Source organism: Pituophis catenifer, unplaced genomic scaffold (assembly GCF_029215685.1).
Source record: "Pituophis catenifer annectens isolate HBS135680 unplaced genomic scaffold, rPitCat1.0.hap2 SCAF_1, whole genome shotgun sequence".
Taxonomy (NCBI): domain Eukaryota; kingdom Metazoa; phylum Chordata; class Lepidosauria; order Squamata; family Colubridae; genus Pituophis; species Pituophis catenifer.
In genome coordinates this window covers 227455319-228032034 of record NW_027256881.1, presented here as the reverse complement: position 1 = coordinate 228032034, position 576716 = coordinate 227455319, and the positions used below count along the sequence as shown (strand labels likewise).

Genomic DNA, 576716 nt, shown 5'->3' with positions numbered 1-576716 from the left:
TGTTTGGTTTATGTTTTATGGAAAGCCATCTTGCCCTATATAAGGGGAACAACAGATAAAATTAGCAAAGTACTACAAAAACACAACATCAAAACCATATTTTGCACAGATAGAAAGATATCGTCCATTCTGAGAAACCCCAAAGACAAAATAGAATTAGAAGATCAAGGCATATACGAAATCCCGTGTGCTTCCTGCCCATCAACATACATTGGACAGACCAACAGAAGAATGAGTGTGCACATCGAGGAACACAAAATCTCAATACAAAAGCAAGAACACACATCATCATTAGTTCAACATATAAATACAACAGGACACAACATTAATTTTAATAAAACAAAAACAATTGTAAAAATAGAACATCTCAATGGCAGGATAATCAGAGAAGCAATAGAAATGGAAAAAAAAGACCATATTGCATGAATAAACGGAATGACACTTCACGTCTGCCTACTATTTGGAAACCTGCTCTCATAGATAGACGAATCTTAACACCATATATAAAACATTTTCCTTCTTTCAATTTTTTTATTTTTTATTTTTTGTTTACTTTTGTATTTGTTAGGTCAATAAACTTATACTTTTGCAAGTATAATAGAAGAGATACAAAAGTTGCACTGGACAAGTAAACAGTTAATATAGTTTTAAGTAAGAGAGAGAGAGAGAGAGAGAGAGAGAGAGGGGAGAGAGAGGGAGAGAGAGAGAGAGGCAGGCAGGCAGGAGACAGACAGACATCCTTCCTTCTCCTCCTTAGGTCATTTCAAAGCTCTATCCATTTTGCATCATTATCTGATATTCTAAACTCTCCAAAAAATATGAAGTGGGCATCTGGCCACCAAAAAGTTGTCCCTCCATAATATAAGGCAACAATTCCTTCTTGAATTCCCGAGCCTTGCTGGTGCAGTGGACTAAGTGTTGTTAAAGTAGCACTTAGTTGCCAGCTGCCTGCAATTACTGCAAGTTCAACTCTCACGAGGCTCAAGGTTGACTCAGCCTTCCATCCTTTCGAGGTAGGTAAAATGAGGACCCGGATTGTGGAGGCAATAAGCTGACTTTGTATAAAAAAAAAGAACACTGCTGGGACAGGGGGAAGCCCTACTAAGCAGGTATATACAAAAGTATGAAGGCTATTGATTAATGCATTGTAAGCCGTCCTGAGTCTCCGGAGAAGGGCGGCATATAAATCGAACTAATAAATTTTGTTCTCTCTTCACACAAATGATGTAGTTTCTCTACAAGGGAGAACATTTACTGCATAGAGGCAACCCAGCATCTATACAGCAGTCACAGAAATGGACTCCCCATATTATTTTGACAAATAACATTGATTCCTTCAACCTTCACACAGTTAATAGCCAAGGTTTGTTACTCACGCCCAGTGTATGCCTGTCCCTTGGGATTTCACTTCATAAAAGTAATAACACCTGAGTAGGTGGCATACAAATAAATTATTACTTGGAGCTCAACTTCTGAAAATTGAACAATCCATAACATGGCAGCATTCTCTTCTATTCAGCCAATGTTTATTTATTCATATGATGCTGGAAGTCTGTTCTACACTGTTTTTCACTGAAAAGCCTAAGAAAGCTTTCTCTCTTTTGAACTAGAATACATAAATATTGTGATTACCTTAGTTATGGCTTGTTATCTAAAGTTACTATTTTATTCTCTTTTTGCTCCATGAGTTTCTCCAGCAGTTCTTAGCAGAAAGAAAAAGAAAAAGGGAGAGGAGGAGAGACTTGCTCCATTGCACCTTTTCCCTCCATGAATTAATTTTAACTTTGCAGGGCATTAAAAGAACACTATTTAACTTGAACAATCAGCACCTGGGTTTCCTACTTTTTTTTTTTCCTTCTTCCTTCCCTGCACTTTTCCCCCCTGTATGAACTGCTTCGATTTTGAAATCTGCCAGCAGGGAGTGTCTTGTTGAAGAAAATTGTTATGCACTCTGCTAAGCAGGATTTCTCTGTTGAGAATTTGGTTAAAAACACTTTGAATAAATCAGTTTGGAAATGACTCTTGGCATTGCTGGCTGACAATTAAAATTTCAGTATGAGAAACGGTCACGTTGCCGGGAAGCCAGGAGTGTTAAATGAAGATTGGATGTGCTATCCATCAGAGTTTATATGCAACTGGGCACTAAATTAAGGGTTTGTATATACTGTGAAGGTCCCCCATTGCTGGCTGCTCAGTGATAGAAAGAACATCAAAGAAGACCCGTGGCCAAAGTCTTACTGTTCCCATTTCTTATAAAATGTGCCAAAAATAACTAAGATTCGTGAGATTTATTCTCTACTGTAATTTTAAAATAATCCAAAACACCACTTTCAATAACGAAACACTTCTTCTGATGTTATTTTTTTTCCCTTCTTCACCTCTCTACTGCTCATTTTCTTTGGGATTTAGAAATGAACCCCATTACATTCAGTGGGTTTATGCTGCAGGGATTATTTTTATGAAGGATAATATTTATCCTGCACATTACCATAGTTGAATACGTTTTTACATTTTTAAAACATAAAATAAGGATTGTATTCCTCCATTTAAAGTGTAGAGAAAATTAGGGATGTATTGTGGAGGTAGATGGAAAATTGGAATTTCCCATCTAACTTATTATTATTATTATTTTGTCCCCTTTTCTGCTACAATTTTTCAACTGTACCTGTGGTAAAAGCAGAAGGGGTAAGATTGAGCTTAAATGGGTTATTGAATGAGTATTGATTGAATTGAGAAGTGGACGATTGGTACAAAAGAAATATATTGAGGTGGTTTGGTCATACAAAGAAAAAAGAATGAAGATCAATTTGCAAAACAAAAACAGTATGTGGTGGAAGAATGAATAGGAAGAGGAAGGTATCATTCTGTGAATTTTATACTGGAAAAAATAAGGCTGCTTTAAAATATTGCAGACAGATCCGAGGTGGGTTTCTGCAGGTTCTGACCAGTTCTGGAGAACCAGTAGCGGAAATTTTGAGTAGTTTGGAGAACCGGTAGTAAAAATTCTGACTGACCCCGCCCCCATCTATCTTCTGCTTCCCAAATCCCAGCTGATTGGGAGGAAATGGGGATTTTGCAGTAATCTTCCCCTGGAGTGGGGAGGGAATGGAGATTTTACAGTATCCTTCCCCTGCCATGCCCACCAAGCCATGCCCACCAAGCCACACCCACAGAACCGGTAGTAGTGATGCCACCACTGAGACAGATATTTGATTTGTGGTCTTCCACACTCAAGATGAAATAATAAATAGCACAACAGAGAAACCGACACCCCCAGTGTCATAGTTACGGTTATGTATTGAGTATATAGTTGTGTTAAGCCCTGCTAAAGTGAAACTAACCTTTAGATGACCCTAACTGTTAACTCCAACTGTTTTGGAGGGAAACTTAGAACATTCATATTTGGGTGGGCTTTTTCAAGTACTATGATTGGTTAAGGCCCTGTGGGCGTAGAGTATAAATTACAGGCATTTGCCTGCTGTTCCTCAGTTCCAGTTTTGTTGTCGACCAGAAAGGTCGGCGGTTCGAATCCCTAGTATAGGTTTCCTGTGTGAGCAGGGGGTTGGACTAGATGACCTCCAAGGTCCCTTCCAACTCTATTACTGTTACTTCGAGTCAATAAATGTTGGTGTAGCTATGCTGGTCTGCTTCTTGCCTACTGAAGCCCACTACACAATAGTTACCACCTGTGCATTTCTTCTCTTGAATTCGGCCTTCACTAAAACAGTCTGCTATGAAGGTGAATGTAGAGAACTGTGCTAAATGCTTGTGTCTGGATTGACAGAGAGGGCTTTGCCAAGATCCAGAAGTGAAGGTCAAAATACATATCAGTTGTAAAACAAAACCTTGAAGGTTGATTACCAGAATGCAAGATGGCTACTTTAAAAGAAATATTTGATTTATGGGCCTGTGAAGTACTTGAATTTTTAAACTCTTTACTGGAACCAAAACTTACTACTCAAGATGAACAAATCCTCCAGGAGACAACTGAGATGGATTCACTGGATTTACAAATTCAATTGGATGATCATCACAAAACTGAAAAAAGATATTACCCTTTCAAACTGAAATGTAAGAGATTTATTGGTGTTACTTCATGAAAACTACAACCAGACTTGAAATATAAGAATTTCAAGAGAAGAAGAGAAGATACTAGAAGAAAACAGGACTCAGAATTGTATTTGTGAGACTTAAGGATGGTTGGTTGGATGGAAGAAAGAAAAATGCAAAATCGATTTATCAGATTATAGTTATGAGTTCTTTTTTTTTTTTTTTTGTTATGAGTTCTTATTTCTGGTGATGTTTAACTGTTACAGTATATGGATAGGGCAATGTTTCTTTTGGAAATGTCTAATGGGGTAATAGGTTAGATTTTGATATCTAAATAATTATTATATTATTATTTATAGTAATATTTATTACTATAAATTATTAAATTTTTTAGTTTCTTTTTTTTTCAATGTTTAATTGTTAAGAGAGGGATCAGGGGAATGTACACTAAATGGAAAAGGGGCTATATATTTATGTTAGATATTGTTGCTAAATTTTACTGGATCTTTGCTGATTAATAAGGATAGATGAAGACTTAGAGATGAGTTTATAGAAAATAGGATAAGGTATGAAATGAAGAGGTATCTGGTTGTATTTTTAAGTGGTGAATTATTAATGAAGCTACTTTTGGGGTTTTTGCAAAAACCAATTTTGATTTTGGGATTTGTTGACTAGAATTATATGGGATTAAAGAAATAATGTAAACAATTGTTAATGTTTAAGTAAGAGTTGGATGTATTTTTTATATCTACCAAAGAAAGTCAGGAACCAACCCTTTTATTTATTTACCTTTTGTTTTCTCTTCTCCCCCCCCCCACTTTTATCTTGCTTTTTGTCTGTCTGTTTTTTTTTATTTTCTTTTTTCCTTGTTTACTTTTTCATGCTTTTGAAATTTAATAAAATATTTAAAAAGTAAACGGCAACATGATTGTCTCTTTTTCACTCCGTTCAGGAATTGATTCAGAAATCCTTTGATTTGATCTCTGTGGTTAATTCTGTGTTTCACATACATCACAGCAGGATAAATGGGAATTTTTTGCTTTGTTTCCTATCCTTATTCTTCTGTTGATTAGCTACAACATGCTGATTGGCAAAGCAAAGAAATTCTTCCGTCTGCAATGACTCTAAGGACCCATTTATATTGAGATGTTTTAATGTGGAAATACTTTTCAGAATTCCACGTCTTTGACCTTTTTTCCAATGGGTTGGTTTTTGCTTGTGTTGTGGCAGCATGGTGTTAAAAATGTTCTTGTTGAGTGGGTTTGAAAAATTATCATATATTGATGAATTGGGTTTTGCAATTCTATTGCGAATAATTGGAAAAATTTATATTCATGTCATGTGATGCAAATATTTAACATTCATGAATTTCTTGCTCCTTACTGTGAATGGCCCTCCCCCCCCCAATCTATCTATTTCACTTTCCCCAGGCCAATCCAAACATTTGGGTTTACTGTCATAATTCCTAGCCAGGGTAATACTGTTTAGAGATTGTGGGAGTTGAAAACCAGCATAGCAGGACAATATGAAGCTGGAGAGAAATGGAGATATTTTCAGATAGCATTACTTTTATTAGTTCCAAGAAAATCATGGGAACAGATTTCACTCCCACCCTGTCTTCTCAAAGATTCTGAGAAATACAGTGGATTAGTTAAAAGATGCTCCCTTCCCCAAGTTCTGTGGATCATATGCACTTATTCCCAGAGATGGTATTCAGCCGGTTCGGGCAAACTGGTAGTAGTGACCTGTGGTTGTGCCCACCCACCCGCCCCCACCCACCTGCCTGCCCGCCCTGGCACTATGCCACGTTTTCTAAGCCACATGCATGCGTGCAAGCCGTGCACACACTCACATTTTCGGTGCTGGGTGAACCGGTTGTTAAATTATGTGAAGCCCATCTCTGTTTCTTTCCCTAAGGTTTCCAATCATTATGTATTTGGGCTGGGCTCCAGCTTTAATTTGGAAGTGGAGATCAAGGCAGGGGTGAAATCTACTTACCTTCCCAACCGTTTTGGAAGTGCATGCACCGCGTGCGTGCATCACATGCACACTTGGACCCTCTGCGCATGAACAAACCCTTCTGCGCATGCGCAGAGGATAAAAAACAAGTTACTTCCTGGTTAAAACCAGGAAGTAACGACAACTGAGCAGGTGGATGGAGCCTTGCGCTGCTACAGCTACTGATCCAAACCAGGAGCATTTCACCCCTGGATCAAGGGGATAGATTATGACCAACAAAGCCATGTTTAAGAGGGGATCTATGACTTGATTAAAAGAAGGAGATTGGGAACGAATCACAAAATGTTTTGATCTGTAATAGAATTCTTACTGTTGTTATTTATTTCAAAGTTTGTGGACATGTTTTGCTCTAAGTGGGAAAAGCTGGGAAAAAAAAGGTTGGCAGCCCTTATTAAGGAACTACCTTTCTCCTCCCCCTGCCAAAGAGAAGAATTGGATACAATCAGAGTTTTTCACTTTATTCTGACACTGTAACTGCCTATGCACTGTCATCACCCTCCCAAGCTATCAGAAGGGTGATGACAATATCACACATTCTAACATCATTTGTTGGGAAGCCAATTTTATTTGTTTAATAAGAGTCCAGATACTGATATTTTCTATTGCTGGCAGAAAGCGTTAGTAGATGGCAGCTCAAAAGTGAGTAGCTTTTGTTTATAGGTTTTAAGTAGAGCCCATGAATATATCTGTTATGTCCTTTTGGCACTAAGATTGTTACATCATTCCTGGATACAGTATTTTTATGTGCTCGAACAGTACAGACAAAATCTCTCTCTCTTCTCTCTTCATCTTTAACACTAAGAAACAATTTGAAAGTTGCCACTGGCCATATGTATGAAGTAGCTGTAGGTGGATGGAACGGATAAATTGCTACCCTGTTTTCCCCAAAATAAGACATCCCCTGATAATAAGCACAATCGGGTTTTTGAGCGCATGGCAATAAGGCCAAGTGCTTATTTCAGAGTTCAAAAAAATATAAGTCAGGGATTTATTTTCGGGGAAACACGGTAGTACTGAATACTTAAGGAGCAGAGGCAGGAAATATTCAAGTAAGGCTGAGACATTACTTGCAGCATGAATATGGCTGAGGTCATATTAAACTGCACTGAAAACCTGTGGTTCCTTGAGGGCAAGGGAAAGAAAAGATACCAGAGGTGAATGTTTCCATCTGTGTGATGTGCACTGCAGAAATGCATATAAGCATTTGTCCAGGACATTCCCAAATGTGCTAATGCAGGCAAATCAAATCATTTTTCTTGTTTCCAGAATCATTAGTTCTATGTTCCTAATCAAACATCGTGTAAACAACTTTAATAGGTGATGGTATTTATTTTGACTGCTTTGTGATTGCAGGAGGGGTGGGGATTTTATTCTGCGTTTAACCTCCTGGTAAAGACACCTGATTTGAGGGATAAATCAAAAGGGGGAAATGCATGTAAACAGAGTGGATAACGGCGTGAAGGAGGAAGAGGAGGCAGCAGCAGCAGCCGTATAAAACATCAAAACATCGCTTCCATTCTTTCTATACCCAACCTGGCAACAGGCACATTTACTTTTTCAGATTTTTCCTTGCAAGATCAAACAGTAATTCCCTAAGGCCAGAGAGTCAAAAGAGATTCATTCAAACATGAAACAAAAAGCGTTTATTTTATCCCTGTTCCTGTTTTATGAAACAAAGGCAAAGCCCCTTAGTCTTCCCTGTGAGAAGAATATAAAGCTTTGCCTCGCTCGAGGTGTGAATGAGAAACAACAAAGGCAGGGAAGGAGAGGTGGGGAAGACGTCCTTGCTGTGATCACAAACAATCCTACTTCCAAAGTTTTGGGGCAAGATCAAGATGAAAAGGGATTCAAAAGATGGTTGCGACCCTTCTGCTTTTTTCTCCTTTTGACATCACCTCCCATCTCTTCCTCCTAGACACCTTCCCTCTGTTTGTCCTTAACTCAGACAAGTGAGAGATGGGTCTGTTCTTTGTAGGAGACAGCCAAATGAAAGCTATTATCCCACACTGAGCAGAGTATTTCAGCTCTGAAGTGGTGTCACCAAGTGTGCTTAAGGGACCTCACTGAAAGAGGCAGGTAGCACAGGTTTCAAGTCCCTTTCCCCTTTTTTATTCACTCACAGAGAGAGAAAAGCAATTTTACCCAAGCTTTAGTAGAACTCCCAAGCAGTTTAACTTCCCCAGCTTTAAGCCATACTAAAGGTTTTGTCTTTCTTTTCTTTTTTTTTTGCACTGCCCACTCCTGTTGCAGATTAATGCAAAAGTAAAGGGTCCTTGGTGCTGTCTGAGCTTGGCTATTTTCTTGCAGTCGTTTCATTACCCAAACTAGGTAACATCATCAGTACTAGCAGGATAATGATGTTACCTAATTTGGGTAATGAAACATCTGCAAGAAAACAACCAAGCTCAGAGAGCACCAAGGACTCTGAGCTACAAACATTCTCCTTTATTAATGCAAAAATATAACATGAGCATATATAGCTGTTTTCTAACATTAAAACGATAGATAGATAGATGGTGAAATCCATTTTTTTTTACTACTGGTTCTGTGGGCGTGGCTTGGTGGGTGTGGCAGGGGAAGGATACTGCAAAATCCCAATTCCCTCCCCACTCCTGGGGAAATGATATTGCAAAATCTCCATTCCAACCCCAGTCTGGAGGCGGGGCCAGTCATAATTTTTACTACCAGTTCTCCGAACTACTCAAAATTTCTGCTACCGGTTCTCCAGAACTAGTTAGAACTTGCTGAAACCCACCTCTGATTAGGGGTCTAGGGGCTAAAACATAAGAAGAACGGTTGAAGGAATTGGGTCTGGCTAGTCTAGTGAAAAGAAAGATTATAAGTGACATCATAGCAGCATTCAAATGCATTCAAAGTAGAGGGGGGGTCAATCTATTTTCCAAAACACCTGAAAGCAAGACAATGGATGGAAACTAATCAAGGAGAGATCCAACCTAGAACTCAGGTCAGTGAGAACAATCAACCAATGGAACAGCTTACCTTCAGAAGTTGTGGGTGCTTCATCACTGGAGGCTTTTAAGGAGAGACTGGACAACCGCTTGTCAGAAATGGTATAGAGTCTCCTGCTTGAGCAAGGGGTTGGGCTAGAAAACTTACAGGGTCCCTTCTACCTTTGTTATTCTGTTATTACTTCAAGCATTTCAATCACCAACCATCAGCTACGTTTCCAACCTTCTCCCTTCTAAACTTTTCTTTCTCAGAGTCCTGAAATGCCAGCACGACATCTGATGCTGATTCCAGCCAAACTACAGCTCCTCCTTCTCCTAAGAGAACTTTTCTGTTCAAATATACATTAAGCTTTACTGTCAGGTGAAATAAAATTCATTTCATTTTCATTTTATTAAATTTGTATACCGCCTTACTCCCGAAGGACTCAGGGCGGTGAAAATGAAAAAGAACTGTTTTGTTTAGATATCCCAGGAACATATGAGTAGAGGAAAAGCTAGTGAACAATGAAAAATGTTTTAAAGAATTTAAATTTTCATCAAAAAGCATAGCAAGAATTGGATGTAAGAAAATTTAAAATGGATAAAGGAGATAGTAATTTTGAAAGAGGAAATTTTGGTGGAAGTGTTTTTAAAAATATGAGAATTAAAGAGACAAATGGATCTGATCTTTGGTAGAATATTATTTTTTAACATTAAAGAACATAGATACCTGATGGTTTTTACCAAATAAAGATAAAAGTAATATGAGCAGATTATGATGATGATATCACAACTGCTTCACTCCCAGGTGCAATCATTAATCTCATGGATCATTAAGCAGATGGAGTCCCAGGTAAGAAGTGCAAGATGCATCAAGGGATTGAAGGAGGCCGGCACAGGTTGTACACAAGTATCTCTCCACCCAGGGACTAAAAATCCTCCCTAGATTTTCTCAGGGAGGATTTTCAACTCCCGAACAGAGATGTAAAATGGTAAGGCAAAAAGTGTGGGGTGTCTCAGGAGTTTGAGGGAACCATGTACAAGTGTCTGTCCAATCAGGGGCTGAAAATCCTTGTGGATTTTGATAGGTTTTTTCAGCTCCTGAATGGAGAGGCAGTGCAGTAAAGTAAGAAATGGAGGGAGTCTCAGGGGAGATAGGGAGGCCCAGAACAGGCTTGGCACAGGTCCAATGCAGAGCATGAGTGAGTGCCTCTCCACTCACTGAAATCCCCCTTGCTGAAATCCACAAGGAAAGTATTGACTTTTTGGGGAAGCTGGCCAGGAGCATTGCAAATGGCCATCACATGATTGTAGAGAGTTTGGCAAACTGTCATAAGTATGAATGGGTTGCCAAGTGTCTATATCACAATCATATGACCATGGGGGTGGAGTGTGACATTTTGGCTGGAAGTGTTTTACAGGCCATAAAGCATTCTTTCTTATGCCATTAATTTAGACCATCACTAAGCAAATGGTCATAAGGCGAGGACTATTGTATAGGCTCTGAGGGGAGAAATATGGGAATATTTTAAGGCACAAGGATGACTCGGCCTTCCATCCTTCCGAGGTTGGGTAAAATGAGGACCCAGATTGTTGTGGGCAACATGTTGACTCTGTAAACCGCTTAGAGAGGGCTGTAAAGGACTGTGAGGTGGTATATAAGTCCAAGTGCTATTGCTATTTTAACCTGTAATTGAAATATTTATTGTGAAGATTCTAGTGCTCAATGGGCTATATAAAATTATTGCAAGGTGTTTCTAAGGCATTTTCCCCCAACATCAATTCTTTACTTTAGTTTTGTTTAATTGCTTCCTCTGTACTGTTGCACAGCGGGGAAAGCCTATAAATAATTCCCAAATAGGCATTAAAGATCCTAATTACTCTCCAACTATTCTCACTCACAATGGATTTTTATTTACCATGCTTCTTCTTAAATGATTAAAAGTTTATACTTTAACCATTTGCTAAATAGATGGTCAGCAATGATATGAGATCTCTACATAAGAATAAGTTAAGAGTGGAAAAATGGCAGGGTAAAGTATTTGTGATGGAGGGAATAGCCCAGTCCTTTAGTTCCTGAATTGGGGAAAGAAAAAAATTAGTGTCCCACCTGATAGAGGTCTAATATACGATAATTAATCTAGTTATATAAAAAAGGATAAGAACCCCACCCCCCCACCCCCAAGAAAAAACACTAGAGTGAAAGATACACATTAAAGCTTAATGCGTAACATGGAGATGAGCCAATTTCCGAGAAGGCAAAAGTAGTATAAGTGATTGAGTTTTGATTGCACCTTATGATCACTAACCAAATGCAACTCTGTTTTGGAGAGTGCATGTTCTCACCTCGTGTCTAATGGCAACTTTTTAAAGCAGCCACAAGTACTGTTTGCTTAATGACTACTCTTTCAGTGATCGATAGAAATGCCAAAGTCTGTGAGGAAATAGCTTTTTGGAATAAGAGCTTACCCTTCATTTCATTTTTTTGTGTAGTTCATAGGATATCCTTGTAGTCCACTGCTAGAAACCAAATACTATGCCTATTCAGGAGCAGGCAACCCATTGCCTTTTGTATACAGGTAGTCCTCAATTCAAATTGGGGTAGGAACTTTCATTACTAAGTGTTGTGGCTGTTAAGTGAATTGCACCTGATTTTCCAACTTTTTTTGTCAACTGAATCCAGATTCCCCTGTTGTCTTTGCTTATTGGGAGCCCCCAGGGAAGGTCGCAAATGGTGATGATCATGTGACCCCAGGACATTGTAACCATTGTAAATACATATCAGTTGCCATGCACCCAAGTTTTGATCGTGTGATTGTGGACACGCTACAATGTTGTAAGTAACCATTGAATGGTCATTAAATGAGCGGTTGTAAGCAAAGGTTGCTTCCAGAGTTGAACAAGATTCTGCTACTGAAATGTAGCTGCAAGGTACCTGCATGTTAAAAGAAATTCACAACAAAACACTAGCAGTACATATGCGTGAAGGCTTTAATAGGCTTAACTATTCGGTTTTGGTGAAAAGGAACTTAACTCTTTCTTGAGGGCCAAACTAAGCAGCTCAAAAATTCAACTTCTGCTCCTTCTGGTGAGATTCCCTATACTAGTGTGATACTAAGATATACAATTTGTCCTTCATACCTGGACCATTAGTCTCAGTTTTGTGGCAGTCTTATTTCCTGGAGAAAATGCATGAAGGATCCAGACCAGTGATGGGTTCCTCCCGGTTCGACCCGGTTCGGCCCGATTCTCCCGAGCCAGTAGCGGTGACGATATGATGTCACCGAACCAGTTCTGCCCCCCCACATCCCCCGCCCCCGCACCCCGCATTATTCTTACCTTTTATTTGGCCCCACCCCCAATCTATTGCTGCCTCCTGAGTCCCAGCTGATGGCTAGAGGGAAAAAAACTGTTTAAACTCTTGCTGTGGGGCTTCAAAGGGCCGCCCTACAGCTGATCAGTGTTAAAAGAAAACAAATGAGTAGACCAGTGCCTGCAAAAATACATGAATAGATCAGTGCCTGCAAAAATACATGAGTAGATCAGTGCCTGCAAAAATACATGAGTAGATCGGTACAGCTCTGCAAGCAGTTAAAAGCCTGGTAGACCAGTACCTCTGCTAAATCCTAAAGAATTGTCACATGACCATCAAGACACGCCCACAAAATAAGCCACGCCCACAGAACCGGTAGTAAAAAAATTTAGAACCCACCCCTGATCCAGACACTGTTTAAACATGGATGTGTATTGAAATGAAACCACAATGGATATTACTTTGCTGTAGTGTGGGTTCTTGATGTCTTGGGAAATGCTACAGTGGGAGCTAGCCTCAATGCGCAAACGACAAAACTAACAAGCAAAAACGAAACCTGCTGGGATTGCTTCCAATTCTCTTAACGGTAGTGTACATTTATAGAATTCCTCCCAAACTCAAATACTTGTCCCTAATTTGTCTACTGTTGAAATGAAAATGCAGCCTTTGGAGGATGAGTATATTTTTCTGGCCTCTGACAGTGTTTATTATGCAATAACTTCACAACTCCTACATCTAGTTCCTGTTAAGCACTTTCAGCACAACCTGCAATTGCTGATTGTTTAATTAATCCTTAAATGATAATTATTTCCTTGGCAAAATACCAAGCTAGGATCATAGCAACCGAGAGTGTTTCACATTAAACTTCTTTCCTGCAAATGTTCTCCTGTTTTCTTATCTGCAGGTTTTCAAGAAACCTGAAAGCTGCACTTCTGATACAAAATATGCCTTTCTATAAACAGTTTCAGTATGGAGAAGGAGCCGTCAAAAATTTCACAATGTTAAATATATTTTCAAGGAAGCAGAAGAAACATTCTTTAGGAGATTAGGAATTACAGGCATCTCATTACATCAAGTTGTCCAAAACAACTCACACCATACATTTATGAAGGATGAGTTGCCTGGGTCAGACAAGCCAAGATATATAAGTCAAATGATTAATGGAAAAGGAATAAATGCTTATCCTATCTGTCTGTCTCATCAGATGCTGGCAAAAGACAACTTCATGATCTGCTGCTGAACCAATATTTGAGAAAGTTAGAAAAAAAAAGCTGCACAGGTTGGTCCTTTTAAATCATCTTTGTATCCAAGAATACATATTTAATTTCATGAGCTGTGATGAAGGAGTGGTTAAAATACAGTTTTGCAGGCTAATTCTGCTGACTGCCAGGAGTTCAATCCTCAGTGACTCAAGGTTGACTCATCCTTCCATTCTTCTGAGGTCAGCAAAATGAAGACCCAGATTGTTGACTCTGTAAAACCACTTAGAAAGGGCTGTATATAAGTCTAAGTGCTATCACTGTTGTTATTTAATACAAATGAGAGATCCTGGAGGTTAAGCCCTAGTTTAAACATTTAAGACACCTTGGTGAACACTTTGTGTCTATGAGATAGTGAGAAGGTATGTTTGGCTTTTCTTTGTTTAGCATAATTATAGGTTACACTTCATCAAATGAAGCTTTGAGCTGGTAGATGCCATAGTTGTTGGAATTATTTAAAAAAGTGGATATTAATATAAATGTTGCCTTATGTGGAAGGGAGACCATCCCAAATTCTATTCACCTTACAGAAAGCAAATGACTATGATTGAAAAGGAGAAATATGACCTGGAACTTAAGAACAAGGTACAACTGAAGTCTGAATTTTGACTTAAAGAAATTTATTTCTTCAAATTCACAATTCTCTTTTTCATCAAGAAGGCCAGCTGTATTGGAACATCCAGTTATTTGAATACTTTTACTGAAATCCATGTTCCTATGTGTTTGGCTTCATTATATAATCAGAGATGCTAAGTTTTCCCATGCATCAGAATGCCAACCTCAAGTTTAGAGTTTTTTCAATCTAGATCTTCTCTCTGGAATGTCCCCGCTGTACGGAGTGAAGTTCTTCCTGAGATCTGGCACTTCACCCAAGCCTTTGGTGAGGGCAAGTGAGCCTTTGTTTCATCCATCCACTCTGTGACACTTGCCATCTTTTATATTATCATGTGGTTTGGCTTTATTGTAATTTTTTTTTGCTTGATTGTTATCAGTGGCCAAGAGTCATTGAGATTTAGACAGCATAGAAGTTTCAATTATTATCAGAATTTGCTTTGTTTTCAAGCTTGTCCAGAGGAACTATTCCAAATTTTTCTTCACCAATTACACTAGCAAACAGATCTCTCCTCTCCCCTCCCCTCCCCTTCCCCTCCTTTCCCCTTCCCTCCTCTCCTCTCCCCTCCCCTTCCCCTCCTTTCCCCTCCCCTCCTCCTCCTTCCCTTCCCTTCCCCTCCCTGCTCTCTGTTTATTTGGTTTTTGGTTGCTGGTGAAAAAACATTGTATTTGTCTCCGTTAAATTGTTGCTAATATTTTTGCCCATTTTTTTCTAAATTATCAAGATAATTTTGAATATTATTTCTGTTATCTGGCATATTAGCCATCTCACCTTGATTTCCAATGGTAGCTCCGCATGAAGCTTTTGCCTTGCTTTGAAACCAGTTCTAGAATCTGTGCAATTTCACAAAGTGTGCCAATTTTGAGAATCAAGACATTTTTTTTCTCTCTTCCAGGTTTTGCTGTAGTTTTCTTTAAAATGGAAGAAAACTGGTCTTTTTGGAGCGCTGGAGTGTTCCCAGTGGCTTCTGTAGCACAGGGTAGAAAACTTGGGAATATTCAGAGGTAGAAAACATTTCATTATTGCAAGTCATGGGAAAATTTTAAATGTAATCAGAATTGATAGCTAGGCAGATTGGAGACCAAATGGTGTTCTTTGTACCTTTTGATTTTGGTCAACTAGAGGAACTACTGTCACATGATAGTTTTGATTTCACATTCACTGCAAAAATGAAGACAATTTGGATTGGTTTCTTATACATACGTTTTACTTTATTTTCATTGCACCTTGTCCAACGAAATTAAATGCCATCTTCAGTGTACGTTATACATAAGAAAACTATAAAAATAAAACAAAAACACACATTCTTCACATTCTATACAATTGAATTAAAAACCCCTGATATTGCATTAATATTGCACTATACAGTAGAATTCAATACAGTTACTGCTCTGGGATAGAAGCTGTTTTTCTGTCTATTTGTCCTTGTTTTTATTTTATTACCGTCTGCCAGATGGTAATAGTTTAAAAAAAAAAGGTGCCCAGGATGAGATGGATCTTTAAGAATATTTTGAACTTTCTTAAGGTAGCGGGTGCTATAAAGCTCTTCCAAAGAGGAGAGAGGGCAACCAATTATCCTTTGGGCAATGATGTTAACCCTCTGGAGTGCTGCTCTATCTGCCACTGTGCAATTGGCAAACCATACAGAGGTGCAGCAAGTTAAAATGCTCTCTTATGGTGTAGCGGTAGGAAATCATCATCAGTTGAGAAGAACAAAGGTGGTACCGGCTGTGTTATGATCTGATATTTTGATCTTATTGCTCATTGGTTGTTCAAACGATCAATATATTGTTTGAACAACAATATATTGATCATTTGAACAACCAATGAGCAATAAGCAAATAAACACTGGTGATACTGAAGTGTACTTACAGATACTGGTACACATCACCAGTGATATTGGTAATAGTGAAATGTACTTAGCCTAATGTTTGAGTCAAAACTAGATATTTTAGGGGTTTGTATTGTAGGAAGTTAGCACACACCCCTCTCCTAGAAAAATGAAATATTCTAGGAAATATTAAAAAGGTAGAATATTATACCTCCCTGGATGAGAAATGGAAAAACATGGTATTTAGACAGGAAGTAGACTCACTTTTAATATCCCCCACACTCTCAATAGCCCACAGCAGATTTAAGAGATAAAGAGCTAGCTAGTTCTATTCATAAGCAAATGCCCTCACCCAAGATCCAACAAAGATAGGATTAGCCCTCTACCCATCTAGCAACAGAACTCAACACATGACACCTGGGGGGATTGCATCACACAGCAAGGCTCAACCAAGCCTGCAACTCAAAAGACAACCTACAAAGTTACCCCTGCATGGCCTCATGGGAGTCTGATGAATAATCAGAATACAAGCTCAAATTCAAAGCCCAACAGAGGGTATAAATCTCTCTCTCCCTCTCACCCATGTGCTTTTTTTGCCCAGGACCTCAAAACCACACCGTTAAACCATCTTTTCAAGCAGTCTCCATGTTTCCAGTGTCTTTCTCCTCACTTGGAACTGAACCCAGATGGACATTTCTTCCAACAGTATCTTAGCAGAACATTTTCTTCAGGCACCCCCATTTTTATAAAGCTTTTTTCCTTAAAGAAGCTTGCCCGCATGCAACAAATCCTATTATGCCTTATTTACATGCTTTAACAACCCTACCTGTTAAATGTAAATATGAATGTAATGTTACTTGAAATTTGGTCCTGTCAGCTCAGTTCTGTGCAAATTTGCATAGATTTAAATCCAAATTTATTCATTGGCGTTTGCTTCCGAAAACACCAGCTTTGCAATATCTACATGATTATTGTTGTTTTTCCATAAATATCACTGTAGTAAAAGAAATAAAAGGTCAACCATCTTATGCATTGCGGAGAAACGGAAATGCAGCTAATATTGCCTGTATCTTGGAATATTAGGGAGATAAATTTCTTTCAGTATCCTAGAAGAGGATCCCATATACTTTAGTTAAGCTGAATTCTGCGCTGCTGTTTGGGAAGATGGAGTTACATTAAAATGGTGAGTTCAGAAATGGACATATTGCTGGCTGCATCCTCATTTAGAAAATTAATCAAATGAATTCAGCCTCCAATGTAGGTGTATTTCATCAATGCAGCTGAAAAACCCAGGTTTGCCTCTAGAAATGAACAGAACCAGTATGACATAAAACACTGATGATTTGCCATTGTTAGATGAAAAAACATTAGGAAAAAAACATATGCAGAAATGTATGTATTAAGAAAAATGCTATTGTTCAAACAACTTTTATATGCATTTCTTATGAATTTGGGGTTATTTTCATTTAAAATGTGCAAAGCAATGCAGAAATGGAGCTCAGCAAACTTGTACAGAAAATAAAAGACGGAACAAAACCATATATGTGTTTTAGCTGTTCTTTAAAATACCAGGTTGCTTCTGTTCAGATGCCCAGCAAAGAAAAGGCATATCTCAGCATAGTATCCATCACCTGACTCCTTATATGGGGATAGTAAAATAATATGATAGTGAATTATCTCCTTTCATCTATTTATTTTGTTAGTGTCTTCAATGCAGTTTATGACTCCTGAAGACTCCCTGTTCTCTTGGCAAGGTTTTTTGGAAGTGCTTTGCCCTCACCTCCTTCCTAGAGCTGGAAGGCCTAAGGCAGGACTTGAACTCATGGTCTCTCACTTTATAGCCTAGTGCTTTAACCACTAGACCAAACTGGTTATTTTTATTCAATTACCTCCAGGGTAACAACAGTAAAGTAGCTGAGTCCCATTCCCCCAGTTCTAAAGTGCCCTGGAAACCTATCCTTTCCTATAAACAAATATGTAGATTCAAGATTCGCATCTTATTCACACACTGAATCAAAGATTGATTCAAATCTGAATTGCAAATAGCAGCATTCCTCAACATTAGCGATGCTAACTGTGGATACCTCTGCAACTTCTAGAAGGCCATAGCTCAGTAATGCACGAGTGACTCTTATTCAGAATTCACAATCTAGTAAAAATAACCATTAAAATAGGTGGCTCAAATAGGAAAGCCATACTACAAATTTATAGACAATGATAAGTCAATCTCCTGCCTACACTCAGAGGCACAGATGCAGTTTGCTTTCAGATAAGGTAAAACGTTTTAGATGTTATTCCCTATTGCTTTCCTCCCTCTGCAATTTTTCTTGCCCTTAATCACCAATGCAGACTAAGACAAGGCTAAAATAAGAACTACAATTCAAAAATATCATTAAAAGACAATCCAACAATAATAAAACCAGTAAAAATCAAGTAACACAGTAAAATTAGTTGAAAACAAGGATTTGGTGGAAAATAAAGGAGGGGGAGAATGCAGCAAAATCTAACAACATAACAACAGTTTGACTGTACCTGTAATCTGTGCCTGATACATTTAATACTCAATTAAAGAAAGATCAGGTTTGGTGAAATCCCACAAAATAACTTATTTTCTCTTTGCAAACCTATTTGCAGACTCCAGTTACAACATCCAAAAGAAGAAAACAACCTACAAGAAAGAACATTATTTTCTTGAAAGCACAGAGTTTACAAAGGGCAACCAAAGACTAACCAATAAAGAATCAGATTGTTCTGGTTTAGTCTATCCTCAGACCTATGCTTAAACAAATAAATTCTTAAACGTAGAACATAGATGAAAAATGCAAAAGAACACAATGTTATTTTAGATGATCATTGCTATAATGATCATCTAAATTCAATAAATAATAATAATAATCTCTGCATAGGATTCCATGCTCTAGTAACCTGCTTAGACTACTCAAATCAGTGGTGAGTTGCAACCGGTTTGCCCCAGTTCAGGCAAACCAGTAGTAGCAGTGGCGGGAGGCTCTGCCCACCCGCCCAGATATCATCAAATACGCTCTGCGCATACACGAGCAAACCGGTAGCAAAGGTAAGTGAAACCCACCACTGACTCAAATGCATTCAAAATAGAGCTGCCCTTGAAGACTGCATATCACAAATAGATTAAGGTATCAGCATGAGATTACAAAGAAAACAGAGGCACAGTGGCTCAGTGGTTTAATAATGCTGAAGAAGGTCTGTACTCTGCCAGTTGGAGTCCTAGCACTGCATGACAGAGTGAGTTCCTGTCACGTGCCTCAGCTTCTGTCAGCCTAGTAGAACATTTGAAAGCATGTTACATGTAAGTAGATAAATGTAGGAGAGGGTGGGGAATGGTGCTTTGAATAGCAGTATGAATTCAAATAGGTGCAAACTGCCCAAATGTGATGCCCGAATGTGAGGTGACACTAGTGGTGAAAAAAGCCTGAGATGACACTGCAAAACACCATCAAGTTATGAGCATGGAGCTAGTCCACCTCCTGTGGTGCTCTCTGGATAGCACCAGTGGTGGAATTCAGCCAGTTCGCACCTATTTGGGAGAACCAGTTGTTAACTTTCTAAGCAGTTTGGAGAACTGGTTGTTGGAAGAAAACTTATTTTCTTCCTAATCCTGTAAGGAAGGCAGGACGGAAACATTCTGGTGTTGTTTCTAGCCTAATCTTTATTGCCCTGCTTACAGAAACTGCCTCTCTGGTTAACCCTTATTACATTGTACCAGCTAAGGCAAAGCGCCCATTGACATGAGTGATGTTGAGTTGGCCAAGTCCACCCAGTCATATGACCACAGAGCCACACCTACCCAGCTGGTCACTAGGGCAGAGAACTGGTTGTTAAATTATTTGAATCCCACCACTGGATAGCACACAAACGTAAACAGAAACGATTGGCTATTGTCAGCAGCCAAACAACTACTTTGTTGTAGCACTGTAGTCTCCTGGCTAATGTAACATCGCCATAAAATAAAGAAATACTAATGCAGATTAAATCAGTGGTGTGAGATCACATAACACTGGTTATTCAAGAACTGTACCGAGTCTAATTCAAAATATGAGTATAGATGTGTGAAGGCTTAAATAGCTTAGATTTTGTTGAGGATTCTGTATGTCACTGTTTATTACCCTGTTCGTGACTTGAGATTTTCTGCAAAAATACTTTTACTTGTACCACAAACAAGGTCTTGATCTCTAGAGTTTGTGAAAGGGCATTCCTAAGTAGCATCCTGCTGCAGAATGCCCTTCACAAAAAGTTCCACTGTACTAATAATGTCTGGTTTTTGATACCTGGAGAAGCTTTTCTTTTCTTTTCTGCCTAGCCTTATGAACACTATAAGTAATAGTTGAGCCATTAGAGGAAAAAATGGTTAAAATGTGGCTTTATTGTTGTTCCCTATACATTAGATGGAATGTTACCAAACCTTTATTACAGCCATACAGTCAGCAATCATATAAAAGACATTAAAAAGGGGGAGAAAGAAGAAAAAGTAACAATTTTTAAAGATGCAAAGACAGTAAATGGTATATATAAAAAAATGCAGAACTAGCAACTCAGCAAAATTGATCTGAGCACTGATTGGACAAGAGACGGGACAAACATAAACCGTGCTCTCTGCCAGGTAATTTCTTTATTTTGGGTAAATACAAGTCACATGGGATTCTCTGTAAAGACAGCAGAGGAAGAAAATACGGCTCAGTGACGTTACTAAGCACAACCCACAAGGCGGTATATGTTACTACTGGGGAGCCCTTTTATAATGTCACAACAGAAAAACAGAAGTCTGTTCATCCGGCCTGGCCAAATTTCAAAACTCAGATAGGGTAAATAATATCTGTTTGAAAAGATTCTATGTGCAGCTGGATAACCAGATTTATATGGATTTAAAGCATCCCAAATATGTTGCTTAAAAAAATAAAGTCAAAATTTAATGAGCAAAGAATTTCCCACAAAAATCCTAGGGAAGCTTGCCAATAACAATTTCTTCTTCTTCTTCTTCTTCCTCTTCCTCTTCCTCTTCTTCTTCTTCTTCTTCTTCTTCTTCTGCTAATTTGACTTAACCAGTGGGGCCAGACCAAGTGGGGGAAGTTAACTTTAGTCAAAGTTAATGAGAGAGTACCAATTTCTGGCATCAGCAGAGACCAAGTGTATCTTTAAAAACTGTGCAACATTCTTAGTGCATCTTTGAATGACAAGAGTAGCTCTTATAAACATAGGTGGAATGGCTTCAAGGATTTAAGATTTGGACATTGTAGACAAGCTGGGTGATTCTGAAGATTTTGCAAGCTGTGGGAATAGGGTGGGCTCCTTTTGAATAAGAAAAAAAAAATCCCAGGATAGTTGAAGAACTATGCTCAACACTTGCCAGATGTCCCAAAGGTGCTTTTACAAGAGGCAGCTGGACTTTCTAGTTTTTCTTTGAAGATGTTTCACCTCTCATCAACAGTTTCAAAAAGGCTCCACACTCAATTACCACTACTCAGGTGACCCTGAAGACACAGATAAACCTACAAGTGGCCTCAATGACTTGCTAAAAGAATGTAAATGACCAGCTGTCTGCAAGGAATATAAATCTTTCCATTCCCCACCATCCAGTCAGAGCTGAAGAAGCTACCTGGATGAGAATTGAAATGTCTCTTGAAAAAGCACTTTTGGGATAACCATAACCTGGATGACTGAGAATATCCATAGACACTTGCCAGATGTGTGGGGAGAAAAAGGCCCTGAGTTACTGCATTGATGATGTACAAATTAAAAAAAACAGAGATCTTAGAATACTCCCCTGCCTCACCCCTTTCTGAGTAGTAACAATCTTAGATTTGATTCTCAAAGTGGGTGATGGCACAGAGGGATTAAATGAGAAAAGGGAGTCTTTTATACTGATGATCTCTTTGTTTTTCTCACAGCCACTCCCTTGGAATTAAATCAGTCTGATTTAAAAATGAAGTTCTTCAAAAAAGGGAGAATCTGGGATGAGAATCTGGATATTGAAGCCAGATTTTTTTCTTTAATGAAAGAGAGGAAATAATAATGCCAATATTATGTTTGGATCCATGTTGTGTTAAAACTTAACCATTCACATACAAAAAGACAATATGAGCAAGACTGAGGGAACCCTAAACTGGACAAAAGTATTTTAGATATGCAGCATGTGAAATGCTCAGTAAGAGATGAATAAATCTTACCTTCTTTAATCAGCAACCACATCCTTGATAATGAATGCTAAATCATTTCCATAGCCAAAATGTGCTAACAGAAGAAAACCGTGTTTTCAAATTGGAACAGATAAAACAACTTTCAGCTACCTCAACTATGGGATGGAGATGAGACATAGGCAACATCATGAAAGCACAACATAAAAAAAAAATAAACAAGGCATTTTTGTTTTGGAGAATCTGGGCAATGGCTCTTTGGGGGCATCTAAAAGTAGAAATACCCTTCCTCGTTGGAGGAAGCAGAATACTGGAAGGAAACAAGAACCTGCTTCTCTGACTCTCAGTTGCATCTTGCTGTCTCTCAAATTATCTCCTTAATTGGAACAACCTGCCAACTTTTGCCCTTTGTACAGTGCAAGCCTTCAGACATTTTTCTGCTGATGCCTTTTCTACAGTACTAAAAATACCACAAGCTGCCTCATGGTCATTACCCTGAAAAATTTCTTTCTCCCACAACATTATTGTATTAAGGATCATACCAAACAGTATGTGATTCTCAATTGTATTGGCCTTCCTTTAACCATGCCAGTAAAACAAAATCTAATCTGACACAGTAGTTTCACTCAGTAGCAATTCTTTTGAAGAAAAATTGAGCGTGTGCTCACACACGCTAACTAACTCTATCGGATTTGAAATAGGTGGTTTTCCCCACTCCGGATAAAATCCCAGTAACACATTTCACTGTTTAGACCATACACAACGGCAATTTAAATCAACATTCAGAACCATGATGTCCTGAAGAAGGAGGAAAAGAGAAAGAGTTGAGAAACACTGTTTTTTTTTCCCTTTGCTTTTTTGCACTCTGAACTTTTAAGTTAGATTTGAAGTTATATACTCGAGCATTTCTCTACCAAGCATGAGATGTAACATTGTCTGAAAAAGAGAAGTGAAATTTGTGCCTTCGGGTGGTGAGATTTGTTGTTCTGTAAATGAAACATTGGTGTAGCTGAGGGGTGGGGGGAGGCAAAGGTGAATTATTATTTCATAGTCTTTCAGAAGGACAAGAGACTACACTGGCAGCACAACTCCAAAAGACACATTCAAGTATGTGCATGGCCAACATAAACTCTTTGGGGTTTGCTGTTATTCCTGCAGCATCCCGACCTTCCCTGCTCCTCCTAGACAAAGTGTGCATTGGAAATGGAAATCTCTAGAAGCCTGCAAAAACCGTTCAGAGGAAGATTCAAGCCTGCTTCCAAGCACCTTATTCCTCAGACAAGCTTCTTACTTCTCTGCTCCCACCCAGCCAGGTTGAAGGAAAGGAAAGGAAAGGAAAGGAAAGGAAAGGAAAGGAAAGGAAAGGAAAGGAAAGGAAAGGAAAGGAAAGGAAGAGAGAAGAAGAAAGGAAAGGAAAGGAAAGGAAAGGAAAGGAAAGGAAAGGAAAGGAAAGGAAAGGAAAGGAAAGGAAAGGAAAGGAAGAGAGAAGAAGAAAAGAAAGGAAAGGAAAGGAAAGGAAAGGAAAGGAAAGGAAAAGGAAAGGAAAGGAAAGGAAAGGAAGAGAGAAGAAGAAAAGATTTTATGTTAGCCTTACAATAGATAAACAGATGGATTTATGGGAAAGAGAAAGCTCCCCCCCCCATTAAGGCATATGGGTTTCCAGGGATAGATGCTCTTCTTGCTTGCATCACAACCATTTTGAAAGGCCCTTGTTTGTAAACAGCTAGTTGGGCATGTGCACATTCACATCTTGTAGGGAAAAAAAGCAAAAATTCTGTTAATTTGTTATACCCTAAATGGTTAAATCTAATCCTTACTCAATGCAGGGATCCAGATTAAGGCTTTTCTGGAAGATGGCTATCTGATATACGTATAATCGAATTATCTGCTGAATGGTTCACACCAACTTCCTTAAAAAGAGGTTCCAGTTGTCAAATTGCTCTTACTGCATTTAATAAGACCCTTCCTATACCCAGTGGTGGGTTCCTCCCGGTTCGGTCCGGTTCGGCTGAGCCGGTAGCGGTGACGATATGACATCACCGAACTGGTTCTCCCCCCCCCACCCTCCCACCCCCCCACGTTATTCTTACCTTTTATTTGGTCCCACCCCCAATCTATTGCTGCCTCCTGAGTCCCAGCTGATGACTAGAGGGAAAAAAACTGTTTAAACTCTTGCCCCGGGGCTTCAAAGGGCCGTCCTACAGCTGATCAGTGTTAAAAGCAAACAAATGAGTTGGGTCGTAATTGCGAGGACTGGTCGTAAGTGCGAGGACCTTCCAGAAATAACTCTGACCAGCTAGCCATGCCCACCTAGTCATATGACCTCCAAGCCACACCCACAAAATAAGCCACGCCCACAGAACCGGTAGTAAAAAAATTTAGAACCCACCCCTGCCTATACCTTATTTGGAATGTAGTGTTCTGGGAAGATAGACAACAAATCTTATAAATATGTATTTCCCTGACTGGCCCCTTCCTTTTCTTCTGAACTGCCTGACAGTGCATTCACCATTTTTCAGAGGAGATTCAACACCATTAAGGCCCATGTAGTTCTAACATTTCTTTATTGCTATCTTTACTGAGCTGACTACACTGCCTCTTTCCTTTTGCAAATATTTGAAGAATCCCTTTCATATTGTTCACTAAATCCTTCTTCAGCCTCAGCTCATACACAATTGTAGCCTTTGCAATGTACTCTCTTTTATTCTGGGCTTCTTCTGTGTACTATTTCTCGATGACAGGTCTCTGCTTTCTTCATGGATCCTTTTTGTTTTCGGATCTTTATTAAGGTTTTGGGGAAGAAACCCTGGGGTTTTTTAATTACTTTTCTTTCTTTTTTCTCCCTTGATTAGAATTGTCTTCATTCTTTGGAATTACATTTTTAGGAACTCTTTTCTAAGAACTTTTCAAAAATCTGCTTTCTTGAAGTTCCAAATATGCATTTGACTGTACTCAGTTTTAGTTTTCCTCACACTCAATAACTCCAGCATTGCATTGTCTTGTTGCCCCAATAATAATGCTACTTGAATTTCCTCAAATAATGATTTCTTATTGATTATGCCTAGTAATAAAAGCTGTGGTGGCACAATGGTTAGAATTAGGGGTGAAATCCAGCAGGTTCTGACAGGTTCTGGAGAACTGGTAACAAAAATTTTGAGTAGTTCGGAGAACCGGCAAATACTACTTCTGGCTGGCCCCAGAATGGGATGGCAATGGAGATTTTGCAATATCCTTCCCCCAGGAGTGAGAAGGGTATAGGGATTTTGCTGAATCCTTCCCCTGCCATGTCCACCAAGCCATGCCCACCAAGCCACACCACGCCCACCAAGCCATGCCCACAGAACCGGTGGTAAAAAAAAAAATTGGATTTCACCACTGGTTAGAATGCAGTATTACAGGCTGACTCTGCATTCCATGTCAGCAGTTCAATCCTGACCAACTCAAGGTTGATTCAGCCTTCCATGATCAGTAAAATGTGGGTCCTGATTGTTGGGGGCAATATGCTGACTCTGTAAACTGCTTAGAGAAGGCTGTAAAGCACTATGAAGGTGTATATAAGTCACCATATTCTCCTGTGCCTTCTACTACCATCTGAAAGGGTGGGGGAAGCTGCCAATCAAGTTAAAAGAAGAGAAGCACTGATTGTCCCATATTTTTCCCTGCAGCTTCTTTGCCATTTGAGATTATAGATATGAAGTCACTTCCTGGGCAGTTTTAAAGGGTTTTGTAAGGATAAAGGGGATTTAAAAAACAAAACAAAATACTGTTGGTTTGGAAGTATCCTGATTCTGAAAAAGCCTGGAAGTTTTGCTTCCAAAACTCTCATTTATTATATCTTCTTTTCTTCTTGATTCTGCAGGAAAATATCATGCATATATTTGCAAGGTAATTTATTCTGCAAGCTTCATTTATTTACATTCCAACAAATTCTGTCTAATCAGTTTGGTTGTTGCATTAGTTTCCATTCCCTGAAAGAAAACTACATTAACTCATAACAAATGGCATTTGAGCCTCTGACATTCATCACTTCAATTAGGCTTAAGTGGATCTGAGTAAATATGTGATTAAATTAGAGCAAATCCTGGGTAAAAGCTTGTTTTCCGTTCTATATTTTACACTGTAATTAGGTAAGATAGCAAGGCATTCATCATGGTGTCTATGAAAATCATCCCTAAGAGCTGCCAGAAACTGCTACAGGATAAGAACAGGGCTCCAGTTAGAAACTAAACATCTTACAGAAAGAAATGCTACCGCATGTATATGGTTTAAGACAAATGAAATCCATTGAAACTATCTGGATATTTGACATGATGGAAAATGTCCATTCTGTAGATAATTGATGGGATAGAAATGGAAATGGAAAAACTCACTGTGAAGTCTTACATTAGCTTTGCGTGTAAGTATACAATATGTATTTAATATATAGGGAAAGTACTTCCAGTGCAATTTTAGAACATACATAAGGTTTTCAGGAAGACATGCAAAAGAAATCTCTTTTTTAAATTCCTCTCCACCACAGAAACATTTCATTCTATTTCTATGTTTATAGGAACACATAAGGTACCATAACACTTTTTATGGTACCACACCATAACACTATAGTCTATAATCTGCATTCTGTTCCTATTTACCATCACATCTCTAACTGGATCAGTAGAATCTGTCTATTATTCTGTTAAGGGGCAATTAACATAGTCAACTCCCAAGGATTAAATGTAACCAAAACAGGCCAAATCATGCACAAGATTAAATTGACTTCATACAGCATTCCTGTCATGAAAATACCTCGCTTAGCAATGAACTAGGGTGCACAAAATTTCCTCTTCCCAGCTTGGGAAGAACTTGAGTCATCTCATTCTTAACCCAGTATTTTCAAGTCATTACACTACATTGATTCCATGCCATACTAAAAAGGTATACAACTTGACTCCAGAGTCGTATATACCCTTTCTCAAAACCTTTGGAGTGGCTTTTGACCCTCAACTAGAAGCTGTCAAACAAATATAATGGAAGGGGAAAATGATTAAATATACACTAAGTAATGACAATACCTTAATTATTATAATCTACTTTAAATTATTCCCATCATTAATGTAACTGGACCCAATCCATTTTTGTTTTGATCCTGTCCACATTTGAAGAGCAGCCTGTGGCACTCAACTCAAAAGCTACATACAACCTTTGCCTCCTACAAAGGGAAATTATTTAGGGCACAAGAAGTCAAAACAAAGAATAAAATGGGGAAGTTTGCCTTTTCTTTTTTCCTTATTTGAAGTGCTTTTGTTTTTGTTTTATAATATCATAACGGCAACCATCAAAGCTGCAAGAATGGAGAGGAGGAAAGGATCATTAGGGCAACTTGCATAAAAAATGAATTATACCAAAATTGGTTCAAAAATGTTTGAGGAATTAAACAAAATGTTATCTGAATCACTTAATGCCAAATTGATAGTTTCAAAACAGAATGGATAAAAAAAAAACTTGTAAAAGTCTTATGAAATGAAAGAAGTTAAGAAGATAGAAAACTGTAAAACAAATTAATGACAAACTGGAAATTTTGGATAGTAAGACAGTAGCTATAAACAGAGAGCTGGAAAGAGATTTACATAATTTGATGTTAATAGAACTGAGACAGAAGGAACCTTGTTTGAAATTCAGAATGATACCAAAGGATTCAGATGAAAAAGCAATCAAAACTTTATCAAATGTTTGGAATGGGATGGAGATGATATAGAAGCAGAAACTGACAAAGTTTATAAAATAAAAACAAGATGTGTGAAATTAAGAAAAATTCCAAGGGATGTCCTGATGCATTTTGTCTTGAAGAAGACAAGAGATCAAGTTCTGCAGAACCATTATATTATAAATTGAAAATTCATAATACAGATGTAATTGTGCTTAAAGAAAACTGATTAGAATACTGTGTAAGGGAAATAAGTGCCTCTTTCTGACTGATAGACTTAAATTGAAAAAGATTCAATTTCAGTGGGATAAACTGGAAGGAATGATTTTTATTTTTAAACTGTAGTGGTTTTGACTTGCGTTCTGTGCAGAAAGCAGGAGAATTTCTGGAAAATTCAAAGAAAAACAGGAGGCAGCACAATTGGATGTGACAGATAAGACCACATAAAAGCCTCCACAGGTACAAGGGGAAAGTGAAAGGGATGATAGTGACTTATGTGTACAGGTATTGATTTTTCTAAAAGTTTGGCCATATAATGGATTCTAAATGCTTACTGTAGAATATAAATGAAGCAAATGCTCCTCAAATCGTAAAACAAGTTATTGTTTAAAAAAATAGAAAACAATATAATTTGCTTACAAGAAACATATATTAAAGAAAAGGATATAAAATGTTTAATATACACAAATTTGGGTAAAAAAATTATCTCAGCAGGAACAAAAAAGAAAAGAAATGGATTTGTTATGAATGGAGTGATTTCCTCAGAAGTAGACTGAGGAAGTAGAGAAAAGCAATAAAATTCCACCAAACTACCAAAAGTTTTGTTGATTTGGACAATTTAAAACTTGTTGATTCATGGAGACATAAAAATGTCAATTCAAGAGAGTATATTTATTCTTCTGAAAGACATAGATCTTGTTTGAGAATAGACATGGTTTGAAACATGATGAGGTTGGAGTTATTTGGGATTGTTTTCTATATACATATGAAGAGCTCTTCTTTTGAAGCCATTTTAAGATTGAAAAACTGTCCAACCTGAGTTCAGCTGAAGATAAAAGAAATGGCTGGATAGTAGAGGCAGTTAAAGACAGTCTGTCTTGTTTTAAACTCCCTACTATGAGATAGACATTATTTCTTTTAAAATTATATTAATGATTTTCAAACTAGATGGATATACCTAAATTAATACATGCAAAATGTTTTTAAAAGCTTTGTTCCCCCCCTTTTTTTTGATGAACAAGCACACTGATTCAGTATGTTATTACACAGATACTGCTGTGTACCATACTTACCTTGAGATTCTACTCATTTAATTTGTTTTAAATCTGCTTGCAGTGAATCTTGTTCCTACTAATTAAAGGAACATCCTGCATATTATAGCTTCTTTGCTGCTAAAAGGTAATATATAGATTCCTGAAAGTCTTTTGATTACTGAGGAAAAAAATGATTTGGTTTCAGTTGTTTAGTGCATCTCCTCTACTCTGAATCTATAAATTGTATTTCAAAGTTTCAGCTTCTTTTTAAATTACCAGAGGAATTCCTATCCAATTTTATGCATGTTATCATTTCAAACCACAAAGTATTATAAAACTCAGATTCTTGTATGGAAATAGCAAAAGAAAATGGGAAGATATATTTTGTTTTTAAAGCTATTATCCCCAAATTTATTTTTAGAAGCTAATAAACTATTAGAATTTGCCTCTTAATTTGAGCACATCTTTAAAGTACAGGTATTATTTTCAATTACCAGAAATGTGTTCCACTTTACTTCTTGTCTGCCTCTCAGTAAAACTAATGTTGAGATATGTATGAAATATAGGTTTAATGTAACTTTTTTTTACAGCTGTAGTTCTCTGCTCCATTACCTGAGAGAAGTTCTATTGAGCACTATGGAGCTGAATACTTAATAGTCAGTAGTAATAGAGCTGTATTATTAATACTTATATTACTCTGCAGTCCAAATTAGCACATATAAGAAAATTGCAAGTTTGAAAGTACATCACTTCCCCCTCACTTTTGCAGTCCAAGAAATTAGGGACGGCACCTTCTGAGACATTTCCCATGCCCCCCCCATTCTTTCTGTGGGTTCAGATGCCTCTTATGCACTGCCTAGTCTATTGCACCTCTTCTTCCTCTTCCTGTCTCTCAAGGACATTCTCATAGAGCTTTAAAATTTCAGATACAATGAAACTTGTGAACTCTGCTGGTTCACAATAAAGGAAAGACAATCCACACAGATGTCTCTTCAATAGATCACCAGAGGCTGTTACAAGCATTAGATCTGATCACAGAATTTAGAAGATTGCTTAGATCAAAACCAATTCTATGACTTTCTGTGCCCAATTGGAATAAAGGGGTAATTCACTGTACAGCAGGGGTACCCAGCCTCACAGGCTGCGGCCTACTACTGTAACAGGCCTTGGCCCATTCAGAACCAGGCTGCGCATGCAGCAGGCAAGCATGCATCCATGTGCAGCTCCATTTGTGCCTGCCACTCACACAGAACCATCCCCTTGTCATGGTCCTCCCACTGGTCCACCAAGCCAGAAAGTTTTGGGGCCACTGCACCAGTGGTGGGTTGCCCCCAGTTCGGACCGGTTCACAAGAACTGGTAGTAAAACCGGTGGGAGGCTCTGCCCACTGACCCGGACGGCATCATAAGTGATCTGTGCATGCGCAGAAGACTGTGCTGGCACCAGAGGTGGGTTTCAAATTTTTTTACTAACGGTTCTATGGATGTGGCTTGGTGGGTGTGGCATGGCTTGGTGGGCATGGCTTGGTGGGCATGGCAGGGGAAGGATACTGCAAAATGCCCATTTCCTCCTGATCAGCTGGGACTTGGGAGGCAGAGAATAGATGGAGGCGAGGCCAGTCAGAATTTTTACTACTGGTTCTTCGAACTACTCAAAATTTCCACTACCAGTTCGCCAGAACTGGTCAGAACCTGCTGAAACCCACCTCTGGCTGGAGCACGAGCAAAGCGAGCACGCACACGCAGGCACGATGCAAACCAGTAGTAAAGGTAAGTAGAACCCACCCCTGCACTGCACTACAGTATTTGACTAAGCTATGGCACCAAGGCTTATATTAGCAGACCGTACAGAAAAATAAATACACATCTAGATCTCTTTTTATAAGATTATATCATGATCTTCCAGAACAGACTTATTGTGGCATGGATACAAGTTGCAGAAAAGCTTATTAGGATCTTTGCTGGAAAAGATTGATGGGAAGTCTTTATTTGTTGTTTTGTTTGCTGTACAAAGAAGATAACTCTGTGATTTTTGGCACATAAAATCAATCCATATTTGAGAAAATTTCTTGGAAACAGTTATCAAGAAAAGTTGGATTCAAAAGTGTGATTTTTAAGAAAGTAAGGTAAGTTATGTACAAAACTGTGATGATCACAATTGTAACAAAAAAATCATGCTAAGGGATGAGGTCATTAAGCAAGTTATTACATGACATGATTTTACTACCATTTTCTACCACATTCATTAGCTTTGCTTATCAGAAGCAAGCTGCAAAGGTTGGAAATCATGATCGCATGATCATGTTAAGCATCTGAATTGCAATCCTGTGGTTGTGTGGTGTGTGTGTGACAGTCATAATTTTGAAGACAGGATGTAAGTAAATTTTTATGAGGTTGTCATAACTTCAAACCATTCCTTTAACAAATGATCAGCGGTGAAATCTGGCTGGATCTATCCGGCTCGTGCGAACCGGTAGCACTGGTGGCGGGAGGCTCCGCTCACCCACCGGGACATCATTACGTCCTGTTTTTGACCCTCTGCGCATGTGCAGAAGAGGCGTGCTCTCACATTCCCAAACCGGTAGCAAAGGTAAGTGCATTTCACCGTTGCAAATGATCATAAGTCAAGGACCGTTTCTATTATATTTCTACACTGTTATTGACTGTAATTATAGTAATGGGTAAAATGGCCCTATATCTCACCAGGGTTTAATTTCTTTTAATTTTTTTCTAGTCTGGAGTTTACTGATCACAGTCCAACCATTTCAAATTACATAGAAATTTGGCAAGAGTGATTAAAACATGCTTTTGGATAATGTGGGTTTGTTTGGTTGTTGTCCAGTTAATGCCATCTTTTGTTCTTTGTTTTATCATTGTATTATATTATTTGACTATGTGTTTTTATCTAGAAGTTGCAGTGAACCATTGGAAGCGAGTGCTGTAAAACATTATTTAAGAACCTATACATCCATCATTATGACTCTTCTCAAATTATTTCATTTGCTCATCCATCAGTTTGCTTAATAAACAAACAAACAAATGCTCCCGAGAGAACATTCTCCTTTATTTTAGTCCCGGTGAAATATTTGTTACTCTGCTTGGTATCTTCTATACTTTAGATATAGAAGCACAGTGTTGCTACAGTTGACACGTTGTTCATGAATATTCATATTTTTTTCAATCAAATTAAAGTTTATCTCTGTATCTGTGTCATCCCTTGATTGCCTTTTACCTCCCCTCTTCCTCTTTAAAATGTTCTCTTTGCTGGCTTGCTTGGTTTCTACTATTCAGTTTGATTCATGATGAACTCTGAGAAATAATTGGCAGACTCAACTAGTCTAGCAAAAGTTCTCCAGTTCACAACTGTTTTGTCATTCTGGAATAATGAACACCCTTTAGCCCCTGTATTCCCACAGCTTTAGTGTTTTTCTCAGAGCCCCTCAAAGGATAGATAGATAGATAGATAGATAGATAGATAGATAGATAGATGGATGGAGAGATGGAGAGACGGAGATGATAGAGATGATAGATAGAGATAGAGATAGAGATGATAGAGATAGATAGATAGATACAGAAAGACAGACAGACAAACGATAGATAGAATGACAGAGAGGAAACTACTAAATGCATGAAGCATTTTTTTATTCTTTTGAAAACTCAATCTAATTATTTGCATAAAATATATCTTAAAGGTACACAAGATAAATCTCTGATCTAACTTTTAATTATATAGATAGTCTGTTGTCATGTGGAACTTGTATAAAGCTCAGTTGTTACAAGTAGTCATCAACTTACAACCATTTCTTTAGTGACTCTTCAAAGTTGCAACAGCTCTGAAAAAAGTGATTTATGACCGTTTTTCACACTTATGACCATTGCAGAATCCCTATAATCATGTGATCAAAATTTGAGTGCTTGGTAACTGGGATGTATTTATGACAGTTGTAGTATCCCAGGGTCATGAAATCACCATTTGTAACTCTGCCAGCCAACTTCTAACAAGCAAAGTCAATGAGAGAAGCCAGATTTGCTTAACAATCACATGATTAATAACTGCAATGATTTGCTTAACAACCCTGGCAAAAAGTTCATAAAATGAGGCATATCTCACCTAACAGCTGCCTCACCTAGCAATAGAAATTTGGGGTTCAGTTGTGGTTGAAAGTCAAGGATTACCTTTATTACGGAGAAAGGATAAATGGTTGATACTATTAAATATGCGGATTGTCATCATCTTCCCTTTTGGGAAGAATTAAGAAGTAATACCTTTTAAAAGAAAATATTGCTTTGCTTTGCTTTATTATAAAGCTCATTATTTAGATTTTTAAAGAAAGATTAATCATATTTAGAAAAATATGATACAAAGCTATAATTTATATTTAATTGCTTCAGAACAGAACAATGTATTCTTGCCAGAAAACAATTAAACATATCACATTTACGAAACTGTTAATGGCATGTGGGAATTATTTAGGATATTAATATGCATGGCACAAGCTCACAATGTGAAATTGATTAAGTTTGGGATTGGGTATCTCTCTTTTTTATTGCTCTTTGTGTGTGATTTGATGTTGTACAATACCTGTATAAAAAAGAGCGTAATGTATAAACCCCAAATTAAATTTCATTGCATGTTTATCGACTTTCTTTATTCTCCCAACAAGCTGCCATGCCTATATTTAATTTCTATGCAGACTGACCTTATGCATCCTAGTTGATGTGACATTCCTCCATTTTTTTTTCCTATACAGTTAATTGGAACTATTGTTTTTTTTGTCTCAGTATATGTCTGATAGAAAGAAAACTCATAAAACAGTAGTAAAAAAACAAAGAAATTGAAATGGGTTATATAAATAATATTGAATGGTGTAAAAACCTAAAGAAAGGACATCAGTAGCATTATCTTCTGGCTGACTAAAATGTGCCTTTGGGATTCTACTAGCTCTTCTAATGAAGAACAGTTGCATAAACTGGGCATGGCTAGTCTAGTGAAGAGAAGGACCAGGGGAGACATGATAGCAGTCTTCCAATATCTGAGGGGCTGCCACAGAGAGGAAGGGATCAAGCTATTTTCTAAAGCACTTGTAGGCCAGACAAGGAATAATGGATGGAAACTGAACAAGGAGAGATTTAACCTGGAAATAAGAAATTTTCTGACAGTGAGAACAATCAAACAATGGAACAGCTTGCCTTCAGAAATTGTGGGAGCTTCATCACTTAAGACTTTCAAGAAGAGATTGGACTGCCATTTGTCAGAAATGGTGTAGGGTCTCCTGCTTGGGCTGGGGGTTGGACTAGATGACCTACAAGGTCCCTTCCAACTCTGTTAATCTGTAATCTAGCTGGTGGAAAGAATCTTGCACTAAGAGCAACCTTGAATTTTCATTAAGAAAACATAGGATAAAAAGCAGAAGAGCTTGAATGATATGTGAATATGTTCATATACTATTCAGTGTTGCCTGTCTCTAGCAGTAACATCAGAGTAAAAGGATATCAACATTTTCTCTCTTTCATTCTCAGTATTTTTAGACTTCAAGAAAACATCATCCTTGAATTGCTGTAAAACTCATTCAGTTCTGCTGCTAAATAAACAAAAAACAAAACAAAACAAGGCTTTAGTCACAACTAATGTTTCCAATAAAACCCCACATTGGCTACAAGGCATATTTGATTCCAAATATCCTCTTTCCCATTTTGAATATCAGGCGGTTAGTAACCTGTAGTTTGCCTCCAAAAAATCTTTAACAAGATCAGGAATAACACTCAATTGTGATTCCATCAAAGTTCCAGGTTGGCTTTTATAATATGCAATGAATTATTCCGCCTGTTAAGTATTATGTTATCTGAAATAAAAGTATTGTCCAAATACCTTTGCTTGACCTACTGGGCCTATTATTGTGTTCTTATTATCATCCATTGGGGAACATTTGGAATTCTAGGCAAGCTTTACTTTTATTATCCTTGTTTAAATTGTTGAGCTTAAATAATAATAATAGGCATGTATTGTGCACTTAAATACTTGTCACATGTACCTAATTATGTTCTTTGGAAATGATAACATAATAATAAATAATCAAAACTTTCCATCTGCAAGAGGAAATATTCAAATATTCACTGACTGAACTGTCTTTATTGTATTTTTTATTTACTGAGGGCATCATCTATTAAATACGGTATTATAAATGACAATAACTATTAATGAATTGAGTAATAATAAAGATCTGAAAGCCAGTTTGGTGTAGTGCTTACAGCAGTAAGGTAGTATAGCAATAGCAATAGCACTTAGACTTATATACCGCTTCATAGTGCTTTTACAGCCCTTTTGAAGGGGTTTACAGAGTCAGCATATTATCCCCAACAATCTGGGTCCTCATTTTACTGACCTCAGAAGGATGGAAGATTGAGTCAACCTTGAGTCAGTCAGGATCAAAGAAATCAAATTGTGGCAATGTGAGCAGAGTTATCCTGTGTGGGAAACCCCTCTAGAGAATGAAATATTTGGGGGAATATTAAAAGAAGCAGAATATTGTATTTTCCCAAAGGAGAAATGGAGAAAAAAATTAACAAAGGCAGAAAGCAGCTCCAGTCTTCCTGCCATAGCCTCAAGCAGAAGCCTCAAGCCTTTAGAGATGGATATTTTCTCCCTATCAAGAAAGACTGGGCCAATCTATTCATAAACAAAATGCCTTCAGCCACAGCTCCCACAAAAGGCTGGAGCTGATTGGGATTAAGAATTTACATTCCCCTGCCAAAATTCTAAGGACAGGACATGACTTTTAGGGCATAAAAGGATTTACCCACCACCATTAGAATAGCAAAAGACACAAGGCTCACTACATTGCACAACCCCCTGGAGCATCTCAATCACCAAACTGCAGAACCCTATAAAAATCCATCCACTCACTCAGCTATTTTGTCAGCCACCCCAGAAGCATTCTGCTGTCACTGAAGTTTCTGGAAACCAAATAAACAGAGACCTTCTTTCCTTGTAGCCAGCCTCCATTTCTTTTTCAGCATTTTTCTCCTGGCTTGAAACCAGACTGGATTTTCCTTCCAAAACCTGCAATACTGCATTCTAAACACTGCATCACCACTCCCAGAAACTGGGAAACTGAATTCTAGTCCCACCATAAGCACAAAGCCAGCTGGGTACATTGGGCTAGTCACTTTCTCTAAGCCCTAGGAAAGAGACAGTGACAAACCACTTCTGAAAAAAAAAAAATGCCAAGAAAACTGAAGGGAGTTGTCCAGGACTTTTTCAAGAATCAGATACAGTTGAATGGAAGGAAAATTTGTTGGCAATAAATGATTATATGCGTGGAGTTCTTTGATATATGATGTGAAGACCACATAAAGTAGTCCCAAGGGTTATCCTTCCTTGAATGCCTTCATTAACAATTGGACTTGGGAGAATAACATGATGACTCTGAAATGAGAGTTTCAGCTCAGTCTGTACACTGGTTGTGAATGTAAGTTAATTGTAAGACAATCAGATTTCATCATAAAGAGTTTACAGACATACAAAATCCAGGGGCTATCAAAGTGATAAATGGATTTTCTTGTTATCTTTCCATCTGTACTGTTGTCTACTCAGATTCCTATTACATTCTTAAGACTTTCTGCCAAACACCAAGAGTCACATAGTGAAAACTAGAGTTACAATTGCCATCCTAATGCTTCTATTGTAAGGGAGGAAAAAGAAGTGGTAGGGAATGGGTAGTAAGATTTGTCTCTCTGTGTACACACAACTAATGAACTTGTCCACCCTATGGAAAATAATTCCCTCAACACTGTCAAACTAGTCTACATTTCTATTAATCTTCTCATCGTTCCTATCACACATTTCCTTCCACTTATGACTGTATGACTGTAACCTTGTTGCTGGTATCCTGAAGATTTATACTGACTGTTTCCTAATATGATTTAATTGCTTATTTGTTCCCTGTGACAATCATTAAGTGTTGTACCTTATGATTCTTGATGAATGTATCTTTTCTTTTATGTACACTGAGAGCATATGCACCAAGACAAATTCCTTGTGTGTCCAATTATACTTGGTCAATAAAGAATTCTATAATAATAAAAGAAATTTCATCTGGCCTCATTAACAATTATATTTTGAAAGGTTAGAGGTGTTGATATGGAAGCTGTGATCAGAAATCTTTCTGATTTCCAGTTCCAGCCGAGAGGTTGTGTAGTTTATGGCAACAAGAATACTTCATACAGGCTTAGAGATACTCTCCTCAATGTTTATAACCTCTGACATTTTCTTAATCTATAGGCTGACATTCACTTATCATGTTTGAGATCATGTATTATGACACTTCATTCATCTCTGAGTTCTTCCAATTTTGACAGTCCAGTGCAAGCATACACTAAAAATAATACGATGGTTTGGCAATAAAAGCTGAATAAAATTTATAATCTCTTCCAGAGAGATGTAAAAGGGTATTTCCCCCCCTTAATTTAAGTACAATCCACTTTCAAAGTCAATACAGGTAGTCCTCGACTTACGACAGTTCACTTAGTGACCGTTCAAAGTTATAATGGCACTGAAAAAAAGCGAATTATGACTGTTTTCCACTTAAGATCATTGCAGCATCCCCACAGTCATGTGATCAAAATTCAAACCCTTGGCAACTGACTCATACAATATTTATGACAATTGCAGTGCCTGAGGTCATGTGATCTCCTTTTGTGATCTTCTGACAAGCAAAGTCAATGGGTAAGCCAGATTCACTTAGCGACTGTGTGACTAACTGAACAATTGCAGTGATTCACTTAACAACTGTGGCAAGAAAGGTCATAAAATGGAACAAAACTCACTTGCCAAACGTCTCACTTAACAACAGAAATTTTGGCCTCAGTTATGGCCGTAAATTGAGGACTACCTATATTTCTTTGTGCAACTTCTCCAACACCATACCTCTTTTGATGCTATTTTGTTCAGTTTTCGGAAAGTAAGCCTGCTAAAATAGACAGACAGCAAGAGAGACTCCTGAGCCCCTTTACATTTTTTTTTTTTTCAAAGTTCCTTCGGGATAAAAGAAAGTAGGAAAATAAGATCGAGTTATAGAGTTAATGTAGACAAATGTTAACCTTAGAATATTTATTTATTTATTTATTTATTTATTTATTTATTTATTTATTTATTTATTTATTTATTTATTTATTTATATATTGGTTCGATTTATATGCCGCCCTTCTCCAGAGACTCAGGGCGGCTTACAATGCGTTAAGCAATAGCCTTCATACTTTTGTATATACCTGCTTAGTAGGGCTTTTGGCCTCCCCTAAGTGGTGTTCTTTTTTATACAAAGTCAGCTTATTGCCCCCACAATCCGGGTCCTCATTTTACCTACCTCGGAAGGATGGAAGGCTGAGTCAACCTTGAGCCTGGTGAGATTTGAACTCGCAGTAATTGCAGGCAGCTGGCAGCTAAGTGCTACTTAACAGCACTTTATTTATTTATTTATTTTTTAAATACTTTATTGAGTTTTCCAAAACAAAAAAGAAAATGTACAATCTATCTCTCCTTTCGGAGGTGCAGTGTTTATACAATATAATGAAACAAAAGTTAAAAAAAGCTTCATCCTTAACTATACATTATTTTATACAATATAACTATAATTCATGTGCCAGGTCAAAATTCTAGAGTCATGTTTTCATCTTATTGTTCAACCAGTGATACCAAATACCCCATACGTCATAATATTTTGAATTGTCCTCATTTTTTAACTCACTTGTCAGTTTTGCCATTTCTGCGCACTCTAGGATCTTATTTATTAGAGTTTCTTCTGAGGGCATAAATTTGTTTTTCCAGCATTTTGCGAAGGCTAATCTAGCCACAGTTATAATCTGGATTATCAGTTGGGTTTTATTGTTGTTAAAGCCTTCTTCGGTTATGCCTAGGAGAAAAAGCTCTGGGGCTAGGACTACCTCTTGCCCCGTTATTTCACAGAGCCAATGTCTGATTTTGGACCAGTACTTTTTAGTCTCAGGGCAAGTCCACCATAGGTGATAAAAAGTGCCGACCGATTTTCCACATTTCCAACATGTGGGAGAGAGATTTGGAAACATCTTGGCTAGCCTCGCTGGGGCTAGATGCCACCTGTGTAACAATTTGTAATGGTTTTCCCTAAACGTTGTCGATTTGGTTATTTTGTAATTTCTGTTCCAAGCTATCTCCCAATCGTTAAAATTTAGTCTATGTCCTAGATTTTTTTCCCAGATGTTCAATTGATTTTTTGCTATGGACTCTGCCTTATCTTCATCTAATAAAAAGTTATAGATTTTTGTTAACATTTTCTTATCTGTTCCCCAAATAATTTTGTCAAAGTATCCGTATTTTGCTGCTATACCAAATTTGTCTCTATCTTTTTGGAATCTTGAGTTAATCTGAAAATAGTTCCACCAATCCAAGTTTAGGCCCTGGTCCCTCAATAGGTCCAGCGATTTAAGTTTCCCTTCTTCATCGAGGATGTCCTTGTATGTACTCCATTTATACTCATCTCTCCTGTTTGGTGCCGCCAACGCTTCCATAATGGAAAGCCAGTTGGGTACCTTAGTATAAATCCTCTGCCTAATTTCGACCCACGTGTGAATAAGAGTCTCCCTAATTTTGTGTTTGTGGAAATAGGATTTTTTCTTGATTTTTATATCCCAAAGGTAGGAGTGCCATCCTTCTAGGAGGTCATGTCCTTCCAAAATCAGGGTTCTTCTATCTTGTAACTTGATCCACTCCTTGATCCAGATCATTTTTGCCGCCTTTTGATATAATTCCCAGTCAGGGAGCCCAAAACCTCCCAAATTTCTTTTCCCTTGGAGTATCTTGAAAGAAATCCTCGATTTCTTGCCCTCCCACAGAAAGTTTCTTATGTACTTGTTCAAATCGAAAAAAAAATTTTTGTCTAATGAAAACGGAATATTTTGGAATAAGAACAAAATTTTAGGTAAAATATTCATTTTGATCGCTGCAATTTTACCAATCAGAGACAATTTGAGCTTTTTCCATCTTTCAAGGTCTTGGTGTGTTTTCTGCAGAAGGGGGATATAATTATCATCTTTTAATGAGGAGAATCTCGCAGTGATCCATATTCCCAAGTATTTTATTTTCCTAACTGTCTGGAGGCCTAATAAATCTTCCAATTTTCCCTTTTGTAGATCTGTCATGTTTTTCACTATTATTTTAGTTTTATCCTTATTGAGTTTAAGGCCCGCCACCTCTCCATAGTCCTGAATTTCCTGCATTAATTTTAGACCGGATTCTAATGGGTCTTCCATTATGAGGGCTACATCGTCAGCAAAAGCTTGGGTTTTGAATATTTCGTTCCTAATCTTTAATCCTTTGATATCTTTGTTGGCTCTTATTGCGTTAAGCAATAGCCTTCATACTTTTGTATATACCTGCTTAGTAGGGCTTTTGGCCTCCCCTAAGCGGTGTTCTTTTTTATACAAAGTCAGCTTATTGCCCCCACAATCCGGGTCCTCATTTTACCTACCTCGGAAGGATGGAAGGCTGAGTCAACCTTGAGCCTGGTGAGATTTGAACTCGCAGTAATTACAGGCAGCTGGCAGCTAAGTGCTACTTAACAGCACTTTAGTCCACTGCACCACCAAGGCAGCGGAATAAGAGTTTGATATCTGTTTTTTATTTTTATCCATGACAAACAAAATCAAAATTCATTCTTTTCCTATTTTCCTTTGTTCTTCTTTTTTACACTTTCATTCTCTTCTTTCCTGAGCTTTTTCTTTTTTCCCCAAATATTTCTTTTATTTATTGTTTATCTTTTAACTTTGTAATTCTTTTGAAATTTCTTTGAAAAGTTACATATATTTTTTTAAAATAGAAAAAGATGCCTAGAAGGCTAACTCCCATCCTACCAAGTGCAATAATAATTGAACCTGTTCAGTAGCTAGAGATGACTGAATAATAATAGAAAATAGTAACAGTAACAGAGTTGGAAGGGACCTTGGAGGTCATCTAGTCCAGTGTTTCCCAAACTTGGCTATTTTAAGATGCATGGACTTCAACTCCCAGAATTCCCCAGCCAGTATGCCTGGTTGAGGAATTCTGGGAGTTGAAGTCCATACATCTTCAAAGGGTCAAGTTTGGGAAACACTGATCTAGTCCAACCCCCTGCTCATGCAGGAGACCTATACTAGGGATTTGAAATGCCGAGCTGCTGACCTTTCTGATCGACAAGCTTAGTGTCATAGCCACTGAGCCACCTAGTCAGGCAATAAATGGTAGCGATATAATTTTAGCTGTTGGGTTATGAGTTTGAATCTTTGACAGCAATCATATTATGTCACAAGAGTAAAATATTTACTATTGATTGAATTATGATCCATTATTAATTTTGATATTATTTGACTTCGATGTAAGGTGCTAAGGTGCTTTAGTAATAGATCAGGGGTGTCAAATTCACATCATCACAGCAGCATCATCATTTTTTCCCCTTTGTTCAACAGGGCATGGGCGTGGCCAGTGCGTGATGCATCCGGCACGTGGGCCACGAGTTTCACAGCCCTGTAATAGAGGATCATATCTTGGTTGACTAAACTGAACCATCTGCTTTAAATGTCAGCAGCCTAGTAAAATCAGATCACCACATTCTTCAGAACTCTGTCTCTTTAAATCCAATTACATTTACCTAGAGGGAAACAAAACAGGGAAAAAAATAAGGAGGAACTTCAGCTATGTATTCTAGTCATATTCAAGTTAGCAAAGCATAAAAATATGTGTGTGAGACTAATAATAATAATTCTGCCCTTCTCAAAGTGGCAAGGATTCATGTTAATTTACCATTATACACTTCCCAGCAACATAATGAACCTCTTGCGTATTTCAGCAAAGGCAGCTGAATTGAATGAGAAATAAAGGGGAGATGGGAGGAAGGACAAAACCCCTCTGCTTTGAAGACATTGGTATTCCCTGGTAGGACAAAGAACAGTTTATGGTGGCTAAGATTCTAATGCATGAACTGAAAATTGAATTTAAGAAAATATCTTCTATAGCCGTGATGGTGAACCTATGGCACGCGTGCCACAGGTGGCATGCAGAGCCATATCAGTGGACATGTGAGCATTGCCCTAGCTTAGCTCCAGCGTGCATGTGTGCACTGGCCAGCTGATTTTTGGGCCTTCCAGACCCACCGGAAGTCAGAAAACAGGCTGTTTTCAGCCTCCCGAGGGCCTTTCCCACCCCTCCTGGAGGCCCTCTGGAGCCCTCTGGAGGCCAGAAACAGCCTGTTTCCCAACGGGGCCTCTGGGGGGTAGGGAAAGCATTTTCACCTTCCTCAGGCTCCTAGAAAGCCTCTGGAGCCTGGGGTGAGTGAAAATTGGGCCTTCCAGTCCCACCAGAAGTTGGCAAATGGATAGTTTCTGGCCTCCGGAAGGCCTCCGGGGAGGTGGGGAAGGCTGTTTTCACCTTCCCCAGGCTCCAAGAAAGCCTCTGGAGCCCAGGGAGGGTGAAAAACAGGCCTACCGGGCCCACCGGGCCCTCGTGTGCCAAAAAGGGGGGAGTTGTGTGTGTGGGGGTCACGCACCCATGCGTGGGGGGCGGGGCACATTGAATTTTGGTTGTGGGCATGTGTGCACATGACCCCCTGCTCTCCCCTGGCTTTTGGCACGCGACAGCAAAAAGGTTAGTCATCACTGTTCTATACAATCCAACAAATCATCTTCTCCATTGAGACATTATATTAAAACAGCCAACCTTACACATAAATAGTGACTTCACTAACACACCCTTAAATTGGAATAAGTGTTTCAATTCCTCTAAGCCATAAGAGCATTCATTGGATTTACTGGACAAAGTGTAAGGCACAGCTTGCCACTGAAATGTAATTTATTCCAGGATTAAGAAGAGCTACACTGGACAGCAAGAAACGTATGACAATATTAAAATGTCCCCAATGCTATGTTAAAATGTTATATGGGAGCTACTGGATAATTACTGCATATATTCCCTCTGTACATGTTTCTTCCTTTATCTTCCTTTAGCACTAAGGAAGAAAGTAAAATAGTACAAGATAAATGGTTTTATTATATAAAATGAGATTCCCCGAATCCCAATTGTTTCATCTCCATAGTTGAAATAAAACTTGGCAGGAGTAAAATGGGCATTAATTGCATTATTATTAGATGAGGATTGTCTATTGTAACAAATGAAAGAGAAAAGAATGAGGAATAGTAGCTTGAATTGCTTGAGGAATGTCATGGTTTTATTCTCCTTTTAATCTACTGTCCTATCTACACACAAATGCATACATGCACACACATATGCACACACACACACACACACACAATGGACTGGATGGTGACTTGAGCAAACTTTTGGCATAAAGCCTGTCTTCTCTTCCTTTGTAACTGAAGTTGGAGCTTTCTTGACATACTTTTTAAAAAAGCCAATGTGGGTTGGTCACCGGGACCAGAGATTTAGTCTTCTGAACTTTCAGACATGTGCTAGAGCCTTTCCCAGGGAACTTTCCTCTCTTGCAATGTGTGCTTTGGGCTATTTTGTAGCAGGGGTGGGTTCTACTTACCTGTACTACTTGTTTGTAGTGGGGCCGCGCGCAAGCACAGAAGCATTTTGATGACATCGGGGTCAGTGGGCGGAGCCTCCCACCGGTTTTACTACTGGTTCTATAGAACCGGTGTGAACCGGGGGCAACCCACCACTGTTTTGTAGTTGTATTTATGTAATGCCTTCCTATTGGTTGATTGGCATGTTGATGGCTGGCGATTGGCTGTTGTTTCATTGTGCTGCCAAGCCCTAAGTACCTGATAAGGTGGTGGTAAATCAACATTCCTGTTGACTGGCAAGGGACCCATTTCCCATGCTTCAATCTTTTCCCTGGATATCTTTGTACCTACACATACTTTTTTATCCTGTTATTAGCACATCTTGTTCTTCATGTAGACGAAGCCATTTGGCTATTGTAAACCCATCACCCCAACCTATTCCTGCCCACAGAGCTGAACTGTTGGAGGGGGGGGGAGAAAAAAAAAAGAAAAAGATGCAACATAAATGAGAAAAAATTTGAAATGTTTCATCGAGGAATGAAGAGATATAGATATATAAGAAGATATGTAAGAAGAAAGATGATAATGATGGTGATGACAATGATGATGATGATGCCAATGGCTGTGACTAATGAAGATATTATTAAAATATCTTCATTGTGCAAATGGTTCTTCGTGTACTACCAACCCCAGATTGAAGTTCTGCCTCATTATTAACTTTATTGTCCCTTATATTAACTGTGTGGAAAAGTGATAATCAGGATTATAGGTTCTTATAATCTCGATTGTGATGAAGACAAAAAGTGCTTTGTTATCCAATCATGTAGCACAGAACTCTATGTAAGTATGGTTTGTTTTGCCTTGTTATCCTTAAAGTTACAAGACAGCTACCTGAAGGTCATGGCAGAAGACTGTAAAAGGAGCCTTCATTGTGCGTGGTGAATACTCTTAATATTTTAGTGAAAGTAAGGACAGAGAGGCGATGTTGTTTCTTGCTATGCCATTTAATAAACCTGGAAACCTTTTCTCATTCCTTTACAGCTATATGCAGAATTTGATCCTGCAGGAAAAAAATAGCAAAAAAAAAAAAAAAACCCATGCCCTCAAACAAATAAACTTTATTAGCATAATTTATACAAATTTCAGAATTCATTTTTGCTTGACTTATAATTAGGTTCACTTTGTGTTTATTTCTGTTATAAATCATGAACCATTTTGTACACAGAAGCAATTTGCTGTAACTATTAAGGCTTAATTAATCTCTCAAACGGAGAGTATCAGTAAAAACAATTTCAGTGCCCTGAGACTGAGGCTGGAAAGACAAGCATTCAGATCTACCCGGTCTCTAAAAAAAAAAAAAAGTAGAATGAAGATAACTTGTTCAACGCCCCTTCTTTTCACTTTGTCATTTTTTGCATCCTTAAAGCCACTTTGGTTTGTCTTGGTAGTAACATCGAATTGTTTCTAAATAGCCCACCCCAAAACTGTGTATATTTCCTTTTGCATGTAAAATTCATTCTAAAGTAGACATTTCTGCCTATTTGTATTTTGTTTTTCACTCACATTTAAAGTTAATGTACACTATGTTTAGAGGTGGTATTCAGCCGATTTGGATCAGTTTGGCCAAATCGGTAATGAAAATGCAAGTGGGCCCGTCCATCCGCCCACCCGCTCCGGCTCTATGCCATCCTATTTAGGCATGTTTTTGAGATTGGGTGCATGCGTGGAAGACGCGCACAAGAGCAAAACACATGCACGGAAGGCCAGATGAATGTGTGGAAGGTAGACGTGTACACAAATTGGGCATACACGCGCACGAAGTGAGCATGTGCGCACGGGGTGAACCGGTAGTAACATAATGTGAAACTCACCGCTGACTATGTTGTTGGTTTGAACTCCAAACTTGGAGATTTGGTTGCAAGCATTTCATCCCCATTCAAGGAGACATCTTCAGTGCACTTTGGATTGTACTTGTCTGGGGGAGTACTAGCCTTTAAATACCTTTCTGAATCATGGTCTGATTTTGGGATATGTGATTGGCTGGCTGTAGTTGCTGAGTCATAGTCCTTGCTTTTAAGTATCGTTTGTGTGATGTAAATTGGTGCTGGTGTTGTTGTTTGGATGTCTTCTGATGATGCCATGGTCTGGTTTCGGGTTGATTTGATCAGCTGCGTGTGATGTGGTCCGGTTTCTTGTGATCTGTCAAGGTATAACTTTGTCTGCAGCATGGGCTGTTCATTGGTCTTTAAATGCTGCCTTTGGGATCGTGGTTGATGTTGGGTTAATACACACTTTTATAATTGTGGTTTTAGTATGGCAAACTGAGAGATTGGTTAGAACCTCACACTCTGGAGCCCCCTAAAATAGACACTGCACTTATACTAATGAATGAGGTTTAGAAGTTCTCACTATAATATACGCTTGAATTATTCCTTCCAAATATAACCAGTTTTGCATTCATAAAGGAATTCGTTCTTTTCTGAAACAGATAGTAAAATGTCTTAGTGTTGTTCTATGCAAAATGTTGTTTAATGGTTATCCCCTGTCAAGAAAAAATATGTTCCTGTGGCCCCATGTATTAATCATACAGAGAAATTAACTCATTAATTTTGCAGTTGTCACCCTCTAACTTTAAACAGTTGATGTTAAAAAAAATTGATGTCTTTAAAAAAGACATGCTCTCCTAAAAACTGAAATTCAGTGGAGCTAGTCAAATAAATTAGCGAGGACCATCAAAATTAAGAAAAATTGATTTTTGACATTTTAGTTGCTCTCTACTACATTAGTAGTAACAGTTTTAAAGTTTTTTATTGTACAAACAGTGGGGGAGGGGGGGAGAAAGTTTAGGAGGGAGAAAAGGGGGTCTATTCATTTTACCTTTACTCTGCCATGAATTTTACCAGAGGTTTCTTCATTCCCAGCTATTAATTTTACCAGACGTTTCTTCACTCTTATATGAAAGTCTTATTTGAGAGACACAAAGATGGGCATTCTGACATGAGAAAGTCCTGGAGTACCTTAGTTCACTCTGGCCTTTTCTTTGCACTGAAAAAGTTATCTCTTTAAGGTAGATCAGACTAAGAATCCAATGTGAGAAAGATCAGTATTCCTTTTATTGTAAAGCTACATTGCAAATCTGAATGCAGTAACCACCTCCCTCCTTTTGTTTTTTTGTTTTTTTGGAGAACCAGGGAATGACATGTCTAAGATACTTACATTACATTTTTGGGCTGGATTCAGTCCTCTATTATCTAATTGTTATCTTGGTAGCAATTTTCCCTGCTAGGCCATTCCTTATTCCCTCTATACAATTTCAGGGAAGTAATTTCATTGATCAGGATGGCAGGCAGGGCTGTTATGGTTGCTGATGTGCCAGTCCCAGAACCAAGAAGATGGAAAACAAAAATTATAGTGATGGTTTTGGGTGATTCATGTCCAGAACAAAAATGTACAAATTTGGCCTGGAAACAGCAGTCAGACCAGCGGTGGATTGCCCCCAGTTCGCACCGGTTCTATAGAACTGGTAGTAAAACCGGTGGGAGGCTCCACCTGTAATAGAAATGACGGACTAGAGCAAGCTCTTCAGTGCAGGAAAAAGTTTATTTGCGCAAGATTCAAACAGTCCAAAGACAGCGAAGGGTCTGAACAAAGATGGCTGATTTTGACCAGATATTTATACAGTATAAAGGCAAAGTTATTACGAAGAGTGCAATATTTCACACGTAGAAGTTACCCTTTAATCTATCTCTAAGAAAGACATAACAGCCCTGTTCCTACAGGCTCAGGTTTTCAGCTCTGGAGCTCAAGACATAAGAAAAGGAGATAAGGGGCTCAAAGGCGCCTCACAAGCAGTAAAGAGGACAGTAAGGAAAACAGTATTTCCTCTCTAGAATCTACATGACATTTGGGGTGCAATAAACATTAAACAACAGGATGTATCTGTTTAGGGTCAGTTTGCCCTTTTACAATTCTGTACCTACGTCAAATACCGTTTGTCATTTCAGCACCTTGGCACGGAAGAGGCACTTCTGTCTTGACCAAAGATTTGGATTTCTAATAATTGAGTTTTATCCCAATATCGAATCTTAGCCTGGCTCATAACCCCCCTTTGTGACTCATCTGTCATATCCAGACGAGTCACACCTCCAGGTCCTCTTCCTGCTGGAGCCGTTTATAATCCCACATAGCCATCACCTGAGCAGTTGTCTTACGTTCCACCAGCAAGGACAGACTTTTAGAAATAGTTTTAACAAACAAAGGTAAAATACATGGGAGAAAAATACACCCCGCAGCTATTAATCCCACCAGGCCAAAAATGGCCTGTAGGCCAGGTAACTTTGGCCACCATCCTGAAAACATATCCTGTAAATTAAGACCTTTCCAAGTCTGGACTGGCACATGAGCTATTTTAACCATTTTGTCTGTTATTTCCTTAATAACCTTTCCGCTTTCATCAACTTCTATACAGCAGTTAGTCAAATTAAACTTTCCACATACCCCTCCTTCCTTAGCTAACAAATAGTCTAAGGCTAATCTATTCTGCATAATATATGTCCTAGATTTGACACTTTCCCTAGCTAATTTGAGTAAGACCTTTTACAATTTCGTTGGTGATGATTTCAACCACCGCTTGCAGACGAATTAAACGGTTCAGAATATATATAGGGGTCCGATAGCCATACATGCCATCTTCTGCCCATGTAGCTGGTCCATAAACCTCAATAATTCGCTCTGCAGGCCATTCTTCACTTCCCCAACTACGTTGGTTGCCTCCGACCCTAACTTTTCCTATTGCAGATGTATCTACATGTCTTCTTTGTCTTAAGTTTCCCACCTCATCATATACTGGGACACCTAAAACCTGTCGAGTTTTAAGGGGAAGCAAAAAGAATCCAGGCCTAATTAGTCCCAGAACACAGGCTCCGCACCAGGATTTAGGTAGAACCCCATATGCCATCTTACCACATATCCAGTATAGTCCATCAGGAGCCAGCCATTCAAGGGTCTGATTATCTGGATCTTTTAAAAAGGATAACCCGTTTACCTTAAACAGGGCCATTTCATCAGTTCCCTCTGTGGCATTACCTCCTGACCACCATACCTTACTTTCCCATTTTCCTGTACATATGAGGTTTCCTACCTGATAACAGCCTGCCGCAATTTTTCTCTGGAAACAAACATTCCCTACCAAACTAGTAGTCAAGGTCCAGTCTCCATCCTTACCCTTATTATATAACAGATTACCCTTATAATCCATTTCTAAGACTTTGGAATAATTTAATTCCTGGGCTTCCCATGGCCATTTTTCTCCCATGTTAGTTCCTCCACAAACAAAACAATTCGATACATTCAGGGTATGGGCTATGTCTTCTGCCAATTTGACAAAGGTATTTGTTACATGACTAGGAATTTCGGGTACATTCAACTTCTCCATCTCCAAATAATATGACCAGAACAACCCCTTCGTATCCTGCGTCGGTCTGGTAACTTTAGTGACATACCATCGAAGGGTTACAAGAGGATCCTTTCCCTTCGCATAGATTCCTAATCCATAATCCTCCTTCCATAATTTTGTCGGGGTACATGTAATCTTTATAGGATTACATTGGTTCCGTTGACAGTTACTACTAGCTACCCCGTTTTCCAGCTTGCATCTTTGGGAGCCCCCAGGCTGATCTCCTGTCCACATAACTGCACAAACCCAGTATGGACAATAACTATATGTGTCCCGATCACTGCATTCTCCCTGCTTTCGGCACATATACTTTTTGTCCAACATATAACTTCTTTCCCATTCTAATGTCCCACATGTTGACTTCCACACATCACAGTTACGATTAATGGCTAAACAGGCATCAAATGTTATCTCTACTGGATTTCCTAATTTTTGAAACTCCGTCTTATTCAAAAGTTCTTCTCTCCTACATTCTGTTGTATATATTGACATTTCATAAGTAGTAATCTGCTTAGCTTCTGCAGGGTTGTAACATTGTACCTTATCCTTCAACATACACATGTGATATATGGTATTGTTTACCTGACAGGTTTGGGGTATGTACTCCCTACACCCGTCAGGCTTTTGAGTGTGATAAATCAAAGTATTGGAAACCCGTGTTCCCTGCAATGTTGTGCGTATGCATGGGTCACAGTTCCCCTTACTTACTGCTTCTGTCATGGGAATGTCTGGCTCACTTCGTAGTCTCACTACCCATCCGCTCATCCATAATCCCAGTCCAATGATCACCATATTCTGCATCTTCCCGGTCTTTCTTGTTCCGATCCCTCAATGCTCTCTCAATGGTGGGGCTAACCTTAAGTGTATAATAAGATGTCTCTAACCCTATCACATCTTCTATGATCTTTATGTCACACTCAATCAAACACCCTGTACATAAAACACAGTCTATACAATGAGCGCAACAACAGCACTCACATCCACAATTACAGAACCAACACATTGGAAAGAAAAAATCTTAATACATTCAGAAATTGCCTTTTACTTATTACAATCAATATTTCTTTAGTAACTAATACAATTTATACTGTGTGGGTGTTCAGGAGAAGATCCGGGCAGTTAGGAATTGGAGTAGCTGGTGCCGTGATGCTCCTTGGTCGTCCACAAAACCACTGTTTATACCTGTAAAACACAATAATCGACAGAACCAATACCCCCAATCCCCAACACACCCACATCCAACTCTCCTCCCACATGGATCCTTTGTTCTTCAGTCACTTGTCTTTAATCAGCTTCCAAAATAATGCAACAACCCGGATATGTAATCCACTCTTATGATCCGTTGAGGATCCCCACAATCGATCACACCTCCAAGTATCCTATATAAAATAGAAAAAGCTATTTTTGAGCACGCTTAAATGTTAGCTTAGTGGGATTTTGTTTATCCATGATCATTTTCCAGCCAGTTTCTGCTGCCGCCTTGACTCGTGTCCAGTGGATCGATGACTTTGATTCTGCAATCTTAATAGCAAGGGGAGAAGTCATAATAACGGTAAAAGGTCCCTTCCGCCGTCCTTCCAGTGGCACCTTCTTCCAATGTTTGACCCACACTTGATCCCCTGGTTTGAATGGGTGACAATGGGTTATTAACCGGGGGGGGGGCACTTGTTTCATCACATATCGCTGGAGCCTCTCAACTTGCTTGTTAAGTTCTTGTATCATTTCCATATTCCAAACCCCCCCTTTATGCCCCAGATCCGGCCACCCTGCCAAGTTCCTTCTTAACAACCCTGGCGGTCGTCCATACATTAACTCATATGGTGATAACTTGTGTTGGCCCCTTGGTGAACTTCGAATTGCATACAAGGCTAATGGTAGAGCATCTGGCCATTTTAAGTGACTATCTGTACAAATCTTAGTAATCCTTTCCTTTAGAGTCCTGTTCATTCGTTCTACACATCTACCTGCTTCTGGCTGAAATGAACTATAAAACCACCACTTTATTCCTGCCGCCATTGCAACTGCCTGGTTAATATGATGGACAAACTCCGGACCATTATCCGATGAGATATGACTAGGAATTCCAAATCTGGGAATGATCTCTTTCAATAATAGTCTTGCCACTTCCCGTGCCTGTTTGGTCTTTGTTGGAAAAGCCTCAGGCCACCCTGTATACATATCCACCATAACTAACAGAACTCTAAACAATCCACATCTAGGCATATCAGTAAAGTCTATCATAATATAATCCATGGGGATGTATGACCAGGGTATGGCACCAGGGGGCAGTAAGGGCCCTTGCCTTGGGTTAACCTTAGCACATGTAACACACTTTGCAACAGTTCTGGCAGTGACTCCGGCCAGCCCATTGATGTAATAATCTCTTCCTAATGCCAATTCTAAAGCCGTTTTTCCCATGTGTGTTGTTTCATGGGCTAGGCGTGCTAGTGTCCATGCCATTGAGGCTGGTACGAAAATCCTCCTGTCTGGTAATACATACCACCCATCTTCAACCTGAGCTTTCAAGTCTGTCACTGCTTTCACACTTTCCTGTTGCGTATATGTTGGTTTAATTTCAGGGGGGATAACCCCTAAATCCATTGCTACACAAACAGATAAGTCGGGCAAGGGTCCCTCTTGCTTTGCCGCTTCCCTTGCTTCCACATCCGCTGCTCTGTTCCCTATAGCTACCTTATCATCTCCTCTTTGATGTCCTTTACAATGCATCACTGCTACTTTCTTTGGTTTATTTACAGCTTCAATCAGGCGGCTAATAAGATGTCCATGCAAAATACTTTTTCCTGCTGAATCTCTAAACCCTCGTTCCTTATAAACAGCCCCATGTGCGTGTAAAGTAAGGAATGCATATTTACTATCTGTCCACACATTCAATGTTTCTCCCTTGGCCCTTTCTAAGGCACGTATCAATGCCCACAACTCAGCCACCTGTGCACTATGTCCACTTCCTAGAGGTCCGCTTTCCACCACTCCTTCATCATCTACAATGGCATAACCAGACACCCGATACCCATCTACAATGTAACTGGATCCGTCCGTGTACCAATTGAACTGTGCGTTGGGTAACGGGATGTCCGTTAAATCAGGGCAGGTGGAATAAACTTTGTCTAATACTTGCAAGCAATCGTGTTGGGTATCCACTTCCGTTGGCAATAACGTAGCCGGATTCAACCTATTGGACATCACCAACCGCACCTGGGGGTTCTCAATCATGATTGCCTGATATTTTGCCAATCTCTGCCCACTAATCCATAAATGTCCTTTAGCATCCAAAACGGACTGCACCGCATGGGGAGAGTGCACATTAATAGGACAAGAAAAAGTAAGTTTATTACAATCTTGAATTAATTCTGCAATTGCAGCCAACACTTTTAAACAATGCGGCCAGCCTCGTGCTACTCCATCCAATTGTTTTGACAAGTATGCTACCGGTTGTTGCCAACTTCCTAGCGGTTGGGTAAGCACCCCCACTGCAATGTTTCTACTTGTATCTACATATAAATTAAAAGGCTTCTGCAAATTCGGTAGGGCTAACGCCGGCGCCTGGGTTAGCGCAAGTTTTATATCTTTAAAGGCTTTTTTCTGTTCTCCTCCCCATTCAAGGGGTTCCGTATTGGTGCCCCTGGTGGCTACATACAATGGTGCTGCCATCAAAGCAAAGTTAGGGATCCAAAGTGGACAAAAGCCAGCCAACCCTAAAAAGCTTCTCAGTTGTCTCTTTGTTCTAGGTTCGGCCAGCATCAAAACTGCCTGTTTCTGCTCTGGTCCTAAAGCTCTGTGTCCTTTATCAATATCATAACCCAAATACCTCACCCTCTCTTTCACTAGTTGAGCTTTCTTCCTTGATACCCAATACCCACACTTGAGTAACAAGTCTAACAACATTTTAGTATTGTCCCAGCATAAATCCTCTGTCTGTCCTGTCACTAGAACATCATCAACCTATTGTAAAATTGTATCCCCCGGTTGCTGAGGCATGTAATACTGCAGGTCCCTAGCCAGCGCTGTTCCAAACAATGTCGGGGAATTTTTAAACCCCTGTGGCAACCTAGTCCATGTGTATTGCATTTTTGTGCCCGTATGAGGGTTCTCCCACTCAAAGGCAAACAGCGGCTGGCTTGATGGATGAACAGGAATTGTAAAGAAGGCATCCTTCAAATCAACTACAGTAAACCACCCCGCCTGGGGTGGGATTAAATTTAACAAAGTGTATGGATTAGACACGGCTGGGTGTAAGGTAACTGTTAGGCGGTTCACAAACCTTAAATCTTGGGCCGAGCGGTAAGACCCATCTGCCTTTTTAATCGGGATAATTGGGGTATTCCATGGGGATTGAGTAGGCACCAAAACACCCGCTTCCAAATATTTCTGTATACTCTCATAGATAGCATAGATCGCTTCCCATGAAACGGGACGTTGCCTTATTCTGACTGGCATTGCTCCCGGCTTTAGCTCAACCACCACTGGAGGGTGGTGTGCTGCAAAACCTGGTGGATTGTCCTCTGCCCACAAACCTGGCACATCAAACATCCTCCACTTTTCCTTCTTTTCTTTTTCACCGACCTGTCTCCCTATCATCAACCTCCAAATCTCCTCTGGAGAATGCCTTATGGTCATTTTCTGACTACCTTCATCAAAAGAAATTGTTGCCCTCAATTTGCTCAGCAGATCCCTGCCTAGCAATGGAATAGGGCACTCAGGGATGTACAAAAATTCATGCTGGATTTCATCTCCTTTAAAATCACACATCACAGGCTTTAGGACCTGCCGTCCCATAATCTGTCCTGATACCCCCTGAACCTGGATTTTACGTGATCCAGGGGCTGCAATTTGCTTATTTACAACTGATCTACCTGCTCCTGTATCCACTAAAAATGTTGTCTGCTGGCCCCCTATCCTCATTGTAACCAACGGCTCAGGCGGGGGTTCTTCCAAGCCTGGTCCCCGTCAATCTGACCACACCATGTCTGCCAATCCAATACTCTCCGCTTCTCTTGGTCCGGCACCCCCTCTAGCTCCTCTACCAAAGCCTCGTCCCAAGCCTCTTTGTCCAAATCCTCTATTCAAGCCCCCTCTCATTCCTCGTTCTCCCCTTCTCCCTGCAAACTGTCCCCTCATCCCTGCTCCAAACTCAGGTCTTCTCATTATCCCTCTACCTCTCATCATCCGTCTGGGGCATTCTCTTTGCCAATGGCCCTCTCCTTTACAATAGGCGCATTGGTTAGGGCCCAGGGGAGTCCCCGGGTTGGGGTCGAAACTCATTCCTCCCTGTAGTGCTACTGCCAATAATTCAGCCTTCTTTTGCATTCTAGCATCTCTCTCCTTCTTTTCCACCTTATCCCTATTGACATACACCTTCCGTGCCAATTCCAACAATTCCGTCGTGTTCTTCCCGAGGGCTCCTTCTACCCGCTGCAATTTTCGCCGTATATCCTCATAACTTTGAGCTATAAATCTTTCATTCAACATCCGCACATTATCCCCCTGCCTTGGATCCACCTGTGTATATAACTCATACGCTTCAATCAATCTTTGCAGGAAACTCTCCGGGCTTTCATCCACACCCTGCATCACTAAAGATGGCTTGGACATATTTACTGGGGGCTTCCCTGCTCTTCTAAGACTTTGCACCACCAAATTCTGATATTCCCTCAAACGTGTCCGGTCCTGTTCCTCCTTAGGGTCCCAGCCCGGATCTATTTCGGGCGCCCGGACCAACACCTCCGGCTGCACATCCGCATCATTGGCAACATCTCTTTCACACACTGCCTAACTTCCGCTTTCCACTTCTCTCGTTCTTCCGGAGTTAACAGAGTGCGTAACAACTGTTGTACATCCTGCCACGTTGGATTATGTGTTAACATAATAGTTTGAAACAGGTCCGCCATCTCAGTGGGCTTAGTAGTCAGCGGTCCATAATGTTGTTTCCAGTTTAAAAGATCAGTAGTAGTAAACGGCACGTATTGAAAAAGGGGCTGATGTTCCACCTGCCCCTGCTGGTTTACTATTATCTGATCCACCTGGCGCAAAGGCGCTGTAACTTCTTGCTTGCTAGCCTTCAACTTAGCTGTTACCGTGCGAGTTTGCACCCCCACCTGCTCTTCTCCTGTTGCTTCCTTCAACCCCTTATCATCCCGATCTTCTCCTTCACTCCGACTACCTTCTTCCAGCGGGGGACTTTTCCTGATTTTCGGTCTAGCCCCAGGATCGCTCATGTGTCTCTGATTTCCACCTCCCTCTCCTCCTACAGCTCCTTGCAACTGCTGCTGTTGGCCTAGAGGCTGCGCTGGGGGCTGCTGCTGCGCTGGGAGCTGCTGCGCTGGGGGCAGCTGCTGCGCTGGGGGCTGCTGCCACAATGGAGCATACGGTGGGGGTCTAACTAACTCCTCCTCATCTTCTGTCAATACTTTTCTCCTTCCTGAATATTCCTCTCCTCTTTTTGCCTGGGTTTTTTCTTGCTCACTTCTCCACCCTTCTCTCCCCCCTTTAATCTTTCCGCCAGATCTGGATACACATAGCCTGACCATTTCAGCCTGACACTGCAGCAAATCCTCAGCTTTTTCTGTTAGGGCTCTCGCCCATTGATCAATATATTGAAATTGATCAAGATATTTATCCTGATTCACTACAATCACCCCCCACAATTTATCCACCGTTTCTTCCCTTAGTGATCCCTGCGGGGGCCACCCTGTCCCCAATAATGGCCACACATGCTTACATAAAAATTTTAATCGCTCCTTTGATCCTTTCGGATAGGAAGGGTTGCTAAAATACTTGTCAAAACCTTTTAACATGCATGCCAACGGAGTATTTCGCATGCTCTGAGCCCCTCCCATTCTATCACACTGCCGTCGACTCGTAGCCCCGTAAACTCACGGCCACTAGCGAGAAATGCGACGGCTTAACCACCCACACAACCTGACACAGACTTCGTTAGGGTAACTACCCCGAGTCCAAGGGATTGATCAAATCCCTTCTTCTGCCTTCAAAGGAGGCAGGTACAATTCTTTTACAATATACTCACTTAAAAACACTCCCATTCCGTAGATTCCTGGCCAGGAATTTGTTCAGACCACCTTTCCTGCACCGCAGGGTTCTTGGACTCGATCAGAGCACTGTCGGGCCCACAGGGTTATCGCTGCTGTCTCCCGGAGATGTATCTCCGCGGCACCTGGAGAATGTTCAGGAGTGACCTCCCGATGGTCCCGAGGGGTCAAAACGATCCTCAGCGAAATATCGCCTTGCACCGAGTCCTGCCGCGGTTGCCAGCTGTAATAGGAGAAATGACGGACTAGAGCAAGCTCTTCAGTGCAGGAAAAAGTTTATTTGCACAAGGTTCAAACAGTCCAAAGACAGCGAAGGGTCTGAACAAAGATGGCTGATTTTGACCAGATATTTATACAGTATAAAGGCAAAGTTATTACGAAGAGTGCAATATTTCACACGTAGAAGTTACCCTTTAATCTATCTCTAGGAAAGATATAACAGCCCTGTTCCCACAGGCTCAGGTTTTCAGCTCCGGAACTCAAGACATAAGAAAAGGAGATAAGGGGCTCAAAGGCGCCTCACAAGCAGTAAAGAGGACAGTAAGGAAAACAGTATTTCCTCTCTAGAATCTACATGACATTTGGGGTGCAATAAACATTAAACAACAGGATGTATCTGTTTAGGGTCAGTTTGCCCTTTTACAATTCTGTACCTACGTCAAATACCGTTTGTCATTTCAGCACCTTGGCACGGAAGAGGCACTTCTGTCTTGACCAAAGATTTGGATTTCTAATAATTGAGTTTTATCCCAATATCGAATCTTAGCCTGGCTCATACCCATCGATCCCGATGTCATCAAAACGTTTCTGTGCATGTGCAGAAGCTTCTGTGCGAGCGGCCCCGCTGCGAACGGGTAGTAAAGGTAAATAGAACCCACTCCTGAGTCAGACTATTATTGATAACATCTTAAATGGACAGAATTTTAGAAGAAGGAACTAATCATTAGTATATAATTTAAATCTTCCAGCAAAGAAAAATAGTTTACAAATGGCAATGAAGATACAAATTACTTCATATAGGACCAAAAAAGATCAAGGTTATATAATGGAGAGCTGCTTTAAAGATACTACTAAAAATCAACATGGGATTTAGGAACAATCTCTATTGGCTCATAATATTTATTAGTAAATTGGCTATCCCCAGTTTCTCATATGTCTTATAATGGTATCATACAATATTTTATTAATATTTTGTCAGCTTCTATTTAAGAGCATCATATGTAGAGATAAGCAATATGTTTATTTTTGCACATGATTCATATTCAAATATTGGCAATGTACTCTTGATAGAATCTACTTTTTCCACTTTAGTTGGATTGAAAATTTCTACTTCTGTTGAAAATTGTACTATTGTATAGAACTATGCTATGCTATGCTATGCTATGCTATGCTATGCTATGCTATGCTATGCTATGCTATGCTATGCTATGCTATGCTATGCTATGCTATGCTATGCTATGCTATGCTATGCTATGCTAAAGAGGTAAGGTAAACACAGGATGTTATTAGAACATTCTTTCTTTTCTTTTTTCTTTTTTTTAATTTGATTTATATGCCGCCCTTCTCCGGAGACTCAGGGCGGTTTACAGTGCATTAAGCAATAGCCTTCATACTTTTGTATATTTTATACAAAGTCAGCTTATTGCCCCACAAACTGGGTCCTCAATTTACCTACCTTAGAAAGGATGGAAGGCTGAGTCAACCTTGAGCCTGGCAAGATTCGAACTTACTTTAATTGAAGACAGCTGGTGTTAAATTACAGTGCTTTAGTCTGCAGAGCTATCCAGGCTCTCCTTTTCCCTCTCCTTTGCATCATCATGGAGCAGCAAAGGGAGCTAATGATGAAGTGTGCTTCACAACACTGCAATAGCAATAGCAATAGCAGTAGCACTTAGACTTATGTACCACTTCACCGTGCTTTACAGCTCTCACTAAGAAGCTTACAGAGTCAGCATATTGCCCCCAGCAATCTTGGTCCTTATTTTGCCAATCTCAGAAGGATGGAAGACTGAGTTAACTTTGAGCTGGTCAGGATCAAACTGCTTGCAGTTGACAAAGTTAGCCTGCAATGCTGCATTCTAACCACTGCACCACCACGGCTCTTATGCAAGTTCCTTCTCTTTTGTCTGTGAATCATGACATTATGATATAGCTAAAGTGGCGGGAGGAGCGGGGGAAGAGAATATGCATCATGACATTATGCCCCTTGCTTCCCATTCTGACAAAGCCTCCAGAGTTGTCAAACATCTCTGTACATCACAATAATGAAAGCTTAGAGCCTTAGAAAACTATTGATCTCTGGAGCTTTTTTCTTAATGGAACAAAGTGACCTACTGCATCAGAGGCATTTATTTTCTTTTAACTGGAGCAAACTAAGCAACATTTACATCTCCAGAGCAGTACTGTTGAAAATCCTATCCCCACACCGACTATCAAAAACTATTTTTCCATTTCTCTTAAACCCCCCCTTTGTGCAATTTTTAACCATCTGAGCTATTGAAAGTAAAATAAGGCTGAAACTCAGCTACTCTTTCATATTTTCAATCATTCTAATCACTGCAATTCTCACAGAAGCATTGCATGATATATAAACATCTGAAGACAGACAATGCACTAAGATAGTAACCTGCCTTGGGTATTCAGAAACAAAAGAATTTCCAGATGTTTCATGGGCCTGGGAATCCACATAAATCTTTCTTCCAAATACTCGATTCACCTATTCAGATCAACAAATAACAATTTATAATTTACAGGAAATTGTCTTTACGGTAGTCATTTATTATTGAATGAGTAGAGAAAGATCAATCTTATGCTAGTGAAGGAATTCAATGTCTCACTTCATTATAATAACAATTTCCTCATTTTCCTCTGCTCTGAAGAAACTGGAAATCTTACTACAGGTAGTCCTCAATTTACAACAGTTCATTTAGTGATCATTCAAAGTTACAACAGCACTGAAAAAACTTTTTTCACAGTTACGACCTTTGTGGCATCCCCATGTTCATGTGATCAAAATTCAGATGCTTGGCAACTGGTTCACACTTATGACCGTTGATGTGTCCCAAAGTCACGTGATCCCCTTTTTCAAGCTTTTGACAAACAAAGTCAATGGGGAATCCAGATTCACTTAACAACTGGGTTACTAACTTATCAACTGCAGTGATTCACCTAACAACTGTGGCAAGCAAGGTCATAAAATGGGGCAAAATTCACTTAACAAATCTCTCACTTAACAACAGAAATTTTGGTTCAATTGTGGTTGTAAGTTGAAAACTGCCTGTTGTCAGGGTTCCAAGTAACAGCCCCAATGAAAGAAGACTCCGAGGCTCTAAGTTCCTTTAAGTTCCATTTTATTAGAGATATCATATTGGCTCATCTGGGAAAACCCAGATCTGAAAGCTTCCAGGTTTTCCCCACCCATAGAAAAGTCCAAGACCCTGCCCAGCACCCACATGTCCATCACATGGCCCAATCAATGCACCATCCCAACTGGAGATGCCTCCCAATGACGCCACTCCAGGTGCAGGGCAGGATGTCCTTGACTCTCAGAGAAAGGAATGTTATTATGACTATATAGTATACCTCCCCTGCTCTATACAATCCCCTCTCCCATTTTCCCACAGCACTAAATGTGGCAGACCTGAAGATCCAATGCAAAGATGGCTTCCAGGCCTGACACCTGTATTGTAAGGCACTTGTCTACACTGTTGCTTGTTTCCAAGTCCTAGAATCTCTTTAAGCAGAAGTCAATTCATGAACACCGCTGCTTCAAAGGAAATATGGATAGTTCCAACTTTGGGGGCCCTGTTTCATATTATCTTGGAATGTGAAATTTAGGAATTGATTTGCTATGCTTCTCACTTTTCTATAGAAATGAAGCAGCCTTTTGTACAATGAAAATGTTGCCTTTTTCAAAATGAGATGCTACAGCAAACTAATTACATTACAATGAAGTGGAAACACTGCAAAAGAGAAAGGGCTGTACTAATACTGTGAATAGAACATGTTACACTGTGAATAGAACATGTTACTTTTATTAGATCTGGGTGAAGTGGCTTTGGTTCATTTCAAGACGTTATTTCAGGCCAGATCATTATATCATTATCATTATTATAGTTCCTTGACCAGGAAAAATAAGTCCTTTGAAGTTGAAATGTCAAAGTCGGCTAACTTGATTTGCCTGGCTGCTTTGATCTGATAGAAAATGCATATGGTGGGTTTGATTTGGTGTCCAAAGCTAGATGGAATGTCTATGTTAAATTCCTTAAATTCCTTATTCAGTGTCCTAAATTATCAACATAATTTAGTGGGGGGGAAAATAAGGGAATAAGAGGAGGAGGTTTTGGTGGGAAGAGGAAGAGACAGAGGGAGTGCGAGAGGAGGAAGGAGGGGTTATTTTTCTGGGGGAAAAGCCAGAAGGGAAGGATAGGAGGGGATGCCTGGGGAAAAGGAGGCCTGAGAGGATAGGAAAAGAGGCTTAAAGGGGAAATGGAGAAAGAGGCCTGGAGAGAGGGACTGAAGGCAATAGGGAGGATAGGAGAGGCTTCTGTGGGGCAAGCCTGAAGGAGAGAAAGGGATAGGATAGGAGAGGCTTCTGTGGGGCAAGGCTGAGGGAGAGAAGGAAATAGGATAGGAGAGGCTTCTGTGGGGCAAGCAGAGGAATCCACGAAGGAGAGAGGTGATGGAAGGAGAGTCCAGAAGGCAATTTGAGAATGGGGAGAGAGAGGGGGGGGAGACAGAGGGAGAGGGAGGAAGAAGGGCCGACCAGCCACATGAATACCATCTCATCATGTGACCCTCCTGCTGCTGACCATCACCCCACCATGTGACCTGCCTACTAAGAGGAGTCTGACCACCATGACACTCCAGACCCAGGCCAACAGAGGTGCCTGAGTGAGAGGCCAATAGAGGTGCCTGATTGAGGAGCAAATGTGGATCAGTGGCCATACCAAGAGGGCCAGGAGAACCCGGACTCCAGTGGCCCTTTCGGTGGTAGCGCTACATGTCAAACTAGAGATTTCTTTTTTAAGTGATCCAAACTTCCATCTTTCTTTCTATTTGCATTTTAAAGTGAGTGTTTAAAAGTGTTTAAGCCCCCTGCTAATGTCTGAGGATATGATAATAGATGAATAACCAAATACCAAAGAGCCTTGGTAGCACAGTGGACTAATGCACTGTTATTAACATCTGCTGCTTGCAATTACTGCAAGTTCAAATCCCACCAGGCTCAAGATTGACTCAACCTTCCATCCTTTCAAAGGTAGGTAAAATGAGGACCCAGATTGTGGGGGCAATAAGCTGACTTTGTATAAATATACAAAAGTATGTAGGCTATTGCTTAACGCACTGTAAGCTGCCCTGAGTCTCTGGAGAAGGGCAGCATATAAATTAAAAGCAAAAAAAAAAAAAAAATGCAAGTTATCAAAGAGAGTAAGTTTGATTAACTGTCAGGAAACTTGCATACCTTTCAGGAGTTACTGACTGATAGGGTAGGAGCCATATTAATCTCTAGAAGAATGCTATTTTAGGGGGCAAGCTTAATAATAATAATAATAATAATAATAATAATAATAATAATAATAATAATAATAATAGCCGAAACTAACCAACTGATGTATGCAGCAGCTGTCATAACCACCAAAGAACTGGGGTTGAAAATACAAAAGAACCAAAGAGGCACGAAGGGGAAGCCTAAGTGGAAAATTCGATTAGAATTGAAGATCAAAAAAGTACGTGGAGATTTGAGCAACTTGAAGAACCTAAGGCAAGGTCAGCTAAAGAACAAGCAGGTCAAAAACAGCCTGGAAGCAAGATACGATCTAAGGAATAAGGAGATTGCAGTAGTAATTGAAGAGCTGAAGCAGAGGGTTGTTGCCATCGCTGAAAAGATTAAAAGGTATGAAAACCGAGTAACTCAGTTCAAGGAAAACTCACAGTTCAGAGCAAATCAGCACCAGTTTTATAAGAATTTAGAAAATGGAAACGGAGTAACAACAAATGAAAAGCCTGATAAAGAGAAAGCTCTGAAATTCTGGAAGAATTTGTGGGAAAACAACAAGAAGCACAACAGAAATGCAAAATGGATCAAACAGGTTGAAGACCTATTAAAGTGCATAAAATGGAAGATGTGAAAATAACAAAAGCAATGGTGCAAAGACAGTCAAGAAAAGTGAAGAACTGGAGTGCACCTGGACCGGATGAGCTGCATGGCTTCTGGTTAAAGGCACTTACAAGTCTGCACAAAAGATTGGCAACCCAGATGAACCAGATCCTAAAAACACCTGAAAATGATGGATGGATGACAACTGGAAGGACATTTTTGATCCAAAAAGATAAAGAAAAAGGAAAGGACCCTGGAAACTATAGGCCAATCACCTGCTTGCCAACAACATACAAGCTTCTTATTGGTATCATTGCAAACCAAATCTATGGATACCTGGAAAGAAATAACTTGCTTCCTGTAGAACAGAAAAGATGCTGCAAAAACTCAAGAGGAACAAAAGATCAATTGCTGATTGACAAGCTAATCCTAAAGAACTCAAAGAAAAGACGAACCAACCTGTTCATGGCTTGGATAGACTATAAGAAAGCATTTGATTCAGTTCCCCATAGCTGGATCAAGAAATGCCTGGAAATATTAGGCATCAGCAGCAACATACAAAAATTCATGGAATCTTCAATGAACCTCTGGAAAACAAAACTTATAGCTAATGAAGAAGAACTGGGTGAAGTTGAAATTAAACGAGGCATTTTCCAGGGTGATTCCCTTTCACCCCTACTTTTTATACTCTCAATGCTACCACTGACAATCATTTTGAAGAAGATGAACTGTGGATACAAACTTGCAAAGAAAGGACTGAAAATCTCGCACTTGATGTACATGGATGATTTGAAGCTGTTTGGTAAAACAAAAGCTGAACTGAATTTATTAATTGAAAACACAAAAGAATTCAGCCAAGACATTGGTATGCAGTTTGGAATTGACAAATGTGCAACAATAGCAACCAAAGCAGGCAAGATCATAAAAGAGGATGGAATAGAACTAGAAAATGAAGAAATGATAAAGGCAGTAAAATCAGAAGAAGGCTACAAGTACTTGGGGATTTTAGAAGCCTCTGACTTAATGCATAATAAAGTCAAGGAATTAACTTCAGCCAAGTACATTCGACGAATTCGTAAGATATTAATGTCCAAATTGAGTGGAGGAAACATCATAAAAGCCATAAATACCTGGGCTATACCTGTGATTAGATACTCTGCAGGAATAATTGACTGGACCCAGATGGAGTTAGACAATTTGGACAGAAAAACAAGGAAGCTTATGACAATGAATCATGCCTTGCACCCTAAAAGTGATGTTGACCGATTATATTTACCAAGAGCAGAGGGTGGTCGAGGACTCCTACAAATAAAGCAGACTGTGGAAGAAGAAAAATGCAGCTTGAATGATTACATCCAGAAAAGTGAAGAACCAATGATTAAGGAAGTAAATAAAGAAGGCCTTTTAAAGACAACTAAAACAAAAGCAGAATATAAGAAAGAAGTAATTGAGCAGCGAGCTGAAAATTGGAAACACAAAGCTCTGCATGGCCAATACTTGAAAAGTATTGAAGGCAAAGCTGACCAGAAACTAACTTGGAACTGGTTAAGATCAGGAGTACTGAAAAAAGAAACTGAAAGCTTTATTTTGGCAGCTCAAGAACAAGCCCTAGCCACAAACTGTATGAAGGCAAAAATTCAACATGTTACCACCAACAGCAAATGCCGCCTCTGCAATGAGAAAGATGAGACAGTCGACCACCTGATCAGTGGGTGCAGCAAAATTTCACAAACTGACTACCTACAACGCCATGACCGTGTTGCTAAAATCATTCACTGGAAATTGTGCCAGAAGTTTGGATTTGAGTACAGCAAAAACCACTGGGAACATCAGGTTGAGAAAGTTTTAGAGAATGAGAAACTCAAGATCTTGTGGGACTTTAGGATTCAGACTGACAGGCACTTGGTCCACAACACACCTGACATAACAATAGTTGAAAAGAAAAAAGTATGGTTCATTGACATTGCAATACCTGGTGATGCACGAATTGAAGATAAGCAGCAAGAAAAAATCACAAAGTACCGGGACTTACAAATTGAAGTTGAGCGACTGTGGAAAAAGAAATCATGTGTTGTCCCGATTGTAATTGGAGCCCTCGGAGCAATACCCAAAGGGCTACCCGCTATTTAGAAATTCTAAATTTGCCGGACTTGAACATTTTGACTCTACAAAAAACCACCTTACTCGGAACAGCTTACATCCTCCGACGATCCCTTAACAGTTCCTAGGTCCTTGGTTAGGACTCGAGCTGCTGAGCTATTAACCAGCCTCAAAGGCTGTGAATCTCACTAAAGATTAACCAATAAATAATAATAATAATAATAATAATAATAATAATAATAATAATAATAATAATAATAATTGGATACGAACTGTGGATACGAACTTGCAAAGAAAGGACTGAAAATCTCGCACTTGATGTACATGGATGATTTGAAGCTGTTTGGTAAAACAAAAGCTGAACTGAATTTATTAATTGAAAACACAAAAGAATTCAGCCAAGACATTGGTATGCAGTTTGGAATTGACAAATGTGCAACAATAGCAACCAAAGCAGGCAAGATCATAAAAGAGGATGGAATAGAACTAGAGAATGAAGAAATGATAAAGGCAGTAAAATCAGAAGAAGGCTACAAGTACTTGGGGATTTTAGAAGCCTCTGACTTAATGCATAATAAAGTCAAGGAATTAACTTCAGCCAAGTACATTCGGCGAATTCGTAAGATATTAATGTCCAAATTGAGTGGAGGAAACATCATAAAAGCCATAAATACCTGGGCTATACCTGTGATTAGATACTCTGCAGGAATAATTGACTGGACCCAGATGGAGTTAGACAATTTGGACAGAAAAACAAGGAAGCTTATGACAATGAATCATGCCTTGCACCCTAAAAGTGATGTTGACCGATTATATTTACCAAGAGCAGAGGGTGGTCGAGGACTCCTACAAGTAAAGCAGACTGTGGAAGAAGAAAAATGTAGCTTGAATGATTACATCCAGAAAAGTGAAGAACCAATGATTAAGGAAGTAAATAAAGGAGGCCTTTTAAAGACAACTAAAACAAAAGCAGAATATAAGAAAGAAGTAATTGAGCAGCGAGCTGAAAATTGGAAACACAAAGCTCTGCATGGCCAATACTTGAAAAGTATTGAAGGCAAAGCTGACCAGAAACTAACTTGGAACTGGTTAAGATCAGGAGTACTGAAAAAAGAAACTGAAAGCTTTATTTTGGCAGCTCAAGAACAAGCCCTAGCCACAAACTGTATGAAGGCAAAAATTCAACATGTTACCACCAACAGCAAATGCCGCCTCTGCAATGAGAAAGATGAGACAGTCGACCACCTGATCAGTGGGTGCAGCAAAATTTCACCAACTGACTACCTACAATGCCATGACCGTGTTGCTAAAATCATTCACTGGAAATTGTGCCAGAAGTTTGGATTTGAGTACAGCAAAAACCACTGGGAACATCAGGTTGAGAAAGTTTTAGAGAATAAGAAACTCAAGATCTTGTGGGACTTTAGGATTCAGACTGACAGGCACTTGGTCCACAACACACCTGACATAACAATAGTTGAAAAGAAAAAAGTATGGTTCATTGACATTGCAATACCTGGTGATGCACGAATTGAAGATAAGCAGCAAGAAAAAAATCACAAAGTACCGGGACTTACAAATTGAAGTTGAGCGACTGTGGAAAAAGAAATCATGTGTTGTCCCGATTGTAATTGGAGCCCTCGGAGCAATACCCAAAGGGCTACCCTGCTATTTAGAAATTCTAAATTTGCCGGACTTGAACATTTTGACTCTACAAAAAACCACCTTACTCGGAACAGCTTACATCCTCCGACGATACCTGAACAGTTCCTAGGTCCTTGGTTAGGACTTGAGCTGCTGAGCTATTAACCAGCCTCAAAGGCTATGAATCTCACTAAAGATTAACCAATAAATAATAATAATAATAATAATAATAATAATAATAATAATAATAATAATAATAATAATAATAATAATTTTATTTCTATACCGCCCTTCTCCCAAAGGACTCAGGGCGGTGTACAGCCAATTTAAAAACACAAGACACAACAATGATTAAAAATTAAAATAATTAAATAGATTTGGCTGGTTTAAAATCTCAAAAATTTAGAATACCCCAATTTAAAATTATTATGTTGATAGCCCGGCCTGGCGGAACAACAGGGTCCTCAGTGCGCAGCGAAACACCCGGAGGTCGGAGATCTTACGTATTTCCGGGGGCAGTTCATTCCACAGGGCTGGGGCTCCCACAGAGAAGGCCCTCCCCCTGGGTGTCACCAGCCGACATAACTTGGCTGATGGCACCCTGAGGAGACCCTCTCTATGGGAGCGAACTGGTTGGTGGGAGGCTATTGGTGGCAGAAGACGGTCTCGAAGGTACCCTGGTCCTATGCCATGAAGCGCTTTAAAGGTGGTAACCAACACCTTGAATCGCACCCGGAAGACCACTGGGAGCCAGTGCAGCTCGCGCAGGAGGGGTGTCACACGGGCACAACGACTTGCGCCCACAACCACCCGCGCGGCCGCATTCTGGACCAGTTGGAGCCTCCGAGTGCTCTTCAAGGGGAGCCCCATGTAGAGAGCATTACAATAGTTCAGCCGGGAGGTGACAAGGGCATGAGTGACCATGCGCAAGGCGTCCCGGTCCAGAAAGGGGTGCAACTGGCAGATCAGGCGAACCTGATAAAAGGCCCCCCTGGCCACGGCTGTCATGATAAAAAATGACCACTTCTTGGATATGACCACATCCAACAAATTATGAAGCTAATATCAAGATGAACAAAAAGACACAGGGAAAAAGGAGCAATTAACAAATAAACAGAAAAACTCCACCGGCATATTAAATTAAATTCATATTAATTCATATTAATCACCTAAACATATCATATATTAGATGAGAACAAGACTTCCTGAATCATTTTATTGTCCTTTGGTGATTATCCACTGCCTTGCAGTCCAAATGTAAATTCAGTTTGGTTTTCCACCATGGAAAGGATTGACTCTACCTTGATGATGCAATGTAATTTTCCTTGCTAAGGCACCCAGCTCAGTGGGCATCAGGGTTTTCCTTAGCCAGAAATAGCCACTGTGGTTATACGGAGCAAGCCCACAAATCCATTTCTTCCAACAGAATGAAGTAGTAGTGTGGTTATTCCCCTCCACATTGTTTCTCAAAGCTGCTTCAAAGACATTTGGCACAAATCTTGTGAGAGTACAAACAAAAGGCCAGGGGAGAATGGCTGCCCTATTTTGATCCAGGTGCCAAAATGTGCAAAGACATTTACCTCCTAGATCAAAGAGGCTCGTTGATTCATCTTGCTTTATGATTTGCATAGTCCTGCTGTTTTATCCATCTCCATCCTTAATTTTCATCCAGCAGCATATCCCTTGTTATTCGATGTCCAGTCTGCAGTCTTCAACGGTTTCAGATTCAATTTTCATTGTTTTTCATGCATTCTTAAAAAAAAACAAAACCCTTTTATTTTCCTTCTACTACTTGTCTGTTTCTAGGGTCTTCTGCACTTCTGCCTTCTGGGTGAAAGTTATTATTATTATTATTTTGCTGGCATTATGTAATCAGACTTTCAATCTGGTGGCACATGAAGACTTTTATTGCTCAATCTGTCTAATGGTTTCAAAGGATTCTATGCCTTTCCATACCATTTCTTATTATTATTATTTTTTAAAAAAACACAGCTACATATTTTATTTACATGTGCTAAATATTCAATAGCTAATCAAGACTTTTAGGAAGGAAATCTGTTAAACAAACAAGCAAGTAAGAGGAAGTCTTGGTGGAGCAGCAGACTAAAGTGCTGTTAAGTAGCACCAGCTGCCTGCAATTACTGCAAATTCAAATCTCACCAGGCTCAAGGTTGACTCAGCCTTCCATCCTTCCGAGGTAGGTAAAATGAGGACCCAGATTGTGGGGGCAATAAGCTGACTTTGTATAAAAAAGAACACCGCTTAGGGGGTCCGAAAGCCCTACTAAGCAGGTATATACAAAAGTATGAAGGCTATTGCTTAATGCATTGTAAGCCACCCTGAGTCTCCGGAAAAGGGTGGCATATAAATCAAACCAATAAATAAATACATAAATAAATAAGTATGTATATCAGTTTTTCTAGTCTGTTTGTTCTCCATAGCATAGTAATATGCTCCAAGTCGAAACCACTGAAGCTTGTTTCCTGTTTTGCATTCCTTGGCTTCTTATCTTTTATTTTTCTCATTCTCTACTGAGAAAAAGTGAAAAGAGAAAGAGAGATTTTAATGGACATAAAGAGTTCTGTATTCTACTGTATGACTGCTGGAAAGCACCTAACATTACATAGGAGCAATTTCATTTACCCTCTTTGCATCAAAAGACAGGGCAGACCAATGCAGCTTGTCAGATGGAGATATGCAGATAGAATATTATTGCTAAGAAAATGACAGTGTACCCTAGCTTACTAGGATTCATGTCTACCCAGGATTAATAGTGACAAGGGCACAGATTAGGTTAAAAGAAGGCACCCACATGAATAGGTTTCTTTCCAAAAAGAACAAATAGGAGATGAAATCAACCTCCTTTTGATTATGATGAAGGTCAGAATCATTTCCCATTTGTTATTATTAAAGATTCTACTGTGCTTTGATTTTTGTAGCCTGCAAGAGTGGGGAACCAAATGAAGTACATGCAAGAAGACAAGCCTCCAGAGCCAATCAGATCTCTCCTTCATCGTGGTTCCTCTTTGACTTCCAATTTCACTGTAACCAGAATGCAATAGAAGTGGCTCATTAAGATCGTAGGACACAAATGTGTCCTCTTGGCAGGAGGAGGAGGAAGAGGAAACAGGAGGAGGAGGAGAAGGAGAAGGAGGAGGAGGAGGTCTTCTGACATACACCCATAATGCAGCAAATGGCGGTAGTGTCTCTTGTTTATTAGTGCTGCTGTCATCATGACTATACCAGTATCAAAGCCTTTATCACTGATGTGCTTTTAACTGGGAGAATGTTCAGAAACGTTGTTGTAGAAACCCCTTAAATTTTGCTATTGCATGCTCATAATTGATCATAAATATGAATATGAAAAGAATATAATAGAAAATAAGCAGGGTGAGAAAATCAATGAACTCCCACTGAACATTAGTGCAAATATTCCTAGAGAAGAAAGCAGAGGGTAATCACTGATGAAAAAAGATTTCTTTCTCCCTGTATTATTTCTGTTGTTCATCCTCTCTCCCCTCTTTTTTTTTTTTTTTTTTGGCAAAAATCTTGCACACTCTGTTGCTCCTACAGAATCTCATAAGAACCACAAACACTAAATCATCATTTCCCAAGAAGCCACTTTTTAAAAGAGGTCATAAACGAATAAATAAAACCCAGCTGCCTGCTGTGCCTCTCCTGCTGAGAGCCACATGCCTCCAAATCTGAATGGCTGCAGCTTGCCCTATTTCAACAAAAGAAGGACGTGAAGAGCTCAGAGGATTACTCATTGAGATCCACTGAACCCACAGATACATGGTTAAGCCAAAAAAAAAAAAAAAAAAAAAACTTCGCGGAGAATCTCTGACCTGTTGCAGTTATCTGTGATTGTCACTTGAGCTTCTGAGACTTAGCCATGACTAGAGTGACTAGAAAGAAAACATTCGCTCCAGTTAGCAAGGGAAACCTTGCAGGAAAGAATTTGCCCCATCCACCAGCAGCATAGGCTAGAAGGAAGTCTTTCTACATTCAATAGGGAGCACTTTTTGCAGACAGCTTCAGAACTATTTCTACATTAATTTTGGAGAATCGTGCTCTGGAATAGATACAGAGTAGGGTTGCACATATATTTTTTTACTTTTTAGGGTTGCACACATAAGAGGTACGTGGTGACTCAGTGGCTAAGAGGCTGAGCTTGTCAGTCGAAAGGTCGGCAGTTCAGCAGTTTGAATCCCTAGTGCCGCGTAACCGAGTGAGCTCCCGTTACTTGTCCCAGCTTCTGCCAACCTAGCAGTTCGAAAGCACGTAAAAAATGCAAGTAGAAAAATAGGGATCACCTTTGGTGGGAAGGTAACAGCGTTCCATGCGCCTTTGGCATTTAGTCATTCTGGCCACATGACCATGGAGGCATCTTTGGACAGTGCTGGCTCTTTGGCTTTGAAACAGAGATAGAATCACCTCCTAGAGTCGGGAACGACTAGCGAGAGGAACCTTTACCTTTACCTTTAGGGTTGCACATATTTTTTAAAAAAATGATTCAAAATTACTTCAGACCTCAAATAAACATAGCCTTTTTCTGCTATTTATTGGAAGCAATTTGTCTTTTTTCTTTTTCTTTTTCTTTTCTTTTTTTTTTTTTTGCAAATTTGCAAATTGGACATGCTTTAAGTTTTATGAGTCAAGGATACATCTTTTTTTCCTGTTGTTGTTGTTCAGATTCTGGCTACTCTGATGACTAACCGGTACTCGCTTATGGCTTGGGTGAAGCTGCAATGTAACACACAGTGTCATGTCAGCACGAGGATAAGTTAGTGAACTCAACAATAACTGGAGAGATTGTCAGAGAGGCTGGTGGCCTCAAGCAGCAGATGTTAAAGAGAGAGGAGATAAGGGAAAGCGATATAGAAGAAAGTTGCAATCTTTTATGTATGCCCTAGGCTAACCTGCTCTTCTCCAATGAGACAGAATACTATTCAGCTAAGGCTTTGAACTATGATTGATTGAATTGCCTATTTAACTGGTTGCCAGCATGAGACTCCATATGTGACGAGGGGTGTCATATGGTGGAATCATCATAGCCAACAGAAGAAATACCTAGAAGGATAATCAGTATATTGTATATACCAGTGATGGCGATCCTTTTCGGCACACTGGAATGCGTGTGCATGTATGTGCGCTGGAGCGATGGAAACTCAAAGACCAGCTGGCTGGTGCACATGTGCGCACCGGCCGGCTGGTCTTCGGGTATCCGGCATGTGCATGCACGCCGGCCAGCTGGTGCATGCATGCCTGTTTTTTGGCCATTTTTGGCCATTTTTCGGGCCATTTTCAGGCTGGTTTTGGTTTGAAAAACTGCCATTTTCAGGCCTTTTTTCAGGCTGTTTTCAGGCCATTTTATGGTGCCTGCAAAGACCAGTTGGAAACCAGAAGATCAGCTGGCGACAGCGCGTGTGCCCACAGAGACGGCTCTCCGTGCCGCCTCTGGCATGTGTGCCATAGGTTATTATTATTATTATTGTTTAGACTTCTATACCGCTTCATAGTGCTTTACAGCCCTCTCTAAGCGGTTTACAAAGTTAGCATATAGCATATTGCATATTAGCATATTGCATTAGCATTAGCATATTGCCCCCAACAATCTGGGTCCTCATTTTACCCACCTCAGAAGGATGGAAGGCTGAGTCAACCTTGAGCCGGTGAGATTTGATCTGCTGATCTGCTGAACTACCAGTCAGCTGAAGTAGCTGCAGTACTAAGAGCCTTGATAGTACAGTGGTTTAGTGCACCCTGTTATTAACACAGCTGCCTGCAATTTCTGCTGGTTCGAATCTCTCCAAGGCTCAAGGTTGACTCAGCCTTCCATCCTTTCTAAGGTAGGTGAAATGAGGACCCAGTTTGTGGGGGCAATAAGCTGACTTTGTATAAAATATACAAAAGAATGAAGGCTATTGCTTAACGCATTGTAAGCCGCCCTGAGTCTCCGGAGAAGGGCGGCATATAAATCAAATTAAAAAAAAAAAAAGTACTGCACTCTAACCACTGCGCCACTTCGGTTCACCATCATGGATATATACCAATAGCTAGAATCAAGCATTCTACATTTTATAACTTTTTTCCAATATTCTGGAATCAACCATGTTTCATACTTACCCATATACATATTGTAACCTTCAGGAATTTTCAACAGCAAAGAGGCTTAAGTTAGCTGTGCTGCTTGTGCCTTTATCTTCCCTTTGTATGATAATAATCAGACTGAATTTTATTTGAGTCCTATTAGTTAAATGATTTTAAACTTAATATTATTTAGCCCTATTTTCCATATGAAAATGAGTTGTTTATGCCCAAGAAAATGGAAGACTAGAAAAGTGACATGTCCTATCGATGACACTAATTAAATCTGTTAAATGTCTGGATGAGAAAGATGCTTCTGATAATACTGACTAATGTGGCTAAGAAAAGCTTGTTTTCCAGATGAAGGGTAAAACTGCAGTATTTATGCATTTTTTTTGCGTAATAAATATCCCTTATGCAAAGAGTTACAGATGAGGAATTTCTGCTCTGATCAAGTTGAATTCTCTTTGAAGAGATTAAAGTGATCTGATGAAAAAGCAGATAAATTATTAGCAGCTCAATTAGAAAATTAAAATGTAATTTCCAAAATATTAACAAATGAAAGATAGAGATTCATAGATAGTAAATCCATTTAATCTACAGTTCTTTTAACTTTATAAGCATGTATACATCCTTAATGGTGTGGCTGATGAGCAGAAAATCAGTAATTTTTGAATAAGACTGATATTTAAACATTATTGTAGGACTGTGTGGATATCTTGATTTATTTATTTAGTTTATGGCATACAATATCAGGCAAATCTACACATGCTAGACAGCCTAGATTGCTAGTTCATTCCATTCGGTGCTTATGGATATAACCTTGGTGCATAACTTTGCTTTACACCAATTAGCTAGTGGAGCAAACTAGCTTTACACCAATTAGTTAGTGGAATTCAGGTTGCTGGCTCTTCCAAGTCCTCCACCAGTCTCACCAGTGTCACAATGCCTCGCTCCTGGTGAAGTCCAGTGCCAACTTCTGCTCTCCACCCACACGAATGCAGGTAGGTATTCCCCCCCCACTGAAGTGGTACCCATTTATCTACATGCAATATTGCCTGCTTTCAAATTGCTGGATGGGCAGGAGCTAGGGATCGAGCGATGTGAAGTCACTCCATCTCAAGAAGCTGGGCTCGAACTGCTGGAGTGCAGACTGTTTCTGGCCAGCAGTTCCAGCATCGTTAAGCCTCTGTGCCACCGCATCCCTGGATATATTGAGAGCACCTTTGACAGAACAAGAGAGATTTGAGACAATTCAGTTGATCAAAAATGGGAAAGCCCCTGCCTGATGATTTTTTCAGCTAAATGATGTACTCTTCTTATAGATTTATTGGATCTCCAATGTTCTTAGAAATTTATAATGAATCGTTTAAATCTAGTAAATTGCCTTTATCATTTTATGAGACTTATATAAGATTCGTTGTAAAGGTACTTTTAAGTAAAGAGTCTATATTTTGTGCATATTATGGGCCCATTTTATTAGTTAATATGGATATTAAGTTATTAAAAACTTTGATGGCTTGGTAATCATTTATTAATCAGCCATCTCAGTCTGAATAATAGTGGTAAAAAAATTCGGATAATACTTTTAGTTTATAAAATTAATGGAGAAGAATATAATTTATTTCATTTGGGATCTATTATTTTAATAGATGAATGTATGTGTTGGGTTTTGTCATATGCAAAGAATTTATTAAATTTATTATTAGAATTAAATACAGCAAAAATATTTCCAAATTAATATATCCGATATCTTAGGCAATACTTTTATGGATACTAAGAGATGGATTGAAATTCCATAAAACTGTTTGGGTAAAATTAATGTTATTAAAATTACCATTATTCCTTGATTGATATATTTCAAGTTACCCTAATATTAATTCCAAGTAGTATTTATCCAGATTAATAGATGTATAAGGAAATTAATATGACAAGACAGGCCACCAAGGATTTCATTCACTAAATTGAGATTATTTCTGAAGAAGGAGGTTTTAATTTACCAGACTTTCAAAAATATTATCGGGTATTTATTTTATTATCTATATTTATATGAAATGAGAATTTAACTGAATATCAACTTCTCTGGGCTTTATTGAAAAGTCATCATATATCTCTATGAAGAGCCTGGCAGTGACTTGGCCAGAATAAAAAAAGATCTTTCATTTTCTGTTAAAAGCAGCCACATGTATTTGGGACCTATTAGAATATAAATTGAGTTTTGATGCTGAGTTTCATGAACTTATAACTTTGTGAAAAAAACTCTAGGCGGGAAAATGTTCTTTTGAAAAGTATGGTGAGAGCATGGAACTCTTACTTTAAAGTACTTATTTTATAATTATTATTTTAAGGTTTTTCAACAACTACATATAGAATTTTCTTTGCCTAATACACATCAGTGGCACACTATCAACTTAAGATATTTTGAATTTTCGGTATAAACCAGACACCCTAGCTGTCTCAGAAAAGCCCGAGATCCTTTCTGTCTGCTGCTAAAATTAAACTGACTTCAACATTACATCAGAAACGTGAAATATTTTTAAAGTAATAATTGATATTTATGATTTATGGAATAAAGATTTAGAATAGTCAGCAATGGAACATTAATAGCCCAAATCTTAAAAAGTATTGTTTCTTTTGATTTAAAGTTCAAATTAAATCACTGAGTCTCAAAGAATGGATGAGAAAGAATGAGATGTAAGTTTGGTCATGTCTTCTTTTAGGTTTTTTTTTAGAAGAATATTATACACAGAGAGAGAGGAAGGGAGGGAGGAAGGGAGGGAGGGGGAGAGAGAGAGAGAGAGAGAGAGACAGAGAGAGAGACAGAGAGAGAGAGAGACAGAGACAGACAGAGACAGACAGACAGACAGACAGACAGACAGAGAGAGACAGAGAAATACACACATAACTACAGTACATACATACATACATATAAGTAGCCATGTGAAATAACTAAGAAAATTAAGTTAAGAAATTGGAAAAGTACTATTACCATGGATAGCAATGACTATATTCAAGAAATGTGCAATTTACCCATTTTTTAAAAAGCTAGTTTTTTTACCAAGTTGAAAAAAATAACAGTATACATTTCCCTTTGTCATGTGTTTCATTATATTTTATATGAGTACACAATTCTTATGCACCATTCGATGCACTGTTATCACATATGTGTGCTTGCAGTCTATATTCACTAGATGTAGATTTGAGGGAAACTGAGATAACAGCCAAGAAAGAACAAATCAGATCCAAAAAGCAATAGAATAAATCTGAGTTTCCATTCCTCTCCCTCTCCCGGTGCCTCGCCCCTCTCCTCCTTTCCCCCTTTCTCTGAACCCCCCCCCCCAATATTAATTCTAGCAGAAGAATGAGATACAAATACCAAAACAGCATATCTCATTAAAAATGTTTAAGATTCTGCAAAGCCAGAACGTTTTTAGAATTTCCAAATTGTCTTTGAAACTCTCTGGAGCAATTCAGAGGCACTTGATTTGATCTGACACTTCAAACTGATTTGAAGATTTTATTTTGAGGAGTGATTCAAGACAAAGCTCTTTCAAATCCAATCATCCCTTTGAAAAGAAAGGCAGAGATACACACCCATATCCACACACCCACACATACATACATACATACAACCTGTTCAAGGCAAACCTGGTCTGCCTTTAGACATCAACTCATCTGTATCATAACTTTAAATCAAAGCAAGATGAATCAGCCCACCTCTTTGATCTGATGGAAAGTTGTCTCTGCACATTTTAGTACCTGGATCAAAAGAGGCAGCCACTCTGCCATGGCATTTTGAAAAAGAGTATCGCATCAGTGTGGTGCTTTCCATGGAAGGGATCTTTTTCTTCCACAAAACTTTGACCAAAGCATCTTCTTTATTGGTACCATTGTCATGATTATTATTACTCTGTTGTTTTACATGTACACTGAGAGCTTAAGCACTACAAACAATTTCCTTGTGTGTCTAATTGTACTTGGCCAAATAAAGTATATTCTATTCTATTCTATTCTATTCTATTCTATTCTATTCTATTCTATTCTATTCTATTCTATTCTATTCTAAGAACCAGGGAGGGTCAATTCTGAGATGCTCCCTGTTAGGATATGGTGCATGTCTAACAGGTTGTCCAGGCAATATATAAACTAACATGATGAATATGTATTCTATGACTTTAAGAAGTACTGCTGAGTCATTGTAATGCTGAGTCTCTGCTGGTTGTTAACACAACAATATCCTTAACACTCCCCATGTTCCTTTTTTTTCTGTGGGCTGATAAACCTTTTCCATGCGGGTTGCCTAATCTATGCTCCTCTTCCTGACTCCCAATATCTTTCCCACATATAATTATGTGGAGGGTGGGATGTGTGGGGAGGTTCTGTTAAGAGCTTTTTTTCCCCTCAAATCCTCCACCAAAGAGAAGAGTCTTCTGTGAATGACCATCCCTTTTCAAGTTGCCTGAAAAAAATGAAACATATACTGAAGCCACTTTTCTTGAAATGAAGCAGCAAGTCCAGGAAGATTGCCCCCTACTTGGAGGTCTTTAATTGAAACACTGAGGTGGCATTCACTGGGCCTCACTGAACCATGTTGTTCTCCTTTGCTTGCCCCAATATACCCATCAGGGTGTTTGGAATGGCAGGGACTGATTGCTTTGCCTCTCTAGGAAGGCAGTTTCCAGATAAACCCAAGAATGAAAGCATGGAGCTTTTGAAAGGGAGAGCAAGATTGTAATCAGTAGTACACATTCTCCCCATTTTGGAGAGCCAAGTAAGCAAGAAAAGAACAACATAAAGGCAAAGAGGAGGAAACTGAGCTCTGAGCTGGAACGCTCATCTTATCTTGCCGATGCTGTTTGCAGTTATCTCTCCTGACACACCATTTTGCTTACATGCCTTTTCTCACCGTGGCCTTTGCTTTGTGCCTGTCTTCATTACTGTAAGGAAATATCTTTCTTCATTTGTCTTTGGTCTGAGCTGCTGTGGATGAAGATGTTCTAGGACTAAATTAGCCCATTGGTTTGTGTGGTAAACCCAGCCACTCAGTCTAATCAGAGATATTTTTTTGTCAGCTCTTTGCACTTAGAGCAGGTTGGAGAAACATCTATGCACCAGTGATATAGTGGAGTAATAACAAAAATAATTGTGTAACTTTTCTTTGGCTGAGGTTGGTCATGGATGACTACAAATGGCCAATGGAATCTTTATGAGATGGCAAGACAATATAATATTTTCCATTTGCTTGTGTCAGATACTATTGTGTGTGGGGGGGGGGAATCAACAATGGAATCACAGAAAGAAAAAAAAAGAAGGAAACATTCCTAGAAACTCATTAGAGACTAAATGCTAATTTTTATTTATTACTGAGGGAAACAGTATGTCAGAAGCAGGTGGCAAATGTCAAGTGGAGAATGTGCACAATTATTTATGACTACTGAAAATCATATAAATATGACAAGGTGTCTCTTCGGTTGTGTATACTAGGTGAAGTCATGTATAAATGGCTATGCTTGAACCACCTAGAATAGAGTTAATATAAGAGTTAGAAAGATAGCCTTCTCTAGCATGAGGAATGTTACTATTTCCTGTGAGTAATAGTGATACAAGTTTAGATGTGCATGTTATACCTATGGAACACTTTTAGTGTGAAGATTTATTTAGATCTTCCCTAATTTTGGGAGGTTGGAAAGAAGATATACATAATTTCACCCTGCCTGTTTGAATTTTGGATAATATTGGTTTTCCATGAAGGTCCTCTCAACAGGATCAGGATAATCTAAGCCAGATCATAGCTGTTTCAACATTCCTTACTATCAATATGCACCCTGTTTAAATATCTATGATGTGGCTTAGAAGAATCAAATTCAAGCCTTGTCACAGACATAATTAATTCCTTGGCCTGGGCTCAATCATCTCTCTTGGAAATGAGAAGCATAGAGACAAATTATAGTAAGACTGTAGCCAATGAAGTTAATAACTCTTCCATCTTTTCCCAGAAACAATTTCTTTTCTTTGCACCTTCCTTCTTTCCTTCCTTCTTTCCTTCCTTCTTTCCTTCCTTCTTTCCTTCCCTCCCCTTCCCAAGCATACTTCCATTCAATATAACATTCAGTTTATCAAACTACTGCTTCACATATCTGCCAATAATAGGCTAAAAAAAACCTGATATGTATTAAGGCAAAATAAATATAATATCATCGTAGGTCAAAAATTGAAAAAGTTGAAAACAAATAAGAAGCAGAGAGAGTTATATTAACATTCTCCCAAAAAGTAAAAAGAAAACAAATCCTCCCTTAAGCATTCTTTTAAAAAAATATTCTTCAGGTTCATTGTTCCACATGACCTTTTCTCATACTACCAGGAAGAAATGACAAATATATTTCAGGCTGTGATAGATGTAAATTAGCCCTTGCTTTACTTCAGCACCCTTCTCATAAAGTTTCTTTCAGAGTGTTTTAAATTGCCATTCTCTATATTAAATCCCACTTCTCGGTCAAGTGAAATACAACTTTGTCCATTCGTTTTATTGAAGATTTGTTTATTTCTATGAGGAATGGGGGACTATTTTGCCAAGATCATTAATTTTATGATGCCAAAGAAGTGCAACAAGCTACTTAGTCTGTTGTATTAATGCATAGCTATGCCCAAGCTATAAAGCTTTAACTTTAAGTAATATTCTCTTCCAAATATGATTCATGGCTCAGAAGAGATCTTTATGTCTGGGGTACATATATTCTCCTGTGGTTGCATTTCATAGATAATTTCTTTCCACAAGTTCCTTCCTTTCACTATCTGTCACTTCATTTATTATTCTATAAAGTGATACTGAATTAAAACAGTTAGATAGAAGACATTTGGTATAGAATAAAGCAAAGGCAATTGACCATCCCATACACAACATTAGATGATGTGTTTCTGTCTTATCATGAAGTAGAAGAGAAAACTCTGTGGTTTCTTCAGCAAACCATAATTTTAAATTCCTGGCTTAGCATTAAAAATTCAACAGTTTGAGAAGTATCTTGCAAGTACTTGTTAAAAAAAAGAGTTTAGGTAGCACAACATATAGACCACTGCAACAGCATGGTAACTTGGAGCTTGGAACTTAATGTTTATGTGAAAATTAAGGCTCAGCATGATGTAATTGTCAGGCTGATGAAGTTATGGAGACTTAGGTAACTCCCTCTTTCCTTCCAAGACAATGAGATAGGTTTAATTGGACCAATTGTGAGTTTTCACAATCTGGGTTTAGCAAGCTGAAACCCAGATAGATGCCTACAATATCCCCAAAGAAAGATGGAATATAATATAACGTTGAATTACAAATATTCATGAATGCTTATAAAGTTGCATTTGTGCTCATACATGCGACAACTTAAGTTAAAATTGTTAAGTTCTTGTCATATGAGACACATCATACCAGAGTAACAGACCTCATGTTTTTGGAGATTGTATGCATTTCACATTTTTATGTAATTGAAAACATTATATGTGCACTCTTTCCAATATCAATATAGACTGCAGGAAATATAACATTCTAAGTGACAATATTTCTCTATGAAATTAAGATTAAATTCTGGTAAAATGCCCAAGAAAAATCCAAAGAAAGCATAATTGGGCTTGAAATTATAATTTAAGAGGGCAGCACCATTTAGTTCAAGCCATTTCAAGATCTGGAGTTCAGCCTCCAAAATAATTTGTTTATAAGATATAGTGAAAAAAATTAAATACATTTTTTCTTTTTTTAGCAGAATAGAATAAAATTAGCAGGAATGGTGAACCTTTTAGAAGATTTCTTAACCCTTTTGCATTTCATTTGGCTTCTTTTATGCATTTTACTGCAGCATATACCATGTCAAGATGCAAACTTTTAAAAGCACCTGCGTCCTTCCCCACCTCCCCGAATTATATTAAAGAAGATACTGACTTGCCCTAGTGAGGTTGTGGAAATTCACTGCCTCTGATCAATGGACTTTTCTAGGAGATCAGAACAGTTGGCATAACTTGTTTGACAGGATGCTGCAGCCTAGTAAAGATCCTTTCATCAGTGGCAGAACCTGGCTGCAATATGATATTTACTGGCAATACTCTGTTTCCCTTAGCCAGTTAGCTAAGAGACAGGCTAGCACACCAGGATACAGTGATACAGAAATGGTTAAGAGCCAGAAAAAGAAACTGGCACAAAGATAGTTCCACCTCCACCCCCCTTTTTAAATGAGAGGAGAGGAGAGGAGAGGAGAGGAGAGGAGAGGAGAGGAGAGGAGAGGAGAGGAGAGGAGAGGAGAGGAGAGGAGAGGAGAGGAGAGGAGAGGAGAAGGCAAGAGAAGAGAAAGAGAAAGAGAAGATAACTTTTATTGTTATTTTTTTTACCGTGGGCACATTGGCACAAATGAAAAATGAAATTCTGTTGCCTTGCTCTCAAAAGCGTACACATACATAACACACATATAGACATGCTATATTCATACATATGTATATAACTACACCCATGCAAATAAATACATATAAAATGTTAATCATTGTCCATCTTGATTACATAGCGGAAAGAGGAAGCTTGAGAGTTCATATTAAGGTTGATACTATATGGAACAAAACTGTGACTGAATTTTGCCTCCTCCAGAAGGTAACAAGAAAAACAGGTTGTGAAGAGGATGTGTAGCATCCCAGACAATACTGTGGATCCTGCTCAAGCAATGCTTCTATGCTATATCCTTGATAGAAGGGAATGAACTGCCAATAATGTTGTCTGCCATCTTTACCACTCTCTGCACCACTTTCTTGTCTGAAGCAGTAATGCTTCCAAACCAGACTCTCATGCAGTACATGTTGGAAGTACATGGAAGTGTTAAGAGATATAAACCTGTCTTAGTCAGGCAGAATTTACAAGCGAGCTTCAGTATGGAGAAATTTGCTGGACTTCCAATTATCTTGGTTAGGTAAACCCAGAAGTGCAACAATCTATTACTACAAGTGGAACTTAAATGAAAGATCCTGATTAGCCACAACGAAGAAGTTAAGAGCTGAGAAAGTGGATGAGAGCTAAAACAGCATTAGTTTAAAGAAGTTTTTTTAAAAAACCAAAAAACCTCATAGGCAGAGAATTTAATGGAGTGATAAAATTGATTGACTGGTAACTCATGGCATTGTCAGAAGGAGCATCAGACCAGTCAACCCCACTCAGCAATTTGTCATATATGCAACTGAGTTGCAACATTGTATATTGTCTGTCATGATCCTAGAAGCAGCAGAAAATCTGTTGAATGTGCAATGCGCCATGAAAGGCTATAAAGTTCTTCAGCAACACCTTAGATTTACAAATCAGCTCCAGTGGGATGATCTGATCAAAGCTTTGAGGAATTGAAGTACTTCCTCAAAGCTTTTTATGGCACTTTGTACACATACAGCCATATCATACTTGTGCTTTGCATGAAATTTTCAGCAGTTTGAGACATGAAAGGGACATGTTCAAAACCTCTTTCGTATCAATGAATACCTGAAGTCCTTATTATAATTGAATTACAGGAAAATCTGAACAGGAAGATTGACTCTTGTATCGAGCATCTTATAATCTAATTTTGATGATGGATGAAAGAAGGAAGTAAAAGAGAATGATGGCTCATACAGGCAATATTATTTACTTTAAATTTGAATTTTGCTTTATGGGATGAAATGTTTTGGATTCAATCTAACATTTTCTTGTAAAGAGTGGATTTTGAAAACAGGTAATAGTCACATACTCTCAATGTCTTTCATTTGTGCGTAAATGAAAATTTGAGATCACATTGAGGGGCAGGATATTATAATGTAATAGATACTCAAATTCAAGCACTGGACTTTTTTTTTTCTAAGGCTCTTCTGAGATTTCAAACTAATAAAAGAAAAAATAAAGAAATGACAAGATGACAAGTTATATGGGAAGACCCTGACATGAATACGATGTTTCTACTATCCTTACCATCATTAATTTGTGTCTTCATATGTCAGGAAAACTGTGGTCATTACTTTTCTTCTTGGTTCTCCTTCACTAACTGTGCATATTGTATTTTCGGAAATGTTTTTCAAATGAAGTTGAAATACTAATTTTTCCCCCAAAGCATCAAGGAAAACATTGAGGATGGGCTGCAGATGAACCAGAAAGCAAAGGATGAGCTAACTAAGCAGTAAATCCAACCTGGAAACAAGGAAAGAAGCTGGGGCCAGGAAATCCAGGATCCTTGATTAAACCAGGAAATACTAAAGTGTGCTGAAACTGGACATTGGGAGAAATATTAGTTAGGCTTATATTATAAGTCAAACTTACAAAATTGTCACTTTCAGAATATGAATGCACACAAACATCTATACTTTTCCAAATGTTTGCAATGCTGTATATAATTAAAAATGTCCCCCAAAATGGACACACAAGTAAAATGGGAACAGAAAATATCACTTTATTAAGAAAGAAGGGTTTGCAAAAATATGCATATAAGGAAGAAATATTATCAGGAATCTATCATCTATTAGGAATGTTTGGGCCTAATTTTCACATAGCTATTTAAAAAACTTCAGAATGTTATGCTAATTGAACAGAAGGAACTTTGCATTTCACTAGACAAACCATGCCCATTGGGTCATTGTTTGAGAGATATTTCCTTATCTAAAGAGAGAAATAGAATGACCCAATGGTCATTCCAGCTGTATATCTCTACCCCGCGTCAATTCAGTGATGCAGTGGATGTGATGTGCCGGTGCCTGGAGGCTGTGAGGGTCTGGATGGGAGTCAAAAAGCTCAGACTTAACCCAGACAAAACCGAGTGGCTATGGGTATTGGCTCCTAAAGACTATGTTGATTGTCCATCCTTGGTTCTGGGGGGTGGGAGAAATTGTCCCCCTCAGAATGGGCTCGCAATTTGGGTGTCCTCCTAGACTCACAGCTAAGATTAGAGCAACATCTGACAGCTGTGGCTAGGGGGACCTTTGCACAGGTTTGCCTGGTGCACCAATTGCGACCCTACTTGGATCAGGAGACTCTCCTCACAGTCACTCATGCCCTTGTCACCTCATGGTTAGATTATTGCAACATGCTCTACATGGGGCTACCCTTGAAAAGTGTTTGGAGACTACAGTTGGTCCAGAATGCAGCCGCCCGAGCTATCGTGGGTGCATCTAGATACACCCACATTACACACCAATTCTCCGTGAGCTGCACTGGCTCCCTATTGGTCTCCGGGCATAATTCAAGGTGTTGGTTATTACCTTTAAAGCCCTACATGGCTCAGGGCCAGGTTATCTTCGAGACCGCCTTCTACCGCATAGCTCCCAGTGACCAGTAAGATCCCGCAGAGTTGGTCTCCTCTGGGTCCCATTAGCTAAACAATGCTGGCTGGTGGGCCCACGGGGGAGGGCCTTCTCTGTGGCTGCCCCAGCTCTCTGGAACCAGTTACCTCCTGAGGTCTGGACCACCCCCACCCTATTGGCCTTCCGAAAAGCGGTGAAGACCTGGCTTTTCCGGCAGGCCTGGGGCTGTTGATCTCGCTGTTGCGATCTTGTGAGATCCTGCCATGAATGGTGTGAATGGGTTTTAATGTTTTAATTTTTAAATGTTTTTATAATGGTTTTTTAAATGCATTGTAAGCCTCCCTGAGTCTTCGAAGAAAGGCGGCATATAAATTGAACTAATAAATAAAATAAAAAAGGAGTGAGAAGGAGCAACTTCTGACTTCTTGCCAGCTTCCCCATTGAGTTTCTTTGCAGTAATATGACAGAGAGTATCAGAAATCTCCTTTCCCTTCCCTTGTCTCAGCAGGCAGGTAAGTGGCTGCTGCTGGGTGTGAGAGGGAGTGAGGGATTTCAAGAGTGGCTGGGAAACTGTCCTAGAACATTGAAAACAAAGATCATAAAACTGCAATAGGAACCCAGCAGCAGCCAGAAGTACTGAAGCAGCCACAATTTCCCCACATTTCATTCCCCCGGGAATCATGGGTCCTAGATTTTGAGTGCATTCTCATAGCCCATTTGAGGTACCTTGGTTCAACAGTTGTTGCTTTACTTACTGAGTTGGCTTATTTATGCCTAGTCACATCTCAGGATAAAGTTTTGCTGAATGAATATTTAACAATAATAAAAATGATCCTCCACAGTTCTTCCAGACCTGAGAATATAAACTATGTTGACATTCAGGGCAATGGCTGGTTACCTTGGATGAACAGCAAGAAACCTAAAGAATTCCTGATTGATTTATGATAGGAAAAAGGAAAAAAAGGAAAGGAAGAACCGTACATGTCTACTCAGAAATATGCAGAACTAATACAGTAATTTTCCAAAGCAAGAGTCTTGATTACCAAGAAGCAGCACTAAAATAAAGTAATGCATTATATTTCTGAAGACTAATAGACATAGTGATAAAAGTCCAAGTAAAATCATTACATACTTTATGATGCATTTATTTTATTTATTTTCCATGTGCCATTGTTCAAGAAACTCAAAACCATATTTACAGGATTCTACATTCTTTTGCATTATTTTTATATACAGTAGCCAAGTCTATTTCTCACTATGAAAAGAATACTTGAAGTATCAGAAGGCACAAACCCACAGTGAGAGGCATAATTAGATTTAGGAATAAACCTAAAGCCCAATAGTACAATTGGTACTTGCACAGAGATATGTTAGTACCTTGGACAGCTCCTATGCCCGGATGCAATAAATCTTATTAAACTGTCCCTGTTCCACATCTCTAAGAATTGTTCTCACATTGTTCCCGTGAAAAGGTAATTGTCAGATTTCTCCTGGCTCTGCTTAACACTCTTAGAAGCTCCCCAAATCAACTTAACAACTGACACCAATGAGACAGGTGATAAAAGAGGGCTGTTTTTCATTTTCTTTTGAAAGGTCACGTCCATATAATTATTCATAACTAAGTAAATAGTACTTTATTGAACATGACTAGAAGGAGTATAAATAAAAGGCTGCATTAAAGGCCTGGTTCTAAACTCAAAGGCTCAGATTGTCTTGCAGTTAAATGACTTTTGCATGTTAAGATTAAAGTATTTTATTAATTTTATCATGTTCTATGGATTGGAACCCTAAGTTGAAACACATTTTTTAAAAATGCCCTCTTGACACCATGGATCCACCATGGATCCTAACATCATGGATTTCCCCCACCCCCAAAATCTATCTGTTATACCAGTGGTCCCCAACCTTTTTATCGCCGCGGACCAATCAGAGCCTTTGATAATTTTACCGTGGCCCGCTGAGCGCGCGCAGGGGTGGGGGCTTTGGGCCACACGTGCGTACCTGCGTGGGGCTCTCTTCCCTGGAGCCTTTGCGCACGGCCCAGGAGCTTTTGCGCACGGCCCAGGAGCTTTTGCGCACGGCCCAGGAGCCTTTGCGCTGCAGCGTTCATGTCCCCCGGCCGCTGCGCGGCCCGGTGCCAGGTATTCCACGGCCCGGCACCGGTCCGTGGACCGGGGGTTGGGGACCACTGTGTTATACTATAAGAAAATAACTTCTGAGCATTTTTTCTGATTAGGAATTCTATGTTCTCCTCATCTTTCCATGACAGGATTGATATAAAAACTTAAAGAAGAACTATAAATACTTCTCTCCGATATCCTTTGCTGAAGGTGTGAAGAAAAGATGGAGAATAAATTCATGTTACTGAAATCTATACAGTATATAAACATTTTCAGCACACACCTCCTGAACTTAACTATGATCCATAATACATTCTGAATCAATATCAGAAAACATTGTAAGACAAAAAGTGTATATATAAAGAAAAAAATGCCACCAATGGAAAAATAATATACATTATATATATGTGTGTGTGTTTGTAAATTGATTGAAAATGGGGAATATACTAGGATTATGAGGTACAAAAGTGAATGTATTAAGGTTACCTGCCTCCTAATAAACTTGGTGGCAAAATTGGATTTTCTAAAGAGATGATCTGAGTGGATATTACTTTCTGTAAAAGAATGTTGGCTAACTAAGGGTTACTATACAAATGCAGGACTGTTCTCAATGAGCTAGAAAGGCAAAAAGAGATTTATTTTTCATAGTGCCTGGAGGTCATTCTAGAGAGACTTACAGTCTCCATAAAGATGAAGAAGGACAAATTCTGTTACTTTAATACCCCTTTAGGAACGTGTATTTTTTATTTTATTCTCCAGTAAATCCCCTTTCATTAGAAAAAAACCCTATAAGATAAATTTTCTCTCTTTCCCCAAGATAGAGAGGCATATACATAGCTAAATAGATAGGCAAATAGATAAATATATGAGCAACACTCTTCTAGGGACAGATAATGTGGTTCATATTTAAAGTCTGTGTGCCATTTTGCCATATTAGTATTGCTCCAAGGGCTAATTCTCACAAATGTATTGCATTCCTGCTATGTGATTTAAGGAAGGATATACAGTAGTGCTTTTGATAGAGCCAATTCATGGGTTGCATGGAGGCTTACTAATACAGTCAGAAAGATAGACAAAAATAGATATTCTCAAATATGCAATGCTACTCGAGAATCTTATTTGTTTCTTTTATGCATCTCTGTCTATCTTCCTCCCTCCCTCCCTCCCTCTCTCCCTCCCTCCCTCCTCCCTCTCTCTCTCACACACACATTTGTATGCCACCTCCTTCAATAGATACCAGGCAACTATATTCTGACTTCTTAACACTATAAAATGAATTTCTCAACTAGAAAAGATTGGTCTGCAAAATTTATATTTTCCAACCAGAATAGCACTTGATCAAAATAGCAGAGGATAATGGAACTTGTACTGTCACATCTGGAGGACTTCATTTTGGAGAGAAAGGCTGTCATCAACCACGATCCAAGAAAGACCAATATGTTTCTCATTGATTTCAGAAAAACAGAGTTGGAAGGAACCTTAGAGGCCTTACATCTCCAACGTAAATAATTGAATTATGCTGATAAGCATTTCTACACACCAGTGTGATGGCATAACCTCCCTCCTGAGGTCAGGTCAGCACCCATTCTAATGGCCTTCTGGATGTAGTCCCAAAAGTGCTTTTTCAAGAGCCAACTGGAGTTTCTTCGTTTTTCCTTGAAGATATTTCACTTCTCATCCAAGAAGCTTCTTCAGTTCTGAACCTGGATGGCTGAGAATCTCCATAGATTTCTGGATCTAGGTTTAATTGTGTGGTTTTTATTAAAAAAATAGATGTACCTGTCCTACAGACATGAAGGCCACTCTTGTAAATAGTTAATTGTGAAGAATAACCATGCAGAAAGCTTTGTCAATAGTCCCAACAGAGAAAGCTTTGTACTGGTTGCTATGCTGTAATATGTGGATAGAAATGTTTGAAAAGGTGTTGAAATACAGCAGGAAATTCCTCTGTTTCATTAGACACAAATCTTTTATTTATACTGTTCTTACTAACAATGGATACTGATGTTGAGCCCAGCATACCAAATGTAGATTTTTTTTCTACCCCAATTTGCTTAGTTTATTCATCACAATGATGTTGTTCAGAAGGATGCTCGGCCTCAAAAAGAGAAGAGTAGAGCTATGCAGTTCCTTTAGAGAGGTTCTTTGATAGCAATAACCTCAATTCTCAAACTTTTAAGCTGGTTTGCATCCTCCTAAAACTTCACAGAAGTTGCTTTAAGGATTTTTCCAGGACATCTGAACTTGCATAGAGGACTCTTATCTGGATCTGGATATAAAAGCCTTCTGCTGGGATTGCTGGTAAACAATTTTTGAAGAAGAAAAATATGTGTAGAAAAAGTTGTTGAATTTTTTTTTTAAAAAAAGATATAAGAAATGTATGATATTTTTTCAAAGTCTGCATTATAAGAAATAATATTTCCCTACTTCCTCCTTACATTAAAAGTTGTGCATGTTAGTAAAAGTTGCATTCAAAAACTTCCTACAGTTGTGAGAAAAATCTGTTTCTGTTTTCAAAACTCACTTGAATAAAATCCTATTAAACAAAACCAAATCACATCATGTCAATCCACACTTCCTTGAATTATGCCTCTATAGGACAAATGAATAGTTAAACTGGGTTAATGGAGGTAATCAAATCCCTGTCAAAATTTAGTGACCGCAGCAAAGGGTCCCATGTAACACCTCTCCTGTGCGAGCTGCACTGACTCCCGGTGGTCTTCCGTGTGCACTTCAAGGTCTTGGTTACCACCTTTAGAGCGCTCCATGGCTTAGGATTTGGTTACCTACAGGACCGCCTGCTGCCACCAGTAGCCTCCCACCGGCCGGTACACTCTCAAAGAGAGGGGCTCCTCCAGGTGCCGTTGGCCAAACAATGTTGACTGGCGGCCCCCAGGGGAAGAGCCTTCTCTGTGGGGGCACCTTCTATCTGGAATGAGCTCCCCCCGGAGATACAGAGGATCCCGGATCTACGCACCTTCCGTCGCACTCTCAAGACCTTTTTATTCCATCAGGCTGGCCTGGCCTAATTTTTTCCCTTTTTCCCCTTTTTATAACACAAATTTTAATTCGTTCTTAATTTATTGGGATGTTTTAAATCTGTTTTCGGCCAAATTGTTTAATTCGGTTTTATTCAGTTTTAAATTTTGTATTTATGTGTTTTTATCTTGTGGCTGTTCACCGCCCTGAGTCCTTCAGGAGTAGGGCAGTATACAAATCAAATAAACTAAACTATAAACTAAAGGAAATCATGCAGGAAAAATAGCAGTATAGCTTCTATCAAGGTGCTTTCAATTCTGGATAGAAAATGTTGGATTTCAGTCCTTTATTACACATGAAAGACAGAAGCTGTGTGAATAGGAGCCTGACAGAATCAGTATTTCTCTGTTCTGAGAGCTTAAGGGGAGGATGGATTGTACAAACCGTACTAATAGCTTTCGTACTTATAAAAAATCAAAGGGATCTTTTATATCTCTGGAAACAGCAGTCTTTACCTTCATGGCAACTTATCCAGTGCTGTTTAAGGCCATTATGGTGTTTGTTCAAGTTATTAGATAAATAAAATTTCAGAAATTGCACATCACTCTACGGCTTTCAGTGACCAGGCATCGTGAAGAGCATGGGAAAATAGCATTACGTTACTGTAGTCCATTTTGAGAAGCAAGCAGACTATAATTTTCTGATAAATAACTTTCTGTATTTGTGTTCCTTAGGTTGAATTTTACTCTCATTCCAGACAGCACATGGATGGTCTTCAGATGAAAAGTTTTGAAGCGTTTCATAAACTAACCATAGGGAACACGTTGTTCACTATTTTTTTAGGTTCTTCCCCATTGTTCAGTTATATAAGAGCAGAATTGAACAAACTCGCTTTTGTCTTTTCTCATTTGACATTCGGAGACTTTTATTTTTAATTAACAAGAGATAATTAAAAAGATAACATTCTTCAATAGTTGTTAAACTAATAAAGATCTGAGGATAAGGCCAACAGAAAGGTTGGATCGTTAAGATTTAGGTACATTAAAAAGAATGAAAGTTACCCTAGTCACAGTCACCAGAAGCAAATTATTTGTTCCTCAGCACTCAAAATAATAATTTAAAAATTATGAAATACATTTTACTGAATCACAAGAACCTCTTAGATATGCTTTTCAATAACCTTTTCTATATGACTCTTATACTTACATGCTCAGGGCTTTATAGTATCTTTGATCACTTTTATAGCTATGGGTTTGCTCAGTATTTATCTATGGTCTCTGAAGAATTCTTTAATGTCTGAATCTTTAATATGTTAATAAATTATCCCTGGTAATTTTATGTTTAGAAAATAATTCCTCAAAAATCCTGCAAATTCTACTATTATTTCCAATCTCATGCATAATAACAATTTGCCCCCTTTCTCTGTCATGGTTATCATCCTTCTCAGTGGTGAAACCCAATTTTTTTTACTACCGGTTCTGTGGATGTGGCTTGGTGGGCATGGTGTGGCTTGGTCGGTGTGGCTTGGTGGGTGTGGCAGGGGAAGGATACTGCAAAACCTCCATTCCCACCCCACTCCAGGGGAAGGATACTGCAAAATCCCCATTCCCTCCCCACTCCTGGGGGAAGGATATTGCAAAATCCCCATTCCCTCCCCACTCCTGGGGGAAGGATATTAGAAAATCTCCATTCCCACCCCACTCTGGGGCCAGCCAGAGGTAGTATTTGCCTGTTCTCTGAACTATTCAAAATTTCTGCTACCGGTTCTCCAGAACCTGTCGGAACCTGCTGGATTTCATCCCTGATCCTTCTCTCCTTTTCTTTCTTAATTTGCTACTTGGGCTTTTACTATAATTGGCCAGATCTTTTGCACTTTTTCCTGGGAATGCCTCTCAACAAGCAAAAGCATCTCAGTGACAACATGGCAACCAGAGCTATCTCACTCAGCTCATTTAAATCTCAGGGTGCACAGATTAACCACGGCAAAGAGAAAGGAAATTAGCCTGTTTTCATTGCTCTGATGTGCATCTTACTGACCACTGCTGAGAAGGGCAGCAAAATGAGCACACTTACAGCATTAAGGAGTTATTTTTGTGATCCTTAATACATTGGAATAGAGAAAATCCTCCATATTACTGGCTTTAAAAAGCTCTTTGCTAAATTGGATTTGCCTGTGGGTAGTAACAGGAAATGTGCCAGAACCTCCAACTAATGTCTTGCATCAATTTGTTCCTTTTGCTGAGCATTTTCTTAAAATTACTATTATGTTGCTGTACCCGCTAAACTGCTGGCACACTTTTTTGTCCTAGGTCTCTTTCTTTGACACAGATCGATTCTCTTTCTGTGTTATATGTGTGTTCTAATAGATTAGGAAAAGAAAGACAGAAAACAATGGGGATTTGTTTATTCATTATACTTTGAATCTGTCCAGGAATCAGAGTTATCTGTCTGTTGTATCTGCTTATCTGAACAGCAGAATCTTATTAAATTAGATGGGCCTTAATTCACATCCTGGTGTTCAGCCACCCACAAAGTTGTGGGGGACAAGATGCTTCTGCAGAGATGCCACTGAAGACTGTCTGTAGGTTGAATCCCAAATTCTGCAGAGGGTCAGGGTGTTTCGATCAAGTGATTCAGATGCTGCTCTTGGTTAGACACTGTCGTTTCCTCGGTTTTATTAGGAAGTACTTTATCAGGTTCCCCAGAAGAAAGAATATTTGAAAGTAGTTGAACCAGGGGTGAAATCTACTTACCTTCCTTACTGGTTCGGAAGTGCAGACGAAGGTAAAAAATACATTACTTCCTGTTAAAACCAGGAAGTAACAACACCCAAGTGGGTGGGGGAAGCTTTGCTCCGCCATCGCTACCGGATTGCTACCGGATTGCCGAAGGGCTTATGGGTCTCTAAATCATGACTGATTCTGAATAGCATGCAGTTCCTGGACTTTTATTAAAGTTTTAATTTAAAAAAACTTTATGTTTAAGTTAAAAGTAACTTTTATTAAAATGATCAGCAAATGAAACAAAATATAATACAAAATGTGAGAATAGAAGACCCAGGGAACATAGTAATCCACCACCCAAATAAAGCCATTTCTATCAATAGCAGGAGAAATATCTCATCTCATTCCACCTGCCATGACTGATAAATTGCAGGAGATCCATTGTACAGGAGTCTGCAACTCTTGTCTGAAACATAGGACCCAGACATACATTTACTCCAGTAGTAAGCATAGAGATGGGTGGGGTTCCCCCCCCACCTCTATGCTTACCACTGCAGTAAATGTATGTCTGGGTCCTTTATTTGCATGTAGCAAGAAATTGTTGAGGGAAAAACTGAACCCAAAACAATGGGATTTGGTTCAGTTTTTAAACTGAACCAAGGCAAAACCAATACAACGTTTGTAAGTGGGGCAAAAATACAAATATTGCAATTTGCTCTACTTAGTTTAAATCCTGGCAGGAGGGTTGTCCTGTTTGTTGTCTGTCAACCCACAGAGAACAAGTAGAATTAAAGCCTTTGTTGCTTTGGTCTCGGTCGGTTTTCTTGCTGTGTGTAAATCTCCTGACAAAAGTTTCATTCTTAATTCTTATCACCAGTTAATGACATCTGATATACTGATAAGTATATGGAGGTATGAAATTTTAATTTTTGGACTCAATTTACTTTCCCACTCCTTGGCTATGATTTGGGAAGAAATGGCAGTAACGGCCACACCACATTTTCGTTGAAAACAACAAAGATTGTTGGAGATCTAAAGAAATTCAAAACACACATCTATAGGTGAAAGGCTATTTTGGCTATTATCCATCACTGAAGGTCGGCAGCTCCTCCTGCCACAGGTTGTCCAAGACAGTTGTATGGTCCGTATAATTTCTGCAAAGCCGATTCACTTTCCATTCCTTCTGCCTGTTCTTTTCTTAAAACAGGTTGTTGCTCAAATAAATCTGTGATGAACATCTGCCACAATATCAGGCTGAATAAGTGAGCTGCTCAGGGAAAAGTTATTATTTATGTGCATGCACGTACCTGTATGTTTAATGCCCTCCTGGGTGAAATTAGGAATGGGAAAAAGTTTTAAGGAAAGTACTAGAGAGGCAATCAGTTTGCTATCTCTAGAGCCAGATGGAAATAGTAACAACAAGTAATTAAGTCAAAGTAAACAAGTTAATAATATAAATACACAGATAAATGGTAATTTGGTGTTAACTGAGATGTGAAGCAAAACAGTTGATAGGAAACCACTGAATAACATTTTAAAAACAAGTGGAAAAAGGAAAATAAAATAAGAAGTACCAACTTCTGGATCTTCCATTCCATTCTTGGCATTCTTCAAGAAACAATTACATTATCAGTTGATCCAGAGGTCACTCATTTTACACATGCCATTAATCAAGTTTTATATGGAATAAAAAAAATGGATGAAACAAATACAGTGATGGAAACTGCCAACATAGTCTTCCTTCCCATTTGATATCCACTATTGAGCTCCTCTCTGTTTTTCTATAGACACAATTCTGGACATATTAGAATTTTATTCCATGAATGCAGCAAGAAGAATAAATTTTCCATTGCATATGACAGGATCAGGAACCAGCAAAAGGGAATATTAACCATGGAAAGAAATAAGTGTATTATGATTATCCATCAACTCAATATCAATTCAATTAGGACAAAAAGCTGACTAACATCTCCAGTGTTTACTGGAATATATCTATAGACATTTGGAAGATCTCCAGTAGAAGTTCTTGTTGCCCAGGTGTGCAATTAGATATGCAATAATCAGATACGTAAATTTCATAAAACACCACTCATTACTTTTCTACAAATGCTTTGTTTATTAATATAGATTTCACATATCCTTCTCCTTCGCAAATATCCCATTTTTGCCACGAAGTTCTCTTCTAAAATGGTTCTGCTCAACCTCTGAAATGCTCCACTGCAGCTAAATGATAGGGATACTGGAGAGCCTTAAGCCTGAGTTGTAGAAGGAAGGCTTCCACTGCCGTTTTAAGGGTCTCCTTTAATAAATTCTTGGCTTTTCAAATACTTAAAACAATTCAGGATCGCTGCAGATGCAAACCCTACATGAGGGTCCTTTGGGGGGAACAGAGACTTTGTTATTCTAAGATTCCCCGAAAATGAATTGCTTAACAGAAACTAGGTTTAGAACTGGGTCCCTTGAGACAGCAGTTTTAATAGCAAGTGAGACTTCTTCTAGAGTAAACAGCCTCATTGGCATGGTAACCTGCCACACTTTTATTATTTGGTTGAGAAAAATGCAAGCAGCTAATTAACACTTTGGGGATTAGATGATTATGGATGGGAGAAGGGAGTGATTGTCGCTTCCAGTTAGTAGTTTAAAAAAAAAAAAACATAATTTGAGATTTAGGGAAACTTTTAATTTCTTCCAAAATCAGCTTGGTTTTCTTAACATCAATAAAAGTATGGTCTTTCACTCATTCCTGGATGAGTCACATTTCTGACTGTTCATTTATAAAAAAAAACCTAGAGCCACGAATATCAGGATTCAGTGTGATTAAATGTCATTGATGTTCGTTAATGATGATCAAGAAACTGGTATATTACCAGATCAAACATTCCCCAACCTGATGGCTTCTGAATGCCTTTGACACTGATTTCCATTACATCTATCCATCATGCAGGCTGTGGATGATGGAAGTTGATAACACAGGTTGACTTAATATGGAAATTAAATATGAGAGCAGTTTTTCTCTTCTGTTGTTAGTCATCCGCTTTTGCCCAGCCTTCCTGGGTAGCTAGCAATGAGACTTCTGAATCAGGCAGAAATAATAGCTAAAGATCTCATTATTTCAGTATGTTTTTGTGCTGGATGACCTGATGGATGCTGATGGCTCACCTTTTACCCAAAACATGCAGAGGCAGGAGTGGATCAATTGTGTTTGCCTTATTCTGCCTTCTCCAGAATAACATTCATTAAGCCTGAGCAGATGTCTGAGCTTAGACTCTGAGGAAACAAGAGGATATAGCTAGAGCATAGGTCTAAATCTATATGGGATCATAAGATAAATGGGAACATCTGTGAAACTCCACAGTGCTGTCTTCCATCTCAAATTACCTTCCCCACCTCCCTCCCCATCTATCAACATGTTGGGGTGAGGAATCCTCCCCTAAGAAATCAATAGGATCTATTTTTTCCTTTTATTTTAAAAGAACCCTCTCCCTGTACTCTGAAAATGCTCATTTTGGTCAGGAAAGGAAAACAATAAAATTCTTCTCCCTCTATACACCAGGCCAATCCGGAGTCTTTGAATACAAAACCCTGAAACTTCTATATTATGTATAAAACTGTAGTTGAGAAGAGATTCAGGACTCTCTTTGGGGGTGAATTTTTTTTGTTGTTGTTCTTTCTCTTCATTTACTAGGAGGGCTCAAGCTTGTTGATTGGCTCATTGGCATATACAATCTTGAGAACAAGAACAGATATTGGAACAGGTCTAGTTCCTTCACTTGGAAACATCCATCTAATGACCTGCCAAGCTGCAAGGGGAAAAAAAGGAGGAATTGGAAGTGGCCAAGACTAATCTTCTAGAATCAAATCAAGAAGCACAAAGGTGGTGCCAGATGAGGATTGGCATGAAGATCCCGAGTGACTAAGAAAGTGAGGCAGAAGAAAGAATCTGTATATTGACTGTAACTGAAACTGAGTTTCTAGCACTGGCTCACCTGTTTCCTTTCTTCGTTTCCCCCTTACAATGTCAACAAAGGGATAGAGACAACTTGCCTACCAAACAGACTCTTCCACTACCAAATCCTGTAGGCCGCTCCTCTCTTGTGCAGTTTCCACCTTAATTCTAATCTTTTATTTGCAGGACCAAATTCTGAGAGCATCCAGAACTCTGTGCTAAAGTGAGTGGTGAACAAGAAGATCCTCCAAACCGCCTCTCCATTCAACTTTTCTCCTCAGTTTCTAAAAAGTAGTGAGAACTATTAGGGTTATAATTGCGGGATTGGATGTTGTCTAATTTAAATAATACTCCTCAGTGGCTTGTAAATTGGACAGGGAAACTCTGTCTTATAGGAACTCCATCTCAGCCACCACTGAACTGCTTTTGTATAATGTATAATGGCAAACTTTCAAAAATAAAAATTAGATGCATTCTAGCAAAAATGCAATTAGTTTTCTTTTTAAATCAGGTTTGAATAAGGTCTGCATCTTTTCAGTTGTCTGCCTCAAGCCTCCCACTAGAGTTCTGAATGGGAATTTGTTCCAACTGGCATCCAAAGGTACCTGAAATGTAGGCCGTTAATTGGTTTGCTGTTGCAATTTTCGAGAAGCAAAACAAAACATAAAGGTGAGATCTCTGAAAGACCCAGAAGCAAAACTTCTCAGGTTGGCCTCTATTACAGCTCTCCTTTCCCAAAGTTCGGAAAGGTTTCCCACTGATGAGTGTTTATTTAATAAGCTGCAGGCTCTGCATTGCTTGCATGCTGGCTCCTTTCTCTATCCCATTTGCTCTGTTCCAGGTGTCCTACTGTGAAATTAACTGCCCCATGAAAGAAGCCATTGCAGAAAGCTGTACTTTTAGAGCTTGAGAGAGCCATTTCTTTTTTTTTAAAAAAGAAAAAAAGCTCACACAATCAGTTAAGCCACCATGTGGTTGGTGAATTTTTGTCTTAGCACAATTTCGGGACCCAACTATGGTGGTTTGTAAAGTTTTCAGCTTTCTTGGTACATATGAATCCTGTTATTGTATATTAATCAATAAACTGGACCCTGCTTGTGTCAATCTAGAAATCACATAGGATCCCAAGCTGCCTTTCCACTTTTCCTCTGCTAAAATCCTTTACATTTGGACCTCTGAAACCCAGGGGTATTTGCTTCTGAGTAACCATGCTTGGGAGTGCAATCTATGCAGAATTAAGAATGCACTTTCTGCTCCTACTCTGTTCTGATTTCTGCTTAATATCACATTACACTAGAATGTCTCTCTTCATCCAAATGTGAGCTATGTCCCTCAGAGAAAATGCCGAAAATCACTTTCCTAAATCTGTCTTTTGTCCTGGGGGATTCATTTTTAGAATTAGGCAACTAGAAGAGAGCTTGATAGATTATGACATATACATCTTCTTGTTGGCAATGGATTTAAACAGCAGCTGCACAGATTGAGGGCTTTAATACAATGGGCAAAAGAATTAGTAGGAACAGTTGGGTAATGGAGCAGCTTGCCAAAAGGAATTATTGCAACTGTTTCTTAAGGTTGAAATCAAAGCTATTTCATGTATGCACAAGGCCAATTTAATTGTCAAATCGTTTAATGAACAGTCTGATAGTCACAATGTTTTGAGATGTCTTGTCTTGTCCGAAGTAGAATAACAATGGGAACCACTACATAAACTGATAATGAACATCGGTTTCACCACAAAAAATATTAAGTTGAGATAGCATCTGAATGTAGGAAATTCTTTGTAAATTCATGCTCTTCAAATCTGCAAGTCATCCACATTTGTTTCTCAAAGTGATAATCTTCACCTACAATAGATAAAATAGAACTCCCTTTGGTGGCACTGAAATTGTTGTAAGCAAGTTATTTCTGATATGATGAGGAACAAGTGTGCATGAGTGAGATAGATTTTGACAGATGCTTTATATTTACTAAATTAGTGGTTCTTGCAAAGCTGCATACCATACTGTTGGGAGCAGAAGACAAGTAACTTGAAAGCCATCATGAGGTAATGTTTAAGATGGTAGGCTGGAACTCTATAGTCTCAGGTTCAAATATCTGCTTAGCCATAGGGACCAGTGGGTTATTTTGAGCCATGTATTCTTCCTTAGTCCAAAGTTGTTCCTTGTGTGAAACTAAAATGAAGGCAGGGCCCTATGTATTTTCCTGAGTTCTCAGAGGAGAGACAAGATATTAGTAGAATGAATGAAGTGTGTAAGCAAATAAAAGATATGTTGTGAAAAAGTCATAATTAATGAAAGATGGAATAGTTAGTTCAATTGTCAATACAGGTTACCCAAATTTATGTCTGCTCCACAGCATTTTTAGGGTGTCCACACACACTCTAAGATGTTTCATCCTCCACTCTCCCACTTCTTTCATCTCCAGCTATCAGAATTCCCACAAAGCACGAGCAGCCAGGGCCAGGATTGCAAAAAGAAAGTAGAGAATGAAGAAAGATGAAGCACTCTTAATGTTTGTCTGGTGCTTCTCTTCAGGAAATGCATGCCTTGCCCCCCTACTGTACATGTCACCACTTTCTCATATGCAGGGGTGGGCTCCAAAAATTTTATCAAGGGGTTCTCTGCCTGGTTGCTGGGTGAGTGTGGCCATGGTGGGCGTGGCCTAATTGGCCTCCTGCACCATGGCAGGGTGGGGAGTGTTTTTGCCTTCCCTGGACTCCAAAGGCTTTCCTCGAGCCTCTGGGAGTGCAAAAATGGCTTCCCCAGGTTCCAGAGCCCTCTGGAGGCTGGAAATGGGCCCGTTTCTGGCCTTCCCAAACTTCCGGTAGGCCCATTTTTCACTCTTCCTGAGGCTCCGTGCGTGCCCTGCACTTATCTGCATCCAAAATGGGCTGCATCCAAAAGGAGACTCCTGGGAGGGGCAGGTTGGGTAAGCAGGGCCAGCCAGGAGTGGGATTTGAGGGTTCTCTGAACTGTACAGAATCTTAGCTAGAGGTTCTCTCGAACCCCTGTGAACCCCCAGCAGCCCACCCTTGCTCATATGGAAAACCCAATCTCATTCCTCCTGACACTTGCTTCTACTATACAGATCCAATACACCAATGTGGGCTTGACAGGACAATTCTGACCTGTGTTCTGTCACCAGCTTATTAGGCATGACTGTTTGAGAGAAAATAGAGTACTTCTTGGCTTTCAGACAGATTGTGTTGTGGCTCCGTTACCTGAGCCTGTGATAACGACAGGAAAGGACTCCGAGAGTGAAGGAGAGGAGTTGGCAAGGCCTCCCTCTCCAGGACCCTCCTCTCTGGCAATGCCTTCAGTGTCCTCCGAAAGTCAAGAGATAGGCCCGGGGCCAAGCACGTCCACGCAACCACAGGTGGACAGTAATGAGGAAGATGAGTCTTGGCTGGACCCTCAGCAGCATTGCAGAGATAAGCGCGTGCAGCAGAAGAAGAGGTGTGCCAGGGATTAGGCTGAGTCACTGGACCACACCCCACAGGGTATAAAAGAGGGTGTGGTGGCTGGTTCAGCTCTGTGACAAGCAAAAAACGGATATCAGATGACCTTCTTTGTATTAACTGGACTTTGTTGATTATTGTGTATTGGCTTTGTTCCCGGACAAAGGGAGAAACTCCCCCCTCATGAGTAAAGAATACCTGGCAGCCAGCCACTGGGTTGCTGCCAATTTTGATACCGGATAAACTGTTGTTGGCTGAGTACTTTAACTTTTGCCTGTCTGTGGGGGTGCATGTGTGAGATGGGGACAGAACAGATTGCATTCAAAGCATTCAGCATAAAGAGGGCCGTTCTTAGGATTATGCTGACCAAACCATGAAGTTAACTGGCCAGTTGTAAAGGAGGTAGAGAAGACAATTTGCCCCTCCCAAGATAAACATTTTGAAGGCAGCCAGCAGCTGAGACTTAACTCTCAAGCAAGTTTGGAGCTGTGCAAGGAAAAGAATAGGACAGTTGGCCAACTTCACCAGCAGCCTAGACAGAAGAAATGCTGATCTCTGCAATAAACTAAAAACTTCAGAAGCAACCCCAAGAAGTTGCTTGAAATCAGGCATTTGAGTACAAAGAAACAAATCTGGCCTGTTAAGGATTGCAAATGTGTTATGTCAGTGATGAGTTATTTATATGCAGTTTTCCTATCAATATTTTTATTATTATACAGCATGTTATTGTGGAGCCTTGCAGGGGTCTCTGGAGCCTGTTAATAAACTCAATGTGCCGTGGGTTGTTTTAACCATACCCAATTTAGTGGGCTCCAAATACAAAAGACCCAACAACAACACAGGTCCCTAGACAACACGTAGTAGAAACAAGCATTCATAGCAGAGGTGGGTTTCAGCAGGTTCTGACCAGTTCTGGAGAACCGGTAGTGGAAATTTTGAGTAGTTCGGAGAACCGGTAGTAAAAATTCTGACTGGCCCCACCCCCATTTATTCTCTGCCTCCCAAGTCCCGGCTGATTGGGAGGAAATGGGGATTTTGCAGTAACCTTTCCCTGCCACGCCCACCAAGCCATGTCACGCCCACCAAGCCACACCCACAGAATTGATAGTAAAACTATTTGAAACCCACCACTGATTCATAGCTGTTACTCACTATTCACCACTACATCACTGCTACTCCAACTCCCTACTCCTTGGGAGTTCTGCTAGAGAAAGTTGTTTTTTCCTGGCTACTTCAGGCTGCTTTATTTCCACAAACAAGCAAACCTCACTCCCTTTCCCTCTCTCTTTGTCTCCTCCCCCCCCCCCATATTGCTGTGCTGGTTGGGGAGAGGACTCACAGAGGCAGCACACTGGCTATTTTCTAGGCAGCTTGTCCTCACCTTCACTGCTTTTAATTGTCTGTGATGCAAGACAGTGTCAAAGAGACTGAGGGATAATGGCAGGAACCAGTACTGGAACCAGTTAGTCCTGGCACAATTAATCCATGATGCTGTGTGCAAAGTAGAATTCCTCTGTAATTCAAAACTTCCACGCTGCATCATAGATACTGCCGGCAGCTTGTATTGGGGGTGGATGGGTGTTTGCCATTTGTTTTTGTTCTCTGTGCAACATATCTATCTCTTTTGCCATGCTTGTTAAACAGGGCATTGGCAATTCTAGGCACCTCAGCATTGTGTTTGTAATAACTGACACTGGCATGGTTGAGAGTCTGCATTTCTTTGTTCATTTCTCACCCAAGTGAAAGAGACCCTGTAGAGGGGGAAAGAATTTGCGTTGGAAGCAGAAACTCCTTTTTGAGAGAGGAAGTAGAAAAAAAAATCAAATTATGTCACTGAATACAGACATACAGTACAGATAAGAGAGGGTGGGATGCCTGATGGCAGCCTGTTTTCGATTCTCTCTCAAGTAACCTGGTTCCTGCAGAAAAGCCCAGAGCTAACCTTGAAGAAGGAATAAAAGAATGATTAGGCGAACCCCCTCTTAGCCTCGAGAAAGAAGGGGGGGGGTTCAGAAAGAAATTCAAGATAATTTCCATTTTCTTTGGTGCAAGAGGACAAAACTAAGGATAATCTTGATTTTCTTTAGTGCAAATGGTGACTGAGGAAAAGTTGCTCAGGCTTTCAGGCTTTTGTTATTCTATTTAATAACAATAAAGTTCCAGCAATCCTTGTGGTGTCTGTTTCCTGACCTTACCTGCTCTGAAGGATTTTCAATTCCAATCCAACAACAGGTTAGGGAAAGTGAGACAAACAAGATTTTCTGGACCATCACAAAACTTTTCTTGACCTTCCTCCCCCATCCTGTGTGACAGGAGAGCCCCTAAGAAATTGGGGGCATAGACCTAGGAGCAGAGTTTCCTGCGGATTCCGAGTGTCTTGCAAACAGATACCAACTGGATCTCTGTTGAACATTGTTCAGCAGATAATGGTGTCCTTGTGTATTTCAGAGGCAGGTACAACAAACCATGATTAGTTATGGGAGTCTAGGATGCTGTGCAGCAATCAAATGACTCCTGACAGCACTTTTAGCAGTGTTTGAAATCAATAAATCTTGAGTTGTGGGAGCTTCACATTTTATTACTGTTTACAACACTGCTTGGGCAGTAGGAATTAATCACCCACAAGAACAGAATACAATCATTTTTCAGGATTATCATTCTCCCATCACCCCCACAGTCTGTTTCTATATTGGAAAGAATTATAGCACATGGTGCTGGTATTCAACACAAAATCATACAAAAGGCTCTCTTTATTAAATATACATTATTTACAGTTTAGGTCTTTTATACAACAATAACCATAGAAAACAAAAAGAAGAGCTAAGGCTATTTTTGTTCATTTGTTGGTTTTAATCCCCATATAGTGTATTAAGACATGATACATGGTCTACAAAACTGACTTGGAACTGAGTCTACATCCTAGGGGATACTATCTTCGAAAGCAAATTCTAGAGGAAGGATTAGTCGAACCCTGGTTTTTGGTTTTTACTGGAACAAAAAGACCATGGTGCAAATTAAATTGATTTTCAATGTGCTTTTTTAGCATGGATAAGGACATTCAGGGAAACAGAGAAAGCAAGAGAGAGATTTATTGTTTCATGTGTTTTCTGTGCCTCATGTCCAATGTGCCAACTACCTGCTATAATTGGGCAAAATGACAACTTGGGAAACTTTATTTCTTGGCCAACATGGATGACAGAGGAAAATATAAAAAAAGGAGAGATAGTTGAACATTTTCCCCTAACTTCTCAGAATGCCTAACATGAGGGCTACTGACCTAGATTTCACCTGTTGCTTACTGGCAGACATAACATGTTTAGAAACACTTTTTTTTCAAAATTTGAGGCTACATTTGGAATTTGATATCAACTGTAGAATGAAATGGGATGAGAAGCGGTCTAGATGAAGAAGACACTCTTGGGCTGTTCAATACAGCGGAAGCTAGCAATGTATCATAATATGGCAGATTTTCAATGTGTCTTAGGCATGTCAGCAATATATTGGTTTTAGGAACAAGCATAAATTTTGATTTAAATCATGGAACATTTTATCTCTACTAAAGAAAAATTAGGTCTTGTTATATGTAGACAGATCAATGAAAAACAAAAGATAAATAAAACTGAGCCAAACAGTTAAATTTGAATGTCACATTGTTCCATTCCGATAATAGCAATGTCTGCCAGATATATATTCATCCTTCTATTTTTCAGCATAAAATCAATTGGGACTGAAAATATATAACTAAATTAATTAATGGGTGCTTGTTGTCAAGCCACACAACTGGCTTCAGCCCCATTTAACTCAACTACACAAATAACGATATAAGGTTTCATGGTAACAGTCGATGTAAACACTAGAATTGGCATCTAACGATGATCCAAATTTTATCTAATTGTATCATTCGAACTATAAGTAAAGAATAAACACATACTACAAGAAAACAACAACCATCCCATCTATTCTTAGTTTGGTGTTGTAGAGTTCCCTCGGTTATTTCTTATGAAGATATCAAGGCAAGGCAAGCAATTTTCTTGTCAATGGGAGTAAAACATTTATTGATTTATCAATCCCCCCCCAAGACTTCAGGAGGTATGGTTAGTGATTCATGAAGCCATCGGAATGAATGAGATCAAAAATGTCCAGCCCATTTTGGAGAGAGTTGGGATTACAGGGAGATCAAGACACAAAATAGGTGCTTTAAGTCTCTGCAAAACTTAAGACACCATGTTACCCTTTCACTCCCCCTTGTCCTTCTCTCGGGATGCTTTCAGGGCCACAGAAAGAGTATTGGGACCACATGGGACCCATGGCTCACTCCTTTCTTCTAAGGAATTGTTTATGGTCTTATGAAATGGAACAGTTGTTTATCCTCTGTGTCGATTGCATGGTATTCTGGTTTGTCAGTAGTTGGATAATCTGGGTCACCCACTGTAGCTACCCATGTAGCAAAGTAACACACGTTCATGAAGTATACTACCCACAAGTGACAATGTAAATGTTACTGATTGCACGCCACCAAAATCCAATCAGTATTTTGCAACCCTAACAACTTTAAGCTATGTGTATTTTAACTCCTGGAATTTCTTAGCCAGCATGATCTTAAACCTTATTGCATTTCAGCAGGTAACAGCATCCTGCTGCTTTTGTCTGGGCTTAGAAACTAACATGGTTGGGTCTGGTCAACCATGTCTGAATGGGAAACCACCACAGAATATCAATTCTATATGCTAATCAATCCATCAATCAATAGACAAGTAATTGAAAAACTATTCCATTAGCCTAAACATTATAGGGATATCTATACCCTGATCAGGAAACAGGAAGGAGAAAATCTTAACAGGTGGCAATGCTTTAAATGATCTTATTTGGGCTTGACAGTTAACCAGGGTTCAGTCTGATTAGAATTGAGATTACCAAGGAACACCAAGGCTATAAACTTAACTGGGAAGCTATGAATTCCTTAATCAGGGTCTATTTGCTAAGCTCCACTTTATTGAGTTCTTATAACATGCTAAGTCATAACTTCAATTTGCTAACCACAGTGGCCAAAACCAACACAAATTATGATATATAATTATAAATTATGCATAACTTTAGAAGCTGTAATAAACATTCTTTTTAGTAAAGATGGGTGAATTTGGATTTACCCAATCTTTCCATCATGAACACACATTTAGGCTTTTTTTCAAAAATTATGAAGAACCTGCTATATCAAAAGCCAACCATTCTTAGTATTCCCCCCTAAAAAAACATGAGTGAATTCATATGTATCAACAACTTGAATTTTAAGTAGTAAAATGCTAAAGGACAATGAACAAGCCTATTTCCACACTTAATTTTTTTAAACACTGAGCTTTGGTGGCTCAGCAGACTAATTAACATCCACTTACATCTGCTGCCTGCAATTACTGCAAGTTCAAATCTCACCAGGCTCAAGGCTGACTCAGCCTTCCATCCTTTCTAAGGTAGGTAAAATGAGGACCCAGATTATGGGGGCAATAAACTGACTTTGTATAAATATACAAAAGGATGAAGGCTATTGCTTAACGCATTGTAAGCCGCCCCGAGTCTCCGGAGAAGGGCGGCATATAAATCAAATAATAAAAAAAACTGCTTGCTTACTGATTCCCTAAGTATGCTCACCTGTCTAAACTAAAAAGAAAAAAGAAAGAAAAGAAAAAAGAAAAAAAAGCAGAAGAAGGAGGAAAAGGAGAAGGCGGCATTGCAATTTTGAGTCTTATCTAGTAAACTCAACAGAGAAGAATTTTCATGTTGTCTTCCCAGACTGTGATCCAGAAAGATCAGTATTGAAAAAGAAAAAATCACTGTCCCTCTTCCCCCCCAAAAAAGAAAAATTCACAAAAAAATATTCTACTCTCAGTACACATAGTAATAAGAATTACTTCAGAAGGAGAAAGAAACATGTGAAGATTGGCAACACATTTATGGATATTAACTTGTCATTGTAGACCTGGGGTATCTCTCCAGGGGAAGAAAGCATTGCCAAAAGCATTTCAACCAATTCCTTCAATAAAAACAAAGTGATGGCATCTTTTATTTTCTTAAAAAAATAAAGCAGACATCAACTTCTAACTCTTGCCACAACAGTATTATTCCAAATGCATTTTGCGTGCACATGTGTATATGCAAGGAAACATTGGTTCCTGTGTTATGCTTTCTTCTTTGTACAGTTGCATGGTTCCCAACAGTTGCCACAAGATAGCCTTCTATTGTTGTGGTTGGAGTAAGGTAGGTTCTACATTCACTGCATTTTTCATGTCCTAAATTATGAGTTTAAATTAAATAACAACTTACAGTATTTTCCTCCAGAAAGGCACCAGAATAGTACCATAAATACAATTGATTCCACTAGGATTCATTATCATGTAAGAAGTCATAGGATTACATTTTAATCATATTACTTCATGACATAGCCCTTTATCCAACTAGCATGTGGTGAAACAGCAATCCAAAATATATACCCTTGCTTTCTTTTCCTTTTAGAATTAGAACAGTTCAAAAGATCCAGCAGCTAATATACAAATTACAGCAATTCTCCAACTTGTTCTTTTGTTGTTGTTGTTTTCCTCTTTGATTTAATTTTCTGCTTTACTACATTATTTAATAAAAAATACATTTAGCAAGAGTTTGAAATCATCCAGTGTCAACACTTTCTTCACAATGAACAAAAAAGATGGAAGTTATTCAGCCCTTGTGGTCCTGTGCTGGTTTATAATAAATGTTGCCATTTTATTTGGATGATAAGTCACAGAATTGGGGAAAGGAACTAAAAAAGTAATGGAATTTAAACAGGAAGTGACAGTTCATTTTCTCTAAATGGCTAGATGTTGATGAAGCCTGGTGTCTCAAGGGAAACTGGTGACTTCCCATGCGGTACATCCTGCATCTCAGTCTAGAGTCACACGCCAAATAAAACAATTGATTTCTCATGTTTTGTTAATTAACTGATAGTAAAATGTACACCTTCACTGCACTGAACATCTCTTCATTTCACTTCCATTAAATAATATTAACATTCTGCTCAACTTTCTGCATCAATATATATTTATGAAACAATTACTCAATATATAAGGCGTTAGTAGACATTAGTGAAAGCCAATTTTCAGACATGGAAAACATGTTTATTTAATTTTTCTGGCATAAAAGTAGTTGATTGATGACAAAAGGGTGTTTGGATCCACCTCTTAGAGATATGCCCAGATTTAAGGCTAGATAATTTAAATGCGATCTTTAAGAACTGATGGGGGGAGATTTGGGGTAGCTTCATTATTTTGAAATGTCTTCTCTAGACATGTATGTGTACACCCTCTACTGACTATTGTAACTAACTTTCTAGAACATTTCTCTTTCTTTTAGCTTTTTCTCTTTTGGATTTTATCCTTAGTATGTCATTAAGTTTGTTAATAAAAAAAATGGAGCATAGACGTCATTCTCCAGAAATCACAACTCTGCACAACTCTGAGCCCACACAGCATTAGCAGAATCAACAAAACACATATTGTGTTTGATTGCTTCTTGATGGTTCCTGGTGAACTGTCATTTTTGAAGTTAAACTATCAAAGAAGGTGACCAAACAATGTCTTTCTTAGATTTCATATGACTTGTACAATTATGACTTGTACAAGCCTGTAATGAGAGCTCTTTAAAGGATTTAGCAACAATTGTCAAAAAACATCAGCAAAAAGAAAGTACCAAGAAATCATCAAAAACAAAAGAGTAGAGAGAAATAACTTAAATCAGAAACTATTTGAATTAATATCTGGACCACTATTCCATCAATAATCCATCTTGAGTCCATTGACGTCAATAGTCTTCAGTATGACCAACTATTTTGGATCACAGCTCTTGGTTCTGAATAAGCATTGAAGACTACAGTATTGTCCTCTAAATGGGGATATCATTGAAAGAGATTTGGAAATTGCAGGATATCCAAAATTTGCCAGTCTGTTATTGTTGGGAATTTCCTAGTGGTAGCATGTGTCACATGGACCCAGCTCCAGCAAAGCTTCATGGGTCCCTAAAGACTTCCAGATTAATTCAATGGGTTTAAATATAAAAGCCTAAATGTCTAGGATCCTACCTACCTGACATTTCCTGCATGTTGTAAACTGTGTTCTCTTCAAAGGATGGGTATCAATCAGACGCTCTCTTAAATAGTTTAGTCTGTTCCTTCCTTGGTATTCTCAGTATTTTATTTTAGCATATTATTTTTATACTCAAGAATTTCTTCCCAAGTCTGATTTTAAGACTTTTGCCTGGATATTGTATTTTTGGAATTATGAATCATACTGCCTATTTAATTCATTGATATTTAGATTTTTGATGCTATTTTATACAAATATATATTGTTAGGCTAGTTTGACTGGGAGAAAGCAAGATTAAAATACCTAACAATATAAGTAAGCAAGCCTAACTTTAGTATCATTACAATTAACTGTAGTGTAAAGAGAATCTGGTATTTGTAGGATTATTAAACTAGTATTTTTACTAACTATACTCCCTTTTTTGCAACCCCTTAATTCGGGGTAGAGCCAGGGCAACTGGATGGAGATAAATATTTACTGGCTGGATACCCTTCCTGACACCACATGGAGTTCACAGCAGATATTTTTTTCTTTGCATCCTAGGAGAGAAACATCTGCCACTAGGAATAAACTCTCAATCTTCCAAGTGGGTGGTGAGAGTCTTCATCACTAGGCCATCATGACTCTCTTCTACTAACTGTACTGAGAATGGTAAATCAATGGAATTTCTTAGGACAAAGACATAAGCCAGAAGTGGACAATCTTTATTCACATCAATGGTCATGCTGGGAAAGCGAGTGGGGTGATGTGAAGTCAAACAACAAGAACAACAACAACAAATATTAGTCCCAAGTTGAAAAATCATCTTAGAAATAGAATCTGAAGTTGCATTTATTATCGCATTAATAAAATAGTGAAAAGTTATAAAATGATGCCTTCAAGAACTCATCTGGAATGGCAATGGAAACCAAGCCAAATAATAAAATGAGACTTGGATAAATGCTATGACTCAAATAGTGGCATGTTTGCTTCCATGCCTCCCCCTTAGAATAAGGATTCTTATTCCGTATTTTAATGTGTTTGTGTACTGAAATAAATTGTTGGATCCAACAATGTCCTTCTATAGATGGAAAGACTCTTTCGGGGCCTTCAATAGATGGAAGGACTCTTTAGTTCTGTTAACTGAACTAAATTGGATTCAAAAGAGGGAGGACAATGGGAAAAAGCCTTTCTGCATCAGTTTATCAACGTGTTTGTTTTAAATGGAAATTTACTTGAGGATATTTTTCCTTTGGATAAAAAAGAATTAAAGAATAGAAAAACAGAAAAAAATGTGTATATAATTGTAGCTAATATTATAGTCTATATAATTGTAGCTAATAATGGAGTCTTAGTGGACAATCAGCTAAATATGAGCCAGCAGTGTACAGCTGCAGCTAAAAAAAGCCAATGCAATCCTAAATTGCATTAACAGAGGGATACAATCAAGATCAAGTGAGGTACTAATACCACTCTATAAAGTAAGACCACACCTAGAGCACTGCATCCAGTTTTGGTTACCACACTATAAAAAAAGATATTGAGACTCTAGAAAAAGTGCAGAGGAGAACAACCAGGATGATTAGGGGACTGGAGACTAAAATGTATGAAGAACGGTTACATGAACTGGGCATGGCTAGTCCAGGGGAACCATGATAGCTGTTTTCCAATACTTGAGGGGCTGCCACAGAGAGGAGGGGGTTAAGCTCTTTTCCAAAACACCTGAAGGCCAGATAAGGAATAATGGATGGAAACTGACCAATGAGAGATTCAACCTAGAAATGAGGAGGAACTTTCTGACAGTGAGAATAATCAACCAATGGAACAGCTTGCCTTCGGAAGTTCATCACTTGAGACTTTCAAGAAAAGATTGGATTGCCATTTGTCAGAAATAGTGTAGGGTCTTCTGCTTGAGTGGAGTGTTGGATTAGATGACCTATAAGGTCCCTTCCAACTCTGTTAATCTGTTAATATTTCAACTTGATTGGATAGAACAATAAATTATATTAAATAATATTGTTCTCTCTTTTTTTTTTGAGAAATTGCAAATAAACCCATTATGCTTCAAATGAAGTAAATTATTATTAAGAACTGCAAAGGCCTAAGGCAGATTTCAGTCTTTTGGTGACACTAACAATCAAATGCTTCCTGATGGGATATATTTCATATTAACTATCTAAATCCTTTAGATTGCTTGTGTAAGCTTATTAAGTGCCAAGATGATACATAAAAGCCAGAAAGCAAGTAATATAATGCCTTTTAATGAGATGGGAATGAAATGCAAGGTCTTAAGATTTATGCCAATTTCATTCTATTGATTTCAATGGGTCTAATTAAACTTAAAATCCAAGTGCTTCTATTTAATGCACAGTGCATTATGTAGGACACATAGTGTCTTTCCTATGCAAGAAAGTCTCCAATTAACAGCATACAATGCAACATTGTGTAGTTAACAAATTAAGATAAGAAAGTAGGACAGCAAGCCCAATAAGGTTTAATGGAATCTGTAAATTGGTGAATGCAAAGTCTCCCTCTTCCTTAGAAGCTGAAAGGAGGATTGAGTTAGATTTGTGTGTGCAGGAAGGTAAGTCATTTAAGGATTCAAAGTTTGGATTAAAAAAGTATTTGCAAGCTATTTTGGCTCTTGTACATTCTCCTTCAATGGGGCTGTATTACAGGGGCAAACTCTGTCCCCAGTGTTTTAATCATGCATTACAATGCTTGTAGCGCACCCCCAAATGTATAATGAACACTGCAGAGCCTGCTATATGTATTCGCTGCCTTGAGATTTTTATAAAAATAATAAAAGCAGGATATAAACAAACAGCTCCCTAGACTTAAGACAGTAGACCAATTTCTGCCGAAGAGAACTTGCAATACTTCTGAGCTAAAAACTAGAGATTCATTGTCAGAAAAACTCTGTATGACCAATGAAGTAAGATAGAATGTCTGTATATGCATTTAAGTGTGTGAGCTGAGTGTTTGTTCTATATGTATATTCCTATCTACTTGTGTGATCTATATGCATGTGCGTTTCTGCTTGTGTGCATGTACATGGATTCAGAATCCAGCTCTGTTTTATTGTCCTGAACTTTTCTTTTGATCTCATTAGAGATTCAGCTTGGGGCTAAATTTGGTACATTTTCAATGGACTTTTCTATCAAGGGAAGAAAAGAATGTGCAGCAGAGCAAACGGGTGATTTATAACAGCTGTGTTGAATAAGGGGAAAATATGGCACAATAATTTATAGGAGGAAAAGTTATTGGAATAAAAATGTGAATTCCACTTCTTTCTCCTTCCTCTTTTCAGAATGCAATTAAATGAGCCACGAATGAATGGTTCCCAGTTAGTGAAATCATATAAAATAAAATGACCTGATCAAAGAACTGTCAAAATAATGAGGAAAAATGTGGGGTCCTTAAAAAGAAAAAGAACTAATTAATACTTGGAATTCTTTGGGCTTCTCTCTTTTTCTTCTGCCCTTATCTCACTCCACCCCTGCCATTAGCCATAATTCAGAACATAACCTGAAGAAATGCTATTTATTTTGATGTATGGGCAAGAGGAGTTGGAAATATATAAATACATCTTCTAAGTATCACCATAGCCACATATTACATTAGGAAAGCTCCTAGTTATCAAATATCAAGCAAATGGACAAAATCAGGTGCTTGCTGAGGGTTACATGAGATAGTATAATTCAGTGAATTGTATACACAGAAGTAGTTGAAAACAGTTAAGTTTTGGATAGAAAGCATCTTATATACATATCCTCTGGAACACAGGTATCAAACTTGCGGTGTCACATGATGTTTCCTGATGTTTTTCCCTTCGCAGTGGGAAGGGTGGGTGTGGCCTGTTCATGACACATCCAGCCCGTGGGCTGCCATTTTGACACCCCTGCATCTAGAGGAAACAATGATTTGCAAACATACCTTCCCTCTACTGTTTTTCGCCCTCTTTCCAGAAAATTGCCATTAGCTTTATGCAGACCCTGTCAGCGCTTTTTGGAAAGAGGAGAAACAGATGGGAGCATATGAACAAAATTAGCAAACAGGGGAGAAAACAAGCATAAGAGAAGGTTTGTGAAGGAATTCTAGAGGGGAGGATTGCAGGATGAAAAGCACCCTGACTGTCCATTTCTAGAGACTGATGAGCAAAAGGAGTTTAGCTACTGAGTGATGAAGCCAGTGCGTCAAGTTCTATAGAAGTGCAACATAGGAATCAGTCTTCTAGTCCAACAGTTCCTTAAAAAAGAATAGTAAAAAACAGTAAGTTGTACAAAACTAGAAAATTAGAAAGGGAGGGTGTGCTTTCCAGTTTATTGGATCCAGAGTCTAATATCAATCATTTGACTGTTGGACATAAGTTATGAGTTTGTTCTAGGGACAATGAGTTTTTTGGCTTTCAGGAAGCAAGTCCATTTCCCTTGAAACTCAGTGGCTGAACCGGAGCTGTATAAACAAAGGCAGAGAATATATACGATAGATGAGATCTGCCAAGATAGTAATTGTCTTCTGCTAGGGAAAAAGCAGTTTGAATGAGGAAGACATAACTTTAAGGTTAAAGGAGAAGTCATCACAGGGGATCCCAATTGTTGGATGATAGATCTATCTCTTCTCATACCATGGCACTCCTCTGGCTGATGGAGAGTTTTTACTTGAGAGTGATTTAATTGTTAAAATCGCAGGCAAATGGGTTTATGATATCATGTAAATCACCTGGTAATTTGTTTACTTGTAAGTGTAAAGATGGAAGATACCACACATAGCAGATAGGCTGCTTCATAGTGCTGATGGGGAAGGAACAGTTGAGCTCCATGTTGCTTCAATGGCATTGGAATGGGTTGTTGGCTTCTCCTGGAAGAGGAGGCCAATTGCCTTTCTAATCATAGGCAATTAGAAACCAGAGCAAATCCCAGAACTGCTAAGGTTGTCTATTCTGTTCTATCTAGGGCCAGTAGACATCATTCATGGGTTTCACTGCACAGATAACATGGTGGTGTCAGAGAAATAAGTCTATATTTGTTAGGTATACTTTTGGGAATCCAATGGAGTTAATGAAAAGATTTAAAGCAAAAGGAAGTAATTAAGTTGTGGGATTGATTACCACTAGATCTGCTTTCACCACTCACTTAGATGACTTTAAAAGCTCTATATCAGTGGTTCTCAACCTGTGGGTCGCGACCCCTTTGGGGGTCGAATGATCCTTTTACAGGGGTCACCTAAGACCATCGGAAAACACATATTTTCAATGGTTTTAGGAATAATTTTATGGTTGGGGGTCACCACAACATGAGGAACTGTATTAAAGGGTCACGGCATTAGGAAGGTTGAGAACCACTGCTCTATATGGTGTAGCACGAGGATATTTTAGGAACTGCCATGTTCAAAACGTCGCAGTTTTCTCATTAGATCAAAAGAGACCGTGCTCAAGTTGCTGCTCCCATGTGAAATGAGGGAGGGCAAGAAGACAAATCTTTTGGGTGATAGCTTCAACTGTATGGAATACCTTCACTATGGATGCAAGTTTTGATTTTTTTTTTTTAATCCTGGCTTTTGGGAAACTTCTGAAAATTTTCTGTTTAAATGGATATTTGTTACTGTGGAACAACAGAGGGAGAGAAATGTGACCTTAGTCAATGGGGAAAGCTGGAGTCACTTTAACAATGGCATGATTCACGTATCAACTCCAGTGATACACTTAACATCTGTGGCAAAATGGTCGTAAAATTCGGTGTGATTCACCTAACAACTGCCTTGTTAGCAATGGAAATTCTGGTTCCAATTTTGGTTGTAAATCGATCACTTCCTATTGTTGATGATTGGGATTGTTTTTAAAGATTATTTGCTACCCAGAGTCATTTGTTGAACTGGGGTAGGGTGGGGGGCTTATCAGGATAGATCAAGCAGCAATTCTGGAAAATTCCAAGAGACTCTGAAATGGGTTGAAGAGAACTGACCAACCACAAAACCTGATCTTGGATAATATATTATGTAACCTAGCCATCAGACCATCAGGGGCTAGGTAGAGTGAATCCACGAAGGTTTTGAAAAAAAATATTTTAAAAAGTCATGTGATACAATTAAAATTCAAGAGAGGTTAATCACCAAAAACGTGCAGAACCTGGCTTTTACCTTTGTACCACATTATCTACATTTCCAAGTTTCTCATTGGATTGTTTAACAATAGCCTACAACATCTGATTAACAATCATTGTATGAATTATAAGACCAATCTCTGCATTCAGGAAAATAACTATTCTTTTTTTTGCCTAGCTCTTTATAATAAAAACATTAGCAGTTATTTCAGATTTTGGGATTTTACTTTCTATAAAATACCAAAGCTCACAATGAATGTGCTGCTCAAAGAGAAATATCTCAGAATGAAGAAGCCACCCATTAGTGAAGTAACAAGTGTGTTTTTCTACTGATAAGCTTATCACTTAGTTTCATGTTGGTAAGCTTTAGAAGAAAAAATCTCGTTCTGCCTAGATGCACTCAACGAATGTCCTGAAGTCAAAATCCAGGAATTTGTACACCAGGAAAAAGGTATAATTCACTCAGAGCTTTCTCAATGCCTTGAATATTCTGGCCACATAATGTCATTTTTGTTATCTAGATACACGGAGTCAGCTGATGAATGGCCTATCCCAAGGGCTGAGTGTGAAAGTGATACACATTTGCATCTAATCACTGTTTGCTAGACTTTCACTTAGAAAATACATTAAAGAAAGTTAGGATGTATGATGATGCCATAACACAAACTCCACCCCTTATCTGCTTGCATGCAATTTTCTTTGCAAGTGAAAAGAGGGTGAAATTTGTGTTCAGATGTGTTCATAATTCGTTCTGCTTGCCACATTCCCACCACCACCTGCAACAACAACCCCATATAGGTAGTCCTCAATTTACAACAGTTCATTTAGTGCAGGGGTGTCAAACTCGTGGCCCATAGGCTGGATGCATCATGTGCTAGCCATGTCCACTCATTTTAGCAAAGCGGGGGGAAAAGTCACAATAGGTCACGTGACGACAATGTGATACTTCGAGTTTAATACCCCGATTTAGTGAGTGTATGAAATTACAGTGGCACTGAAAAAAAGTGACTTCTGACCATTTTTCAGACGACGATTGCAGCATCCCCTTGGTCACATGATCAAAATTCAGACACTTGGCAATGGTTCATATTTATGACAAGTGGCAGTGTGCTGGATTACTTCTTGTGACCTTCTGACAAGCAAAGTCAATCAAAAAGCCAGATTCACTTAACAACTGTGTTACTAACTGTCAGGGCATTTATTAATCCCATGTTTGGCTCTGGGACTAATCACCCTGTTTAATTAGAGGAGATGAATCGAGGCTTATTCCTTGTTGCAATATTCTGAAAAAGAAACACAAAGAAAAGTTTCTAATAAAACTCATTTATTTGTTATAAAGAAAATAAAACACCTCACTAACTAAGAAAAGTAATTGCTACATTTTTGAAAATAAATCGGGCCAGCTGCCTTTCAGCAACCGGCACCGTGGCAAGAGAACAAAGGAAAAAGTGTGTGAAGCAAGTGAAGGAATGTGGGTGGATACGGAAACACATAGCTTACTGATAAGAAGTTGGCAGGCTACGGAGAGTCTGACAGTCCAGAAATGATGAGTTCAGCTGGTAAATAAAAAACGCAGTGACACTAACTTAACAACTGCAGCGACTCACTTAAAAACTGTGGCAAGAAAGCTTGTAAAATGGGGTAAAACTCACTTAACAAATGCCTCACTTAGCAATGGAAAGTTTGGGCTCATTATGGTCGAGGACTACCTGTACATACAAATGCCCATGGCAAGTAGGAAATACATTTTTAAAAACTTTTGAGATAAAAGGAAATTCTTGCTGTTTACCCCTTAGGTATAATCAGTAGAATGGTTGGGCCAAGATTGGACAAATTTGCTGTTTTGAAAGATAGCTTTAAAAGACAACGTAAGAAGCTTGGCAAAATGAGATAAGATATAAAGTTGAATAACTATTCATAGAATTCTTCATTCTTAGCCAGGGTTAATTATAATATAGCAACACCTGGGAGCCACAGGTTCTGCACAGGTAGCCTAGAGCAGACCTGGGCATGACTGTATTTGGCTCTTTGGCTGTCCCTGTGCAGCCTGTGGTATTGGTAGTGGGGGAGGGATCACGGCAGCAGGGGCCACAGCCTTGATAAGGGTGAGGCCATAGCAGAGGGCAGATCTGTGGTGGCCCAGTCCCAGTTTCTCATGTGGCCCCTTGGGGAAATTAATTGCTCATCCCTGGTCTAGGTTCCTATGAGTGGAATTCAGCAAGAAGCAGAATTAAGTTTTAAAGGCAATTAAAAAAAAAAGGAGGCAGTATTCAGACAGGTTATTCAGGTGAGGCTTGTTTGATTGGGTTATTCAAGCAAGGATGGTAAATTACAGGCTGAAATGCTGCTGACATCACCCAAAATGAAACAACAACCTAGAAAGAGAAAGATTTCTTCATCCTAAAGCATCAAACTGCAGTTGAGAGCTGGATGAGAGATCCTCTTTCTAGGTAGAGGGATTCAGTAATAGCAGTGAGCGATTTCACTAGCAAGACAACAAACTCAAAGATTATATATATATATCTATCTTCAGAGAAGAGATTCTCTATACCTTCCTGGATCACATGTCAAGATAGGATGGGAGATGTTTTAAATTCCAGTTCTATACCAGATCTTCACCCAAGAAAAGCAGGTGATACAGTGCACCAATGCACGACACTATATTAGTCATGAGTTTTCTACGCTTTGACTCACGGAATATAATTGTCTTTTCCTGCCATGAGCTAAGGTTACTTAACACGGGAGGTACAGTAGTGGGTTTCAAATCCCGGCATTACCAGTTCGGTATCGGTAGCATGTGGGCGCTCGCGCTCGCAAAGCGAGTGCGCGCATGGCACTTCTACACATGCGCAGAGCATTTTTGATGACATCTGGGTGGGTGGGCAGAGCCTCCCACTGCCACCACTACCAGTTCACCTGAACTAGGCCGAACCAGGAGTAACCCATCACTGGGGAGATAGCTGAAGACAGTTTTTCCCTTTTGTCTTCCGTTCTATCACATATTTTCCCATTGTATTGCAGCCTCCCTGGCTGCTTTCATTTCTTAAATTTAATGAGCCCAATGGAAGAATCACCTAACGGAACTCAGGGAAGTGTAAATGTTGATGACCATGAATGTTTGAGAATGGCCAAAGAATCATTTATGACATTTTTGCTAATATTATCACTACAGTCCACTAAATTACAGAATTTCTGTACTTTGGGGAAATAATTATTATCAATTATTTTCTGAATTGTGAGATGCCCAGAGTTGTTTGCTGAGATGGGCAGCTATAGAACTCAATCAATCAATCAATCAATCAGACAGACAGACAAACAAACAAACAAACAAACAAACAAACAAACAAACAAACAAACAAATTTCACCTGAAAGCATAATTTCTGCTTCATAATCTGTCTTGGGTGGGGTTGGAAAGCAAACAAAGAGAAAAAAACCAGAACTAAATGAAACAAAATTTGATATTTTTGTACAAAGTCCTGTACTATAATGATGCAGATATTGCACAGATGAGAGGGACGGAGGACTATATGGGATATCAGGAATAAACATGTATTTCTTTGCCAAAATAGACACATCAGCACACAGACACATACAGTGCAGCACACAAAGTCTGATTGCATTCTCATCTTACATTGGAGATGTACAATCTGAAAATCAAGGGTTGATGTGTCTTTCCAGAGCCTCCAAGCGAGATCCCTCAAGTCCTCCAAATTTAGGGTCCAACTGTAATTTCTAATATACCAGCAAAAACCATTAAATATATTGAAAAGAATTGTACTAACAGTCTCACTCAAAACTGTTAGTATAATTAAACTTAAGTTAATATTTGTCCCGGATTAATTCATTCTCAGGCCAAAGATAATTCTTGGCTGAAAAATAATAGCAAATCTCTGGCATCAGGGAGCATAAACCAGCCAGAGACATTTTGTAGAGGAGATGGGAGGCATAAAACTTTAAATAAAGTCAGTCAGTCAGTCAGTCAGTCAGTCAGTCAGTCAGTCAGTTACTCAGTCAGTCCTTGATAGAATATTCAAAATGAAATGGATATAAATATGAACCTAAAATGAATCTAGATACTGATCTAGAATAGTATTTCTCAACCTTAGCAATTTTAAAATGTGTGGATCTCAGCTTGGAAATTAAGTTACATGTTATTCAAAAGAGACAGGATGGTTCTGATAAAAATGTGTTCTTTAGGAAATTCACATTTTTTTTCATAGCGTATTTGCAGGGGGAAGCCTTGGCATTTAAAACATGGGGTTTTTGTTTATATTTACATATCTAGTGCTTGGTGCCACCACCTTCAATCTTTTGCATGCAAATTAAGTTCAAGTGTCATTTCTTAGCAATATCACTAAGCCATTTATTCATGTGAGAGATTACACAATGTCCTAATACCTAAAAAGCTGCTAAAGTGTCTGTGAATTGAAGGAGCTAATGCCTCTGCCTCGGCTATTGCTTCATGATCCAGTAAAAATTATTGATTGCATCTAACTTTATGAGACGGACTTTTGATTGAATAGTCTTTTCCCTATAATGTGTGTGTGTGTGGGGGGGGAGGAGTGGGGGAAGAAGGGATCCTCCTTTCCATAGAACTATGTTTTCTTCCATAAAAGTGGAGAAGGCTGTTGGAAAATTTTAATGGATGTGTCTGTATGTGTGCATGCTTTTTTTTTTCCTTTTTCAAATGGGTGGTTTATAATAGAGACATTATAACAAAGGCTTTAAATTGGGACAGGAAATCCATAGCCTCCACAAGCCAGAATCCCTACCACAATCATTGCTGAAAGTAGTGGCAACATTCATTATAGCAAAATTGCACTGACTTAATCAAAACACTGCTACAACATAATATGGGAATTCTCTCTCTGTGTGTGTGTGTCTGTTTGTGTGTGATCATTCCCATTAATCATTCTGTTGAAATGGAAAAACTGCCAGGTTGGTACTTTTGCAAATGTCACAAAGCTCCCCCACTCCTGATTTTTTGGTTGCTTCTATCATAGGAAGTACCACTTCTGAAAAAAAATGTTGATTTTACTCAGCTATAAACATTATCAGAAATGTGGCGGAACTGTTTCCCTAGACTGAATACCTTATTTAAAAAATTCTCTCCATTCCAGATGCTACATTAAAAATAAAAGGGAGGGAGGGAGGGAGGGAGGGAGGACAATTTTCAAATCAAAAACTTCCAGATCAAAATTAATAGGAAAAGAAAAAAAAAGTGAACATTTACATGTATGTTTTGGGGATGGAGGGGAGAGTGATTTTAGCTACAAATGACAGAGGGGCTAGTTTTCTGTGTCCCTGAAGTCCCTTAGGCCCTATTTAAATGTGGCTTCATGAAGGGCCTGCAGGCAGGTTGCATAACCCCTGACTCACACCTACATTGAAAGTGGTACAGAGGAGCACTACTTAAGCCCCCTTTCTAGGTCCTTTGGAAGATTTTGCCCAAGAGGGAGAGCAGAAAGGCCCAATGAGGAGGAAAGTGCAATTCCTCAAGAAACCAATGGGAAAGGTGATGCTCAGAGGCCAAAGCAGAGGTTAAGCATTCATTGGATACGCTTGAGCCTCTTTGGATTTGCTGAAACCCTGAGTACATGACACGCCTCTTTGGCCCTCCTCACAGGGGTCCTCTGGCCCAACCACAAAGCGTCCCTTCAAAGGACAAGAACCAGGTGGCCCTCAGATGAAGAGCACTTACAAATTATTTTGGAATGCCAGAGGCATTGCTGGTGCTCAAGCCCAGTGGAAATGTTTCTGCTCTTCTCCATCTTTAGGCCAACTCTACTGCAGGCTTGGAAACTCTTCTATCCTGGAGGACATGAGTGATTGAGTGATGCCTCTTACAAAACCAAGCTGTTTCTCATAGTCTCACAAGCCCACCTTGAGTGCCAGGTGATTCTTGAACCAAATTGACTCAGAATCTAAAGGGGGTTATGCAAGGAGGGCAAACACTTGACAGTTTTATCCCAGTGGTCTCAGCTTTCTCCAGCCTGCCCATTCAGAAATATGGTCTTGCAAACTCTGACCTTGTGTTAGACAAATGTTTCAGTTTTGAAGGAAAAGAAGTGATCAAAAACAACATGAATGAAAAAGGCTGTTCCAGATCCTTAGTTTGCAAATTCAGCAGAGCACCACGGACACAAAACAGAATTATGCCAATTTGCAGGACAAAGGATTTGGCTCATCTTAAATACATTTTTTTTAGCGAGATAATTTGATCTTGTTCTTTCACACTACCTTGTTGCAATAGCTGTAATGCTATATAATTAGCTTGCACACTTTACCTCTAGTATATATCACTCAGGTCCAACATGAAATGGTCCAGAAAGCAACATCTCAGAAATCCAGAAACTAAATAGTCAACCATGCATGTAATGACGAACTTAGTTAGAATACACGGTTGCTTGAGCAGTTAGGTGTTATCTATGGTGACCTTGGATGGAGAACAGTGCAGTTCTGCCTATTTCTTCTGTGTCTATTAGTACTTTCCAAAGAGTGGGGAAATTCCAAAGTAACAGATGGATTAAAAACACCATCACCACCATCACTACCATCATCATCATCATCATCATCATCATCATCATCATCATGGAAATGCCAAAGTGTAACAAGGAGTGAGGGAGTCTTTTAGATAAAGTATTCTCGTTTGCACTCGCTCACTGGGTTCTGTAAGTCAACCTCAGTCTTAAAAGAACGGTCAAGGTGTTCTGGATACTCTTTTTCCTTCGTCTGGCTGTTCCGATGAGTCTGTTTGTGCCGATAGAGGACTCTGCTCATAATGGCCACAATGCAAAAGATGATGAAGATCACAACTGCAATAACACCTGAGGTGCAAAAGACAAAATGTAAACATAAGGGGAGGTTCAGAATGAGGTATATGGCCTATTCAGCAGAACAGATTTCGTTCTGTTGTGAAGTTCACTGTTGCTGCTCAAGTGAATTTTGTCTATAATCATACAGGTTTGTTATACTTAACCCCAACTTCTTCCTGATCAAGAGAGAACCAGCCAAACCCGGCTGCACTATATTTCATGTTGAATTACTTCTGCAAATATTGTTTATGCACAGATTATTATTATGCAAGATTTCACTGCTATTTCATCAGTGTCTATTGGTTAGGGAAATGGCAAGCTATTCTGGAGTCCCTCATACTGCTCTTAAATATGCCTTTGAGATGTTGAGGTCTACAGTAGATGGAGACATCTGGAGGTAAGGGTGGTACTCATGCAGGGGGAAGGAAAGGAGATCCATTGTGGAGATCTGCTCATATGATGTTGGGAATAGCCAATCTCCTCCTCCCAAATGAAGCCTAAATGAATATACTTTGTTACCAAGTTTCCATGACATCTAAGCACCAATCTGCCTATAAATAGAAGTTATGCATTGATAAGAACTCTCAATTATCATAATTACTATTGAGGAGATTTAAAACATTCATGGTCTCAAGTCAATCTAGCTGAAACTGGATATTCATTCAATTGGATTGGGATGGTCAATCCTTAATGGATATAGTACTAATTCAATTACTTTCTCTTTGGTACTCTAATTCACGTTACCTAACTGTGAAGTCCAATGGGTCATAAAGTTTGAAAATACTTCACTGAATTGTGCAATGAGACAAAGAGGAGTGACCCCAAATAAACTCAGAAAACTGCTCATCTTTCAAAATGCTTTTTGGAACTATGCTGTAGAACACAAAACTGAACTAAAATATTTTCTAAGTCTCTGGACACAGTAGTGATAGATACCATTACAAGGCAACTACATTAGCTGGCGATTAGTTACAATCAGTTTTCAAATAAATGTTCTTCTTAATGGTTCTGAGTTCCAATCCATCTCAGGAAAAGCAAGCTAAGATAAAAAGGACAGCTCCTGCCAATAGTGTTTTGCTTTTCCGTGCTCATGATTCTGGTGCTGCTAAAGATAAATTGTGGATGGATAAAGAAATCACTGGGACTAGCACATGTAATTGCATATTCCATAGCTTCCAGCAGAATTAAAATAGCAACAAACAAAAGGAAAAAAATCCCTATAAAAACTCACAAATATTATTCTTCCTCTACTCTGCCTACATACAATTTCAAATAAGAAATATTGGACAATTGAGAAAGGTAAGAAAAAGTTCTTTTAGCAGTTATACCCACTAAAAGAAAATGAGTGTTGAAGAATCACTAAGGCATATCACCCAACTCTGCAAGCTGAATTGGAATAGCAATAGCACTTAGACTTATATATTGCTTCATAGTGCTTTACAGCCCTCTCTAAGTGGTTTACAGAGTCAGCAAATTGCCTCCAACAATCTGGGTCCTCATTTTACTGACCCCGGAAGAATGGAAGGCTGAGTCAATCTTGAACCAATCAGGATCGAACTGCTGGCAGACATCAGAATTAGTCTGCAATACTGCATTCTAACCACTGTGCCACCATGGCTCTTGATTGCAAAAACATGATTTGTTCAACTTACCTCCAATGAAGGCTGAATCACTTCTGACAGCATTGCTGAGTGGTTCTTTATCATCAGCCTTCCCAAATGGATCTGTAATTCATAAGAAAAACCAAGGTAATGTTTCAGTGGTGAAATCCAATTTTTTTACTACCGGTTCTGTGGGTGTGGCTTGGTGGGCATGGTGTGGCTTGGTGGGCGTGGTGTGGCTTGTTGGGTGTAGTTTGGTGGGCATGGCAGGGGAAGAATACTGCAAAATCTCATTCCCACCCCACTCCTGGGGGAAGGATATTGAAAAATCTCCATTCCCACCCCAATCTGGGGCCAGCCAGAGGTGGTATTTGCTGGTTCTCCAAACTACTCAAAATTTCTGCTACTGGATCTCCAAACTGCTCAAAATTTCTGCTACCAGTTCTCCAGAACCTTTCAGAACCTGCTGGATTTCACCCCTGTAATGCTTATTACTGGTGCTGATCTTTTTTTCTGAGACTCATACTTGACCTTTGAGAGATATCCCAGAGGCCATCCTCCAGAAACTTGTGGATGCAGCCAAGATAATAAAATAAATATTGTTTCATTTCATTGACTCTGACCTTGACAGAAAATTAATACAATTACTCTTCAGCCACATATGTACTAATTTTACCACATTTCATTGAACATTACAATTTGAGAACAACGTTTGAAAGGGTTTTTTTTTTGAGGGCCACATTAATACATATATAGTGATTTTTAAAATAAATATTTACACTATTTACTATTCCCAAATTGTTGACAGGAAACTCATCTACAATTTGCTCCTTTTTTTTAAGCTCTGGTAACACTTCAAGAGCCAACGCTTAGGTCATTTTATCTCAAAAGAAAGAGGATCCTGAATTTAAGATGCCTTCCATATAAAGAAAAGGTTTTAAAAAATCCCAAATCTGCTTTCACTATTACATTTTTAAAGAATTTTAAGATGTTATCACTTTAAAATTACATAATTTGGTAAAAAAATAGTCTTCCTTTCAGATACATACTGTATGATTTTCCTTCCTTGTTTTATTTTTATATAAATACAGCACTAATGGAGTGTCAGTCTGTCTGTTTATATATGTGTCAGCATTCAAAATTGCCTCCGCTGCTTCCTTCTCCAAAGGATAAAGACAGTTTTAGTTTTGGGGAAGAAATGTTATTAAGCAAGGAAGTTTGATTGGACAAAACAAAGGAGGGGAAAGGACTAGAGTTCTCCCAGTGGAGGCATCAACCATCCATGGATAAATTTTTATTTGTAAAACTTGCAGCAACTCAAAGTGCAGGTTTTATTGCCAACTATCTGCTTACTGTTTCGTAATTCTAAAGAGTCCTGATTTGTAGCAAAGGCCAAGATCTATTCCTGGAGGTAGAAATACTTCTAAGGTTTGATAGACTCAGAATTATTCCAATAGATCAGCATTAGAAGCTCCAAATCCTAGCTTGGCCAGTATAGCACCTGGGAGCACCACTGTTTCTACAAACAATTTGCTTCACACCCATTAGAGCTTCTGCCCCAATTGGCTATAATATTGCTTTTTGTATTTTTGATTTTTTTAAAAGCAAGTAGACATATTACAACACAAACAATCACCTTCTAGCATCTTATTTCCAAACTTCATTCTCTCTATATATACTAACTCACCTTGATGTCAGAGGTGGATTTCAGCAGATTCTGACCAGTTCTGGAGAACCGGTAGTGGAAATTTTGAGTAGTTCGGAGAACCGGTAAATATCACCTCTGACTGGCCCCACCCCCATCTATTCTCTGCCTCCCAAGTCCCACCTGATTGGGAGGAAATGGGGATTTTGCAATAACCTTTCCCTGGAATGGGGAGGGAATAGAGATTTTACAGTACCCTTCCCCTGGAGTGGGGTGGGAATGAAGATTTTACAGTATCCTTCCCCTGCCATGCCCACCAAGCCCCGCCCACCAAGCCATGTCACTCCCACTGAGCCACATCCTCAGAGCTGGTAGTAAAATTTTTTGAAACCCACCACTGCTTGATGTACTTCTGTTGTACTCACCACTCATTTATTTTTATTCAGTCAACTTCCTTCAGCGCCCACGTACCTTTGATCCTATCTCATTAACCACGTGATTCTTGCATACCCCATTCCCACTTCATTTAACTGACTCTTATGCTTCTCCTGACACATCCAACTGTTACTTGTATATAAAAAAATGAGCAGAAGCCCATTCTTATAAGCAGCTGTTTGCACTTCATTCAATAAATTTTTTACAATAGCAACATATTGTCAACATATGTTTTCACTGTCATTTGTACATCTTAAAATATCTCCACCCATTTTGCCACCTTTGCTAAACATCCTTCCAAGAGACACAAATGCATCTACTTGCTCTAGTTCCTCTCTGTTTAGTCGTAACTTGATGCAATTTTTAGATCCATACTCTCATTGCATCACATCAAGATTCAGTACAAATCATTTGGTTTCTTAGCCACAGTTTTGCATCTTAAACCAATACAGTGGCAACAGTTTATTTATCCATTGCATTTATTAACTTATTGATGAAATTTAGGCTTGGCCATCTCAAGCACCTTATTCTAGCCAACAGAATTTGAATTATTTCAATCAAAAGTATAAATAAAATAAATAGCAGTTAGTACCATCAAATAATAGGCTCACCCACAGCATCAGCACCCCAGGCTTGAGGACAGAACCAGTTCTTTGAAGCCTTGTAATATGCTCACAGGGTTAGGTAGAGTCCAATCTCTGGGAGGATGATATTACAGAGGGTGGATTCAATGGCAAAAAAGGCTCTCTTCCTGCGCCCGGCCAAACAATATTTCCTGGATGACAAAACTTGGAGTATACTCTTCCCACTAAACTGGGTGAGATGGGTAGAAACAACTAGGGAGAGACAGTCCTGTAACTAGTCTGACCCTGAAGGGCTTTACAAGTAATTAGAAGCACTTTGAATTGTATCTGGAAGCCTACTGGCAACCAATGCAGCTCACAGAACTGAGGTGTCCCATGTGCTAAACAACAGGCACCCACAACTGCCTGTACTTCTGCATTTTGCACCGGCTGAGGCTTCTGAATACTCTTCGGAGCAGCCCCATATAGAGCGCATTGAACTATTCCAATTGGGATTTTAGGAAGGTATAAATGACTGTGAGTACAGCCTTCAGGTATCTATAAACATATCCATCCATTTATTAAACAATAAAGAAATAATGCAAGCATCTCCCTCTCCCTCTCTCTCTCTTTCTCTCTCTCTCCCTTTCTCCTTCCTTCCTTCCGTCCGTCCGTCCATCTGTCCTTCCTTCCTTTTGTGGCCTTTTATCAATTATCTGTCTTATAGTATATATCAAGATATAATTTTCTATAAGCTGATGATCTCCAGCTGGCCTGATGGATATTGACATTTTCTGCCCATCATGGCTTTGATCAATCAACGTTTTCACATTTTTTTAGTAAGTTATAGAATTTGTGAGGTAGGATACCACCGTTAGTTATACCTATTACCCATTTATTATTCCCTGCTATCAGTAAGTATGGTTTGAACACCTCAACCAGTATGTCACAAGAACAACCAAAGCTCACCTAATAGTATGCAAGTTAGGATCTTTGATCTGAACAAGCCAACATACTGTTGCATCAGGCTTGCATAAAACCTGAAATTTAATTTTATTTAAAACTAAATAAAACAATAGAGTTGATATGTTTATAGTTAAATTTAAATAAAATAAAATTTTAGTTGTTTGTTCTCCCTTTTTTCCCCTTTTCCATCAGATAGGAAACTACAGCTGATGGCAATTCTTATAAAGTTCCTGGGAGCCATCCAAAAGCCCGAGGCTTCTGATTACTGTATATATTCTTAAATTAATAAAACAATATTAGAATTAAGAACTATCACCTTCTGGTTATTTTTAATTATTATTTTTTTTTAATGTAGAGGTGAATTTAAATTTTATATATTGTATTAGAAAATGGTTCTTTTTAAAGTGAGGAAATAACATTAGAAATGGAAGGCAAACTATGTATCTGCAATGAGATGTATGCATGAAGAGACTGAGCATCTTTTTACCCAGAGGCATAAATAGTAAATAGAATTCATTTCAGATTGATAGATGAAAACCCATTGACAGTAAATTCCACTCTGAGTCTCTTCTGCACTCTGCAGAATCAGGAGATGGAGAAATGTTGACCAGTGCATATTTTCCACTGCAGAGATTCCCCATCCCACCCCTCAGAAACAATCACCAAAACCCCCCCACCCTAGTTGTATTTTGCAAAGAAATGAAAACAAACCCTAACTTTTCTATACATGTATCTTTGGTGCTTCACTCTGGAACTTGTCTCATATTAGTCAAGTGATTTGCACAGAAATAATGATGGTAATGCATTTCAAAATATCCCCAAGAGCATCCAAAGGTGGCTTGGGACAGTCAGAAAGTGCAAGTTGAAGCATCCAATTTTAGCTGATTCTCCACAATTTTTGGCATTTTTCCACATGGTGCCTCTATTGATCTGGAAAGCTTCTCAACCATGACTGTAACTTTTTTTGTGGATTAGCATCTGCTTCAGTCTTTTCTAGGGAGAGTCTATCAGTTTCATTGCAACTTGCCCAGAATGAAAACTAAGATTCTGAGCCTCAGAAGAAAATGATGCTTTTCAAATCCAGTGACCATAGACCTTATTTGCCAGACTTTTAATAAAGTTCATTCAGAAGGAAATACCTGGTTAAATACACATTTGGCAACAAATAGCATTTACCCAATTAATACATATTAATGTTAGCTAAGAAGGTTAACTAAGAAATCCACACAAAATATTGAGAATTAATTGCTTTCAAATAGCATATTTGGTATAGTTCTCTCCCTCTCTCTCCCTCCCCTCTCTCTCACACACACATACACACAAAGAAAAAGAGCAGACAGAGACAGAGAAAGGCAGAGATAAAACAAAATAAAGTCAAGATAGTCTATTTTTAGGTTTGTTTGTTTATACAGCTTATATTAAAAATTTCACGGGCCCTCAGTTGATAATACTTGCTCACATCTATTCTAGAGCATTAACAAATAAGAATAGATTTGCACGGAGAAAGAGCACACTCACATCTTTTTACATATCCCTAGAAAAACCACTTAAGATGCTGCCAATCTGCATTAGTAAGAATTGCTTTCACTGTCACTAACAGCTATGACAAGGCAATCTAGTGACTACAGAAGAGAGAGAAAGCACATATAAACTGGAACTCATTCAACACGAAGAGCTTATAATAATTTGTTTCTATTTTTTGTTAACAGATTCTAGTGCTTTCTTCATAATATCTCAGACATAGTGAATGGAATGAAATGGTGATTTGGAAGAAATCCAGACAGTTTTAGAACAAAAGGAACAAGGCAATAATGCTGAATTGTAATTAAGTAGGAAAGAAAAACAAAATCATTTCAGGACATACCCTTCCAGTTTATTGAAAGCAACAAGAGTTCGTTGGGATATATAATATATTCTTCTTTAAACTGAAGTAGGTTTTATAATATTGAATGCATTTTTGGGATGAGACATGAACATATTATTCTTTTATATGAAAATGAATTTTAGTATAATTTATACTAAACTATAAAAGGGATGTGGTGGCTCAGTGGCTAAGATGCTGAGCTTGTCGATCAAAAGGTCGGCAGTTCAGTGGTTCGAATCCCACCGCATAATGGGGTGAGCTCCCATTACTTGTCCCAGCTTCTGCCAACCTAGCAGTTCGAAAGCACGTAAAAAATGCAAGTAGAAAAATAGGGACCATCTTTGGTGGGAAGGTAACAGTGTTCTGTGCACCTTTGGCATTTAGCCATTGCCAGCCACATGACCACGGAGCTATCTTTGGACAGCGCTGGCTCTTCTGGTTTTGAAACGGAGATGAGCACTGCCCCATAGAGTCAGGAATGACTAGCATATATGTAGGAGGGGAACCTTTACCTTTATACTAAACTATATTTCATTTTAATGTATTATGGCCACTCACTTTCACTCCAAAAGACTTAGAACAGCTTAAAATAAAATTATAAGATAAGATAAAAAAGGTAAGATAAGATAAATAAGATAAATAAAATAAAATAAAATAAAATAAAATAAAATAAAATAAAATAAATAAAATAAATAAAATAAAATAAAATAAAATAAAATAAAATAAAATAAAATAAAATAAAATAAAATGTTCAAAACATAAAACAAGGTGAGGCAATGTGGACAAAAACAGTCAAAGACAAAAATATGATAGACTGCCACAGCGACACTACTCCATGCCTGGGAAATCAATATCCTTTGGGGAAAAATGATCTGAAAGCCACATGGGTATGTTTTTGTGTACTATATGTGTATGTATGTGCACTTCCAACTTATGGTAATACTAACCCTAGCTTTACAACGTGCTCTCCTTTCCAACATACAAAACACTTAAGATGCCCAAGGGAGCATTTAATTATCACAAGTGGGAAATGAATTGCTTGGATCATCATCAGGGTATAATGTGTCTCTCCTTAAACCCAGAGAAGATAAGAGACAAACATAAAACAACAGCTTCTGCCAGCCTACGCATTTCCTGATTATCTGAGGTGATAAAGTTCAAGCAACAAATTCATTATACCAAGTGATTATTTAAAAAAATATATTAAAAATCTCTCTTTCTAAATTACTAGTCAGAACCCCTCAGATGATGAGATACAGACCCGAGACAGGTTTGTAGGGATCAGTTTCTTATAGCCCAGGGGCAGGTTCTGACAGGTTCTGGAGAACCGGTAGAGGAAATTTTAAGTAGTTCGGAGAACCAGCAAATACCACCTCTGGCTGGCCCCAGAGTGGGGTGGGAATGGAGTTTTTGCACTATCGATCCCCTGGAGTGGGGAGGGAATGGAGATTTTGCAGTATCCTTCCCCTGCCACTCCCACCAAGTAAAAAAAATTTGGATTTCACCACTGGCCAGGGGTCCCCAATCCCTGGGCCTTGGCTCAGTACCAAACTACGACCCATTCAGAATTGGGCCCTGGAAGCAGCAGGAGAACATGTATATGTAACTCCACTTGCGCAAGCTTGTGCAAATGGAACTGCATATGTGTGTACTTGCCTACTGCTCACGCAGAACCATTCCCTTCCTCCCACTGGTCTACAAAGCTGGAAAGGCTGGGGACCACTGTTGTAGGCAAACGAAACCCTTACTTATTAACTCCCACTTTTCTATACTTCCATGGAACGCCATTCATTCTTAAGCAGATTTTTGAAAAATAAACCTGATTTTAAATAATCTGGGAATTCAATTAAATGTGTTTAATAATTCTTCCACTTGCTCATCAAAAATATCTTTTTTGCTTTCCACAACTAAACCCTGATGAAACTACAATTTACTAAGCAAATATCCTTTGTGCGATGTCAACCTCTGGTGTTTAAACTCTATTCATGTAGCCTTACCAAGTCAAAAGTACAGATTTCATGGCCTGTTTATATTAGCAAAGAGAGAACTATGGTACAAATAAGATTTTAAAAAAACCTCCACAAATAAGATCAAGGCCAATGGTAATATTTTTTTTTAATTTGATTTATATGCTGCCCTTCTCCAGAGACTCAGGGTGGCTTACAATGCGCTAAGCAATAGCCTTCATCCTTTTTGTATATTTATACAAAGTCAGCTTATTGCCCCCACAACTGGGTCCTCAATTTACCTACCTTAGAAAGGATGGAAGGCTGAGTCAACCTTGAGCCTGGCGAAATTCGAACCTGCAGTAATTGCAGGCAGCTGGTTTTAATAACAGGGTGCTTTAGACCACTGTACTACCAAGGCTCTTGTAGGCAAGATGTTGGTATGGCATATTATTAATGTTGTTATTTTGTGTGGTTATTGTATTATATACATTGTAAAAAAAATACTATGAGTAATATCCAGTTTACTTTGCATACAGCACAGTGCCACTCAATCCCTCTATCAAGATCACAGCAATTGTGTCCAGCACTCGGGCCAGCTAGCAAAAATATGGCTTGATATCATTTAGCTAAATATCAATAGAGTTCAAAATTATTAATTGCCAAAAATAGGACAAAAAGAGAGAGAGAGAGAGGGAGAAAGAGAGACAGAGATGAACAATAGACAAGAGCTAAAAGGACTGTTCACTTAGTACCAAGTCTACATTTCCAATATTTATATATCAAGAGGCACAGAACTTTCCAGACACATTGGAAACAATGCTGTGGGTAATCAGCATGGCTAATTGCTTATCCCTTCTTTACTTTTTTTTTTTTTACATCACATCACAAATATAGAAAATAGGATACCAGGTCATCTCTCCTCTATTTATAGAAACAGGGAGGTGAATAGGATGATGACGTCAACATAATTAAGATACCATATTGTACCTTATTTGCATATTGCCTAGAAGCTCTTGAATACAACAACTTATAAATCTATAAAAATAAAAAAACATGTTCCATTTATATATGTACTGTATTTACATCATCTAACTACTTAAGCAACAAATAAGAAACATTACTAAACTAGTTACCTGTAAAATGTGCTGAACATACCTGAGGAAGAGTAAATTGAGGTTGCTGTATTTGCATCTACTTCAACCAATGACCTGCAGTTTGATTCAGACAACGAACCCAGGACTGTCACTGGTGCTAGGTTGGGATGTCTTAAGGCAGCTTTCAATGGAGCAATATGGTTATACTGCACAGATGACATGCATCCAATGAATCCAAAGGAGTTTGCCTTGGAGATTTCCAGATCCAGGTCCTGACTATCTGTAAAACACGAAGCAAATAGGAGCTTCTTCATTTATACTGCAATTCCATATGGGCATTAAAGGACAGCTGACATTAATTCCCACCTATTTAACTACAGTATTCATTTAATTATTTTTGACAAATTCATGTAATGCAATCTTCAATCCATGGTTGGAAACTTGCTATATTATTATTTGCCTATTTGTTCCCACCTACCTGTATGATCCAAGAGTCATTTTAATGAATTCCAACAGAAAGCAAGCTAGATTTAGGTCTACGGTTTAGGGAACATGCTTAGTCCAAGTCTGTGAAATGATTTGCTTAGTAGGTTTGAGGTGCTGCAACCATAACAGAGATAATCTGCATATAATACAAATAATATGTTTTAAAACACTGCTATTGAGACATATGTGATGTAATGTGTTGAGGGGGGAAACACTTAGAAGAGGACCCCCACTAAACACATTATCAAGTATCGTGAATTCTAGATATTGTTTTCCTTGGTGTTTCTTAACTTTGAACTAAAGACATTATGGTTATGATAATTTTGCCCTTGGCAAAATTTATTTATGACTTTAACATCACATGGTGGTGATGTTAAATGCAGTATTTCAGGATAATTCTGCCAACTGCCAGGAGCTCGATTCTGACTCTGCCTTCAAGGTTGACTCAGCCTTCCATCCTTCCGAGGTCAGTAAAGTGAGGACCCAGATTGTTGGAGGCAATAAATGCTGACTCTCTAAAACCACTTAGAGAGGGCTGTAAAGCACCGTGAAGCAATATACAAGTCTAAATGCTATCCATCCAGGCCATTCATAGCTATGCTCCTGGTTCAGCAATCATGCCTGTCTGAGCAGTTTGAGATATAAAGAAAAGGGGAAGGAAACTCACTTTTCTATTAAAATCATTGGAAAATACAATATGGTTTATAAATCATGCAGCAAACACACTCAAAACACACTGCACAATTTTCAAAATAAATCTGTTGTTCCGCAGTTTTATAAACCTTTGGCAAGACAAGACAATTATCACTCTAAAGGTACTGATCATTTATTTCACAATTTTGGTTTTTAACAATAAGTTTCCTGTGGGTCATATCCTGTGGGTTTATATAATTCAAGTTCAGCAGCTCTAGAATCATGGTGCTATAAAATAATACCACTAATGAAGTGGGAAAGGTCTCACCTCCTAGATGTCAAGTGTAGGTATAATAAAACTGGTATTTTTAAAATTATACCTAGTTGTAGGAAATGAGGATCATGATTTAGAGAAGCGTTCAATATTTGTATCCAGTTCTTATTATCCATAGATAAACTTGCTGACTTTGTTGTGCTTTGGAAATCAAGCTATATCGTTGTTGGGGACTGAAATGTTGGAAGCCCACAAAGAATACACTGTCTGGGATACAGACAAATAATATATGGCACTTTCAAGTGCCCAAGTATCGACTTTATGTTGTGCTACTTATTAAGCTAATATGTCGTAATCTGTAATTGTCTCTCCCTTTCTCCCTCTCTCTCTCTCTCTCTCCCACACACATACCTGTATTATAGCGTAGGATTTATTTGAAATGCTGTAAAAACAACCAGGGAGAACTGTCCTATATGCTTCCTTGGCCCAAAGGTCAAAACTACCTCCCACATCAGATGGAGTGTTAAGAACATGGAAAATGACTTCTCCATTTATAACCTATGGAACTCTCTTTCCTTCTTCCTTGCATCATTAGTCAGGCCAGGGTTATGACACTATGCGGAGAATTAATCACATGTTCAGATTGCCAGTGTGCTCAGTGTTTCGAAGTCAACATTATCACAATTGTGAAGTTCACACAAGGACAATTTTATCAGATACCCTTTTATATCTTGCCAGTGACCTGACAAGATCTGTGCAACTTTACCTGAAACAAACATGATATCTACCATAGCCTTTATATTCCTGTCTAGAAATGAACCAAGTAGCTAGCTTGCTTACTTTTCAGGCCGTGTTTGTGTTTTACAGAAAAAGAATTGGGGCCCCCTCTATGAGCAGAGAAGATTTTGCATAATAAAGGCAGCTGGCTAAAATGACTCTTTACAGAAAGAATATTATAAAGGTTATATAAAAGAATTTATGAGGAAAATATTTTTTTCCCTCAACAATCGGATTAACGCGGTTGAAGTTTCTCATATATTTTGATGGAAACTCTTTGTCAGCTCAGCAATATTGGCTTCTATGTATGCTTACAGATGGAACTAAAAGTTTGATTGTATTTGATGTACACACTTTAAAATAAATTTTGATCGTAGTGTCTGCCTTGCCAGCAGAGAAATCTTTTCATTCTTCGACAGCAGATAGGAGAGCTCTCTTCCTATCTCTAGCTATCCAGTTGACTGAGAAGCTAGAAACAAAAGTAACTTTTCTTTGTGCAAATCTTTATTTCTCTGTCGAAAAAAAATTAAGGGGAGGGAATGGTCTAGAAAAATAATTGTCTATCTACCTGCTCAAGTTATGTATCTGTGCCTGTGCACCACTCAGAAAACATAAAAAACATTGGAGTTTAGAAGCTTATAAATTGAAATAAATGAATTAATTAAAAAAGAAACTTTAAATAAATGTATTGATTGCAAGCTGTCATTTTATGTCCATTTATTCCACCACTTGCTGAGGCGTGCAAGGTGAAAGCTTGGAGGCAGAAGTGCAGAACAAAGTGGAGAAGCTGTCTAGGTCTTCGTATGACATAGAGCCAGGTTATTTATGTGTCCACCTTTAGCCCACTGCTTCTGCTTGACATACAAGATTTAGCCTGTTTCCTCTATTAAACAATGTCATCAGACTGGACTCGTGTTTTCTCAATGGCAGCCTTGTGGAACTGTATTCCTTCAGCAATCCTTATTGATCTTTGGACCAGGAGTTTAGGCGTATTCTATTATTGATGTGATTTTTACGATGGTAAGGTGTCATTTATCTAGGGCCCCATTAGTTGCTTTTAATTATTGAGTTTTAATTTTTGTATCCTGCCCAGAGTCACTGCTGTGAGAGGGGAAGCCATATTTATTATTCAAATAAATAGATATTTTTTTTAAAAAAAATCTAAATTCCACCTGCTGCTTGGACTTAATGGTTTGATAGCTCCTGCTCCCACCACGTATCTTTCAAAAAACTGACCTCACCTAACTCTAGCATGTATGCAAGGTAAGATTCTCATACCCAATTTGCCTTTTGCTTAACTAAAAGATAAAAATACAAAAAACAAACAAAACAAAACAAAACAAAACAAAACAAAACAAAACAAAACAAAACAAAACAGTGCTGTCTCTGGGCTCTGTGGTATAGAAGCAAACAGCTTGGAGATGCAGACCTTCTTTTTCCTTTGGGAAAATTAACGGGAAAAAAATCTTTATTAAAGGAATCCCCTCCCCATTTAAATGTTATTGAAATGGTTACATTCAACCTTGAAAAAGATAAATTGGTATCCTGCTTACATGATGTTCAGACAAATACAAATTCAGTCACAAAACAAAACAACATCCTAAAAAACCCGGAGTGCTCTGGAATGACCATAGGACTGCACTCATTTGCTAGAATTTAATTGCTCTTTACAGGAATCTCTGAAAAGATGCTGGAGAAACATCAAAGTGTTAAAGATTAGAAAACATTCTACAATGTGGCCTATAATTCATACTGGATGGTTTTTACATACTGTTCCTTAATTTGTACAGAGAAATAAGAACCTGAGACAATAGGAATCTTAGCATGACACTGATAGGTTTCCATGAATCTGGGGGAAGTCTGAATAAATGAGGCAGGAATAATAGTATAAATTCCTGTTGACATTTTGCCCATTTCTTCAGAAACACTTATTTTTTTTTGAAATAAAAGTTATCCTGCCTCATTTATTCAGACTTCCCTCAGATTCATGGAAACCTATCAGTGACTATGGGGAACAATGATAAGCCTGTGCTTTCCCCAGTCAGTCCATATATTTCAACCATATCCTGCACAACTGAATATCTGTGTGTGACATAGAATATCTCTTCCAGGGTGGACAGGCAGACTATATTTATCACAATCATAGTAACACACACACACACACACACACACACACACACACACACAGAGAGAGAGAGAGAGAGAGAGAGAGAGAGAGAGAGAGAGAGAGAGAGAGAGAGAGAGATTTGTAGCATTTCTCATTTTCCATATTCAAATTAACTCTAAATATATTTAAACTGAAAAGTAGTGTAAATCTGATTTGGTGTTATGCCACAATATTAAAACTTTCAGGAATTCCAATCCTATTTAGGAGTTATATTATTTCGAGCCTTTGCTATGTGAACACAGAAAAGCAGCATCTTCAATGATGTGTGACTCACATAAGATCAATTTTATGGAGACATCTATGCATTAGTATAGATGTCTTTAAGCAGAAAAACCACCGTGTATATAATTGTTAGTTCCTAAATGAGTCATAGTCCTAAAAATGAAATGTCCTGGCTTGTAAGGAAGCCATTGTATGTACAACTATATAAAAGAATCCCTATGGAGATTCTCAGTTATCCAGGACATGGTTGTCCCAAAGGTGCTTTTTCAAGAGGCAACTGGACTTTCTGGTTTTTCTTTGAAGACGTTTGGCTTCTCGTTCTCATTCTTGGATGAGAAGCAAAAACTGGGAAGTCCAGTTGCCTCTTGAAAAAGCACCTTTGGGATATATAAAAGAAGGCTTCCTTTCTGCAGATATACATGCTGAATGCATGGAGGAGTAAGATCAACATCCTAAGTTAGGCTCAGAAGTGAACTGATAACCTGAAGTTCATTCAGAATTGATGGAATATACTCCCACTATGAAGAAGGAAGAAAAAAAAAAAGCCCAACCACAGAGCTAAAGTTTTGAAAGAACTTCTACAAAAGCCAGATGTATAATACAATTTTAAGGCAATCAGGGCATGGATAACCAGGCTTTCCTATCCAGAGCTAATCAAATGAATTGTAATTTATCAATTTTTAAAAAGCCATTCAGGCCACTTTTGGAGTACAGTATGTCGATTCAAAAATGAGATATACACAATTTTCTTGGATGAGAAAAGTGCCTTCATTTTGTTATGATTCAATGTCAGGTTACTGGCACATATTCAACCCATTTTTGACGCAGGAGAAGTTTTAAGACCTCCACTGCTTTACCTGATAAATGAGACATCAATATTAATATTTCACTCCAAAATCTTTGCTTCTAGCAGTTTGATATAGATGTTAAAGAACAGAATAAATAATAGGGAAATTTGTAGGATTCCACAATTAAAATGAAATCTTGTAAAATCCTCTGATGCAACTTTCTGAAACTGAACCTACAGATACAGAGTTGAATATCTGCAATCCATTTTAGTAATTTTACTTCAATGGAAACTCCATGGTCAAGATGAACTCCCTGACAATCATATTATGTTCTTATAAGGCACTTTACTATATTGTGGTAAGACCTGAATACTCTCTGTTTTCAAAGCAACTGTATTACTGCACATATACTATCATTTTGAAAATCAATCTGTGTAGTTATTGGAGGGCATGTCTGGTGGCCCTGACCCAAATTCGTTACGTCTTGGCTGAAGCAAGGGTTAAAGGTCTATTATTGGAAATAGTTCAATAACTAGCTGCAGGAGTTTTATTTTTTTAATGTAAAACCATGGGAATATGTTCTGGATGTACTCATCTCATCAATATATGAGCATGGGTTAACTATGAGGTCTTATGTGTTCATGGTTAGTGATTCTCTGTGAATGCTGCAGGCTCAAAAACAAGCACATAAATGCCAGTTTTCTGGCAATCTTTAAATTACTCAGTAGTAAAATGCTTGCTTGAATATGGAAATGGATCTTCAGACAATTTGTAACTGATGGTGATTGGGTATCTTCCACCTTGTAGGGTTGATTTTTGTTATCAACTATGTGAAAATTTGCAATATCCATTTTCAATGTCCTACAATTAGTTTCCAAACCACTGGTACATAATTCAGAAGGCCACTAGCATCTACAAAAGACAACACGTCTTTTAAAAGTTAACATGTGAAATAGTTTTTGTTTAAAAGGAAATTAGTATGAAAGACATCATATAAACCATTGTTGTTGTTTTTTGTCACATCCCTGTCAATTAGATGAGCCTGTCAATAATATTCTGTCTTCTAATTATTTTTTTTTAATAATTATCTTTCCCATCATTTTGAATCTAACAATGGTCTATAAGAATGTGACACAGAGATACCAAAATTGACATTTTGGTATCTCTGGACATTTCTTTTCTCTTTTTTTTTACATCATGGTTCTTCATGCTCATGAACATCCAATTTGGGGTATTCTAATAAGCATTTAAAAATTTCTATTGAAGTCATTATTTTGCAAAGAGCTTGTCAAATTCTCTAGTATTTTGGGAGGGGGTTCAGAAATGCTTTGGGTTGCCATTGCTTTACCTGCATCAAAGATGTTTCCGCTCTATATTTTTCAGAAAATTGTATTTGATTTTCAATAACAATCACTCCTTTTAATTGGCCTAAGTTCTATATTGCATATTTCCACCCATGTCCTCCAACAAAGAGACTTCCTTACTTGTACCATCCTTACAGATCCAGAAATTGCCAGCCTAGTGAAGTGAACCTTATTTCACTTTAATAGTGAAATCAGAGGAACTAGGCAATGGAAAAACTAGTCATCTGGAATGAATGGCAGTACTCCCCCCAATAGAAATTAATATTATAATAACAAGATTTACTTTCATATTGTTATTTCAATTTGATAACTCCAATTGCTGGCTGGCATGGTCACAAATTAGATAGAATAGAGCAGCACAATAATTAGCAATGAATTTCTGCACTGTAGCACACCAGCCATGCAGAAAATCACTCAACAGTATACTTGTTTCGGAGCATTGCCACTAAATATAAAAATTGTGTCCTTGGGGCACTTTTGAAAATGAGTTCTTCAGTTTGGAGATACTGGCCATATTTTCAGCTTGGTTCTGGGGAAGACAATTTCAGATTACCTGGTCTTGATCCCTTCTTCTTCTACATTGTAGAAGGTATGTCCACAAAGGATTATTGAAGATCTCTGTGTCAGGAAGAAGCACCATCTGCATTATATTTCATGATCAATCAGTTTGAGTTCTAATCCTTTTTTTCACATGAAGATTTAGGCTTCCGCATATACCAATTTTTCTTATTCTGATACTCTTTATCAGAGTCATTATAAAAGTTGTACATTTCTTATGTAAAAAGCACATTTTAATTTTAAAATTATAGGAGAACAAAGAAACATTTGACATATTATCTAATCAAAACTCTTAAAACAGAAATAGAAATGGTTTTTGCTGATATCCTAGCAGGCAGAGAAGAAATGAAAGATAACACAATATGAAGGGTGAGATATATTCACAAAACACATATATTCCTTCAGTACATGGGAGAATGGATAGTGCATTAACTTGTGTGGCTGACAGATCAAGGCCACCTTTGTAGGAATTATTTTATCAAAGTGTAGGTGGTTGAATATTTATAGTGTGATCTTGAAACCTACAAATACAAACACCATTAACCATGACCCCAGACATCTAAAGTTGTGTTTGCATAAATAGATGTTCTAGTTAACACAACCAATCAATGCACAAACACAAAATCTGACATAGATTATAAGAGATACTACACAATGCCACTGTTGGAACACCTGTGTGTTCCAAGTATTACATTACACAAATGTAATACTTGTGTTGTATTGGTATTGTGTTACAACAGTTGCCTTCCTGACCATTAATATTTTTTTCTTGGCCTATCAAACTGCTCTACTTCAGATGATGTAATCGAAGTCATTCTTTATGAATTCATTGTGACTCTGGGAAACTATGCTTCAGGATAATCCAAATAACCCCCACATTATTTTTTAAAATTTTTATCCCACCCTTATTGTTTCATAGAAATAACTCAAGATGGCATGCATATATACATAAAATTCTTTCCTCCTCTATTTTCCTCACAACAACAACCCTTTGGAGTGGATTGGGATGAGAGTGTATGATTGGTACAAGGTCACCCAGCCACCTTTCATGCCTACGGTGGGACTAGAACTCACCATCTCCAGGTTTCTAGACTAGCACCTTAACCATTGCAGTAACAGAGTGGAGCCTATGTATAAACTCAGAAGTAAAATGTACTGAAATAAATGAGGTTTGCAAACAAAAAAGCAGGCATGGGATTGTACTTTTAGGGTATTTTTAAGTCAATATTTTAGCTAGGAAAATATATGTTGGACAGGGGTGGGTTCTAAATTTTTTTATTACCGGTTCTGTAGGTGTGGCTTATTTTGTGGGCATGGCTTGATGGTCATGTGACAATTCTTTAGGATTTAGCAGAGGTACTGGTCTACCAGGCTTTTAATTGCTTGCAGAGCTGTACTGGTTTACCCATTCATTCTTGGAGTGTCCTAGTCTACCCATTTATTTTTGCAGGCACCGGTCTACTCATTTGTTTTTGGAGGCACCGGTCTACCACCACAGTGCCTTTTAACACTAATCAGCTGTAGGGTGGCCCTTTGAAGCCCCGCAATAAAAGTTTCAACAGTTTTTTTCCTTCTAGCCGATCAGCTGGGACTCAGGAGGCAGCAATAGTTTGGGGATGGGGCCAAATAAAAGGTAAGAATAACGCAGGGGGGCGGGGAGGGGAGGGGCAGTGACATCATATTGTCACCGCTACTGGCTCAGCAGAACCGGGCCGAACCGGGAGGAACCCACCACTGATGTTGGAAGAGACTACAATAAGACAGCAAGTAGATTCACAGGGGAAAAAAAAAAACCTGTTGACCTCTATAAGAGAAACAATTTCTTTTGCACCATGCTAAGCAAAATTCTTCTTTTGGGCAAGTTCAATGGCTATTTCCCTTCACTCAGGTATTTATCTTTAAAGCAGGTGGCTGTACACATCACTATTATTTTACAGGAAACTCCTGATATGCTTATTCTGTGTATAAATCAGATATCCCACCACAACTTTTCTTTCATATGGAAGTCTACATCAGATAATGCTGCTAAGATAATTTTTTTATTGTTAATTTATTGTTCTTTTTTTTTTGTTCACTGTCTTAAACCAGCCATTGAAACAATGCAAAATGTCAAACCACAACCACTCCCATTTGTTTCATAATGCCAAGTGAATTATTATTTTTTTTTAAAAAAAAGGCTTTGTGGATGTAACTTCATGGAGATCTGTAAATGCCAAAGAAAAATGCTTTTGAGAGCAGACAGCTGCAGTCAATTGAAAGAGCAACAGTTCATTCTAAAAATAAAGTTTCAAGAGAAAGATCTCACGAGGAAGAGGGTGGAGACTTTGCAACCCTCTATTTTGGCAACTCTTCCCAAAGGGATCCTATAGACTCTCCCTGAAGTATAGCATAAGGCACAGCAATTAAGTAATATTACAAACTCTATTTCTGACAATAATAGCAGTCTCTAGAGGTGGAAGTAGAATGTTTTTCTCTCACTGTGAAATGACTTTCCCTTTCAGTTACTGCGTACAAAGATCCAGGTAGAATTGGAACAATTTGAAAAAAACAAAATAAAACTGTCTAATTGTTCTGAGGATGGACTATTTAATGTCAACAGGCAATTCTTAGGTGGAGGATCTATTAAAGTTTTCCAAGTTTCAGAGAGATCCCTGCTACAGTATACGTAGTCAATTTTGTAATACATTCAGAAAGATACCTTGTGGACCATTTCCATTTCAGAACAAAGCAATGGGGTTGGTAGTAAGAAAGGAGAATAGCAACAGCAATAAGGTTTGTATACTGCTTCACAGTGCTTTATAGTCCTCTCTAAGCGATTTACAGAGTCAGTATATTGCCCCCAACAATCTGGCTCCTCATTTTACAAATCTCAGAAGGATGGAAGGCTGAGTCAACCTTGAGCCTGGTGAGATTCGAACTGCCAAATTGTAGGCAGCAGAAGTAGCCTGGATACTGCATTCTAACCACTGTGCCACCAGGGTTCTCTTGGTCATCCTGATCTTACTCCATTGCTAGTGGTACTATATTTTTTTTTTAAGACATGCAAATGTTTCTATGAATCATAATTCAATCATTCAAAAGCTTCTAATTTCAAAATATGATGTCAGGTTTTCCAATTGTGTATGCATACTTATTGTGTGCATGTATATGTGTGTAAGGATGTATACATGTATGCATGTATATATAATACATACATACCAAGATAAAGAAAAATGGACAGACTCTGGAAGAGTGCCTTATTATAACTCAGTATAGATATGTTTAAAATTGTACTTGCAGTCTATTTATTTGTTCTTCATTGTCTTTCTGTGAAGCTCATATTGTTAGGAAGTGAGAGCCAATGAAGAATAAGTTGAATGAGGAATGGTGAGACCCAGATTAGTTGCTTTTTAAATAACAATAACAATAACAATAACAATAACAATAACAATAACAATAATAATAATAATAATAATAATTTAGATTGGAAGACCACTTGATTCTAGAAAGAAATTAATTCCAATTCATACAAAGAAAACCAATCAAAAAAACAAAAAATTCTGTGTCCAGGAAAGTAAAACAACAAAAATACAATTAAAATCACCACAGTCAACAACAAACTAACAAAGGCTCAGCATCTACCCTAACTTCAGACCCTGGAGCAGAGCAATGTTTTAATGACTTCTGGAACAACTCTAGAATCAGTCTGTACAAATCTTGGGAGATGGGGATTGTTCAACAGAAGGCATCTGCAGCATGCATATTCTGCTTAAACTCCCTGATTGAGTAGATAACCAAGCTCTGTACCATGTGTAGTATTATAGCTGATAACCAGTACTCCTTGAATTGCATCCAGAAAGTAGCTAGTAACCAGTGTATCTCATAAATCAAGAATGACACATGGTTCAACATGACTTTGAAGTCCTCATTCAGTTATGGAAGCTTAAGAGCCATGTAATAGCCCCGGTGGTGCAGTGGTTAAAGTGCAATACTGCAGGCTACTTCTGCTGATCACCGGCTGCCAGCAGTTTGGCAGATCAAATCCCACCAGGCTCAAGGTTGACTCAGCTTTCCATCCTTCTGAGGTGGGTAAAATGAGGACTCAGATTGTTGGGGGCAATATGCTGACTTTGTAAAACGCTTAGAGTGGGCTGTAAATCACTGTGAAGCGGTATATAAGTCTAAGTGGTATTGCTATTGCTATTAAACAGAAACTTTAGATCAATATTGTCTCCAATCTATTTTCCAAACTGAAGCCAAACAATGGTGGTTTGATTGCAAAGATTTAAAGAGAAAAATAAAATCTAATGCTCTCTGTCTCCTGCTCCTCTCCCTAGTCTGAAATTTTATGTAAACAATATACGTTTTCTTCCTTTTGCTATAATTGCTATCACATCGAGCTTCGTACAGCTCTGAAACTGTGAAGAAGCAGGTTGAAGTTTGTGAACTCTGGAATTGGATCAGAGCAGGTTACTGTAGACTGTAGGCTCTACCTCAAGGAAATGGAAATGGTTGATGATATTTACAATTCATTTCATAACATAAGAGCTATGGCCTTCCATATATTGGATTCCAGGTCCAATCAGTCACACCCAGCTTAGTCATTAATGAGAGAGATACCACAGATTTCCTCAATAACGAATCATATTCTATCATCAGCAGATGTCCTGTTTGAAGCCAGTGATCAGGAATTTCAATCCTTAGTCCATTTTTCTTAACAGAAAGAGCACATTTTGAAATGATAATGCTCAAACTCCCGACCAACACAGTTGATCAAATTGCTATCTTGATATAATCCCATCAACATATTTGAAAAGCACCCATTTCAGGAAGGCTGACTTAGAATATTGGCAAGATAAGCACTCAGGTTTGGAAGGATTTAGAATATAAAGTGTCCCATGAAATTAGAAGAACTGCATAATTCCTCCACCAAATAGCTAGATAAAACCCGAAATAATGCAAGAATGCAAACTTTTATCTTCCAATGCAATAAAGAAGGAATAAAAGAAAAAAAAAAGCAATAGGAATGATAAAAAATAAAATTCATATTCATAATAAAAATCTAGAGATCAAAATCAAAGGTGCTCATCAAATAACATTGTTCTCGAGTTGTAATTTTAAAACCTGTTTTTTTAAATCAGAACGTAATTTTGGAGAGCTTGGCTTACGTTTAAAGGGCTATTGGAAAAAATAACTAATTTCATACATTAGCCCTCATTTCTTGTAAAGTTCACTGACATTGCTGACACCGTTTTCATGTTCCATTCCACCTGGCTTCTGAGATTTATATACAGTTAATTTCAGAACCGGCTTGTGTGCAGACTCCTCGATTCATTCAGTTAATCTTCCCCTTGAATATAAGATACGCGCATGCATGACTGACTATGCACATAAAAAGCATCCCCTTTAATTTAATGGAAAACACAGCCATTTAATTTCAGCTCCTTTGCTGTCCTGAAAAATTCCCAGATGAGATATGCACATCGAGGGAAAACAGATTGCCTGGAAGCAAGGTAATTAATTTCAGGAAAAGTCTGGGCCCGTTTCATAGCCTCGCTTTGATAAAGATAAGGAGATTCACATCTGGAACTCAGTATCCATTGGTGTCCTTAAGTTTTGAAGCACTGAACAATGCCCACCTGTTAGCAATCATTAAATGGAGCCTCCAGTTAGACTATCCAGTTTAGTCTTTAACTAAAAGAAATGGCAGTAAATTCTGCACAGAGTTGCTTGATTAAAAAAAGAGAAGGGACAAAGTGTTTGGGTATGTTATCATTTCACACATGCAGGTGCTAGTTTTTTCAAGGGTATGGTAAAAGGTAAAGGTTCCCCTCGCACATATGTGCTAGTCTTTCCCGACTCTAGGGGGGAGTGCTCATCTCCATTTCAAAGCCGAAGTGCCAGAGCTGTCTGAAGATGTCTCCGTGGTCATGTGGCCGGCATGACTAAACACCAAAGGCGCATGGAACACTGTTACCTTCCCACCAAAGATGGTCCCTATTTTTGTACTTGCATTTTTACATGCTTTTGAACTGCTAGGTTGGCAGAAGCAGGGACAAGTAATGGGAGCTCACTCCGTTACGCAGCACTAGGGATTTGAACCACTGAACTGCCAACCTTTTGATCGAAAGCTCAACGTCTTAGCCACCGAGCCACCGCATCTCTATTAGGGTATGGAGAGACGTGTAAATCAAACTCAATGGCTTTGTGTGCTTTACTGGAGCAGAATAGTTACTTCCCTATAACTGTTCTTATCATCTATCTCATTCTCTGTTTCAGAGGCAATTCCAGTCCAGTCTTTTTTTCATGATTTTTACTGCAGGCTAGGTAAATGTATCAATTCTGAACATTCAAGGACACAGAGTGAGAAACCTTTATTCTCAAATGCTGGTCTTTTAAGCTAAAAATAAAGTTTTAATTCCTTGGATGCATGGCATAACTGAAATGGAAAGTACTTCTGTTTATTTAAAACATTTCTATTCCACATTTATCTTAAAGAACCGAAGGCTCCTGACAATAAAAAAAAAAAAATCTTGTCACCTCCCTTTATCGTATGCACTGTAATCATAGACTCATTTTCCTGGAATAGGTGTCAAGGAGAGAGAAAAATTATGAGGATTTTGAGGAAGTGGTAAGAGTTTCAGTTCAGTCACAGGGCATTCAGGGATTGCATTTTCCTCACTTTTCCAAATGGCAAGACTTTTTATACAGTCCTCCCTTCATGATTCTCATCAGCCCAGCCAGCATTCTTCTTTACCTATGCATGCAAAGAAAAATACTAGAATTCACTAGTGTGAATTCTGAGGGATTTCTGAGGGTGAGAAAGATTTGTAGATTATTTCAGTCCAAAGGTTCTTAGTTCTGGTACTCTAGAAGTCAAGCAGGCATAAGTTGGTTATCATCCTAATAGCTCATTGACAATATGCAAGAGAAAGGAGAGATAATAATGTTCTTCATATTCAGCTCACATCTCATCTACTCTAAACAACAAATCAGACATGTGCCCATCTATGTGTATTACAGCCACTATTACCTGTAACATGGTTGTCACGATCTCACAAGTCACTCTGGAATCCACCCCCAGAGTGTGAGAATTCCCAAGATCAAAACCTTTGGGACTCCAATACCAGCCCTGAGATGGCATCCAGGTGCTTATAGGTAGTCCAGACTGTCACTATGGCCCAATTTAACAGACACATATAATAGTCATCTCCAGGCTAGTGTTAGTGATTGCAATGGCCCCGGAACAATTGAAGCAACATCTCCCTTTCACTCTTGGCAATGTGGCTTACCACATGTAACAATGCTATACATCTTAAATTGCAACCATGTGCAAACTTCCCCAGCAGTAAATCCCATTAAACTCAGCTGAGTCCCATTTTAAGTGAACATGCATGGGATTGTACTGTACCAGTTTCAAAGTACTTCATTCTCTTTGCTGTTGTTATATTTCTTCTATTTTGCCACAACACTAAATATGGAATATTAAAAAGAATCCTTAAAGTATTATCTGCTTTACAGCCTGATTCTATTTTAGAAGTCTGTGACAATCGGCTATTGAGCTGTTCAGGAACTCAATGGCCTTCATAACTCAACATTTTTCTTCTGTAGTCTTCTTTCACACACACACACACACACACACATACACACACACACACACACACACACGATCTTATAGTCAGCATCAACATTTATGCCTGCCAAGTAAAAAAGAATGCATCATCTCTTGCAAAGAATTTCATATTAACACTGTCTAGACATAGTAGAGATGTAAGCAACATATTGAAAATAAAAGTGTGCAAACATGTATCAAAACAATGCATTGCACTGTTGATAATTATTTACAAGTCAGAAAGATATCACATATGCCTACCAGTCACTTTCCCTAAGGTCAGTGATTTGATGGGTCTGAATTCAACCTCGGAGGAAAAGTTGTGCTTGACTTTGAGAACCTGGTCAATCTGGAAGGGAAGCAAAAATGCATGGTATTAACAACACTTTCATAAGCAAGTGAATGCTGTGTACTCTTTTGTTGGTATGTAATCCCCCCCCCCATTTATATTTCACTCCAACACGAGGCTCTTGTCAGGGAAATCTTCCCCATGTTTGCACAACACTGAGATTTTGAGAGCAGCTCAATAATTCCCCAAGTTTGTAGCTGTCAATTTTATCATTCCAATATCTGTGCAGGTCAGACAATGTTGGGAAGCTGCCCAATTTGTTTTCCTAGGACTCAATTTAGCCTGGATTCTTAATCAGCTTGATGCTGCTTCTGTTTTTAGTTTCTTATAATTATGCATATTCCTATGCCAACTCATACACAATAGCAGAACAGCATTTGAGAAACGGAGGACTGCAAATCAACAGGTGTTTAGAATTCATTGATCTTTCATTTTTTATGTGTCAAAGCACAGAACTATTAGAATAATTCACAATCAGCCTTCTGACCAAAGATGCCTTATATTGTAATTAGCACAACAGACAGAATGATGTTATTTTGGGAAATTCAGTTTGAAGTCATTAGCACAAACCTACTGAACTGTATTCTCTGGAATGCAGGGTGAGCCAAATACAAAATACGTCTTCATGAATAATTCCCTAAACAAGGCACAAGATCCTTTTGACATTGTAATCCTTACTCAGCCTATAACTTTAGCTTTAACTTAAACATATGATGAAGCTCATTATATATTTCTTTATTGCATTCTAGATCAATAATCAACTGGTGTGATATCAGGAGCGAATTTTTTTCCTTTTTATACTTTTTGATGTTTTTCTATCATTCTTCCTTCAGATTCTTCCCATATCTGTAACCATGGCATGTACCAACATGCTCCTTTTGTTGCTGAGCTTTCACACTCCAAATATAAACAAGAGCAAGTTCTATTCTCTGGCTTTCTTCTACCTTAGTAATGCATCAAAGTATGTGTTTCTAGTCTTCTCTACTCCTTGGTATGAAGAATTTAAAGAACAACTTTACTACAAACTTTACTAGGATCCCATCAGTTTTCATAAGGGAGGGAGATACAAACTTTATTTATTCCATATGTGTTTTCATTCTCCAATATCTGCAGCCTATTATTTTAGGTATGTGGATGATACCGTTCTATTAGCAGAAAGTGACCAAGGCTTACAAGACGCCTAGAGAGCGGTTGGAGGGCCAGTCTCGCTGAATCTGACCGAACACTGGTAAGGTCGCATATTAAGACCTACCTAGTGGCGATAAAGACGGCAAAGTTTAACTACTTTTCCGCCTCTATTGCGTCATCAGGGAATCGTCCGGCCGCCCTGTTCAGGGTAACCCGCTCCCTGCTCCATCCGGGAGCGCGGGAGGATCCCTTGGAAGGCAGGGCGGAGGATTTCAGACAATACCTGTATGACAAAATCGCTCAGATCCGGGGGGATTTGGACTCTGACTGGGTAGATCAGGGCAGGGTGACGAGGAATAGTCTTGAGAATGTTACCTGGGAGGAGTTTGATGCTGTGACTCCGGATGATGTGGACAGGATTTTGGGGAGACTTAGTGCGGCCACATGTTTACTGGACCCGTGTCCCTCCTGGTTGGTACTGGCCTCCCGGGAGGTTACACGAGGCTGGCTCCAGGGTGTTATCAATGCTTCGTTGAGTGAGGGTCACTTCCCCGCCGCCTTGAAAGAAGCGGTGGTGAGGCCTCTCCTCAAGAAGCCGTCCCTGGATCCGGCAATATTGGCCAACTATCGTCCTGTCTCCAACCTTCGCTTCCTGGCGAAGGTTGTTGAGAGTGTGGTCGCGCGACAGTTTCCACAATTCTTGGAGGAAACATCCTATCTAGATCCGTTCCAGTCGGGTTTCAGGCCTGGACACAGCACGGAAATGGCATTGGTCGCGTTGGTTGATGATCTCTGGAGGGCTCGGAACAGGGGTTGTTCCTCTGTTCTGGTCCTGTTAGACCTCTCAGCGGCTTTTGATACCATCGACCATGGTATCATGCTGCACCGGTTGGAAGAGTTGGGGATGGGGGGCACCGTATTACGGTGGTTCTCCTCCTTTCTCTCCGACCGGTCGCAGTTCGTGTTGGCAGGGGGGCAGAGGTCGACCTCAAGGCCTCTTATATGTGGAGTGCCTCAGGGGTCGGTCCTCTCGCCCCTCCTGTTCAACATTTATGTGAAGCCGCTGGGCGAGATCATCCGTGGCTTTGGGGTGAGATACCATCAGTACGCTGATGACACCCAGCTGTACATCTCCACCCCAGGCCACCCCAACGATGCCCTTGAAGTGATGTCCCAGTGCCTGGAGGCTGTGCGGATCTGGATGGGGAGGAACAGGCTCAGACTCAACCCTTCCAAGACTGAGTGGCTGTGGCTCCCGGCATCCCGATATAGTCAGTTGACTCCATCACTGACTATTGGGGGCGAGTCGTTGGCCCCCACAGAGAGGGCTCGCAATCTGGGAGTCCTCCTGGATAGGCAGCTGTCCTTGGAGGAACATCTGACGGCTGTAACCAGGGGGACCTTTTGTCAGGTTCGCCTGATCCGCCAGTTGCGGCCCTTTCTTGATCGGGATTCCCTGTGCACAGTCACTCATACCCTCGTCACCTCTCGCCTTGACTACTGCAACGCTCTCTACATGGGGCTTCCCTTGAGGAGCACCCGGAGGCTCCAACTGGTCCAGAATGCAGCAGCGCGGGTAGTGACGGGAGCAGCCTGGCGCTCCCATGTAACACCGCTCCTGCGCGAGCTGCACTGGCTCCCAGTGGTCTTCCGGGTGCGCTTCAAGGTGTTGGTTATCACCTTTAAAGCGCTCCATGGCATAGGGCCTAGCTATCTTCGAGACCGCCTGCTGCCACCGACGATCTCCCATCGACCTGTGCGCTCCCACAGAGAGGGCCTCCTCGGGGTGCCATCAGCCAAACAGTGCAGGCTGGTGACCCCCAGGGGGAGGGCCTTCTCTGTGGGGGCACCTACCCTCTGGAATCAACTGCCTCCAGAGATAAGGAGAATCCAAGACCTCGGTGCCTTCCGCCGTGCCCTTAAAAACCTTCCTTTTCCAGCAAGCCGGGTTGGCCTAATTTTTTTAAGTGTTTTTAAGTGTTTTGTTTATTGTTTTTAATTAATGGGGCCAAATTTATATATGTATATTTTAACTGTATTTTAATATTTGTACTTGATGTTTTTACTTGGCTGTTCACCGCCCTGAGTCCTCAGGGAGAAGGGCGGTATACAAATTCAAAATAAAATAAAATAAAATAAATAAAATTACTTTAGCAAATATTTCAATTGACTTAATCTTAAAGGCTAATTATAAATTGGAATAAAACAAAATTAACAAACATCAGTAAATATTAAATCCCTAAATTGAGTATTATGCTAACAGAGAAAGAAGTGGAGCTCGTGATTCTCTCTGAGCTTGGTTGTCTGCTTGCATATGTTTCAAATGTCTCAAACAAACAACTGCAGAAAGCACAAAGAACTCCTCCACAGTTCAACCTTGATCTGTATGTTCTCTTCTAGAGAAAAAAGTTCCAGGAGTGATGCATATTGAATGATATGGCATCAAAGCATGGAGATAAGGAACAGAAATGAACAAAGGAGACCAGTTCTTTGAAAAATAAATACATTTAGGATTTCTTAGCTGATTATATGCTGTTATGACTTACTAGTTCTTTTGCATGGAGTAGAAGCATGGGCAATGACCTAGATAATATGGTATGAACAATTAAAACTCTGGATCATCCTTCTTTCTGGTCTTGTTATTTCCAGTCTTAATGTACAGTAGTGGTTAAAATTATGGAAACCTTTAGGGAAAAGTGTATTTTTGAGGTTTGATGGCTAATAACACCACTTTTTTTTTAAGTTTCAAGATAATCATATTCCAACTAAAGAAACCTGTTAGTCAGAAGCGACCCAGCAATAAAACCCAGTTAATAGAAGCAATCATTCAATCTTGGTTTCTCATTATAACAGCTGCAGAATTAATAGACTTGGTTCACTCCATGACATTGTAAGGGCGTAATTCATGCTAAAGGTTACCCAACTAAGTATTAACTGATGTGATAATTGTTGTATATCTCATTTTTTCTACGTGTTTCACTTTTCTTCTTTATACTGTAACTGCTATTCTAATAGCAAATCCTTCATGAAAGTTATTGCATTACATTATTGACTAAATTATCTTTCCATTGATATATAATTTTATGGTACTACTCCAAAAAAAGTGGTGCTAGCTAGTTTTAGAAAATACACTTTTCCCAAAAGGTTTCCATAATTTTGGCCACTACTGTAGTTGCTGCAGCCAGAAGACAAAATCCTCTCTTGGCTTGGCAAGGCACTTATCTGATCATGCCACTGCTGTAGCTACTTACAAGTCCCAACAGCAATTCTTAACAAATAGGGGCATGTGCTTTTCAGGACAAGTATCAAATTTATCTTTTCATTTGATTACTAAGAACAGTAAAAGGGTTCAGGAATGTTTGGGCCACAACAAATGGTATATTAGATACCTGAATAGTCAGCTCTCTTCCATCTCTATTTATCTTCACGCTGTGTAGTTCTCTGTTAGCAAAGTTTCCAGAATCAATTGTGAAAATAAGAGATTTGTCTTTACTCAGTCTGTATCGGACTTGCAAGCTTCCTTAAAAAGAAGAAAGAAAGATTTTTGATAATGCAAAGCATCTATTCCTGTATCACTAAATTGCTGTTGAAGAAGCAGGAAGTAAATCTAAGCAGAAGAAGCTTCAGTGGGACAGGGAAAAAACCCAAAGATTATCAATTTCAATTGTAGAAGTGAAGTACTTTACACATCAGATTCTCTAAATCATAGATCCGTGAGTCTTGAAATCAGCTGGCAAAACTTCTCTGTATTTTGTCCTTAAGAGAAAGAATCATAAAGCATTTATCCTATTTGTGTGAGAGGTAAAAGTGGAGAAGAGATAAGAATTGTTGTATCTCAGCTTCCCCATCTTTTCAATCTTGGACCTTTCCAAGTGTCTGCCTTATGGTACATCATAAATAAAGACATGAGGATACAAGCCAATGAAGCAACAAGAGACTGAACATCAAGGAAAAAGTCATGTTAATAATTCAAGCAAGTTGTACCATAAACTACAGATGTCATCTAAAAACGCCTATAACTTAAGCCACCAAAAGGGAAAAAAAAGTTGTTTTCTGGACAATTAACAATGCTGTGCACTCTCCAATTGGCAAAGCATTTGTGTGACATATTTTTTTCAAATGATCATTTTTAATTTTAAGAAATGAATCATGGCATGTTCTGTCCAAAGGAAGGAAAGCTGATTCTGAATATTATACACTGTAGGTTGCTCTAGCTGTTTACATGCACTAAAGCAATTTGACTCATACACAAACACAGACATCTTGAGGATAAAATAATGATACTGTAGAAGAAATGTAGATGATTTATAACTTCTTTATATATATATATTTCTTTAAGAAAGAGAACATGCAATTTCCTACTTGTAAAACAGTAACGAAACCACTAGCATATGATGATACTATAACAGATCAAGAACAGAAAACCTGCAGCCCACCAAATATAATTGAACTGTAGCTCAAATAGGATGACTGTAATTGGAAGAATCTGGAATCCAATCACATCAAAAAGGCTACAGGTGTCCTATGACCAAAGTGTAAAAAAGTCATAGCTTTATCACAGCTTTGATAAAGTTACGCACTGTAAACAGAGACTATATTGTGCCTCATCTTTAAAGTTGAGTCATCATGTTTGTACTTTAAAAATCACAGAAAGCTCATTCTGACAATTTTAATCCTTATAATTGTATAAATTCAAAAGTAAATGTAGGGAAATAAAAAAAGTGTAATGTTTCAATCATATTTTTTTTTAAAAAATGCCTGTCTTAATTATCTGAATACATTGAAAAATATATTCATACCATTAAAGCGTCAATTCATTTGTTAACCATAAACCATAACAATCAGAATAAAAACAAGACATAAAATTCCATAAAAACTTTGAAATATCATTTATGCGGACCATTTATAAACTCCAGGATTGCGATATAAAATTACAGTTTATTAAAGTATAATTATGCAAACCCTAATTATACAGCTGTTAAACAAAATTGTGCATAACACTGATCAAAACTTCCTTATACCTACAACTAAGAGAGCTACAAATAATATTTGGAGACCAAATATCTTAAAGTAATTTTTTAATAAAGTTAAATAAATGAAAACCACCTTACATTATTAAAGGAATGTTTTGTTTTCTAATATAGTAATGTTTTTAAAACTAAATAGTCTGAAAAAACATGTGCTCTAAAATATCTTTTAATTATACTAACTCTAAACATAAAACAAGTAAGTAAATAAGCAAGCAAGAGGAGGGGGGAATCACCCATTAATTACAGCCTAGCCCTACACCAATTTGCCAATACACAGTTTCCTTACTAAGCGTTTTTTTTTTAAAGTAGTAGGGTTTTCCTTTGAATAAATATGTAAAGGATTGTAATGAAATTGACTCCTGAAACAGCTGACTCCTTTAAAAAAAATGCTGTTTGAAAATCCACTGAAATGTGATTCAGAATTTCTCAAAGGCTTTCCTGTGCTACGAAATAAATTTCTGCTTCTCTGTTTATTCTCAGGGGGCTCAAGATTTTATCCTCTCTGTCTGTTGGTGATATTTTTGTGCTTCCTTTAGAGATGGCAAGAGATGCCATTGCTAGTGTGTTGTTTTCTGTTATACTCTAGACCTTCCCTAGCTGCCTATACAAAACATAACATAACAAAAACAAACAAAAACACACCACCACCCTCCTGGGACAAGCTTCCTTCTTATGATCTCTTTTGGGATTTATGGAACCTTGGATGCTGAACACCATTACTGAGACAATAGTACTGAAATTCAGGGCATTCACATATACCACTTGCCCATCTCACAGTTAAATATATAATGTTGTAAGAAATCCATATTCCATCCTTGGGAATTTCACTGAAGCAATCTTGTTGGAAAGTTATATTGAAAGAAAAACTCAAATTCTGGCATCAAAATGAATTAAAATCTACGTAAAGCACTATTCTAAAATACAATAAGCAAAGTCACCTTGAACAAAATTGACCCCTGGAGGCCCGATGTAATATAAAATTACAATCATAGTTAAGTTATCACAATCAATAATCTTCTTTCATCTTTTCCTATATTATCTATTCTTTCATAATATTCTTTGCAAAGAGTAATGGTTTCATTAACTATTTATTACAGAACAAGTAACAAATACTGCACCAAATGACTTTGTTTTGCGTATTCATGAATTCAGATGTTCTAAATGACTAGAGTTCTATAAGACATTATGCCTCTAATAAGAAAATGCATATAATTTATTTTAATTTTTAGATCATTTATATCACATAATGTAATTAAAGCAATCTTCAAATTATGGCTTTGGGAGTTTTTGTTCCAGTCATCAGTTGGTTTGTCAACCTGCCTTTGGCACCATATCTTTCAGCATATTACAATTCATGAAATATGCATTGCTGCCAAGTTATTAGTCAAATGGTTTCTAAGAATAATTACCAGTTTATTTTGCAGCTTTTTTAATTAAATATGAAATCAATAAGTGTACTTCAAGATTTTCTACCTAGGGTTGGTCAACTTGCAAAGCTGTTTCATCCGGCTGTTGCATATTTAATCAAAGGCAAGGTAAATATTTTGCCCACAGCTTCATGCAAAAGGGGGAAAATGTTTGCAAAGGTGTGAATTTTAAATCTCTATTGTGTAATGTTTCATCTTTGTTTGAGTTTTGTACCAAAGCAAACTAACAGCTGTTCATAGAATAACTGAATATGAATGAGCAAATCTGTTAATTTCTCTTTTACTCAGTTTCTCATCCTTTTACCTCTAAATTTGCTCAATCCTCTTTACAATCAAAGGAGGAGGTCGATCATACAAAAACAAACAAGAACAAAGTCCTAGCACCCACAGCCTTGCCCCCTCAAAAATTCCTACGTATTTGTGCACGTTGTCCTTACGTATGCATAATTGTATATCAGCATGCACATATTTCTAGCCATTATACATTGTTTCCTAGTATTTATGATGAGCCATGGTGGAGCAGTGGTTAGAGTGCAGTAATGTAGGCTACTTCTGCTGATTACCGGCAGCCAGCAGTTTGGCAGATCGAATCTCACCGGCTCAAGGTTGACTCAGCCTTCCATCTTTCCGAGGTGGGTAAAATGAGGGCCCAGGTTGTTGTTGGGGGCAATATGCTGACTCTGTAAACCGCTTAGAGAGGGCTGTAAAGCGGTATATAAGTCTAAGTGCTATTGCTATTGTTATTTATTTCTTCTCCTAAATATTAGATTTATACACACATACACAGTACACACACACACACACACATAGTGTGTGTGTGTGTGTGTGTCTATATGTAGATACAGTATACTTGTGTTTATTGTTGTTTAATGCAAGACTTTTTGTGTATTTGTATCCAGCTGTAAATATTTATTTATTTATTTATTTATTTATTTATTTGATCAAATTTTGAAATTTTTCTTATCTCTAACAGAGGGACTCTGATACTCTAATCCTTATCTTCTGGCTTGCTAACAAAGAGGTGTGGTTGAGATTGGCTACATCTGCTCTTCTTAAACCCTTTCCTAGAAATGTGAATGGGTGCATTTTACATGTTACTATAGTGTTTTTATGGGTGCACCTTGGGTGAAAAGAGGACAATAACTTGTCTTCTCATCCTCTAATAACTGTGTTTTTGCTTTTAGATCAGAGTTGTGCATTTCTCTTTTGTCAAAATAATGAAAGCTATATTACTATAAATTCAACACATTTCTTGCAGACATACATACATACATACATACATACATACTACAAAAGGGTGGAGTTGTGTGGAATTGATGCAGCACTACTTTATTATTATTATTTTTATGCACCTCCCCTTGTCCCAGCTCTCCATGAATGCTGCTGACATACTTGGTAAAATTTAATTTCAATAAAGTGTTTGCATTTTATTTCTCTATACCTATATCAAGATTCTAATGTAAAGGTCATGCAATGTGTACTATATAATCTCCCATCTCTCCTATATTTCTTTTGTTTGCAGAAGTCTTTCTTGCTTTTTGACAACCTTTACCTGGGAACTAAAGATACTATATAAAAAGTGACTATAGTTCCAGGAAAAAAAAAATGAGTGGAGCTGAAATGAACTATGCTTTATTTAATCGAACAGAAACAATGTTACATTAAAATCTAGTTAATGAAATTAACCCCCTTCATTAATTCCCCATTTTGTCATTATTAAAAATCATAATGTGATAACAATAGAGTGCCATACCCCAACATAGATGGTTGCTCTCTAGGTCCAACATGATGCTACCAACATCATACCGGCAGGATAAGCTATTTTATACAAACAGGGAGAAACCCCAAATTCACTAGCACGGATAATATTACCTAGTCTCGTAATGAAATCTCTTCAAGTGAACAACTTAGAGAGCATCAAGGTCTCCATATTTCAACCTTGAGCTACAGATATTCTCTCCTATTGGAAGTAATAGGACAATATAATCTATGTCTAGCTGGTAGTAGGACCTAATAAGTTCAAGGACACTGAATGCTAGATAAATTGCAGCTCAAATCTCTCTTTGGACCATGAAATAAGTGCTGAATTGCTCAATTATTTCAAAGCATACAAAAGAGATGGGTAAGTTTAGATAAGTAGAATGGATCTTTGGCATCCTCTCAATATTTCTGAATGTCACCTCCCAGTGCACAAGCCCACCATGGTGAATGGAAAGCTCATCATCTTTTCTTCAGTGTTGCTCCTTTTCAGATTGATGAAATAATGCAAGCATTTTGAAACCATGTGAATGGTGTACATGATCCTTCTTCTGCCAGCTTCAATCCTCTATCAATGCAGATTCTTTCTTTAAGGTGTCATCTTTTTCCTTACATACTGTGCTTCCCCGAAAATAAAACTCTGTCTTATATTTTTTTGAACCCCGAAATCAGCTCTTGACCTTATTTTCAGGGAGGTCTTATTATTTGGGGGCACGTGGAGCAAGATGGGTCTCCTCTTGCCATCTTACCTGATTTCCAGCTCTGCGTTTAAATATTTTCGGGGAAGGCTTATTTTTTTGGGGGGTGGGGCGTTATTTTAGCGCATGTGCTCAAAAGCCCGATTGGGCTTATTATCAGGGGATGTCTTATTTTCAGGGAAACAGGGTACTTCAATAGTCTTGTAAGAAGACATACTGCTTCGATAACCATGCACACATACATAAATGCAAGCATAGATACATACACTGAATGGGAATAAAACAATCACTACTTGGCAATTTTCCTGAGCAATGAATTAAAGAAAATTCATGTTAGAATACATTATCCCCATACTTGGCAGATTATTCTAGCTTGATCAGCTAATTTTGGCATTTGATATGCCTGACAGCATCCATATGTTGCGTTTGATTGTTCGCCTAATATCAGAATGGTGGAATCAATTACCCTTGGAGTCTGACTTCTTATGAAACTGTCAAATATATTCTCCTAAACATTTCTCAGTTTCAAAACCATGAAATAGGCCTTCTCTTTGTCTAATGCAGAGAGTTTACATATGTAAAATTTTAAAAAAATAACTAGCCAATTCTTTCCTGCAAAAAAATATTTCCATATAACTATTTTTCAGGGTCAACAGAGTTTACTTAGGATGTTCATGTCTTTTCACATCCCATGCTGGAGAAAAGGAAAACCATTTGGTATTCCATCTCAGCCTAACTACACAACAGTCAAGTATTTTAGTAGCTTATTAAAAGGGTGACCACACTTTCTCATTGCATCATAACACATGCATGAGTGATTGCTAAAGAGGAGAAAATAATTAGGGAAAGTGTTGAGTGAAGAAGGAAAGATCACATTAGTGAGGCAATTAGTAACATGGTGTATTCCATATGTGTTATTAACATTTTCATGGAGAGCCTTTTGCAGTGATTTATTGATAATAGGAAAACAGAAAGAAGAACTTTGGATCATTAACATCAATTCATCTCCTTTTGGAAGTGGCCAGTTATTATCAATGCCACTCAGTATAAATTATGTTCCTGGAATACCTCTGAGACCTGCTGTATGGAAGAGCTGGCTGGGAATAGTGTTCTTTAATTAGCAGGCCCTTCTTGGGAATCTCCTGATGAGAGCTTGCTATAGTCACAAGTCTCATTGAAGTAGAAAGAGTATGGAAGGCAAAACTGTGCTAGTTACGTTTTACTATAATATGAATGGGTCACTCTGAAGTCCATGTTTAATTCAAATTGGCTTTGAATTAGTCCAGTTTTGTGCCTGTTTTATTTTCCCGTTTCTGTTTCTCAGTGGCTATAGCAGAATGGAAAGATCAATGTTTAAGTTTCTAATTGATTAAAAATAGTGTTGCAGAGCTAGAAATCCCAAAACTGTAGGATGTGGAAGTTCTGGAAACCTACATTTTCCAAGGCTTTGAGTACCATTCTGAACATGCCACCAGGCTCTGGCATTGGGACACTAGGAAATATGGTTTCTTAGGGCTCCTGAATCAAAATAACTGTAAGCCTGATGCTGCTACTGGGCTTAATGGACAGAGAACTTAAAAAAAAAAATTGCAACTTTGATGCTATATATGCCAACATCAGGAAGAATACTCAATGCACAAAAACAGAAGGATACTTTGATTCCCACAATGGAAAAATGGCTGCAAAAGTTGATGGAGTTAGCAGAGATGGCTAAATTCAGGTGCGCTTCAAGGTGTTGGTTATCACCTTTAAAGCGCTCCATGGCATTGGGCCTAGCTATCTTCGAGACCGCCTGCTGCTACCGACGACCTCCCATCGTCCCGTACGCTCCCACAGAGAGGGCCTCCTCAGGGTGCCATCAGCCAATCAATGTAGGCTGGTGACCCCCAGGGGGAGGGCCTTCTCTGTGGGGGCACCTACCCTCTGGAATCAGTTGCCCCCAGAGATAAGGAGAATCCAAGACCTTAGTGCCTTCCACCGTGCCCTTAAAACTCACTTTTTCCAGCAAGCTGGGCTGGCTTAAGAAGAAATTTTAAATGTTTTAATTGGTTTGTATTTTTAATTTTGGGCCAAATTTATATATATTTTAATTGTTTTTTAATATTTGTATTTCATGTTTTTTAATTCTGGCTGTACACCGCCCGGAGTCCTCAGGGAGAAGGGCGGTATATAAATTTAAAAATAAATAAATAAATAAATAAATTGACTGCTTTGATTAAAGAAAATAATTCAATTAACTTCTGGACTTTGTGCTTGAGAAGGAAAAAAATGAAACTTTGATTTTGGGTTTTGCTGATTAGATAGTCTTGTTGTTACAGGAATGACTAGTATATATTATTATGTAAAAGTAAAAAGTTGAGGTTGTATGTTATTATCTTATTCTAAAAAGAGTAGGAAGTCAACACTTGCCTTTTCCTTTTCCCTTTTATCTTACACATGTCCCTCTTTTCTTTTTCCTTCCCCTTTCCCCCATTATTATTATTTTTCTTTGTATTTCTGTATTTTTATATTTTGATCAACTAATAAAACTTTGTAACTTGAATAACCCTGATGTTGTTGCAGTACTGTCCTTTGGAAATCACAGAGAAAATAGCACCAATTTTAAGAATCTTCAATGCTAGTGTTATCACATTGAGAAAGGAGTAGCAGCCCTGGCAAGATTAAAATCTTAATGGAGGCTGACACTTTTGGTAACTGAAGCTGTTGTTGCACCCAGATGTCATTCTTACTCAACCTAATGCTTGGAGTGAAACTAACTATACTGGAGGGAAGGGTTGTGTTTCATTGCAAATCAAGATAGGCAAACAGAACTCTCCTACCACCAACTGCGGTAAACAACTCCTCTTAATGAAAAGTTAACAACTTCCTAAGCAAACCTAGAAACATAGGAATGGGGAAGAATGAAAATTGTCTCCAACCTACGGAACCTTTGGAAGCTGAATCAACTAATTGTTGGATCAGGAGAAATGCTGCAAGAGAGCTTCTCAGTGCTTTCTCTAGTGGAGGGGGTAATGAAGCCTCATCTGCGTACGTGCAGAATCCAGGCAGTGCATGAAACTACATTGCCTCTGGTTTGTGGAAAAGCTGCCCACCATGGAACTGGTCTCTGGTGTCCGAAAGATTGGGGGTTGCTGACTTAAAGCAAAGTATAAATGCTGATGAGTTTGGAAAGTAAACGTGGACCTGGAAAGGTCTTTGACCAAATCTTCTGTAATGTTCCACTGTTTATCTATGAACCACTCTCCATTTATCTTCCCCCTACCTTTTTTTTTACCCCTTGATCTTTTTTGTACAAGATTATAAAGATTATTATTTTTTTCTTCTGCTCAATTGTGTCCAATTCTTGGAGACTGCCTGGAATAGTCCCTGCAGTTTTCTTGGTAAGGTTTTTCAAAAATGGTTTACCATTGCCTGCTTCCAAGGGCTGAGACAGAAGAACTGGCTCCATTTCACCTTGGTGGATTTCAGAGGTGGGTTGCAGCAGGTTCTGACCAGTTCTGTAGAACCAGTATCAGAAATTTTGAGTAGTTCGGAGAACCGGTAGTAAAAATTCTGACTGGCCCCACCCCCACCTATTCTCTGCCTCCCAAGTCGCAGCTGATCAGGAAGAAATGGGGATTTTGCAGTAACCTTCCCCTGGAGTGGGGTGGGAATGGAGATTTTACAGAATCCTTCCCCTGCCACACCCACAAAGCTGTGTCCACAAAGCCACGCCACACCCACAAAGCCACACCCACAGAATCGGTAGTAAAAAAAATTGAAACCCACCACTGGTGGACTTGTGCCTAAAATAGAACTAGAACTCAGAGTCTTCCAATTTCCAGCCGGATGCCTTAACCACTACACCAAATTGGTTTATGCTGGATTATTCTCCACCCCTTTTGTTCATAATAATCTGTACGATCACAGAATAGCAACCATTATTTAAGGGAAGATTTCATGTAATGATTTAAATCTGGGGAAGAATAATAAATTATTAAATGTATATGCCACCCAAATTATTTTGCCAAACAGGTCTGCCCTGCCAAATGTGACGGGGAGTTCAGAGTTTCAGCTGATGCATAACCAAGATTGCTTGCTTCAATTACTTCTGTTAAGGCTATGATCAGGATGACTAAAACCCTGCATGCTTTCTTTTCCTTTCAGCATTCCTTGAAAGTAATACGTTGTGAGTTTCACAAAGCACAAGACCCTAGAGATGTGTTCTTTATAGGGCTTTCAACAAGGTGCGCAGACAACAGGCCAAAGCAGGCCTCTTGAGAAACGATAGTATCATGAAGACAAATGGCCTGTCATATCCAATATATTGCTTGGGATGCATATATAAAAAGTGGGGAGGGAGGCTTATTCCAATTGCCCTCTGCTGCCTATTGTTAATAAGACGGGAGACATTTTCCAACTGTCCTCTGCTGCCTATAGCTATTAAATGGGTTTTATCCCAAACAGCCTACGTGGACATATGGGCTACCAAAATGCAATGTGCAGATTACTTGCATACTGCTTGAATTGCTTTTTTGCCTCTCTCTTTCTCTAATCCAATTACTGTCTCTTGGCTGCTGAGTTTGAATCTTCTGTACATCTCCTGGCCCTTCACACTAACCTGCAGTGCCATAAGTAGGAAAATAGTCTCTATCAATTCAGCTTTATATTCCATGCCTTCTAAAATGTCTACTACGCAGAGGTTTTTGCTAAGAGGCCACCTCTTGACATTCATCTTGCATACTCAAGGATTCAAAATGCTAAGTATTCAGATTAGAAAAGCTCAAAATGTATGTTGTGCATTTTGGGAGCTCTCGATTTGCCCATTTTTCACAGCTTCACACTTAATCTTTCACCGTTGTCAGCATTAGAAGCACCCCCTAAATATCCTAAGCAACTTGTCCATGCTGTTGATAATAATAAATACAGTTCATCCATAATGATTTTTCAATCCTCAGCACTAAGAGCCAATGCCAGCATGAGACTTAACTCTGCTTAACCACGAGTTTCCTTTCTCATCACTTCCTTTCTACACTAATATACTCCCATTCCAATTTATCCCAAATGTGGCAGGAAGCCTCACTAAGCAGAATGGCCTTTACTATGATTGAGCATAGATTTTCACATGCACATATTCTGCTTACTGAATAACAAACCTGCAAATTAATAAATGTTCCTCTTTAGCCAGATATAAAGCCAGGAGCCAGAGCTGAACTCAAATGGTGATTAAATAGGAAGCTCTCTTTAGCAGCAGTTACCATTAGAGCTGATACAAACCAAAGCCAATTTCAGAAGAATAAAGGAAGATATTGGCCATATTGTGCAAAAGGAAGTGGAATTGAAGCATGTGGAAGAATCATTACCTCATAACTAGATTTTTGCTTATCCCTTCAGCACTCCCGCAGGGCAGGTATGATAAAATCCCAACAGCTGAGTGAACCTATACATGTGGCAATGGGGAAGCTGAAAACATCTCACATATCTTATTGTGCTGCAATTCTATAGAAATATCATATTAATGTACATTTCCCCTCTATTAAGATTTACAGGTATATTGACTGTTTCCCTATGACTATGAGTATGAAGTGTCGTACCTTCTGACTAATGTATCTTTTCTTTTATGTACCTTGAGAGCATATGCACCAAGACAAATTCCTTGTGTGTCCAATCACACTTGGCCAATAAATAATTCTATTCTATTCTATTCTATTCTATTCTATTCTATTCTATTCTATTCTATTCTATTCTATTCTATTCTATTCTATTCTAGATATTTCTAGTGAGATCAGATAACCATCTTCTTCAGGACTTGAATCTAGCCACCACTTGTGCAATAGCAAAAATTTGTGCCTCTGCAATGATAATATGGAAAAACTGGCTAAAGGACTAAAGATCCTTATTATTATCAATATTTTGCTTAGTTATTTTCTAATAATGTTTAGAGGACATATATTTTAACGAGCAGTTTTATTGTATTAGTTTATTATTGTTAGATAAATAAATAGGGTATTATTGTAATAGGGTTATTTAGAGTATGCAATATCTGATTTATTTTACAGTTGTCAGTATATAACTGGACCCTCTTCTCCTTGTTAATTCTGATTGTAATTGTTGTCTTTTATGTATTTTTATTATCTTACGTTGCTGGTCATTGACTGAATAAATAAATTTCAGATTTCTGTTTATAGTTCTAGATGCTAAAGTAACTCATCTGATTCAAATTCTTCAACATGCAGCTATTTAGTATCTCATCTGAGAGCAAAATAAATGGATAACATATATGTACCATATTATTCTTATTCCCTATTACCCTTTCAGTCACTCTATACTGCATAGAGTATACTCTACATCTGCATTATTGGAACAGAAAGCAATATTACTTTCATGTGGAAGGATCTTCAAACAAATGAAAAGTGTTTATTGAGCATGGCCAGAATTTCTTCAGTTTTCATTTTAAATCAAACTTACCCTATTAAAGACTTTCTGAACAATGATGTAGAATGCAGCTTTATGACAAAATCTGCATGGTTCTGAATTTTTGGAACCTACCACGCAATACCCTAGAGTCGGGAACGACTAGCACATATGTGCAAGGAGAACCTTTACCTTTACCTTTATCATGCAGTTGGGTATGGAAAGATTCATTTTAGGGCTAAGTCTCCATAAAAAAATAGATAACACTGCTTTAAAAGATTGCTATATTAAGGAAAGATGCACACTACAGTATGTGCATTTTTGATGGCACTGTGTTTTAGCTTCACATCGACATTTTTTGGAAATACCATGGAAATGTAAGTGATATCTTTTACTATTACTTTTGCTGCAGATTGTGTGTTACATGAACAAATTGACAGCAAATAAGGATAAGTGGCAAATCTTTAAAGGGTGCTTGTTATGATTTTGGGAAAAACAATACATATGATGTCCATTTACCAATTACGTGGAACCATCAGCTCCATAAGTAAACTATGTGATCATAAAGTGAAATATCCCATGACTGAACCTGACTTACAATTTCAGTTTGTTAGTTCTGGTGGTGGGCCTTAAATGAATCATCCAAGGTCATTAGTGCACCATCATATGACCATGACTTTCGACTTCCTGCCAGGTTCCGCACTGACTTTGTTTGTTGAACAAAGTCAACTGTGAAGGTCATAAATGACAATCACGTGACTGCAGGGGATGCTGCAACACTTGGAAATGTGCACCAGCTGCCAAATGCCTGAATTGCATTCACATGACAGAGGGAATTCATTTATTTATTAATGAAAGGTATATAGATATCCAACTCACACATGGGAGACTGAGTGGCTTACAAAATGTAATGGCTACAGTGGCTTCAAATTTGAGGACCTGACACAAGTTTCCACATTCAGCATTGTTATAATTTCAAACCGCTATTGAACAAGCAGTTGGTAAGTGGGACTACCCATATGGTAAGTGGTAAGCAGTTGGTAAGCAGTTGGTAAGTGGGACTACCTATAATAGCTCATAAAACTAGGAAGCAGATTCCTTTTTCTCTTCTTACAGCACAAACTTGCATACAGTCCCCATTCCCAGTTTCTGGACAGGTTGTTACAGAGTTAGGATGTAAAGCTTCAAGAGTTAAAGAGATTAAAGTATTTTTTTAAAAAAAAAATCCACCTCATCGGATGGGAACTCTAGTGGGTCCCTCAGTTGTGATGGGAGATACTCAGATACTATGTTTACCCCAAACATTGTAACTGATATTCACAAAATAAACAACTCTAAAATTATTCTATGTTAAATTCACTACATTAGCAATTTGCTGAGAAGGCTGAGAGAAGATACAGCAAGTTCAAGAAGCAGTTAAAAGACCAAGAAGTTAAATTGGAAACAAATGAGAAATTAATTGCAGCGTTAACTGCTTGAGACATAATAATTAAAGAGCTGGTCTCTAGGCAAGAAGGCTGAGATTGTATCCAAGGCCAAAGGAGCAGGAAAAAAAGTTGTTACTTTCAGTCTTTCCTTTTCAGAATAATAATAAGAATTTAATAGAAGCTATTGGAATATTTCTAGGATTATTTTCCTTCTCTACAATTTCAGAGGAAGTTTATTGAGTGCCACCTAGAAGCAAGTTTTCACAATCTAGGAATCATTTTCTCACTGAAGTTTTTGAAAAGTCTGATCAAGACAAAATTTCAGAAACCACTGGAATCGTAAAAAGCTTGGAACATGAGGGAAAGACGCTTATGTTGCTTATTGATCTACCTTTCTGAGTAATTAATACAGAAGCAAAGAGATTTGTGCAAAACTCTTCTTATAGCCAGAGAAAATGCTGCAAAATTTTCAAAAGGCAACTAGATTCTCTTTGTTTTTCCCTTAAGACATTTCACTTTCAAAAAGAGTGCTAGCTACCAAGTGGCTGCAAGGAATATAAATCCTTCCATTCAGTTCTTCATAACTGAAGAAGCTGCTTGAATGAGAAGCAAAACGTTTTCAAGGAAAAACAAAGTCCAGTTGCCTTTTGAAAAAGCACCTTTGGGACAGGTTAGATCATTGTTGCCAATTGTCTTTAACTGAGTTTTGGATCTATCATTAGATCAGAATTAAGTTTTCAGAAAATGAAAAAGTCCCAAAGTTGCATTGTTCTTTACAGATACATCCAGGAATGTAATTAAATGGACATATGGAGAATGCTTAACTCCAGCAGGTCAAAGTTTGTTTTTTAAATCTCCCCCACCTAGCACAAGCTCAAGACTGCATTATTCTTAATATCACATCTGATGCTTAATTCAGTTGATACGTGCAATACTAATTAAGTTTTAATTCCTGATCATACAACTAGACTAATGCTATTCATCTTGGGTAAGAATATCCCTGTTAGTAGTTTCCTACTATTTCCTTGCTGGTAGATCTGCTAAGTGTGGGACAACAAAACAAAGATTAATAGATCTCAAAGCATGATAAATAGAGAGAATCAACTAATTTGGGAAGTGTTTGGGATACATTTAAAACATTTTATCCAATGTGATATGGCAGAAAATAACCTGAATCACAATGTAGGAAACATGAATTGGAAATTAATTAAGCACTGAATGGGCATATCATAAAATACACTTAGGAAGTATATTGTTCATTGAGATGTATTATATTGAAATTGGACTAATTGTATGCATTATTATTATATTTAAAATTAAATATACAAGGACAGAACACTTTTTAAAAAATCATGTGAAACAAATTTGTTGTGAATAGGCAGAAAAACCAAGGAAATTATTGCATTATTGTTGAAAACATTTGTACAACAGTGGAACATTTGGGGCCAGGGAAACAAATTACCTCACTGGTAATGAAATTCTTTTTTATTATTCAATAATTTACATTCCTCATACGTAGATATAGCTAATAATCAGATAAATGGTTTTTTTCAGCATAATAAATCTCCCAGAAACTTTGGATGTATACCCAGGTATGTTGGGGTGGCACCCAGAATATTACAGGAAATCTATAGTATTGATTTAATAAAATAAAGAAAGCTTCCAAGCAAGATAGAATAGCCATTCGATGGTATAAAGAATTCAAGGAGAAAGTGGCTTCTGGAGTTATTACAGAAATGAAAAGAAAGCCCTTTCAGCTTTTTAATATGTAACTTATTTTAGTGTAATTTTGAAGGCTGGTAAGGATCCTATCCTGTGAACAAATTATTGTCTAATATCTAATACATTTTGAAGTTTAGATTGTAACAGCTACTTTGGCAAGAAGATATTACCTGCAATCATTCATCCTGCACAAATTGGTTTCATAAAGGGCATCAAGATTCTGATAATATAGGACTTTTGATTGATATAATGGTCTTATACACCGATTTAGTAAGAATCTATGTTATTAGCTTTATTGCATACAGAAAAATCTTTTGATATGATTTAAATCAATTTTTGAGTTCAAAGTGTGGCTGAGGGTTAGATGTCCTATATAATCTATAGTGATGATAAAATTAAGCACAGGGCACATAAATAAATGAATCAATTTGAACTTCCAGGAACAATCAGGGAATGTAAGGGAACAAAATAAATTATAATTAGTGATGACACTGTAAATTTCTAGGACCAGACTTATCCAGACACTTAATGCATAATAAATGCAAGGGGGCTTAATTCCACTAGGCAAGCCTTGAATTAAAATGCCAGTGTCCAATTTATATACTATAGTTCCACCATTGAAAAGCATTCTGGACCTATTCAAAAATCTGATTTAAGTTTTGTTAGAGAAAAATATTTGAGTCTTCTGAGAACCTGAAAAATTCCAATAAAGTATTGAAATGGTGCAACTTTCTCTGCAGTGGTGAAATTTGCTAGGAGTTTGAATCTTTTTCTGCACTATATGGGGCTTCTTTTGATTCAGGTTTTACAGAGATGATAGCAGTGATGGGTTGCTCTTGGTTCAGTCCGGTTCTATAGAACCGGTAGTAAAACCGGCGGGAGGCTCCGCCCACCCATGACATCATCATGGGTGATCCGCGCATGCACAGGAGTGCATGCTCCAATTGCAAACCGGTAGTAAAGGTAAGTAGAACTCACCCCTGCATGATAGGCTAGATAAATATACATATTATTTGTGTTTAACACTGCAAATAGCTCCCATGAATCTGCACACCACCATCTCTGAAGGAAGGCAATGCAATGAATGGGATTTGTCCAAATTCACTATAAAGGTTATAAAGAAAGCTTATTAGTTTCCCACTGTTCTTTGCACTGAGATGAAACCGATACTGAAATCTTAAGATTAATAGTTGGGTAACTAGTTATCTTCAAAAATGGGGAATGAAATATTTTCATGTGGGTAAAGATTAGGGTTTTTATATATCTTCATATACAAGAAGTTTTCAAAAATGTGTAGATATATTATGGATATGCCAACCAAATACACATGGGAAGGAATAATAGAAAACTACATTAAAATGTTGGGGATTGCAATAAAAACTGAGTTGCATTGTTTTGTATCTTTACTTATATAAAAGTTTTATATTATTTACATACATACATACCTTGGACTAATAAGAATTTGTCTGATTTTAAATATGAACCTGAGACTGATTACTCCAGGGAAAAGGTTGTTGATCTTGGACCTTGGTTACCCTGTGCCTTGTGCCATGCCCTGAAGTGGCAGAATGAGACTCCCAGGATGTGTTGTGACCTAGGCTCAGTTAGGCGTTACAATACACCATTAATCTTAAACAAACCTATTTTATTATAGCAGCTGGGAATTACTTCATTCCCAGCTTAGTCCAAATTAATTCCAAAATAAGTCCCTCAGAAAAAGTCCTTTGGCTTATCACAAACCTTTATCTTCTTTGGCACCCTGCCAAAGCCCCACGAAGTTCAGAAACAAGAGATGCTGACTGGAAAACGGATTTAGCAATGTTGCTTTCCTCAAAGAGCCCAAGAGCCTTTGCTTCTCTTTTAAGCCTTATGGGAGGGGCCAATCATATCCTGGCTTTACTCCCAAGTCGTCCTTTTTGCTTTAGCTGCTCTTGCCTTCTGGCAGCTCTGTGCATGTGTCACTATGAACAGGCTCCTCCTGTTCCTCTGCCTCTCTGCTGTCCGACTCTGGAGGCTCTGGAGTCCACACATCACTCCCAGATGGCCCTTGCTCCATCTCTGCCTCTGATGCAGAACCTTCGTCTGGGCCTTCTCCAGACTCCAGGATTGGCCCATGGTCCTCCCCAGCCTCCTCACTGTCTGACTCCTCTGCTAGCTCTGCGGGCTGCTGGGGACCACAACAGGATGTGCTGCAGTAGCAATAAAGTCTAGCTCCCTCCCCTTGAGCCGGGGTGAAATGCTCCCGGTTCGGACCGGATCGTCTGATCCAGTAGCGATGGAGGCAGGTGGTTCAGAGAACTGGTAGCAAAAATCCCTGCACCCCCCATGCCCATTTGAGCCACGTGATCATCAGAGGGTTTTTTTTATTTTTAAAAGCATTTTTTCTACAACTTCTTTGGCCGAAAAAATGCTTTTAAAAGTTAAAAAAAAACCCTCTGATGATCGCGCTGCTCAGCTGGGATCGTCATAGGCTTTTAAAAAGAAAAAAGCCTCTGACAATCAGGCAACTCAGCTGGGATTGTCAGAGTCTTTTAAAAGTATTTTTTTTACAACTTCTTCGGCTGAAGAGGTTGTAGAAAAAATGCTTTTAAAAGGCTCTGATGATCCCAGCTGAGTTGCCTGATTGTTCGAGGCTTTTAAAAGGATTTTTTAACAACCTCTTTGGCCAAAAAGGTTGTAGAAAAAATGGTTTTTAAAGTTAAAAAAAAAAAGTTGGCCACACTCACTCAGTCACATTACCCCCCCACCAAGCCACTCCACAGAACCGGTAGTAACAAATTTTACATTTCACCATTGCCTTGAGCCCTACTCTGAACCCTTACACAGCCTTCTCACCCACTAGCATCCACTGGCAGAGCACTTTCTTTCCACTGCCTGGAAGTACAACAGATGCTTCTAAATGACGCCTTTTGGAGTCAGAGAAGTGAACGAAGGAAATTTTATGCCAACATTTAAAGTGCAGGGGCAGGTCTACCACAGGATAGGGAGTATCATGGTGGGGCCTCAGCAGCAGCCTTCATTTCTCCAGATATGTGTCAATTTAGCAAGCCCGATCACATAGTTTCATAGTGAAGTGCAGTTATCCAGCTAGTACCAGATAAATTTGAAAAAGTAGAAATATAGAAATATAATGTGGCAAAGAATCAGTGGGTCAGTGTTTCCATGAACACTCTTGTACACTTAGGTATATTTACCTGGAGATATAATTTCACAGGATGAGCATTTTTTCATTCTCATAAAAATTATGTGAAGCAAATGGATTTCTGCCAAATGCAAATAATATTATGCATTATCAGCAACTGTGAATCACAGTACTATTCACCTTCAGCAATATGGCTCTTTAGGAAAGGACATATTTTTATGGTTCTGGATGGAAGTTCAAGAGTAGAAAATTTGATTAGCCGTGTAATTAAAATTCATAACATGATGGTATTTATGCAACCAGGTTCCAAAGCTTCCCTTCAATTTTGTTTTCTGAGTGGGTCCTGCTGAAGCTATATTGTCATGGAATTGTAAAGCTTTACATTCACACTTACCATTCTTGGACAAAATAACAGCCAGATACTCATGAGAAGAAGCATTGAGGTAAAACAGAAGGCTTGGAGCATTTGCTGTCAGGAAAGTAAAAGCGATGTTTTCCTTGGATATGGATGTACCCGCATAAATGGCCGAAGATGTAGAACTTGCATTTTTAGTTACAGGATAAGGTTCCTGAAATGTGTAGGTAATAGAAGTGTCTGCTTCAAACACTGCAGAGACTTCTAAAAATACAAAGAAATACAAACACAAATCAGATTCAGTGCAGTAGATTGAAAACTATTGGAGCTGTTGAAATTGAATTTTTAGAATCAACAAAGCAGATGCATTTGTGTGTGCTTTGTGTTTTACAGTCTACAGTCAGGAAATATGAATTTCGTATGAACCAAGAACTTCCAAATCTTCCCATAGATGGATGGATCTTTGTTCCTCTTATTTGCAACCTGGATGCAAAATCTGACAATCTAAATATAGGTAGTCCTCGACTTACAACCACAATTGAGCCCAATATTTCTGTTGCTAAGTGAGACATTTGCTAAGTGAGTTTTGCTCCATTTTGCGACCTTTCTTGCCACAGTTGTTAAGTGAATCACTGCCATTGTTAAGTTAATAACACAATTGATAAATGCCTTTGGCTCTCCCATTGACTGTGCTTGTCAGAAGGTCGCAAAGGGGATCACATGAACCCGAGATACTGCAACCGTCCTAAATATGAGTCCGGTTCCTAAGTATCTGAATTTTGATCACATGACCGTGGGGATGCTGCAAAGGTCATGAATGTGAAAAAATGATCAAAAGTCACCATTTTTCAGTGCCATTGTAACTTCAAACGGTCACTAAATTAATTGTTGTAAGTGAAGGACTCCCTGTATATTCTTTCTCAGAGGAAGGATGGTATTAAACCAGATAATCTTTTGCCAGCCTGAAGCATTTTACTGAACATGCAGTGTAATAGCAATATTTCTCTGTTGCTACCTGATTGGCTGTATGGAAAAGCAGGGGGCCAAACGAGGCTGAAACATGTGGAGGAGGATGGATTCTGGAATCACTGGAAGAAGTGAGTCAGTAAAAGTTGAGAGGTGAGTCCATAGATGAGGACAAGCTCCCAGCAGGTTGTGGTTTTCAGTGAAGGCTTATGAATACATTGCCTAGGGCGTTTCATTGTTTGGAATACTGAGAAGTAGCAGCAACATTTTCAAATATTTAAAAGTTGTATAAAATAATAATTGGCAACAGTCAAAGAAATAATAGAATGGACCCAGGCGTGCTGTTTGCTTTTCAGAAGATCCTATCCTATACTTTCTTGGTTTCTCAGTGACAATCACTATGAAAAGTCAAAATATTTGTCAGTGTGACTTATTTTAGGAAAGGGGAAAAAAAAATAAGCCATGTTGGCTAGGAAAAAAAAACCCTACTCTCACTAAAATTGATTTTAGAAAATCAGAAAAATATGCTACTCTTGACCATGTTCCGATCTCTTCACCTGGCAAAATAATCTGTTCTCCCCAAAAGGAAAGTAAATCTGGGGGTTGATTGAGGAAGGGTGATTGAAGTCTGCCTGGTCAGAGAAGGGTCCTTTCAAATCAAACCCCATTTCATGCTGTAATGTTTAGTTTGTTACAAAACATAATGTAATGTTTTAGTTTGGACTAAACTGCCAGTGTAAAGAAGAAAGATCATTCCTTCTTTTTGAAAATATGAAAAAGCTCATTTACTTAAGCTCATTTACTTGAATGGAGGGCACTCTATTATTTACCATGCTCATTTTTCAAACAGGACTTGTGCACTTTATACAATGTTCTTCCAACCATTTTAAGTAGCCAAGGATCACTTGTTGTTAATGGGGCATTGCCAGTTTGCAAGAGGCAGTAACAATTAGAACTGAAATGCTCAAATAGATCTGGGCTATAATCTTTTTTTAAAAAAGATGGTTTAAGGAAGATCATTAGGGTTTTCCACCCCACCTAAAATGCCATCTAAAGCCTACACTATAAGAAATTAATATTTATAAAGTTATGACAAACACACATTGTCTTCATTTTATGAACACCGTGTTTCATTTTTCCTCTCAGATGATCATCTTAGTGCATTAACATATAATTACAAAAGTAAGTACTCCAAAAATAATTAATTCCCAAGCCATGAGAAGTTAGTTCCACAGGACATATAAAAATATAAGCCATCAAGGGATTCTTCCACTATTTTTTTGCTTGTTTGTTATTTGAGTTTTCAAATGAGAATAGTCTTGACAATTAAAGTAGTTTCATATTCTGGAAGGCATGACCTCATTCCAGGTTTCAAATTATTATTATTTTTATATCTAGATTACTAGTCTCCACATGTGCATCTCTGAAATCAGATACATTATTATTATGGGACTTCTGGGTAGAATCTAGTGGATTTTTGAACAAAGCGGTGAGAGAGTGTACCAATGATACATTAGTTAAAGATACCAAATTGAACCTTTGCATCACTAACATTGAAAAAGTTTCCTCTGCATGTGAAAAGCAGTATAAGACCAGTCAGGCACCCAATTGACAGTGGGAAGAAGATTATTGATCTGGTGTTCTTATTGGCATGAGACCCTACAGTTGCTGCAGCTGAAAGGATGGAGGCTGCAACCTCAATATCTACTGGCACAGAGCTACAGTTTTGTATACACCAACAATCCTGCCAGCCAGCCAATCTGCCAGAGGAAAAATAGCAATAGCAATAACACTTAGACTTATATACTGCTTCACAGTGCTTTACAGCTAAGCGGTTTATAGAGTCAGCATATTGGGTCCTCATTTTTCCGACCTCAGAAAGATGGAAGGCTGAGTCAACCTTGAGCAGGTGAGATTCGAACTGCCAAACTTCTGGCAGCTGACAGTCAGCAGAAGTAGCCTGCATTCTAACCACTGTGCTACCACAGCTCTTACAAATAAAATAGAATTCCCAAATTACTAATGAAAGTAGGGAAATAGAGAAAAAAGCTGGCACACCTTCTCACCCAAAAAATATATTAAATTATGCAAGATTTGTTGAGAATCTAGATCAGTGGTTCTCAACCTTTTCTTCACCATGGACCCCCTTTAAATATCTTTTGTGGCCAAGGACCATGGCTACGGACCCCAAAGACCTAATTTAACATTCAAATAATAACATTTATTTAAGACTTTACAGACTCCTACGATAACATCTTGGCCTCCCAGGGTCTGCAGACCACAGATTGAGAACCATTGATCTAGATAATTTAAATTAGAAAGTGACATTTTGTATAATACACCTGTACAATACCTTTGGTCAAGGTGCACTGGATGAGCAAAAATAAATGTGATAATCCATTCAGCCATCCTACCTTCTCTGCAGAATGGTCCTTCATATGGTGAATTGGTGCAATCACATAAGTAGCCATTGGGTTTTTCCACACATTTCCCTCCATTCTGGCAAAGGTTACCATAACTGCTGCAATGACCTGAACAACCTGGTTTGACCCCAGGAGTCACTTTGGCTCGCTCTTCAAGGTCAAGTTTCTGTCCATTTAGATGTAGAGAGCGAATACATCCAATAAAACCTTTCTGTTTGGATGCAGATGATCCTGTTTCAGGTATAAGTAAGGTAAAGTTTATATTTTAACAACTGACCCTTTAACAAATGAAATTCTCATTAAGGTTTTATTGTACAATATTGTAAAAATATACTTCCCACTGATTCCATATTAATGTATGAGGGAGTATTTATTTATTTATTTCTCAAACTTGTGTTCCACCATCTCATCAAAGGCAACTCTAGGTGGCTTACAAACTTTGAATAAAATGCCATATAAAACAATAAAAAAAGACCTTATATTTTAAAAATATCAATTAAAATGAAACTGAGCAGGATAGAGAGGAAAGGAGCAAAGTGCACAAAGGGAGGAGGTGGGTATTCTCTATTCCATCAGCCACCTCTAGCATTGTTTATTGAACATGCAATCTTGACCTCATTATCAAGCAGGATGTCCTTTCTGCAATTTAGTGAGAGTCTAATATGCAATGATAGTATAAGTGAAGGAAACAATTGAAATAAAGTTAGTAACCTAAAATATAATATAGACATGGGCTTTGGAGATTTGTACTTAAACTTACATGTTTGTAAATCATGGGATTACCATCAATTAAGTTTCCCGTTCTATCATTTCTGTTGGCTTCATCTTCATTTGATAATTTTGCAACTAGAAAAATACATACATCTAGAATATTGGGTGTAGAAAATTGAAACCATATGTATGTTGCAATAGTTGCAGTTCAAAACAAAAAAAGTCAGGCATGAGAAATAACTCTGAGAGTGCAGGATTTTTGTTCTTAAACATAAAACAGTGAAAATCACCTCACAAAGACTTGCATTTCAATTTTATCTTAAATATTCTGTAATGGTGAGAAATTTTGAGAATTAACACCTGTTCAATATTCTCAAGAGTATGCAAAAAATGGTGACCAAATGCCCTTTGGGATTCTGCTTCTGGAATAGGTATCAAAAGGAATACATTGTTTATCTTCAAAATTGTAACTTTTGGTATACCATCAATGCATTTTCTATGTTTTATACTATCACTATATATTCTGTCACACAATGAGACAAAATACTATGGTAGCCTAAAAAGCTAGGATTGTGGATTTGCTGATTCCTGTTCTCTACTAATTGGCCAATGAACTATAGTAATTTATATGCATATTTGAGAATGGAATATAATCTGTGTTATTACTTTTTTCTGTGAATTCTTCTGAGCTTTTTTCTGAGCTTAGTCTTTGGTTTTGTTATCCATTGGTGGGACAATTTATATCAGTGTATAAATTCAAGAAAAACAAGTTGCTAAATTCATCTTCAAATAGTGGAAGTATCTAAACTTTCCATAGAAATTTATTGAGGAATCAGTAATATCAAATATCCAATAGTTAAAAGAGTATTCATTTACCCTAAGAGAATTGCATTTGTAAAAAATAAAATAAAAGGGTGTGTGTGTGTATAGTACAAAGATTGTACCTACCTACAAATAATTGACTGTTTAGCTGCAATCGAAAATGTCCTTCAGCAGGTGCTTCTAAAGTCTTCTTTGGAAAGTTGTCTACTTGAAGAGAGGTTTCTCTAAGATTCCTTTCCGCATGAACAGAATGCCACTGGTTGTCATTCAAGGGCACGGGGGATTGGACAGTAACCTCTACAGGGCCATTTCCAACATCAACTGTGAAAGTGATGTCTTTAGGAGCTGGAATGCATAAGGTGAAACTTTGAATGTTATGCTGATAACAACAAGTACATAACTGTGGTAATAATATTTTAAGAGTTTCAAAACAATCAACCTTATGTGATTATTGAATTCACATAGCGAATCATCTACCGGTTTTTTTGGAGTATAAGACACACTTTTTTCCCTCTTAAAAGAGGCTGAAAATTTGGGTGAGTCTTATATTCTGAATGTAACTTTTTCGAAGCTTTTTTTCAACCCTAACGAGGCACTAGCAAGTGAAGCGATCTCTGTGGTTTGCCTGCTTTTCTCATTGCTTCTCTCTCCAAATATCAGTTGTGCTTTAGAAGCTGTTTTTTATCCCCAAGCAGGGGATAAAAACCAGCAACCTAATGTGCTGAAGCTGACCAGACTAAGGATGCTAGCCAGATGAATACCTGGTAGGCAGAATTTTTTCCCCCTATTTTCCTCCCCAAAAGCTAAGTTGCGTCTTATACTCCGAAAAATACGGTATATATTATGGTACATATCTACAGACCGAAACCTTCTTTGTGAAATTAAATTCCTGGTCAGATATTCTCATTTTCTCTATGTTGATGTATTAGGAGGTATGCATTTGCCTTGTGATGGATCAGTGAGATAGAACATTTTCACAAATATTGTGTTATTTATTTAATATCTGCTTTTAAAAAATTCAATGATTATCATCAAAATAGCCTGTAAAGTGTGTAGAAAAATACAGAGAAGAAAATCTAAGACATAAAAATGATTTCAATAAAACAATACTGATGGAAATATCTGGATCGTATTAGGAGAAGGGAGAAAAACTATACCAAAGTGTTTTTCATACAACTATTCTCAGCTCTAATTTTTAGTAATTAAACATTTAATGGATGATTTCCACCTACATTTGCTACCTTCAGATGTACAACTTGATATATTATAGACAATATTAAACATGTTTCAAACACTAGAACTTTTGTTCAAACTGTATTATTTAATTTAATGACACATGCTGTTTAAATTTTTCTCCCTCCCTTAAAATATCACTTTTATTCTGATAAAAGTCAGAGAAACACCTGAGAGCAAGTTTCTATTCTTAATGATTTAAAGAAAAGTGGAGTCAAACTATGAATGTCATAAAAATTATTCTGATAGTTAAATCACTGATATGTTTAGACTTGCATAGTTCAGTCTTTCAAAAACTGGAGGTTATAGACACTGGCCTTTATAACCAAATGAAAAAAACAAAGATGAGATGAGAGAATTAAGTCTTTTTTCTTTTTATATTCTAAGAAAGACGTATATAATTCAAGAACTAATCAGCCCTGTTGTGCCATTTCTCTTACATTTTAGATAGTTTATTAAAAGGAGACTCGTACTGAGTTCTTATCTCATCTCCATCAGTGGTGGGTTGCCCCCAGTTAAGACTGATTCACAAGAACCGGTAGTAAAACCGGCGGGAGGCTCCGCCCATTGACCCGGATGTCATCATAGGTGATCTGAGCGGGCACGATAGTAAAGGTAAGTAGAACCCATCCCTGATCGCCATCCCTTGCAATCAACCTCATCTTTTCTGAGGATTAGTTGGGGCATATAGACCACAGTTGTGGGTTGGAAATCTAAGTAAGAAGGAAGAGTTGGCAGTATGACATTTAGGGCAAAACCAATTCCAAGATTAAGAGAAGTTCATCTCCAAGAGGACAAGAGAAGAAGCTGGCATCTGGTACATTGCCAATGCTAGATCAATAATAACAATGTATATACACTGAAAAATACCTTTGGACAGAAGTTGTAACTCTGATTTATCAACCTTTTCCAGTTTCTTAAAAAGTTTAGGCCATGGAAGCAACATTACTTTCATCAGGGTTTCATTACACTAACAAAATAAGGCTGAAGTATGGCTATACTCATTCATTTGGACCCTAATTTGTATCTCTAGCTATGTAAGGGAGAAGATAGATTTCTGATAAATTTGTACTCCATTGGTATACATACGTACATAACTCACAAAAATCTTTCAATCCATAGGAATGAATTTTCTTAGACATAGGGGGTTGGGAACTCTCTTCTATTCATGGAAGGAAATCAATGACATTGATCTCCTTACAGTTAGACTCTATTCCAGCACCAACATCAACTGATTTGTGGACTGTACTCACAGCCATTTAGCTCCAAGCATAATCTGCCCTATGAGAAAATCATAACACAGTGGAGAAACTGACTAAGTGTTGCACCAGATATTTCTTTCATTTCTACAGTGCACATGCTAACCCATCATCTTGACAGATTATATTATTCTAATGTAATTTCATGTCAATGTTTTGCTTTTATTATATACTTTTTTAAAAAAATAAGAGCCTTGTGAGTGAAATACAACACACTGAAGTATCACTCAAATAGGAGATCGTGTCCAATTAACACTAAACCATACCTCATTACCTAGTAATAATGCGCTTAGGCTTTTACCAAGGTCTGTGGGGGCCTTATTTTATTAAATTTTATGTCAAAGTTATTACAACCATATTAAAAAAATTGAAAGGACATATTGACACGAATCAATCTAACCTTTGCTCTTTGCTTCTGTCAAAGAAGTTGCTTGTACTATTTTGCTACGGTTAGGAATCATTTGTTAGGAATTCATTCTGTAAAAGAATGTATCCTTTTCTATCTGGTTTCTCACTTCTGTAATTTGCTTCAGAGCTAGGCACATCCTTGGAGACAGTTCCCAGGAACATCCTGCTCCATAGATTGGGGGGGGGCTGCCTAGGAGCTAGAACACACTAGGACAAGGGATACTCTGTAAGATAACAAAGCATGGACAGAGCATGGACAAAGAATGCTCCATGGATTAGTTGGGGGGGGAGGCGCATGGGCAAGACATTGCCCACATTAAATAATGAACTTTTGTCTCTGATTGGCTAAACAAGTGTATAAGATCCTAGACAAAGTTTACCTAGGCGTGGCTATTCCTTACATGTATTTTGTCTGTATGTTTTGGATATAGTTTTGTTACCCAGCCTTTTTATTTTGGCCATAAATAAAAAGCTGTTACTTTTTGCAAGCCTCATCTCACTCTCTTTGGCATCTCAGTGGCTCGTGCAAACTTCTGGGACCTTACAAAATGATGGTAGTTCATTCTTGGTTTGTTCAGCCTGATGAATAAACATCTCACAGAAAGGCCTTCTTTCATTCTAAATCCACAGCATAACACCCTCCATTAATAGACTACAACAGCAGATAAAAATATGACTTAAATTGGTTTTTTCCTTTAACACAGTGGTCTCCAACCTTTCTGGCTTTGCGGACAGGAGGTGGTGGAGGGGAGGGGAGGGGATGGTTCTATGCAAACAGCAGGCATACGTTCTTGTGCGTGCAGCATTATTTATGCCCACCATTCACACAAGTGGAGCAGAACTGCACATGCAAGCTGCACATGCCTGTTGCTTGTGCGTCCCAGTTCAAAACAGGCTGCAGCCAGATACTGAGCCAATGCCTGGGTGTTGGGGACCACTGCTTTAATAATAATAATAAACTTTATTGTCATTGTATGTGTATACACAGTATACACATACAACGAAATTTACTTAACACCCAAAGACCAGGTCCCACACACATAATCCCCAAACGCATTCCCACCTACCACAATTCCCCACCCCTAAACCACCCAAACATCCACACAACAGACCAAGTAGTACTGTCCAACAGCTCACTGATGGTGGCCCTTTAGTTCATTGTTGAGTGCAATTATAGCTCTGGGATAAAAATTATTCAGAAAACGTGTGGTCCGAGTTTTAATTGTTCTGTATCTTCTGCCAGAAGGCAACAGTATTAAAAAGTCTTTAATACTTCAGGCAGCAATTGCAATTTAGTTTCAAAGAGAGATAGCTTATTTGACAGACCATTATGACACTCTGAGCATTCTGGAAACTTCCCCTTTCTTTATTGGTATGCCAGCTGCTTTCCAAAAGGATGTTACATAAATAGTACATAAATAGTATTTATCATCACCTAAGAAGAGAAGGAGAGGCAATCTGCTGATAACTCAAATACTCTCTGTGAAAAGTAGCAATTTTGTGTGCTGCTTCAGATAAGAGAGAGATGCCTGGCAGAGTCGATACTGAGGCAAATAATATTATCTTCATTTGAATGAAATTCTTTGAAGAAGAATGTTTTTGTATGTATGCATGTGCGTGTGCACACACACGCACACACACATGTATGGGAACGAGGGAGTTTGGGGTAATGGTTCAAGGCACTGAACACTGATTATATTAAAGGGTCTTAACCTCTCAACTTTTGGCATGTTATCTCCACTTTTAGGATTTAAAACACAGACACAAACTTCACAAATATTAAGCACTAAAGAAGGTACATGACTTAATCCCAAAGGTGCTTTTCCAAAAGGCAACTGGAGGTTTGTTTTTTTTTTCTTCAAAATGTTTCACTTCTTGGATGTGAAGCAAAACATTTTCAAGGAAGAAATTAAGAAAGTCCAGTTGCCTTTTGAAAAAATATCTTTGGGACAACCATGAGCTGGATGAATGAGTTTCTCCATAGACATTGTGTGACTTAATGAGATCTACAGGAAAATAACAATACACTGCAATTTCAGTTAATAAACTTACAGCTTATTTCAACCCTGATGAAATCTTTCATTCCCAAATTTTCCAAAAAGACTCCAGACATTTTGGTTGTTTTGAAGAAGAAAGAAATGTCTGCTGTGAACTCGGCATGGAAAGTGGGGAAGAGAAGGTATGAAGCTTCGGTGCTGAAAGAAACTGCATTCCAGAACTGTCCTGCAAAGAATGACAAACTTCTCTATAGGTAAATGAAGAAGCAAAGAAATACTGTAGTCTTTAGCCAGAGTTCATTAAAAAAGAAAAATGAAACCTAGGTGGAAAAACATGTTAGGGTTTCTGTGTTTCAGGTATGGGCATCATTCATTCATTCATTCATTCATTCATTCATTCATTCATTCATTCATTCTGTTACTTATCATGACAATGCATCCAAAGGAATGAATAAAAGCAAGCAAACAATAAATAGTAAAGAACTAATGAAAATGTAGATTTTTAGATGTATAACATAGAAATCATTTCTATGAAACAGACGAAAAGCTTTAGAGTCATTCTATGCCATGTTCAAAGTTTATTTTATAAATAATTGAAAGAAATGTATCTTGTGCTACTTCAAAAACCTGATGGCATAATGGTCAGCCTTGTTTTACTAGGCTAAAATCTCATATTTAGGATGCCATCACTGGGAGTCACCACATCGTGGACTACACTCACTAGCATGACCACAAACAGCCATTTTTGTGCACTGCTCAGGTGATAATTGGGAAACACTTTTTTGTAAATACAAATGTAACATTTACCCTGTGAAATTCATAACCTTCCCCATACAGTACATACACACAGTTGAAGTAGTAGCACCACAACTCCAATGATAATCTTTCAAGGAATCATGAAGTTAAAAAGACAGTTTGTTAAGCACCCATGGAAGTTTTGCAAAAGACAGATAAGTTAGGACAGCATAACCTTCTCTTACATTTGACACAAAATTCAAATTCTATGTTTAAAAAAACCAATTAAAAACTGTGATGAAAAACCAGTGAAGCTTGTGAAGCTTTCCAGATTCATCTATTGGGCTGATGTACAGTATATAAAAGTACAGTAAATCTGTGCTCCTTGGAAAAAATGTTTGTTGAGTCTAGAGTAGATAAATTAATGACTTTATAGAGTACTAGGTTGCTGACCAAGAGAACTGAGGACTTCAGGGATGTGATAAAGAAAAAAAGAACCAGAGTTCTTCCAACTGAGGGAGGCAAACGGTGAGGTCCTCCATAGACCTTAATAGGGACCAAATTGTTTTTAAAGACCTGAAGTGCTAAAAAAAATATTGAGAAGATTAAGTTTGTTGATAGTTTCATATTATTTTGGGTGATTAAAACAAAAAAGCAAATAAACATTTCACAAAATAAATAGGAATTAATATGGAAAATACATTTAAACCATTTCACAGAGAATAGCTTTACATATATTAATTCTCATATTTATCACAGAAAGGATGCATTGTGTTGGATTAATTGATCAATGGCTAGATTTGCACAAAACATAGTTCTACTGAAGAATAGGGGACGGTAGTTTTTTGTCCAATGTGTTGTAGGTATCTAAGCACTGTCTTTATTGTATGAATCAAAGCATCAGGTTAAGATATAAATGTTTAGGGCAGTTCATGTTGTCTAAACATGGTTATTGCATTTTGCTAAACATAAAATTTTATTTTCTCTGAACCCAGGAAATGTATAACTGCTGTGAAAAAGGCAAATCTCATACTAAGCATAATTCAGAAAGCATTTTTAAAAAGTTGATTGGGTACTTTTTAATTTGACAAAAGCAGAACTAAAAGAAAGCAAATAGAAGGATATAATTACATATATTTACATGGGGAAGGCAAATCCAGAACTTTTTCTCTTCTCATAAACATTTTCATACAATGAACTGAATTGTTGGGAGAAACAAGGAAACAAGGAAATGCAAAAGGAAGTCCTTCACATTGAACAAAATGGGGAATTTTGTACAGGAGAAAATGGTAACCCCCAACTTTAACCACCACAAGCAGCTTTAAAAGAGAATCATAAAAATTTTATAGCCGATAATTATTTCAACTACTAATGGGCAAGATGGTTGGATATTACTTCCAATTAATGAAGAGAACAGGTTCTCAGTATTAATTAGTTGCTGAAGGATATGAATGAAGAACTCCTACTGTATTCATGTCTTGCTTATTCATTTCTCATATGTATCTTTATCCCCCCCCAATGTGGAGACAGAAGTCTGAACAAGCCTTTAATTTGAATCTCTAGCACTCAAAGTCTTAATGCAAATTATTTAGAAAAATATGCTTCTTTAGAAACTGCACAATTCATTTCAGGAAACAATCAGACAATGCAATTATTAGAAGATATCTGTTATCACTAGTACAAACAGAACTCTGACACACATACACACACACACACACACACACACACACACACACACACACACACACACCAGGTTCTTATACAGCTTGTGCATAAGGATGCTGAAAAGAGCTGATACCCACTATCTCCATAGCAACGAAGAGGACCAATTCTCCAGGCAGCTTCAGAATTAGGTCTGTTCGTATCAGTGATGACTATCTGGTTCACAGGTAAATGTTCTTTAAAGGAAAGGAAGCCAGTATCATTGGTCCTACAAATAGATAAATGTATAAAATGTATAGCAGGCTAGAAATCTTAAATAGTTTTGCATGAGAAATTATAAACATACAGATACCTATATATACAGTATATGTAAAGAGGGAGAGGGGGGAGAGATGCACATTTAGAGGGAAAGAGATATATTTGGATCCAAAAATGATGTTTAAAGTCTATTTTGTTAACAGAAATCTTCCTATTGTTATATTGAACACATTTTATACCTGTTTCACTCTGTTTCTCTCCCCGCCCCTGCAAATTGCCATATTGGAGTAAAATACATTCAGTCATAGTCCAAATGCAATAAAATAACATCTAAAACCCTTCAGCCTTATATATATATATATATATATATATATATATATATATATATATATATATATATATATATATATATATATATATATATATATATATATATACACACTAGTTCAAATGCCTAATCAAAATTGTTTTAATATGGTGTCAAATTGCTAGCCTGATGCCTGACAAGTCTCTTTACTGAGTGCATCCCATAATTAGGAATCCTCCATCAAAGTGCTGAAAAGAATTTGTGTGAAAATACTAATAGGCCCTGTGTAAAGGTGTCCCTGAGCAACCTTATAGAAGAATGGGAATCTTGGAGGACAAGGAAGGCCAGGTCACACTTCATAAGCAATGGCTTCCATTCAAAGATAAGCAACACTTGAGTTACCAGTTATAACAACAAGATTGTTGTGCGGCCACAGATAGAAGTGAGTAGTGCTACCCATTTGCCTCCACCTTAGCAGAAGCTGGGTTTGTATAACTTGCTTTATTTGGTTACTAAATAAAATCTTTTTGTGGATTTTCAAAGTTCATTGACACAAATGTTTGTGTATCATATTGAAACAATAAGGGGAAGGGAAGGGAAGGAAAAAGGAGAGAGAGGAGAGGAGAGGAAAGAAGAGGAGAGGAGAGAGGAGAGGAGAGGAGAGGAGAGGAGAGGAGAGGAAAGGAAAGGAAAGGAAAGGAAAGGAAAGGAAAGGAAAGGAAAGGAAAGGAAAGGAAAGGAAAGGAAAGGAAAGGAAAGGAAAGGAAAGGAAAGGAAAGGAAGAAATTGTGTGAATGCTTATGTTGGTTTTTGACTGGCCTATTTAAGAGTATTTCTGAACACAACAATTATATAAATTGTTGCTAAGAATTTCTCAGAACTGAATTGTAAGAAATCTGGGGTCAGACATGTGCACTATATGGTTACAACATCCTGAGGTATGCATTATATCTGGAGGAATAGAAGAGATGCTGAAATTAATGTAAAGTTCACAACCTAGCTTTCAACATGCTGTACCAGCTGAAAGTTTTCAATGGTTTTCAAGGGTAGCCAAAGAGATTAATTCAGTTTTGAAGACTGCTGATATAGGAGATTTCTGTGGAATCCATTAAAGCAATCTTTAAAAAAAAAACCTTTTAGGTTTTGGAAATTGGTTCGAGGGTTTCCCCCCCTTTTTTCCCTTTTTTAATGACAATGCAAATGTCAATGAAACATACAGATAGTATGGCATTATACTGTATGTGCATATAACAAATGGCAAGTAAAAAATAAACACAGGGGACATTCTATGCTCTGGCACTCAATATATTAATATTTCTTTTGACAAGAAAGATATATCTGTTTACTTGGGCATTTTTTTTAAAAAAATCAATAAAACTGCCAAGCATTTCTTGAGATAGTGGCCCACTGCCATTAGAGAGATTTTGTGTTAATTTAAAAAAAGAAAACCTGTGGATGTTATTGTGCTCTTACTGCAAACTGATTTGAGACTTCCGGTGAAAATTGAACAATAAATCTTTTAATTCACAAAAAATATGTTTGCTACTATATTTGAAACATCTATATTAACTATAATTCAAATTCATGGATTGTTTTTTCCAGAGCAAAAATGGGACTGCTCAATTGTTTTATTTAAAAAAAAAACCAGCATAAAATTATGTAACATTGACTATCAAATCTTTCTAAGGCAAGTGGTAATATATTTCCTTTCCAAATCTTATTACATTTTTATATGGTTGGCATTTTGGTGGAGCACTAACTGTCCATCTAATACATTAGTAACTTAAAAATGGTGTCATACACAAAAACTATGCAAATTATAGATTTATGATCTATCTGGATTATTGACCAATGATCATAAAATTTATCATAAAAATATTTTATGATTGATCACAAAATAATAAGGGCCATAACATAGACCAAATAGTCTAAGCAGCCCATTTTTTTTCCAGTCTTAAGTTAAATATGCGAAGAAGACAATATAACAGTAAGGAACAAATAATTATTTAGGAGGAAAGGTACTTTAAAAGACTTTATAGTTCTTAAAGCAAGCAAAAACTCAGCCTATCTATTATATGAAGTTCAGATCTGAATTTGCAAATTTTAAAATTCTGCAAAAAATCCTGAGCTAAAAGCTCAGGAGGACAAGCTCAATTTTTGATTTAATAAAAAAACTACATTTTTTAATGCATCTGTAAATTCAGGGGAAAAATATATTGCACAAGACATTTGCATATGAATTAGAAAGAAGCCAAGATAGAAGAAATAAAGCAAGCACATTTAGAATGCAGATCTTTGAGAAATTGTGTTAAGGTCCATAATCCCTAATGAAGTTTTCAGAATAATTTGATTTAATTTTATTTATTTAATAATATTGATACTTTATATAAGCAATATTTTTCAGGACAGAATTCCAGGTAACTCTCATCTAACAATTAACCAGAACCAAGCAGTCTTGAAATTAGCCAGGTGGCTGATCATGTATTTTCAGATCCTTGTTAATCCATACCCATAAAATATATGTGAACAATACAGAAACAAATTAACTTTCTTACATATTATCTATGTTTCAAATGTGCCCCAATAGTTCAGAACTTCATTAAATCTATGAACCAACATGTAAATTGCAAGTTCATAGCAGTTTTTAATATTTCTTTATAGTAATAGCAATAGCACTTAGATTTATATACTGCTTTACAGTGCTTTACAGCCCTCTCTAAGCGGTTTACAGAGTCAGCATATTGCCCCCAACAATTTGGGTCCTCATTTTACCCACCTCGGAAAGATGGAAGACTGTGTCAACCTTGAACCTGGTGAGATTTGAACTGCCAAATTGCAGGCAGTCAGTAGAAATAGCCTGCAGTACTATACTCTAACCACTTCGGCACTGTGGCTAATGTATCAGCCATATTGAAAAACAAATCCTCATTCTCTTGTATTTCAAGATGCTGCTTTGCAGTACTATAAACTGGAATATTCACAAAGTCCCCCCTCACTTGCATTATAATAGTTGGCAGGACACTAGTGTTATTCAATTTAATTTCCTCTCTTATAATATCCTTTGGGTATATTGCCTAGTTTTAAGTTAATGAAACCTCACTTGAATAGGTAGCCGCAACAGCATTTAATGAAATTTGTGATACAGTATATTATGAGAAATGTACTATCAGCATATGTCTGGTGCTATGCAACTTGGAAACAAGCCAAAGAAAATATCTTCAAAAATTTTGAAAGTTTGCAAGGAGTGGAATGCAGATGATAAACGTTTAAATTTTCCGTGTTGCTATGCAAGTTTTAAAAAGTTAAACCAGCATTACAAGTAAAGTACGGCAGCTAATTATATAATAAAGAGATCCTGGAAGATAATAGCATTAGAATCTGCCTAAATAAATCAACCCAACTCAATAATTATTCTAGCATCTGTTGTTTACGATAGAGAATAAGGTTAGTGTTAACAGAATAACAGAGTTGGAATGGACTTTGAAGGCCTTCTAATCCAACTCCCTGCTCAAGCAGGAAACCCTACAACATTTCAGACAAATAGTTCTCCAATCTCTTCTTAAAAACCTCCAATGTTGGAGCACCCACAATTTCTTGAGGCAAGTCGTTCCGCTGATTAATTGTTCTGTCAGGAAATTTTTCCTTAGTTTTAGATTGGTTCTCTTCTTGATTAGTTTCCATCTATTGCTTCTTGTCCTGTGGTGCCTTGGGAAATAGGTTGACCCTCTCTTCTTTGTGGCAACCCCTTAGATATTAGAGCACTGCTATCATGTCATCCATAGTACTTCTTTTCATTAAACTAGACATATCCAATTCCTGAAATTGTTCTTTATAAGTTTTAGCCTCCAATCCTCTAATCATCTTTGTTGCTTTTCTTTGTGCACTTTGTAGAGTTTCAACATCTTTTTTATATTGTGGCAACCACACTGGATGCAATATTTTAAGTGTGATCTTACCAAGTCATTATAAAATGGAACTAACACTTCACTTGATATTGATTCTATTCCTTTTGCCATTTTTTCCCCACTTTTATGGAAAAGAAATATTTTCCGTCAATTGAAGAGTACGTTTCTCTAGAATTCTCACAACAGCAGTTCAGGGATCTTCTTGACATTATCTAAAGTATGAGATGCCAAGTGTGTTTATATGAGTATCCTGCTTTTCTGTACATTTCTCTCTCTTGTGATCTACCTCTCGTGATCTTGGCCTCCTGTCTTCTGAATAAAAATATCCTCTGGGTCTTTTTTTTTGAAGCATGGAGTTTGCAGTGTGATATGATGGGGAGGACACCATTAATGTATTCTATCATCTTGCAACTATAAAGGAAGGGTAGAACACCCCTACAATATTTCCAAAAGAAGAAGCTTTTAAATGAATAACAGAAGTCATTTGTGAAGAAAACTTTCAGGAGGACGTTTTCTAACATTGTATTAAGCAATAGGAAAAAGCCAAATATTGTACCAAATTATAGGCTGCACTTGCACAATCTGGTAACCTTCAGAAGTATGAGCTACAACTTTAAAATTCAGGACTAGTAATTCTACCACTACACTGAAGGCAACAGGCCAGTTTAAAACTACTGAAGACTATTAAGAAAAGAAAATGTCAAATTGTCTCAGGAGCAACTATAAAATTCTATCACTGTTTGAGGGATCCTTGGTGGTCTCTGAGCTTGGTTATTTTTCTTGAAGACATTTCATTTTCCAGATTAGTAACAAAACAATCAAGCTCAGAGAGCACCAAGGACCAGTCAAGTCAACCAGGAGTTACTAATATTCTCCTTTATTGCTATCATCACTGTATCTCTTTAACAGATAAATTCCCTTTTTTCTCTTTGCTTTCAGAAATGACACAAAACTGCCTGGTTCCAACCTAGTTTTTTTAAAAAAACGTTTTATTATATTTATAAGCACAACACACTCATTAATGTATTAAGTATTATGTCTGTAACTATTGTATTATGTGACTTATGTTTTATTTGTAATTAATTTTAATGAATTGTTAGCTTTTTTGATGGCTATTTCCAAGCGGAAAATCAATTAAAAAGTACTTCTAGCAATGAGACAACCATTTTCTGTTTGCCTTTCATCTGGTTGTGAAAAATGAACATATCAAGGGAGAATTGGCAAATTAATTCAATAGTACAAACACAGCTCAAAATACAGAAATTAAAATACATTCTCTGTGTATTAAATATTCAGAACTCAAACTCTTGTCTGTATATGAATGGAAGGCTGCATTAGTTTTGCTCTCTTTGACATTCTAATATTTTAAACTTTGAAAGTAGAGAGGCATTATAAAAATTTGGATAAATTTTGAAAAATTGCTCCTTAAAAATAAAGATCATCCAGATGTGTGTCAATAATCTGTTATTTGCTATACAATACGTTCTATCTAAAATATTCTCTCTGGATCAAGTTCATCAAATAATCAGTGCTCAATAATTAATTATGATTTTCAAACTTTCTAGGAAGTGAGTCTTCATTGAGGGAATGGAGATAAAAAAATTTCTATATACATTTTTCTAACTGTTTTAAGTTCCTTCCCCTGCCCTAAAATATTGAAAATGCTATATGCTTTTTATTTTATTACAGCAGGGCTGAGCTATTTCCTTTCTAAATTGAAAATGCCAAATTGCTTTAGCCTATGAAAGCCATTCTGTGCTCACACAATTTTAACTACGGTCTTTTGTTCATTTTCCAATTTTACTATAACCATTTTTCTTACTTCACCACTGATTTAAACTGCATTGGTATAATTTTTCTGTAATATAGGTCAGGTGTAGTGCAGAAAGAAAAGATGATTTTTTTTTTCAAAGTGCAAGTTTTTGAGGAAAAAAATTAAAGTTTCTATAATTTATTTTTTCTTCAGCCTCCATTTCACTAATACAAAATTAAAAGTTTTTCATTATCATTTTTTTAAAAAAATGATTTATATGCTGCCCTTCTCTGGAGACTCAGGGCGGCTTAAAATGTACTAAGCAATAGCCTTCATTCTTTTGTATATTTATACAAAGTCAGCTTATTGCCCCCACAACTGGGTCCTCAATTTACCTACCTTAGAAAGGATGGAAGGCTGAGTCAACCTTGAGCCTTGGCGAGATTCGAACCTGCAGTAATTGCAGGCATCTGGTCTTAATAACCAGCTTAATAACAGGGTGCCTTAGACCACTGTACTACTGTACAGTGTACTACACTGTACTACCAAGCATGTATGTATCATTAGTACAGAATTTGTGTAATTGTTTTATTACAAGAATCAGAAACCTATTGCAGTTATGTAAATTAATCATATGATGAACAATAGGATCTTTCTAAATATGAAAATATTCAAAGCAGGAGGCCAAACTAGATTCTACAGTAGACTGAAGAACAGTTTATTTCAACTTCATCATCTTAAATCTGCATAGGTATAAGGAACATCTATATAGTAGAGTGAGGTTGGAAGAGAATTAGTTGATTTTGCAATTCTAATTTATCAGTGACAAAATTAAAAGAGCATGTTAGACAATTTTATAGATTTGAAATTGTTCTTGAGATCAAGCACTTCTCAAGAATATTATCCTTAGTCATAAAGTTAAAGGATGGCTTACTTCTCTAATTTAAGTTCTCCAGGGTTGGAATTCAAATTGGAAACACAATTTGAAGGCCACCATAAAATTTATTTAGACATTAAACTTACTGAATGCCTTAAAGAGGCATTTATATTATATATGTTTTGTGAGGTTTGGAACTCTACATTCCCCATGTCAAACTTATGACTGAAAAGTAAGATACACAAAAAATAAACTTTATTTCCATCTCATGTTAATTCACCTCAACCAATTCAAAGTTAGTTCACCTGTTGCCTTTTATTTGTGATACAATAATTCAGCCCCTCATAAAGGAAGTCCCTGGTCTCCTCTCTTCTACCAGATTATATTATTATCCCTAATGTAGTCAAATTTTGTCTTGATACATGAGAGTGAAGCACCAAATGTTGATCCATAAAATTACTTTTCTTTGATACCGTCAACATTTTATATTTTTTCTCTCCTTTTTTTCTGTTTTTAAGTCTTTTAACTTCCTGTCATTTTTTTAACAATGCATGTAAAAGTTCATGTATATACAATATGTGCATATGTACACACACAGTGGTGAAAGCATGCAATAGTTTACCAACCACCTTTCATTAAATTCATAATATATTTCTATATGAACAATTACATAAATTAGAATGCACAGTTACCATTCTTCTCTGTCTGCATCACAGTTACAAAAGTATCTCAGATCCACACAGCTTTCTTCTAGACCACAAGCACATTGTTGGATTCCTGGAATTGATCCTCCCCAGTAAGGATGTTTTTCGTTGGCACGACCAACCCACCAAACAAATGGAATTCCATCTGGTGGAAAAAAGAGAGAAGATCTGCTATAGGAAATGTGAAATAAGCAGACAATTCAAAGAAATGAAACGGGTAAACCTATTTCTTTTATCCTATATGTCCTATCACTGGTAAAATGATAGGAAAGCAAATGGTGACTTTGGATTTATCCCCAAAATTTTCTGTAATGTAGACATGCTGAGCATATGTAACTTTATTTGGAGGCTATCATTTTTGTAGTAACATATTAAATGTCCCACAATCAGATAGGTAAGATGGAAGCATGATAGTGATAAAATGATATTTGCAGGCATTTCTATTTCTTGCTGGGATCGGTGTCTTTTTTTTCTCTCTTCTCTTGTAGGTGTGTATCTCTCTGATTAACTTATGTGTACTTATGAATAATTAAGAAAGATCCCCAAAGAGACAGGAAAACCAGCTATAAATAAAATACACACATGCAAATTAAGGGCAGGAGGGAAGAGATTATTTCTATAGTTTAATGTTTAATTAGCTTTCCTGTATAGCAGCTTGTTGATATTTCTCTCCATGATGCATCAAAAATGTTTTGGACTTCTTATAAAATTTGTCACAAACAGACTCAAAGGATAGTGGATACATAATGTATACAAATTTCCAAAGGTGAACATGTTCTTGGGGTCTTGGTGGTCTCTGAATTTAGTTTTGAACTCATTTTATTACTGTGCAAGCTAACACCATTAATGTTTTGCTATAAAGTGAAATTCAATGGTTGTTTATATCTAGTTGATTATCCTACCAGCCTTGTGTTGTGAGGTTATTCCTCCTTCTTGATTGATCTGATTTTGCTCCTGGTTCCTGCTTATCTGGCTGATTGGTAATGTGCGTGTGATATGGAAGGATGTGCTCAGGACTGTTTCCTTTGGCCTTTAGCTGTTCCTTTCTGAATGGTTTATAAATTTAATTAATTTCTGTATGTCTGCTGATGGCTAATTTGTCAGGTTGCCAAGCTTCTAGGAATTGTCCTGCCTTCTTAGAACTGATGTAAGCGACGTTTTCCAAGATGTAATTGTGGCTGAGTTTCTTTATATGCTGTGAAGTGAAATAATTCTGAGTGCCAGTTTGATCTTTGTGAATGCATTCCTTGTGGGGCATATCCTGTCTGTGAATTATGTTACATTAAGAGGATAAACACTTTAAAAAAAATTGTGTTGGGAAATACTATACTGATATTCTGCTTCTGTTTAAAAGCACAGTGCAGTAAACTCAGAACACCAGAAAGCAGAAATATTAAAGTACGTTTTAGTCTTATGTTTCTGAATTTGGGGAATGTAGTCAATTGTTTTACAAACTAATTTATGTTTTGTGCACACTTGACTGAATCTATTTAAATATTATGTATAAGCATGGTGCAAATAAAAAAAATCCTTGACAATAAAAAAAAACAGGCTAATTATGAAGTACAGAGAACTAATTAAGAAATGCTTTTAAAGAACTGTTCAAAGTCAGTTTATGTTGCTCTGCTGTTTTCCTTCTAAACTTAGACTTAACAATGTGAATTCTTGTAAGGAAACAAAAGCGGACAATGAAACTTTTTATTCATGCTTACTCATAACTAAAATTCATTACTGTAATGGACTTAGATACAAGAAGTTTTAGGAGGAACAGCACCAATTTTGGGGGCATAGTAAATTGAAAGACAGGGGATTTATCCAAAGCCCAGTCGTACTCATTATAAAAACAAAAAGTACACTATGATTTCCCCAGATATGTAGCTTCTGATGTTTTTTGTTTTTTCTAATTTGTGATACATATTGGAATACTCAGGAGCATTATTGAGAACATATTATCAACGTTATTATTTTCAGCTGAAGTGCTGAATTGGTGCTTTTCTCTTTTTTTTATAGTACTATAAGTTGCAGACATGATGAATAAGTTTTCCTTTCCTGATATGACAAGGGAAGTGACTCCTCTTCTTTATTCAGGCACCATGGAACCTCCAAAGTCCCTCCAAAGTATGGAACCTCCAAAGTATTTCTTGGAAGTTGTAAACATAGTCCAGGATTTGTTGGATTGCAGATAGTACACATCTTGCAACTGGATACTTAGCAACCATTTACAAGCAAGTTACAACCAACACACACACCCCATGGTACATACGATCTGGTTCTGAAGTTATGATGGCCATGTCCCTTCCCTGTGGTCATGGGACCATATCTCAGATGCTCAGTATTTAGAGCTGTTTGCAGAATCCTTTGTTCACATGATATTTATAATATGTAAATATACATTACATTTATGGTCTTAACTAGTACCAAAGTCATTTGTCAGTTTTTATTACTCTAAGGAGATTTATATCATATAGGACATGCAATTAGTTCTTGATTACTCGTACTATTTACGTTTTTGCAAAAAAACAGTGTTTACTTCCAATTTTGGGCAAAAATTCTCCACAATGAACAAAAGGTTCATTGTGGTATTTGCTTAACAATAGTGGATTCATTTAATGGTGATTTATGTAATGGCCAGCACAAAAAAAATAAAAAAATCAAGTCAGTTATGTGATGACCTGCTTTGCAAACAACAAGACTTATGACCATAATGGGCAAGCTTCATTACAAGACTTCTAATGCACTTGGCAAGCTTCATTACAAGACTTGTAATGACAATACACTATTTGTATGTTCTATATGATACAAATCTCCATAAAGTAATCAAAACTGACAAACGTCTTTGCTATCCAATCAAACCATTGCTTTCCTCCCCCTTACCTTGTACTTCTTGCCTCTTTTTTCCTTCCTCCATTTCCCTATTAACCCTATTAATTTTAATTAAAAAAAACCTTTTTGTTATTCTTTTAAAGATATTTGGAGGCACACACAAATGTACTTAGCAGGGGTGAAATCCAGCAGGTTCTGACAGGTTCTGGAGAACTGGTAGCAGAAATTTTGAACAGTTTGGAGAACCGGAAATTTTGAGTAGTTTGGAGTAGGGGTGAAATGCTCCCGGTTTGGATCAGATCGCCTGATACAGTAGCAATGGTGGCGGGTGGTTCGGAGAAGCGGTAGCAAAAATCCCTGCACCCCCCACCATGCCCAGCTGAGCCGCACGATCATCAGAGGTTTTTTTTTTTAACTTTTAAAAGCATTTTTTCTACAACCTCTTCCAATGAAAAAATGCTTTTAAAAGTAAAAAAAAGAATGATGATCGCGTGGCTCAGCTGGGATCATCAGAGGCTTTTCAAAACATTTTTTTCTGCAACCTCTTGGCCGAAGAGGTGGTAAAAAAAAATGCTTTGAAAAGTCGCTGAGTTCCCTGATCGGCAGAGAAGCATTTTTTAAAGAGCCTCTCTGACAATCCCTGATCGGCAGAGAGGCATTTTTTAAAAAGCCTCTCTGACCATCCCAGCTGTGTTCCTGATTGGCAGAGAGGCTTTTCAAAGCATTAGAAAAAATGCTTTGAAAAGTTTTTTTTTTAAAAGTTGGCCACGCCCACCCAGTCACATTACCCACCACCACCACCACCAAGCCATGCCCACAGAACCGCTAGTAACAGATTTTACATTTCGCCCCTGGTTTGGAGAACTGGCAAATACCACCTCTGGCTGGCCTCAGAGTGGGGTGGGAATGGAGATTTTGCAATATCCTTCCCCCTGGAGTGGGGAGGGAATGGGAATTTTGCAGTATCCTTCCCCTGCCATGCCCACCAAGCCATGCCCACAGTAGTTAAAAAAAATTGATTTCACCACTGGTACTTAATACTAGCAATCTAATTCCAATGACAATTTAAATAGATTATATTGGAAATTATTATCTAAGTAAAAATTGCTATTTAATTCTATAATACTTTATGTGGTTACCAGGAAACAAATGGTAACCATTAATCAATACTGAAATGCATATTATTGGATAAGTACATTACGCTACAACATAGTGGTATGATAAATATACATCGCTAGGGTTGTAAGAACAAATATTTTTATAACATCTTTTCTGTTTGACTATTTTATTCTACTACACTAACCAAAAGATTTATGAAAGTCCCTCAAAGTAGCACACTTGCCAAATCTTGAGTCATTTAAAACCAGACTAAATAGAGAATTTGCTAATACACTGGAGGGAACAACCTGACAAGAGACAAGGAATAGATTTCTAATGTCTAATGTATCTTTTTTAGTATCTCTTGGAGCATCTGATTCTGCCACTAAGAAATGACATAGTAGCTCACTTGAACAGGAGTGAGCAAATGAATGAGGTTATATAGACTGTCGTGTAAGTTCAACAAAGAATTTTAACATGTGGTCTGGAAAGAATTTAATTATGCTAATATCAGTGTGCATTTGCTTAACATTCTGTTTCAAAGCATTATAATTACATCACAATGCTTTAAGAACAATTCTACAGTGCATAGGCATCTATGCAGACTTAACAAGGACATCTAAGGCTGATCCAAAAGGAAATGAAGAAAAATAACAGTATTCGTATATTGATAAAGATATTACAATATACCTCTATCTTTCATATACAATAGTGAAGATATAAAGTACATCTACAATTATTTTCAGATTTACTCCTTCAGACTAATGACTACGGACAATTTATTAAGGCGTTACTGATTTTAATGAGACTAATTCTGGATCTGACTCAATGTAGCTTAAGAAGATTGCCAGACATGGATTTATTTAGTTAAAAATGTTACAAATTTAGTTCAATTTTATCTTGAGATTCTCCCCAGATTTTAATTAGGGATTCTTATCTTCCTTATTACAATATAGCATTATGCCAGTTTTGGAAACATTACCTAATAAGCCTGGAACATAAGAAAAGCTGTCAGAAACCAATACAAATATTTAAAAGGCTTAATTTCTTATGTTCCCTATTCTTTACTCACAGGCACATGCCTATTTCTCATCATTTACTCTTTCCCTTAATTTCTCTTAAAAGCTTTCTGCACATTTTAAAAACTAACTAACAAAAGTTATCTTTCCATCTCCTTCTTATATCATAGAAGGAGGAAGGAGTATTATCTATGTTCACCACCTTGAGTTATTTACAAAAGAAATAAAATAAAGGCAGGATATAAATAAATAAGTGGGTAAATATATTTATATCCAGATCCCTTAAGAAATAAGAGTATGATTGGTAAACCAGTGACAAACAGTTTAGGGTTATTTTTCAAGAGTCATCCAGAAGACTTTGTAGTGTAATGTACACTACAGTAGTGTAGTGTACATTACATGTAGTGTAGTGGAATTTGAGGCTTGATATTCCTAATCCCAGCACCCAGCATGCAGTGGTTTTTATAAATGCTTATGGGAAAATAGCCAGCAGAACATATAGGCTATAGGTCCATGATGGCGAACCTATGGCACACGTGGCAGAGGTGGCACACAGTGCCCTCTCTGTGGGCATGCGAGCCGTCGCCCCAGTTCAGCTCCGCTGCGCATGCACTCGCACCTCCCACTGGCCAGCTGGTCTTCGGGTCTCTGCTGCACATGCACAGGGGGTGGGGTGCATGTGTGGGGACCTTGCATGCATTGCATTTTGGGGGTTTGGGCGCGTTCCAGGTACTTGGCCTGGAAAAGGTTAGCCATCACTGCTATAGGTATTTCCTGCTTAAGTTTCCAACTACTGCTATCTTATTCTAATACAAATGAAATTCAAGTAATACTGAAGAAGTTTGCTACAATCTCTGGGATGGAGAAAGAATAATTGAACAATGATTAATCACCCATTTTTGAAAATAAAAAAAAAAACCAGTTATTATTCAGAACTATCTCCATTTTTCAGCAAAAATCTCCCTTAATGGGTAAAGAAGAAAATTAGAGAGAAATTAGGGTTTTCATATTGTTATAACAGAAAATAATTTCAGATAGTGTCGTAAATTAAACATAAAATCCATAAAGATCAAATTAGGCTCTAGATGAAATGGGTGTTGCCTCACATTGTAAAGATGCAAAGATTCATATGATGTAAACTCTTCCTCCTTCAATATACTGCCTGCTACTCAAGGGTTAAATTCTTTATCCTTCAAATTATATGAAAAAGCAAATATAATAGTGTTGGCCATAGGGGGAAAAAATCAAATGCATATTAGAATGGTTCATGTATTAGGCAAATCCAGTTGTTATAAATAAAATGTAAGTTTTATGTAAGATCTTCCAAAAGAAATATTTTCCATGAAGTTCTCTTTGGCATTACAATATGCAATTATGTATCACGTGCATTACAATCCATATGGGGAAACTGGATGCCCTAATCTTAATTTATCTAATTTCCCAGAGAGAAGAAAAGAATACCGTCTTATGTCATTGCCAGATGGTATATACCACCCTTTTCTGTTACATAATGCAATAATGATCACACAATTTCAGGCAGAAATTTGCTAGAGATGTGTACATCTATTTGTTGCACAGTTGTAAACTGAGCCTTTTTTCTGCTAGATGACAATACTGCTTGTTCAACCTACTGCAGGTAACAGTAGAAGTACATCATTATCATTGCTGTAGCTTGGTACTTAGGACATGCAGCACAGTGCTCCCACTGGAACACAATTTTTTCTTTGTAAGTGAGTCAATATCCAGTCTTGGCATGAGAGGACATAGGCTTCTCCCAACCACATTCCAGGAACAGACAGGATTTATTGTTTGTGATTGGAATGACAACCTTCCTAGATTGCCAAAAGGAAAGTAAAATAATGTCTTCTTTGAGTCAAGCTTAATGGGTGACTTTATGGATATAGCCATGCAACGTTTTTGGAGCAGTACAGAACTACTTTCTTTTGATATATGTTTCAACTAATTAAAATATCAATATTCAATCTACTCTACATCCCTAATACTTTCTGGTGGTCTACTAGCTAGACCTGTTTAGCTTCTGAGTCAAGAAAAGATGATCCAGGGTTACATCATGCTAATGCTAATGCTAATGCTATTCTATTCTATTCTATTCTATTCTATTCTATTCTATTCTATTCTATTCTATTCTATTCTATTCTATTCTATTCTATTCTATTCTATTCTATTCTATTCTATTCTATTCCATTCCATTCCATTCCATTCCATTCCATTCCATTCCATTCTATTTTTATTTTTGCATAAATACCCTCAAGAAATGCTTGTGGCGCATTCATCATGTGGTCAGCTTTACGTCCTAGTTCTATGAAAGAGTTAAAGTGATATCTATCAATTAAGAAGAGCAGTGAACAAGGATAAAGTAATGCCAGAGATAAAGATCAGGGGTGTCAAACTCACATTGTCATGGCATCATCACATGACGTATCACAACTTTTTCCCCTTTCACTAAACTGGGTGTGGGAATGGCCAGCACATGATGCATCCAGCCCACGGGCTGTGAGTTTGATATCCCTGGTCTAGATGTTATATCCATCATCTGTAGTTTGGATGTAAGACAGAAGAGCTATTCAGGGTATAATATATTTCCAAAGAATAACATATTCTTTAGCAAAACTTAAAGAGTATAGAAAACTATTGTCACTGATTCTGGCATAGTGAGCATAGGAAGGTTAGGGAGCCTGGTTCTCCTAAATTCAAAGAAATTACCAATCACTTTTTAGAAGAAAAAAGAAAAATGGAAACTTCTGCTTTCATTCATGGCAAAAAGACTGCCTCAGACTTAATACACGGATGAAGAAAAGTTAAACTTTCCCATCTTTCCCATTTTACTCATTCCTGCATAGGTCTCACTGCAGACCAGAACTGGGTAAATTAAGTTGAATCTTAAGTCACCTATTACCTGTATCTCATCTTGATCCATCTACAACCTATAAGTAATGCCTTTCTTCTAGATAAATGGTATAATGATACAGTATTCTATTATAACCCAAAAGTAGATAATCTCAATTTATTTAATAAGATGAACACCATTATTGCCAAAAAAGACTGTTCGCTTAGAAAAGTACATCAAGTAGACTTCAAGCCTCCCCTTGAAAAAAGCCATTTAAATCAAATTTCTTCTCATTTAAGAGACACTATCTCCCAACTGCCTCTGCTAAGTAACAAAATTTACCTACAAAAGCACAAAATGTTGCTTCTTACTTGTCATTTTGGGAGAAAGTACCCACCTGGTATGGTTTTAAGAACTTTTCTAAGAAAAAATAACATTACCTCCCTTTCTAGAAACAAAGTGACTGACATCAACTTTTTGAGGTAGACCAGGCCAGGAAATAAACACCACAAGCAACACTAGAACTTAACTTAATTGATAAAGACTATAATAACAGAATCTTGAAAGATTGATAAGAGTTCCTCTTTTCTTCTCTCTTATACCTAGGAGAGGCAAGGCAAATTTGTTTTTTAAGTTTCTTCCTTACTCCTACCTTTCTTCTCTGGATTAACTGAAACAAATTTCCTTCAAAGTTATCTCTATACTTCTTCACAGTTAGGATCCTGACTCTTGCAAAATAATTGATATAAGGCCAAAATATAGTCTTATTACTAAATATTTTATTTATTCATTCATTTGTATGTCACCTTTATTATTTTTTTTTCCACAAATAACTCAAGTCAGTGAACATATCCAATAAGATATAACATATCTTATTTTCCCCACAACAACTGTGAGGTGAGTTGGGCTGAGAGAGAGAGAGTGACTGGCCCAAGGTCAACCAGCTGGCTTTCATGGCTAAGGCAGAACTTGAATTCATGGTATCCCAGTTTCCAGTCTGATGCCTTAACCACTAGCTCAAACTGGTTATTGTTTATTATATTTTTCATACTCTTATTCTTCATTTTATGGGACAGAAATTTGTACATATGAATGAAACAATTCTAGCATTAAATTCCCACTCTTTTCAATAATTGGAGATCACAACACAGGCAGACACCTCAGAATTCTTAGTCACCAGGTCCAAATACATGAAGCTTTTTTTCACCGATGCAGAAAATTAGTGTACTGTAAGTTATATGGGAGAAATATACTGAATCAACTTCTTTTGTGAAATTCTTAGAGTTCAATCAGAGGAGGAGGAGGAGAGGGATTCAGACATATTCATCATGAGAAAATTGAAGGTTTGGAAAAGATAGGACTCCAATTGTATGATTGTAGAATACTTAGTTACCATAGTTGTTATTATTATTATTACTATTATTATTGCTTCCTAATGTTTCTGAGATTGTCTTGGAGAGTTCATAACCATATCCCATCTTTTTACCTCAGGTTTTGGCTTGAAAGAAGAAGAAAGAAAGCAGGGATGTATTTTTTTTTAATGGAAATAATATAGAAATCACATCAGTTTCCTTTTGTATTCAGGGTAATGATAGATAGAAATAAGTGTTGGTTCTATCTTCTTATGCATAGAGAGTAATTGATATGGAGTAATTTAGTCAAATTTAAAAAGAACTGTATAAAATTGTCCTTTTTTACATAATAGCAGAGATAATTGGGCAAAAAGAATTGTAGAAACTTCCATTTTAACACGTGTGTATCATACACAGAAAGAAAGAAAGAAAGAAAGAAAGAAAGAAAGAAAGAAAGAAAGAAAGAAAGAAAGAAAGAAAGAAAGGGAGATACATACATATATATGCATACACAAACACAATCATACACACTAATTTCTCCAGGAAACAGCTTGTCTTCCATGGAGGTCATTTTTTTTGTTTTATCCATACAATAATTCTGTAAGATGGACTGGACTCAGAAGCAGGGATTGCTCAAAGTCACCCTGTGAATTTCCAAGGCTGTGAACCTGTATTTATCCAGTTCTAGCTAGAAAGCTAAAAAAAACCTCTAGCTTTTCTATAAAAAAACCTCTATTCCTTCTAATGGTTTGTTATACTTGGTGGAAAAGATATTCATATAATCATACACACATTTTCAATCTCAAACTATGCTTTATGCCGAAAAAATATTCACACTTCCACAAACAATATTTTTTTGTATTGTAATATAATAAACTTCAATATTTTTTTTTAAAAGACAGTTAAAGCAATTCAAAACTGCTGTTTATCTAGTTTTCTTGCCAAATCCAATAGTCATTGCTACAGGTCCCCTTCATCGCTGAATATATATCCAATGAAATTTACAGACCCTATTGTTTTCCCCTGTTACATCTCTCTAATTCAGTGGTTCCTAATATATGTACAGCACATTCAGAATCAAACACAGTATTACTTAAATACCAGTTGCTAGGAAACAATAGAGAAAATGGGACATCACTCCCTGCTTGTGAAAGTTCGGTAAGCATCTGCATGGTCTCTGAGTGACATAAACTGCTAGACCAGATGGGTTTTTGTGTTCTAGTGTTCTTCTTGTGTTCTTATGTTCAATGCCTCAAGCATTTCCCCTTTCACAGCTGTTTCAGAATCTGTTTAGATGAATATTACTAACTACAGAGGAATTAATCCTATGTCTTAATGTTATTACACAGAGGAAGGAAAGGAAGGAAAGGAAAGGAAAGGAAAGGAAAGGAAAGGAAAGGAAGGAAGGAAGGAAGGAAGGAAGGAAGGAAGGAAGGAAGGAAGGAAGGAAGGAAGGAAGGACCTGTCAATGACTACTTCAACTGCAACAAATACATGAGCACACAATAGATACAAATTTAAGGTAAATCACTCCAAACGTGATTGCAGAAAATATGACTTCAGCAACAGAGTGGTCAATGCATGGAATGCACTACCTGACTCTGTGGTTACTTCCCCAAACCCCCATAACTTTAACCTTAGACTGTCTACTGTTGACCTCACCCCATTCCTAAGAGGTCTGTAAGGGGCGTGCATAAGCGCACCAGCGTGCCTACCGTCCCTGTCCTACTGTCCTCATTTATTCGTATCCTTATCCTATATTCATAATCATGTTTATACTTATATCTGTTATCATATACGTATTTGACAAATAAATAAAATAAAAATAAACTTCCAATTTCTGGCCCCTATACTGTATACCAAAAATTAACTCATGACCTCAGGTGTTAAGTCTAGGTCACTTTGAATCAGTGAGACTACAATTGAAGTGACCCTTTGATATGAAGTGTCAAAGCAAAGCACTGCTTTCATTTAAAAGTGTCAGATAGTAGTAACATTGCCACTCTGATAACTGGAATATGCAAATTACCTTTTCCCAGCCAGTCATCACGACTGATGGGATCGAGCTGAATGTTGAGGTGTCACTCTTCCAAATCAAAGTGCTGCTTCAAATCACGTGAGCAGAATGGTCATGGAGCTCAAATACCTTGAGCTCCAAATGGAGCTCAAGGTAAAAAAAAAAAAAAAAAAACCTCTAAGAGAGCTCCTAAGAAACATAATGGATAACAGTTATCAGTGAGTAGGTGCAGATAGCCCATTTTGATGGAAGAAATCTTCCTCCCCTTTGCATCAAAAAAAGTGAGAAAATGAACAAGCTTTTGCCCCCTTTAAGTTCTCAATTTAAAAGTTTCTAATTTGACAGAAGGGAACTGACTGGAATTCTTTTGGTGTAATTTTAACCTTCCTTCTAATGTGTACTGTTAATTAGAGGTCTCAGTTTCTTGTACCAGAGATCAACTCTTTTCAATCCAAACTCTAAAGAGGGAAGTCTTCTAGCAACTTTGTTGTCTCTGTATCATGCATCACACATACTCTCTTAAAAGCTCTACATCTTGGAGAAACTTGTGAACTGAAAGAATGGAGTAGTGTTACAGAATTTTTTTTAAAAGAGACCTGTGAAAAACTTCAATACTGTTCCACTAAAACAGAAACAATTAAACATTGTGGATTTATGCTGATCCAAAAGTTCCTTGTTTTCTATAAGTCCTATATTGTACAAAGATGTATGAAGAACTAGCATATTTTAGTAAGATACTGGCGCCGTTTTAAGCATTTGCGAGGCAGAAAATATTTTGAAGTACCAGAAAAAAGTATGACAATATTTTGAACTATAGAATAATTAATAGCACAAACACCATATATCTTAGAAGTAACATTGATATTCAATTTTCAGAAATATGATATGTCTGAAGCACAAGAGATACTGTACCATGCTTGCACTTTTCCAAATCAAAATGTCTAGAAATTTCAATCCCACAAGAGCTATGTCAAGGATAAATGATTATTGAAAACCGCCTTTACCCCTTAAGTCCCTGGATAGAAAATTTGTCAAGACCTGTTTTCCCAGGACGTAGCTGTACATGAAACATATGTACTGTACTATTGATACCTACATCAGTAATGCCCTGTAAACTGATGGTAGGATACTTATTTTCTCTTTGGCATTCCTTTTACTGTAACATGGTTGGGTGCTTCTTGCTCTTTTGCTGAAAAATGAAAATAGCAATCCAAGACTTTTACTTGCCAAGCATCAATGAACTCAATAGAGGTACTTCTTAAAATAAGCACTTTAAAAGTCTCCATATAGAATAATTATAAACACATATTAGAAGACGAATAGAACCTTGTAGGTCATGAATAAAGTCTAAACAAGTTGAACTAGTAGAATTTACTTTAGTAATATCCCACAAATGACAAAACCAATGCTATAAACAACTGATCCATTTCAATGTTCACTTTCTGTTTAAAACTGTTCATTGCAAATACTCAGGGAGTGGTGGGGGGACATATATTGAGCCAATATGGTGCAATAGTTAAGGGTTTTGATTAAGATTAGGAAATACTATCCCACCTTCAGCCATGAAAAAAATGCCGGGCTACTTTGGATACTCAGCCTAGGTTACCTCACAGGGCAATTTGAAGTACTGGATAAAATGCCAGGTATAAGAAGTAAACAGACTGTGTGTAACATAATGCAAAAAAAAAAAAAAAGAAGAAGAAGAAGAAGAAGAAGTAGAAGAAGAGCAATTTAGCTTCTCCCCTTCCCACAGCCTGCCCCCTCCCACAATCCTGGGGTTATGTTTTAGCTTCTCTTCTTCCAACCTATCTCACAATGGGGCAGTGGCACCACCAGAGACAGCAAAGATAGCTGTGTCTTTGCTTTCCTCTCTCTCACTTTCAAGCAGCCTAATAAGAACAGAGAGGCAAAAAACTCTGATGGTTTTGAAGTAAAAAGAGGGAAAAAAAACACCACACAGAAAGACTATTTTGCTGCCATTTCTTGCCTCTTCATCACATATCTTTGGGAGAAGGAAAGGAAGATAGTGAAGTTTGTGTATTATATTGTGACCACAAATATGTAGAAGTTTAGAGTGTGTTAAAATGAGGTAAAGGGTGTTTCATATAATAGCAATGGAAAGACTTCTTTTTAACATTTTGAATTTATTATAAATTTCCCTAATGGTAAGAACTGGACAATTGCAAAAAGGATGTGGATTTTACTATTCTTGGACCAGATTAAATATCAGTTCTCCTATTTTCCACAGATTTGCTCAATACCTCTCCATTCTGCAATAGAAATGTAGAGTTTTCATTGAAATGGTAGTGTGAATAGTGTTTTCATTTCAAAATTAAACATAGTTCTAATTCCAGAAAGGCCTCTATAATATTGATTTTAACAAGCCCCATATTTGGTCACATTGTGAGCATAGTTGGAAATTTAAATAAATATGGATGCTGATGGAGACAGTGAAAAGTTATCATCCAATAAATTCCTTGTCATTGTCCCATCAAACTGATTTCATTTCTCCTAATTGTATCTAAAATTCTGTTCCTTATGCCTCAGTTTTTGATACCAATGATGTACATGAGTATTTATTTGCATCTTGCTATATGAGCTTTCCTATTTGTGTAGCATTCATCCAGCAGTGTTCATTTCATAGCTATGAAAAGGAGAGCAGAGTAACACAGTAATTTTTCTGCACACTAATGACTGATATACTGTATATACAGATACTCCTCAAAATGAGCCCAAAATTTCTGTTGCTAAATGAGACTGTTGCAATATTTTCAGGATCAGACTCAATAATGATAATAAGAGTTAGAGGTTTAAATATGTTTCTCTTTAATTATAACAGGCATTCTATATTCACTGAATATTCACAGATAGAAGCAAGGAAAATGGAGAAGGTGGCTCCTTATATACACAAGGGGTGGAGTCAAAGATGGGAGTGGTGAATTATGAATACATTAGGAACCAAAGAATAAGTTAACCCCCGATGTCCCATATATACATTATTTACACAATAGGGAATAAGGCATTTACATCTCACAAATCCCCCTCTAAATGCCGGTTCGCTATACAACACCAATTACATTCAGATTCAGGACAATATAAGACATATAATTTTGATGTTAAATATTTGTGCTGTTTTGAAGGTAAAGGCTTCGTCAATATGTCAGCTAATTGTTCAGAGGTATCACAATGCACTGCTTTGATAAATCCATCTTGAGACAATTGTCTCACATGCTTAAATTTTATATCTATATGCCTGGACCTTTGTCCAATGGCATCGGATCTGGATATTTCAATGGCTGCTTTATTATCTTCATGCATAACAAAAGGCAAAGCAGGTTTTTTCCAAACATCTGAAATCAAATCATTAAACCATACAAGGTTATTTGCAGCTTTGGACAAACAAACATATTCCGCTTCTGTGGTCGAAGTGGCTACCAGTTCTTGTTTACCAGTGTACCAGTAAACTGGACAGTCATTTAATAGAAAAATATAACCAGAAGTGCTTTTTCTGCATGATATATCTCCAGCCCAATCCGCATCAGCGTAACATGTAAGTTTTGGTTCTTTATTATTACTAGGTTTTAATACTAAGCAAAAGTCTAATGTACTTTTCAGATATCTTAGAATTCTTTTGACTGCTTCCCAATGATACAATGTTGGTTTGCTAACATATCTTGACAATAAGTTGAGTGGTAATGCAATATCTGGTCTGGTCCAATTAGATATATAAAGAAGTGAACCTATGACTGATCTATAAAATGTATTATCCTTGAATTCAGGGGAAGATTCATCAGTGTTTCTAAGGAAATCAGTTTGCATAGGAGTGTCACAGGGTTTGGCATTGTTTAAATTGCATTTGTTCAGAAGTTCAATGATTTTATCTTTCTGAGTAAGTTTGAATCCCCTTCTAGTTTTGTTAATTTGTACACCAAGGTATTTGTTTACTTTACCTAGAGATTTCAACGAGAAATGTTCGTTTAGCTTGTTTACAAAGGTTTCTCTTCTCTCCTTGTGTTTTCCTATATATAAAATATCATCTACATAAATTAATACAAATTCAATGTGATCATCACTCTTTTTTACAAAGAAACAGTTATCAGCAGTGGTAGTGTTGAAATCCATGGTCTTAAGCACTTTTACCAAGCAATCGTACCATCTTTTGCCAGATTGCTTTAATCCGTATAGACTCTTGTTCAATAGCCAAATTTCATTCTTATTAGTGTATTGACTGTGTGGTGCTCTTACATATATTTCCTTATCTAGCTTTGCGTGTAAATACGCAGTCTGTATGTCATATTGAAATACATCAAGATTGAGTGCAGATGCCACTACTAGAGCTGTTTTAACACTCTCTGTTCTTACTGTGGGGGAGTACGTGTCAGTATAGTCCTCCGGATATTTTTGTGCATAACCTTGTGCAACCAATCTAGCTTTGTATAGAGTATTGCCTCCTTCTAGATTCTTAATTTTATAAATCCACCTGGTACCTATAATTGTTTTATCTTTAGGTGCAATCGCAGGTGTAAACACATTTAATCCTTGCAAACTTTCCATCTCTTTTTTCATAGCTAGTTCCCACTTTTCCTTTTCTTCACGAGGGAGTTTTAATACTTCCTCATATGTATTAGGTGTCATTTGTTCACCATCCATATGCATTATGTAATCTCTGTATTTATTTGGTATTTGATTTCTATTGTTTCTAATAGCTCTTTCAGGTTTGCTATGGTAATCATGCAAATATCTTGCTTCTTTTTTGGTTAATGTGTCTGTCTTTATTTTGTGCTGACTATTTGTCCAAGTTTTGGTTTTGTTTTTATTTTTGTTGATATTTTGATTTTCTATTGTCCCTTCCTCACAAGATTTTGTATCTTTGCATTTATTTGGAAATATTTCATTAAGATGTAATTTAGACCAATTGGCCTGTTCATGGAACACAGCTGTTCTGGAAACTATAAATTTGTTATTATTATCAATGAATCTGTACCCTTTGGTGCCAGTTTCATATCCCATAAATCTTAATCTTCTGGATACGTTTTCTCCCTTTCTCCTCAACTGCTTAGGTATGTGTACGTCTGCAGTGACTCCAAATATGTGCATGTGTGCTAATTTGGGTTTCCTATTATACATCACCTCATATGGTGTTTTATTCACAATACTGGACCAGGTTCTGTTTTGAGTGTAATTTGAATAATGTAAGGCTTCTGACCAAAATTGTTTGCCTAAACCAGCATCCTCTAATGTGCACCTAATCATGGTTTGTAGTGTGGAATTCTTTCTCTCTGCAATCCCGTTTTGGAACGCAGAAAATGGACTAGATGTGAAATGTAGCATTCCTCTATCCTTTAACCATTGGGAGAATTCTTTAGACATGAATTCACATCCCCTATCTGTCATAATTTGTTTTATTCTGATATTATGTTGTGTTTCTATGCGTTTGTAGAATTCCTTAAATTTCTGAAAGGTTTCATCCTTGTGTTTTAATGTGTAAACAAAACCATAGCGACTGTAATCGTCTACTATTGTTAGGAAGTAACGTTTTCTATAAGTGATTGATGGAGTTAATGGACCAACTAAGTCCATATGTACTAAGTCAAAAATTTTGTTAGTTGATCTGTTGGATTTTTTTGGTCTGGGACTAGTTTTTAGTTTAGTGGATTTACATACTGAGCATTCCAAATAATTTTCACAATTTTTTATTTTGACACCTTCTGCGTGTTCAGTCATTTTTTGTACTACAGGAAAACTTGCATGTCCTAACTTCCTATGCAAGATGTGAGCACACTCATCATGAATTGGTTTACCTATTCTTGGTTTCTTCTCATTGTGTGTATTTGCGTGATCATGAGATATTTTACATTCATCATTGTCACTGTTACTAATATTTTCATCATCTGCCTCAATACAATCTTCCATATTTGAATCAATGTTATGTAACCATCTTTCTTTTGTTATTAGATAGGGTAGGCCTCCTTTAATCATCACAGTGCCTACATTTGTTTTGTCCTTCTCTAAAGTTGCTTTCCCCTTTGAGAAAACTATATTGATGTCAGAATCTCTGCTTAGTTTTATAGCACTTAGTATGTTATGAGGTATTTCTGGAATTAACAATACCCCCTCTATTTTTCCTAGGCCAGGCAAGGTCACATTTCCTCTGCCTAATACTTGAACCTTTTCTTGATTAGCTACCTTTATTACAAATTTATCTTCTGTAAATGAAGACAATATATTTTTGTTATTAGTGGTGTGGTTGGTTGCCCCAGAATCAATAAGCCAATTATTGTTCTCATTTTGTTGTGTTTTAGTACTGTCTTGTTTATTTAGTCCATTCAGTGAACCAGATTTTCTCTCTTTTGAATTTTCTCTACCCCCTCTACTTTCTCTGTAATTTGGTGGGCTTCTATATTTATGTCTATCTGTGGAAGACTGTCTATAATTGTATTTGCTCCTATACTCTGACCTATGTCTCTCCTTTGAGATTTTGGGACAGTCTCTTCTATTGTGTTCCCTGGACCCACAATTATGGCATTTAAAAGCTTCATTGTATTTTTCTTGGAAAGCTACCTTCCTAAAAGATTTGTGTTCTGTGTGATTGCTGGAACGATTTTTTCTTGAATTGTCTTCTGCTATCAATTTGTTAGATAGACTTTCTATGGATAAATATCCTAGATTGATGGTGTCTAAGTGTGACATAAAACTATCCCATGATGAATCAAGTGAATTGATAATAACACTTTTCATTGTTTGATCTGAAATCACTTCCCCCCTCAAATGCAGCTCAGCTCTTATTTTGTTTAGAGATATCAAATGCTCACTTATGGAAACCCCTGGTTTTACTCTGGAAGAAAAGAAATCCTTAGACATTCTTGTAGTGGTAGCTACACTATCGCTGTGAAACAGATTAAACATGCATTGAATTATTTCTGACACAGTTAGGTTTGGTTTGATGCTATAATACATTGCTGGAGACACGCTAGATATTATTAAGAAAAATGCTCTATGATGCAAACAATCTATTTTTAAAGTCCAAGGTCTTCTTGGAGGACTAGTGATAAAGAATAGTAAATTTTCTTTCATAAAGACAACCTGGAGCTGTTGATACCATTCTTGCAAATTAATGCCATCAACTCTAAGTTTTGGGAAGTCACTGGGTAAGTTTCCCACATTATTTTGTCCATTACTTACAACCTGAGGTAGTCCGTGGTCTCGCAAGTGCAGGAAATTGCAAAACGGCATGGGGATGCTCGCAACGAGTCTGCGCGGTTCTCTGGCCAGTTCAAGTCTTTCCGGACCGTCTACGTAGTTTCGCACATGCGCGTTGCTCATTTCTTCTTTGGCGTCGTCGTGGAAGGTTCTCTCCATTTCAGCTCGCTCGCTCCGCTCCTCTTCAGACGAGTCGGTTTCTGGCTCGGTTTTAGGAGTCTTGATGGCGGCGACTGCTCTTCTCTTTCTTTTGTGTGCGTTGGTACTTGATCCGGTCTGCGGTGTAGGGCGGAATCGACATGGCTCTCTGGGCTCGGGCGTCGTCGCTCTCGAAGTCAGGATGGGAGCGTGCAGGTCTTGAGGTATCGGCTTGTTCTCTAGCTTCTTCGTTGTCGCTTTGGAAATTTTTAATTTTGGCCCAAATGCAGCAAGAAGCGTCTTCATTGCTGACTTTACTTGGGATTTCGTTAAGTCGTCTTCGCTTTCTGATTCTGGTTCTTCTGAAGAGTTTGAATCTTCCTTTTCACTTTCGTTGTCTGATAACGTTTTTCGCGCCAGAAATTTTGAACTGAGCATTTTGATTGGCTCTGCTTCGCTCACTTTGGAGGCTTGTTGAAACCAAGATGGCTGCCATTCAAAATTTCGCGCGGGATCACATCTTTTCTTTTTCATAACGACTTTCTCTGTAGTCATATCACTCACAGTTTTTTGGTCTTTGGATTTCTCTTTAGCGATGTTTTTCTCTCTCGCTGCTCCGCTGTTTTTCAGCATTTCTTGGAGATTCGCGATGAGGCTTTCATCATTCTTCTGACTTTTTAATAGTTTTAATATCTCTGACCTGAGTTCGTTATTTTCTATTTCGATTTCCTCCTGGTCATTATTTTCATTTATTAGTTCTTCTTCTTCAGTGGTGTATTCTTCGGATTCTCTCGAAATCGCGTTTGTGGATTCGTTGATTATTTCTTGTTCAGTTTCTATTTCTTTGCTGTAGGCCCTGGTGTTGGGCCTATCTTTCTTAGACATTTTTAAGTAGTTATTGAGTCAATTAACCATCCTCTGCTACCAGCTTGTTGCAATATTTTCAGGATCAGACTCAATAATGATAATAAGAGTTAGAGGTTTAAATATGTTTCTCTTTAATTATAACAGGCATTCTATATTCACTGAATATTCACAGATAGAAGCAAGGAAAATGGAGAAGGTGGCTCCTTATATACACAAGGGGTGGAGTCAAAGATGGGAGTGGTGAATTATGAATACATTAGGAACCAAAGAATAAGTTAACCCCCGATGTCCCATATATACATTATTTACACAATAGGGAATAAGGCATTTACATCTCACAGAGACATTTGTTAAGTGAGTTTTGCCCCATTTTATGATGTTTCTTGCCACAGTTGTTAAGTGAATCATTGCAGATTGTTAAGTTAGTAGCATGGTTGTTAAGAGAATCAGGCTTCCCGATTGATTTTACTTGTCAGAAGCTTGCAAAAAGAGATCACATGAACTCGGGATACTGCAACCATCATAAATAGGTTTGCAAGCATCCAAATTTTTACCATGTGACCATGAAAATGCTGCAACGGTCGTAAGTGTGAAAAATGATGGTAAGTCCCTTTTTTCATTGTAACTTTGAATGGTCACTAAATGAACTGTTGTAAGTCAAGGACTATCTGTATACCATTTCTTTTGCTGCTTCTCTATTTGTACTACTGGCAGAAATGGAGAGAAGATAAAGAGATGTAGATCAAGAAGGAGATAGACCATTAGATGTAGATACTATAATCTCTCTCTCTCTCTCTATCTATCTATCTATTGCAGTTTCTATCTGTATCACCTATGTGTTCCAAAGCCTTTTGCTGTGTCTCCCCAGCCATAGCAAAATTGCATCTGAGAAATACAATGACAAGCCATTGCCCCAAACCTTAGAGAATCTACTGTGGTGGCAATTCTTTGCCCTACTTCTTTGTGTGCTGTAATTGGCCACTCCATCAAACAGGCAGCTAAAGAAAATGAGTTTGTTTTGTTTTCTGCTTCATGTGTAATTTAAAGGGATTTGTTCTTCCCCTCAACCCCCATTTGAGCTCTAAATCGCTCATACAGCAGACAAAAAAAAAAAAAAAGCCAAAAAACCCAACAAGGACATATCCTTAAAAAATAAAAATAACTGCATTTGAAAAAGGAAATTTACCCTGTGTGTTACAATAAAGTAATAACATTGTCTATACCCTACCCCTTTTTTTCCAGGTTAAAAACTAAACCTCTACCTATCAGTTATTTCGGCATGGAATGATTATCCTACTCATGTGACTTCACCCATGTATTCCCTCAATGGGACGCAGGGCAACCAACCCTCCTAAGTGAAAGGCCATTGCCAACCACAGAGTAAGGACCCATTAGCCTTGTTTGTGTCCTAACAAAGGAACCACATCCCACACTTAATGAGTCAACGACTGCATTAATATTGCTCATTAAGCTGCTTTAAGCCTAATGTGTTGAAATACATTAAAGAGCAGCTGTAAATAAACTGTTGCGGATTCAACAAAACTGTCAATCTCTAAATAATTGCAGAACTGGAAAAGTTACAATTAATGTCAGTAGTTAATGTTGTAAGTGTTGGAGGAGGGAGTGGGGTGGCAATAAACAAGTGCAGTCAATTACAATTTAAGGGCGGTTCTAAATTCCCACACTGCTGCGGCTCAGCCGTCCTGTCTGAAACTGGCAATTGGGTTTCTGTTGGTCAAAACAGCAGGGACATCATTTGTTTTCCCAGAGAGTGCTCAAGAGTTGTGAGAGTATGCAGTTTGGAAAACTGCCGCTTTAGCAGAACATAGGTATAAGCAGCATTATAAAATGAACTGTGTGAAAGCCAGATTGTTTGGCTGAACAAACGTCAAGAGAAATGAGAAAATGCATTGGCAATTGCCCGCAGCAGACATTCACCAATATATCTTGACAAGGGTTTAAAAGTTAACACGGCACAATCTTCTTTTGCTAGGAAGCATCTTAATCATCCGCAAAATAATTTTCTTGCTTTGCAGATGAGGAACGTTCTAGCTCTTAAATCAATTATTTATTGTGCTTTACTGTCTACAATATTTTAGAAATAAGTCATAATAATATTCAATATAGTATAGCAATAGCACTCAGACTTATATAATGCTTCACAGTGCTTTATGGCCCTGTCTAGGCAGTTTTACAGTCAGCAAAATGCCCCCAACTATCTGGCTCCTCATTTTACCGATCTCGGAAGGCTGGAAGACTGAGTCAACCTTGAGCCGGTAAGAATCGAACTGCTGGCAGTCAGCAGAATTAACCTGCAATACTGCATTCTAACCACTGTGCCACCACATTATATTATCCATACATGCAAGTCTATGGAACATTAGATGGGAGTTGAAATTTGTCTTTCCTTTTTATTTACATGTTTCAAAACTTAGGATATCCTAACCTCAGCAGATTTTCAGTTCTTAACTCCATCTATCACACCCAATAATTCTTTCAAAAGATCTGATTATGATTTCTTTCCAAAACCTGGCTTCTCCATACATAACAATCTTCAAGGAAGTAGACATAAAAAATTACGTTTTGAGGACCAGAGCTTTGGAATCATGTTAGCAGGGTCAATGGCATCCATTAAAGTGGGAGAGTCAAAATAGGCAAGATGACAGATGCAGCAGTGTGTAACTCTGTAAGCACCTCACCTCTTAATACACACCTACCCAATTTGATCTCCTTTCTGGATACTGTTGAAATTGTGACAAACAAATGGATAGTTGGGTGATTTGGCCAGTACTAAAACTGACTGATAAGTGATAGATATTATTTATATGCATTTCATCCTTTTCCATTCCATCATATTAAGCATTAAAATTCAGTGACAACATTTGAAGAAGCCTCAAGGGTTACATCCAAAGGTTAGGTGTGACATTTGCCTTTGAATTAAGTGTCATGCTCTATTTGAAATGCAACAATATAGGCTTCTCACAACAACCCCAGGGATCATTCTCTGACTGTTTCTATCACCCAAGTGTTTCATTGACAAATAACCCCAATTATCTGATCTTTGTTCTCATTGTTTTATTGCATTTAATATTCTAAGCTGCCCAGAGTCTTATGGAGTTAGGCAGCCTCTCAGTTGAATTCATGCATCCACCCCATCACAGAAATTTAGAGGCAAATGAATATAATGGCTTCAAAATAAAATTCATTTCCCCCATACTAATCATGCTGTCATGTTGCTTAGAAATGTAGACAGTAACTGAATTCCTGAGTGAGGTATAAGGAGTTAATCTACCATCTGCATCCTATGAAGGCTAAAATATTTTCCAAGTTTATGTTGTGTTTAAACAGAACCCAAAAATAATAGCCAGCTGCATGCAAACAATTTTAACAGAATAACAGAATTGGAATGGACCTTGGAGTTCTTCTAGTCCAACCCCCTTCTCAGGCAGAAGACCTTATACCATTTCAGACAAATGTTTGTCCAATCTCTTCTTAAAAACCCTATACTGGAACACACACAACTTCTGGAGGCAACTTTTTCCACTAATTAATAGTTCTGTCAGGAAATTTCTCCTTAGTTCTAGGTTGGTTTTTTCCTTGATTAGTTTCCATCCATTGCTCCTTGTCCTGCCTTCAGGTACTTTGGAGAATAGTTGACCCCCTCTTCTTTGTGGCAGCCCATAGATATTGGAAAACTGCTATAATGTCACTCCAATCCTTGTTTTCATTAAACCAGACCAAGGGTGTCAAACTCACATCAACACAGCGGCATCATGTGACGTATCGGGACGTTTTCTCCCTTCACTAAACCATGCATGGGCATGGCCAGCGCATGACTCATCTGGCCCTCGGGCCACGAGTTTGACATCCCTGAACTAGACATACCCAGTTCCTGCAACTGTTCTTCATATGTTTAAGCTGTCAGTCCCCTAATCTTTTTTCTTGCTCTTTTCTGCAGTGCTAGAGTCTCAACATCTTTTTTGTATTGTGGCGACCAAAACTGGACGCAATATTCCAAGTGTGGTCTTACTAAAGCATTATAAAATGGTACTAACACTTCACGTGATCTTGATTCTATCCCTTGGTTAATGTAGCCTCGGACTGCAGTGTACACATTTAGAGCAAAGCATACAATTGCTGAAGATCTACACTGGGAAATGGTTTTTTTTAATTTTAGTTTTCTCCTGGCTAAGTACAGGTGACTACCAGGGGAGGTCACAACACAGCTGAAGAAAATGGGCAGACAAGTAGTTTCTATGTTATCAAGGCTTTCCAGACAACAGAGTTAAGTAGCCTTACTTATACAGTGCTGAGGTTAAGAACAAATGTCAGTGGGTATCAAGCAGCTGGTCTACTAAACATCTCCATGTAAACATCTGCTCATATTCATGAATTTAGTAGAGATTCTCAGCTGGAAGTTTCACTGAGCAGCTTTGAACATTACAGTTTGTCCCAAAATACATGAAAAACAAATGATGCAGTATTTCACATGTGTAAACCTGTGGTTGTTGTTATTTAAATATAAGCAATTCACATTTTTATTATTTGTTTTAATATGTTCATGTCCCCATGTTAAAAAAACCCACCTATCTAGTTATTTACATTTGTCTTTTGAAATTAGAAATATTTTTATGCAATCCTAGAACCAAGCAAGTCTACACCAACCAACAATATCAGGAGACTAGCAATAGATTACAAAAACTTTTTTAGCAATCCCTTGCCTTGCTTACTTTTTTACTTACTTTTTTACTTACTTATTTTTATACATATCAATGAAGCCCTTCCTGCCATTGGCCAAGTATGGGGAAGTATCTTTGGATGATTCTCTGAGATGATCTTAGATAAAATGAAAGTTGGACCAGGGTGCTATTCAGCAGGTTCTGACAGGTTCTGGAAAATGGATAGCGGACATTTTGAGCAGTTTGGAGAACTGGTAGTGGAAATTTTGAGTAGCTCGGAGAACCGGCAAATACCACCTCTGGCTGGCCCCAGAGTGGGTGGGAATGGAGATTTTGCAATATCCTTCCCCCAGAAGTGGGGTGGGAATGGAGATTTTGTAATATCCTTCCCCTGCCACACCTACCAAGCCACACTATGCCTACCAAGCCACGCCCACAGAGCCGGTAGTAAAAAATGTTTAATTCCATCACTGAGTTGGACCATAAACATTTTTTTTTTAATTTGATTTATATGCCGCCCTTCTCCGGAGACTCAGGGCGGCTTAGAATGTGCTCAGCAATAGCCTTCATCCTTTTGTATATTTATACAAAGTCAGCTTATTGCCCCCACAAACTGGGTCCTCATTTCACCTACCTTAGAAAGGATGGAAGGCTGAGTCAACCTTGAGCCTTGGCGAGATTCGAACCCTGCAGTAATTGCAGACAGCTGGTCTTAATAAGCTTAATAACAGGGTGCCTTAAACCCCTGTACTACCAAGGCTCTTCCCTTCTTTTCTCTATTTATATACAGAAGGTATTGCTGGATTACCTTGGATGAATTGCTTTGTATTCTCAGCATATTTCATCCATTTTTAATGGCTGTTCATCTAATCTGGTTAGGTGCCAAGATATCCTTTGGCATAACCATGCCCTGATAATACAGAGGACAAGAATATATTCATAAATTATCTATCACTTTTCACCTTGCCTTGGAACATCTTCAGTATGTTCTTGCACAATCATTATTTTTACATTCTAGATCTCTTTTCCAGCAAGCACAACTTTTTAACCCTTCAAAATCTTGGCCACTAATTCATCTTATAATATATGCATGTAGTTTTGGTAATACAATTAAAACAGAAAAGAGTTTTTAAAAACCAAAGAATAATCATTAACCAAAACATAAGCATTCAGAATAATAACTTTATAAACATTCTCCTACAAGAGAGATATTTCATCTGAGTTTTTATTTTTTGAAATAACCAGTTTTTAATGGATTTTAATGCCTTTTCCATGAGTCACTTGATAATATCCTACACAATTGCCTGAGATTTTCTTGAATCTGTTACACCAGAAAAAGATATGAGGATTGTCTATGTGATGAGATCAGCAATGTTTTAGTTAGATCTTTGCCCCACTTCAACAATATAGGTGTTCCACTGTCATGGCATGGAAACTGTATTAGTTACCTTTGCACGTGATCTGTGATGGGATATTCACAAACACCCTCTTGTCTTGCTAGATCTTTCAGGAGTGTCCAATACCAAAAATCATGGTGTTCTTTTGAGCCACCTGCCAGTTTTGGAGATTGGAGGGATTGTTTTACAATGGCTTTACTCCTCCCTGATTGGGTAGTTCCAAAAGATATTGTTGGGGAAACAGAAGTAAGGTCTTTGGGCACTTCAGTTAAACAAAGGCACAAACAAAGAAATACTACTAGATTTCTGCACACATGCTTGCACAACAGTTAAACTGAGCTTTTGCTACTTTTTTCCCTATTTCAATTCAAAGGAGTTCAAAGGAGCAACTACAAATCAGAGCTTTTTCCAATGCATCAACAAAATAACTGGATGCATAAACCTGAGCAAATTTCTTTTGGAGGTGGGGATGGTAAATGGTATAATATTTTTTGGGATTAGAATAATAATGCATGAAACAAATTATTTGAGGGTATTTGAGGAAGTTTTTTTTCTCAATCCTTCTTGGGATTTTCTTGGGAAAGCTACCTTTTGTAATGGATTGAATATGAAGGATAACCACACAATCATAGAAAAAAACCTAATAAATTGCAGAAAGTTTATCCAAGACTTCCAGCAGCCTATTCTGTATAAATACTAAATTTGTTCCATGATTTCATGTGCTTTGCAATAACATATCCCAAAGGTGCTTTTTCAGGAGGCAACTGGACTTTCTTGTTTTTTCTTTGAAGACATTTCACTTCTCACCCAAGAAGCTTCTTCAGCTCTGACAGGATAGTGGGGAATGGAAGTATTTATATTCCTTGCAGACAGCTGGTCATTTGCATCCCTTTAGAGCAGCGGTTCTCAACCTGGGGGTCGCGACCCCTTTGGGGGTCGAACGGCCATTTCCCAGGGGTTGCCAAAGCCCTCTCTCGCCCCCCCCACGCCTTCACTCACCCTCACCCTCTGTCTCTATTGGAGGGCTGCGTATCCCAGTGTGCAATGCGATGCCCCACGCTTTAGCAAAGAGAGCGGAGAGAGAGTGTGTGCGTGCATGCGTGCGTGCATGTGGGTGTGCGCACACGTGACTAAAGATTCTAGTGCAGGAAAAGTCCTGGGGAGTTCAGGGACTCCCTGCTGCTGCTACCGCCGCCACCGCCGATACCTGCAGCTGCAAGAGCTCAACAGAAAAAGTTTGGGTGAGTAAGTTCACTTATTTGGGTGAGTAAGTTGGCGAGTTCAGGGATTCCCTGCCGCCACCCCACCATCGATACCTGCAGCGGCAAAAGCCGCGCAGGAGAAGTTTCTGGTGGGCGAGTTCAGGGATTCCCTGCCGCCACCCCACCGCCGATACCTGCAGCGGCAAAAGCCGCGCAGGAGAAGTTTCTGGTGGGCGAGTTCAGGGATTTCCTGCTGCCACCGTGTCGCCGATGCCTGCAGCGGCAAAGGCCGCGCAGGAGAAGTTTCGGGAGTGCTCCCTGAAGCTCCCGTTTCAACCCCTGATTCTGCCTGACACAGCCTGAAGCTCCTGTTTTGGGTGCAGGAGAGAAAGCAGGAAAGGAAGGGAGAGAGAGAGCGAAAGTGGAAGGGAGAGAGAGAAAAAACTAAGAATGAAAGAAAAAGAGACAAAAAGAGAGAAAGAGAGAGAGGAAGGGAGAGACAAGAAAGAGAGAAAAAGAAAGTGGAGAGAAAGCAGGAAAGGAAGGGAGAGAGAGAGAGCGAAAGAGGAAGGGAGAGAGAAAAAAGAAAGAATGAAAGAAAAAGAGACAAAAAGAGAGAATGAGAGAGAGGAAGGGAGAGACAAGAAAGAGAGAAAAAGAAAGAAAGTGGAGAGAAAGCAGGAAAGGAAGGGAGAGAGAGAGGGAAAGAAAGGGAGAGAGAAAAAAGAAAGAATGAAAGAAAAAGAGACAAAAAGAGAATAAGAGAGAGAAAGCGGAGAGAAAGCAGATGAGGAATAAATATGGCAAAAAGGAAATATAGAAATTGTAAATTTAATTGAAATGACTAAACATTGTTTAAATTTGTGAACCGGCCAAATACTCTGTTCAAAGAAAATACATTGTATGTTTGTATGTGTGTTTCTAATTATTGCTATTTATTCATATTTGTTCTCTTTAATTCTTTAAAGTTTAACAATTCATTCTTTATCTTAATATCTTTATATTTGTTTGGGGTTGGCTTTCTTCCCTTTCATCTTTTTTATTGTACAGCAATCTTTCTCCTCAAACCTACCACCTCTCTCTTTTCTTTCCTTCTTACTTTCTCTTCCCCCCCTCTTCTTCTCCTCCCTACTTCCTCTTCCTTTCTCCTTCTCCTCCTCTCTTCCTCCCTCTCTTACCCTCACTCCTACTCTAATTTCCCTTCCCTTCCTTCATCCCTCTCTATTGCTGTATCCTTTTATGCATATGGACTCCTCAGAGGGCTGAAAAAGTTATTTTTGACTGGTCCTCGCACTTTTGACCAGTCCTCGAACTTACGACTGTCCTCACATTTTACATTTTTGCCCTATCTTGTCACCATGGTGAAGAGAAGCAGTTGTGAAATGAGTGACATGGTTGTTAAGAATGCTGCACGGGCATAAATGTGAGGATGGTCATAAGTGTGAGGACCAGTCAAAAGTGCGAGGACCTGTCAGAAATGACTTTTTTCAGCCCTCTGAGTAGTCCCTATACACATAATCATGGCCACCCGGTCACATGACAAGCTAGCCACGCCCACCCAGTCACATGACATCCAAGCCACGCCCACCCCTGGTTGGGGGTCACCACAACATGAGGAACTGTATTAAAGGGTCGTGGCATTAGGAAGGTTGAGAACCACTGCTTTAGAGAGTCCTTGAAGCATTTGGAGGTTAATCTATGTCCTCAGGGTCACCTGAGTAGTGCTCCTGGTTCCTGTAGTCTGCAATTTTTTTCTCTGGAAATCCATTCCTACTCCCACACCATTCAAAGGATGTTCATTCCAAATTATATAGCTAAAAGTAAAGTCTGTAGAGATTCTCAGTCAAGGAATATAAATCCTTCCATTCCCCACTATCCTGTCAGAGCTGAAGAAGTTCTTTAGGATGAGAAGTGAAACATCTTCAAAGAAAAAACAAGAAAGTCCAGTTGCCTCCTGAAAAAGCACCTTTGGGACAACCATGACCTGGATGACTGAGAATCTCTACAGACTTCCATTAGCATATTTATTCTAAAATTTTGATTTTGACTGCAGTTGAAGGAAGCCTGAAGTTGACCTATCCCTCACTACATAAAGAGATTGTCCACCTGCACTTTCTCAAATTCTGCTGAATGTTCTCTTTAGATTAATATCACAGGAACAATCAAATTCCACAAAATGTGAAATCTTTAAAAGCAGTGAATTAAATAAAGGCAAATAGCCATTGTCTTCTAAAACTTCCTATAAAATGCAGTACAAAGAAAGAATTGATTACAGTTTATTATGCAGTCAAAGGAGGAACACAAATTTGATCTCTCTCCTTCTCTCTGAAGTTGCAATAAGTTAAAATAAAATACTGTTCTCAGTTTAATACTCCACTGAGAAAATGGTATGTTAATACATTTGAGTTTCCAGTAACATCATTTTAGCTTTCTTTCTAAAATGCCTTGGGCACTTTTTTCTAAACTAATATAAAGTGAAAAAATAAATCAAAACAAACAAACAAACAAAAAATCCTAGTCACAACAACAAAAAACACTTGTTGAAAGTGTTCTAGGTAATGCTTTAATTACATATACACATAAATTCATTTAAAATGAATTCTGTAGATTCTCATACTGTATTTGCAAAGATAAATATTTCTCTCTGGCAAACTTGTAGATACTTCACAGATAATGATTTTCCTATAATAAGCTTGTTCTCTTAAATCTATAATGAGAAGTTTTAGAAGTTGGTCACAGGATGCAATTATGACAGCGGTTTGCAACAATTTAGTAGGCAGCTAAGCAACATCTCACTGAAGATTAATAGCTGCATCATTTCAAGGTTCTGTGGCTACCATTTTAATTAATGACTCTGGGTGATAATAGTTTAGATATGTCTTCATATATATAATTCCTTGCCAATGTATCACTGTCCATGTTTTTAAAACAATCTCTTCCAAAATGTGTCCTTTTCTTACGTTTTCAAAGGAAACTGTTATCTGCTTTATTTTATGCCAATCCTAGCAAACCTAGCAATTGAATTGTAAAAAGTCTAAGGTTGCTGGGGGAATTAAATCTCAGTGAATTCCAGCATGAATACTCTAATCCATGCCTTTTGCCTCTTAAACAGTCTATCACAATTCTCAGTTTTTTTAAAAAATATATATTTTAAACTAAATACGGTTGGAAAATGTTTTAGGTACACATGTTTTGAATGACACAATGAGCACAGCAAAGTGACAAGAACTAGAAATAAATCCATCTGCACTTATTCTCCAAAGCATATCAGAGAATATAGTTAAATGAATTGAACTAGGGCCAAATTTATTAACAAACTTAAAAACAATTCCTGCAGCAATAAAATGTTATTCCTTTACCATGGATCTGTTGATTACACATTCGAACTACTAAAGAACCCCAAGACAGCATGTCTAACATCTTAATTTTAACAAATTCTGTCTAAACCATCTTTTTAATCTATAGAACAAAGCCTTAGTCAAACATTAGAGTTCTGAGTAGGTAAGAAGGGTTGGCTATAAAAGTGGTCTAGAATTTGCCAACAGGTCAGAGACTTCAGCATTAACTCTTTGGATCCACCATTCACCCATAAAGATACCTCAGGTTGACCACCTATATTGCAGACAACGTTTCAACATTTCCTTGTGAAACATGGTCAAATGAACGTATATACCGTACTGGCTTCATTCCCTCTCCCAAAAGGAGATAAACATTGAATACAGGGAAACAAACAAAATATATATTTGGTTCTACAGTTTCTTCTAAATTAGGACAAATTGTTGGATATTGAAGGAAATTGATCTAAGAACAGATTTTACTAGTTTCTTACATTATAAACACAGTATCTTCTCTGCCTTGCTGTCTCTCTACACTGAATGCAACTTTGCCCCATACAAATCCTTCCATTCCCTGCCAATCAGTCAAAAAATAAAGAAGCTTCTTGGATGAGAAGTGAAATGTTTTCAAAGAAAAAAACCAAGGAAGTCCAGTTGCCATTTGAAAAAGCACCTTTGGGATATCCATGACCTGGATGACTGAGAATCTCCATAGACATTTGTCTCATATAGGTAGTTACTAGCACCTAGCCAACCTTGGCTGATCTGGAAAATTTAAAGAGGCTCAGGCCTTTGAAAGTCCCAGTGATATAAACTAGACAGAAAGATTAAACCAAAACCAAACTGGATGACAATAGTACTCTTACTTCCATGCTGTTGCCAAAGAACTACCGTATATAAACATGCCCTGAAGACTCCAGGAGTCTTCCTTGATTTGAAGGAAATCTCTGTGACTTCTATCTCCAATAGATGCAAAGCATTAAATAAAGCCCCTGAAATCCTTAAACTGACTATTTGGTCATGTTCCATCTCCAACCTAACATCTTCATAAACCCATACTTTGATCACCACTTGCTTAGATGTGTGCTTAGAGGTGACTCAAAAGCCGTATCTGATCCAAAAGGCATCAGTTACATTGTTGCTCAGACAGTCATGTCATAATGGAGTAATATTGTTGGAATATTTTCTTTAATTGTTTACAATAATATCTAAAATGACATAAGAACTTATTGAAAGCTGGGAGGTGATGCTGTTTCATAGAGGTGGGCTTGATCTGTCATTATGGGTAAGTGAGCATGTGACAAGATTTATGTAAGGGGAAGATATATTGTGTGGGCAGTGTAGTTAAACTCTAGGTGTCACATTTGTGGTCATTGTGGCTAATCACACATAAAAGAGGAGGGGGACTACACAAAAGATATCCATGCTAAGAGAGCATGAACAGGTAAAGTGGGGTATGTGGTAGACCACATCCACATTGTTGATGGTTGGCTTAAATTTGTAAGCAAGTGTCAAAGACTGGTAGGTGTGGCTGCTATCCATATCTGCCTTCTGGATGATTTGGGCTCTACTACAAAAACTAGTTTCCTGTTCCTCCATATGGCAGGAATAGCCAACACTCCAGAGGATAGGCTTAAAATACAGAAGGATTTTGACAGACTTGAACATTGGGTGCTATCTAACAAAATGAAATTCAGTGCTGAAAAAAGTAAAGTTCTACATTTAGGCAAGAAAAACAAAATCCTCAGGGTAATGTCAGTCAGACAATGTCGGCTGGCGACACCCAGGGGGAGAGCGTTCTCTGTGGGAGCGCTGACCCTCTGGAACGGTTTGCCCATAGGGCTTAGGACAGCCCCGACCTCCTCTCCTTCCACCGTGAACTGAAGACGTGGCTTTTTCATCAAATGGACTGACCCGTTGAGGGGTTTTTTTACATTGTAATAATTTTAATTGGATCTTAATTTATATTTAATTCATATTGTTGAATTTTTATCTTGTAAGCCGCCCTGAGTCCTTCAGGAGAAAGGCGGCATATAAATTGCAATAAAATAAAATAAATAAAAATAAAATTCACAGGTACAGTATATGTGGTACCTTGCTCAATAGCAGTAACTGTGAGAGGGATGTTGGAACCCTAGTGGACAATCATTTAAATGATCCAGCAGTGTGCTGCAGCTGCCAAAAAAGCCAACACAGTTCTAGACTGCATAAACAGAGGGATAGAATCAAGATCACGTGAAGTGTTAATATCACTTTATAATGCCTTGGTAAGGCCATACTTGGAATACTGCATCCAGTTTTGATCGCCACGATGTAAAAAAGATGTTGAGACTCTAGAAAGAGTGCAGAGAAGAGCAACAAAGATGATTAGGGGACTGGAGGCTAAAACATATGCAGAACGGTTGCAGGAACTGGATATGTCTAGTTTAATGAAAAGAAGGACTAGGTGAGACATGATAGAAATGTTCCAATATCTCAGAGGCTGCCACAAAGAAGAGGGAGTCAAGCTATTCTCCAAAGCACCTGAAGGCAGGACAAGAAGCAATGGATGGAAACTAATCAAGGAGAGAAGCAACTTAGAACTAAGGAGAAATTTCCTGACAGTTAGAACAATTAATCAGTGGAACAACTTGCCTCCAGAAGTTGTGAATGCTCCAACATTGGAAGTTTTTAAGAAGATGTTGGATAATCATTTGTCTGAAGTGATGTAGAGTTTCTTGTCTGGGCAGAGGGTTGGACTAGAAGACCTCCAAGGTCCCTTCCAACTCTGCTATTCTATTCTATTCTATTCTATTCTATTCTATTCTATTCTATTCTATTCTATTCTATTCTATTCTATTCTATTCTTATTCTTATTCTACTCCATATGTATTTTCTTACCTTTTAATGTAGCTTGGCTTGAGATCGAACTTCTTAACTTTTAATAACACCCCCACTAAATACACTGCGCAGTAGGCTTCTAAACCAGGGGTAAAATGCACTTACTTTCACTACCAGATCGGAGATGTGAACACGCACGCCTCTTCTGTGCATGTGCAAAGCCTGCACATGTGCAGAGCCTTCTGCGCATGTGCAGGGGGTAAAAAAACAGGACGTGATGATGTCCCAGTGGGGGGGGGGCAGAGCCTCCTGCCACCGGCCCTATCAGCTCACACGAGCCGGATAGATGCAGATGGATTTCACCGCTGTTCTAAACCCAATTCAAAATGCTGGAACCTCCAAGGGCCTACAGGGAATAGCACCAAGTTCCATCAGAGACTCCTTTGCCAAGATTGCAACACTCCATCTAATAAGAACATTACAAGTACATCAGCTTAGAGTTTCTCCCTCTAGTTGAGATCAGGGGAACATAGACCAGTTGACAGGCCTCCTCTGTACTTTGGCACTCCCTGTCTCTGGAAGTTTACGGAATCCCTTGAACTGCCTGACAATAATAGTAATCCACCATTTTTTTTGGAGTGGGAAAATGGATATCATATTTCATTCTTAAACTAAGAGTTGAATGTAAGTGTTCATTAGATTTTTGGAAGAAGTCAAAAGTCATTCTTGGTATATATTTTTTCCTTTCTTTTTCTTCACACCTTTTTGCACTTCTATCCAATGGTAAAATCTGAACCGGTTTACTACCGGTTTGCTGGCTGCGTATGCGCAGTGTGTACCACGCACCACTTGCGAGGTGTGTACACACAGTGCATGCCAAAAGGAGGCATGCAGTAAGTAGAACAGCGTGTGTGGGGGGGTGATCAGCTGTGGCGCGGGATCTTTTTTTTTTTACTTTTAAAAGGATTGCTTTTAAAAGTAAAAAAAAAAGCCTCTGACGATCAGGCAACTCAGCTGGGATATCCATATGCTTTTAAAAGGCTCTGACGATCCCAATTGAGTCGCCTGATCGTCAGAGGCTTTTTTTTTTAACTTTTAAAAGCATTTTTTCTACAACCTCTTGAAGAGGTTGTAGAAAAAATGCTTTTAAAAGTAAAAAAAAAAAGGCTCTGATGATCGCGCGGTCTAACCCTATTCTCTTTTTACAATTTTTCTTCTCTCTTGATTGTTAGTTAATGATGGTTTTTTCTGTGTATGCTTTGTAAAATGTAATAAAATTATTAGAAACATAATCCACCCTGCTTTTAACCAAGCTTCATTATTTATGATTGCCATCTGGAGGATTTTTATTAACTGTATGTTTTTTTTAGCTTTCTTTTGACTTTTACTGTCTTGTACACCTCTCAGAGTCTATGGATTGTGGTGGATTCAAAACATATGAAATCCACTTTTAAAAATAAAACAATGACATTCATATTTACAATTGTGAATTTACAGAAATATTATGAACTTACATTGGATGAATTATTTGCCTCTGGATGTATTAACAGTTTTACAAGATTTCTGAAATCAAACCTAAAGAGTTTATGCCCCTTCCCCCAATAATCTGAAGGCAAATAACATCAAAACGCCATGCTAAGTATGATTAAAACCCTAAGAACAAGCAAGTGGCCATTTTTAGTATCTTAAAATCAAATGAAATTATACAAGTTAACATTTGACTTATTCTGCCTGAAAGAAGAAATTAAAGCTAGGGTGTCATGATTGAATTAACAGAACAAGAAGATAATGGCTGGAAAAAGAATAAAATCAGTTTGTTCTTTTGTATTAAGCAAGTATAAAAGGATATAAAACATTGCAATATGTCTTTGAATATACAAATGTCATCTTTGTCACCTAAGTAGTGTTGTCATTAAAGAACCATAATTGTCCTTTGGCTATTATCTTAAAAACATGAGGAATGAATTTAAATGTTTTCACCACATTATATCAGGAGCATTTTTATAGCTAATTTCTGGGCCTGTGAATTATTCATAACACACTTCAAACTGACTGTCTTGGATAAGGTAATTGACCTTGTCTGTATGAAGCACCAACTGCTTTGCTCTGTGATAATTAAATCTGTGATGTGGTCCATTACTTAATGAGAATGTCTTTTCATTAGGTTAGGTGATATATTATGGGTTTAAACTTGCTATCTAATTCTGCAATTAGGGCTTGCACATTTTCACAATTTTGCAAAGGTCTACCTTTACAGCAGGAGCATCTATACTAGAAGATATATTGGTGTGGAACAACTTTCTGAAAAGTGTACACACCAACTATATGAATCACCATCTAGAAATAGCCTTGATTGCTAACTGCTCAGAAAAAAATATCAATTAAAATTTAGGTTCTTGGCTTGGAATCTCCTTTAGGCCTGTTCTTTCCCTCCAGGCTACAATTGTCAACCTAGGAGAGAGATTTTCCCCACAAAGAACATACAACTACTGCAAGAAATTAGATTTGAGATGAAGTAATTGTTCTGGTTTTCCTTGTCTCACATCAATTGTACGGATGGATTTTGTTTTCTGTGATTGGATGGGGGAACAAAGATAGGGAAAATGTTTCTCTCTAAAGGTTCCCAGATAGGATGGCCAACAGTGGCAAATTAACTCAACAATTTCCAGAATGCTATACATTCTCCATCCTTGGTATAAATTCCAGACAGACTGTTTTTCTGATCTACCTTCTTCAGGAAGAATAGTTGGAGAAAAAAATAACCCTAGAAAATTCATATTGTATATGGATTCAGTTATTTCTCAGGATAGATTTTTTATTTCACTAATGATATTTAATAAAATGCAAAGGATCTGCAAACTCTATTACTAAAAGTCACAGAGCAAATGAAAAATATGGGACTAAAATGAAATATAAAGAATAAGAAGAATAAGTTAATGGAAACAGGTAGAACAACCAGCCTTAGAAATGACAATGAAGATATTGAAGTGGGAGAGATGGAAGGAAGACAAGGATGACCAGTTGCAAGATGGATGGACTCAGTTGTGAAAGCCATGAGTACACCATTTGGAAACTTGAAGGAAAAAGTTGGGGACAGATAATCATAGAGGATGTCTGTTTATGTGGTAGGAGTTGAAAATGACTTGATGTCACATAATCAATCAATTATGAATATATTACCACCAAACTTTAAATGCTAGTTATCTTTGTTTACTAAAGTGTGTTTTCCATCAGCTCTCATTCATCAAAATGAAATGTAGCACAAGAATTCTTAAAACTGTTTTGCAAGAATAAACTCTACTTACCATAGTTTAATTAATATATTAGCTTTTTATTTAAATTATGTATTTATTCATTCATTGTTATTTCTTAAGCACTTTGGATTTTATTATACAATATTAAAATCATATTAGCACCAATAGATTTTTAGCAGAAAATATTGTTTCTGCTAAAGAGGACTTTTGTCCATTTTGGAGTTATTCCCTTTATGATTAATAATATTGTTTATTTATTTATTTATTTATTTATTTATTTATTTATTTATTTATTATTTTATTTGTTACATTTATTTGCTTCCTATTTCACTCTGAGGCCACTCTAGGCAGCTTATAATAATAAAAATGGAGAAATGAAAAGAAGTGCAAACATATCAGTAATAAAGTAACAGAACAATAGAATAAACAAGGGAAAATAAAACAATATAAGCAATATGAGAATAAAAGGTGGGTGGCTAGGAAAGCAGGTAGCAAGGGGGTAAGTAGGGTTTGCTATCAATCTAGTAGCCACCACCTCCAGTGTGGTACTCCTCCTTGTGTGTCCAATCACACTTAGCCAATAAAAAAAATTCTATTCTATTCTATTCTATTCTATTCTATTCTATTCTATTCTATTCTATTCTATTCTATTCTATTCTATTCTATTCTATTCTATTCTATTCTATTCATCCCCAGGCCAACCAGCAGAGTCAGTCTTTAGGCTCTTATGGAAGAATAGGAGGGTGGAGGCAGATTTTACATTGGAGGGTAGGATAGTAGTAGCAATAGCACTTAGACTTATATACCACTTCACAGTGCTTTACAGCCCTCTCTAAGTGGTTTACAGAGTCAGCATACCCACCTCGGAAGGATGGAAGGCTGAGTCAACCTTGAACCTGGTGAGATTTGAACTGCCAAATTGCAGGCAGCCTGAAGTCAGCCGGAGTAGCCTGCAGTACTGCACTCTAACCACTGCGCCACCATGGCTCATGTTCCAAATGGTGGGCTCTATGGCACAGAAGTCTCTTCTTCTGGATCCCAACAGTTGGAGTTCTTTGATTGTTGGGATCTGAAGTAGACCGTCTCTGCTGCCACTAGTAGGAATGGCTTGTGCTAGCGGGATGAGGCAGTTCATCAAGTAGCCTGGATCTATGCCATTAAGGGCTTTAAAGTTCATAACCTTCATTTTGAATCTTTAATTCTTCTCTTCATTCCTTTTAAAAGTCATAATGTGCTACCATTATACAGGTCTTCCTACCAGTATATATTATAATTTTTTTTTTTACTAAAATAATTGGGATTTTACCTTAATTCTTCATTAAAGTCCTATTCATGTTTACTTAGCAATAAGCCTTCTTGAGTTCAATTAGGGTTTATTTCCAAAAAAGTTATAAGGGAACATTAGCATCTAATAAAAAAGATAACTGTTGTATATTTGTATGTTAGTGAAATGTTGCAATATGTTATATTCTGATTTCAGATTTGTTTCCTCATCATTTTGTTGTGTATCCAAGAAACTAAAAGTAATAAAACTGGGTTATAAAATATACTGCTTTCAAGTCTTAGTGCACAAAAATAACCTTGAGCTTATGAACCACAATTTTAGAATATTGATCGCCTTTAATGAAACAGAGGCAAACATTATTATGGCGGCTCATATTAAAGCAGTGCTTTTGGGTTTATTCTGTTACTTCTGCCTTTACTCCACTATACTTCCTTTGTAGTAATTTTGTGCATCTGAAATGCCTTTAACAATTAATGTTTGCAAAGTTAGAAGTTATATGGAGCATAACAAAACATAAATATGGTTTGGGACCTCTTTGTGTCTTGTAGAAAAATGAAATTATAGCTGTCTAAAGATTATTTTTAGGAAGCAGAAGAAAGGAACATAAAGTGAGTTTTAACTTGGAAAATATGAATTACAAATGAGATTAATTTTTGGGGAGGGATGGTGAGCATATTCAACTATAATGGGCTTTTAAAATATATATTATAACAAACAGGGTTTGGTTTTATTTTTTTTTAAATATATTGCCTTATGTTATTATTGGAGTAAGGGTTATTCTTTATCTTGGAAATCCTAACTGTATTTTAATTCACATTTTAGAGTTTGAATTATCACTTTATTGTTACCAGTTCATATGGTGTTTCCATTTTTATTTAATTTGATTTTATTATATATGATTTTATTCAAACTGTACTTTTCAATGTGCTTTTGTTGTAAACTATTTAGAAAACTTCAGTTATTTAGTGGTGGAAATATTTCAATAAATAAATAAATTGTTATAAACCACAGTGAATGTAAAATATTAAATTTTATACTGAATGAAAATTTAATAAACAAACAACATACAATAGCAAGGAATTCTTATGTTGTAGTTGAAAATCCAAACTGTAAAAATAAATAATAATAATAAAACAAATCAGATTCATGACCTGAAAATAGTTTGTTCTTCTCTGTTTTACCAGAGACGGGAACAAATAATAATATTTAAAGGAACTGTGAAGAAGATGCACTAAAGCTAGTATACCAGGAAGGCTTACCGAGAACTGGAGAGACCAAACTAGCCTACAGGAAAGACCAAATGAAGAATAGAAAAGAGACATGGGAAGAAAAAGCATTACATGGCCAGTACATTAAAAAAAAAAAAAAAAAGCAGGCAAAGCAGATAATAACAAGACCTGACAACGGTTAAGAGCAGGAAAGTTGAAGAAAGAGACAGAAGGACTAATTCTGGCTGCACAAGACCAAGCCTTAAAATCAAATGCATACAAAGTCAGAATTGAGAGGACAACAACAGAAAGCAAATGTTGCCTCTGCAAACAAGCTGAAAAAAAAACAGTGGATCATTGCTTAGCTTCTGCAAGATCGCACAGACTGAGTACAAACAACGACATGCCAAAATAGCAACAATAGTGCTTTGGAAGATATGCAGGAAATACCATTTGCCTGCAAATACAAATGCAAAAACTGGTGAACCATAAAACAGAGAAAGCAATAGGAAATGTTGAAGCTAAATTTCTCTTGGATTTTAGAATTCAGATAGATACGCACCACATAACATCCCAGACTTAACAATTGTCAAAACGAAGGACAAAAAAGTCTGGATAGTGAATGTTGCAATACCTAGAGACAGCAGAATAGAAGAAAAAGAACTAGAGAAGATAGCAAAATACAAAGACCTGCAAATAGAAATAGAACAACTGTGGCAAAAGAAAGCAAAGGTAATACTAATAGAAAGAGCTGCCTTGGGTGCAATCTCAAAACAACTGGAGCACTACTTGAACATCATTGGCGGTGACAAAATCACCATTGGTCAATTGGAAAAGGCAGTTTTACTCAGAACAGCTTCCATCCTGCAACAATATCTTTAACACCATCAAAAATACACATCTGCCTATCCCAGGTCCTTGGGAAGGACTCGATAGGTGAATAAAAATGCCAAACCCAGTCTGAACATCTGGCTGACTGTGTGATAAACCATAAGAATAAGAATAAGAAACAATTTACTGAAATTGCTTAGCCAAGTATGCCACCTGAGATTATTCATGTTGCATGTTTTTTTAAAAAAAGATTGTACAGAAGGGAAGGAAATACATGTTTTGGCATCACCTCTTCCCCTTCAGCTCTTCATATTAATGGGGAGATTGTACTCTCTATTGGTAAAAAAAATTGGAACCATTCTGTTTGTAATGGCTACTCTGACTTTAGAAAGGGCTTCACCTCATGGAAGCATCATTTTTGCACCTTGACCTCATCGGTTACGGCTCTGCTGGACTCTCTTTGGATGATGAAGAGGAGGAAATAATACAACCAGGGCTTTTAAGGATAACCATCCTGGAGGGGGCAACCAGCTCGGTTGGAGTCCAGGACTGTACCCTGACTGAGCAGATCTAGCAAGGCCCAAGACTCCTGCCTAAACCCACTTCTCAGCATCTGAGGTTCATCCACTCAGGCCCAAGCAGAGGCGAACCTTAAGGATGCGAAGGCAGAGGGCTGAGCTCCACAGGCCAGAGAAATCAGCCAAGAGGCAGACTCTGGTGAATAACATGCACTGGATGGAGGCTCAGCATGACTGATTTATTGATCTTATTCCTTGGGAGAAATTGCTGAAAACAACCTTTCAAGTCTCAGCTCTGTTGTATTTTGCCTTATCATGCTGTGCTCTGAATCTGGATTCCATTTCATCATGTCTCTTGTCTTTTCCCTTGGCTTTGTTGTTTGTCCATTGGATTCTTGGACTCAACCCATATCAAGCCTTGACTACATTACAGTAGTCATCTTTAACTATAGATAAAAAATATTCTTTGCTTCTAAAAGTTTGTATATCTTTGGACTGTGGCAGCCAGCCAGTTTGCTGTCATGTGGCTTTCAGGTAGCAGTGCCAGCACAGAAAGAAAGAGAGAGAGAGGGAGGGAGGGAGGGAGGGAGAGAGAGAGAGAGAGAGAAAGAAAGAGAAAGAAAGAAAGAAAGAAAGAAAGAAAGAAAGAAAGAAAGAAAGAAAGAAAGAAAGAAAGAAAGAAAGAAAGAAAGAAACACCTCATGGAGATAAGTTCCTCCATCACCATGAAGTGCTAGCTGAAAAGAAATGACTTCTGAGTATGCACAAAAGCCATCATTAATGAGAGAAACAAAGTGTTTCGGCCGGTTCACCAAGTAGAAAGAAAGTGCCATGGCATACCAAAAAACTATTTCACTCGAAGTTTCAGCAAAGCAAAATCCTTTCCTGTAGATGATATGCTCAATCAACACATTTGCCCAACAAGTGACTATAAGTGAGTCTTCACAGGACTTGCTGCACCATAAACATTGAAGAATACTAGATCTGAAAGCAATGCCATTTTTTTTGACTTTGCACTGCATTCTTTATATAAATTTTATATAAATTAAATAAATAATAATAAAATAATAATAATAATTCTGGCTCAACATCCATTTGCTGCAGCAATGCCTTTCTAGTGGCCTTCTGTCTTTTGGACACACCTTATTAATTGCCTACAGATAGTCTTTGATTTACAACTAATTGTTTCAACTATTACAACCATTCAACGTTACAACAGCACTGGAAAAAATTACTTATGACTGATCCTCACTCTTACAACCATCATAGCATCCCCATGGTTATGTGATCAAAATTCAGACACTTGGCAATTGGCATGTATTTATCATGGTTGCAGCAGGCTGGGATCATGTGAGCACCGTTTGTCACCTTCCCAGACAGTTTCTGCCAAGCAAAGTCAATGGGAGAAGCGGGATTAGCATAAGGCTGCATGTATTGCTTAATAACTGTGCCAAAAAAGTAGTAAAATGGCACAACTCACTTAAGAACTATTTTGCTTAGTAATGGATATTTTGGTTGAGGAGTACCTGAATTTCCATGTCCCACTCTCTGAACCATATCCCACTCTCTGGACTTGATCCTTGCATTGCAGCTGTCTTTGCCTTAAGCAGAAAACTTCAACAGCACCTAGAAAGCCCTTAATTTGTCAGCGTGAAAGATCAGATCTGACCTTGGGAACAGAAAAGGAATGAGCAAGTAATTAAGGGAAAAGATGAATAAGCCCACTTTAACGAGTATGGTGGCTTGAATGGTTAGGATGCTGGGTTAGAAGTTAGTAAGCCTGCATTTGAGAACGAGTGCTGTTGTGAGACAGGATGAATTCCCGTCCTTTGCTCCAACTCCTGCCAGGGACATGAAAGGAGCCCCCATCTGGGCCACCCCAGCAACAGTGATGTCACTGGCTAATCCTTTTAACCTGGAAGCCCCTCAGTGCTTCCAACACAAGTAGGATGTGAAACCCCACTGAGATGTTGTGTGGTTATAAAGAGGGAAAACATCTTTCAAATTATATTATAATTGTACCCTATAATCAAAAAAGTATTTCTGGAATCCCTGCCATGAACCTGTTTCTTGACCTTGTCCACCTGAAGGGGCTGACAGTTAATAAGTAAAGCTTGCCAGATAAATATTAAACATAACATTAGAAAATGGAAGAGTGGAGAGGGAATACTGTACAGTCCAGGAACTTTTATCACATTTGCTTTCCCATCAGTAAAATGCCACCCATAAAATTGCCTCATTAATTGATACCAACTGAATAAAAAGAAAATAAAAAGAGAAATACTTCCTATTGTAGACAAAATCATTGTGAGATCTTTTTCATGAAACATGTGATCCTTAACTTGGACATTAATTTGATTGAGTCTCAATTTTGATGAAGAAAATTCAGATATTTCACTTGGCAGGGGAAGATTCCAACGTGTTTCTTCGTTGTTATCCTCCAGTCTGCCTAAACTTGTATATATTAATACAAATCTCTAAGGAATTTTCTTTCAGAGCCTCTCTTAATTCAGACTACTAAAGACTTTTTGGGTCTTTGGGAGAATTCAGTCACAACATTCGAACTCAATTTGAACGCCCCCCCTCCAGTATTTTTCCATTATGTTTTAGTATAATTCATAAAAGTCAATTATTATTTTTCCAAAAAGCATTGTACCACATTTAATATGCACTAAATATCTTTTTTCTCAATCTCTCAAACTTTTAAAATGAGATTTTAAAAAACGAGCATAAAGGGGCCTTTTGAAGACGTAGTCATTCATCACCAGATGAAGACCTCTTCTGCATGTTTCCAACTAATATGGTCCTGAGATTTCTTTTGCCAGTTGGGCCCGCAATTCTTGCATGTGCTACCTGCTCTAACATATGCCAGTGAAACATGGACACTAATCTCACAATCGATACAAAAGCTAAGAGTGGCCATGGAAAAATACATGCTCGGCATTACAAAAGAAGATAGAAAGACCTGCACATGGATTAGAGAACAAACAAAAGTATACAGTATCATCAAGAGAGTAAAAAGAGGTAATTGTCTATGGAGATTCTCAGTCATCCAGGTCATGGTTGTCCCAAAGGTACTTTATTCAAGAGGCAACTGGACTTTCTGTGTTTGTTTGTTTGTTTGAAGACATTTGGATGTGAAGCAAAATGTCTTCAAAGAAAAAAGACAAAATCCAGTTGCCTTGAAAAAAGCATCTTTGGGACAAAAAAGGTAATATTTGTAAAAAGGGTAATATGTGTGTGTATGTGTGTGTGTGTGTGTGTGTGTGTGTGTACACACACATACATACATATATACATACACAAACATATATATACATACACACACACACACACACACATTATATGTATGTATTTATGTGTATATAGACTAAGACATCTCCATGTCAGCAAAAGGATTAAGCCACAAATGGTACTAAACTGATAAGTATGAGCACTAACCAGCCATTATTTCAGCTATGAAAGAAAACAATATTTTGCCAGAGCAGTTATGAACAGATTGGACCACTTTAACTGCACAGAAGTGATTACATTTCATGAGCATTTTGTCAAAAAGCAGACCTGAATTCTGCAGCTCAGGGTTGATCTTTTAATTCTAGAACCAAGAATACTTTCTTTATTTAAATTTCAAGTATAAATTACCTATCAGGCCCTACTGAATTTTTTATAACAATATACTTAGGTGTTACACATGACACTCTGTGAATCTTGTATCTGTGATGCTTTAGGTATGAAATGTTTTCCGTGTTTGAAATGTATTTTTTGAAGTGCTTATTAAAATGGTTACAATAATATGCAGAAATGTGACACTTAGTTCTGAATTCTTAAACAGACTCTCCTTCTATTGATGCTTCTAAATATATTTAAGTACTGGTACTTAAAGTTTAGAATCCCTAAACATCTAGGTTTTTCAGAATGAGGTAAAACAGATATTCACATTCAACAATCAGTGTTATTTTGGTTAAACAAAAATTGAACAAACATTATAGTTAAAATGGCTAATTTAGTATAATATATATATATATAGTCTCCAGTTTAACCTTTCCTCCTGTTTGGTTTCAAACTCAAAGATTCCAAATCACTGTACTCATGAGTAGGCTGCTGGGAGTTTGCATGGGTTTGCAGTTTGGAGAACTCCCAAATCCCACTCCTGGCTGGCCCCACCCCACCCCTCCTACCCCACCCCACCGCTCCCAGGAGTCCCCACGCGGCCCGTTTTGGATGCAGGTAAGTGCAGGGCACGTGCGGAGCCTTGGGGAAGTTTGGGAAGGCCGGAAATGGGCCTGTTTCCGGCCTCCAGAGGGCCTCTGGAATTTGTGGAGGTTGTTTTCGCCCTCGCGGAGGCTTGAGGAAAGCCTTTGGAGCCCAGGGAGAACAAAAACGCCACCCCCCCCACTATGGTGCCAACTAGGCCAACTAGGCCATGCCCACCATGGCCATACCCACCCAGCAAACTGGCAGAGAACCCCTTGCTAAATTTTTTGAAGCCCATCCCTGACTGTACTTTAAAAACATGTGTAAATGTGTGTTAAATAAATGTGTAACAACTGCTTCTGCTAACATCATTGTGGTCAAGCACTCAGCTCTACTCAGCTAGTTCACAAAACTCCCAAAAATTCAACAATTGGCTTTTATGTGACAAACAAACTAGCTTCACCCCTGCATATAGTCAATTTTCTTACTATATATTCCACATGTAAATAAATCTGAGAAAGCTGCAAAAAACTTTCCTTTTCTTCAATTTTTAGAATCACCATGCAAAAACTTACTTTTGCACTAACCTATCTTTTTTTTTCAGCAAAAAAAAGTGGACCAACAGCCACTAGTGCTAGAATGCTTTAATTTTAAATCTGTGCTCTTCTGTGTCATCTGAGAAGCCAGCTGGGAGCTACAAGTTGCAAGGTTCTTTGGCTTATGATGTCCTTTCAAGGTACAAAATGACTCTCTATGAAAGCACTTTAGTTGCAATGTTTGACTTGGACAGCCTATAAAAGATTGTCTTTGTTTGGACAACAGCCAGATCCAATTATGTGTGTCTGCTTTCAAGCTTATTCTACTTGTAAAGAATTGCTCTATCTCCATCTGCTTGGTCAACCTGAATTTATCCTTACAGTATATGCTACCATTAAAATTCTTAGAATATTGGAAAGCACAAAGCTGGGGAAGGCTGTTCTAGTATAATATACAATTAGCATCTTCATTAGCATCTTAAGTACTCTAAAATATTCTGTGAAGATATCTTCTCTATTGGATTGTTCACATTCAGTGACTTTTCCTTTTCCTTTGCACTATCATTATCAAATACCATTCTATCATTGAACATCATATAATGCATGCCTTGTAGGCACCATAACCTGCATGGTTCCTTCAAAACATGCCTGTAAAATGTACAATCAATTAAAAATATTTATATTTTAAAACAAAGTTAGATGATTTAAACCAAGTCATTTGAGCTTTTGGCAATCAAGCCTAAAATGTTTCAGAAAAACAGAATAGCTATAATTACCATTTTAATCAATATAGTGATAAAAAAATAGATGTATGGATACAATACATACCAACATACTTGCACCAAGGAATATAACCAGTGGAGCATTAGTATCACAAAATCCATTACTTTATAGCAATGTTTCTAAACCTTGGGAAGTTTAAAATATGTGGATTTCAACTTTCAGAATTCCCCAAGCAGCAGTCCGTGTATCTTAAAAGTTCCCAAAGTTGAGAAACACTGCTTGACAGTGTTAACCACATATTAATCATTCTTGTGGACATTTGTTTGCTACAGACAGCTTCTATTCTGAGGAAGTGGACAGGATTTTCCAGACTGTGAGCTAAGCCACCTGCTCTTTAGATCCATGCCCTCCCCCTCAGTTTGTTGGGTTCTAGTGGTGGTGAACTCTTCCTTGACTGAGGCTGTTGTTCCTTCAGCTCTTAAGGAGGCCTTGGTTTGCTCTGTCTTCTAGAAGCCATTGCTGGATCCTCTTATACTAGATAATGTTCATTCAGTATTAACCCACCCTTTTGGGGAAAAGTGATTGAGAAGCACAGGATTTAAGGAGATTATCTGGATCCTTTTAAATTTGATGGTCTCTGGCATGTGTAGGAGAAATCTTTGATGGTCTCTGGGGTGTGTACAGCAATCTTTGCTGTACTTAACCTTTTAGTAGTTTTCGATGGCATTGATGACATGCTTCTAGCAGAACACATGTTACATTTCTGCTTTACAAACTGCATTGGTTACCAGTTTGTTTCCAGGTCTAATCTAAGGTGCTAGTTTTGATCATTAAAGCCCTACTTGCCATGAGAATGGGTTATCTAAGAGCGTGCCTTTCCTGATGACATCTGCTCATCCCATCAGATCCAGAAAAGAAGGCTTGTTATGGGTCCTGTCATCTAGAGATCTACATTTGCTGGGTCCTAAGCAGTGGGACTTTTCTGCTGTGGTGCCCTCTTTCCCCCAAGTAAGATTGGCTTCTTCACTTTTGACCTTTGGAGGGCCTCGAAAATCTATCAGACATTCGTATTCCAGTGGACCAGGGAAGAATTGAGATGACTCCTGTATTATTAACATCTTCTCACTTAATATTTCTTCTTGTTCAGCTTCATTTTTGTAGATTTTGAATTTTTTACCATAATAATATTTTACTACTTATTAATTTAACTGTTTTTAAACTTTGTTGTAATTCTCCCTATATAAAATTGACCCAAAAAACAAATATTGTCAACAATTATCAAGTTGCTCTTTCCAGTTTTTTTAAAGTAAACTTTTATTTGATTTGTATAAAAGTACAAGAGAAAGACAGGGAGGGAAAACCCATACATTCCTACAGTTCTCTTACATTAACCAACATTTCCTTAAAATAGGAAATCAGATGGGAAATTAATCATATGAACTAGTATGAACTAATATATTCATAACTAATATTCAGAAAGAGGTGTGTGACTGCTACATAATTACTGGAAAGGCTGTCTTTCATAATGCATGCAATATCCATTTTCTATGTCCTATAATTTTTTTTTAAATGTAAACATCTACAAAAACCAGTGAATCTTGCACTTAAACACAGAACCATATCATATAGACCAATATTGCACTTGAACAACATAACCCCAACAATTAGTTGAATCCACCCATCAAATCCTGAAAAGCTTCATCAATCTACATAGACCAGATTCAAATATCACACAAGCATAAAAGCATGAGAACACTAGAGCAAACATTTAGCCACCGCAAGATGGTGAAAAATAATTTTTCAAGAATCTTTCTCCAAATTACATTGTTGCTAAATTACATCTTGCAAGTTGTTAATCAGTTTAAGAAGTGGTAACATGTTCCTTAGCTGATGCTCTTGCAAATAGATAATGTTAACACAAAAGTTGCTTGAGGGACGTGCTCTGTGAATTCTAGTGTAGTCTAAATTCATTGGTATGTTTCTGTCGATTGGGTGTCTTAACAGTTATGCTTCTTAACTGCCATTGGGATTTAATTACTGCCTTTTAGGCTTGTAATGTATTGTAATTCCTATGTTAAAAATCACAATGGGGGTATATGTTGAGATTAAACTATATTTAGATAATAGGGTTTTAGAGGAAGCATTGAGTAGGCATATTTGAAGGAGGAAAATACAGTGAAAATAGTTACCAAGAAAATTTAATGGATCTGTCCACGAAGTCACAAGAGTCAAATCTGATTTGAGGAAATGTTTATCAATCATGTATTTAACTGTAATTTTTTTCCTATGAACATACTGTATACAGAAAGTATTGATTTGAATGATATGAATTCATCCTATGACTGTGGTGGAAAAATATGTCTGCCTTCAGCAACCCATTAATGAAACAAAACTTCCACTCAGTGAAAAGCAATGTCCCCAACAGTTTTCATTACAGAAGAGGGAATCTGCCTATTTTAATTTGGTTTAGTTTAAAACCATTTTATGTTTTTTTTTTAAATTATTTTATTTACCTAATACTTATTGTATCTTTTCATAGATTTGTGATTTTAAATACAGTCTTCAACAAAACATATTATCACAGCTACTTTGAATAACATGAATTTAAATCTCTTTTTCATGAAAAGCGAATTCAGAGTATAACATCCATCAATCAACAGAGTAAAGAATATGGATTTTCTTTTTTTAATCATTCCATACTGCTACTACTATTTTATGGGGGGGGGGGAGATTTTGGTTTGAATGTCAAAATTCTTATGGTGTCAACAACATGTTTTATCTGCATTTTTGGACAAATAGTAAGAAAACTTGATTCCAAAGCCTGTCTTCCTTCCTTCCTTCCTTCCTTCCTTCCTTCCTTCCTTCCTCCTTCTTCTTCCTTCCTTCCTTCCTTCCTTCCTTCCTTCCTTCCTTCCTTCCTTCCTTCCTTCCTTCCTTCCTCAGCAACCATCTTTCCCAACCAAGCTATCTGTGTCCCCAAATGTGGATGGACAGAAGACATTTCTACATGAAATCCTCAATTCTCCCCTCAAAGAAGTATAAATAATAAATTCACTGAGCAAGACAAAGTTGCTCAGAGCAGAACAGATGAGAAGAAATAGCAAACAGACAAACAAGCAAGCATCAATAGTGACAAGTTTTTTGGGATTTAATTTTGAGACCCATGTTGATAGCAGCAAGGCAGACCCAATGCAGAAGTGAGGAAGTTTGGGAAAAGAATTGAAGAATTAAGAAATGCACATCCAATACCAATAAGGGCAAAACAGTTTAAGATGCCGCAAAGGAAAAAAAAAAAAAACCCTGAAAGCTATTATAACACATAGATTAGAACAGTTTTCCTTATCTTGGTTTTCTGTGGTTACAAAGTTACAACAGCACTGAACACTGACCATTTTTCACAGTGATTATCCCAGAAGCATCCCAGGTCTTGTGATCAAAATTCGGATGCTTGGCAAACTGACTCATACTTATTATGAACACAGTGTCCCAGGGTCATGTGTTCCCCTTTTGCAACCTTCTGACGATCAAAGTCAATGGGGAATCCAGATTCACTTAACAACTCTGTTACTAACTTAACAATTGCAGTGATTCACTTAACCACCATGGCAATAAAGGTCGTAAAATGGGGCGCAACTCACTGAACAACTGTCTTGCTTAACAGCAGAAATTCTGGGCTCAATTGTGGTCATAACTAGAGGACTACTCGTAAGTAGCATGCTTTCAATGATCACATTTGTTCGAGTCCCAAAATAGCATTTTTATGGCATACCTCAACCTAAACAATCTGAGCATCTTGCTGCAGTGTAAGATACGCAGAGCTTTGATTGCATAAATAAAGGCTAGAAAGGTGGCTATTAATCCATCCCTTTGAACTTTGAAAATATCTGTCCCATTTTCTGAAGAACCACTTATGTATATCAGTTCAAGCATTTTCTGGTAATAACATACTGCAAGCCATTTAACATTTCTCCTTTGATGACAATTATATATTTGCATTACATATTTCTTGATTCCTTCCATGTAAAATGACTTTTAAAAAAAATTATGAAAAAAAAGTGTCAGCTTTGCTGGGAAGAAACAAGGCAGCATCATGAATAGGTTGCAGGCAATCATTTTCAAAATGAAAATTTTAATTAGTCAAGTGATAATTACATTGTAGAAGATGCATCTGACAACCATTAAATATTCTCAGAAGACAGGAGACCATGTTTCATATAACAACACCTGATACAGACCACTGACAAATACTATTTGGGATGATAGCATGAGAATTATCATTTGAAGCACATAGAAAAGCACTTTTGACACATCATTATTGGTTTGTAATTTTACTTTTAACCACTTTACCTTGGTTTTGTGATTAAGCTGAAGAGTTTAGGTCTGATTTCACTTTCTTCTTTAAGATATAGAGCTAAATTAATGAGCCAGTTAAGGAAGAAGAAAAGCCCTGTTTGATCTAAAAAAAGTTCAGCCAGTTTGGTCTAGAAGTTAAGATTGGTTTTGTTAAGCCAATATCAAATCCCTTTGTGAGATATCCTTAATATTTCAGTCAAAACCATCTCAAGAGTTCCTGATTTCAGCTGCCAAGTATTAAATTGCAAATGAATAATAACACATTTTTCATAAACATGTCTAGCTTCATTTTTTTGGGAAAAAATATCTTTATCTCTTTAAGAGCTCTCCCAAACAGTAATTACATGCTAATTAGTTGTAAGTGTGAAGAGTGCTTATAACCATTCTCCGTTAATGATTGAAGTTCTGTTACTCCCCATAATTATTAGCTATTCTGCCCTATTGATTACTTAGAAAGAGCTTTAATTTTGTCTACTACAAATATTGAAAAGACTGTATTTACTTAAATTAAGAACATGAGTAGTCATAAAAGAATTAGTGTTTCTGTATCTCTTTGCTGCCTTTTAGTGGGTCACCTGGATTTTTCAACATGGATGTGTTAGCCCTGTGTAAGAGCAGTTTTGATTTATGTGTGGTAACATCAATAGTTTTTATTTATAATTATAAGATTCTGAATTTTCTTTTTCACTTTCTCTTACCGGTAATTTGTCTTAAGTAAATGGAGCAAGTTGACCGTACAGCAGTTGCTTTTAAAAGATCATTTAAAAGTTATGTGTCACTAACAATAGTATTTGCTATTAAGACATTGCTTTTTAAAGTGTTTTATATTATTATACTTCCTATCATTTTATTATTGACTTGGGGCCAGTCACTCTATCTGAGTCCAACACCCATCACAGGGTTACTGTGGTGGAGAAAATAGGAGGAGGAAGGAGCATTAGGTATGTTGGCCACTTTGAATTATTTATAAAAAAAATAATAAAGGCAGAATATAAATAAGTGAATAAAATTACCCATGCTCTCATTTCAATTATTTGATCTTATCTGAGAATATGTATACTGTTATATTACAGACATTAAAACAATAAATATAAAAACAAACAAACAAAAACCCAGAAAGACTTCAATAGATGGCACTTACTTGGGGAATTCAGCAGACGTGACTTTTTACAATGGTAAATTGTCTCCTGTTCACAATATTCAGCATTATTTGTTATTGCTTCCAGCTGATCCACACTGCTATTGTAACTGAAGTTCATGATGTATGGCTTCCTAGGATCAAATCCGTGGACATGAGTCAATTCTGTGTTATTGTGCTGCACTACTGTCCAGATCTTGTCTTCTGTGGTGAAATGAAAGGGAAAAGAGATAAGAAAGTGAGTGGGTTTTTTTTGTTTTTTTGTTTGTTTCATTTGAAGCTTGATGTTTCTGTTACATATATTGGTACATGGAATATGAAAATAAGTATCTTTGACAAAGTGTTAATTCAAAAGAAGGAATAATTTAATCTTTCCATTTTCAAACCAAGATATCCAACAAAACTGGAGCACGCAGCAGTCCGAAGAGATTTACAAGTAAACCCCCAATTGTTCTTATCAGCTGAATCAGGATGAAAAACAATTTGTATGAATATGTAAATTTGGAGTCTTACGAGTAATTTTAGGAGTCCATCACTTTATGATTTTACAGTTTATATTGCATTTTTGTTCTATTTTCTGAGTCAATATGGATCAACATAGTATTATGGAAGAAAGGGAAGAAAAATCCATGGATTTCTGTAGAAGCGGATTTTCAAGAGAGATGCTGCTATAGCAGAAACATTAATAGGATTTGCATGATTATTTTTGGCAATGAAAAAACAAAACAAAAAACAAAGCCATTGGTTTCCAAAAACCATGTACAACAAAGATGTGGTGAAAAATAACAATAGCTGGATGGATGGATGAATGGATGGGTGGGTGGATGGATAGATAGATAGATAGATAGATAGATAGATAGATAGATAGACAGACAGACAGACAGACAGACAGACAGACAGACAGATGATGGACAGACAATTTTACTGTGCCACACTCCCCACAAGGAAATTGTACAGTGAGATAATTGAGATCCCTGGATCAGACCATTGTTCTGGCTGACTTTCAGATGGAAGTAGGAAGCTTTGCCAACCTATGCTATTAAGTGGTGACCTCAAGGACCCTTGGCTGATGGCAAGACAACATCACACTTGAGTTTTAGTGCAGTAGGAAATATATTCTGTCCTTTCATTTTAGGAGTATAATGGAATTGATTTTCCCTTTCTGTTATTGACTTCTTTACCATAATAAAGAGGAAGGAGGGGGGAGGGAAGGAGGGAAGAAAGGAAGAAATATAGCAAAATAGCAAAAATGAAATAAAAATAGTGTTCATTTTCATCCAGGACTTTAAGATTGACAATAATTTACCATTTCCCAACACAAAACTCCCTTTCCCTTGATTGATCCCAAGTAACTGTTATTCAAAAACATTCTGGGCTTTCAGGCAGCTCACTCATAACAAATGAGATGCATTGCTACTTTATATGGTCAGGCTTGGCTGCACTCATGTATGTATGGCTGATATCTCAAATGGACTATTACAATGTGTTCTTCTTGGGACCCCAAAGTAATTTGGGAACTTCAAATTCCCAAAATAACTTTGGAATGACTAATGATACAGATTTAACAGATTAACAGAGTTGGAAGGGACCTTATAGGTCATCTAGTCCAACCCCCCGCTCAAGCAGGAGACCCTTCATCATTTCTGACAAATGGCAGTCCAATCTTTTCTTGAAAGTCTCAAGTGATGAAGCTCCCACAACTTCCGAAGGCAAGCTGTTCCATTGGTTGATTATTCTCACTGTCAGAAAGTTCCTCCTCATTTCTAGGTTGAATCTCTCCTTGGTCAGTTTCCATCCATTATTCCTTGTCTGGCCTTCAGGTGCTTTGGAAAACAGCTTGACCCCCTCCTCTCTGTGGCAGCCCCTTAAGCATTGAAAGACTGCTATCATGTCTCCCCTGTTCCTTCTCTTCTCTTCACTAGACTAGCCATGCCCAGTTCTTGCAACCGTTCTCCCTAGGTTTTAGCCTTCAGTCCCCTAATCATCCTGGTTGATCTCCTCTGAACTTTTTCTAGAGTCTCAACATCTTTTTTATAGTGTGGTGACCAAAACTGGATGCAGTACTCTAGGTGTGGTCTTACTAGGGCTTTATAATTGGTTGGCAAAAAGGATATCTATTTTTTCTGCTTGATTGGGTGGCCTATAATATACACCTATGGCATGTCATTCTTTTTGTCTTTTATGTTGACCCATATGCATTCTAGGAGGTTTTTGTCTTTGGTTTCATGCAATTCTATAGCAATATAGTGACCTGGGTACTCAGATGATGGCAGGCTGGGATCCTGTTAGATGTGATGGATATGATAGCCAAAGCTGATGAGGATCTTATTCACTTACTAGAGAACAGCTATAGTGAGGCTGGCAGGTTGGGGATGCTGGTGAAACACTATTGTAGTTTGTTGGCTTGGAGAATCATGAGCAGTGGTGGCAGAGGAAGACTGAGTACCAATGAGTAGATAATTGGTACAAGGTTTTGGACCTAAGAAGATGAGTGTTAATCATATGCAACTCTCTGGGACACATGCTGGTTGATGAGGGTTGGGTGCAGGGATGAAATGCTCCCGGTTTGGACCAGATTGCCCGATCCGATAGCGATGGTGGCAGGTGGTTCGGAGAACCGGTAGCAAAAATCGCTGCGCCCCACCCCCCATACCCAGCTGAGCTGCGCGATCATCAGAGACTTTTTTTTTTACTTTTAAAAGCATTTTTTCTACAACCTCTTCAGCCGAAAAAATGCTTTTAAAAGTAAAAAGAAAAAAAAGCCTCTGATGATTGCGTGGCTCAGCTTGGATCATCAGAGGCTTTTAAAAGAATTTTTTTTACAACTTCTTCGACTGAAGAGGTTGTAGAAAAAATGCTTTTAAAAGTAAAAAAAAAAAAAAGTTGGCCAAGCCCACCCAATCACATTACCCCCCCACCAAGCCATGCCCACAGAACCGGTAGTAACAAATTTTACATTTTACCACTGGTTGGGTGATGTGAACTGGATAGCGAGTGGTTCTCAGAGCCTAATGTAACTCTTTGGCGATTTGGGAGAGATTAGATTTATGGAGACTGGACGGCAGGCGAGAAGATTCCAGTGAGGACAGGGAGAAGCATAGCTAAGCTAAGATAGAGTCCCACTGCAAATATGCACAACCCCCATATTAAGGCTTAAATTTAGTGATAAGGTTGACTTATTTTTCTGTTGATATCACATCCACACAATGCCAAGCTGCAGGTTTTTTTAAGTATAACATGACCTTAACACAGATTCATCTTGCATGCCAATCATACCTGAATTAGCAGGTACTCCAAATGAGATCACTTTTTGTTTGGATTACTGTTGATGCACAAGGACATACTGTGAAGACCAGTCAGACCTACAGCTGGTGTCAAATGCAGGGGTTATCCCTTGTTTAGTCCCTGTAACACCTTTATTTATGGGTGCAAATTAAGAAGATGGTTGTCTCCTATAAAGCTCTTCATAGCTTAGAGTCTAAATACCTGCAGGGCTGCTTCTCTTTGATTATTTATGTCCCTCTGATAAAGTCTTGCAGGGTCAACATGCTCCAGATAGCATTGTCTTATGGGACTTTGGGGACTAGTCTTCTCTGTGACCATTCTTGCCCTCTGGAATAGCACTCCCACATATGTCATAAGTACATATGCCTCCAACCTGATAGTCATTTAGGAAAGTTCTAGTTTTTTCATCATCAGACCTTGGGGCAGACTGATCTGCAATGCAGCATTTGATTGTATGTTTCATATAATACATAGTTGCCTTGGTATTTCCCTGACATGATTGCTATTTATTATTTGTTTGATTAAGATTTTTATCCTCTTCTGATTTGAAATCATAATAAGATCTCTTAAATAGCATCAGCAAGGACAAAATCACTTTAACTCTGTTTAGAACAACGTGCATTCCTGCAACAATATATTTAATATTATTAAATAACAACCTCTGCCGATCCCAGGTCCTTGGAAAGGATTTGATAAATGGACAAAAATGCCACCTACAGTTTAAATGTCTGGCTATCTGTACAACCAACCATAATAATAGTAATATACACTGCCTTGCTAAATTGACTAATAAATTAAGCAAATAAATGAAAAAGCCTAATAACATTTCATAAACCTTTGCATTGGTCTGAGGACAAGGACCGTGAATTGGGTTATTAGATTTTCAGAATCTAATCTGAAATCTGCAGCTGTTATGGTGTGTATTTGGCCTTCCTATTCCTTTAGATACGTATTTTATGCATGCAACTAAAAGAAAGGCACCAGTTCTCTGTACATTTACCTTAATACTTATCTTTTTGAATGTTTTTTTCTCTATTCCACTTGGTTTTCTATCAGTTTCCTCAAATATAGGATATTTTATATATTTTTTCTAAATATATATTAATATTAATTTTTGAACATTTTCCAAGTATATTTTAGCAGTCATGATCAATAATTTACTGCACTGTCACCCATGACCTCATGGCATTTCATTTGGTAGATCAAATCATTTGAGGCAAAACAAATCCATTACAGATTTCCTTAACATACCTACTGCTGAAATAACTCTCAAATATCTCATACAGAAACAGAGGTAAATTTGTTTGATTTATATTTTAATGTGAACACTTTTCTAATCAATATGCAGATGAATATATAGCTTTCTTTCAATGTTTATACCTTTCAACAGGCTGTAATGTAAATTTTTTGATCAAGAAATACATATATTAAGGAGAAATTTACATACATATGTATATGTTGGTGCAAATAATGTCCCAAAATACATTCTGTTTAAGAAATTTGATTTTTAAAATATATACTGTATTAAAACAGTGTCTCTCGGGAGAAAGAAACATGAATTTATGAACTGATAAAGAATGAGGGTAACAAAAACATTAAGAATCCTAAATAGGTTTAAGAACCTATGCTCTCCATCCCCCTACTCTATTCCCCAATGTTACCACATTCAGCAGCCAGAGAAGAGATGAAAGGGGGGGGAGTGCCAAGTAGAAAAAAGTTAGAAAAAGAAATTATAAAATCATAAGGCTGGAAGGGATCTTGGAGGATGTCTACCTGTGAGGAAGCAGCCCTGTCTTTCTAAATGAGACACACCAGATGTTAACTTTGAACTGAACCTAGCCATAGACATCTTTCTGTTCCTCAGTTGCCACATAGAGGGGGAAAGGGGGAAGGAGGTTGGAATGTATGACTACACTGTGTGCACAATTATTAGGCAAGTGATGGGATCGAGAGGTCCCATCTTTGGCTATAGGGGGCAAGGTGTTACCCCCTGTAGACAGGGCACGCAACTTGGATGTCCTCCTGGACTCACAGTTGAGCTTAGAAGATCATATAACAACCGTGACCAGGGGGGCGTTTGCCCAGGTTCGCCTGGTGCACCAGTTGCACCCCTATTTGGACCGGGATGCCCTACGCACAGTTACTCATGTGCTAGTCATCTCCCGTATTGACTACTGCAATGCTCTCTACTTGTGGCTGCCCTTGAGGACCACTCGGAGGCTTCAGCTGGTACAAAATGCGGCCGCACAGGTTGTAATGGGAGGGTCCTGATACTCCCATGTTACACCTCTCCTGTGCGACTTTCATTGGCTGCTGGTTGCCCTCCGGGTGAGATTCAAGGTGCTGGTGATGACCTATAAAGCCCTACATGGCTTAGCCCAGGATATCTGTCGAACCATCTGCAACCAGCAACAGCTTCCCATCGCTCGGTGCGTTCTCACAGGGAGGGCCTACTCAGGGTGCCATCGGCTAGACAATGTTGGCTGGCGACCCCCACCAGAGAGACCCCTGCCTCTCTGTGGGCGCACCCACCCTTTGGAATCAACTCCCCCTCGGGCTCCAGTTGGCCCCTGACCTTCGCACTTTCCGCCACGAACTAAAAACATGGCTGTTCAAATTGCCCAGCCTGGACTGATGGGGGTTTTGATTATTTTTAATGTGTTTTATGTGTTTAATGTGTATTTTTAACATGTTTTTATTTTGATTGGGACTGTATTTCTTAATTTTTGTGAGCCGCCCTGAGTTCTATGGAGATAGGGTGGCAGACAAATAAAATAAAATAATAAAATAAAATAAAATAAAATAATAAAATAAAATAATAATAATAAAATAAAATAAAATAAAATAAAATAATAAAATAAAATAAAATAAAATAATAAAATAAAATAAAATAAAATAAAATAAAATAAAATAAAATAAAATAAAATAAAATAGTGAATATTTTGACTGTACCATCATTTTTATGCATATTTTCCACCTCCAAGCTGTATAAACTTGAATGCTTAGTGGATATAAGCATATCAGGTGATGTGTTTTGTGTAATGAGGGAAGGTGTGGCCTAAGGAGATCAACATCAAGGTGTGCATAATTATTAGACGGCTTCTTTTCCTCAGACAAAATAGACCAAAAAAGAGATTTAACTGACTCTGAAAAGTCAAAAATTGTAAAAAGTGTTTCAGAGGGATGCAGCACTCTTGAAATTACTAAGATATTGGGGCGTGATCACAGAAGCATCAAATGTTTTGTTGCAAATAGTCAACAGGGTCACAAGAAACGTGTTGGGATGCATAATAACTGCCAAAGATTTGAGAAGAATCAAATGTGAAACTACCAGGAATCCATTATGTGCTGTCATATTCCAGAACTGCAACCTATATGGAGTGCCTAGAAGTACAAGGTGTTCAGTGCTCAGAGACATGGCCAAGGTAAAGAAGACTGAACCCCGACCACTACTGAACAAGACATGTAAGTTGAAATGGCGACATTAGGCCAAGAAATATCTGAAGACAGATTTTTCAAAGATTTTATGCATTGATGAGATGAGAGTGATTCAACGGATCAGATGGATGGGCCTGTTGCTAGATCAGTAATGGGCACAGAGTTCCACTCCGACTCAGATACCAGCAAGGTGGAGGTCGGGTACAGGTATGGGCTGGTATTATTAAAGATGAGCTACTTGGACCTTTTCAGGCTTAAGATGGACTCAAAATCAACTCCCAAACCTACTGCCAGTTTTTAGAAGACACTTTCTTCAAGCAGTGGTACAGGAAAAAGTCTGCATCTTTCAAGAAGATGCATGATTTTTATGCAGGACAATGCTCCATTGCATTAATTGAAGTACTCCACTGTGTGGCTAGCCAGTAAAGGCTTTAAAGATGAAAGAATAATGACATGGCCCCAGTGCTGGGATTCAGCCAGTTCACACCACTTCGGGAGAACCGGTTGTTAACTTTCTGAGCAGTTTGGCAAACTGGTTGTTGGAAGAAATCATTAGGGCAGAGAACCGGTTGTTAAATTACTTGAATCCCACCACTGCATGGCCCCCTTTCTCACCTGACCTAAACCCTATTGAGAACTTGTGGGCCTTTCTTAAACAGGAGATTTATGGTGAAAGAAAACAGTACACCTCTCTGAACAGTGTCTGGGAGACTGTGGTTGCTGCTGCACAAAAAGTTGATCGTCAACAGATCAAGAAACTAATAGACTCCATGAATGGAAGGCGTATGACTGTTACTAAAAAGAAGGGTGGCTATATTGGTCACTAATATTTTTTTTGTGAACTGTCAAAAATCTTTATTTGTATATTTTGAGTTGTTTGTTTATTATTCTCACTTTAACAATGCAAATAAATGAATGAGATGGGAAAATTTTCATTTTTCATTTAGTTGCATAATAATTCTGCACGCTGATAGTTGCCCAATAAGTATGCACACATAGATATTCTCCTAAGAAAGCCAAAACCTCATTTTTACTTTCTTAAATATTCAGGTTTGAGATTTATTAACATTTTGGATTGACCGAGAACACTGTAGTTGTTCAATAATAAAATTAATCCTCCAAAATACAACTTGCTTAATAATTGTGCACAGAGTGTAAACACAACGAAGAGGTTTCTCATGAGAACCAAGGACATCACTATTGTTAACAGTAGTGGGGAAGGAGTGCCTGAAGATCCCACCAATTAACCAAATTGGCCAACATGACCTGTGACACTTGGGGATGGGGTTATTTCCTAGTTTAATTATGCTGAAACTGTGGGAAAGATTTAGAATTGGTTTTCCATTGAAGCTGTGCCAATATGATGAACTCATTAAAGATGACCTTTGAGAAGGAGCCAAGTCTCAGAGCTCTGATTTGCTTAGGTTCGTCAGTCGGAGCCTTAACACCAGGCTGTTCTTACTTAAGATGAACTTTGAGTTAGGAGTGCCTCTTTGACTCATGATTTTGGAACCCAACAATCTCTTTTATGCATTGAACTCCAAAACTATTTCACCGCTCTAGTGTCTTACTCACAGGATTTGAAATTCTTTATTTATGCAAGTTGCTAGAATAGTGGAAACTTGGTTACTTTGCATGCATTGGCACATGGCTTTTTGTGACTTGTTATGAGTGGAAGTTTGCAACTGCCTCTTGGGTTTGAGTGTGAGCTTGGACTGAGACAGGATAGTGCCCATGTGATCCCCACACATTTTTCTTGACCTATGCCCCTCACATGCTCTACTTAACAAGTGTGGCACTTCTAACATACCCCATGACTCCCAAATATCTTTCTTGACTCTTCTCATGCTCCCACATTCCCTATCCAACCTAACAGTATATCTCACATACCCCTGAGCACTCATCTGACCTACACCACCCACAGCTTCTCTGATGCACAAGGCATCTGCACACACCCACACCTTCTTCTCAACCCATGCAGCACATCTCACCCAGCCCCTTTGTAACATTCCAGACTGCACACCCCCCCGCATCTTCCCCCACCCAGCACTAGCTACTTACTTGCCTGCTGGTCTTTGTGGCAACTTCCTGCTGACTTTCCCACTGGCTTTCTCCCTGCAAGCTTCTCACAAGCAAAGTAAATAGAGAAGCTGACATACTAGGGAAGGGAGAAGAAAGGAAGGAGAAAATGGTAAAATGACAGGGAGGAAAGGAAAGAATGGGGAGGGAGGGAACAAGGCAGGGAAGGAGAGAGGGAAGAAAAGGAGGGAGGAAGGGAGGAAGGAAAGATGGAAGGAAGGAAGGAAGAAAGGAAGGAAGGAAGGAAGGAAGGAAGGAAGGAAGGAAGGAAGGAAGGAAGGAGGGAAGACTTCTGATGCTCCTTCCCTAGAAAGAAATTCAATGGGGAAGCAAGCAGGAAGTTGGAAGTCACTCCTGTTCCCGCTGCTTTTTTCCCACCTAGGAGATTCTGCTTTTTTCCCACCCAGGAGATTCTGTTTTGCTAAGGAAATATCTCTGAAATGATGACCCAACAGAGCATGGGTCATTATCTAGTTTTTAATAATCCACTTCACACTTGGTAGACATTTGCCACCTTCTGGGATTTCCCATTATAGGGGTCAACTTATACCCAGAAAACCCAGAAGAAAGAGGAAAGAGCAACACAATAATGATATATACCAAGCCAAGTATCCTTTAAATAACTACCTGAATAATGAATTCAGAATAATAATGTTTTAGGACCTCTTTCCAGAGCTGATACCATAGTCTTTTGAGACTGAAGGATGCCAATGGGAATAATGAATTGAGTGTTCTGCAGTTTACCTCTGCAATCTTATTCATGCATAAAGATAAAGGTTCCCCTCGCACATATGTGCTAGTCGTTCCCGACTGTAGGGAGCAGTACGCATCTCCATTTCAAAGCCGAAGAGCCAGTGCTGTCCAAATACGTCTCCGTGGTCATGTGGCTGGCATGACTAATCGCCAAAGGTGCACAGAATGCTGTTACCTTCCCACCAAAGGTGGTCCTTATTTTTCTATTTAATTTTTTTTTACCTGCTTTCGAACTGCTAGGTTGGCAGAAGCTGGGAAAAGTAATGGGAGCTCACCTCGTTACACGGCACTAGGGATTCAAACATCTGAACTGGCGATCTTTCGATCAACAAGCTCAGCATCTTAGCCACTGAGCCACCACATCCCTGCCTACTTCATGCCTACTTAAAAGTAAAACTTTTAGGGTTCAGTAGCTTTCATTTTTATATTAGAAATGTAAGGATTGTTTAGAGCAGAGAAGCCTGTTCACAGATAGAATGATATGTATTTTATATGCGCCCATAGCTCAAAGGCAATGAATTAGGAAAGGGTGAAGGCTATCCATCTTTTTTTTTGGCAACAAGATATCCTGGTTATCAAGCTACAGAAGAGAGTTCCAAACCCTGAAAGTCTGATATCTATGCAAACGCTCCTCAAAATTGTTTGAAAAAAAAAGCAGTGGGAGGTTTTGAAAGCTTATTGCCACCATTATTTCCTCCTTGGCTTTGAGAAACAGTTCCAAACCTCGGCAGCTACTGAATATTTCTTTCTGATAACTACAGTAAGAGGATTTCAGACGCTGGCTGAGTTCACAGGATGCTCCCTTCAACTGCATCCCTTTCTCAGAAACAGAAGCGCAAAGAGACCCTCCCCAAAGAGGCTGCAGTTCAGAGGCTGTGTCAACAAGCCTTGCTTGCTTTCCTCATTTCAATAAACACAGAAGAACATTATCACAGTGATGTCCTATTTCTATTCTCTCCACTGACTTAAATTAATTAAGTCTTCCTGGATTTACACCTGTGTGTGAAGAGAATGGGGAAGCAGCTCTCCCTGTCTCCCCCTCTCAACATTCTCCCTTTATTATTTCATTACACTCTTGGATAAATTTCAAACCAGGTTCAGGTAAAAGTAGCTGAAGGACAAGTAATGCTCTTTGCATGACATTAACCTGGAAAAGTTAAATTAAGCCAGCAGAAGCCAAATATCATAAGTGCGTGTTAAACCATTTTGTAATGCACAGCTCACAATACAAATTCTGAGCTAATGCTACAGCTTTATGTGTTAGCAAGCTATTTAATGACCCAATTATTAAAGAGTGTGCAGAAGCCCAGAGGCTTTTCGAAAAATGGTGCATTGGGTAATATTTTTTTTTTTTTTAGATTTTCCAAGTCTATTTCTTACATGACTTGTCGCTGGGATGAAATGGGGATGTGGTAATCCTCATATTTTCTTTGCTTGTCCCAGTGCACTTTTCCCCACTTCCAGCTGAGCTTCCCTTCTTTATTGCAATCTCAGCTGACATGACACAGTTTTCCTCAAACTGCTGGCTATCTGCATTCCAGACACGTATGACATAGAAAGAACTGTTATCCTTTAGAAATAAGAATACTACTCTTATGAGTATATTTACATAGCACTTGGAGTACACATGGATGCAACTATTAAATAACAAATTGTTGTTGTACTACTATCACTAACTTCTCTGGGTTCTTAAACAAGTTGACATTTCCAGAAGCAATGTAAAAGGGGTGTGTGTGTTTTTACTATTATTATTATTTTACAATTCTAGTTTGGATCCTTGCATTCATTTGTTTCAGGGGGCACTTCCAGTTTTCCATTGTTTATGGTCCCAACTCTTCAAAAGCAGACTGAAATCAGTCTATGATCACATTCACTTCCATTAACTTTAAAAACACGATGAAGAGCACAAAGAAATTTAATTCAGTAAGACTTCCATCCCAAGCTACTTTGGCATGAAGGAGAACAAAAATCCCTCATTCTGGTTCCACACAAAAAAGAAAAGAAAAGAAAAGAAAATTAATTGCTAGCACCTTCCATCATATTGTCTTGTCATACGCCAACAAATCACAATAATTACTGTCAGGAGAGCTGCCAAGCTATTTGATCTGTTAAAAGTCCTGTAAAATAACAGCTTTGGTAAATCCCAAGAGTCCAGGGATGAAGTAAGGTGAGATTTTGCATTAACGGGAGAACAAATCACTCATGAACTTTGCTGAATTGCTGTACCTCAAAACAAATTACCTATTTTCCTTCTATTTCACATAATAGAAAAATTATGGAAATGAAGTGGGGTGGGGTGGGAGGTTCTCTGTGTGTCTTTATTGCCATCTAGTGGTTATCCAGATTTATGCAGCCCAGAGCAATAAAGAATTTTATCAAGCTTAGCAAATAATTGCCAACTTTGGATGGTTTGCTGCGCATATCATGTTTGCAATTATGAGACTATTTTAGATTCAAAGCTATATTAAAGGTCCATCAACTTTATATTTACTCTACTGTTCAAGTCTTGACACAGCTACTAATAAGTCTGTGAAAAGTCAGATAAAAGACAGTTGTTCCTCCAGAGGAGACCACAAGGCAGAGATGGTTATCGCTGATGAGTTTGGAGTACTGGGAACCTAAAAAACAGCCACCTTGAACAAACCATGGTCAGCATCTTTAAAAAGGATACAGGTCATCCTCGACTTATGACCACAATTGAGCCCAACATTTATGTTGCTAAGTGAAAAATTTGTTAAGTGAGCTTTGCTCCATTTTATGAACTTTCTTGCTACACTTGTTAAGTGAATCATTGCAGTTGTTAAGTGGCTTCTCCATTGACTTTGCTTGCTAAGAAGATCGCAAAAAGTGATCGCCTGGGACACTGCAACAATCGTAAACATAAACCAGTTGCCGAGTGTCTGAATTTTGTTCGCATGACGATGGGGATGCTGCAATGGTCGTAAGTTTGAAAAATGATCATAAGTCACTTTTTTTCAATGCCATTGTAACTTCGAACGGTCATTAAAAAAACTGTTATAAGTCAAGGACTACCTGTACTAATTTGGTATACTTCCCTTTCTGATCACATTAAGAAATTGCTTATTAATTACTTTTAAATGATTATAAACCTTAGGATGAACAAGTCTGAAAATCTGAGTGAATCTGCAATCAATCATTAATGAAAGAAAATATTAACTATCAGCTTAAGAACTTATTATTTAAAAAAACAAACAAACAAATGAACAGGAAAAAGTTGATTAAAACTTTGATTTTAGAAAGCTAAAAAACAGGCTAAGGATCCTGATACATTTGAAATAAGTTTTTTGCAATTAATTACCAGCATAAAGAATCCTTTCTGTAGGAAAATGTTTTTGTTTTGAATTTTTTTTACAAAAAATATAGCACAATTTTAAAAATTGGACACTAGAGGGAACTAAAGATTTCAGTTAAAAGAGAAAACTACATAAACTTGATTAACAGTTACATAATGGTGCAAAATATGCTAACAATGGAAATATTAAAAATACTTTCAAAAAATGGAGAGAAAAAAATAATATTAGCATTCTTAATAGCTACATCTGCCTTCATGGATGGACTGTATCTAAAAGATGTTGCAGAAGAGGAAGAAGTTTTGGCTGAAAAGAGAGAGAGGGAGTTGAAAGCATGCTATAAAAATGACATGGAAAAAGATGTTACACTGACACACACACAAAATGGCCTGATGCTTGAATAATTAAAAGGGACATAAAACCCAATAAATTAAGTTTTTTTTTTCTACATTGAACTTAGAAAAAGAGAGCTGCTAAACCTCTGAAGAATCTTGTGAGAATGGGCAAAGAAGAAATGAAAAGAAGTAGAGTTCTTTGACATTATTTGAAGGGATTAAAAATCAAGATTGTTAAAAACAAAAGGGATTATCTCTGGTAGCCCTTAATGGACTTTTGCTGATCTGGACTGAATAATGAGAGTCTAATGATTTGTTTATAGATAGGAGATAAAATATGGGAAGAAAAGAAGATTTGCTGTGTTTTAAGAAGGTGAAAAGTTACTAAAATTGTTTGTATATCTATCTTTTCCTTTACTATATTCTTATTGTTTCTTTCTTTTCTATGTTTTCTTTCTTTTCTGCACTATTCTATAGTTTTTCTTTTTCTTCCTTTAGCTGGTATTAGTTTTTAATCTTTTAATTGTTTAATAAAGTTAGCATATAAATAAATATTGCTCTTACGATTTACAATGTTGGTCCTTGAGCACAGTTATTTAGTCCAATTGAATCATAATCACAACAAACAAGGTCGGTAGCAGTAAGTATCTCAATGACTTTGACTGATCTTGAAAAAGTTAAACGGGTTTGGATATGATTAGCATTGGGAGAGTGCCAGGAAATCTCAGGGTTGTATGCTAGGCTGCAAAGCTGGAAATATAAATATACAGTAATAGGGAGGTGTGAGTGTCAGGGGCTAATTCTCCCAATGTTCAATTATACCACCAGGTCGATGGTTTCACCTCTACTGCTTCTTGGAACTCAAGTGAGGTGACTGCATTTCAGAAGCTTAACTTGATGACGGGTTTTTGGTTTTTTTTAATGTTTATGGGTTCTGTAGTTTTAAATTTCAATGTTGTTTTGTTATTGATACCGTTTTAATCTTTAATTGGGAGCCACCCAGAATTTGAAATGACTTCACAATAAACTAGCATTATGGGTAATCTATAGTTGAAGACTGCTACAAAATCATTTTCCAGAGTTTGTGAAGAGAAAAAGGATGACGAGGAGGAGAAATGATTTAGACCAGCTTATTGCCAATTAGTTTTTCAAAATATCTGCTATTTTGCAAAGCAATTTGTATTACTAAGACTGCTCAGTGACAATATATATAATTAAAGCCGCTCTAATCTCTACAATTTTGGCATCATATAAAAGCTGTGTTGGAGCGCCTACACTATTACTATTTTTAAATAAAGTTCCTGGAGCTTCTAAGCTCAGAATTAATTTTTATTTACAGTTAAAAAAATTATATCAAGATGGATATGGATAATTTGCAGATAATAATGAGTCAGAATATTAGCCCAAATGAATGGGTTAGGCTCTTAAAGAATGTTAAATGAGCATTCATCACTAATCTTCACTGAGATTAATTGATCAAATAAGTCCTGTTTGTGTATACTGGACAACCCAGAAGGAATAGCACAGATTTGATTTTAATACTGGTATTAATATTGGAAATGAAATACAGTGAAAATTATTCTGATTGATATGTTTGGAGTCTGTTTTACATTAACAGTGCTTTAGTTTAGTATTCATAAGATTATTAATAGGGAGCTTATAAAAAATTAAATCCTCTGTGGGAAACAAGTTTACATTATCTATGAATTTACTTACTTATAGTGGCAAAATGTCTGAAATCAGTAGGATTGTGGTAAAGATTTAATTTGTTAATTAAAATTTGGGAAAATGTAATATATTTAATTAGTTAATTAATGTGAATCAACTCCTTCCTCCCTCCCTCCCTCCCTTCCCTCCCTCACTCCCTTTTATTATTATTATTTCATTTTGCTTTCTGTATTATCCTATATTATTGTTCTTGGTTGTTGCTTTCTTGTCTTCTGCTATAGATTAAAAAGCAATAGAACAATTGCAAATGGTTTCGATCCATAGCCTGCCATCAAAACAACTCTTTAAACTCTGTTTTAATATATGACAGCAATATGGAGCAAGGTAGAAAAATAGCAAATGGCAAAATATTAACTTTGGCTTCCCTAAATTATTCTTTCTGCATATATGTTACAATAACTAATATATGCATATATGTTACAAGAACTAATCATTACTTCTCAGTCCAACATATCCCATAATTTATTATTAGGATAAACCGATGGTGGTTGGGAAAAAAAACCCACAGTGCATGAATAAAATGAAGTTTGTCATTGATCAACTTATCTTTAGTTCAATCAACAATGCCACATTTTCTCTGGGAAGTCAGGAGATGAAGTAGGATATGATAGCATATGGACAAAATCTGTTTAATACAATATTGGAGTCTTTATTATTTCCTAGGGGCAGCATGATCGCTTAGCAGTTAAAATGTTGGATTTGTCATCTGGAAATCTTTAAACTGGATTCGAGACCCTAGTGTCACATGATGGGATGAGCACCCGTTTTCACCTTGCTCCTGACCACCTAGCAGTTCGAAAGAATGAAAATGCAAGTAGATAATAAGTACCACTTTGGTGGGGAAGAAAATATGCTCTGTGACATCATGCTGGCAACATGATCACGGAAACATTGCCGGACAGCACTGGCTCAGGTCTTTGAAATGGAGATGAGTGCTATCCCCTAAGTGGCAATGACTAGCAGTGTAAAATCTGCAGGGACTCCTTTATTTTCCTTCCTTTCCTATTATTTCCTAGGGTTTACACTACTTTTTTTTTTTTAAAAAAAATTGATTTATATGCCCCCCTTCTCTGGAGACTCAGGGCGGCTTACAATGTGTTAAGCAATAGCCTTCATACTTTTGTATATTTATACAAAGTCAGCTTATTGCCCCCACAAACTGGGTCCTCAATTTACCTACCTTAGAAAGGATGGAAGGCTGAGTCAACCTTGAGCCTGGTAAGATTCGAACCTGCAGAAATTGCAGGCAGCTGTGTTAATAACAGGGTGCATTAAACCACTGTACTACCAAGGCTCTTTATTTTTATTGGAGTGTTTACTACTTTCTAGAGTTCACACTTTTCATTGAAGAATGTCTATTCTTCATAGTCATAGTTGTGAGTAGTGCAAATGGATGTGGAGCCTCCTTGGTTGCAAGATGTGGCCTCAACAACTCTCTAAAACATGATGGCTAACCTTTTTCTGGACCGAGTGCCCAAAGTGTGTGCATGCGTGTGCGAATGCGTGCGCATGTGCCCAAACCCCCAAATGCAATGCACGTGCGGCCCCTGCACATGCACCTTGCCCCCTGCACATGCATTTGTGGACACCCTCCCCACACGCCCCACCCCCATGCATGTGTTCACAGCCCCCACTCATGCATCCTGCCCCCCCGTGCATGTGCAGCACAGACCCAATGACCAGCTGTCTGGCGGGAGATGTGCGCACATGCACGGTGGAGCTGAACTGGGGCGATGGCTTGCGTGCCCAGAGAGAGGGTGCCTACATGCCACCTGTGGCACGCATGCCATAGGTTTTCCATCATGGCTCTCAAAGAATGCAAATGACCAGCTATATACAAGCTTCTTGGATGAGAAGTAAAACATCTTCAAAGAAAAAAGAAAAATCAAGAAAGTCCAGTTGCCTTTTTGAAAGAAAGTACCTTTGGGACAGCCATGATCTGGATGACTGAGAATCTTTATAGACTTTTAGCTATGCACTTTGGGATGAACACCCTTTGAATGGTGCGGGAGTATGAACAGATTTCCAGAAAAATTGCAAACTACAGGAACCATTTGCGCTTCACATTGAGATGCAGACGGCACAAACTCATCCCCAATAGCCTGCATCTAACTTCAACAGCGAAGGAACACAGGACAGAAAACGTTCTGCAGCCAAGGAAGTTCCATATCCAGTTGCACTACTCAGGTGATCTGAAGACACAGCTAAACCTCCAAGTGGCCTCAATGACTCGCTAAAAGAATACAAGTGACCAGCTGTCTGCAAGGAGTATAAATCCTTCCATTCCCCACCATCCAATCAGAGCTGAAGAAGCTTCTGGATGAAAAGTGAAACATGTTCAAAGAAAAACAAGAATGTCCAGTTGCCTTTGGAAAGAAAGTACCTTTGAGACATTTTTGTTGAAGATATCTGTTAAAGATACCCAGATATCTGAAGAGATAGAAAAATGTCATAAAACAAACTGAATGGCAGAATCGTTGCCAAAATCCATTTCTCTTCATCAAGTTCTCATTGCATCTTATCTTTTCCAGCTCTAGCCAAATGAGGGCCAGTATTTCACAGAAAATATTTCAGTACCTTCTGTCTCTGATGAGTTCAATATTATTTTTCCTCTTCTTCCTCTTTATTATTAGTACTTCTGTCTAATTAAATACACAAATCAATTTAAATGAGTCATTTTGGCAAATTATGTCCAAGTATATTTAGTTCTAGATTTCTTAGTCAAGAAACAAATGAATGGAATGTATTGTAACATTAAGCTTTTTTTTAGTAAAATAAGATTTTTTAAAAAATGGCAACTGGGATAAGATCAACCAGCCCTTTGTTCCCACTTCTTTAAAATTTTAGAGATATCAACAGCGTTCAGATTTTTACTTGGCCTAATAAAAAATTCAAAATTTGATAATGGTGCTTTAAGCACATAGTATTATTGCCCAGTCATGTGTCTGAGGAGCACAAATAAATGTCTATGGAGATTCAGGTCATGGTTGTACCTAAAGATGCTTTTTCAAAAGGCAACCTGAATTTTCTTTGTTTTTCCTTAAAGACATTTTGCTTCTCATTCAAAAAGCTTCTTCAGTTCTGAAGCAGCTTTTGAAGTGAAGAAGCATCTTGGAAAAGAAGTCTTCAAGGAAAAACAAAGAAAGTTCAGGTTGCCTTTTGAAAAGCACCTCTGGAGCAGCACTGATATTTTACATGTAATAACATTATGTGCATAATTTCCTTCCATTTTGGAGGGAAAATGAGTTGTCATTCATACTATGGCCAGTGAATCAAATAATGCGATTTCACAGCACTAAAGAAAGGATATTTGGCTAGGAATCAGTTCTTTTTTTATTATTATTATTATTTATGGCATTCTCCTTGGTTTTTCTTTTGTCTTTCTTTTTTGGCACTGCCATTGGTTGTTTCAAGAAAAAGACCACAAAGACGATAACTTTGTTTCACTAATGGATAAATATCTGGCCAACTTAAAATTAAGCATTGATCTTGTCATATACCAAGTTCTAAGTGTTATTGATTTCTTAGCCCAGACTCCGACTACAACAAAACTGCAACATTTGGGGAAATATAACAATATCCCAATTTGGGGTTTGGTAACTAAAAATAGTTCAGATTTAGTGGGATGAAAACATGGTCCCCTTGTGGACATGGAGAGTTCATTTTTTTAGATTCTTTGGAATATAACTGTAATTTAATAACCAATATAGCCTATGGTATGACTGAATATAGTTTATGGACTGAATTTTCTTGTAATGATCCTGACTGTCTTATTGTAAGGTTACTTCACTTATTAATTAAAAATACATGTTTGATTGTTCCTATATGCCTTTATTGCCTTTGAAAAGTTTATTAGATACATGAGATATGATCTAGGTTTTTATGGATGTAGAATCTGCACATGAGAAGATCTCCACACAGCATGATGCAATTTCCAAAAGTCCATTTCCCAAGGTCATCCCCAGGAAGAGAAGGCTTGTATTCACTTCTCACTCACACTTCTCTTGAGCTTGGCCTAGTAATTGGCTGCAATTGCTAAAAAGCATGGACCTGATGCAAAGAAGAACAAAAATAGGAAAGCTTGTGCAGCTTGATAAAGCAGAAGTGAAACATCAAGAAAGAGTTGTGAGAACAAGGAAGCAGGCTGTAGAAGTGCTAACATTTGCTGACACTATCTGCTATAACTAGATAAAGTAAAAGGAACTCTATGTTGCCAAGGAAGGGATGCAGATAATGGGACATCATTATCTGACCAAGTTTGCAGCATTACTGTATAGGTTTCTTCCCCACCCTTGCCAAATGAACGTAACCTTATCCTCTCCCTCTCCACAGTTATAGTAAATTTGGCTCAAAGCAGAGTTTAGTGAGTTTCACTCACTAAAAATGGTAATGGATTTATTATTTTCTTCTCCTTCAAGGACACTAACTTCTACATTATATTCCTTGACTGTTAAACTAGAAAGGACTAGAAGACAATGGAGATATGTCTATGTATGTGAACATACACACATCATTACGGCACACATTTATGTGCATACTCACTTAAGTATGGATATTTGGGCTTTTCTTCTGCTCTATGGGAATGCCACTGTATTCACAGGTCAACCACCAACATACAATGTCTTAGTGGACGTAGGGCTAGGAAGAATAAGTATCCTATCACTTCTCACCCACAATTTTAAGGTTTCAAAAAAAAAAAAAAAAAAAACCCTGAGCATTTCAGAGTCTGATAATAAACAAGAAAGAACTTGCACAGGGGAGATAATTTATTTTCTTCTTTATATTACTTGGGATTCTTTATAATTTAGACTGTATTCTAATTTTGCTGCTTTTCTTTGCAGATGCTAGAATGAGAGTGAATCACCTGCAGGCAGTGATACAAGGATATAACCTTTTGATATATAAATCTACTGCAAGAACTAGGCAATTGTTAAGAAAAAAATTCCAGCAATTGCCATAAGCAAGATGCAAACCTTATTTTAATCACAGGAGCAAAATCTGATTTTTGCACGTCTTTCCTATCCACTTAGAATAATGGGCTGAATATTTCATGGTGGTAGAAATGGTTGCTACCCATCTCTTGCTATTTTAATAGACTAGTCTGCTCTCTGGATGTTTGCTTTTGACCTTCTCAGAAACAGTCTCACACCACATCACCTTCATTTTGATATTTTCCCTCTTGAGCTTTCATGAAAAAGATACTCTTCTTTTCCCTTCCCCTTTCCTCCTCTCTCAAAATGTGTGGTCCTAGAAGGATACATCACTGCTTCAATTTGTGTCTCTGGACCTCAGTAGTCAGGTTTGTGTCTTCTGTACATTGAGGCCAAAATACTCTCTCCCCTGATTTCCTGTATCTATACCAAGTTGGGAGGGAAGCAGAGAAAGGTAAGGGGGGAATGGGGTAACTGGATGAGGAGAAAATAGTGGGAAATCCACTGTATCTTCATTATGCTGGACATTATAGAAAGAAGTAATGGAGTTGATCTGCAAAACAATGAGAAAAGAGTCCCAAAGGTATTTCTTTTCTTTTTTTAAAAGCAACTGGACTTTGTTTTTCTTGAAGACATTTTACTTCTCATCCAAGAAACGTCTTCAGTTCTGACTGAATGGTGGCAGATGGAAGGATTTAAATTCCTTGCACTCAGATGACTGCAAGATGATTGACCTAATGACCAGATGAAAAAGCACCTTTGAGACAACCATGACCTGGATGACTGAGAATTTCCATAGACATGGGGTGTGATGCTACTTCACCTTCTCATGGTGCACCCTAGATAGCACAGAAGTGTGGACCAAACAACTAGCAACACTTGGCAGCCAGACTACATTAAAGAATTGGCAGTTAATGACAGTTGGCAGTCAGACATCTTTGTAGATCTCCTGGTTCTCTAAATACATGACAACAGATAAACAAAACAGGCCTTTCTCGCCAAAATTGATCAACTCTGAACAGGATCTATACCCAACATGGTGTCTGCCAGGACTCGTGGTGTGACTGTGGTGCTCCTCAACAAAATATCCTATTGCCCATCAAGAGCTTATACATGCCCAATGTCTGATTTTTTTCAGCATAGATCACTCTGCCCTTGAATGCTTGGTGTACTGGACATTAACACTTGAACTACTATAAGTCCATATATTGTCCATATGCTAAATAAATAAATAAATCCATAGACATAATGAGAAAAGAGGCAAACAATTTAATGGCCAGATTCTTAGATGTCATGTAAACAGGTAGAATCTAATGGGAAGTCAGAGGTGAGCTTCCACAGAAATAGGAAGGGGGCTTTCTGCTGAGGTTGGTCATCAGATCTCTTGTAAGAAGCCTTGGGAAGTTCCAGATATTTCCTGAGAAACTGATAAATTATTTAAAGTTCAGGTATGGCTTTCATCTATCAGAACTAAAATAGGTGACATGAGAATAAAAGAATGAGCTGATTTATTGTATACAAATTCGGCCATAGTCAAAAGATAAGACCAGTTGTCTTCTTGATAGTTTACTGTACATCGTAATCACAATATTGCTCAAAGGTAGCATTTGATTTCTTTCATTGGATTGGGAATGATGGGCAAAGGAGACATGGATTTAACACTCTTGCTTGACATCAGATTTGAAGGCATGCCTGGATGTCTAAAAAGTTGGTGAATGAACAGGCAGGCCATATCTAGAAGAGGGAGGGCTGAAACAGGAGATAAAAAGAGACATCTTCAAAAACAAAATAACCACAGCCAGGCTTGCTGTTAGAACATTGATATACAATATCATCTTCTTGGACTCAGACTGTTTGACCAATGATGACCTCTGGACTGATGTTGCTTCTGTTTGAAATTTTGCTTAATAGGATTTTGTCTATATGTTTTCATGGGATTTGGAACTGTTGGACAACATGCATGTATCTGCCCTGCCTGCTATTGCCATAAAACCTTGAATTATGCTCCTTTGTACATGTATGTAGGGAGTCAGGCCTGAGACAGAATGGAAAGATCATGGATGTAACAGGCTGGTTGGTTTGGTAGTTAGTGAGTTGACATGGCAGCCGGTGTGACCAAAAAGAAAAAAAGAGGCTTTAATGGCTTTTCAGATATGAGGCTACCAAAGTTATGGAGTAAATACTCCAAATATCCAGCTGGCTAGTGGTCCTGACAGAACTGTAGAATGTCTTCTCTCAAAGAAAGAGGAATGTATAATTAGCCGTGGACCACTAGCCAGCTGGATATTTGGATAGCGTCTCAGTTTTCACCATTCTCTATGGTTGATGAGCTAGAAGGGCTTTCTGAAAATCACCTAGTGTGTAAAGAACTAATCTGATTTCAGGCTGCTTGTTTCTGACCTTGTCATAAATAGCCTGACAGGGGCTATGAAAACAGAGTGACATTTCTGGAATAGTTTTAGCATATCTTTAGCCAACATGGTAAATGTGCATGTCCAAGATGGCCACTCTCAGCTGAGCGGCGGCGATGCCGGGGGAATATTCCTGGCTTTTTGGGGGTTTCGGGGGCCGGACCAGCTAGTTATGCCCCATGCCCGGTGAGGGGAGCTTTCCACCGGTCTCTTCTGATATCTTGAGAGCTCGTTGCTCTCCAGGACACGACGGCCAGGACAAGGGCGGAGGTGGCTATGCTGCGGCTTTGCAGCCGGGTGAGAGCAGCCTCGGCGTCTCCCCACGGCCACCGGGCTGGCAGAACAGCAGCGACAGTGTCGGCGATGCTGCCCCTCGTTGGCGCTCCAGGGGAATCCGTGGGGATGGCAGGAGTTTCCTGAGAGACCCAGCGGTGGATGGAGGCGATTTTGGAGGACTGGTGACATCGATGTTGGCGCTGGCTGTGATGCTGGGATGAGCGGCTGCGGGGGATGACATCAGAGAGGGCGAAGAGGGACAGGAGGCCTGCATTGGGAGAGCAAGGGGCACTCTGACCATTATACCAACTATGCTACCAACGTTGTTTTTGGGACTGCCTGTTGCAGCCATGGGGTGTTGACCCACTTGGAGAGGGCCCACCCCTGGTCGTTCCAGAGGCTCTCCCCCCTCCCTCATGTGGATGGGGGTAAGCTAGAGGCATTGTTGACCCCATTGGCTGTGAAAGATCTCTGGCCAGGTCTTCTGTGCCTCGTGTGGTCTATTAGCCTCTGTGAGGCTATTTATCATCTGGAGGTGGCCTCTGGACAATGTGACATCTGCCTCCCATGGATGTTTTTATGGCCTCCTGATTCGCCTAAGGTGCAGCCACCGGAGTCTCTTCCTGGCCCATGGTCCTGTAGATTGGTGGTTGTCATCAATGCTTCCCAATTGTAGAAGGATATACCCTGGATTTCAAGTCTGGTATGGAGTCGGACGATGACTGCGGTTCTTGGCCCTTCCCAGCTTTCGTGAGAGGGCGGCTGGTGTCGACATCTGGCCCCGAAATGGCTTAAGACTCCATCCACTGCTGTGAGAGAGCAGTGGAGTTTATTGACTTGGACCTGACTGGATATCCCTTTTCCGGAATTTGGACCAACTTGATTAACCCCTTGGCCGTGGGCTTCCCCCGATTATTTAGATGTATTCGCCAGCGGAGCTTCTTATTCTGCGAGATTCCCCCCTCTTGCAGGTGTGGCTCTCCACTCTATCAAGAGCCTACCTTTATGACGGGCTTTGGCACCCTGAGAGGTGGCATCTTGCAAAAAGGGGACTGAGGGGTTTTCTGGAGAAAATTTTAGATAGATTTTTAAGGGTTTCTAGGGGCGGGAGGGTTGTGTGGGTTTGGGGGTTAACCCATGGGGGGAGGGGTCCGGCCCAGCTGCCAGTCGGGCCACAAAGGGTGTGGATTCTGGGGGTAAGGGGGGGCATTAGAGTTCATTCTTCTGAGGGCTTTTCCATCAATACACTGAGTGGGAGGGGCAGATATGGCAGGAGCAGAGGGCCATATCATATGGTGGGGGCGTGCACTCACTATCTCTGAGTGGTGGCACGCCCTGGTCCCCATAGCCCTTCTCGTTCCCCAGGCTGTTCAGACTCTCAGGGCCCGAGCCTTTGGCTGTTGTTGTGCAATGCCAGGTCCGTGGTAAATAAAGCCCCCCTCATTTGTGATCTTATTCAGGAGGGGGGAGCGGACCTGGCAGGTATTACGGAGACCTGGTTGGGCCAGGAGGGGGGAGTTCCCCTCATAGATATGTGCCCACCAGGCTTCCGTGCATTCCACCAGCTGAGAGCTCAGGGCAGAGGCGGGGGGTGGCAGTTATTATAAAGGAAGGTCTTGATCTGAGGGAGACCACTGTTCCACAGATAGCTGGATGTGAGTCCCTTCTTGTGAAGTGGGGCCATGGAGTGCAGATGGGCTTGTTGATCACGTACCTGGCTCCCTGCCATGTGGCAACGGCCCTGCCTGAGCTGCTCAACGTCATAGCCGAGGTGGCGGTTGATACCCCCAGACTTTTGGTCATGGGGGATTTCAACCTGCCATCCATCGGTGAAACGTCTGAGGTGGCTCGGGAGTCATGGCTTCCATGACAGCCATGGACCTGATTCAGTTAATTCATGGCCCTACTCACATGGGCGGGCACACTCTGGACTTAGTTTTTATCTCTGGTCAGTGGTTGAGTGGCCTTGATACAGGGGATATAGTCATCGAACCCTTGTCATGGTCTGACCACTCGCTCCTTCGACTTGACTTTCTAACCACTACACCCCACCGCAGGGAGGCGGGACTGACTAGGTGGTTCTGCCCCAGGCGCTTGATGGATCCTGATAGGTTCCAGATGGAGCTTGGGCCATTTCCTGAGACTCTGGCTCATGACTCGGCTGAAGACCTGGTGGCCGCCTGGGACAGTGCGGCCGCCAGGGCTTTGGACCGCGTCATGCCTTTGCGGCCTCTGACCCGGCACTGAACTCACCTAGCTCCTTGGTTCTCCGAGGAGCTGAGGGAGATGAAGTGCCGGAAAAGACGCCTGGAGAGCGGTTGGAGAACCAGCCGTTCCAAATCCAACCACTGGTGAGGTCTCATTTTAAGACCTACCTAGTGGTGATAAAAGCGGCAAAATCTAGCTATTTTGCCGCCCTTATTGCGTCATCAGATAATCGCCCAGCCGCCCTGTTTAGGGTGACCCGCTCCCTCCTCCATCTGGGAGCACGGGATGATCCCTTGCAGGGTCGATCTGAGGATTTTGTGCAGTATCTGTATGACAAGATCGCTCAGATTTGGGAAGGTCTGGCTCTGACTGGGTAAGTCCGGATGGGATGATTGAGGCAGGTCTTGAGAGTGTTATCTGGGAGTAGTTTGATCCTGTGGCTCCCGAGGATGTGGACAGGATTCTGGGATGGCTGAACGTGACCACATGTTTATTGGACCCGTGTCCCTCCTGGTTGGTGCTGGCTTCCCGGGAGGTTACACAAGGCTGGCTCCAGAGGATTATTAACGCTTCTTTGAGCGAGGATGTCCTACCGGCTGCCTTGAAAGAAGCGGTGGTGAGGCCCCTCCTCAAGAAGCCCTCTCTGGATCTGGCTGTTTTGGCTAACTATCGTCCAGTCTCCAATCTTTGTTTTATTGTGAAGGTTGTTGAGAGTGTGGTGGTGCGGCAGCTTCCACAGTACCTGGATGAAGCTGTCTATCTAGATCCGCTCCAGTCCGGCTTCAGGCCTGGGCACAGCACAGAAACGGCAATGGTCGCATTGGTGGATGATCTCTGGAGGGCTCGGAATAGGGGTTGTTCCTCTATCCTGGTCCTGTTAGATCTCTCAGCGGCTTTTGATACCATCGACCATGGTATCATGTTGCACCGGTTGGAGGGGTTGAGGGTAGGAGGCACCGTTTTGTGGTGGTTCTCTTCCTACCTCTCTGACCGGTCACAAATTGTATTGGCAGGGGGGCAGCGGTCGACCCCGAGGCGCCTTGTTTGTGAGGTGCCATAAGGGTTGGTCCTCTCGCCCCTTCTGTTCAACATTTATGTAAAACTGCTGGGTGAGATCATCCGTGGCTTTGGGGTGGAGTTCCATCAGTACACTGATGACACTCAGTTGTACATCTCCACCCCAGGCCACCCCAACGATGCCCTTGAAGTGATGTCCCGGTGCCTGGAGGCTGTATGGGCCTGGATGGGGAGAAACAGGCTCCGACTCAACCCTTCCAAGACCAAGTGGCTGTGGCTTCCGGCGTACCAATATAGCCAGATGGTGCCATCGCTGGTTATTGGGGGCGAATCACTGGTCCCCACGGAGAGGGCTTGCAACTTGGGCATCCTCCTGGATGCACGGCTGTCTTTAGAAGAGCATATGACGGTCGTGGCCAGCGGGGCTTTTTATCAGGTCTGCCTGATATGCCAGTTGCGTCCCTTTCTGGATCGGGACTCCCTACGCACGGTCACTCAGGCACTCATCACTTCCCGCCGGGACTACTGCAATGCTCTCTACATGGGGCTCCCCTTGGGGTGCACCCGGAGGCTCCAGTTGGTCCAGAATGTGGCTGCGTGGGGGATTATGGGAGCGACCAGGCGCTCCCATGTGACACCTCTCCTGCACAAGCTGCACTGGCTTCCGGTGGTCTTCCGGGTGCGCTTCAAGGTGTTGGTAACCACCTTTAAAGCGCTCCATGGCTTAGGGCCGGGGTATCTATGAGACCGCCTTCTGCCGCCAATAGCCTCCCACTGGCCAGTTCGCTCGCACAGAGAGGGCCTCCTCAGGGTGCCATCGGCCAGACAATGTTGGCTGGCGACCCCCAGGGGGAGAGCCTTCTCTGTGGCGGCACCTGCCCTCTGGAACGACCTACCCCCAGAGATACGCACAATACCAGACCTCCGGACTTTTCGTCGGGCCCTGAAAACACATCTATTTCATCTAGCCGGGCTGGCTTGATCCCATCCTTTCAGTTTTAATTTGAAATTGGTTTTAACTGGGTTGTTTTAAATTGAGCGCCAAAATTATTTAATGTCTTTTAAACTGTTTTTTAAATTTTATATGTTATGTTTTATCTCGGCTGTTCACTGCCCTGAGTCCTGTTGGAGAAGGGCGGTATAAAAATCAAATACAATAAATAAAAATAAATAAAATAAACATATTATAGTCAACCCTCACAAGCTATTCTCCATCCTCTTTCATGAAAACAGTAATTTTTGAAAGTTTTGTGTTCTTTTAATCTTAATTTTTACCTTGCTTCTTTAATTATACCTTATTTCTTTACATTAAATCATACTAATGTATCAATTATTATTCTTTCCATAACATTTCCCTAAATATTGTTCCTGTACTGTGCAATCTACAATTCAACAAACTCATTCTTTTGTAAGAATGTAAACATTTTCTTTAAACCTATCTTGAGTTGGATGGAACAAGCTTATGTCTGAACAGATGTACAAACGATGTAGTTGAGAAACAGATCAATTCCTACATTTTTCCACAGTGGATCTTCTGATCAATTATCAGACTCTACAGTATCATTGCTGCAATGCAATTATCAGAATGTCATAATTATGAAGCACAAAAGAGCACACATTTCATACACAGCATACAAAATCCAAAGGAAGCTTGGACTGAACTCATACAGATTGCCTTTTATATTAGAAATCTAAGTTTGTATACATGTCTTCCCTATACTTGATTCTAAAAGTCAAGATAGTTTTACTATTTGTTTCGGTTCTGATAGAATATCAAGAAAACAGATTTTAAGCAATATTAGAACTGTACACTGCACCACAATTCCTCAGAGACTCATGCTAATCTATCAATGGCCACTACAAATAGACTGATGTCTCATTATAATGAGGGATCAAAGGAATCCTCCAACCATGCTTTGAGTCAAATATGATAACATCTTGATAAAAGAAAACATGATCAGATTTAAGATATCTCTCTCCCTCTCTCCCTCTCTCTCTCTCTCTCTCTCTCTCTCTCTCTCTCCCTCCCTCCCTCCCTCTCTCTCTCTCTCTCTCTCTCCCCTCCCTCCCGGAATGGCAAAAACATAAGACATACTGGAATTTAATTTCAGCAGGCAGCCCAATACCACAAAATGCATTTAAGCAGGAAGTTACATGTGACCATCAGATATAAATGTTTTGCCTAAAGTACAACATGTGAAGCAGCTCTGATCACTCCTGCAACACCCACATTACCCCTGTAGAAATTAGTTGTCAAAATTAATGATCAAAATTATTATTTAAGAAACATGTGTTTTGCCATATGATGTAGTTGTATAAATACAGCCCATGAAATTTATGCATTATATTGGGCTTATCATTGAGCCTATAAATACAGTAACCCTTTTAGCTGTCATCTGCTTTATGGGGTAGATCCCATGATAACGTAGCTGAAAAATTTTCCCTTTATTGATTGGCCTCCTCTGTCCATTGAGTCTGGAATCATTATTCTATCACACCCCGTATCATGCATCAGTTCTTCTCATATCTCACTTCTATTACAAGTGCAATGTAAGAGTAGAACAAACAAAAGCAATAAACCATTGATATGCTGTGGTTCTGTTTCTATTTCTGAAATCTGGTATGATCTGTATGCCTTAGAAGACTTTGAGAGTTCTGGTTTTCAGGAAAGGAGAAATCTCTGATTACATTTTGCTTTCCGTAATAACCATAAGATTATTTCATATTTATGTAACATAGAAAGATTTTTTTGAAATAGGTCAGTAATTGATACCACCACTGCAGACCTACATGCCTTGATTTTCTTCAACCACCTCATTTCCATGAGCTCCATGAATGGGGTGAGCTCCCATTACTGTCCCAGCTCCTGCCCACCTAGCAGTTCGAAAGCATGCAAATGCAAGTAGATTAATAGGTATCACTTTGGTGTGAAGGTAATAGTGTATCATACACCTTTGGCATATATCCATGCTGGCTACATGACCCTGGAAATTGTCTTCAGACAATGCTGGTTCCCTTGGCCAAGAAACAGAGATGAGCACTGCATCCTAAAGTCAGACATGACTGATAGGGAAAACTTTATCTTACAACAATGCAATAGATTTCAGGCCATGCAATAAACAACAAACCATTTGTGAGAAATACAGAAGTGGGATTTTTTTACCTGTTATATTGCAATATACCAAAAGTGGGGGAAGTGGACCACTCGCATCGGAGTCAATGTGGAAGAAACCAGATGTTTTTCCTTGGTGCCGATAAGTTTCACAGGATTGCTCATAAATAGCTGAAAGGAAAAGAAATAGTTTCTTATGGCAAATGCCAAAATAAGAGTTCGGGATTAGTTAGATAAATTATTATTATTTCAATATAGAATAGAATAGGATAGGATAGGATAGGATAGGATAGGATAGGATAGGATAGAATAGAATAGAATAGAATAGAATAGAATAGAATAGAATAGAATAGAATAGAATAGAATAGAATAGAATAGAATAGAATAGAATAGAATAGAATAGAATAACAGAGTTGGAAGGGACGTTGGAGGTCTTCTAGTCCAACCCCCTGGACTAGGGGGGAAACCCTACACCACTTCAGACAAATGGTTATCCAACATCTTCTTAAAAATTTCCAGTGTTGGAACATTCACAACAAAATATTTATTTTATTTTAATTATTTATCAAATTTCTATACCACCTATCATACTTGTGTATTTTTAAGTCTATCTCACTGCTGGTTGGCTGGATTTATTTGTGGAACAGTTACCTGCTGAGTTTGTCTAGAAAAAGGACTTTATCATAATTATTTCTTCCACATTTCTGATATAAAGACAGTAAGAAGGACTTGGTAAGTGCATCATGAGTCAGCAAAATAAGCTGCTTTCTGATAGAAGTGTCATAGTCAAAAAACAGTGCTGTATCAACTTAAAACAGTCATATATTATGTTTTCTTTAAGCAGAAACAAACTAATCTTTATTAATAGACAATATGGATGGAACAAATCCTTATCTCATTCACACAGATTTTTCCTCCAATATGGAGATTTTAGTTTAGGGTAATCTTGATACAGTTAATGTAATTTTTTTTTTTATAGGTGTTACGATATTTTCAGGATCAGACTCAATAAATGAATTAAGAATTAGATATTCAAATAAAGCACTGTTTATTTACAGAAGGCATCATATATTCACTGAATAATCATAGATAGAAGCACAGAAGGAATGCATACAGCTCCTTATATATACATGGGGTGGAGCTAGATATGGGAGTGGTTAAATATGAATATATTAAGTAGTGAAGAATAAGTTAACCCCTGATACCCTGGTCATGTACTATTTACATAATGAAGAATAAGGCATTTACTTGTGACAAATCCCCCTCTAAATGCCGATTCGATATACTACAACAATTACATTCAGATTCAGAACAATATAAAACTTGTAACTTAGAAGTCAAGTATTTATACTGCTTAGAAGGCAAAGGCTTTGTCAATATGTCAGCTATTTGCTCTGATGTTTCGCAATGAACTGCTTTAATAAATCCATCCTGAGATAACTGCCTCACATGTTTGAATTTTATATCTATATGTCTGGACCTTTGTCCAATAGCATCAGATCTAGATATTTCAATAGCAGCCTTGTTATCTTCATGCATGATAAATGGTAATGAAGGTTTCTTCCAAGTGTTTGACAATAAGTCATTAAACCATATGAGGTTATTTGAGGCTTTAGACAGACAAACATATTCTGCCTCAGTCGTTGAGGTGGCTACTAAATCTTGTTTACCAGTGTACCAGTAAACTGGACAATCGTTAAGGAAAAATATATAGCCAGATGTGCTTTTTCTACATGTGGTATCGCCAGCCCAATCCGCATCGGCATAACATGTGAGGATGGGCTCTTTGACATTATTAGGTTCCAATAATAAACAGAAGTCTAAACTATTCTTTAAATATCTTAATATTCTTTTGACAGCTTCCCAATGATATAATAATGGTTTGCTGACGTGCCTAGACAACAAGTTGAGAGGCAAAGCAATATCAGGTCTAGTCCAATTGGAAATATATAGAAGGGAACCGATGACTGATCTGTAAAGTGTATTATCTTTAAATTCAGGGGATGACTCATCTGTGTTCCTCAAAAAATCAGTTTGCATGGGAGTGTCACAGGGCTTAGCATTATTTAAGTTACATTTGTTCAGAAGTTCTATAATCTTATCTCTTTGAGAAAGTTTGAATCTCCTTTTTGTTTTACTGATTTGAACTCCAAGATACTTATTTACCTTACCTAATGATTTCAAAGAGAAATGTTCATTTAGTTTTGTTACAAATGTTTCTCTCCTCTCTTTATGTTTACCTATATACAAAATATCATCCACATAAATTAACACAAATTCTAGAGAATCACCCTCTTTTTTGACAAAGAAACAGTTATCAGCAGTAGTAGCATTGAAATTCATAGTTTTGAGTACTTTGACTAAACATTCATACCATCGTTTACCAGATTGTTTCAACCCGTATAAACTTTTGTTTAGCAACCACGTTTCATTTTTGTTTGTGTATTGACTATGAGGTGCTCTTACATATATTTCTTTATCTAATTTTGCATGTAGATATGCAGTCTGTATGTCGTATTGGAATACATCAAGGTTAAGTGCTGATGCTATAACCAGAGCTGTTTTAACACTCTCAGTTCTTACTGTGGGAGAGTATGTGTCTGTGTAATCCTCGGGATATTTTTGTGCATAACCTTGTGCAACTAGTCTAGCTTTGTATAAGGTGTTGCCTCCCTCTAAGTTTTTGATTTTATATATCCACCTGGTGCCAATAACAGTTTTATCTTTAGGTGCAGGTGTAGGTGTGAATACATTTAATTCTCGTAAACTATCCATCTCTTTAGTCATGGCTGATTCCCACTTTTTCTTTTCTTCGGGGGGAAGTTTTAACACTTCCTCGTATGTGTTTGGTGTTGATGTTTCTCCATTCATATACATTACATAATCTTTGTATTTGTTTGGCACTTGATTTCTGTTACTTCTGATCGTTCTTTCTGGTTTACTATCATTGTCATGTAAATACCTTGCTTCCTTTTTTGTTAATGAATCTGTCTTTATTTTGTGTTGACTGTTTGTCCATGTTTTGATTTTGTTTTTATGTGAGTTGTGATTGTATTCTTCTCTAGTCTTTTTTTCTTGACGTTTAGTGTCTGGATTAGTGTTTGGGAATATTTCATTAAGATGTATTTTAGACTAGTTGGCCTGTTCATGGAATACAGCCGTTCTGGAAACTATAAATTTGTTATTATTATCGATAAATCTGTACCCTTTTGTGCCTGTTTCGTATCCCATGAACCTAAGTCTTCTGGATACGTTCTCACCTTTACGTCTCAATTGCTTAGGTATGTGTACGTCTGCAGTGACTCCAAATATGTGCATGTGTGCTATTTTAGGTTTCCTACTATACATTACTTCATATGGTGTCTTGTTTACAATGCTAGACCAAGTTCTATTTTGTGTATAATTGGAATATGGTAAAGCTTCTGACCAGAATTGTTTACCTAAGCCAGCATCTTCTAATGTGCATCTAATCATGGTTTGTAATGTTGAGTTCTTTCTCTCTACCACTCCATTTTGGAATGCAGAGAAAGGGCTAGATGTGTAATGTAACATTCCTTTGTCTTTTAGCCATTGGGAGGATTCCTTTGACATGAATTCACATCCCCTATTTGTCATAATTTGTTTTATTCTAATATTATGTTGCGTTTCTACATGTTTGTAAAACTCCTTAAATTTCTGAAAAGTTTCATCTTTGTGCTTTAATGTATAGACAAACCCATAACGACTATAGTCATCCACAATGGTTAGAAAATAACGTTTTCTATATGTGATTGATGGTGTTAATGGACCAACTAAATCCATGTGTACCAAGTCAAAAATTTTGTTGGTTGATCTTGTTGACTTTCTGGGTTTGGGACTAGTTTTGAGTTTTGTAGATTTACATACTGAGCATTCCAAATAGTTTTTACAATTTTTTATTTTAACACCTTCAGCATGTTCAGTCATCTTTTGTACTACAGGAAAACTGGCATGTCCTAATTTCCTATGTAAGACATGAGCACACTCATCATGAATTGGTTTACCAATTTTAGGTTTTTTGTCATTGGATGTGTCTTTGTGATTATGAATTATCTCATGTTCCTCATTGTCACTATTACTATTGTCTCCATTATCTATGTCATTGTTATCTTCCATGTTGGAATCAATGTTGTGTAACCATCTCTCTTTTGTCATTAAATAAGGTAGACCTCCTTTGATAACCACAGTACCTATGTTTATTCTGTTTTTCTCTAATGTTGCTCTTCCTTTTGAGAACACAATATTTATGTCAGAATCTCTGCTTAGTTTTATTGCACTAAGTATGTTATGAGGTATTTCAGGTATTAACAATACCCCCTCTATTTTTCCTAGGCCAGGTAAGGTTATATTCCCTCTACCTATGACTTGGACCTTTTCTTGATTAGCTACTTTAATTACAAATTTATCTTTTACAAATGAAGATAATATATTTTTATTATTTGTAGTGTGATTAGTTGCTCCAGAATCGATAAGCCAATCGTTGTTCTCTGGCTGTTGTATGTTAGTGTTGTCATGTTTGTTTAACCCATTCAGTGAACCAGACCTTCTATCCTTTGAATTATCCCTGCCCCCTCTATGTTCTCTATAGTTGGGTGGACTTCTATATCTATGTCTATCAATGGATGACTGTCTGTTGTGGTATCTATTTCTATTTTTGTCTTTCTCTGAGGAGTTTAGGACAATCTCTCCTATTATGTTCCTTGGATCCACAGTTGTGGCATCCAATTGGTTCATGATATCTTTCTTGAAATGCTACCTTCTTATATTGTTTATGTTCCATGTGATTGTTACAACGACTCCTCCTTGAATTATCTTCAGCTATTAGCTTATTAGATAGATTTTCTATGGATAAATATCCTAAATTGATTGTGTCTAAATGTGATATATAGTTATCCCACGATGGGTCTAGTGAGTTAATGATAACACTCTTCATTGTTTGATCTGAAATTATCTCCCCCCTTAAATGCAGTTCTGCTCTGATTTTGTTTAAAGATATTAAATGTTCACTTATGGTAACCCCTGGCTTTATCCTAGCTGAGAAGAAATCTTTAGACATTCTTGTTGTAGTGGCTACACTTTCACTGTGAAACAATTTAAACATGCATTGAATAATTTCTGAGACAGTCAGATTTTGCTTAATACTGTGGTACATGGCAGGAGATATACTGGAAATTAATAAGAAAAATGCTCTATGGTGTAGGCAGTCCAATTTTAGAGTCCAAGGTCTTTTTGGGGGGTTAGTAATAAAAAATAATAAGTTTTCTTTTAGAAAGACAACCTGGAGCTGCTGACACCATTCTTGCAAATTAATACCATCTATTCTCAGTTTTGGGAAGTCATTGGGCAAATTCCCAATATTGTTGGATCCATTACTTACAACTGGGGGTAGTCCGTGATCTTGTAAATGTTGAAAGTTGCAAAATGGCGTGGGTATGCTTGCAACGAGTCTGAATGGTTCTCTCCGTTCCTCATGTCCTCCGAAGCTGTCTGCGTAGTCTTGCACATGCGCATTGTTCATTTCGCTCCTGAAGCTGTCGTGAGAGGTTCTCGCTGCTGCAGCTCCCCCGCATTGCTCTTCCTCCGAGGAATCGGTCTCCGGCTCGATCTCCGGAGTCCTGGTGGTAGCAGGCGCTCGCTTTCTTTCGTTGAGGACGCTGGTCCCTGAGATCGTCTATGGTGTGGGGTGGTATCTGCAGGGCTCTCTGGGTTCAGGCGTCGGTGCTCTCGTCGTTTGGATAGAAGCGGGTAGATTCTGAGATGTTTGCTTGCTTGCTTGTCTTTTCTTTGTTTTTTGACTGCTGTCTTTCGTTGATTCTTTAGTGATTTTCAATTTTGGTCCAAATGCTGCAAAGAGCGTTTTCATTGCTGACTTTACCCGCATATCTATTGAAGCTTCTTCGATTTCTGTGTCTGATTCTTCTGAGGTGTAAATTTTCTCCCTTTCATTTCTTGCATCGAGTAAGGCTTTTTGCGCCAGATATTTTGAATCCTGCTTTCTGATTGGCTCTGCTTCGCTCATCTTAGGGGTCTGTTGAAACCAAGATGGCTGCCATTTGAAATTTTGCGCGGGACTGTTAGTTTTCTTTTTCGCTGTATTTTTATCTGCAGGCAGATCGCTCACCGTTTTTGAGTCTTTAGATTCATCCGTAACGATGTGCTTCTCTCTCGCTGCTCCGTTGTTTTTTAATATGTCTTGGAGGTTCACGATGAGATTTTCATTGTTCTTTTGGCTTTTTAAGAGTTTTAGTATCTCTGACCTGAGTTCGTTGTTTTCTATTTTGTTTTCTTCTTGGTCATCAGTTTCATCCATTATTTCTTCGTTGTCTGTAGTGCAGTCTTCAGATTCTCTCGATATTGCATTCGTGGACTCATCAATCATTTCTTGATCTGCTTCCATTTCTTTGCTGTATGCCCTGGTGTTGGGCCTTTCTCTTTTGTTTCTGGAGTTTTCTCTCTCAGACATATTTAAAGTTTTATTGAGTCAATTCAACCATCCTCTGCTACCAGATTGTTACGATATTTTCAGGATCAGACTCAATAAATGAATTAAGAATTAGATATTCAAATAAAGCACTGTTTATTTACAGAAGGCATTCTATATTCACTGAATAATCATAGATAGAAGCACAGAAGGAATGCATACAGCTCCTTATATATACATGGGGTGGAGCTAGATATGGGAGTGGTTAAATATGAATATATTAAGTAGTGAAGAATAAGTTAACCCCTGATACCCTGGTCATGTACTATTTACATAATGAAGAATAAGGCATTTACTTGTGACAATAGGCATTATTTTTCCCTAGATATTTTGAAAGGTAAGGGTTGGCTGGTAATAAGAATACTACAGTATGTCTGATGAAACGGCTTAGCAATGAAGAGTTGAACAGAGTACACAGATTATTCTAGCTAGACAGTTTTTGCTTTTATTTTTATGTACAGGTTTTCAAAATGAAATTTTGAAATAACAATTAGTATTGCTATCTAAGTGGTCTTAAATGGGAATGGAATAACCAAATTATAATCTATTTAAATAATTCAGTCCCAAAATATTGCCCCCAATCAGCTGAGAGATGGTTGGATGGGAGCTAGAAGATTATAGCAAAGAGATTATTAGAAATTGTGTGTGTGTGTGTGGGAGGGAATCCTGAAACACAAAGAGCAATCCTAAAGGAAAAGGAATTGAAAACAGTATTAGAAATTCAGTGAGAAGTACCATATCTAGGAAGAAGTAAAATCCCAACCTAGCAAACTAGAAAAACCAATTGGGAAGCAAAAGTTAAGGAACAGTTAGTGTAATAGTATAGCATGTAATTCTGAGATTTATGCTAGTGTTCTTTTGAGGAATGTTTGTGAGAAGCATTGCACTCTGTCAAGAAAACTCAATCAGCATTCAGTTATCTATGGGTGAATATAAGCAAGGTAAAGAACAAGGATTTTAAAAGGAAAAATTTGTATTAGAAAATTCCAGAGATTTGAGGGAAATCTGTTCTATATCTGAGGTAAGGACTGCCACATTTCCAAGCAGCTTTCCTATCTATCATGTTTGTGACAGAAAACAACCATGTACAAATTTTATTTATTTTTGTTGATTTTCATTTAACTTAATTTATTAAACTTAATATATCTGCCCACTCCAGAAAATTCTAGATTTTATTTGTTACTAGTACAGAATGCTTTTCATTCTATTTTTGATTCTTTCTCTCATATTGTCACATAAGGCCCAAATACTTATTCTTTTTTTCTGAGACAGTTTGGATATAGAGCTGGGATTCCTCACCCCAGAAATAAGATGTTCCTCTGAGCAACATCTTGGTACAAATAGTAAAAAAAACTAGCACCTTCCTCACCTATTATACTACAACAGTTAGTATTGCTATCATGCACATTACATAAAGTAGTACTGTACAAAGAGGTACAGTAAAGGAACAAGGGATAATATATTGAAATATGTGTTAACAGTTGAGGCCAATGAAAGATGGGTCATCAAGAAAAGTAAACATTGAGAGCTTTGATGTGTTGCAACCTGAACTGCATATTCCTTAAATAAACTTGAGAATAATTTATTCTCTTTGCCTCATATACTGTATTTAAACGTGAATTGCAATGGCCTGCCAAAAGCATTTGATGGGATAAGGACATTTCAAAATATACAATATTCTTTGCCTAAGTGATTCCTTGATTCTATGTGCTGCCTCTTTTCTAGTTGTGAATTCCAGTGTTTGCCTAGGTCCCAGATTTGATCTAACTTTCAGCTATTGAAAAATAGATTTTCATTCCCTGGGGTGGAATATAAACTGAGTTTGAGGGGCATTTTCTAAATTTAAATAAAAAGAAGAGACTGATTTGTGCAAAAGGTGTTATGTTTTATTTTATCATATATGTAATATTCTTCTAACAGTCAACAACAAAGTAAAGCCATTTCTGATTTTCCTGCCTTTATGTATGGGAGAATGAAATGTCGATTTTCCAAACCAGGTACTGAGTAAGAGTGAACTATTTCTAAAATGACACATATTGGATTCAGGCTTTTCTGAAGTTCAGTATTCAGAAAGAAAATCAAGCAAATTCTGCATAATCAAAATATATACAAAGCTAAGAAGAACATTCAAACTCTGCTTTTAGAAGAGAATAATTATCGAATAAACATTTATTTTAGTTCATTAGTTATAACATCTTGCTTAATGTTGTTGGCTTTGCTTTTGCTTTGCTCTGCTTTGTTTTTCTTTAGCTGTTGAGATGCCTACACAGTTACATAAAAGTTAATTGATAGGAATTTTTTTGTCTCCACAGGAAGCAAGAATATTTTGAAAATATTTTGCAAATGTTCAAGAAAGCATAGAAGTTTGTTCCTTGTAATAAATGAGTAAATGTTACTGGTGCTAAAGATAAAATATAAATATGCAATGGAAATTGGAATCATTATTATACAATGTAAAATCTGTATTTGTGTTGCCCTGAAATCATCTACACACAGAAAATATTTTGTAGAAAAACGGGGCCAGCAAATGGACAACGTGTGGGACAACTTTTATAATTATTTTATTCTTTTATTTAATGTTACTTTCCTTTAATAGCTCACTGATTTTTTTTTTTTTCGTATCTGTGGATAAACCTAAATAATACAGTCATCTTAATAAAGATTGGTAATAAACAGTTCTGGTTTTTCATAAAACAATTATTGTAACATTTTAGTACTTTCCTATATGCTGATATTTTGAATTTGATCTAAGAAAGAAAATAATTCTTATTTCTTCCAATAGTTTAGCCAGCATGTGTATCTGCTAGTAAAATGTGATTCTCAAACATAGCGCAGATCACTTTTCTTTAAACCTTTCTGAGTGCAACCATTTGAATTATTAGATGACAATTCATGCTGGATGATTCTACTTTGACTGACTTACTGTATGTGTACTGCTACCTTAAGTAACCAAGGATATTCTATAAATAGTAAAAAAATATTTTTTTTCAAATGCTAAAGTATTTATTTATTGCCTAGGCTAGGAAATACAAAACCATCCTGAGGTACCCATCATATACTCTGGAAACATACTCTGCAAGTTAGAAGTTCAAAGTGACTTAATGATATTAAAGGTAGGCAGTTAACAGGCCTTTGAAAAGTGACTTATATTTATTTTAATTAAGCAGTTCATCTTCTGGAGAAAACAGAATATGCACCAATAAAATATTTTGGACAGTCTCAAGCTGCTTTGGGCCAGTGCTACAGAAATCTCTTTTTTCCCCTCCAAATATTAGTTTAAGGTCTTCCATACTTAAATGGCTTGGAAATTGCCCATACCATGAGCTGGACCTACTCAGCCTGGAAGAGATTTAGTGCATGAGGCAAGCAGTAATTCCTGTACAAGGATCATTAAAACTTTTGAAAGTGCTCCAAAGGAGATTCCAGACAATTGGTTTAGGTATATACAGCAATGTTTGCTATAATCATCAAATCTGGAAATCATTTAGTGGATGTCAAGGATGCTCCAGACAAGCCACATTGCATATTATAGAAATGTATGGGCCACGACTACATGAGAAGACATCTCTCAGCCCATTCCCATATCACAAGCTCTATGGAAGAAGGCTCTGAAGCAGGTTGTGGCAAAACACTATGGTTCCTTCAATTTTACAAGTGAGGGGAACACTGCAGTTTTGAAGGAGTGCATCATTGCTTCCTTTGAAGCTTTGCATGTTACAGAAACTCCACAGACATCTTAGTACTTCATATATTATGTGTAAGACACAGGGAATTGCCTGAGTCTTATCTCTGATTCAACTATTTTACAATATGAATATGTGGTCTCCTGGCAATGATCTCCAAGAATTTCCCAACATTATATGGAAATGTCAAAGACTGAAATAAGTATATTTTTCACAGAAAATAGTTGCTGTACTATGGTCTCCACAAAAACAAAGGGAGTATATCAGGCTAACAATTATTGGAAAATCATTGTAATGACATTTTTCATCTATACACAGAATTTACTAATTTCCTAAAAGTCATTTCGAAGTGGACATTTTGCCAATCATGAATGTTATACTTTGCTTTAAAGAAAATACAGAAAAGTAAAAGGATGGCATTAATACCATATATTGGCTTGGCTGTCTGCTATTTCTAGAAACTGCTCTCTGCCACCAGCTTTTAATGATCTTTTCAAATCCACTTTATTTAGCGCAATCATGTATTCTGAACAAACAAAAAGGAATGTGAATTCCCATTCATTAGTAATGAAGGAGAATGGTTTTATAGAGTACTTGTGCCCACAAAAGGGATTGTCAGATGTAAATGCCTTATTCTCTAATGTGTAAATAGTATATGAATGGGGTATCAGGGGTTAACTTATTCTTCACTTCTTAATGTATTCATAATTCACCACTCCCACTTATAGCTCCACCCATTGTATATATAAGGAGCCACCTACACCCTTTTCCTCGCTTCTATCTGTGAATATTCAGTGAATATAGAATGCCTATTGTAAATAAAAGGAAGTATATTTAAACCTTCAACTCTCACTAATATTATTGAGTCTGATCCTGAAAATATTGCAACAAGCTGGTAGCAGAGGATGGTTAATTGACTCAATAAAAACTTAAAAATGTCTAAGAAAGATAGGCCCAACACCAGGGCCTACAGCAAAGAAATGGAAACAGAACAAGAAATAATCAACGAACCCACAAACGCAATTTCGAGAGAATCCGAAGAATACACCACTGAAGACGAAGAAATAATAGACGAAAATGATGACCAGGAGGAAATTGAAATAGAGAATAACGAACTCAGGTCAGAGATATTAAAACTATTAAAAAGCCAGAAGAATGATGAAAGCCTCATCGCGAACCTCCAAGAAATGCTGAAGAACAGCAGAGCAGCGAGAGAGAAAAACATCACTAATGAGAAGTCTAGAGACCCAAAAATAGTGAGTGATATGACTGCAGAGAAAGTCATTACGAAGAAGAAAAACAGTGATCCCGCGCGAAATTTTGAATGGCAGCCATCTTGGTTTCAACAGGCCTCCAAGGTGAGCGAAGCAGAGCCAATCAAAATGCTCAATTCAAAATTTCTGGCGCGAAAAACGTTATCAGACAACGAAAATGAAAAAGAAGATTCGAACTCCTCAGAAGAATCAGAATCAGAAAGTGAAGATGACTCAACAAAATCCCAAATAAAATCAGCAATGAAAACACTTTTTGCTGCATTTGGGCCAAAACTAAAAATTACCAAAGAGCCACCGAAGAAGCGAGCGAGCAAGCCGATACCTCAAGACCTGCCCGCTCCCATCCTGACTTCGAAAGCGACGACGCCCGAACCCAGAGAGCCTTGTCGATTCCGCCCTACACCACAGACCGAAGCAAGTGCCAACGCCCCCAAAAGAAAAAGAAGAGCAGCCGCCGTCGTCAGAACTCCCAAGGTCGAACCAGAGACCGACTCGTCTGAAGCAGAGCAGAGCGAGCGAGCCGCAACGGAGAGAACCTTCCACGACGACTTCAAAGAAGAAATGGACAACGCGCATGCGCGAAACTACGCAGACGGTCCGGGAAGACATGAACTGGCGAGAGAACCACGCAGACTCGTTGCGAGCATCCCCATGCCGTTTTGCAATTTTCTACACTTGCGAGACCACGGACTACCTCAGGTCGTAAGTAATGGACAAAATAATGTCGGAAATTTACCCAGTGACTTCCCAAAACTAAGGGTTGATGGCATTAACTTGCAAGAATGGTATCAACAGCTACAGGTTGTCTTTATGAAGGAAAATTTACTATTTTTTATCACTAGTCCCCCAAAAAGACCTTGGACTTTAAAAATAGATTGTTTACACCATAGAGCATTTTTCTTAATAATATCTAGTGTGTCTCCTGCAATGTATCATAGCATCAAACCTAATCTGACTGTTTCAGAAATTATTCAATGCATGTTTAATTTGTTTCACAGCGATAGTGTGGCTACCACCACAAGAATGTCTAAGGATTTCTTTTCATCTAGAGTGAAACCAGGGGTTTCCATAAGTGAGCATTTAATATCTTTAAACAAAATAAGAGCTGAGCTGCATTTGAGGGGGGAGGTGATTTCAGACCAAACAATGAAAAGTGTTATTATCAACTCACTTGATTCATCATGGGACAGTTTTATGTCACATTTAGACACTATCAATCTAGGATATTTATCCATAGAAAGTCTATCCAATAAATTGATAGCAGAAGACAATTCAAGAAGAAATCGTTCTAGCAATCACACAGAACACAAACCTTATAGGAAAGTAGCTTTCCAAGAAAAATATAATGAAACATTTAAATGTCACAATTGTGGATCCAGGGAACACAATAGAAGAGATTGTCCCAAAATTTCAAAGGAAAGACATAGGTCAGAATATAGGAACAAATACAATTATAGACAGTCTTCCATAGATAGACATAGATATAGAAGCCCACCAAATTACAAAGAGAATAGAGGGGGCAGAGATAATTCAAAGGATAGAAAATCTGGTTCACTAAATGGATTAAATAAACAAGACAACACTAAAATACAGCAAAATGAGAACAATAATTGGCTTATTGATTCTGGAGCAACTAATCACACCACTAATAACAAAAATATATTGTCTTCATTTACAGAAGATAAATTTGTAATAAAGGTAGCTAACCAAGAAAAGGTTCAAGTATTAGGCAGAGGAAATGTAACCTTGCCTGGTCTAGGAAAAATAGAGGGGGTATTGTTAATACCTGAAATACCTCATAACATACTAAGTGCCATAAAACTAAGTAGAGATTCTGACATTAATATAGTTTTCTCAAAGGGAAAAGCGACTTTGGAGAAGAATAAAATAAATATAGGCACTGTGATGATTAAAGGAGGCCTACCTTATCTGATAACAATGGAAAAATGGTTGCATAACATTGATTCAAATATGGAAGATTGTATTGAAGCAGATGATGAAAATATTAGCAACAGTGACAATGATGAATGTAAAATATCTCATGATCACGCAGATGCACACAATGAAAAAAAACCAAAAATAGGTAAACCAATTCATGATGAGTGTGCTCACATCTTACATAGGAAGTTAGGACATGCCAGTTTTCCTGTAGTACAAAAAATGACTGAACACGCAGAAGGTGTCAAAATAAAAAATTGTGAAAACTATTTGGAATGCTCAGTATGTAAATCTACAAAACTAAAAACTAGTCCCAGGCCAAGAAAATCTACTAGATCAACTAACAAAATTTTTGACTTAGTACACATGGACTTAGTTGGCCCATTAACTCCATCAATCACCTATAGAAAACGTTACTTCCTGACAATAGTAGACGATTATAGCCGTTATGGGTTTGTTTATACATTGAAACACAAAGATGAAACCTTTCAAAAATTTAAGGAATTTTACAAACGCATAGAAACACAACACAATATCAAAATAAAACAAATTATGACAGATAGGGGATGTGAATTCATGTCTAAAGAATTCTCCCAATGGTTAAAGGATAGAGGAATGCTACATTACACGTCTAGTCCATTTTCTGCGTTTCAGAACGGGATTGCAGAGAGAAAGAATTCCACATTACAAACCATGATTAGATGCACATTGGAGGATGCTGGCTTAAGCAAACAATTTTGGTCAGAAGCCTTACATTATTCAAATTACACACAAAATAGAACCTGGTCCAGTATTGTAAATAAGACACCATATGAAGTAATGTATAATAGGAAACCGAAATTAGCACACATGCACATATTTGGAGTCACTGCAGACGTACACATACCTAAACAGTTGAGAAGAAAGGGAGAAAACGTATCCAGAAGACTCAGATTTATGGGATATGAAACTGGCACCAAAGGGTACAGATTCATTGATAATAATAACAAATTTATAGTTTCCAGAACAGCTGTGTTCCATGAACAGGCCAACTGGTCTAAATTACATCTTAATGAAATATTTCCAAATAAATGTAAAGATACAAAATCTCATGAGAAAGGGACCATAGAAAAACAGAATATCAACAAATATAAAAGCAAAACCAAAACTTGGACAAATAGCCAACACAAAATAAAGACAGACACACTAACAAAAAAAGAAGCAAGATATTTGCATGATAACAATAGCAAACCTGAAAGAGTCATTAGAAACAACAGAAATCAAATGCCAAATAAATACAAAGATTACATAATGCATATGGATGGTGAGCCAATAACACCTAATACTTATGAGGAAGTGTTAAAACTCCCTCGTGAAGAAAAAGAAAAATGGGAATTAGCTATGAAAAAAGAGATGGAAAGTTTACAAGGATTAAATGTATTTACACCTGCAATTGCACCTAAAGATAAAACAATTATTGGTACCAGGTGGATATATAAAATTAAGAACTTAGAAGGAGGCAATACTCTATATAAAGCTAGATTAGTTGCACAAGGTTATGCACAGAAATATCCGGAGGACTATACTGACACGTATTCCCCCACTGTAAGAACAGAGAGTGTCAAAACAGCTCTAGTGGTAGCATCAGCACTCAATCTTGATGTATTTCAATATGACATACAGACTGCGTATCTACACGCAAAACTAGATAAGGAAATATACGTAAGAGCACCTCACAGTCAATACACCAACAAAAATGAAATTTGGCTGTTGAACAAGAGTTTATACGGATTAAAACAATCTGGTAAAAGATGGTATGATTGTTTAGTAAAAGTACTTAAGACCATGGATTTCAACGCTACCACTGCTGATAACTGTTTCTTTGTCAAAAAGGGTGATGATTACATTGAATTTGTGTTGATTTATGTAGATGACATTTTATATATAGGAAAACACAAAGAGAGAAGAGAAACTTTTGTAAATAAGTTAAATGAACATTTCTCGTTGAAATCTCTAGGTAAAGTGAACAAATATCTTGGTGTTCAAATTAATAAAACTAGAAGGGGATTCAAACTTACTCAGAGAGATAAGATTATAGAACTTTTAAATAAATGCAATTTAAACAATGCCAAACCCTGTGATACTCCTATGCAAACTGATTTTCTTAGAAATACTGATGAATCTTCCCCTGAATTCAAGGATAACACGTTTTATAGATCAATCATAGGTTCACTTCTTTATATATCTAATTGGACTAGACCAGATATCGCCTTACCACTCAATTTATTATCCAGACACGTCAGCAAACCAACAATGTATCACTGGGAAGCTGTTAAAAGAATTTTAAGATATCTGAAAAGTACATTAGATTTTTGCTTAGTATTAGAACCTAGTGATAATAAAGAACCAAAGCTTGCATGTTATGCAGATGCGGACTGGGCTGGAGACACATCATGCAGAAAAAGTACATCTGGTTATATTTTTCTCTTAAATGACTGTCCAGTTTACTGGTATACTGGTAAACAAGAACTAGTAGCCACTTCAACGACAGAAGCGGAATATGTTTGTTTATCCAAAGCTGCAAATAACCTTGTATGGTTTAATGATTTAATTTCAGATGTTTGGAAAAAACCTGCTTTGCCTTTTGTCATGCATGAAGACAATAAAGCGGCCATTGAAATATCTAGATCTGATGCCATTGGACAAAGGTCCAGGCATATAGATATAAAATTTAAACATGTGAGGCAATTATCTCAGGATGGATTTATTAAAGCAGTGCATTGTGATACTTCAGAACAATTAGCTGACATATTGACAAAGCCTTTACCTTCTAAGCAACACAAATATTTAACATCTAAATTGTATGTCTTGTACTGTCCTGAATCTGAATGTAATTGGTGTTGTATAACGAATCGGCATTTAGAGGGGGATTTGTCAGATGTAAATGCCTTATTCTCTAATGTGTAAATAGTATATGAATGGGGTATCAGGGGTTAACTTATTCTTCACTTCTTAATGTATTCATAATTCACCACTCCCACTTATAGCTCCACCCATTGTATATATAAGGAGCCACCTACACCCTTTTCCTCGCTTCTATCTGTGAATATTCAGTGAATATAGAATGCCTATTGTAAATAAAAGGAAGTATATTTAAACCTTCAACTCTCACTAATATTATTGAGTCTGATCCTGAAAATATTGCAACAGGGATTATTAGGCACAAACTAATAAAAGAAAATGCATATTCTAAAAACTAAGTGTACCATTGTAGCAGGCTGAAATGACATAGCACATTCCCAGAGTATACATAATTGTTTGCAAGGAGAAGAGAGAGGTATTTGCACATATACTGTATGTGGGTAGATGTGGGTATGTATGTATGTATGCATGTATGCATATAGTACACACACACACACATGTACACACACATTTCAGTTGTTTCTCTTTCCTTAATTAATTTCCTGGCACTATGGAACATGATATTCTGCAATTACTGTATGCAGAGCTTCAAGTAATATCCATGCACATTTCACTATACTGTATTCCAAATTATTCGAAAAGAGTTCATGGCACTGTTCTGGCATTACAATATCTTCTTGGTATGTACAGTATATATGGAATTGCCAGGTAAAAACCCCTATCCCTGTAGAAAGCCAATTCAAGTGGATTTGCACTCAAATATAATAACATATTGTGTATTTTTTTCCAAATCTCATTTTGTCTTTGGACTAGTTTATTGTTCATATATTTTCCTTTATTTCCTTTGTTATTTAATAGCTGTGATATGCTGATAGTTTAAGTCATTTGTTACTTTATCACGAAGGCTGAGAATTTTCTCTATATGATATGCAGCTGTGGCTCTTTAAGTTCTCAGCTGTAAGAAAATGATAAATATTCTAATAAAGAACCAGAAACTCTAATTGCTCAAAATTCAAGAAGAAGTGAAGAAAGCAGAAACATTCAACAGATGACAATTCATGAACAATATTGATTTGGCTATTCAATATGACTTTATTTCTATTCAAATTTAGTCAAGTCACCAAGCATCAAATCTTATTTTTGAACCAAGAAGACAAATGGCAGGTTTCTTCCCATTATCATTTTAGCAAGTTCTTTTTCATGAAAATATATATATTTAATATTGAAGCCACAGGTGATAATCCTAGACATACATACATATATTTATTCCATACTATTAATAAATTACTTCTAATGGAGTGATTTCTCATGTTAATAGCTTTTCTTTTCATATTCATCCAGATATATTTATGTAGACCACTAGTTCTCAACCTTTTTTTCATCACGGACCCTCTTTAAATACCTCCTATGTTTTAGCTTTAGGTTTTATTACACTTCTATACCGCCCTCCTCCCAAAGGACTCAGGGCGGTGTACAGCCATCTTAAAACACATATACCCTTACAAAATTTAAAAACAATTTAAAAACAAATATATAAAAATTTGGCCCACAAAATTAAAAGCTAACAGACACCCCATTTAAAATTCCTATTAGGCCAGCCCGGCTTGTTGGAATAAAAGAGTCTTCAGAGCGCGGCAAAAGGTACGCAGGTTGGGGATCATACGAACCTCTAGGGGTAGCACATTCCAGAGGGCTGGTGCCCCCACAGAGAAGGCTCTCCCCCTGGGTGTCGCCAGTCGACATTGTTTGGCCGACGGCACCCTGAGGAGCCCCTCTCTGTGGGAGCGTATTGGCCAGTGGGAGGCTATCAGTGGCAGAAGGCGATCTCGTATATACCCCAGTCCTAAGCCATGGAGCGCTTTAAAGGTGGTAACCAACACCTTGAATCGCACCCGGAAGACCACCAGGAGCCAGTGCAGCTCGCTGTGCACCGTGTCGCCCCCATAATCACCTGCACGGCCGCATTCTGGACCAGTTGGAGCCTCCGTGTGCTCTTCAAGGGGAGCCCCATGTAGAAGCGTTGCAGTAGTCCAGACGTGACGTGACGAGGGCATGATTAATCGTGCGCAGGGCATCCCGGTCCAGAAAGGGACGCAACTGGTGTATCAGGCGAACCTGATAAAAAGCTCCCCTGGCCATGGCCGTCATATGATCTTCCAAAGACAGCCGTGCATCCAGGAGAACACCCAAGTTGCGAACCCTCTCTGAGTGGGCCAAGATCTTGCCCACATTAGTCAGCGATGTAACCAGCTGACTATACCAGGACGCCGGGAACCACAGCCACTCGGTCTTGGATGGGTTGAGTCTGAGCTTGTTTCTCCCCATCCAGTTCCGCATGGCCTCCAGGCACCGAACATCATGTCAAGGGCATCATTGGGCTGGTCCGGGGTGAGATGTACAGCTGGGTGTCATCAGCATATTGGTGGAACTTCACCCCAAAACCACAGATGATCTCCCCCAGCAGCTTCACATAAATGTTGAACAGAAGGGGCGAGAGGACTGGCCCTTGCAGCACCCCACAAACAAGGCGCCTCGAGGTCGACCACTGTCCCCCTGCCAACACAAACTGTGTACGGTCGGAGAGGAAGGAGGAGAACCACCGCAACACGGTGCCCCCCACTCCCAACCCCTCCAATCATCGCAGCATGATATCATGGTCAATGGTATCAAAAGCCACTGAGAGGTCTAATAAGACCAGGACAGAGGAGCAGCCCCTGTCCCGAGCCCTCCAGAGATCATCAACCAATGCGACCAATGCCATTTCCGTGCTGTACCCCGGCCTGAAGCCCGACTGGCACGGATCTAGATAGACAGCTTCATCCAGGTACCGGGGAAGTTGTCGCGCCACCACACTCTCAACAACCTTCGCAACAAAGCAAAGGTTGGAGACTGGACGATAGTTTGCTAATACAGCCGGGTTCAGGGAGGGCTTCTTGAGGAGGGGCTTCACCACCGCCTCTTTCATAGAGAGAGGGAAGAAACCCTCACTCAAAGAAGCATTAATAATCCCCTGGAGCCAGCCTTGTGTAACTGCCCGGGAGGCCAGCACTAACCAGGAGGGACACTGGTCCAATAAACATGTGGCAGCGCTAAGCCTTCCCAGAATCCTGTCCATGTCCTCAGGAGTCACAAGATCAAACCCCTCCCAGATGACATTCTCAAGACCCACCTCCGTCACCCCATCTGAATCTACCCAATCTGAGTCCAGGCCTTCCCGAATCTAAGGGACTTTGTCATGCAGGAATTGCACAAAATCCTCAGCCTTGCCCTGCAAGGGGTCTTCCCTCACTCCCAGATGAAGGAGGGAGTGGGTCACCCTAAACAGGGCTGCTGGGCGGTTCTCTGCAGACCCAATAAGAGCGGAAAAATAATTAGATTTTGCTGCTCTTATTGCCACTAGGTAGACCTTAATATGAGACCTCACCAGTGTTTGGTCAGATTCGGAGCGGCTGGCCCTCCAGTCGCTCTCCAGGCATCTTTTCCGGCATTTCATCTCTCTCAGCTCCTTGGAAAACCAGGGAGCCAATTGAGATCGGCACTGGGTCAGAGGCCACAAACGCACGATGTGGTCCAAAGCGCCAGCGGCTGCCCTATGCCAGGCGGCCACCAGTTCTTCAGTCACACCATGAGCCAGAGCCTCAGGGAATGGCCCAAGCTCCGTCAGGAACCTATCAGGGTCCATCAGGTGCCTGGGTCGGAACCATCTAGTTTGTTCCATCTCCCTGTGGTGAGGGATAGAAGTTTGAAAGTCCATGCGAAGGAGAGAATGATCAGACCATGACAAGGGTTTGGCAACTAAATCCCCTATTTCTAGATCATTCTGCCACTGACCAGAGACAAAAATCAAATCCAGGGTGTGTCCCCCCATGTGGGTAGGGCCTTGAACTAACTGGGTCAGGTCCAAGGCCGTCATGGAAGCCATGAACTCCTGAGCTGCCATTGACGTTTCCCCGACAGATGGCAGGTTGAAATCCCCCATAACCATAAGCCTGGGGTATCAACCGGCTATCACATCGGGCAGCTCGGGCAGGGCCGCTGCCATGCAGCAGGAAGCCAAGTACAAAATCAGCAGGCCCATCTGCACCCGACGACCCCACCTCACAAGGAGGGACTCACATCCGGCTATCTGAGGTACAGTGGCCTCCCTTGGACATAGACTTTCTTTAATAATAATGCCACCCCCCTGCCCCTACCCTGGGCCCTCGGCTGATGGAATGCCCGGAAACCTGGTGGGCACATTTCAACAAGGGGCACTCCCCCTTCCAGACCCAACCAGGTCTCCGTAATACCCGCGAGGTCCGCTCCCCCCTCCTGAATAAGGTCATAAATGAGGGGGGCCTTATTTACCACCAACCTGGCATTGCGCAACATCAGCCGACAGCCCAGGCCCTGAGGATCTGTGCTACCTGGGGCACGAGAGAAGCATTATGGCCATGGCCACCCCCCCCCAAGATTTAACTCAAGATTTAAATCATAACATATCCTCAAGTCTTCGCAACCCCCCCCCCATAACGACACTGTGAGGATCCACTGAGGTAGACTTTCTGTGAGACCTGATCCTTCCATAGATGCAATCCAGCCATGTGGTGCTATAATCCAAACTGCAATCCAGGTCAAATTGCTTACCGACAACTTCACATTTGATATACTTTCTTTTACATCTTGTAAAATCTTTAGTTTCACTCTCATTTGTTTCTCTAGAAGAAATTGTTTATTTATCTTTACCACTCATTATGTACCTTTTCATCAATTCTTACAGGGACTGTTTCGAATAGGAAACAAAAATGACTTTCTCCCTTGTATGTAACCACAACATAAACAACTTCTAAAGTGCAACTTTTTTTTCCTACCATGTCACTATAATATTACCTATAAAACCTGTTAGACATTTTTCCCACCCATTCCTTGAATGGAAGTCAGGTGACTTAAACAATTCAGTATAAAAGCAATAAAACCAGCAGGAGAGAGATTGGCAACCAAAGCAGCAAATTTTGGGCCAGTGTAGTTTTCAGTTAAGGATGGATGGAGAACAGTCAAACTGAGTGGTTGGAAAAGGGCAATCTAACTAAGCAGCCATTAATTCCCTGGCAAACTTTCTTTTTCCATGAGAGAAACACCAAAACAATTTCCATTATTTTTAAAGTTATGAATTTCTGTCATAACAAGTTGAAATTGCCAATCCTGTTCTTGTGCTGATCCATTTCAATATAATTTTATATGGATGACATCTAGAAACGTATACAAAGATGAGCAATGACATTTCACTTGCAATGTGACTTCTATGTCATGTTTCAGCCCCAAAAGCTGTCTTCAAAAGATTGCCTTCTGGAAGAAACTCTTCTTTGATAATGTAGTAGTAGTAGTAGTTGTTGTTAGTTGCGAAGTCGTGTCCGACCCATCGTGACCCCATGGACAACGTTCCTCCAGGCCTTCCTGTCCTCTACCATCCCCTGGAGACCATTTATGCTCACACCTACTGCTTCAGTGACTCCATCCAGCCACCTCGTTCTCTGTCGTCCCATTCTTCTTTTGTCCTCAATCTTTCCCAGTATTAGGCTCTTCTCCAGTCAGTCCTACCTTCTCATTAGGTGGCCAAAGTATTTGAGTTCCATCTTCAGGATCTGGCCTTCTAAAGAGCAGTTAAGGTTGATCTCCTTTAGGACTGACCAGTTTGATCATCTTGCAGTCCAAGGGACTCGCAAAAGTCTTCTCCAGCACCATAGTTTAAAGGCCTCAATTCTTTGGTGCTCAGCCTTCCTTATGGTCCAACTGATAATGTAGTAGCTCCCCAGAAAATTGTGCATTTCAGCAGCTGAGCCTAGAAACCAGAACTAAGTGTTGCCTTGAAAAAACATTATAGATTTCCTCCTGATTCCAAGAATGGTGCTGGGAGGGTAAAGCTGGTTTCCAGGAGATCAAAACTACAAACGTAGTTGTATGAAAGTTATTACAAATGATGGGTAACTTGCTCAGATGGAAAACTCACTAGTCAGATGTTTCTAGTTTTAGCCCTGTGATCTGATAGGCAAAATCAAGGGATTTTTTAATCAGTAATGTTACTGAAGTATTATTTTAATAGCCAAAAAAAAAAAGATAATAAACAACAAAAGGGAAAAAAAATCTACTCCTCTCAGTGCTTTAGCAGCAAAAACATTAAGAGCCAGAAAATGAAATCAAAATGCTCACCCTTGTAATACAATTGTCATGTTAAATGGCAAAAAGAAATGGAATCTGTGCTATATATTTTAAAAAATGACTTTGACAGGTCTCATAGTTGACAGACTAATAAAATTCCTGCTGCAGTGTGCTAGGATGACAGATGGCTGGTTTTCTCCTTAAGAAAATTACATATTTTCTCATACAATGCTAAAAAAAATGTATATGTAAAGATCGCTTTTAATGATCCTGAATTTTTGAACCTCTAGTAGAGTGTTCATAAGAAGTTATTTCAGTGGTATTATATCTTTCCAAAGAGAAAACAATGTCAATCTGACTAACAAAACAAAGTACAACTAACATTTTTTTCTCCAAATATATACATAATGGGTACCCATATAACATTTTTTTTCACCAGATTTCTCAAGATGGAAGTCTTGATGGGTGATGCCAGAAAATGATCAATTTTATAAGTATATTTAGAAGGCCACTAAGCAACAGCAATAACAACAACAACAAAACTCTCTGTACTACAAGAACAGATTGCTAAAAGCAATTGTTTTCCCCTGGGTTTATTCTAAAGAAAAGAAAAGAAGAAGAAGAAGAAAAAAAAAAAGCAAAACCAGGCACTTTTGGAACATTTTAATTTGTGTCTGTGCCCAGGAAATGTGAATAAAACTAGATAATTTCATTTCTTCTTATTAAGCAGCCCACAGAAACTCTGTTACTGGAAAGCATGTACTGTAAATATTGCAAATAAAATATAAGTTTCTTATCTTCAAGAGTAATTTCAAGTGTATTTGTGAGATGCTCTGGTTGGACTCCTCAAGCAACTGGAGCACTTAAACTCATCTGATCACCTTGCTGCCTATGGCCTGGCAGGATGGAAATGAAGATGGATGTTCTAAATTTCTTCTGCACAAAGGCCCTCATTCTGAGATAATCTCTCTCATGCTACTTTTGGTGGCTTTCCATAACTGGACATTTGCAATCCTAGAAAATCACGGCTGCACAGGATTTTCTGAGAAATTAAGATTTTATCCTAGCCAACAAAGATCAATATAAATGTTGAAATATTGTGGCTCCAATCAACCTAATAGGGAGGGAGAGAGAATACACACACATTCTCTCTCTCTCTCTCTCTCTCTCTCTCTCTCTCTCTCTCACACACACACACACACACACACACACACACACACGGAGGGAGGGAGGGAGGGAGAGAGAGAGAGAGAGAGAGGGGAATATTTGAACAGCTTGGGCGACTTTAGATTAAATTTTCAAATATTTATGATGCTAGAAAGATTTCATTTTGAATATACTGTGTGATAATAGCAATAGCAGTTAGACTTATATACCACTTCACAGGGCTTTATAGCTCTCTCTAATACATTGACGCTTTACAGAGTCAATGTATTACCCTCAACAATTTGGCTCCTCATTTTACCAACCTCGGAAGGATGGAAGGCTGAGTCAAATTTGAGTCGATGAGACTCGAACTGCCGAACTGCTGGCAGCTGGCAGTCAGCAGATGAAGTACTGCATTCTAACCACTGCACCACCACGGCTCTCAGCTTTGGCAATACACTAAACCTAAATCCAAGTAGCTTAAGAATATCCCCCATACAATTAGTTGCCCAGGTGCTTCTAGTATCTTCACATACCCTCCTGCAGATATCCTACAAAAGAAAGCAAAAGGATGGAAAATTTCTCAGTAGTGTGGTTCAATGTAAGAGTTATATTCCCCACAAAGGAATGTTTGGAATGTGGGTTAAGGACATTTCCCTTCCTCTAAGCATCAGTACAGTGTTGTGCTTTGTTTAATTTTAATTTATTCTGTTCTACAGTGACTTATGGCTTTCATTATTTCATTTTTTTATTCCACATTTTAAAAAAAAAAAGCCTTGTAATTTGCCCAGAGAAGTTTAGTAAATGGACTGGCAATGAAGATGATGGTAGTAGTATCAATGATGATGACAATAATAATTCTAATAATTTTCCAATTCAAACTAGAGATACCGAAACAAAAAGAAGGCAAAAAAGATGTCTATCTTAAAAAAAAAAATGTTATTAAAAACTTGCACACTTTGGCAGAATAATATTTGGTGTTTTCAGAGACTGTCACTTTTTTCCTCTCTTCTTTTCAGATCATGGAATCTATTTATTTTATTACCAGTTATCCATTCAGCGAGATGGCTGCTTGCTGATTTTTTATATAGGCAAGACTGTAGCTTTGTGCTTCAAGCTGGGCTTCAAAAAAATTCCACATGTGCTGTATTGATTGCGAATAAAAGGTGATGGGGACCAAAACTAGCAAAGTACAGCTGGCTCAGCAGCAGTTGTCAGTGTGAGAAATCTAAAACTTATTCAAGGGAAAAAGTAATAGAAGAATATAGGAGGAAAAAAAGCTTAGTTGGGGAAAATGTTATTGAGATTGCAAAACAAATCACAAACATGGGAAGACTCACAAACTCAACAGCATTTATTTGTAATATAAAAAAAAAGCATTATGTATATCAGGAGTCAATAACAGGAATCATTGATTTCAAAACACTGACCCACAGCTCACCAAATTACAAATGACCAAATTATATTAAAATGTTTGTTTAAAATATTGCATCTGTCATCAAATCCCACACAAGAATGCTGAAATCCTGAGATATCTGAAAAGGTTGTCTGGTTTGTTGATGATACAAAATTTTACAATATATTAATAGTACCCTGGGCAGGTTTTTCCAAATATGATTCCTGGTTCAAATCCAGGAAACATAAAATTAAAATTGAAAATGCTACAGTTTAGTCACATTGTAATAAATTTACAGCCAATCTGAAGAAATAGATTGGATGTAGATCAGAATTTATTATCAATGTTCTAGGCCCAATTTGTTCTATCAGGGGAGGATGGATCACTCCTCTATGTTGGTCCAGGATTGTGTGCAGGTTCCAGTTTACATTAGGTAGAAGTTCACAAAGACCAAAATGTGGATGTACACATCGATCTTTTGCTATTTCCAACTTGGATATCTGATATTGATTGACAGATTGAAACATCAGAGAGACATTCACAGATTTTTTTCAAGAGTTCAAGATCAAATGAACCTCAGGAAAATGACATTCTACAGCAAGGCTGCCAAACTTGCGGCCCACAAGTCGGATGCATCATGCGCTGGCCATGCCCATGCTCGGTTTAGCGAAGGGGAAAAATGTCCCGATACGTCACATGATGCCGCCATGATGATGTGCATTTGACACTCCTGTTCTAGAGCATAGAGGCAGCAGCAGCAAAAAAAATCCCACTTCTAGAGTACAATGAGATGCCATAGTTTAATCAGTGGGACCCAGTGCATGTCCACCCTGCCTAATCTAATAGGATGGGCAACAATAATTGGAGGCAAACTATGTTATAAATTACTGGGCCCAAACTATGTATAGATTTATAGGTGGTAACCAACATCTTAAATTGCACCTAGAAGTCCACTGGTAACCATTAAACAGAACGGTTACATAGGTGTACTGCTTGCACAGCCACATTCTGGATCAGCTCTAGCTTTTTTTTTTAATTGAACAGGAGGAAATTATTACCTTATACAACTATATGTCTCCATTGATGACATGAACTGTATGATGAGTCACTTAATTCACTGTATGAGCAGAACTAAGCCCCCATCTGAAAGTATCCATGTATTCTTAGATGACACATGTTCTTGAACGCAGTCCCTGGATAGAAGGAACCCTATTAAAAGCTTGCTACAGAAAAAAAAAATCTATACATACTGGGCGTGTATTTATTTATTTATTCATTTTATTTTTTAATTTGATTTATATGCCACCCTTCTCCGGAGACTCAGGGCGGCTTACAATGCGCTAAGCAATATATTACATTTGTCTACTTCCTATTCCATAGATTCAAGTTGGATTACTACAGTTAAACAATAAAATCCATAAAATTAATCCACCCTATAAGCCAGTTACAACTAAAAAACAAAACAAAAATGACTGCTCAACTGCCTTGTCACTCACCAAGCGCAAACTTAAATAGAATAACTTTCAAAGACTTCTGAAAGATCAATATATCGAGAGATGCTTTATCTTAGGAAATAGGGTGTTGCAAATCACCCTATTGGGGCAGCAATAGGAATGTTCTGCCTTTGGATTCTCAACAATTTTTACTTATCATAATATTAAGGTAGCTAAAATCTGTTTGAGAAGAAGGTTCCACGGGGTTACAGGAAAAGCGTTTTAGGTCAGAACCAATATTTTGAATTAGTCTTACAAATTTATTGGCAAACACCATGGTGAGCATAATGTTAGCATTAGGTTGCTAAAAGGGTTCATACCTCTTAACAGCTGTGTTGTTTTTATTTTGGACCAAATGTAGTTTCCAGATTAACTTCAAAGATAGACCCAAATAGAGTATGGGATACATTACTCTAAATGTATAGTAATGAAAAAAAAAAAAAGAAAGAAAAAAAAAAGAACTATTGTTGCCCATAGATCCTGATTCAGAAAAGAGCATAACTGATGCATCAGCAAGAACTGCACTATTATAATGTTGCAGTTGCCATGGTTTCATTTGCTCCTCAAACACAAGATGTGGCTTCAAAACAACTCCATAATGTTATGAGCCACGGTGGTGCAGTGGTTAGAATGCAGTACTGCAGGCTACTTCTGCTGACTGCCAGCTGCCTGAAATTTGGCAGTTCAAATCTCAGCAGGCTCAAGGTTGACTCAGCCTTCCATCCTTCTGAGGTGGATAAAATTGTTGGGGGCAATATGCTGACTCTGTAAACCACTTACAGAGGACTGTAAAGCACTGTGAAGCGGTATATAAGTCTAAGTGTTATTGCTATTGCTATTGCTATAATTATGGACTTGCTCATTCAGGTGAAATACAATGCCACCTAGAACACTAGAATTGAAGAGCTCAGAAGGATATCTTTTAGTACTGAATACCAATGAGGGGTCAACAAGACCAGGAATGTCTCATCCTCTCCATTCAGATTGACCAATTAATGCAAATTTTATTTCATGGCCAGGTCTGAATCCTGAATAGAAAGTACATAGTTAATCCATTGCAACTAGGATGTTGCCTAAATTGAATGATGAGTTCTTCAACAGAATTGCATCATCACTTCTTTCAAGGTGAATGGTACCCAGGGGTGGGCTTCAGATCCTTTAGCAATGGGTTCGCTGCCCCGTTGCTGGGTAGGTGTGGCCATGGTGGGCATGGCCATGTCAGCTGCCTGCATCACGGTGGGTGGGTGGGGGCTTTTTCACCCTCCCCAGGCTCTGGAGGCTTACTCGAGACTCCAAGAGGGTGACAACCACTTCCCCCTGGGTAAGGAGGCCCTCCAGAGGCCAGAAACAGGCCCATTTCTGGACTTCCAGAACCTCTGGTAGGCCCGTTTTTTGCCCTCCCAGACCCTCCGTGCAGCCCTTGCACATACCTGGAATGATGAACAGGCTACATGGAGACTCCTGGGAGGGGAGGCGTGGGGTGGGAGGGACGGGGTGGGTGTGGTCAGCCAGGGGGGGCATTTGGGGGTTCGCCAAACCCCAGCAATCCTTGGCTAGAGGATTGCCTGAACCCTGCTGAACCCTCAGGAGCCCATCCCTGATGGTACCTCTCTCTCTTTCAAAGTGATCACCTCCAAATGACACATGAAACCTATCCTCAGGTGGCAAAACTCAAAGAGCAGAAAACTTGTTCTTTTGACTACAAATCAGGCAAAAGCTAAATGATCCCAGGTAATGTGAACATAAAAACCGAAGTCTGTATTTCATTGTTTCATCCCTTTTTCAAATCTTCATATTGCAGGTGATTAATAGGTATACATGTAGCAATAACCTAAGGTAATATAATTTTATAAATATTAAATTATAATTTTCATTGTTAAAATTAATAATTGTAAAGACATCATATAATCTCTAAAAAGATAATTCAGGAAGATGGTTGTTTGTCTATTCTTCCAGGGTCTTTTTTTCATAGTTATCTAATGCCTCATTAGAATGTATTCATGAAATAATAGTCAGGAAAAATAGTTGTTTTCACTGTTACATTGCCAAACAACCAATAAGTAACTTTACAACTGAACAACCAATAAGTAACATTTTATTATTAAATAAAACACATGAAAAGTTGCTCTTTTATAAATAGTTTAATTTTAATAAGCAGCATGTTTAGGGATGTAATTGATGTAATTCTCATTCAACAAATTTACATTTCTGTTGGATGGAAATCATAACAATTTCTTTATTCATATTCAAATTTAGAAATGTAGTGTTAGAGTAGAAATATATGGCAACCTTCAGAATTTCTTTTAAAAAATCCAAAGTTTTTTAATCTTTTAAAGGACATTTAGAAAAGCAAAAAGTTCAGTCTATCTGAATATTCCTGCATTTAAGTATTTCATTTAAACATGAGGCTAACATGGATGCTCAAATTTTGACGTTTCTTGTGGGATGAAGTTTCCATTTATGGAACAACTTTAACATTCTGCATATATTATACTGGAAATTGCCAGAGATTTCTTGCTTGCTATCTTTTTTTATTTTTCTTTTTGAAAAGAAATGTCCCTCTGGCATCACAGAAAGCTTGTTAAGAAATATTTCTTGTATCCACATCATTTAGCATGTACTGAGTCAGATATCAAAATTGTAATAATATTTATTAAATATCTCCTGGCTAGATATTTGTATATGCTGGAAACATTTAAAATGGAAGGGCTAGGCTATTTTTTTACAACGCTAAAATAGTAGAAAAAAGAAACATCTATTGAAGGTAGAGGAAAACTGAGAAACAACATTATGGAGATCAGGGTTGGGCAATGTATAGGTTACAAGAAGTTTTGGAGAGAAGAAAGAAAGAAAGAAAGAAAGAAAGAAAGAAAGAAAGAAAGAAAGAAAGAAAGAAAGAAAGAAAGAAAGAAAGAAAGAAAGAAAGAAAGAAAGAAAGAAAGAAAGAGAAATCACCAGTCCCTTTCTCTGTATATTCTGAATGCCACAATTATAAAAAAAATGAACATAACTATATTTAACATAGTTATGAAGTATGTGCTTCCATATTTAACATACAATGGAAAATATGCTCAAGATTTTGGCCTTGCCATCCTGCAGTGTGGTGGAATCACCTGTTGTGGTCCGCCAGCAGCCTGCAAAGCTGGCAGCAGAGTCGGACAGTGAGGAGTCTGGGGAGGAACATGGGCCAGTCCTGAAGTCTGGGGAAGGCTCGGATGAGGGCTCTGCGTCGGAGGCAGAGAAAAGGCCATCTGGGAGAAACAGTGGGAGCCTATTCCCAGTGCAAGCATGTGCAGAGCTGCCAGAAGGCAAGAACAGTTAAAACAAAAGGGATGATTTGGGAGTAGGACTTGGAGATGATTGGCCCCTCTCATAAGACTTAAAAGAGGAGCAAAGGCATGTGGGCCTTTTCAGGAAGCAACATTGTTAATTCTGTGCAGTTTAAAGTCTGAATCTCTGTTTGATTCTGGACTCCATGTGGCTTTGCCAATTAGGTCTTTGGCAGTGTGTCAAGGGAGATAAAGGTGGGTGATTATCAGCCTTATCCCGAAGGACTGTTTACAACTATTTGGGACTCATCTGTGAATGAACAGAACTCACAGTTGTTAAAATAAAACAGTTTTTTGGGACTACTCGTGTGTTTTACTGATTCAGGAAGCCTAGGTCAGAACATCACCATCTGAATGGGAAGGGGGAGTTAAGTGATATCCCAATGTGAAATCACTGCAGGGATGAAACATCATAGTTCAGACTAAGAAAGCCTTTTCTTCTTGTTCCCAAGGAAATGCAGCCAATCTGGTGAGATTTTTTTAATATTGGTGATGAACAATAAGGTAACTATGTTAGCCTATTCATGGAGTGTTCTGGTTCCTTGTGCTTGACATTCAAGTGATGTCACTACTGCATTGCTTTATCTTTTCCATATTTAGACTATTTTAAGAAAAAAAATATGTCTTGCCCAATCAGAAAAGACAACTCAAGTGACACACCTCTCCTGTATACGTACCAACAGGGTTCTGAAAGAGCTTCTTCTGTAACACTTCTCTGTAAACTCAGAAAGTTCCTATTCAACATTCCTCAGCTATTCATTCAATTACTATGTCATTTAGGAGTGTTAAAATTAGTACCGATTAATTGCATAAAGTAAGCTAATAGGAACTACAGTATTGCATATACTTCAGCCACATACAATCATGTGTTCTCAACACCTTGCACTGGTTAACAGACTAGCCAATATATTCAAGGGTAGGTCTATATAAAATTTACTGCTGTAGCCAACATGGGATGCAACCAAGGTGCAGACAACTGTTGCCAATCTGACTAGTTCAGAAAGAGCAGCACCAAATATAGAAGTGTAGTTATTCTTATCACAATCATAAGTTGAAAACCCAGTGACAGTTCCCAGGCTACAGACCAGTTCTTTTGGAGAAAGTGTAGTTTCATTGAAAACTGGCCTCAGAACAAGATTTCTATTCATATTTGGATTTCGTGTCAGCCCTTTTCTGAAATCAGATAATGTGGAAGAGTAGAGTTTTCTGTCACTGGTATACCAATAGCAGTCCATTCCAAAACTCTGAATGACCTTTGCCACTGGCTTCATATAAATATTAAACAGCAAGTGATAAAATATGGAATCCTAAGACATTATGGATCAATGGCCTAGGTGTTGAATAGGAGGCCCCAGCATCAGTTTCTGGATATGGATGAAAAGAAAGGCATGCAATCAAGATCATTCCAACCAGCCAATTCAAGAAGATACTATGTCAGGGTTATAGAATATCACAGATTGGTCAAGGAGAATCCACAGGCCACATTTTCCCAATTCTGGAATAGCTCAGGACAACCAAAGCAATCATAGCATCTCAGCTGAAAGCATAATTAAAATAAATTCAGATAATCAACATTATCCAGATATATTCTAGAGTTACAAGACTACCAAAGTAGCATTACCTATTTGATAAAATGGATTTACTTTGACACCAGATAATTGTCAAATGTATCCAAACTGCTAAATATTTTCAGAGTTTACTTCGTTCCACCATGAGAAAAGTCAGTTTATACATTTCTTCCCTTGTCATCAGAAGAAGTCTGCCTATCTCGTTTCCTATGTAGTTTCTTAGTCAAACTGAAATTTGTTCCATCCCATGTTCCCATTTACAAATAGTTTTAAATAGGGTACAAGAACTCTATTTTTCTCCAATTTGTAAATATTCATATGCACCCAACAATGCAATCTACTTACAGTTATGGCAGGTTGTTCCAGTGTAACCAGTTTCATTACAATCACAGAAGAAAGTTGTCCAAGATTGGGAACATTTTCCTCCATGTTCACAGTAGTTTGGTAAACATCTAATTGGGAAGACATCAATAAAACAAGGAGCTTTAGTTTAAGCAGAATACAGATGGGGAAACAAATACCTTTTTTGCTTTACATTTCTCTAAACTTCTATATTTGGCATAGAAATGGGGGGGGGGTGTCACCTTAACTCTGTTCTTAGCTTAAAACAAATACTTTCAGAAAAACAGCTTGCAGGGAAGAGATATAATTCAGAAGGGATCCCAAATTGATACTAAAATACAGGGCAATGATTTGAGAGTAGAGAGCCACTTTTCTTCAGTATCCAAGCAACAATAATGCATATTTTATTCTTTCAGATAAGAGGAATGGATAGCAGGTGAAAAATAGCACACAACCTTTTAACAGGACTTTTCTTTTTAATATTACTTTTTTCAATTCTCACTGTAATTTCAGTTGATCATATCAACATCTAGCTATATTTACTTGCTCTTCGCAAACACAAATGGTCTATGAGTAAAATGACTTTAAAAAAAAGAATTGTATTATGAATAGAATGCTTCCTCATTCTTTAGCCTTTATATTTTCACAATGAAAGCATTGAAACAGTATGAGCAAAGGGTAGGAAGATAACAAAACACTGGGTAGTTGGCCTAAGCACTGGGTAAAAAGCTCAGAAAGAGCTCAATTCAGCTATATGAGCCGTGGTGGCGCAGTGGTTAGAATGCAGTACTACAGGCTACTTCTGCTGACTGCCTGTTACTAGCAGTTTGGCATTTCAAATCTCACTGGCTCAGGGTTGACTCAGCCTTCTATCCTTCCAAGGCTGGTAAAGTGAGGACCCAGATTGTTGGGGGCAATATGCTGACTCTGGAAACAACTTAGGGAGGGCTGTAAAAGCACTTTGAAGCGGCATATAAATCTAAGTGCTACTGCTTTATGAACATGGTCACAGATTCTACTCTCTGCATTTAGTTATACTGCTGAAGGTTAAAACTGGATTTCCCGACCTAATTTAAACCTAATAATAAATGTTCCTGAAATATAAGTGGAGACAATTTTGCTCCAGTTATTTTCTGGTAAGAATTTGAACCACAAGGGGAACATATCCATAGCCAGTTTCATGAGACAATAAAAAGTATGTTGTGTCAGTGTGCTCTGTCTACGTAGCCAGTCCCTACTCAGTAACAAGGCTAGAATATGTGAGGTGTCCAATACTTTAAGATTCATAATTGATGGATTTCCAAGCTGGCAGAAAAAATATCCACCAATCGCTCCCCATAATGTAGTGAAGACTATGGAGGGAAGTAAGTCTTGACAATTGCCTTCTATCAGAACCTTTCTAGTTTACTTTAGAGATCTGGTCTACAATTTTGGTGCTAATATTGTTGAAGGAGCTAAACTACATCCAAATTGTTTTCAATAGCAACTGTGGTACAGTTATTGCTAAAGCAAAAACATGTCTTCCAGTGTAAGGTTAAAGTGTAAGGTCACTAGCCTCTGCTGGGGCCTGTCAGCCGCCAGCCCCTCCAGCAGCCGAATCAGAGGAGGAGGTGGTGTGGGAGTCAGGGTCAGTATCAGGGCAATCTGGGAGCTCCAAGGGGGAAGAGGGAGTGGAGCTGGCAGAGAGAGAAACAGAGGCAGAGCCTTGGCTGTCTGTCAGCCCTCAGATGGAGAGTCAACAGCCCCCAGGTCTGGAGGTGATTGATGAAGAAGAGGGGAACAGCTGGGTCCAGTGCCTGACACGTGGCTGTGCAGAAGGCAGAGAAGGGGAGAGCAGTGGAAAGACATGGGCCGATCCTGGGGAAGGAAGACCCATCACTGCTAACAAGGCTCCACCCTAGCTCTGGGGATAAAAGGCAGGGGAAGAGATGAATAAGTGAGGCAGACAACTATTCATCTTCTGAATTGTTAGTCTGTGAGATAAACTTTTTGCCTGGGCTGCTGGCATTCTGAATAAAGAAATCTTTTGAGTTCATGTCAGAGGGTTTGTTGTGTTTGGGGAGCTGGGTCAGAACAGCCTCCTCATGAAAGCAGAACTCTTGAAATGAACGACATTTCAAAAGGAACTTTTATTGGAAGACAGTGATAGAAGAGAGAGTGAAGGCAGAATCTGAATTGCGTGCGCTGGAGTGTTTGTTTAAATCACTCCATTTGAGGCCCTTCCCAATGTCCAGTTCATCTTTGAGCCAATCCCAAGGTGCAAAGATGTTCTGAGAACTTCAGGCTGAGAAGGTGATAACAGGCAGTTCCCAGGCACCACAATCTCCGCCCCTCCGATGGTGAGACCAAACAGATGGCCGAAAGCACATACCTTCCCCTCTCCCAACATCCCCAAAGGTACATCAAAGCAGAGAAAAGGAACAAAGAAAACCACATGCAAGTGTAACCCCAATTCTCCCCCCTCCCACCAGAATGGCAAAGTCCCGATAGAGATCTGTGGGACCTGACATCCAGCTCTAGCAACCTTCTGTAATCTGAACTAGCACTTACAGAGATCCTGGCCTACTACTTTCTCTAGTGATACAAAGAGGTTGTTTCTCTAGCAGCCTTGGTTTTAGTAGATTAAGGAGCAGCTCAGAATTTATCTAAGCCTTTAGAGATATCCTGGTTTATGGGTGTTTCTAGCAATGTTGGTACTGCTGCTTTTCTCCTGGTTTCATGCCAGGAAGCAGCAAAAACTGAAATAACCATGAAGCAAAGTTGGCAGCAACTGAAGGGGATAGGATATGCCTACAGATTTAGAAGCTGAAAGCAGCCAATAGGAACTGCTGCGTTATTACATGGTCACAGCCATATCACGAAAAGAGCAAGGCATGTATTGAGAGATTAAAGAAACCACATCAGAGCTGGTCAATTAACTTTGGTTGTGGGCAGTAGATAGGGGAAAGCTGCAGTGTATGGAAGTGTCCTTCAAGGATGGTTAGACATATATGTTCAAACCAAAGCTAGGGGAAAGTTTAGCTATGCTCTCAGGGATTTATTTATTTTTAATGCATGTGAGGGATGTAGTGGAGTTATTTCCGAGGTTGTTTTTCATGCCTTTCCTTTCCCAGGACTGAGTTGCTTTTTTATCTTTCTTTAACTGCCCCTTCATAATTTTCTGCATAATCATACAGACAACTTGTTAGATTTGTCCAGTACACCTACATGAAATTTTAGGTTACCTTTTAATAAAAAAAAAATAGCTATTAAAACATATGTCTCTTTTACATCAAATTTGTATGGAGCAATTATGTAATCTTAGCTTTTATCCTGAGTATGGGCTAATTAATCCTTATGGAAGCCAAGTCAACGCTAAAGGAACAAATTAGGAGCAATCATTGTCAGTATGGTAAAACCAGTGTTCCTTAATTATATTGCCAAATGTTAGATTCTGCAAGTCCTCCATTAAACCCTAATCCTGAGAATTTATTAGATTTGTCCAGTATACCTCAATGAAATTTTAAGTTATCTTTTAATAAGGCAATGGCTATTAACACACAGTTACCATTCTCTTTGCATTCCTTGTTTTCTCCAATTACTTCCAAATTTGAGGATAATAACGTTCAGTTTTATATTCTTTATTTTTGAAGGGATGTTAACACTTCACTTACATTTCAAGTTGCAAAAGACCTTTACCAAGCCATACAATTGTACAATTGATTTGGATGTGCTACATATTTTTTCATGACATTCTTTTTTTTTGGGGGGGGGGGGGTAAAGGGTTTTCTGCAGAAATCTACTTTGATTTTTTTCATCTATAATGCTGGTTAAAATCCATAATAAAAAATTACTACTAATAGGAAAATGACTGAAATTCATAAATTTCATAATAAATAGGACAAAAAAATGGAAGGTGGGAAAAAGCAGCAACACCACAGTCCATTCCTTTTTCTGGATACAAAGAAAAGATATACACATACACATACATACCTAAATTATGGACTTCACCTCTTCCCCCTTTAAACCCATTCCTAATAAAAAGTTGTGAAGAAGCACTGTTTGTCAGACTCAAGAACAAAGGGCCAGATGAAAGAATGGCTGGTGCATGATAGCATGGGCAAAAAATATTGGACATACAATAGAGTTAGATAAATGGCAGCAGTTATGGAATAGAAATTATAAGTTAACAATGTCAACTGCATACAAGGAGAATCTGTACAAGATGTTTTACAGATGGCATTTGTCACCTGAAAGACTGGCAAAAATGTTTAAAGATAAATCAACTAAATGTTGGAAATGTCATCAGGCACCAGGATCGTATTATCAGATGGGGTGGACATGTGTAGAAGCAAAAAAAATTACTGGGCAAGAATTTGTATGTGGTTGGAGAAGATGACGCAGCAGCACTCGTGTCAATTAACACCTGAGATATTCCTGTTGGGCATTTTACCAGGGAACTATAGTAAAGAAAATTACTTGATTATTCATGTAATAACTGCGGCTAGAATTGTATTCGCACAGAATTGGAAAGATGAAGAGATTCCTGCAGATGAAAACATGATTAAGAAAATATTGGAATGTGCAGAAATGAGTAGATTAACACTTGCAATTAATGGAAAAGAAGAATCTGATTATTACAATATATGGGATTTATTTTATCAATGGATAGAAAATAAATATGAAAGTAATGTATAATAAAGTCAAATAAGTTAAGATGAGAAATGTTATGATAATAGATATGTTACGTATTAAGCATTAATATTAAAATAAGAGTAGATATAAATAATGAACATAGTGGTAAGCTTTAACTGTTATGACACAAAAAATTTGTACCCAGACGACACACTGTTTAATGAATGATGGAATGTTTTGTATTAAAAGAAAATTTAAATTTTTTTAAAAAGAAACAATGGCTGGTGCTATAACTTGTTCTTGAAATGAAAGTTTTAAATGATGTGGTAGAGATGATGTAACTTGGAGTCACAGGAGGGAAAGGCTCTTTCCCAGAAGGAAAAGGGACATCAGAGCTTGGAATATCTGGAAGACAGGAAGAGGCTGAAGGTAGACTATCCCTAACAATTTACAGAGTATAATTAATAGCTATGCAGATAGTTGCTTTAGATTGGCAAGTGGAGGAAAAAGAGTGGAGGAACCTGAGAGTGGAATGAAAAGAAGGACAAGCTTAGAATCTCTACACAACTAGTCCAACTCCTTTGAATTACGTTGACTCTTATCTAACTCCAAGCAGATGCTGACCATGAGTTGAAAAGATTCCTGGGCATAGATTTTTTTTAGCAATAAAGCAATTCAATTGGATGTTCACATGTCCATATGAATGTCCAATTGGAGTACTCATCTCAAATGATCTAAGTGCCAGAGCTCATTGTAACAGCATGGCCAAAAAAAGCATTAAGAGTTGTTAACCTAATCTTGCGTAGCTTTATCCCCGGTAATATTGAACTGCAAACTAGGGCATACAAAACTTTTGCTAGACCAATTCTTGCATACAGCTCATCTGTCTGGAACTCGCATTGCATATTGGACATTAATACAATCAATTAATACAATTAATTAATTAATACAATTAATACAGTAACAGAGTGGTCAATGCCTGGAATGCACTACCTGCATTCTTGGTTTCTTCCCCAAACCCCCAAAACTTTAACCTTAGACTGTCTACTGTCAACCTCACCCCATTCCTAAGAGGTCTGTAAGGGGTGTGTATAAGCACACCAGCGTGCCTACTGTCCCTGTCCTAATGTTCCCTTTTATTCGTATCCATTTCATATATTCATAATCATGTTTATACTTATATCTGTCATCTAATACATGCTTGACGAAATAAAATAAATAAATAAATGTGGATCTGGTCTTTTGTGTCTGACAGCATGAGTCTGTTTGTAGGCAACCAACAATAAAGAAATAATCAGAAGTAACTTCAAATGTTGGTCTTGGTTCTTTCTTTCTTTCTTTCTTTCTTTCTTTCTTTCTTTCTTTCTTTCTTTCTTTCTTTCTTTCTTTCTTTCTTTCTTTCTTTCTTTCTTAGTTCAACTTATTTGCCGCCCTTCTCCGGAGACTCAGGGCGGCTTACAATGTGTTAAGCAATAGCCTTCATACTTTTTTTATATATACCTGCTTAGTAGGGCTTTTGCCCCCTCCTCCCCACTTTGGGCCTGACAATTGAATGGCTGCTTCTTCTATCTAAAGTGGACTTCTATTCATGTCTACTAATTATGGTCCACTAACTCATGGCATGTCTGAACTACTTCCTATTCAAATTTACATGAGAGTTGACCCTAAGGGTAAATCCAAGCACACGTGAGGAACTTATTGACTGTTGTCAGCATGTACCATGCCACCCTATTTCTTTTCAGTGCATTGAGAACAAGAACTGCCTGAATTTCAAAGAACAAAAATGTAATCTGTCACCCAATGTGCAAAAGGTGAGGGTGTCTCCACTGAACAATTTGAGTAAAACATGAAAAGCTGTGGGTTTGGTGCCTGAAGCTACCCATAGACTTCATTCACACAATTAGAACTCAGATAAGATTGCACATATATTGCCTGCTACCTTTTAAATATTCAATCATACACACACACACATACACACACACACACAGAGAGAGAGAGAGAGAGAGACAGACAGACAGACAGACAGACAGACATATTACAAAAAAGAATAATAAAACATTAATGAAACCAATAATGACTAAAAGCAGAAGTTAAAAACACTTATTCCCAACACAAAAATCAGACCCAATTTCAGAGGAACAAAATGGGACATGTGAAAAATGAAAACCAATTCCGAATAAGGCTTCAATAAATAAATAAATAGCCCTGCAGTTTAAAGTTGACTATGGTATGAAGAAAACAAAAATTCTGGCAATATACATACATATATATATATATATATATATATATATATATATATATATATATATATTTCAAATGTACTTTCTCTTGAATTTCCCTCTCTTGAATGTCTGTTGTAAAAGTATAGAAAAGTATAGAAGTGTTTCTTCACTTCTGCTATTTCTTCACTTCGCCTTGCTTTGTTTTAGTGATGGGCTCCAGTTGGATGTCTATGGAGATTCTCAGTCATCCAGGTCATGATTGTCCTAAAGGTGTTTTTTCAAAAGGAAACTTGGCTTTGTTTCTCTTCAAAGACATTTAACTTCTCATCCAAGAAGCCTCATCAGAACTGAAGAAGCTTCTTGGATGAGAAGCTAAACATCTTCAAGGAGAAGCAAAGTCCAGTTGCCTTTTTGAAAAAGCACCTATGGGATTCAATTCGATTTTATAACAACTTGGAAGACATTTTGCCAGTCATTCTGTTAATGCCCTGCTTAGTACCTAGAATATGGAAATTCATAGGGTAGCTGATAAAAAAATCAAAGAAAAGGAGCAAAAATATAAAGAAGTGACTTTCAATTTTCTTTTACAGCAGTTACAAGTATAAATATAAGTTAACCTATAACCTCTATGGTTATAGAATTGTTTATATTTTCTCTATAAACTATTATTTTTGTTCTAATTCTCAAAACCTTATATCATGACTTCATTTTTTTTCCATTTCCGGTAAAAAAAACTATAAAAGTTTCCAATCATTGTTAAATTGTCCTGTCTCTAATTAAAATGCATAAGTAAGTAAGTATGTATGTATGTATGTATGTATGTATGTATGTATGTATGTATTTATTTATTCTGTCATGGTTATGTAGTGTATATTGGAGGTAGTGACCCTTTGAGAGCTGAATGCAATGAAATTTCATTTTAATGTATGCTGATTAGTGTCCATTCAAAGTAACAATAAAGTTCTATTCTATTCTATTCTATTCTATTCTATTCTATTCTATTCTATTCTATTCTATTCTATTCTATTCTATTCTATTCTATTCTATTCTATTCTATTCTATTCTAAACAATTTGGCCATTTCAACAAGTTCCCTCATCTTTACTATCCATTCCTCCAATTTGGGTAAAGTCAGATCTTTTCACCTTTGTGTGAAAGATTCACTGTTCTTGCTGCAGTGAACATATATAAAAACAAAGTTCCATATAATTTTTCCAGCTGCTCATTCATCAATCCCAGAAAAGTCTCTGGTTTCAAGAGGAATGACTGTATATGGATCTTTAATATCTTCTGTATTTTTATATGTTATTGGGTCCAAAAATGTGTGGCCTTGATACACATCCACCAAGCATGATCAAATATCCTTCTTGTTGGTGCCCTTTCCTGCTTCCTAGGGCTGAGAAAAAGTGACTGGCCCAAGGTCACTCAGTTGGCTTCATGCCTAAGGTGAGACTAGAACTCACTGTCTCCCAGTTTCTAGGTCACAGCACTTTAAACATTACACCAAACTGGTTCATCCCATCTTATACCTAATAATAAATTAATTTGTATTGAATCCAAACCCTGCAGAGTTAAGTGGCCTGGTATTTCCATTATCTTCAGAAAAGCCTTTTTAAAACTCCATTACCACATTACCACAAGGGAAAAAATATAGCACTTTGTGGAATTTGCCTTCAAGGTGCTCTGAAGGTATAATTTGAAACCATATGTTAATAAATTCCTTCCTCAGTGGCACAGTTGTAAAATAGGATAGGTACGGTAAAAACAATATAATTTTCTTAAAGTGAGAGTAAAAAGAGAGAACCTTGAATAACACAATAGGTTTTCATTTAAAAAGTTGCTTTGGTCTATATCTAGCTTGGGTCCAATATTTTTATTCCTTTATGTAAACTGAATATAGTGGATGGATTTGACCAGCTTGCTAGTTGGTTGATATGTTAGCTTGTTTATGGTGCAAGGTGTCAAGTGAACATGCTCTCAGGTTCCAAGTAATGCATCCATCACAAATTGAACTCCGAAGCATTCCGTTTTCTCAAAGAACAAATTTATTTAGATACACCATCTTGGCACTAACTGGTGAAAAGTCAATACTGAAGTTCCCGGACTTTTCACCCCAATATAAGTATCAGTTTCTCAAGTTTCCAAAACAAACTGTCACATTGTCCAAACAAGATGGGAGCTGGTTGTTTGGCGACTTCTCTCCTGGTCAGCCAGCCGTTGGAATGTGCTTGACTCATTGGCTAGCTGTGATGTTTTGGCTGAAGGCTCTATCCTCCTCAGCTCCCCCCCCCTTCAAACTGTGTCAAACTGAATGTCAGAGTACCCAAGGATACAAACAATCCCACACCCCAATCAAATTCAGGATTGACACATGCTTTATGTGAAATTAAGAGAAAAACTGCAATGTGCACAATATTTTTGGATAAAGTTAGAGCTTTAATTCATTATAGCATCCGGTAATTATGAAATCCTACAACAGCAGCCAAATAAAACATTTTTTTTTGTGAAAAGAATATATATTCTTATATATATACTTCTATCTATCTATCTATCTATCTATCTATCTATCTATCTATCTATCTATCTATCTATCTATCTATCTATCACTTTAGCCAGGTTCTACCTACGTAAACCAAGATATTAAGCAGCCCTAGTTCAGTGAAATCACAATTCACTAGTTTCTGGGCTTTTTTTCTTCTGGCAGCCAGCAGACCCTTTGCTGCCCATTGGGAGACTAAGATAAATATATTTCGGCCTTATAAGGCCTCATCAGTTAGCCACACCCTCATCTCATGTATCCTCCCTGTAAAAGTACAATATTTGTTTTTCTTTCTTTTTCGTAGGTTTTATCTTTATCTAATCTTAGTCTCCCAACGGGGGTTTGCTGGCTGCCAGAAGAAAAAAAGCCCAGAAACTAGTGAATTGTGATTTTACTGAACTAGGGCTGCATAATATCTTGGTTTACGTAGGTAAAACCTGGCTAAAGAGAAATACACATAAAACCTACGAAAAAGAAAGAAAAACAAATATATATATATCTCCATCCCCAAGGACTGGTTGGGAGTTGTTTTAAGAGATCTGTCAAAATCCATCTGCAGCATGGATAGCAGCATTAAATGAGGTCCACTGGCATCATTACATCTCTAGGTCAAACTATGCACAAAAGATGCATATAAATGAAATGCCTAGCCAATCTTGGCTGAACTAAGTTGATCTGGGTCTTGATAGGACTTGGATAAGAGTTTACTAGAAAATCCCAGTGCTATATAGAAAACTGGGAAACCAATTAGATATCATAGAAGAAAGCAATGGCAAAGCCACTTACATGTTGTTTCCAAGAAATGTGCCAGATATGTCAAGTATCAGATGTTCAGTTTTATTTGAGCGAAACTTTATCTTTTTTTTTCCCCAGAAGAGAACTTCTTTTCCAGTCTGGCAATCCGGATCCAGCAAACTTCCTTTCTCCAATCGCCCACCCATACAATTAAATCAAATCAAATCTATTTTCCCCCCAGCCTATTTAAATTGTCTCATTTTCTTCTGATCACTCTCATTCTAGTTATATTACTACCACATCTTTAGACATAAACAGAAATTTGTCCAGAATGTGTTTACATTAGGCCAATATGGAACATTCATCTCAGACCCATTTCCAAACATTGTCTTTTTGCCAAGCCTATTAAAAAAAAAAATGACATAATATTTAATGGGTTCCATTATAATAAGAATAAGTGGGGTTTGAAAAAAAAGGAGCAGCATCATGGCTAGATGAAGACATGAAGACATGCCATCTACAAATCTTTAAAATATGCGCACTCTTCATTACAATCAACAGATAAGTATGCATTTTCCATATTATGTACTATTTATTAAAGTCATGAAGAAAAGCTAATTGCTCGTGGTTGACAAGTCCTCTAGGTCTCCATCTGTTATATAACCTTATAATAATACTAACAGAATGTGTGCCCTCACAACTTCGCTAAATTATCATTTGTTTTATTATTGCAATTACTGTATATTTTGTCTTTTCCTTAAGAAAAAAAATGCATATGCAGGAGTGGATTTATCGCCTTCCAATTTCTCCTTCCAAATATCCAGTAGGTGGAGGGACAGTAACTGTCCAAAGTACTGGTGAGTTCCAGTAGGGGAAGAGATGAGAATTGATCCTGGATCTTATGAGCTCTGGTCATTTACCTTATCCACACTATATTGCTTTTCCCTAATTGTTTAAATGTTGTTTAATTTGTTAGAAAAAAGTTATAATGTAGTCCTTCCATGTATTTTTTTTTTTTTTTGAAAATTTGTGGTTACTTTATTTTTGTTTAAAAAAACAAAACAAAAAGCCAAACTGTATGGGTTTAGGAGTTTTCTAGGACAGACCTACCATTGACTTAAATGCAACTCCCTGCTTTAGAATTCTTCTGGTGGTTATAATTTAATTGTCATTAGGATTGTAATACACTTCATATTGTAAATTAATTATCAACAATAACCTCACAATTATTCAACTAATTACCTCATAATTGAATGTTCATACTCTTGTGCACATTAGAAGACAAATCCAAGCTCTACTGAATTTCGGTCATGACTCATAATGAGTTTGGCCTGTGCCATCAATATTGTGCTACCTTCTTAGTTTGTTCCAAAAATATAAGATGCTGGACTCCAAGTAAAAATGGAAAGGAGGTGATCCATAACAAGCACTGTCTATTTAGGCTTTAGTAAAAAGAATGCATGAAAACAAAGACAGAGATGGGGAAGGGAATGGGTCTGCTTTCTTTATCTTGAAAACCTTGTACTGAGGTAGAGGGCCTGAGGAAGACTTTTAATTACAGATAATCCTCTACTTACAACAGCTCATTTAGTGACCATTCAGAGTTACAGCAGCCCTGAAAAAAAGTAACATGTGATTGTTTTTCACACTTATGACCATTACAGCATTCCCACGGTCATGGGATCAAAATTCAGATGTTTGGCAAGTGACTCATATTTATGACGGTTACAATGTCCCAGGGTCATGCGATCATCTTTTGCGACCTTCTGCCAAGCAAAGTCAATGGGGAAGCCAGATTCATTTAACAAATGTGTTACAAATGTTTAACAACCCCAGTGATTCCGTTAACAACTGCGGCAAGCAAGGTCATAAAATGGGGACAAAAGTCACTTAACTGCCTTGGTTAGCAACATAAATTCTGGGCTTAATTGGGGTTGTAAGTCAAGGACTACCTGTATGTACAGTGACCTTCTCTTGTGGAATGCAGTCTTTCACAGAATTAGAAATTCTAAACACTAAGGACTCTCATGGATGGCTGAATTTATATTTATTTATTTATTTATTTATTTATTTATTTATTTATTTATTTATTTATTCATTCATTCATTCATTCATTCATTCATTCATTCATTCATTTATTCATTTATTCATTACATTGATATTCCGTCCATCTCATAATCAATCTCATATTTCTTTGAAAGAGAAAACATATAGAAAACAATTTATTTTCCATCAAGTAAAATGAACACAACCCTAATATTTTTTTTTCCATAAAACTTTGTTAAAAGTGTTTGGATTTTCACCCCCTAGCAAAAACTACACAAAAAGAGAACAGAGTATCTCACTGCCATTTTCAAAAGTAGTGCTTTATGGCTGAGGGACTCAATGTAATTGCCTCTGACTCAAATTACTTCCGGCTTAGATTTTTGAATATATACATCCTGCTTTCAAATAGGAATTAGCTGCTGCATCATCACCTCTGAGGCACAGAAGCATGGGCTATGCCCAAGGGCAGCTTCAAGAGACAAATATAGCTGTCGTTTAAGAGTCCTAGATTCTTAAATTAGTTACCAGTTAATCATGGGAAGCTCTCTAAGAGCTCTGAATGTGTCACACAACATACTCCTTCCTTGGTAACCTTCTGGCAGGAGAGAGCAAGAAAGAAAGAAAGAAAGAAAGAGAAGAAGTCTGCAAAGAATCCATGTCTTTCCTGTCCCTAAGATTATTACAACTAGTGGCTTCTATCACCATTCTTTCTCCCATCTTGTTTTACCTTAATTGCCTAAATTAAAATAATAAACTCTTGCCAGATAATTGTCACAGAATTCTCAGCTCTCTGACAGCTAGCAGTGCCTGTTTCTCCTATCAAGTGCACCCTAGGAATAATCAGAGAGAAAAAAACCCAATAATCTAGGGCATGAGCAAAATCTGCTTCAAGTAATAATAGCAATATAATAGAAGATAGTTGGCAATATAGTAAGTTAAATAAACAAAAAGAACTATTGTACAATACAAAAAAAAAACTTATCTAAGGATTCTTCTTTTGCGCCTAATATATTTTTTTGCCCGATGTTGTCATTATTGCTGCTGCCGCTGAGGAGAGTGTCTATTGAGATAATGTAGGCATGATTATCTTGTATGCCATCATGTTTGTTAGCATTTATTTTGTTACTATGGTGTTGCAATTTAAATTGTGTAATCTTCACCTAATGTCAGGTTTGATGACAGGAATTCTCTAGCATTCCTAGATCAAGCTAAATCCAAGTATGCTAGATAGTTCCTTTAAAGCCTGGCACTCAGACAAATCAGCCATCAACAGGCACGAAGAGATAAACAACATCTATATACCATTGAAAGAAACAATCAAAAAGCTAAAAAAGGAAACAAAAAGACCCAAACACTTCCTTGTCAACAATCAACACCCAGGACAGCAGAGATTAACAGCAGGATTAAAACTAGACCAACAATCAAGCAGCAAACAATATACCAATCAAGGGATTACCAACTCAGACAAAGAGTAAACAACAGTCTAATCAAGGAACTCAAGAAGACTCCAACCAACACTGACACGGCAAGCCACTTGTACATAAACAGAGAGAAACCCCACTTCCTTCTAGCACTGTTGCCTAGTTTGGGTAATGAAATGTCTGAAAGAAAACAACCAAGCTCACAGAATAAAAAGTCTCCAGAGTTCAACCCTGAACTACAAATATTCTCTTCTATTAGCTGGACACTCTATTTATATTTGCTTAAACTAGGTGAAAAAGATCTTTCAGCAAGCACTCTTCCCCACTTCAAAATTATTGGGAAGTAAAACTATTCACAGGTCATTTTTCAGTGGTATCTTTATTCTAGACTTTTATTCTTGATAGTATGCTGTAATGGTTAAGGTAATGGACTACGATAGGGGAGTCCCTTAGTCAAGTCCATAGAAGTCAAGTGCCTGAGTTCAGCCATAGAAGTTCACTAAATGGCTTTGAGCAAATAACTGTCTCTCAACTCTCAACCCTCTCAACAAAGAGCTTTTGTTATAAAGATAAAAATTGGAGGAAGACATTCTATATACATTGTGTTGAAGTTCATAAAAAAGGATGACACATAAATCTAATAAATTAATAAGTAATGTCTCAGGTAATTGGGCCTGGAAATGCCTATCATGTCTTGACCATCAATGGTTATGAGACTTTGTTTAGCTCCTTTTATTTCACTGGAGGCCAATTCCAGGTTAATCAACTGGTGTTGAAGCTCCTTTCAGGCCTTCCATGAAGCTGAAGTGGGATCATCATAACAGTCCCATGATCATAGTCCTAACCATGATCCATAACTTAGGCACCATTGTTTGGCTACCATCATTTGTAGTGTGGAAAAGAGCAGGATGAACGCAGAATAGATATTGCAGTTCTCTAAGTAAATAATGTAACCACAAATAAGGAAGGACGACAAAGAAGTATCCTTAGACAGCTTTTCCTAGCTGACTGCACATTAATTATTCCAGGGCACAGACAATTATTAAATATTTGCTTCCTAAATCCAAGCAAAGGGATTTGATTTTGATATAAAATAAATGCAATTGAAACACATGGGGCATAATTAGAGAGGAAAGTCTCTCATTTCTCTGGCCAGTCTCATTTAAAGAAAAGGCATTAATAATCTGAACTCCATTCTACAAATTAAATATGGAAGAAGAGCTGAAATGTGCAAGAATAACTCTCTTTTTTCTATTTTTTTTCCTGATTTTTTTTTTCTTCCTTAGCTTTCACTAGGATCTAATTTCCCTCTGGTCTATTTTCTGTAATACAACATAGAAGCCAATAGAATGAGCATGTGAAAAAGTAGTTAAGAGAGCGAAAAAATGTTAAGTCTGAAATTACACTTCAGAACAAACAACAGGAAGGCAGGCAGCAAGGAGGTCCATGTTTCCATGTAAATTCTAAATGATCATCTTTCTCCTCCAAGAAATTGGTCAGTCCTACCCATGCTGCCAGAATGGACATGCTGCAGATCCTATCAGTCAAGGAATTCTGGCCGGTGGGGTCCAGGGGAAGAGCTTCTTTGCCATGGTTCTCACTCACCCACCCTTTTGGCTTTCCGAAAGGTCCTCAAAACTGGGTCTTCCAACTGGCCTGGGACCTCAATAATCTAGAGGTGATTAATGGACTAAGACAGGGGTCACCAACCCCTGAGCCACAGGCCTCTACTGGGCCGTGGCCTAGTTGGAACTGGGCCACGTGAGTGATGGGCCAGTGTGCATGAGCATGTGCACATGCACAGCTCAACTAATCCAAGTGCCAGGCCAGTGAATGTGCAGTTTGGTTCCCTTGTCCCTCTGGCCATTGTCCCCCTGGCCATCAAGCCGCAAAGGTTGGGGACCACTGGACTAAGATAATACCCCTCCTCCTCCCCATGTGCATCCTGCTCCCTTCTTCCCATCTTTGTCAATTTTAAACCAAATTTAGTATTACTTTCTATTGTTTCAATGTTTTATATAGTTGTTGTTATTGATTGTAAGCCACCCAGAGTCACTTCTAGGTGAGATGGGTAGCATATAAGTTTAATAAACAAACAAACAAACAAACAAACAAACAAACAAACAAACAAAATCATGGATTCCAACCATAGAAAATAGTTGCAATTTTATCAACTCCTCATACTACAGTTACATGTCTTCTGCCTTCACCACCATAGACCTTGGTGCTTTACACAAAAGTTTCTGCAGAAAATGGTAATAGAGCTTCATCAGACATTTTATGTTATGGTGCATATACAATGACTACTTCCAGAAGACAGGGTAAATCCATGGCACAACATAATCCCAAAGGCCAAAATTCAGGATTCAGGGACTGAGCTGGATCAAAATCTGTTCTAATTAAAATCCCTTAAAGAGTTTTTGTTGAAAAAAAAAAAGAACTGATAATTTTTGGATTTGATCATTAGAAAAAATAGAATATAGAAAGAAGTTTGATGTAACCTTGGAGAGAGAGGGTAAAATCTAAATGTACTTATAATTGCTCTTAAGAAGATCAGAAGCATCTTTTGCATTGTACTTGCTTTTTTTATTTTTCCTTCTTTTTATATTTTTTATTTCCTTTTCACTTTTCTATTCCTTTTCTCTGTTTCTCTGCTTGTAAGTTAAAATTTGTATTGTTTTTTACTCTGTGAAGAAAAAAAAAGTCTTTAATAAAAGGACCAAGACAGGAAGGAATTCAGGGTGGGGGGGAGGACATTTGATCCAGTTTCTCAGAATATTATTTGACCACAAAGAGCTGTAGTAATGGAGAACAGAACAGGGCTCTTCTACTCTCCTTAATGTAACCCGAGCAAGTACTTTTTGTTCTTTTATTCTTCAGGAATTATCTGGTGACCCATAGCAGGTTTCACAAAGAAAGAAAAGAACCCTGTAAGTGAGTGTGTAGAGCCTGATCTAAGTGTTAAATAAAGAAACAGTGGCAGTCACCTTCCCTTGTAGAAGTTGGTCCCTTTTCTTTCTCTCAGTCTCCCGTTCTTAGAAAAGAACCCATCTCAACATGCCTCTCTTAGTTAGCCTTCAGAGTTCAATCTGAACTTGAAAGAGGGAGTTAATCAACAGCGGTTGCCTTCTCTGCAGGAGGGGTGACTACCGTACTGCTTTTTCTCCCTTTCTTTAGAAAATACCTAGAAGAACCAGAAGTAATAGATGCTGAGTGGGAATGCATGGAGGGCTCCCTCCACACTGCCTGCAAGCTAAAGAAGCTATCTCAGTCACTCCCTGCAGGAAAACAACAACAACAAATGTTTCTACCCTTCCTATCACAAACAAAACCAGACCTGTTGCTTAAAACAGCTTTCTTAAACCACAGTCCATGAAAGCTTTTAATGACAAGATAGCGGTCCATTTGAAGGGGAAATTCCAGAAATCCCAGAGTTTTAATATAACCAATATAAATAGACCTGAGTTGTAAAAGCAACCGCTTCTACCTTTCCCTTCACAAACATAACCAGAGCTTTGAAACAATTAATCCCTTTTAATAATTTAAACAATACAGCCAAAAGACAAACAGAAGTAGATGCAAGCATTTCGTATTGACTCATCAGTATCTATGTTACAATAACACAGTTCAAATCAGCCTCAAATATAAGATCTAGCAAGAACATTAATTAAGCTTATAACATATGCAGGAAAGCAATCAATGGCAAGCCTTATGCCCATGGGAGGCATACATTGACATAAAGCTGTTTCTGCATGCACAAGTGGGAGCTACAAATGGTTAATGACAACTGCCTCAGTAAAATGAAGGAAACGAGAGTTCCGGTGGCACAGTGAACTTTAAAGGCAGAGTTTTGATCCACCTGGTGACCCGTAGATAGTAAGTATCTTGCAATTGCTGAAGAAGGCATTTTATGGCCATGATTTGCTGTTGTTGTTGGATTACTCAAGGCTGTTTGGACCCATTTCGGAAGATGTTCCTTTAACCAGAGCTGTTGCTTAAAACAGCTTTCTTACACCACAATCCCTGAAAACTTTCACTGATAAGATAGCGATCCCATTACGACTCATATCTATATATTGGCTATAAAAGAACCTCAGTTTCTGGGATTCACTTTCAATGCTGCTTCAGTTTTTAATGCTACTGGAAAGATGAAGATGGATTATATTTCATCATGGTACTGAAATCCGAACCATCTATTTTTTTAACGTGCAATCCCATAATCTTTACATTTTGATAATAAAAATGCAAGGTAATTTTCAAAAAGCTTCTCTAAGACATTGTCCCACCCCACACACTAAGACAATTTTGTTCCTATGTTTTCATTTATTTGCCCTGAATTGGTCCCACCTAGATTTCTACAGTTAGTACAGTTAGGGCCTGGTGGCTCAGCAGACTGATAGCATTGTGATTAACACCAGCTGTCTGCAATTACTGTAAGTTCGAATCTCAAGGTTGACTCAGCCTTCCATCCTTTCTAAGATAGGTAAATTGAGGACCCAGTTTGTGGGGGCAATAAGCTGACTTTGTATAAATATACAAAAAGTATGAAAGCTATTGCTTAACGCATTGTAAGCCGCCCTGAGTCTCCGGAGAAGGGCGGCATATAAATCAAATTAAAAAAAACCAAAAAAAAAACAAACAGTAGTGATCGTCAAAGTAAAAAATTCTAAGATTTTATACTGTACATACTAGCCTCTAAATACTAGCCTTTCTCAAAATACAAGTAGTCCTCAATGTACAACAGTTCATTTAGTGACCATTCAAATGGTCTAATACTATGGCACTAATACCATTTTTAACATGACCATTGCAGAATAACCATGCCAATCCCAAAACATAGTTCAGTGCAGCCTATTGCAGTATTAAAGACCCCAACACATCACTCATATCTCCAGCTATATCTACTGTATATAGGAAGTGAAGAAGGGACAGTACATACCTTCTCCAGCAAACTTAGCAATAGCAGAAAAAAACTTTAGGATCTATGGAGCATTTTGGAAGGGTGTGAAGGGCTTTGGAGCCATCTGTTTCATTCTATTGCTTTGAAGCAGAAACCTGGTTTAGTTTACACAACTGCTCTCCTCACTGAGATGATTTGATGGAGGAATCATTGAGTCAAAGTACTATTGTCATGTTCAGAAATAGATAGATAGATAGATAGATAGATAGATAGATAGATAGATAGATAGACAGATAGACAGACAGACAGAGAGACAGACAATAGATAAGTGATAGGTAGATAGAGAAGATAGATAGATAGACAGACAGACAGACAGACAGATGGTAGATAGATAATAGATAGCTGATAGGTAGATAGAGATGATAGGTAGGTAGGTAGGTAGGTAGATAGACAGGCAGACAGACAGACAGACAAATAGCTAATAGAGAGAGAGACAGACTGACAGATGGTAGATAGGCAGATAATAGATAGCTGATAGGTAGATAGGTAGATAGGGAAGATAGATAGATGATAGATAGATAGATAGATAGATAGATAGATAGATAGGGACCAAAATGACTTAGGTTTGTTTTAAGAGATTCGTATTAGCATGACTATCTTTGTTGGTGATGATGATGAACATTTTATCAAAGTGTAGCAGCAATGTTGCTCATGTTCCTCTACCAGGATAGGTTGAAGTGCTTCAAAAGCAGGATTGCCTGAAGCATGCACTGAAGATGACCGACCTTAAAGACTTTCAGGCATAGTAAGGACATTCCACACTGGGTGCAAAGAAACAGTTCTGCAAACAGCGCTGCAAAGGTTTTTGCTAGAAAGACCTTAGCATATATAATTAAAAGTGTTACAGTAACTGCTTTTATGCACATTTCCTTTATGCAAGGGGCTATTCCCAAACTAATAGAGCCTGGACAAGTGAACCATGGAGCATGAAGTCCAGGCTAATAAAAATCAGAAAATTTCCATATGGGGGGGTGGGGGGAGCTACAGTAAGTATCCCTAATGCTTTGTTTTGTGATTGTCTTTCTAGGAAGGTAGCAAAGCATTGGGGCACAATGATTTGCCTTTTTAATTTCAAAGAATGGAAATAGAATCTGTACTGTAAGTTCAAGAGGAATTCTTAGGAACAAAGTCCATGTTGGAATCTGATACCTTACGTTCTCTAGGATGCTAGTTTCTCGTTTCATTTTTTTTAAATTAAAATATATTTTTAAATCAAACTTGATGATTGTACACAATAACAGAAGCTTCACATATATATTAATTTCTCAAAAAACAGATCAAACCAGTAAATAAGTGCTAGCTGCAATTCTAGATTAATTGCTATATATAAGTATCTTTGCCATTCATGAGCTAAAAGTAAATAACTGAGTTACTGAGTTATCTAAAACTTCTCTGCCTCACAAAGGCAATTCTTCTTTGTTACTAACAACAATGCTAGGACAGTGAATTAAGACTGAATTCTGGCTTTTGTGTTTCAGCCTGGTCCTCAGGATGATTTCTGAAATAATTTGATTTCTAGCAAGATCAATATTACTTTATTCTGCTTCTATTCAAAAAAAAAATTCCAGTGTTCACTACAGCAGTTTGGAACCCAGAATTTATTCAAATAAATAAGTTGAGAAGAAGGCATATTTAGATCATTCAAACAATGGCTTTGCTGTTTATTTAAACTTTAAAGCTGTCAAACGTGCTTTGCGTATATAATTTAATTCTTACCCAAATCTACAGTTTAATTTGCATATTCCATCTTTCATGAACAGAGAGAGGGGGGGGAGGGAGAGAGAGAGAGCGCGCATTTCACACAATTTAGTGTTGCTTTGAAGTGATGTTTTCTGGTAGCAACTCTGTTAAACCTAATATTAATAATGATAGCATATTCAAATTTCCAGTTCTACAAAACTGCACTTACAAACCACTTAGCTGAAAGAAAACAACAAGACAAAGGAAAAGGAGAATAATTACCTGTCTTTGATGCCACAGATATCAATGCGCAAATCACTGTAATTCCCCAGGGAGCCTTGCTGAACTAAAGTAAGGTCCTTGGGCTGGTTATCAATAAAGATGAGCCTCATGCAACCTTGAAAAGCCATAATGGGATTTAAACATTTTGAATCGGTAAAATTGTCAGGGCACCCTGTGGGACAAAGAAGGTAGAAAAGCAGTGAGATGAAGAATACTTAAATAATAATTTATTTGCTTGGGGATTCATAGAAAGTAAGTCTAATTACTTTTAGTGTTTTCATTGCTTGCATTTAAGTTTCAAATTCTATAGAAGTAAATTGAAACATCTTCCAAAGAAAATAAGTAATAATAAGGATAGAAGACAGATATTGGGGCAAGTTCAAATTTTAGTCTTTTTTAACATAAAAAAAAGCATGAGCTGGAACTAGTATGGTTTTTGTTGTCTTCAGAGGGAGCCCATGGATTGAAGCTGCATGACACAACCTATTTAGGATATCTGTTCACAAATTAAAAGATTGAATTATATCACGGCAAAACATTCACCCTTCAACCCAAATATATGATCTACTGTGACTGTACATTTTTAGGATCTTATGCAGAGAAATCCCTTCCCTGACTTTTTTTCCCCTAGTAGGCTTCAGAGATTAAGTTCAGGTATTTTCTGATTACAAAATATGTCTTTACCTTATTAAGAGAGCTTCTTAAAGAGAACTTGGGTCTATTTTATTTATTTTTATTTTATATTTCGTTCTGCCTTTCTTAATTTTTTTTTAAAAAAATAATATATATGTTTCCAGGTGGGAAACATATATAATATTCCTTCCTCCTATTTTCCCCACAACAACCCTGTGAGGTGACTTGGGCTGAGAGAGAATCCTGAACATTGATCTTAAGACCCCGTTTGTTTACTGAAGTTATCAAAAATCCCCATTAAAATACTCTCTTGCTCATTTTACTTTTGCAATTATAGAAGCAGCATAATCACAATTATCACGCTATAATTAGTTTTACTTTATAATGAGAATAGATGTGCTGATTATTAACAAAAATAAAACTCGATTAATGGACATGAAAAGGTTCAATTTACTGTTGGGCACTATTCTAAAGGATGGAAGAAAACCAGCCTTTAAAGTCTGATGCAGCTTCTGCTATTGGAGGAGCTGTTTTGTACTCATGCCAGGAACTTTTGGGGATCATGGCAGCTTATTGCTTCCTTTTTTTTCCTTGTCCCCTGATCATCTCCTTTATCTTATTTCATTTATTTGTCCTTTATCTCTTCAGTCCTTCCTTTGTCAGTTTCTTTCTGGAGTACATAATCTACTCCATCCTTGCACCAGTAGTTTGCTACAGTAGTTTGTTTCAGTATCTGTGGATGGCACATAGTTAGGGAAAGCTGTCACTTCCTATTGAATATCAGTCTTGCAAGCCATATAGGGACTTATGAATTTAGATTCTATCTCTTCTCTTTCCAATTTCTCTCTCCCCACTCCCCCACTGTAGCCATTCATTACTGTTGATCAAACAGCCTAGGTCTACAACCTATTTTCACAATGGCTCACCTAGGGGTCCAGAATGACTTCATAGCACAATGTCAGCAACTGCCAATGTCATATTATTATTATTCCAAAAACAAACACACACACACACACACACACACACACACATACACACACATATACATATCCTTTTCACCAAGGAGACTCTGGGTGGTGCACAGCAATAGATAAAAGCAAAAAATACCAAATATGAATCCACAGTAATAAATATCATAAAAACCAAATATCAACATAAATTTGTGAGACGTACCAAAGAAAAACATAACAAGGAAATAGAAAAGGCAAAGAGGTTAAAATCACAGGCTGGAAATGGAGAGTGACATAGCTAAGCTAATAAATGGAAAAAAAAAACTGTCAGTAAAGACAGCAACAACAGAAAATGATAATAACAACCACATCTGGCTGATTGTGCAATGAATCATAACAATAATAATCCACCTTAAAGTATGGATGAGGTAAAGACATGTTACAATGCAATAGCCTTTGCTGAGAATGTATTAAAATGCCAAGTTATACCTCATCTTACTAGTGACTAGTTTAGCTGAATGCTTTTCTGCTAGTTTACTGTAGGACTAGTATACTCTAAAAACTGTCTATTTTTGATATAACCTAAAGTTGCTGCAAAGTCTGAGCAACATAGTATAGGACTTGGTGAGCTCAACTAAGTGGTCACAGACCAAGCAGAACCCCTTCTCCCATGGTGCTCAGCTAGTAAACTCTTAAAATTATTCCACAGCAACAACAAAGTAACAATTACTACAATTCTAGTGTCAACTTCATGACAAATTCAGCTTTAGAAATCCCGTGCCATCTTTTTTTTTTTTTTACCAAGATGGTGTTTGAATTACACTGAGCTTTATGACAGCTTGTTGAAGCTATATCAGCATCTGGACTAAACCTATCATTATGCTTGGAAAGAGAGAGAGAGAGAGAGACGCGTAGAGGGAAAATGAAAATGTCATCCAATAGTATTGTGCACCCTGGATATAATCAGGGAGCATAGAGTAAACTCTTTGAAATATCAGCAGTGCAAAGATCAGACTGAAATGAATTCTATAATACTACCGCACCCTGAGAGCAGGTTCTGAAAGAAATAACTTCACATATATAAGCAATCCTCTGAGCAAACAGTGTTAAACAGTGCAAAACTTTTTTTCTATTCTTTTTAGTATAGTACCAAAAATGAGGTTAAAGGGACATCAGTAGAATGATTTTTACAAGAAAAAAAAAACCCAACAAAAATGCACTCCGTGCTTGCTAATGCTGTGATCAATGTTACATGCTTATTAAGAAATTGAAGTAATCTGTTTTCAAAGCCATAATTCAAAACCTTAAAGATTCCAGAGAGAGCCACAGCTGGTTATTGCATTTGAGAATGGAATACGGTTTTGAATCTGCAAAAATATCTTACGGGCCTAAAGGGAGCCAAATGCAAAATGCTTGTGAATCATATACATTATGATATCACTATCACCACCTTTCCTGATTATAACCATAGGAACTTTCATTTGAGCCAGCAGTGTGCTGCAGCTGCCAAGAAAGCCAACACAGTTCTAGGCTGCATAAACAGAGAGATAGAATCAAGATCACGTGAAGTGTTAATACCACTTTATAATGCTTTGATGAAGCCACACTTGGAATACTGTATCTAGTTTTGGTCGTCATGATGTAAAAAATATGTTGTGACTTTAGAAAGAGTGCAGAGAAGAGCAACAAAGATGATTAGGGGACTGGAGGCTAAAACATAAAAAGAACAGTTGCTGGAATTAGGTAAGTCTAGTTTAATGAAAAGAAAGACTGGGGTGACATGATATCTCAGGGGCTGCTATAAAAAAGAGGGAGTCAAGCTATTCTCCAAAGCCCCAGAGGTAGGACAAGAAGCAATGGTGGAAACTAATCAAGGAGAGAAGCAACCTAGAACTAAGGAGAAAAAATTCCTGACAGTTAGAACAATTAATCAGTGAAACAACTTGCCTCCAGAAGTTGTGTGTGCTCCAATACTGGAAGTTTTTAAAAAGATATTGAATAACCATTTGTCTGAAATACTATAGGTTTTTCTGCTTAAGAAGGGGGTTGGACTAGAAGACCTCCAAGGTCCCTTCCAACTCTGTTATTCTATTCTATATAAACCTAAAACACAGAGACATTTTAAAGTAGAAACTGAGTTGTCTTTCATTACTACAAAGCAAACTTGAATCTCTAGTTGAAATATTAGCAAAGAATCCTTAATTGATATCTACTGTATATGGCAATGGGGGAGGGAGAAAAGAGAGAGGAAGGGCTACTCACTCTTCTCCAAAATTTACTCCAAAATTTAAGAGGAAAGTAAGTGGAATAGCTAAATTTTGCCTCCTGTACCATCCAGCACTGGGGTGACTGGAGTCGGAGGTTCAAGTCATTTCTAAGTCATGGGAAGTCACTGAGTGATTTTTGGCTAGCCAGTCTCTTTTGGTTACAAATACCTGTCAAGCTGCTGTTATGGGAATAAAATTAGGGGAAATCTGATGGAAATTATCTTATTTTCCCAAATATAAATTAATCCAGTAAATGGAAGCCCTACTAAAAAGACTGTAGCATACCTCATGGTCTTTGGGGATCAGACATTTACTTCCAAAGAAGTAACTATTTACAATCTGCTCTGATAGAGCATTACATCAATGTATAAATCTCACACAAATATTGTTAGAGAACAAACAATGTACCAAAATGTATAGTTCCCTATAAAGTATCCTTTTTCAAGTCAATATTCAATAGGATGCTTTGTCTGTTATTGTGCCACTTACTCCTGCTCCTCTGAATGGATACAGGCATTAAAGTAACCCAAAACTGGTCCTTTGGTATAACTAAAGTCTACTGTTTTTTTAAAAAAAACACTATCTAAAAGAAATGTATGAAAAATAATAAATATGCCTGAATATATATTGTAGCATCAGCATCAGGAGAGCCTTCTCTGTAGGGGCACCTACTATCTGGAATGAGCTCCCCCCGGAAATACAGAGGATCCCGGATCTGCGCACCTTCTGCCGTGCTTTGAAGACCTTTTTATTCCACCAGGCAGGCCTGGCCTAATCTTTTCCCTCTTTTCTTTTAATATGCAAATTTTAATCTGTTTTTTAAATGATTGGGGTGTTTTAATCTGTCTGGGCCAAATTGTTTAATTCGATTTTATCCTGTTTTTAAATTTTGTATTTATGTATTTTACTGTTTGGCTGTTCACCGCCCTGAGTCCTTCGGGAGTAGGGCGGTATACAAATCAAGAAAGAAAGAAAGAAAGAAAGAAAGAAAGAAAGAAAGAAAGAAAGAAAGAAAGAAAGAAAGAAAGAAAGAAAGAAAGTAAGTTATTGTCAGTGCCAAAATTTGAAACCTAAGTACCATTCTAATGCTTCCATCCTAGAAATGTTAGACAAAAACTTATTTGTGATGTGGATCTTAATATATTAGTCAAAACGTGAAAGAAAAGTTAACAGCTAAAAAAAAAGTTTCTTGAACCATGACATATTCGTTGGATGCTGTCTGTGTTATCAATCTATAAAGCAGTCTGAAGAATAGAAGGCGATGGAAATGGAAAATAAGTTTATAGTGCTACAGTGTGTCACTTGAAGACTCTTCAATGTTCTGCTGCAGCACACTAAAGACCATTAGCAGCTGGATGTACTGGTAAGCTTCTTTCTTTGTGAAAAATAGTCATTGTGAAATATGTAAGTTGTGTTGATCAGAATGGATGTAAGAGATCAGAATGGATGCAAGTGACAAATAGGAAAGAGGAGTTAACCACTGCTTGTTTCCTTGGTCCTATAGGGGGTAGAGCAGCGATAGCTAACCTTTTTGCCATCGCGTGCCAGGAGAGGGGGGTGCGGGGGAGGGTCGCGCGCACGCGTGCCCACACCACTAATTCTATGCACCCTGCCCTGCGCATGCGCGTGCAACCCCTCCTTCCCCCCCGCTCCTGGCATGCAATGGCCTGGTAGGACCGTTTTTCTTTCTTATCTGGTTCCAGTTCCTCTCTATTTATCTGGGAAGGGCGAAAACATCCTTTCTCACTCCCTCGGAGGCCCTCCAAAGGCCTGAAACGACCTGTTTCCCAACTCCCGGTGGGACAGGAAGTGACATTTTTTGCTGTCCCCAGCCTCTCTAGGAGTCTCTGGAGGCTAGGGACAGCAAAAATGTCACTTCCTGTCCCACTGGGAGTTGGGAAATGGGCCATTTCAGGCCTTTGGAGGGCCTCCGAGGGAGTGGGAAAGGCTGTTTTCACCCTCCGCAAATGCATAGAGAGGATCTGGAGACAGGTAAGAAAGAAAAACGGGCCTTCTCCACCTACCCCCAGCCCCTCCGGAGGCAGGAAACAGCCTGTTTCCCTACTTCTGGTGGGCCCAGAAGGCCTGAAAATCAGCTGGCCGGCACACACATGCACAGCAGAGCTCAGCTGGCATGCCCACTGATATGGCTATGTGTGCCACCTTTGGCATGCGTGCCATAGGTTTGCCATCACGGGGGCAGAGGGAATGGCCTCTATCCACTATAGGGGCAAGAAAATCTGCTACAAAGACAATGGTCAGAAGGAAACAACCTGAGTCCATAGATGTAATTTGCAAAAGGATTTCAGCTTGACCCTTTCTAGTTCTCATGAAAATAAAGAAAGGGAAGCAGCACATTCAGATCTACAGGATTCTGTTATGTAAACCTGTGATATAAGCAGGGGTGGGCTGCTGGGGGTTTGCAGGGGTTCAGGAGAACCTCTAGCTAAGTTTATATGCAGTTCAGAGAACTCCCAAATCCCACTCCTGGCTGGCACCATCCACCCCACCCCACCCCTCCCAGGAGTCCCCACGCGGCCTGTTTTGGATGCAGGTAAGTGCAGGGTGTGCGGGGAGGCTTGGAAAGGGTGAAAAACAGGCGTACCGAAAGTTTGGGAAAGCCAAAAACGGGCCAATTTCCAGCCTCCAGAGGGCCTCTGGAGCCTGAGGAGGCTATTTTTGCCCTCCCGGATGCTCAAAAAAAGTCTCTGGAGCCCGGGGAGGGCAAAAACTACTACTGCAATGCTCTCTACATGGGGCTTCCCTTGAGGAGCACCCGGAGGCTCCAGCTGGTCCAGAATGCGGCCACACGGGTGGTTATGGGAGCGACGTGGCGCTCCCATGTGACCCCCCTCCTGCGTGAGCTGAACTGGCTCCTGGTGGTCTTCCGGGTGCGCTTCAAGGTTTTGGTCACCACCTTTAGAGTGCTCCATGGCATCGGACCGGGGTATTTATGAGACCGCCTTCTACTACCTATAACCTCTCACTGACCAGTACGCTCCCATAGAGAGGGGCTTCTCAGGGTGCCGTCGGCCAAACAGTGTCGGCTGGCAGCCCCCAGGGGGAGAGCCTTCTCTGTGGGGGCACCTACTCTCTGGAACGAGCTCCCCCCGGAGATACGGAGGATCCCGGACCTGTGCATGTTTCGTTGTGCTCTCAAAACTTTTTTATTTCAGCAGGCTGGCCTGGCCTAACTCTCCTCTTTTAAATTTTTAATTCATTTGATCTTATAAATTGGGTGTTTTAATCTGTGTTTCGGCCAAAATATTTAATAATTTTAAGGGACTTTTAATATTTGTATTATCTGTATTTTATCTTGGCTGTTCACCACCCTGAGTCCTTCAGGAGTAGGGCAATATAGAAATTTGATTAATAAATAAATAAATAATAATAAATAAATAATAAAAACGCCCCTCCTGCCATGGTGCAGGAGGATGACTAGGCCACACCCACTGTGACCACGCCCACCCAGCAACCGGGCAGAGAAGCCCTTGCTTAAATTTTTGAAGCCCACCCCTGGATATAAGTAATATTAGCCTGCTTGGCTTTGGTTTCTTATTCGGTGTACCTTGAAGGCTGACACCTCCCAGCTCAGACCTCCATGACTCATATATGTATATCTTAATGCATGCAAAATCTGATGTATGTATCTTAATGTCTGATGTATGTATCTTAACTTGCGGGACCGCCTTCTACCACCAATAGCCTCCCACCGGCCGGTACGCTCCCATAGAGAGGGGCTCCTCCGGGTGCCGTCAGCCAAACAATGCCAACTGGCGGCCCCCAGGGGGAGAGCCTTCTCTGTGGGGGCACCTACTATCTGGAAAGAGCTCCCCCCAGAGATACGGAGGATCCCGGATCTGCGCACCTTCCACCGCGCCTTAAAGACCTTACTATTTCACCAGGCCGGCCTGGCCTAATTTTCCCCCTCTTTTATAAAAGATTTTTAAAATTTTAAATATCTTTTAGTATTTTATATATTCAATTTTAAATTGGTTTTAAAAGTTTGGGATTTTAAATTTGTCGGGGCCAAAATTATTTAATTTGATTTTATTCTATTTTTAAATTTTGTATGTATGTGTTTTTATTGTTTGGCTGTGCACCGCCCTGAGTCCTTCGGGAGTAGGGCGGTATAGAAATCTAATAAAATAAATTAATTAATTAATTAATGCATGCTCAATCTTTGATTCTCAAGTAGGTAAACTTTGCGGCTGTTGATCAATAAAGACCACACATCATTGAATGGTACATGCTTTTAAAAGCACAAGGTAGGTTCATAAAGTCTTTCAGGGGAAAGGGATAATTGGAAAATACCAGTGAAAACCTTATCAGAATCCTTTTGAAGAAGAAAGACTTGAAGAAAAAGTTATTTCTTATTGATGTTTTTAAATCTATAAGGCCAAAGGGTCTTTCAAAGACTGTCTCCATAAAGCTCTTGAAATGAAATTGGCTAAGGGGACACAACCTCACTTTTTCTCAGCCATCAAAAAATACTGGTCAGAAAGGAATGTTCTTGGCTGAGAAAACGTATGGTTGGTGCTCATGCACTTCATCTGTTGCTAGAGATGTAGTGATGGGCAAGTTTATTAATCCCTTCCCTTCCCTCTCGCTCTCTCTCTTCCACAGACACATGCACAAACCCTATATTTCTTCCATATTTGTTCAGTTTTATGATCTTATAACATTTATTTCTTCAGATCAGAAGAACTTTCTTATGCTGATTGGTAGGCATTTGGTGCACATTTCCCCAGGCATGCGTTTTGCTTTGTAATTTTGTCTAATGTAAATTTTTGTAAACAATTTCTCTAACACAACAAATTTTGCACATTAGCTTCAAGAATGCATAAGAAACCTTTCCTTAAGGTTTCCCTATTTTTTTTTTTAAATTAGCAACCACATTTTAAGAAAAATTTGACTCGTAATTAAGTTTGACAACACACAATGATACATGATAGCTATGTATGGGCTTGAAAATACAAAATTAAATATACTTTCGTTCAAGCATTAACAAAATGTCTTTGTCATTACAAAACTGATGAAACTTGGAGATCTGCAGGAGAAATGGATCCACAAAGTTCATTTTAACTATTCCAGTTTTACAGTAGTGGCCAAAATTGTGGGAAAAGTGTATTTTCTAAAACTAGCTAATAACACCCCCCCCCTTTTTTTAGTAGTACCATAAAATTATATATCAATGGAAAGATAATTTAATCAAGAATGTAATGCAATAACTTTCATGAAGGATTTGCTATTAGAATAGCAGTTACAGTATAAAGAAGAAAAGTGAAACACGTAGAAAAAACAAGATATACAAAAATTATCACCATAGAAAAAATGAGATATACAAAAATTATCATGTCAGTTAATACTTAGTTGGGTAACCTTTAGCATGAATTATGGCCTTACAATGTCTTCCCATGGAGTGAACCAAGTCTTTTAGTTCTGCAGCTGTTATAATGTGAAACCAAGATTGAATGATTGCTTCTATTAACTGGGTTTTATTGCTGGGTCGCTTCTGACTAAAAAGTTTCTTTAGTCAGCTTCATAGATTTTCAATTGGGTTAAGGTGTGGGCTATTCCCAGGCCATTCCAGCAGTGGAATATGAAACTCCAAAAAAAGAGTGGTGTTATTAGTCATCAAACCTCAAAAATACACTTTTCTCAAAAGGTTTCCACAATTTTGGCCACTACTATATAGAAAGCTAACACATTTTCATGGGGAGGGGGGTGTTTGACATATTTTGGATTCTCTTTATATTGCTACTGTTTTTAACACTTGAAGCCCCCCAATATTTATAAGTGATAACCAGTCCTACATGAAATAGGATCTGCATACTTAAAGGATTTCCTCTCTCCTATAGTCTCTACCCATCCTATTCCCTCCAGATCCCATCGGTTAAAGAGTATAACCTAATGAGACCTAGAAGGCAGGCCTTTGTGTTGTAGCACAGCATCCCCTGCCACCCAGAGAGCCTCATGGCTCCCAGCTTGCTTGCCTACGAATGATCTTTGAAAACTTAATTGTGACTTTAAGCCTAAAAGTAAATGGGTACAGCATTAAAGCTCTGCTGGATTCTCTTTGGATGATGAAAAGACTCATGGCCTTCTAGAGATAACACTCCTGGAGGAGTTGATCCCAGCTAGGTTGGAGCCCAGACTCCGCTCCAGCTGAGGCAGATCCAGCAAGGCCCTGGACTCCTGCCTGCACCCACTGAAACTTCTCCGACTCTGAGGTTAATCCATCTAGCCCCAAACCAAAGCAGGCCTTAAGAATCTGAAGATAGAGGACTGAGCTACACAGCCCAGAGATGTCAGCCAAGAAGTAGACTCTGAGGAATAACATGCATTGGAAGGAGGCTCAGCATGGGTGATTTATTGATCTTACTCCCCTTGAGAAAAAGCTGAGAACAACCTTTCAAACCTCAGTTCTGTTGTGTGTACCTTATCATGCTGTTGGGCCAGAGACTCTTGATTCCACTTCATTGTGTTTTGTTGTTTGTTTATTGGATTCCTGGTCTCCAAGACTTGACTGCATTATATTTGTCATCTTTATAGGTAAAAAGGACTCTTTGCTTCTAAAAAGTTCTGATTGAGTCTGTATATCTCTGGAGTGTGGCAGGCAACCACCTTACTATCTTATTGGTTGGCAACCATCAGTACGAACACACACACACACACACACACACACACACACACACACAAGTGAGTGGAGATGGGGCCTCCCCTTTTAGTGGTGGGTGCAATGGAGTTATTCCACCTATGTTTTGGTGGCTTCCCTCAATAAACTGGTTATATGTTAGGCTTTGTTTTGTATTTTGTTAAAAAAAAATTCTGTTTTTAACCTGTGAAGCACTCAAAGTTTAACAGTGTAGAAATAAGATAGACAGATAGACAGACAGACAAACAGACAGACAGACAGTCAGTCAGTCAGTCAGTCAGTCAGTCAGTCAGTCAGTCAGTCAGTCAGTCAGATAAATATTTTTTTCCCTTAACCTTTCAGGAAGCAATATAATTTCTTAGTTACAAAAATAATCTTAAAAGGATAGGATTTTTTTTTTGACAAAGAAAGTAAATGTAATAGTGTATTGCAATTACAGGGGAAGCCAGCTTACCTCCAAAATAATAGCTGTGCCCTGAATAAATCTGTGAAACGGTGGTAGCATGAACAGCCGACGCTACATCGTTATCAAGAGTTAAGGTGATGCGATGTCTTCTGGCATTGATGTTAACCGAGTGCCACAGGCCATCATATAGATTGTTGCCTAAGAAACAAAGAAGTATAAACCTGATCAACCACTCACATCAGGACCAGAAGGAAGAGACAATGTCTGTGAATCATTCTGATCCTTCCAGGAAGCAACAAAACCATTCAGTGGAGAGTAACCAATAGTGGAATGTTTGGCATAAACACATGGCCTGAAGACCTCAGGCACTCATGAAGTTGTTATATATGGTAATTTGCCTAATCATCCCAATTGAGAGGGTGTAAGTAATCTCAAATCCAGAAAGCTCTTGTTGTGGATATTTAATGTGGACAAGGACTTGCCATGTTTTTAAATTTGTAAATAAGAATCATCCTGAACAGACAACTTTTCTATAGGATAATTGTGTGTGCGTGTTCATCTGATTATGAGCATTCTTATTGCTTACAGGACTCTGATAGTACATGGAAGTGACCAATTATGTAAATCACATAAAAATGTTAAAGCTTCAGAGTGGGTGTATTTTGCCTTAAATTGTGCTTATCATGAACCTTCGTAGCATCTGTTCTCAAGAAGCCATCTGATTTAATTCTCAGCTGCATCGTGTTGGCCATGAAATAATATTCCTGCACATTTCTATGGGAATCTCATTGTTTCTAATTAAGCTTATTTCCCAGGAAGTGTTTTAGGATCTAAATTGAGAGGCATTTTTTGTGAGTTTAAAGTGCTGCTGGATACTCAGCAATAAAGTCACTGTGGAGCTCTTGGAGAAGCCGACACAATGCATTCCAGAGAGTGTTTGCTGAGTAGGTGTCATGTTCAAATTTGTAGTAATTCAGTTTTAGCAAAGACAAACACAAATGTCCTCATTTGGGAAAAAAAAATCAAACACATTAGTATAGATGGGGGGGAGCTTGAGAAGAAAATCTGAATGTCTTAGTGATCATAAGCTGAACAAGGTTTTTAAGAAGAGACTGGACTGTCTGAAATGGTATAGGGTCTCCTGCTTATATTGTGATACAATATGTGCTATATCTTGGTTCAATTGCCCTAAAAATATTGTATCCATTCTGAGCACTGTAGTTGAGAAAGAAAAGACTAAGGAAATACATTTGAAGCTGTTGGGTACATTTAGCTTGGAGAACAAAAGACTGTGAACAGTCTTCACGTCTCTGAAGGAAGGGTTATGTAGAATCTTCTGGAGTTCTTCCAGAAGATGGAGGGGGCAGTGGAGGCAAGAATAGGTTCAAATAAAAAGGATGTCGATTTTAGCTAGTAATTAGGAAAAAAAATATTCTAACTATAAGAGGTGCTCAATAGTTGAAAAGAAGTTTTAAGAAATGTAGAATGTCCTTCACTAATAGCCATCAGAGGCTGGATGGCCATTAGTTGAATATGCTATAATATGCACTGAGTAGGAGATTAGATTAGATGATCTCCAAGGTAATTTCCAACCCCACATCTATGATCTTATAATTCATTTAATTTATATTAATTTGTTCACATGATGAATTACTTAATGGAGCATTTTACTACCTGTTTCAGGCAATTTGCTACCTCCAGGCCCTTGATGGGCTCTTGGATCCTCTGGATCAGGGAAAAGGTTGCTTATTCCTTCTCAACTTTGCTTGAATAAAGGCTTCCTAAATTCTGATATTAATCTATTGTTTTTGATTAGTCTGCTCCTCAGTCCTTCCTCATAGAGTGGATGAGATTTCTACTCTACCCAGTGGTGGGTTGCTACCAATTCACGCCGGGTCTGGGGAACCTGTAGCGGTGGTAGCGGGAGGCTCTGCCTACCCACCCAGATGCTTCTGTGCATGCACGCATGCATGAGCGAACCGGTAGCGATGGGATTTGGAACCCACCCTTGACTCTAGCCATAATTTATAGCTTGTCTATGTATTTGCTGTTGTGTCTCTCCTAACCCTGATAAGAACAGAGATTTAGGAATAATAATAATAATAATAAAAACAACAACAACAACAACAACAACAACAACAACAACAACAACACTATTTGGAATTCCAGCTAAGTAGTTGGAGTAAAGAATAAATTTATTGTAAAAAAAAATTTAAGGCAGCTGAGCCCTTCCATGAAAATCCTGTTCTATAAAGGGATATGTATTTAAAATGTCACAGGATTCTCTTGCTCTTGTGTATGTGTATGCTCATGCTTCTTCAATAGAATGATAGGCTTTTCTTTAGGAATTCAACAATTGAGCACTGAGCATATAATGAGGGTTTGCTTCCAGATGTCTTTGAAATGTCATCTTGGTATCCCAGAATAATGTCAAGCTAAGGATTTGTTATAATATCAACTACAACGCAGGAAATTGTTTAAAAAAATGGGATGGGATGGGATGGACTGGACTGGACTGGACTGGACTGGACTGGACTGGACTGGACTGGACTGGACTGGACTAGACTAGACTAGACTAGACTAGACTAGACTAGACTAGACTAGAATTCTATATTGTCCAAGTGTGACTGGACACACAAGGAATTGTCTCTAGTACATGAACTCTCACTGTACATACAAGCAATTCTTTCCATTAGAAAGGAGAGAAATGCTAAGCAGGAAAGGGAGTGTCTGGCCATAGAAATACAGAAGCTCAATTTTTATGATCTGTCTATATTGGGTCTGCAAATTAGATCAATGGAAACTGGAGTTTTATAATACATGACAGACCATATATTATGCTTGGATTAACAAATGATCATTTGAGGATTGGCTTCCCCCCTTAAAACAAAGGATCTCAATTCTGTGTTATGGTCTAGGATCCTTATTTAACAACAAGAATAAAAGTGAGAAGGAAATACGTATCTGGTAAGTACTGATACCTGCGCTGATGCCCACGTATCTCTCTGTTCCTTTTTGGATGTTGAGGATCAGTCTGCCATGGTGGAGATACAACAAGAGCGAGCCAGAATTTTCTGACAATTCAGTAGACAGAAGGAATCCATCCTTGTTCCATGTTCTGAACTGGAAGCTGACAGATAAACCATCAATCTGAGGAGTGCCGGGTAACAGTAAGTAACTGCTATTGGAGCTCTCAAAAGTGATGGGAGTGATTGGCGGTTCTGAACAGGAAAATGTCACATTCCCCTGGAAAGTAATAAGAACAAAAAGAGAAAAATACAACAGATGATATTCAAACTGTTTTCACATTCAGCTGCTTGGTAAAATTTGCCATCATCACAACGGAAAGATGAAAATGAAAAGGATCTTTAGAATTTATAACTGAATTAGGGGTATACAAATCAGCCATAGTTTAATCAGAATTCTAAAACTTGACCTCCAGTTCACATTTACACATATAAGAAATAAACAAAACAGAACAGAACAAAACAGATAAAATAAAAACAGCATGTAGATAAATGAATAAAAGGACTTCTTTGTGATGTGATTCTAGGGCACGTCTGGACAATTAATTGTTCCAAGGAGCTACATGAGAAACTGGGAATGTTGTGGAGGGTTGAACCAATGTATAGATGTATAGGCATGCATGAATCCACATATGTAATTTGGAAAAAAATAGCAGTCATCTTCAAAATAAAAGCAATTGAAGTTGTACTGCATGCATAGTGTACACTTATTTACATTTGATTTTTAATTTCTGATTCACCTCATATGGGCTGGACAGGAATAACCAAATGGCCGGTTGTGGCCAAGGGACTGTAAAATGCCCAGGTCTGTTCTAGGATTTGGATACCTTAAGCCAGGGGTGTCAAACTCAAGGCTCAGGGGCCAGACCGCCCCACGGGGTGCTTAGATCTAGCCTGCAGAGCCACCCTGGAAACAGCAAAGGACTAGCCCATGGTGCCTCTGCCAGTGAAAGCGGGCTCCCAAGCTCTGTTTTGTGATGGCCTCCTGTAACCCTCTGCCAGCTAAAACGGAGCTCGGGAACCCATTTTTACTGGCAGAATGCTCAGGCCACCACAGGCGCCCCCAACACAAGTGACATCAAGCTGGCCATGCCCACCCCAGCCCCCCAAGATCAAACACAGCCCTGATGCAGCCCTCAATGAAATCGAGTTTGACACCCCTGCCTTAAGCCATTTTATGGCAATAGCTGCTGATAAGAACTTGGCAGTTTTGTTCATAATGCCAGGGTTCTGGCATTATGAACCCTGAGTGGAAAACAAACCATTTCTCCCTTATTGAAAGCTTGATCTCTGCTAGAAGGTGGCATAGTATACCAGCACATATATTCTCACAAAAATGCCAGTGAAGCAGAAGTGAAATCCAGCAGGTTCTGGAGAACCAGTAGCGGACATTTTGAGTAGTGTGGAGAACCAGCAAATATCACCTCTGGCTGATCCCAGAGTGGGGTGGGAATGGAGATTTTGCAATATCTTTCCCTCAGGAGTGGGGAGGCAATGGGGATTTTGCAGTATCCTTCCCCTGCCCTGTCCACCAAGCCACACCCACCAAGCCACACCACACTCTCCAAGCCACGCCCACAGAACCGGTAGTAAAATAAATTGGATTTCACCACTGCAGTGAAGAAATACATGCTATAAGGTTTTGGGTTCATGCTGGCCATTGGGACAATTTTTCTCATTAAATGTGATTTTTTGAAATCTCTCATCCTATAATGCTGAAGACAGAACATTATAATTGGCCAATAATAAGACTCTATGGTACGTGAGTGAACAAGACTGAGTAGACAGTTCAGAGATCTAGAAGGTTTCCAGGAAGGAACCAACTCTTACAGGCTCTACTGCAGTCTACATAATTAGCTTTGGAGAAAACCTGTGATCCAACCCAACAGGCAGTAGTAAAAAAAAAGAAAAAAGAATTTGAACAACCACAGCTAAATCTAATTAACTTCAATAACCTCAGGAGGGTACCATTTATTTCCCCCCCAGTCACTTGAAGATAGAAAAGGATATTTCAAAAGTTGAATGAAGAAACACATTGTGAGGTCACTTTGAAGTGAGTGAGAGATTAATAGAGGGTGATGTCATCCATTATTGCCCTCCAGAAAGACTGCTTGCCTTGTCTGATGACAAGATAATTGGGCAGTACAGATAAAGCTTTTGTAAGCTCGTAAGAAAAGGTAAGTTCTGAGGGAAATTTTTGTCTTTTTGTCTTAGCTGTTGTGCTTCTTCTTGATTTTATGTTTGATATACTAATGAGTACAGTGACATAACTATATCAAAGGTAAGTAACTGAAAAAAAAATATATAATAAAATTATGTGAACATACTGTATATACTTTAATTGGTCTCTTACAGAAACTTAATTTGGACTGGACAATTCACCAGTTTTCTCACTATTTAAGAGATGAGTTCTGTAGGATTGAAGATCAAGATTATTACCAAAAAAAATATCAGGTCTCAGTTTATCCCTAGTGCCTCCTCTGAAATAGTTGATATAATAATGTAAACCCACTTAAATTGAAAACCAAACTTTTCCCTGGCTGCAATATAGGATAAGAAGTTTCTGGACCTCAGGGGGAAAGCAGGAGATCAGATGTGTCTAGCTTCTAAAAATTTTATCTAGTGCATTCATCTGGCATTTGAGAACTCCATGGAGTCCAGTGTTTGCAGTCTGATTAATGATCCCTTTAACAGATACTGAAATCTACTCCAAAGGGGCTTCTGCTGCTTTTATAACAATTTTAACTTACTAAACTGAGACATGTAAAAGAAGATATTTAACATTTCTTTGGTAGATCCTGTCATCGGACAAGAGTTTTGCCACTACCTATTTTAACAACAAAAGAAATTTCCAATGGGTCATTTCTTAATTTCAAATGGATCCTTTTAGCAAATATAAAAGATAAAATAAATTGTTTGCTTAAAGATCATTAGAAGCGAATTAGTACAGTTGCAAAGGTTTATTGAACAGGATATTGGTCATGAAGAAATGATTGTGCGTTTATCTAAAGGATGCCAAACATTTATTTTTTTTGCTTTGACTTTGTAATAGGATTTGAGACTGACCTAATCACAATCAGACTTCATCAGATATAGACTTCAATTAGTATATTTGAAGACTTTCTCTGCTCCTTTCAAGTATGGAAGTTTGATACATGGCTGCAAAATCAGCCACATTTTTCTTCTTCCCTCATTTTTTCCTAAATTACATGATTATGAGTTCTTAAACTCAAAAAGTTGTAGCAATTTTAGAAAACTTCAGTTGACTTAACAAAAGTATTGCCTCTATGGTTTAAAAAGCATTTGTTATAAGCCTGTTTACTCAATTAGTAAACCCTAAGGAACTGGAAATCTTAGCATCCAGTTCAGTTAGAGGGTGAATCTTTAACTGCTGAGCCATCGCATCCCACATTTGATACAAGAATTAACATAATGTAATTATTAGGATAAGAACAATAATAAGGAGGTAAGACAAAGTTAGCACGTTCTGATAACTATACTTCTACTTTGATGTAGAGCTTGTCATTTTTCTAATATAGTTCCTCCCTACTTTTGATGGGACAACACTGAAAACAAGAAAATTAATATTTTTTTCAGATAATTGTTGCATTATTTAACAAGACATACTAAGTTTTTTTTTTATTTCCTGAAAATGACAGTCTTTAATACATTTGTATTCCTGAAGCATAATTCAAAAGATCTATATACTTTTTTTATGGGGGAAAGAGTTATTTCTAGTAGTTGAAGAACTATGGTTTATTTACTTGAATTAAATTTAGTGTCCTGTTCACACCCCCACTCCCTCACCTCCAAATATCAGATAACAAAAGAAAAACGCTCAGTCGAGTGAAATTTCATCCCAATGAGAGACACAAAGAATCATACCCTTGGTTTAGCAATTCTGGATTTTGTTTATCTGAGTTTCCCAAGCTTTTAGGTCAACTTTGCAACAAAAGATCTCACAGTCTTTCTGCTTGCAGAAAATGAGCATTATCACTTAATGGCCTGGTACCAGTGCTTGAGACATGAGTGCCTGGGACACTCTTACTCCATCTGAAAATGATATTGATCATTCTAATACAAAACAAATATCAAAAACAAAGAAAAAGGGAGTATCTCTTTCTTTTGAATGCAGAAAAACAAAGAAGACCTGCATCTAATCTTGCAAGCTCACCTTGGCTAGGAACAAACAAGATAGGACAACCAAAAGTGGTGAATTTTCACAAATGTATACAGCAGTGGTGAAATCCAATTTTTTTTATTACTGGTTTTGTGGGCGTGGTGTGGCTTGGTGAGCATGGCTTGGTGGGCATGGCAGGGGAAGGATACTGCAAAATCCCCATTCCCTCCCCACTCCTGGGGAAAGGATATTGCAAAATCTCCATTCCCACCCCACTCTGGGGCCAACCAAAGGTGCTATTTGCTGGTTCTTCAAACTACTTAAATTTTCTGCTACCAGTTCTCCAGAACTTGTCAGAGCCTGCTGGATTTCACCCCTGGTATACAGCATATCAAATCCAGAGTTAAATTTTTGAGATTTATTTGGTCACTCAAAGGGTTACTTTGAACACTGAATGTTTCCAATTCAAACCACTTGCACTAGGGTTCTAACAGTTTTCCATAGTGGTTTCTGATTTCTTGCTTTGAAAGTCAAAGTATATATTTCAGGAATTACAAAAAGTCTTGTTCCATCCATTTTAAATAAAATGAATGTTCAACGAATAGCACAGGTATTCAATCAATCAAAATGTAAATCAAAATAAGGAAGAAAAATAATAAAATTGGCTTAAATATGTGCAACCATTTTCTACTGGTACTGGCACAACTGCTTTTTCTGAAATCATATACCTGGTTTTAATGAGTTTCACCTTTTAAGCAAGGGAAAAAAAACCCCACTACTGAAACTTTATTTTCCTCATTTGGAACTATATTCTTGGAATGTCATGGCTACACTATTTGGTTTTCAGGAATTATTCAATTTACAACTCAGTACATTGTCTATATTTTTATGAAAGCCAGTGAAAAGCAGTGAAGAAAGTGTGTGTGGAGATGTTCAGTTGGGGTGAGAAGAGGCATCCTAGACCAGAGGTGAGGGATGGAAGAAAGAAACATTTCAAATAGACTCCATGTTAGTTAGATTATTGTAAGTCTTGCCTAATAATTTTATGGTTTTCAAAATTATATTTTTATTTCTACTAGCATTAAAGTTGTCCTTCTGAAAAATATGTGGTATTTCTTCATGAGTTTGCCAGCTATGTAGGGCTTGATAATTTATTAAGGAGCAATGCCTTACAGATAATATGAATGAAAGCAATTATGTACTCTATTTGGAGAAGACACTTTTACGAAAATAGTCTACATGATCTGTCATTTATACTATTTCACAGCAATTCAATCCATCTGTAGAATATTTTAAATGAGTTCCCCCTTTTCAGGTATAGTGGAGCACAACCTCTATTAGACCAACCATTATAGCCAAGTGTATGGAAATTATGGTACAAAACAATTGGAATGCTTCATATTGGGAAAGACTGATTTAGATTGTCTGGGCCAAGAACTAAATCAATATTGTATCACAGGTAAAGTTATTTAAGTTGATGACAACCCCCCCCCACCTCTCACTTGAATATCAGCTAATTTGGAAATGTACATCAAGTGTTGCAATGCTTCGTTGAGTGAGAAGTTGAATATGAATAATATTTCGATTGCAGTGAAGCAGTGAGGGGTTTAAACCTTGCATTCAGATAGGTTTCATGGAATAAACAACTGACTGGGATCATATATCAGACAAAGTCACAATGTTTTATAATCCACAATGATTTATAACCCATAGCCACTGCAAAACATGCTAACTCACAAACATTTCATGACTTAGCAGGGTATCCAAACTCTGCCAGTGCCAGTGGTGGGCTTCAAATTTTTTTACTACCGGTTCTGTGGATGTGGCTTGGTGGGCATGGCATGGCTTGGTGGGCATGACAGGGGAAGGATACTGTAAAATCTCCATTCCCACCCCACTCCAGGGAAAGGTTACTGCAAAATCCCCATTTCCTCCCAATCAGCTGGGATTTAGGAGGCAGAGAATAGATGGGGGTCAGAATTTTTACTACCGGTTCTCTGAACTACTCAAAATTTCTATTACAGGTTCTCCAGAACTGGTCAGAACCTGCTGAAACCGACCTCTGGTTCTGACAAGGAAAAATCAATGGGTCTTTAAATGATAAAGAAACATTTTGTATAGATAAATATATGGAAGGATTCAAAATTAAATAATAAAAGAGTATGCATGCTGATCCTATTATTTTCTCTCCTGACATCCACAGAAATCTAAAAGAAAATTATACTAATGTTTTAATGGAGGGTATAGCTGTCCACACAGTCTCAGACATCCCTCTATTACCTATATCTCAACGTCAAGCAAATATGAGTAAAACTCTCATTCTACAAAGGTATAAGTAATACAGTATGGGTAAATGGGTAAATAACTGTTTTTAAAAAAGGAACACAGAAAATGATAATCAGTGTTTCCTCATCAAATTGCCTTAAGGTATTCAGTGAGAGCCATAATATTCTACCTGGGGTATGTACGCTTCAGCATCTTTATTATTGACTTGATAAGAAGTAAAACCAATGTTTATCAAATTTTCATATGATACAAAATTGAATGGGATAGCTAATATCCGATGTAACAGAAAGAAAATTTATAATTATGTTGATAGGTTAGCGTAGTGGGCTTCAAATAGATTTAACAGACAAGTGCACAATAAATCACTTAGGAAAGACATATCAAATGCATAGGTGTTGGGAAGCATCCAGCCTGGGAGGAAGGAGGGATCAAGTGTGGAATTCACCTAGAGTGACTGAGCAACCGCAAAAGTCCTAGGACCAACCTCCCCCCCTCCGCCAAGTTCCTTGAAAACTTATCAAATTGTTCCCAAGTGTAGGCTGCCAGAATGGGGAGATTCCTGCATTATAGGCAGAACATAATAAAGTAGTTAGCTTGAACTCTATACTTAACAATATTTGTGAAAAGGTTTTTTAGAATGGTAAGTTGATTACCAAATGAATATGAACCAATAGTCTATGAAGGTTTTTAGAAAAAACAGCTGTAATTTTAGGCTGCAGCAATAAAAAGTACTTTCCCAGTCAGGGGAAATAATAGCTCTGCTATATTCTGTATTAGTTAATCTTGTGTTTTGTTCCAGGGCTGAGCACCAAACTTTAAATTTTTGACTCCGATAAAAATGGAACAGGGTCAGAAAAGGGCAATATAAAGACTTAAAGCTAAGTGATACAAAGAAAGATTGGGAATATTTAGTCTTGAGAAGAAAGTTCTGAGGGGTGGATATGAAAGCAATCCCAACTAAAGCTTGTTCTCTATTCTTCCAAGAGGCAGGGCATGGAAGAATGGATTTAAATTGTAATAAGATACATTCTGATTGAATGAAAGGAAACACCTCCTAACCGCTAGAGCCATCTGTGAGTAGAAACCAATTAGCCAGAGAAGTGGTGGGTTCCCCATCATTGATCGTATTTAAGCAGAAGCTTGACAGCTCTCTTTTGTGGATTCTTTAATTTAGCTTCCTGTATAGGAAAGGGGATTAGAATTGATGGTCTAAATGAACCCTTGGAAACCTATGATATATGCAGCGTTGTTCTATATCTAGTTTCAAGTGCTAGAGTACAGTGTATGACAAAAATAGATAATCAGTAAGGTATTAATGAGAAATTGAGAAAGGTGAAAAAAAATGGCAAATATTCTATGCTTTTTCCAAGGTTCATAGGAGATAAAATACTGTTACTGTATAATAAATGGGCCAGTATACACAACACCCTCAAGTGGAGGGTGTACAAATTGTACAAACTTTCCACCCTCCACAAAGGACACAATTTGTGGGCTTAGGTGTACAGTAGTTACAAAGAGAACTTGTTTTATTTGGGATTTAAATAATTTTCTTCATTTTATGATACTATTATGCCAAGGAATTTGACTGCCCGCACCTCCCTGACTAAGGCAGCATCTTAAATGGATTCCATTGTCATCTTCTTGGCCCTTTTCAAACTCACCTTGTAGGCAGAGATTGTTGAAAAGTGGGGGCTGAAAGGGGAAAATGGTTAGTAAGAGCCCCTCAGCAATCCCAGTTGTGACATCTGTAGAGATTAAAGAGGATGGCCTTGATGAGAGAGGGATGATTGTTACTAAGACAACAAACAGATAAACATTGCAGAAGCCCAGATAAGTGCGGAGAGATCCAAAAGTATCTCAGATAGATACCTCATATAAAGAATGTGTGTGTGACCTTAGGGAATTAAGGAAAGAAATGCTGCCTAGGAAAGAACCAAACAGGTGATGGGGGGGGGAAGGGAAGTCCCTAGTGGCTTAAAGATCAGAGAAAGAAATTTGGAAGAATCCACCCTAATGGATCAAGCAATTAAAAGTGGTGATGGGAAAATTGCACAGTACTTTTGACTGTTAATGCAGCCTTACATAAAGTAGAATTAGTTCATCAAGTTTCCTCTCTGGTTTATCTGGGAGGGCTGACACACCTTAAATTCACCTAAAGAGAAAAGAAGGAGGAAAGGAAGCACCTTGAGACTTGTAAAATTCTATCACTAAAGCCAATCTGAATAAAAGTAGTTTCATGGCAGCAATACCTAAGGCTAGCAATCAAAGCAGAGAATAAAAAGCATATTATTAATCTATTTTCAAAAGCTTTTTGAAAAAAAAAAAAAACCTTTAGAAGGGCAGCAAAAATGCCCTGTATGAACCTCTTATCAAATGCTCTAATTACAACTGAAGGCTCATCCAGCCCTTCCATAAAATGGAATATTGGAGCTTTTGGTGTCTTTGAAAGAAAGGACTCATTCCAAATCTGTCCTGGAGGTTAAGCAATTTTACACTTTTTCAGAAAGTCTTTGGAAATTATCTCTGACCCATTTATAATTGTCAAATCATTCCGATTCAAAATGGTGCTCTGACCAATAGAATTGGAATTATTCTATATCTGATATTGATTTCAGGCACCTAATCATGTTGATGCATTTCAAACGATCAACTCTGTTATGCTCAAAGGCAATTAAATTGTCACATCAATTTGATTCATTTTGTTCCACTGACCTGATCTGAAAAAAATCAAAAGAGCAATGTGATTGAATTGCCTTTGATTTGAATCTCCAAAACAAACCCTCACACAGCCCCAATGTGTCAGGCATTTTACTTCTTTGAATAACCAAACTGCAAGGGTAGATTCACTTAATGATCACCACAAAAAAGACTGTAAAATGTAGTTGGTCATGTGACCAATCACATTTTACATGACTTAAGATTATGATGGGCAAGCTCCATCATGGTCATGAATCAAGGACCACGTGTATGAATATAATGAAACTGCTCTATTGTTGATTGTTGATTATTCATGGATACAGAATGACTTGTTAAGTCTAGAGCAGGGGTGGGCAATTGTGGCTCTTTTACAATCTGTAGACTTCAACTCCCAGAATTCCTGAGACTGGGAGTTGAAGTCCACAGGTTGTAAAAGAGCCACAATTGCCCACCCCTGGTCTAGAGCAACGGTGGACAACACAAGGCCTTCATTAACCTCCGAAGCCTTTTATATGTGATTTCCAGAATCTACTCCAACTGGAGCCAACAGCATTAGACTGTGAAAGGGCAAGAACTGGTGGCTTTCTGTAATTCCAAGGAATATTTCAATGTTTTAAAACTAATAACAAGCTAAAACAATGCACTGTAGCCCCCCCAAGAAGAAAACAAAGAAAATATGTGGAGAAAAGCTTTGGAAGATCATGTCTTTTGTGGCTGTCTTAGATGAAAGAACACACAGCACACACAGGTTGAATCCTAATCATATATTTGTTTGGTTTTATTTCAGTCATAGACCAGCATAAAACAAATATTATTCCAAAATAAAAACAGAAGTAACCAAATATGGTATTAATAAAATAAAGTAAAAATATTATCATGGATTATGAAAACTAAACTATAAAACCAGGAACAACCCACTATAAAATTAAAATAGTTTTAATTTAGGTAGGTAGGGCCCTGCAACACATTACTTGGAGAAAATGTTTGCATTTAGTCATAAAACTGATGAGCCACAATGTCTAAAATCTCTGCCTGGAGAAGGAGGAAGGGAAGGGAAGGGAACAGAGGTGGTATTCAGCAGGTTCTGACCAGTTCCGGAGAACCAGTAGCGGAAATTTTGAGTAGTTTGGAGAACTGGTAAACACCATCTCTGACTGGTCCTGCCCCCATCTATTCTCTGCCTCCAGAGTCCCAGCTGATCGGGAGGAAATGGGGATTTTGCAGTAACCTTCCCCTGGAGTGGGGAGGGAATGGAGATTTTACAGTATCCTTCCCCTGCCACGCCCCCAAACCATGGCCACCAAGCCATGCCACATCCACCAAGCCACACCCACCGAACCAGTAGTAAAAAAAAATTAATCCCACTACTGGAAGGGAAGGGAAACTTTCAAAGGAAGTAGCAAAACAGTTAACTTGAAGTTGAATCAATATACAAAATAACCGACCAGCAATTTCTAAGATTGTACAGCTCCCCATTCAGAGGTCCTATCTTGAGGAAACTTAAGATCAGATACATCCTCCTATTTTCCTAATTTCAAAAAGTGCTGAAAGGATCCAATCCTGGGTGATACTTAAACATCTACATAATTTGCCTTTCACTGCAAGCAGCTAAAGGCAAGATCATGTATAAAAATATGAATATGATACATGAATAGAGAACATTATAATAAATGGAGAATCTTTTGGACAATGGTATTGTCTTGCCTTCAGGGAATACAAAATGAACAATTGGAAGCAAATTAAACAGATTGGGAGTGATAGCTTAACACAGCACATCCAATACACTGACGGACATTTCATTTATTCTTCTTTACCAAAATGAAAGGAAGAAGTGAAAGCTTTACTTCACCTAAAATGAGTATAGAAATGATAGTAAATAACCTTCTATTCCAGGTGGTTAAAAATGCCTCTATGTATACAGTGCAGACTTTTGCTTCCATAGAAATCATAGGGTGGGGCCATTATGCTTTCAACACCAGGATAGCTGGCTTTGCATTGAATGCACTGAAGGCTGAGAATAAGAAGCAAAGCACTATTTATGATGGTCAGAATACTCTTGCACTTCCTACATATGTGTTTTTAAGTTTGCATGTGTTTCATCACTTCAGAAAACAATTCTGTACAGTCTCAGCTTTGTGTCTCACTGGATGTTTTTCTTTAGTTTTGAGGGATGCATTTTTGAGACACCGACAAACCAGAATCATGGAAGCATGCATTTGTAATCATGACAGTATAACTAATTATTACCGCAGGAAATGGGTTTTGTATTTGCTGCTAAAATGATAAAAAAAAGGTTTTTCTAGTATATGCAAAACAAGGAGGGAGAAGAAAGATAAGCAATAACCAAAATAATCAGCAAGGAGAAAAGGAGACTGAAAGGAGACATGATAGTGATGTTCAGGTACATAAAGGCAAGCTATAGGAAAGATAAGCAAGAACATTTTTCATGATCATAAAAACTAGGACCAGAAATGATGGATCTTGCTTATAGCTATCTACATTTCATTTAAATATAAGAGGGGGGGGATCTTGATGGTAAAACATAAGCAACAGTGAACAGTTTCAATGGAAGAGAAATCTGTAGTAAGGTTAGACTGTGGAGTTCCTGGTGCTGTCTGAACTTGGTTGTTTGCTTGCAGACATTTTACTGCCCAACTAGGTGTGAGTAAGTAAGGGTTTAGGTGCCTGTTAGCTGCCTGTTTATATATATTAACTTGTCCTGCCAATTTTGGTGGGTGTGCTGTTTCTTCCTTGATCAGAGTATTGCTTTCTGCCTGATTGTTTCTCTAGTATTGATCCCTGTTTATCTGAATGTGAGCTGGTAGAAGGAATTATTCTATTATATTTTTTTTGTTTCCTTCCTAGGTTTTTTATTGTCTCTTTTGAATGATGTGTACATGTGATTTACAGTATCACTATGTGTCTGTTGATGACTGATTTGTCTGAATGCCCAGCTTTCAGGAATTCCATATTATTTTGATTTGGCTTAGCCTAAGATGTTAATAGTTTCCCAGTAGAAATGATGGTTGAATCTATCTCTGTGTTGTGACATTAAGGAATTTTCCTTATGTTTTTTGACTGCTGTGTGGTGTTCATGAATGCACTCTGCTAGTCTTCTGCCTGTTTGTCCTACATAGTGGATGCTACAGCCTTGCAATTATAAGTTGTAGATGGTCTACTGCAGCGATGGCTAACTTTTTTGCTGTCACGTGCCAAAAGCAGGGAGTACGCTGGGGGGGTTGTCCTGCGTGCATGTGCCCACACCCATAATTCAATGCACCTCGCTCTCCGCGCATGCACATGCCCCTCCCGCTTTTGGCATGTGATGGCACGGTGGGCCTGGTAAGCCCAGTTTTTTGTCCTCCCCAGGCTGCAGAGGCTTTCTTGGAGCCTGGGGAGGGCGAAAACGGCCTTCCCCACCACCCAGGAGGCCCTCTGGAGGCCGGAAACAGCCTGTTTCCCAACTTCCGGTGGGCCCGGAAATCAGCTGGTCAGCATGCAAATGTGCGCTGGAGCTGAGCTAGGGCAACGCTTGCATGCCCACAGATATGGCTCCACATGCCACCTGTGGCACATGTGCTATAGGTTTGCCATCACGGGCCTATTGGCTCCTTTTGGTTTGCTGGAAAACTTGAACCTTTCAGATGTGTACTTGATGACACATGGAACAAGACTTTGATTGCATAATCACAATCACCATCTTGAATTTTCTGATTCACCATCCCTTCTGCAGATGCCCCCAGTTCCATAGGATGTGGTTCTGGTTCTGTGGTCATGGCTTGGAGGGGGGGGGGGGTAATGTGACTGGGTGGGCCTGGCCACCTTTTTTTTTTAACTTTTAAAAGCATTTTTTCTACAACCGAAGAGGCTTTTTTTTTTTACTTTTAAAAGCATTTTTTCAGCTGAAAAAAAAATGCTTTTAAAAGTTTAAAAAAAAGTCTCTGATGATCGCACGGCTCAGCTGAGCATGGCGGGGGCAGGGATTTTTGCTATCGATTTTCCGAACTACCCGCCTCTATCGCTACCGGATCAGGCGATCCGGTCCGAAATGGGAGCATTTCACCCCTGCTTTTTGGAAGGAAGGAAGGAAGGAAGGAAGGAAGGAAGGAAGGAAGGAAGGAAGGAAGGAAGGAAGGAAGGAAGGTAGGTTCTTACCTAAGAAACTTGCTTCACAGGATGAACAAATTTGTCAACAAGAACAATTTCAGGAAAACAAAAAGTCAACCCCTCCCCCGCCAAAAAAAAAAAGGTGCTTTAAGTTCTTACCACTGTGTGGATCTGTGGTTTCCGTCTTTTGGCTAGGTCAATGATATTGACTCCGTTGTAATATAGGTTCTCAATACAACCATGGAAATTTTTCTTCAGGAAGGTTCCTGGTTTTCCTGGGACTGGGATTCCTCCAAAACTGAGCTTTGAGACAAGAACAAATTCAAATTTTAATGTTCCAATAGCTGTATGATTTTGAGCAAAGATCACTTTCTAGGTGTTAATGAAAGAAATGCCTAGCAGAAGGACAATCCATAAAGATCAAATTAATAATTCTATTTTACTCTCTCTACTTTTCTTTTGCCATAGGTTATCTATTGGGTTGGCTAAAGTAGTTCCAGGGGTTAAAAGCTGAAATCATCTGAAATCGACATTCATTCCAATTTCATATGAAAAAGAAGCATCAAAATAGCACAGCAGTACAATAATAGATTTTGTTTAGCAATATAATTTTAGGTTCCAAATTACTGAAGGGTGAATTAGATTTAAAGATCCATTCTCATTCTGGAACTCATTATTACTTGCTACCTTTGCTCTTTCTTATTTTGTCCTCCAGTCTGGACTTACAGAAAATAAAACTAAAAGTGTACAGTCAATATCAATTATGCTGCTGCATTATTGGAGAGAAGAAAAAAAAACTTCCTTTGGTGATCAATTATACTTTTAATTACCTAACTAATCCTTTTATTTTCCGTAGCTGCATCTTTAATCCCTTAAAAATATTAAAATAAACTTTCAATAGACAATAGTATTAGGTGGGTACAGTGGAGCCATTTAAATCTCTGAACTAAAGTAGGTAATCATTAAACATAAATTGACCAAACATAATTGTGAGATTTCTGCATTTTATATTAGGTTCCATAATAAAATTGTTACAGTTGATAAGTGTTGTTTTATTATAGCCTTTCTTAATCTAGCCTTCTGAAGAAGTGATCATAAGACATATTTAACTGGGTCATGGGAATGGGCCAGGCAATGAATTACACAGGTTCAAAAACCCCGCTAATTAACCAAGGTAATTAACCTCAATAGGGCCATAATTTTAGCCTTTGGCCGGCCTGTATTATTCAGCAAATATCCTGGTCTACTAACTCATTCCATGTTGCTTGGTCTCCTTCCTAATGAGTTAATTGTCCCTTCTTCCACCACAATCAAGATGGTCATCTGAAGAAGCCTCTGAAAGCCTCCATCTCTGGCTGCTTCAGTTTTCAACTTCTATAAACACAGAGAAGTGGAAAGGGGATAAATAAATTGCTCGCCCTTTCTCCACTAAAACACCAGGAAGTAGAAATTGCCACTTTATCAAACTTCTTTACAGCAGTTGGGAAGCCTAAAAAAAAAAAAAGACTAATGCATAACTGATCAAGTCATCTGTGATTGTGCACTGCCAGCACATGGAGACAGGCCAATTGCCTGGAGGAGAGGACTGCTGGTTCAGCTGTGATGTGTCATATTCTATCATACCCCAGCCAACATATTATTGTAATTGCTGGAGAAGTTTTTAGCTATAGTCCAGTACAAGTAGTATAGCTGCATGAGAATATTAGTTCTACGGAATATCAGTGAGATGGGGAATCAATCAACCTATGTCTACTTTATACCACTTCATTATTTGTTTGTTTATTTATTTAAAACATTTATATGGCTGACCAACTAACTCCAGGCAGCTTACAGAAGTAAAACCACAAATATACAATCTAACAAACCCTTATCCACCAACCCACCCAGTGATAAAATTCAGACAAATCTCCTCCATATCACCTGGGGTCCCCAAGTCTACTGGTAAAACCATGTCTTCAGGATCTTTTTGAAAGAACATCAAGGTGGGACCCAACTTATCTCTGCAGGGATGCTGCCCCACAAAGAGGGAACTACCACAGAGAAATCTTTTCTTTTTGGTCTCACTAGATGGACCTCCTTAATAGAGAGGAGTGGACCCCAAAAATACTTTGCCTCCCTGCTGTGGAGGTCAGATAGATACAACTGAGAAAAGACTGTCCTTCAAATACAAATGTATGCTCATCCATACATGCTTACCCTCTTCTGGCCTATATTTTGATTTTTCTATCCACATTTATTCAGCAGCTATTCATTCTTGACTCTATGCTTGCTTGCTTTACCCATTGCCAGTACATTCAGTTTAACATGCCCAGACTCATTCCATGTAACCAAGGGAGAAGAAACATACATTAATATTCAGTCATTTTCACTTCTTCTGATATTCAGTCCTTTAAAAGATCACACGCTACCCCACTATCTTTCTCCCAGTCTTTACATATCTTAAACATCCTTCAACCATCTTGCCATCTTTAGTAAATATTTTATACAGATAAACAAACAACCATTCATGGTAGGGTGGGTTTTTTTTTTTTTTTTTTTGCCTTTTATGTACAGTTTGAAGTGTTTACTCCATTTTCCCATCAAACACAACTACCATGGTCTTTCAACACACAATCCATAATTCAAGCCTTTTAAATTTTATTATTTTCTCCAAATCATACAATAAACTTTCTTTCTCATAATGATATATTTCTGAATGTTTTGCTGAAAAGAAAAACTCTGGTCCACACTCCCCTGTCTATAGCATGAAATTACATTCTCCCGAATTTTGTTCACTGACACATCTCCTAATCTTTCAATCAGAATTCTGCCAAACATCTGCCTAAAGTACTCTAAACAATCTAAAACTATCCCCTGAAGTTTTTGCATTCATTAATGCTATCTTTCTTTTGTACAACAGAACAATAATAGCATTCTTCTTATTGCTAGACAAAGATGCTGCTATTAGCATGAACAACCAGATCCATCGACACAAGTAGACTTTCAAACTAGCTACTTTATTGTGTTATGCCTATTCTACAGGAATCTCCTGAGACTGGCAGCTTTCACTGTGAAAGAATCTAGATTAGTCTCAAAAGTGTTCAGGTGGGTCAGACATTGTCCTCTTGTGTTTACATAATGAGTCCAGACTAGTTCCCTGCTTGAGCCTTCCTTCCAATGGGAACAATTGCTCTCCAATATCTGACTTCAGACACACATTATATAAGTCACACAGCCATTCCACAAGCAAACTGCATCCATATTTTAACATTTCTGAAGCGGATATCATCTTCCCCTGAAGCCTCACAATTTTTCAACATTCTCATAGCATTTATGCCTTCCCTTTCATCATTTTTTTTCTTGCAGACTAACATTTGTAGCATTCATTTTAGATCCATTCTCTGACATATTATTATTATCCTCATAAAAAAATATCTAAGATACTCCTTCCAGGACACTCTCTCAACTCAGTTTCATCCCAAATCACTTTGGGACTAGATCATAACATTAATGTCCTAACACGAATGCATTACATGACTGATAGCTCATTCAATTTAATACATTGTCGGTAACACAGCAGACATAACCAAGTATTTTTTTCTTCTCCCGTTGACTGCACATGCTACTCTTAAAATTTAAAGGTATGAGAGAAAGGCTGTAGAAATCTCTGAAGGGATGCTTCCTTCTGATGCAGAATCGCCTTCATTCTGTTTAAAATAGCAACACATTTCTTTTGCTCTGAACGGTATTGCTCTGCTTTGCACTTTCGCTTAGCCCCCCCACCTAGAATTCACCTTGCAAGAGAAGACTTTGAGATGCACCATTGGCCAAAATGTTTCTAGTTAGATTTTATGGGGATTGTGGGGCTACTTGCAGTATGTGCCAAAGTCAGAGGCTAGAGCCCTTTCAGAGCACATCAAAATTCTTCCATGCTGGGCAACTTCAATGCATACCGCTCCAATGCCTCCAATGCTTGACTATTGCAACATACACTGAAGTTGCACAGCCTTGAAGTCATCAACAGCCAGTGTTTGATGTCCCCAAACAGTTCAAAGCAGAGCAACTTTGTTTTGTGGAAGCAAATTACATTTACCTCTTTGCTTCAGTGAAGAGAAACCTATTATTTCTATGGTATAAATATCTTCCTCCAAGCTAATTAAAATACCCATGTGAGACTTCTTAAGCATCAATAGACAAGGATGGCCTTCTAAGCCTAAGGATAAGATCCAATGCACATTTAAATTGGGGTCTAAGTTCCAGGACATTCAAGTAGGTGTAGGTGCCAGAGAAAATGTTCATCTCATTTTTAAATACTTGAGTTAGTTTTTTTTTTCCCCTACAGCCCACACACTTGGACAACTAGAGTTTTAAGAAGTTATTTTAGATTTCCAATTTTCTGCCACAGAAATACCTATGCTTGGAAATTTCCATCCATGGCATTCAAAGCTAAATGCAAGCATGCTATTCCCTTTGTATATACCTTCATAGTCACATAAGGAGGCAAGGGACATAGGAGGACTAAAGGTGTCTTTTCAGAAGGACTTTGTTTTTCCTTGAAAATGTTTTGCTTCCCATCCCAAAAGCTTCTTCAGCTCTGGAGAAGTGACACATCTTCAAGAAAAAGAAAAAGTCCAATTGTCTTCTGAAAAGGCACCTTTGGGACAACCTTGACCCGGATGACTAAGAATCTTCATAGAAACATAGGAGGACAAATAATATAATTGTAGTAAGTGGTCAGCTTGGAGAAAATGTGGAAAAGTCAAAGATGAAGTTAAGGAAAACAAGTCCCCGTTTTGGAACCATGCTATCATGCATTAAATGACTAGTTAGAGAAACAAATACATAAATGAGATAAAAATATCAAAAAGAACCTCACCTCTACCACCTACATGAGCATTTCTCAAACTCAGTAACTTTTAAATGTGTGGACTTCGGTTTGCAGAATTCCCCATATCCATGACATCCCCACATAACATTTGACCATATTCTTGTGAGTTTTTATTTTGTTATATTTAACTAAAATACTTTTATATGGCTTTTTCCTAGTTGCACTATTCTTTTCACTTACATTGAAATATAACAGTTACAACATAGTTATTTATAACATGCCACTTGCTGCTTATTTAATAGAGTGATTAGAATAATAATTATACTTTTTAGGGCAGGATAAGGGAATCTGAGACCTCTCATTTGAAGCTAAACTATACTGTCCAAAAACATCAGCCAACTTGATGCGGGGAGTTGCAGCACCGAAACCCTTTTCATTTTTAATAATTTGCAACCTTGCCTTTAGGCAGAATAGGACAATCTGTGTCCTCAGGGTCCCATGGATCTCTTTTAGTGACCCAACAACATTTTATGCAAATGAGTTTTGGTGATGTTCGTGTTGAAAACTAAAGGGTTCTTGCTATTTTTAGTGGGAAACATACAAAACATGCCACTATGAGTAAAAAGGGATTTGATGGCAGAGAAATGGAATAAAGTTATAAATATATAATACAGACCTAAAGTTGGCTCAATAAAGCTGTTATTTTTTTTAATAAAGATACTAAACATTAGAAAAATGTGAGAAAAATACACAAAAACTGAAAATACTCGTTGCAAATATATGAGATTGAAAACAAAGAAACAAAGACTCATAACAATAGGTGCCTTGGTGCAATCCCCAAACATCCAGAGCATCACTTGAACACCAGTGGCATTGACAAAATCACTGTCAATTGCAAAAGGCAGCTTTACTTGGAAGAACTTACGTCCTATGACAACACCTTTAATACCATCAAACAACTTCAACTGCTTCTCCCAGGTCCTTGGAAGGAGTCAATAGGTAGATAAAGATGATGAATCCAATCTAAATATCCAGTTGACTGTACAAAAACCCATACTAATAATATAATAATAAAAACTCAGCCCTATCCACACATGTTACATGATCACCCCACTTTGCATTCTTGATCTCTCCTCTGTTTTGAGTAACCTGCAGCCATCAAAGTTTTTCCACTCCTAGCATAAATCTCAAAGTATGCTTTAATCTATGTTATGGCTTCTATTTATGGTTTCAGTACATAAATTGTGGCATTTTTTCCCTCTTTTAAAATGATAAAATAAAAACATATTAATTCCTGAATTTTATAAGAACGCTACTGAGGACAATAGAAATATTTCTATTGCTCATAAAGCCAAATAAGCCATTATGTCTAGTTCTCTGCAGTCTCAATGAATGCTTTTATTATCATAAAATGCCCAACACACCTCATAATCGATATTCAAATCATCGGAATCTCCCTTAGTCCGGAAATGTTGCATGTGCTTGTCCACTGTGAAATTCACTTGCTTATTGAATCGCTCAATGAGAACGGAGTGCCAGTGTTGGTCATCCAGGAGGCTGCCCAAGGTGACTGAGGTATGGCTGTTGCCAAAACGAAGCTTGGCATCTCCTGCAGAGATAGAAGTTATAGTTAAATGTACAGAATTGTGGTTTTAACACCAAACCTTTAAGATGAATGATGACATCTAATGATTGATGAATAGCAATAGCACTTAGACTTATATATTGCTTCATAGTGCTTCACAGCCCTCTCTAATTGGTTTACAGAGTCAGCATATTGCCCCCAACAATCTGGGTCCTTGGAAGGATACAAGGCTGAGTCAACCTTGAGCCTCATCAGGATCAAACTCCTGGCTGTGGGCAGTGTTTGCCTGCAATATTGCATTCTAACCACTGAGCCACCAGGGCTCATTCATGAATCATGAATGTCATCTCTGGGCTTCTTCCCTGCTATTCTTATACAATTATTTTTTAGCCTAAGAAATCTTTTACATTTGATTTTTTTTTTCCTGTTGGAGGGCATCCTTTCATCTTCATTTCTCTTAATGCACAACATTGTTGATGCACAAGGACTTGCCTATGAATCCCAATATCCAACACATAAAATACACATTAACACTGAATGCACTTCTATACAAGGACAATTTCCCCCATTTAATACGCCTATCTCTAACTGGATCTCTGCTCCAGATAAAATACAACTAAGAAGTATTCTACCAGTTCTATCTTGAATCTGCCACAATATAGCCTATGGCAAGAAAGCAGAAATCTAGTCCAGCAGATTGATTTCTGTGTAGTGCTGAAATATTAAGGCATTCATATCTTATAAGTATATTAGGAAAATTGTTACATTGCCTGATCTAAAGAACAGTTGAGTCTGTAATGCTTAAATGCACCATCTGGATTAATTGAAAATTTGCAGCATATAAATATATCAGATGTATTATAACCAGGGGTAATGCGATCTAATTACCCCTGCTTTTTCAAACCATTATATCCAGTGAGCTTTATTTTAATTTAAATGAGACTGTTGTTATCTAGGCAACTTCAAAGTGAACCATGGAAACAAAATGATAACATTTGGGAAAACCAAAGCAAATCTGAAGAGAAAACACAGTTACATCACATTCATTTTCCACTTTCAATGCAATAGAAGAAGGATAAAATACACGGTTCACTAGAGTTGTGCAAAACATTTTGAGGCTGAAACATTATGATCTGGAAACATCCTACCTTGAACTCAGAATGGAAACATTCCACATTGGAATGAACTGCTCTGGTTTATTGGAAATAGTCCATTCAGATTCTCTGATAAAGTGAGAATATTCTCACTTTATCAGATAATCCGAATGGACTATTTCCAATAAACTTCACTTCACTTCATTTCTTCACCTCACCTCACTTCATTTCCGTAATTATGAGACTTGTTTCAAAGATGAACAACTTTCCAGTCAAGGGTGAACAATTTCAAAATTGCATTACTTGGAGTGAGACTTTAATGGGACCTTCTTGGATGAAGAATAAATTTGTATTGGCATATTTTGGGGCCAAAACATTTCACCTTCAAAACATTGTGCTACTTTTATCTATTCAAGTTTACCACAAAGTATATTTATGATATTTCTTCTCTACTTTTCCTTTAAAAACAATAATAAGAAACACTACAATAATAAGAAACTCTAAAATTACAACATTTAATTAAAATTACCACATTGAATAAGTAAACTACTGGCTAACAAACAAACATCACAAAAGGATATTGATACTAGGCAAATTCAATCTGTCATTGCTGGGGTTGGGATCAGAGGCAACTCAAGAATTCATGGCTACCACGACTCTCATGGGCCTCTGCAAGTCCTAATGGGCCCAATGCAAACATGGGCCAACATATTAGATCTGATATTCACACTGAAACAGATGAAATGTAATTTGTTGTGGGTGGCGTTTCTACTTTGGCACTTTGTCATGGTGTTCTCCTTCAGGGAGGATGAATCAAATAGGATGGTCTACCAAAGCATCTGATCAGTGGTGGTATTCAGCCAGTTCTATCTGGTTCAGGAAAACCAGTAGTGGCAGCTGTTGGAGGCTCCACCCACCTGGCCAGATGTCATCACGTCCCATCTTTTATTCTTTGTGCATGCGCAGAAGGCACACGCTCACATTTGCGAACCAGTAGCGAAGATAAGTGAATACCACCCCTGCATCTGATGATATAGACCAGGAGTGTCAAACTGGCGGCCTGTGGGCCCGATGCGTCACACGCAGGCCATGCCCACCCCAGCTCCATGAAAGGGAAAAACATTGTGAAATGGCAATGTGACGTGGCGAGTTTGACATCCGTGATGCAGGGGGAAAATTCACTTACCTTCCCTACTGGTTTGCCATTGTCTGCGCATGCGCAAACCCTTCTGCACATGCACAGAGGCTTAATATGTTGCAAAAAAGTGACATCATGATATCTGCGCAGGTGGGTGGAGACTCCCACAGCTGCCGCTACCTGTTCGCCCAAGCTGGGTAGAACCCTCTACATCACCCCTGCCATGATGTAGAGAGAAGCAAAGATAACTTTGGAGAAGAGAGTGCAAGACCTTTTAATTCAGAGGCTGTAAATAAAACAACTACGAAAGTACCAAGATAAAGAAAGAGACTTAAAATAATACTATCTTGATTCTGGAAGGGTATAAAAAAGGACAGAGGGAATCTTGAAACCTCTGTCAGGCTTCAAGATTCTGTTAACTGTAGAGTCCCAATAGCCTTCTTGGTCTGACCTATTTTGAAGGGCTTACAGAGGAATCCAATGAACTTTCAAAGGAGCCAGTTTGGTCTAGTGCTTATAGTTTCAGGCTAGAAAGGAGACTGTGAGTTCTAGCCCTGCCTTAGCAATGAAAGCTAGCTGGGTGACCTTGGACCAGTCACTTTCTTTCTCAGCCCAACTTACTTCATAGGATTGTTGTTTAGGGGAAAATAGGAGAGGAAGATGTGTTAGATACTTTATTTGTAAAAATAAGGTGGGAAACAAACAAGAAAGCAAGCAAGCAAGCATTAAGCAAGCATTTTGAGAGTTTCGTAATGATTTCTAGAGCAGCATAAGGATTTGTGGGAATGACATTGGGGCATGGGAGGAAGAGCCAATAGCCTAGACCCATGATGGCGAACCTATGGCCCGTGTGCCACAGGTGGCACACGGAGCCATATATGTGGGCACAAGAATGTTGCTCTAGCTCAGCTCCAGTGCGCATGTGTGCATCGGCCAGCTGATTTTCAGGCCTTCCGGTCCCACTGGAAGTTGGGAAAGGGACCATTTCCAGCCTCCGGAGGGCCTCCGGGGGGGGAGACCGTTTTCACCCTCCCCAGGCTCCAAGAAAGCCTCTGGACCCTGTGGAGGGCGAAAAATAGGCCTACCTGACCCACTGTGCCATTGCGTGCCAAAAGTGGGGAAAGCACGGGGCTGGAGCGCATTGAATTGTGGGTGTGGGCACACGCACACGCAACCCTCCCGTGCTCCCCCGCTTTTGGCACATGATGGCAAAAAGGTTAGCCATCACTGGCCTAGACAATGGTCTGATAAATGAAATTTGAGCCCAAAGAAAGAAGGGTGGTAAAAGCATCTCAGAAGGGACCCTCCCTAGTTTTCAGGACCGAAAAACTGAAGGAAGAGAGGAATCCTTTCAGTCTTGCAAGATCCTGTTAATGCAACCTTACAAAAAAGAAAGAGCTAGCAATCTACTGTAGCTATGCTTCTTTTCTGGACTACCTTGCAAGGCTAACAAACGGTTTTATCAGGTACCTAGTCAATATCTGGAATACTGAGTATTGATACAATTGGACCTGAGTGGTGTCTTCCTGTTTGCCAAACCTCCATAATATATTGAAGATTTCTGGGGATTGAATAACAGCAGAGATTTTGATGGTGTGAGGTTAAACAGAAAAGCAATTATGACTAGCACCATGTTAGTAAAATGGCAAGGCATCAATATATCTCTGCCCTTATTGCATCCACAGGTTCCAACCCAGAGGGACATTTTAGAGTAACCCAACCCACATTAGTTAAGGCTGAATCTAAAGGACCAACAACAGGCCACACTGACAATTTAGCAAGTATCTAAAGTTTATTCAGATGCCAGCCAATTCCAAGATAGTTACAAATTTCCGCCTAGATGGGGTTGATCTTCCATTGGGGTAATCTTGGAGTCATAGACCTTGCTAGAAGAGCTGATTGAGAGCATGGATAAGAAGGGCTTTGCCTAGCTTTAGCTAATACATTAGTTACAGCTTTTCCTGGAACTGGTGAAATTACCAGATTACTGCAACTCATTCTACCTGGCCTTGAACAGACCATCCAGAAAATTTAATGGTGCAAAATGAGGCTGCCTATTTATTAGCAAGTTAAATTTGTTGCTGCCATAAAACACTAGTACTATGTGAGCTTCCAATGTTGTGTCCCCTTCCCACCCCCTCCAGTGACATTTAGGAAGCTTATAAAGACCTGGCTGTTCCCAAAATACATCTGAACATCTTTACGAGAGTAAGTGATGAGATTGTTGAACATTTGTTTATGGTGATGGTTTGTTGTATTTTTTGCAGAATTTGGGTTTTTTACAATTCATGTAGAATCAGCCCAACTGAAAAGCTCGGACATTATTGTAAATAAATAAACACCGAACATCTAAGAATAAGTGAAAAATACAGAGAAAATTGATTTCAGATTCTATTATTCCATTTAGCAAGTCTAAATCCTTATGTTCAATGATATAGGACAGCTGTCACACATAATACCTTCTAAATGTGTTGAATGTAATTCACAACACTTTCAGTCAACACAGTGAGGATTTCCATGACATGCCTATTTATGTCTACATTTAAACTCAAAGCAGATGTTGCCTTACAGGGGGAAGAGAGCATGGAACAGAAAAAGCCAAGTTTAAACCATGTAATGCTAAGCTACGGATTTTGCCATAATGTGTGAAAAAGCAAAACAAACAGAGAAAGCACAATAATTTGATATTTGCTACATAGAACAAAAAGTCATTTTTTCTACCTGATCCACCACAAACTCTCAACAAAGATATGGGCACCAACTTTAAGATATGTGGACTTCAAATCCCAAAACGTTGCCTGGGGAATTCTGAAAGTTGATGTCTACACATCTTAATGTTGCTAAGTTTGAGAAACACTGTTCTAGGGATAAAGGGAGCTGCAGCTGCCATTGGCTTGGGCCAGAGTTGAAAAATATTGAAAGTTCATATTCTTTCTCTGACACTTCCCTGTTCTCCTTGCAGGTACACTTTGTTTTCTCCAACACTACTGTATTTCTGACACTCTTTTCTCTCTATTTGAAGCAATGGGCTGTCAAGAAGTGTATCTCTTAACAAAAACCTGAACAAATAACTAACAAAGAGCTTTTCAGATTAAGTTTAGGGTCATATAAAAATAGGTTGATGGGCCCACCCCAACCTAGAATGCAGGAGCTTCTCAAACTCAACTGCTGAAGATAATTGCAGACAACTAATACTTATTTATTGAAAGAATCCAAGTATGATCTTATATCTCTCATTATCATCTCGTTGTACCTCTCTAGGAAGACTTACATCAAGAATAATGGCTTAAAAACACTCTTCAACTAGGCCACTTCCAGAACAACATCAGGCAATGCAATTTTAGCAGCAGCCATTCCTACTAAGTGAAAGCCACAATAATTGTGGCTTTTCTTGTATTGAATATGATAGCTTAATTCCCAGTGAAAGAAAGATTCTACTCCAAAATCTCATTTCCTTGAGCCTTATCTCTTACTCAATACAGACTGTACCACACCTTAGAGACGAACAGGACACAACATTGGTCAAGATTAATTCTCTGGCAAATTCAATAGTATCACTGATTAGCAGGCCTGTTTTTATGCATTATCTGAAATTTACTGTAATTCTGAGGTCAGTTATGCTTTTGTATGATTGTAAAAAGATGTATTTGCACTGGAAAAAAAAAAGTTACAATAGGAAGCATTCTTTGCTTGCTAGATATGTTCAGTCAGGAGCCCAGGGTGGTATATGTTCCTTTCTCTTCTTCCTCCTCTTCCTGATATATCATGGCAACAACCCTGAAAAATATATTGGGTTGAGAGAGAGAGAGGGAGACAAAGAGTGACTGACCCAAAGTCAGTCTCCCAGTGAGTTCATATTATCAAGGTTCCAACTGACAAACCCAACCAAAGTAAGCACTGTCGAGATGATCCAATCTCTTATTGCAAAACTTTATTGAGTACATCATTTTGGCACCAATTAGGCAAAACCAGGTCTGGCTATTTCCCATGCAAACCCACATAGGGTTCTGCCCCTCTCCAATTAGAGTAGGTTACATTGTCCAATTGAGTCTCCTGGTATTGTTATGAGAAAGTCTTTCTGGCTCTGATAAGCATCTGGGAAAACGTCCTTGGTTCTCACGCTTGGCATCTTGAAGTCTGAAACCTAAATTCTATCTCCCCCTTCCCTTTCCCCATAGTTCATTGGCAAGCTGAGAATAATAGTTGCAACAGCTTTGAAGCTTGATGCATATGTTATATTCTGATTTGGAAGACTATTGCTCCCTATCTATGGGAAATGATGAGAGTCATGATAAGTACACTGCTAACAAGGCATTTAGGAATACTTCAGAAAAAGAACAACTTCCTTTGGGCTATTCTGCCAGGTTATCTAGAGCAGTGGTCCCTAACCTTTTTGACAGCAGGGACCAGTTCTGTGGAAGACAATTTTGTCACGTATCAGGAGGGGATGATTTCTGTTTTGCTCACTCCTCTGCCACTCACCTCCAGCTGTGCAGCCCGGTTCCTAACAGGCCATGGACTGGTACCGGTCTATGGCCCAGGGTTGGGGACCCCTGATCTAGAGGATGAAAGTGGCCCTTTTCCTATTTTTTATCATGTAGGAATGCTTTCCCATCTTTATTTTCTTAAACCTCAGGGTGAGGCATGCTTTAGAAATGAACTGTATGATACATCAGTTAACCATACTGTTTTTGCATGTCATCTGTTAACCATACTGCCTTTGGATATGGAAAAAAATACATCATAGCATGAGACAAGCTCTGGTATGTTTGTCTCTTGCCATTCCTGGTTATTAAAGGCAATCAGGGAAAGAGGTTTAATAGATTATCATTATTTGATTGGAAGGATATGGAGAATGACCAGTGCTTGTGTACAGTGGTGGGTTGTTACTGGTTTGCCCCAGATCGGGCGAACCGGTAGCGGTGGTGGTGGGAGGCTCTGCCCACCTGCTTGGACATCTCTGTGCATGCACAGAAGCTTCCGCACATGCACAGAAGCATCATGCATGCACATATGCAGAAGCATCGTGCGCATGTGCACATTTGCCCATGAGCAAACTGGTAGCAAATGAAATTGAAACGCACTACTGCTTGTGTAGCACAGAAGCAAAGGATGGTATGTGTCATCAACAACCTTGTTCTGGATATTCAGTAAATAGAAAAGCAGTACAAAATCCATAAAAAAGTAGACAAAATTGGAAAACAATTGAGCTCTACCAACACCTCTGGCTTTACCTGCTATAGGTAGTTTTTGACTTAGAACCACAACTGAGCCCAAAATGAATGTTAAGTGAATTTTAGCCCATTTTACAACCTTTCTTGCTATAGTTGTCACTGCAGTTGTTACGTTAGTAACATAATTGTTAAATGAATCTGGCTTCCCCATTGACTTTGCTTGTCAGAAGGTTGCAAAAAGTGATCACATCACCCCAGAACACTGCACACTATCATAACTCTGAGTCACTTGGCAAGTGTCTGAATTTTGATCATGAGACCATGGCGATGCTACAAGTGTCGTAAGTATGAAAAACAGTCATAAGTCATTTTTTTTAGTGCTGTCGTAACTTTACCTAGTCACTAAATGAACTGTTGTAAGTCAAGAATTGCCCGTATAAGGTTTAGACTTTCTCTAGATTTTCATCAGAGAATAAAACTTTTTAACCCTGCTTTGGGAGGAAAAAATCCCACTAACTTCCTTCTATGCTTGGACACCCATGCTTATCTGCTCTATTTAAAGTTACTGGTGCTTGAAAGAATGGTTGTTCATGCTTTTCATGTGTGGAGAGAGTCAGGAGCTGCAAACTTGGGCACTGCCACTTATGTTCCGGACAAAGCATAGTCCAACCTCCTTTAGAAAAGATGCATCTGGATTGGGGTGATATCTGACAGGTTCTGGAGAACCGGTAGTGGAAATCTTGAGCAGTTCAGAGAACTGGCAGTGGAAATTTTGAATAGTTCGGAGAACTGGTAAATACCACCTCTGGCTGGTCCCAGACTGGGGTGGGAATGGAGATTTTGTAATATCCTTCCCTTGCCATGCCCACCAAGCCACACCACGCCCACCAAGCCACGCACACAGAACCAGTTGTAAAAAAAATCTGGATAGGATTTTTCTATCCTCATTTGTAACTGGGGAAACTTCTCAGCCATAATACCTACATAGAAGTTGATGTTATCATTGCTTAAAGTTCCATTTCTCTATGGGTATTTTAAATGTAAAGGCATCAATTTTCTTTAAGTATTTCTGATCTTTAAAAAAAAAACACTTAAAAATTGGCTGAGAAAAAAAACTGGCTAATAGATTTATGTAACAACAACGGAAAACTTCGGAAAACTGTCACTTGCATTATAAACAAATATAATAAATTGGAGCGGGAGGAATGATATGGAGAAAATTGGTAACACGTTCTCCCTTTAATGCTTTTAGTTTAGTCTCCTTGGATGAAAGGAAATCTAGTTAAATTTAGCACATATAAATTAAACAAAATTAGCTGGCATCTCATTTCAAAAATGGGCCATTGCCATATACTGCCTGCTGGTTGCTCAAATTATGTTGAATAATATTCTTCAGCAATAACGTATATTAAGGCTATTCAGGCTGCGGATGTAGGATCTTTGGAACGAGAATAAATCTTTCATTCCAAGGTCAGAGAAAGGGCTCGAATATCAGAACAAAGGGTTAGCAAAACCTTTTCACCATTCCTCTGCATTAGCCGCTGAAAGCGGTTCTCAGCACTGAGAATTTAACATTAGGGTAAAAGAAAATTAAGTATGACAGAGGGCTGGCAGCTGTCATTGGCAGAAATGTATTGGGGTTCCACCCAGAAGAAACTTCATTTCATTCAGAATAAATTTTAGGGCACCGGTTGCTCAAAATGAAGGGAAAAACAAAGCACCGCAGGTAGTCCTTGACCTACAAGCATAACTGAGACCAGAATTTCTATCATTTTAAGCAAGGTGATTGTTCAGGGACTTGTGCCCAATATTACAGCTTTTTTAGTCATGGTTCTGTAGAAAGTTAGCACCCATCCCCGTCCTAGAATAATAAAGTATTTTGAGAAATATTTTAAAAAGGCAGGATAAAATATTTCCCCTAAAAGAAAAAGAAAAATCTTAAGCGAGACAGAAACTCAGAGCCCCAGCTCCCTACCCCCCAGCAGATATTTTGTGCCCATTAACAAAGACTGGGCCATCCTATCTACAAAACAAAGACCTTCAATTCCAGGATGATGGGATTAAGACATGACCCCTCAGGACATAATAGGATTAACCCACTACCATCTAGCAGCAGAGCTCACCACATTGCACAATCTCCTAAGGACATTGCATCACCCTCCAAACTTCAACCAAACCTGGGAGTTCAGACAACCTACAGAGCCAGCTATGACCCTTACAACAGCCAATAGAATACATGTTCTTGCACAGAAACAGGAAGTTCAAGTGCAAAGCCCAAGAGAAAGTATAAAAGCCCCTCACTCTCAATACCATGTGGTCAGCTGCACCAGAACCACAAACATGTGGTCCTATTCATCAATAAATGGACCCTCTTTCCAATCAGCCTCCAGCCTCCATTTTGTCTCCAGTGCCTTTCTCCTGGCTTGGAACTGAACCAGATAGATATTTCTTCCCACAGTCCTTAAGTGAATTACTGCAATGTTTAAGCAAGTCAGGCAGTGGTTAAGTGAATCTGGCTCCCCCCCCCTTTCCTTGACTTTGTTTGTTGCAAATAGAGATACGATCCTTGGATACTGCAATTGTTGTAAATATAGATTTGTTGCCAAGTGCCCAAATTTTGATTATGTGACTGTGTGGGTAAGCTGCAATGGTTGTAAGTGTGAGAACCAAGTGTAAGTCATTTTTTTTTTCAGTGCCACTGTTACTTTGAATGTCACTAAACGAAATGTTTGTAAGTCGAGGATTACCTGTATCACCAGAATGGGATGGAAAGCCATTTGTATTTCTTTGCCAGCCTACATTGTCAGGACATAGGGAATTTTCAAGGCTTTAACACGTGAATCTTTCGAGACAAAGGATTTGGCTGCTCTCCTGAAGAGGCAAATGGTCTAATTCAATGTTCTGAATCTGTACCTGAATCAAAATACTTTTATGATTCATATTCACACTTTTCCAAATTTTCAACGCAGCTCTACAGCCAAAATGTGTAATCAAGCTCCCTACATCTGGAAGGATATGCACAAAAGTACAACTATATTAGGGAAAATTGGCAGAGAAAATGCTTCTGATGTTACAAATTTACCTATAAAAATCACTAGAATTTTCACATCGTTTTCAAAAAGCGGGAAATGAGACAGAAAAATCAGAAACAAAGCCAACCAAAGCTTAAGTGATTCATCCAACCTTACCCTTGTGTGGTATAGGTGTATTTCAGCACAAAAAGGATGTCAGCATTTTTATGACACCCCTAACAATAATCAGTAGATTATAGTGAGGATTGTAGTAGAACATAATAAGGATGGATAGCAAGTGACTAAAAGGTTCACACTAGAGTTAACTGTGGACCACATAAAATGCAAGAATAAATCATTCAGGTGCTAATGGCTGCAGACTGGCTGCACAGCTTACAACTTTGATGAATGCACAGATATTGGAAAGTTATCTCATGGATTTCCTCTATAGATAATTTGATAATAATGGTCAAGATTAAGAAGGCATTTACCATCCTTTCAAATGTTAGTCTTGGTCATAACTGAACTTTCAAAATATTAACCCAAACAATGTGAGGGACTTTATTAAGAAGAAGAGTGAACTATTCTTCCTCTCTCTCTCTCTCTCTCTCTGTCTCTGTCTTTGTCTTCTTTTCTTTTTGTTCTTTATTTCCTTTCTCTTTCTTTCTCTTTCCTTCCTTCCTTCCTTTCTTTTTCTTTCTTTCTTTCCTTCCTTCTTTCTTTCTTTTCTTTCTTTCTTCTTTCCTTTCCTTCTTCCTCCTTTCTTTCTTTCTTTTTCTTTTTTCTTTCTTTCTTTCTCTCTCTTTCTTTTTTCTTTCTTTCCTTCCTTCCTTCCTTCTTTCTTTCTTTTCTTTCTTTCTCTTTCTTTCTTTTTTGAAATTTGAGCAGTGGATACATTTCAGAGTTTGGGGCTGATAAATACCATTAATATTCCATTAGCCCTTCTCTACACTTGAGAAAGTGTACATCCTAAACCATCATTTTTCTTCATCAGTAGATCACCAGAGTGATGACTCTTTGCAATATAAAATAATTTGACAACCGTGGAGGTGGGATAAACAGTGTTCAAGTAACTGGTGTTAAACTGGAATAAAAACTATAAGCAAAGATGGCAGCAGGAGTACAATGAAGAATCTCAATTTTCTTCTTCTTTACCCTTAAAATTCACTCTGTCTCTCTAATAATTGAAATGCCCATCCCTGCCTAAATTATTAAGTATCAATAGGATGGTGGCTCTGAGACTTTTTAATATAGCCATGGTCTTTCAGGATTTGCTATTCCCTGCTTTTATAGACTATTCATTTGCAACTTTAGAAAGGGGGATTGACAGATATGGCTAGTAGGCCATACATGTGACTAGTGCATTGTCCTCAATTATGAAATAACCTGAGGTTTATTTATCAATGTAGGCAGTGCAATATTTTTTTTTTTCATATTTTACACAAATTTATCATCATGCCTGATAGGTCTGCTGAAAAAGGTTTGCTGTGAAAGATGATACTTTTTTTGTAAAAGAAAAATCTGACAAAAAGTATTTTAAGAAGCAAAATTCTCACTATTAAGAGAGCACTAACTTTGTCTATGCTATTACATCACCACTATGTTTTTTTGGTTCTTTTTTTTTTTTTTTTTTTTTTTGGCCACCCACAGCCTTCCTCCTATGTACCAGCTGTCTCCTGTTAATTTTTGGAAGTTTTCATTCTCTCCGCTTAAATGGATATAAATATAATCTGTGTGTAAGTATTATATCACTGTGCAATGGGAGGGGTATGCAGACTCTAAATAGGAATAGATGAAAAATGGATTCTCTCTGAGGTGTAATGCAAATTGCAAATCTTTCCTCTCACCTGCATTAATCAACTATCTATCCTTCTATCCATCTACCCACTGAGAAAGGCTACGCATACCAAAATGAGTAGTTTTATTTTAGAAATGTACATCATGGAGGAGAACAACACTTCTGTTTTGGTCCATTCTCATTGTTTATTAGTAGCCTCTGATTAATCTAAGAAAGTTTTGATAATAGCAACCAAGTGAGGTCCTTCATTCATTTTAAAGTGGAAGAGAATCATCATACGATGCTCAGTTATGCTTTTAGTCACCAGAAGAATCCTCTCCTCTATCTGATGCTGAACAATTGCACAGAGGTTTCAAAGGGAGGAGTTAACAATGCAAAAATAAGTGAGATTGGGGAGAAAAAGTCTACTTCTTTTCCTACTTGAAAAATACTGTATTTTTCTATTATGAGTCTTTTTTTTTATTTCAATATATTAATATATAGATACTTTAGGTTTCTTTTTATTCTTTTCTTTCCTTGCCAACCAGTGGCAAGCTCAATGAAACATATTTAGCTAAAACAACTTGCACAAAACAGTGGTTCAGTTTTAAGAAGTTAAAAATCAGTTTTCTGCAGGGACTGAGGCGATCTGTCATGGAGAAGAACAGCTAAATCCACAAACTGAATATTTGAAATGTACAAAAGAGATGGAACACACCACAAAAAAAGTTTCTTTAAAAAAGGCTAAATACAGAAAGAGTTCTTAAGCTGGTCATTTCAGTCTTCTCATCTGAATTTGTCAATCTATTGCATTTTTGTCCTATAAGACTATGTGACGTGGGGATGGATTTGACCTCGGCAGTATTGAGATGGTAACTCATTGTGAACAGGGACACTTGTGTTTGAAAAGACACTTGACACAGCACAACACTTCCTTTACCTGGAGGTGCATTCTACACAGTATCATCTATATGCAGAAGTCCATTTTATCTAGGAAATTGAAGGACTGCAGCTGTCCTTCTCCATTATATAGAAGCAAGGAGCCATGCCACTGAGGAACACAGGAAGGCAGCCTTTATCAGTGATGTTATTTTGAAAGCTCTGTTACTTTTCTGCTCTGGTTGCCCCATGCATACCCAAAAGTTCAGAGCTTGTGGTTCAATGTCTCTTTCATTCTTTTGGCACTTTTGGATGGCACTTTCTCTGCAGAAGACTATTGATTACTCCATATTTTTTCTGAATCCAGAGAGACAGATTTTTTTCTCCCTGCACAAAGAAGCAGTGAGGTTTAGAGAAGATGGCAGGATATTTTTTGGGGGGGAGAGAAGATGCCTTTTGAGTAAGTCTAAGCCTAGCAAATCTGAAAAAAAAAACAAGTAAATCTTAAACAGGTTTCTAGTCCATCTTCTTAATGAGCCCACTGCAGCAATGGTGGAATGCTGCTGGTTTAAAAAACTGGTTTGGTGAGTGTGGTAAGTAGAACGGGGGGGGGGGAATCAGCTCTGCTGTGTGATTGAGATGAGCTACAAAGCAGGAAATAAAGGACAGGATAGAGCTGGGGCAGGTGGGCGGGGCCAACTGATCGTTGGAGCTACCAGTTTGCCCGAACTGGTTCGAAGTGGCTGAATACCACTTCTGCACTGCAATCATGTAATGGAATGTGTGATGAACTTGGGAAATTGGAGGTGAGACACTGCCTAGGAAACAATCAGACAGGAGAGGGAAGAGCCTCCAGTGGCTTAATGGTCAGAGAAACAAACTTAGGAAGAAGCCACCTAATGGATCAAGCAGTTAAAAGTGGCAGTGGGAAGATAATAACTTCAGTTTTTCAAAATTTAGCATAGCCTTACAATACAATAGAATCATCTAGTTGTGTTTCCTATCTTGTTTACCTGGGAAGGACAACAAATCATCACAGTGTCTAAAAGCCCCCAACTACCAAACACCTCCTTATAGTCTTCTTTTCACTTTGTTCTTCAACTTCAAAACTGGCATAATTCTAATAGACCAAGGTCATCTGAGACAGCAGAAATTAGATACTAGAATCTTGCCAGCCAAATGGGTATTGTACACAGCTTTTTTAAAAGAAAAAAAGCAAAAAGTAAAGTCAGACTGGGGTGAAATAATCCAATCCATGTAAACCACAGACGTCATTAGTATTTTACAGACTGCATTAGTCGTACTAGTGAGAAGCCTAGCTGCTTTGCTGTTTTGGAGGCAGCCTTTATGTATTATGCTTTTAACTCTCCACTTAATCCTTAGGATTTAGCATTAGCCACAGCACAAAAACTTCTGTTTGTTATGACTGACCTCCAGCCCACTTAAAATAATAAAGAAGAATCTGCTGCTATACAAAGAATGGGAATCCTGGAATTTGAGATAGATAGATAGATAGATAGATAGATAGATAGATAGATAGATAGATAGATAGATAGACAGACAGACAGACAGACAGACAGACAGACAGACACACACACACACACACACACACACACACACACACACACACACATATAGATAGGTAAAAATATAGATTAGGGCTGCGCAATGCTTTGGATTCTGTTGAGAAGTGGTGTTTTGGAATGAGGGTGAATGCCATATCTGCTCACACCTCAGTAAAGCAGCCACACAGAAGCCCACAGGAACCAAACAATCCTGGAAAATGCTGCATATATTGTAAAGAATCCCAGACAGGTGCACAAATATTGTGCTTATGCTCCCGTGCATTACAAAGTCTCTCTTTCACATCGGATCCCAACCACAGCACAACCTTTTTAAGTAAAGAGATACTTCAAGTTACCATTCTTATGGTATGCTCAGGCCATGAGGTTTACTTTGAATCACCTTGCCTACAGATAATCCCCTTCCTTCCTAGTTAAGGTTTGTTTCTGCCTAAGCAATACCAAGTTTTCCCGAAAATAAAACCCGGTCTTATTTTCTTTTGGGCTACAAAATAAGCACTAGGGCTTATTTTTGCAGAATGTCTTGTTTTTTTCCATATACTTTAAGAGTACATGGGAGGCCCACTTCTTCTGCTTCCTCGTGGCAGGGCAGGAGGTCTCACGGCAATGATACTACAAGCAACCAGATGGAATGAGCAGCTGGACGGCTGCGTAGGTGCTTAAGAAGGCCTTATTTTGGGGATACGGCTTATATTGGGCACCCACACAAAAAACATGGCAGGGCTTATTTTTGGGATAGGTGTTATTTTTGGGGAAACACAGTAGTAAAGATAGGCAGCTTTTGTTTCCCTTCACTTTCTATCTTCAAAAATGAACTGTAAGGGATTTTTGCTACTTATTCTCCCAGGACCTCTGAAATAATACATCACCCTATAACTCCCCTATAGCTTGTCCACAAATCTCTTCAAATATGCAAACCTTAAGAGGGTATTGCTCCCAAGCCTCTTCTCCTCAATACAGATTTGCAAACAGAAAGCAGCCTGAAGGAAATCTGAGGCATTTTTAAGGACTTTTCATTTATTTCCTTTTCTGAAATAAGGTAAGTCTTTCTTTCCCCTTCCATATCTGTCTTCACGATTTTCTGCTCAATTCTACAAAAAGGGCTCCATGTTTTCAGCTGCCTTGTCACTGTACTTACTGTATCCTTCACTCTACCTGCTAATTCTCTTATAGCTTCCTGCTTCCTCCTGCTTTTCATGGGAGAAGTTGCCCCAACTTTAAATCTATGATTTGAAAGAAGTTTTAATCGGGTTAATCTAACTTTTCCACTTTGTCTCCGAGTGGCACATTGGAACAATGCAATGTCATTGGATTTGACAGAATGCAAATCCTTTGGTTCAAATTTTTCCAAGCATTTTATAAGCAAAATTCACTGGTTGGGGCACAGTCTCCCTATAAGGCTGCTTGGCAAGACTGCATTTGAAAGGAAGTGAAATTAACAAGCCTAAATAAAATCACTATTTCTGACAATCTGACAGCCTAACAAGCTCATTTTTATTTAATCAGCCAAAACAGACAAGGCCTAAATGCAGCCAAGGAGGTTGCAAATGATACACATTTCTAAATAAATTAACCCACAGTATACATAAGCAAAGCACCCTTCTTCTGGTTTCAAAAGAAAGGAGCACGTAAAGAATCAACCATATGTTTATGGAAAAGTTATGGGTAAGTAGAATTAAGTGGAATCAATCCATTTTGTCAATTAATGTCATTCAGGCAGCATAGATGGTAAAACATCCAGGAACACATCTCCTTGAAGCTAGAATCCTATACACACTTCTGCAAATCACCTCAATGTAATGAAAACGATTTTCCTTTGGACAAATACATATTGCATTGGGTGGTAAATAGCAATTCAGTGTTTCAGAATCTTTAGTACCATGGATGTAATTAGGCATATCAATCTCAAAAGTAAATCGAGCACGCTCACTTTTGAGAAAATGTACTTTGCTCTGTCTTTGCTTTTGTGTAAGAAACACATAGAGAAAGAAAAAACTAAGCGACAGATGTCTCATTCAAGACACAGGGTCATTTCAGAAATAACTTTCTGGCTATAAATGTCCAACTTTGCATGGATTCTCTGTGGTTAACATAATATACTGTATACCCTACAGTTATAACAGCTGGTTCAGAACTAGAATATCCTTTTCACACTTTATATCCGTGTTTCTCAACCTTGACAATTTTAAGATGGGTGGATTTCAACTCCCACTGTTCTATACAATACTTAGTAATTTTATTGGGGCAGGGAGGAAAGTCCTAGCAAGGATACAACATTTAAAGGTAGAAGTAATACAATATGTATTGGTAGAACTAAGATTTTTCTTTTCAGATTAACAAATATAGAATTACAGGTAGAGTCAATTGGTATGTTCCACATCATGACTAAATAAGGATGGGAAAATAATTAGAAATTCAATCATTCCATTGCCTATATTGACAGAGCAGCTTTAAGATCCAGCACCCTTTCAAATTAAAAATGGAATAATTTGTAAGACAGATTTAATTTATTTCTGTTGAACACATGTTAGCTAAGGGTTCTCTTTCACTTCATCGCCCACTCCCACCCCCATCACAAACTTTAAAAAGCCTGTTTTCCAAGCTGTGGGAAGAAGCCAGCCTCTCTCTCTCTCTCTCTCTCTCTCTCTCTCTCTCTCTCTCTCTCTCTCTCTCTCTCTCTCTCCCCCCCCCCCCTTAGTTAGTGCTTCTTGGAATGACTATGGGATCAAACTGCTGTTTGAATGTCAGGTGTTTTTTTTTAATTGTTATTATTTATTTTTTTAAAATGTTGTGCCAGATTTCTTACTTACATTACAGGTAGTTCTAGCTTAATGACCAGTCATTTAATGAATTGATTCAAAGTAATGATGGACTTCAAAAAAGCTACTTATGATCAGTCCTCAAAATTATGACTGCCACACTTACACACATCCTGCAATACCATGATCGCATTTCAGGTGCCTTAAAAGCGGCTCACATTTACAACTGGTTGAAGTGTCCTGCAGTTACATGATTGCAATTTGTGACCTTTTTCAACATCTTCTGGTAGAAAACAGCAAATAATGCCTTTTGGATTCTGCTGGATTCACTTAACAACCATGGTGACTCAGTTTATGACCCGCATAAAAATAATGATAAGATTGATGACCCACTTAACAATAACAATGACTTACAGCCAAAATTCTGGGTTTAGCGTGAACGTAAGTCAAGGAATATTTATATGCATTAAACAGAGGTATAGTCCATAAACCTAGCTATGAAATTTGTGAAGAGGAAGATATTGAAAACATCAAAATTTCATTTGCAGCTAGCATTTGTTTTTCCTAGATTTTCTTTCAGATGGAAAGTCAAAATCTAACCTAGAAATTGAGGGGTAAGTATTTTACTTCTGTATTACAAACTTCTATTGATTGTATAAAGGTATATATTCTTGTACAAAGCTGAAGCCATAATTTCTGGGTCAAATTGAATTTAAAACATACAAACAGTATCATCTCTCTCTTTCTCTCTCTCTCTCCCCTGTTTCTCCCAAAATAAGACATCCCCTGATAAGAAGCCCAATCGGGCTTTTGAGCACATGGCAATAATGCCAAGCGCTTATTTCAGGGTTCAAAAAAATATAAGACAGTGTCTTATTTTCGGGAAAACACGGTATTTGTCTGTCTGTCTGTCTGTCTGTCTGTCTGTCTGTCTGTCTGTCTGTCTGTCTGTCTACCTCTACCTCTATTTATCTATCTATCTATCTATCTATCTATCTATCTATCTATCCTTCTACCTATCATTTATCTATGTGTCATCTATATGTCATCTATCATTTATCTATGTGTCATCTATATGTCATCTATCTATCTATCTATCTATCATCTATCTATCTATCTATCTATCTATCTATCTATCTATCTATCTATCTATCTATCTCTATCATCTCTATTTCTTATCTATCATAGCAGAACATTGTTCTCTGTTTCCCCCCAAAAAAATCTCAAGTGGCTGCTGGTTACATTAACTGCAGACTAACAGCCTTTCCCTTCTAATATCTAATCTCATGACAAAACAGGCTCTGCATCATTTTTTCCCCCTGTCATGTCCCCACAATATTGTCTTCCTTTCCTCCCCAACCTCTTAAATAGCCCTACTTTTTCTGATGTTAAAATCATATGCTCCTCCTTATTCTACCTCCTAAAATGCAAAAGCAACTATCCTTTCCTGCATCCTTTCCTGCTGACTCGCAGATGGGCAGACAGCCCTTCAACTCAGTGGGGAAAGGTCAGAAAAGAGCCAAGAGCAGGAAGAACTTTATGCGAGATAAGTTGAAATGTTTGGACAAACCCAGGTTGATGTGCAAGGAAAGCTTCCCATTTTGCAGCTCCAGGGTAATGTAATCTCCATGCTGCCCTTCACCATGAAACAGGACCCCATCTCCCTGCATGCTCTTGAACTTCAGGGAAACCACATCTTTGAAGGTGCTCATCAGCTTTTGATTGAATCTGTAGAGAAGGGAGCTCCTCCCATCAAAATCTGCAACATCAGATTCTGTAAGGAAAGAAAGAAAGCATTAAAATGGGGGTTCACAGGCATGAACACATATACATATACACATACAAACCCATATACTAATATTAACACATAATGTTAATTGGTTTTGTGCTTTTACTCTACTCAGTTTGCTTTCACAGGCTTTAATGGAATGCCTTATTTTGACTTTGTCTGCCTCCCAGAGTTTCCTTGGAGCAATGGGTGGCTATTAAATGGAATTAATAAATAAATATCCCAAATCCAGAGTGCATCTTTGCAGATGCCTTTTAAACAGTTACACAGAATCATGTCTTTATGTTTATTCTTTTGAGCAGAGTAAAGTAGTGTCTGTGCATCTTTATTATTTATTTAGATCGTTTATCTCACCTTCATTACTTTATAAGTAGCTCAAGGTGGCAATCATTGAACTAATACTCCTTCCTATTTTCCCCCCACAACAACCTTGGAAGGTGAATTGGGCTGAGAGAAACTGACTGGCCCAATGTCACCCAGGTGGCTTACATGTAATTGGTCCTGACTAGGACCAGATAGCTTATATGCAGGCGGGACTAGAACTCTCTGTCTTCCGGTTTCTAGCATGGTGCCTAAACCACTAGACTAGACCAAGCTGCCTTTCCCTTTATATTATAATTCTCAAGAGAAAAACAAAGAAGAATGGAGTGACAAAGTGACAAAACTCTAAGGAAATACATTCCTGGATATTCTTTCAAGCATTACTTTTCTTTTAAAGCAACTGAACAAGTTTTGAAGGCTCAGAGCCGCCCTAGACTCTTTGTGTTTCACACCATGGGCCATACCGTAAAACCATCAGAAAGGGGTGGGTGGAGTCCAACTAAAGTTAAATGGGCTTTAATTGGCTTTTAGGAGAATTTAAAAGTAATTAAATAGAAATAACATTAATGCTCAGCTAAGTGGCAACACTTAGCTGAATATGGGTGATCTGAATACTAAGCAAGATCAGACCAGGTTAATACATATCAAAGAATTCCTGGGCTGAAGAATAGATTGGAAAGTTTAAAAAAAAATCCAAAAAAGGCAATGCTAAACCACTTATCTAATGTATAACACACATCAGAACTGAAGGCAAGGGCAAACTACCTTTATGGTACTGCCAGTAAAACAGCATGAAAGCAGACATCAAAAACGGAGTTTGACTCGAGGGTGATTTTACCTTTAATATGATTACTCCCTATAAACATAATAATTTCTCCCTTCTGTCACATGAAAAATGGCTACACCTACTAGGATCTCCATGGGATATCTCCAAGGCTTTCAATGTTATGAGTGGCCCTTCAGCATCAGGATACATACTTCTACTTTTTAAAAAACTAAATAGCTACACAGAAAGATGAATTGGCTCGGAAAAGCCACATGGCATCTATATGGGCTGCGGCCTACATAGCATCACATTAAAATAAACCTTTCCTCAGAGGTAGATGAACAGCTCTATGCAATCCTTCTAAAGCACGTTTAAACTAGAATTTCAGTGTTTCATTTTAAATCCAGCATTCAGCATTGCTTGCTGGGTCCTTTCATAATATTGGTAATCTTGTGTTTTGTAACAATGATAGGAAGCGTTATATACACAAAACTTCTTTTAAGGAAGGGAAATTTGAGAATACAATTTTTTTCTAGCCCTCATTCTTGGAAAAATAACACAGCAGATTTATTTTTTTAAAAAAATTGTCAAACGAGGAGACAGACTCTTCCTGCCTCTGTCAGAAGCTGCTGGACAGTTTTCATTTTGGAAAAGTAGCCTGGAAGAAGTTCAGGAATCTTCCAGAAGACTAATATTCCGATTTGTGCTTGAGGCACTGAAATAATAACAGAACACAGTCTTGAGTGAAAGGTAACACACACACAAATAGATTATGCAGGTAAAGATTACTTTTTTAAAAAAAATCAACAAGAACAAAACGCATATACCAACTAGATGCTTAGTGTAAAGCCAGAAGAAGAACAGAACAAAACAGAACACTTTATTGGCCAAATGTGATTAGACATACAAGGAACTGACTCTGTGTCTGATTGTTTTGGCATGCTATACTCTGTAGCAACATCCCGTGGGGAGGAGTTGAAACAGTTTATGTTCAAGATAGCCAGTGGTGGGATTCAAATAATTTAACAACCAGTTCTCTGACCTAATGACTGGGTAGGCATGGCCCTGGTGGGTGTGGCCAGGGGGTATGACAGGCAGCACTCAGCCTCCTGCATCCCCCTGGGAGCAAAAATGGGCTGCGGGGGGGGGGGTGCCAACCCCCTGTGCCCTGTTTTGGGCCTAGTAGGCCTCCCTGCAGCCTCCTGGGAGCAAAAACAGGTCGCGGGGGGCACTCTGCACCTCCACCCCATTTTGGGCCTATTAGGCCTCCCTGCACTTTCCTGGGAGCCAAAATGGGGCACATGGGGACTCCTGGAAGTGGTAGGGAAGGAAGAGGCAGGGTGGGGTGGGGCCAGACAGCAAATTTACAAACAATTCAGCAGAACTGGCTGAATACCACCACTGCAGATAGCAATAGCAATAGCAATAGCACTTAGACTTATATATCACTTTACAGTGCTTTACAGCCCTCTCTAAGGAGTTTACAGAGTTAGCATATTGCCCCCAACAATCTGAGTCCTCATTTTACTGACCTTGGAAGGATGGAAGGATGAGTCAACCTTGAGCCTGGTGAGATTTGAACTGCCAAATTGCAGGCAACAGCAGTCTGCAGAAGTAGCCTGCAGTACTGCATTCTAATCACTGCACCACCGTGGCTGTGGCTCGGACCCAATTCTGTTTTTTTCCCAATAACCTCTCCAACCTATTGCCCTCCAAATGTGTCAATTCCTATCCTGGCTGGAGTTTGTGGGATTGAAGTACAGAATGAGGAACGTTGGGATTTACTATAATCTAACTATATAGTATGTAGCTGAACCTATGGGGTATACAGACAGCTGAACTGGAAATACAAGTGCTAGTAAAAGGCAAAAAGGCATTTCAGGATGTTGAAGGAAATCTCAAGGTACACCTTCCTTTTTTTCTTTCTGGATAGGGATTTAGGCTTCTCTTCAGAATGAATCCTCTTCTCTTATCAACAAGCTATAATAACTAATGGGATTGAAACTTCAGGATGAAAAGTGTACATACGTATTAAAGAAGGAAAGAAATATTGGCTCTTGGACCAAACATTCCATACCTATGAAAATTATGTTGCCTTTACTAAATTTGGATGGGGGAGAGAGCTCATAACTTCTGCTCAGAACTAAATATGATGCCACACTTTGCTTTTGTATACACACAAAAGATTGAGCTTTTATTAAAATAATAGTTTTTATGGTCACAGATAAGAATTCCAGATAAAAGGAGATTAAAATAAATTAAATAAATACGAACTAGGTTAAAAAATATATCACAATTGGTGATGGATTCAAAATAAGATTATTTTTTTTTAAAAAAAGACATTTTTGGAATACTCATTTTAAAAAAGTTTCAAAATAAGATTTTAATAACTTTTGACTTTTAAGAAAGCTATAGTATTCTGTATATAAAAACTCAAATCAATTCAATAAAATCTTCCAACCGTCACTATCAAAATGAATTGCATCCGACACAATCAACTCGTTACCTAACCCTACACTTTACTTTCTTGTTGACTTTCACTGGCCTATTCTGCCTTCTCCTTGATATTATTATTACATGCTTCACTTATTCTAAATATTTGGGAATCTTACCACTGTAAATTCAGTGCTAAGCTATATTATTGCCTGAAGCAGAGTTTATATGTCCCTTTCTGTTAGCAAATCAACACTTTTAAAAGCCTACAGGACAGACATTCTTGCCTCCATCTGCATTCATAGTGCACCCTAAAGGAGATTTCTGTACCCTTATTTGTAACAAAGTCTACTCTGATTCTGAAAAAAAAAATAGATGGTTTTAGTTGGTGTGTGTGTATGTGAATGCAGGGGGGACAGTTTGTTAGTCTTCGTAATAGTCTAGTTATGATATTAACCAACAGCATCCTTGTACTTATTATGTTATAATAAACCATCTGGCTCTTTTTCCCACCACTTTTCTTTTTTACATCCTATTTCCCTTCACCCCATGCTTCATACTACCAGAAAAGCAAAGTGATTAATTGGTAGGTAGCTAATGCCAAACAGGAGGTCCAGACAAGGTGGAAATAATTCTGCTGATCTGGCATGGAATAATTTGTTCATTTTTGCATCCTACTCACAGATTCTAGTGGGAGTTGTCAATTCTATTTAGGCATCTCATTTAAGACTGGGGAAAAAGTGTTTTAATGAACAGATTTAAGTTCAAATAAGGTTAATACCAGCACTTTATCACACTGGGTAACCTATTCAAAGGTAATAGTTAGACAATTGCAAATGACACATATTTGCGCAGAAAATTCTCAGACAGATTGTTCTTGCTTAATAACAAAGTAGAGAGAAGCCACTCTGAGTGGAGAAAAAAAATCCATGGAGAAAGTAGTGTAAAAAAATTCTCTGTTACTTGGCAACAACCTACTTTGTATGTACTGGTCATTCTATATAGAAGGTATTTGTGGAATAACATTATCACAGGAGGTTGGAGGGGAGGCCACTATGTGACATCTACTCTGTCAAAGATACAGGCTCTGTGGATGAATGAAATCTTTTGTAAATCCAATGGATCACAGCCAGAGCTGGCATTCTAACATCTAAGAGTCATCAGTGGCAGTTTGCATGACAACAAATAATTGGCTTTTATTTGAGCATAATAAAGAGCCTTTCTATGTCAGAAAAAAATCGCACATTTTTCAGAACCCAACCAAAAAAAAAAAAAAAAGGTGTAGCAAGGTGAAATCTTGTCCAAGCCCAGCTTGACTCCCCATTAAGCAGCTTGAAGGCAGAAAACATTCTGCAAACAGGGAAGAAAAACAGGGGAAGTTCTTTGAATCATTTCAATACACCATTCAGAAGGAGAAAAAGGCAAAGGGAGCCCATAAGCATGCTGTTTGATCGATGTTATTTCCAGGCACATATCCTTTAGAATATGCTTAAACCATTAGAATGCAGATGGGAATAAGGGAGGATTTGAAGGGGAGTGGTGCAGACAGGACAAAGCCTGCTCCATTCTTTTGAATCAGAACAAATCTCTTGGCTGACATAGCAAATGATAAAGGGTTGTGAGCAAAAGCAGATTCCTGCCCTTAGAAAAACTGGCATTAAAAAAGCTGAAATGTACTGTAACTACTTACACAATTTACAAATGTGGATGGATTTACTTGTTCTACAACATATGTAGCCCAGAGTTTATACAGAACAAATGTATAGTCTGACATAAGGAAAATTATGACAAAGCACTAATGCACATCTAGCAGCCTTATAGACAATTAAAAAAAAAATCCAATGCATACATTGATGTTGATGTAACTTATTTCTGAGTAGAGCACATATAGCTGCATTGCTTTTTTTGGCCAGTCCTAAAAAGGGCATAAAATACTTAACCCTTCTTTAAGATTTAAGTCAGATCCAGACCCAACATTTCAATTGCCCAATGCTTTATTAAAGACTGCCATGTTCACAGAACTCAAATAGAACCTTCTCCAATGTAGATTTTTTTCCAATGGTCCTCTTGGGAAAAAAAAAACCTGCAACTCCAACATTTCCATGGATACTGTGGAGAACTGAAAATGTTTATTGATTATGTGCAATAAAATCTAGTATTCCTGATTTTTTTTAAAAAAAATGTTTAAAAAATATGCATGGATTTTTTTTTGCTTGATCCTAAACAAGCAGTGGAATCTTTCCTTGGAAAAATTATATGATGCTTCTGCAAATCTTTTTTTCTTTCAAATCGTTTTTCAATTCTACCTTGTTCAATTTCAACCAAATTTGAGTACAAGTAGCCCTCAGTTAATGACCATTCATTCATAGTTACAAAGGCATTGAATGAGCAGTGGTTGCAACTGGTGCTCAAAATTCTAGCTGCTTCAGCATTCCTGCAACTGCCATCTGGGCAATTCCAGTTATTATTCAATTAATGGAATAAATGGAATAATGGACTGGACTCGAGCAGCACTAAAAACCATGAATAGAAAGACTACAAAAATAATGACAGTGAAACATGTCCTTCATCCATGCCACAATGTTCACAGATGCTATTTACCAAGGACTATAGGTGGATAAATCCAGTCTAAACATTTAGCTGACTGTGACTATGAATAATAATATAGCATCTTTAAATAATTCAAATGGGCACCAGAATAGATTTTCTAGGAGAGCTATAGGTAAATAGAAACCTGAAGAGATATTGCTAACCTTTGCTTAATCTCAAGCTTTCAAATATTGGTGAAACCAGAAGAAGACCTCTAAAGATCACCTTCAACTATGAGCAGGTTTATGGGGGGTAGTCCTAAGAGTCATGGTGCATAGAGCCAGGAGATTGATTTGTTTAATTTTAAGCTCTTCTCCAAATTCATATCCATTTGCCCACATTGGACTTTGACTGGGAATTATGGGATCTTGAAATCCAATTTATTTGGAAGACACCAGGTTGAAGGAAAGTACTATAAAATATTCCCAATTCCTAGACAAGAATCAACATCTTAGCAGGAATCTATCAAAAACTCCATGCTGTTGATGCATGGCCTGTTCACTCTCCCTTCCTCTTTGATGCTTTCACCTTTTGGTCTCCCCCATCCAACCAGAAGCAACCTACTCTTTGCTAACATATACACTGATTGCCAGGAAGGATTTCTAAATATTGTATAAGGTGAGGATTACACACAGCACAAGAAACGCGGATGGGCTAATTCACATTTTATTCTTCTCTTCCTCCAAAGAGGCTGTATTCCATGACCTGCAAGGCATCCTTGCAATGTCACCGAGTTTTGCATCTGAGACCCCTATTATGCCAAAGATACTTGTGCAATTATCCTGATCTTGGTAGTTATTTCATTCATTTTTCTATTAACCTGTGTTCTGAAGACTTAAAGTGTCAGTTCATAAGCATTTATCCCCAGTACATTAATTTTACTTCCTGGCATGAAAGACAAAGCCAGTGAAGGAGGAAAGAGAGAGAGGGGGAGGGAGGGAGGAAGGAAGGAAGGGAGGGTGGGGGAGAGAGAGGGAGGGAGGGAGGAAGGGAGGGAGGGAGGGAGAGAGAGAGAGAGAGAGAGAGAGAGAGAGAGAGAGAGAGAGAGAGAGGGAGGGAGAGAGAGAGAGAGAGAGAAGGAAGGCTGGCATAATTGTTTTGTCAAAAAAAAATGCAAGATATATATATTTTTTTTATCCTCTGCTGCTCATTAGTCCCCTCCCTACCAATCCTCAAGGGGAAATGAGGCTTCTTGATCTGAAAGGATGGCCAAGCCATCATTGGGTTTCTTTTTTTGTCCTCTGTCCCCTCCATCTATTTCTCATCTATTTCTGAACCGAGCCTTTTTAGACCATTATTTATTTGGAGAGTACAATCAGCATTTGAAGTGTGGCTATAAATCTCATTCTATTTAAACAGAAAACAAAAAAAAAATATACCCTTGGTCAGCAGAATTTGCTGGTGATATGCTAACAAGACCTTTTTGAAATATAAGATAAACTGTTTTCCTTCCTGGCATCCTGAACAATCAACTTTCCATTCATCTGCAGATGTCATCTGACATAACTCTGGTTGTTCATCTTGTCATCATACCCAGATTGCTATACAGAACCAGGTAATAAGTGCTTTATGCATCTTTATTATGTATAATCTTACTGACTAAGCTTCCCACCCTTTTTGTTTGTTTGTTTTAAAATTGAGAGATTGTTTTATAAAAAGAGATGGTACCAGGTAGGGATTGTGCCTCTATGCTCACATGGAGAATAATCTCTAACCCTATGCCTGAATATTTTGACATAATAAACAAACCGAGAGGCATGTGGCTTTTTACACCATTATTTATTTATTTTATTTGTTACATTTATTTGCCACTTACCTCACCATGGGGCTACTCTAGGGGGCTTACAGTAATAAAAAGGAAGAAAATGAAAGGAAGATAAATAGAACATAAGTAAAATAATAGAACAATAAAATAAAGAGTGAAAAAGAAGACACCAAGAATACATCAATATGTTAACAGAAAAGAGCAACAAAGATGATTAAGGGACTGGAGGCTAAAACATATGAAGAATGGTGGCAGGAACTGGGTATGTCTAGTTTAATGAAAAGAAGGACTAGGGGAGACATGATAGCAGTGTTCCAATATCTCAGGGGCTGCCACAAAGAAGAGGGAGTCAAACTATTCTCCAAAACACCTGAGAGTAGGACAAGAAGCAGTGGGTAGAAACTAATCAAGGAGAGAAGCAACTTAGGACTAAGGAGAAATTTTCTGACAGTTAGAACAATTAATCAGTGGAATGATTTGCCTGCAGAAGTTGTGAATGCTCCAACACTGGAAATTTTTAAGAAGATATTAGATAACCATTTGTCTGAAGTGGTGTAGGGTTTCCTGCCTGGGTAGGGGGTTGGACTAGAAGACCTCCAAGGTCCCTTCCAACTCTGTTATTATATTCTATAACCAAAAAGATAGGCAGGTGGAGAGCAGAGCATAAGAGAGTTATGTGGCATTAAATGTGGATCTGCTTGGATAAAACAACATGGGTCATAGAATCAATAAGACCGAAGCAAAGAGTCTACTCCCTGCAACAGTTTTGGTGGACTTGAATTATTTTGGGCCAGCGCTACTAGAAGAGGTTCTCTTCAGATAGTGACAAGTGCTTTCAGGATGGGCAGCTTCTTCAGCAAAATCAGAGAGGCTTCCAAATTGACCACCTCTAATACATCTGCATTAGATATATTACAAAAATTAAATAATGCATTAAAAAGGGGACGAGGTGACTTAGTGGCTAAGATGCCGAGCTTGTCGATCAGAAAGGTCGGCAGTTCAGCGGTTCAAGTCCCTAGTGCCACATGATGGAGTGAGCTCCTGTTACTTGCCCTAGCTTTGCCAACCTAGCAGTTCGAAAGCATGTAAAAATGCAAGTAGAAAAATAGGTACCACCTTGGTGGGAAGGTAACAGTGTTCCGTGCATCTTCAGCATTTAGTCATGCCAGCCACATGACCATAGAATCATCATTAGACAGCGCTGGCTCTTTGGCTTAGAAACAGAGATGAGCATCACCCCCTAGAGTTGGGAACGACTAATGCATATGTGCGAGGGGAAACTTTATCTTTAATACATCTGTCCCCAATTTTTCTGGCTGTGCAAACAGGCAGTGGCAGCAAGAAGTGGGGTATGGTTTCACACAACTGCAGTATCCCATGCTCACCCACCGCTGCCAGTTCGCAGATCCGGAAAGATCGGGGACCTAAGCCATTAAACTATCCTTTGTTCACATGTTACAGTACCTGGAGTTACACAACTCATCAAGCCAAAAATCAAATACTATGATAGTACATTATATGAATCTGGTCTAAATGCTGAAATCAGTGGAGTTGCATTAAAATACTTTGAAAATATCTGTATCCACTGAATTCTGCCTATGCTCAGGCAGCATGAGAACAATAATCAGAGACTTATGTATAAAGAATGATTCATATGTAGTCTAAGTAAATAATTGATTTATATTGTAAGCCATCCAGAGTTATCTTGTGGTAAAATGGGCAGCAAATAAACAAACAAACAAACAAACAAATATATAAATAAGAACAAACAAACGAATGAATGAACTCTAAAGCTGAAGAGAAATAGTTTTTACTGTAAGTTGCACATAAGACTTCATTGTGTCCCTTATAATAAGCATTTGGAAAACTCCCTAAAATTGCACTGTTTCCATTGTTTTCTTATAGAAACATTGTACCTGGAAATTTATTTCCTAACTAATTATATAGCATTAAAAAAAAAAAAACCTGGTATGAGTTAGAGAGGTGCACCCAATGAAACCTGTGGTTTTGATTTTACCCTGTGTGTGCTAATGAGACACTTAATTCCTAGGCCTCTTTTCCTGGCTTTGATCCTAAACAAATGGTTACTTCTTGGCAGTCATCCAACAACACTTCTAATTAATTCACAATCAGGTTTTCATTTTATTCCCATGTCTAGCTCATCACTTTTCGTTTTGGGCTAATGCACTAGAGGTTGGAATGCCCACAAATGGCAGCAGGCACTCCAAAAATCTTACAGGCAAGAATTTCAGGTCCAGAAATGTTCAATAGAAATATTTCACCCAGGCAGAGAACAGCTCCGCTATAATAGAGAGTTGTAACTATTTAATCATTCAGAACATATTGCACCTTTTAGTGCAACTCCATGTAATTCTCCTTACATAGGGAACAATGGAAAACTGGCACATTTGATGATGGTTATTCTAGAATTTATGAACTGTTCCACTTAATCTTTATATTGGTTCGTTACTAAAGCTCCACAAAAGGGATGAACTTTGGACTCAGAATGGTTCAGAAAATCACAGGAGCTCCAAATCCAATCTGTTTTCCATTGATGTCTCTTTTCAAATAAGACTGAACGTCATTTGGGGGCATTGTACAAATTGCTGTCTATGCTTCTACTTAAAACAAATTGTGGCAGATTTTGTAAGTACAGGTAGTCCTCGACTTACAACAGTTCATTTAGTGACCTTTCGAAGTTACAGTGGCACTGAAAAAAGTGATTTATGACCGTTTTTCACACTTTCAGCCATTGAGGTGTCCTCATGATCAAAATTCAGATACATGGCAACTGACTCATATTTATGACCATTGCAATGTCCTGGGGTCATGTGATCACCTTTTGCAATCTTCTGAGAAGCAAGGTCGGTGGGGAAGCCAGATTCCCTTAATAACCATGTTACTAATTTAACAACTGCAATTCTTCACTTAACAAATGTGGCAAGAAAGGTCGTAAAATGGGACAAAATTCACATAACAAATATTTCACTTAACAACAGAAATGTTGGGCTCAATTGTGATCATAAATCAAGGGCTACTTGTTTGATATAGCTTTTTTATCTGTGGTGAAAGAAAGTAATCTTTAAAAATATTTATTTGTAAAAAAGCTATTGGTGACATTCTAGGTCCGGGATGGCGAACCTATGGCACACGTGGCATGCGGAGCCATATTGGTGGGCATGTGAGCTCAGCACTGGCGCACATGCACGTGCCAGCCAGCTGATTTTCAGGCCTTCTGGGCCCACTGGAAGTCAGCAAATGGGCCATTTCCGGCCTCCGGAGGGCCTGGGGGCGGGAGGCCGTTTTTGCCCTCCCCAAGCTCCTAGAAAGGCTCTGGAGCTTGGGGAAGAGCAAAAAATGGGCCTTCCAGAAGTTGGCAAATGGGCCGTTTCTGGCCTCCGGAGGGCCTCTGCGGGTGGGAGGCTGTTTTCACCCTCTCCAAGCTCCTAGAAAGTCTCTGGAGCCTGGGGAGAGAGAAAAACAGTCCTACTGAGCCCACCGGGCCATCACGTGCCAGGAGCGGGAGGGAGCGGGGGGTCACGCATGCATGCACGTGGGGCAGGACACAGAGAATTATATGTGTGGGCACGCATGCGCTCAACCCCCCTCCCCCACTCCTGGCACGCGATGGCCAAAAGGTTAGCCATCACTGTTCTAGGTAATAGTACTTTTGGTAAACACATAGAGGAAAAAGTAAACATTAGCCAGAAAAATGCTGGAGGAAAAGTATATACAGACAAGGCAGTGATTGACCAAAATTTGCTACTGAAGCTAAAATCAGTGGTGGGACCATCTGGCCAGCTTGTGATATGCTCTGTAAACTTGCACAGTAGTATCTTCCTTACAACTTGAATGTCAAAATTGTCTCCAAACCTTCAGCAGAAAGAAGATGATGCTTCTGGTATATGCTAGGATACATTTCAATACTTACTGTACGAGCATCCAAAAGCTTCAACCCTCAGACCAATATCTCCATTCGGGTTCCATGTCACAGGTACAAAGCGTACAAAGCGAGCTTTAACAGAGTGAAGGAATTTGTGCTGGACCACACTGTCAGCATTGACATTGCCTTGGAAAACCTGCAAAGAAGAAAAAGGCTGGCTGTAACATAGCGTTTGGGGGGATTTTTAACAAATAAGCTCCATGTGGTGATTCATTTCATCCCAGAAGATTCAGTTCATGACAAAATAGTAGCCCGTGGTTCTGTAATGCAGGATGCAATTATAGCTTCTCTGATAGGTAACTGTCCAGCCTCTACTTACATGCCTTTAGGATTCAGCATCTTCCAAAGCAGTTTGTTCCAACTATCAAACAACTCATAATGCGAGGAAATTTCTTTTTATGCTTAGCTACAATCTGCTTCCCTGCCATTTATATTCCTCAGGGTTAAACTTGCTCTCTAAAGCAACAGAGAATGATTTGAAAATCACTATCGTTATCTATTCTTAAGCTTTTATTTTCCAAGCTAACAAAACTCAGCTTCTTCAGTGCTTGCTTCTAGGACGTGGTTTTGAAACGCCAATTTCTCAATGTGTTTCTTGAGGAAGACATAGACATAAGTATAGACATGCTGATTTACATGTTTATAGACTCCAACATTATCATGTAGATAGATCAATGCCAAATAATTGTGTTTTTTTTCTCAATCTGGATACTATATTTTCGCAACCATAGTCCCAAAATATAGTAACTTTTTAAACACCAGTACTAGTACTAATATTACTAGTAATGTGTGATGACCAAAGGTGGCAAGAAAATCTCTAATGCCTAGATACAACCAGAGGTAAAATTGCTGCTAAAATGTAGTTTTTAATGATACAGAAGGAGAATAATAATAATAATAATAATAATAATAATAATAATAATAATAATAATAATAATAATAATAATAATAATAATTTTATTTCTATACCGCCCTTCTCCCGAAGGACTCAGGGCGGTGTACAGCCAATTTAAAAACACAAGACACAACAATAATTAAAAATTAAAATAATAGATTTGGCCGATTTAAAACCCCAAAAATTAAAATACCCCAATTTAAAATTATTATATTGACAGCCCTGCCTGGCGGAACAACAGGGTCTTCAGTGCGCAGCAGAACACCCGGAGGTCGGAGATCTTACGTATTTCCGGGGGCAGTTCATTCCACAGGGTTGGGGCTCCTACAGAGAAGGCCCTCCCCCTGGGTGTCGCCAGCCGACATAACTTGGCTGATGGCACCCTGAGGAGACCCTCTCTGTGGGAACGGACTGGTCGGTGGGAGGCTATTGGTGGCAGAAGACGGTCTCGAAGGTACCCGGGTCCTGTGCCATGGGGCGCTTTAAAGGTGGTAACCAACACCTTGAATCGCACCCGGAAGACCAGTGCAGCTCACGCAGGAGAGGTGTCACGCGGGCACAACGAGGTGCGCCCATAACCACCCGCGCGGCCGCATTCTGGACCAGCTGGAGCCTCCGAGTGCTCTTCAAGGGGAGCCCCATGTAGAGAGCATTACAATAGTCCAGCCAGGAGGTGACAAGGGCATGAGTGACCGTGCGCAAGGTGTCCCGGTCCAGAAAGGGCTGCAACTGGCGGATCAGGCGAACCTGATAAAAGGCCCCCCTGGCCACGGCCGTCATATGCTCTTCTAAAGACAGCCGTGTGTCCAGGAGGACACCCAGATTGCGCGCCCTCTCTGTGGGGGGGCAAAGATTCACCCCCAATAGTCAGTGATGGCACCTGCTGACTATATCGGGACGCTGGTAGCCACAGCCACTCGGTCTTGGAAGGGTTGAGTCTGAGCCTATTCCTCCCCATCCAGACCCGCACGGCCTCCAGGCAGCGAGACATCACATCAAGGGCATCGTTGGGGTGGTCTGGGGTGGAGATGTACAGCTGAGTATCATCAGCGTACAGGTGACACTTCACCCCAAAACCACGGATGATCTCACCCAGCGGTTTCACATAAATGTTGAACAGAAGAGGCGAGAGGACCGACCCTTGTGGCACTCCCCATGCGAGATGCCTCGAGGTCGACCTCTGGCCCCCTGCCAACACGAACTGCGAGCGGCCGGAGAGGAAGGAAGAGAACCACCGCAAAACGGTGCCCCCTACTCCTAACCCCCTCAACCGCTGCAGCATGATACCATGGTCGATGGTATCAAAAGCCGCTGAGAGATCTAATAGGACTAGGACAGAGGAGCAACCCCTGTCCCGGGCCCTCCAGAGATCATCCACCAATGCGACCAATGCCGTTTCTGTGCTGTGCCCCTGCCTGAAGCCCGACTGGTACGGGTCTAGATAGATAGCTTCATCCAGGTGCCTGGGCAGTTGTCGTGCCACCACACTCTCAACAACCTTCGCCACAAAACGAAGGTTGGAGACCGGACGATAGTTAACTAATTCAGCCGGGTCCAGGGAAGGCTTCTTGAGGAGGGGCCTCACCACTGCCTCTTTCAAGGCGGCGGGAAAGGCACCCTCACTCAGAGAAGCAGTTATAATCCCCTGGAGCCAGCCTCGTGTAACTCCCCAGGAGGCCAGTACCAACCAGGAGGGACACGGGTCCAATAAACATGTGGTGGCACTAATCCTACCCAGAACCCTGTCCACATCCTCGGGAGCCACAGGATCAAACTCCTCCCAGATAATATTCTCAAGACCTACCCTCGTCTCCTCCCCCGGACTCACCCAGTCGGAGTCCAAGCCTTCCCGAATCCGAGCGACTTTATCGTGCAGGAATTGCACAAAATCCTCAGCTCGACTCTGCAAGGGATCCTCCCGCACTCCCCCCCGAAGAAGGGAGTGGGTCACCCTAAACAGGGCGGCTGGGCGGTTCTCTGCAGATGCAATAAGAGCGGAAAAATGGTTAGATTTTGCCGCTTTTATTGCCACTAGGTAGGTCTTGATATAAGACCTCACCTGTGTCCGGTTGGAATCAGAATGACTAGTCCTCCAAATGCTCTCTAGGCGTCTTTTCCGACGCTTCATCTCTCTCAGCTCCTCAGAGAACCAAGGAGCCAATTGAGATCGGCATCGGGTCAGAGGCCGCAAAGGCATGACACGATCCAAAGCTCCGGCGGCCGCATTCTCCCAGGCGGCCACCAGCTCTTCAGTCGAGTCGTGTGTCAGAGTCTCAGGAAACAGCCCAAGCTCCGTCAGGAACCTTTCTGGATCCATCAGGCGCCTGGGATGGAACCATTTAGTCGGTTCCGTCTCCCTGCGGCAGGGGGAAGCGGTAGGAAAGTCCAAGTGAAGGAGCGAATGATCTGTCCATGACAAGGGTTTAATGTCTAGGTCCCCTCTACCAAGATCATTCAACCACTGACCAGAGATGAAAATCAAGTCCAGAGTGTGTCCTCCTATGTGAGTGGGGCCTTGAACTAACTGGGTCAGGTCCATGGCCGTCATGGAAGCCATGAACTCCCGAGCCACCTCTGACGTCTCACCTGCGGATGGAAGGTTGAAATCCCCCATGACAACAAGTCTGGGGGTATCCACTGCCACCCCGGCAATGACGTCGAGTAGCTCGGGTAGGGTCGCTGCCACGTGGCAGGGAGCCAGGTACGCAGTCAGCAAACCCATCTGCACCCCACGGCCCCACTTCACAAAGAGGGACTCACATCCGGCTATCTGAGGAACAGTGGTCTCCCTCGGACAAAGACCCTCCCTAATAATCACCGCCACTCCCCCACCCCTCCCCTGGGCCCTTGGCTGATGAAATGCACGAAAACCTGGTGGGCACATTTCAATGAGGGGGACCCCCCCTCTTGGCCCAACCAGGTCTCCATAATACCTGCCAGGTCCGCACCCCCCTCCAATATAAGATCACAGATGAGGGGGGCTTTATTGACAACCGACCTGGCATTACATAACATCAGCCATGGACCCTGGGCCTGAGACTCTGCACAACCCAGGCCACGAGGCACGCATTGGGGACCGGAGTGCGCAATTGCTCGTAAACAGCGTATGCGCACCCCCGGCACATGATATGGTCCCCTGCGCCTGTCATACCTGCCCCTCCCACTCATTATTTCAATTATATTGCCCTTCTTGTTATCCCCCTGCTCCCCGGATAAATTTTCTTTCCTGACCCCTCTGCTGCAGCCAATCAGCCTGTCACCCCGCTCAGTAGCTATCTGGACCCCCCCCAGGTCCACTTTCACAACCCCCTCCCTTCCTCCCGGGTCCCCTTAAAATTTTCTTTAAAAATTTAAATAAAAAACCCCTCAACCCCCTCTTCGCAGCATGCGAAGAAAACATTACATGTGTGGGTATTGATCATATTCATTGAATTTAAATTCAATGACTACCCACTTATATTTCCTAGACATTCCTACTTGGATTATACACATCAGGCCAGGCAAAAGGGCAACTATAAACCTTGATCAGAAAACATTGTGTGCTGTGGCTCTAATATTCTTTTTTGGAATTCCACTGACTTCCTCTTGACAAATGTATTCTTCTACCTGGCCAAGACCATCCCTTCCTATTATCTGCTTTATTTAAAAAAAATAATAATGAAATTGTTCATTGGTATGAAGTGATATCATGATAAAAATACTTGAGATCTTCAATTGTCTCTTTAAAACAGAATGTAAACACATGAATGTGTTGACCCAACTAAAATCTAACAGACTATTATTATTTTTTTGCAACTTTACTTTTCATTTTAGAACTTAACATCAACCATTAAAAGAGACCATATTGTTGTTATGCTTCCCTCCGCCCCAAAACCAAGAATTTCTCTCTCCTGTGTGTGTATGTTTGCATTTTTTTTTGTAAGTTGCTGTTATTTACATCACCTGGGAACTAGAGTGGAAAGAAGGTAAATGGGGGACAAAGATTAATATTTTAAGCATCAACCTCTGGCTTAAAGCTGTAAAATGCAAACAGAAAAGTTGTAAGTTGGCAGAGACACTGAGGGATGGGGAAAAGCAAAAGTCCCCTTTAGAAAAGACAGGCAGTTCCACAACTGACAATCAGTTCCACGAGGCATCATAAATTAAGTGGCTCAGGCTGATGTGCAACTTTCAATCTCACTTGATGCAAGAAACCTCAGGACAGCTAGCCCCAGCATATTTAGAGATTTATGTTAGCTAGCTACCACAGTGACTGTGGCGATTATCTTCTTTCCCACTTTATTAGGTAGGTAATGGGGTAAGGTTTGAACTGTACATGGAAGGAAGCCATGTTGGTGCACACTTGAAGGATGAAATAATGAACTGGGATTAATTACTTTCCAAGGGATTTTTTAAGAAGTAAATGAGGGGTTCTTATCTGCCAAAGTCTCAATGATAGCTGAAACGAAAGGAAAAAAGAAGTTTGTGAGTTGTATTGCAGAAATTTTCAATTTGCAGTATTGTATTTCCAAAGTAAAAAGGATCAAATGTGAGCCTCTGCCCAATACTGTCTACTCTATAACTGCTACATAACGATGCCAAACTGAAATGCAATGCCAACTGCACTCTTGAAAACATGTTAAGAGGATTTGGTGCGCATACCATATTTATGATTTTTGGGAAAACAAATTTATTATGATGCTTCCTTAAAAAAAATGACTGTGAGAATCCAGTTCATCAAATTTTGTTGATGCTGAACTGCTAAAGTTTATTACAATATGTTTTGAGCAGATCTAAAGATTCAGATCTTAGGATGAATCTTAAGGATGAACATACATCTCATTATGCAATTTATAATAAGATAAGATAAGATAAGATAAGATAAGATAAGATAAGATAAGATAAGATAAGATAAGATAAGATAAGATTTATTTTTATTAAATTTGTATACCGCCCTTCTCCTGCTGGACTCAGGGAGGTGCACAGCCAAAATAAAAAACATCCCAATACAAAATTTAAAATTTTTAAAAGAATTACACAACTTTGGCCCAAAATTTAAAACTTCCCAACTAAAACCCATAGACAATTAAAATTCTAACATCTCAAAAGGGGGGGGGGGTTTACGCCAGCCCTGCTTGGTGGAAAAGAAAAGTTTTTAGGGCACGGCAAAAAGCCCAGAGATCTGGTATCATGCGTATCTCCGGGGGCAAATCGTTCCAGAGGGCAGGTGCTGCCACAGAGAAGGCAGATGATAAGATAAGATAAGATAAGATAAGATAAGATAAGATAAGATAAGATAAGATAAGATAAGATAAGATAAGATAAGATAAGATGGACCCTTTTCCATGTATGTATTATTGACGATATCTGGTCATCACCATTAAAAAAATGTGTGTGTATATTTGTGTGTGTACATGCAAAAATACAGGTATAGAAGTGGGAGAAAGGGAAAATAAATTAAACATAGAAGTAATCCACCTGCTTCCTTTTCTTTTCTCTCTTGGTTTAGAAAACTGTATCTTCTGGAGTGGAATGTCTTTTTGACAAGAATGTTCTGTGACATTTTGAATTTATTATTATACCATCAGGAGAAAATATTTGTCAAGTTATCCGTTCTATGCTGACTGGAAAGATGAGAAGGCTCTCAACTCTTATCTAAATTCTGTGAAAATACTATACAAAAGTAATGTCAACTTGGAAGCAACCAATCAAAGTGATCACTGAGGAAAAACTAAATCTGAGGTATTATTTCTGGAACTTGCTTTTATTTATTTTTGGGAAAGTGAACAAGATATATTCAAATTTGGGGTTAGCTGAGTGGGTTTAATTTTTTTTTAATCTAACCTAAGGAACTGGCTACTCTTCACATATAAGCAGAGAAGGTGACCTACTCTACTGGGGAAAATAGTAGAGGCTAAGATACTGCCTTCCACATGACTGCATTTTAATTGCAAGATTCATTAAAACAGAAATACACCTATCAAGAGCAACTAAACTGCCTACCTTCTCTGTTTAATGTTTGAGGTAAAATATGGCAAAAAATATAATTAAGTACTTTCCTATTGCAATATTTTAGGCTAGGCTGGGACCAGAAAAACCAAGCTTTAATTCCCCATTCAAGCATGGAAGTATCATAGCTTTTAGTTAGTCCAACCTATTTCACAAGGTTGTTATTTTAGGGGAAAAAAATGGGGAGAGATCTCTATATGTCTTACCCTGAGCTCCTAGAAGAAAGTAGGGTTATAATTTTATTAAATAAATAAAATATATCAACTGACTGCAATGCTGCCATGACTGGTTCCTTATTTGAGACATTGTACTACACCACAGTGGTTGAACTTGAATGGAAACCCCACCCTCCAGCTGGTGACTCAACCGATGATTGCAAAAAATCCTGTTTTGCATTCTTCTCACAAGCTCTGGCTGCCTGGAGAACATGTGAATTGATTTCTTGGATTCTCCTTGCCTCCTGAGAGTTCTTCAGACGCCAGGAAGCCAGCCTGAACCTCAAACAAAACAAAACAAATCCAAGCTCTTCAATCCTCCATTTCCCCATTGTAAATGATTAAAGTCAAGAATTAATCATCTATGGGGATTACTTGGGAAAATTCCATTTGGCTGCTGGATGGATGGCAGATTCTTTCTCTCCCTCCCCCATAACCCATTCTCTGCTCTTTACTTGTCTTTTTTTTTTTCATATAATTATTTTTTTTGTGTTTTTTAAATCATTGTTTATTTTATTGCTCTATTGTCTTATTTCTGTTCACACTCTTTTCATTTTTTTCCTTTTTATTGTTGTAAGCTGCCAAGAATAGCCTTACAGCAAGATAGGTGACAAAGAAATTTAACAAATAAATAGTAAAGAAAGAATTGGTTGTATTGTCCACTGCTAACTTGCATTAATTTTTCCTTAGTTTTAGGTTGCTTCTCTCCTTGATTAGTTTCCACCCATTGCTTCTTGTCCTGTCCTCAGGTGCTTTGGAGAATAGTTTGACTCCCTCTTCTCTATGGCAGCCCCTCAGATATTGGAACACTGCTATCATGTCACCCCTAGTCCTTCTTTTCATCAAACTACACATACCCAATTCCAGCAATCATTCTTTATATGTTTTAGCCTCCAGTCCCCTAATCATTAGCTGAAGAAGAAATTATGAGAGGGCAAAAATTCATGTTGTGCATATCACTGTTTGTTCCCAATGACTGCAGATATCAAGCACCCTGGTGAATACTAGAATAGAACAGAACAGAACCGAAAGAACAGAACAGAACAGAACAGAACAGAAGACCTTGGAGGTCTTCTAGTCCAACCTCCTGCTTAGGCAGGAAACCCTACACCATTTCAGACAAATGGTTATCCAATCTCTTCTTAAAAACTTCTAGTGTTGGAGCATTCACAACTTCTGGAGGCAAATCATTCCACTGATTAATTGTTCTAACTGTCAGGAAATTTCTCCTTAGTTCTAAGTTGCTTCTCTCCTTGATTAGTTTCTACCCACTGCTTCTTGTCCTGCCCTCAGGTGTTTTGGAGAATAGCTTGACTCCCTCTTCTTTGTGGCAGCCCCTCAGATATTGGAACACTGCTATCATGTCACCCATAATCCTTTTTTTTTCATCAGACTAGACATACACAGTTCCTGCAACCATTTTTCATATGTTTTAGCCTCCAGTCCCCTAATAATATTTGTTGTTCTTCTCTGCACTCTTTCTAAATTCTCCACATCTTTTTTACATTGTGGCGATCAAAATTGAATGCAGTATTCCAAGGCATTATAAAGTGGTATTAACACTTCACGTGATCTTGATTCTATCCCTCTATTTATGCAGCCTAGAACTGTGTTGGCTTTTTTGGCAGCTGCTGCACACTGCTGGCTCATATTTAAATGGTTGTCTACTAGGACTCCAAGATCCCTCTCTGAGTTACTACTATTGAGCAAGGTACCACATATACTTGTGGTACCTTGTGCATTTTGTTTTTCTTGCCTAGATGTAGAACCTTACTTTTTTCACCACTGAATTTCATTTTTTTAGATAGCACCCAATGTTAAAGTCTGCAAAGATCCTTCTGTATCTTAAGCCTATCTTCTGGAGTGTTGGCTATTCCTGCTAGCTTGGTGTTGTCTGAAAATTTGATGAGTTCCCCATCTATTCCTTCATCCAAATCATTGATGAAGATGTTGAAGAGTACTGGGCCTAAAACAGAGCCTTGGGGTACCCCACTGCATACCTCCCTCCATGTAGATGCAGTTCAATTGAGGACTACATGTTGAGTGTGGTTGGTCATCCAGTTATGAATCCATCTGGTGGTGATGCTTCTAACCCACATTTTTCTATTTTATCAAGTAGTAGGTTATGGTCTACTTTATCAAATGTCTTACTGAAGTCCAAGTAAATTATATTGAGAGCATTCCTCTGGTCCACTAATTTTGTCACTTTGTCAAATAATGCAATAAGATTAGTCTGGCATGATCTGTTTTTGACAAACCCATGTTGGCTTTTGGTTATACTTTGTTTGCTTCTAGGTGTTCGCTGGTTCATTGTTTGATTATCTTTTCCAGAATCTTCCCTGGTATTGAGGTCAGGCTGAAGAATCTGTAGTTTCCTGGATCTATTTCCCCCCCCCCTTTTTTTTTTTTTTTGAAGATGGGAAGTACATCAGCTCTTTTCTAGTCCTCTGGCAGTTTCCCGGTGCTCCAGGATCTTTCAAAGATATAGTTCAGTTGTTCTGAGATCTCATCTGCCACTTCCTTCAGAACCTTGGGGCGTAATTCATCCGGTCCTGGTGATTTGAACATGTCTAGGGTAGACAGGTGCTCACTTACCACTTTCTTCCCTATTTTAACTTGTGTTCCTAATCTGTTTTTTGTGGTGCTGTTTTTGAAGTTGTTCTAAATTCAGATGGCTTTAGGTGGAAGTTTCTTCAAGCAACAAAGTATTCCAATTGGTCCAGCATTTCTACTTTCACATCTGTATGCACAAGGAGTCCTTCACTAAACATGCCCATTATAGGTAATGAGGCCAGCATGTTGGATTGGACTCCATTACTAACCTAGGATAATTGAGTTCATTGTCTAATTTTACATAATAACGTCTGCACAATATCTGCAGATACTTCTGGTAACAGCTGTCTATCCATTTTTTTTACACCTAAAAAAGAAAAGCAGGCACTATTGGGGAGGAATTTGATATTCCATCCATGTTTCCTTCAATCCTAACAGACTCCTACCCACAATATGCCATCTGCCAAATATGAATTTAGTTTTCAGAGGGAGAAGAATCTCTCCTTTTTGCCACAACAAGTAGTTTCAATCCATCCGGGTTCAAATAATCTCTACTGTTGCACTGTTAAATCTCAGAAAGTCAATATCTGGATGGTAGTCCAAATATTCCTGAATAAAAAAAAATATTCATTGGAATTAAAACCTACTGAACTTGATGAAATTTAGGGGGGACTAAGGAGCCTGGGCAGGCAGGCGAAGAGTGGCTGGGAGGGGAGGGGTGATTAGAGACCAGTGAGGTGCCCCTCGACGTGAATGACATTGAGTTGGCCACACCCATCCAGTCACATGACCACCTAGCCATGCCCACCCAGCCGGTCATTAGCCAGATAATATTAGTGGTCCACAGGATTTAAAATTATGAATGTAGTGGTCCCTAAGGTCTGAAAGGTTGGTGACCCCTGCTCTAATCTATTCTACAACTGTAGTCTAATCCTATAACTCTTAAAACATAAACTTTAAATGTTAGGATTTAACTGCTACAGGTAATTTACCTTTTTCCCACTACATCACAGGTTAAAACAAACAAACAAACAAAATTTTTGACAACAAATTATCCTTTCCTTTGTATTGGTTCTCAAACTGAATGCCTGGAGGATTATGTTCATAATTAGATCAATTATTTCAAATGGCAAGAAACAGCTATACAGTATATGCTATGCGAAAATCTTGAAAAATATAGGGATAAGAGAAATTGAATCCTTCATATTCTGAACTCCTTCTCTGAGGATTAAAAAGACCATTATTTTCAAAGACCATGTTTCATTGGCTTACTTGTAGGAATTACCTATTGGCTTTGCTGCTCTTATATTGCTCTTAGAAGCAGTAAAAAATAAATAAATAAATCAAACTAGTTTCTTGTTCAGTCTTCAAGCTATCTAAATCATGACAGAAGTATCAAATTACTAGAGTATTATTTTTTTTAAAAAAACAAAAAACCTGATTTTAAGTGGCCAGGTAGTGTTGCATTGTTCGCAAAGCAGTTGCTTGCTCTAGTCAATTCTGTGGCTGTTTTGAACAGCGAATATAAATTTCCTAGTATAACTTCATATAAGATTAGGACAGAACAGCTATATTGAGATGGCATAAAAATACATGTGAGCATCATCATTATCAATGTTAGCAAGGACATTATAAAATCTATGTACAAAAATAGTAGCTGGGAAACCCACATATGCACCTACACAATTCTAACTTTAGCCATATGTGGCTTTTTGTTAAATGTTTCTTGGTCTTGTTACCAAGTTTTATTTTCAAATTACATAGCTACATAGAAAATGTTAGTCTTCAAGTAATCTGGGAATTGTCATTAGCAACCAACTACAGGTAGTCCTCGACTTACAACAGTTCATTTAGTGACCACAATGGCACTGAAGAAAATGACTTATGACTGTTTTTCACACTTACAACCATTGCCACATTCCCCCATGGTCATGTGATCAAAATTTAGATGCTTGGCAACTGACCCATATTTATGACGATTGCAGTGTCCTGGGGTCATGTGATCCCCTTTTACAACTTTCTGACAAGCAAAGTCTATAGGAAGGCAGATTCACTTAACAACCTTGTTACTGACTTAACAACTGCAATGATTCACTTAACAACTGTGGCAAGAAAGGTCATAAAAATGGGGCAAAACTCACTTACCCAATGTCTCACTTAACAACAGAAACTTTGGGCTGAATTGTGGTCATAAGTCGAGGTCTATCCATTTATTCTTCAATTTCATTAAGGAAATTGTTACATGTTCAAAAAAGGTACTCCTTGACTCACGACCATAACTGACCCCAAAATTTCCTTTGCTAAACAAGACAGTTGTCAAATAACTTTTGCCTCATTTTACAACCTTTCTTGCCATGGTTCTTAAGTGAATCTGGCTTCCCCATTGACTTTGTCAGAAGGTTGCAAAAGGTGATCAGATGACCCCAAGGCATTGCAATCATCATAAATGCATGCCAGTTGCCAAGCATCCTAATTTTGATCACATGACCATGGGGATGCTACCATGGTTGCCAGTGTAAAAAACCAGTCATAAATCACTCTTTTCAATGCCATTGTAACTTCAATCATCACTGAATGAATGGTTGTAAGTCAAGCACTATCTGTAGTGACTACACATATTATGTTCAGAAGTTGTATGACAGAATTTAGCATGCACTGAATGACCTTTATGTGATTTAACAATGTAGAGAATAATGTCAGAAAGTAGCATTCAGAGTTTTTTTTACTATTTATCAACACTGATAATTTTTAATCAGCTACAGTAGTGGCCAAAATTGTGGAAACCTTTTGGGAAAAGTGTATTTTTGAGGTTTGATGGCTAATAACACCACTTTTTTTTTTTGGCGTTTCAAGATAATCATATTCCACTGCTGGAATGGCCTGGGAATAGCCCAGACCTTAACCCAATTGAAAAACTATGGAGCCGACTAAAGAAACTTGTTAGTCAGAAGCGACCCAGCAATAAAACCCAGTTAATAGAAGCAATCATTCAATCTTGGTTTCACATTATAACAGCTGCAGAACTAAAAGACTTGGTTCACTCCATGGGAAGACGTAATTCATACTAAAGGTTACCCAACTATTAACTGACATGGTGATAATTTTTGTATCTCATTTTTTCTACGTATTTCACTTTTCTTCTTTATACTGTAACTATTATTCTAATAGCAAATCCTTCATGAAAGTTATTGCATTACATTCTTGATTAAATTATCTTTCCATTGATATATAATTTTATGGTACTACTAAAAAAAAAAAGTGGTGTATTAGAAAATATACTTTTCCCACAAAAATGGGAAAATACATGTTTCCACATTTTTGGCCACTACTGTAGCACAATATTTTTTGTTCTTGCCAGTTTGGACTAATAGGGTTACACTGGGGCAAAATGTTTTGTTAATACATGCCACAGAAGTCTCAAAATTCAGAGGGTGATTTTTTTTTTTTTTGACTTCATTTTAGTCATAAATATTTGATGTAAGAGAATAACTGAAGTTTTGTTTAGAACTGCAGGTTTTTTTGGGGGGCGGGTTGTGTCTTCAAATTAGTGTTGACTCTTCTCAGTGACATTTTCAGAGGTGGTTTGCCAATGCCGCCTTCCTAGGGCTATCAGAAAGTGATTGGCTGAAGGTCACACAGCTGGGTTCATGGCTAAAGTGGGTACCAGCGTTCCAAGTAACAAGTCTGCCAAAAGCAGAACTCCAAGGTTGATAGATTCCTCATCTAAAGAACATGTTTATTGGATATATCATATCGGCACAGCTAGTGAAAACCAACTCTAAAATGTGCCGCGGTTTTAGCCTAATTAAAAGAGCAAATGTTTCTCTCCCCAGATGTCACCAGTCACATTGTCCAATGAAAGTAGCTGGCAGGCTGCTCGGTCACTCCTCTCCTTGTTCAACTGCCACCTATTGGGATGACCTTGGTTCCCACAAGAGAACTTTTTGTTTTGACTGTTAGCCAGTCTATCTACTTCCCCCTCCCTTCCCCCTTTCAGAGACCATGGCAACTGTGAGGCAGCAAAAGATGGCTTCAGCCAGATTCACTTCAGAGTTGACAGTGGGACTAGAACTCACAGTTTCCCACTTTCTCGTCTGATGCTTTAACCATTACATCAAATTGCCTCTCAACAAAATAATATTGCAGGGAAGGTTCTTTTCAATTCCCTTCCTTCCCCCATGTTCTTAAAACAGAAACGAAAATGGACAAAATCTATTATTGTTTAATGATATAGAAGATTAGAATTTGTGCACTCTTCTTGATAATTATGCAATGAATAATTGCATGAGATAATTTAATTTTCTTATGTTTATTAGGAACATTTACAAGATAAGATTTTATGGACATCTATTATTAATAATAGGGAAATGGAACAATGATAATCTATCAGATCAAGGTCCATGAAGAATGTATTAATACTGTATTAAATATATATATCTAATATAAAATCCAACCTTAAGTACACACAGTATAATATTTAAACCTGAATTACCCCACTATTTAAGATAGCTGGATAGGAACATGTTATTTTCTAGGATGTTTTTTCCTATCATTATTTATTCATTCAACTTTATTCATTCAACTTTATTGCTTCTTTGAATTTTATTTATACAGCAAGAATCAAAATCCAATCCTATGAGATGCACCTTTTGGCACCTATTGATATACATGATTTACAAAAAAACAGAAATCAAATACAAGAAGGTTTCAGAAATCAATAATTCCTCCTTTCACACATTTTTACACCCATATATACTATCCCTTCAATTGTAATTTTAACCCTAAGAAGTCTATCAGTCATTTGATATCACGCACAGTCTTTGACTTATGACCACAGCACTGTCATAATTTCAACTGATTACAGAACAGATGGTTGTTAAGCGAGGATTGCCCGTATAGTGCCAAAATAAGTGAGATAAAAAATGTACAAGCTGGGAAAATGATAGAATTAATATTTGGTTTATAGGGCAGGCAGAAATCTCATAAAAGTTTTTAGGGCAAGCAGAAATCTCATAAAAACTCATGTGGAGAAATCATAATTTTAAGAGTGTTTGAACTTTCATTTCTGGCCCTAGAAATGTCTCAAGTGTCCTACTTTATGGATTTGGAATGATATTTACATATGATTAAGGAACATATTACAATTGGATGAAACAGAATACTATCTAGTTTGGGAGAGATTATATAAATGGATGGAGGAAAGGAAAGGATGGAGGAAAGGGGGGAAAAGGACAACGGAAAACTAAATAATGGTTAAAGGAGGTGGAGAAATATAGAAAGTTTATGTCAAATGTAAATAAAATAATTAGAATAATATATTATAATATATATATATATATATATATATGATATATTAGAAATATATGTAAAAAGATATAATAAGATAATGTAAAAGATATAATAAGATAAGAAAGAGAAAATGTATAAATATACGTTATTGACGTGAAACTGTTGAAAAGAAGATGTAAATATCTGTTTTTGTTTTAAAATATTTTTAATATTTTTTTTTTAAAAAAGGAACATATTACAGTTGATTAGGCTTACACAACAGGCTAAGTTAATACCAGTTAGCTGATGGAAGATTATGTCGCCAATGCTGAGTTTTGTTCAGCAGCTACTGTATATTCTCAGTGTGCCCAGAGAGAGAAATATCACCCTCCACCTAGGATCGAACTCACAGCCTCCTGATTGTGAGGCGAGAGCTCCACCTCTAGGCCACCACTCCATTTATGTATATGTATTTGTATATGTATTTGTATGTGTATGTGTATGTGTATGTGTATGTGTATGTGTATGTGTATGTGTATGTGTATGTGTATGTGTATGTGCATATGCATATGTATATATTTACTGGAACAGATTCAAACTACTTGCCTGGAATATATCTTGGGGATGGATAATTGTGTACCCGCCCCGGCAATAAGGGCAGGGTTGGTCATGTCCCCTATAAAAAGCCATTTAATAATTAAAGTATTAATCACCCTTTTACCTTTACTTTATCTTACGTACTATGTGTTATTCTATTTTATCTCACCATAGCTATTTTATCTCACTTCAGTGTATCTTATCTTATTCCACTTTACTGTGGGTGATGGTCATATTTGATATGGTCAATTGACTAATCAATAAAATATATTGTATGATATTGTAATTCCGGAAAAGTGCTACGGAACCTGTGGAAATGTGCATGAATGCAGCCTATACCTGCAGCTCTTTAATGCAGTGGGTGCTTTAAAGGATTGCCAACAGATACAACAATCAGTTCCCTGTGGGCTGAAAAGTACCTTTTTGGAATTAAATCCAAATTACAAAGTCCTAATTACTTTAATCTAGGATATGGAAAAACATTCTTCATAAAAAAGTTATTCTTTACTCTAGTTTTAAACCTGAAGTGTAGAGTCAGTTTGATATTGTTTAACAGGGCTAGAAAATCTCCAGCCCAAGTCTCCACTCGTCAGTCATACTGGATAAACCTTCAAGCTGCATCTTGATAATCTCAGACTGAATTTAATAGTTTTATTACACTTTAGTTGATGTTACATGTCTTAAGTATACAATTAACACTCCCTCCCACCTACACAACCCCCCATTCTGTGTTTTACAACTGTTTCTACATTCCCAATAAATTTTGACACAGAAAATGCCTAATTTAGTCAGACCATAGGTGGAAAAGTGATCGCCATTTCAACATTCCCCAGTAATAATTTGTAATTCTTCATAGATATTGCTATGTATTTGCTTTTGGAGGGAAAATTAAGCGGGAAAATCCTCAATGTTGATTGGACAGCCCCCTGGCCAAGAAACTATATAAAGGGAGCTGTCAACTGAGTTTGTTGCTGGATTTGTCACTGTGAAATAAAGAGCTGTTGTTCACACAGACCTGGCTCCTGGCTCCTCACTCGCCCAACTTAACATGCTGTTCCTTTAATTCAGGGGTCCTCAAATTACGGCCCGCGGGCCGGATATGGCCCACCGAAGCCATTAATCCAGCCCGCGCAGGACCACAAGGCTGCCCTGCCCACATTGCCCCACCTAACTGCCAGCCCCCACCCACATTCTGGAGGCCAAGAAAGCCAAAAATGGGACATGCAGAGGCCTCAGGAGGCCAAAAATGGGCCCATTTTGGGGCAGCAGAGTGGTTCTGGAGGCCGGGGAGGTCACTAATGGGCCCGTTTTTGACTTCCCTGGCCTCCAGAGAGAAGGAGAGGGAGAGAGAAAGACACACATATATATACACACACACACACACACACACACATAGAAGTCCCTAACATACACCCCAAGGCAGCCACACCCCTTCACTAACCTGATTTCTACTCTCAGGAGCATAACAAATTAAAGTTTAATTTGTGTGTATTGTTTAATGGACTGCTAAATTGGCACATCCACCTAGTCACATGACTATCTAGCCATGATCACCTAGCCATGCCCACCCAGCCAGTCCAGCCTCCCCCAACAGTCTGAAGGGCCGTAAATTGTCCCCCTTTTTAAAAAGTTTGAGGACCCCTGCTTTAATCCTAACTATCCATCTTAGTCATTGTCTTCCCCTTCTCCTTCTCCCAAAAATGTCAATACAACGTTGCCATAATGTATTTTCTTTTCAGCATCTATTTGCATCAACTGCCCAAAGTATGAGTTTCTGCTTCCTAATCAGTACCTCATGGGAATATTCAATCATTATTTGGTCCAAGATCAATCGAGTGGCTCTACTTGCAATTACTCTTAGCAACAGACTCCAGATCTATGCTATAATTCAAAATCATCTGTCTTCTTTCTCTCGCTCTTCATCAATATACAGTTTTCACAGCTGTACATTTACCACTGGAAAATCATTTTCTTTTGACAGTGGTTGTCACAGAAACATTCTTATCCTTCATGAACTTATATAAATTTGCCATTGTTTTACTTCCACATCATGAAGAGGTTTTTTTTTTTTAATGTAGCCACTTTGATCTTTTCCTCTTTGAAAATTTAGAAATTTTCCTCTATTTCTGTTTATACAGTTTGCTTGCCTATTTTCATCGCTTCTCACCTTTTTTTTTTTTGTATATATATGAATATGCAGAATATGTTCTTTGTATTGATTTAATATCCTGTCTTTTTTCCTTTCCTCTCTCTTTTTGACCTGATCAGCAATGATAAGCCTACTGGGAGCTCATAGTCCTGTAAGTATAGTATAGCTCTCAGGGTTATTGAAGTTATTAAATCCGCCCCCAAATTCAAGGTGGTAATCTCCAGGGAAGGTTGTCAATCTTACATTGGAAAAAGAAAAAAAAAGAATTGGAAGTATGTGCAGTTTTGTATTTTAAATTCATTCAAATTATGGTGCCCGCAGTGCACTGACTAGCAGAATAAAATTAGACTTGGGCTTTCCTCGCTCTGATGTTAAACACATCTATTTGGGAATAAGCACAATTTCTTGTAGCAAAGGGTAAAGGGTGTAGAAAAAATAAGAACCTGCAAGCTGGTGCATGACCAGCTGTCCACTGAAATGCTTTATTAGAAACAAGATGAATAAAAATAATGCTGTGTTCATCAGGATAAACCCAACATATGGATATTAAGGCAGATGTTCACATCAAGCCTCTTCACTGCTGATCCAAATTCTGTCACTCTTTTTATAGCACTGAGGTCCTCCAGCAGCAATTCCATCACACAGTCTAACATATTTCATGAAATAGTTTAAGGGGGAGAAAAAACCCATGAAAACCCTACTTATGCTGTCTTGAGCACCTGTAATGGAAACAATTATGGCCAAATGTAAATGTTTTATTTAAATTCACTGAAAGCAGAGAAAATGAGAATGCAGGTAGTCCTTGAATTACAACCACAATTGAACCCAAAATTTATGTTGCTAAGCAAGGCAGTTATTAAGTGAATTTTTGCCCCAATTTATAACCTTTCTTGCCACAGTTGTTAAGGGTATCACTGCAGTTGTTAAGTTAGTTTCACGGTTGTTAACTGAATCTGGCTTCCTCACTGACTTTGTTTGCAAGAAGGTCACAAAAGATGATCACATGACCCCAGGAAACTGCAATGGTCATAAATATGAATCAGTTGCCATGCAACTGGGGATCACCTGGGGATGCTGCAACAGTCGTAAGTGTGAAAAATTGTCAAAAGCAGGGGTGAAATCCAGCAGGTTCTGACAGGTTCTGGAGAACCAGTAGTGGAATTTTTGAGCAGTTCGGAGAACCGGTAGTGGAAATTTTGAGTAGATTGGAGAACTGGCAAATACCACCTCTGGCTGGCCCCAGAGTGGGGTGGGAATGGGGATTTTGCAATATCCTTCCCCTGGAGTGTGGTAGGAATGGAGATTTTGCAGTATCCTTTCCCTGCCACACCCACTAAGCCACGCCCACCAAGCCACCCCACACCCACCAAGCCACACCCACAAAACTGATAGTAAAACAATTTGGATTTCACCACTGGTCATAAGTCGATTTTTTCAGTGCTGTTGTAACACTGAACCATCACTAAATGAACTGTCGTAAGTTGAGGACTACTTGTAGTGACCAAAAGAATGAAATAATTAATATTAATTTGGACCAGCTTAATTTCTGATATAACATTACAATAATCTGAAGATAATGTAATGAAATCTGTGGCAGATTTCTGCTTTAAATATGAATGTTTGCTAAATCTGAGCTTATATCATTTTTGGCAATTGACATTATTTGCATAATTAATAACTGATATAAATGCTGTCATGTGCAGTAAAACCTCAACTGAATGGACAAACTCTGTTGTGTTTACAGAATTAGTCCATTAAATCAGGATCTATCTAAAATCTACTAAACTGGCACCCATTAAATGTAGATAAAGGTGTGTTCTCTGCAGGAATGCAACAAAGAGCTAGAGACGGTTTGATACTCCCTCATGGATTAAGTTCAACTGCAAGGAACAAAAGGAAGCTACTGTTTCCCAAATTGCCAAGGAGATATTACATATATTTAACAGTTTACAACTTATTTTTTTTTAAAAAATAAAACATTCTGAGAAATCTCAAATGATTGATTACTTTGATAGAAGCCAAGAAGCCAGACAGAACACAGAAAGGTGGAGAGCAAAAACAAATCAAAACTACTATTCATCTCAGGATGTGAACATTTCAGTCCTAGATGCGATTGGAATAAAAAATGGATCTTCAGTAAGGTTGTATTGTGATTCCCTGCAAGGTGCTGTTATAAATGTGACTCAGCCAGAAAAAGCTTCAAGGGCAAAAGGTAGAAGGGCGGATTTCTGCTATTTGTTTTTCCTGAGATGTCTTTCAGAAAATAACATCCAACATCATTGTTGCAGTAGGTGATCTCCCTGTTTGCATTCCGCAAGGAAACATACTAAACAAGATCTGAACCCTGAGCTGAAAAGAGGTTGGAGACATATACATAAGTATGCAGCTTGGGGCTGGATCAGAAAAGGGATCATATCCATGGCAAATCAATTCATTTATTCCCCTCTACTCAGCACTGATGAGATTACATCTAAAATAATAAATACAAATTAGAGTACCACAGTTTCAGAAGAACCATTTGTTCATTCATTCACTCACTAATTTTCATTCATTCATTCTTAATTTTATATGTCTGCCCATTGCACTATTGAAGTAACTTTGGGCAGCTGGTTATTGACAGGCCAGAGAAAATTCAGAGGAAAAAGCAGAGATGCTGAAGAACTTGAGACTATGATGTATGACAATAGACTGAAGTAATTTGAGAAGCTTCGTCTGAAGAAAACTTAGGAAAAACAAGACAGCCCTGTTTAGAGACACAAAGGGAAACTATAGGGAAGAAGGATAAGAATTATTTTCTGTGGCACAGAAGCTAGAACTAGATATCATAGGTATAGATACTAACAACAACAGAAGATAAGAGCTGCGATGGCGCAGTGGTTAGCGTGCAGTACTGCAGGCTACTTCTGCTGATCACCGGCTGCCAGCAATTTGGCAGATCGAATCTCACCAGGCTCAAGGTTGACTCAGCCTTCCATCCTTCAGAGGTTCGTAAAATGAGGACCCAGATAGTTGGGGCCAATGTACTGACTCTGTAAACTGCTTAGAGACGGCTGTAAAGCACTGTGAAGCTGTACATAAGTCTAAGTGCTATTGCTATTGCTATATACTGCAGATTACTGAAAGTTTGTTTAAATATATGGAAAAAAAGACTTCATTATAATAACATCTTTGTAACAGTGAAGTAGTTTAACTAAACTGATTGTGGGGGTCTCTCTTTCTGGAAGTGTTTAAGAAGAGGCTATTTTTTTTAAAAAAAAAAAGGTGTATGCCATATATTTGAAAGTAGATATGCCTTGCAATAAAGACACAGTTGGAGACCCTGCTTAAATATTCAATTTATTTTCTATTTCTATTCTTAAGTGCTTATGTTTATCATTTATTTTATTTTATGTTTATCATTTATTTTACCACTATTTTTTGCAGCTTCCAGATCATTTCTATGCCGCCTCTGTAAAATGTTCTGATTAATTATTGCTAATACACAGGGGTGACATTTACAAATGGATCAATGATACTGAAACTGCAACTCCTCTGCTATTAAGACAGTGACTAAAGGTTGGGGAGGGGGATATAAAAAAAATAAGTTTTCCTGCAGCTTTAAGATTTTCCACTGACATGGAGACCAGGTGCAGAAAATAGTAATCAAGATAAATCAACTGCTTCTTATCTAAACTTCTGTTTGAACAATGGATGACATTTATCAGGCCTATGCTGTTATCCTATAATGCATCTGCATACCGATAGATGATGTTAATCAACTGAAATAGTCACTTCGTAGCAAGAATAATGATAATCACAATCTGCTGCCACTATTAAGCAAATGCCTAATATGATAAGAGTCAATGATGTGTGGTGTGATTACAGACAATTGTGAAAACAATAGGAAATTTCATACCTCTCCAAAATTAATCAAGGTACACATTTAGACATTAGACAGACAAATATTTCTGAGAACTAAATTTCCATTATGACTTATTATTAATGTCATTGCTTATTTATTCATTGCTCTCTGTGGGCTTTGGAAGTTTTCAAGGTCTGTGGAGTGCTATATAAACTTAAGTGAGATGGCTGAACATATTTAAACATAAATAGTGGCAATTTAGTAATCTGTTCCATATAAGCAAGTAATGGTTCTGCCAAAGTTCAACATTCAGTTCCCTGGATTGGAACTTCTAGGCTATTCTGAACTGAGTGCAACATGGATCAAGCTTATCTTGGTCCAGGTTCTTCAATACCGTCCTTTTCCAATTAAAATGATAGCGATAAAAGCAATGGTTGCAGCTTTCATTAGGTCTGAAATAAGTACAAGACATGTGCACTAAAGAATTCAAAGCCATGACAAATAAATGGAAGCCTTATATTTTCCAGAATCTATGAAAGGCTTCAACCATTCCTTTTCACTGCTTTGCAGAAAGGCAGTAAAAAGAAGCAAGTAAAGAGATGGGAGCCTTCAGACCTTAATATCCATTTGTCATCCCAAAGGTGTTGTTTTTTTTTTTTTTCAAGAGGGAACTGGACTTTCTTGTTTTTCTTTGAAGATATTTCGCTTCTCATCCAAGAAGTTTCTTCAGCTCTGACTGGATGGTGGGGAATGGAAGGATTTATACTTCTTGCAGACACCATCCAGTCAGAGCTGGAGAAGCTTCTTGGATGAGAAGCAAAATGTCTTCAAAGAAAAAGTCCAATTGCCTCTTGAAAAAAAACACCTTTGGGACAACCATGACCGAGAATCTCCATAGACATCCATTTAGCATCTTCATGAGAAGCATCTCAAAACCAGGAGATTGGAATTAGCCTGATTTTAAAATTCATCCTTGGCATCACAGGGAAGAAGTACATTCATCTCCACAAGGCACATTGCTCTCACAGCATCTTCACTTGATAAAAATACAGTTTAAAGCTTCAAAGAAATATTATGTTTTATAATGATAACAGACCAACAACAAGAAGAAACCCAGACCCAGTTTAAATGCTGTCAGATTACCTGCTATTGTTTTCCCCTTTAAATAAAAGCTGCCACAGTTTCAATTAGTGTCTATATGCACCGTTCACATACTTTTAAAAAAGCTGGATCAGATGTACTGGGCTACAGTGCATCACACATTTCTCAGAAAAATACTGAGAGAGCAGTGCAGACTTTATTCATAGTTCTCCCTGGAAATTTTCTTTTGAATATTTGGAAGGTGACAGAATAACAGCAAATGACAGCTTGGCTGTAGGAGCAGTGTGTCTAGTAGTAGGGACATTGCAACCATCATCAATATGAGTCAGTTGCCATGCATTTGAATTTTGATCATGTGACCATGGGGATGTTGCAACATAGGTGTGAAAAACAGTCATGTCACTGTTTTTCAGTGCCATTGTAACTTTGAATGATCACTAAATGAACTGTTGTAAATCGAGGACTACCTGTATTTGTAAACAAACCTTGCAGTCACCAATCAAGGTATTGAATGACAAAGTGAACACAAACTGATGGCAGTGAATTTTCAATAACAATACTAAGTGGGGAAGAAAAAACAAAAAACCCAAAATAATTTAATGTTGTGAAGGGACCAAGGCATACGCAGAACACCAAGAGTACTTCTTAATACTTTGAACTTAATTCCCAGATAGTTTTGGGGATGTCTCTAGAGCATGCTTAGAAAAAGGTTGAGATGCTGGCCATGATACTATGATCGTGGCTCCATGAGTCAAGGTGGCGCAGTGGTTAGAGTGCAGTACTGCAGGCTACTTCTGCTGACTGCTGGCTGCCTGCAATTTGGCAGTTCAAATCTCATCAGGCTCAAGGTTGACTCAACCTTCCATCCTTCTGAGGTGGGCAAAATGAGGACCCAAATTCTTGGGGGCAATATGCTGACTCTGTAAACCACTTAGAGATGGCTATAAAACAATGTAAAGCGGCATAAAAGTCTAAGTGCTAAGTGCTATTGCTATATGTGTGATACTCATGAAAATGGGAAGAATTTTGATTGTATCGTTGCAGCAGTCCCATCTTGATTTTTTTCAGACACCCCTGGATACTTTCAATATGGTTGCACTATGATTGCACTCACACTGGGCATGGCAAAACACATTGCAAACTAATCAAGCAAGTGCAAAATGGAGTACATTTCACTTCCCTTAATTTCCCTTAATCCCCTTTATTTACTGAAACTATTATTGATTTCTTTTCAGGAACAATCTGAAATGACTTTAGAAAAAGTATTGGTCATTATAAGATTTTTCCCCTTCTTTATTCTCCATTCATATTCATGTATTCACACAGAATAAATCACCCTGGCTATTTCTCATTCATAACATTGTGCTTTATTCATCAAAGGTGAGAAGTAAACTTTGGTTGCGGTTATTAATTCTTTCTGGAACAGGTGCTTTTGCAGATGCATCCAGTCAAAGAAGTTGTATTACAACTCAATTACCTACAAACCAGCACCACTCCTTCTTTAGCACAAAGGGACGAGGTCCATGCTTTGGGTTTCCATTTTAATAGGAACTAGCAAATGCTGCCAGTTAACAACAAAATCAACAGGTACAAGCTGGCAGATAAATATTGGGTGACACACAACAAAATGTACAATCCGACCGGGTATAATGAATGTGCTAAAGGCAGGGATCTAATATGCTTTATCTGTCCAATTTCATTTGAAAGGCTGCGAAAGGGACTCAGATTAATTTAAAAGGCTTTCTTCCTCACTCCCTGAAAGAGCAGACTTGGAGGTATAATTCACCTCTTACTGAAGCAAATTGTAATAGAGTTCTCTGCAGCTTTTGAGTTGTTGGAACTCACATGAGATATAACTAATGCATATCTGCATAATAACGGATTGCAGTTATATTTCTCAGTATAATTCACAATTAAGTGAAGTTGGCTGTATGGGAGTGATATAAGGAAAGAGGCACAAACTCAGGAACATGTTAGTATGAAATATAACAGAGCAGCTGAAAATGGAGTAGTGTTCTCTTTCCATTTTCTCTGTGTACATATAACTTTCTCTTAGAGGTATGTATAATACTCAATGTTGGAGATTGAGTTGCTTGGGTGGTCAAACGGAATCATTTTTCCAGATCAAACCGGAACGACTCCTTGATTCATTGAGCCAAACTGAATGCCTATGAATTAATGCTTCAATGCACATGCAGAAATGGTGTTTTTCAAATCAATGAGAGTGTTTATTTCTTTATTAAATTTATATGCCCATCTTAAATTGGAAGACCTCCAATGCAATTTGAATACTGAAGCCAAACTGACTTTGTAGGATCCAATCTGAATTGGTCACCAGGACCAGAGGTTTTGTCTTCTGAGTTTTTGGACTTGTACTGGAGCCCATCTTTAGGGAATTTCTCTCTAGCAGAGTGTGTGCTGTTCTGTTGGTGGTATTTATACCAGTGGTGGGTTGCCCCAGTTTGCACAGGTTCTATAGAACCGGCAGTAAAACCGGTGGGAGGCTCCACCCACTGACTCCAACATCATCAGAACTCTTCTGCGTATGCGCAGAAGCTTCTGTGCATGTGCAGAAGAGTGTGCACGCGAGCGAAGCAAGCGCACACGTGCGGCCCCATTACAAACCAGTAGCAAAGGTAAGTAGAACCCACCCTTGGTTTATAAAGTACCAGTCATATGTGGCTTTTTAGATGTTGATTAGGGTGTTGATGGCTGGCTATTAAGTCTCATTTTGACAAATTGATTTCAATTCAAAATTTGAATTTTGAAATTCAAGTTCAGATTGAATGGGTCTGGCCTGCCCAGCTAAACAAACTGTTTGAAAAACACAATTTTGCTTTTCTCTAGTTGCTTCCCCAAGAATAACAATGACAACTTTCAATATTTGAAAGTTTTTTATACTTTCGTATTAGCTCTATGATGTTTTGCAACAGTGCTTTAGGAGTGAGGCTTTTTATTAATCCGATTTTGCTTTTTTAAAAATGGTTTACTTATATACTATAGTGGTTTTGCTTATCAGCCGCTTTTAAATAGAGGGATGTTTATTTCTGTGATTGGAACTTACAACAATTCTTAACTCTGTGCCCAATTCTCCTGATTTGTCTTCTTTTTTAAAATCCCCTTATCTAAAACAATAAACTATATCCCTATTATGAGCTATTATTGAGAGAGAACATGGCTTACTTTGGTATGGACAGGGCAAATATTGTTTCAGGGTCTGTTCCCACAATTTTAAAAAAATCAGAGAAGAGTTGTAGTAGTGTCCTCTATAGCCATTCATTCTTCTGTTTTCCCTTTTTGGTCTTGGTGGTGTCCACCCCGATTCTGGGGAAGACTTGGAGGGCAGGTATGTACAGATGATACCCTTACAAGCCGAAGAGGTTGTAGAAAAAAATGGTTTTAAAAGTAAAAAAAAAAAAAAAAAGATGGCCACGCCCACCAAGTCACATTACCCCCCACCAAGTCACGCCCACAGAACTGGTAGTAACAAATTTTACATTTCACCACTGCCTCATATCCATTTTGCATGTGTCCACGATTGCTGGACCTTCTTGTAGGCTTTTTGATGTCACACTTGAAACTGTAGAGATTTAACAGCATTCCAATGCTTAGCAGTAAAGCACTAGCTCTAAGATAACCTTCTTATTACATTAGGCTCTATGATTATTTTAGTGCAATTGTTAAATAGAGCTCTTTCAAACCCTCAGCCATTCTAACTGTAAAGTACAACTCCACTGGATTTCTCTTCTACATTAGTCACAACACGTGTAATCAATAAGGCTTGTTAACCTATGATGTGAAAAAGTCTAGGAGACTCCTTTGGCACCTGCTGTGCACAGTGTGAAAGGGCAATGAGAATATACTATGGCACTTTACAAGATAGCAATCTCTGTCAGTGTTTTCATATACTAAAAGCCTTGCAGGAAAGTTTTAAATATTGTAATGAGTTGTCTGTCTTTCCATTAGAACACTGGTCTTCACAAAGAGAAGAAATGCGCTGCTCGTTTAAAAGTGATTTGGAGCCCTGAAAAAATGTTTCATTAAGATCCTTTTGTTATTTTATTTTATATCACTTATCCATATTTTCTTGCAGATAATTCCTGTAACCAGCTGAGGCAAGTTGCAGAATTTAAACACGTTCAAGCATGTCTCCTAAAACCAATTGTTCTGTGTTCCTTTGTTTTTTATCTCTCTCTCTCTCTATTTTTTCCCCAATCCTATTTATTCATTCCATGATCACATTTTCCTATGATACTTTAAAAAAACTTCAAATGTTGAAAAGCACTGTTATTTCCTAATATCTAAGGGGCTGCCACAAAGAAGAGGGAGTCAAGCTATTCTCCAAAGCACCTGAAAGCAGAACAAGAAGGAATTGATGGAAACTAATCAAAGAGAGAAGCAACCTAGAACTAAGGAGAAATTTCTTGACAGTTGTAAGAATTAATCAGTGGAATGATTGCCTCCAGAAGCTGTGGGTGCTCCAACACTGGAGGTTTTTAAGAAGAGTTGGACAACATTTGTCTGAAATTGTATAGGGTTTTCCTGCTTGAGCAGGGGGTTGGACTAGAAGCCTTCCCCCCAGGTCCCTTCCAACTCTGTTGTTCTGTTAAATATTACACTTGAAAGATATTAGTCCTTGAAATTGTGTACAGTACAGAGCTCAATAGAAATCAAGGGAAAGAACATTTTCTCAAATGAAACAATAGATAAAGCAGATAAATGCCAAGGTTAAAATATGACAAATGAAAATGGAAAAATTCTCAAAGGATCCAAATTTAAGTGTTTCTTAAAATAACTGTTCTTTTTCTTTGTTTGCACATCAAAAAAGGCCCTTTTCTTTCATATGATCCTTATGGATGAAAGATTTTGAAGAGTATTGGTGTGTGGTTAATTTATACAGATAATTAATCTGTTGGAAAATTCATAAGGCTAGATTCTCAGCCCTAGGGATATTTAGCTGTCCCCTTTATTAATCTATATGGCTTTATCCTCTTATCATTATGCTGATAGGTTTTCTGTCTCTAGAGATCTGTAATATATACAAGTATTACCTAAAATCCTAAAGTTAAAACTGATTGAACGTTGTAGCATTGCATTATACTCCAAGGAAGAGAAAACAGCTTAGAAAAACTGCAAGGAGACTTGGGACAAAATTCCCATTGCTAATTTTTTATAATGTATCATTTTTCAGAGAATTAATGTGCTGGTAAATGCACTGCTCTATATAACAAGTACTTCACATAACAGCATCAGGTGCTGTTTTAATAGGTGCAAACTTAATATTGAATTAAATGTCTTAAGAATGAAAGTGATTGTTGTTGAAATAAATCTTTCTTCCGTCTCTTGGTTTATGATGGATAAGTCAGTAAGTGAAATAATATAAGGATAATGAATTCATACATTCACACACAGAGAGATTGAGAAGGAGAGTGAGGGAGGGAGAGGTGATGTTTTAGCTTTTATCCTTTCCACATGTTATAAAACCAGTAAAAGTCAGGTGTCTGATAAAATGAAAAGTTTAACAGTTATTGGTCATAACATCAAAATGGAAAGGCTAGTGGGAAAGCAGTAGAGTTTTCAATCCTAACCTAATTACAAACCAGACCCCCATCATACACACATGCCCTGTGTATTTTAGTTTTCAAAAGTCCTTCCACCAACAGGTTCGCCTGATACGCCAGTTGCGCCCCTTTCTGGATCGGGACTCCCTATGCACAGTCACTCATGCCCTCGTTACTTCCCGCCTCAACTACTGCAACGCTCTCTACATGGGGCTCCCCTTGAGGAGCACTCGGAGGCTCCAACTGGTGCAGAATGCGGCCGCGCGGGTACTTATGGGGGCGACATGGCGCTCCCACGTGACACCTCTCCTGCGCGAGCTGCATTGGCTTCCGGTGGTCTTCCGAGTGCGCTTCAAGGTGCTGGTTCTCATCTTTAAAGCGCTCCATGGCTTAGGACCCGGTTATTTACGAGACCACCTTCTGCCTCCGATAACCTCCCACCGGCCAACACGCTCCCACAGAGAGGGTCTCCTCAGGGTGCCGTCTGTCAGGCAATGTCGGCTGGCGACCCCCCGGGGAAGAGCCTTCTCTGTGGGGGCACCCGCCCTCTGGAATGAGCTACCCCCAGGGATACGACTAATCCCGGACCTCCGTACCTTCCGCCGGGCCCTGAAGACTTTTTTATTTCAGCAAGCCGGACTGGGTTAAAAATTTTAATTGGGTGTATTTTATGGGTAAGGGGTTTTAAATTGGAGAAGCCAAAGATAATTTAATTTTGTTTTTAATTGCATTTTAATATTTGTATTGTGTGTTTTAATTTTGGCTGTTCACCGCCCCGAGTCCTTCGGGAGAGGGGGCGGTATAAAAATTTAATAAATAAATAAAATAAATAAACAGACTGCTGATAGTAACTCTGCCATGGTGTCTGGTAGTGCGGAAATGGGCAGCCTAATGTTAAAAATAAAAGATAAAGGGGATACAGAATACCATGCTATATGGAATAGATTCTATCAATGGTTAGTGTGGCAATATTTTCAGGATCAGACTCAATAATGATAATAAGAGTTAGAGGTTTAAATATATTTCTCTTTAATTATAACAGGCATTCTATATTCACTGAATATTCACAGATAGAAGCGAGGAAAATGGTGAAGGTGGCTCCTTATATATACAAGGGGTGGAGCCAAGAATGGGAGTGGTGAATTATGAATACATTAGGAACCAAAGAATAAGTTAACCCCCGATGTCCCATATATACATTATTTACACATTAGGGAATAAGGCATTTACATCTCACAAATCCCCCTCTAAATGCCGGTTCGCTATACAACACCAATTACATTCAGATTCAGGACAATATAAGACATATAATTTTGATGTTAAATATTTGTGCTGTTTAGAAGGTAAAGGCTTCGTCAATATGTCAGCTAATTGTTCAGAGGTATCACAATGCACTGCTTTGATAAATCCATCTTGAGACAATTGTCTCACATGCTTAAATTTTATATCTATATGCCTGGACCTTTGTCCAATGGCATCGGATCTGGATATTTCAATGGCTGCTTTATTATCTTCATGCATAACAAAAGGCAAAGCAGGTTTTTTCCAAACATCTGAAATCAAATCATTAAACCATACAAGGTTATTTGCAGCTTTGGACAAACAAACATATTCCGCTTCTGTGGTCGAAGTGGCTACCAGTTCTTGTTTACCAGTGTACCAGTAAACTGGACAGTCATTTAATAGAAAAATATAACCAGAAGTGCTCTTTCTGCATGATATATCTCCAGCCCAATCCGCATCTGCGTAACATGTAAGTTTTGGTTCTTTATCATTACTAGGTTCTAATACTAAGCAAAAGTCTAATGTACTTTTCAGATATCTTAGAATTCTTTTGACTGCTTCCCAATGATACATTGTTGGTTTGCTAACATATCTTGACAATAAGTTGAGTGGTAATGCAATATCTGGCCTGGTCCAATTAGATATATAAAGAAGTGAACCTATGACTGATCTATAAAATGTATTATCCTTGAATTCAGGGGAAGATTCATCAGTGTTTCTAAGGAAATCAGTTTGCATAGGAGTGTCACAGGGTTTGGCATTGTTTAAATTGCATTTGTTCAGAAGTTCAATGATTTTATCTTTCTGAGTAAGTTTGAATCCCCTTCTAGTTTTGTTAATTTGTACACCAAGGTATTTGTTTACTTTACCTAGAGATTTCAACGAGAAATGTTCGTTTAGCTTATTTACAAAGGTTTCTCTTCTCTCCTTGTGTTTTCCTATATATAAAATATCATCTACATAAATTAACACAAATTCAATGTGATCATCACTCTTTTTTACAAAGAAACAGTTATCAGCAGTGGTAGCGTTGAAATCCATGGTCTTAAGTACTTTTACCAAGCAATCGTACCATCTTTTGCCAGATTGCTTTAATCCGTATAGACTCTTGTTCAATAGCCAAATTTCATTCTTATTAGTGTATTGACTGTGTGGTGCTCTTACATATATTTCCTTATCTAGTTTTGCGTGTAAATACGCAGTCTGTATGTCATATTGAAATACATCAAGATTGAGTGCAGATGCTACTACTAGAGCTGTTTTAACACTCTCTGTTCTCACTGTGGGGGAGTATGTGTCAGTGTAGTCCTCTGGATATTTTTGTGCATAACCTTGTGCAACCAATCTAGCTTTGTATAGAGTATTGCCTCCTTCTAGATTCTTAATTTTATAAATCCACCTGGTACCTATAATCGTTTTATCTTTAGGTGCAATCGCAGGTGTAAACACATTTAATCCTTGCAAACTTTCCATCTCTTTTTTCATAGCTAGTTCCCATTTTTCCTTTTCTTCACGAGGGAGTTTTAATACTTCCTCATATGTATTAGGTGTCATTTGTTCATCATCCATATGCATTATGTAATCTCTGTATTTATTTGGTACTTGATTTCTATTGTTTCTAATAGCTCTTTCGGGTTTGCTATGGTTATCATGCAAATATCTTGCTTCCTTTTTTGTTAATGTGTCTGTCTTTATTTTGTGCTGACTATTTGTCCAAGTTTTGGTTTTGTTTTTATTTTTGTTGATATTTTGATTTTCTATTGTCCCTTCCTCACAAGATTTTGTATCTTTGCATTTATTTGGAAATATTTCATTAAGATGTAATTTAGACCAATTGGCCTGTTCATGGAACACAGCTGTTCTGGAGACTATAAATTTGTTATTATTATCAATGAATCTGTACCCTTTGGTGCCAGTTTCATATCCCATAAATCTTAATCTTCTGGATACGTTTTCTCCCTTTCTCCTCAACTGCTTAGGTATGTGTACGTCTGCAGTGACTCCAAATATGTGCATGTGTGCTAATTTGGGTTTCCTATTATACATCACCTCATATGGTGTTTTATTCACAATACTGGACCAGGTTCTATTTTGAGTGTAATTTGAATAATGTAAGGCCTCTGACCAAAATTGTTTGCCTAAACCAGCATCCTCTAATGTGCACCTAATCATGGTTTGTAGTGTGGAATTCTTTCTCTCTGCAATCCCGTTTTGGAACGCAGAAAATGGACTAGACGTGAAATGTAGCATTCCTCTATCCTTTAACCATTGGGAGAATTCTTTAGACATGAATTCACATCCCCTATCTGTCATAATTTGTTTTATTCTGATATTATGTTGTGTTTCTATGCGTTTGTAGAATTCCTTAAATTTCTGAAAGGTTTCATCCTTGTGTTTTAATGTGTAAACAAAACCATAGCGACTGTAATCGTCTACTATTGTTAGGAAGTAACGTTTTCTATAAGTGATTGATGGAGTTAATGGACCAACTAGGTCCATATGTACTAAGTCAAAAATTTTGTTAGTTGATCTGTTGGATTTTTTTGGTCTGGGACTAGTTTTTAGTTTAGTGGATTTACATACTGAGCATTCCAAATAATTTTCACAATTTTTTATTTTGACACCTTCTGCGTGTTCAGTCATTTTTTGTACTACAGGAAAACTTGCATGTCCTAACTTCCTATGCAAGATGTGAGCACACTCATCATGAATTGGTTTACCTATTCTTGGTTTCTTCTCATTGTGTGTATTTGCGTGATCATGAGATATTTTACATTCATCAATGTCACTGTTACTAACGTTTTCATCATCTGCCTCAATACAATCTTCCATATTTGAATCAATGTTATGTAACCATCTTTCTTTTGTTATTAGATAGGGTAGGCCTCCTTTAATCATCACAGTGCCTACATTTGTTTTGTCCTTCTCTAAAGTTGCTTTCCCCTTTGAGAAAACTATATTGATGTCAGAATCTCTGCTTAGTTTTATGGCACTTAGTATGTTATGAGGTATTTCTGGAATTAACAATACCCCCTCTATTTTTCCTAGGCCAGGCAAGGTCACATTTCCTCTGCCTAATACTTGAACCTTTTCTTGATTAGCTACCTTTATTACAAATTTATCTTCTGTAAATGAAGACAATATATTTTTGTTATTAGTGGTGTGGTTGGTTGCCCCAGAATCAATAAGCCAATTATTGTTCTCATTTTGTTGTGTTTTAGTGCTGTCTTGTTTATTTAGTCCATTCAGTGAACCAGATTTTCTCTCTTTTGAATTTTCTCTACCCCCTCTACTATCTCTGTAATTTGGTGGGCTTCTATATTTATGTCTATCTGTGGAAGACTGTCTATAATTGTATTTGCTCCTATACTCTGACCTATGTCTCTCCTTTGAGATTTTGGGACAGTCTCTTCTATTGTGTTCCCTGGACCCACAATTATGGCATTTAAAAGCTTCATTGTATTTTTCCTGGAAAGCTACCTTCCTAAAAGATTTGTGTTCTGTGTTATTGCTGGAACGATTTTTTCTTGAATTGTCTTCTGCTATCAATTTGTTAGATAGACTTTCTATGGATAAATATCCTAGATTGATGGTGTCTAAGTGTGACATAAAACTATCCCATGATGAATCAAGTGAATTGATAATAACACTTTTCATTGTTTGATCTGAAATCACTTCCCCCCTCAAATGCAGCTCAGCTCTTATTTTGTTTAGAGATATCAAATGCTCACTTATGGAAACCCCTGGTTTTACTCTGGAAGAAAAGAAATCCTTAGACATTCTTGTAGTGGTAGCTACACTATCGCTGTGAAACAGATTAAACATGCATTGAATTATTTCTGAAACAGTTAGGTTTGGTTTGATGCTATGATACATTGCAGGAGACACGCTAGATATTATTAAGAAAAATGCTCTATGATGTAAACAATCTATTTTTAAAGTCCAAGGTCTTCTTGGAGGACTAGTGATAAAGAATAGTAAATTTTCTTTCATAAAGACAACCTGGAGCTGTTGATACCATTCTTGCAAATTAATGCCATCAACTCTAAGTTTTGGGAAGTCACTGGGTAAGTTTCCCACATTATTTTGTCCATTACTTACAACCTGAGGTAGTCCGTGGTCTCGCAAGTTCAGGAAATTGCAAAACGGCATGGGGATGCTCGCAACGAGTCTGCGCGGTTCTCTGGCCAGTTCAAGTCTTTCCGGACCGTCTACGTAGTTTCGCACATGCGCGTTGCTCATTTCTTCTTTGGCGTCGTCGTGGAAGGTTCTCTCCATTGCAGCTCGCTCGCTCCGCTCCTCTTCAGACGAGTCGGTTTCTGGCTCGGTTTTAGGAGTTTTGATGGCGGCGACTGCTCTTTTCTTTCTTTTGTGTGCGTTGGTACTTGATCCGGTCTGCGGTGTAGGGCGGAATCGACATGGCTCTCTGGGCTCGGGCGTCGTCGCTCTCGAAGTCAGGATGGGAGCGTGCAGGTCTTGAGGTATCGGCTTGTTCTCTAGCTTCTTCGTTGTCGCTTTGGAAATTTTTAATTTTGGCCCAAATGCAGCAAAAAGCGTCTTCATTGCTGACTTTACTTGGGATTTCGTTAAGTCGTCTTCGCTTTCTGATTCTGGTTCTTCTGAAGAGTTTGAATCTTCCTTTTCACTTTCGTTGTCTGATAACGTTTTTCGCGCCAGAAATTTTGAACTGAGCATTTTGATTGGCTCTGCTTCGCTCACTTTGGAGGCTTGTTGGAACCAAGATGGCTGCCATTCAAAATTTCGCGCGGGATCACATCTTTTCTTTTTCATAACGACTTTCTCTGTAGTCATATCACTCACAGTTTTTTGGTCTTTGGGTTTCTCTTTAGCAATGTTTTTCTCTCTCGCTGCTCCGCTGTTTTTCAGCATTTCTTGGAGATTCGCGATGAGGCTTTCATCATTCTTCTGGCTTTTTAATAGTTTTAATATCTCTGACCTGAGTTCGTTATTTTCTATTTCGATTTCCTCCTGGTCATTATTTTCATTTATTAGTTCTTCTTCTTCAGTGGTATATTCTTCGGATTCTCTCGAAATCGCGTTTGTGGATTCGTTGATTTTTTCTTGTTCAGTTTCTATTTCTTTGCTGTAGGCCCTGTTGTTGAGCCTATCTTTCTTGGACATCTTTAAGTATTTATTGAGTCAATTAACCATCCTCTGCTACCAGCTTGTGGCAATATTTTCAGGATCAGACTCAATAATGATAATAAGAGTTAGAGGTTTAAATATATTTCTCTTTAATTATAACAGGCATTCTATATTCACTGAATATTCACAGATAGAAGCGAGGAAAATGGTGAAGGTGGCTCCTTATATATACAAGGGGTGGAGCCAAGAATGGGAGTGGTGAATTATGAATACATTAGGAACCAAAGAATAAGTTAACCCCCGATGTCCCATATATACATTATTTACACATTAGGGAATAAGGCATTTACATCTCACAGTTAGAAACACGAGGTGGAAGTTAGAATGCGAAAGAATCAGGTTAGGTGGAAATGGAAAGAGATACTAGGAAGGTATTAGAGTGTAGGTATTAGAATGAAAGATAAATTGATATTCTAGAATATGATGGTCAGAAATAACTACAGCATTAGCACTGTTTAAAATAGTATATATGTTAGTTTGTTTTTAATCTTTATTTCATGGCAAGTGGAATGCTAGGACAATTGTACTTTATTCAATATATTTATATGTAAACAAAAATATATTTTTTAAAAAACAGACTGCTGATCAGATTCTGTATACAATTAAAAGTACTGGTTATCCATTATATTTGTGACTATGGGCCACCCTATTTGATAAACCATGTCCATTCTTACCAGCCTTCCTGATCTTTAAAATCTTTGCTGAGAAACCTTTGAATTTTGGATTTTTTTTCTTCCAGTCAGAATAATATAGAGCAGGTTAATCAAACTTGTGGCCTGCGGGCCAGATGCGTCATGCACTGGCCATGCCCACCCTCAGTTTAGCGAAGGGGGAGAAGTTGTGATACGTCACGTGATGACAACGTGTCATTGCAAGTTTGATACCCCTGGTATAGAGGGTTATCAAACTCTTCTGAGTAGATGGACCAGTTTGCTTTTGGATTTGTTTATAGAACAGTTTCTACCCCATTTTTGGGAGTCCTCTGGTGTTAAGAAGCTGTTTCTAAGTTTTAGAAGTCACTGACAAATAAAAATAATTTAACAGTGATGAGCTTTTAGGTTCAATGGCTAAAGTTTAGCTTTCTGGTATCTTGACATTTTATCAGCCATTGTGGCTGATATCTTGAGAGGTAGAGAGTATACTTTTAAGCACTCAGAGTGATTGAGTGTGTGTTTGTGTTTCTATCTGATTTCTAATTAACCCATGTTATGAGATTCCCAAGGAAGCTGGTTCGTGATTGGTTCCTTATCTATGTCGACTTCTGATTACTCTATTTTGAAGACAGGTTCCTGCTTGGCCTGTCCTTCAGTCACTGTTCTTTCTAGTGAGTCTGTTGTAGATTGTTTTTGTTGTTTATTAGCTGAGGTTATTTGGTCCTGCTGGGATCCATGTTTTGATGATTTTCAAACTCTCCTGTTGAAATTATTGGAATGTTTATGGATCTTGATAGCCTCTCTATGTAATTGCACATGGTAGTTTGATGTGATAACCAGTCCTTGTATATCTTCAAATTGGAACATGTCCAATATGAAACAGCATATATTTCACTACTCCTGATTTTTCAGGTTTCCCCAGAAGGCAATGCTTTTTATGTTCTTTTTAATCAAGTATTAACACTGCATTTTATGGTTCCAAATATATACCTGTCCACAACTGCATGGGATATGGTGGATCCCTGATAACAAGAGTGGATTTCTGCAATCCCTGGGTGGTTGAACAATGTCTTGAAATTTATTTGTTAACTTGTGGGCTGTTTTTAAGTTGGGTTTCTCTAATAGTTTTCCAATATGGTTTGGAAATATTCTATTAATTATATCCCAATGAGATGGGACATAAAATAGATAACTGCTTCTGTACTTCTCCATTCACAGCATTACTTACTTTGCTATTTTGATACTTTATGCCCCAATGGACTGACATTGGTCAATTGCTGGGGAGCTGATCAATTAGTAGCAAAGCTTATATTCTTGCAGTTCAATTGCGGGAGACCATATTTAAACAGAACATGAAGTGCACTGATTAAAAAAAAGATATGCCTTTTGTGAAGCAAAATTGCTCAGATGCATTTTCATATTTCACAGTCAACTATATATATATATAGTGTAAATATATAAAAAGTCTGGATAAAATCCAAGGAATGAAACCAATTATGATAAATAGCTAAATCTGTGAATAGCAAAGAATCACCTGACTAGAGTATAATTACTTATAAGGTACCCCTGAGGCTACTGTAAAGCATAGCAGAAGACTTCTCATTACTTTCATCATGGTGATTATAAATCATCATCTTCTTCTTCCCAATCTGTCTGAACAAAATAGGTGGAATTTTTTTTTTTTCATTTTGCCATGCTTGGCTTTGTTCCCATCCAGAATTTATTAATACAGAGCTCAAGGTTCCTGGCTAAACTTTCCCACAAATCATTTCTGCACATGTACAGCTCAGTCTTGCAGTTAAGCAATGGTATTTGGATTTCAATTGTTTTATGCTGACTTGAATGGGACCAGTTTGTTACAAATTCTTGGCTTGTGCACATTTCAAAAACAAAAACATGGATGACTCTACAATAGTCTATCAAATTTTAAATTTGGGCTGGGGCCGTTGATCTCGCTGTTGCAATCTTGTGAGATCCGGCCATGAATGGTGTGAATGGTTTTAATGTTTTAATTTTTAAATGTTTTTATAACATTTTTTTTTTTAAAATGCATTGTAAGCCGCCCTGAGTCTCTGGAGAAAGGCGGCATATAAATTGAATTAATAAATAATAAATAAATAAATAAATAAATGGAATTTGCATGAATGTTCCTTAGAATTATTATACTATGAATATCAATGGGGTATTTACATCATTTACTCCAAGCTATAATATTTTTATAATTGTTTATCATGGATGTTATTTATTATCAGCCTGTGATAATTCATAAAAGTTTATTACTCTTTCCTAACCACAATCCACCCGGATTGAGGCTTATAATGCAACCTAACTATGGAGCATTAAGTATAGCTATGGAGAAATGGCACTTAGCAATAGCACTTAGACTTACATACCGCTTCATAGTGCATTACAGCCCTCTCTAAGCAGTTACAGAGTCAGCATATTGCCTCCAACAAACTGGGTTCTTATTTCACTGATCGATGAAAGAAGGGAAGGCTGAATCAAGCCTGAGTGCGTCAGAAACCAATCAAATCAAGTATAATGTTTTTGGAAATCCACCAGAAGCTTGGATAAATATGAGATTGATCACACTTGAGGAATCCATGGTTCCTTTTATAAAAGTGATTGTAACAGTTGTTAAAAGTTGTATATAATGGTTCTCAAGATAGAAGAAGATAGTATGTGATGAGCAAAGCTACCTACAGTTTGTATTCAAACAAAATTAGCATGAAGAGTTATAAATAAGGAAGGGAGCCATGCTTTTCTTACACATGTTGATTTTTGATTATGTTGGTTTTCAAAGAAGGCTTGGAATAAGCACACATAAGCTACTTATTCCATGCAGGTAGAACTTGAATTTTTGCATATTTAATGTGCCAGGAAAATGAAAACGATGGGAAAGAAAAAATATATATTTTCTTTTACACGCACCAAACTAAAGACTCTTCAATTAAAATAAGAATCCTCAAACCTGTCACTCATTGCAGCTGTTTGAACTTGTTTCATTGAATTGAACAAACATGCATTCTGCTTTTTGTTTCCCTTCTCCCGAGTTTCTTATCTATTTGGAAGATGGCTTTGCTTTCACTGCCTTTTGATACTTTTCATAGTTAATCTCTTTTATTGACACTGTGTCATGAAACATTCTGTTCTATCAAACTGATGCAGATAGACTCCATTAATGCTCACTCAATGCATTATTTTCAAGAATAATGCAATTGAAAATAGGGTCAGATCCAGCACTCTGTGTCTTTCTCCCTCTCCGCCTCCCTCTCCCTGCCCCCCTCCTATTCCTCTCCCTGCCCTACCAATGCCCCTGCCCTCTCCCGGCCCCTCTCCCTCTCCCTCTCTCTCCCTCTACCCTACCGCCCCTGCTGGTATCCCTGTCCCTATCCCTCTTTCTCTCCCTCTCCCACTACCACTCCCTCTCCCTGCTCCTCTCCCTGTCCCTCTCTCTCTTCCTACCCCTATCCCAATGTTTATATTCTGTTTCTTTGCATTTGTGTATAGATATAACTTATAAGAACCATTACAATATAACAGTTTCACTGGGTGACTTTCGATTTTAAAAGCAGAAACATTCAGTTAACTTCTGTCTTTGCTATTTACTTTAGTATGTAAGTAATAGATCTATTTGTCAAACTGCTACCTTAAGATATAGCAACCTTTCCTTCCTCTGGCAGAGAGACATCAATATTCAGTGTGTAGAGTATTCAGTGACATAAATATTCAGTGCATAGAAATACTGCCTTATCTTAAAGGCTAGCATTTACATTTAGATGCCTCGTTTGGGAGGGGCAGGCTATTTTCAGCCTACCAACTGCTGTGTCTTGACCCTGTCTTAAACTATGACAGAGCTGAGAATTGCATAAACTGGTGATTAAAGAAGTTTAACATTTAAGTAATTTCCATTTTAAATGAGCTAGAAAGCAAAAGTGCTGATGTCAGAGACAACTTTATTAGGAAATGTAACTCCAAGACAGGGTTTCTAATTTTTCTGATTTGTATTCTGCCTGTGCAAAACAATTATTACCCATGATAAGCATTTAAAAAGATTTCTCTGTGAAGAGAGGGCAATATCTTTAGTTTTAAAGAGAAAAACAAAAGCTATAAAGTGAATTCTTTAGAAACACCTTCTACAAAACGCTATGTATCTATTTGGATTTGTGGGAACTTAATGCACACTACCAATCAGGAAACACAGCAACTGGGTTCACATGTTGAGTTGCACCAATTTTAATTATGGTGTGCTAATTAAGCAAAAACAAATTGCGTTCAGATACGAGACAATCCAGGACTTGTCCAACTCTGCAGTTGAACAATTATATTTGATTATATAATTATAAATGAACCTGTGTGATTTTTCCCCTGTACCTATGAATAAACCTAATTATTTCATGGGGTTATAATTGGCAAGAAATAAACAAATTCAGTTTTTTTTTTAATAATTAAATTTTCAACATGAACATCCATTGCTGACTATTGTATGTCAAGATAGTGGTTGTACCCATATGATAAAAGCCCCACCCAGTGGTGAAATTCATTTTTTTTTACTACCGATTCTGTGGGTGTGGCTTGGTGGGCGTGGCGTGGCTTGGTGGGCATGGCAGGGGAAGGATATTGCAAAATCTCCATTCCTACCACACTCCAGGGGAAGGATATTGCAAAATCCCCATTCCCACCCCACTCTGGGACCAGCCAGAGGTGGTATTTGCCGGTTCTCCGAACTACTCAAAATTTCCACTACTGGTTCTCCAGAACATTTCAGAACCAGCTGGATTTCACCCCACCCTTTTTTACATGTCACACATAAAGCAGGCAGGACTTTGAATTCTGCATTGCAGCCATGTTGATTTTTTGGACTCTCAGAACACACAAATGGAAGCCCCTGTTTTTCATTTATATGTGACAGGGATTTACAAATGTGGTACCATAACTGTCCATTGCTGGTGAAATAAGCAGCAAAGCCTTTGAGATTTGCTCCTACTTGGCATGCAAAGTATGCCAGTTTTATAAAGAAATGGTGACCTTCCCAGCTCATATCACCTCAGGCAGTGAGGTGATAATTCACAGTTTGAAGATGTTAGCAGTAATTTATGAAACATAATTTTAAGACACATCCACTGGGTTTACCCAACATTGGAGGGAGGGGGGTTTAATCTTAATATGATGTGTCACTTCCGCAAGGTATCTAAGAACCTATTTGCTAGTACAGCTGTTATCCAGGAGACTTCTGTTTTCATTACCATTCATTGGACACGAGTCTTATCTTTTTATGTGACAATATCTTTGCCTGATGGGCTTGACATAAAACAGTTTTCAAAGGAGGACAAAGTTGTTCACTTTGTTCAGTTGTGTCAGTGCTATGCTGCTTCACTTTCATCTACTCCCCTAATCAGGTTTAAATAGAACTTAGGAAGCAACGTTTACAAACTTTCAAGCTATCAAAATTAAATTATCTATGGAACGCTAAAAAATCTCCGTAACCTTACATTAGTTGCTTCACAAATTGTACACGTAATAAATTCCTTTGAGTCCTATACAGGTCTACACAAAAGCCTTATGGTTTATAGCATGGGTGAAATGTAAAATTTGTTACTACCGGTTCTGTGGGTGTGGCTTGGTGGTGGGGGGGGTAATGTGACTGGATGGGCGTGGCCAACTTTTTTTTTTTTTTAACTTTTCAAAGCATTTTTTCTGCAAAAGCAAAAAAATGCTTTGAAAAGGCTCTGCCGATCAGGCAACACAGCTGGGATCATCAGAGCCTTTTCAAAGCATTTTTTAAACCACCTCTTCCGTTGAAGAGGTTGCAGAAAAAAATGCTTTAAAAGTCTCTCTGATGATCCCAGCTGAGTTGCCTGATCGGCAGAGAGTCTTATAAAGCATTTTTTTCTGCAACCTCTTCCGGGGAAGAGGTGGTTAAAAATGCTTTGAAAAGGCTCTGACGATCCCAGCTGTGTTGCCTGATCGGCAGAGCCTTTTCAAAGCATTTTTTAAACCACCTCTTCCCCGGAAGAGGTTGCAGAAAAAAATGCTTTGAAAAGCCTCTGATGATCCCAGCTGAGCCGCGCAATCATCAGAGGCTTTTTTTTTTTACTTTTAAAAGCATTTTTTCGGCGGAAGAAGTTGTAGAAAAAATGCTTTTAAAAGTAAAAAAAAAAATCTCCGATGATCGTGTGGCTCAGCTGGGCATGGTGGGGGGACACAGGGATTTTTGCTACCAGTTCTCCGAACCACCTGCCACCATCCTACTGGATCTGGCGATCCAGTGCGAACCGGGAGCATTTCACCCCTGTTTTATGGTGAATTTGGTTATATCCATTTTTTTTAGATTCATATATGTGGAAACAACCAGATTGGCTTCCACATAATATTGTACACTAAAAGTACACCCAAGTTGCAATTCAGCAACCTTTCCAAAGATTGTCAATGAAGATTTTCAGTCCTCCTGCTAGAGTTGTTTGAAAATTGAATGGCAACTAGACTTCTTTTCTTTTTGGTTTGAAACATTTTGCTGCTTATCCAAGTAACTTCAGAAGCTACTTGGATAAGCCATGAGACATTTCAAACCAAAAAGAAAAGAAGTCTAGTTGCCAACTTTCAACTTTCAGACTTCCCAAAGGTTCTTTCAAGCTCTGCTAGGTTAACTCTAGCCATAAACCTAGACAGATTTTATTGTTTGGGAAATTTCTTCTTTTTTAAAAAATAATTTTTATTGAACATTTTTTTTTAATAAAAAATGTTTTTTTTTATTATTTTCTTCTTTCCAACATTTCCACATCAGTTTTCATTTCTTATATATCCATTTTCTCCCTTTTTTCTATTTGCTATCTATACATGTGATTCTAATATTTATTTATACATATGAAAATATCAATGTACTAAATTATAATAATTAATTCTATGTCTGTTCCCTTTCTACATATTTGTTACTATATTAAAACTCCTGTTTCTTCCTCATTTAATCTTTCCTTGCCCTTTATACCTCTCCTTTAACCATTCATACCATTTATCCCATACCATGTAATATTCTGTTTCCTCCTTCTTATTTACTTCTTATTTACCCATGCCAGTTTTCTTTAGGCATTGCATGACAGCCTTTTATGCTTCTCTTTAAGTTTAAAATTGATTAATGCCAAAATTGATTAATGACAGATTAATGTTCTGTTGCCAAGAAACTGCATGAACATGTCCATCAAGTCACCAGGAATCGGGCTTGACTCAGGAAAGTCTTTACCATTCACTTGCACGACTGATATTCTTCATACTGCAAGGTTCTGACTTTTTCTTTTTAGCATTTCAGGAAAAAAAGGCTCACCCTGGTAGAAACATTACACTGTAGAAAAGCAATGACAGGTGTATTAATTATGCAGCTGCCTCTAGTAATTTCTTTGCATCATCAGGGATCACTTGTAGCCTGCTTTTGCCAAAAGGAAAGGGGGGAAAAATGGAAATTAAAATGATAAGTAATGACCCTCAAGGTGAATTAATGAACTTTTATTTACATTTTTTAAACTGCATAAATTTGGATGCTGTTAAGTAACAAGTAATTTTGCTTTATAAGAGTGAATTTTAAAAAGTATTGCTCTTCCATGAAGCATAATATTTGCATTAATATAAAGGTTATCATTATCTTTAGTTCCTTTTTTTTTTGCGTAGGCAAGAAGACATATATTAAAGACTTCTCCTATTGCTATCTTTGTCTTCCCTTAGCAATAAGAAACTATAATATGGAAAGTGAAATGTCAATAATGGGTTCTAAAATGGGAAAAATCAGATAAAACATGCTTCCTAGTGGTAACTGCAATACTAAATTTAAAATTTTAAAATTCATGTCATATTTCGATTGCAAAATCCATGCAACTAGATCATGGCAACAAGGAGCATATTCTACCTGTATACTACTATCAACAACTGGCCTTAGAAGAGATAATGTGAATATCAAAGAAGTAGCTTCTACCTATTAGGATCATCAATAGTAAAGGAACAAGCAGTCAAGAAACATCTACAGACTAGCACTTGGCAAAGCAGCCATGAAGGCCTTGGAAAAGATATTCAAATGTCATGATATGTCTGTACCTACAAAGATCAGAAACATGGAAGTCATTGTACTCCTTGTAATACCCTTTGGAAGTGAAAGCTAGACTTTGAAGAAGCAGGATATGAAGAATATTGATACTTTTGAACTTAGGTGTTGGAGAAGACTCTTGAGAATGCCATGGACAGGCAAGAAAACAAGCTGATGGATCATCAAACAAATCATCTCAGGGTTCTCACTTGAAATACAAGTTACCACACTCAAATTAGCCTATATATATTCCCTAATTCTCTAGGAAGGCTTTGATGTTGAGAAAAGTAGAAGGAAAGAGAAGAAGAGGACAAAAAAAAAGCAAAAAGTGGTTATAGTAGCTATGGATCCACCTGAAGGATTATGTTAGGGACAGATCCGAATGGTCAAAATCTATCTCTACGGTTGCTAAGGGTAGACACCAACTTGAAGGCAGATAATCAAAAATGGGCAACCAAAGTTTGTTGCTATTGTTTTTCTACTGCAATACACATATTCTTAAACTATACATTTTCTTAATGCAGATTTAACATATCCCTTAAAAACAGCCTATATCATAGAATGGTAATTATTGTAGTTTATACATATATAATTTTCAGCATTATAACTTTTAAGGTCTTTTTGTTTCCTTCCAATTGAAGAAAACAAATATAAAATGGGGCTTTGTTTTACGCTAATCTTTATGCAGTGGTGATGGCTAGTCTTAAAAGAATGCATCTTCTTCTCAACACATAGAGCATTATTGCACATGCCTTATAAATAACCAGCGCACATCAGTTTACAGCCAAATGGAACATTTTTCACCTCTATTGATCTGAGCATCACTACTGGGATAATTTGAAAAGTTATGAAAATTGAAAATTAAGTCATCCTTCTCCAAAACCTGGCACATTAAGCATGTTCTGGATTGCAGCTCCCATCAGCCCCAGTCTATAATGCTATTAGACCCAGACAACAGTGGCTGATAAATCTAGTGAGCACCAGACTGAATCAGATTTATTTCTACTCTGCCACATAATATAACAACATTTGAGCCAGAAGATCATTTAAATGCACACAGGCTACTAATCAATCATGTTATTCCATTTCAGGATACGCAATGTTATATGAAATAAAGAAACAGAGTAAGGGATAGTAAACCAAAGGAATGGAAGACATGGAATAAGAAAAGAAAAAGGAAACATAGCCAAACTAGTTTATACCAGTGCTAATCCCTACACCTTTTCAAACCTTTTTATTACTGTAAACCAGAGGTGGGTTTCAGCAGATTCTGACCAGTTCTGGAGAACCGGTAGCAGAAATTTTGAGTAGTTCGGAGAACCAGTAGTAAAAATTCTGACTGGCCCCACCCCCATCCATTCTCTGCCTCCCAAGTCCCAGCTGATCAGAAGGAAATGGGGATTTTGCAGTATTCTTCCCCCGGAGTGGGGTGAGAAAGGAGATTTTACAGTATCCTTCCTGACATGCCCACCAAGCCACACCCACAGAACCACTAGTAAAAAAATTTGAAACCCACCACTGGTGTAAACGAGCCTTCCACCACTTGATATAATCCCTTTTCTATAATTTTTAAAGATCACACCTACAGATAAAAGTAATACAAATGAGGAAAGAAAAAGTGCAAAGAAAAAAGCAAGTAGTAACTTCTCCCTTTGTCCCAGCAAGTATAAACAACTTTAACAACTCTTACAAGTCTCACACCACCTCTTAAAATAAAACAAACAATCCCTTTAATCTTTCATATTTCACCAAGATTTTTCTATAAACCCATTTTTAAAAAACATCCTCCTCCTTCCTAATTAGCAAAAGTATATTAAGATTTGCCCAAAATTAACAACCCATTATAAATGTTATTGAATAAGCCCACCTGAATTCCTTTCTTTTCTGTTTATATCTTATTTTCTATTTTTAAAACGTGTCCCCAGACCCCATAATTCAAGTCTAACCTATAGACATTCGATAGAAGTTAACATAAATAACTCCTTTTTAACCTTGATCAGATAAATTTAAAATGTAATAAATAACCTGTTTTCTATATACCTCTTATATTTTAAGAAAAACTTTGAAATATCTTCACTCAGTCATGGTCAAGAAAATCAATTAAAAATAAGCGTTGACATTTTAACTTTGGTCAAATAAATCAACTTTATATTACTTCCACTTGCTCACAATAATATTGGTCTTTAATTCCTTCAAATAATGTCTAAAGACTTGATTTTTTTCATTTTCTCTTTGTTTCTTCTCAAGAAGTCACCAACAATATTAAGAAACCCCTTTTGTGAATCCAAAGATAGATTATCCAAGTAATTCTTCAGAACTATTATGTCTAGATCAATTTAGTTTTAAAACATCAGCTGGTTTCATATGTATATTAAATATTTCATCTTCTCCATATCCTTGTAGCCTATAATTTTCAAGTCTACATTTGAATCAATTTCAGTCTTGTCCAGTAAAATGTGTCCTTTTCTATAACATAATTTATCAATATTGGTCCAAAAATTCCAGACAGATTTTATCAGTCTAGATCAGGGGTGTCAAACTGTCCCATGGGCCGGATGCATCACACACAGGCCACGCCCATCCCAGCTCTGCGAAGGGCAAAAAGGTTATGATACATCACATGACAGCAACGTGATGCCATGAGTTTGACACCCGTGCTGCATCCAGCCATGGGTTGCAGTCATAATATAATCCCATTTCTTCAGGGGCATCTCCAATTTTCCATGTCCTTACTGGAAGTCATATTTCATACAATTCCTGTTGTTCTTTAAATTTCTTATATTTCTCTTTCTGAATATCTTGTCAATTCCATTCACCACACTTTTTTCTGTCTTCTCCTTCCTCTTGATATATTTACTTTTTTTCATATTTTTTTCTGATTTGATACCCTTTTTTCTAGATGACAGAGAATATACCGCCTAACCACCTCAATGTAATTTTTTTCACACTGCTTAATCACTTCATTGTTTTACATTCATTCAGAACATATTTATTCAAACACAGAGATAATCTCAAAACAATAAAAGCACCACCAAGGAGGACTAGCTGGCTTTCAAAACATCCTCCAAAATGTTCTTTCAAAGAGCATGTATTTATAGTTATCTCTTTAGAGACTGTATTTTTTGCAACATTATTTTGCATTAGGCAATTCAGTTAAGAACTTTAGAATTAGAAACAAGGTAGGCATTACATAGAAGCACCACCCCGACATGATTTACTTCCGGATAAATGGCCTAAAATATTCTAGCTTTTTTTTTTAATCCAGTTTTTATTTTATTTTAAAAAGTTTATACTACCATACAATGGCATACTTAAACAGTATAATAAGGCCATAAAATGAAATGTAGATTACAAATAAATCCAAGGAAACCTCTTAATTGAGTTCCCATCCATTTAAACAGGCTTCATTTTAGCTCCTCAAACACTGGAATATATATATACACATTTTGTCTCTGGTCAGGAATTCCAGAATGTCCACACCACAATCAGAAAAGATCTGTCCCCAGTTCACATCAGAGGAAAATTCATAGGATGTAAAACAACCAAGATGCTGATCTGAGCTAGTAGACACAAATAAACAAGAAAATACTCTCTCTTAGTACACAAACGTTTCAGAGCCTTGAACATTTGAACCAAATAAGCAGTTTGAGTTTGTCTTGCTGTGCCTCATGATAGCGCTGAAGTTTCCAGCTTCACTGCTATAATGGTAATAACTCAAGATATTGATCAAAAGTTTTAGGACCTGGTTAATAAATTACATGCAAAAATAAGAAGAAGCTTTATGAAACTTAAAGGGAAAATACACCAGAATCAACAACTACTGAAAAGAAATTAAAAATTCAGGCAACCATTCCAAATGAAGTAATCAACTTGAACTTTATTCCTGATGACTTCATGGAGACATCTAGTTGAGCTGTACTCCTTGTGACTTCATGGGTGCATCTTGTTTTTCTTGTCAATATTGCAGAAGTAATTTGCCACGGCCTTCTTCCAGGCTGTTTTCCTACTTTCCAAAAAGGGGCAGTGACACTGGGCATCTTTTAGTGCATGAATAATCAATATTCATCAGATTCTGAGGCTCCAATATCCAATAGTTATGAGAATATATATAAGGGTGGACCTCTTTCCAGCCCTTTTATTATCAATGGCCACATGTTTGTGGGTACAAGGGTGGATAATGGAAAGCGTATAATGTGCTACATTCACTGTCATCTGAGTCAGAGGACCAGTGTGTAAACCCAGCCATTCTAATTTATTTCAATGAACCATTAACATTAATCTCTGTTTCTAATTCAGGCATCCTGAGAAGCTATAGATATTGTGGAAAACAAAAATAAGAATTTATTTTTATGTATAGTGTCCTCCGAGCTTCATCAGAGGAGTGTATGAAAATGAAGGCATATGAAACAGAACTTTCATTTCATTTCTATTGAGTCATTCTTGCATGAGATTATAAGGTTAATTAACACTATACTCAATTCAGTCTAAATTAAAATGGAAATTAACTAGTTTCATTTGGACAAAAGACGAGAGAGAAAGAGAAACTTTTATGGCTATCTTTAGATGACCTATATACAGTTGGAAAGTAATTATTAAAAAGCTAAAGTAGCACCATTTTAGATGAAAAGTTAGTGTTTGGTCATTTATGGAGAAGTAAGAGAGTCACATAAAAAGATAGAGAAAAACTGAGGAGAATGGTTATGCTTCCGGTAAAAGATAAGTTGCACCAATTAGAAAGTGGGAAATCAAGTTAAACCTTATTAAGAAAGTCAAACATGAGAAATTTAGACTTAGTCATGCACATATTCATTATCTGTATCTATCTATACAAGAATGTTGTACTCAATGCTTCTGCCTTTGTGTGCCTAATAACCTTTTGAACTTGGAACTATGGTATCTGGATTTGACCTGAACAAGAAGCAAATCAAAATGAAGAAATTCTTCCAACATTTCCATTTAAAAAGCCAGTATCTGTATATAGCTGTTTCAATATGACTTTGAAGCAGGGAAAGAGTCAAGCGAGAACATCCACAATCATGTGATTTAAAGCCTTGCTCCCTTTTTAGTACGGGACTTGATTTTTTTTTTTTTAACCTCCTTCTTGTGGACACCTGACTTTAAAGAGGGGAAATTATCCCCATTATGCATTCATCTGCCTGATTATTGTACCTTGTTTGTACAAGCACGAATTAATGATGCCTCCATGTTCTGAATTTCTCCTTGTAAAGATTACTATGTACACTCTGTCGTATCTTTTCTATTTAATTCATTGGTAAATGGTCATTTGCTCCATAAAACCTAAAACAACACTGCCACTGAAATAAAAAAGGACCCCACTGTATTACTAAACATGAACCTGCACCATTTAATCCAATGTTCAGTAAGGTTACTCAAAATTATATTTAAACTATGGTGAAGCTTACATAAGCTACTAAGCTTATCTCAAATTTATGTTCTGTCATGAAGTTGCTGGTGTCCTTCAACAACTTTTTTGGTTAATTTAACTGGTTGTGTAAGGTTACTATGAAGCCTTACATTCTTCAGAAGAAAATCAGGGGAAAAGAACTAGATGAGTATTAAGGAAGGTATTGTGGTCATAGTGAAACTGGTGGTACCATATTGCCTACCCCTGCCTTGCCTACAGGATTTACTTAAAGAACTAATGCTATTTAATCTGTTTCTATGTCAGCCTGTTTCTAAACTGAAAACCTCATAGTTGTACATCTATTATTTTAAAGGTATCCCCTGTAGCTCTTTTAACTTATTGAAGAATTCTACAAAACCTGAAATCTTGCCATTTCTTTCATGTCTCCTTTCTTTGGTTTCCATACATATATTGTCCTTTAATTTAAAAGAAGGGTTATTTTTTTTTCTCCTAGGCAAATATGGTTGTTTTAGCTTTTTTTTTCTCTACATGTTTTTGTCCTCCTGTATAATTTGTACCCTGACAATTAAAAATGGCTCTGCATACAAACAAATAACTTCATCTGAAACAATTTTTCACAAGCAGGTGATACACAGGTATGTTTTCATATTTAAAATAGCCATAGTTCCATAAATCTATATTAAAAGCCATGGAACACAAATTACTAACTCTACATTTCTTATATACTCAGATACCTTTATATACTCAGATACATTTATTTATATAGTAATAGCAATAGCACTTAGAGTTATATATCACTTCACAGTGCTTTACAGTCCTGTCTAAGCAATTTGCAGAGTCAACACATTACCCACAACAATCTGGGTCCTCATTTTATTGACCTCAGATGGATGGAAGGCTGAATCAACCTTGAGCCAGTGAAAATCGAACTGCTGGCAGTCAGCAGAAGTAGCCTGCAGTACTACATTCTAACCATGGTGCCACTATGGTTCATATAGTCACATACCTGAGAAGAATTGGTTGCAGCTTGTCTGCCTTGGCCAATTAGCTAAATAGTGACAAATAATAATTAAAGATAGGTGTCTGCAATGATATGGAAACAAGAATTACAACAGTTGATGGTTTCCTTGAAGCAATGCAACATCTGAAATTCTGGGGAAAAAGTTCTTGAAGATTAAAAGTATTGCCACAAACCAAACATACTTTGGTGGTTCTGAAAAATAAGACAGAAGGTCTTTTAAATGTGTCTTTAGAACACACACATCAAAGAGCTGCTCCTGCTGAGAAAACACAGGTAATGAACCTTCTGATTTGAGTTAATTACTGAAAGAGAAAATAAAATGATGCACTGATTGAAATAGTGAGACCGTTGCTGATCTCGAGTCAACACTCAGCAAATTCATGCAGTTGACACCCATATTTTTAAAAAAAATAATTATAAGCCTGGAGTGCTGTAAACTAAAATGTCCTTTTTTTTTTTTTGCAACAGACTTTTAACTACAAATAGATTTGGAAAATGAGTTTAAATAGCTAAATTATTTCATCTGGCAACCCAGCCACAGAATTTACTAACATAAATGCAAGCTGAATAAATATACAAAGATAGAGCTTGATTTCAACTTGTAAAAAATTAGCCTAGTTTTCTCGTTACTGTTTTCTATTATTGTGGTGTTACAGACCAGATTGTAGTGCACACATTATTAATCAGTTTCCTCCTCAGCGATAATGTGCAGACATCACCCTTTATAGATGGCAAAGCACATAGGCCAGCAAATGGCCCCGCTACCAGTTGCAGTGTGGCCTTTTATAATCGACAGGTGGAAATTTTGTCAATGCAGATATTTTTGAAGTACCGTCCAAAATTCATTTGATATGAGACCCAGTATGCCAAAAACTACTAGAACCACTGCAGATGTTTTATGCCATACTTTCAATCTCTATTTTTCAGATCTTGATACTTTCTGATCTTCTCCAATTCTTTGTCTTCTATTCTACAATCTCTTGGTATTGCCACATCAACTCTCCAATACTTTCTTCTTTTCAATCACAGTTAGAACTGGTGTGTTATGAGCCAATACTTTATTCTGTATTTAGAAATTCCAAAATATTTTAACCTACTCATTTTCAATTTCTTTCTTAACTATACTGTATGTTCCCATCATTTTTTTTTTTAAATTACTGGCACATGATAATTTTTACAGATGTTCCAGTGAATCATTTTTTTGTGACTGTGTTATATTGGCTCCTTATAATCAATGTGTCAATCTTCTTGGACAAGTGTATATGTTCTATAGTTTTTTTTTCTGCTTTTTTGTAGATCTGCACTTTGGATTATCGGATGGTGGTGTTTTTTTTTTTTCCCAATTCTGGCATTAATTACATTAGTTCAAACAGCTTGTTCTTCTGCAGCCAAAATCAAGCCTTCCATTTCTTTTTTTAAATATTCCAACAATTGCAAGTCATTACCAAGTTTTATCATTACCCACTTTCCTCTCAATATTTTGTAGAAATTGACCATGTCCTTTTCTTCTGTTAGTGTTGTTATCACATTATTTCAATGCTTTCTTGTTGTTTCCTGTACATTTAGTAAATTCCAGTTTTTAACTTGGATTAATTCTTTTTGTTGGCTGTCTTTTACATAATCAGCCAGTGCATGTTTTTCTCCTTTGGCAGTTTGTTTGACTTCTGCCTCCATTTCTTCTGAGAAAGTATAATCTATCAATATGGGGATGTAATGCATAATTAATAGTTACTGGTATTAGGTTGTTGTTGTTGTTGTTGTTGTTGTTGTTGTTGTTGTCTGTCCAAAATGTCCACTTCAGCTTGTATCCAGTTAATAATTTCAGCAGTATATTATATCACAGGTATGGTCCAAACATTGGTGCCTTCGATAGCATTTACACCATTCAGTTTTGTCTTCAGTAATTTTCTCACTCTTTGGATGTATAATTACTAACCACCTTTTCAATTTGTCCATGTTTGATGTTATCCAAGCATAAAATGCTCATTTACTTGTTACTCACAAGTAACATAACCAACTCCTGGTTTATGGGATCTTCCATTGAAGCTTTCAGTGATGATGTTATGTAGAACATATATTTATATTTATTTATTTGTCAAGAACGTATTAGGTAATTTATATAATTATAAGCATGACTTGAATACATAAAATAGATACAAGTAGATGAAACATTAGGACAGAGACGGTAGGCATGCTGATGCTCTTATGCCCACCCCTTATAAAGGAAGAAGTTGAAAGTACAAGTGTAAAAAATATACTACAAATAAAACCCCAGTCTGCATATGCATCAAGAACTGGGACTTTGCTGTAGTGGTTGGTGTGTATATAGTATATTACAACATTTGGGAAATGTGTTGTTTTCCTTTGTTCTCTCCTTCTCTATATTCTTTCTATTGTATGGTTCTTTGATAGCTTCTGGAGTGATTTGGGCATATTTCACTTTTTAAAAAAATCCTGGGAATAAAGCTGTTGTTTTCTCTTTCTCTTTCTACAGCAGTATTGCTATTTAGAGGAGCATGTGGGGTGTTGTTTTTTTTTACATTCGCCTCATCTGTTCATCTGCAGTTGGAAGATACTAAATCAGAATGGAGGGAGAGTATTATAACCTTCATCACTTTCTCATTGTTTGTATTCTATAATTGTGTTCCCCATAAGAAGCTTTTTCTACTTTTGTCAGCATTAAGAGAAACTGCAGTTATCTGTAGGCTATCTATTCCCATGGTGAGCAGTAATAGAAATCAGGAATCACACAGTGTTGTAGAATCACCTGAAGGTTTAATTTTGCTTGGTCTTTTTACTCTAATTTAAAATGTACTGTATCGTATTTTATTATCTCCTTCCCCCTCCTCCCACTAAGATTTCATTGTTTGCCTCACAGCATTTAAACTGCTTATATCTACCAGCAATTACAAATGTAACTAGATACCTTGGGAATGTTGACAAGGACAAGAAATGTTCAAAGTATGAGCACAGTGCTGATGACGCTGTCCCCAAACTGTGAATGTTGTGCAGTGGATTATAAATTATCCTAGAGTCTATTGTGCAATCTTGAGATGGCTGCTTTTAGCCTGATTAACAAACATAAAGAAAGAGTAACTAGGTTATTTAAAGTCTTAAAATAACAGAGTTATACAAGCAATTGTTTAAAATGTCTCAGCAAAAGAGAGTCTATCCCCTTCTGGATTTGGGTTTGTGATCTTTCCCTCTCAACATGGTAGCAAATGGTGAAAGAACTATCAGCTTTTTGGCTTCCTTTGCACTAGTCAGGCAGACTAAAGTAAATGCTACCATCTCACAGACTCAGCCAACATTAGTACTATGTAAGTAAGGCAATTGATATGAGAAGTGAAGGCTGGATCACTTAGATTTCACTAACTCAGCCAATATAGCATGTGCCAATCTATACTTTTAAAAATGCAAAGAAAAAATAATAATGATGATAGGATTTAGATTTGTGTTTCCTGAATTCTGTGGAAGACAGAGTCCATGTATATTTAATAACTGGCACTCTTGCCCAGAAATTGAGTGATCATATCAACATTTAAAACTGAGTTTCTATATTATATACACCTGTCAGCTTAAGCTGTTCGGCCATCCTTGGATTTTGAGATGAGCATCAAAGCGAATGCTTAGATCATGAGGCTTTGGAAGGCAATTCATTCAGGACAAAGCTGATATTTTATCATCCTTATTTGAATAAGCTGAAAGAACCAGTTTCACCTTGGAATGTATAACTTGGGTAATTGCCTCCATCTCCGTAGAAGCTTAGATGGGAATATTGCTCGGTGAATGTTGTGGTTCATTCACATGAAAATGCTGATGGATTCATTTACATGAACCAGCCAACAGATTGAACCCTTCACTGTAGATTTTTCTCTGAAATGAGGTAGATGATAGAGATAGGAAAACCTTTGCTTGATCTGCATATCTATGACACCAATCAAATGCTTCCTGGATTAATACACAGGTTTAAAATTTATCTTGGCATCCCATACTTTTCTTATCATTTGAAATGCAGATTCCTCGGCAGATGGGAATGAAGCCCCCACTCCACCCCTTTATTTAGCTTCAGAACTGCACAACTATTACTGCCAACATTGAGCATCAAACAATGAGTTATAGTGATGCAATTTCCATATTGTGAAATTAAACTACCTACTAAAATATATGCATTCTCTGTGGTAAGCAAACTACAGTTGGTTTTAGTTAAAGGAAAATGCTTGCCCTGTAAAACAAAAAGAGAGAGCCAATTTGGCGTTGTAATTAAAGCAGCAGGCTAGAAATCAGGACTGTGACTTCTAGTCCTGCCATAGGCATGAACTCAGCTAAATGACCTTGGGCCAGTCACTCTCTCTCAGCCCTAAGAAGCTCACAAGGGGAAACCACATCCAAAAACCTTTGCAAAGAAAATTTCAGGAACTAATCCAGGGGGTCTCCAGGAGTCAAAAATGACTTGTAGCCTCACTCTTCCCACTGTATCTGGTCACATTTTTCAGTTTTCAAATTGAAAAAGAAATGGGGAAAAGTCTGCCTCTCCCCCCTTATAAAACAATCTCTCTCTCTCTCCCTCCCTCTCTCTCTCTCTCTCTCTCTCTCTCCCGCTCCCTCCACCTCTCTCTCTCATGCCTTGGAAAAATCAGTGGAAAGAAAATCTCAATTTTATGCATCTTTTTCTTTCCCTTTTCATTTGAAGCCTGGTGCACAAATTGGCATGAACTGGCTTATGAGAGCATCTAAACAAACACTGGATGTTTAGAGAAATACTGGTTTGTTGGTCCATGACAGATTGCAAACAATCCTGGGATAGTCTTTGATACTGAAACTTTTTAATGGACCCCTAGTTCTGATTTTAAATGTAATTACTTAACTATTAAAAAGGTAAAGGTTCCCCTCGCACATTTGTGTTAGTCATTCCCGACTCTAGGGGGCCGTGCTCATCTCTATTTCTAAGCCGAAGAGCCAGCGCTGTCTGATGACAATTCTGTGGTCATGTAGCCAGCATGACTAAATGCCAAAGGCACACAGAATGTTGTTACCTTCCCATCAAAGATAATCCCTATTTTTCTACTTGCATTTTTACATGCTTTTGAACTGCTAGGTTGGCAGAAGCTGGGACAAGTAACGGGACCTCACTCTGTTACGTGGCACTAGGGATTCAAACCACCGAAATGCCGACCTTTCTGATCGACAAGCTCAGCATCTTAGCCACTGAGCCACCGCGTCCCCCTTAACTATTTAACTATTATTGTATTGTTATTCCAATGATTTCATGCTAGCTTTAAAATATTTTATTGATAAAATATGTTCTAGTTAGTACAAATACTAAAAATTGATCTATGAATTTTAAGACAAATAAAATACAGAAATTGTTCACCTAAATTATACCATGAGTTTAGAGAATTAAGTCATAGAATTCCAGTGCATTTCCCATTTAATTAATTCATAGAATAACATTTAATAAAATTCCCACTACTTTATTAATCATGTCAATTATTAGTAGAATTGGACTGTGCTGGAGAACAAATGGTTTGAAACACTATTTAAATCATGAGTGTTCTGAAGAGAATGAGAAAAGGAATTCTAATAATTTTATTTACACAACATGTGTTGAGAATGTTCTTAACATTTTACATGTTCTCAATAATTCTCACTACTGCACCAAAGCAGAGAGACAAGCATTATTTATTCCTACATTAATTTTCAAACACCAGCAGAATTTAGACAGTAACACACTGAATAATGCCATTGATGAAATATTAATGTTCAGGAACAGATTCTAGTTCATTTTTAGCTATTGTATAACACAACTTCTTAAAACAAAGTTATTGGAGAGTAGTAAGGTACAAATTAATAAAATTGAAGCATTTATGTAAATTTCTTGATCTACAAATACCCACAACAGACCCAGTAGTGCAATAACCCACCTATCACAGAGATACAGTGTAGAATTCAACTGATTCATTTTCACTAAGAACCTCACAATGAAGTGGACTAATCAAGAACTCCCATAATGCATAATATGTCACATAAAATTATATAAGATTTACAAAACTATGACCAAGTTCTTTTACAACATTAAATCATAATACACCTTCCTGGGTTTAATCCATGATGTCTAAATTCTTAGCATTATATGTAAATTGGGCCTCTATTGCTAGTTTAAGAAACAAGATTTAAATAAGCTGCCTTAATATTATCTATAAAAATTACCAAATCTGTAGTGGTGTAGTTTGAGGGGTGTATATATTGATTGTCCAAATTTCTCAGTTTTTTTGTTATAAAATATGATGTGTTAGTTTACATTTTATTTCCACAGCCGTAAGATTTAGACAAATCTGTTTAAAATTTCAGTCCTCATTCTCATTGGTATTGCTATAGAAGCATATCTTTTCTATGTAGGTAGATCATTTAAAAAGAAAAGTTACAATGGTACCTCAAATAGTATTTATATGGCTGGAATCCTTCTGAAGATGGAAAATTAAAATTAGGTAGAGAAGGACACTTTGCCTAGAAACAGCTGGTGATAGCTTATCCAAAAGATTTAGACTTACCCAGATGACATCCTCCTGTCTGTACTGCTTCCAGTTGCGACCAGTATCACTGAACATTAGACTGTAGCTTGTGGTCCAGTCTGAGCTTCCATATCTTCCCTGAGTAGCAATGCCTGTAATCTCTACTCTGTCTCCCAAATCAATTTGGAGCCATTGCTCCTTACTGGAATCCAAAGGGGACCAGCCACCAGCTCCTAAAAGAAAAGATAACCCAGAATGATTTTTGTATTCATGCACCTACTTTTTATGAGTGCTAAATCTCCACTAATGTTCTAGAGAATGTACTGTACTAGCCAAAAAGTTCTTTCCTTCAGGATTGCATATTTTTCCTGATTTCCATTACTTAGAAACATAACCTTATATAGGCTGTGGAAGCTTGCCATAAGAGGCCCATTCTAGCAGGAAAATTCATCATTGCTTCTCACCTTGTTTCTACCGATACATCCAATCCCAAGTAGTGATTTATGTCTGATGTTTGTGCATGTTCAGCCTGTCGTATGTTAATTCTCTTAATGCTTTTTTTTTCTTGTTGTCCTTATAAGTGCTAAGGAATCTTGTTTACCAGATATGGACAGCTAGATTCTGTTTAGAATCTAGATCAGGCATGAGGAATACTTTTCTTTGACTTGCATTTTAATTTTAATTGACCTTTTTTAAGTTAATACAACAAGTGAAACTCAGTTATTACTCAAATTTGGATGCAGTTCCACAATAAGAAATTATTAGACATACATGTGTTTGTGTGTACATTTATGAATGCAGTGGATACAGAAATGTATACATTTATGAAAGTAACACAAAATGCTGCTTTATACAGGTATACTACACACACACACATACACACACACACAGTGCATGCACATATAACGCCTCACGACATATGGACATACGTATATATTTATATGAACTTTTTCTTTTTTTAAAAAATAATCCCAAAATAACATTGACATGGAATGAACAGAATTTAAGATTGGAAATTGAGAGACCTTACTATATTTTTTTCTAGGTCTATATAAAGGGGCTTCACTTTAGACAATACTGTATATTTTTTTTTATAAAACACGGTCTCCAGTTAAGTTTGGAACTGAAAGAACAAGCAAGCAAGACATATTACTTGTGGTTAGAGATTAGAATGCCAAAGTGAGAAATATTAAGGAAGAAAATGTGATGGACTTTATGGTTTAGGAAAATAAAGTGAAGCAAAAGGAGGGCTTTTCAAATTTTTGCTAAACCAAGGTTTCTTTTTTACTAACATAGTCTTCATAATCAAATGAAGCCTTTATATGTGAACATCTCTAGATGGAGTCCATAGAAGCCAAAGCGTTCATATTATTGTTAAAAGGAAGTGCCAGAACTCAGTTGTAAGAGCAAAGATGTAGCCAAGGACTAACTATAGAACAGATCACAAATTGTTCATACACAGGTTTCAAATTAAACTAAAGTGGAAGAAAAAAAAGCCAATTAGTTTCTGCAATATGATCTTGATCATATACCAACATTTTCAAAGAGATCTACAGGAATCATTTTGAAAGTTCTGAACCTCATTGAAGGAGGAAGTGTGGAATTAATTTGAATAAGTTGTTACGGATGAATGTGAAAGCAGACTACAGGAGATCAAGAAAGAGAAGGAAGCTAATTGGATATCAGAAAAAAAAGGTGGCTATTGTCAAAAAGAAAAAGGGCGTCAAAGCCAAGACTGTTAAAGGTCTCAGGAAGCAACTCAATTTCAGAAAATTGTTAAGAGACAAAAAAACAAACAAACCCAGTATTATAACAACATGTATAAAGACATTAAAGATAAAAACAGATATGGAAAATAATAACAGTCTTCCAAATGATCTCAGAACTCAGGAGATTCCAACATTGAATTGGTATGCTGATGGATGCCAATGGACAGATGTCTTAGGAGGGAAGCCATGTTAATCTATAGCAGGGGTCTCCAAACTTGGCAACTTTAAGACTTGTGAACTTCAACTCCCAGAATTTTGGGAGTTGAAGTCCACAAGTCTTAAAGTTGCCAAGTTTGGAGACCCCTGATCTACAGCTTTAACTCTGGTCTGTGACTGTAATACAAGATTAACTGATCAGTCTACAGCATCAAAAACAAACAAACAGTAATCTCATAGCAGCTTTTCTGTCTAATAGATTTTAGTGAAAGGAATAAGCTTTCATTTCACTATAGAAACAGACAGCAGTAAATTCAAAGAAGATCAAAAGTGGAAGGAATATACTGAAATTTTATACAATAGAGATTTCAACATTCAAACTATTTTATAAGATATTCTAAGAACCTCTAGTAAGAGAACCAAAATTAGATGTATACTCTTGTTATCAAGTCAGAAGACTACAAAAAATGTTGGAATCTGTAGAATCCTGTCAAGGAATAGAAAAATAAGAAAATAAGAAAAATAATCAGTTAAGGTTATAATCAACTTATGCTAATACATCTGGAGCATGACATAGTGGCCAACAGTTTTACAATAGTGGCCAACAAACTACAATACCAACATCAAAAAGACAAGACAAGAGTGCAAAATACCATACAGTATCTTTGATTTTACATCTAAGCAAAATAATGTTTAGGAAGATCCAGTGCAGATCAGACAGATCCCAGCCTTAGAAGTGACAGTGAGGACACTGAAGTGGTAAATAGTTTCTCTCTGTTAGGATGAACAGGAAAAGGAGCCAGCAGTCAAGAAATATTCCATAGACCATTGAATGTTTGATAAAGTAGCATTCCAGGCTTTTGAAAAGAAAGATTCAGATACTGTGATGTGTCCATACCAGTAGTGGGTTTCAATTTTTTTTACTACTGGTTCTGTGTGTGTGGCTTGGTGGGTGTGGCATGGTGGGCATGGCAGGGGAAGAATACTGTAAAATCTCCATTCCCACCCCACTCCAGGGGAAGGATACTGTAAAATCCCCATTTCCTCCCGATCAGCTGGGACTTGGGAGGCAGAGAATAGATGGGGGCGAGGCCAGTCAGAATTTTTACTACCAGTTCTCTGAACTACTCAAACTTTCTGCTACTGGTTCTCTAGAACTGGTCAGAACCTGCTGAAACCCACCTCCGGTCCATACCTACAAATATCAGAACTGTGCAGGAAGTGGCTTTCCCTGTGACACACTATGGGAGCAAAAGTTGGAGTTTGAAGAAGCATCAATTTGAATTAAAGCATCAATGGATGCACTTTTGGAAGATCTGAAAGATCAAGTTAGGGATAGTTTCACCTGGACAAAATTTAGCTATGTACCGTCGTTCCTAAGCATTGACATGAACTTAATCACATTGCCCTCATGTTGGAGGCACTGAAGAGATTCCAGGTTGAAAGGATTAGCTAGTGACATTGCCATTGCCCTTGGGATGCCAAGTTGGGGGCTCCTTTCATGTCCCCAGCTGGAGTGAAGGATGGGAGCTCACCCCACCCCATGGCAACACTCAGGTCTCAAATATGAGCTTGCTGCTTGTCAAGCCAGTGTCTAACCATGCATGCCACCATGTTCCTCCCTCAACTTAACAGCATAATAGCAATTGTTTACAAAGTTACTTACAACTTTTTTTAAAAAAATGAATAGATATAAGAGGGGGATGCACTCTAAAATGCTAGGTATTGTAAGAATTTTCAATTATAGATTGTAGAAAAGAGGACCTTCATTTTAGACTATACAGTATATTTTTTATAAAATATGGTTTCCAGTGTGTTAAGTTTGGAACTGAAAGAACAATTAAGCAAGACGTACTACTTGTGGTTAGAGATTAGATTTATATATAGCTTTTCTACAATCTTCTTGTTGTTTTGCTCAATTAATATTGTTGCTGTTGTTAGTTGCGAAGTCGTGTCCGATCCATCATGACCCACGGACAATATTCCTCCAGGCCTTTCTGTCCTCTACCATCTCCCTGAGTCCATTTAAGCTCATGCCAATTGCTTCAGTGACTCCATCCAGCCACCTCATTCTCTGCCATCCTCTTCTTTTTTTGCCCTCAGTTGTTCCCAGCATTAGGCTCTTCTCCAGTGAGTCCTTCCTTCTCATAGAAATTCCTTCTCATTTCTATATCAATTAACATAGAAAGAACTAAAGGCAAGTTTCTATTTTCCTTTTCCTCAAAAGTATTTTACTGAATTTTCTCTCCTTGGGAGAGGCAGGGAATCTCTCACAAAAATATTTGTTGAATATTTTGGCTTGCTCAAAGAATGCTATGCTTTCTTTCTTGCCATATGTTTCAGCATTCCCTTGTGATATATAAGCTCCGGAGAGCATATGCCAGTTGTTGAGGCCCAGGAAAATGAAAGTTTATTACTACATTAACCATAGCATGTAGCAGCAATAAGACAGGAACAGGTTCAAAGCCCAGACTGAACATTACACAACAGGCATATTTCAATTACTTGATTTCCTTATTAATAGCTGTTCAGCAATTCTGTTTGGTTTTATTGTTCTGTTAAATTCCCCATGTTCATTGTCTGCAATATTTTCAAATTTCCCATACATCTACAGTACTTATTTACAATATAAACATGCCAACATCTTTTTCCTTTCCATAGGAAAGTAGAGGCAAGACATAAATTCTGCCCGAGATTCATGTTCAACGCTTACCACAAGTTGGATGTTTTATGTGGTCTGAGAGATGTCCATTTTTAATGATGGTATGCCTTCTTATTTGAAATATAAACATAAAACCCACTCTAGTTTGAGGCAAAGAGACAGTGTTTGATTTTTAGGATTCAACAACACGATGCACAAAGAAATGCAAATAAGACTTTCAGAAACAGCGGTAGGTGTTAAAAATCATTTTAGGAGAAATTGGTGTGATGAAACTAGTAAAAGTGTGAATAAATACATATCTTTCTGCAATGCTTTAGTATTGAGAATCCTTATTTTAAGTTGTAAATGTAATCCATATCTGAATAAACGTTCCTCTCTAAGAACTTTCTTCTGTAGATATTTATTGAAATTTTAATATCCTCAACTAATGATGATAATTATGATGATAATTTAGGAGACAAGGAGTGAAACATAGTTTTTTTCTGATTTGGATTCAAATATTGTTCAGTCCATGTCAAAGTTCAGGTGCATTTGAAGAATTAGCGAAAACCTCCGAGGAAATTTTGAAGAAGCTAAATGAATTTCATTAAGATTCGGAAAATCCCATCAAGGGATGTCTTATATTCCTAGAAGCAGTTATGTTCCAATAACCCAATGGAATTAGAAATGATATTTTAATTAAAATGCCAAACAATATTTGAAACGTCTTCTTGAAATATCACCCACTATATTCTCCTAATTTTTTAATGTCATAGAGCCATGTTGTCTAGTGATTTCCTATTACTTTCGGAATGCATCAAATCTGAATAGAGAAAAGAGGGCTAAGTTTAAAATATTTCTGTGGAAGCTGAGATAGAAGGAAAACAGCAAAGATAATAATGAAAATACATTTTGTATGAAATATATTTCTTGTTAAATAACCCTATTAAAAGTACTCTGAGTGTTATTCAGAGTAAGGCTATCAGATCCGAGGTGCAAAAGTCTGATTAGCTGCTGTATGGAAGTGGCTAACCAGACTTTTTGTAGAAAAAACAAAGACAAACACAGTTTTGGTCACCACATTACAAAAAAGATGTTGAGACTTTGGAAAAAGTACAAAGAAGAGCAACTAAAATGATTAAGGACCTAGAGACTAAAACATATGAAGAACAGTTGGAGGATTTGGGTTTGACTAGTCTAGAGAAAAGAAGAACTGGGGAGACATGATAGCAGTATTCCCGTATTTGAGAGGATGCCACAAAGAAGAGGGGGTCAATTTACTTTCCAAAAAACACCAGAGGGCAGGACAAGAAACCATGGATAGAAACTAATCAAAGACAGAAACAACCTGGAATTGAGGCGAAACTTCCTAACAGTGAAGACAATTAACCAATGGAACAGCTTGCCTTCAGACATTGTGGGTGCTTCATCACTGGTGGTTTTTAAGAAGAGACTAAGCAGTCACTTGTCTGAAATGGTATAGGATCTCCTGTTTAGGCAGGGGGCTGGACTAAAAGACCTCCAAGGTCCTTTCCAGCTCTATTCTGATTCTGAAGCCAAAAGTCAGTAGTTTTATATCTTGGCCGCCATCTGAATGTTGAACTGACTTTTACAGATCAGATCTGATAGTATTAATTCAAATGTACACACCAATTTCTATTTTGCATCTATATTCTCAAATAAAGATATACTTTTTAGAATGTATCCTAAAAAGTTTCAATCCTTTCCATTTAAGGAAGGTACACTATTTCTGAGTCTTTTGTTACATTTCATCAAAACTCCCAGACTAGTCTAAATAATAAGAGATATAAAGCAGCCAACATATCAACCCAACCCCTTGAATCTAAACATTATTTAAAAATGGGCTTTACCTGTTTGATTCTATCATACTGTCTAATCTGTGAAGTTAAAGAGAATATACTCAGATTTGTAAAAACTAATTTGAGTATGATAAAACCTATTTTCCATTTATGGTGAAAGCAGTCTGCTCCAATGGTGACCTTTTGAAAGAATACTTTTAATAGAGGGGAAATGCTTCAAACATTGGAAAACTGAAAGTCAAAATCTGCTGTTTTAAATTAAAGGAAAGGAACAATGTCCAATTTTACCATTTCTATTCCATATAATGTTTTCTATCCTCAGGACCAAGAGAAGTAATTAGTCATACTTTTGAACAAAAGAAGTTATCACAACTAGCAAATTCAGAACTGAGCATCTTTGGTCTAACTAAAAATGGAGAAAATAATGAACCATTTGCTATGGACCTTTTCATAATTATTAAGTACATCTGTAGAAGAAGTAATTTGCCAACTACAAGATGTGAACATATAATATTCTGGTTCACAGAATATTTCCATTTCCAAGTTCTTGTAAAGTTTTATAAAAAGTGTTGAGAAGATAGTGAGGCACCTTATCACATTGGTTGATTTAAGGTACTGAATCCAGATTTAGTTCCTAAATGTCTGTTGGAAGGAACAGCATGATGCTGTGGAAATGGCTTCCTTGATTCACGCTCAACTCTGGTTATTACATGGAAATTTTGAATCCATGCTAGGTCAGAAATTCAGGGAGCTGAAATCCAGAGATCATATAGGGATCATAGTTACCACCCCTGTATTACAGTCTCCTAGTGTGCTTCCTGGCTCCCTACACACACATGCATATATAGCAAGAGTTCTACAGATGATTATTCAACCCACCCACCCCCCACAACCAGGTCCTCAGAAAGCACCCCTGTTTCACAGGTCCAGATTCCAAGCTCAGTACAGCAAGAGACACTGGGTAACCAAGTCCAATAGGAACACACAAAGTCCAGGAAAGCAGGCCAGGAGTCAAACTGACCAGGAAACACAGCACAAGGACACAAGGCACAGAACTGGGAATGTTGCTCCAGCAACACTCAAGTCTTCAGGTCAGGGCTAAGTAGGCAATGTGGTGCAGCCCTTCATGGAAGGTGAGGTTGCCTCCTCATGAGTAGTCTAGCTGACCAGTGTTGTGCCTGTCTCCTCTCTGCTCTATGTGTCCTTAGATCACCTGAGACTGCTCTATCAGGCTAGCATTCTCTCAGTCCCAGTCCTGACCAATACTGGCTCCACACTTTCTTCTACAGACTCAAACTCACCCTCCTCCTCTGAAGTCACATCTGTAGAGGGGTCTTGGGTGGATCCATGACATCTATCCACAACAGACTTTGTTTTATTAAATTCCATTGTTCAGCTATTTGGAAACACCACACCGAGTCACCAAAACCAAACTTCTAAGCACAACCTTAAACCTTAAACCCTACTATTCGAGATACTTACATTTGTATTTCAAGTATGTTACAAAATCATAGTATAACTGTATTTTATTTTTTTTAATATAAATCATCCAGAGAATCTTGCCAATGCATGGCAAAAAAACCACCCTTCAGTTAATAACTAAATAATAAAAACATGATTGCATTACAATTGGGGAACTGCAACTGAGAGCAATCGATATAGCTACTGAAGACTCTAATAAATTTCCTTCTCAGCTGTTCCCATCTGTAAAACTGTGTAGCCTGTTAGCCTCTGCTTATAGCCACCTAGACCATCACAAGAAGACTTAATCTCATTAAGGCAATTGATCTTTTTTAATGAATCTACTAGAAAGTAGACATTTAACAGCATATTGTTTTTGAATAAAGCGTCTACCTAGTTTGGAATTCACGAGAAACTCTGGATTTTAACCATTTATGCCTGAGACTATAACATTGCACACAAAAACATTCCAACTAAACCAAGAGCTATTTAGTCTTACAAACTTTTTTGTTCTACCCTAAACTAAACTGGACTGAAGATCTTTACCATCTGATCTCTTCAGATCGATGTAGCAGGAAACTTGTTAATAATGGAAGCTATTATCTCTCAGCTGTGATAAGCTAAGTTTCTTCATAATTAAAACCGGCAAAAATGATTTTGCTTTTCTGGTTTTAATTAATGTTTCTTTCTACTATGATAACCAGTGGTGGGATTCAGCCAGTTCGCACCACTTCGGGAGAACCGGATGTTAACTTTCTGAGCAGTTTGGCAGACTGGTTGTTGGAAGAAATCATTAGGGCAGAGAACTGGTTGTTAAATTACTTGAATCCCACCACTGATGATAACCATATATCTGCTGCCTCCAACTAAATATAAAAATATTGTGGACTCTGGTTATGATGTCTGAAAGGCTTTGATTCCTAATATATCTGAAATGCCTACAACAAATATTTTGGGTATCATTAAAAACAACTGAGCTACTAAAACAGGTTCCAGTTTGTGATTAGGCATTGCATATTCACTCAACACAGATGACAACTGACGGAGTATGGTGATCAATCCACATTCTGGATCATTGCTTTCACCCAAGTGCCAGTTGGAAATGAATGCATGGAGCATAACATGAATCTTGGAGCAGCCTGATTTTGGACTAAATGCAGCTAATATTGGCTAAGAGAAGCTGTTTGTTGTGCAACTGGATAAACTCACAGTCACCACTCAAGATATTTCCCTAGAGCTCAGGTTGTCATACCAGTTTCCAGATATCACCAAATGATTCTTCTGAGTTCATCAGGAGATGAATACATCTTGATAAAAAACCAAAATAGTAGCCAATCTGGGACAAATTTCTGGTGTGTGTGCAATCCCATCCATATCATGTATTTCAGGCTGTTTTTTTAAAAAATAATAATATTAATTGAAGAGTTTTTTTCAAAGTAAAAACAATGCAAAGAAAATCCAAACCCATAAATCAGCAAAAAGTTCATAAAGGGTTTCCGGTCACTGAGAAATGTAGTTCTTATCTAATCAAGAAAGTCAGTTTTACCATCACTGCTAATTCTTGTCTTTTAAATATGTACTTCAGGATGTTGTAGTGCCTTAATAGAAGGTCCATTTTCTATATCACTAGACGAAGGCATAGAAAGAGGGAGAGCAATGTATAAGTTAAGGTGCTGAACTAGAAATGGGGAAACCTACTTAATCCTCTTTTAGTCACAAAAACCAACTATCTGACTCTGGACCAGCCACATTCTCTCTCCTCTAAACTGAAATATTAGAAGAGATTTATCTACCAACTTGCACTGAAGCAGCACAGTAGATTACAGCCTATATCCATGATGGTGAACCTATGGCACACGTGCCTGAAGTGGCACATGTAGCCATGTCTCCTGACATGTGCAGCGGCGCCCGTTCCTCTTCTGGGTTTCTGGTGCGCATGTGCGCACGCTGATCAGCTGGCCTTTTTGCATGCGGCACTGCCAGAAACTGGAAGAGCTGGTCTTCTGTTTTCCTGCGTGAGCATGCGCGCCAGCCAGCTGATCGTCGCATGTGCATGCACATACACACCAGAAACCCGGAAGAGTTGCTGGCTGAAACTGGAAGTTCAGAAGCTAAAACCGGAAGTTCATTTTCAGGCATGCGCATGCGCCGTCAGCAGCTCCACTTCCTGGTTGTGGCCCAGACGCACACACAAAGCACGCATGCACACAAAGCACTTCCTTTTTGGCACTCGGTGCTGAAAATGTTCGCCATCACTGACCTATATAACCTTCAATGAAGACATCTTCATCTTTCATGGATTCATCTGATATGAATATTAGTCTGATATTAGTAATATGTGCACAGCCATATACATGTAATAATTCAGACTATTAAGCAGCAAACAGAATAAGATAGAGTCAGGTAGCTATCAGTACTTAAGTAAGGCATTGAATGTGTGATCTGTAAGAAAATCCCTACAAAGGATCCATTCTTTCACATAAAGTTATTAGACTAACAAAAGAGGACACATCCTAAAAAAGAAACTGGCAGAAATCTAGGTAAGATATCCAGGAGACAGGTGAAATATTGCGATATGGTTAATGGAAAATTTCCATTGACTTTGAGGCTGTAATAATTATTCCTTAATCAGTTGTGAACATATTGCTTTTAAACAGGTGGTGGGCGGCAACCAGTTTAACAACCATTTCTGTGAGTGCACAGGAGCCTAATGCGCTTGCGCACAGTGTTCAAAATAGAGCAATTTGAAGCTCAGCTGCTTACCTTCTAAGCAGCCCCAATAAGTAGAACAGCGGAGGCACGGAAATCAACTGTGCTGCGCGAATCAGCTGAGCCAGAAAGAAGGAAATATAGGACAGGATAGGGCAGGGGCGGGGGGGGGCGGGGTCAGCTGATCATCAGAACTACCAGTTCGCCTGAACCGGTCCGAACTGGCAGCAGCCCACCACTGCTTTAAATTTTGTTTTAGTGACATAAGAGCTCTTTCTCCTTCTCAACACAATTTTGGTCACGTAGAAAAAGCCTATTATTTTTTTCCTTTCCTCATCAATGTTATCCGAACTTCCTAGGATTAGGAAGCTATAAGGAGTGAGAAATAGTTACTGCTAATCCAAGGCAGTGTGGAACAAATGTTGGTTATCTTCCATACTAGTAAAAGAATGCAGAAAAGGATTAGAAAAAAAATAAAAATGTTTCAAACTATGTGCAACTGATTGTTACGATCAATTTCATAATCGACCCTATTGTTCTTCAGTTTCTTTCTCTTTCCATCAGTATTTCCAAAGTTAAGTTAGCCCCACCTTTGGGAATTGCTAAGAGAACTTGGATTGGCTCAAGAATGTATACATTACCGTCAATGTGTAAAATCAGGCATTTTATAGAACACCTAGGAAATCTATAGAATGCCAAAAAATAAGACATCAAAGTATGAAACGCTTAATATTTCCACACGTTTCCTTGGCATTCTATACAACGCCAAAAGACAAATTGGCAAAGTATAAAATACTCTAATTAAAATGCCATTCCAGCCTTCCTTGTTGCTACAAGTAGGTCAATACTGGTCTTTTTATGTTAATGTTGTTTTTCAGTAAGAAAGTCCTGTACTTTATTTTCCAGTTCTTCTTTCATTTTCATATATGTCTTTTCAATAAAGGGTTAGGGTGAGAGTTAACCCTAACCTCACCCTTACCCTTTTCATGACTCTCTTTTCATGCTTTGCCTAAATAGTTCTTGTCATTCTGCATAATGCCTAGGTATTATATTTATACAATGCCTAGGGAAAGTGTATAGCATATTAAAATATCACAGACATTTCATACTTTGCCTAAATGTCACACATTCTATACATTCTTCAGCCATTCTATACAATGCAAGCTTTTCACACATTGCCGGTAGCTTATATAAAAATGCACTAAAGAAATATGCACCATGACAGCATGATGACACTCTGTGATCTTACCGTCCCGTCTGATGAGTTTTGCAAAGCTGGGGCTGTGGTTATTGGAGAGTTTGGATGAACTTTCAAAAGCGGATGCAGGTAATGACAGTATCAGTGGCTCTTCACAATTATCTACAAAACAAGAAAAAAATATATAGAAAGCATGAAATATAATGGAAATATAATTGGCTTATCAGGATCATTTCTCTCTCTCTCTCTCTCTCTCACACACACACACACACAGAGAGGGGGGGGAGAAGGTATCTTATATCTGCACCTGCTCCTTCCTAATTAATGAATTACCTTAAAAGAAACAAGCTTGGTAATAAAATTCTCTGCAAAAATATTCATGGTACTATATAGCTTTCAACAGATGTGGTGTGAAATATCCTACTTTATATAAAAAAAAATATAGTGTCAGCCTTGGAAGCCATATTAGGCCGGAAGGTTCAGTGCTGCCACCTCCTCATGTGTGGGAAAGTAGGAGGGGGGATTTAGGAGAGGGGAATTGGTAGACATAATAGTGTTCTTCCTATCGGTCAAGATCAGGGGCTGGGTCGAGGTGGAACGGACGTTGATTGGAGCATGTGATCGAAAGGGGAGAAGGGGGATGGTTTTGGGAGCTTTGAATTACTGAAGGAAAGCCCGGGCTTTTCAGATTCAGGATTTCTCAGATGTGCCAGTTTACCTATTCTAATAAAGAGAACTTTGGAAAATGCCTGCTTCTGCATCTTTACTGGGAGTTGGGGGTTTTCTGGAACGCTGACATATATACTTGTGGGTCTAGCCTCCTAAGATTATGTCGCAAAGGAGAATTCAAATTTACGAAGTCAGAGAGTGTGCAGGTGGGTCTTTTAGGCAGGCGGGTGCTACAAAATACAAGGTCACCATGCCTTCTGGAGGTTCCTCGGGAGAAAAAGCATTGGGAACAACTTCTAGGAGTGGCTTACTACTTTCCCCATTGACTTTCCTTGTGGGAAGAGACAGGAATGTTTGGAAATGTTGATCATATGGCCTTAGGACATTGCAACCATTGTTATTGTGATCCAGTTGTCAAGAAACCAAATTGTGATCACGTGATCAAAGGGACACTGCAATAGCCACAACATTGAGTACAAATCAAAAGCTCCTCTAGGTCAGTTCCATTTCTAAGTTTTAATGGTCTCTGAACAAGTGGCCACAGCCTGACCATCTTCTTTTGTGCTCTTTAGCAGCCATCAGTTCAAACAATTGACCGGTTAGCCCATAACTTCAAGGAATAAAAAAAATTCAGATATTGTACAAAGGGAAAGGGGGGGGAGGGAAAAATTGCAGAGCAGTGTGCACACCAACTAGAAGACTTTCTACATACTAACTATACAATACTGGGCATGATTGGAACTTCAGCTATAGGCACCACCAATCACAATCTTTAGAATGAAATGCATTAAATCTATATGGACAGCAGTGTAGAAGACACCCATACCAGGGGCACTGTAAGTACATGATTATGGGGCAGCAACATTTAAGAGGTATTTTATGTATTCTACTTTATTCTTAAAATGCACATGGTTTTGCACCTTGTTAACATTCTTCTGGATGGCTGATGGTATATTAAACCACCAATTTGAAAACATTTTTTTTAGAAAAATAAATTAAACAGCAGTCAGGTCATAATGTGCTAGAGAACAGGTGTCAAATTCAAGACCCAGGGACTGGATCCGGCCTGTGAGGTGCTTAGATCTGACCCATTGGGCCTCCTTGGAAACAGTGAAAGACCAGCTCGTGGTGCCTCTGCTAGCAAAAATGGAGCTTGGGAGGGCTGTGTGCGGCCCTCACGAGCTCCATTTTCAGCTACGACAGTGTCCTGCAACTCTCTGCCAGCAAAAACAGAGCTTGGTTTTCACTGGCACTCAGGCCACCACATATGCCCTCCAACATGAGTGATGTTGAGCTAGCTACGCTCATTCTGGCCACAACCCCGGCCCCCCTGAGGTCAAACACAACCCTGTTCTGATAGATTCTTTTGTTTTGCAATTCATAATGAACAATACCTTGCCTCTCACTCTCAATACCCCAACTCTGTACAGAAGAATAGTATGATTGAAACTAATAGTTAACATCACCCTACCAATATCTCCAATGTCTCACATTAACTATAACAGATGAAATAACTCTCAGCCAGAAAAAAAAAATTGTAAGTCAACCCAGGTCTAAGTCCACTGGAGTCTCATCATTGTGTAAGTCCAGAAAGATAAATGAAACTGAAAAAAATATCTTCAACTTAACGTAGTCGGTCTAATCGCAGCTACAGCAAGCAGGTTGCCTTTTCAAAAGGCCACTGGCCCACTCTCTGCTGTTGTTCCCTGCTGCTGCCTGAATGACCATGTCCTCCAGCCATCCAGCCACCTGCACAGCTGTTTTCCAGCCAATTCTAAATTGGGAAGCTATTATCACAAAGCATCTGTGTGCATGTGGCCCTTATTTGCTCTCTGCACCAAATCAAAAACGTGTGTACTCTAATTTTTGGCCTATTAGTTTACACGAACACAATCACTCTTTTTGGAATCATGATTTGCATTTTAAGTATTGTAAAAATTCAGCCAATGATGGTTAATTGAACAAAAATGTTAGTTTAGCATAGTCTGTAGAATGGATCAATATTAAGTAATAGGCTCTTGGACTTTCCACAAGCACAAAACCAACTAGGATTATACTTCTGATGAAGGATATAAACAGTTGTCTCACCATCTGTACAGAATGATATGACCGGTAGTATACACAGGCAACACATACACAACACAAACAAACACACACGCTATAATAACCTCTTTTATTCAGTTCATATGCAAGATTTTGAATTATGACAAAAATGGGTTATGATATTCAGCCTTTGTTTGCCAACTGTTATCAAGCTTAAAGCCACTGCTCTTAATTGTGCATTAGGCTATATAGTCACTTTTTCCCCCCTTTGCCAGAATAAAGGACTCTGCTGATGGATTCCACTCCCCACACTCCTGGCAAATGCTATATTCTCGCTAACATTTGCTTCAAAGAATTGAACAAATTCGGGATCTCTGCAGGAAAAAATGAGAAGTCAGTAGTGCATCAGCGGAAGTCTGTTCCCTCAAAGTCTTTGTCTCTGGGTTAAAATAATAGATTACTTGGATAAAACATAAAGGTTACAATGTCCCCATTTTGCCCTGACATTATTGACAGATGTCATTCTATGCAGCTCATCTGGGGATAGAACGAAGGCAGATGGAGGCAAAAAGCACAAACTGAAAATATTTACCTCATGGAAATCCTGTTACTGTACCTACATGCACTGATTACACAACTCAAACCCATAGTTTTATAACCATCAAAGAATTATAATTATTCATGTAGCAAGTATATGAATTAATTACACCCCCTATAACTGTTGAGAAAATAAGGACTCATACAGGCAGTCCTCAATTTACAACAGTTCATTTAGTGACCATTCAAAGTTACAACAGCACTGAAAAAAGTGACTTATGACTGTTTTTCACACTTATGACCGTTGCAGCATCCGCATGGTCCCATGATCAAAATCTGGATACTTGACAACTGGTTCATATTTATGACAGTTGCAGGTGTCATTTGATCACCTTTTGTGACTTTCTGACCAGCAAAGCAGGAGTGAAATTCAGCCGGTTCTATCCAGGCTGGGCGAACTGGTAGCGGCAGCTGCGGGAGGCTCCGCCCACCCACGCGGATATCATGATGTCACCTTTTTGTAACATTTTAAGCCTCTGCGCATGTGCAGAAGTCTTTGTGCATGTGTAGACGATGGCACGTGCGAGTGAGTGGCTCGCACACATTTGCAAACCAGTAGGGAAGGGAAGTGAATTTCACCCCTGCAGCAAAGTCAATGGGGAAGCCAGACTCACTTAGCAACTGTGTTATTCACTTAACAACTGCAACAATTAACAACAGGGGCAAGAAAAGTCACAAAATGGGGCAAAACTCACATAATGTCTCACTTAGCCACAGAAATTTCGGGCTCAATTGTGGTCAAAAGTCGAAGACTGCCTGTACTTGGTCTTGTTTGAGAAAGAATTGGGTGGTGTTCTAAAAAAATATACATTTAATATCCTTAGCTATGAAGTCTTCTTGATGATCACTTCTTGATTTGCTCTCTTTGTGATTTTTTTTTTTGGTTGTGGGCGGGACATCGGATATTTTGCCTTGAGTTCCTTAGCAGGTGGGCAGGATTTGTTTCTTTGGAACTACCTGTGACACAACAGACAGACAAAGTCCACATTTTGGACAGAGAGGACCGCTGGTTTGAAAGAGGGGTCAAAATTCTATGTCAAAATTGAACAGTCCTCTCTCAACAGAGGGGGAGGGATATGACATAATCTATCTCCAATCTACAACACAGTCCTTTCAACAGTTCCAAGAAGGTTCCACACCCATTTGCACTACTCAGGCGACCCTTATGAGACAGATAAACCTCCAGGTCACCTTAAAGACTTGCTAAAAGAATGCAAATGACCAGCTGTCTACAAGGAGTATAAATCCTTCCATTCCCCACCATCCAGTCAGAGCTGAAGAAGCTTCTTGGATGAGAAGTGAAACGTCTTCAATGAAAAACCAGAAAGTCTAGTTGCCTCTTGAAAAAGCACCTTTGGGACAACCATGACCTGGATGACTGAGAATTTCCATAGACAAGAAGACAGACAACTTTAGTCAAAGGAATTAAATTCTCCATTATCTGAAAATGCAAAAAAAAAAAAAAAAAAAAGCCTCAACCTGCTGGGAAAGAGTTGACTGTCAACAAAATATGGAAGTTTTCTGCCTGTCTTAAATCATTCTGTTCAAAAATGCAAATGAGGCTACATACACCAAACAAAATTTGCTCATTTTCTCTTCCATTACCTGCCTTCAGTGTAGCTGATATATACATAGCAACAAATTTCACTCAAGTGTGAGCCCACTGATTTTTTTGACAAATCTCCCTGGGAGGAAAATGCCAGTATATAATTAAATGGAGAGGTCCTGCAGGTTAATTAATTCTCAGACTCCATAAGCAACTTCCAACTCATAGCTAAATCTCTCTCTCTCTGTGAGTGTTTGTATATATGTGATAAGGCTATAAAAGTCAAGGAACTCAAAGATTCAGGCTATCTCAACTACATTATTTCATTTTGAATTTTGGCTACAGAACCAGTTCTTGGTTTTCTCTGAAGCAGAGATTATTGAATTAATCCAGACAATGTTCCAGGAGCTATTATAGTAGCAAACTTTTATTTAGCAGTGTAGGGGATGTTTCAAGGTTATTATGATCAGAATAAAGGCAAAAAGAGTTAATAAAGCTTGACGTAACAAGGTAATAAATGAATATGAGATACAATATGATAAATTGTAATTTTCCATAACGTAGAGTATAATATAGTTTATGAAAGATATACTATACAATTTATATAAAGTTTATTCTTTTTTCATTTGCTTAGAGTTAGTATTTTAAAGTATAGCCACACACTCTGTTATGTATCTAGAGCACAGCCATATTGCCCGGCGTGTGAACCCTGGATATACCCAGCTTCTGGTTTGAGATATGTACCAGGTACTGGGTTGTACAGAAAAACAAGATAAGAGAATACCAAGGAGATGAGAACTGAAGGGGGCTGAGGGGGCTGGGTGCTTAGCAATACAGGCCTAACTAATTTTAAAGGTAGAATAGAAGATTATAAGTGGACTGATACAGGGGTGAAATCCAGCAGGTTCTGACGGGTTCTGCAGAATCGGTAGCAGAAATTTTGAGCAGTTCAGAAAACCGGTAGCAGAAATTTTGAGTAGTTCAGAGAACCGGCAAATACCACCTCTGGCTGGCTCCAGAGTGGGGTGGGAATGGAGATTTTGCAATATCCTGCCCCTGGAGTGGGGAGGGAATGGAAATTTTACAGTATCCTTTCCCTGGAGTGGGGCAGGAATGGAGATTTTGCAGTATCCTTCCCCTGCCACTCACACCAAGCCATGCCCACCAAGCCACACCATGCCCACCAAGCCACGCCCACAGAACTGGTAGTAAAAAAAATTTGGATTTCACCACTGGACTGATAGCATGTGACTGACCTGGACCTATCAACCAGGCCTGGGAAGGATGGACAAATGGCCAGTGATAGAACTGTATAAAATATGCTGAGATCTGTAACTGGGACAGTTGTGGACTTCTGTTGCTGTGCTAAACTGAAGTTCCACCAGTTTTTGCAAAAACTTTTAATAAATATTACTTCTGGTTGATCCACGTATTGTGTGAATTTATTATGCACAGCAGTAAGGTAATCCACTAGGTCTTTTCAGGAGTCTTCCTGTGTAATCTGGCCAAAACCTGGGCCACCAAGATCCCATTGTTGCACAGAGATCAATAACAGATCAATTAGAGAGAATCATAATCTTGCCTTCTTCTTTTAGTTTTTAGCATTCTCTAACATAGATTTTTTTTGGGGGGGGGCAACAATTAAGCAATGAACCTCCTCTAAACTTTTACAAAATTTTATACATGCGCAAATGAAGAATACTTGATTTTAATTGGAAATTTACAATTAGATTTGCAATTGTAACATTTATAACTTCAGCATATGTCACCGTGATCATTGCAATTTTATGACTATAACTCCTATGGTACTCCCCCTTCTTCTCAAAATAATACTCTGTGCATTAGCAAGCTTACAGATTTAGAAGCCATCATCCTAAAAGGAAATCTAAACCAGACCTTTGATAGTCCTGCTTCCTTCTGTTGATTCTGACTTTTCCAATCTACACAGCTACCTTTGGGGCCTTTAGATAAATTAATGCCATATTAGCAGGTTTTTAGAGCAAGATGTTTACTGGGGTGGGGGGGAAACCACAAAAGTAATATCAAATTTTATCTTATCATCTTACAGTGGCATGATATTATAATATAATTAAAAGTTACTTACAATACTAAACTATACACAAATTATTCAGATTCAGGACAACCAGAACTGAAAACATTTATATTTTACCCTACAGATTTCCACTGCATTTAGCTGTTAATACTTAAAAGTTAACTGGGGAGATAAGATATTACAGGTAATGTTCGACAAACAATCATTCATTTAAACTTATATTGGCATTGAAAAAAAAAATGATGGAAAAAAAAAGTGATTGGTTTTCACATTTAAAACTGTTGCAACATCCCCATGGTCACATGATCAAAATTCAGGCACTTAGCAACTGGTATGTATTTATGACAACTGCACTGTCCCCGGGTCATGTGATCACCATTTGTAACATTCCCAGCCAGCTTCTGACAAGCAAAGTCAATGGGGGAAGCCAGTTTAATGACTGTTTGATTCACTTAACAACTGCAGTGATCCATTTAAGAAATGTGGCAAAAAGGTCATAAAATGGGGCACAACACTCTTAACAATTACCTTGTTTAGCAAAATTACCTTTGCTTTTAAACATGCATAAAAGTGACCCAGGTTATACAAAAGTAAATGAGTTTTATTATTGAGTTCCTCAACATTCTCTCTGTGTGTGTGTAAAGGTAAAGGATTCCCCTGTCCGGTTGTGTTTGACTCTAGAGGATGGTGCTCATCTCCATTTCTTACCTGAGGGAGCCAGCATTGTCCAAAGACATTTCTGTGGTCATGTGGTGGCATGACTATATACTGAGGCTCATGGAATGCTGTTACCTTTCCACCAAAGTGGTGCCTATTTACCTACTTGCATTTGCATGCTTCCGAACTGCGAGGTGGGCAGAAGCTGGAGCAAGAAAAGGGAGCTTACTCTGTTGCATAGTGGTTGGATCTCAAACCTGGGCTGTCAGCTTCCAGCTGACAAGCTCAGTGTCTTTAACCTCTGAGCCATTACCCTTCATATATGTATAAAGTTTTCAATATAATAAAATATACAAACCAAAAATATAGTAAAGAAAACATATATAAAATAGGAACAGATAGAAAATAAGAGATAAGAGTTAAAAGAAAAAAATCGAAAAAGAAAAAAAGAAATCACATACAGTTGTGTCTTCCACCTTTCTTTCTAGCAAGTTATTGTCATTTTAAACTTTTCACCAACCCGTCTCATTTTTAATCCCTAAATCCCAAAAACCCATTTTTCTCTTCTTCCAGCAAAAAATCTGTATATTTTCCAGTTGTTGTTGTTTTTTTTTTAAATATCCTTCTCTCTTTTCTCTGCCCAAACTGGTCAGCTTCATCATTTCTGCAAGTTCAATTAATTTAATAATCCAGTCTTCCACTGTAGCCATTTCAGCTATTTGCATACAATAATCTTGCCATGCTATAATATATGTACAATATTATTTTCTAATTCCCAGTCCATAAAACCCAATAGGAATAATTCTGATTACAACATTCTGGTTCCAACATTTATTCTATTAGTCACTAACCTCCTAATAAATGCTGCAATTAAACAGCAAATGAAGATTTTATTAAATCTGTAAATTGTGTCCATACTAGTAAAAATTGTATTTTTTGCTTTAAGTGAGATAAAAGCTGTTTTAGGAATGCATTCTTAATGCCCTACTGTTTTAATATGTGGAACATATTTCAGTAATGCCTTCAGCACCATATAGGAGTGCAATAACTCCTATTTTTAGCAAAATAGCCTATTTTTGGCTTTTCACCTCTTCTGCAAGTAACTTGCATTTGCAACCGCAGAAACAAGATTTTATGGTTGGAAACTAAGCAGGTGTTTTTGTAGTGCAATCCAAAAGAGAAATAAGTTTCAGTTTTAACCATGTACAGATTTTAAAAAAATGGATATTAAATCATTCTAATGTCTCCATCAAGAAAGATGGTAAATCCTATATTTATTCTAACTATTCTATAGATTTTCTCAATGTTTCTTCCCCCCCACCCCCACCCCAAGGAGATCATGACTGATTTTGAATGGTTTAATGTGCTTGTTTTTACAAATTCTATACAAAGATACAGTAAACTGCTAAGGGGCACAGTAGCCTAGTAGTGAAAATGTTAGGCTTGTCGACTGGAAGGTCAGCATTTTGAGACTCAAGTATTGCATGATGGGATAATCTCCCATTCCTGCCCCAGCTCCTGCCAACCTAGCAGATAGAATAATAGACTTGGAAGGGATCTTGGCAGAGGTGGGTTTCAGCAGGTTCTGACCAATTCTGGAGAACTGGTAGCAGAAATTTTGAGTAGTTCAGAGAACCGGTAGTAAAAATTCTGACTGGCCCCGCCCCCATCTATTCTCTGCCTCCCAAGTCCCAGCTGATTGGGAGGAAATGGGGATTTTGCAGTAACCTTCCCCTGGATTGAGAGAGAATGGAGATTTTACAGTATCCTTTCCCTGGAATGGGGTGCAAATGGAGGTTTTATGGTATCCTTCCCCTGGAGTGGGGTGGGAATGGAGATTTTACAGTATCCTTCCCCTGGAGTAGGGTGGGAATTGAGATTTTACAGTATCCTTCCCCTGCCACCCCCACCAAGTCACGCCCATCAAGCCATGCCACACCCACCAAGCCACACCCACAGAACCAGTAGTAAACATTTTTGAAACCCACCACTAGATCTTGTAGGTCTTTTAGTTCAACCCCCTGCTCAAACAGGAGGCCCTATTTCATTTTAAACAAATGGTTGCCCAGTCTCTTCTTAAAATCCTCCAGTGATGGATCAACCACAGTTTCTGAAGGCAAGTTGTTCCACTGATTAATTGTTCTCACTGTCAGGAATGTTTTTCCTAATTTCTAAGTTGGTTCTCTCCTTGCTTAGTTTCCATCCATTGTTTCTTGTCTTGCTTTGGAAAATAGGTTGAGCCCTCTTCTTTATGGCATCCCCTCAAATATCGGAACACTATCATGTCACCCTAGTCCTTCCTTGCATTTCGAAAGCATGCAAATGCAAGTAGATAGATAGGTACCACTTCAGTGGGAAGGTAATAGTGTTCCACACTATACATCAAGCACCTTGATGTATAGTTAGGTTGGCTGGCTCCCTCAGCTAAGAAACAGAGCTGAACATTGGCCCATAGAGTAGGACATAACTGGATAAAAGAAACCTTTACCTTTATAGTAAACTGAGAGGAGTCCTTATGACGGTACGAATAAATAAGCCTCATAATGTAATATTGTGATAAAATATTTATTCAGTCTCTAACGTGATTGGTAAGGCCAATTCTAGCATTAGGCATAGGGAGCTGGTTTCCTTAGACAGGAGGTTTTGGATTATTTGGTGACTTTTCATATCATCAAAGGAGAGACGTTTATAGAATCTTCTCTTTCATGTACTATGGTAATGAAATATCTTGGGGATTAGCATTTCATATTTTTAATTTGGTCTGCACTTGAATATAAATGTGGAATAAGACCTGGTTTTTTCCCACAGCCACAGGTCTGTGAGGAAGGTTGGACAGAAAGAATGTGGCTGACCTGAAACTACCTAGATACTTTTTATGGCTAAGACTGGATATGGTCTCCTTGCTTATGGTCTCCTTGCTTATAGTCCAACTACCTTAACCTTGTATTTGTCAAGCCTTGGCCACTTTAAGATGTATTGTCAGAATATTCATGACTCGGAAGACATGGTAACAAGGTCAGCCAGTGAATAGGCATGGCAACTGAGTCAGCCAATGAGGGATGTTTTGGAAATAGAGACTTAAGGAAGGAGTCTAGGCATGGCTTAACTCTGTGCTCAGCTCTAAAATGAAACTAGTCTGGACTTGTCTGCTCTGAACTGCTGGAACTGAAAGCAATCTTTCCTCTCCACCACATTGGAAGAATCTGCTGTTGGTATTGTAAATTTACTTCATGTGTAATTATGTATATAAAGAAGTTAATGAATCCTGCTGAATCAGTTTATCTGTGTGTGCTTTCTGGATTTGATTTTGCAACAAACTCTGACATATATGAACTTCAATTCCTAGCATTTCGCAGCCAGCATCTTAAAGTGATCTAGGTTGACAAACATTGCCTTAACCCAGGGGTGTCAAATAGTGGCCTGTGGGCCAGATGCATCACATGCTGGCCACACCTATGCCCGGTTTAGAGAAGGGGAAAAAAAAGTTGTGATATGTTACGTGATGACGCTTTAACGACATGAGTTTGACACCCCTGCCTAAACCAGTATACCGCATCGGTTCTCCTATAAATGGAGAAAAAAAAACCCTTGACTTGACCCAATTTGTTACAGCAAAATGTCTTCATGTGGCCTTGGTGATTAGAAATGGGAAGCTTATTTTTCAATAATGAAAACCTTTTTCTTTTATTTCATTTTATACATTTTACTTCATTTTAGTCATGCATGAAAGGACACACTTAGGTAGTATTTAAGTAATCCCTTTGCATCTTTTTCCCTTTACGAGAATGCTTACACAAAACCAACAAACTAATTGGGAACATTTATTTCAAGTAGATGAAATTTCTTGATTATGTTTACTTGTTGAAAATTTGGAGCATTACAGAAATCAAGTAACTATGATTTGAAAACCAAAGCTTAAAACTTAGAGGCAAATTATGGTTGATTAAAGAAATCATACTTAAACCATGCTATGTAACATATGACAAAGACACATAATATATGGTAATACTATAGCAGTATAGCAGGGGTGAAATGCTCCCGGTTTGGATCGGATCGCCTGATCCGGTAGCAATGGCGGTGGGTGGTTCGAAGAACCGGTAGCAAAAATCCCTGCAACCCCCACCATGCCCAGCTGAGCCGCACGATCATCAGAGGCTTTTTTTTTACTTTTAAAAGCATTTTTTCTACAACCTCTTCCGATGAAAAAATGCTTTTAAAAGTAAAAAATAAAAGCCTCTGATAATTGTGCAGCTCAGCTGGGATCATCAGAGGCTTTTCAAAGCATTTTTTTCTGCAACCTCTTGGCCAAAGAGGTGGTAAAAAAAATGCTTTGAAAAGTCTCTGACAATCCCAGCTGAGTTGCCTGATCGTCAGAGAGGCATTTTTTAAAAAGCCTCTCTGACAATCCCAGCTGAGTTGCCTGATCGGCAGAGGCTTTTCAAAGCATTAGAAAAAATGCTTTGAAAAGTTTTTTTTTTAAAAAGTTGACCATGCCCACCCAGTAACATTACCCCCCCATCAAGCCACACCCACAGAACCGGTAGTAACAAATTTTACATTTCACCCCTGCAGTATAGTATATCCTTTACATGTGAAAGATTTTAACTTTAGTCATTGACATTTCAAGGTAAGACTGGAAATATTCATTTTGAATATTAATTGCAGACACCACTGTCTGTCAGTAGCATAGGCAACAATTTCCAGATGAACCAACACCCTGAGCTAATATATGGAAACTTCCAATATTTTAAGGCTTAAAAATATAACTTATTTTATTATTCATGCAAGTTCTTTTGTATTTTTGTACATACTGTATGTATATTTTATTGCACACAAATAATACATTCTATAAAGTTGTCCAATCCACATAATGGGGGAAAGGTAGTGGAGCTCAAATAATATTGTTCAAGAATAATAGAGCTCCAAAAAATACAAGGTAGTTTCCACATTGAAGATAATGGTTTAAATTCATGGGGAAAATATCTTGTAATATAAATAAAAGTGGGAATAGATAAGGATTTCATTTTAAGCTTGCATGAAATAACATCCATTAAAGTGCCTTTTAATCTTGATTTATTATGAATGATGAAACAATAATTAAATAATAGCTTTGGAGGTATTTTACCCATTCCTGGAATGATTTATTATTACAATTCTTTTAATTTCCCTTTAAAACGCTTAAAGTTTCTTTCTCTGCTTAAACAGTATTTTCTTTAATGATGTTGTCAAACCGTTACTAACATCAGATCCTGATACATATTGAATATATGCCATCAGATGTTCAATTAGGGTACATATTCAGACATTTAATTAATTAGTTATTTATTTGGTTTATTCTCACTTGGATCCATTATTATTGTTAATGATAAAATAAAAAAGGTGAAAAAGAATGGAATGGAATGGAATGGAATGGAATGGAATGGAATGGAATAGAATAGAATTCTTTATTAGCCAAGTGTGATTGGACACACAAGGAATCTGAATACAAAAACAAAATATAATCAATTGCAACAAAAAATAATAATGCATTAATCCAAAAAGGGTCTCTGGAAAAGCCAGGCAGTAGATTCGTGAGGTAGTAGATTCTAGAAAGTCCTAAGAGTGGGGTCCATCCTTGTCTCATAGAAGAGAAAAACAGACAAATGCACCCCCTCAGTATCCACCTCCTAGTAGAAGGGGGCCCTAATTCCATGATTATCCAGATCAAGCAGTTGAAAGCTCTCTGAGAAAAGTAAAGCCCCATTATTTCCTATTTTAGCATCTACTTTTTTTGTTCATTTCATTTCACTGTTTCAGATACCTTAGTTCTCAGTTCAGAGGTACTGTAATTCCAATTTTTCACAAAAGAAAGAAAGGCAAGAAAATTCAAACCAGAATGGAATGTATATTGCATTTACAATCAAATCCTATTAAAGTTTACTGAGTAATAAACCCTGCTAAATCCAACAGATTTACTACTTTAAGTAAATGTTCTCATGGGCTTTTAGCATCAGTCTATTGTAGACTTACAAAATTCCTCTAATGTTCCTAGATTATTCTTTTTATGAGATTGTGCTTGTCTGGTGGCTGGATTACACCCTATTTATTGTATCTGTTGTGGCCCCGCCCTCTGAGCCTATCTCATCGGAGGAAGAAGGCTCCGAACATGAGGGAGAGGAGTCAGCCAGGCCTCCCTCTCCAGGCCCCTCCCCTCTGGCACTGCCTCAGGTGCCGGCCGAGGAAGGGGAGATTGGCCAGGAGCCAGGTGTCTCTGATGAGGGGGAGGAAGGAGAGCCGTCGTTCCTGGATGCACGCCAACGAAGGCGTGATAAACGGTTGCAGCAGTTAAGGAGGCGTGCTAGGGATTATAGCTGAGTCACTGGACCACACCCCAGAGAGAGGGTGGTGGCTGGTAAAAATCTGTGACGAACAAAAACTAACTCTGCCTAGTCACTTGAACAATGTCTGAAGCTGCCGAAGAGATATTGTTTTGCTGGACTATTTGCAATGCGTATGTAATTTTATGTTATCTGTTGCAGTAAAACTCTTGGCAGACCGTGCTTATATTGTTGCCAAGTTTGAGATAACGACCTGTGTGCGTGCCAAGTACTTTCTTAACCCTCAGCTGGCTGTGTTTGTGTGTGTGTGTAGACGGGGACAGATCAGTATCTGCCTACAAAGCATGAAGTATGTCTATTTTTATCTCATTCCAATTCTGCCATTTCATCTGGGGCTTCCCCCTGCTTCCGCAACCATTGATAAAGAGTACGAGAAAAATACAACCTTCACTTGAGGGGGAATTCATAAACAGACATAAAGTACAGGACTCATGTCTATGACTCAGAAAGAAAGGTCTTTGGAAGTTGGCCCAGAGTGTGCTTTTCTTAATGCCAACCGCATAGAATCTCTCTTAGAGAAAATTGTGATCTAGGAGCTCATTAGCCAGCTGTCATCTTTATGGAGTACCCAAGCCATCGATGCATCAGAAATAGATTTTATTACCTCCTGCCAACATTTGGATCTCAGAGAACAGCAGCAGATTGCAGCTGGCAAGAGAACTAAGTAACTCATTCTTAGAGATCCATAATGAAAAATGAAAAATAATAAAAGGTTTTTTTTTCCTTGAGAGTTCTGTTTTTCCTCTAGATGGAATGTTTATTATAAAATAAATTTCAAATAATATTAAAACTAGCCCTATTTATTACAATTTAGGAGATGGAGAACTTTTTTTTTTTAACTCAGTCCTTTTAGAGCCTCACAACTTTTGTGCTGCAGTATTTTATTGCTGAATTTGTTATCCAGGGTTAAGCATATTATTAACTGAATAAATAAATAAATTAAAATATGAAAGCCAATGGGACATATTGTATATATATGCTCCTCTGACTAGATATCTTAGTTCCAGCAAAGCTGTCTATGGAGGTTCTTGTTCATCCAGAAACTTACTGAATGGGAAGTGAACCATCTTAAAGAAAAATCAGAAAGTCCAGTTGCCTTTAAAATAAAAGCAACTTTGGGATTTCCAGCAAAGCTGTTACATCACATGACTTTTAAGGGATATTTGGGGATTGAGAAGATTATGAAATATGTACTACCTAGTATAGGTGGTAGTGCTGTTTATTTTGTTTTACAATTATTTTTGTTGTGTTGGTCACATATGTACATCTTTGTTTGCATTTACTGTTACAAAGCTTCTTTAAGCCGCTGAGATTCGCTCTCCTGAAGTGACTTAAAGACCATTTGTAAGAAATGCATATATTAAATAAATAAAAGCACAACATATACGTGTCAAGCACATCCTGTTTTGAAGAAAGACCATATCTATGTGATAGAAAATATATTTTGCTCTAAGAAGTTCAATCTCTTGCAAGTGGCATCTCCAATTGGGTAGGGTGAGAGAAAGCTCCTATCTGAAATTCAGTAACAGTAACAGAGTTGGAAGGTACCTTGGAGATCATCCAGTCCAACCCCCTGCTCACCCAGGAGATCTATACTAGGGATTCAAACTACCGAACTGCCGACTTTTCTGATGGACAAGCTCAGCGTCTTAGCCACTGAGCCACCTAGCCAGCAAAATTCAAAATAGTACCATACCAAACAGTAAGCTAAATAGTTTGGTTCAGGAGAAAATGTCTTTCTTTGATTTTGCTTCTATAGTTATTTGCTGTTTTTTACAATTTTTTTTTTGGGGGGGCGTGCATTATAAGCTTTGAGGTACAATTTTTCTGGAGGGTATTGGTTTGAGAAAGTAATCACATCTAAAACAAGATAAATATTTACTATTTGGTTTGGTTCTGCAACCCAACAAGACAGACACAGACTTCAGAGGATAATTAGAACTGCAGAAAAAACAATTGCTACCAACCTGCCTTCCATTGAGGATCTGTATACTGCACAAGTCAAAAAGAGGACTGTGAAAATACTTACAGACCCCTCACATCCTGGACATAAACTGTTTCAACTCCTACCCTCAAAACGATGTTATAGAGCACTGCACATCAGAACAACTAGACACAAGAACAGTTTTTTTTTCCAAACGCCATCACTCTACTAAACAAATAATTCCCTCAACACTGTCAAACTATTTATTAAGTCTGCACTACTATTAATCTTCTCATCATTCCCATCACCCATCTCCTTCCACTTATGACTGTATGACTGTAACTTTGTTGCTTGTATCCTTACGATTTCTATTATGACTATCATTAAGTGTTGTATGATTCTTGATGAATGTATCTTTTCTTTTATGTACACTGAGAGCATATGTACCAAGACAAATTCTTTATGTGTCCAATCACACTTGGCCAATAAAAAATTCTATTCTATTCTATTCAAATTGAAAATACAATTTAAAGAATTAGAATCCACTTTCATTTTCATCTGTCTTGCCTGGAAAAAAAAAGTGCTGAAGTTAGGAGCATCAGAGAAACAATCATCTCATAGCTTTCAGTAATCAATCTGGAATCAGGAGATCCCAACAAAGAAGTAAACAAAAATCCAGATCCAACTTCCAAATCAAGGAAAAGAAAATCATGTTATTGTTATTTTTAAAGAGCCTGAATATCAGGGCAAAATATCAATGTAGAGTTAAGTGTATTGAAAAGCAATCTGATGTTCCAAGAGTCAAAGAAAAATAAATAAATAAAAAAAGAATTAAGAATGTTTTTCCAGGTTGGATTGTGGGTGAAAAGTGGTGGGATTTCAATGAATCAGAATTATACTTAAGAATGTGTATTGCTTAAAATTACTGGTCAGCTGTTCGTTTTTTTAAAAAAAATGCTAAACTCTATCTAGATGGCTATCCTTGAAATCTATCCAAGCCACATTTTCAAAAGTAGTAACCCTAATCTGAACTATAGAAAGAAATAGAAAGCATCCATAACAGTTAATGGAGAACATAAATCTATTGTAAAAAAAAAAAAACTTTGATTTAAAAAATTGTATTAGGACACAGAGGAGAATGAGTAAACACCCTAAACCTCCTTGCCCTGAAAAGTAGTTCTGGCAGTACAGGGGAATTCCAGATTCTTCTTTTGGCTCCAATATAGGTGGTTTCTCCCTCCTGTTCCCCCTTTTCTGAAGCCCAAAAATCTGATTCATTCAAGACAATGACCCATGAATATCTACTAAATTGGTCCTCCGTTGGAGCAACCGGATCCAACTGTAAGTTTCTTGACGAGCTTTTCTTCCACCGTCACACTTAATAGTTCTGACTTCTTCATTACTTTTCTCTGCTGTGGAATTTTCATGTCTGTCCACAATTGTCAAGTAGACTGACATCTAAGAAACCCATCCATGATATCAATTTTTCATTCTTTCCTTGCCAGGTTTATTACTTGCATATATCTGTAGCCCTTGGGTCTAAAGCAAGCCTTAGCACCAGCGATAAAGCCATAAAGTGTCATAATGTATTCCAGAGACATCTCCGTGGTTTAGACGGAGAGGTTTTAAAACATCAATAAAGTTTGAACTGCATGCTGAATTTTCAAATTCATCATGGTAGAGATGAGTCTTGTTTTCATCTTTCTCTGCAGCTTTGCTCAATCCCTTAAATTATGACTGTAGCTGATTAAAAAGAGAAGAGGCAGACACCAAATGGTGTTTTTCTGCTCTTTCTTTTTTCTCTCTTCACACGCACACACATATTATTTGGAAGGGAATCTTTTTTCAAATCAAATCACATGCAGAAAGGCACACACTGAAAGGCAATTATAAACTGGGTAGTGTTTGAGTGCTTTCCATAGGGCTGAGTGAGCAGATTACCCAGAGATGAACGCCCTCATAAGTGTCCATGTAGCATTGCATTTAAAATGTAATATCATTTCACAGGATGATAAGTAATCATTTCATGTCTCAGTAACCCTGAAAAATAATGCATTTCGTAAGGGGAAATCCATTTTGTTTTTTCTTTTAAAAAGAAAACTGCTCTGTGTAAGGCAATACATTTTTTGACATGACAGTCTGGAATTTAAGAGCTCCACTGTTAAACAAGGTTAATGCTGCTTTGATATAAATAAATAGGGTTTAAATCAGTGGTAGGTTCTGTGAGTGTGGCTTGGTGGGCGTGGCATGTCTTGGTGGGTGTGGCTTGGTGGGCATGGCAGGGGAAGAATACGGTAAAATCTCCATTCCATCCCCAATCCAGAGGAAGGTTAATGCAAAATCCCCATTTCCTCCCCATCAGCTGGGATTTGGGAGGCAGAGAATAAATGGGGATTTTGCAGTAACCTTCCCCTGGAGTGTGGTGGGAATCGAGATTTTACAGTATCCTTCCCCTGCCACACCCACCAAGCCATGCCCACCAAGCCACACCCACAGAACCAGTAGTAAAAAAATTTGAAACCCACCACTGAACAACACCATCAAACAACAACCTCTTGACTATCCCAGGTCCTTGGAAAGGATTTGATAGGTGAATAAAAATGCCAAATCCAGTCTAAGCATCTGTCTCATTGTGCGATTCACAATAATAATAATAATAATAATAATAATAATAATAATAATAATAATAATAATAATAATAATCCAAATGCCTTTAATAACTCCAAAATTCTCGACCAACTGACCATTACTTGAGAATTCGAGACCACACATCTGGAGGATGTTCAGGTTGAGGAAGAATAGTATACAGCATGTTGCCAAAGAAATCTATCATGAATAATAATATTATTGGCAGCAAGCCACCTAGAAAGCCATCGTCTCATGTACACTAGGGAAAGTGCCAGTAACTGCAGCTGTTCAGAGATAAATTTAACATATGCACAAAAATGGAAGACTACGAAAATCTAACACAATACTATTCAGCGTGTAGTGTCATGATGGTTCATTTTGAGTTTTGATATTTGCATTTTACAATTGATAGTATATTCTATATTAAACTACCATATTGGCTAATTCACACAAATATGATAAATTGCTGTTTTAGCATCAGGGCTGAGCCCATAGTAGAAAGCTCAAGGCTATCAAAGCTTTTCTCCCAGCGTATACACCCTCTGATGCGGCTTTCCTGTTCTGATGTAATTGTTTGGTTGGTACTACAATTATCTCCAGTTTTCCAAGAGGATGTCTTCATCTGGAATCCTCCCCTTTCATTCCAGCATATGGGAGAGATTGTATCCCACAGCTCATGCACACTTGTATCAGCGGAACAAGGGAAGAAGATGATAAAAATGACATGTGCTATATATTGCTATTATGTAGGCCTGCAGGCCCAGTTGCAATGTATGGTTATAAAAGTTGAACCATAAGGAAGGCAGAGCATCAAAGAATTGAGGCCTTTAAACTATGGTGCTGGAGAAGACTCCTGCGAGTCCCTTGGACTGCAAGGCGATCAAACCAGTCAGATCAACCCTGACTGCTCTTTAGAAGGCCAGATCCTGAAGATGAAACTGAAATATTTTGGCCACTTAATGAGAAGGAAGGACTCACTGGAGAAGAGCCTAATGCTAGGAACGATTGAGGGCAAAAAAAGAATGGGATGGCAGAGAATGAGGTGGCTGGATGGAATCACTGAAGCACTGAAGCACTGAAGTCGGCGTGAGATTAAATGGTCTCCGGGGGATGGTAGAGGACAGGAAGGCCTGGAGAAAAGTTGTCCATGGGGTCGCGATGGGTTGGACATGACATCGCAACTAACAACAACAACAAGGCCTGCAGGGTGAGACCAGCCTCATCCCCTTTGAGATTTCAGAGGTGATAATTGTTTTTTTCTTTTTTTAAAAAAAGAAAAGGAGGTTAATGTTCCGTTTTTGTATTTAAGTGGTCACATATAGCAATAGCTCTTAGACTTATATACCACTTCACAGTGCTTTAAGTGCTCTAAGCAGGGGTTTTTTTTGTTGTTGTTGTTTTTTTTAACAGAGTCAGCATATTGCCCCTAACAATCTGGCTCCTCATTTTATCGACCTCGGAAGGATGGAAGGCTGAGTCAACCTTGAGCCAATGAGACTCAAACTGTCAAACTGCTGAGAATTGGCAGTCAGCTGAATTAGCCTGGAATACTGCATTCTAACCACTGAGCCACTGAGTCACTGAGTCATATAAAAATATAAAAATTCAATGGCAATGGTGACCTCAAGGAAAATTTATAAAGCAATACAAGATTCTGTTCAGAAACAGGATAATGTTAATTGGTTCCTAATTTCTACTGTAAAAAGTTTTTATAAAAGTACACAATCTAATTTACTGATTATATACAATGCATATAAATATCAGGCACCATACATTAGACAGAAACATTTTTTTTAAAGTATGTGAAGGACTCTGTTTCTTGCCTATTCAAGTAGTCCTTCCTTGAATGACCACAATTGACCCCAACATTTCTGCTGCAAAATGAGATAGTTGTTAAATGATTTTTTCCCCGTTTTACGACTTTTCTTGCCACAGTTGTTAAGTAAGTCACTGAAGTTATTAAATTAGTAACATGGCTGTTAAATGAATCTGGCTTCTCCATTGACTTTGCTTGTCAGAAGGTTGCAAAAGGTAATCAAATGATCCTGGAACAGTCCAACTGTCATAAATATGATCCAACTACCAAGCATCTGAATGTTAATCACGTAACTATGGAGATGCTGCCACGGTTATAAATGTGAAAAACTGTCAGAAAATCACTTTTTCAGTGTCATTGTAACTTCAAACGGTCATTAAATGAACTGTTGTAAATTGCAGACTACCTGGGTTGACATCTAGCACAATGACCATTTTTCTCAACTGCCATATAAATATAAATATAAATATAAATATAAATATAAATATAAATATAAATATAAATATAAATATAAATATATATTTATATTTTGCACCATGTTGCAATTGTTTCTAATTGATTTTATGATGGTTCACTGCCCAACGTCACTTGTTTGAGATGGGCAGTTATAGAAATTAAATAAATAATTTTCACAGAATACTTGCAAACAATTGTTTCCCAGCTGGCTTGGCCATTCTTGATTTGGGCATTCATGCTGATGGAAAGCGAGCTCCTTGAAACAAGTAGAAAAATAATTTGCGGTAAAACTTTTCATAGTAGGATAAAACAGATTGAAATAATACTTTGAAAAGAAATAGACAGTGAACTTCCAGATGTTCTGGTCTGCAAATCGCATAGGTACTGAGCAAGGGTAGGATCTACTTACCTTTACTATCGGTTCATAATGGGAGCGTGTGCATGCGCAGATTGACCATGATGTCTGGGCGGATGGGCGGAGCCTTCCGTCACTTTTACTACCGGTTCGCAAGAACCAGACCGAACCGAGAGCAACCCACCACTGGTACTGAGCCAGCATAGGCAGAGACTATATAGGAGTTATAGTCCAAAACAATATTTGTCCCAATTTCCAAAAATAAAACCTAACCGAGCAAACCTTTAGATCAAAGTCCCCTTATGATCTTCCAGCTCATGCATTCTACTACAAAGCCACTTAAAATCAATACGTATCACTAAATGTACATTCATGATTTATTACTTTCCCCATCAGATTAATTTCTCGAGTTAGCAACAAGTAAAATACAAATACTATCATTCAATTTGCACAGCAATATACTATTATTAGTCTTAATATGTGCAAAGAATGTGTAAGCTTCACATTTTCCAGATTTTTTTTTAAAATCAAATATAAAAGCTCATAAAAATAGGCGGCCCATATAATATTTAAGAAACCTGTTCATTCTTAACGTAGTGTGAACACTTTTCTTTTTTTTCAAAATGCTGATGTAATTAGGTGGGTAAGATTTAAACATCATTCAGAACTGAGCAGCCTTGTTTTCTAATGCTCCTGCTTCCTACTTTTGAAAAACCACAGCCTTTGTTGATTTCTTGATCATTACTATGCACACATAGACTCCTACATTGTCTAATCACATACAAAAAAAAATCTGTCATCTGTCAGCTTTGTAAAAAAAAAAATCATATGCATTCAGTGTAATGTGGGAGTTGATATAATTTACAAGACAGAAGTTAAATTTAGAATAAGATTAGGACTAATTTGATTAATTTATTTGCAAAAATGACTTAGCCTCCCTAATTGCTTGTGATTCTATATAAACATAGTAGACAGATGTTTTCCCATCTTCTATCTATAATGAGTGAGTAACTTTCAACTTCACATGTATAATTAAAATACTATAGACTTTTGGGTGGCAATTAAGTTAAAATAACAAGAGCAAAATTCACATTCTATCAGCTCGGGAAGCAACTAATACTATCCATTTCAACCTATTTTCTCACATTCCCCTAGGTTTACTATGAGCTTACATCCCATTTCAAAACAATGCCTCACTGAGGATTCCTTTCATTGGTTAAGCAATTAGCAAAGGCAGGCATGAGTCATTAATCTTTTGGTTCATGCTCTCCCAAATCTCTAGAGATATACCAAAAGCTAGCATTTATTTTGAGCTCTTTGAAATGTGAAATATTCCTGCAAACTCTGAAGCCCTGAGCCTCAAAAGCTAATTACCTCTACTTGTTTGCACGAATAACTATATATTTCTAACACACTTCCCCTACGTTGACAAAACCTTTTAGAGATCAAAAGACTACTCCCTGTTCCCTTGAGGGTTGTCCTGGGAAATGTGCATTAACTTTCAATAAAGTCACAGAGTCAAAAGTGATGCACAGCATTCTGAGGGGTAAATTTGCTCTGTTTTATACTGGAGATGGTCCCTATCAAAGGTAGCCTTATCTGATCAAAGGAATCCAAAGAAAATTCTATTGTAGAGCTCTGCAGTTCCTTTCCTAGTACGTATGATACACATACAAGAATGTAATCTTTGGGCAACATCTAAAATTCTCATCTTTTGAAATTCACAGAGCTTTCTAATTTCTCACATGGGAAACAATTATTTATAATGATTTACCTTGTTAAAAAAATCTGTAGAGTGATGGGATTATTAAATAGGCTGAAGATATTGGTAACTTCTCCAGCAGGTCTAATCAACTGTCTCAAGCATAGAAGGCAGTGCCAAATCAAATTGAACCCATAAGGAAACACAAAAACAGATCCCACAACCTAAACATAACCATCTGTTGGAAGAAATATCCATCTGGTTCAGTTCCAATCTGGGAGAAAGGCACTGGAAATAAAATGGAGGCTGAAGGCTGATTGGAAAGAAAGGTTCTATTTATTGATGAAGCAAAACCACCAACCACATGTGATTTTGGGAGAGCTGACAAAATGGAGGTGAGAGCAGGTAGGTTTTTATACCTTCTTTGGGCTTTATATTTGAGCTTCCTGTTCCTATGCAAGGGCATGTCCTTTAATAGAGCAAGGGCCTGGTGGCTCAGCAGACTAATAGCATTGTGATTAACACCAGCTGTCTGCAATTACTGTAAGTTCGAATCTCGCCAGGCTCAAGGTTGACTCAGCCTTCCATCCTTTCTAAGGTAGGTAAATTGAGGACCCAGTTTGTGGGGACAATAAGATGACTTTGTATAAATATACAAAAAGTATGAAGGCTAATGCTTAACGCATTGTAAGCCGTCCTCAGTCTCTGGAGAAGGGCGGCATATAAATCATTTTTTTTTTAAAAAAAATAGTCTATTGGCTGTTGTCAGATTCCTATGGAGGTCATATAGGGGTTAAATGGTTATAGATGCTGAACATAAAGAAAGAACAGATACATAATGCCCAACCTACTAACAGATATTTCTTTTGTTGAAAAGAGAAACTGCAGATTCTTTATTTTAGGCTTGAAGAAAAATGGAGAGAGTAATTTCAGCTCCATACTAAATTCCACTGCTTTTTTGCTTTTCACTATTGGACCTTCAAAACTGAATTAGATATTGTTATATAAGATTAATAACAAGCATACCACCTGACTTCCATTTATTTTTCCTATATTCCCCTCTAAACACATTTTGGATTAAATAGCCTAATAAGCAGGAAGCAGTATTTATTTGATATTTATACATATATTTATATTTCATGTAGTGCCTCCTGCACTACAGCATGCGGGGGGAGTATTTTTGCCATCCCTGGGCTCTGGAGTCTTTTCTCGAGCTTCCGGGAGGGTGAAAACAGTCTCCCCAGGCTCCAGAGGCCATCTGGAGGCCAGAAATGGGCCCGTTTCAGGCCTTCCCAAACTTCCGGTAGGCCCATTTTTTGCCCTCCTCGAGCCTCCGCACGTGCCCTCACTTACTTGCATCCAAAACAGGCCGTGTGTGGATTCATGGGAGGGGCGGAGTGGGGTGGGGAGGGACAGCCAGGAGTGGGATTTGGGGGTTCTCTGAACTGCACAGAATCTTAGCTAGAGGTTTACCCAAACCCGTGAGAACACCCAGCAGCCCATCCTGGATGCTCTCATTGCCCTGGGACTGTGGCTCCATCCACAACTTTTAACAATTTTGCATATCATGCAGTTCTAAAGACATTATTCTTGGCCATAACACTGTTTCATAACCCTGGTCCAAACTGATCTGCAAGTGATACCAGAACAGAGGATCATATGGTGCAAGGGAAACTATAGTAGCACTAGAAGACTCCATCTCACATCAACATCAGTCATTTTTTCAGCCCATGAAGGACATAGTGGAAAGTATATACTGGTATAGCCCTCGACTTATGACCATAACTGAGTCCAACATTTCTGTTGCTAAGTGAAGCATTTGTTAAGTGAATGTTGTCCCATTTGACGACCTTTCTTGCCACAGAGTTAAGTGAATCACTGCAGTTGTTAAGGTAGTAACACGGTTGTTAAATGAAACTGGCTACCTCATTGATTTTGCTTGCAAGAAGATCACAAAAAGTGACCCTGCAACGATCATAAATACAAGTCAGTTGCCAAGCTTCTGAATGTTGATCGTATGATTATGGGAATATTGCAACAGTCATAAGTGTGAAAAACAGTGAAAAGGTCACTTTTTTCAGTGCTGTTGCAATTTTGAACAGCCACTAAATGAACTGATGTAAGTCTAGGTTTATCTGTATTTCTAAAGATCAGACAGCTCCTGATACAATATGGGATTTTAGCAGGGGTGAAATCCAGCAGGTTCTGACAGGTTCTGGAGAACCGGTAGTGGAAATTTTGAGCAGTTCGGAGAACCGGTAGCGAAAATTTTGCGTACTTTGGAGAACTGGCAAATACCACCTCTGGCTGGCCCCAGAGTGGGATGGGAATGGAGATTTTGCAATATCCTTCTCCCAGGAGTGTGGAGAGAATGGGGATTTTTCAGTATCCTTCCCCTGTCATGCCCACCAAGCCATGCCCACCAAGCCACCCCAAGCCCACCAAACCATGCCCACAGAACTGGTAGTAAACTAAATTGGATTTCACCACTGGATTTTAGGCATCCCTGACTCGTGATGGCGAACCTATGGCGCACATGCCAGAAGTGGTGCGCAGGGCCCTCTCTGTGGGCATGTGAGCCGTCACCTCAGTTCAGCTCTGCTGCACATGCACACGCACCTCCCACCAGCCAGCTGGTCTTTGGGACTCTGCCATGCATGCACAGGGGGCAGGGCATGTGCGGGGGGCTCGTACATGCATGGGGGAGTGAGGCACATGTGAGGGTGCATGCACATGCACGGTGGGCACGTGCATGAGACGCACGCACATGCATGGGGTGCGGGGCACATGCATGGGCCATGTGCACATGCGCAGGGGGCACGTGCAGGGGGCATGCACATGCATGGGGCGGGGTGTATGCAGGGGCCTGCATGAGCATGCACAGGGGGCACATACGCAGGGCCACACATGCATTGCATTTTGTGGGTTCGGGCACGCGTGCACTTAGTCCGGAAAAGGTTAGCTATCACTGTCCTAGACTCTATTCATTTGTCAAATAATTGCCAATACTTTGAATTGCCTTTCGAAGTAACCTGTAATTATTATAGGAAGAGTGTCATGGTAATGGATGCTGGAAACATCTTTTCCAACTAATGAATATTATTAAAAAGTATATGTTATGATGAAGTGAGGAATAGCTTACAAAAACTTATGAGCCATGGTGGCGCAGTGCTTAGAATGCAGTACTGCAGGCTACTTCTGCTGACTGCCAACTGCCTTCAAGGCAGCTTGATTCCCACCAGCTCAAGGTTGACTCAGCCTTCCATCCTTCCATCCTTCCAAGGTCAGTAAAATGGGGACCCAAATTGTTGGCAGCAATATGCTGACTCTGTAAAACCACTTGGAGAAGGCTGTAAAGCAACGTGAAGTGGTATGTAAGTCTAAGTGCTATTGCTATTATGTCTTTTAATAAAATCTATTGGTCAGAAAAGGTACTACATGGTTTCTGATTTTGGTTTTTTTGTTGTTTTTCTTTTGAAGAAACCAGGAATAATTGTTGACATTGGATGAGAAGTACAACATGATCCCCAGGTTTAATATCCCCATATTTAAAATATCTTTTAAAGGCAGCATCATGGAGAATATATTATAGTTCTGAAATCCAAACCTGATTCAATCAAGACAAATAGAAGCAACTCAGGACTGCTAATAGACTCACAGATATCTCCTAGTAAAACTATGAGGCTTCTCCAAATTTTGTTATATATATATATATGTATGTATGTCACAGTTTTGCCTGCAAGTAAAAAATTTATTATTTCAAATAGTAATTAAAATAATTCTATACATAGTTCTCTCCAATTTGCACATTACTCCAAGAAGGTGGAACCACCTTTTTTTCCAAGCATCGCTTTTTCACTTCTTGTAAAGGGAACACACAATTATAATATTATTAGCATCCAAGGAAGACAACTGTAAAAAGCATTTTAATGAGAACCTTGCATCTGTTCCTGTAGAGGTATCCTCACACTATTGTTTACGCAATTCAGCAAATGCAACAACAAGGTTTTTGAATCCTGCTGTGTGGGTGTGTTTTGGAAGAAATGTGTGGTTGACTGCTTGTCTCCTAATCTTCCTTTTCTGGCTAAAAAGGCTGATTTCCTGCTGGGCCCCCTACCTCTCAACCCAGATGGCAAATTGCAGCAGAGTGAGTGGTGTGATGGATCAGCAGACCAGACTGGCTTTCTGTGGGCTGTGGCTTGAAGTGTTGTAAACTGAGGTCCTTAAATCTGCACTTATTCTGTGAATATGAGACTTGAGCTGCAGTCTAGTGAAACTCTAATTCAAAATCAGGGACAGTAATCCCTTAATCCATGGCAGTATCTGAAGCCTGGATCCTTTTGCTATGGCATATGAAAATCTGTACCCAACCTGCAATAGAGGAGTTACCTATCTTTTTTTTGGGAGGGGGGGGGAAATAAAATGCACATTGGTGTCTAAAAAGAGCCTTAAAACAAGGAATACTCAGGAGAACAATTCCATTTTGCCCATCTTGCTCATATGTGATATAGTTCCCACTCTATGTTAAGCTTATTCCTTCTGGCTTAAAAGGACTTAACTGTGTAGTAGTTGCAGTTCATAGGGTGGATACCGTTGCAGTTTGATGCAGTGATTAAGGCATCAGGCTAGAAACCAAGATTCTGGGAGTTCTAGTGCCATTTTAGGCACAAAGCCAGCTGATTGATCTTGGACCTGGAAGGAGAAGTAATGACAAACAACTGCTAAGATCTTGCAAGAAAACTGAAGAGCCTTGTTCAGGCAGTTGCCATGAATTAAAAAAAAAAAAATCCTGACTCAAAGGCACATGTGCAAATACGCATGCACACACAAGTGGCAAGTAAAATATGAAGTTATTTCCAGCCAGTCATAGGAAAATGGTCTTAGTTAAATGGAAAACGGAGGGTTTAAAGGGTGGAAAGAAAGAGAATGGAATTATATGGGAGAAAACTGAAACAGCTGCCTTCTAAAACCCATAAAGCGACTTGAGGTTCTTCAGTTCTGTATTTAGATGAAGCCGTATGGTGACTTCCAAACTCTAGCTTAGGTATATTAAGCATGAGGGCCAGGCTGATGAGGTCAGTTACTGCCTAAGGGTTTCAACAATCATACAGCCAGCTCCAAACTGTTCCCGCAGCTTCTCTTGCTTTTGGTAACTTGATTAAAGGTATTCATGACCCAAAAACTCAGCAAGCCTTCTCCTCCTGCTGAGGGGCAAAAAAAAAAAAATGCCTTTCATTTTTCAGCCATCTGCTAAAGATTGAACCATTCCAAAAATCTGGAAAGGATGACAGAGATTAAATAGTGAACTGTTCTTTTAAATATTATTAGCAGATGGAACAAAGGGAGAAAGGAACCGTTCATCTGCTGAAGAGAGTTGTGATCTGAATGGCATGGCACTTCAGAGGCAAAGCTGTGTTTTGTTGCAGTAAAAGAAAGCAATTATGAATTTAACAAGTCCAGAGTGCCCTATAGATGAAGATAAAAGAGGAATGGCAGCTCAAGAAGCTGATTTCAGTCCCTAGTTGGACATCCCTTTCCCCACTGAACTTATTGGACAATTGATTTTCCTAGCTGATGCTCCGCCAATATATTTCTTGTCCTTTGAGGAATGGCATTGGAGCAATTCACACAGGTCTGGACTTTGTCTATAGGCAATTTATGAGAGATCTCAGCTTTAAATGAAGATAACATCTCAATCAGGGGTAAATACTTAAATTACCCTCTTATTCACACAGACTTATTGGATAAAAGTCAACCTATTTAATATTGCTTCTTCAGTTGAAATTTCAGCCCCAGATAATCCCATATTATTTCCAGGATGATGTCTAGCAGGTATCATTGTCTTTTAGTACCACATATCTGAATTCATCAGATCATAATAGGAAAATCTGGAAAAGGTTGTAGGCCTATAGTCTTTCCCTAAAGGAATAGTCATGAATTTAATGCAGTGTATTTCAAGAAGCTAAAGATACAGAATGAAGCTGAAATGGTTTTCTGGCTTCCTTTATCATACTATTCTTTGTCACTGAAAAGACAAAGGAGAGAGGTATAAAAAGACATGTAGCACTTCCATCCATAAGAAATGTTTGCCATGTAGATACCATAGTTGCTATTTTCTGTAATCGAAGCATTGCCATCCTTTCTGAACATGTATTAGAACAACACTGACAATATCCATCTCTCCAAGGGCCATTTGGTAAGGGACGATTGGTTGAGTCATTTTGCATGAAATCGGAATCTTAGAAAAACAGATTCTGGTCAGCTTTGGGAGTATTTAACTATGTATATAAAGCAGTGATAAGTTCTGTCCTAAAAGACAATGCCAAGAAAAGAAGCTTCTGGTGTAATGTAGTCACAGAATAAGAGAATAAAAGAGTTGAGAAGGACCTTGGAGGTCTTCTAGCCCAACCTCCTGATCAACCATTTCAAACAAATGGTTGTCCAATCTTTTCTTAAAAACCTCCCAGTGTTGAAGCACCCACAGCTTTGGAAGGCAAATTGTTCCACTGATTAATTTTTACTGTCAGGAAATTTCTCCTTAGTTCTAGGTCGGTTTCCATCCGTTGCTTCTTGTCCTAACTTGTGATACTTTGGAGAATTCCAATGTTTCGCGCACACACACACACACACACACACACACACACACACATACACGGGTAGAATGTATTTATTTCTCAGACACAGTCTGAAATTATGAACTCAGATCTCAATCACTAAAGAATGAGTCACGTTTGCTCTGCCTGCTGTTGGAAATGCGGTTACAGTAATAGAACTTATTTTCACCAATGGTGGACCTGCCCGCAGGCGGTTAAATATTGGAAAAAAATACAGCAATGGATTTTGGAAATTACACAGATTAATTTGGAATTAAGGCCCGAGATTTTCCTGTTAGGGGCAAAACCTTTGAATGTTAAATCAGATATATGGTTCTTGTTGATTCACATTATTACTGCAGCAAGATTAGCGTATGCGCAGGAGTGGAAAAATCAATACTTACCGATGGATTTGAAAATAATATATAAAATTAATGAGTGTGTGGAATCAGATAGATTAACTAGATTGATCAATGGTAAAAAAAGATTCAGAATTTTATAACAGTTTGAAATTATGGTACGATTGGGTCCAGAAAAGGTGGGATGGAATAGATATATGATGATGTATATATATGATGCAAGTATGTATGTATAAAGGAATGACTTTATATTTATGGACAATGTAATCACATTATACCATGGTGGCAGGATTGTATATTTCATTTGTGTATTGGTGCATAGAATATATTAATAAAAATTAAAAAAAAAAAAGAATCACATTTGAATCTCACAAGAGTCACATTTGTAAGTATGTAAGTATATTCCAAAGGATATATATTATCAAATGAGAGAGATCCATTCATACTGGACACATTTCATCCTGAAATTACATTTCATTTACTATTTTATGCATTTGATTAAATATTGCTCGCATTTCCTTTTTCCCAAACCAAGATATTTGCATCCATACTATAAAATAGTATTAATAGTATGGCCACAATGGGGTTATTGTTTCAATACCCTTTTGGTCATTAAATGAATGACATAAGATTTTATTTCTGCTTTCTCTATTAACTATGCCTGATCAAGCCACTTATGAAGCACACAAATGGTATTTACATGACTGTCAGACACTGCAAGGCTCATAAATGGACACAGGTTGCAAAACACCTGAATGGTGATGACTGTGGGATGATGTGATGGTTATAAATGGACCGGTCACAAAAGCCTTTTTTTTTTTCTTTTACACAGTGATAGCCAAACAATCACTAAAGGAGGCAGTCAGTAAACAAGAACCACCTATATTTCTGCATTTGTTTCCCTTAGGAAACCCTTAGAACCTGCATCTGAAAGGAAACGGGCAGCCTGGTCTGAACAATATCTAGAATGACCTTCATTCCGTCAAAGAACAAAAAAAGGAGAAAAAAAGTTTTGATGTTTTCCATCTGAGTCATCTTAAGATTCACTGCGCAAAGATACTATTTGCATATTTAGTAAACTAACCCTACAATGAGCGTCTCTGCATTTGCGGAGCGTCAGAGGTAGAAGACCTGGCTCACATCCTATTTGACTGTTGCTTGTCTAAGGGGTTGAGAGACAAGTACCTTGATCTATATACCAAATGAACGGCCCATTGGGATCCCCATATCAAAACAACTTACTTTATGGGCGGCCAGAACTTGAAAATAACATTTAACACAGCACAGTACTTAAACAAAATGGTTCAGTTGAGATCTGCATACGGGGGACTGATTGGGGTAGATTGTATGGGTGACACCGAAATATAATTTTATGTCATTTTATTCTATTTTGTTTTAAATTTGATTTATATGCCGTCCTTCTCCGGAGACTCGGGGCGGCTTACAATGCGTTAAGCAATAGCCTTCATACTTTTGTATATTTATACAAAGTCAGCTTATTGCCCCCACAAACTGGGTCCTCATTTAACCTACCTTAGAAAGGATGGAAGGCTGAGTCAACCTTGAGCCTGGTAAGATTCGAACCTGCAGAAATTGCAGGCAGCTGTGTTAATAACAGGGTGCATTAAACCACTGTGCTACCAAGGCTCTATTTTACATATTTATGTATTAAATTATATTGTATCTTATCCTATAAGTATTTTTTACCCTGCTCTTATTTTAAATTGTTTGTGTAGGATTTTATTGGTGATATGTGTTTGAACTTTGTGCTTTGATATGGCCTATAGGCTAATCAATAAAACTATCACATCATAGCATATTTAATAAAATAGAAACTATTGGCTCCAACATAGACATCATCATTAACTTTGCAATAGAAAATAGTGAAATAGTTGGCTAAATCAAAAAAGAAACCATTGCATCCCTGAAGTCTGATGAGCAATTTGAAAAACAAGGGACAGTAATCAATAAATACTTCACCGTGAAGTGCTGTCTGAAACATTGAAAGGAAGTAACAAAGTCAGGGTCAAAGACCTCGCGCTCCTGCATCTTCCCCAAATGGAGGATGCCCCTAAAGATGGCTGCGCCTGTTATAAGTGGAAGGAACAATGGCCATGATTGTCTTCCGGATGCTCTGTGTGCAGACAGCTGCTGTTCAATATTATAAAGATGGGTACAGTCTGAATGGGGACAGACTGCATTTTCAGACAGCATTGTTATACGACAGGACTATTCTTCCTTCCAGCTTCATTTAATTTGTCAGTTGACTCAGAGTGAAACAATGACTGGAAAATTTCCTCAGCTGCTGTGCTTTCAAACAGTTCCAAAGCAATGTTTGCAACTATTTGACAAAAATGAATTTAGTTCAGTTATATAATGAAAAAAAAAAAGTTTGTTTCTTAGTAGATATTAGGAAAATGTATTGTCTAGCCACTAAGACAGGGGTCTCCTAGTTGTTGGGTTCAATTCCCAATGACCTCAGCAACATGGCCAATGGCAAACGATTGTAGGATCTGCCATTGAAAACATATGGCAGTCACTAAGTTGCTTACCTTTGCTCTAAGCCAGGGTGTCAAACTTGCATCGTCATGACTTTTTCCCCCTTCGCTAAACTGGGTGTCGTCGTGGCCAGTGCATGACACATCTGGCCTGCAGGCCGCAAGTTTGACAGCCCTGCTCTAAGTACATGCTTTAATAAAAACGGCTATGCAAAGTATTTGAAATTGTTGTTGTTAGTTGCGAAGTCGTGTCTGACATATCGTGACCCCATGGACAATGTTCCTCCAGGCCTACCTATCCTCTACCATCCTCTGGAGTCCATTTAAACTCACGTCTACTGCTTCAGTGACTCAATCCAGCCACCTCATTCTCTTTCGTCCCTTTCTTCTTTTGCCCTCAATTTTCCCCAGCATTAGGCTCTTCTCCAGTGAATCCTTCCTTCTCATCAGTTCAAAGGTCTCAATTCTTTGGCGCTCAGCCTTTCTTATGGTCCAACTTTCACAGCCATACATTGCAACTGTGAAAACATAGCCTTGACTATATGCACTTTTCTTGGCAGGGTGATGTCTCTGCTTTTAAGTAAGCTATCTAGATTTGCCATAGCTTTCCTCCCCAGGAGCATGTGTCTTTTAATTTCTTGGCTGCAGTCCCCATCTGCAGTGATCTTTGATCCCAGGAAAATAAAATCTGTCACTACCTCCATTTCTTCCCCATCTATACAGATTCACAAACTATATGAGGTGTCTCTTTTTTAAACCTTAAAGCAGCAAAATAATTTTGCAATTATTCCCAATTCCCATTATACAGGTATGAGTGCACAGGCAAATTTATGTTGGGATTATAGCTAAACTTTGCAAAGACCTAGCAGTAAACATAATGGCATTATTAAGTTGGGAACACAAGAGCATGGCCCATATTACTAGTCATAAAATCCAGAACCTTTAGCACTTGCTTCAAAGTAGTCTTTTTTTTAAAAAAAAAATAGATTTGTTTCTAAGATTTATTATTGGATCCATAACCAAAACTCTTAGGTTTGAAATTAACTGAAAACAAAAATAATAGCAAGACAAAAATGCAATAAGGCCACAATTAAAACAGTTATAGAAACAAATTGCTTCAAAACTCTGAAGAGTAGCAAATTGCAATAAAATTGAAAGAGCTGAGAAAATGGGCAGATCTTTGTGTGGCTGGTCACTGTCAGGAGAATATTCCATCTCTGGAATATTATCTCCATATTTAGGAGTCACCAAGTAGAAGGCCAGATCCTGAAGATGAAACTCTAATACTTTGGCCACCTAATGAGAAGGAAGGACTCACTGGAGAAGAGTCTAATGCTGGAAAAGATTGAGGGCAAAAGAAGAAGGGGACGGCAGAGAACAAGATGGCTGGAAGCAGTCTGCATGATCTTAAATGGACTCCAGAGGATGGAGAGGACAGGAAGGCTTGGAGGAATGTTGTCAATGGGGTCGTGATGGGTTGGACACGACTTCACAACTAACAACAAAATTAGTGGCTCCCAAAGGTCATCGGGTGAGGAACTTTCAGAAGGGCTTCTGATGATCAAGGGTGCTCAACATGAGAAGATGTTTAAAATAACAACAGTGTTATTTTAAAACCTCACAGGCTTTTGAAGGAAAAACTTAAGTGCCAGATACATCTTAATCTGTCCATCTGAAAAGAACTTCCTGTCTCAATTCATGTTACGAAAAACAGCTCTTTCTGCTCAAAATCCAACACCATAAAACTTAACATTTTTTGCCAGTCCTCAAACCCAAGCGAAGGTGCGCAACCATACAGTTTAATATGTAGAGTTGGCTTTAATAAGAATTTTCTTTTCTTAGCTAATGAATTGCTTGAGAAAGGAAAAATGTAGGAAACAACTGATGCAATTATCTCATCTCCAGAATGCCTGAGAAAATCAATATTGACATGTCTAGCTAAACCAATTACTTACTACCTGCTTTTGTAACATGATGGGTTTCAGCAAATACAAAAAGTTTATTGAGGAAAGGACAGTTGAAATTATTTGGGCCCCTGACTCAGGATTGTTAGGAAAGTCCATCTTTCCTAACATTTTTAAACATTTCCTAAGTTTTGCTAAAAGTAGCAGACCTTTGAAATTTAACCTTTTGGGGGATTTTATCCAATCAAGCAGGCCATTCTATCTCAAAATCTTGACTCTAGCCAACAAATTTGACATTTTTTGAATGACTGCAGTTATCTTTCTAACAGTCCTTGACTGAATGTCAAATGCACCAACTGGTATCTACCAGCTTTAAAAATGATTTTATGGATGAAGCTTGGAGGAAGAGGGGCTAACATTGTGATCAACTCAGAATTGGGTCAGCTCACTAAACGGCTGAGGCAACATTGTACAATATGAAAAAGGATTTTGAAACACGTGGCTCAAGCATGAAAACCTTAGAAGTTACTACCAGAATTTTAATTTTAGGCTTGAAAAGTGAATATGATGCAGTAGTGGCTTAATCTCATTACAATTTCCAGTTCTAGTCTATTATAGCCATTGTGTTTTATATTGACTTATGTTTTCCAATTTTCTTCAAGAGAGCTCAGTGAAGCTTGGACTCACAGAAGCCAGGATGCCTCTATGAATGTGAGTGGCATACTGACCTAAGGTTAGAGGTGGGATTCATTTACCTTCCCTACTGGTTTACAAATGTGAGCATGCACACCTTCCATGAATGCTAGGCTTTCCGTGCATGCTTTTTGCTTGTGTGCGTGTCTTCATCGAATGCGCAAAGCCTTCAAAACATGGCTAAATAGGACAGCATTATGTCTGGACAGGTAGGCAGGGCCTACAGCAGTTGGCAGTACTAGTTCGCCCGAACCGGCTAAATCCCACTGCTGCCTAAGATGCTAAATGTAATACACTTGTGCATCTGGAGACAAAACACCATCTTCCCCCAAGCAGTAAAATCCTTTCAGAACAGGCAGAATATCAATAGGCTAATAGTTCATTAGGCCAATGAACAATCTATCCAATCATACTTTATCTGGGCTTGTCAGCCTTATGAAGTAGTCCAGACAAGAAGTTTACCCAGAAGTACTAGCCCTAACTTTATATAACGTTATATAGCAGAATCCTGCAATTCTGAAAATGCTTCTCTCCTGACCTCTATTAGCCCAAGAAACTGGAGGGGGACCCTTGTGAGATGTTTATCATGTCTCTGTGCTTTTCTAGACTATGCTGCCTCTTATCTGATCATTGTCTAGTCTGCAGCACTTCAGCCATACAAATTTTTTTGGGGGAAAACAAAGTAAAAAATAAGTAAATGAAAATAGTACAAAGAAACTAATAGAGATGGGGATGGGGGGAAGGAAATTAAAGGAAAGGAAAAGTTATAAAGAAGTGGCTTTTGAACTTCTTAACAGCAAATCCAAGAACATTTATATTTTACCATCTCTCTCTCTAAGGTTACAACATAATTTCCTTTTTCCATAGTCTATCCTTTTTCATCAAACACATAAATCACAAGTTTATTTTTTTCTCTTTTTTTCAGCAAAAATTCCATTTCCAGTGATTGTTATTGTCCTTTCTCTAATTAAAGACGTCTATTTTTCACTCCAAGGGACATGGTGGCTCAGTGGCTAAGACGCTAAGCTTATTGATCAGAAGGTTGGCAGTTCAATGGTTCAAATCCCTAGCACAGCGTAACAGAGTGAGCTCCCGTTACTTGTCCCTGCTTCTGCCAATCTAAAAAATGCAAGTAGAAAAATAGGGACCATCCTGGTGGGAAGGCAACAGCGCTCCATAAGCCTTTGGCGTTTAGTCATGTCAGCCACATGACCGCGGAGACGTCTTCGGACAGCGCTGGCTCTTCAGCTTAGAAACAGAGATGAACACCGCCCCTAGAGCCAGAAATGATTAGCACACATGTGCGGGGCAACCTTTACCTTTATCTTTCTTTTTCCTTCTGTGCTAATTGCCATCTTCACCAGCCATTCTTTTGTTGTATTTCAGTCTTTCTATTTTTGTGCACATATAATGCAGTTACTGCATTGTATATATAAAAACAGTGTTCCATAACTTTTCTAATTGAGTACCCATTCGTCCCAGCAATAAAAGTTCTAGTTGCAGTTGAATATTAATTTTAAATCATAATTTAAGGATATTAAATTATTTGGGGCCCCCAGAATGTCTCTATCACAGTATGGATTTTATTAGTTTATTAATCAATGAAAATATCCTGCTGACTAATTCTCAAAGATGTCCTGACTACACCATCCATGATTATTTCACATATAGATACATTCATATAAGTTAAATCTGTTTGAGTACCTGAAATATATAGAGAAAGATGCATAATGAGATAACAGAAACCATTTTAGGAAATGCTGATATCGATGTAGAAACCACTCTAAGGTTCAGGGTTTAGAAGAAAATTTTAAGCTTCATCTAGAAATACTTTTTTTTTTTCAAATATGCTAAAAATAAAAATGTCCTGAAGTCTGATTTGTGAGGTTTTTTTTTTCATATTACTAGCATTTTTTTTTATAAGGAGAGAAGTATAATCAGCAATGTCAGCCAAGCCAACAGATAATTAATACTGCATCAAATATTCATTTACATGAATAACTATAAATTGAATTAGGGTAATGCTTTCACTAATCTGTTGCTAATGTGAAGTGTAGGCTGGTAATAGAGTAATTATTTGTAATATATTCTACATGTAGCTTATTGGAACATTATCTTATAAATATTACATTGTATTTTATGTAACGGGTCATATTGGCTGAGTCTATTCCCATGAACTAAGAATTAAGTAGAAGCATATGTACAAACAGAAAACTTGATTTCATGTCTTTTTATTTTTTCCAGAACATGTTGAAAGATATAGGATTCATCTGTAGCACTGTTTAACTCTGTTTACTTTTCTCTTTATATTGATTTTTACATTCCCATATGTTTTGGAAATCACTTTCCATAAAGCAGAGTGTTAATAATAGTGGTGGAAGATATTTGTGTGCCACATTAACTGTATTGCTTTTTTCTATGAATATGATAAAGGAGAAAAAAATAATCGCAAAAGAGAGATTAAAAATATCTCTTCACATCCGCTCTTTGTTTTTGACTACGTAAAATTATTCTTCAAAAAGTCTTACATCTGCAATTAGTTTTCTAATTCTATGCACAGGGTGATAGCGATTATAAATAAATACATCTATAAATTAGGTCTGCATGTGCACGCAAAGGATCTATTTTAATCCTTCGCTTAAAAATAGTTTGGGAGGGATGTTGACTGGTGCTTTTAGCTATTGTTGTTGTTTTTTTCTATTAGATTCCAAAGCAAAGAACAACAAATCATATGCACATACTGGGCACGTGCACACAAACAACTAAGTGATCTTGAAGAACTAAATAAAGTTGGTCCTAGTTAGTACTTGAGAGGGGAACTATCAGGAAATGCCAGGGCAATGGATTAAACAGGGAAGTCAAAAAAACTCAGAAAATGACTGTGGCAAACCACTTTGATATCATTCTTGCAAAAAAGAAAATAAAAGAATAAATGCCAAGTTATGCATGCATATATATATTCATCCACATACAGGTAGTCCTCAACTTATGACCACAATGGAGCCCATAATTTAAGTTGCTAAGTGAGAAATTTGTTAAGCAGGTTTTGCCCCATTTTACGACTTTTCTTGCCACATTAGTTAAGGGAATCGCTGCTGTTGTTAAACTAGTAACATGGCTGTTAAGTGAGTCTGGTTTTCCCATTAGCTTTGCTTGTCACAAGGTTGCCAAAGGGCATCACACAACTCCAGCACACTGCGACTATCATAAATCTGAGTCGGTTGTCAAGCATCCGAATGTAAATCATGTGACCATGGCGATGCTGCAAAAGTCATAAGTGTGAAAATGGTCATAAGTCAGTTTTTTCAGTGCTGTTGTAACTTCAGTCACTAAATGAACTGTTGTGGAATAGGAATAGGAATAGGAATAGGAATAGAATAGAATAGAATAGAATAGAATAGAATAGAATAGAATAGAATAGAATAGAATAGAATAGAATAGAATAGAATAGAATAGATGGAAAGAACCTTGGAGGTCTTCTAGTCCAACCCCCTGCTTAGGCAGGAAACATCACTTCAGACAAATGGTTATCCATCATCTTCTTAAAACCTTCCAGTGTTGGAGCATTCCCAACTTCTGGAGGCAAGTTGTTCCACTGATTAATTGTTCTAACTCTCAGGAAATTTCTCCTTAGTTCTAAGTTGCTTCTCTCCTTGATTAGTTTCCACCCATTGCTTCTTGTCCTGCCCTCAGGTGCTTTGGAGAAAAGTTTGACTTCCTCTTCTTTGTGGCAGCCCTTGAGATATTGGAACACTGCTAACATGTCTCCCCTAGTCCTTCTTTTCATTAAACTAGTAAATCGAGAACTACCTGTATATCCAAGCATATATACATAAACACAATCTTACTTGAAGAAATCATAAAGACAAAAGCACCATTAAAAAAGCACCACTTTTCTCATTGTATACCTGCACAATGGAACACTAAGACAGCTTAATAATGTTTGGCTATTTGGAACTTTAGTGGTGAATTGTCTGGTTTCATCTCCCAAAATTCCACTGTTGTAATACACCAAATTAAATGTTAGGAAAGGCAGATGGTGTTCTTTTGCTTAGAAATATCTTCTAAATAGGCCAAAGCTGGAAGGAAAAATCTGTCATTCTGTGTCCCCAGTAATTGTTTTTTTAAAAAACAACAACGAAATCACAAATCAATATCCCCCGCACTTAAATTCACTGAGTTACATTAAAATAAAAACTGGGTTCACTCTTTCCATCCATGAATTCTGGTTACCTCGCTGTATTAATCTTGTGTTCTTAGAAAGTAAAATCATATAGATTATTATTTTACTTAATTATATTGTATCTGAAAAGGGTATATCTAACTATTGCCAAAGAAGCATATAAAAGTATAGAGGCATGATCATCTAGAAAACAAATAAAGCTACAAGGTAAATAAATGAAATTTTCAATGTAATTTTATACATCTTAAAGCAGAAGTGTACACCATATATGAGAGCAATTTCAAAAGCTGTCCTCCGTTAGTTTGAAAATTCAATGTAATTTAATAGATGGTAGTAGCCATGAGTTGAAAAATGGTTTTCAATCACAAATACCAAATATGCACGGAGAAACAGATATTGTGCCACAGTCTGGAAGGAGCAGAGAACTTGTGATAGGAGAATCTTTGACAACTTTAAATTGTCTTTCAAGTAGTTTACAAATTTTCCAACAGATGATCCAGGATTATATTTAAGAATCTTCTCTGTGCACCATATCAGTAAGAAAAGTTTTGTGACTTGTACACCAGTATAGGAAGAAATACTACAATGTATATTACCCCATTCTAGTGTTACCTTACCTGGGATGAGGGCAATAAAATTATCAGTAGGATAAACAGCTGTCTCAAGGATCTTGATGAATGGTCTTAAAATGTTGTTGGATATACATATCTCAAAGCTACTGTAGTAACGTCCGAATAGACCTTTAAGAATAACAAACTACAAGATTTCTGATATAGTAAATGAAACTCCCTGCAATCCTAGATCATAGAGGCAATGTGGAGGCAATGTAAATATATATATATATATATATATATATATATATATATATATATATATATATATATATATATATATATATATATATATATATATATATTCATAGCAGCTGAATAGAAAAAAGTGCCACCATAATTGTTAAATCCATTAAGTACAACAGCTAGTGATTACTCATTACTGCCAGAAATATATTGCAAAAGTATAAAAATCATTTCACAAATATACACACACAGAGTCTCTTTCAAGGCATGCTTGACTCCTGGTGACTTTGTGTATGCATCAATGTAGTTTTCTTGGCAACATATGGAGTTTATTTGGTACTGCCTTTATTAATTAGCAATTGATTTCTCAGACATCTATAGCTCTGGGTCCAATCTAGATTCATCCTGCTCATATTTTTTTTTTCAAAATCAAACAAAGTCAATAGGTGTTTCATTGAAGACACAAATCAGTTGATGAAGGATAAATATTAACAATACAATGTCTGTTTGAAAAAGAGAAATAATTGGGCTTTTTCATGAAATGGCCCTGTGGTCTCTCTGGATCAACAATTATGTCATCACTTGTCCTATATAATAACTTGGGCAAAATTACACTATAGGAACAAATCAATTTAAGTAAGATGGGTGGGAGGATGGGAGGAAAGATTTTAAATTGTACTAATGCAAACACTAAGGGATTTTAGATTCAGGACCATGGAGAGCAACCTTGCATTTAGAATAAACTCCTGCAAGAGTGTAAAGCAATTTAACATGAAGTCAGGCCTGGTTGATCTTGCTAGAAGCTCCCCCTGAAGTTGGGATTATTTAAAATAAAAATTAAGTGAATTGTTGGATTCAGAAGAGCCATGAAATCTTGTTCTTTACTTAGACCTTTGGCAAGGGAGAGTGAGACTCCTGACTTCATTCCAAATTATGCTTTGCTCTGAGGGATACATTTTAGAATAAGGATGATTCTTAAATTTATAGACATTCCCACATGCAAAGAAGGCAACAAAATATTGAGTTGTTAGACAATATGCTCTCCAAGCATCAACTAAACTTACAGCATTTTCACATCATGTGTTGAGCTGTGATGCTTTCTGTGTGTTTGCTAAAATTGTCCATGTATTCCATATGGATCTGTAGAGAAGAAACAGGAATATGGCAACCATCTCTACTATGAATAATTCATGCATACCCAATGTCATTTTGGGTTATGTGCATTTTATTCATTTGATTCAGCTTCCCAAATACTCAGGATTTCTAATTAGGAGGGCAACTATTCCTCTTTGAAATATTGTAGTCATCAGAGTTGCTCATTAAATACATGACCCTGGGATTAAAACTGCAGAAGACTCTCTTGGCAAATGCAGATGAAAATGCAGATGGGGATAGTAATAGGCTCCTATTATTTCTGTTTTGGGAATATTGGGAGAGATGATGAACTATTAATATTCCAGGGCACTTAGAATCAAGTTCACTCAGTTTTGTTAGTCAAGAAATTAAAGCTACACATTCTATGTACATCTATTTATAAAAGAAACACCTTAATTCCCAATTAGAAACCACCTACTATACTCACATTGACTGCAGTGTTGGATATTCAACAAACACTAATAACTGCTACTCATGAGGTGCAGAACATTTGAAGCAATGCAAACTCATCTAGGGTTTGTTTTGGGACACGAAACTTCAAAATATTCTAGCAAAGCTACACGAAATACACAGCTCTATTGAGAGATAATGAAAAAAGTCCACATCCTGTAATTTTCTGAAGCAAACTATTTCTAAAGTATTCCTTGAAATTGTGACATGTCAGGAAGTGCCTAGAAGCCCAGAGGAAGTCTGGAGCATATTTCAGAGAACAGAATATGTGCCATTTCATGGCATAAAAGCTCTGCAGAAATGGATGGAATACAGTTCCCACTGCAACTCTCCCCATTCTATCAGCAGAAGAGAGCTGTAAAGCAGAATCATGTGAAGGTAAGAAATTTTTTCTGGGCTGGAATTCTATTGTCAAAAAAGTTAAGACTCAGTCTGTGAGTTGGATATTTTTCACCTCAGCTTTAGACTTTTTGTAGATGGTTTTTGTTTCCTTTTTTTCCTGTCAAACATTTCAGTTTCATGATCAGTGGTGGGATTCAAATTTTTTTACTACCAGTTCTGTGGGCATGGCTTGGTGGGCGTGGCATGGCTTTGTGGGCATGGCAGGGGAAGGATACTGTAAACTCTCCATTCCCTTCCCAATCCATGGGAAGGTTACTTCAAAATCCCCATTTCCTCCCGATCAGCTGGGACTTGGGAGGCAGAGAATAGATGGGGGCGGGGCCAGTCAGAATTTTTACTACCGGTTCTCCGAACTACTCAAAATTTCCACTACCGGTTCTCTAGAACTGGTCAGAACCTGCTGAAACCCACCTCTGGTTTCATCCCTATCAATCTTTTGGGTAAGATCAAGTGTAGTTTCATCACTATGAAAATCCAATGCTGAAATAAACAGAAAGCTTGCATTATTCTAGAAAAATTTGAGTTAAGGATTATAAAACCAAAGTTCAGCATGTAACTGTTCTCCTTTCTAAATAGACCAAAAATGCTTGGTAAGTGTTTGTTAATTAAAGGTAATGTGGTGGGGAGGGGAGTTAGAAACCCATTAGGAGAAAATACACCAATCAAAGTGAATGAGTAGGCTATATGGCAGCCTCCAAATAAGCCTGAATCAAACATTTTAGAAAATGGTATGCATTTTATTGTGCCTTATCTCAAAATACAAATAAAGCATCTTCTTCTAAAGAAAAGAATGCTACATCCTGAAAGAACACAAGACTGAGAAGGTACTGTATAGGAAAGAATTAGGTCCTTATTCAGGGAAAGTTACTTTCAATACACATATGAAAAGGACACAAAATACTGGATCTAAGCTTAGCTTTGATCTGGAGATTCAATTCAAAATGATAAATTGACTGGTGAAAGCTCATAGGAGATGAAAGATTTAAAAAAAAAAAAGCTTAATTTTTCCCTACACTTTAATCTCTGTGCTCTTCTCCATAGTCCTTTGTATAAACACACAAACACAAATACATAAACAAGAAAGCAAGAACTGGTGGGATTAAAAATAATCATTTTTAAAACACCCATCGTCCTAAGACACACATTAAAAAGGTAAAGGTTCCCCTCGCACATATGTGCTAGTCATTCCTGACTCTAGGGGGCGGTGCTTATCTCCGTTTCAAAGCTGAAGAGCCAGTGCTGTCTGAAGATGTCTCCATGATCACGTGGCCAGCATGACTAAATGCCAAAGGTGCATGGAACAGTGTTACCTTCCCACCAAAGGTGGTCCCTATTTTTCTACTTGCATTTTTTAAACTTGCTTTTGAACTGCTAGGTTGGCAGAAGCTGGGACTAGTAACGGGATCTCATCCCATTACACAGCACTGGGATTCAAACCGCTGAACTGCTGACTTTTCTTTTTTTTAAAAAAAAAAACAAGCTTTATTAGGTTTAAAAAGATAAAATTATATAAAACATTCACAACATTAAAATACAATCAACAGTACTAATCACAACAAATAAACTAAATATATGTAATATATGTAAGTACAAATGTACACGGTAACTTATTTCCTCTTTTATCTTAATGACGGTGTATGATTATTGCTAATTAGTTTAACCTAATTCTCCTAAGTAAATTTTCCAAGGTTAGAATAAAAAGTAGTGGTGAAAGTGGGCACCCTTGTCTTACTCCTCTACTTATTTCAAAAAAAATAGTTATTTCCCCATTTACTAATATCCTTGCTCTCTGTTTTGTGTATATTGAAACTATCATCTTTTCAAATTTCTCGCCGAATTTCATATTTTTTATTTGCTGTGTCATGAATCTCCAATTGACCCGATCAAACGCTTTTTGTGCATCCAGAAAAATCAGGGCTACCTGTTTCTCTGGATGCACCTCATAGTATTCTATTACATTAATCACAGTCCTTATGTTGTTTTTAATTTGTCTTCCCAGCAGAAATCCGTTCTGATCCGAATGTATTCTATGATTTAATATTACCTTTAATCTGTTTGCCATCAAATTCATAAAAATCATGTAATCAGAATTTAGTAAGGAGATTGGCCTATAATTTTTTGTCTGTGTTGTATCTGCCCCTTCTTTTGGGATTAGCGAGATATATGGTTCCCTCCAAGAATCTGGTAGCTTTGCCTCTTTCAATGCCTAATTGTAAACCTCTAATAGTATCCAATTTAATGATTCCCCTAATCCTTTATATAATTCTATTGGCAACCCATCTGTTCCTGGAGTTTTATTATTTTTTTGTTTCCTAATTGTTTCCTGTAATTCCTCTATAGTGATCTCTCTATTCAGTATCTCTTCCTCTTCTTCAGTTACTACTGGTATTCCCTCCTCTTTTAGATATTGATCTATTTCCTCTGTTGGCACATTATCCTGTGAACTGCTGACTTTTCAATCGACAAGCTCAGCATCTTAGCCACTGAGCCACCACATCCCTCTCAAGACACACATTAGCTACCCCTAATATATCATTGGAGACCTGAACAAGATGCTTGGTTCTGAATGGTCTGCATCCCTTTTAGCTTCTCTTATCATATGAGGAACAATCCTGACTTTATTTTGCCTTAAGAGGACATGTGAGAATTTATTTATTAATTAGAAGTGAGCAGTGTGGACATAGATGATAGAAAACCTAAAGAAGGTGGACATTTTTCGGTATCTGGGATCCCATCTCCAAGGCAATGGCGACATCAATGGTGAGGTGGGAGCAAGGGTGAATGCAGCCTGGATGCATTGGTGAGAACGGTGTGTTATGTGACAGATGAATGCCAACCTAAGATTTAAAAGACAGCCATCCACCCTGTTGCACTGTATGGCACTGAATGCTGGGCAGCAACAACAGCAACCAAAAGGTATCCCCATGCCATGGAAATGTGAATGCTCTGTTGGATATCGGGTATCTCTCTTCTCGATGACATCACAAATGAAATCATTGGACAACATTTTAATGTGGCACCAACTATAGAGAAGATGAGAGAAGGCTGGCTCGATGGTATGGACATGTCCAGAGAGCAGCACCTTCCACCGTGGCCAAGACTGCCTACCCACTAGAAGTCAATGGCCAGCGACCTTACGGGCATCCAAAATAGAGATGGCAAGACGCCATCAACAAAGATATGCAAGCTGTGGGCCTGTGCCCTGAGGATGTAGCTGACCATGCAAAGTGGCATTCAATGATCCAGAAAGCGGACCTTGCACCTGCGGGAATATGCTAGGAAGAAGAAGAGTGTGGACATAGATGATAATTGCAGGGGGAAAGTGACAAATTTAAACTGAGTGACTGATTTGATCCAGTCCTGAAGCATAAGGAGATGGATTCCTTCCTTTCACTTAGTTACGTATATATTTAAGCACCTCTGTTCTTCCTCTATAAATGCTTTTTGCCTTATTTTTTTTTGCCTAGTTTAGATTTTTAGAAAGATCCCTATGGTGAAATAAGTCCGTTAGATTCACATTAATAGGCCACTGAAAGCACAGCACACGGACAGAAAAGACAAATGGGATACATTTAAGCTGAAGTTGGACAGTTTGCAGAGATGGATAGCCCTGGTGTGAAGTGGGAGAGCAGAATCTTTTCTATTAGCTAAAAGGAGGACAACAATTCCTTCTACAGCTTAAAAGATCGGACCTAACACAACCTCCCCCAACTCCAACTTTTTTTTTCTACCTTAGAACACTGAATTCCCAAGCAGCACAAGAGTGTCTTATGCATAATGAGACTCTTGAATGTGCTTATGTAAGCCTTACTGAAAAGGCTGGGTTAATACATTCCACAGCTACGGAGCCAGGAAGTTTTCTTTTAAGAATTGCATTGATTTCCGCAGTTTAGCGATACTGTTGAAATTTGTAATTTTGAAGGGAATATTGTAGTTCTGCTGTGGTAGAATATCATGCTGAGTTCTAAATCTATTCTTTCCAAATTACTTTGCCAAACCGCTTTTAATTCCTTTGTACAAATTCTTATGCAAGTGGAGAATGTGGATCTTGAAATTCTTGCCTGGGCTATGACTCATTGGTTTTATATGCACATTGAGATGGCTGATAGATTGTCCATTTCCACTGGTATGAGCTTTCTCTGCCCTTTGAAAGTATTGTGGAAGAGAGTTGAGGGCAGGAAGGCTCTTCTACCCTCTCCACTCCTCTTATATGTCAGCTTTCCTTTCTTACATACCCTCAAACTTATCATACACCAGGAACAATATCTTAAATTGGGATAGAAATGACTAATGAGTTTATCAAGGTGGAACTTTCCTCCATTTCTACTTCTCTGTAAAAATGAAAACTTTGGCAAATGCTCAAGGATTCCATTATTGTTGACAACTCTGGGAACTGTAGGTTTGTTATTCCTACTAGTAATTAAGCCACAAAAGGAAAAAATGCTACAATTTTTCAAAATCCACCCTTGAGGATTAAAACATGTTCAGAAGTCTCCACTACAAAGTAAAGCGGGAATGTGCTTAAAGTCTAAACTCTGGGACATATAGGGTGCTAGAAACTGAATCAACAATAACTTTCCTCCTTCTGCCCCTTTTCCTTCCTTCCTTCCTTCCTTCCTTCCTTCCTTCCTTCCTTCCTTCCTTCCTTCCTTCCTTCCTTCCTTCTTCAAATCATCAGAGAGAAATTAAAATGCTGGTGGAGCAGATGAGAAGTACGAGTTGTCTTTTAATTGTAGCTATTCTCCTCTTTTTCAGGACAAAATGTACAGGTAAGCCTCTAAAAATGTGGAAAAGAAAGGATTAGTGAAATTTAATACAAGAAGGCAAAAATTCAAAATCAGTATGAATTTTAGCAAATTGAAGATTGGTTTCAGGATTTTATAGTTTGGGGATTTCAATTTATGTTTCATTTACTTCTAGCCAGAACTAACATACATTCCACATATTTATGGACATATTTATATATTAAGAAAGTTGATATGGCCATTCAATTCACTCACTGTGACTCCAGGCAGTGTACAAATATAAAACCCAAGTACAAAAATCAAGAAACCCTCACTTTCCAAGTGACAACAATCAGGCCAGACACTTGATGGGCTCTGAATCACTCTGGGATCCCCAGGCCCATTGGCAGAACCATATCTTCAGGACCTTGCAAAAAAAGTGTCAAAGTGTGAGGCCAATCTTATCTCCACAGGGAAGATATTCCACAGGCAGGGAGCCACCACAGAGAAAGCTCTTCTTCTTAGTCCCATTGGATGAACCTTCTTAAAAGAGCCATAACATTCTTGCCTCCTTTCTTTGGTGGGTTGGGTAGATATGACTAGAAAAAGACGGTCCTTCAAATAACCTGATCCCAAACCATGTAGGGGATTTGAAAATATCAACTAGCACTCTGAATTGGATCCAAAAACGAATGGCAGATAATGCAACTCCCACAAGAGAGGTGACACATGAGCAAATCTAGGCTTGTACAAAACTATGTCAGCTATACCATTTTGAATCAATTGAAGCTTTCAGATACTTTTCAAGGACAGCTCCATGTACAGTGCAATACAATAGTCAAGGTATGACTAGGGAAAGGATAACTGAGCAAGGAGCGTCGTCCAGATAAGGATGTAGCAGACTCATAAACCACAATTTCACAAAGACCCTCCTCACCACAACTGCCACTCTGCTCATGAGCAGGAGTCATGATCCAGAAAAAAGCATAGATTACATACCATGTCTGTCTGGGGCCAAACCAGGCATCCAAGCCAGGAATGCTACTTAGTAGTATATTAATAAGTACATACTACTTAATACTTGGCAAAGCGTCCCAGCTATTTATATTAACTAATCCTTAAAGTTACTATTCATGTCAATAGGAGCACACAGACAACAAATATTGTAGAGATGAAACTATGCTTTATAGCTACAGGTGTCATTTCACAATGATTAAAGCCTTATAGTCACCAATTTGGTGACAGAATAAATTCTTTACTAGATATCAAAGGGAAAAAAAAGCATGAGATGATCACATAACATATGTGAACCATACTATGGTCGCTGATAGTGTTCATGGTAAAAATAAAAAAAGCCCATTCTGAATTCAAAGAAGTTTATTTTGAAAAAATGTGTTGATATATATATATAGTATGCAAGTCTTGGCGTATTCGGGTCTTTTCCCGTGTAAGATTGAGAGTATCTTGGCGACGTTTCGACGAGGTCCCACTCGTCATCTTCAGGCTGGTGTCTTTGGCTTCATGCTTGTGTGAGCAAAGCTCGATCGGAGATGCCATCTCTCTATAAATACTGGTGGGGAGGTGGGGAGTGCTGGCTTTGTCATTGTAAGCGGGTTGGTTGGCTGTGTTGTTACATTTTGATTAGTTGATGGAGTTGATGTTTGCAGATTAATTGGCTGTTTCGTAACATCCTGTGTGGGCGAGGTCCTAGCTGTGTGCCCATTAGACTTTTGTGTTATAACGACCTGGGTAATGGGTTGTGTGGTAGCATCCTGAGCTCTAGTGTTGTGACATCCTGGGTTCTGTGTCTTGAGCAGATGGCTGTGATGCAACATCCCGGGCTTTGGTTTGGCTCAGATCTGAGGTCTTGTTATCTGCTCATGGCGTGTGTTAATTTGCCCTGTGTGGGGATCGCATGAGTACATCTTCAGCCCAGTTAACAAACATGTGGCAGATTGGACTTTCAGGATTTTTATTTCACTGACTTAAAACAGTGATTATGTTTTCAAGATAGTTCTTCCTATTCCCCACAAGTGAAATAATATCTCATTGTCTTTTCTAGTCTTCCTTCAATTTTCCTAGCACAGTGTAAAATGGATTAGGTTCTTGGTGAGCTTTTCATTTGAACAGCCCATGAATTTGCTGAAGCGTCATCAAAATGAACATGGGTTTTAGCTTTCATGAATGAGACAAACTTACCATAAGTATCCAAATAACATTCATGCTTTTATACTCACAATGCATGTCAGTAACAGATAATGTAGTGCAATGAAGACGAAAAATAAAGGAAGATCATTGATTGTATGTCTCTATAGCCTGAAATCCAATTGTATCAATATTTACTACTGTGGGGTGTGCTGAATTATGTATATAATGAGCTTCTCTTTCTGTCTGATATTTCCTTTTTATCTTATGGCAGAATAAAGGTAAGTGCTGTATAACCAAATTTCCCTGTTTTACTGTCTATACCATCTTTTATATCAAATTGGGTTAAGCCACCCAGGGTCAACTATGTGGGAACTGGATGGCTATTTACATTTGTTTAATAACTAAATAATAAATAAATAAATAAATAAATAAATAAATAAATAAATAAATAAATAAATAAACTCCATTTATTTTTTCAATTACAACTACATATCCATAATTTGGTGAATTATTGTGTCCCATTTCAACCAGAGGTGGTATTCAGCAGGTTCTGACCAGTTCTGAAGAACAGGTAGTGGAAATTTTGAGTAGTTCGGAGAACCGTAGTAAAAATTCTGAATGGCCCTGCCCCATCTATTCTCTACCTCCCAAGTCCCAGCTGATCGGGAAGAAATGGGGATTTTTCAGTAATCTTCCCCTGGAGTGGGGAGGGAATGGAGATTTTACAGTATCCTTCCCCTGAAGTGGGGTGAGAATGGAGATTTTACAGTATCCTTCCCCTGCCACGCCCACCAAGCCTTGCCCACCAAGCCACACCCACAGAACTGGTAGCAAAAAAATTTGAATCCCACCACTGGTTTCAGTTTGTAATCTCTATATCATAGCGATCCATGGCTGCATATATAAATGAAAGCAAGAGAAAGAAGAAAATAATGACAGTACACTGATTAGCCATGCCTGATTTTAAAGGCTACTGCTTTGATAAGTTGCACAACATGATTGTTGAAAAGAATCAGAATAAGGGAACAAGAGTCAAAACAGTCAGAACAGGAAAGATAATATAATACAACATCTGGCAGTCTATTATAAACTAGTTTTGTTCAGCCACACCATATCAGGGCCACTACCATTTAATAATATCTGATCAAAGAACAGATTTTTTAAAAATATAATTATAACTATCTGTTGGTCCTGATAAGAGCCTCCAAACTGATAACACCCAGCAAGGAGCTCACTCTGTTCCCTATTTCCCCCCCTCTCTTTATTATTATATCCTAGCACTGGATTTAGTGCTTAAAGAATGTTCTTTGGGGAGCTTGTAATCTTTTCTGAAAACAAGATGAAACAAGAGTTGTAGCATCTCCAGCAATGTACCTGCTGTTTATTGTAAAACAGAAAGTATCAATAAAAACCAATTTCAATTCAGGTCATGAATATTTATGTTTGTGCAGTATATGCCTAGTTTTATGTCATTGTTTCTACTCTCTTTCTGCCCCCCCATTTAACTTACTGAGAGCCAGTTTGCTATAGTGGTTACAGCATCAGGATAGAAACTGGGAGATGGTGAGTTCTACTCCCAGCCTACGCATAAAGCCAGTTGGTTACTTTGGAGCAGTCAATCCCTCTCGGGTCTGGAAAGCAGGCAAGGACAAGCCAATTGTGAAATCTTGCTAAGAAAGATTGGGGAGTAGTCCATATCAGAGGTGGTATTCAGCAGGTTCTGACCAGTTCTGGAGAACTGGTAGCGGAAATTTTGACTAGTTTGGAGAACCAGTAAACACCATGTCTGACTGGCCCTGCCCCCATCTATTATCTGCCTCCAGAGTCCCAGCCGATCAGGAGGAAATGGGGATTTTGCAGTATCCTTCCCCTGGAGTGGGGAGGGAATGGAGATTTTATAGTATCCTTCCCCTGCCATGCCCACCAAGCCACACCCACCAAGCCACGCCCACAGAACCAGTAGTAAAAAAAATTGAATCCCATCACTGGTCTATATGCTCACTAGGAGCCAACACTGACTCCAAGATACCAATAATACCCTTCATGGCTTGGAGTCAGGTTATGTTGTGGCTCCGTTACCTGAGCCTGTGTCATCGGCAGGAGAGGACTCCGAGAGTGAAGGAGAGGAGTTGGCAAGGCCTCCCTCTCCAGGACCCTCCTCTCTGGCAATGCCTTCGGTGTCCGCCGAAGGGCAAGAGATAGGGCTGGGGCCAAGCACATCCACGCAGCCACAGGTGGACAATGATGAGGGAAATAAGTCTTGGCTGGATCCTCGGCAGTGTCGCAGAGATAAGCGTGCGCAAGAGAAGAAAAGGCGTGCCAGAGACTAAGCTGAGTCACTGGACCACACCCCACAGGGTATAAAAGGGGGTGAGGTGGCCATTCAGACTCTGTGACGGACAAAACTAACTACTATCAAGTCACATTGCATCTTTGGAAACAACATTATCTGCCTTGGATTTATTTTACGAACTGGACAATGCTTGAACTGTGTGTATTTTGTTTATGAGTAAAGTTCTTGGCAAGCAGCTACTGGATTGCTGCCAAGCCTCTTATCGGAAGAATTGGTTGTCTGCCAGTTTATTTAACCCCCGGCTGTCTGTTTGTGTGTGTGAGAGAGACGGGGACAGAACAGGTTATCTCAGGGACTGTCTCTTGCTGGTCACATCCACCCAACCCACTAGAGCAGGGAGGCAAGGAATGTTGTGGATCCCGTCCTCTAAGGAAGTATGTCTGGCCTTCTACATGGTGGTTCCCTCCTTCTGCAACATCATCCCTCCAGAAATTAGACTGGCCCCACTCTGATACTCTTTTGGAAGGCCCTGGAGGCATGATTTTGCCAGTAGGCCTATGGAACCCAGAGTGGGATGGAACCCATAAAATGGCTGACCTGAGTGTGTGTTGTCACTAAGGGGTAGGAGTTTATTATTTTATTTTCCTTTTATTATTATATTATTTTTATTTCTTCTACATGGTGTTTTTATTTTCTCTAAGCCGCCTAGAGTTGCCATGAGCAAGTAATTTATATTTTGGAAATACAAATTTTCCTAAATAAATAATAGTAATAAATTGCTATTAGGCAGCTTAGATAGTAGATGTTGCTTTAGATTTCTATTCTACAAGCTTCACTCTGCAACTTATTCTTACCTTGCAAGAATGTTATACTATAGAGAGAGACTCAAATATGTCTGCCAATATATGTATTATTACATCATATCATATATCATATCAATAATGTACTATTTCTCAGAAGTTTACCATAGAATATCTTTGAGGATAGCATTTTATAAGCTTGAAAGCTAAAGGTGAAAAATTGCATGCAGAAATTTGCTTTATCTTTGAATATTACCACTGCTTTGCTTTTAGCTTTTAGTATAGGATTTAGGTGACTTATTTGTAGATCCCACCTCAAGTTTCAGCCACATACATAACCTGTATGGTTATGGCTCATTGGGGTCAGAAATATATGGGCTGATCATCACTTCATGGAAGTTATCACATGCTGTGTCAAAAGTCACCTAATAAAAGAAAAATGTACATACGTACATGTAGTCCTCAACTTACTAACACAATTTATATTGCTAAGTGAGAAATTTGTTAAGTGAGTTTTGCCCCATTTTATGACTTTTCTTGCCACGTTTATTAAGTGAATCACTGCAGTTGTTAAATTAGTAACACAATTGTAAAGTGAATCTGGTTTCCCCATTGATTTTGTTTGTCAGAAGGTTGCATAAGGAGACCACAAGATCCAGGGGACACTGCCACTGTCATAAATGTGAGTCAGTAGCCAAACATCTGAATTTTGATCACATGTCCATGGGGATGCTGCAACGGTCATAAATAACTTTTTTCAGTGCCGTTGTAATTTTGAATGGTCACTAAGCGAACTGTTGTAAGTCGAGGACTGCCTATATTAAAGACCATCTTTAGCATCATCTGTTTAGTTCAAATTTATGAATGAGTGAAGGTTAGGATTACATTCTCAGGGTCTCTAGGTATATGTTGGTCATTCTTCCCAGGAACTTTAAGCTCAGTTGAATCTTAGAAAATATTTCCATCAGTTTTGAACTGTTATGCCCCAGCTATGGACCCCAAAGAACGCAGCACACACAAAGTCTGTTCAAACCTTAGTTTACTGAATAAACCAGTCTTTCACAACAATGGCTGTTAATTAATTGCATTAACAGCCTCCAAGAATTCAAAGAATAATAATTAAAAACTTACTATGGTTGGCAGAATGCCCAGAAGCAATTTGCAGAAAGCTGATAAGATAAGCAAGACAAGACACGAAGGTATGTGAACTAAGTTGTTCCCTGCAAATTGTTTCAGTCGGTGTTCCTCCTTAAATAGGCTAAGATTAGCCCCAAGCCTTACTCTCGAGGAGACCTCCTCCTGAGGAGCCACTCCTGCCTTTTGGCAGCTCTGCGCGCCCATGCATTGAGAAGAGGCTCCTCCTCTTCGTCCTCTTCACTTAAGGGAGCTTCTGGAGGTTCTGAAGGCCCTGGCTGAATCCCCGCTTCTGGCACCACATCTTCTCCAGCCTCCTCATTGTCTGACTCGAGTGCCAGCTGCACAGGCTGCTGGCGCAGCACCACACCAGCCTCCTCGTTGTCGGAATCAGCTACTAGCTACACAGGCCACTGAAAGGCCACAACACGAACATAGGGAAAAGAAACTTGATTAGCATCAGTACTTATGGAAATGATAACCTCGTTCAGATTGATTTGGTCCCATCTCACATCAGCTCCAGCATGGCCATTATACTCTGGACTTTTGAGGGAGAAACATTAGCATCCAAAGAATTCCGCTGATCCATTCATATGTTCAGAGCTAAAAGGAATGAATTTGGTAAGTATTAAAAGGAAATGTACAATTGTTCTACAGTGCAAATTTGATTGGAAAACAAAGCATTCTCAAGTGTAGGGTAGTCAATTATTTTGCAAGCTGGCTGGACATCCCTTCTGAAAGACACCACTTTGAGGGAAACTTCTTTAGATTTTTCAGGATGCACTTCTTTTTTTTTTTTTAATAGAAATCAAGCTTATTTGGCTTGAGTTTGTACAAGAATCATATTTCAAATAATTCCAAAGCCAGGAATCTATTTTTTAAAAAGCTCAAAATATTTCCTTAATGGGATACTATGATTGCCTGGGGGAAGAACCTCAGATTTTCTCCAAATCTGGATAAATGGGATGAGATATGGAATAGGAATATGAAACTTACTTTGTCAACCTCCTACAAGGAAAATATTTATAAAATGGTCTATCGTTGGCATATCCCCCCGGCAAGAATCACAAGAATATTCCCGGGAGTTTTTCCGGCATGCTGAAAGTGTGGGAATGGTTGTGGGATGTACTACCACCAATGGTGGACGTGCCCCAAAGCAGGCAAATATTGGTCCAAGGTCCGGAACTGGATAGTGGAAATTACAGGATATAACATAGAGCTGAAACCAGAGATTTTTTTATTAGGAATGAAACCAGACAAAATAACTAAAGAAAAATGATACTTGATCCTCCACATCACTACTGCAGCTAGGATACTATACACGCAAGAATGGAAAAACAAATTAATACCCGCAGAAAATAAATTAATTTGGAAAATTACAGAATGCGCAGAGGCAGACCGGTTAACAAAATTACTTAGGAACCAAAAAGATTCTGATTATTACAAATGTTGGAATTTATGGTATAATTGGGTGAAAGAAAAGAGAGGGAAATGAAATGGATTGTATTAGTGGTATAGGCGCAGATTTGGGTATGTTAGTTGCAATAACCTTGTATGTATATATGTAAAGTATTGTATTTTTAAAAATGAAAATAAACTTTGTAAAAAAAAAAAATTCCTTAATCAATTTGGCAGTGTGGGAAGACATATCCATCCGGTTCAATTCCAAGCTGGGAGAAAGACATTGGAAACATGGGGACTGATTGGAAAGATGGTTTAATGATGAAGCAGAACCAACAGCGTTTATGGTTCTGGTGCAGCTGACAAATGGAGTTCAGAGTGGGTGGCTTTTACACCTTCTTTTGGACTTTGTATTTGAGCTTCCTGTTCCTATGCAAAAACATGTCCTTTAATATTCTATTGGTTGTTGTCAGGTTCCAATGGGGTCATGTAGGGGTTATGTAGGGGTCACAGCAATATCCCTCAACACTCCAGGGCAAGGTGTAATTGAGGGCAAGATGGTGCAATTTTGTTGCTGTTCTACTATTAAACAATGGAATTAAAAAACCCTTCCAGAATTCTGTAAATCATCTGAAGTTACACCAACAGACAAAGGCTTACTTTTTTCTTATCCATGCTAACTATGCACATACATAAGCAGCCTCTTCAAGCAACAGCAAAATGTTACACCTCACAATATGCTTTCAGCCGAAATGTGCCATTACTCCCTCCCCAAATACTCCAGTGTGAAGCTATAATTGCAAGTTATGGTGATTAATCCTTTTAGGCTTCTCCCACTTATATCCATGCCAACATGAAATCTGGGCCAATTTACAGCATATACTTTTTTAAAAAATGCATCTTCATATGCAATCGCTACTCGAAGTCTAGATTTGGCCACCTCATTTGCATGGAATAAATTTGTGTTTTTACATACTTAACCTCTTACACTTTAATTAGTAATATTGTTTAACGTCTTACACTTTAATTAGTAATACTGTTTCCCCAAGCTGAGTATGATCAATCAGCCGGCAGTTCAACTTTATAGCTGCCTAAAACATGGATACTTTGACAAGTCAATCTATTGCTTCCCTATTTGGAAAAAAAAAGTGGAAGATATTAAAGAGGGTGTGTATGATCACTGGAAATTATCCCTTGAAACCGAACAGTGAAGTTAATTCTTTAAAGCTAAATTTAATTTTAACACATTTCAATGCTCAATTCATAGATTTTCCCCAATCCAAGTGATATCTCTTATTGCCACCTTAGCACAGAAGTAAATTCCATCTGAAATAACAATGTGTAAAACTGCAATTGTGCACATCAGGGATTAAAAAATTATGGTCCAGAAGTCACATACATCCTCAGCTCTTTTCAATAGTCCTCAGAATCTCTTGCCTTTGACTGAATCACCAAAGTTCAACAGCAAATAGTTCCACAGTATTATGGGTGGGTGGGAACGGTTTAGATCAGTGGTGGGTTTCAATTTTTTTTACTACCGGTTCTGTGGGTGTGGCTTGGTGGACGTGGCAGGGAAAGGATACTGTAAAATCTCCATTCCCTCACCAATCCAGGGGAAGGTTACTGTAAAGGTTACTGCAATGGGGAAGGTTCCCCATTTCCTCCCGATCAGCTGGGACTTGGGAGGCAGAGAATAGATGGGGGAGGGGCCAGTCAGAAGTGATATTTACTGGTTCCCCGAACTACTCAAAAGTTCTGCTACTGGTTCTCCAGAACTGGTCAGAACCTGCTGGAAACCACCTCTGGTTTAGATCAAAAAAACACTTTTTAAAAAATCGAATGTCCCCCAAGTATATCAATAATTTCAGCCTCCCTTCCACCGTTGGTATCAGTGCACTAGTGAAACACTTCTAATATTTTCTGTGGTAATGTGGGAATATTGAGCATCAAGGAACTTTCTGAAAAAATATAGGATTCACTGCATACTTCTAGAGATTAAACAGATCTATGTACAAAACAAACAGTATCAGCCTTTGAGAATAAAATACAAAGAGATCTCATTTTCAGCTCCTGGAGAAAGATTGGCACATACAACTGTTTTATTTTGTTTTGTTTATTATTTATATCCTGCCTTTATTATTTTTACAAATAATTCAAGGTGGCAAACATACCTAATACTCTCTCCTCCTCCAATTTTCCCCATAACAACAACTCTGTGAAGTGTGTTGGGCTGAGAAAGGGAGTGATTGGCTCAAAGTTACCCAGCTGGCTATAAAATAAAGACAATAAGCAAAACACTTGAAACTGAACAATTCAGTACATGGGATGCCATGTCCCACATTACATACTGAATCAAACAAATGCTAAGAGTGGCTGAGAACAGAATTTCAGGACAATTTTAGAGATATGGAAGAGATGAAATAGCAGGATCAGAGTGTTCTATTGTAATAACAAAGCACAGGTGCCAAGCATGTCTTGTTCCGAGAATTCAGCAGCTCTCAATCTGTTGTGATGTTAAAGAAGTGGAAGAAAGAGGATTTGAACCTCAGAATTGCTATACTGAAAGCTTAAACCTGTAGGAAATGACCAGGCTCAGCCCAAGGGAGGGGTTATAACTCACAAGTCCCTACATGCCCATAAGAGATCTAAGTCCAGTCCACCTTGAATGCCTTCTTAATTTCCATGCATTTCTCTTGACCATTAGTAGCTCAGATTTTTGTAGAGAGTTTAAGCTTCAACAAATCTTGATGCTCATGTGAACTGGCTGAATCTCCTGATTTCCCCGGCGCTTGACAAAACTCTAGAGATTGGTGTGCTTCTTTATTAAGGTATTAATAAATTTATTAAGGCATTATATGCATCCTAATTTCTGCAATAAAACAGAGGTGTTTGTTTGAATCACTGGCTGAAAATCTTCCAGTTCCATAATGATATGTGTGAAATTTGGCATAGGAACTATTTTCTGTGCTTATTCCCTGATCTCTAATAAATTCATAAACAATATCTTGCCTCTATATATGAAATCTACCAAGTGAATTAACTTGAAACATGGATGCCACAAGCAACAGAAGTGATATGATTTCTTCTGGCACACTGGGGAATTTTCTATATGTTCAGGTCTGAGACAGAATACAGCCTAATAAAATTGAATTCTTTACTGGCCAAATGTGAGGAATTTGTCTTCGGCTCATAAACTCTCAGAGTAAATAAAGAATACATTCATCAAAAATCATAAGATACAACACATAGTGACAGTCATAGGATAGTAAATATGCAATCAAATCATACTAGGAAACTAAAACAATACAAGCAACAAAGTTATAGTCATAAGTAGAAGGAGATAAGTAATAGGAAGGATGAGAAGAATAATAGTTATATAGCCTTAATAAATAGTTTGACAGTGTTGTGGGAATTAGTTGTTTAGCAGAGTGATGGCATGGGGAAAAATGTCCTTCTGTCTAGTTCTTCTGTTATGCAATGCTCTATAAGGTCGTTTTGAGGGTAGAAGTTGAAACAATTTATGTCCAGGACGTGAGGGGTCTGTAGATATTTTCACAGCCCTCTTTTTGACTCCTGCAGTATACAGGTCCTCAATGGAAGGCAGGTTGGTAGCAATTGTTTTTTCTGCAGTTCTAATTATCCGTTGAAGTCTGTGTCTGTCTTGTTGGGTTGCAGAGCCAAACCAGACAGTTATAGAGGTGCAGATGACAGACTCAAACACTCTATTGAAAAATAAAGAGAGGTACTGGGACACTATATATAGGTAGTTTCAAAAACGTCATCATTAGACTAAACAATTACTATTCAGAATCCTAGCAATCCAGGGATGAGATTTTGATAATGTCAGAGTTTAGGTGAGATTATATATTCAGTCATTCATTTTTATTAATTCATACATTTAACAAATTTATATAGCCACCTATCTCACAAAGAGCAACTCTGGCAGTTTCAATAATGTCGGAGATTAGATGAGATTATTAATTATATTATTTATTATTTACTCATACATTTATAGTTTATTCATTTATTTAACAAATTTGTATCGCCATCTAGGTCACAAAAAAGCAACTCCGGGCAGCATAGTATAATTGAATAAAACAGAATAAGAAATAAAAGAAAAATCCATATTAAAAGATAAATATTATAAAAACCAATATACAAACTGTAGGCAAATAGAGGATAAAAATGGCCAAGTCAACAATGGAGCCATTTAAACATGTCTCCGAAAGCCCCAGGTCTAGCATAGCCAGGGGTGGGATTCAGTCGGTTTGGACCGGTTCGGGCTCTGATGATCAGCTGGGAGCGAACCAGTTTGCTCTGACGATCAGGTGGGCCACCCGCCCGCCCATGCGCACTGTACTTACCTTTATCCTCTCAGCTGATTCATGCGGCAGAGCGGATTGCCGCCCCTCAGCTGTGTTAGTCCCCAGAAGTAACGCAGAAGTTTAGTTTTGTCAAAACTGTGCACGCGCACTCAGCGAAACACATGATCACCGAACTGGTTGTTAAACCAGCAGGATCCCACCACTGAGCATAACATAACCAGGTCTTTAGAGACTTGCAATATTTATGCATTTATTGTATTGAAAGTCTTTTTTTTTCCCCATTGAGGTCTCAAAGCCATAGATGTAATACTTTTTGGTGTTATTCCTCAATACCCCTGTGAGGTAGGTTGGTTTGCAAAGAGAGATTGGTGGTCAAAAGTTATTAAATTAAGCTCTGTGATCAATTTTTCTGAAGAGTATTACTTCAGAAGAGAACTTCCTAAAGTTGTAATCTCTGATTCCTTTTTGTAACCTGACTGTGAATAAATTATAGTAGGTTCTGTTAAACATGAATGCCCTAGATGACCGTGATTGGGATAAATAATGAGCATACACACTACCTAGGGCCAAGGTAAATTGTTTTAGACAAATAAAATTCAGAATTAGTACTCAGAAATGTGTCCGTTGCCTTTGTAAAGCTGCCAATGATTCTAGGTAGTATATAGGAAAAGTTAAAAATGTGATATAGCAATTAAAGAGCCAAAATAGCAGAGAACCACTCAGGGAATACTAAAACCATCATAATAGATGCATTCAGAGAAACTCTAAGCCTGGAGCCTGCTGGAAGAGCCAGATGTTTATGATCCTTTTACAAGAAAAAAATAGTTGGGGGTTACTCAGATCTTGGCAAGGTGAGGGAGGCCAGGTGCTGTTCCAGAGGTGAGGAGAGCAAAAGAGCAGATATAATTATGAAGAAAGGCAATATGTATCCTTTGCATTTTCAGAAGGGATTTTATAATTTACTGTCATGATATAAGGGGGAAAAAAAGATGATTTACCTGAATCTGATGCAAGGATGTGTTGACGGCCAAACCCTTAGGGCTTCAACATGTTGAAGCCGCAAGGAGTTGGCCTCAACACAGATTTTAAGATCAATGATTTCACCAACTTGCATCAGATTAAGGCAGACCATTGATGGGCAAAGTGGGTTTGCTGCTCACTAAGATAAGTACTGTTTTTACTCCACTTCTGAACCACTGCACTTAGAAAACCTCACTGGGACGTGGGGTAAAACATCTGCAAAATCCCTTATCAATACCTCAGTGTTGATCTTCCAGAGCCTAGGGAACCCATTTACTAAGTATGTAAAATGCTATTTTATTCATGTACAGGTAGTCCTCGACATTACAATCATTCATTTAGTGACCATTCGAAGTTACAACAGCACTGAAAAAAGTGACTTATGACTGTTTTTCACACTTACAACCATTGCAACATTCCCTGGTGGCATAGTGGTTAGAATGCAGTATTGCAGGCTCATTCTGCCAACTGCCATAAATTTGATCCTGACTGGCTCAAGGTTGACTCAGGTTTCCATCCTTCCGAGGTCAGTAAAATGAGGACCCAGATTGTTGGGGTACTATATGCTGACTCTGTAAACTCCTTAGAGAGGGCTGTAAAGTGAAGGGGTATATAACTCTAAGTGCTATTGTTATTAATATCCTCCTGGTCACGTCATCAAAATTTGGACACTTGGCAATGGCATGTATTTATAATGGTTGCAGACATCACCTGGGGTCATGTGATCATCTTTTGTGACAGTTAATGGGGGAGTCAAATTCACTTAACCACTGTGTTACTAATGGCAGTGATTCACGTAATCATGAATTGTGGTCATAAAATGGGGCAAAACTCACTTAATAACTGTCTTGCTTAACAATGGAATATTTGGGCTGAATGATGGTGACAAGTCAATGACTACCTGTATTCAATTTAATTTTATTGTATGTGGGTTCTTGTTGTTGTTTTTTAAAAAAGGACTTTTATCTATAGTGCCACTTATTGGAAGGGAATACAGGGGACATAGTAAATAATTAAAAATTAGTATAAAGAATTCTAAGAAGGTAGACCAGTGAAATTAATTGTGCCCTATTCCTATTGGCTTGTTTCTCTCCCATTGCTTTCTACTTTCTGTTTCCAACCTGCCATATTGTATGGAACAGTGATTTCTTCCAATCTCAACCTCCCCATTACAAAAATAAATAAAAACTATCTAGCATTTATGTGAGAAGAAGTTTCCTTCTTATGGGATGGTGGTGGTCCTTGTGCCCTCTAAGCTTGCTTATTTTCTTGCAGACGTTTCATTACCCAAACTAACATCATCAGTGCTAGTAAGGAGTGGAGTTTGCTCTCAGTTTTATATTCTAGTGCAGTGACGGCTAACCTTTTCAGCACCAAGTGCTGAAACTGCTGCGCACACACGCTGGAGCGCCGGAGTGCTGGAACCCGGAAGAGAGCAGCTGGCTGGTCTGCATGCACACAGTAGCCAGCTGCTCTCTTCCGGGTTTCAGCTGTTCTCTTCTGGCTGCTCTCTTTGTTCAAAGACCAGTTGTCTGGCATGCATGTGCGCACCGGATCCTGGAAAAGAGCAGCTGGCCAGTGTGCATGTGTGCAATGAAACCCAGAAGAGCAGTGGCAATGGTGTGTGTGCCCACAGAGAGGGCTCTGTGTGGCACCTCTGGCATGCATGCCATCACGGTTCTAGTGACTTGCCTGTTAGTGTTGGTAGGAGTGATCTTAGAGATTCTTTGGTTGGGCTGTTTGCTATTGGCTTCTTTGGCAGTTTCTTGATTGGGGGTATTGTTTACTTGATTGTTGGTCTGATGTTAACCTTAATCTATGCTGATCTGGGTGCTGACTGTGGGTGGAGAGGTGCTTGGGGTTTTTTGTTCCTTTTTGGGCCGGATGATAGTCTCTTTTGCATAATCTACAGATGTTATTAATGTCTTGTGTCTATTGTTGGCTGATTTGTCAGAGTGCCAGGCTTCTAGAAATTCCTTGGAATTTTTGGACTTGGCTTGGTCTAGGATTGGTCCCATTTTCCCAATTGAAACTATGGATAAATCTATTATAATTTTCCTCGTCTGGGAAATGGTAGCACTTATTGCAGTGAATCAGAATATTGACTATTATGTTAAAAGCCAATGAGTTAATCTAATAAATAGTTTCTAATTGTTTGACAACCTTGTAATCTATAAGAGAAATTAAATTGACCCTGATGGACTTTCTACTGGGAGCAAGAACTTGTTCAGAATACGTTTTGTGGGTTTGCATTAGATTTTCAACTTCACTTGTTAGTGTAAGTCATCAATTGATAGTGCTCAGAATTAAATTAATCAATGAGGTATTGCTATGTTTGTTCTTCTTTACCTTTGGGCATTCACTATAACTTGTCTGTACTTCAAAAGATTTTTGTTGTGGTACTTGTTTTTCCCAGCACTGCTTTCTTTTAACAGTCCAAAATGTAATTCCTTCTCCTGCCATCAATTAGACATTCTCTTCTTGATAACCCTTCAATTGTTATTTCAGTGTTCATCTATCTCTTTCCTAAAAGCCACCCCTCCCAATTTTTTTAAATTGCTAAAAGAAACTAAGATGACAGTAAACATCATTTGAATCATTGGAAGAACTGATAAGTTTATCTGCCGTGCATTTTAAGATCTATCCTGCAGGAACACTTATTCATCCACAGAGGGACCATATTTAAGCAATCATAAAATGTCAGATTCTTTTCCAAAAGGAGCTTAACATTTATTGAACAAACTACTGTCAACTTCACAAGAAGGCAGCGGTTGACAAAATAATGAGGCCTCACAAAGATTTTTTTTCTAGAATGTACCAAGATGATCATACAGTTGATACCCAATCCTAAAAAGCAGACGATACCACTTCAATATCTTCATTATTAAGGCTGGTTGCTGTATCTGTTGTTATTCATTTGGTCTTCCTTATATATGTTTACTCCAGTTTTTTTTTCACCATGCTCCTTTCATCATTAAAACTTGTAGATTATCTGAACGTCCAGTTCTCAGGATAGTATAATCAACTTTTTGATGTTTTCTTTCTCCAATTTTAACACCAGGTTCATGTTCTCCCAGTATAGCTTTTTTCAGTATATATATTCCATGTTTAGGCTGAATAAACAGAGAATATGCAAACACTTCTTAGACCTTTGCCAATCTGGAGCCAGTTTGCTTCAACCTGTTCCCTTTGTGGCTTCCTGTTCTGTATATAACTTTTTCATGAATATAATGAACTATTTCTGTTTCTAAGGATTTTCCACAATGCGAATGGTCAACACAGACAAAAGCCTTTCTATCATCAGTGAAGTATTTGAAGCATATATTGACTTTTTTGGGGTATTCTTTGAAGAAATGAAATGAAATCATTATGTTGGCAGTAATTGGCAAGTTATTTTTTTTTTTCAGAAGCCCAACTATGTTTTCCCCATTACTATTTCCAGTTTGGGTATTTCAGTCTCCAGTTCTTCTCCAGCTCTTCTGTCAATTCTGGATTGACCTTGATCTTAAAATTCATCAATCTCCTCTTCTGCATCAAAGGTTGGAGCATAAACTTAAGAGAACCATTATGTTCAAGGACTGCCTGTGAAGTCTAATTGGTATTATTCAGTTATTGACTGCATTTTTACCCAAATACTGCTTTTGCTATGTTTTTCCTGACCAGAAAGGAAACTACTCTGATCTTCCATTTCGTTCTTTATTTATTTCCCATCTTTATTATTTTTATAAATATCTCAAGGGAATATTTACCTAATGTTTGAGCCATGGTGGCTTAGTGGTTAGAATGCACCAGGCTACTTCTGCTGACTGTTGGCTGCCTGCAGTTCAGCAGTTCGAATCTCACCAGGCTAAAGGTTGACTCAGCCTTCCATTCTTCCAAGGTCAGTAAAATGAGGACCAAGATTGTTGGGAGCAATATGCTAACTCTGTAAACCACTTAGAGAGGGCTGTAAAGAACTGTGAAGCAGTACATTTATTTATTTAATTTTATTTATTTATTTAATTTGATTTATATGCCGCCCTTTTCCGGAGACTCAGGGCGGCTTACAATGCGCTAAGCAATAGCCTTCATTCTTTTGTATATTTATACAAAGTCAGCTTATTGCCCCCACAATCTGGGTCCTCATTTCACCTACCTTAGAAAGGATGGAAGGCTGAGTCAACCTTGTTGGTTGACTTAGACTTGACTTAGACATAAGTCTAAGTGCTATTGCTATTGCTAGTATTTCTTCCTCCTTCTATTTTCCCCAGAACAACAACCCTGTGAGGTGGGCTGAGAGCCTGTGACTGGCCCAAAGTCACCCAGTCAGGTCCTTTTCTATTTCAACTGCCAGGAGAATGCCTCAGGGTTGGAGCTGGGTCTGGCAACAAAATATGTGAGTGAAGTTTTGCTTTCCACACAGAAAGTCCTGTTACTAAAAGAAAAGACAAGTTTCAAAGTTTCTACCCCAATTTCTTTCTTAAAAAAAATTATTGTGCTACAGTCAGTCATCTGATCTGGTTTGTTAGTCCAATAATGTTCCATGTAAATAATTCATGTAAGTGCAAACTGAACAAATGCTGACATCCCCCAACTCTTCAAGCTTCAGCTATACAGTACATCAACATTGCAATAAAAAGGAACCATCCAAAAAAAAGAAAGGAATCCTAAATATTGTGCTAAAATTGCCAGGTGTCTTTCAATCAGGACTATAAGTAGTGCAGAAAAGCATAGGGTTCTTCATCCCATTTGCTAAAGAAGCATTTGCTGGATCTAATCTAGAAGAAAGCCTAAACAGGTTAAAATATTGACATGCTAATGTATGCCATGGTTTTTAAAAGGAGGAAGAAAATGAAGAGAGGCATTCTGATCATAAAGCCACTATCGTCTGTGACCATTTTTATTTCATGACTCCCTTAATTATGCAAAACAGCTGAGCATGGCAGAGAACACCAGAGCAGAGGTCACATTTTAAAACAACTGAACTGCAACAAGTGACAGTAACAAAACACCCAACAGTCCAAGAGACACAAGCTCACTGGCAGCTGTTTTCCATGTACTGGATTTAAAGCCCTTTGTGGTTCACAGCATCCAGTATATTTCTTGATGGAACAAAGAGGTGAGGAGGAGATGAGTTATAAAAAAGTCTGAAATCATAACCTGAATGATGCTGGCAAATTTGTCTTAGTGGCAAGTTGAAGTCTTGCGGAACTCCCTGAGGCAAACAGAATAATGAAGTTAGTGATGAAAAATAACCCACTATAGAGATGAAAGGAAGGAAGGAAGGAAGGAGGGAAGGAGGGTGGGAGGAGGCTATATCATTACATCTGCAACCATCCTCTGGGAAATTTTTATCATCGTCATCATCATCTGTCTCTGGATATTTGCAACATGATTATGCATGTGCAGCTGTGTGTACATATCAAATTGCCAACTACATACAACTTGCACTCACATCACAGTGAGATACAGCTATCTACAAACTCTTAGAAAATGCCTCAGCCCTTTTTCCAATGTTTGTTTAAGCCTTCATTATTGCAGTCAGTATAATACGTAGTAAGTTTAAACTACAGGGAAAAAAATGTTTCTTTTTTCAAATATTAATTACATAAGTGTAACTTACAGTACATCATGTTATCTTCTTCACTCAGCTCTGCTCTCCTGTTTAATATTGCAATTAATTCCTACTGATTGCCCTCATCCTTTCAACCATCCTTTTCTTTATTCTATTTATAAAGTTGCTTTCCTTGAGGCACTCAAGGCTGCTTACACAGGGATCCCCTCACAGTTTATATCTATAACAACTCTGTGAGATAGATTTACCTGACGGATGACTAATCCAAAGTCACCCCACAGTTTCCATGGCAGAGGACAGACTTAAATCTGGCTTTCTCCATACTATTTCAACACCTTAGCCAATATACTATCCTGCTCTTCATATAATAGAGCACATTCAGGTTTCTCGGAAATTACTTTATTCTCCTTTTTAAGTTTATTTTAAGTCATACATCTGCAAGTAATTAATTTTCAACACGTTTCAGAATGGTACAGAATACACATTATACTCCTTCTACAGTATTTGCCAGCAAAAATAAATAAATAAATCTTAACTAGAGAGAGAAGCAGCTGCCATCAGTGTATCTCAACAAAATGGATCACACCATGATTGCAAAAGATTGGAATGTCTCATATTAGAAATCCAGTACTGAAAATCAAAGGTAGAATTAGGTCAAATTTCAAAGGGATATAACCTAGGAATGTGGAAAACTGAATGGTTTGTCCATCCCTAATACAGACTCATGATTGTCATGTCCACATGTAGTGCAGAACAGACCTGGATCCAATTTACATTGATACTATCCAGGGGTGAAACCCAGCAGGTTCTGACAGGTTCTGGAAATTTTGAGCAGTTCAGAGAACCAGCAAATACCACCTCTGGCTGGCCCCAGAATGGGGTTGGAATGGAGATTTTGCAATATCCTTCCCCCAGTAGTGGGGAGGGAATGGGGATTTTGCAGTATCCTTCCCCTGGAATGGGGTGAGAATGGAGATTTTGCAGTATCCTTCCCCTGTCATGCCCACCAAGCCATGCCCACAGAACCGGTGGTAAAAAATTTTGGATTTCACCACTGATACTATCCAAGATCAAAAGATCAGAATCCTATTATATACTGGCCACAAATGTGGCATACAGTTTAATTAAGTGTATGTATGTATGTATGTATGTATGTATGTATGTATGTATGTATGTATGAGAGTTTTTAAATAATTTCTCTAATCTTCAGTCTTATTTGGATACATTACCAAATGTTCAAAAGATGGAATAAAGAAGGACGCACCCCAATTTGTCATTTCAAGTCTCTGATAAAAAAATCTATGACTTATCAGACCCAAGCAGTAAGATTTTTACAAAAGAATCTTACAAAAGATACTTACTAGAGTATTTTTTTATTTTTCAGGCCACAGAAGCAGCTGAAAAATAACATGCCAAAACCTAATGATTTTTATACCATGCAAAATGCATTATGAGAAAGCTTCATGGTGCAGACAGACATCACAAATAATTACACTTTCAATCTTCACTTTCACAAGTTTTACAGACCTAGCATTTCTCAAGTACAAAGATTAGTACTTTCTCTAAGATTTCAACAAGTTTGCAAAGACAGTGAGAGCTGCAAAAGGCAAATATATTATTTGGAGCTGCATTAACCCAGCAGGATTTCTTAGGCTTCGTATCAGAATAAAATTTCTAAGATTGCCTCCTATACATAGCTTGTAATATTCCATTAATTCATATATATGTTTTAGAAGATTAAGAGGTAACTCTCATTAATTAGTGCTCAATAAAAGCTCAAACATATTATCATCTAGGTCAGTGGTTCTCAACCTGTGGGTCGGGACCCCTTTGGGGGTTGAATGACCCTTTCACAGGGGTCGCCTAAGACCATCGGAAAACACATATTTTCAAAGGTTTTAGGAATAATTTTATTGTTGGGGGTCACCACAACATGAGGAACTGTATAAAAGGGTCGCAGCATTAGGAAGGTTGAGAACCACTGATCTAGGTACATATGAAAATATCTGAAGGAAAAACATTGATAGCTCTTCCTGGAAACCAGAAATATGCCCAATATTTGATGCCACAACTTTGTATTCAAGGTTTCTCCTAAATTATTTATTTATTTATTTATTTATTTATTTATTTATTTATTTATTTATTTATTTAAACAATTTGTAACAATGTATCTGGGAGACCTACAAAAACTCACAGCAGCCAGCAATAAAATTAAACTATCAATCCACATAACCAAAATCCAGGAATGAAAGAAAAATCACCTCCAATTTACCACAAAAAAGGCAGCAATAAGACTAATCAGCCTATCAATCACCAGAGCTTATATTGTTCATGTTTGGAAGGAAAGACCTGAATTCTTTTCCTGAAAGATTTGTTTACCTAAGATTTATATCCCATCAACTAAAGTCACTGTCTTTTAATTCCTTTAATTTTAGAATTAAAGGACAGTCAATTTCATAATTTAGAATCAGAATTAATCTTTCAGAAACACACACACACACACACACACACACACACACACACACACCTGGTTGGGAAGGGGTTTGGCCTAAAATAGTCTTCTCATCAGTTTTCTTCTGGTAGCTCAAGTAACTCTACAAGCTCTTCCTAGGAGCGAAGGACCATCAAAAGCAAGATGAGATAAGGCACAGAGATTGAGGACAAAAAGATTGCCTGAAAGCTTAATAAAGCACCATATATGAGATTTGGCAGCCATATACATTTTTATAAATAAACAAACAAACCAAAACAAACACATCACCTACCATCTATTTTACCACCAGCATTAGAAATGGAGCATTCTCAATTTTGCTAAAGTCCAATGCCTACTAATCTGAACTTCTGGCCACGTTGATACTGAGTTGAGGAGAACTTGTTTACAAGACCCAATGGTCTTTTGTTTTGTTTGTATTCCAAGGTGGCAAAACCACCTCCTTAGACCGCCTATTATCAAACTGCAGGTTCAACTGAAATGTCAGTAGTTAAAACTATGGGTTTGACATCTAATAAAAAGACACATTGCAGAAACAGCTCCCTTTTACAGCAGTTCAAAAATAGGACTCTGAATGTGGCAACCCAGAAAAAAACCTGGATATAAAAATGCAATATGAATATGCAATGGAAATGCCGGTCAATTAAATTTAGAGCATTACAGGTTTATGCATGTCATCTGCCAGCTATTGTTTTTTTTTTTTTTCAATGTAGAGTATATAATTTTAGACTATGAAAGTAAACAGAAAACCAATGCTGACAGAAGAAAGCAAATGTCATGTTGATATTGCCAATACTGCTTGACCCAGTAGTATATTATCTGAGCAAATATAGGCTGAATCTAATTGTAATGCTCAATGGAATTCCATTTTGATAAGTTTGAAGTTCAGTTAAATATTATTTTCAGTGTACAAATGCTATTGATGACATCTAATTACCACTTTATTGTTGAGCCCTGGTAGAAGTTATTATAGTCTACATTTTTTTTCCTTTTATTTATTTAGTGGCGATGGTACATTAATCAGGAGACTATAGTTTTAATATAGAGTAGTTGTTTCGCTGCCTAAAACTACCAGTCCATTTGATTCATATTTGCATGCTATTCAGAAGTGCACCACAGGGGGCGCACTAGCTCCACACTCAGAATGGCTAACACCATTTTGCAGAAACATCTAGGACAGGGGTCTGCAACCTTAAACACTCAAAGAGCCATTTAGACCCATTTCTCACAGAAAAGAAAACACCGGGAGTCACAAAACCCTTCCTGTGCCTGACTATTTCTTGAGTGGCCAAAAAACTAGCATATGTAGTTGAATTAAACATTCTCTTTTCTTCTGAAACTTTTTTCTTTTCTTGGATTTATCCATGGTTGGCCTACTGGGGGTTGAAAAGCTCAATAAATCGCATGCCGATGGGTGTCACGTATTGGCAGTTGTGACACACATTTTTGAGTGATGGGAGCCACAGCAGAGAGGTAAAAGAGTGGCTCCAGAGCTGCAGGTTGCTGACCCCTGATCTAAGACTCCCGCCCCCCCCCACCCTCCCATCGATATCACCTCACATTCCGGCATCACAGGTCTGGCATCAGTAGAATTTATACTTTGTATTTTTTTTCCTTTGGATTTGCCTGGATGTGGGTCAAATGGAATTACAGAATAAATCCTTTGTAAACTCATTTCGAATTATGAGTGAATACCATGTCTTTACTTGTTCCTTACAGCCATTACAAGTATGTAGATGTTCCCTCTTTTTGATGGTATATCAAACTCCAAAGGGGGTCTTTCATCAAATCAGAATGAGACACCAATGTCTTTGCCCGTAGCCGCTAACCCTCTTGGAGTGAAAATCAAGAGAAAGAGATTCATCTCAGATCATCCATCAACTTCATTAAAGGATTACTGCCTATATTACAAAAACAGCTGGAGAAATGGAAGCCCCATTGTGTGCGTTTCCCATAATCACAGGGGTAGGCCTTTTGCCCAAATACATTAATGAAATGTTTCACTGTTAGTATCTTGTCCTTGATAATAAGCAAAAGCAGACTCTTAATTATAGGCTCTTTGTTCCCTCAGCTATTTCTTCAAGAAGAAATAATCTATTCTTTTTTTGTGTGTGTGTGTTTAGATATTTAAGAATGAACTTAGTGACCGACGAGTTACCTCATTCTATTCTGTTTGGGTTTTTTTCCCATTGGGATAGGATGGAAAATCAAATGCTTGGGGAAGGAAATGGTAGGGTGTAAATTTGATTCTGTGGAGTCCTTGGTGCTCTCTGACTTTGGTTGTTTACTTGCAAACATTTCATTACCTAACCAGGTAACATCACCAGTGCCAATCAGTGTGGGTTTCATTCCCTGTTTATATACAGTAGCTTGCTCTGGCGGTGTTGGTGGGGGTGTGGTTTTCTCTTTGGAAACCACACCACCACCACTTTCTTTTCAACCAAGGAGGATACCATACCAGATCAAATTTCCTTGAAGCTTGGCTGCAGATTATGAAAGACAGCTGAAGTAGCAGGATGAAGAAAAAAAAAAAGAAGAGCTAGAAGGACTAGGAGTTTACAAGAGTTTGCCCAGTTTTTTCCCCTAAACACATATATCATGGACTCGGATATTGGAAATGGAGAAGGAAGAATTGTTAAGAGGAAAAGCAGAAAGTAACAGATTTTCCTAGGAAGAAAACTGAAACAATATATGGAACAGTGCAGAGAAGGAATATCTGTTAGATCTATTTCTGTATAAAAATTAAAGTTCAGATACCCTAAATTAAACAAGGCTTCCCCAATCTGAAATCTTTCTGATACGTTCGAATCCAATTCACAAAAACATTAAATTATTTATTCATAATATATAAAAGTCCTGGGCAGGTGAGCATTGAATTGATTGGATGTTCATTATTTAAAATGAGTGATAATCAATCTGAGGTTGCAAGTGGAAATTCAAGTGCTTTGATTCAAGTCACTGTGAGATTACAAGGTTCAGTTTAAACCAGTGGTGGGTTTCAAAAAATTTTATTACTGGTTCTGTGGGAGTGGCTTGGTGGGCGTGGCATGGCATGGCTTGATTGGCATGGCTTGATGGGCATGGCAGGCGAAGGATACTGTAAAATCTCCATTCCCTCCCCAATCCAGGGGAAGGTTACTGTAAAATCCCCATTTCCTCCCGATCAGCTGGGACTTGGGAGGCAGAGAATAGATGGGGGTGAGGCCAGTCAGAATTTTTACTACCGGTTCTCCAAACTACTCAAAATTTCCGCTACTGGTTCTCCAGAACTGGTCAGAACCTGCTGAAACCCACCTCTGGTTTAAACATCTAAAAACAAAGGATTCCAATTTTCATTAAAATATTTTTAATCTGGTTTGGAGTGGAATGAAAAGCCGAAGATGTTCACTTTAGATTCAAAAATCTAAATCTGTTTACCTGGCTTTCATTCTTCACCTAAAGAATCAGAACAATCTAAAGAATAATGTTTAAATATCAAAGGATACCTCCTCCAGTTTTTGTTTTGTTTTGTTTTTTCTTTTTAAAACTGTTTGTAATCATGGACTGTGGAGGTTCTGGAATGACAACAAACAGTATGGTTCAGTCATTTAGTTGAGAATGCTTCTAAGCATTTGCAAATGTTAAAATATTCAAGAGGATATTGTATCCATGGCAGTAAACATCATTTCTGTTGATCTGAATTTCTTTCCCCTTAAAAAGCCCTAAAGAATTAGGACCATCATTGGAAATCATTCATAATTTAAAAAAAAAACAAAAAAAACAAAGGTCCCGCATGAAAGAGTTCTGTCTCTTAGCTTAGTTTACATTGTACAGCAAAATACTGCCTGGGCAGTCTTTATAAACTCAATAAATTCCATTTATATAGTTCTCATAGTTTATTGAAATTGTCCCAGAAGAAAAAAACTATCAAATGTTTTCTACAAATATGAACAGGGAAGATAATCTAGTTGTAAAAAAATAAAGTCTCCTCATTGACTGGTATAAAACTTTCCCATAATGGAAAAAGGCCACTTATGGAAAAATTCATGAGGCATCTTACATGAGACATGAGAAATGCTTTCAACGTATTTCTTCTCAATGCAATTTCTAATATTTCTTCAAATAGCTATTTCTATTTGCCCTAGCTCCTCAAAGATGCATAAGCATTTTGACCTTAATTAAGTATTAAAAACTGCATTTATTGAATAACCCCATCCATAAGCAATTTGGCTTCAGATTTAAGTTATATGTTACCAGTAAAATTATAGGAGAGCAGAATGGAGAAATCTGCCTTTTAAAAGGAACTGCCCCCCCCACACCCTCTTACTGAATCATTTGTGAAATTAACTTTGATAATGTTTTTTTTTTTACATAAAATTTTATTTTGTTTTCTTTCAAGCAAAGTTGGATCAATCATTCTTGACTCATACCAACACAAATACAACTCATTTTCCTGGCTGGGTATTAAACCTTGCTTTTGACAATCACATTACTTTACTCAAGGAGCTCAGCAGTACTCTATATAGATAGAAGTAATTCAAAGTAAATAAATGTATACTGTATTAATTACATATTAAGTATATTATGCACTCTTGATTAAAGAATTCAGGAAGAATTTTTTTTTTTTTGCTATAAAAACTTGACCATAGTTGGACATACATTTTTTCTTCCCTGAAGTGTCAAGACAACATGAGACAAACCCTCAACGTAACGGCTCACAACTTTGTTTTAATATCTTATTTGGCTTACTGCATTTCTTTGGTTAAGAAAATTATAGACAAGAGAATAGAGAAGGATTAAATTGCCTCCTGCGTATATAGCCTCCAAAATTGCAAGTAATTAACTTCAAAAGGGTAAGCAATAATGAACCTGTGCTAGAAAATAATTCCAGCTCTGAAAAATCATTTTCTAAAAAAAACCAGAAATAAACCTAGCCTAAGTGGCTAAGTAAATCTTTTTTATAAGAATTCCAAGGAGAACAGGTCTGCCAAGAATGCCACTTTATAAAACTTTGGTAAGACCACACCTGGAATACTGCAACCAATTTTGGTCACCACACTACAAAAAGATGTTGAGTTCAGAGAAGAGCAACTAAGATGATCAAAGGCCTGGAGACAAAAATATATGAAGAACGGTTGCAGGATTTGGGTATGGCTAGTCTAGAGAAAAGAAGAACTAGGGGTGGCATGATAGCAGTATTCCAATATTTGAGGGGCTGCCATAAAGAGGAGGAGGTCAACTTATTCTCCAAAGCACCAGAGGGCAGGACAAGAAACAATGGTTGGAAACTAATCAAAGAGAGAAGCAATCTGGAATTAAGAAGAAACTTCCTAACAGTGAGAACAATTAATCAGTGGAATGGCTTTCCTTCAGAAATTGTGGGTGTTTCATCACTGGAGTTTTTAAGAAGAGACTGGACAGCCACTTCTCTGAATAGTATAGGGCCAGGATGGCAAACCTATGGCACATGTGCCAGAGGTGGCACACAGAGCCCTCTCTGTGGCATGTGCCGTCGCCAGCTGCTCTTCCGGGTTCCGTCACGCGGATGCACACTTGACCAGCTGTCTGGCGCGCATGTGCGTGATGGAACCTGGCAGAGCATCTGGCCGCCACGCACATGCGCACCGGCTAGCTGCTCTTTTCTGGGTTCCAATGCTCCAGTGTGCACCAGTTTTGGCACTTGGTGTCAAAAAGGACCCTGGTATAGGGTCTCTTGCTCGAGCATGGGGCTGGACTAGAAGACTTCCAAGGTCCTTTCCAGCTCTATTCTATTCTATCAATCATGAGGTATTGCTAGGAGAATCTTTCTCTAACGGTTGGAACTACATAAAATCCTTAGTGAACTACTAGAGCAGGAAAAGCACACGTTGGTTGAGAATAAGCATGAAAACCTTAACTTCAGAGCTGCCTTTCTATGCAGAGGCATCCGCAGAATCTGATGCCTTCACCAAAAAGACAAACAGTGTCTGCAGTGGGTGGTCAAAAAAGTCAAAATGGCAGACACTTGTTATAATTGTAGCTCCGTCTGTAATGCTTGATTCATTGCAACTGTCATTTACACTCTTTGAGCATGATTCTCTGGACCACAGTGCAAGTTCTGCCCTCTTGTGTTTGTACAAAAGGGCAGAGCTTGCATCGCAACAGCACAGTGTTCATTTTGTCATTTATCCTCCTGTTTATCCTTTCTAAACACCTGCCTCTGCTTCTGTGTCTGATGTGTCCTTGTAGACAAAGCTGCCATGTTCTGAGTTACAGACCTTGGCTAGATGCTACGTCTTCTAAAGACCCATACCATTCTTTTGATTTTCAGTATCTTTAGAAGAAACACTTTAATGTATATGCTATAGTATAGTGTCATTTCATCTAGAAATGCCTTAAAGAGTATGCAGCTTAAAAGTGATTAGGCAGCGAGAAGGAACAATAAAATCTTGCTTCTGCAGAAATTGCATAATATCCCCTATGATTATGCAGCTCAAGAGCTCTATAGAGCCAGAATTGAATGAACACTTGTAAATATCTTACATTGTATTGCATCCTTTATAATATGTGCAGATAAGGATGAGGATGAGAACTATATAGCCTTTGGCTCAGATGAATGAACGCTTCCAGATGGGTGTAGCCCTGGTGTGGGTTCTACTTACCTTTATTACCAGTTCGCAGTGGGGCACATACGCTTTCTGCACATGTGCAGAAGCTTCTGCGCAAGTGCAGGAGCTTCCTGATGACATCTGGGTCAGTGGGCAGAGCCTCCGGCCGGTTTTACTACCAATTCTATAGAACCAGTCTGAACCGGGGGCAACCCACCACTGGTGTAGCCCCAGTGGTGGGATTCAAGTAATTTAACAACCGGTTCTCTGCCCTAATAATTTCTTCCAACAACCACTTCACCAAACTGCTCAGAAAGTTAACAACTTGTTCTCCCGAAGTGGTGAGAACTGGCTGAATCCCACCACTGTGTAGCCCCTCCTGGAAAGGCAGGGGTTAATATACTGCTTCACAGTGCTTCACAGCCCTCTCTAAGCTGTTTACAGAGTCAGCATATTGCTCTCAACAAGCTGGGTCCTCATTTTACTGACCTCAGAAGGATGGAAGGCTGAGTCAACCTTGAGCCAGTGAGAATCAAACTCCTGGCAGTGAGCAATGAGTTAGCCTACAATACTATGTTGTAACTACTGCACCACCATGGCTCCCTTGATGAGATAGAGAAAAAGACAGAATATATGATAGACAGTTTGTTATATTGGTTAAGGTACAATGCTAGAAAGTGGGAAATGGTGAGCTGTAGTCCCATATTAGTCATAAAGCCAGCTGGGTGACCTTGGGCCAGTTACTCCCCCTCAGCCCTAGGAAGGAAGCAATGGTAAATTCTATTGAAACCTTGACAAGAACACTGCAAGTATAAACCCAGACAGTCACAAGGAATCAACAATGACTTAAAGATTCACACACTCATGTGTGTGTGTCTTTAAGTCATTGTTGAATCCTTGTGACTGAGAAATATCTATATTTCTATCCTGTTTCTATTCACAATACAGATGATGATGATGATGATGATGATGATGATGATGATGATACACATAAACACAGAGTCAAAAATATGCATCGTAAAATAATAACAGTAATTTTTCAGGATGTCATAAATATTAAAAATGTTAGGGCAGGTCATATGTGCAAGTAATATAATTTGAGACAATAAAGTGATTTTTATTTTATTTTAATTTTTTAATTTTTGCTTAATTTCTGCTGTTAGATATGGCATCAAGTGACCTCTAGTTTTGGGGATGGCATTATTCTGTTCCCTAAATCATCTGGTAAATTGACCTCTTTTTGAGAGGCCTGAAATTTAATTTTTATTACCTCCCTCCCCCTCAAAAAGAAACCTCCCTTAAGAATTTTATACAACGAACCTTTTTATACAATTATACAATTAACCCTTTGATACAATTGCTCAAGGGTTAAAACTAAAGGGGTCTTTTATAATTCCATAAGGCAGAGAACTTTGGCTTCAAATACATACAATGATACTAAAATAATAATAATATTGAAGTGCATTGAGAACTTGTCTTGGGACTACTGGAGAGGCAATTAGAATAAAGTTATGAAAGATTGTTTTTATAGATGATAACTGCTGCGAGATTATTATGTGCACAAAAATGGAAAGAGACTCGGTAATGCCCAAAACGGAGGAATGGTTGGTGATGATGACAGAATTAGAAGAGATGGAAAAATTGATTTGTTTAATTAGAGAAAGGACAATAACAACATTTATTAGTGACTAGAAACTCCTTGAGGATTTTTTGCTGGAAAAAAAAAAAACTTGTGATTTATAGGTTTGGTGATCAGAGAGGGCAGACTATGGAAAGAAGAAAATTATGTTGTAATCTTAGACATGCAGGGCAAAATATAAATGTATTTGTAACTGCTGTTAAGAAGATTCTTTATAACTTTTCCTTTCCTTTCTTTTTTCTATTTTTCCTGTTCTCTATCTCTTTATACTTTTTTTCACTTCTTATTATTAGTACTTATTTTCAGTACTTTCCTTACTTTTTTCTTTCAAAATGTGTGTAGTTCTTATTCTTTTAAATCTCTCTCTCTCTCTCTCTCTCTCTCTCTCTCTCTCTCTCTCTCTCTCCATACTGTGGAGTGTGAGTGTGTGTGTGTGTGTATGTGTGTGTGTGTGTGTGTGTGTGTGAGAGAGAGAGAGAGAGAGAGAGAGAGAGAGAGAGAGAACACACACACACACACACACACACACAGAAGCTTCCTGCTTCTATGAGCCTAGGAATGCCTCCCCCCCCCAAAAAAAAAATTGTCCACCAGTCCCAAACAGGGAAGTAAAATCCTATTGAAGACTATAACTTTCAGCTCCAAAGACTGAAATACTCACAGGCACTATGATTTCTTAGGAGGAGCTTAAATCTGCTCTTCCCCATAGCCTCTAAACACAAGACCTAAACAAAGAATAGCATCATTTGGTAAGCATGGGATTGAGAAAGCAATTGTGTTATCATCAGTGTAGTAGTAATATCTGACCCCAAATGAAAGAACAATATCATGTCAGACTTGATCTTTCCCAAAGCACCAAGCAGGATCAGTCACAGAGAAATGACAACTATTACAACACTCCTAATTGTTCTAGGCCATCCAGAAAGATATCAAGGTCAATATTATCAAAAGTTATTGAGAGATCCAGAAGAGACAGAACATCCAATCACCACTATATTATAAGCCACCTAGAGTTACCTCCAGGCAAGATAATAGGATATGATTTGAATGAATGAATGAATGAATGAATGAATATCAGTTCTGATAGAGGTCATTAGCAAACATGGCCAAGCATCCTAGCCTGAAACTTGACTGAGAAGGTCCATGTAACATTGGAAGTTTGCAAAACTTGTCCAGAACAGTTGGGTCCAGAAAAGGGGATGTACCAACATTCATTCTCTTTGAAGATTACTACCCAACTAGATGCTCTCTCCCACATGGCCTTCAAAAGCAGAAGGGACAGAGACCTAATAAATAGGATCCCTTTCACATGCTCAGCGCTTACAGAATCAAATTTATCCTAGGTAGCCACATACAACCATGTTTCCAGCACCTTGACATGACGTGTCCAGTTGGAGTCCAACTCTGAGTGAACCAAGATATTTTATCTTCTACAGTAGATGCCCTACAAATGGTCCTTTGACTCACCCTCATCTCCCACCTCCAGCAAGGAAGGATCATTTTGAAGATGGCCGCTGAGCATCTATCAGCAGATATGATAAGTAGAAAAATAACTATGTGTTTGCTGCTTGTATCACCATATTGTAATCCCTATTTCATAAGAGAGAGGAATATGGTGACTATATTATTCTAAAACATGCAAAAAGTTGGTTTAACAGCCTCCCTTTCCACCTTGTTCCTGGTCCTGGTCCTAATCTCCTGGGCCACTTGCTTCTTTTTTTTTTTTAAATTTTCTCCACTAGCCCAGAAGGGGGAAAGGAGACCTGAGCAGGTGACAACGAAGTACAACAGTGGATACATAGTACATAGTAGACCTTGTCATTGCAATATAACATTCCATGCTTAGCATTACCAAAGATTAAATGGCATAAACAGCAAAACTATCATCTTCAGCTGAGCCTTGGGGAGAATGTGGTGGGAAAGAAGACACTGTTGAAAAAAGTTGCTCGAAGTTTTGCTCATAACTATCCCAGGATTTCTACTACATAGGAGGCAGTGCAGGTTGTCCTTCACTTATGACTGATTGCTTAACAACCATTTAAAGTTATGATGGACCACCCACAAAAGCTACTTATAACTCCTTTTCAAAGTTATGACTACTATACTCCCCTCTTTGAAGTCACACAATTGCATTTCAAAGACTTGGCAACCAGCTCACATTTATGGCCATTTGCAATGTCCCGCAGTCACATGAATGCAATTTATGAAGTTGTTATGTCTGTTTACAGTATTTACTTCTGATTTCCAGCAAAAAATACCCATGGGGGAGGGAAGGGTTTGCTCAACAACCCTCACATTCACTTAATGACTGTTGTAAAAATCAGTCAAAACTTCAAGTTAGGTCATGTGGTACCTTGACTTACAACTGCAATTATTTACAACTCAAATTCCAAGCTCAATCGTGGTTGTACATTGAGGACCAACTGCATGAGAGAACATTCTCCAAGCAGGTTTACTTAACTATTAAAATTAGGATTATATTTGTTAAACTCATGGTTTAACAAGCAGTGTTCTTGTTACAAATTAACTTAGGGTAAATATATGAGAGACTAAGTTTTCAGGTCTACTAAAAAAAATCCACTACGTGCAGCGTCTAATTCAGCTAATTAGTGCTGAAAACAAAGAAATCCAGCGACAAATGTGAGACAGGCTTGAATGTCTCCACCCACTGACTTCTGAAAAACTAAGCACAAATTACTACAAGTAGTACTACTACCCTTTGCTCCCCACCCCATTAGTAGAATGCAGATCAAAGTGTAGGGGAAAAAATGATCAAGGCTTCTAAATATTTCATTAGATTGGTTTTTTTTAAATGTGTGTGTGTGTGTGTGTGTGTGTGTGTGTGTGTGTGTGTGTCTAAATGGATTCTTAATTTCACCTTCAACTTCCTTTCAAGTTTCTTTAAGAAGATTTGCTTTAATACAAATCGAGCTATGCCCTAGCCATCCTGCTTAGAATTCTTATGATAGCATCTTCCGTTACTGGCTTAGAAATTATTAGCTCTTGTTTATATTTCTCTTGAAATTAATGAAAATCTGCACAGCATGGAGGGTTTTTTTTGCAGCAACTATTTCTTTTCCTTCCTATGTGTGTAGATATGCTAGCAGGGTAAAATAAAATCTGTCAAAATGGTACCTGCAGTCCCCCTACTTTCCTAAGGCTCTCAGAGTAGAGAGATATGGATGTTGCCTTATATCATGTTTTCCATGTATGAGGTTTTGCATGACCCACCTTCACCCTGATCCCCAAACATGGAGGGGGCAAATTTATCTATGTTTATACATATCCAGAATAGATATTCTGAACAATGTATACAGATCACAAAGTGGCAGTATGTGACTGAATGCATCCTTATTGAGATTCATCAGTTAGAGGTAGATTGGACAAATTTCAATAAAGCTGAAAATACCTTCTGGTGGTCAATATAGTTGGCTAAAATAAGTTATTTTAACCTATAGCATTCAGAGGACCAAGTAGGGGAAAAACCTAAACTAATGTTTCCCATATTCTCTGCCTGGTGTTAGGTGCACTATCATCTGTTGGAATTTGGTAATATGTTTTGCCTAGAAAACATAATCCTGATCTTTCCATGTTTTAAAAGTTGGGATAGAGAGGAGGAGGAATTATTTATATTATAAACTTACATCTCATATTATATTGCTGACCAGATTGAGATATAAAGTTATCCCATATCTGAGTATTAGAGAGAGGCTGTTCCAACTGTTGTGAGTAAAGACACGAGTTTATTTTAGCAAACAACATTTTTTTTAGATGAAAGCACACTCCTCTGTGCGCAAAAGAACTATAATTAGTGCTAAGAGGAAAGCTTTGATTTCATTTTTCTTTATACAACTAAAGAATAGAAAGGACATTGTGTTGGAAGGAATTCCAGGCTTGTGCAAGCTTGTTTCTATAACCTTAAACCATGATATCCTATGAATGGCCCCTCTGACTAATTCTGCATTAATTCTATTGGTATGCAAATGGAAGCATAATTGAAGTAAAAAAATGTATTTATCCCTCTGCTATATTCTCAGGGGCTACTGGCAAAAAGGAAGAGGATCGCAATGATCACTAAAAGCTATTTCTTTCCCAATGGGTCTTCCAGGTGATCTTCTTCTTTTTTTTTTTTTAATTTTGATTTATATGCCGCCCTTCTCCGGAGACTCAGGGCAGCTTACAATGCGCTCAGCAATAGCCTTCATTCTTTTGTATATTTATACAAAGTCAGCTTATTGCCCCCACAACTGGGTCCTCAATTTACCCACCTTAGAAAGGATGGAAGGCTGAGACAACCTTGAGCCTTGGCGAGATTCGAACCTGCAGTAATTGCAGGCAGCTGGTCTTAATAACCAGCTTAATAACAGGGTGCCTTAGACCACTGTACTACCAAGGCAGCAAAGAAAATAGCTGGTCCTTCCTAAAGACTGAAAAAGTTAGATTTTTTTATACCACTGTGTATAAAAGTGGTGTCTTGAAGGTCACGAGAGCAGAAAAGGGGCACGAGACACCCCTTGAGCCTTAACTGTTTACCTGCTATATTTATCCAAAAGATTGTGTTCATAATTTACACATATATGAGCTTCTGTGGGCAAAGCTCTATGGGAAGGGCTTATGGAAAAATTCTAGGCATGGGATGAGGGGACAATGAGAGCTGTCTGGAAAAGCCAAGAATATATCAAAAGGAGAATCAGCTAGAGTTGGGTATCGTCAAATACCCAAAGGTGTCAAACTCTTATTATCACGGTGATGTCATGTGACATATCGTGACTTTTTTTTTCCTCTTCACTAAACTGAACGTGGGCGTGACCAGCGCCCATGGGCTGTGAGTTTGACAGCCCTGGTCTGTTCACTAACACTACCTCCCAGTGACAAACAACTATTGGCAGACCTAAGTATTTCTAAATTTAGTAGGATTTTATCATTGACATGGCTGAATATCCCGTGTCCAATTTTGAGGATGCATAGAAGCAAGGGCATAAGTGATGAGAAGGAATGAGGAGTTGAATATATATTTCAGAACGGTGTTCACTAGCCTTGTTAACAAATATGGAGTTAACCGAAACTGAGTTCGGTAGAGGGACAAGCTCACATCAAGTAAGCTATATCTCATCCATTTCCTTCTTCCAATATAATTTTGTCACCCAAAATTGGGGGGATCAAAGTTCCCCATTACCTTAAAAATGTATTCAAGAATTATAGGAAGAGAATATCTGTAGCTCAGGGTTGAAATTTGAAATCCTTGGTGCTCTCTGAGCTTGGTTGTTTGCTTGCAAATATTGGATAACGAAATGTCTGCAAGCAACCAACCAACACCAAGGACAAGAATTATTAAATAATGTAGGCTAGTGATTTGAAAACACTGTTCAAAAGTTTAGAAAATACTTGTCGGTACCAAAAATATCACAACAGTTTTGCTGCGAAAAATAATAACTAGTACTAGTAGGCTCTTATGGAAACAAATCAACCAAAAATCCTAAAATGACTTCAAGGAATCTTTTCACCTCTCTTGTTGTGTGTGTCCTCCCCTCCTCTATGTTTTGAGATAGCAGTTTGTGGCCAGGGTTGAGAGAAGAAGCCTACTGAACATCTGTCTATCAGGGCCATTTCATTATCATGCTCCTGAATTTGTGGTGGTTATTCTTTTTAAATTGCATAACAGCTTGGATTGTTAAAAATAAAATATGGCAGTATTTTGGCATCCACTGTGTTCTCTTGGTTCTGAGCGGCACCGTTGTTACCACTTAAAACTCAATCAATTCTACCGATCTGCAGAACAGATGGTAGAACTGGCCCATAAGAATCTGTGCAAAGCAATTAGAAAAAGCAAGGAAAGGATTAATACAAGTGAATTAATTATCAGTGACATCTATCCAGCACTGTACACAGGAGTCTGCCTGTTTCTCAGATGCATGTTGATTGCTTTGATGACACTCTCTTCTTCGAGGGCCAGGGCCTCTGAGATTTGACTGGGAAAGCAGAGTTTAATTACACAGGGAGTAACCCCCAATGGGATTGCCTATTTCAGACAAAGTCTTTAGAAAATGGTTTGTTTGCTTAAACTTAGAAGGCTTGTGACAAATTTGGCTCCGAATGAGGTGAATACAAAGGCCCTAACTTGAATGGATCTGCAGACACTGTAGTTAGACAGTAGCAAAGCAGAACCAGGCAGAGATCCCCATTCATTATCATGATGATGAACTTAACCCATGGTGGGGAATGAAGGCTAACTGGGGTCAATAGAGGTATCATTAGAGCTGTATCAAAATTACTTTGATAGAGGTAGATAGCTACATTTGCTCCAACTTATCTAAGCCATTGTTTTTTCTGTTGCTTGCTTTCCAACATTAGAAACATTGCTGGGAAGTTCCATTTGGGAGTGTTTATGGGGAATAGTTAAAAAAAATCACACACACACACACACACACACACACACGATTTAATGGGGGCATGATGATGAGAGGTCCTCTCACCTGAACCAATCAGGGAGACACAGTTGGTACAATCCAGAACACATTTGCACATGTTAAATCTTACTAATTTCAATGAACCCTTAGTGTATTTGTCTGTACACTAGATTGTGGACATTAACTCTGAGGGGGAGAAAAAAAGAATAATGAATGTTAGTGTTCATTAACCTACTTTTTCTCTACGCTGTATAATTTATAGACAATAGATAGACACAGTGCTGGTTTCTCAGCTATGAGAAAATTGCTGACATAGAAATAAAGAAAATCAATAAACATTGTTTCACATATGTTCATTAGTAAACAGTTTTTCAGGTTTTACAAAACAAGGACAGAATCTGCTCACAAGGAGATAAATGTGCCAAAAAATAGAACAGCGCAGAGAAAAGAAGTCATACCAAATAGTTTTATTTGAACTCTTGCATTATTTGTAAGCATCTCAAAGTCACTGAAAGTGAGTGGGAGGCCATATAAATTCTCTTAAATAAATAAAATAAATAAATTCCATAATATCATTTTTGGAGCACTCCCAACTGTGAGTTTTGTCCAAAATCATGCTGTGGCCACAGGCACCTCCTCTAGATCTTTCCAGTTTCCTTTCCTTGATTTTATTTTATTTATTTTTTCTTTCAGATGATAACGATAGAAACCGGCCATCTGCAACGCAAAACTTCAGCTTTTGGCACCATCATTATTTCCAGGCGTATGTGCATTTTGAGAAATGAAAAATGAAAAATAGATAACCTAGTAGTTAAGATTGTTTCTGGATGGATGTGCACACTTCCAAAGACAAAGCTAAGGAGAGATTAGTAGGAAGCAAGGCAATAAATGGATGCTTTATGACCAGTTACCATGACACTCTTACTATGGTAAACATTTGCAAGCATGTGCAAGGAATACTCTCAAATCTGTGCCCCACCAATCCAATCATGTTGCTCTAAGACAATATTTCAAGATCAGTTTGAGGTTCACAACTGAACAAAATATCCAAGTATCCAAACAAAGCTATTCCTTCAAAGGGGACTGAAGAGGGAGAAAGCCCCATGATATTAATACTGATAATCAGACGGACTTGCCCATGGAAATAAATCTATAGAAATCTGGAGCCAAATTACATTTCACAGCAAGGCTACATACCCAACAAATATATATATATATATATATATATATATATATATATATATATATATATATGTATGTATGTATGTATGTATGTATGTATGTATGTATGTATGTGTATGTATGCATGTATGTGTATGTATATATATGTATGTATATGTATATGTATATGTATATGTATATGTATATGTATATGTATATGTATATGTATATGTATGGAAGTGAATTAGCAAATGGAACAGGCAAGAAATTTTAACTACACTGTCTTGCCAGGGTTGCAGTTATAACGCTGATATTCTCTATAACTACTTTAAATATAGATTTAAAACCCTGATAAGCTCTGAACATGGATCTCCTACATTTTGTGTAGCTTAACCATTATGTAGAAATATGTATGAGATAATTAAACTTCATTATAACTTCCTGTCCTGATTACCTTTCAAGTTATGCCTCTGCTAAAGATATTTGGCATGGATAACCACGTAGTAGCTGCATCATACATATTTGAGAAGAGCAAAGCAGCCCTGTATGGCAAATTCAGATACCTTGATCCAGATTTTCCTATTGTACCACTAATAAGGGTGAAAAATTGGGGTACCACACATTCTAATAAGCTGCTGCCTAGCTACCAGAATTATTTTTTTCACTATCCAGGAAACGGTTGAAATTTAAAGCTTCCTAGCAGTCTCACTTTTTCTGTATGTAAAGCAGTCTCAAAGTGTTCAACGCTACGAATATTCTGAAAGAATTGCTAAAGGTTTCCTCAGTTTTTGGAATTCACTTTTCCAAAAAAAGTAGAACTTTGTGGAGTGGAACGAAATGACTCCATACCTATCACAGTAAAGGAAAAAGTGCGGAAATAAACCTTATCATTTCTTCTATGGATATTATTTTATTCAGCAAGATCATTTTTTAAAAAATCCTATGGCTGAATATAAACATTGAATATGTATTGTCAAAACTGGGTTTCTGTTTTTAAATAAAAATGTACGCAAATGTGAATGCTTATGTATGCATACACAGAGAGATAAAAGCTTGTCCAGGTTTATTTACTTTGTTCTCGTATCTTCTTTTCATGCAAATTCTACTATCTCTTGAGATTTTCAAAAGGTTGGGTTGGTGTTTTTTTTGTTGTTTTTTTTTAGTTATATCAAAATACTTACTTACATTGTCCTTCTTTGTTACTATTTATTATTCTAGACTCTTGTTCTGAGGATGACCCAGCAAACTCTGATGTATGATCTAAGAAAATGAAGTATATAAAAAATAACTAAATGGATTCTGTTTAGAATGTGGATTCCACATAGCTTTATGGGGTAGTAACAGCTAACAGTAACAGAGTTGGGAGGGACCTTGGAGGTCATCTAGTCCAACCCCCTGTTCACGCATACTAGGGATTTGAACCGCTGAACTGCCGACCTTTCTGATTGATAAGCTCAGTGTTTTAGCCACTGAGCCACCTAGCCAGGCAAGTATAAATGTTATGTTTTACTGCAGTAAGGTACTATTCTTTAAGAGTGGGAGGGTGGAATAAAAACATAGAGGGCAGTGACTAACAGCAGACTAGCAGGTGAGGGACAGAGAAAGATAGCAAATATTGGGATCCTGATCAATCACCTGCCAAACTCCATCATTTTTTCTCCACCAAACCAGGTTTTGGTTCATCAAAATTGAAGAAATTTTGAATGGTCAGAATCCATTTAAACTTGTACTATATAAACTTTGAGGGTTTCAAAATTAAACAAATGAAATCCAATGGTTTCTTTTGAACACTACTTCTGCATGTTAATATTGCTACTAGATCCAGTGCATTAGCTGCAGTTTTGTTTTGTTTAAAAAAACATTAGCAGCCATACTATTTGCACAGATAACATTCAGAAGCGATATGTACTCCATAACAAAATATTCCCTACTTAGAAAAGTTGCTGCTGTTATTTTAATAGTGACAAGTAGTCCAATGACTTTTAAGATAATAAATGCATTGCCTCCTACTCTTAAAGTTATGTCAGAACCTGAAAGACCAACGAATAATAGGAGTGCAATTAAGAAACATATTAAAGAACATCACAAAAACTTCATTATTCCAATCCAAGTGAAATAATCATTAGAAGTTTAAAAGTAAGTAGAAGTGATTACGAATAACAATAATAGAAGTAGAGCAAGTCTGGGAAAGGAAAAGCAAAAATAGTGCCAATAGCGGTAGGCAACTTGGGTACAATCTCAAAACAACTGGAGCATCACTGGAACACTATCTGCATTGACAAAATCACCATTGGTCAATTGCAGAAGCTTTACTCTAGATCAGCTTACAACCTTTTTAACATCATTAAACAATAATATCTGCATTTGCCAGGTCCTTGGGAAGGACTCAATAGGTGGGGGAAAAATGCCACATCCAGTATAAGCATCTGGTTGACTATGTGATGAATAACAACAACAATGACAATGACAATGACGACAGCAACAACAACAACAGCAGCGATGATGATGATGATGATGATGATGATGATGATGATGATGATGATCATCATCATCATCATCATCATCATCATCATCATCATCATCAGAGCTCTGGTCTTCTTATTATCACTTCAGTTGCATTTTCCATAGCTGGTCTTTTAATACATCTACTTGAATCTTTTTATCAAATGAGAGTAAGCATTCACAAACCAAGCCCCTTTCTCTATGCTCCGAGAGCAACAAAATCCAGTAAGAAAGTGTGGGAAGAGAAAAGAAAAAGTCTATGGTTTTATCTGTAGCAACTGGTCTCTCTACTTTCCTGGTTGATATTGCAAACAATGTCCTTCTCCAAGTTTACTCCGCCTTCACAGTGACTGTAGTATAACAATATTTCAATAAAACAGGTCACAAAATTATTGCAGCATGGTAAATTATTACATGTTGTGGTAATCATTATAGGCTGGATGGTGGTGCCCCCCCCCTTAAATTTCATTCTCTGTGTTTCTATATAATCTTGTTAAAGACATATTAACCTTTATATCGAAAAGACTGCCACTATGTAGGTTGCTCCAACTGCATACATAGAATAGGACAAAGTGGATTTAGCATCCTCCTATCACACAACAAAGGATGTTGGCTGAGTGAGCATCCAAGGGCATATCAGCAGCATTGCCTCCAATCCTACAGTAGTATGCTGAAAATTTGAAATCAGAAACGAAACTTCTAGTTCCGTAGTTCAGTCCATGCGCGTCAGCCGACACATCGCTTCTGCTGTTTTACCATATCTCAGAAACAGATATTTTTCCCTCCCTTTGCAATCATTTCAATTTATCCAGAATATCCAGAGAGATCTGCAACTGAAAGGAATTAGTAATGAATGCTTTATTTGGCTGCCTATATGGACAAACTTGCTACAAACGCCATCTTCCAAAAGTACTAATTATAAAAAAAAAATAGGAAAAAGGATTACTAAAAGAAATAGGTATAAGAAAGCTTCTAGAAACCCCAAGGTTAAGCAGAAAGTTCTTCTTATAAGTGGACAAGGATATCACTATTAAAATCATACCCATTACAAACATGATAAAATAGAAACACACACTAATGAATGCTATATCTATTTCCCAGCAATTAGAATCCTGGGGAGAAATCTCATTACTATTGTAGTAATCTAATAAAGGGCTTTGATGGAGCAAGACTGAAATATTTCTGGAAATGCATTAGGAAAAGTCATTTTTGTAACACTGTCTACTGACCTCCTGTATAGCCCATTGTTGAAATTACTAAGAAAATAGCTCAGGAAATGTTATAATCAAATTATATGCTGATCAAGCAGATAAACAAGCAGGAAAATCTCTTTTTAATGCAGTGTACCAAGAATCAAAGAAATGAAAGATAGGATATAATCTAACACATGGTAAGGAAACAAATAGCTCTCTCTTTCTCACGCACACGTAGTCACCTACACATCAGATTATTCATTTCCAGGATAAACAGAGTTAAGCAAGCATTAAAGATGAGAAATAAAAGTGTTGGGAGGAGGAAGTAAAAAAAAAAAAAAACACACACACACACACACACATTCATTGTTTAAACCAACACCGTTCATTATTCTTCCTCACAAACTATCTTTGCTTCTGTGACATACATACTAATTCAAGCACTCATGTTTTGTTGTTCTTTACTTTCAATATAGATCTTATTTTAAATGTGGTTGGTTTGTACAAAAATAGTTGAGATCAAGAAAAATCTGCCCTACAAAATACTGGGAACTGTGTAAAGGCTATTTCTTATTCAGCTGGCGCATTCAGATACCAAACATTTTCCACAGAATCCTATGATCTGGATTGACATGGGGCTAATCTATTAAAGTCTTGAAAAGTACACCTTGGCTCAGAGGTTAGATCTAAGCGACCTTTCTCTGATCCCCTTCAGAACTTTGATTCTTCTTCTTTTCTGAAACTGCCAAGAGCTCGATTTCCCAACAACAGAGTTTGACTTTTAATCATTACAATTTATTTTCTGCTAAACCAAGATTCTTCCTGTGTATTTCAATTGACAACTTATATGGACAGACGAAAAGGTAAACTGACTACCGTAGCTAGGCTTTGGGTATGGATTGCATTAAATATTGGTGGAGTTATGAAAAGCACTGATTTTTCTCTTGGAAGTTTGTGGGAGCCACTGGGATAGTGGGTGCTCTGTTGAAGTGCATCCACATTCTTCAGCTTCACATTAAAGTGAAGCTGAAGACATTACAAATTTGCAGAGTACCAGACGTCTAACGGCTGTTGATGATTTGAATATGCAAAGTTAACTCATGGATCCTCAAACTTGGTATCTTTCTTTGTGATATCATTTCAAATAATCAAATAATCAATAATGCTACTGACTATTCTGAGGCTTGCTATCAAATAAGCATGCAGGAATCAACCCTAAATCCATCCAGATAGTCATTCCAAAAGAACATTTTGCATGCTTCCTAAAACATCACTAATGAAATGGAAGCATTCTAGTCCTTGGATAACTGTCTACTTTCTAATGAAACAATTACGAATGAATAGAATGAATTAAAAGATTACAAAGCATGATCTGGCATTTCAAAGAGTGAAAAGTAGACAGAGAGATTATTATTTCAGTTTTCGATTTTGAACAACACCCGGTTGAAGCGAAGGGGAAAAAAAGTTTCATAATAGCTGAAAACAATGATTTTGCCTATTCCCCCAAACCATTCAAAAGAGTGGGAAAATGTATGGAAAATAGTAACGGTGGCTGTTTTATGGAATAACTTTCCCAAATGCTCCTGAGGGAAAACATCCTGTTAAATCCGTTGCTTAATGAATGCATAAGAATTGTATATAGTACAATAAAAGAATTGATCACTCTGCTTTACAAAGATAAAATCCCAAATATTTAGAGAGCAGTTTCAGTGTTCAGTGGAAATGTTTACTGGTACGGGGAAATTAAAGTGTCAACCAAGAAATAGTAAAGCTCATTAACTCAGAGTTTTCTTTTAACCGATATTCGAATTAACTTTATTACAAACTGGGTAATAGTAAGACTTGTTGGTTAAATCGCTTCCCACTTAGCATTCCAGAATGTTATTAAACCATATTAGCCATTACTCCAGGTAGAAAGAAGTTTTACTGCCTGCTTACTATTTTTATTCATTAAAATCCAACCTGAAGGCACACCCACAAGAGAGTCATTCATGAAGCTTATTGCATTCCTTTTTATTCAGAGTAGCCCATTTCTTCAACTGGGTAGATATCTGAAATATATTTCTTTTAGCACCCCCTCCCCCCAATTTCAAGGAAGGGAATCAAAAAGGTAAGAGTGACCTCTAGCGTTCAAAAAGCTATTAGGAACTCAAGAAACAACTCATTCCTTTCCATCAAGGCATAAAGAGTATAATTCATTTGTTCCAAATATATTTTCCCTGTGCTTAATGGCACTCAGTGAATAAAACACAGGCAAGGCACTGGTTAAAATGTGTCCTACCAACTGGTCCCATTCTTGAAAATTTGCCGATGTTCTAATCTGCATAAATTTGTGAACGGGATTAAAATCTTGCATGACTTCAGCGAACAGTTATGTTCTCAGTCACTTCTGCTAAGCACTGTTTGTTACTGACACATTGCAGAGCTTCTGGTGTGGTGTTATTTTGTCCATGTCATCTTCCCAAACAACATATCAACAGTGCATTATTCTCCAATCCAGCCATTCGGAGGAATGAGAACCCATCCGCTAAATGGGACTTCTTTTCTGACTCAGCATACTGGAAACCATTCTTTAGGAGCACTCCCTGCCCTGAGCTACGTTCAAGGGTCAAGGTGAGAAAGTGACTCCATTCCTGGATGGATATAAATATCTGAAAAGGTATAGCCCTGTCCCTCTCATTGGCACTGGCAATCTACACCCACAAATGCTTTATCACAACAATTGACTAGCAATATCTAACCAAACCCATCAAATAGCAATAATGCAAGGAACAGTTCAGGGATTTCTTTTCAAGGGAAAATCAGTATAGTCCAAGCCTTGCATGTGACATGGAAGCAGCAAGGAACCCATGAGTGACTAGTAGTTTTAAAATTATACCAGTGCCTTTTCTTCTTCTTAAAAAAAAAAAAAAAAAAAAAACTATACCAAAAACTATTCATACATTATTTAATAATCACATGTGCTTCAAGTCTCAATGTGATGCTTCTTCAACATTGGGACGGAGTTTAGTCTTCCTCAAACTGGCAGCCTCCAACTACTTCTAAGCCAGTAAACCATTGACCATGTTGTCCAAGGAAGGTGGGAGTTATATAACCTAATATGTTTGAAGACCACCATGTTATGGAAGGCTGTTGTGGTTAACCCTGGCTTGGGGAAACCAACCTGAAGCAGCAGTGCAGATACTGATCCCGTCTAAAAAGAGAAGAGCCAGGATTACACGGGGCAACTGGAAGAAGAGCAGAAGAGACACCATGACTCTGTAATTACCAAAATAATCATTCCAATATCCATTTGGAAAAGGTGTGTGTGTGTGTGTGTGTGTGTGTGTGTGTGTGTGTGTGTGTGTGTGTTGAATTAGAAATCTTTAAGACAGCCAAAGGAACCATCCTCACTCTGCAAGGGAAACGAAGCCTTCACGCAGGAATACAGAACACCAGCCATTTATCCGAAGACCCCCAGGAGAAGCCAACTCACTTCCGACCAGACTAGCCAGAGAATTGTCGCACGGGGGGACGGGGGCGGGGGGGGGGCAAAAGGATGCTGAGATTTCTGCAACTTCGATTATTATTATTATTATTATTATTATTATTATTATTATTATTATTATTATTATTATTATTATTATTATTATTATTATTATTATTATTATTATTTTAAAAGGGTGGAAACCCGGTCCGCACCTTCCTTCCTTTCTTCCTTCATCTCCGGGCACGAAAAGTATGGAAAAAGAGGCGAGAGCCGATTTGCAGCGAAGGCTTAAGCTAACTTTACCCGGGACCCCCCTCGCCTCCCCCCCCTCCACAACCGCTAGATCTCTCGCCCCTTCCTCGGTTTGAGCAAAAACCCAACCCAGAAGAGATCTCGCCGGAAAGCGCAGGGAGAAAAAGTCTGGGCATACTTACAGATGGAAGCCGCGAAGCCGAAACGCCAGCCGCTGAGCAGCAGCAAAGTCACCGCGCTGAAGAGTTGAGCCCCGGGCTCCATTGCCCCGGGCTGTGTTTTGCCTCCTTAATCTCCAATTTTAAACCGCGGCTCCTCCGGCTTGGTTTCCTTGCCTTGGCTCATTTACTCCCATCCGACATCCAGAGCCTGTTGGAAAAGACCGAGGCGAGGCGGCGAGAGAAGGCGCCTCTCTCGCCGAAGCCTCCGCCAAAGAAAGCGCCAAAGGGCCAGCCGGGTTCGCCAATCCACCTCCAGGAGCTGCTTTTTGGAATCCAGCAAGACTGGAGCCGGAGAACTCCTTATAGGCGCAAGGAGCCTTTCCCGCTCCCTCCGCCTCCTGCTCAGCCTCCTCCCCGTCCCTCCTCCCGCGCCGGCGAGAGGGGAGGATCCTTTCTCAGCACCGCTTAGCCAAGCCCAAGCGATCGGCTCCGGAGTTACCGGGGAAGTTGGCCGCTCGGAGCATCTCTTCCTGCGCTCTCGTTCTTGCCGAGGATGCCCGCAGAGAAGGGCGGGGGGTGTGGGGGGTGTGGGAAGAGAGATTGACACCTCGGACCTCGAAATGTTGAAGGAAACGCCACATTGGAAAATCAAAGAAAGAAAAGGGGAGCTCTGAGACCGGCAGGATATTAAAGCGGGGGGGGGGGGGGCTTATCTGGATCCGAAACGAAGCAGAAGAGAGCAACTGAGGCAGGGTTGGGGAAAAGGGTGGCACGGATGGAATATGAGCTTTGGGAGACAGGTGCGTCGAGGAGGAGGGGGCGTTGCGTTGTTTACGGTCTTCCTCGGGGACCCCCTCGAGAGGAAGAGGCAGGGGGAGCGGAGGGATGAAGGGGGCCCAAGGGAAAGTGGGGGGGGCTTCTCCAGGTGAGATCAACGCCTCTTCTCTGCAAAGACAGGGGCCACGCAAGCAACACCTACCCTTGAACGTGTGAAATGCACCCAAACAATGGCATCTATACAGATCAGATCCTGGCTTGGAGATCCTGGGGAGAGGGGGGGGCAGTCGGCAGCAACCCTACCTTTCCATTCGACAGACAGACAGACAGACAGACGGGTTCATTTGTTTGTCTCAGCTGCCCAAATTATCAAAGTGACGCTGTTTTATAAAGCGGAGGTGAGGGGGGGGGCGACGACGACGGGGCGAAGAAGTGTCAGCCTGAGACCTCCTCCTCTCTACCAATGATGCAAAGTGAAGAATATTGTCTCTGCCTTGTTACACTCGCCAAACTCTCCATCGCCGTTACCGCACTGCTGCTGCTGCTGCTGCTGTTTTTTTCCCCCCCAGAACCTTAGCTTCATAATTCCCAAGTCTTCGTTTTGTTGCTTTGCTTTGCTTCGGTTTTGGCTCACATCAATATCAGGCAGTATCAAAAGCAGATAAAAATTGTACCAGGGATTCCCAACTTCAAATTCTCCAGGAGAGAATTTGTTCCCAGCGTTAATGTCTTTGTTGTGAGTAATTTGCCAGTCTCCAGCCATAATAAATATATTAGAGAGCGGTCAGAAATGATTAGGAGGTTTTTAGATCTGTAGGTCCCCAGGCTTAAGATGGTTCAGTGAGAGTGAAATTGGCATGTTCAAAAAATGTGCACCTGAATGTGCACACGGGAGGGGGAAGAAGCCTTTGAATTGTTTCTGAAATACTGCTGGGTGATTAGTGTAAGGCTGATGGGACTTGCCCTGTAAAAAGAAATGGATGGTAGATGAACGATAGATGGTAGCAAAGAAAATCAGAAAACTCTTTGCTGTCATCTATTAGTCAATTGGAGTTTTGCAACCCAGATCTGGTAGCTCTAGATTTGGAAGTTTGGGGAATAAAAAGAAATCCATGAACAGGACTTTGAGTTTTTAAGAGACTAGTTAAAGCTAAAAGATTGGAGAGGAGGATTGCTAATCAGAATGAATTATGAGAAAACTGGACTTCAGTTACATTCCTTTTTTTTTTCATTTGTATATAAAAGATAAAGGCTTTCATTTCAGTTCCAATGTGGCAATACCAAGACAAACTGGGAGGGGGGGGCGGAATCAGACACCAGATTACTGACATCTCAGTGTACACAAAGTATTTTTTGTTTGTTCTATGCATAGCATTGTCCATGTATGTATGTACACACACCCACAATGGCAGACAACCGTTGCTTCCACCAGAAGGACTCTATGAATCTCAGTTTCAATACAGGTAGTCCTCGATTTACAACAGTTCATTTAATGACCGTTCAAAGTTATAGCAGCACTGAAAAAAGTGACTTATGAACACTTTTCACACTTACGACCATTGCGGTATCCCCATGGTCGCATGATCAGAATTCAGACGCTTGGCAACTGGTTCATATTTATGATGGTTGCTGTGTCATGTATGATCAGCTTTTGCGACCTTCTGACAAGCAAAGCCAAAGGGGAAGCCAGATTCACTTAACAACCGTGTTACTAATTTAACAACTGCAGTGCAATGGTGGGTTCCTCCCGGTTCGGCCCGGTTCCACTGAACCAGTAGCGGTGACGATATGATATCACCGAACTGGTTCTGCTCCCTCCCCCTCCCCTGCCCCCCCCGATCTATTGCTGCCTCCTGAGTCCCAGCTGATGGGCTATAAGGAAAAAAACTGTTTAAACTCTTGCCGCCGGGCTTCAAAGGGCCGCCCTACAGTTGACCGGTGCCTCCAAAAACAAATGAGTAGACCGGTACAGCTCTGCAAGCAGTTAAAAGCCTGGTAGACCAGTACCTCTGTTAAATCCTAAATAATTGTCACATGACCATCAAGCCATGCCCACAAAATAAGCCACAGCCACAGAACCGGTAGTAAAAAATTTTAGAACCCACCCCTGCTGCAGTGACTCCCTTAACAACTATGGCAAAAAAGGCTGTAAAATGGGGAAAGTTCACTTAGCCCCTGTCTCACTTAGCAGCAGAAATTTTGGGCTCAGTTGTAAGTTATAAGTCAAGGGCTATAGTAAAAATAATAATAATAATAATGGAGGAGAAGCAAAGGGGAAACAAATGCCAACAATCAGTCATCAATTTCCTTATTGATATTCAATGCGTTTGGAAAGAACAACCTGCTCAGAGTCATTTCATTCTGTGATGGTCACCAAATAAATAAAATAAGAAGTGGATTTGCATAGATTGAAATTGCACCTCCCCTCCCCCCCCATTTATCTAAGTTCACCTGAACAATGTACATACAGTATCTATACAGTTACAAATACAGAGGAGTAATTTTCCCACATATAGCCTGAGTGCATTCTAATTTGTGGTGTGGTGGCCTGCAAGGTTTGATCTTCTCTCCCCAGCATTTATTAAAACGTAAGATAGTAAACCAAAGTTAAAATGGAAGATAATCAGATTTGAAGCACTAGAGTCTCTTGTGAATGACTGAATGAAGGACTGATAATTCTAGCTGGATATTTATTTATTTATGTATTTATTGGTTCGATTTATATGCCACCCTTCTCCAGAGACTCAGGGCGGCTTACAATGCGTTAAGCAATAGCCTTCATACTTTTTGTATATACCTGCTTAGTAGGGCTTTCGCCCCCCCCCCCAAGCAGTGTTCTTTTTTATACAAAGTCAGCTTATTGCCCCCACAATCCAGGTCCTCATTTTACCTACCTCGAAAAGATGGAAGGCTGAGTCAACCTTGAGCCTGGTGAGATTTGAACTTGCAGTAATTGCAGGCAGCTGGTGCTACTTAACAGCACTTTAGTCTGCTGCGCCACCAGGGCTCTTGTCTATTTGACATCTATAGACTCTCACTTTGATGAATTGATGACTTTTCATCTCTTCCCTCCCTCCCTCCCTCCCTCCCTCCCTCCCTCCACCTTCTCCCCCCTCTATCATTCCTGCCATATATTCTCATATAATTTTCACAAACAAGCCAAGTATTCCTCTGGTATCCTTTAGGAACAGTTTAAAGTTCATAGCTGATTTACTTTGTGGTTGTGGTTAGTTGCGAAGTCATGTCCGACCCATCACAACCCCCATGGACAACTTTCCTCCAGGCCTACCTGTCCTCTACCATCCCCTGGAGACCATTTAAACTCACGCCGACTGGTTCAGTGACTCCATCCAGCCACCTCATTCTCTGCTGTCCCTTTCTTCTTTTGCCCTCATTTACTTTATATCCATCCTATTCCTGTATTTATTCATATTCCATTCTGTTCCACTCCATTCTACTCCACTCCACACCATTCCCTTCCATTAAGGAGAACTGACATTCAGCAGGCATTATTAATTTTCCATCCATCGGGTAAGCATTCTGTGGGCACCGAGTCAGGTCATTCCTCAGTGGGTTTTTGGGGTGGAGGGGAAAATGTCAACTCCCAATGCATTTTTCTCTTTAAAGATTCTACAAGTTTTGTCTTTTACTTAACCCATTAATACTCCCTTTGTTGAGATAGGGCCGTTTTGGCTGCCTAATCAATGCTGTATGTTTCCTGAACACGAGAAACTGAAGGAACAATTGGATTCCAATTTTAAGACTGGAAAAGATATTGAGTTAAAAGGCACAAAAGGGTTTTGATTGGATTGTCTGTAGTATTATTCATTCCCCTCCAAATACAGTTTGATCTGTTTAGTTGCTCTTTTTACGCTGGGGAGAAGGCCCCTCATGGCATTAAAAACAGACCCAGTTTTTCCTGCCTTGATTTCATTAGGGGTTATTTGTTTTTTGTTTTTTTCCCTACTTCCAAGTTTCATGGAGAAGAGAAACCTGTTAGATAATCCTGATTCCTATATCTTTTTTTTTTTTAAATTTGATTTATATGCCGCCCTTCTCCAGAGACTCAGGGCGGCTTACAGTGCGTTAAGCAATAGCCTTCATACTTTTGTATATTTTTATACAAAGTCAGCTTATTGCCCCCACAAACTGGGTCCTCAATTTACCTACCTTAGAAAGGATGGAAGGCTGAGTCAACCTTGAGCCTGGCAAGATTCGAACTTACTTTAATTGCAGACAGCAATTAAGTGTTAAATTACAGTGCCTTTTCTGCAGAGCTATCCAGGCTATCTTTCCAGACAGGAGATGTTTTAAAGGCCAGGCCCTTTGATCAACTTGCATATGGACATCTGTGCAAGTTGTTGTTATTCTCTGCTGCCTTTTTAAAGAAGGCAGTTCTTCTATCATGGAGAAAAGAGGAGCAGGAGGAGGAAGAAGATGGTAGGGCTATAGAAGCTGTCAAATCTTCTCACCTCTTTTTTTTTTTTTTTTTACAGTTCTAGCTTGGGGAAGAAACTGTTTGTTTTGGGGGGCAAGGCCAACAGGTCCAACCCCATAAAGAAAAGATTAATAATAGTAATAATAGTAATAACAACAACAACAACTTTATTGCCATTGTACGTGTATACCCAATATACAACGAAATTCACTTAGCACCCAAAAACCAGGTCCAACACACATAACAATCCCCAAACATCCCCCCACTCACCACAAATTCCCCATCCCTAAACCACCCAAACATCCACACAATAGACCAAATAATGCTGTCCAACAGCTCACTGATGGTGGCCCTTTAGTTCATTGATGAGTGCAATTATAGCAATTATAATGACAGCCAAAAAATCCAAACAAATAGATCACCAAGTAAATCAATCTAGAATGCTCACTTAAAACATAAATGACCAGGCTCAAATTATCCTACTTCAGACATATTATGAAGCTCCCTGAGCAAGGTGGAAGGAAAGAGAAGAGCAAAATCAACCAGTGAGAATGAGTGCATCACTAGAAAATTTGAAAGGTCTGGTTAGGGATAGATTAACATGGAGAAAATCTATCTGTGAAATTGCTAAGAGCTGAGAATGACTTGTAGGCTCATAATCAATCAACTTTAACCTTTCCTTCTACTATCCATTTTGTTTCAATGGGAAAGATGAGGAAGAAGATTATCTCTGACTCAATATCAAAAGGTTCCAGTGCAGAAATGGAATCACATTCTTTAAGTTTGCAAAACATAGCTTCAGACTTTCCACAGATTGCAGAACTATTTTGTATGCCAAGAAATAACTTTTGTCATCCCTTTCCCATTGTCAGAAAGCCATGTGATTTTCTGTGATTGGGCCAATAATATCCATCAATACTTGAGTCAAATCTCCTCATTTTCTTCTGATGAGAATCAGCTTGAAAGGTGCATAGGGTATAACTCATAAATGGTGTTCGGTCTTCAAATTACACTAAGGTTAATAAATTCCTTGTATTAGCTAAAGAGATATGACTGGAAAATCTGTGCGTGCAATAACTAGGAATACAAAGTGCAGCAACATTGTTGCAACTTTAATTAGCTTATTCCAGTCAGTTTAAGTCAATTTATCCTCGAAATAAAAGCCCTTCTAGCAATTCAATATAATAAGATTTTCTGTAATGTGCACAGAAAGTTGGATCCAGAGATCCTTTTCCCAAGCAGTCTATTCCATTTTCAGGAAGAAGTGAATGCACATATAAAGGTAGATACTGAAGCACAGGAAAGAGACTGTGACTAACAGTGCAGCCAAAGCTAAGAGCTTTGAATAGATGGAATTTCTTTTTTGTTTCTCTAAAGAGCTTCTCCCATGTAATCACATTTAGATAAAGGCAAAACTGTTGAAAACAGTGTAGGCTTTTATAATTCTATCAAGGGTCATTAGTGCTGAATAGAAGATATCTTTAATACTGCAGAAAGATTGCCTGGAGAAAGAATCACTAAAGATAGGATTATAACTTTTGTAAGTATTTAGAAAATATTCTTGTAGATGACGCTAGTGGGAAAAATGGATATAAGCTTTATTTAGGAAATAATATGGAGATTAGAGAGCCCGATTTACTTCAATTTGTCCGTAGTAAAGAATCTATAACGTGTATTTTCCTTATTATGGAGAGAGAGTGAATAGTACTTTCGCTGCAGGCACTAAACATACCTTGCTAATTGTTGGACTTCACTACAGACTCTTTATAATGGTTTTAAGAAGTAAGCCACTAGATGCCTTCCGAGTTTGTATGTAACTATTATATACAGTTATGCATGTAGCTGTTCTGTGAAAAATGAAGCCATTTCTAAATATCAGATGTCTCTTTTCTTTCACAAGGGTCATTTATTAAGTCTGAAAAACTCTTGAGTCCATACCTAGATCCAAAAAGAGAGACATCAACATAGACAAGAATAGAGCTGCCACTTGAATTCATATCAACAAAGTGCATCAACAAAGTGCATCTATAGCAGCGGTGTCAAACTTGCGGCCCACAGGCTGGACATGTCTCACGCTAGCCACGTCCACCCCCATTTTAGCAAAGGGGAAAAAGTCGTGTTACATCACATAATGACAACATGACACCATGAGTTTGACACCCCTGATCTATAATATAATAGTGTGGCTGCTCAGATTAAGTGTAAATTACCTTGGGTCAACCTTAAAACCTGCTTGTAGAACACTTGTTCCAAAGGTTTTTCAGTAAAATAATTCCATATATAATACAAACTGATTTACACTGAATGATTTTTTTTGGGGGGGGTTTGCTTCCAACATACAGTAGAACCTCTGGTCACAACCATAATTCGTTCAATAACTTTGATCGCAACCCGATTTGGTCGTGACCGAAACAACAGGAAATTTGGTGCTTACAAAAAAATGGCGCGGAAGGAAAAATTGGCCGCAGCCATGTTTGATTGCCACCCGAGTACGTGTTTTTTGACCAGATTCAAAAATTTTGTGAATTTTTTTGTCGGAACCCAATTTGGTCAGAAGCGTTGGTGACCAGAGGTTGTACTGTATCTGGTTAGGGATGATCTATAGATTTAGTATGCTGTTCCATGTTCAACAGGCCTGTCTGGGGACAGTTAGTTGTTTTTGTTATTTTCAGTTTGAACTGGAAATACAAGATATGGAAATTGTAGGACATGATTTGACTTTGCAGTTCAACATTTGGGGGTCAAGTGATTTGATCGGAATTGTTTGGAGTCTGAAATTTGATTTAAAAAGAAATGTCCATAGTTCATAGTGGAGAAACATCAAAACACCTGAAGAATGGGATGAAAATTGTAGGTATGGGCTATTGTGTAGCTTTATTTGGAAATCTTCTAGAGCCAACTTGCTTTGCCATAGGAAAGGGTGGACTATAGGTTCATGGATTAGAAAGTAAAAGATGCACAAATGAGATAAAAACTGAAAGGCTTTACAGATAGTTGTTGACTTACAAACTTTCATTTACTGACTGTCCAAAGTTACAACAGCACTGAAAAAGTGACCATTTTTCACACTTACGACCTTCACAGCATCCTTACAGTCACGTGAACAAAATTTGGGCCCTTGGCAATGGGTGTGTTTTTGTGATGATGGCAACCTCCCAAGTTCAAGTGATCACCATTTGCAACCTTCCCAGCAGGTTTCCAACCAGCAAAGTCAATGGAAGGAAGCCAGATTCCATTAACAACCCCATGATTCACTTAACAACTGCAGTGATTCAGTTAACAATTGTGGCAAAAAAATGGTCCTAAAATGGGGCAGAGCTGACTTAACAACTGCCTTGCTTAGCAATGGAAATTCTGACTCAGCTGTTGTCGTAAGTCAAGGACTGCCTGCACTGAACACAGCAAAGCCAAAGGATTGCTTTAACTGCAAACTGTAATATGGAATGGGGAATATCCACAGACAAGACAGCTAAATAAGATATGGCAACGTTCAATAGAGGAATGTATACGCAAAGTAGAATTTCACATTCCTCAGCTGTTAGGAAGCTCATTCAGCTAATGTCTAGCACCACTCCTGCATTTATGCTGAAAAGCTTTCCTAGGAAGGGCTTTAAGATTTACATAGTGTTTGACTACAGTTATTCATATTTCTAATTAAGCATGCACACTAACTCTTTACATCTCTTGCCTAGTAGTTATCAAAAGTTTATGTAAGACAGAACCAGCTCATCCATCAAACACTCCTTGCACTGATGTTTGGCCTTGGAGTTAAAAGAGACTGACAATACATTTTTGAAAATTGTTAATTATGGGAAGCAATTAGAAATGAGAAGCGGAGAGAGTTACTTTTAGAAATCTACAGCTTTACTCAGCCGTCCTTTGTGCAAGAATACAGCAGGGAAGCCATTTTATATAGGAAAGCACGGAGAAAACCGGTCCACATCATCTATGTTGCTATGTTATTAGAATCATCTTCCTCATTAGCATTACTTTATGATGGTAAAGTTTGACGTATTTAAGGCAGGGATGGCAAGGATCCATCTTTCCTCTAGGACAGGAGTGTCAAACTTGATTTCATTGAGGGCTACATCAGGGTTGCGTTTGACCTGGGGGGGGCAGGGGGGCATGGCCAGCTTGACTTCACTTGTGTTGCGGGCACCTGTGGTGGGCCGAGTGCTCTGCCAGTGAAAATGGCCTCCCAAGCTCCATTTTCGGTTGCGATGGCTACCTGCAACCCTCTGCCAGTGAAAATGGAGCTTGGGAAGGCCGCACACAGCCCTCCCGAGCTCCATTTTCACTGGCAGAGACACTGTGGGCCACTCCTTTCATGGCAGCCCCACAGGCCAGATCCAGCCCCCAGGCCTTGAGTTTGACACCCCAGCTCTAGGAAGAAAGGCTAGCATAATCTACCTCTAAAATATCTAGTTAGGAGTACATGGAAATGTCGCACTGAAAGCAATGGGGAAAATATCCTATTCCAAACTTAAAACACACAGACATTCATTCATACATAAAGTACTTCCCCCAATTCCTTTTGTTTGTCTGGATTGCAAATTTACTAAGACACTGAAGAATGTTCATTGACATAATGAAGAATGCTTTTCAATTAAAATATTCTATACCAGCCCCATTTATGAGGACCATGAACCTGGTCTTTTATTTCCAGCTTCAGACCTATAGCTTTAGTAACAATTGCAATGGTAATGCAAGTAATATTGTGCAGGCAGCATCTGATATTTTCAAATTTCAAGTCTTATTGTTTCTGACATTTATCTGAAATTAGACATGCTATATTTCAGTTACTGCAGTGGAACTATTCAATTAATCCGTTTTTTAAAAAGCTGCCTTACCTACATTAGGAGCAGAGACAGCAGCGCATGGCTGAGGATCTTGAAAATAATAGCTTCAGCTCCTCTATCTGATTGGTTGTCCATTACAGGAAGAAACATGTAACTGATCATGGCTAAATTTTGTAAAAGGTTTTTTTTTTTTTAAAAAAAAAAAATCTCTCCATCTGCACGTCCATCAGCAGGTTAACTCTGAAAAATGAGCCGGACAGGACCATATTGTGGTGCAGAAGAAGAAGGCAGCAAGAGAAAGAGATCAAAAATAGGGCAGATCTGGCTAGGGATGGCAGAGAAAAACATTCAGGGGAGAAAAATCCACAATGCATTTGTATGGGAGAGAGGTTGGGCAGTGGCTTAGGATGTTCCTGACTGCTCCATTCTGAGCACTCTCTTTCTTGGTCATGTGACTCAGAGCAGAGCATGGACACCTAGTCTTTCCACACATATGTACAAACATAGACAACTATGAGGGAGAAGAGAAACATACAAATGCAACATGCAGTACAGATGTGCTTGCCTTGATAAAACACCCCCCCAAAAAACATGGAAACTAATCAAGGAGAAAATCAACCTAGAACTAATGACAAATTTCCTGACAGTTAGAACAATTACCATATTTTTTGGAATATAAGATGTACTTCCCCCCACCAAAAGAGGTTGAAAATTTGGGTGTGTCTTATACATTGAATGTAGCCCCGTTCACCTGCTGGCCCCCGCCCTTTGCCCTCTGCCTCCCAGCAATTTGCCTCCTTGCAGCAAACAGCCCATTTCAGCTTCAGCACAGCCTGATTAGCACAAGCAGCTGATTGTCAGTTGGATCGGCCTTCCAACCATCAGCTGTTTCAGTCTGCAGGGATTGCCATTGCCTACTGCTGCATGCCTCATTTGCTGCAAGGAGACAAATTGCTGGGACGCAGAGGCAGATTTATTTTCTTGTGCTAATCAGGCTGTGATGAAAATGAAACTGAAACAGGCTGTTTGCTGTTTGCTGCAAGGAGGCAGAGGCAGATTTTTTTTTTCTTGTTTTCTTCCCCAAAAAAGGTAGGTGCGTTTTATAATCCGGAGCATTTTATACTCTGAAAAATACAGTAATCAATGGAATGGCTTGCCTCCAGAAGTTGTGAGTGCTCCAACATTGGAGTTTTTTATGAAGAGATTGAATGACCGTTTGTCTGAAATGGTATAGGGTTTCCAGCTTGAGCAGAGGGTTGGACTAGAAGACCTCAAAGGTCCCTTCCAACTCTGTTATTCATATGTTCATAAACATAGAGACTATACAAATGCAGTTATCCAAATCCACCCCTTTCGCGCATTCATCCTCTCACATACATACAGATAGAATATGTACAACTCCATTCTGATTAGACTTTGGACAGAAAGACTTATAGGCACAGGCACAAATAATTTATTATTCAGAAGAAACTGCAGTCACATTCTGTGATCACTGCTGGTAAAGGGAATGGAGGGCCATCTTCTGCATGCTTTCCTTACTTTCTTTGTGTCTATGGTTGTGTTGTTCCACCCCCCTCCTTCCTATGCCTAGGGTGGGTGGGCAGTAAGAAAAATTTAGTTACTGCAAGATGTGTTGCAAGTTAAATAGAGCAATGGTATTTCCTTGTTCTCAGCTTTTTTTTTGGCTGACAGAAGTGAAGACAATCAAATATCACTTTTAAACAGCTTTGGAAAGTTAAAGGGTGAAAATAATGGTCATCGAAATCTTCTCATTAAAAGTAGCATGAATGGCAAGGAGTCGGGATACTGAAATGTAAAGAAAAAGTGGGGATTTATAAATTACATTAAGGAAGATGAATTTTGATACTGCAGAAAAGAATGCAATATTATTAAAACATGAGAAAAAGACAAAGGATAGACAAAAGAGATAACAACAATGTTACTGAGGAATCCATTAGCAATACTGTATCATCTTGGGCCTGCTTATTGAAATAAATGGATAGATGAGGTTTTTTTTTTTTTTGGTTTTTTTTTAAAGGTAAGTAGATCCATGTGAGGCTTACAAGTTTTTAGAGGATAGCAGCTGCTGACAGATGCTGTATGTATGTTAATACTGCCTATATAATTTCATTTACAATAAGCTATTCCCACTCTGTAGATATAGCAGATGGTTATACAAGATGCTGTTCATTTTGAAACAGAATTTCTTGCATTTCCATTCTCCATTCTTCATTCTTTCATATCTCCCTTAAGAAAAATGGGGTGAATTCCTCCTTATGGGCAGGCATAGTTCTATCTATATCCAATCCTTTGTCACAATTACAGGTCAAAATTCCAAATTACGCACATTCTACAGTGTTTTTTTTTTTTAAAAAAACCACATTTTTAGATATGTAATTTTCCTTAAGATATTTATCTTATATTAAACTTGTATGCATCATTATATGCATATTTACATGCAGAGATGTCAAACATTTGCAGGAGCCATGGTGGTTCAGTGATTAGAATGCAATATTGCAGACTAACTCTGCCCGCTGCCAGGAGTTTAAACAGCTCATGGTTGACTTAGCCTTCCATCCTTCTGAGGTTGGAAAAATGAGGATCCAGATTGTTGGGGGCAATGTGCTGATTCTGTAAACCACTTAGAGACAGCTGTAATGCACTGTGGAGCCAAGGTGGCGCAGCGTTTAGAGTGCAGTACTGCAGCTACTTCAGCTGACTGCTAGTTCAGCAGATCAGCGGATCAAATCTCACTGGCTCAAGGACCCAGATTGTTGGGGGCAATATGCTATTTAGTATACTGTCTTTGGTGTAAGCCACCCAGAGTCCTCGGAGAGTGGGCAGCATAGAAATATGACAAATAAATAAATAAATAAATAAATAAATAAATAAATAAATAAATAAATAAAATAAGTGTTATTACTAGTGTTATACACACATTTCCAACTTAGACACATTTTTTATGAAGTCACCAAGCATAAACTTTTTTTAAAAATCACATTTTTGCATATTTTTTTCAAGACGTTAGAAAACATGCCTATTTTAGGAACAACAACTTCAATTTAGGCAAATCAAATTATTTTGCTTGAAAACAAAACCAATTTGGATTTTGGAGACATTTCAGACAAACTAACAAAAGTAAGGGGATACATTTATTTAATTTTTAGATGAAATAAATGTATTCATTTCAGTTTGAGTGAACTGTGAATGTGAAGAATGTGTTTGATAAAACAGAATTGTTCAGCAAGGAAAAATGGCCTTTTAAAATTTTCTATCAAATCTGTGGGTTGATGGAACTTCAGCAATTTCTCTGGGACGTGGGTCTCACTTAGTAATATCTATATAGGTCAGATATAGAAAACGACCAGCTTGGGAACAGCTTTGTCCTGTTGGCTTCAGTTGGGACTGAATTCAAGTGCTGAAAGCCAGAGCAGATGCAGATTAATGGAATAAATAAATAGAGTTTTTTTAAAATGTTCTCTGTACAATTTTCCAAGGGCCCCTCATTTCAATCCTGAGCTACAAATATTTGTCTCTATTGTTTGTTTGTTTGTTTGTTTGTTTGTTTGTTTGTTTGTTTGTTTTATTAGATTTATATACCGCCCTACTCCCGAAGGACTCAGGGCGGTGAACAAAATAAAATACATAGATACAAAAGTTAAAAGACATAATTAAAACCAGATTAAATAATTTAGCCCGAGACAATTAAAAATCCCAATAATTTAAAACATATTAAAATTTCAATTTAAAAGAATTTTAAAACAGGGGAGAAAATTAGGCCAAGCTGGCTTGCTGGAATAGGAGAGTCTTAAGAGCACGGCGGAAAGTGCGCAGATCCGGGATCCTCCGTATCTCTGGGGGAAGCTCGTTCCAGATAGTGGGTGCCCCCACAGAGAAGGCCCTCCCCCTGGGGGCCTCCAGTCGACATTGTTTAGCTGACGGCACCCAGGCGAGCCCCTCTCTATGAGAGCGTACCAGCCGGTGGGAGGCTGCTTGTGGTAGTAGGCGGTCCTGTAAATAACCAGGTCCTAAGTATTGATACAATTTTCATTCCAGCAGTCTCTATCTTGCTTCCAACACTTCAAGAGGGATTTTTTTTCCAGACCCCCAGACTCCAAATGAAAATAAACAGTCTCCAAAATCCACCTCTCCTTTAGAGAATTCACTTGGAAAATAATCTTTCAATCCAAAAGAATGAAAGCAGCTAAAAAATATAGGATATTTTCTTGGCCAGGGAGTCTGCCAACTCACAAAGAAAAAAGTATTGTTTAGATATTGGTACAATAACTTTCTTTTCCTTGTTTTCGAGTTGTTGTCTGAACGATTCTTCTCTTTCTTATAGCATTCTTTGCAAACCTCCTTCAATAAAAATGGTGCAACTGTCAGATGTGGACAGTTTGTTTCTCAGCTCTGAGTTCATCATTTCCAACTATATAACAATGTTTTGAGGTTATGTCTACAGAACCAAGAAAGTGAGGCTTAAAAAAAAAAAATCAGAGAAGCAGAGAAGCAAGTGGACAGCTGGTTTTCCACATATGGGGGTTTCAAAGAGATGGTGGTACTAGCTAATAAATGTAAATAAAAGCAAGTATAGAAGACAAATTCTAAATCCAACCCGGGGGTGGGGTTTTATGGTTTTTATGGTGTGGATTTTTAATGTTATAAGCTGCCTGGAGTCACCTGTGGCTATGAAAAGGAAAGGAAAGGAAAGGAAAGGAAAGGAAAGGAAAGGAAAGGAAAGGAAGGAAAGGAAAGGAAAGGAAAGGAAAGGAAAGGAAAGGAAAGGAAAGGAAAGGAAAGGAAAGGAAAGGAAAGGAAAGGAAGGAAGGAAAGAAAAATGAAAGAAAGCTAAACGTTGGTAACTTGAACAATAAAACAAGTAGTTATGCAAAAACAAAACAAAACAAAATAAATCAGCCCCTGAACTGTAGGAGAAACTGTAGCAAGAGAAATAAATTAACTGTAAGTTTCCATTGAAACATTAACAAACAGCTAACATTAAAAGGCATGGAGAGTAGAAAAAAATATTTCTTCTTATCAAAAAGACAGTAGAGTCTAGGTGTGCTTTTTCAATAACAATATTTCAGATCTAAGGAGACTGCCCTAGAGCTCTGCTCCTAGAGAGCTAATCAGCAAAACTGAGAGCTAATATGATGTGGTAATTAAGGTGGTTGACCAGATTTAGGACTAATCCAGGTTCAGTCTATCCAGAGCCACGGAAATTCACTGGTTAACTTCTGAATCTCTCTCTCTCAGTCTAATCTACATCATAGGATTGTATTTGCGAGGATCAAAAGAAGGGAAATTCCCTTGTAAGCCATCTTTGAACAATGGAAGGAAATGTAGTAATCCAATATACATACAGATAGGTAGTCATCAATTTAGGACCACAACTGAGCCCCAAAAATTCTGTTGCTAAGCAAGGCAGTTTTTATGTGAGTTTTGCCCCATTTTACCACCTTTCTTGCCACAGTCATTAAATGAATCACTGCAGTTGTTAAGTTAGTAACACGTTTGTCAAGTGAATCTGGCTTTCCCAGTAACTTTGCTTGTCAGAAAATCCCAAAAGGTGATCACATGACTCCAGGATACTGCAACCATCATGAATATGAGTCAATTGCCAAACATCCAAATTTTGATCACATAACCATGGGGATGCTGCAATGGTTGTAAGTGTGAAAAACAATCATAAATCACTTTTTTTCAGTGCCATTCTAACTTCAAATGGCCACTAAACAAACTGTTGTAAATTGAGGACATATTTCAACGTGGGAGATACCTAAAGATGGCTTTAGGTAGGAACCTCATGGGCTTCACTATATTACATGCAAAATGTATCTTAATAGAAATCTTTGTCTTTTCTTGAAAATTGTAGTTTGTTTCTTTTTTTATGGATGAAAAGACTTCTAGAGTGATAAGAAGCTGTGACAGATAAACAGGGAGAAAACTGGTACAAACTGAAATATGTGAAATTACTCTTGTTGTAATTTAAAGGGGTGGGGGGGAAGCACCAAATGTTATTTCTATACCTTTATTGAATTCCCCATTGAATGTAAATAAATACAGTGTTGGACATTGTTGTTTTGAACGTTCTTTTGTTGTGTTCTGTTGCACGTCAAATTGAGAAGTGACAGATATATTGTGAAAATCAAGTCAAGTTTTGTTGACCACTAGCGTAAGGGGAAAATGATTAGAAAAACAAGCCAACAGGGTGCTTTCTGAAGAAAGGAGGAGAAAAATTGTTGTCTAACCTGCTATTATTAAAGGAAAATGGGCATGCTCTTTCACAGGATTAAAATCTTAGAAAAGCTTGGACTTTTACAAGACCTTGTGTAAAATTTGGATGCCCTCCTGGCACCTTCGATTTTACCAGGGTTTCCCATTGTTCCTTTCGTTGTACAACACATTCAATGATTTATACAATCCCTGGAAGTCCTGCTGTGCAAACATTCTAATAAACAAATTCAACAGTGGTTAATTTTAGAAGGAAAATAAATAGTTTTTAATAACAAAATCACTCGAGAGCCATTAAAAGAGGTGTGGTGTGGTTTTCTTTGGTTGGTTTGTTTGTTTGTTTGTTTTTTGCTTGGAGTAAATTAGGAATACAGCTACAGCTTTTCAAAGGTGAATTTCATTTGGAGTGGCACGCCCCTCTTTCTTGTGGGTGCTGATGGAACCCGGGCATCTCCATGAGATTCCAATATTGTTCCAAATGTGTTTACAGCATGAGATTCTTATTTTTTACTTTTTAGGTTTTGGAGGCATGCAGTGACATGCCAACTTCCCATTTTCTTATGAATGACCACAAACATGATTTCAAATATTAAGATGTAACCCAGCAGGGTCCCTACTGTCCTCAGAAACATGGTTGGAGAAATAACAACCCATGGTGATGATGCCTTATAGCAAAGTTTCCATCATTTTCTGCTTAGAGATAATAACGTGAACATTGCTTTGTTTTCCTTTGTAATATTTTTGTATTGTTCTAGTTTTTGTTTCTGTGTTATGACGATGGTTCCCACCCCCCACCCCAATTTTATCTTGAATTTAGCCACTTAGGATTTTCTGTCTTGTGATTGTCCCCCTTCTGTGTGTTTAACATTCACTTTCCCATGTATTGCTTCCTTTTGGAAATTGATTTATCTGTAGATGTTGGCTCACTTCCATGAAACTGTCCAGTATAAAGTTTTCCTTCCTCAAGTGATCTGCTTCATTTCTCAAGCCAGCCATTCCTCAGGCCAACTATGTAATCTGAAAGCAAGAGACATCCTTTGAACTCTCCTGGGAGTTTTTACTATGAACAATTTGTTAGAAGCCAAAGATCCCTCTGAAATTCATTCTTCTTGCCAGACAGTCAACTGCTGCTCAAATGCATTGTACAACGCATTGTAAGCCGCCCTGAGTCTCTGGAGAAGGGCGGCATATAAATCAAATTTTTTAAAAAATGCATATCTTTTCTGACATGCAACTGAAGTTATCGGTGGCCCCAGTTCCAATATATTAGGGCACTGGATGCTAAAACAGATGAAAAACGGTTGCAGGAATTGGGTATGCCTAGTCTAGTGAAAAGAAGGACTAGGGATAATATGATAACAGTGTTCCAATATTTGAGGGGCTGCCGCAAAGAATAGGGGGTCAACCTATTTTCCAAAGCACCAGAAGGCAAGACACGAAACAATGGATGGAAACTAACCAAGGAGAGAAGCAACCTAGAACTAAGGAGAAAATCCCTAACAGTGAGAACAATTAACCAGTGGAATGGTTTGTCTTCAGAAGTTGTGGGTTCTCTGTCACTGGAAGCTTTTAGAAGGCACTGGACAGCCATTTGTGTTGGAATAGCATAGGGGCTCCTGTTTGAGCAGGAGGTTGGACTAGAAGACCTCCAAGGTCCCTTCCAACTCTGCTATTCTGTTTTTCCCTTATTTTGAATGTTTTGTGATGTTTGACAAAGTGGTTCTGTCAAACAAAAGGGACACTTTCTGTTTTTCCCCCATCCATCCATAATCTTTCATATTGCACCTGGTTTTAAAGCGTGAGCATATTCTTGCCTAGTTTATGCCTTATCTCTTATTTCTTTACACAGTCATCTATCATATATTGTTTTGTCATTTCCCCTCTACTTATTCATTCTGAATAAAAAAGTTCTATCTACCTCCAGTTGTCAAACGTATTTCAATATACAGTAATTGACTGAATGGTGGCACTGAGTTAATCAGTGTGTAAACAACTAAATACTATATACATAGCTATGCCAAAGACATACAGTAAATCTTACTATTTCTTTCTGCTTCCATACTCATGCATTGCAATAGGATAGTAGAAGAAGAGCTGTACTAGCCCTGGCTGTTCTTCTAAAATTGTTCCCATATTGTATGTGAAGAAGAAAAATTATATGTCAAATTAATTTTGTTTATATTTATTGTCTTTTTCCACATCAATGTTTTTTGCACTGTTTTTGTTGTTTTATAGATATAGAATATTCCAGGAAGAACTTGATCACAGAAGCTGGGAAGGAAGTACGGAAGTACGGAAGTACGGAAGTACGGAAGTACGGAAGTACGGAAGGAAGGAAGGAAGGAAGGAAGGAAGGAAGGAAGGAAGGAAGGAAGGAAGGAAAAACAATTTTCATCAGTTCCAAGGTATTTTAGACAGTGGTGAAATCCAAGGTTTTTTTACTACCGGTTCTGTGAGCATGGCTTGGTAGGCATGGTGTGGCTTGGTGGGCATGGCAGGGGAAGATACTGCAAAATCCCCATTCCCTCCCCACTCCTGGGGGAAAGATATTGCAAAATCTCTATTCCCACCCCACTCTGGAGCCAGACAGAGGTGGGATTTGCCGGTTCTCCAAAGTACTCAAAATTTCCACTACCGGTTCTCCGAACTGCTCAAAACTTCCACTACCAGTTCTCCATAACCTGTCAGAACCTGCTGGATTTCACCCCTGATTTTAGAGGGAAAAAGTCCCAGCCGTTTTTGCTGAGTTTCTGTCACTAACATCTTTGGAAAAGAGCATCAAAATAAGAAGGGATCCAAACAGAAGGTGTTTTTTTATAATACTTCCATTATTGAAAAATATTGTTTTGTACTAGTGCAGTGCAAAATGTTAGGCCTTCTGCATAAACAAGAGAGAATGAAAAGGAGAGCAAATAAATTGAAAAGGGATGGGAATTTATTTAGAATCCTCAGGGAAAAAGTCAGGAGTCAGCAATTGACTCATCTTTCAGGGAGTAGTGATGTGGTTCTGCCTTTAATGAAAATACTTAAGAGCCATTGCTATAAACCTTTGGAGAATTAGATCAGGACTGGATATTGCATTAGAGAAAGGGTTCACACCTCATACAATATACATACCACATACACTAAGGCTGTTATTTGATCCACGAAAAATTAGTGATGGGCAGATTCCTGTTTGGAGAATATTCTTCTCTTATTGCTGTTGGCTCTGTTTAATTGCTTCTTTGCCCATCCTTCAAATCTTCAAAAGGGCTTGCTGGATGATCAACTTTTTTGTAAAGTGTTCTTAGTCCATTTAAAACATAGTCATGCTCAGGATGCTACGAGTATGGAGATGTTAATATATTTATGAGTCTGGAGCTCACCGATGAAAATGAATGAATCAGTGCTTAGTTTTCTAGTCACTAGCTAAGTAATGAGAACTTCCTGTCAAGAAATATTCTCTTGCTACCTTCTCGTACAGACCAACCACTAAGCAGAGTTTTCATATTTGATTGGATTTGGGACTAATTTTTTTTTAAAAAAAGCTCTGGAGCCATGGGCAATTTGGTTTTTGAGAAGATGGAATGAATGCTTTCATAAAATGGCATGGTTTTTGTTTTCAAAATCCATGCTAGAGTAAGCTTGGGCAGACAAAAAGACCATTTGCCTAATAACAATGTGACAGTGTTGCTTTCTATCAGCCCCTGTAACCTTATTCTACCTATTATATCAATGTTGGTTTTTGTTCAAAACAAAATATCAAGCTGCAGTCACCAACATTTTTACATTCTAGTAATATCTCGGGTCGTGATGGGTCTGACACGACTTCGCGACTAACAACGACAATATCTTGGGTGATGGCTGCATAAAATTAAAATAATTATCATAAATAAAGATAGTGCCAAATTTCCATTGTCTGCCTGCCTGCCTGCCTGCCTGCCTGCCTGCCTGCCTACCTACCTACCTACCTACCTACCTACCTACCTATCTATCTGAAGCCAGAGGTGGCAAGTTTCTTGGACAGCATTAAAATATGAAGTCTCAAGTATATCTCTTTCTTTGCCTTTGACAAGTATCTACTTAGGTGAATCAAGATCTTCTGGTGTGTAACTGAATCTGATGTAATTGATCAGCAAGGATATTTTACAACGATCCAAGTGTGACAAAAATGCACACACAGAAAAAATACATTGGAAACTTGAGGTCTGTCCATGAGTCTGTCCTCTGTAGAATATTATCTTTGAGTGAGGTGTTTTCCAGATCTGCTATTAACATAATTTGATCATCATTACCATTGTTGCACATAATAAAGAACCTAGAATGCATTTGGTTCAAGCGTGTACATTTCAGATTAATTAGAGTAAGAGTCACTCCCTGCAAAACAGATATATTGAAGCAAGAAGGGGAGCAAGAAAGCTGTGCCTTTCCAGAATTATATGCTGCTTACCATGAGCATGCACAGTACTTAGGAAAGATAACAGCTAAAGGCCAATTGTATCTGGAAAACCATCATTTTTGTCATTTTTGCTACTTAATCAGTGAAACACATAGTGGTTTCAAATTATATGCGCAACAGATATAATAAAATGTTATATATGGAATATTCTGTAGTTTGTAATTTTTTTTCTCTTCCACGAGCTATTTTATATTGAAGATTTATTGATTGGCTTTTGCATTACTTATCTCATGCAGAAGGCTTAATATGAAACTAAGTCTTACCTGTGCCAGAAGAAAAAGATAAAATTAGGAAAGTATAAAAGAGGGGGGAAAAGCAGGTCTTTGAAGATATAAAAGCTGATCAGAAAGTTAATGATCAGAAAATGTATAACAATGTTTCTGCCTTTGTTCATTTTCTTTTTTGACAACCCATTATTAAGAGATCTTATCTCGTACAGTTATGCTGAAAATCAATCTTACTAGAATGTCCCTCCTTTCCTTTAAACAGAATGACAAATCACAACACTTAGATATGAAGATGAAGAGAAAAAAGAATATTTTTTCAGATTAAAAAATCTTGATTAAAAAACAATTGAATCCACAATTATTGACTTCCTTCCTTCCTTCCTTCCTTCCTTCCTTCCTTCCTTCCTTCCTTCCTTCCTTCCTTCCTCTTTCTTTCTTTCTTTCTTTTCTTTCTTTTCTTTTTATTTCTTTCTCCCTAAGCCACACTAACTTCTCATTTAAATAATAAAACATAATCCATAGAGCAAAGGTTAGGAATGAAAACAAAAACAGAGGAAATTCTTTCTCCAGTACCATTTTAAAACTGAAATAGTACAATAATTGGAGCTATAATCCAAAGAGAAACAAGAGAAACATTTGCCAGATTTCCATCTAGAACATGGTTTTGCATAAGGATAATAATATAGTATAAAATATTAGGATTGCTGAAATCTGAAGGTGGTAGAAAATAGGCTTTTCTGTCTATTTTTGCTGATATCTAGCAATCTCTAGGATTTTTATGGTCATCTTGGCATATTTTTGCATCAAATGAAAAATCAGAATATTTGGAAATTTGAAGATTTCTCAGAGCCTCTCCAACAACATCCACCAACAGAGGGCATAATAGATGATTAGGAAGAAAAGTCTTTAAGGATGAACAGCATCCTTAGATAGTTCTTCAGATTATTTTTTCTCATTCAGCAAGTCTATGTCATAATGATAGGTATGCTGTCCAACTTAATTAGTGTTGTCAGAGCGCAGATTTCAGAGACAAATGATTATCATGTCTTTTCTATGATTTCATTTCTCCAAAGAGACTGAAATCTGCCATTTTAAAACCTCTTTTTCCACTCCTAACAAACACTACTTGTTTAAGATTTTTTTTTTAAAAAAATACACAAACTTACAAGCATTTTAGCATGCATTAGCTCTGAACTCCTTACAGTTGACCACATGGTTTATTTAATGCATGCGTTTTCACAACCAGTTTGATCAATATAAAGCAATTGTCTTTTTTTTTCACTGACTATGAACTGATGGATGTTTTGCAAAAAGAATGAATTAGAAGATGTTCTTATGTTTTGATTTGTGTACTGATTCAGAGGGTGTATTTACAAAGTGTGCAATTTCCAAGGAAGATGGGTGGTTGAAAAATATGAACTACAAACAAACAACCAAATAAATAAACTAAATAAGTTCTAAGAAAATATTCATACCTCCAGAAGTATTTGATTATGTGCCACTAATGTCGACTTTTAGCAACCACATAGATTTTCTCCATGACAATCTGTCCCAATTGGCATCTTTCCCATCTTCCAATTTTGCATTCATTGCCCCTGTAACTGAATCCATCCACCTTGTTGCTGGTCATTCTCTTTCTCTCTCTTTCCCAGCAATAGAACCTTCTCCAGAGATCTAGATCTTTGCATACAGGTAGTCACTTTTTTCCGCGGCCGCCGGAGCTTTGGACCGCGTCGTGGCTTTGCGGCCTCTGACCCGATGCCGATCTCAACTGGCTCCTTGGTTCTCTGAGGAGCTGAGAGAGATGAAGCATAGGAAAAGACGCCTAGAGAGCATTTGGAGGACTAGTCAGTCCGATTCCGACCGGACACAGGTGAGGTCTTATATCAAGACCTACCTAGGGCGATAAAAGCGGCAAAGTCTAGCCACTTTTCCGCTCTTATCACATCTGCAGAGAACCGCCCAGCCGCCTTGTTTAGGGTGACCCACTCCCTTCTCCGGGGGGGAGTGCGGGAAGACCCCTTGCAGGGTCGTGCTGAGGATTTTGTGCAATTCCTGCATGATAAAGTCGCTCGGATTCGGGATGGCTTGGACTCCAACTGGATGAATCCACGGGAGGAGACGAGGGCAGGTCTTGAGAATGTTATCTGGGAGGAGTTTGATCCTGTGACTCCCGAGGATGTGGACAGGGTTCTGGGTAAGATTAGTGCCGCCACGTGTTTATTGGACCCGTGTCCCTCCTGGTTGGTGCTGGCCTCCCGGGAGGTTACACGAGGCTGGCTCCAGGGGATTATAAGCGCTTCTTTGAGTGAGGGTGCCTTTCCTGCCGCCTTGAAAGAGGCGGTAGTGAGGCCCCTCCTCAAGAAGCCTTCCCTGGACCCGGCTGAATTAGCCAACTATCGTCCAGTCTCCAACCTTCGTTTTGTGGTGAAGGTTGTTGAGAGCGTGGTGGCACGACAACTTCCCCGGCACCTGGATGAAGCTATCTATCTGGACCCGTACCAGTCGGGCTTCAGGCAGGGGTACAGCACAGAAACGGCATTGGTCGCGTTGGTGGATGATCTCTGGAGGGCTCAGGACAGGGGTTGCTCCTCTGTCCTAGTCCTATTAGACCTCTCAGCGGCTTTTGATACCATCGACCATGGTATCATGCTGCAGCGGTTGAGGGGGTTAGGAATAGGGGGCACCGTTCTGCGGTGGTTCTCCTTCTTCCTCTCCGACCGCTCGCAGTTTGTGTTGGCAGGGGGACAGAGGTCGACCTTGAGGCATCTCGCATGGGGAGTGCCGCAAGGGTCGGTCCTCTCACCTCTCCTGTTCAACATTTATGTGAAGCCGCTGGGTGAGATCATCCGTGGTTTTGGGATGAAGTGTCATCTGTACGCTGACGATACTCAGCTGTACATTTCCACCCCAGACCACCCCAACGATGCCCTTGATGTGATGTCCCGCTGCCTGGAGGCCGTGCGGGCCTGGATGGGGAGGAACAGGCTCAGACTCAACCCCTCCAAGACCGAGTGGCTGTGGCTTGCGGCGCCCCGATATAGTCAGCAGGTGCCATCGCTGACTATTGGGGGTGAATCTTTGCCCCCCACAGAGAGGGCTCGCAATCTGGGTGTCCTCCTGGACGCACGGCTGTCTTTAGAAGAGCACATCACGGCCATGGCCAGGGGGGCCTTTTATCAGGTTCGCCTGATTCGCCAGTTGCAGCCCTTTCTGGATCGGGATGCCTTGCACACGGTCACTCACGCCCTTGTCACCTCCCGGTTGGACTATTGTAATGCTCTCTACATGGGGCTCCCCTTGAAGAGCACTCGGAGGCTCCAACTGGTCCAGAATGCGGCCGCGCGGGTGGTTATGGGTGCAACTCGTTGCGCCCACGTGACACCCCTCCTGCGCGAGCTGCACTGGCTCCCAGTAGTCTTCCGGGTGCGATTCAAGGTGTTGGTTACCACCTTTAAAGCGCTCCATGGCATAGGACCCGGGTACCTTCGAGACCGACTTCTGCCACCAATAGCCTCCCACCGACCAGTCCGCTCCCACAGAGAGGGTCTCCTCAGGGTGCCATCGGCCCAGTTATGTCGGCTGGCGACACCCAGGGGGAGGGCCTTCTCTGTGGGAGCCCCAGCCCTGTGGAATGAACTGCCCCTGGAAATACGTAAGATCTCCGACCTCTGGGTGTTTCGCTGCGCTCTGAAGACCCTGTTGTTCCGCCAGGCCGGGCTATTAACATAACATTTTAAATTGGGGTATTTTAAATTTCTGGGATTTTAATTGGAGCCTAATTATTTAATGATTTTAAATTTTAATTATTGTTTTGTTTCTGTGTTTTTAAATAGGCTGTACACCGCCCTGAGTCCTTCGGGAGAAGGGCGGTATAGAAATAAAATTATTTATTTATTTATTTATTTTATTTATTTTTTCCAGTGCTGTTGTAACTTTCAACGGTCACTAAATGAACTGTTGTAAGTCATGGATTACCTGTAATGTGTCCAAAGTAGGACAATTTGGGCTTGGTCCTTTAGGTATCAAGTGAGAACTCTGGGCAGATTTGTAATGTTGAACCATTGGTTTGTTTTCCAGAAATATAACCTCCCTTAAATATTTTGTAAATCCTCAAAAGGTTTATGATCAGTTCTGAAGCAATATTCCAGAATAGCTTCTCATATCTTAATAACATCATGCTTTTATTCAAGTGACTGCATTTTGTCAGTAAACATTTGGTTTTGCTTAGGGTTGGGGATCTATGAAAACTCAGTATTCATGTTAATCATTTTTGTACTATTATTGAACTTCTTCTTCTTCTTCTTCTTCATCATCATCATCATCAACAACAACAACATAATGGCTTCCAGAATATATTTTTCTCTTGCCTTTGTCATCTCTGGTTTATAGGCAGCCTGAGGCAGGAGATATGAGACAACAGATCATTCAAATTCCAGTGGTACTTGACTCATGCCAACACAACTGATTGTAGCATAGACGTTTTATAAAATTTTATGGTGTAATAGTATAACAGACAAAAACAAAACAAAAACTAACACCCCCCCCCCCCAAAAATTCTTTTTCACCCCTTTCCTATATATTTTAAGAAGGAGAGTAGACATACATTTCATTTTACAATTCTCTGTATACTTGGAGGGTGCTTCTTCCCTTCCAAAATTTGATCTGTCTGTATTACTAGGGGTATATTCAAAGTCTTCATCAGTACTGTGTTTCCCCAAAAATAAGACCTTCCCCCAAAATAAGCCCTCCCTGAAAATAAACCCTCCACTGAAAATAAGCCCTCCTCTGAAAATAAGCCCTTCCCGAAAATATTTAGACGCATGCGCAGCCGGTCCCTGCCATTTCCTCTAGTTAGGGTTAGGGAGGATCTCCATCTTGCTCCATGCGCCCCCAAATAACAAGAACTCCCTGAAAATAAGGCCAAGCGCTTATTTCAGGGTTCAAAAAAAATATAAGACAGGGTCTTATTTTCAGGGAAACACGGTAGTACCAACTGATTTGATAAAAAAAAATAATAATGCTCTCCAGCGTTTACCTATAAGATCTCTCTCCCCTATCCATGTCCCCTTACTTAGATCTGAATAACGAAGTCATGAACAGAGAATTCTTATCCTCTGGCTACCTCACAATCAAAGTATTTTAGGAGGCTAATTAAATCTTTTCATCTTCTGGGTAGATTGAGGAACCTAATTTAGGAGAGTAGGATTAAACAATCATTGTTGGGGAAAGACTTTTTCAAAATACACAAACAAACCCTTAATTGGCCATTTTAGAAACCAGTAATGCTGGGTTAGGGTTGTTGTCACCTATGCCGGCTGATCAGGGTTGTGAAAGAAAAATGCTAATTGACTAATCAAATGCACATGCTTTAGCTGTTTTTGGATATCATGTTGCCTGATAACTGTCAGTACATTCTTGACAAGAATAGTATCTCTCTTTTTTTTAAATTTTTAGCTAGTTCTTGTAACAGCCTGAACCAGAGGTGGGTTCTACTTACCTTTACTACCGGTTCACAATGGGGCCATGCGCGTGTGCGCGCTCTCTCACACAAAAGCTTCTGCACATGCGCAGAAGCATTCTGATGACATCAGAGTCTGTGGGTGGAGCCTCCCGCCAGTTTTACTACTGGTTCTATAGAACCGGTGCGAACTGAGGGCAACCCACCACTGGCCTGAATGAAAAAAAAAAAACCCTGTTAATCCAAAGAATAAGCCTCAAAGAATTCTAATTAATAAAGTTTATTAGAAGGAAAGTTGAGAATACAAGCCTAGAATCTACTTTCAGATTGAGAATTGCTCCTTTTTTGAAAGTGAAAAGTACTAAAAGGTTGGGGGAGGGGGATTTATTCAGATTTTCATAGGTTGAATGAAAAAGCCTTAGTCAATGGTCCTTTCAATGGTTGTAGTGATAATTTCCTTGAGAAACTCCATACAGCTTTATTTTTTATTCAAGGTCTATTTTGTTTGGCTGTCTATATAGTTAAACATCCTCAAGAATCAAGAATGGACACCTGAACCACTTCATTAACACCTCCCAAACCTGAACAGCTCCTCATTCCTTCAGAAAGATTATCTGTATGTCAGCTTTGCTATAAAGCATCCCTCTGTCGTTTTCCTTTCCTCTTGGATTTTGGAGAAATAAAGTGAGCACAGAAAAAAGAAGAAGATGTACAATTAGGCAGTCTTGACAGCGGCATATTGATAATATATGTCAAGAATAGATCTGGAACATTCTTTCAGGTTTTAGTGGAGAGGTAAAATGATCCCTCACTACAATTCCCAGCAGCACAGGAAGCTGGGAATTGTAGTTTAGCAACTGTTGGAGAGCCACCAATTTCTCATCCTTGTCCTATGAGAATTCTGAGATAGCAATAGAATTTAGGTTTATATATCACCCCATAGCACTTTACAGCATTCTCTGGATGGATTACAAAGTAGAGCATTATTTGCAGATTGCCCCCCAACAATCTGGGTCCTCATTTTACCGACCTCAAAAGGTTGGAAGGTTGAGCCCATCAGGATTGAACTCCAGACTATGGGTAAAATTGTCAGCAATATTGCACTCTAACCACTGTACCACCAAGGGGATCCTTTGAGATCCTGAGCATTCAAAGATTGAAAGGGGAATTTATGTGGATGTGTAGGTCTGTATGTACACAATGTGCCTCCTATCCATTACATTACATAATTTCTCTAATCTTTGCTTTAAAAACACACATTATAGTGTGTTATTTGCCCTACAAAATTTCAGGTTCCAAATTCAACCTACATGCCTCAGTTCTATAATTTGGTAATCCCAAATGTATTCTCCAGTATGAGTCCTAGCTTAAAAGAAAGGCTGATTAGTGTAGAAGCAATAGCCTGACTAGTAATATTTTGATATTGGTTTAAACGCATTTTTCAGTACCCACTGGGCTCCTTTACTTTGTTTTAAATGTTTCTTTTCAATTTACATAGTAATCTCTTAAACAGAAATTAGTTTCATGGGGTCTGTCTCAGAGCATTTTATGTAACTTTGGCTGGTAATAGGGAAAAACATGTTTACTCAATATTGAATGTCCTTCCTTCAGCATGTTTTTCAGGGCCAATATTGCAGCCTTCCTATAGATCAGTGATGGCAAACCTATGGCACTCCTGCTGGAAGTGGCCTGCAGAGCCATCTCTCCGGGTACGCGAGCCATTGCCTGTTGCTCTTCCATGTTCTGGCATGCTGGCCAGCTGGTTTTCACATGTGCAGGAGCACTGGAAACTGGAAGAGCAGTTGCCCGGAGTGCATGTGTGTGCCGGGAAGATGATCTGCCAGTTTCCGGCGTGCGTATGTGCGTCAGCCAACTGGTCTTCCTGTTTCTGGTACACATGCACACAGTGCGACCAGCTGGCCAGTATGCATGTGTGCTCCGGAACCCAGAAGAACATCTTCCCGGTGCACGCAGCAGCTGCCGCTGCTGCTCTTCTGGGGCAGCGGGGCTGCGCAGGAGCTGAGTCCACATGGGAGGAATGTCTGTCCGGCCCTAGGGTAAGAGGTGCACTGGCCAGGAAGCACCGTGCTTCCTTGGCAGAAGTGGCAGGAAGGTGGGACTTTGCTGGCTTGTTCTTGATGGCGGGGTGGGGCGTGCTTCATTGACACCCTTCCAGTTTCCGGTGGGCGCATGCACACCAGCCAGTTGGTCTGTGCACGTGCATGTGTGCCAGAAACCAGAAGACCAGGTGGCATGCCAAAAACCAGAAGATCATTTTCCCAGCGGGCGCATGCAAGCCGGGTGGCTGCTCTTCTGTTTTCTGGCATGCGGGTGCGCGCGCATGCGTGCACGCTCCCATTTTGGCACTCGGTGCCAAAAAAGGTTGTCAACATTACTGTAGATCATAATCTCTGCCGGTGTTGTATGCAAAAAGTAGAATCTATTATACATGTTCTTTAAGAATATATATTTTATATAATGTTGCTGCAAAATTGTACATCTCCCCTTTTAGCAGCAAATAATGAGATATCATCCATATTTATTTATTTAGGTTTATTTATATTTTGTATTGCAAAAATTCCCACCTCTGTGAAAGAGCAACTCTTTGGGCACTATACAACAAAACATTGAAATATAAAACAGTTTATATTAATAATGTTAAAATTTGGGTTTTTATTTATTTATTTTGATTTTGATTTATATGCCGCCCTTCTCCGGAGACTCAGGGCGGCTTACAAGGCATTAAGCAATAGCCTTCATTCTTTTGTATATTTATACAAAGTCAGCTTATTGCCCCCACAAACCGGGTCCTCATTTTACCTACCTTAGAAAGGAAGGATGAGTCAACCTTGATCCTGGTGAGAATTGAACTTGCGGTAATTGCAGGCAGCTGGAAGCTAAATACTACCTTTTAACAGTAGCATTAGTCTGCTGTGCCACTCAGGTTCAGGTTAAAATATATAAAATCATGTAAAAAAGTTCAAAGTTATAATTTTTTTAAAGGAGGCAAGAATAAGCTAAACCCGTTAAAAGTTGTTTAATAAGGGCAAAGAGAGGTCTCATGGCACTAAACCTCAAGTTGCGTGCTTTTCTGGGGTCCCCACACAATACTGCAAAACCATGTTTTGACTCCTTTTCATATGGACAGGAGAATGGGAACTCTGGGGGAAGATTTCCTGTTGATTTCCTCCTTGGAAGGATTTTTCATACAACATACAATCTTGCAAAGTTTTATTGTTTTTAGTAATATCATGATTTTGGCAGGAGATCCACAGTGGAAAATAAGACTGATTGTTTTAGATTCTCATTTGTTGCTAATAGCTTTCTCTTTTCTGTTTCTTTTCCTTTCACTTTGTTTCATTTGCTGGTTAACAGAATTGAAATTGAAATATTAGCTGCCTAGAATATGTCAGAAGCAACTTCTCATAATATTGCTTTGCAGCTACAAGACTGGATGTGTTCTGTACATTCTGTAAACAATCATTTGCATAAACCAAGCACAAGACAAATCCATCAGTTTTACTCTCCTGTCCCATTTCATTTAAGATTTTGCAGGATAATAATTTTGTAACTGGCTAACTGCTCTGGGTTTCTAACCTCAACCAGAGCCCAACTTTAAGAAATAGATGCATATTTATTGGACTCCAAAGTAATCCTAGCAACTTGCACATATACAAATTCAAACACAAAATACAAATAAACATTACATTGAATGCTATTTATTCATTCATTTAATTAAATAATTTGTTTGCCATCCATTTTCCTGTGAAGCAATTCTGGGTAGCTTACAACATTAAAAGCAATAAAACCACACACACACACATACTGTATTTTTTCAGAGTATAAGACGCATCTAACTTTTTTGGTGAGGAAAAGAAGAAAAATAAATCTCCCTCTGCCTCTGCCTTTGTGCAATTTTGCCTCACTGCAGCAAACAGCAAACAGCCTGCTTTACTTTCATTTTTGCTTTCAGCATAGCTTGATTAGCACAAGGGAAAAAAAAATCTGCTCCAGCAATTTACCTTTTTGCAGCAAGCAGGAGCTGTTGTTCTTGCTGTTTGCTTGCAAGGAGGAAACTGCTGGGAGGCAGAGACCAAAGGGTGGAAGCCAGTGGGTGGGCGGGGCTACATTCGGTGTATAAGACACACCTAAATTTTCACCCTCTTTTAGTGGGGAAAAAGGTGCATCTTATACTCCAAAAAATATGGTATATACAGGGAGCAGAATGTACGTAGTGGGGCAGGTGGGATCTGCTATTGATGATAATCCACTATTGGGGGACCAAGCCAACTGGCAGAACCAGATCTTCAAGGTACTTGATAAGATCAGGAATGTGGGAACCAATCTCACCTCAGGAATCAAGAGTTTCCAAAGAACCTGAGCTAATACAACCTTGTAAAAAAAGTTTGGCAGAATAGAAAGGTGATAGTAGTGATAGTAATTGTTGGCATTAAATACCAAAAGTCGATCAGTTTCATATATCTATATAGATACAAATAGGGCTGCAGAAAAACCTTGGTTACGTAGGAAAAACCTGGCTAGAGGAAAAACATAGATACAAATGTGTCCACGCAAGCATAAGTATGCACCAGTGGTAGGTTTCAATTTTTTTTACTACCAGTTCTGTGGGTGTGGCTTGGTGGGCATGGCATGGCTTGGTGGGCGTGGCTTGGTGGGCGTGGCAGGGGAAGGATACTGTAAAATCTCCATTCCCACCCCACACCAGGGGAAGGATACTGCAAAATCCCCATTTCCTCCCTATCAGCTGGGACTTGGGAGGCATAGAATAGATGGGGGCAGAGCCAGTCAGAATTTTTACTACCAGTTCTCTGAACTACTCAAAATTTCCGTTACCAGTTCTCCAGAACTGGTCAGAACCTGCTGAAACCCACCTCTGGTATGCATACATCCATGGAGTGCTAGAACAAGACATTTACCCCCAGAAACAAAGTATATTAACATTGGTCCTGCAACCCAAAACACACAATGTTCTCCAGATAGATGTACTAAATGCCACTAGCCTCAGGAAAGAAAGAAAGAAAAGTATGTACCTTGAAATGAACTCTTCTCAAAAGCTCCCAAAGATTCAGAAGCAATAAATATTGCCGTCCCGTGAACCATCTTGTGATTTGAAAAGCACCGAGCACATAATTCTGTCAAAGGACAAACCATAACAAAACAGGAAGAAAGAAAAATACATCAGTCGTGCCGGGCAAGAGTAGGAAAGTACATTATAGTCCTAAGGAAACAATATATAAGTTAAAAGTTTAAAACTTTGAAAAAAATTCAGGTCGGAAAACCAAAATAAGAGACTTTCTGAAACGCAGTTGTGAACTATAAAACACATTACTCAAGGCAACAAAGGAAGGTGGGCCTAAGGTTAGCTCCCCCAAGGAGAAAGAAAAGGAAGAAGACTTAACAATACTTCACCGAAGAATTGACAAGGAACAAACAGACCAAGCAAAGGCAACACACTGTCAGCAACTCAACTGAAAATAGAATAAGCAGAAACAGAATGGAAGGCAGGGTTCTTTAGATTAAGGATATGTGTTCCTAACTGTCAGGCTTCTCTCAGCCAGCTAGTTAAGAAACTGCAAATATAGGCTTCCAAAGGTAGCAAATCAGTAGCTTTTCTTCACATACCATACCTTTCTGTTAGGCTGCCTGATTTCATCTTCTCGGTTTAATTATTGTATCCATGCATATGATTTTTTTTTTTAGGTTTAGTCATCTTTTCTTCTTTTTTTCCCCAACCGTCAGGCAGGATTTCTGACTGGCATTCCACCCTGATCATCTCATCCTCCAACTTCCTTTTTGTGACAGTTGGGGGTCTCCTCAGTCACGAGGAACCCGAGGAGTCCAAATCAATGACAGAATGTCTCTAAAGATCTTCATATAAACAGATAGTGAAACAAACAATTAAAGCCTGTGATTTTCATGAAATGAATGTTCCTAGAACGTGTCAAATGCTAAGTTCCAAGACAGCTCGGCAGTTGGTTCATTGGATTATATTTTGATTATTGTAGCAGTGTGTTGGATGGGTTACATGAGAGGTCACTCTGCCCTTTGATTTGTATCCTGATCGTTCTATTTTGGAACCTTCCTTATTTTTGTTTTTCACTGTCGATCATTCTATTAGCAAATTATTTGTGAAACAGATCATTATAAATTGCTGGTTTTGATATATTTTCCCCTGTGCATCAGCCCACCCAGCTGATCTGTTGGGTGTCTTGCAGGGATGGGCTTCAAAAATTTTAGCAAGAGGTTCTCTGCCCGTTACTGGATGGGCGTAGCCATTATGGGCGTGGCCTAGTTGGCCTCCTGCACCACGGCAGGGTGGGGTGGGGTTTTGTCCTCCCCGGGCTCCAGAGGCCCTCTGGAAGCTGGAAAGAGGCCCATTTCCAGCTTTCCTGATCTTCCGATAGGCCTGTTTTTTGCCCTCCCCGAGCTCCGTGCACACCCTGCACTTACCTGCATCTAAAACAAGCAGTCTGGGGACTCCTGGGAGGGATGGAGTGGGGCGGGCAGGACCAGCCAGGAGTAGGATTTGGGGGTTCTCCAAACTGCATAGAATCTTAGCTAGAGGTTCTCCCGAACCGCCAGCAGCCCACTCCTGGTGTCTTATGAACCTGTGAATTTGATTCAATTATTAATCCAAGGTACTCCTTGGTACACCAGATTGGCAACATCAGAATTGGGAGCC

The 576716-nt window shown here is 38.3% G+C and overlaps 1 protein-coding gene across 1 annotated transcript; it reads right to left on the bottom strand.

The window, feature by feature from the left end:
• Nucleotides 1-119435: 119435 nt before the first annotated feature.
• Nucleotides 119436-543742, bottom strand: CNTNAP5 (contactin associated protein family member 5). The gene is made up of 24 exons (XM_070957105.1): nucleotides 543661-543742; nucleotides 452594-452704; nucleotides 440828-441021; nucleotides 384519-384666; nucleotides 372495-372698; nucleotides 353349-353533; nucleotides 347277-347420; nucleotides 333863-334127; nucleotides 330930-331079; nucleotides 319968-320139; nucleotides 299473-299579; nucleotides 267817-267936; nucleotides 238885-239085; nucleotides 188035-188191; nucleotides 180383-180510; nucleotides 177901-178071; nucleotides 173075-173293; nucleotides 171407-171646; nucleotides 168066-168290; nucleotides 149464-149594; nucleotides 144859-144946; nucleotides 129799-130017; nucleotides 121273-121344; nucleotides 119436-119632 (listed from the first exon to the last, which is right to left on the bottom strand). Exons 1-24 carry the CDS (start codon nucleotides 543740-543742, stop codon nucleotides 119436-119438), a joined length of 3930 nt encoding a protein of 1309 aa, XP_070813206.1.
• Between the last annotated feature and the right edge of the window lie 32974 nt (nucleotides 543743-576716).

Bases quoted from the DNA above. Each gene is read 5' to 3' on its own strand.
- CNTNAP5 (XM_070957105.1), bottom strand. From the start codon at position 543,742: ATGGAGCCCGGGGCTCAACTCTTCAGCGCGGTGACTTTGCTGCTGCTC. The intron at 320,140-330,929 runs GTAAGCTGGCTT...TTTGTCCCACAG, and splicing joins GCACAGCTATTATTTTGGAG to GGTGCCCTGACAATTTTACC. The intron at 171,647-173,074 runs GTAGGTACAATC...TACCTGAAACAG, and splicing joins AAACAGTCAATTATTTGTAG to GATCATCTGCATCCAAACAG.